This window comes from Canis lupus, chromosome 30 (assembly GCF_003254725.2).
Source record: "Canis lupus dingo isolate Sandy chromosome 30, ASM325472v2, whole genome shotgun sequence".
NCBI classification, from domain to species: Eukaryota; Metazoa; Chordata; class Mammalia; order Carnivora; family Canidae; genus Canis; species Canis lupus.
The window spans coordinates 21457665-21997480 of record NC_064272.1 but is presented as its reverse complement, the minus strand read 5'-3'; the positions used below and the strand labels follow the sequence as shown (position 1 = coordinate 21997480).

The window sequence follows — 539816 nt, the reverse complement described above, 5'->3', positions numbered from 1 at the left end:
CAGAAGGGTTGCAAATATTTCATTTTTATTAGATTACTTTAAGACTTGTTTTTTCAGCTAAGACATGAATCATTTTATTCTTACCTATTTCTTAGTAGTAAATTACCTTAGTAATTTAGTATTACACTAATACTAATAGTGTATTACCTTAGTATTACACTTACCTATTTCTAAGTATTAAAAGAGAATTGTTTTTAAAGTGTTTTTTAAATGAGCCATAACTGCAGATCAATGTAGACAAAATGAAAACTCAAGTACATTTTTTAAAGTTGTGACAATGTTTAATTTTCAGCTCAGAAGTTATAAATTAAAAGATACTTCACTAGGATCAACTTGTAAAGAATTAAACACATCTGTAGCGACAAATGTAACATCATAGAGGGATGAGGTACCCTGAGAAATTACTTTTACAGTTAGGTAAATGTAACTTTTAATTGCTTGTTAAAAGTATTATTAAATAACTTTCATTATTTAAAAGAATATTCCAAGCATAAGTTAGTCTTTTTTGATGACACTGTGTGATGAATGATGGCACACTTCATCATTATGAAGATTATTGAACTAAGCTATAAATGAAGCCATAGCTGCAGATGTTAATGGCCTGAATAATTGCTGATCACAGAAGTTACCTTGGATTTTGGTTTTCAGAAAATACCCCAGGTACATCTGGGACATTTGAGATTTCCAAAAACAGAATAGAAAAATTGACTGCATTACTCACTCAGGCCAACCACTTTTTAAAAATGAATTCCCCCTCCCCAAATATTAAAGTAAAATTTGCCATTTGTGGAGAAGTTGGGAGAATTTAAACCATAGTTTTAAATTTTTTTAATATTTCAAGTCCTCACCTACTGCCTTAAAAACATGTCTGTATCAAGGGCTAGCAATTGTCTGTATCAAGGGCTAGCAAACTATGAGCTACAGTTAGCCACCCGTTTTTATAAACAAAATAGTATTAGAAAACAACCCTATGATTTGTTTACATATTGTCAGTTGAAGCCTTTGCACTGTAACAACACAAGTTGTGCACAGTAGAAACCATATAGCTCACAAGCCTAAAGCCTGAAACTGGCACTTTAAGAGAAAGTTTACCAACACCTGTCCTATATTTTTATGTAGATATATCATAATTTTATAACCATTCTTTTATTTTCACTACTATAAACACTAAAGGGAAGCTCTCGGTTCATAAATTTTGGTCTACATTTGTTATTACCTGTACTAGAATTCTTTTTTTTTTTTTTTAATTTATTCATAGAGACACACAGAGAGAGAGAGAGGCAGAGACACAGGCAGAGGAAGAAGCAGGCTCCATGCAGGGAACCCGATGTGGGACTCAATCCCCGGTCCAGGATCACACCCTGGGCTGCAGGCGGCGCTAAACCGCTGTGCCACCGGGGCTGCCCTGTACTAGAATTCTAAGCGCAATAATATATCGAAGAGTATTCAGTTTTTACATTTAAAAAAACTGATACTTAAACTAATGATCTTCCCATAATGGTTATGGAAAGCTTCTTGTTCCAGCATGAACTCCTGAGTTACAAGTTTATTTATCTAGATCTTTTTCTTTGACTCTTCAAAGTCAACATTTTTTTTAAGCCTAATGTGATTTTCATTCATGCTATTCACCAAATATTTCTAGTGTGTGGCCACATGACTGTTTTCTGGCCAGTGAGTTGTAAGTGAAAAGTAACTTCTGACTTGGATCATTTAAATGTTGATGTGAGACTCTTTGTAACCTTCTCTTCTCTCTGACTTGGTGATGATGATTGCTGCATGAGGCAGGGTTCCTGAAGGACTGTGACCAGAGCCTCCCTGTTTCTTTAGATGGACATGTAGCATAAGGAAGAAATAAACATTTTTACTTTAAGTTAATTCAGTTAGGGAATATCCCATCTGATACGAGATTAGTCCTAAAAGTGGATCTCTGCCATAGAAAGAACAAAACTACTAATAAACTATATTGCATTGGTTTAGATGACACATGGTAAAGTTCCAATAGGTAAAGTTCCAACTCCACATTCTGCTGTGGTAAAAGATTTGGTAAACTTGCCTACAATACTTGGAAGAAAAATAATATAGTGAAGTATCTCTACTGGAAGAGTTTGAATAACAATTTTGTTTACTCTATTAGTAACATCTGACAAGATATTTTAAGAAAGAAGTGAACCCAGAGGAGAAATGGTAAGATTGCCAATGGAAACAAGAGAACAGGAAAAGTCCAGAAATCCAGATACTTGAAGGGTTGGAAGAGACAAAACTTTTCCCCAATCAGTAAAAGAAGAAGGCCTTTAAGCAACAAAGCTTAATTAAATCAAGAATATGGCCATCATACTAATTGTTTAAACTTCTAATCAGGTCAAGAAGAGGCCCCCTCATAGTGTTTCTTTTTTTTTTTAAGATTTATTTATTTTAAAAAAATTTATTTATTCATGATAGACATAGAGAGAAAGAGGCAGAGACACAGGAGGAGGGAGAAGCAGGCTCCATGCCGGGAGCCCGACACAGGACTCGATCCCAGGACCCCAGGATTGCACCCTGAGCCAAAGGCAGATGCTAAACTGCTGAGCCACCCAGGGATCCCCCCTCATAGTGTTTCTATGCAGGAATTTTTCTACAGCATTTCTTGGGAAATTTATGTATTTTTCTGAATCTCATGACAAATTAGTCAAGAAATTGGTGAAACAGGAAAAAGTATTGCAACCAAGCAAGAATTAAAGCATAGTAATGAATTTAGAGCCATTACTGGCTTGAAGGAATCCACTGAAGTCAAACCCCAAAGCAGGAATCCAAGAGTAAAGTCAACATTTCCAGGAGTCAAAACAGGAAGACATAGAAGAGAAATATTCACAATCTGATCACTCAATCTTACTTGTAGCTCTTGCCATTATAACTATTGTATATGTTCCTCTCTGCTACCAACAGTGAGTCATTCCTGTAAATAAAATAAATATGTATAGATAGTATACTTTATGCAAATCCCATCAATGGTGTTCAAAAAATAACAAGTGGAAGCAAATTGGCGATCTTGACTTATGATTCTGCATGGTGCTATTCCCCTTGATGGGACATCCAAATGTAACATTCAAATATACCAAATAAGTTTGTTGGCATCTCCTAGTTTGTATGATTATTTGCCAGAGGCTGCTGTTCTTTGCAAATATTTCAACTAGAAATGTTAAGAAAAGAAGTAAATGGTTTTGGAACATTGTGAAATGAAATCATAAATGGATCTGAATTCTAAATTAGCAAAAGCAGTATCAATTTCAGCAAGACCAAAATCAGGGAATTCAGACAAAATATTTTCATCATCAAAGAGGGAAAAGTGCTTTTATAAATCAAAATGTAACCTAAGACCGACTTGTAGATATTTTTGGACAATCCTTAGCAATTCAACTAATACCAATGCAAAGATGAAAGATAAGTTTCTATGTCTGTCTGAAATGTTTGTTACAAAGTAAAGATAAAAACTATGAGATAGGGCAATTAATGTATTATGTGCTTTTAAGTTTCACTTTAAGATAAACTTTTAACAAGTATTTGTAGTACTTCAACGTTTAAAATTTTTATTTGGAGTTTATGCTAATGTTTTCTTCATTTAATATTTTCTGTTATCAAATGTCTTTGTCAGGCAGAGGCAGTGGTATTGAAATATATAACCTTATCACAATACATTAGTTCATATTAATAAACCATATATGTATTATTGTATCTTTTTTTAAGATTTATTTATTTATTCATGATAGACATAGAGAGAGAGAGAGACAGAGACACAGGCAGAGGAGAAGCAGGCTCCATGCTGGGAGCCAGACGAGGGACTCGATCCCGGGACTCCAGGATTGCGCCCTGGGCCAAAGGCAGGTGCTAAACCGCTGCGCCACCCAGGGATCCCCTGTATTATTGTATCTTTTTAACAGAAGATATATAAAACATTTAGCATAATTATCACAAAATTTATTCTGTATTATGGTCACTGGTAACTATTTTAAAATACATTGAGTTTACTGTTATGAAAAATACAGAATGATGATTCTGTATATTTTGAGTTTACTGAGAATTCCCAGAAACTTTGATTTCTTATTTCCATATCCTAAATAGTAATATCTGTCAGTAATCAGAAACACTAATACTCATTAATTATTCAGATAGGTAAAATGGCTTAGGAAATAGGTACTGAAGTGTCAGTCTTCTACCAATGTCTACTGGGCTCAAGATACTCCAGCTGAATTTTGGGAAAAGCTAGGGGACCATGTCTTTAAAATTGTGGGTATGATTATTGGTACATTGCTAACTGGAATTATATAAATAAGCAGAAAGAACTGGATGAAAAGTTTATAATTGTTCAAAATTTAAAATGAACCCTTGGGCCTCCAATTTTCTTTTTTTTTTTTAATTTTTCTTTCCAAGTTTTTATTCAAACTCCAGTTAGTTAACATACAGCGTAATACTAGTTTCAGGTATAGACTCTCATGACCCAACTCTTCCATATAACACCTAGGGCTCATCACAAGTGGCTTAATCCCCCTAGTCCCCAGCACCTATAAACCCTTAATCCTCTTAATCCCCTCCCCTATTTAACCCATCCCTCTGCCCACCCCCACTCTGGTAACCATCTGTTTTCTCTATAGTTAAGAGTCTGTTTCTTGGTTTTCCTCTTTTTTTTTTTTTTTAACCCCTATGGTCATTTGCTTTGTTTCTTAAATTCCATGTATGAATGGAATCATATGGTATTTGTCTTTGTCTGACTCACTTATTTTGCTTAGCATAATACACTGTAGTTCCACCCATGTCATTGCAAATAGAAAGATTTCATTCTTTTTGATGACTAATATTCTATTGTATATACTGTATACCACATCTTCCTTTCCCATTCATCAGTTGATGGAAGTCTAGTCTCTTTGCAAAATTTGGCTGTTGTTGATAATGTTGCTATAAATGTTGCATGTATCCCTTCAAATTAGTATTTTTGTATCCTTTGAGGCAGCAGATGGAAAAAGTTGCATGGTCCTCAAATAGAACCTATTTTCCAATATCCATCTCAGATGTGGTCAAAAGGATAAAGAAAGAAAGGAAGGGCCTCTTAGATGGTGGGATCAGTCGCTGTTGACAACAATGGATTGGGAATCCCCTCAAGGAATTTTTGTAGCCACAAGGTCCTTGGAGAGGAGAATCGTTGTGGGCCAGTGACTGTGTATCTCCCATCTTTCCCTTTCTGAATAGGAGTGTTTATTCCAGTTTTTCTAATTGCTGTTTCAACCTCAGATGTGTAGGAGACAGATAGCTTTTTAGTTCAGAGGTCAGTAGTTTAAGACTAGTGCATACCATGTCCTGACTTAGAGGCTAGCAGGAGATACTGAACTTTAAGCTTGCTGCCATTGATTTAATGGAACTTTTGAGTTACCTCTCCTCAGATGAGAAAATGTATTTGGGCTGTAGGTAGGAGGGTGCACTGAATAACTATTGATCAGAAGGATGGTCAGTGATAATCCTTAGGGTTATTCATCATAGTTAGGTTCTCTGTAGAAAACCAGACACAGCAGGATTACCCTTCCTTTGTGGATGAGTGGGGCCATCTGTCTGGATCTGGCCTATAAATAGTGAGCAAATATGACACAATTAACTCTGAACTCAAGCACTGAATTGCCAGTTTAATACCTTCTAGACCCTGGTCTTTCCTCTGACTTGATTACTGGCAACATTTGAGATGGTGGTTACTCTGTCATCTGAGTAACTAATAAACAGAAAAATCACCCCTCCAATTTGCAGTGGACTCTTAAAATGAGTGCGAAATAAATTTTTGTTACTTTTAGTAATTGAGATTTCAGGTGGTTACTATAATATAAGTCTAGCCTATCCTGACTGATAATATCATGCAAATCTTTTCATGGCAGTGCCTAAGGACCTATATCAGAATTTCCTAACCTTTTTAGATTACCTCAGCATTTCCTATCTTTTACTTCTATTCTCTTGCATGCTAGTTTTATATTAGTCTCCCTTGGGATTTTTAAGAATCATTTTATTGCATAATTTAAAAATAGTTTTCGGGGCAGCCCGGGGGGCTCAGCGGTTTAGCGCCACCTTTGGTCCTGGCGTGATCCTGGAGATCTGGATTGAGTCCCACGTTGGGCTCCCTGCATGGAGCCTGCTTCTCCCTCTGCCTGTGTCTCTGCCTCTCTCTCTCTCTCTCTCTGTCTCTCATGAATAAATAAAATCTTTAAAAAAATAGTTTTAGAACTTTCACTTCAGGCCAATTTGGAGTAATAAGGATTGAATTTATCTTTCCCCTTTGAAATAAACAACAACAACAACAACAAAATGAAACAATAGTTTTAAGACAGTGACATCAAGAAGGAAAGATAGTGTTCTACAAGACAAAACAAATGAAGTGAGCCCTATGGTTGCCTGAGTTTACCAACCTGAGAGCTCAGGAGCCATAGCACAGAGAAAGGAAAGTGAGGCATAAACTGAGAGATTCCCTAAGGAGACAATGCTGAGTCTGGAGAGTCCCAGGGAAGAAGAGTTCATAGGACTAAGTCCGAGAGAGGAGATTGGTGCACAGAGATTGGCAGTATTCAGCAGAGTACTATGTTGTATATGAAGAAAGTAACCACGGTTAGGGAAAGAAAAATCTGAACGGATTAGGAGGAATAGTGCTGGCATTCCCAACAGGGCTAGAAACAGTGCCTATTCCTGTAAGTCAGAATTTTAAAAACGTAAAATTCAGGGAGCATTGGGTAGCAAACTCAGTAAAGTCTTGCCTGATTAGTGTGGATAATTAGCTCTAGACCGAGCACTGCTCTGTTCCCAACTAACAAATCATAAAAGCAAGACTTGGAAAGGTCAAGTAATTTCCACATTATGTGTACTATATCCCGGAACAAAACTCGAGAAGATATAAAGGGATACAAAAATATTGAGTACCCACAAAAGTAAAATTCAAAATGTTTGGCATCCAATAAAAGATTACCAGGCATACAAAAAAGCAGGAAAACGTGATCATAATGAGGAAAACAGCTGGTCAAAACTGACCCAGAATTGATAGAGATGCCAGGATTAGGACAAGATATTAATACAGTTAATAGATTTGTCTTAAAAAAGCTAAGAAGATATTTTAAAAATCCATGTTGAACTTTAGAGATAAAAACTACTTCTGGCATAAAAATTTTGCCGATGGGATTCATGGCAGATTAGACATAGCAGAAAAAAAAGTTCAGAGAGTTTTAAGACAGCACTAGAAATAATCCAGTGAGCTTCAGGACATCAAGGCCTAATATTTTCCAAACATGAAAACTATACTCCTGCAGATCCAAGAAGATCAACAAATCCCAAGTCCATGATAGGTGAAGAAAACACACAAATGGAGCATAATAAGATCACTCAAACCCAGTAATAAAGAGAAAATTTTAACAGCCAGATAAAATTTTAATATAAAGTAGCCAGATAAGGATGGCATCAGATTTTCTTAAAAGTACTGAAAGAAGAATACTGTCAACCTAGAATTATATTCCTAGCAAAAAATGCTTTTCAAAACAAAGGCAAAGACTTTTTCTGAATTTATCATTAGGAGATCCTCAGCATAAGATGCTAAAAGAAGTCCTGTGGGCAAAAGGTATACACTTGAGATCAAATTACTTAACTGTATTCAAATTTTCTACAGCCTTACTGATTTTTTACTCCCTTTGATCAGTTACAAAGGGCATGTTTTAAAATCTCTTTCACTCTGATGATGGATTAATCAATTATAGTTGTAATTTTATCAACTTTTATTTTAATCTAAGATTATATAATGTACATACAAGCTCAGTTTATTTTCCTGGTGAACTGAGCTTTTTAATATAGTATACTACATAATCTAGTAATGCTTGAAGTTTTTATTAATTTCTTAAAGTTATTTTGTTTGAAACAGCTATACAAATTTTCTTTTTGTTAGTATTTACATGATAAGTATTTTCCACTGTTATACTTTCAACGTTTTTGTGGTATATAGATACAGTCTTAAAATCCAGCCAGCCAATCAATGGGTACCACAAAGAATTACGCTATATACCCTTTAATTTATTAAAGTCTAAAGTTAATTATATTTTCCCTTTTCCCGAACAGGAACTAAAAAACACTGAAATTCCGTTTGAGACCACATACCCCTTTCTAAAGGTGGCCTCTCCTACCTAGTTCTATTCCACTACTGCTAATCAGAAATAAAGTCTCAGAACAGGACATAAAATCCCTTGATTTTTAGGTATTGGCCAAAAATGTGTAAACAAAAGAAAAGCATGTTAATAGCTCAGCAGTTATAAGCCTCTCCTAGGGCCTAAGAAAGAGATAATTTCATCATGATTTTATTCAGTAGTTGCAACTATTTTCACACAGACAACCTAACTGTATTCCCCTACCACATATGCCATGTTTTTTCCCTGTTATGAGAGAAGTAAAAACTTCCAGTAGCTCCTACTTGCCACTCCAGAAATTATACCAAGTAACCTTAATTTATTAATGAAATTAATCAATTATTTTTAACCTAATCCCAAACAAGGATGTGAAAATATTTCAATTCCAATTGCCTGTGGAAGAGTACATGCCCCTTCTAAGGTGGCAGCTGCAAGTGAGTTGCAGTCCTTAACTGACAGCAAGGAACATAGGTTCAGTCCTTGATGTTTAATCTTCTGGTTTTTTTGCTTTGGCCAATATGTTGTCAGCCAAGTTTACAACTATTTGCAAACCAGAAATAGCTAACAAGCAGCCAGTTTTTAGCATTTGCTAGAAACTAATAAAGAGCTAATTATAATATTTATCCATTCATTCATCCATTCAGTAAGATTTATTGGATCCTGTGATGATTAATTTTGTTGAGTTAAGGGATGCCTAGATAGTTGGTAAAATGCTATTTCTAGGTGTGTCTGTGAGGATGTTTCCAGAAGACATTAGCATCTGAATTGGTAAACTGAGTTAACTGCCCAATGAGATGGACATCATCCAATCCCTTGAGAGCCCAAATAGAACAAAAAGTTACACAAGGTGAATTTGCTCTCTCTGCTTCAGCTGAGACATCCATCCTCTCCAGAGCTCAGACATTGGTGCTCCCTGTTCTTGGGATTTCTGACTCAGATCTGGATTTACATCATCAGCCTCCCATTCTCAGGTTTGGGATTCAGGTTATATCACCAGCTTTCCTGTTTCTCCAGCTTATATATGGCAGAACATGGGACTTCTTGGCCTCCATTACAATGTGAGCCAATTCCTATAATAAATCTGTATGTGTGTGTGTGTGTGTGTGTGTGTGTGTGTGTGTGTGTGTATCTCCCCTCTTCGTTCTATTTCTCTGGAGACTAATACAGGACCTTAAAATTGTCATGTGCATTATTTCTTTGTTTTATTTTAACCACTTGGTGAGTAGTGCCTCCAAATGTTTGACAGAACTAATTCTCTTTACAGGACCCCAGCTTCATTCCAAGCCTCTAAGAATTTCTTATGAGAGAAATTAACTAGCAGTCAGGTTCACTCAGATTTACCATCATATTTACCTGTTTTTTGTTCTCATTTTTCCTTGTATTTTTTTTTTCCTTGTACTTCAAACTTCTATCTGGGTTCATTCTCCTGCCTGAAGTATATGCTGTAATGCTCTTCAATGGAGAGTTTTCAGATTCTCAACTTTCGCCTGATTGAAATGCCTTTATTTTAATCCTCATTATGGAAAGTGATTTTGTGAGTATGGAATTACAGATTAAACAGCAATTTTCTTTCAGCATATTAAAAAATATTAAATTCTTCTGACTTTTGTGTTGCTAAGAAGTCAATTGTTCATTTAATTGCCGTTTGTTTTTCTCTGCCTGCTTTTAAGATCTTTAGCCTTCTGTGCTCTACAGATTCATAATAATGTCTTTAGGTATGGATTTCTGTTTATTATCCTGCTTGACTTATTACAGTTTTTAAATCTGTGGATTGGTGATTTTCTGGAATGTCCTCAGCCACTATCTCATCAAATATTGTTTCTGCTGTTTTCTTTTTAAAACTCCTATTAACTTCAAGTCAGACTTTTTTACTCTATCCTCCTTGACTCTTAGCCTTTTTTTCATATTTACTGTGGACTATATTTTGCATAACATATTCAGACCTTTCAATATATCATCTTTATCTCTAATCACTATCCATTGAATTTTTAAACTTTCAGTTGTTACATTTTTCACTGTGGAATACCCTCTTTGATTCTTCAACTCTCCTTGTAATTTCATTACTTCAAGTTCCTCTTATATATTGAAGCATATTAAGCAATATTATTTTGATTCATGTCTGAATAGTCCAAAGTCTGAGATTTTTTCAGGTTTGAATCTGTTCTCAGTTGTTTCTACTTGTTTTCACTTTTGGGGTCTTATTTCCTTAATGTTTAGTGATTTTTTTTTATTATGACCTAATGTGTCAATTTTCCTCACATGGTAATTTTTAGAGGCCTAGAATGAAAGAAATTCCTTCCAAAGAGAATAGATTATGTCAAGCATCTGGGGGTACTAGTCCAGTACCATTTTTAGTTCATGACTTGAGGTTTTGTGGACTATCAAAAATACTACATATTCAAGCTACAAACCTGCTTGAAGGCCAGCTTATAAATACAAATTCTCAGGGGACATCCACCAGGTGCTCAACATGCCACAGTTTGAGACAAGTTTTTTGTGGGGTTTTTTTTTTTTTTTGCAGTCCCTATGTTTGAAGGAGTGAGCAAGTATTTCTAATTCACCCTGACACTAAAAAGTAGACCTCTGTGGTCTCAGCTTTGCAAGCCCGTCTCCTGTTAGACACAAGCTTTCTTATTTTCCTTCCCCAGGCATAAGGCTGTAAAACCGACGCTCAAGTTCCTCCAGCCCAGCAAATACTCTCAAAGCAGAAGTCAACTTCAGTGCTCAAACTCTCTGGGTTCCTGCCTTCAATAAGTTTTTCCTCCAGTGTTTTCCTTCTTTCTTTCTAGATTATGACCTCTTTAAGATTTTTAAAATCTTTGTCCAGACTTTGGTTATTTTCTGCACTTGTTTCTCTTTCTTAATGTTAATGTCCATCAGATGGCTTGGAATTTTTATCTGCAAATTCATATTCAATGGGAGTTTTATTTTTCCCTTGCCTCTCTTGTGCTCACTCTCCCCGTTTGGCAGTTTTGTGTGGTTTCCTCCCTCTAGTCATTCAGGAGCCTAGATTTCCTTGGCTAGGAACTCCTGCCCCAAAGTGTCTTGAGGCTGCTGCTGGCCCAGGATCTTGGGCAGTATGCAGCTTGGCTCAGGTTTTCTGTTTATCTCATTAATAATGAATTTTTATAGGTTTGCATAAACAGTAACATCAGATAGTGATCACAACCATTTTCTTAGAGCTCAGCTAGACTATGGTTCCATGCCACATATGGAATCCTTTTGTCATTTCAAAAGAGTAAAAAAAAAATCCCACTGGCTTCCAGTTGCCTTCTGGACCCAGAAATCTGCAGGGCTGTAGCTTTAGCCACATCTCACTATGGCCTTCTGTTTCTCACCCAGAGAAATGTTCATTTTACGTTTAAGCATGTGTAGGTCATTTTCTTGTTGTTAACTGAATCTACAATCCACACATGTAGAGCAGGAGGAAAGTTTACAGTGTGAGTTTATAACACTCTTGACCTGAAGTACACATTTCTCTAAGGTATTTTGTTTGGATGGTTAGTCCCTTTTAAATCACTTTGTTTTCTAAAAATGAGTTTAAGGTGGTTATTTTTTTATAGCTAATATTTTCTAACCATTAGGCTAGAGGCACTAGGCTAGAGATCCTATATATCAATTATTTACTATAATTTCCCCCTAGATCTTAGGATATAGAAACTGTCAGTAACTCCATTTGTAAATGACGAACTGAAACATAAAGAATAAGACATTTGACAAAGATAATCACACAGTCTGCTTCATAAAAACTTGCTCTTGACTAGGATTAGATCAACCAGTTAAATGATGCAAATATTTATTTTAAGAAGTTAATAGATTTTCTTTATTTCTTAGTTCCTTTTATTCCATGCACCACAAGTAACCAGTGTTAATAACCCTAGTATATATCATTCCATTCTTGGTACTTTTACAAGGGTACCACATATGTGTGCATGCACATACACACATACAGATATGCTTTTCTATGCACAAAACAGCTGTTTAGGAGCTGTTTAAAGAAAGATTACAGTAAGGAAAGGAAGTAGATGCCTGAGAGACAGGAGTCATGAAGACTTTTCACTTTATAAACCTTTGGCGTTTTGAACTGTTAACAAATTGCCTATTCAAAAATAAATTTAAATACAATACCAATTTTAAGTAAGCTGTTAAATTTGTAGTAATTTGTTATGCAGCACAGAAAGCCAGTACAGGTTCTTTCCAGTTTTTAGCTATTATAAGCTGCTGTGAACATTGACTTCAAGTCTTTAAATGAACAAATGTTTTTAAATGAACAAATGTTGGTAAATACTGAGGAGTGGGATTACTAGGTCACATGGCAAATGCATGTTTAATTGTTTAAAAAACTGTTGCACTGTTTTCCAAAGGGTCTACATTGTTTTATATTCTTATCAGCATTACACAAGAGTTCCAGTTGTCCCAAATTGTCACTAACATCTGGTGTGATCAATCTCTTTAATTTTATCCATTCCATTGGGTATGTATGGTATCTGTATAATAGTGGTATATCAAAGAATATACTCTGCATGATTTCAAACTTGAAAATGTGTTGAGATTGTCTTAGTAAATGTCAATTTTAGTTAATGTTTCATGTGTACTTAAAAGGTATATATACTCTGTATTTGTTGGCTATTTATCCATTGGGTCAATTTTCTTAATTTTATAATTCAAATCTCTTATAGTCTACTAATTTTGTTTGTCTACTTGTTCTATCGCTTTCTGGGTATAATGTGAGGTAAAATCTCACTCTGATTCGCCTGTTGCTCTTTTTTAGTTCTTCAGTTTTCAATATTGCAATCACTGACATGGTCTCTGTTACTATAGTTTTGCCTTTTTGAGACTGTCCTCTAAATAGAATATTACCATATGTAACCTTTGAGACTGACTTCTTTCACTCAGTGTAATGTCTATGAGATTCATACAAAGCTTTTGCATATATTAATAGTTGATTCCTTTTTATTGCTGAGTAGTAATCCATTATATTTATAAACCAAGTTTATTTTTCCATTAACCCATTAAAGGATGTATGATTTGTTTCCTATTTGGTGATTATGAATAGATTATAGAGTTTGGTGATTATAAATAAATATCTAAAATAAATAGATATAAAACATTCATGTATGTATTTTTGTGCGACCATAAGTTTTTGTTTCTATGGAGTAAATACCTAGGAGAAGGATTGCTAGTTGTAAGTGTATGTTTAACTTGATAAGATGCCATTTTCCAGGGTAGCTGCACATACTTAGCTTTCACATTTTACTTACAATAAATATTTTACCTCTTAAAGTGAAATGTAGAAAACTTACCATCATATGTCCCTTTATCCTCCTTGTTTTGTGTTTTATTTGTTGTATATATCACACCTATATTCATTAAAAACTCCATTAGATAATGTTATTTTTGCTTTCAATCATCAAATATTTTTTAAAGAACTCAAGAGAGAATAAGCTATTATATTTACTCAGAAACTTACCATTTCTTTTGCTCATCCTTTATTAATGATATGCCAAGTTTCCTTCTGGTATAATTTTCCTTTTGTCTGAAGAACTTTCTTTAGTAATTTTTTAAGAATAGGTCTGATGATAACAATTCTCTTAGTTTTCTTTCATCTGAGAATGTCTTTATTTCACCTTGATTTCTAAATAATATTTTAACTGGATATAAAATTTTCGGTAGATTTTTTTTCTTTCTGCATTTTAAAAAATGTTGTGCCACTTTGTTTGGGCCTCCATTGTTTCTGGTAAAAATCAGCAGTTATTTGAATCATTGTTCCTTTATAATGTGTTTTTCTTTGATTACTTTCAAGGTGTTTTCTTTGTCTTAAGTTTTCAGCAGTTTGATCAGTTCTGAATTTCTTTGAGATTATCCTATTTGGGATTTGTTGAACTCCTTGAATCTGTACATTTCTTTCTTTTCCCAAATTTGGGAAGTTTTCAACCAGAGGGAATCCCTTTTTTATTGTGGTAAAATATACACAATATAAAATTTACTATTTTAACATTTTTTAAGTTTTTATTTTAATTCTAGTTAACATACAGTGGAATATTAGTTTCAGAGTTACAATGTAGTAATTCAACACTTAGTAATTCAATAATATAATAATTCAATACTCATTGTAATAAGCATAAGATGGTATACTATTTTAATGTTTTTAAGTGTACTGTTCAGTGGTATTCAGTACATATATTCACAATGCTGTACAACCATAACTGCTTTCTATTTCCAGAACTTTTTCATCATCCCAAAGAGAAACCCTATCCATTAAGTATAAACCCCCATTCCCCCAGACCCTAGTCCCTGATAATTTCTCTTCTGTCTCTGTGAATTTGTGTATTCTAGATACCTTTTATAAGTGGAGTCATACCATATTTGTATTATTTTACATTCTCATTTTTTCACTTAATGTAATGTTTTCAAGGTTCATCCATGTTGCAGCATGTGTCAGAACTTCATCCTTGTTTATGAGCAAATAGTGTTCCCTTGCATGTATATGCTGTATTTGTTCATTCATCTGTTGATGGATATGTGGTTTGTTTCAACTTTTTAGCCATTGTGAATAATGCCGCTACGAATATTTCTTCATAAATCCTGTGGTTTGAGTCCTGTTTTCTGTTCTTTTGAGTCTATACCTCAGAGTAGAATTACTGAGTCATTATAATTCCTATATTTGACATCTTGTGAAACTGCCAAAATGTTCTACAATGGTTGCGTCATTTTACATTCCTAGTAGCAATGAAGGAGGGTTCCTCTCTCTCCATATTCTCACCAACACATATTAATTTCAGGGTTTGTTGATAATAGCCATCTTAGTGAATGGTATCACCTATAATTGATTTCTCTTTGCCTGGGACTCTGATAACACAAAGATTCAATCTTTTGGTATTGTGTCACAGGTTCTGTAGGTTCTGTACTTTTTAAGAAATATTTCTCTGTTTTTGGACCAAATAATTTTATTGGTCTATCTGCTGATTAACTTACTCTTTTTGCTTTCTCAATTCTGCTATTGAATCCATTCATTCCAGTCAAAATTTCAAAATATTGCATTTTTTAATTGTAAAATTTTCATTTGGTTCTTCATTATATCTTCCATTTCTTTGCTAAGACTTTATATCTTCATATTCATATTAAGAAAGTTTGTATTTATTCCTGGAAAAAATTTATAATAGCTTCTCCAGTGCTTTAACAGATAATTCAAACATCTGTGTCAAATCAGCATTGGGATGTCTTGATTGTCTCTTTCTCATGTGAGTTCATATTTGTCTGGTTCTTCATATTCTTCATATTCTGGATTGTATCCTAGACATTTTGAATATTATGAGATGCTGTGTTTTGTTTAAATCATATGGAAAATGTTGATATTTTTGTTTTAGCAGGCAATTAACCTGGTTGGGTTCAGGCTGCAAGTTCCAACCAGCCATCTGTGGGTTGTGGTTTCAATGTCAGTTCCATTTTCAAAGTCTTCACAATTTTATTCAAATCTGTCTCACACATATGCTGTTCAGTGGCCAATCAGAGTCATGAGCAATAGTCTCTCTCTTACTTGAGTTCTCAGTCTCTAGTATGTTCTATATTACCAGAACCACACATACACTCCTCAGAAGTGATGCCAGGAGTTCATAAACAATTGTAGTTGTCAAAAACTTCTCCCCTGTACTCTCCTCAGTACTTACTGATTCCATGAGACTCCCTTTTGATCCTCCACTTAGAATGCTGCAGATTTATTTCATTTCTGCCAGATATTCACCATAACTGCCCCTATGTCCAGGGTCAAGTGGAGGGAAGTCAGAGAGGGTTAAAAAAGCAATGGGGACCCCCTTACCCTTTTGAAGCTATAACTCCCCTGATTGGAAACTTTGCCTCCCTCAGTTTTTGGTGCCTGCAGGGTCCTGTAGTTACCAGAAGACCCCTATCTTGCTCTTTGAGCCTGAGCCGAAGGCTTCTCTTGAACCTCCCTCTTACCATACCAACGCCCACTTCTTCATTTCAGGCTGCCAAAATCAGGCTGAGGAATACTAGGAGAAAAATAGTTCACTCACCACTGATTAAGTGATACTTTGAATTCTGTCCTTTTCTTCCACTCTACCTACTTCTGTTTACCTTTTAGAGTTCTCAAAAGGTGTTACTTTCATTCTGTCCAGATTTACAGCTACATTCAATAGGAGGATCAGAGTGGAGTGTGCTTACTCCATCTTATACAGAAATTGGAATCCTTATGCTTTTGTAATTAAAAACAGAAATAGCAAGGGAGACTGTTTATTCATTTTTTAAAAATCAAATAAATTTGCTGTGTAAGCACTTGCAAGACCAGGCCAAAATTTCCCTAAAAGTTTCCATATAATTTTTAAAAAGTTTTTATTTAAATTCCAATGAGTTAACATACACTGTAATATTAGTTTCAGGTGTACAATTTAGTGATTCAACACTACCATACAACACCCAGTGCTCATCACAAGAGCACTCCTTAATCCCCATCACCTATCTAACTTATACCCCCATCCAGGTCCCCTCTGGTAACCCTCAGTTTGTTCTCTATAGATAAGAGCCTATTTCTTGATTTACCTCCCTCTTTTTTTTCCCTCATGCTTGTTTGTTTTGTGTCTTAAATTCCACATATGAGTAAAGTCATATGGTATTTGTCTTTCTCTGACTGACCCATAGAATTTTAATCTAAGCAAAATTTCAGGTAGAAGTCAACTTTAAAATTTCACTAAATCAAGAACAAGTCAGGGATGTCTGCCTTGTTACTCAGGTGTCTTAGTTACAAATAAATCACAGAAAAGCTACTCTGGCTGATTTAAGGTGAATAACAGCTTACAAAAAAATATAAGAAGACAAAAATAACCACATCAGAAATGAAAGTGGGGACATTACTACTGACCTTAGAGAAATAAAAAGGATTGTAAGAGATACTATGAACAGCTGTATACCAAAAAATTAGATAATCTAAATAACATAGAGAAATTCTAGAAACATACAAATTACAAAAACTGAATCAAAAAGAAATAGAAAACCTAAGCAGAGCTATCACAAGAGATTTAATCAGTAATTAAAATACCTCTCAACAAAGAAAAGTTCAGGGCCAGATGGCTTCTCTGATGCATTCTACCAGAGAATTTTAAGGAATTAACACCAATTCTTTTCAAACTCTTCCAAAAAATAAAAAAAGGGAGGGAACACATTGTAAATTATTTTTGAGGCCCGCACTACCCTGATATCAAAGTCATATAAAGACATATATGTCTTTATTATATATATAAGACATATATATAAAAACATCACAAGAAAACTACAAATCAATATCCTTTGTAATATAGATGCAAAAATCCTCAACTAAATATTAGCAAGCCAAATCTAACAGCATATTAATAGATTAAACACTTTGACCAAATTGAATTTATCCCAGGAGGGTAAGGGTAGTTCAACATAGAAAACAAATCAATGTACCATATTACACTAATAGAATGAAGAAAAAACATCAAGTGACCTCGCAACTGATGCTGAAAAAAACATTTGATAAAATCCAACACCTTTTCATGTTAAAAACTCAGAAAACTAAGAATATAAGGTAAGGTATTTCCTCAACATGTTAAGATTTTGATGCTTGTGGAGTCCTGTAGTTATCAGAAGACACTCTTCCTCCTTGAGCCTGAACTAGAAGCCTTTTCTGGAACCAATTTCTTACCACACTAATGAACATTTCCTCATTTCAGGCTGCCTAAATCCAGGCTGAGGGATACCAGAGGGATAAATAATCATTTCCTCACCACTGATTAGGTTATAACTTCGATACTAGAGCTAGTAAACAAATTCAGCAAAGTTGCAGGGTATAAGATCAACACTCACAAATTAGTTGTGTTTCTATACACTACTAGTGAACAAAACAAAAGGAAATTAAGAAAACAATTTCACTTATAATAGCATCCAAAAAAGTAAAATACCTAGGAATAAATTAAATCAAGAAGGTGAAAGACTTACATAGTGAAAACTATAAAACATTATTGAAAGAAATTAAAGAGGACCAAATGTATGTCAAGACATCCTATCCTTCTGGATTAGAAAGGTTAATATTGTTAAATTGGCAATATTACCCAAACTGGTCTACAGATTCAATGCAATCCCTAGCAACACTTTTTATGGTAGTTTTTGCAGAACTAGAAAAGCCAATCCTCAAATCTGTATGGAATTGCAAAGGTCCAAATAGCTGAAACAATCTTGAAAAAGAAGAACAAAATTGGAGGACTCACACTTCTTGATTTCTAAAATTTACTACAATACTACATAATTATGACAACATAGTACTGGCATAAGAATGGACATATTGATCAAGGAAATAGAATTGTGAATTCAGAAGTAAACCATATTATCTATGACCAATGAATTTTCTTTCAATTCTTTCATCGTGGTAAAACACACATAACAAAATGTACCATCTTAACTATTTTTAAGTGTGCAGTTCAGTGGTATTAAGTACATTCATATTGTTGTAGAACTATCACCACCATCCATCTCCAGAACTCTCTAGCTTGCAAAATTGCAGTGAGTACATCTAGGCCTGACAACCACTATTCTACTTTCTGTCTCTTGATTTTAACTACTCCTAAGTGACGTCATACACTATCTTTTTTGTAATTAGCTTATTTTATTTAGCATAATGTCCTAAAGGTTGATCCATGTTCTAGCATTTGTAAGAATTTGATTCCTTTTTAAGGCTGAATAATACTCAGTTACATGTATATAGGACATTTTATTTATCCATTCTTATGTAGATGTACACTTGAGTTGCTTCTATGTTTTAGCTATAATGAATATGTTGCTATGAACATAGGTGTACAAATATTTCTTTAAGACCCTTTCAGTTGTTACAGGTAAAAACCACTCTAGCTTTGAAAAAACACCACTACTCCGGCTACACACTAGATGAAGAAATTTATGTGAATAGGATCTAGGCATCATTTTAAATCCTTACAGTTGGGGGAGGGGCAAGATGGCGCAAGAGGAGGGTCTCCAAATCACCTGTCCCCACCAAATTACCTAGAAAACCTTCAAATTATCCTGAAAATCTACGAATTCGGCCTGAGAATTAAAGAGAGAACACCTGGAATGCTACAGTGAGAAGAGTTCGCGCTTCTATCCAGGTAGGAAGACGGGGAGAAAGAAATAAAGGAACAAAAGGCCTCCAAGGGGAGGGTCCTCGCGAGGAGCCGGGCTGAGGCCGGGGCGAGTGTCCCCAGGACAGGAGAGCCCCGTCCCGGAGACGCAGGAGCTGCACCGACCTTCCCGGGCGGAAAGGGGCTCGCGGGGAGTTGGAGCAGGAACCAGGAGGGCGGGGATGCCCTCGGGCTCCCGGGACACTAACAGACACCTGCGCCCCGGGAGAGTGCGCCGAGCTCCCTAAGGGCTGCAGCGCGCACGGGGGACCCGGAGCAGCTCGGGGGGGCTCGGGCGGAGGAAGAGGCTCCGCGGAGGGGGCTGCGGGGGGGGAGCAGCTCGGAGAGGGCTCGGGGGCGGCTCCGCGGAGGGGGCTGCGGGGCGGGAGCAGCTCGTGGGGGCTCGGGGGCGGCTCCGCGGAGGGGGCTGCGGGGCGGGAGCGCGAATCCACCAGCGCAGGCGCCGGAGCACAGGGCGCCGGGACACAGCCCAGGATCCCGCCTCCCCCGGGACAGGCAGAGGCCGGGAGGGCCCAGGACAGCGAGGACGCTCCTGCCCCGAGCTGAGCAGATCAGCGGCCCCGCCCCGGAGCCTCCAGGCCCTGCAGACAGAGAGCTCTGGAGCTACTGCGGGGGCTGACTCCAGGGCTCCAGAGCTGGCCCCGCCACCGTGGTTGTTCCTCCAGGGGCCTCACGGGGTAAACAACCCCCACTGAGCCCTGCACCAGGCAGGGGCAGAGCAGCTCCCCCAAGTGCTAACACCTGAAAATCAGCACAACAGGCCCCTCCCCCAGAAGACCAGCTAGACGGACAAGTTCCAGGAGAAGCCAAGGGACTTAAAATACACAGAATCAGAAGATACATCCCCGTGTTTTTTTTGTTTTGTTTTGTTTTGCTTTGCTTTTTGATTTGTTTCCTTCCCCCACCCTTTTTTTCCTTTCTTTCTTTCTCTTTTTCTTTTTCTTCTTTTTTTTCCCTTTTTTTTCTCTTTCTCTTTTCTTCCCTTCTTACTCTCCTCTCTTTTTCTCCTTTTCCCAGTACAACTTTTGGCCACTTTTTTTGGCTTTTGGCCACTCTGCACTGAGCAAAATGACTAGAAGGAAAACCTCACCTCAAAAGAAAGAATCAGAAACAGTCCTCTCTCCCACAGAGTTACAAAATCTGGATTACAATTCAATGTCAGAAAGCCAATTCAGAAGCACTATTATACAGCTACTGGTGGCTCTAGAAAAAAGTATAAAGGACTCAAGAGACTTCATGACTGCAGAATTTAGAGCTAATCAGGCAGAAATTAAAAATCAATTGAATGAGATGCAATCCAAACTAGAAGTCCTAACGACGAGGGTTAACGAGGTGGAAGAACGAGTGAGTGACATAGAAGACAAGTTGATAGCAAAGAGGGAAACTGAGGAAAAAAGAGACAAACAATTAAAAGACCATGAGGATAGATTAAGGGAAATAAACGACAGCCTGAGAAAGAAAAACCTACGTTTAATTGGTGTTCCCGAGAGCGCCGAAAGGGCCAGAGGGCCAGAATATGAATTTGAACAAATTCTAGCTGAAAACTTTCCTAATCTGGGAAGGGAAACAGGCATTCAGATCCAGGAAATAGAGAGATCCCCCCCTAAAATCAATAAAAACCGTTCAACACCTCGACATTTAATAGTGAAGCTTGCAAATTCCAAAGATAAAGAGAAGATCCTTAAAGCAGCAAGAGACAAGAAATCCCTGACTTTTATGGGGAGGAGTATTAGGGTAACAGCAAACCTCTCCACAGAGACCTGGCAGGCCAGAAAGGGCTGGCAGGATATATTCAGGGTCCTAAATGAGAAGAATATGCAACCAAGAATACTTTATCCAGCAAGGCTCTCATTCAAAATGGAAGGAGAGAGAAAGAGCTTCCAAGACAGGCAGCAACTGAAAGAATATGTGACCTCCAAACCAGCTCTGCAAGAAATTTTAAGGGGGACTCTTAAAATTCCCCTTTAAGAAGAAGTTCAGTGGAACATTCCACAAAAACAAGGACTGAATAGATATCATGATGACACTAAACTCATATCTCTCAATACTCTGAACGTGAACGGGCTTAATGACCCCATCAAAAGGCGCAGGGGTTCAGACTGGATAAAAAAGCAGGACCCATCTATTTGCTGTCTACAAGAGACTCATTTTAGACAGAAGGACACCTACAGCCTGAAAATAAAAGGTTGGAGAACAATTTACCATTCGAATGGTCCTCAAAAGAAAGCAGGGGTAGCCATCCTTATATCAGATAAACTAAAATTTACCCCGAAGACTGTAGTGAGAGATGAAGAGGGACACTATCTCATACTTAAAGGATCTATCCAACAAGAGGACTTAACAATCCTCAATATATATGCCCCGAATGTGGGAGCTGCCAAATATATAAATCAATTAATAACCAAAGTGAAGAAATACTTAGATAATAATACACTTATACTTGGTAAGTTCAATCTAGCTCTTTCTATACTCGTTAGGTCTTCTAAGCACAACATCTCCAAAGAAACGAGAGCTTTAAATGATACACTGGACCAGATGGATTTCACAGATATCTACAGAACTTTACATCCAAACTCAACTGAATACACATTCTTCTCAAGTGCACATGGAACTTTCTCCAGAATAGACCACATACTGGGTCACAAATCGGGTCTGAACCGATAACAAAAGATTGGGATCGTCCCCTGCATATTTTCAGACCATAATGCCTTGAAATTAGAACTAAATCACAAGAAGAAGTTTGGAAGGACCTCAAACACGTGGAGGTTAAGGACATCCTGCTAAAAGATGAAAGGGTCAACCAGGAAGTTAAGGAAGAATTAAAAAGATTCATGGAAACTAATGAGAATGAAGATACAACCGTTCAAAATCTTTGGGATGCAGCAAAAGAAGTCCTAAGGGGGAAAACCTCGCAATACAAGCATCCATTCAAAGACTGGAAAGAACTCAAATACAAAAGCTAACCTTACACATAAAGGAGCTAGAGAAAAAACAGCAAATAGATCCTACACCCAAGAGAAGAAGGGAGTTAATAAAGATTCGAGCAGAACTCAACGAAATCGAGACCAGAAGAACTGTGGAACAGATCAACAAAACCAGGAGTTGGTTCTTTGAAAGAATTAATAAGATAGATAAACCATTAGCCAGCCTTATTAAAAAGAAGAGAGAGAAGACTCAAATTAATAAAATCATGAATGAGAAAGGAGAGATCACTACCAACACCAAGGAAATACAAACGATTTTAAAAACATACTATGAACAGCTATACGCCAATAAATTAGCCAATCTAGAAGAAATGGACGCATTCCTGGAAAGCCACAAACTACCAAAACTGGAACAGGAAGAAATAGAAAACCTGAACAGGCCAATAACCAGGGAAGAAATTGAAGCAGTCATCAAAAACCTCCCAAGACACAAAAGTCCAGGGCCAGATGGCTTCCCAGGGGAATTCTATCAAACGTTTAAAGAAGAAACCTTACCTATTCTACTAAAGCTGTTCAGAAAGATGGAAAGAGATGGAGTACTTCCAAATTCGTTCTATGAGGCCAGCATCACCTTAATTCCAAAACCAGACAAAGACCCCACCAAAAAGGAGAATTACAGACGAATATCCCTGGTGAACATGGATGCAAAAATTCTCAACAAGATACTGGCCAATAGGATCCAACAATACATTAAGAAAATTATTCACCATGACCAAGTAGGATTTATCCCTGGGACACAAGGCTGGTTCAACACCCGTAAAACAATCAATGTGATTCATCATATCAGCAAGAGAAAAACCAAGAACCATATGATCCTCTCATTAGATGCAGAGAAAGCATTTGACAAAATACAGCATCCATTTCTGATCAAAACTCTTCAGAGTGTAGGGATAGAGGGAACATTCCTCAACATCTTAAAAGCCATCTATGAAAAGCCCACAGCAAATATCATTCTCAATGGGGAAGCACTGGGAGCCTTTCCCCTAAGATCAGGAACGAGACAGGGATGTCCACTCTCACCACTGCTATTCAACATAGTACTGGAAGTCCTAGCCTCAGCAATCAGACAACAAAAAGACATTAAAGGCATTCGAATTGGCAAAGAAGAAGTCAAACTCTCCCTCTTCGCTGATGACGATACTCTACACAGAAAACCCAAAAGTCTCCACCCCAAGATTGCTAGAACTCATACAGCAATTCGGTAGCGTGGCAGGATACAAAATCAATGCCCAGAAATCAGTGGCATTTCTATACACTAACAATGAGACTGAAGAAAGAGAAATTAAGGAGTCAAGCCCATTTACAATTGCACCCAAAAGCATAAGATACCTAGGAATAAACCTAACCAAAGAGGTAAAGGATCTATACCCTAAAAACTATGGAACACTTCTGAAAGAAATTCAGGAAGACACAAGGAGATGGAAAAATATTCCATGCTCATGGATTGGCAGAATTAATATTGTGAAAATGTCAATGTTACCCAGGGCAATATACACGTTTAATGCAATCCCTATCAAAATACCATGGACTTTCTTCAGAGAGTTAGAACAAATTATTTTAAGATTTGTGTGGAATCAGAAAAGACCCCGAATAGCCAGGGGAATTTTAAAAAAGAAAACCATAGCTGGGGGCATCACAATGCCAGATTTCAGGTTGTACTACAAAGCTGCGGTCATCAAGACAGTGTGGTACTGGCACAAAAACAGACACATGGATCAGTGAAACAGAATAGAGAACCCAGAAGTGGACCCTGAACTTTATGGTCAACTAATATTCCATAAAGGAGGAAAGACTATCCATTGGAAGAAAGACAGTCTCTTCAATAAATGGTGCTGGGAAAATTGGACATCCACATGCAGAAGAATGAAACTAGACCACTCTCTTTCACCATACACAAAGATCAACTCAAAATGGATGAAAGATCTAAATGTGAGACAAGATTCCATCAAAATCCTGGAGAAGAACACAGGCAACACCCTTTTTGAACTCGGCCACAGTAACTTCTTGCAAGATACATCCACGAAGGCAAGAGAAACAAAAGCAAAAATGAACTATTGGGACTTCATCAAGATAAGAAGCTTTTGCACAGCAAAGGATACAGTCAACAAAACTAAAAGACAACCTACAGAATGGGAGAAGATATTTGCAAATGACGTATCAGATAAAGGGCTAGTTTCCAAGATCTATAAAGAACTTATTAAACTCAACACCAAAGAAACAAACAATCCAATCATGAAATGGGCAAAAGACATGAAGAGAAATCTCACAGAGGAAGACATAGACATGGCCAACATGCACATGAGAAAATGCTCTGCATCACTTGCCATCAGGGAAATACAAATCAAAACCACAATGAGATACCACCTCACACCAGTGAGAATGGGGAAAATTAACAAGGCAGGAAACCACAAATGTTGGAGAGGATGCGGAGAAAAGGGAACCCTCTTCCACTGTTGGTGGGAATGTGAACTGGTGCAGCCACTCTGGAAAACTGTGTGGAGGTTCCTCAAAGAGTTAAAAATAGACCTGCCCTACGACCCAGCAATTGCACTGTTGGGGCTTTACCCCAAAGATTCAGATGCAATGAAACGCCGGGACACCTGCACCCCGATGTTTATAGCAGCAATGGCCACAATAGCCAAAGTGTGGAAGGAGCCTCGGTGTCCATCGAAAGATGAATGGATAAAGAAGATGTGGTCTGTGTATACAATGGAATATTACTCAGCCATCAGAAACAATAAATACCCACCATTTGCTTCAACGTGGATGGAACTGGAGGGTATTATGCTGAGTGAAGTAAGTCAGTCGGAGTAGGACAAACATTATATGTTCTCGTTCATTTGGGGAATATAAATAATAGTGAAAGGGAATATAAGGGAAGGGAGAAGAAATGTGTGGGAAATATCAGAAAGGGAGACAGAACGTAAAGACTGCTAACTCTGGGAAATGAACTAGGGGTGGTGGAAGGGGAGGAGGGCGGGGGGTGGGAGTGAATGGGTGATGGGCACTGGGGGTTATTCTGTATGTTGGTAAATTGAACACCAATAAAAAATAAATAAATAAATAAATAAATAAATAAATAAATAAATAAATAAATAATAAATAAAAAGTAAATCCTTATAGTTGATTTATATGTGGTCAAAATAGAGAACTACTGACTTAGAGCATCATAGCACATAACAGGCATTCCATAAAGAGCTGAATGATTGACTAACTTGTAAGTTGAGAAAGGCACTAAGAACATGCTAGAAGTACCAAGCTGGTGATGAAGGTTCTGGCTTTCAGAAGCATAGTTACTGATGCAACTTTGTCATTGATATATTTAGGTGGGTTTAAAATATGATTCTGGAGTTTACTTGATGCTATGGGCAAAGAACAATGAGCACTTTCCTAGAACAGAGGATGAGAACCCTTTTGTTTTCAGCAGTTAAGTAACTCTCCAAAATTTTATTGCTACAATAATAGCTAGGCTTATAAAGCTACTTTCAGATTTAAAGAGCCAATAGATAAAAGGTAAAGACCTATGAATCTCTAGGTTCAGCCCTGAGATAAAACCTTTATAGCTAAACGTGCTGTCTCTGGAACTTGTTTTTACTCTAAATGCCAAAAATGCCTTCAAAGTGAGGAAGATGTGATCTCTCCTCAAAATACCCAAATTATGGCACAACTACTTTATATATATATATAAATATATATATATATGAATATAAATAAATATATATATATATCTCCACCTCTTTATCCATCTATTGATGGACATTTGGGCTGCTTCCGTAGTTTGGCTATTATAAATAATGCTGCTATAAACATAGGAATATATGTATCCCTTTGATTTGTGTTTTTGTATTTTTTGGGTAAACACCCAGGAGTGTGATTACTAGTGTAGTTCTAGTTTTAAATTTTTGAAGAACTTCCATACTGTGTTCCACAGTGGCTGCACCAGTTTCATTCCCACCAACAGTGCAAGAGGGTTTCCCTTTCTCTGCATCTTTGCCAACACCTGTTTTTCCTGTTTTTTAGTTTAACCATTCTGACAGGTGATATCTCATTGTAGTTTGCTTTGCATTTCCCTGATGATGAGTGATGTTGAGTATCTTTTCATGAGTGTGTTGGCCATCTGTAGGTATTCTTTGGAAAAATGTCTGTTTGTGTCTTCTCCCCATTTTTTTCATTGGATTATTTGTTTTTTTGGGTGTTGAGTTGTACAAGTTATTTATATAATTTGGATACTAACTCTTTATAGCCATTTGTAAATATCTTCTCCCACTCCATAAGTTGCTTTTTAGTTTGTTGGCTGTTTCCTTCACTGTGCAGAAGCTTTTTTATTTTGATGTAGTCCCAATACTTTATTTTTGCTTTTATTTCTTTTGCCTCAGGGGACCTACCTAGAAAAATGTTTCTATGGCCAATGTCAGTCAAATAACTGTTTGTGCTCTCTTCTAGGATTTTTATGGATTTAGGTCTCACTTTTAGTTCCTTAAGCCATTTTGAGTTTATTTTTGTGTATGGTCCAGTTTCATTCTTATTCATGTAGCTGTTCAGTTTTCCCAACACTATTTGTTGAAGAGTCTGTCATTGTTTTCATTGCATATTCTTTCTTCTTTGTAAAAGATTAAGTGGCCATATAATCATGGGTTTATTTCTGAGCTCTCTGTTTTGATCATGGATCTGTATCTTTTTTTGTGCCAGTATCATACTGTTTTGATTACCACAGCTTTGTAGTATATCTTAAAATCTGGGATCATGATACCTGCAGTTTTGTTCTTTTTCTAGATTGCTTTGGCTATTTGGGTCTTTTATAGTTACATACAAATTTTAAGATTTGTTCTAGTTCTGTGAAAAATGCTGTTGGTATTTTTTTAAAGATTTTATTTATTTATGAGAGACAGAGAGAGAGAGAGAGAGAAAGAGAGAGAGACGGGCAGAGGGAGAAGCAGGCTCCATGCAGGGAGCCTGACGTGGGACTTGATCCTGGGACTCCAGGATCACGTCCTGAGCTGAAGGCAGGTGCTTAACTGCTGAGCCACCCAGGCTGCCCTTGTTGTGTTTTGATAGGTATTATTTTGCATCTGTAGATTGCTTTGGATAGTGTGGACATTTTAACGTGTTCTTTCAATCCTTGAACACTAATTTCCACTTCTTTATGTCATCTTCAATTTATTTCATCAATGTTTTATAGCTTTCAGAGTACAGGTCTTTCACTTCTTTGGTTAAGTTTATTCCTAGGTGTTTTATTCTTTTTGGTACAATTGTAAATGGGAATGTTTTCTTAATTTCTCTTTCTGCTGCTTCCTTATTAGTGTATAGAAATGCAATAGATTTCTGTAATTGATTTTGTATACATAAAGCAGCTAATGACAAACATAAAGGAAGTAATTGATAGTAATACAATAATAGTTAGAGACTTTAACATGACTCTTAACATCAATGGATAGATCATCCAAACAAAAAATCAATAAGGAAACAGTGAGTGGAGGATGCTGTTAGCAAGTTAGCAGAGTACCAGTGCTGCTCTGGTACCTGCAGGTGCCCAAGTGTCTTGGCTGGGCAGTAGGATAGGGGAATGGTGCCTGCTAGCTCCTGTGTTCCTGGAGAACTCTCTCAATGGTCCCTGCCACTCAGGCACATGGTCAAGGATTAGCAAACAAAACTCCCTCCTGTATACCCTCAGTGTTTTTTAAACTGCTGTTTCTATGCTGTATCTCTGAGGCTGTTTGTTGTGCTCAAAGAGCAAGAACTCCGTTCCCTCTCATCCTCCAGGCTCTCCCACAAGCCTGCTGATTTTTAAAGTTCCAGGGCTATTAAGCTCTGCTAATTGTAAGAACTCCCAAAATTTGGCCTCTCTAGTTTTCAAAGCCAGATGTTATGGCACTTCATATACCTCATTTAAGCTCCCAGGTGTGAAGGTCTATTTCTCTTCCCTCTACACACCAATATTGTCCCCCTAGAGAGTCCTGTAGGTCCCATTAGCTCCAGAACGCATCTCTGCCCTTCCTATTCTCTTCAGTGTGGCCTCTTCTCTACATTTCACTGTGGAAAGTCTCTTCTTCCGTCTTCGGGTCATTTTCTTGGTTATCTACACTGATGTGGCTGTCATCTAATTGTATCCTTGAGATGGATTGAACTTAGGATCCTCCTATTCGGCCATCTTTCCCAAAAGTCCTATATATGGCTTTTATAAAGCTGTTTGACTTTGTATACTTGAGAATGATTTCCTAGGAGTAAAGTTCCTCAAAACATGTTTTGGTAAATACTATTCTGAATGACCATCTAGGTTAGGAGCTGGAAAACAATGGTCCAATATTTGAACTTGTCTTGTGCTTGTTTTTGTATAGACTCTGAGCTAAGAATAATTTTTATATATTTTAATGGTTGGAAATAATCAAAGGATAATGTTTTGTGATACTTGAAAATTATATGAAATTTACATTTCAGTGACCTTGAACAACCTTTTTTGACACACTACCACAGTCATTTACATATTGTCAATGACATATTGTCAATGGCTGTTTTTACATTATAAGGGCAGAGTTGAATACAGTTGACCCTTGAACAATAAGGGTTTGAACTGTGCAGGTGCACTTAAATGCAGATTTTTTTTTCCAGTAAATATATTGTGAGTTTTTTTGGAGATCTGTGACTATTTGAGAAAAACTCTCAGATAAACCACATAGCCCAGAAATACCTATAAAAAAGAAAAGTTAGATATATCACAAAATTTATATAGATACTAGCCTGTTTTATTATTTACTATTATAAATATACACTAATCTATTATAAAAGGTTAAAATTATCAAAATTTGTGTACCAAAACACAGAAAATACATAGCATCATTCATAGCCGAGAGAAATGTAAACCAACATAAAGATGCAGGATTAAATCATAACCACATAAAACTAACTGTAGTACATACTGTACTCTATGTTAATTTTGAAGCCATCTCCTATTGCTATTGTGGTGAGCTCAAGTGTTGGGAGTATCTGCTTAAAATGCTGTGTGATGCTAATCACATGAGCAGTCTATCTCTCCAGTAAATTGTGTATCACAGTAAAAAGTAATCTCTTGCAGTTCTTGTCTATTTTTCATCACTTTTAGTGCAATGTCATAAACCTTGATAAAAAACACCATGGGGCCCATTCAAAGTACCACTAGTGGTGCTGAAAGTCCTCAGAAAAGCAGAGAAAATCATGACATGGCAAGAAAAAGTTGAGCTGCTTGATATGTACCATAAATTGAGATCTGCAGTTGTGGTTGCCCATTATTTCAAAATGAATTAATCCAGTGTTAAGGACTACTATAGAAAAGAAAAGGAAATTTGTGAAGCCATCACTGTCAGCAAACATGAAAACCTTGAACTTTTGTGAAATACCTTCTTACCTCATTGTGAAAATGCAGCTTCTTTATAGGTGCAGCATTGCTATAAGAAAGGCATATCCTTAGGTAGACTTTAATATAATTCAAGAAAAAGCAAAGTGATTATATGACAACTTAAAGAAAAAGGAAGGTAAAGGACCCAAAACTAGAGAATTTAATGCCAGCAAAGATCGGTTTGATAATTTTAGAAAGAGATTTGGCTTTGAAAATGTCAAGATAACAGAAGAAGCAGCTTCTGCCAACCAAGAGGCAACAGATGAGTTCCCAGACACCATTAAGAAAGTCATTGAGAAGAAAGGATATCTGCCTGAACATATTTTTAATGCAGACAAAAGTGTCCTATTCTAGAAAAAAAATGCCACAATGAACATTTATTAGTAAGGAAGAGAAGTGAACACTGGAATTTATGGCAGGAAGGGATAGGCTAATTTTACTGTTCTGTGCAAATACAGTCAGATTTATGATCAGGACTACCCTCATCTGTAAAACTGCTAACCCCCGAGCGTTGAAAGAAAAAGATAAATGCTAGCTGCCAGACTTTTGGTTGTATAACAAGAAAGCCTGAACAGTGAGAACCCTTTTTTTGAATTGGTTCCATTGATGCTTTGTCCCTGACATCAGGAAGTATCTTAACAGTAAGGAACTGCCTTTTCAAGTTCTTTTGATGTTGAACAACGTCTCTGGCCACCCAGAATTCAACACTGAACGTACCAAGGTGGTCTGTTTGTCTCCAAATACAAGGTCTCTAATTCAGCCTCTAGATTAAGGGGTCATAAAGGCTTTCAAGGCTCATTACACATGATACTCTACAGAAAGGATTGCCAGTACTATGGAAAAGAGCCTCAATACAGAGAGCATCATGAAAGTCTGGAAGGATCACACCTTGAAGATACCATGATTGTTATAGAAAAAGCCATGAAAGTTATTGACCTGAAAGAGTAAATGCCTGCTGGAGAAAACTGGGCCCAGATGTTGTGCATAACTTCACAAATTTTACAACAGAGCCAATCAAGAAAATCATGGAGATTGTGGATATGGCAAAAAAAGGTGAAGGGTGAGAGTTTCAAGATATAGATCTTAGAGAAATTCAAGAGCTAATAGACACCACACCAGAGAAATGAACAGAAGATAAGTTGATGGAGATGAGTGCTTTGGAACCAGTGCCAGAAGATGAGGAAGGAGAAATAGAAGCAGTGCCAGAAAAGAAGTTGACGTTAGACAATCTGGCAGAAGGTTCTGATTATTTAAGACTGCTTTGGATTTCTACAACATGGACCCTTCTATGATTCAGACACTGAAACTAAAGCAAACAGAATTGGTACCATATAGAAACACTTTTAGAGAAATGAAAATACAAAAAGTCAGAAATTACAATGTATTTCCATAAAGTCACAATGAGTGTGCCTGCCTCTTCGGCTTCCCCTCCCACCTCCTCCACGTCTTTGGTCTCCGCCACCCCTGAAACACCCCTCTCTTCCTCCTCAGCCCACCCAATGTGAAGATGATAAAAATGAAGACCTTTATGATGATTCACTTCCACTTAATAAACAGTAATAATCATCATGCCATACAGTCAATAAACTTTTCTGTTGTGTATGTGTCTTCATCTGAAAACCTAATAACTGTAGGACAAGAACTGTGTGAGACATTTCTGTGTCACAATTACCACCATCACCCAAGGGTTTATCACATAGAACATCACATGTGAAACTGGTATGGAAGTGAACAGCCTATCCTCACATAGGCATAAGGTGAGTGATAGTTAATATAAACCTAACAACGTGTTAGTTTTCTGTTTTATAACTTTGCTTTCCAGAATTACGGTGTGCTTCTCATAATTGGAGAAACTGCACATCAGCCTGTCAACACAGGTTAAGTGTTTTTTTTCTTTTAAAATTGTAACAATATTTCAAATACTGTATTATGAATATGACTGTAATACTGTATGCCATAAAATTTTATAACAACTCATCCGTTAGTATATAGTTTAGGCTACTGTGAAGCAATCATCCTGATTACACTAGGCTACCATAAAGCAATTGTATTGCTGCTTCTTAGTTATCAATGTATGAATCATTGTACCTATAAATAAATATAAATTTATTTTTCACATTATCTCTTCATTTTCTATGTCAAATGTAAGTAATATATGTAACACCTATAGTGCTTTGTATCATATCAGACAATATTATGTAGGTACTGGCAATTTATCTTACAAATACAGTGTTAACTGGTATTATTTATAAATACTGTACAGTACTGTAAGTATATTTTCTCTTCCTTATGATTTTCTTAATAACATTGCTTTCTCTAGCGTACTTTATATGAGAATATAGTATTATATATATATATATCATACAAAATATGTGTTAATTGACTATGTTGTCAGTAAGGCTTTCCATTTAATAGTAGGCTAATAGTAGTTACGTCTTGGGGGAGCCAAAAATTATATGTGGATTTTCAGCTGTGGTTGATCAGCACCTCTACCCACCACAATGTTCAACGGTCAACTGCAATTGCAACAGAGATCTTCCATAGTTCTGTCAACACTTCACACTGCTGTGTGGTAGCACTATAAATTGCAACGATGCAGCTCTAACTGATCAATGTTTCAAGTGTCATGTGTACCTCTATAGTGCAACATTTTGTTTTAGTATTTATTACCAGTGCATCCCCACTATGTTGAAAAAAGTAAAGCAAGTAAAAATGAGCTCCAAATGTCATGTTTTTTAAAGGTGCAGGAGTATAAAAAATATTTTGTTGTTAAATTAGATGACATATCATTGTATTTACTATGCAATGACATTATAGCTATGCTGTAATGGATCTTTGATCTATGACAAAGATGGTATTGCAGGTCAGAGGGGAGAGAAAGCCCTATCTAAATGAAAAAACAAAAACAAACCCCAAATGTGAACTTGACCTTTCCTCACATTCTACATGGAAACGATTCGAGGTGGATTAGAAATCTAAGTGTGAAAGATCAAACAATAATACTTTGATATATAATACAGAAGAATGACTTTGTGACTTTGAGGTAGAAAGTTTTCTATAGAAACAGAAAAGGCAAAAAGAAAACATAAAGTACCGACCATAATGGAAGATTGACAAATTTGAGTACATTGTAATTAAGACCTTCTATTTATCAAAAGGTACCAAAATAATAAGATATAATTTCACTGGCCAATTCCATGACAACGAAGAGCTCAATTAAGTGACCCATTTAGATAAGTTCCATTTCAAATGGCTAGCAGTCACAGAGCTCAAAGTTTGCAGAAAAGAGAGCTAACAGTCTTACCTTTCCTAGTCACAAAAATGTATAATAAATATATAATACTCATTCTCAAATATAAAAGTTAATTTATCAAATGAGCAATAAATGACTTGGTATTTATTAATATTACTAAAAAGTACTTTGAAAAAACACAGTAGATAGTATTAGAACTAATATGTCCAAATATCTTACAAATTATTTGTGTTTCATTCATATTCTACCAATCACAGCATTTGAAAGGCGCTAGTTGTGTTAGATATTAAATTAACCTGACTAAATTGAAAAGAAAACACATTACAATACAATTATCCATGTGGCTGTCATTTAGAGTCCTGGCTTTACTGAAATAATCATTAGACTAGTAAATAAACCTCAACAAAACCAGTGCACTATTTTATGTTAGTACATGCATTAGCTTTATTGTAGCTAGTGGGCAAAGACAATTTGATGAAACTCCTGGAGGATGACACATTTCACAATGAAATGTTTTTCCATCGTTTGCTTTATCTGGTAAATATAGGAACCATTAGCAGTTTAAATGTGGCCAGTTTAGGTCAATAAAAACTATGAATACAAATTTGTAAAGTTATTATTTCAAGCTCAGTAATATAATCAAACAGACAAATGTTAGTGTGGCTTTCATATATAACTACTAAAAAGAATAGTCTCAGAAGTAGAGTATTAGTCATAAACATTTCCTTTATGTAATATGATTATTTGTGCTAAAAATAGCTTTTTAAAAAGTTCTTCAGCAAGAAGAAAATGGAAAATCTCTGTACCTTCCCCTAAATTTTGCTGTGAACCTAAAACTGCTCAAAAAATTAAAAAAAAAAAAAAAAAAAGGCCAGGTAAGAAAAGACACTCCCCTTTTAGGGACATTCACTCCTTATAGCTTGCCCACAACTCGGCCATGTGGCCCATTCATGCCTGCGTCAGGGGCCAGGGTATATGATTTTTAATCTCAGCTGCCATGTGCCTCACCAGAAAGAAAGTGAAGAGGTGTTGCTGGGCATAATTAATAGTTTCTACCATGCCAGCTAACAAGTGCAGTCAAATAACTTTATTTCTGTATTCCTCATACACAAGATGGTACCTGGATATAGCAGAGGTGCAGAGATACACTGTTGGAACCTATCCCACTGTTTTTACCTTATCCTATATATTTCTATTTGGTACCTAACACTTATCTTGTCATTCTAATAAACAGATTTTGTTTGGGAGAATTCCAGAGAAAAATATTTTGTCAGATATTGGAAAACAGAAGACTCTTATTCACAATTTACTAAGTAATTAGTAATACTTATAAATACTTATATGAAGTATTTTATGTCCATTACCTCTCACAATTCTATTTGGAAGTGAAGCTCTTATAACCATTCAGAGATGAGGAAAGTAGACTTAGATAGGTTGAATAACTCAGAACAGTTGAAGCTGAAATCCAGAATGAATGTTCTTTCATAAGCAGTTGAAACCAGTCTAAATAGAAACATTTGGTGACCTATTAGGGACGATATGTCATATTATTAAGGCTTCAGAGACAGACAAAACAGTGGCTAAAAATATAATACATTGCTTATGCCAAGGAATCTAAAACCCATGGAATGTCTGAAATTATTTTAAATTGTTAAATACTGAAATGAATGAGCCTAAAATTATATGCTGATCCAATGAAAAGGTTACATTGCAGACATGCCAATGAGGCCTCAGAGCTGCTAAGTCTTTATTGAAGAAGCAACATTCAGAATGTAGACATTAAAAAAATAAATTAGGCCCATGGTGCACATTTCAACAGAGAACGGTGAAAGTAATTCAATGCTGTTGCTCAATATGTTGTCGATTCTATCAAACTGTGCCTTTGTTTTCTTTGTAAACAAAAGCAAATAAACCCAAACAACCTAAACTAACCATACGGAAGCTTGTCAAATCACAAGTGAAAACCCTCCCTCCCCTTTCTCCCTTTTCCTCTTTAAATCCTAATTCCCAGGCTGTGTGTGTGTGTGTGTGTGTGTGTGTGTGTGTGAGTATGGGTAGATAGACGTATTCATACACAGACACACACACATACTTGTTTTAGTCAAACAGAATCAGACTCTGTGCATTGTTCTGTAGTCAACTATAAAAAAAGCACAGCTTATTAAATAAGTCACCATTTTATAACTAAATTAAAAAGCAACTTTATAATGTAGATTACTGTCTGCCTCTCTATTTGTTCCTACTACACTAATTATCTACTTTAATGCTTATGCTATATTATTTTGATTTCAGTAGGTTTATAGTAAGTTTAATATCTGAAGACAATTGTTCTTCACAGTATTTTAGCTATTCTCCATGTTTTCACAATATTTTGGATATTCTTAGAGATATTTCCTCTTCCATATGAACTTTTCCATTTGAATTTTTGTATATGGACAATTTTGTCTAGTTCAGGAATAAGCCTTCTGATTTGTATTATATTCATTTTGTCTATTAATTTGGGGAGGATTGACTCTTTTATAATATTAACTTCCAATTCTGGATAGATATGGTATATCTATTTTTTTTAAGTTTTGCTTTATATGTCTTTTCTTAAGATTATAGTGTTCCTCCCCTTAGGTGCAGGGTACATGTTCCAAGACCCCCAAAGGATGCTTGAATTCACAGATACCACCAAACCTACATTTTTTTCCTATACGTACTTGTGATAAATTTTAATTTATAAATTAGATACAATAAGAGGTTAACAATAATTAATAATAAAATAGAACAATTAAAACAATATGTTACAATAAAAGTGTGACTGCGGTCTCTCTCTCTCTTTCTCTCTCTATCAAAATATCTTCTTGAACTATAGACACCCTTCTTGTGATGTTGTGAGATAAAATGCCTGCATGTTGAGATGAAGTGAAGTGAATAACTAGGCATTATGATGTAGTGTTAGGCAACTGCTGGCCTTCTGACAATATGTCAGAAGGAGTATCATCTGCTTCAGGCCACAGTTGACCATGGGCAACTGAAATTAAAGAAAGCAAAACTGTAGAGGAGGAGGGACTACTGTACAGAATTTTTCATCACATGTTTTTTTAAGTATTTACTATTTTTGATGTTGTGATAATGGGAAAATTTTCTATTTCCATTTCTAATGGATTAGAAAAGCTATTGCCATTTGTATATTCATCTTGTATTCAGCTGTTTTACTAAATTTGCTCAGTAGTTTTTAGAGTTTACCACTAGCATTTTCAGTTTTTCACTGGGATGTCAACTACAAATAGAGATATTTTTCTCCTTTCCTGATACTTTCTTCTTGCATGACCTAGAACTCCAAATTGAGGTTTCTCGACCACCACCACCAACTCCCACCAACACCAACTCCCACCAACACCAGTATCCATTTACCATTTGGAGGAAAAAGGCTCCCAAGTATCTGTACCATTTTCTTTGGTAAGGAATCTCATGCTCAGTGAATCAGATAAGGCCTGCCTCTCACTATATGAACTAAAAAAGCAAAATGCTTCTCTTCCCAACCCCCTTGAGCTGGGTTATGGGCACTTGAATTAGACTCAGCTAATCAGATGTGCCCCCATTTGGACTCTGAGATAATGAACCAAAGATGGAGGACCAATGAAGAATTCATACTTTGACAATGGCACAACATTCTTCTTCCAGAGATAATATTGCCCATGGCACCATCCATAACTGAATAGAGGAAAATTCTATGCAAGCTATGGAATATAGCCTCAACCTCAGAGCAGCACTTGCTCTTCAGACTAATTTTATGGTGTGAATGTCATGTTTCTGATTGCCTGGCATCCTTTTTTTTTTCTGGTCAATTTCCAAACCTACTTCTCCAGCTTTCCTGGCAATTCTGTGAATATATAATATTCTTCTTTTCTTTTATTTTTTAAAAGATTTTATTTATTAATTCATGAGAGACACAGAGAGGCAGAGACACAGGCAGAGGGAGAAGCAGGCTTCTTGCAGGGAGCCCAATGAGGGGACTTGATCCTCAGACCCAGGATCACACCCTGAGTCAAAGGCAGATGTTCAACCGCTGAGCCACCCAGGTGTCTCTATTATATTCTTCTTTTTAAAAATTGTTTTAAAATTTGAGTTTAAAAAAATCATATAACATAAAAATAACCATTTTAAAGCGGGATTTCAATGCATATAATATATTGAAATGTTGTGCAATCACCACCTTTTTCTAGTTAGAAAACATTCCATCATTTCAAGGTAAAACCATACTGCCTTTTGAGCAGTTTCTCCTCATCCTCCCCACCACCACCACCAACTCCCACCAACACCAATTTGTATTCTATCTTTATGGATTTAACTATCTTGGATAGGTTCACATATAGATTTATACAATATGTGACCTTTTGTATTTGGCTTCTTTAATTTACCATAACTTTTAAAAATATTTATTTATTTACTTAAGTAATCTCTACACCAAAGATAGGGCTTGATCTCACAATGCTGAGATCAAATCACATGTTCCACTCACTGAGCCAGCCTGGTGCCCCTACTGTAATATTTTTTTTTTTATTTTTTATGTACTTTATGATAGGCACACAGTGAGAAAGAGAGAGAGAGAGGCAGAGACACAGGCAGAGGGAGAAGCAGGCTCCATGCACCGGGAGCCCGACGTGGGATTCGATCCCAGGTCTCCAGGATCGCACCCTGGGCCAAAGGCAGGCGCCAAACCTCTGCGCCACCCAGGGATCCCTGAGGCTCATCCATGTTGTAGCATGTGTCCGTACTTCATTCCTTCTTATTTCTGAATGATATGCCATTGTGTGTACACACCATAATTTGTCCATTCATCCATTGATGGGTTATTTCCTCTTTTGGTTTTTGTGAATGGTGCTGCTGTGAACATGTGTGTACATGTACTTGTTAAAGTAAATGTTTTCAGTTCTTTTGGGTATACACCTAGGAATGGAATTATGGGGTCATAGTAATTTTACTTTTAACTTTTTGAGGAACCACCAAACTCTTTTTCACGGTGACTGTATCATTTTACTTCACTACCAGCAGTATGCAAGATTTTCAATTTCTCCACATCCTCACCAGGACTTGTTATATTCTGTTGTTCTTGTTTTGTTGTTGTTATTGTTGGGTGTTGGTGTTGGTGTTGCCATCCTAGTAGGTGTGAAGTGGTACCTCATGTAGTTTTGATTTGTATTTCATTAATGATTAAGGAGAGTGAGCATCTTTTCATGTGCTTCTTGGCTACTTGCATATCTTCTTTGAAGAGATATCTATATAGGTGCTTTATCATTTTTTAAAAAGATTTATTTATTTATTTATTTTAGAGAAAGAGAGAACACAAGTAGGAGGCACAGGACGAGAGAAGGGGAGACTCTCAGGCAGACTCCATGCTCAATGAGGAGCCTGACATAGGGTTCAATCTCATGACCCTGAGAACACGACCTGAACCAAAACCAAGAGTTGGATGCTTAACTGTACCACCCAGGTGCCCCAGTCCTTTACCATTTTTAAAAATTGGGTTGTTGGTCTTTTTTGTTGTTGCTGAGTTATGAAAGTTTTTATATATCATAGATACTAGTCACCTATCAGATGTATCATTTGCAAACATTCTTCCTAATCCTGTACATTGTCTTTTCACTTTTTTATTATGTCCTTTGGGGCACAAAATTTTAAATTTTGATGATATCTACTTTATCTGTTTTTTCTTTTGTTGCTTGTACTTTTAGTGTAATATCCAAGAATCCACTGCCAAACCCAAGGTTATGAAGATTTAGTATTATGTCTTCTTCTAAGAGTTTCTGGTTTTATCTCCTATATTTAGATTGCTGATCCATGTTGAGTTAATTTTTGTGTATGGTGCAAGGTAGGGGTACAACTTCATTCCTTTGAATGTAATATCAAATTGTTCATATCATTTATTTTTATTTTTTTAAGATTTAATTTATTTATTCATGAGAGACACATAGAGGGAGAGAGGATGAGAGAGAAAGATAAAGACAGACAGAGACAGAGACACAAGCAGAGGGAGAAGTAGGCTCCACGCAGGGAGCCCGACGTGGGATGTGGGATGCGATCCCGGGACACCAGGATCACGTCCTGGGCCAAAGGCAAGGCGCTAAACACCTGAGCCACTCAGGGATCCCCATCCATATAATTTATTAAAGGGGCTTTTCTTTTCTCATTAAATGGTCCTGGCACACATGTCAAAAATCAGGCAATGACCTCAAGGGCACAGGCAGCAAAAACAATATAGACAAATAGAACTACCTCAAAAATGTTAAATTTTGATTCTCAAAAGACACTATGAACACAGTAAAAAAGCAACATATAGACTGGAGGAAAATATATGCAAATCATTTATCTGCTAAAGGGTAAATATCAAGAATATATATATACCCCACAACTCAGCAGCAACAACAAAAACAACCAACCCAATTCAAAAAGAGGCAAAAGATTTGTGTAGACATTTCTCCAAAGAAGATAAAAAAGGTTCAAGAAGCACATGAAAAGATATTCAACATCACTAATCATCAGATGAATGAAACCCCAAACCACAATTTTAAGATACCTACTATCAAACAGAAAAGAACAAGTTTTGGGAAGGAAGTGGAGAAATTGGAATCCTTGCACATTGTTAGAGGGAAGGTAAAATGGTACAGCCACTGTAGAAGAGTTTGATGCTCCCTTAAAAAATTAATAGAATTACTGCATGATCTGGGAATTCTGTATCTGGAGATATACCCAAAATAATTAAATGCAAGGTTCTGTTTTTTTTTAATATATAAATTTATTTTTTATTGGTATTCAATTTGCCAACATATAGAATAACACCCAGTGCTCATCCCATCAAGTGCCCCCATCAGTGCCCATCACCCAGTCACCCCCACCCCCTGAAATGCAAGGTTTTGAAGAGACATCTGTACACCCAAGTTCATCGCAGCATCATTTACAGTGGTCAAAAGGTGGAAGCAACCCAAGTGTCCATCAATGGGTGAATGGATAAGCCAAATATGGTATGTATATAAAATGGAATATTATTTGCCCTTTAAAAATGAATGAAACTCTGATACATGCTACCATATGGATGAACCTTGAGGACATTGTGCTAAGTGAAATGAAGTAGTTACAAAAATACAGATACTATATAATTCCACTTATATGAGGAACATAGAGTAGTCAAAATCATAGAGAGAGAAAATAGAGAGGCTGTTGCCAAGGGAACAGGAGAGAGAATAATGAGGAGCTAATGTTTAACAGGTATAGAGTTTCAGTTTTACAAAATGAAATTATTCTGGAGATTGGTTACACAATATGAATGTGCTTAATAACATTGAACTGTACACTTAAAATGGCAAAGATGGTAAATTTTGTTATGGGTACTTAAACATAATTTTAAAAAGTCAATATAGTAGTTACCTTTGGAGAGGTAGGAAGGAGTTTTGATGAGGAAAAGGCATACACTTTTACTGTCATTGTACCCCTTTACCATAATTTTAGTGGAATTTTGGGAGTTAGTGAGGCCAAATCTTAAACTCAAAGTGTTGTGCAGATTTTTGTTAGTTCGTTTTGATTTTTTAAGGAGATAATACCAAGTAATGTGCAAAGCACAGACTAAAATCAGAAAAATCTGATGAGAGTAGAATTTTATATGGAGCAGTTATATAATAGTCAAATTTGAACATTTTCATCTAGTTCATGAGAATAAGTTCATCCAGCTATAGAGGGTGGGCAGTTAGGATAGATAGGAATTAGCTGATTGGGTCATTTAGCCTTTTAAGTATTTGAAAGTTAGCTTCAATTATTTATCAAGGAAATCTCTTTCCTTCTCTTTCAGTACCTCAAAGGCTGATATAATATGCCAGCAACCCAATTTAAACAACAGCCATCTTAATGTGCTCACAAGTCTTTGATTCTCAAGAGCTTCCGATTTATCTGGCCTCACTGTACTCTTCAGCTTCATTTCCATCAAATATTGGGATCTGGCAAGGATTATTTCCTTCTGTCCATTTTAGGTCAACCTAAACCTCAAACTATTATATGGTGTCATCCAAAGTATAGGTTTAGACAGGCACTAAGTGAAGTTCAGGTACATTCTGCCTGAGGAAGAGGAAAGATGATAGAAAATTATAAGGGAGGGATATACTCGGCACCAACTGAATACATCCTAAAGCTGCACTATTGTTTTTAATAGTAATGTCATTCAATATTTATGACAACCCTAATGAGGTACATATTGTCATTTACTTTTATATAAATTAATTAAAGAACTTTTTGATAACATTTCCAAAGTTAGCTACATCATACAGAATACTAAAATAGAGTTCAGAATTCAGGTGGTTTAAGTCTGTTCAGAGGTTGTTTTCTGTGCTCCCAAAGGTGGTTATCTCTAAGTTTAGCTTGATTATAGCCAGAAAGAACTCAGAAATCAGCTTTCGATTAAGATAAGAATGCACCACTGGCCTTTCTCATTTCTTCCTGTACTTCTTCCCAGTTTCTGTGAGAAAAACGCTTTGCTAAAGGGAGAAAAGGTCCATATTTGGCAAATGGGAAAAGGATTCACACTCAAAAGTTTGCCTTTCATGCCTAAATATGCTACCAGAGGATAAACAGATTCAAATTCTGTATTTTGGAATTTGGAGCTGTAGAATAAAACATCACAAATTCAGTGCTGATTATGTTTAGATGTTAAGTCTATTGTTGCTGCCAAATGACAAAACAAAATAGTGGTGATCATTGAATTTGCACCAATGCAGCCTTTGTGCTTACTTATTCATGAATGTGACACTAATTTTCCCCAACTCATAAAAGGTTTATAAGAACACAAGAGGGAACATACTGAAAAGTTTTAAAATATTTAGTAATTGAATGGCAAGTTTTCAAATTATGCTGGAAAATTAAAGTCATTTTTCTTGTTTAATGCAACAAACCTGCATTAGTTGTTCATTGCTTTAAAAAGATCAAAATCCCTGTTTACTTGTTTAGAATCTGCTTCTCTTGTATGGGGATATGGAAAAAAGTAAATATGTTTCTTGATGTACAAAAAGCAAACTTTTGTTAGGATATTATTTCCTCCAATTTCTGCATCCCAAGTCAACCTATTTAGTCATTCTCTTAACTTGTATTTCTACTTATTATGAGGAGCACCTGACCACTATGATGACTGTGAACTCCTCAGTACAGTTCCAGGCTTTAGATTTCATTCTTCCCAGTATTTAGAACAATGGTTCTCAACTTTGGCTGCAGGTAAAAACCAGTTGTAATGCTTAATTTTATTTGTCTTCTTGACTGGGCCATGGTGCCCACATTATTTGGTTAAACATTATTTATGATGTGTCTTTGAGGATGTTTCTAGACAAGATTAACATTTGATAGGTAGATTGGATAAGCAAATTGCCATCCCCAATGTGGGTGGGCTTCATCCAAGCCATTTGAAGTTCTGAGTAGAATAAAAGTCTGAATAAGAAAGAAATCATACTCCCTGAGTACCAATTTCAGAACTGGTACACTGATATTCTTCTTCCGTAGACTGGATTCAGACTTAGATTCAGACTGGAATCTACACCATTGGCTCTCCTGGTTCTCAGTCATTCAGACTCAAATTGGAACAATACCATCAGCTTCCTTAGGTCTCCATCTTGCCAACCATAGATCTTAAACTTCTCAGCCTCCATAGTTACATGAGCCAATTTCTTATAGTTGATCTCTCTCTCTCAATCTCCTCTCTCTCTCTCTCTCCCTCTCCCTCTCTCTCTTTCTCTCTCTCTCTCATCTTCTCTCTCTCTCTCTCTCTCTCTCTCATAACCTATTTGTTATCTGTCTGGAGAACAAAGACTAATACAGAGGTCCTATATTATTGGAACGATATCCTGTGTTTATGGATTGGAAGACATAATACTGTTAAGATGGCTATACTACCCAAGGTGGTCTACAGATTCAATACAATCCCTAGAAAACTCCAATGGCCCCCCTTTTTTTAAAAAAAATGCAGAATTGGAAAAGCCAGTCTTCAAACTCATATGAAATTGTAAGGGCCCCAAATAGACAAAAACATCTTGAAAAAGAACAAAGTTGGGGGACTCACACTTTCTGAATTCAAAACTTACAACAAAGCTACATATTCACAAAAGTGTGCTACTGGCATAAGGGCAAGACATATAGATCAATAGATTTGTGAGTACAAAAATAACCCATAAACTATGACCAATGAATTATTTTTTATTTTTTTATCATGGTAAAATACACATGACATAAAACTTACCATCTTGGCGTTATTTCAGTGCAGAATTATGTAATATTAAGTGCATTCATATTGTTGCATAACCATCACCACTATTCATCTCGACAACTCTTTTCATCTTGCAAAATTGAAACTCTATACCCATTAAATATTGACTCCATAATCTCCCTTTCCTCCAGCCCCTGGCAACTACAATTCCATTTTATATCTCTTGATTCTGACTATTCTAAGTATGTCGTATAAGTAGAATCATGTAGTATTTATCTTTTTGTAACTGGCTTATTTCACTTAGCATAATGTCCTCAAGATTCATCCATGTTTTACCATGTGTCAGAACTGCATTCTTTTTAAAGAGTAAATAATATTACATTATATATATATATATATACACACATACACACACACACATACATACATACATGTATATATATGCCATATTTTCCATATTCATCCATTGGTGAGCACTTGGGTAACTTCCACTTTTTGACTATTGTAAATAATGCTGTTATGAACTTGGTGTACAGATATTTCTTCAAAGTCTTGCTTTTAATCATTTAGGGTATATTCCCACGCATGGAGTTTCTGGATCATATGGTAATTCTATTTTTTAAATTTATTTTTGTAATCTTAGTATCAGGTGTACAATATAGGGATTCAACAATTCTATACATTACTCATTGCCCATCATGATGAGAGTACTCTTAATCTTCTTAATAGCCACTATTTCCTTCATCCCCCCTCATCTCCCCTCTGGTAATCAATTTGTTCTTTATGTTTAAGAGTCTACTTTTTTGTCTCCTTTTTTTTCTTTGTTCATTTGTTTTGTTTCTTAAATTCCACATATGGATGAAATCATATGGTACTTGTCTTTTTCTAATGGGCTTATTTCACTTAGTATTATACCCTCTAGATCCATCCATATTGTTGCAAATGGCAAGATTTTATTCTTTTTATCCTAATATTCTAGTGTGTGTGTGTGTGTGTATATATATACATATATACATATATATACATATATACATATATATACATACATATATACATATATATACATACATATACATATATACATATATATATATCTTAGATGATATATATATGCCTTTAGATGCATAAAGGCATCTTCTTTATTATTCACCTGTGGACACTAAAGTTGCTTCCCTAATTTAGCTATTGCAAATAATGCTTCATTAACATATAAATGCATTTATCTTTTAAAATTAGTGTTCTGGAGGATGCCTGGGTGGCTCAGTCAGGTAAGTGTCCGACTCTTGGTATCAGCTCAGGTCTTGATCTCAGGATCTTGAATTCAGGCCCCATATTGAGCTCCACATTGGGCGCAGAGCCTACTTAAAAAATAAATAAAATTAGTATTTGTATTCTTTGGATAAATACCCACTGGTGGAATTACTAGATCATATGATAATTCTATTTTTAATTTTTTGAGGACCCTCCATATTGTTTTCCATAGTGGCTCTTTGCATTTGCATCAGCAGTACACAAGAGTTCTTTCTTTTTCCACATCTTCACCAACAATTGTCATTTATTCTCCATTCATTTTTGAATTGTTCAGTTAGCATATATAAATGCAACTGGTTTTTGTTGTGTGTTGATTTTGTATCCTGAAATTTTGTTGAGTTCATTCATTTGTTCTTGTGTGTGTGTGTGTGTGTGTGTGTGTAATCTTTAGGGTCTCTTGTACCAAATTATGGTAATCATGTCCTTATTTTTCTGTATACTTGACCCCATAAAGAATGTATGTGTAAGAACTATAATTTAGTTTTACCTGGTTTTGTACTTCAGATGCACTGAATCATATAAAATGTATTATTTTGTGTCTGGCTTCCTTTATTCAACATTATGTTACTTTATCCATGTTTTTGCATCTGAATTATATTGTTTGTTTCTCTTTATTACTGTTATGATTTCATTGTGTAATAAAAGCGTTTTACATTCTATAGCTGAGGGACACAACTTCTAGATTTTTTGGGTGATGGATATTTGATTATTTTCCAGTTTTTGTTACTGTAAATAATAATACTATGTATAGCAGCTCATTGGCTACAAAGAACACCCCTGCATGTGTCTATTCATACACACATGCAATTCTGTATATATAAACATATATATATATATAAACGTACATAGCAGTAAAATTATTGTATCATGAGGTATGTATATCTTAAAATTTATTGGATAATACCAAACTATTTTCTGAAGTGGTAGTACCAATTACACTCCACTTAGAAGTGCATGACAGATACTGTTCCTCCACATTCTTGACAACTCTTAAATATTAGCCATTCTAGTGAGGGATCAGTGGCATCTATTACATTTTATTTAGCATTTTCCTGAAGATTACTGAGTTGAGAACCTATCCAAGTTTTTGTCCATTTTTCTACTGTTGTTACTGGGTTATTGTTCTTTTTCCTTACTTATTTGTAGGAGTTCTCCAAGGTGCATTGTGTTGCTTGAGTGAATGCTTCAACCATCTCAAATAACTATATTCCAATCTTAGGACTTGAGATTTTCTGGGCCACAGATGACCTTTAGGTAAGATGACCTTTAGGTAGGCCACAGATGACCTTTAGGTAAGTCTAAGCACTAGACTCTAAGTCTTCCACACTAACTTTTGAAAGCTATGAAAAGCTCTGCTTCACAGAAAACTCAACCTGCAACAAAAATGTTTTTGATAATTCTGCTGAGCTAGTTAGAGTTTAGTGTTTAAGGTGTTTATTCAGGAGTGTTGTTGAGATCCACAACTGTGAAAAGGAGGTAAAGGAAGCAGATATTGGGTAGAAGGAAAAGTCAGGCTCTGATACAGGTCCAGTAATAGGTGAGTTGAAATGACCCATGAGTGTTGTTCTAAGTAGGAACAAAATGGCAAAGCTTTTATACCTCCATATCAATCAGTTATTGGATGTGGGCCATTCTAGGAATGTCATGATCTTGGTCAGATGGCTCCCTACAGCTGAGACAATCCCTGAGAAGGGCAGTAACTGAAGGCTCTTTGCTGACTGCTTTCTTAGCTGCTGGGGTATCAATTATTTCCTTGAAGACGGATTTGGGCTATACAACTCTGTGTCCTCTCAGCTACTTGTTCTGAGTTGGCAAATACCCCCCTGAGCAAAAGCAAATCCCTGATTTATTATTCTCTACTCTGGATTTAGCACCAGTATTTATTTCCTTCATATCATTTGCATTTTTGATGCTTTTAAGAATATGATTTTTCTATGCTAACCTTTTTTAGTTTTCTCCAATAGGAGTATTCGCCAAATTACCATCCACCATTAACAGAAGGGGCAGTCCTAATCAGATCCAGTAGCTAGGGATGAGAGTTTCAATGTCTTTATAAAGATTTGGCTAATTTGGGGATATAACCTGGAGCCCAAATAAGGAACTGGAACTGAGTCCCCTGAATAAAGTTACGGTCTTCCAAAGGATGCTATTTCTATGAAAAGAAGACTAGATGAATTTCACCCATTAAGTTTTTGGAAAATACAAAGTAGCTGGTCATCTGCCTGATTTTGGGAAGGTCAGAGGGGCAGGGGAGGTGGGTCTCCTCTAAGAAAATTAACCACAAGACCGTTCCACTAGTACTGTGTGTGGTGTACAGTATCTGAATTTATATTATCCCATGCTGTAAGACATTAATTTAAAAATTATCCATGACTATTGAAATAATTTGAGGGCACACAGCATGGAAAGAAACCTACAAAAGTGCTCCATGGGAACCTTCTATACCCCCAGGATGCATTAATTCATATATCTAAAGCAAATCCCTATTGAAGTTAAGCTAGTAATAAAAATTTATAAACAGCATGAAGTGGGCAGCCCCGATGGCCCAGCGATTTAGTGCTGCCTTCGGTCAGGGGTGTGATCCTGGAGACCCGGGATCGAGTCCCATGTTGGGCTCCCTGCATGGAGCCTGCTTCTCCCTCTGCCTGTGTCTCTGCCTCACTCTCTCTCTCCTCTCTCTCTCTTTCTCTCTCTCTGTCTCTGTGTGTGTGTGTCTGTCATAAATAAATAAAAAATCTTTAAAATGAAAACAAAACCAAAAACAAAAAAACATAAGTGATCTAGCATGAGGAAGAGTCACCAGACATTAATTGGAGAATTTACAGGCTAAGAACGTGAGGTAACAGATAATCTCAAACAGTCTACAGTTAAATGGTCAGAGATAGAAGAAGTCACAGCAATCACAATGATAAATAAGTCACTGTGAAAAAAAAGAGGCAAAATTTAAAAAGAACCTGGCACATTTTAAGAAATGAATATAGTCATCATAGGTATTGGGATTTAAAAGTCAGTAAATGTTTAAATAGTAAAAAAAGAAGGAATTAGTGACCTGGATAATATATCACTGAATCTTACACAGAATGCACATTAGAGATATGGAAAACACAAAACACAGGTTATAAGATATAAAGAGCATAATTAGCAGATCTAACGTATATCTCAAAATAATTCTACAAGGGAAAAATAGAGAAGCATCAATATTTGAAAAGAAAATGGATGGAATTTTCAAGAATTAAAAAAAAGACATGAATCTTCAGACAGAATATACCTCAAGTCCCCTACTGGATAAATGTAGAAGTAGACACGTTGTCACCAAAGTGCAGAAAACCAAAGACAGAAAATTTTAGGACACCAAAGAAGAAAAGATGGTGAATTTATAATGGGAAAAAAAATCAACTGACTGACTATAGACTTGTTATGATGACAGTCATAAGATGATAAAATAAAAATTTCAAAATATTGAAGGAAAATAACTCCAAGTCTATAAACTTATATCCAATGAATTATCTTCAAGAGTAAAGAAAAATAAAATCCCTTCTAAACAAGCAAAGGATAAATTTATTACACTCAGATCCCTGAAGAAAGATAAAAATATATACTTTAGGAAATTTAACCCAGAGTAAGATGTGGACTATAAGAATAATATGAGCAAAATTGATAGTTGATTTTATAAAAAAGAAAATGAAGAATCACTATTATGGAACTAGAAAAAAATTAAGTGAAGCAGAAAAACAATCCAAATTAATATGAAAAAGGGTGAAAAGTACAGGCATGTTGTAATTAGAGTCCTTACATTTTAAGGAGAAAGAAATATTGACTAAGTTTAGATTTTCAGTCAAGGACAATCAGCAACTCCCAAATCAGTAAAGGGGGAAAAAGTGAGTAAAGAAAACGCAACCCATTCTCTTTCTGCCCATGGGTCCTGTCCCTGTGCTTTAATAAAAGCACCTTTTTATATTGAAAATAAAGAAAAAGAAAAAGAAAACTCAATCCAATGAATGATTGAATGAATACATACATACATACATACATACATACATACATACATACATAAGTCATCAAGCAACGATGAAGAGGAACAAATGAAAAGCCTAGAAAGTAGGAAACAATAAAATATGGTAAGAATGAATCCAAATATAGGAGTGTTCATGATAAATGAGATAGATTAAACTGGTCAGGATAGTCAAATAGGATTTCAAAATACAATCTATCTATGTGTTTTATACCTAGAATTCATCTAAAATACTACAACAGAAAAAAATGTGAGGACTTGAGACCATTGCTGTAACCATGACCCAATTTATAACCAGGCTGAGGAGGCCTTAGAAAACTCAGTTTACTCTTATAAAATCTGCTGGATCTGTATACAAATGGTGATTCATGTTTACTGACTCTGTTATTTAAAAAGATTTAACATTCATTTTGAACAGAAGCATTATTAATTCTCCAGTATTTAAAGAAATGACTATGGACAAAGGGAGCCTTTTGGGTTTTCACAAGCCAATCTGGAAATGGTGCCAAAGTTTATTGACTACTTGCACCCTTCTGCAGTCTAATTCAAAATGTGCAAGCTCATTCTAGCTCAGTCCTAATGAACTAGAGCTGCAGTGCAATCAGAAACTCACTGTTTGCTGCACTAAACATAATTACCATTCCTTGGAGGAGACCATAAAACTACAAAAAGATTTTATTATGTTAGAAGTCTTAAATAGAGTAACTAAATATAGTACTGTAAGTTTGTTCACTGATGCTAAAACATTAAAATTTTTCTAGCATATTATTACATTTTGCTTTTAAATTTGTTATTATTTTGATTTAATTTAAATATAACATCTGCTAATAGGTATTAAATAATGTAGTTGAAAGACTGATGATTTGCATTGGGTTTATTAAAATACTAAGTCGAGCAACTATTTATTATCTTTCTTATGATAAGAGATGCACACTCATTTCTTTTTTTTTTGTTTTAAAGATTTTATTTATTCATGAGAGACACGCAGAGAGATAGGCAGAGACACAGGCAGAGAGAAAAGCAGGCTCCATGCAGGGAGCCTGATGTGGGAGTCGATCCCAGGTCTCCAGGATCACACCCTGGGCTGAAGGCGGCACTAAACTGCTGAGCTACCAGGGCTGCCTCACACTCATTTCTTAAGGTAAGATTGTGAATATTATCAACATGTAGAGTAATATCACAAATGACTAGAAAGATTAATGTAACAAAATAGATTTCATAGGTAAAGTATAATAGATTATGGGAGTTTAGTATATAACAAAAGTGGCATTATTGGGGAAAAGCCAGATTCTTCAAATAAGTCATGTTCATACAATTACACCCAAATAAATTCTTCCCAAAGCAAAACTTGATTATAAAATGACTCCATAAGTTACTAGAAGAAAACAGATTACTACATATAGCTTTGGACTAGGGATATATGATGTAAAACCAGAACTACATTAAGGAAAAGAAAAAGTAAATTTGACCACATAAAAATTAGTAACATTGCCAATGAAAACTATATATATTAAAGTTAAAAACAACGTATTGGCAAGAACATTTTAATATTAATTATGAAGCGCCACTTAAAAACCCACAACGAGTATTTACAACTCAGTTCAAAATGATAAACACCACTATTAGAAATGTGGGAAATGATGTGAAAAGTCATTTCACATATAAAATGTGCTAAGAATAAAAACAAATGCTCATCCAGTGCATACTTTAAAAGTTTTAAGTAAAAAAAATGGTATATTTCTCTTTACCTAGAAGTTTAACAAAGATAAAAAAAGTTTGTTTAATATTACTCATTGGCATGATGTAGAGGTACAGATGCTCTCAAAACTGGGGAATGTAAATTTAAATTAGTTGTAACTGATAGGGCAAAATTTAGCTACATAAGTAATTTTGTCAGATTTATTAAGGTATACTTTACATGTAATAAAATATATTCTTTTAAAGTGTATAATTTGGTGAGTTTGACAAACACATACAGTTATATAAGCCATCACTACAATCAAAATTTCCATTCTCATCATCCCCAAAGTTTCCTCCTGCCTCCTTGAAGTAAATCCTTTTCTTTAATTCCCAGCCTTTGCCAATCATCAATATGTTTTCTGGCACCGTATAGATTTACCCTTTGTAAAATATCATCACCATTTCTATCTGATGTCTTTCGTTTTTTATAATTCTTTTGACTGTTGAAGTATGTATCAGTAATTCATTCCTTTCTGTTGCTGAATAGTTTTCCATTTCATTCCATGTGTGGATGCACAATAGTTTGTCTATCCACTCATAACTTGGGCATTTGATTCCAGTCTTGGGCCACTGTGAATAAGCTTGAATAAGTTTACACCTTACAACTACTTACTGCAGTGGAGAAATACAGAAGACAGAGTGCAAGCAAGAAATAGAACAAAAGATGGCTTTCATCACTTCTTCACTTTTCCTACCAAAAGTTTTATCCCCTGATCCTGAGATAGTGATGCACAAAACGTTACTACATATCTACCATTTACTTAGTGCCTATTAGTAGCCAGGTCTTTGTATATAGCCATGTTAATTCCCATAAAAATCCCATGAGGTTGGTGTTGTGAAACTAATGAAACTAAGTTTAGGGTAGATTGAGTAAAGTGCCCAATTTCACATGTTTATAAGGGGCAGAGCCAGGATTTGAGTCCCAGGCCCAGACATCTGACCTCCCTGATACATGATTTAGATACAGAGGTGGCACTAGTTTGAATGCATAAAGCTTGGCAGTGACCTTCTCTCATGGTAGGCACTGAAAGACAGTAGATACTTCTTAAAAAATAGTTATTAATAAGGAGAATACGACTGGCATAAAATAAATTTTGAACATAGACAACGTTAGAGTCAAGAGAAGCATCTTGTATACCTTTTCTTGCTGTAGGGAAATTGATCAAAAGAAAAAGAGGCATCAGTGCACATGATCTTAACAGATTTTAAATGATCCCTGGTCCACCAAAATGCTATCAAAATGCTTCTAAATTCTAAAATAACTGGTAAAATTGTTTTTTGAAATCAATTTAAAATATACTAGTTATAAAAAATAAAATATTAGTTATGTTTATATTCCTCACGTGTTACATTTGTAATTCATGATTCTCTATATAAGTAATATATTTATAAAAATATCTTTGGATCTTGGAGCTAAGTTTTCTGTTTTAAGATACAATGGAGGGTTATAGTGGTTATGCATTGTCACACACAAATCCCCAATTGTAAAGCTATTTCTAAGAGAAAATACTCATAGTGTATTAAAATTTCTAGTATCTTCTTATATAACAATGGCCCAATTTCTTGTTTTCTTTTTCTTTTTTTTTTTTCAATTTCTTGTTTTCAACTGCTTCCTGATACCTTCCTGATATCATAACCACCACAACAAACAAGGTAGATTTAAACACAGTAACCTTCATCTTATAACAAGTAGCTATTCTGTTCTCTTCTTACCCAACTGAAGGCACTTAATGTCTACAATATATAAGTATAGTTAAGTAAATGACAAAAACTCAATAGCTTCTAATTACCATGTAATGATTTTGATTCGTTTTTCTACCAAGGTCAAGTGTAGACATTGCCAAATATTTTTTTTTAAAATGTATCTCTTTTCTTGTTTCCATCATTTTACTTGGGTTTTTCAGAGTATTTTTGCCATGCCATTTTAAAATAGACTGTTCACTACCTGTATTTTGTGTCAAAAGTCTCTGGGTATAACTCCTACTTCTATTAATAATTGAAAGTCCTGGTGTCTTTCTTTCCCTGCTTGTTAATATTCAGTTCTCAATAAGTTCTCTCTGTCAAAAAGAGTTAATAACAAGTTGGCTATCACACATTTTAAGTGAGCTCTGCATATGAAAAGGATTATTCAAATGTTACATGAGATATAAATTCAAAAGTAGAAACAATTATCCATGAAAAGCAAGAATATTGCTAAAATACCACTACACCCTCTATGAATAAATAGGAAAGACATGACAGATTCCCTGGCTTTGCTGACACTAACAGCAGTGAAGTCAGGAGAAGGCCAATACTTCAGTAATCATATCCTTGGGGGCCTCCCATATGCAGGTTTGCAAATAATTAACACTCGAGTTACAGAGCCACTTGGCCTAACCTGCACAATATCAGTCCATATGACATTTAATAACAGTGTAATTATGCATCCTTTTAACCTTTTCAAGTGCAGCTTCAATTTGAGATAAGAAAAATGACAAATCTACATATTTTTTTCTATGAAATTTACATAAAGCCAAAGAGTTGTATCCACCGTGAATTAATATTTATAATGAAAGAATAAAATGTTTCGTTAGGAACAAGACTAGCTGCAATTTTACTGATTCACTTACTTCTTTTGTATGTCCATATCATATTCTATTTTGCCTTTGTAATATCTTATTTAATTTTAAGCTGTATATCAAATTTACTCAGTGGTTCTGAGATCAATTAGTTTCCTCATCTACACAATGAGAGTAAAATAGATCATTTATATTCAAATGGTATTTTAAAGCTGAACCTCAACAAATCAAAAAGATAAAACTAGAGCTGTTATTCCTATTGGAATACGGAGGGACTTTTCTACCAGGGAGAACCCTGAATCTCCTTCCATCCTGCAAAACTCTAGGAAATCTAGTAAAAACAAAACAAAGCAAAACAAAATACTAGAACTGAGAAGTGAGGCAACAAGATGCAAGATCAGTGCAGCAATCCAATAATGAAATTAAGAAAATATTTCCATTCACCTAGCACACAAAAGAATAAAATTCTTAGGAATAAAGTCACTAGAAGGGCAAGAACTGCACACTGAAAACTACAAAATATTGTTGACAGAAAATTGACAAATTGATCCTAAAATTTACATAAAAACGAAAAGCACCTGGAATAGCCAAACAAATGTTGGAAAGAAGAACAAAACTTTATACACTTTACCTCAAAACTTACTACAAATTTTCAGAAATTAATATAGTGTACTGTTGGCATACATATTAAAATCAGTGTAAAAAAGCATCAGCTCCAGAAATAAAGGCACATATTTATAGTCTGTCAATTTTTGACAAAGATTCCAAAACAATTCAATGGGAGAAGAATATTTAAAGATTTTATATATTTATTTTTATTTTAGAGAGAGAGAATGCATGAGTGGAGGGAAGGGCAGAGGGAGAGGGAGAGAGAGAGAGAGAATTTCAACCAGATACTGTGCTGAGTGCAGATCCCAACATGGGGCTCAATCACACAACCCCGAGATGACAACTTGAGCCAAAGCCAAGAGTCAGATGCTCAACTGTCTGAGCCACACAGGTAACCTGAGGAATATTCTTTTTTTTTAAAATGAAACTAAAATAATTGTATATCCATTAAAACAAATAAACAAATATAGACCCTCATCTCACCGTACACAAATATTAACGCAAAATGGATCATAGATATAAATGTAAAATCTAAAACTATAAAGTTTCTAGTCAAAAACTAGGTAAAAACTTTTGTGACTATGGGTTAGACAAAGATTTTTTTAGATATGACATAATTCATTTTTAAAATGGTATAGTGGGAGCACCTGGGTGGCACAGTTGGTTTTGGCTCAAGTCACAGCAAAGGAAACCAACAAAATGAAAAGGTGGTCTACAGAATGGGAGAAAATATTTGCACATCATATATCTGATAAGGAGTTAATATCCAATATACATAAAAAACTAATACAACTCAACAGAAAAAGAACAGTTTGATTAAAAGTAGCCAAACCTCTGTCCTAACAAGTATAAGACCCTAGAATCAGTAAAATAGTGTGGGAGGAATCCAGGGTGTCCAGCATTATGGAGGAGTTAGTAAGGAAGTTAAGGAAGCTCATGTGGACAGTCTTTATCAGTATTTATCAGTACGAAGAAAGAACCACAAGAGAAGGATGAGTTCTTGAAGACATAAAGGATATGGGACAGGAATTTCCTTGGAGAAGCTCTTTTTCTTATTTTTAAAAAGGCTGAGTATATTCATAAGCTAAAGCTTGAAATAGTTTAACACAATTTGTTGCTGTGTTAATCATTGATGAATATGAGCTAGTTTATAGACAAATGCTATGAAAACAAACAGTATGAGTGGAAAGAGTGAAGCCTTTTATTAAGTGTTTCTTGAAAGTAGAATTTCTGCATCAATTGAGAGGATCATATGGTTCTTGTCCTTTCTCTTATTAATGTGATATATCACATTGATTGATTTACAAATGTTGAACCATCCTTGCATCCCAGGAATGAATCCTACTTGGTTGTGGTGAATAAACCTTTAATGAGGAAGAGCATCAGCCGCAAGGAGTGATAAGATTTGAGAGAGAGAGAGAGAGAGAGAGCGCATGAGTGCGTGGGAAGAGCAGAGTGGGAGGGAGAAGAAGGGGGAAGGAATCTCAAGCAGACTCTGCTGAGCTTGGAACTTGATGCAGGGCCCAATACCATGACCCTGAGATCATGACCTGAGCTGAAACCAAGAGGTGGATGATCAACTGACTGAGCTACCCAGGTGCCCCTGTTTTGCATTTTTGACAATAAAAATGTTTTAAAGAAGAGAAAAACTCACATTTTTTTAAAAAACTCACATTTTAAGTTTAAAATCCAATGTCCCCTAAATTGACTACTAGTTGAAAGGAAACTAGTTAGTTGAAGGTGGAATTACTAGGGATAGCAAAACACTAAGTATGCACTCTGAACTCATTTTTGTGAAGAAAGATGAGAAACAACTTCCAAAAGAGTGTTCTGTAGCTGTAAAAGTGCCTTTGACTGTGGTTATCTCTATTACCCCTGTGAAGAACAGGGATTTTCCACTTGAATTTAAAAAGATTAAAATGCTGAATGGGAGTGTCTGTGATGAGTTAAGATGTGTTTTTAGGATTACTGAGAGTCCGGAGAAGAATGAAACAAAATAGCCCACTGGCAGGGTGGAAGGAATACCCTGTCAAGAAAAACCTTAACACCTGAAGACAGGAGTATTTGCTTGGGCTTTGCTGATGAGAGTGGCACTCATGTTGTGAAGGCCCAGGTCAGAGAAGTGAGTTGGGACCAGGAAAGCTGGAGCATTTTTCTGTGAGGAGAACCAATGGAGGACTCTGGCTACACTGATAAGAAGGGTAACTGCCAGCATGGCTAGTGGAGAAGCAAAGACCTTACTCCTGAGATTTGGAAGATTAGGAGAACAGAAATGATTGGTGAAGTAGGAAAATCAGTAATCTCAAAAGCTGAGGCCTAGAAGAGGAATTTCTAGATTGGGGGGAAAAAAAGGTGCTATCACTAGGGAAAAGACAAAACATATCAAAACATTATAAAACTGTTCTTACCATTTGCTTCTATTGTCTAACTCTGTGAAGCACCCCTGTCCCACATTTCCCTCTGCCATAGCAAGTTATGTCTGTCTATTGGCACCACAGTGCACTCTGTTGGGAAAAGCAGCCCTGGTGGACCCTGGGAATGTCAGAAGGGTAAGAGTACCAACATAATAGAGGAAATTCTGCTTCACAAAATTTGGGAGCATTATGCATGCCATAATTTCTTTTTATCTTATTTAATAATGTGTAGTCAACATTATGATCACTGTTTTACAGACATAAAGAGAAATGCATGGCCACGCTGGCCAGTCAGCTTCAGTCAGCTCTGAGCCCAGACCCTGGTTTCCCATTTCACTACATGCAGAAGTACCCTCTGACTTGGAAATGGAGATTGAATTTAGGTGAGTCAAGATAAGTGAGTCGAGTGGGAGGAATCATCTGTTTGGTATCATTATTACTGAAAGTTGTGATAAAGCTTCAATATATTGCCTATTTTCTCAAAGATTCCAAAGAGACACTTATCTCTATCTTTTTAAAATATGATTTATTTATTTATTCATGAGAGACACAGAGAGAAAAGCAGAGACATAGGCAGAGGGAGAAGCAGGGTCCCTGAGGGGAGCCTGATGCAGGACTCGATCCCAGGACCCCGGGATCGAGGCCTGAGCCAAAGGCAGATGCTCAATCACTGAGACACCCAGGTGCCCTGAGACACTTACCTCTTAGGACTCAAGATAAGCAGAAACATTCAATTCTTTAAATGAAAAAATTACAAATAGTATTGTTAAAATGCAGTGTCACTATGCCTCTGGTGCTCATGGAATTATATACAGTAATTTCCAAAGGCAGGGCACACCATGTCCAACTGGCCTGAGAGGTTAAAGAAATAAAATATTACTAAATGTGATTTAGAGATGTATAAAGATAGCTCTCAGAGAGGAAGCCATTAGCAAGTTTCTACCATATGTAGATTTCCCTGTTTTTGTATTACAGCATAGCTGTTGATAATCAAGAAAGATTACCTATTTCTAGGGTGGAAGAAAAAAAGCAATCAATTACACTAAATCACAAGTACAATTTGGGGGGAAATAATAACTGATAAGAGTGATAAGTGACTTGATTGAAGTTCCAGCAAATAACTATAATGAGAACATTTTCATTTATCCATTCATTCATTCTTCACTCTTCCCTTCCATTGCCAGGCCCTGGTAAGTGTGAGAGAAACAATAATGAGTGGGACATAGTCCTTCCCTCATAGAACTTGCAGTCCAGTGAGGGTGATAGACACAAAAGCTAATGACAGTGAAGCAATGGGCTTTACAAGGGCAGGATGAGCAAGGCTGTGAGGGCCAGAAGGAAGAGAGAGAAGCATCTAAGACACCAAGAACCTGTGTGACTGTTAGAGCACCCCAGGGTTTGGAGGCCAGCCCCAGCCCCTGGAATGGCTGCCAGTGTAGCAGCTGCAGAGCTGTGGTTACAACGTCGTAGTAACAGTCGGAGAGCAAGATGAAGCCAGGACTGGCAGCCTCAGTGTTGTGGTTAACAGGTGTTGAAGCAAGTATGAAGAAAATGTGAGATCAAGCCACAGCCGGGTTTTGAGAGGTAAGTGTCCTATTAAATGCATAAAGAAATAACACAAGCAGGCAGTGTTGTTACCTCACTGAAGTTTAAATCCATCTTCAAATTAGCAGGATCCCATGACTTTTCCTATGGTTTTTCTAAACCTTAATACTTGCCTGGGTTGTAACTCCAATTTGGAAAGGATGACAATGTTGAGAGTCCAATGTTCAGAGGTAAAAGGTGAACCTCTGTGAGAAAGTGGCTGGAGTTTTGATTAGCACCTCTTTTGGAACTTTCTCACCTGCTAATTCCTCATGCTTTTTTCTTCTTCCGTTAAAAATTGCAATGCCCCATCCATCCATCCATCCATCCATCCATCCATCCATTCACTAAACATATATTGAGTGCCTACCATGGGCTAAGCATCAAGGACACAGATAATTAAATGCCACCACTGCTCTCTGGGAATTGAATCTTGATGGGAGGACAGCACTCAATCCCATAGGAGGCAATAAATGTGTAAAATGTGCACTGGAAATACAGTGGAGGAACTGACTGATCTGCCCAAGAAAGATGTCACAGTATCTGACACCTCTGAACTAGGTTCTAAAGAATGGGCAGGAGTTTCAAAAGGAGAAAGGTGCAAAGAGCTTTCCAAAGAGAGCAAACAGCCTGAACCAAGATACGAAGGCACAGATCGGTTTTAAATGTTCAAGAAAGGTGACCAGCTTTAGGTAAAGATTACAGTGGCAGCAGATGAGCTGGAAAGATAGACTGGGGCAGCTATACAGAAAAGAGGAAACAACTAATTGCATTAAAGTTTTAGCCCCTCTGAACTTGTGAATGGACAGATAACTGAGTTATCTCATGACCTTGGCTTGGCTTCTGCCTGCTGTATATTAGCCTAGTCATTTCTGAAACAAAGTTTTGAAGCAGGAAAAGTGCATATGCAATGTCTCTCTGCTCCCTCCCACTTCTTCTCCATCCACCCCCCCCCCCCCACCACCAGTACCCTCTGCCTCCAGACTTCTATCTTCTTTCATTCTGGTGATCTAACAGAGACTGCCAGCTAGAGACTCCCTTCCTCATGGCTTTGCTCCAGGCTCCAGTGAACCTGACAAACACATTAGAAAGTAGCTTCCCTGTGCTACTTCTTTTTTTTAAAGATATTATTTATTTATTATTTATGAGAGACATAGAGAGAGAGAGGCAGAGACACAGGCAGAAGGAGAAACAGGCTCCATGCAGGGAGCCTGACATGAGACTCAATCTCAGGTCTCCAGGATCAGGCCCTGGGCTGAAGGTGGCGCTAAACCACTGAGCCACCTGTGCTACTTCTTAACATGATATACCTAACTCAGCAGAAGTGATCAGTGTTTTGCACAAATTAATTTTTGGATCTGGAAAGTACATGCATGTGTGTTTGCGTACGTGCTTATGAAGGTTTGGGGGGAGCAGATGTTTTTGGGCTGCTGAAGTCATCATCTGGAATCACATTTCACTGAGAGTGAGGAGCTGACCATATCTAACCACTTTTATCTCACTGGTTGGTGTGGTTGTTGTTCTATCACCCATAGTCTGGTGGCAGGTGGCTATGCTTGATTGGAGCTTCAATGTATGAGCTTCATATGTTTAAAATATTTATAATCATTACCTGTTAGAGATGCAATAAATTATCTACACCAGCAAAACCACCACTGCAACAGATTTCATTCAAGAAGTCCCACCATATCTTGATGAGTCAGTCCATAGGCTTCTTGCCGTAAGAACAATTGGTGTTTAATGAGATTCTTTGGACAAATTAAGGAGAGGGAACATAAATCGACAAGGCTATACATTATATGATGGTTGTGTTTCCAGAACTGATCAATGACCTACAAACAGACAGTCACAGTCTATGAAACCACAGATGCTTCCTGCGTCCTACCATTCTTTCACACACAGCCCATTACAGGAGATACAGATTTCTAATATAGTCTCCATGTTCCAAGTGGGGGTTCTAGAAGATACTGGGATGAAGAGAGTGTTTCATATTATCAGTATGACCAGGGGAATATAAGTCTTTCAGTGCAAGCAACAACCTGCATCATGGTATTTAAGAAAGAGCCATTCGCCCTGCAGTGTGTGTAGTCTAAACTTTTTATGGTCTCTGGTGGCAGTGTTGAGAGGCACAAGTAAGAGATGATACTAATAAGCTCTGATCTTGCAGATGCAAAATGCTGGACCAAAAACTGACTATAAACGATTATGCCTACTGGGGATCCAACGCTGGCACTTAAATTAAAATGTGAGAGCTTCTCTTTTTTTCTTTCTTTGCATGACCTCTTTCTTCTCTACACAGGCCTACAGCACTCTTTTCTCCTAGCTAAAGACCTTACTAATTCTACTTGAGAATCTTTAGCTTCATGAGCATAGGGAGATAGAGGTTTTCTTTTAAAACAACATCTTAAGCAAGTCAGGTGGGAGCTCTTCTACATCTCAGGAAAGGTAAAAACAGGAACATGCTCCTGGAGCCCCTAGGGGGAGGATGTCACAAAGTGGGGGCGGGTATATCGCATAGGCTTCCATGACAAGCGTTGTGAGTAGGTTTCTGCTGTGAAGGAATATTTTAAAGGACTAGTTGCCAAAGGTTGTGAGCTACCTCCATACAGTCTCGGGAAACAATTGTTGGAGGCTGGTGAAGTGGAGTCTGGAGAATTTTGAGCATTATCTCCTCTCCTGAGCTGCACTCTTTCCCACTATTTGACAGTTTCTATGTACAAAGCAGATTAACCCAGTGCCTGGGGTAAAGGAAAATCCAAACTGAAGGTCTGCAGAAGCATTATCCATCTGCAACTTGGGCAGGGCTTTTGCATATTAGTACAGAGCACAACGAGCAGCAAGAGGGTTGTTTGTGCTTGGCTTATGTTTGCTGTGTTTCAAAACTAAGGTGAAATCTGGCCTCAGATCCCTGAGGTCTAATTAATCCAGTAATGAACTGAGACAGCTTGATAGGCGATGTTCTCACCCAATTCCCAGACTGTTCTGTTCTGGGAAGATATTTCCTAAGTTGAAAATGGGATAAACGTAATGGGTCCCACTCAAAAATGACAAAGCTCATTGTAAAGTCATCTCTAAATGAATTGAGCTGGTGACGCCTTAAAATATTCCTCTGTTCCTAAAGTTACATTCAAGACTTTTATTGTCGAGAAACCATGATAGGCTTATTAAATACCCTATAGAATAATGTGCTTGAAGTGCCTGCCTTATCTTACGCGATTTTTCTATTTAATCTGAGTTGTATGTATGCTACTGCAGCTTCAAAACATCTGGGCACAGCAATTTTTTTTCCCCTGCACCTGCAAGGGTAAGTACACACATAAACAAAAAAGAAATTAAATCTTCCGCAGAGCTGGGGAAAAAAAGAACCCAACCAGCCATGAAGCTCAAGGGAGCAGTATGACAAGTGCTGAGCTGTAAACAAGCTTGAGAGGGATTTAATTCTTATGACAAGTGCCAGTGGTGGCATCTCACATGGACTCAGCATATGCACACATTTCAGAGAGGAGCCACACAGGATTTAATGCAAATAGAAAAGGGAAAAAAAAGAAAAGAAAAGAAAAAGCTCTCAGTGCTCAGCTTCTTCTCATCTATAAATAGCCAAGCAAATCAGGATGAGCTAGTGTTGTAATTATCTTGATTTTCAGAATTTTTGCCACTCAGAAGAGATTTTTAGAGTCTCCTCCCTGCTCTTTATAATTATAGCTGCTGTTCCAACCTCTGCCAAGGGTTGGTGGTTGCAATGTGATCTTTGCCAGGTGGCTGCTCTGCAGCAGAGAAAATTATCAAGTTCTCTTGGTCGGTCCAGTTTTGTCATTTCAGATCCAAATCAAAACTTCAGAGGGCAGCCATTCATCATCTCATGACAGCCACTTCACTTTTGTTTGTGACTTTAGATGCTGGCACTGTGGGGCTCCAGCCTTTTGAATAAACAAGATGACTAAGACACCAGAGTAGCTCGGCTCCACATCCCATAGAATCACAGATACCTGTGTCAGGAGAGGATTAGAAACCAGGCCCTGTGAAGCCCAGAAGCTGAACCCCTTCCAAATGTGAAATGCTGTGTTTGACATCCTTATTTTCTTGGTGTGTTCAAGTACTAAAATGAAGGTGGGAAAAAGGTTTGGGGAGTGGTTCTTAAAAAACAGGCAGGTGGTTGGGAGACCCTGCTCATTTCATACTTCATATCTTTCTCCTATGTCAAGATTGGGAAAACGGTCCTTAGGATAAATCTGGCTTGCTGCTTGTTTTTATAATAAGTATTATTGGAACACAGTCTCGTCATGTATTGCCCAGGAGTTCTTTCACACGGCAAGGACAGAACTCAGCAGTTCCAACAAACACCTTCAGATCCAAAAGATGAAAACATACTGCTTTACAGAAAAAGTTTGCTGATCCTTGTCTTTTTTTTTTAAGATTTTATTTATTTATTCATGAGAGACACAGAGAGAGTGAGAGGCACAGACACAGGCAGACACAGAGAGAGTGAGAGGCACAGACACAGGCAGAGAGTAAGTGGCACAGACACAGGCAGAAGCAGGTCCCATGCGGGAGCCCGACGTGGGACTCGATCCTGGGTCTCCAGAATCACACCCTGGGCCAAAGGCAGGTGCCAAATCAGTGAGCCACCCAGGGATCCCCTGATCCTTGTCTTATATTAACAGAACCTAATTTGCATCACAGCGATTACCTGCAGTTTTTTAAATTTTTTAATAGTTTTTATTTAAATTCAAGTAATTAACATGCAGTTTAATATTAGTTTCAGGTGTACAGTATAGTGATTGAACATGTCCATACATGACAGTTTTTTAAAAACCACTTTCTTTAAAAGAAAAAAAAAAGATTTATTTATTTTAGAGAGAGAGTACGTGCACGCAAGCTGGGGAAGGGACAGAAAGAGAGAAGCAGACCCTGAGATCATGACCCCGACTGAGGTCATGACCTGAGCCCCAACCAAGAGTCAGAGGCTTATCAGACTGCACCACTCAAGTGCCTCCCCCACAAATCACTTTCTTGCAGCTAGGGATGGCCATGTGATATAGTTCTGCCAATGAGATGCAAGAGAAAGTGGGTAGGGCCTTCAGAAAAACTATTGTTTGTCCAGATTGTAAGGGGGGAGGTCCCTGAACCCCTTTCTTAAAAGTCAACTACTTTTGTGGTATCTTCCTCCCTAAATATATTAGCTATGCCCAGGGGTCAATCGTAGCATCAGGTGATAGTGAGAGAACTCTGATTGCACAGGTAAGCATGACTAAATTTAATCTGTGAGAAAAGGTGAAATCAACTGGAATACACTCTAGTTCCCTGAAGACTTTCTTTTTATTCTATTTACAAGGCTGTAAAAACCATTTCTGAATGATGTCTTCTGCTCTGCCCACAGTGCGTCTCTCCTTTTCCCTGCTCTCCTCTCTCTTCTCTCTGCTGCCAGTCCCATGCTTCATGCTGCAGGGAGTGAGGTAGTGGGAGACTAGGAAAGTGGGGAGTCCATAAAATAATCAGTGCAGTTTCCTCACTCACCTCGTGATACCCTGTTCAAACTGCATCCACGAATGGACTTTTCTCAAGATGTAACCACTGTAGTAACAAAATTGGTCCATGCCAAAATGGTGGCCCCAGTGGGGATGCTTCCAAAAGCATTCCACAGCCCCCTCTGCTTCTTTCCCTGGGCCTCAGTAGGACAGCAAAGACTGACAGAAAACCTTAAGACACTGCAATTCCTGACCTTCTCTCACAAAACCCAAAAAGAACATGCAGTCAAAGACTTTATGGAAGATAATATGTCTATATTAAAATATGTTCTCATCTTGTGTAAGACACATTGATTTTTTTTGAAGATTTTATTTATTCACAAGAGACAAAGAGAGAGAGAGGCAGAGACACAGGCAGAGGGAGAAGCAGGCTCCACGCAGGAAGCCCGATGTGGGACTTGATCCTGGGACTCCAGGACCACGCCCTGGGCTGTAGGCGGCGCTAAAGCACTGAGCCACCCAGGCTGCTGGACACATTGATTTTTTAAGATACAAAAAGGGTCAAGTCTGGGACTTGAACTCCTCTAAGTGTTTACTGGTAGGAATTTTCTTCATTTTTAAATGTGACCGTTTGTATGAATGCTTCTATCTCACAGATATCATTCTGGAAAGCATAAAAGCATAAGAAATACTTTTGCTTTTGGCATTAAGATTAAACATTATTTGGTCTATTAATGCTATTTTGATTTGGTTGTAAAAAGTCTGCAGTTTGCTTAACTTCTCATGATTTTGTCTACAAATTATTGCAGATACTAACTACGATGCTTGCAAAATCTGGTAGAAATGTAATCAGAATCTATAGGTTACTTGGTGTTTCAAATAATCATATTTCCACAATTTAAATCAACCACTCTTTCCTCTCGTTTCTTTTGTGAATAACATCAGATCTATCAAATTCCCTTATCAGAAATGGTTCTAAAATGCAAGCATAGCTACTGATACCCCAGCCTCCTCAACATGCATCTCTGAAAATACGAATAGCCTGGAAATATTCCCAAATTAAAACAAAACAAAAAGCACTCTAAAGTTTAAAACTTCTGAGTCAAGATGATAAATGTAAACAGACTTTTTACTTGAAATAAAATCCACAAACTTTGAAGAGCACTAGAGCTTGCATCACTGTGGAAGGCAGTATTCTACAATGTTCCCCAAGACCCCTACCCCCTGGAACATACAACCTGTATATCCTCTCCCCTTGAGTATAGACAGGACCTGGAATATGATGAAATATCAGATATCAAGTTACTAATAATTTACTTAATCCAAAAGGGGATTATATAGGTGGACCTAAGAGATCAGAGGTGTGGAGGGGCTTGTGGAGAGAGCCCGAGGGCAGCCCTTAAAAGCTGACAGCAACCTCTAACAGCCTGCAAGAAACAGAGGCCTCGGTCCTATAGCTGCAAGGAATCCTGGCAATAACTTGAATGAGAATGGAAGTCCTCCAGCCTCCAGATGAGACCCCAGCCCCAGCCAACATCTTGATTTCAGCCGGGTGAGATCCTGAGCAAAGAACTAATTTTACGCATGCCTGGACTCCTAACTCATAGGAACTGTAAGGTAATACATTTGTGTTGTTACAAGCTGCTAAGTTTGTGATGATTGGTTATGCAGTAATAGATCTGCAACTATTATAATCACAAACCCGAAGCCTACTTCTGATAACCCTTACAGATATGAGAGCTCCATATTCCATTGTGGGGAACTTTCCTGCTTAGATGATCTGTTGACTGGATGTTGTACTTGGTAAGAATCACTTAGAAGTTCATAAGAATGGCTTTATCAATAGCAAAATTAGCTAATTCATCAATTCATTCATTCAAAAAATATTTGAGCGCCAACCACAAGCCAGGAATGCCTCCAGGAACTGTTTTATATGATCATTTTATATCATGGTACCCAATTTTTCTATTTTTTCTTCTAGAAACTACATCCACCTTTTTATCTTCAGAGGTTAAGTTTCTGGGTTTCAGCCAATGGAATGACAGGAAGAGTAAAGAGTAGAAAGAAAGTGAAGTCAGGAAACTTAGTTCCCTGAATTTTTCCCATTGGTTTATTTTGAGCTAGCGGCATCCTTCCACTCTTGTTGGTGTTTGTCTCCTAAGCTACCCTCTCTCAGAGTAGCCCCCTCTCTTGCTCCACACCTGCGTGGGAAAATCTCCCCACTCCTGCCAGCCCTGGCATACTGCACCCTCCCTTGTGGTATACCTAAACCCTGGCCGCACCTTGGTAAACAGTTTCCTTATCAAACTCCCTTCATTTCTTTGATGTTTGACTGTGCTCTCCTGCCAAGACCATAAAGATATAGCACTAATAATCCCTTTGAAAATTTGGTATTTGGAACCACTAGATTAGGGAATTTGGATTCCAGTCTCAGTTCATCCTCTACATAACTACAGGAACATGGTCTTTCCGGGACATTCTTTCCTGATCTGCACAACGAGAGAAGAGTATCTCTAAGGTTTTTAATCCAGACTCATAATCTATAAATCAGTAGGTGGGTTGTAAAACTCACACACTGAAATGTTCAGAGGAAATGCAATTTCCTGATTCAGATTCCCTCATGAATCTCAACCCTTTTGTGTTGGAGAAACTATATTCAGGCCAATCTACTGACATAATAGAGTTATCCCTTTAGATAATACTCAGTCTCTCTAGATAAAAAGCTCAGCTTCCTGGATTTCTTAGTTCAGTGTTCAGTCCCTTTTCCAGCTTCTCTCCAGGATAGCTTCTGGGTATATGGCTTATGCTATGGAATCTCATGACTAAGGAAAGGAGTCCAGCTCTTTGGATTAGCTTGATATCCTCTGGCTCCTCTAAGCTCCAAGGCACCATCTCTTTCATTTTTTTTAAAAGATTTTATTTATTTATTCATGAGAGATATAGCAAGAGAGGCAGAGACACAGGACTCCATCCCAGGACCCGGGATCATGCCCTGAGCTGAAGGCATTCAACCGCTGAGCCACCCAGGCATCCCCAAGCCACCATCTCTTATTGGCCTCATTGCAGCTTGTCCTTCAGGCTTTCATAAGGTCTAGGGCAGAGGTTGGCAAACTTTTTCAACAAAAGTCCAGCTAGTAAGTATTTTAGGCTTTGTGAACCCTATAGTCTCTGTTGAAATTATCTACATCTGCAGTCCAAAGCAGCCATAGACAGCATGTAAACAAATGGTTGTTCATTTTATTTACAAAATAGGCCAGTGGGTTGGATTTGACCCATGGACAACAGTTTGCTGACTCTAGTCTAGAGGTTCTTGGCTGACTTGGCTTCCCCTCACTCTCACTCATGTAGTCCCTACCACCTAACCAGGCAGGATTCCCAACTGACTGCATGTGGAACCCAGGACTGAGGGGTCCACTCCAAGCCTCTGCCATGAAGTCACCACACTGATTCCAAGGTAAGTCCACAAGGCCCCTGCTCAGAACCAGGGCACATGGGAACAAAGGCTGTAGTTTCTTTCTGTGGTACCCCTCCCTACACTGTGTTTGCTCCTCAGTTTAACTGGTGTTTCCATAGCCACTTTCCCTTAGAGTTTTGCACCAAGGAGAGAGAAAAAATAAGATTTCTGGAGGCTACTCTGTCTGGTTCTCTTCTTCTCTCTATCCCTTGGAGTCAGAAGGATGAGTTTTTTTCCCCTGACCTTTATTCTTTCTTTACCATATTCTTGCTCTTACCATAGAACAATAAGCTTCATGGTCTAGCTGCTATAGTGGAAGGAGTATCTTCTCTATGGTATGAGAGAACTCTTTGAGTTGACACTTCTAGGCTTATTTCTTGATACGTTCAAGGAAAAACAAAGGAATTTTGAAGATCTTACCTTGAGAAAATAATCTTGTTTGAGGACTAACATCTTTTTCTGCAAAATTCTATTTTGAATATCAAAAGCTGAGCATTAACTCTTCTACTCTCTTCACATGCCTTTTGGAGTCTCCACGATTAAATGCTCATAAATGCCTCTGCTAGTAGTACAAGACTAAGGGAAAGTTTTATATTCAGGGAAGCATTCAAGAAAAGCACATTAATATTTTTTTCAAAATAATTCCCCTGTTGCAAGAGAAAGGAAAAGGAAAATGAAGCAGCCACGCAAGATACAGCAGAAAAGCATCCCTAAATAGTCATTTTATCCTTTATTAAAAGTGGAATTGATCACTCACCTTATCCAACAGATGGGCTTCCAAATGAAATGTGCTAGTGGTTCTGAGGCACCTCTAACAGAGATAGGATGTGGGGAGTAAAGGAAAGAACTTAGGCTTCAGGGTTCCACAGAACCACATTCCCATCTCTGCTTTGCCCCTCAATTGCTATGAAATTGTGGTACTAGTTCTTACTGTTTCTGAGTCTCGTATTCCTTATTTCTAAAATTAGGCTACTTAGGTCTCTGCTGCCTTAGACTGTTTCTTCACTCCTTACAGGTGGCCTCCAGCAGAGGAAAGCAGTGGTAGGTTGGTTGGGACTGGATATTAAGTACAATTTGTAATAAGGATTACAGATAGTTGCCTTTTCTTTATTTTCTTTCTTTCTTTCTTTCTTTCTTTCTTTCTTTCTTTCTTCTTTCTTTCTTTCTTTCTTTCTTTCTTCTTTCTTTCTTTCTTCTTTCTTCTTTCTATTTAGCCTTGGCACTTTTTAAAATTATAATTCTTAGTTGTCAAAGAATAAACACAAACCACTTTCACCGACATTTCGACCCATAGTTCATGTCAAGAAAAGAATGGGTTTCAGATCTGTATAAGCAATTCAGGAGTTTTAAGGGTTAGTTCCATTGGTCCCATTCATTACACACAAACAAGAAAAACTTGCCCCCTGTTCTTTTGGCTTCATTCTTAATAAGACGTACCAGGAAATGCATTATTAAATGAAGTAAAATAATAAATAGGTTCAGAACTGTTTGAAAGTCAGCACCAATTGTTACATTTCCCACAACAAATTCACACCAGGAAATAATTAGATTCAGTACGAAGCTCACTAATGCTAAGTCTTACTCCACTGATTTCTATTCTCTGTGGACACACTCAATGTTACTGCCTGAAGATTGTTTTATGGATTTTAGTTTCTTACTTCCCATGAGAGAGTTCAAATGGCCACAGCTGCCGGGGTTATCAAAGTGTAGCTGCAGACATCTGCACTGTGTTTCCTGATGTCTTGATATTCCCTATGCTTATGTAAATATAATGTGACTGACCTTTGCCCCAGGCAGCTTAACTTTACAGTGAAAGAGCTTATTGGGGATAGTGGTGGTGGGGAGAAGAGTGAGTTTCATGATAATGCAAGAGGTGAAAACGTGTCTTTAGGGAGACACTTTGTCTATGAAAATGAGGAAGTAGATCAAAGAGAAGAAAAAATTATACCTACGAAGACTGCACAGGTAAGAATTCCATAATAAGAATGGAAGAACTGTGGAAGGCAGGAAATGAATTTGAGAAATGGATAGTGAATCTTTGGTACCACCCTATGCCCATTCGGCACTTCCTCTACTGCTCTATGCCCTCTCCTGGCTTTCTGTGTTTGGCCCAGGGACACCTTCTCTAACCTCTTCTTCCTGTCTGCCATTTCCCTAATCCTCATTAGGACGTACTTCTAGATCCCTGGATCCCTGGCCTGGGTGATGGTATGGCTACAACCATGCCCTCATAATGGGTGTAAATATGTTGACTCTGCAAGCCACTGTCTACTTTAAAGTCTAAAACAAGGGTTTGGGTAGCCTGGGACTGACTGATTCAAATGGAGACAATATCAGTCTTGAAAGCAGGACATATGTGGAGATCACTGTGGACTGGAAGCTGTGTTGAAAGGCCAGAGTCCCTCGAGTCAAACCTGCTTAATCTAAGCAATGAGTCAGCTCAAAATACACATATCAGAATATCAAGTTTAAGTTTGATGAGGATAAAGTTGCAATACTGAGGGAAGGTGGTAGGATGGGAGAGAGAAGAGGGAGCATGTAAAAAAAAATATGATCAGAATCTACAAGGCACTTGGTGCTTGAATAATTTTTTCCCATTAATTATTTTTTCATGGGCAGCGGTTGGTGGCAGACTAACTTGCCAAGTACTCACTATGCACCAGGAACTGGATAGAAGCTTTGTAAATATTCAATTTAATGTTTCCCACAAACTTGCAAAATTCTCTGCTGGAACTCAACGAGGGTATATTCCAAAAGCAGCTGCCGGAATTTACGGAATTTACGTTAGGATTGGTTCTTAAGAAAAAGCAGTGAAGGGATCCCTGGGTGGCTCAGTGGTTTAGCGCCTGCCTTTGGCCCAGGGTGTGATCCTGGAGACCTGGGATCGAGCCCCACATGAGGCTCCCCGCATGGAGCCTGCTTCTCCCTCTGCCTGTGTGTCCACTTCCGTGAAGATCTTTCAAAATGGTGGCTTCCCTGAACCCAAATGTCTTCAGTGAGGTCTGAGATGAGGAGTGAGTGTGGCCACAACTTCCACACATGTCCCGTGCACAGACCAGCTTGCAGCCACCTCACAGGTCTTCAAATGGCTTAACTGTGCTGTTGGTTTTGACAGAAGTTTTAAGTTCATATATTTTGTCACATCAGTGAGAAAAGGCTGATGAGGATCACAACAGCAGTCCAGTAAGGGAAAATCGACAGGTTAGAGGTGGGAGGAAGTGTAGGTCCTGCCTGACCCAGGGCCTGCTGCTGTTTATAGCGATAGGATTGGATCCTGCAAAAGGGAGGGGAGTGGCGGCAGGATCATTGACCTAACCCAGAATTCCTTACATCTTTGGTTTCACAATCCTCCCTCTCTCACTGCTCCTCCAGCATCCACAACACTACACATTGGTGTTTTCCCAATACTTCTTGAATAAGAGGTTCTCTGGGCACATAGATGGAAACTCACTACAAATAACTACAAATTCTCATGACTGAGCCTGCTTTCATTTATTCAATTAATAGTATAGGAAGGCTGTATATTCTAGGCATGTTCTAGATGCCAAACTAAGGCAGAATCATGTCATCAAGGAGCTTGTGATCTAATCCAGAAGAGAGATATGTGGACAAGTAATGCAATGCCATGTGATGAGTGCTCTGAAAGTTGTATATATGAGGGAAGAGCAGGTGAAGGAGGAGAAAGAAAGGTCAAGGTAGGTGTTCATAGAGGGGGCCATGTTGAATGAGGAGGAATTTGCAACTAGACAGGTGGGGGAAAAAACACCCAAGCAGTAGCAGTAGCAGGTGCAAAGACCCAGGAGAATGGAACAGTCTAGTGTCTTCTTATGGGGACAAATGGATAAAAAATTCAATGAAGTTGAAGGAGGCAGGGGTCAGATGGTGAAAAGATTTGAATGTATTGCTAAGGACCTTGGGTTTTATATACAAGTTATGGAAAGGTTGAGAAACTCCTGACACCTTTCAACTATGAAGCAATTGGGATTTGTCTCAGGCCAGGTCAGTGCTTTTTGCATTCTCCCTTTATTCCTTTCTAGGACTCTCTTCTCAGGTGCCAACGGCTGAGTTAATCACACTTCTGGTTCAAGGCACTCTTGCTGTTGACATGGGTCTATGCACAGCCCCTTGCTTATTTCATTTATTTTATTTTTATTTGATTTCATTTCCCCCTTCAACCATGATCCCCACACACTCATTCCTTCCTCCACACAGAGACAATCCACTCTGATGGATTTGGCAGATGTCCTCAGATATTTATGTATACTTATAACTTATGCTGCGCTCTTTTGCATGTGTATGTGTTAATTCACACAAAGGGTATTGTGATGTAACTCTTTTTCATTCAAAACTATGTTTTATAATCTATCTTGTGGCTCTATGTATATTTAATTTATTGCTTCCTACTCCTGTATAATATCCCATAGAATCTATTCACGTATTCTGATCCTTTCCCCTGAAGTTGAACAATTTGAGGTTCACTGCTTTCTAGAAAAGACAATGCAGCAATAAACATCCTCATATATGTCCCCTTATGGACCTGGGTAGGATTTTCCTTAGGATATGTAATCAAAACTGGAGTTGTGAATATGAGCTTTATAAATCCTTGGTTTACCAGTTACTGGCAGATTGCTCTCCAGAACAGCTATCCCAGTTTATACTCCCACTCATAAAACATGAAAGTACATGTCCCTTCATCCTCACCAAATATGGTAGTTTCTGACTTTATAATTTTTACTAAACTTATGTATATCAAATGGCATTCATTTTAATATCTATTTCTCTGAATACTAATGCGTTGAACATCTCTTCAGTAATTTGGTAACTTCAGATTTCCCTTTATGTGAGTTTTTCACTTATATTCTTTATTTTTCTGCTGGATTCTTTTCCTTATTCTTATTTATTTGTAGATATTGCATATGTATTATGATGTAATCTGTTGGCTTGTTTAATTATTGTAAACATCTCTTCCCAGGGTGTCACCTGTTTACTTTATCCATCGTATTCTTCATTGAATAGAAATACTCAATTTTGAAAGAGTCAAAACCATCAAATTTTTTTCTTAACTTATGACATATGTCTTTTAGGTCTTATTTAAGAAATTCTCTCCTACCCCCAAGTAGATAAAGATACGCTTTTACATTTTCTTCTTTTGGCTGTATAATTTTAATTTTTTATATTTAGGACTCATTGATCTGAAGTTCACTTTTATGTATAGTGTAGGGTAAGGATCTACATTTGTTCTTCTCCAAATATCAAGAAAGGTATCCCAACTCTATCTACTAAAGAACCCATTCCTTCCCACTGACATGAGATGTCACCTTTTTCATTTAACAAGTACCTCATATGTCAGTGAGTGTGTTTTGGAGGGCTTTATTTTGTTCCATTGTTCTATTTGCCTATTTCTACAGCATTACCACAATGCTTCACGATCTCTCTTCTTTTTTTTTTTTTTTTTTAAGATTTTATTTATTTATTCATGAGAGACACAGAGAGAGAGAGGCAGAGACACAGGCAGAGGAAGAAGCAGGCTCCATGCAGGGAGCCCGATGTGGGACTCGATCCGGGGACTCCATGATCATGCCCTGAGCCAAAGGCAGACGCCTAACCGCTGAGCCACCCAGGTGTCCCCGATATCTCTTAATTCTAATAGGGTAAATGTCCTTTGCATTTATGGATTAATTTGGGGAGAACTGTTATTTTTTAAAAAATAAGTCATTTCATCTAATAACATAAAAAAGAATCTCTGTTTATTCAGATTCTTTTAAATGCTTTTTTAAGGGTATAAAGCATTAGATTTTTTTCCATGGAAGTCTTATGCATGCTTTATTATTCTGTTCTCAGACTTTATATAGCTGTTGTTATTATTGTGAGTTGTATCATTTGCAAATTATATTTTCTCTTTAATTGTTAGTGTAATGAAAATACCAACTCTTTTGTTCTGACAGGTTGCTGATTCTGAAGGTTTTCCATGTACGTAATCATGTTGCAGTAAATAAGGATACAATAAAGTCTCTTCCCTTTTCAATGCTTTAATTTCTAATTTCTTTTTCTGTGTTATTACATGGGCCAAGACTTCTAAAATTATGCTGAACAATAGTGGTGGTAACTATTTTCTTGCCTTGGTTTTTAATCTCACTATGGCTGCATTTAAAGTCTTTCTTCTAAGTATGGTGTTTCCAGTAGGTGGCAATGCAGAGCCTTTACCACATTCCAGAAGTTCCTTTCTGTTCTTAGTTATCTGAGTTTATATTTTTATATTACAAACAGTTGTTGAATTATTTCAAATTCTTTTTAGGCTTCTATGATATAGTTGTATTTTTTCCCGTTTTAGTTCATTAATACAGTGATTTATATGACAGATTTTCTTTTTTTATATTTATTTATTTATTTTAAAAAGATTTTATTTATTTATTCATGAGAGACAGAGAGAGAGAGAGAGAGAGAGAGAGAGAGGCAGAGACACAGGCTGAGACAGAAGCAGGCTCCACACAGAGAGCCCGATGTGGGACTTGATCCCGGGACTCCAGGACCATGCCCTGGGCGGAAGGCAAGCTCTCAACCGCTGAGCCACCCAAGCATCCCTATATGACAGATTTTCTGTTATAAAACTATTCTTCATTCTTAGGATAAATCTTATTTTATTATATCATTTTTTAAAAACACTGCTATGTTCAGTTAGCTATTGTTTTTTTGTGTTTTTTTCAGATTTTATATCTATTTCCACATATGAAATGGGTATAATTTTCTTTCACTACTATTTCTTTTTATTGGATTCCAGGTTATGCTGACTTCATAAAGTGAGTTGGGTAACTCTCTCACTTTTTCTACTTTCTGTAACAACCTACATATGGTAGGAATAATGTATTTCTAAGAATTTGATAGAATTTATTAGTATAATTGTCTGGGGTTGGAGGATTTTATTTCTTTTTATGCAAAGATGAATTCTTTTATTATTTTTCTAATTTGAGTAGTGGTTTTAACCTATTCACATTTTAGATTTCATCTTGCATTAATTTTGGCATATGCATACTTTTATAGACATTTATTCATCTTGTCTAGGTTTTCAAATACATTGATATGTGTATATATGTGTTTATGTAATTTTTAATTTCTAATTTCTTTCTGTATTTTGCTTACTTTCAATTTCTCCCTCTCATTTTTTTCCTCTTTATCATACTTGCCTGAAGCTTGTCTATTTTATTGATCTTAAAAAAATTCAAGTCTTGCATTAGCTAAATTTCTCTATTTTGGAGGGTTGCTATTGTTCAGTATTTTATTGATTTCTCGTGTTTATGACTTCCTTCCTTCATGTTTCTTTGGGCTTTCTCTGGTACTCATTTCCAACTTGCTGAGGTAAGCACTTAGGTCATTAGTTTTAAGTCTTTCTTGTTTTCTGATAAATAGAAGTTTATTAAATCTATAAATTTCATTCTAAATAGTGATTTTTACTGGCATATTTTAATACCATTTAATTTTAAGTTTTTTGTTTGTTTCACATTTTTATTTAAATTCCAGTCAACATATAGTGTAACATTAGTTTCAGAAGTACAATTTGGTGATTTATCACTTACATATAACACCCAGTGCTCATCACAAGAAGCACCTTCCTTAATACCCATCACTCATTTAGCCCATCCCCCTGCCCACCTCCCCTCCAACAACCCTCAGTTTGTTCTCTATTGTTAAGAGTCCATTTATGGTTTGACTCTCTCTCTCTCCTTTTTTAAGTTTCTTTTTTTTAAAAAATGTTTGTTTATTTAAATAATCTCTCCACTCACATGTAGGGCTTGAACTCATGACTCTGAGATCAAGAGTCACATGCTCTTCTGACTGAACCAGCCCTAAGTTTGTTTCCTTTTTAGCCAAAGGGTTTGGGTACATATTTTAGTGTACAGACATGTACATTTTAAAAAAATGTTTCTTGTTATTGATTTTTTTCTATACTCATTTTATTGCATACAGTTAGGTTATATTGAATCATTTGATTCTTTAGAATTTCTTGTGGCTTCCTCTGTGTCCTATTACATTGTTGATTAGTATATATGTTTCATATATGCTTGAAAAAGGAGTAGTATATTCTCTCTTAAAGATCATAGGTACACTATAGGTAGATAGACTCAAGTTCTTACTTTTATTATTTAAAACTTCTTTATATTTGATTTGTTAAAAATCTGGATAAAAGTTGGCCATATGGACTTAAAATCTCCTAATCCAGAGTTGAGTGAATATCAGTAAAGGAAGATTGGGCATGAGCTGGGTGATGGGAGAGAGAAATTTTTCCTTCTGTATCCAATATTACTATATTATGCTGATAACTTATTCTTATAGTGACACATATTTTATTTACAGTTTTAAGAAGAGAATGGAAGCAGAGAATGAAGGAGGAAAATGCTTGAGGTTTGGCTGAATGCCTCCTCCCAGTGGAAGGAAAATTAAAGGAAATTTCTCCAGTTTAGGCCCAGTGGATGGCTTATAACCCAGAGAAAAGTAATGTATGTACATGTAAGTGACAGAGAGAGAGAGAGAAAGAGAGAGAATGTGTGTGTATGTGTGTGTGTGTGTGTGTGTGTGTTGGCATACATTTCATAAATTGCAGCACTGGGGCACCAATCTGCTTTGCTCTGGGACATCTTGGATGGTGGAAAAAAGAGAGAAGACTTTACTATCACCTCCAAACTGCTGCTTCCTGAACAAAACAAGAAAGCTCTGTGCTGAGATTGGCAGGAATAAGTAATTCTATTGGAATCACTGTTGTTCATAGTTCTTGATTTGTGTGAGTAAACCTCAAATTTATCAGAAATGTAGGTGGGGGTTTCACATTAATGGCGTCATTGGGCCTGAGACTAATATTTTTTTAATGTATATGAACTCCTGTGGGGCCCTTAGAAATATTTTGGGAAGTGGATTTTTTAAAAGACTGGAAAACCAAGCAGGAAAAGGGCTCAGGGACATTGTAGTTTGGCCCTTTAAAGGTTGAAATGACTTAATTTGTATTCACGAATAGTGACATGCTGGTTTTTATTATGTGTGTGTGCCTCTGTGTGTGTATTACTGTATCACATGTGTCTAGAAAAAAACCCATATGTGGCATGTATATAATTCTTTTCTCACAGGTAGCATACTGCTCTGTTAACCTGCTTCATCCATTCAACAATACGTCATCGCTATAGGAAAATGGCTAAAAATATTACCAGTGATCTGCAGCCAGAAAGAATGAATCCATTTGAAAATTCTAGGTATTCACCCCCCACTAGCTTGTCTGATCAAGCTCAATTTACTTAGCAGGGAAGTATCCAAACATTTAAGTATGCAAATGTGTAAAGCCAAATGAGACATCATTTAATGCCTTTATTGTCTTACAGTGAAAGAGAGCAAATGAGCAAGTTGATGGCTTTATGCCAATTATTTTTACTACGATTTCTTTTATGCTAAGGTATAGCTGAAGGCAAGCCCTCAAATTCTAGCATGAACATGCAGCAGCAATAACATGAATATTTTAGGGGCTCTAAGATTCTTTTCATGGCTTATGGTTGGAAATAAAAAATTTAAGTTGCAACTGCTTTGGAAAATATGTCATAAATGACTGGGACTAAATGTAAGAGTGTGCATGTGGCCTCTACCCCAAACATGCTTCCACAAGACTCATGTCTGGGGCCATCAGGGCCCTCCACAATGCAACACTCTTTTTACCTATCTTTCTAGATTAGTCTTTTCCCACTCACCCCATTTAATTCAGCACTGCACCACCCTCCAGTCGCACCAACTTACTTGAACAAGACAAGGATTTTCATGTCAAGCAATATGGTCCAAGGACCATCTTCATATCACAAGGCCAGCACGCCAGCGATGCAATGGTGGCAATACAGAGAAACTCAGAGACCAACTGGCTGAGCTAGAGAGAGCCGCAGGCTAACAAGGGTTAGGTCATGACCCCCAGCAGGATGGCTGCATTTCCTCCACTCCTTTCCGCCAGACTGCACACCGAATTTCACCTTCACCTCTTGCAGACTGGTTCTATTGATTAGAATGGTGACTGCAGCAGGGACCCCATGGAAACCTCTCTCTTCAGCAAACTACAAAGCCCTGTCCCAGTGACAGCTTGTCGGGAACATACATTCGATCACATTGAGAGGGAGACATTATTATTAATCTGGGGGGAGAGCTAACCAATCAGAGTATTTAGCCTATTTGTTTAAGGATGGTTTTCCCCATCGAAAGACAAAAAAAAGTACAGCAGTGTTTTTGTGTTTAAAGCACATCAAGAGTTAATGAATATCATTCTCTTTCTCTTACCCAAGGCATATCACAGTTTAAGACCACAAAGAGCTGACCCAGTCAGTGGTTCCAGAACCTGGGGCCTCAGCACAGCATTTTAAAGACTTACCCTCATAATAAATTACTATTTTAGTTATAGTCCTGGTAACATATGGTGAATGGAAAACACTTTCTGTAGATTAAGCAACATAGTTCCTATTAATGGTTTTCTATACTTGAGACCTTAAAGAGATTTTAACTAACTGTTCATTTGGTGCAGTTTCTGCTGCATTATTTAAAAACACTTCCTTACTGCTTTAACTATGAATTTGCATTAGAATGCCAATTAAGATTCCCCATTGCCTCAAATGCTCTAAAAATAAATACAAGCTAAATCCCAACCACAGATACATTTCTCTCTTTACACTCTGGCCTTCCTGTTATCCTAAGCTTAGGCGAAATACATAAACGATACTCAAAACTGCAGAAAGAGACTGCCAGAAGGTTAGGAAATTAGGAAGGTAAGAAAAAATTGAAGTCTAATGGATGGCTTTGGGGAAGTACTGGGGACACACGGAGTTCTACATTTACATGGAAAACTCAACATTTATATTTGACTACTACAAGTTCTACTGTCTCCAGAATTACATAATGTAAAATATAAAAACAACTTCTTACATTTACATAAAGTCAGAAATTAAAGATATTGGCTCAGTTGGCTGATTTGAATTTTATTTACTGTGATAAATAATCGAAAGTGAAAATCGAATACAATACATCACTTTGGCTATGTTTTATTTGCCTGCTTATTTTTGCAAAGCTGAGTGTTTCTCTTGCTCTAAGCAACCTCCCCCCCCAACCTATATCTCACCACTTTCTTCCCATTATATGAGGATTTGCCTTTAAGCCTGCATCAGATAACTTTCTCAAAGTTGACTGAAACTCTCATATTTTTCATAACACTTCTCTGACCTCTACCTGGCATATCTGCTGCTTGCCTCCTGCAAGCTTCCTGCCCCTTCCACTCCAATTAAAACACTCTACTTAAGGAAGCTCTTCTGTAAAGGAGTTCTCAACTAACCCCACTAATTGCAGCATTCTGATCACTCTATATCCTTGTACACGTCCACTTTCTTAAAATAGTGTGTAAATAATGACTTTTGTATTGTCACACATTTTCACTTGGCTACATGCAGGCTGACTAGTACCGTGCCTTCAAAGAGCTCAATGCATGTTACTGCAGGACCACTGGAAGGTTAGTTTCAATTTGAACCAGAGTGCCATCTACTGGTATAAATGTTGCAATACTATCAACACGATTACATTCTGCTCGGTAAACATACTAAATACTCAATATGTGTGACATACACCAGTTCTTATAATCTGAATAAAGAATAAAGAATATGCTACCTCAAAGCAATATTTTGCTCCAATCCTTAGTGACATCTATGTTTTCAAAAAAAAATGGCAATGAAATAAAAAAAGATCCCCATTTGGATCCTCCAATAATAAAACTATCATCTCCCAGAGATGGGTGTGAATTCTAGATGTCCTCTGGCTGCTTGGTAAATTTTGCTTTTTATTTATTGAAAAAAAATCATATATGAAATAAGGAACTGCAACAACATACAGTACAACGTCAGAATGGCATTAAGGCCTATGGAAATGGCACTGTTTTCCGAGGAAGACTAGGTTTTATTTTATTCCAAGAACTTAGCCCTTTTATAAGGTGAGCCACCTCTTACAGGACCGATCACACCTTTGAGTTACAAATCCTGACTTAGCATGGTCTCTTGACACAAAGTGGAGGGACTGTATAAAAAAATCAATATTAAGAATATTTAGCCCCTGTTTATCGGGCTAACATTTTTGCCTGTTAAACAATTTCTCAAACCGTTTAATAACTCTTTGTACTCACTCTAAATCCCATCACATTGTGGATAAATTTAAATTGCACCGAGGTGGGTTTGTAAGGTAAGAGAAAACTTTTCTTTCCTTGCACAGAGGCCGATTTAGATAGCACAGGATCATTAGTGACCAAACAGATGCCCCATCTATAACTCGGAGACAGCTCTCAGCTGTACAGAGAACCTTTCATTCCCTATGTAGAGGTGAACTCAAAACTTGTCACTGATTTTTGCACCCTCTTAATCTTCCTGTTTATTCTGTGCTTCATTAAAGTCAATCTCTACAGGGCAGACTGTCATCTGAGCTCAGCCTGTCCTGCTGTCTCCTCTCTCCAGAGAGCATCCTTCATCCTGATAAACGGGCTGTGAGCCGAGCATGTGACTCTGCTCCTTAAGGTAAATAGATTACAGAGAGCTGCTCCTTCCACACTGCCTCAACAGAATTTGATAAGCAGGATCATTGATGTGGACATCACGGTGGAGACAATGTTTTCTGAGAGATGGGGTTTCAGATTTACTGTTGTAAAATGAGATAGAGAAGTTTTTTTTTCCCATTGTGTAATACCATACCTTTAAGGCTGCATTAGCCAGTGTCATTCATCTGCCAAGCGTCTCCCTCCGGATTTAGCATCATTTATAGGATTTCTTCTGTGTGCCAGGCTCTCTGCTAGGCATTAGAGACATAAAGATACACATGGCAGGGTGGCAGCGGTAGGAGATGTAGTGAAGCTCCCTGGGAAGCCCACCATCACAATACCAGCCCATGTGCTCAATTTAGTGTGTGCTTGTTTGTTGGACTCACAGGCCATCGTGTCCCAGAGCAATTGTTGTATCTAGATGAAAAAGCAATGCTGGGGCCTGAGACTGGTTTCTAGGCAACCCTGCTCCTACCCTGACTCATGCTGACAGATAAAGCAACAAGCTACTCCCGGAGAGGCCCCGACCGTCCTTCCTATCTGATAAACCAAACATGGACCAGAAGTGTGGAGAAGGAAAGTCTTAGATCTCCGGCAGGAGGGTTAGAAGCATCTTGAATTCCTCAGCTGAGGACACTTGAGTTCACATGGCCACCAGCTGAGCACCACACTCACTCCCCAATACTCAGATGATGGAACCATGTAAAAGACACCTCACACACTGGCTAGGGTAAAGGTATGGACAGCCCCAGAAGAAGGTGGAAACTTCCATCCTGGATAGTCAGGGCAAGATCTGTGTGGAAAGTGTTACAGGGAAGCGCACTCCCTCTTAACTGAGAAGGGGGATGAGGTCAAGGAGGACTCCCGCCCACCCTACACCCCGATTTTCCCCAGGCCTGGGTAGCAGAAATCCAAGATCCTCCTCAACAACGACTGCACCTTCTGCCTGGAAGGCTTGAAGATCACCAAGAAGACAGTACCCTGATCTGCCAGGGGCCACTCCTGGCTCCTGCCTCGCCTCTAGTTTCCTTAGCGATAAAAGCAGTGGTGAAAGGATGCTTGGGTGGCTCAGTGGCTGAGCGTCTGCTTTTGGCTCAGATCATGATCCTGGGGTGCTGGGATCAAGTCCCACATCAGGCTCCTCACAGGGAGCCTGCTTTTCTCTCCGCCTGTGTCTCTGCCTCTCTCTCTGTGTCTCTCATGAATAAATAAATAAAATCTTAAAAAAAAAAAAAAAAAAGCATTGATGAAGAGCTCCACAGGCAGGGCGTCAAGGACAAGGGCTGCAATCTACAGGCTGCTGACCCATGCAAAGCCACAGTCCTCCAAGCCTTCCAAGTTCTCTCTGGACCACACAGGTCTGTCTCCCCTCCTCTGAGCTGCCCTTGCCATGTACAGTTTAGCATGTTATTCTCCTCAGTCTCCTGATGTAATTACTCCTTGTATGTTGTGTGACCGTGACAAGGTCACATGCGTGCGTCTTCTCTGAAATGAGAGATACACAGTATCAGACATGGAGCAGGTCTCAGACTTAATCTAAACTGGGAGTCAGAAAATAGGAGCTTGTAGAAACCTTCCTCCTTTAACAGAATCGGAGACAGATCTAGAGAATCACCGCTTTATTGTCTGTCTCATGAAACTTTCATGAAACTTTCAAGTTGCTGACGTGGGCACCGTGGAGGAGATAGTTCTCATGCACCTGTCAGTGACATGTGAGAAAGAGGATGTGTGGCCTAATTACCAAAAGTGGAATTCATAAGAAAGGCAAGAATGAGCCTGAGGGATCTCATGTGAGGGAGATAACGGGTCAGCTGTGGAATTAAAGGGTGGCTTGTGGAGAGGGAGGCACCTGAACCTGATGAAGGATTTGATGCGGGGGAAGGGGAAGGGTATGCAAGTGTGAATGTATTTTGGCCTTCAAGCTTTACATCCAACTCAAAACCAGCCTACGGGAGTCAGCGGAGAAAGCTGGCAGGTGGCCACCGTCCATGCTGAGCCCCCTGAGGATTTGCTGAAGGGGACACTTCCATCCACCAGAATGGGAGCTCTCCTGGACGTGACCGTCTCAGCTCCTTGCACGTGAAGAGGGACGTCTCTCTCCTCTCGTTCTCGGTTTCACTTCCTCCTCCTCCCCAAGTGCAGGGAGGCTTGTAGTCCCACGTAGCCTCTGACAGGTGGCCTGGGCTCTGGCCTGGTCTCGTCCTGGCCCCAGCACAACAGACCAAGGCACTGTGTGGGCCCAGCTCCCCACTGCCCCCACGTGGTGTGCTTCGAACACCCTGCCTTGGGCCAGGGCCTGGTTACCCCAGGGTTCAAAAGGTTTCCCCGACGACAGAACAGAGTGCTGCTGCCTACCTCTCTCTCTCTGCCTTGGGGCTTGGCATTTCCCATGGAGGGAAGCCAAACTCTTTCTGGGAAAAGCTGCAGGAGGCTAAGCAAAGTCGGGTCCTGCCCACATCCCTCATTCTTTCTTTGGGTGGCTCTTCACTGCCCTCCTGCCTGCACAGAAGTGTCCTTTGCCCAAGCCAGGACTCCCTGCTCACTTTCCCTGCCCCTGCCCGTAACTTGGCACCACCCTATCCTCCAACACAAGGAGTGGCAGCTTTAGCCTCTTTCTTGCTTCTGCTCAAGCAGCTCCCCCTTGCCGGGCAGCTCCTGTAGTAAGAGCAAGCAATTCTCCATTCTCCACATCTGCTTGCTTCCTTTGTCTCTCTTTCCTTATTCCCTTTGCATTTAGAGGAGAGAGAAGAAACATCGGGATGCCAGGACAGCAGCATGGAATGGAGGTAATACAGAGATGCTGAATAATGCACCTCTCTTCTTAAGTCAGCATAAAAGGCTGCCCTCACATTTTCCTTTCCATTCATCTCCCTGGACCTGGGTCTTCAGCCTCCTGCCCTCACCTCAACCAGAAATTGAGTGAAAGCCACATCAAGAGGAATTCTGAAAGTGGCATCTGGATGAAAGGGAGCCTCTTGGACACTCCAGCAGCTGGTGAGGACCCCAGGCCTTCTGATTCCTTAGACTTCTGTCTTACGGCACCAGGGGAAGGCAGGTGAGAACTTCCAAGCCGGGGTTTCCCAGAGTGTCCTCCCTCTTGGCCCTAAGGCTTTTTCTCCCATAGGTGTAGCCAATTCTAATTCTCTATTGCTTTAGAGTTGTAATATCCTTTTCACTTTTTATTAAGTTCCTGTATCCCAAAATGTAGTACAGGTAAACATTTATATACAGCAAAATATATGATCCAGTTCTAACCCTTCCGTAGATGTGAGATTTTTACCCTGTTTAACGTCACCCTATTTGAGGCAGGGCAGTAAATCAGAGCTGTGCCCAATTTACTTTCTCTTACTTTCCAACCACTCCTCACCCTCACCAAGAGCCAGTGATTAGGGCCTGGACCTTAGCCTCCCGTCCATCAGGCAAACCCTAGCAGTGCAGATGAGCTCACGTAGCTGCCCCAGAACTTCCAAGTACTTTAAAACCCTCCTTGCTTAGGACTTTTTGTGGGTTTGGACCAAGTGTAAAGGCTGAGGGGTGACCTCAGTGTCATAATAGGTCCCAGAGGCCTAGTATTTGAGAGCGTAGGCCACAACCTCTGGAGCCCTGGCCTGACAATGTGACAGCCCAGAGCTCTGAGAACCAGTAGTCACAGAACAACCCAGCTCTGGCCAGCCCGAGTGGGCAGGGAGGTCATTGGGTCCTTCTCTACTTCCACCTTCAAAACCCCATTAGGGGGTGTTAAATGTCTTAGATAGGCTCACAGTTAGGATCCAGGAGATATTCCCTGCAAAAATGCCACAAAATGCACAGACAACAAGTCCTTAATATCTCCTCAAAAGAGGTTTAATACCAGTAAAAACTGAAAGGAGACACAGAATAATTTTCATTTTGAAAATTATTCCGTGGGAGCATTGGAATGTATGAGAAAGCATGTTCTCCTCAGCCTACTAAGCAAACGTTTTAGGATCTATGAACCAAGGCCGATTGAGTCAGGTAGCTTTCTCAGATTTAAGCTGTGGTTCCCTCTGGTGTCCCCGACTCCACCTTTGCTTCAGCCCTAAAATGCCTGGGACCCACTATCTCTATTAAATGAGGACTCCAGGGCTTCTGGGTGGCTCAGTGGTTGAGTGTTTGCCTTTTGCTCAGGGCATGATACTGGATTCCCCAGATCGAGTCCCACATCAGGCTCCTTGGATGGAGCCTGCTTCTCTTCCCTCTGCCTGTGTCTCTGCCTCTCTCTCCGTATCTCCCATGAATAAATAAAATCTTTAAAAAAAAAAATGAGGACTCAAAGACCAGTTCAACTCGTTCTCTTCCTTTTACCCCTCCATTATGACTGTTGGTCACATACTTCTTCTCCCTCTATGAGCTCTGTTGTTATCTTCTGTTGCTTCAAGTTACATTTTATTATAACCAAGTTTATAAGATAGTTGTTTCATGGGTATTGTTTTCCTTGCCCCATTACAATTGTCTTTTTACAAATTTACCTATTTTTTAAAAAATTTCTGTATAGTTAAGTTACAGTGTTATACTAGTTTCAGGTGTATAATACAGTGATTGAACAGTTCTATACATTACTCAGTGCTCATCACCATAAGTGTACTTACCCTTCTGGCAACCATCGGTTTTCTGTATTTGAGAGCTTATTTTTTTCTCTTTTTTTTCTTTTTCCATTTGCTTTGTTTCTTTAATTCCACATATGAGTGAGATCATATGGTATTTATCTTTGTCTGCTGGCTTATTTCACTTAGCATTATACTGTCTAGATCCATCAATGCTGTTACAAATACAGCTATGTTTTTGAAATGGGAAACATACAATATCAGGCGTGCAATTGGTGCCTAATACTTTAAATTAGAGAATCAGAATATTAGAGTCAGTAGCAAAGCTAATATAGTTTCCTCCTTTCACAAAATGGGAAACAGATCCAGAGAATAGCTACATCATTCATTCTCCACTTGTCTACAGCAACTTTTCAGTCCCCATGCTGGGTGCCATGGAGCACAATGAAGTGCCTGGCCAAATGACCTATGGTTCATGCGCCTGTTGGTGAGGCATGACAGATGACATGTGCCCCCATCACCCAAAGTGGAAACCATAAGGAAGGCAAAGACAAGCCCGAGGGATCTCAGATGAGGGGGGCAGTATGTCAGCTGAGGGACTCAGGGTGGTTTTATGGAGAAGGTAGCACTTGAACCTGATCTTGAAGGATTTGAATGGGTGGAATGTATAGCGTTGTGAAATACTGAAGGAAGAACTTGTAAAAACAACTAATGTCTTAAACACGTATTGAACTTTTTAAAGAAGTGACTTCTCCATCCTTGAAGGTGTTGACGTACACAATGTGCCATTTACTTATGATTTGTGGGTAGATTTGTACAGAGGACTCGTGCATGGATGGGATAACTGTTAAGGTCACTTATGTGCTCCATTAACGCTTCCTCAACTAACAAACAGCTTGAATATAATTGTGCTTTAGGAAGAGGAATTTGGCAGCAAGGTTTCAATGAGCCTGGCAAGAAGGGAGACACTGCGTACAGAGAGACTGGCTAGAACACCATTATCATTTTCTAGGCTACACCAGGTTAGTGGAAATGGGAATGGAAAGTAAATTGACAACGTGATGTTGAATCAAGATTACTATTTTGTTGTAATTATTTGTGACCTTCCTCAATAGATTGAACATCCTGTGAAGGCAAGAAGTGTACCTTATCTGGTTTTATATCCCCACTGCCTAACAGCGACTAGCATGTATAAGTGCTCAAAGTGTTTTAAATGTATTTGTGTGGCAAATGTTAACTGGCTTTATGAGTAAGTTGTTAGGATGGTGTTATTTCAGGGGCACTGGGTATCTAAGCTGCTGGATAAGGGACAGCTGGAGTCTCTGGATCTGAGCCCAGGACCTGGGTGGTCCTGTTCCTAGGGCAGAGGGAACTCAGGAGACAGCAGCTGCCTCTACTTCCTCCCTATGCAGTCTCTGTAATCCATGCCAGGCAGGCCCTCATCCCCACAACCTCACCATGTGTAGGTCATTTCTACCCTTCTTGCCCTTGTATCCCCTTTCTTGTTTTATTTATCATCAAGATTTGACTCAGCTGACCATTTCATTCTTGGAATATTCCCTTCACTGCCAATACTTGATTTTCTTCCTATCTGGCTGATGGCTCAGTTTATTCTAGTCATTCTGGCTTAACCTCCTATTCCTAAGTTTTAAATCAATGGTTCTCAGTCTTAGCTGCATGTTAGAATCATGGGAAGCTTTTTTAAATCTCTCGATACACAAGCTGCATCCCAAAATTAATTAAATTAGAATCTTTGAGGGGTCAGTCCAGGTTCAATATTTATTTAAAGTTCTCCTGATGATTCATTCCAATGTTGTAAACCACTGTTCCAAGTATTAGTGTTCCACAGAGCTTAGTCTTAAATCTCTTCTTGTCTTTGGATATACCCCTTGGCCCATGGGATTCAAGAGCATCCTTATTATGTTCAATCTATACTTCTAACCCCAACTTCTCCACTGAACTATAAACTCCCATATATATCTGTCTACTCAAGATCTCCACTAGGATACAGACATCTCAAATTTAACAGATCCAAATGGATGTTTTGACTTTCATCCTCACTTCCAAATCTATTCCTCCCCAGTGTCCTCCATCTCAGTTGATAGTATCATTTGTCCAGTTGTGCTACCAAAGACAACTTGCGAGCTATCTTTGGCTCCTTTCTTTCTGTCACGCTCCACATAAAATCCACCTCTGAGTCCTGCTAGTTTTATTTCTAGGATACATTCTGGACCAGATCACTTCCTGCCACTTTTTTCAACCATCACCTGCTCTACAGCTGTGTCTTCCCAGCTGTTCCCCAACTTCATGCTTGCTTCCTTACAGTCTTTTCCCCATACGGCTCTTGGAGGGATCTTTAAGAATGTACATCATATATTTTTGCCCTTAAAAAGATGTTTTGTGGTTTTCTATTACATTTAAGACAAAATTCAAACTCTTGAGTTTGGCCTTCAAAGTTCTTCACGATCTACCCCCTTCCTGCTACTCTTACCCCTCTCTTACTCTCCCTTCATTTACTCTGCTCATGCTACACCCTATTTTTGCTGTTTGTGGAACCCGGCCTTTGCCTAGGATTCTCTTCACCTAAATCGCCACGTGGTTTGATGATGACCATTTGGGCCTGTGCTCATGTGTTACCTCTTCAGAAAAATTTTTACTGACCTAGCCTCCTGAGGCAAAAGTGATCACTGTGTTCTCCTATCTTAGCCTTGCTTTATTCTCTTACTATCTGAAATCATATTTATTTGTATTCATTTCTTGGCAACCCCCCCCCCCATAGAAAGTAAGGACATTGTATGTTTTGTTTATGCTGATAGTCTGGCACTCAACAGGTTCTCAATAGTTATCTGTTGAATGAATTGTTAAATCCAGAGTTGAAATTCAAGCTGATAGTGAGGCAGACTATAATACCAATTTATCACTGTGAGGTGGATGAATAATCTCAGCATGAGGCATGATTAATTCAAGGCTCTATTAAAGGTGTTTTAGGAGAGTATCTGGTTTAGCATTTGGGCATATTGTCCCCTACACCCTAAACTTCCTTTCTTCCTCTACTCACAGTGTCTGAAACTCTCCATTAGCGGTTTAGATTCATCTGATTGAAAGGTTTTCATCTTCCATAGAATTCTCTACTAAAATCCAAATACCTTTAGTATGTGTCCATTGACTAATAAAAGACTAGGGAGGAAAGGTTTTTCTGAAATCAGACCAAGAGCTAAGAGGACTAAGAACAAAGGGAAGGCAGATGATTGTCATACTAAATTTTCTTCACCATGCCATAATGCCTTTGACAAAGCCCTTTGAGGAAATTGGTCCTCTAGAAAGCTGAATGGCCATAGGCCTTAATAAGAAACTTTCTGTTGGTTTCTGTTGTGACTAACAACCTCCTAATTTCCTCTCTCCCTTGTATACATCCAGCTGCATTCCCCAATCTCCAGTGTAACTTCCAGAGTGTGGGGATTTAACAATTTGGTAGTCTACTCTAATGCTGTTCTCCTACCTGATTTGTCTTTCTACCACAGCTCAACCTAGAGCCACAGGAAAAACCAGGGGTTTTTTAAATACCTAAAAAATATATTACTAAAGGCTGGTTGAAAACGTATTTCCTTATTACAATACTTATATTTCACTAATATGTTAGAAACAAGGAATTTGATTTCCCTAGTGTTACAGTTTAGGTTCTCTGAGAAGCAAACTCAGAGACAGAGATTAGCATGCAGAATATGCATTAGAAAGTAGGTACCCTTGGAATCAACATTTTTCCAAGGGAAGGAGGCAGGACTGAGTAGCAGGAAAAACGCAGCTCAGTGCAATCTCAACAAAGGCCTCAGCTCGCCATTTGGGGAGCTCTTCAGAGCAGCTGCCATGGTCCTTTCCAGTTGACTCCCCTTGCAGTGAGGAGGATAGGCTTTCATATTCCCACATCAACCAGACAGTGGATACAGCTGATTCTGGGTGGAGAGGGTACTCTGTAACCAAGCGCAGTTTCTGGACTGGCTTGACCACTGAGAGCAGCCTACTGACAGCACTACCTGAAGACGGATCTGGGCAACACAACACCGAATCCATTTTACCTAGTGCTTTCATGTTGATGTCACTTTTTGGTTGCTAACATTATTTTTAGTGTCTATTGAAGGACAGTTGGATAAATTATGTACTAAGAGTCTCTACTGAATTGGCTTTACTACTGATAAATCTTGTTAATGCTGTGCTTCTGAAGTACTTTAACTTTTCTGTTCTTAACATATGTTATAATCATATGTAGATAAGATTGTTGTTTGTTGATGCCATTCTTATTTAACACTTTGTGAAGCATTCACAGGATGTACTGAGGTCCTTATTTGTTAGCCATCTGCAGTGGCCAGTCTGGCTGATTAGAAAGGTAAAATTCCACTCATTAATCTTGCATACTCCATTGAATCCAAGTCCCAGGAGTTTTCCTTAAAATAAATAAACAAACAAGCAAACAAAATAAATCCCTCAGCCTGGATGATGTCAAAGGAACTAATTATTCAGGCTTCCCATTACAATTTTGTCTATGTAAGGACTGTGGATTGGGGTCCTGAGTAAGCATAATTGAGAATTAATGTGTTCTATGCCTTAGAGGTGAGAAATAAAACTGAAATGGGCCACATGAGGGGGGAAAAGATTTTTATTGTGTAAGTGAGACAATAGGATCCATGATTGTAGGCTTTATTGCTCAGGCCTGGCTGGTAGATACAAACAAAAGAATTCTTTCTATGGTGTTCTTTCAAGCTGGCAAGATTAGTCTCTGAAATAGGACTAAATTACACCTTTACTTATTTATTTCTCTGCAAAAATGTGGACATGAAAGGGCAAGGAAGTTATACTTAGTATATTCTGTGTAGGTCTGAGCAAGCATTAAACAAATAATAGATTCTTATCAGATATGATCTACTTATCTGGAGTTCCAGCATTGTGGTCGGGACTTGGAGTTGGTGCCAGTTGGTCCTTAGGGTCCTCTCTCCCTGTACTTCTTCCAGTACCTGTGGATGATGAGGGATGTTCACTGCTTCCTTGCAGCTTCAATTTATTGCTGAGGAGACTATGTTCAATGTTTTATTTGGATGGCGATAAAGTCCAATGGCTTAGCATGTGACTCTCACATCCTGTCTTCATCATTTAAGTTTTATTATCTTAGGCATCTCAAATGATCTATTCTGGTCCTTAGATTCCTCCTCTCTAAATTAACAATGACCATAGTGCCTACTCCTAGAGTTGTTAAAAGCATTACATGTGAAGTGTTGATGGTGCATAGTAAAAAACAGTCAATATTAGGTGTTATTATTATCTGCTAGGAATAAGTTCACAAGTATAAGATGAGGTTAAGAATTACTTGGACATTTCTGGAATAAATAGAGAGGGACAGCTAACCCTGGTTGGGCTGAGAATTCTTTGAATATGTACAATTAAGTAAATAGCAATAGAGAAAAATAGTTTCCATACAGAATTGAAACCAATGAGATAGCTTCCCATTGGATGTAAAATTAGATGTAACTGAGACCTGTATTAGACAACTTAGTGTGGCAAAGACAATAGATGTTAAGCTACAAGTGACTGTCGCTATCAACAAAAGTCTAGGAATTGCTATTTCTGTCAATCACAGAAGACACACATCAGTCACGGAATTGGACTTCCCTACACCAGAAAGCCTTCCCTGGCTGAGGAGAACAAGATGTGGATTCACTAAACTAAACAACCTGCTTTTCTCACAAGAAAGTATTAATTATGTAAGCAATAATTCTCTTATTTGTTAAAAAAAAAAAGAAAGAAAAACAGAATTTCAACTTAGTGAGGCTCAGCTCCACTAATATATTAATAACTGGTCAGAAGGAATCTGTCTCTGGACTGTTTCTAGCACTCTTCTTCCATATTTTAGGTATTTAATTTGAAAATCTTAAACTTCTATGTTAAAATGTCTATTGATTTTTTTTATGTACTAGAGAGGAGTTTCTTATATATCATATTGCTTTTTCTAGTTGACTATGTTCCATATTTATTGAAGGCTCACTATGAACCGGCTATATAGTAAGTGAATATTCTGAGTGGAGATAAAAAGAGAATGATTTTTTTTAAGCTAATAGGCAGATGTCTTTAAAATCTGTCAAATATGTGTATTTTTTCTACTTTGCATTCATGAGTCCAAATCATCTCAACTTTGTTTCCTTACAGTTGGGACCACATCTTTACAGTATTTTAGTAAAATTTCCACTATTTCTGATATGGTATCATGCATTCACTTGATACATTTGTCAATTGATGCTAAAAGATGGCTACAGTCAGTAGTGGAGGCAATGACTCCCAAGGGCAATGTGATTACCAGTATTATAGTTTCTCTTATTTGAAGAAAGTTAGCTACACGTATAAAGTCAGCCTGAATAAATGGTACAATTTGTAGATTTTTTTTCCAGCCATCAAGCTTTAAGAAATTTTGAAGAGTTAAACATTATTTCTTCAAAATGAAATGCAAGGAAGTCGAAATTAAATAGAAGAAGGAAAGCTGGAATAGTCAGAAAAGAGAAGTTAAAATAAAAATTAGTGCCTTTCTCTGAAATTATAGCTATGTTGGTAAAAAGCTTTGGTTTCTTGTCTATTACAAATGAGGACAGTTTCTAAAATATAAAAGTTTTCAGGAAGGTATCAGGAAAGATTAGCATCCAGTAGAAATTGAAAATAATAAAGATTTAGTTAGGTATTTTATTATTAACATGTCATTCCTTTATTGCTTCTTCCAGCCTACTTCCTTTTACTTAATGAATCTCAAAATTTTATTTTGTCTTTTACTGTGAAAGCTGTGAGAGAAATGCCAGGGTTCCATCCCTGCCCTCCTGAGTCAGACCATCTGGTGTGTGGAACTCATTCATCTATATATTTAGAAGAATGTATAAAATACAACAAAATTGACCATCTAAATAATTTTTAAGTGTACAGTTCAGTGGCATTAGCTATATTCACATTGTTATGCAACCATCACTGCCATCCACCTTCAGAACTCTTTTCATCTTGCAGAGCTGGAAGTCTATGTCTATTAGACAACAACTCCCCACTCCTTCCACCTGCCCTGAGCCCCTGGCAACCACCATTGTACTTTGTCTTTATGATTTTGGTTACTCTAGGTACCTCATGTAAGTGGAATCATACATTGTTTGTCCTTTTGTGACTGTCTTATTTCATTCAGTTTAATATCCTCAAGGTTCTTTCATGTTGAGGCATTTGTCAGTTTCATTCCTCTTTTTAGGACTGAATAATATCTATTGTGTGTATATGCCACATTTTGTTTATTCATTCATTCATCAATGGACACTCCCACCTTTTGGTTATTGTGAATAATGCTGCTTTGAACTTGGGTGTACAGATATCTCTTCAAGACCTTGCTTTCAATTATTTTGGGCATATACTTAGAAGGGGATTGCTGGGTCAAACGATATTCTATTTTTAATTTTTAAGAAAGCACCAAACTTTTCCACAGTGGCTGTACCATTTTACCTTCCCACCATGAGTGCACAAGGGTTCTGATTTCCACATATCTTCCCAAAACTTGTTTCCTGGTTTGGATTCTTTTTTAAATAGTAGTTATCATAATGGGTGTGAGGTGGTATCTCATTGTAGTTTTGATTTGCATTTCTCTAATAATTAGTGATGTTGAACATTTTTTCAAGTGTTTGTTGGCCTTTTGTATTTCTTCTTTGGAGAAATGTCTATTCAAATCATTTGCTCATTTTTAAAATTGGTTGGTATGGTTCTTGTTAAATTGTAGGAGCTCAGGGATCCCTGGGTGGCACAGTGGTTTAGCACCTGCCTTTGGCCCAGGGTGCGATCCTGGAGACCCGGGATCAAATCCCACATCAGGCTCCCGGTGCATGGAGCCTGCTTCTCCCTCTGCCTGTGTCTCTGCCTCTCTCTCTCTCTCTCTCTCTCTCTGTGACTATCATAAAAAAAAAATTGTAGGAGCTCTTTATATATTCTAAGTATTAACTCCTTATCAGATATATGATTTGCAAATATTTTCTCCCTTGAAAAGTTACCTTTTCATTCTATTGATTTTTGTCCTATGCACAGAACATTTGTATTTTGATGTAGTCTAGTTTATGTCTTTCTTTCTTTTGTAGCCTGGGCTTTTGATGTCCTTTCCAAGAAATCATTGTCAAGTCCAGTGTCTTGAACATTTTTCTCCTATGTTTTCTTCTAAGAGTTTTATAGTTTTAGCTCTTAGATTTACTTAGGTCTTTGATTCATCTTGAATAATTTTTTCATATGGTATATATGATGTAAGGTAAGGTAAGTTCCAGAGATGTTTCTGGTGTTTGTGAACCACTGTGTTATGCCAGTGATATTTGGCTAGCTCACTTCTTCTCCAAATATCAGATGATCCATTTGTGGCCCAAAAAAACAAACAAACAAAAACAAAACCTAAACTAAAAGGGCCAAGCACAGAGACAAATATGTCTACAAAATGCATATACACTAACTAGATTATGTTACTATTTGAGGGTAATTTAAAACGTGAAATGACTGCTACCCACAGTGATATTTCCATATTTTTTCTTTTTTCACAACTATTGTCCCAGATCTACAGCCCCCTTCCCCAAATCAAGCCTATAAATAAGAATTTAAAAAGAGGTTCTGGGGGCATCTGGGAGGCCCAGGGTCCTGGGATAGAGTCCTACATCAGGCTCCCCATGGGGAGCCTGCTTCTCCTTCTGCCTATATCTCTGCCTCTCTTTCTGTGTCTCTCATGAATAGTTAAATAAAATCTTTAAAAAAATAAACAAATAGAAATAAAAAGAGGTTCTGAGTTAGTTACAGAGCTGCATCTCTGGAAAAAAATAATCCTATTGGGAGACTTATCTGTAACCTAGGCCTCACAGTATGACCACAAATGAAGCTTCTTTAAAGATGAGCTGATGAGCTCACAATCCAAAATTAAAAATATTCAAGGAAATACTTATCAAGCCTGAAAGTCAGCAGAAAAATCAAATATACTTTATATAATAAAATTATCAAATATAATACATTTTGTTTGAACTTACGATTTTAATTCTATCTTTTGTTTCTTCAATACAAAAAATAAGATAAAGTATTTTCTACTTTAATACAATCTATGTTACCCAAGGTTAATTGAGCTAGAAAGTTTTCTGTTAAGGTTACAGGCCCACCTACACCCACTTCCACAAAACAACCAAGTAAGAATATTATTAGAACTAGTGTGATCAAATTAATTGATTAATGGGGGGGGGGGGCGGGAATCCTTTTTTTCTGAATATAGAAAGAAATTGATAAAATTTAAATTTCTGTTCAGGATGAAAGTTCACAGACAAGGGAATAAAACACCTATAGTGTGAAATTCACTTTACAGTACGTATTCTATAGTTACAGGGTGTATACTGTGTATACAGTGTCTATACTATGCATATACAATATAATCTCATCCTGTTAAAAATCTATGTGCATATATTCTTGTAGTTCATTAAGGTGTTAATAATCATAAGCTCTGCTAATAGAAATATAATGTTTTTTAATATTTATTTATTTATTTATTTATTTATTCATGAGAGACACACAGAGAGAGAGGCAGAGACATAGGCGGAGGCAGAAACAGGCTCTGTGCAAGGAGCCTGATGTGGGACTCGATCTGAGAACTCGAGGATCATGCCTTGAGCTGAAGGCAGATGGTCAACCACTGAGCCACCCAGGCATCCAAGAAATATAATGTTCTTATATGCAGTTATCTATATATTCTCACTTTCCACAATGTACATACACTGACTCTGCAAAAAATAGAAGTAAAAACAAAAAACTATAGCAAATATCATACTTAGATGTGAGATGTGAAACATAGGAGTCAAGGAGACCCCTGCTAGTTCTTCTATTATTTTATTGGAAGTTATAGTCAGTTCAAAAAGGGAAGGGATTCTTTTTTTTTAAGATTTTATTTATTTATTTGAGAGAGAAAGAGCATGAGTAGGGGGAGAAGCACTGGGAGAGGGAGAAACAGACTCCTCCCCAAGCACAGAGCCTACAAGGGGCTTGATCCCAGGAGCCCAAGATCATGACTCAGCTGAAGTCTAATGCTTAGCCAATTGAACCACCCAGGTGCCCAAGCAAAGAAAATTTTTTAAATGATATAAGGAAAGAGGGGCCCCGAGGTGGCTCAGTCAGTTAAATGTCTGACTTTGGCTCAGGTCATGGGATCAAGTCCCAAGTTGGGCTCTGTGCTCAGCGGGGGGTCTGCTTCTCCCTCTCCCTCTGCCCCTTCCTACCCCCCCCCCAAGTTCTTTCGTGCTTGTGCTCTCTCTCTCAAATAAATGATCTTTTTAAAAAATGGCATAAGGAAAGAAAAAGATGTTTATGAACATAGAAAACTCAAGAGGATCTACAGAAAAATGATTAAAATTTAAAAAGTAATTCAGGGAGCGCGGCAGGTGCGGCGTTTCCCCAGTGGGTGGGGGACAAGGTGCGGCTCCTGCTACGTTCAGGCACCTGGCGGTGGGTCCGGAAAACGTGAAGGTGTGAGTCCTCCCGCCCTTTTCAGCCCAGACGGAGGCGCGGGCGTCCCGACGGGGGGTGGCGCAGAGCGGGGCCCCGGGCGCCCCAGGAGGGCTCGCAGGAGGGCTGGGGTGCACGGTTGGCCCCGCGCCCTCCCCGACTCTCCCGGTGCAGTGGAAGCGGCGATAGCCAAAGTGCCCAGGCTGCGTGGCCCCGGGCTGTGTTGCTTTTCGCACGTTTTATCATGGTCGTTTCCACACAAGCTTAATTTTTTGTTTGTTTGTTTTTTTAATAGTTTCACGTTACACGCAGGGAAATTGAGGCTCACAGAGGCTAAGGAACTCCACAGCTATTGACTTGCATCTTCTATTACTTAATATTGTTTCTTTGAGTTGAAACCATCAATGTGCTCTTTGAGTCACCGTTAGCACCGGTAGTAGGATCAGTAGGGGGATCAAAATCCTAGGAATTGTCCCCACACTGGGATCTGAAAAAAGTGCCTTGGGATATACATGTGTGTGTGTGTTGGGAGTGGGGAGGGCTAGTTCTGAGTAAGGGGCCTTGCTCTGTTTTTGTTTGTTTGTTTGTTTGGTCTGGTTCTTAGCTTCAGAAAGTCCTAAACTGGAAGGAAGGAGGATAGGAAAAATAATTTAAGTATTTTAGATTCGGTACCTCACCAAAGACTAATCAATGATGACTCAAAGCAGAAGTGCATTTCACTTACAAATAAAGATGCAAGGTTCAAATAAAATACTAGCAATTTGAGCAAGGTAAACCAAGCAGTGTAGTAAAATAAATAAATAAATAAAATGTAATTCAGTAAGACTAGTGGATATAAAGTCATATAAAGAAATAATTTTCATATCTATATAGCAGCAATAAACAAAATTAATTGTAAAAAAGACACATTGTTGGACATCTATTTGCCCCTCCAGATTCATTATCTTTCTCTACACTGGTAGTACCTTGGGATACTGACCTGCAGTAACAGGCTCCCTTGTTCTCTGGCTTCTCATTAGGTTTAGTAAGTGGTAGCACCAGCAGGAGATCCAAGAGAGGATGAAATGAAGATGGGGATTATATTACCTCTTCTCTCTCTCTGTGGGGTTGTTCTTGGCTGGCTGTATACCTCTACAAAGGTCATAACTCCCATCAGAGGGCTCTCTCACATAGCTATTTCTGTCTTTGGATTCTGGAAAATTGCCTTCTTCCTATCCCTTTAAGTTTAGGAGTAGTATGATTCTCTAACATTACTGCCCCCTAGGTACTGTATAACCCCTGGTAGTTTGCTTAAACTCTGCCTACGTCTTTGTAAATGACCTAATATGAAGGTGCTGTTTCCTATTTGGACCTTCAATGATATAGATATTATTTATGACAGCAACAAAGAATTTAACTGGAAATAAATGAATAGAGGTACTTAGATCCCTATGGACAAAATTTTATTTTATTTATTTATTGGACAAAATTTTAAAGCTTAATTAAAGGACATTTTTAAAAGGCTATTGAGACGTTACCATCCACATACAGACATTGGTTTTTCTCCAAATTGACCATATATTTGATGAAATTTCAAACTCCCAATACCTTTTTTTTTTTTAAGGGACTTGGCCAGGGAAATATAAATTTCTATAAAAGAAAAGAGGGCAAAGAATAGCCAAGAAAAATCTGAAGAACAATAAATCAGGTAAAGCCTTGTTGTTCTACCAGATAGTGAGTATTACTATAAATGTGTAGCAATTAAAACTGAAATTGGTGCATTACAGATCAATAGGGAAAGATAATGGTAATGGGACAATGATTATTCATGTGGACAAAAGCATAATAAAATTATACACCTATCTTACATTATAGAGAATATATGAATACCAGGTGAATTATAGTTGGATCATGAAAACTTTATGATCTCACATTACTAAAAGAGTATTCAAATAAGGCCTAAAACCCCACAGTAGATGCAAAGGAAACATTTGATGAATTTGACTACATTCAATTTTAAAATTCTGTGCATTAAAAGTTATTTTAGAGAAAGTAAAAATATAAGCCATGGCTTAGAGAAAACAAAGTAGACATCCATGTAATAGCATGTAGTAAGCTCACAAACATGTGGATTGAAAAGCTATTTAGGAAGTATGGCTCAGTCTTATTAAACATGCAAAATAATATCACATTTTTAGAGGTATTAAAAGTATAAAGGCAAGCATGGGGATGATAAATGCTATTAAATACAGAATAGTGCTATCTCAGGCAGAAGAAATGAGACCAGAATATGGACAGCAGTGCATAAAAATTGCTTCCACAGTTTTTCTTATGTAAGTTTTTTCTTTTTTCTAAGATTTTATTTATTTATTCATGAGAGACACACACACACACAGAGAAACAGAGACAGGCAGAGGGAGAAGCAGGCTCCCTGCAAGGAGCCTGATGTGGGACGTGATCTTGGATCCCAGGATCATGCCCTGAGCCAAAGGCAGATGCTCAACCACTGAGCCACCCAGGCATCCCAACTTATGTAAGTTTTCTTATGGAAACATGGGTGTTCATATTCTTCTCTATACGTTTATGTTGAAGATATTACTGATGCAAGTGGACATGACACAAAAGTAGAAACTAGATATCAGAAATCAAAGTCCAATAAACCAAAAGTTGTGGGATTTAATTTAAATCTTATAAACTGGGGATCCCTGGGTGGCGCAGCGGTTTAGCACCTGCCTTTGGCCCAGGGCACGATCCTGTAGACCCGGGATCCAATCCCACGTCGGGCTCCCGGTGCATGGAGCCTGCTTCTCCCTCTGCCTGCGTCTCTGCCTCTCTCTCTCTCTGTGACTATCATACATAAATAAATAAAAATTTTTTTAAAAATCTTATAAACTGTTATATAAGGAAAAAATAGGAAAATATCAGCTTTGTTGAAATGAATAGGTGCATTAAGAGGAAGATAAAGTAAAATACTTCCTTATTAACTGGAAGCCAAAACAGATTTTCTTTCTGTCTTTCTTTCTTTTTTTTTTTTTGGATAGAAAACTAACCAAGATGTTTTTCTACTAGTAATTCAATGTTAACCTAAGGTAAAGGCAATGCAGCAGGAAAACAAAAGTAAAACAAAACAAAACAAAAACAGTGAAATTAGATGAAGTAGATGTAGGTACAACTAGAGTCCATGATCACAGATGTCCTTGAGCATTTCAGAAATTGGTAAAGAATTTCACAAAACCACTCTTGATCATTTTATAAAATTCTGGTAGACTGCCTGCTGAGGTTCTGAATACAGAAAAAAAAAAGTCAGCACAATGACTATTTTTTAAACGGAAAAGAATGGCTTTGGTATTGTAATATGTCTATCAGGTCAAATTCCTTGCCCAGAAAGCAATTGAAACTTTTGTGAAAGCATTAATTTGCAAATCTTAAAAAATAATGTTGGACTTCAATTCAACATGAGTTGGTGAAGATTAAAATCTGTCAGTTGAATCTAATTTTCTTCTGTGATGGGTCTGTTAAAGGGCAGCGACAGTGTAATTAATTGCTCGAGGCTCAGAAACCCAATTAATCTCTAAGTTGACTTTTATTTCGTAGAATGTTAGTGCTAGAAGAGGCCTCAAGGATTATCTAGCTCACCCTCTTCATTTTATAGAGGAGAAAATAGACATCAAGGAGGTCAAATAACTTGTTCAAGGTCAAAGATACTGTCTGTCTTTGCCAGTGCATCCTGTAAATAGGTTCAGAATTGCATCATTTAAGCTTTTATGAGTTTCTTTGCTTTGGATCATGAAGTATTATTTGAACACAGGTTTTTCTTATTTCATAAAATACCTGGGAACTCATCTCATGAATGTCTCCTTGCAAAGGTTTCTAAGCCTCTAAATGTTCAAAATGTGAAGCCTGTTCCATAATGATTTTGCAGGAGTAGAGGAGTTGGACGGGACAGTGTGCTAATCTGCACACCCAACAGGGGAACTCTAGAAACAGAGGAGCAGCCCTCTGTGGACTTGTGGAAAACTAGGGGTCCTAGTTTGGTGGAGGCAGGGACACCGAATCCTGGTGGTACTGTGCAGGCCATGTCATCTCTTAGGGATTGATGTGCTGGCTGCCAAGATTTAAGTAGAAAAAGTGGCCACAGAGTATTTTCAGAGAATGTCAGCAGAGTAACAATGATAACAAAGATGACATAGGAGAAGATCACAAGAAATGAGACAGCTGCTGGAAACGTGGGAAGCAGAGTGGCACTCCATGTGTCAATGTAGCAGCCATGGAGGTGCTCTGCTCAATCTTTTTCAGGGAAGTTGCTTCAAGGAAAGCAATTGTCCAAGAACCTCCAGTTGCTATACACTGAGGTCTGCTGCAGCGTTCATGCTGTGGCCGTACTCTGCCAAAGCTGCTCCCAGCCAATCCCTGAGCATGATCAGGGTATTAGAGCCAGGACTTTTTGGCTCAACACGGAACATCTCTAATGGGAAGGCTTTGCTTGGGGACTCCCTACTGGCCTGGCAGAGACTTTATCAGTTGTGCTGCAGTTTGAGGCTCTTCCTGTTTTCCTCTCTCCTTTTATGGATGGGTGTCAGACCAGTATCAGTTCTGAAGGCTCTCCATGCCTACCTCTACTTGTCCCTCTCCCTTTCTCCTTTATAGACTTTTTCCTAAATAAACCTTTTGATCAGCCAGTTTGGTCTTGGCATCTGTATCACAGAAGACCCTAGCCAATGCTGAATATAGCAAATTGCCCTGGTCGATGTCAAGGAGGGATTTAAAAAAAATTATTTGAGAAAAAAATTGGGATCCTGCTTTGCTGAGGGGTGGTTTAATAGCAATAGTTTCTGTTTGGTTGTTCTAGTTACGATTATGACAATTTATTAATTGTGCTCCTTCATGATGGCATGCCTTAGGATATATGTGTTATAGCAAAATTTACCTCCAGGGGGAAAATCCATGTTTCATATACTCTAAGGTATACTTTTTTTTTTTTTTTACTTTAGTCTTTCTGAAATTGGAATGGGTCTTAAAATAAATGGCATGCCACAGTTAAATTGGAGGGATTTTTCCTTTACTGATGAATAAAATACCTTGGCATCCTACCATTGATGGTATCATAGATTCAATAAGAAACATTAGTTCAGTTCAGGTCACCAGATGCCAGGTACTATTATAGATCCTAAAGATCTAAGGAGCTGGATTAGCTTTTATCAGTTATTATTGGGCTGTTTCTTAGATATATCTACCAGGAAAAGAAAGAAAATCCTAAAGAACAGAATTATATGTTAGAGAGGTATACTGTGGATGACCATTTTTATGGGTATATCACTATAGAAATAACTAGAGATCCAAAGAGGTAAAAAAAAAAAAATGTCAGGGGAGGGGTGCCTGGGTGGCTCAGTCTCAAGCATTCAACTCTTGATTTTGGCTCAGGTCATGATCTCAGGGTCATGAGATCAAGCCCAAAGTGAAGCTACCACTCATTGGAAGTCTGCTTCTCTCCCTCTTCCTCTGCCCCTCCCCCTACTTGCACATGTGTGCTCTCTCTCAAAATGAATAAATAAATCTTGAAAAAATAAGTCAGAGGACACAGGACATATGCTCTTTGTCACTTCTGGCTGTATTCACTCATTTCCTTTTCTTTTCTTTTTTGCTATTTTTACAGCTGATGTTTCCTTATAGGAAACATTACAGGCCAGAGCTAACTTGTTCTGGTTACTCTGTCATTCTCCCAGCAGTATCTTGTATAATGAGTTCTATGTGTTCAACATTCAATGTATTAAACCCCACGTTGATACATGGTCAGAAATCCCGAGTGAAGGACCGAGCAAATCCAGTAAGCTTACCAACAGTCTTCCAGGGACACAGATTAGATGTAAGGATCTGTAGTCTGGATTCCCCATAAATGTATTTCATATCTAAAATTGTATTCTCTGGCATTGACTGCTTCCAAAGTTAGGATTGAAACTTTTGTTTCCTTTCTCTCTCCATGTGGTCTTTATGCTTGGATCACCATATTTCCAAAATCCTAGGAAAGAATAAATGGGGACCATTTTAATATACTACTCCATAGTCTTTGGAAAAATCGGTATAGTTCATGGAAAATACTTCAAACATGTTAGGTTCACTGATTATTTGAAAAAAAATGATTTTGTATGGAATAATGCCCTAGACATTGTGGAAAATATTCCATAAAATGAGAAATTTGGGCAGCCTGGGTGGCCCAGTGGTTTAGCACCGCCTTTGGCCTGGGGTGTGATCCTGGAGACCCGGTATCATGTCCCACGTCCGGCTTCCTGCATGGAGCTTGCTTCTCCCTCTGCCTGTGTCTCTGCCTCTCTCTCTCTCTCTCTCTCTGTGTGTGTCTCTCATGAATAAATGAATAAATAAACTATTTTTTAAAAATGAGAAATTTGTTGTAATAAAAGTTAGAAGCATCTCCTCTCTAAGATTGGGAGAGGTAGTGTGATCTAATTCAGTAGTTTTTAAACTTTTTTGACATTGATCCATAGTAAGAAATACATTTTACATCATGATTCAGTATTTTCTTTTCCTTCTTTCTTTCTTTCATCTTTCTATCTTTCTTATTTGTCATCCACAATTTGAAAAATACTGGACTTTATGAAAGATCATGAGCTGGGGAGGTAGACTTGATATGAACCTCTATCCACAACTAGTCCCTTCCATGAATTTGGCAAGTTGCTGCTTTTAAATCTTGATTTCTTCATATGTACAATGAACTGGTTTGTCCTGATGTTTACAGACCATTATATATGAACTGACTAGCATATAATATATGCTCAATAGATATAAGGCAACAGGAAAATGCTTTCTAAATGTTTTGCACTGCGTTTCCTTATATCCTTTGTCATTTATTACCTCAAGGTAAGGTTGTTACAGATTCTGTTAGCTCTAGAGTAATTGATACAGCCTCTCTTTCTCTCCCCCCACCCCCAACTTCCCTTCTCCGCTTTCCTCCCTTCTTCCCTGTCTCCCTTTTCCTTCTGCTCCATAATTCCTCTCTGTTTTCTGGCAATGCACCAAACAAAGTTGGGTCTTAAGACTATGTAAACAGCCTTGCACCAATACTCCTTTGCCTTGCTTCAGGTGCTCACAACCAGCTTGGGTTCTTTAGCTCTCCCTCCTCAGGATGCTGCCATCTTCATCTGCCATTCCTCCTGAAGACTTACTGTGTCCCTCTTTCTCAACAGGATCTTAGAGTGGGTGCTCAGGTTCTAAGTGCCCAGTCATTCTCCCTTCTTACAAGTCTGCTCAGGTTCTCTGCAAATTACTTCTCCTGGGCCTGACCCTATCCCCCAGACATACTCACATTTCTCTAGGTACATAGCTGATGTGCTATTATTTATTTAATCATTTCCTTACCATTGCATATTTGCATTGCTCCTCTTTTTTTCTAAATTGGAAAATTCCACAATTAATAAAATAATGCACTTGGTGGTTTAAAATTTTTGGTCTAGCTAATTTTCCATTAGAAAAAAATGCCTCAAATTTACCAAATTTGATCAAAGTAGGTACTTTTCCCAAAGTTAAGAAGCGGAAAAAAACCTTTCTAATGATAGTTTACAGATATATCTACTTATATATTAATATGCACACACATATTTTTAAAGATCAAGAAGAGCTTTATAATTCAGAAAGGGACCCTTTCTACTCTTTACAATGAATTAAATATGGTCACCTTTGCTTCACCACTAACCAGATTACAGTCTCTGTGTATCAAATGACAAATTCCTAAGCAATTATTATTTGCTGTTGCATATCCTGTTTTTATATACATGATATGTATGTGCCAATCCCTTATTTTAGTACTAATTTATATCATTTTTCAATTCTGTTCCTATACCTGTTGTTTCTGAACTGGTTTTCTCCTATGCTTAGACTGTGACAAAATGCACAAGAATGGGCAATGGAGGCAATTACCTAGATGAAGGTAATAATTTTTTTCAACTACACGATATTTTATTTTATTAAGTAATCTCTACACAGAACATGGGGCTAAAACTCATGACCGTAACATTAAGAGTCACAGGCTCTACCAACTGAGTCAGCCAGGTGCCCCTGAACTACCATGGTATTTTAGATACAAGTGGCTTTAAAAAAATTGCCAGATAAAATTTTATTCATATTCACAATGAATAAGCATTCTTCCTGTGTAGTGTTCCCCAACCTTGGAAATGCATGTATAACATTTCTACAGTTACTTTCCAGGGTTACTTTGGAATTCACCAAGTCAGCAATTTCCTATTTCCTATAGACTTGGTGAGGATGCAAGAGCAAGGATGAAAAGTAAGAGAGTAAGGAAGGAAGGAACCCACCAATCTAGGTTTAAATGGGACAACAAGCCACTTAGTGGTGTCATTTTCCTCGACCACCTCCACAATAATTATTAAGCTCTTGATCCCATCATCACCTAGTCACTGTGATTCCCAGATTATGGTGGCTGAAATATCCAGGAACAGATTTTATTGTCTTAATGAAACAATCAAATTCAACATATGGAAACTGACTTATACTGAATCAACCAGAAATAGTCACTTCCTAACTGCATATCACAGAGAGACAAAGTAAGAAGGGAAGTTATATACAATGAAACCATTAAATGCAGATTTGCCACAAGGCAAGATGGTAATGCTTGAACATTATGAAGTGCGAAAACTGCACAAACACATTATATTTTAAACACTTCATCTATTTAACAAACTATGTACACTCTTCAACTAAATAAGATGAATTGAGATTCAAGAGGCAGCATCGTACTGGCAAATCTCATCCTAAAGGCATCCATTAATATAAATCAACAGTAGCAATTTGGTTTGATCATTTATTTGCAAGAATCATTAAGGTTTATTAGCATAATTATTCCCTGTGGGATTTCATGTCAAGGAAATGAAAAATGGCATTATCAATATTTAAAAGATAAGTGTGTAATGTTCAGAGTACTTAAACAGTCATCTGCAGGTGGTGTCCAGCTGCAGCAAATTAGATTAGATTTGGGCATTTTTCTGAATGAAAGAAAAATTGCTTTGTTTTAATTGCTTTGTTTTATAAAGCAATACAATTTTGTAAATAATTTCTACTGTATAGTTAGAACTTATAGTGTATACCTATTAGCATGCCTTATTTCAGATCAGGAACTATGTTATGTTCAACCCTGTTATAACTACTAGCAAATACTAATCATATAATCCAGCATTTATTATTAGGGAAAGCTCTTTGCCTTCCATATACTAGACCTTTAGTCTAGACCTGTGGGTGAAAAAGCTATATTCCAAGGAGAAATGAACCAGAAAATTTCTCCTTCATGCTGGGAGGGCATAAATCCTTCCTCAACAATAAAATAGCTTTTATTATAATAATTCATCAGGAAAAATAATATTTAAATGTAATGACTATTTTTTAAAGTCATACAAAGGAATATTATTTAGTGATAAAAATAAATGAGCTATCAAATTACAAAAAGACATGGAGGATTCTTAAATGCATATGAGTAAGTGAAAGAAGTCAGTCTGAAAAGGCTACATACTGTGTGATTTCAAATGTATGACATTCTGGAAAAGAAAAAAAAAACTATAGAGACAGTAGAAAGATTAGTGGTTTACAGGGGTTTGGAAAGAAGGAGAGAGGGATGAATAGATGGCCCACAGGGGATTTTTTTTTGAGCAATGTAACTATTCTGTATGATACTATAATGGTGATTACATGACATTATGCATTTGTCAAAGCCCATAGACCTGTACAAATAGAGTGAACCTGAATGTCAACTGTGGACTCCAGTTAATGTATCAATGTTGGTTCATCAATCGTAACAAATGTACCAGACTCTCATATGATGCTAATGCCAGAGACTGTGTGAATGTGGAGGGGGGAGAGGACATATCAGAACTCTCTGTAGTCTATCAATTTTTCTGTAAATCTAAAACCATTCTAAAAAAAGCAAACTCTATTAATTAAAAATTTAGTCTATTATTTTCAGGTAAAATCAGCTAATTGTTGCAGTTGTTTAAATTTGTCTTTAATTTGGATGAACATTCAGGCCAAAAATCTTTCTCTCTGACATATCCCCTACTAAATTACATAAATTATTGTAGAATCTTTCTACAATACCCATGTGTGGACTGGAAATAAGAAACTATAACTAAAATTCCCTTTAGAACCAATGGTTCTCAGAGAAGCAAAAAAAATAATGAAATAATAAACACATGTTTGCTACTTTCCAATGCTACATGACATTTCACTATTAGGAATTTAAAAAACCCCACAAACAACAGCAACAACAAAAGCCCATGAATGTTGCATATTTTAGCTCTTTTGTGTATGGCCTGACCTATCCTTACTGTTTCGTTCATTAGTACACAGTGCTCTTATTATAATGCCATTCCTTTAAGGTAGGGGGTCCCTTTACCAGGGTAACAGGGAGTGCAGTGTGGTACTCTTAGACCAAGATTTGAATTCCACTTGTTCAGAATCCTGTTGGTTTTTCAGCATCCCCCCTTCTTGTGATTAAAAGCATGCCAACCATTCCATAAAATTCTTCTTTTCTCTCTTCTCTCATAATTTCTGGTCACCTATATAGTTTCACCTTAGTTTATTTATACTAAATGCAAAGCTTTTCCCTCCTCTGACACAACAGATTCCTCATCTGAATTATCCTTTTGAACGTCCTAACACTCAAATTACTGCATTCTAAAAATATTATCAATCCGTCAAAGTATATTTATTAAGTTATACTGCGTTCAGGGCTCTGTGCTAGCCACATTTTAGTAAATTGAGACAATTAGTAGTGCACTTAAACTATTGCTTATGTGTGTGGTGTTCTGAAATGTTATTTGCATGTTTTGAAAAGCAAATGGAGTTGATTGATTTATTTAGCTGCCTAACTACACAGATAATCTATGTATTGATGAGTGAAATACTTTGTGTATTTGATTATGAGGTAGTTTTTAAGTTACAAATACTTCTTTGAAAAACTAATATATTGGTGTGATTTAGAAATCCATTGCATTTGAGAGGGCTTATATTAAGTTCCTAAGTAACTAAACATTTAATGATCACATTTGTACCCTGTTAATGTTTTTAAGACATTTATATTTATATTTATGTAAGACACCTGTATTTTTTTTTTTTTTTTTTTTTTAGACACCTGTATTTAAGACATTTAAGACATCAACAAATATCATAGTTCAGTAAATAATGTTAACCTGAGTGTATGAATACAACCAAAAAAATCTGTCATTTGGTTGCTAAGCAGTCCATTGGATTGTGTTAGGAGATAAGGGAAATGAAGAAATCATAATGTATCTAGACTTTAGTGGAGATTTTTTTGAGAATTCTCCTAATAAGACCTTATAGAAAGGTATATAACTATTGGTAGCTTATTAGGAAAATTGGTGTATTGGTAACTAGTTGATCATATTGCAGGTTTGCTGATTTAGTTCCCCTCAGAAAGCTACTCCGGTGGTGTATGTCAGGGTTTGTGTTCTTGCAACCTCTTCTACATTCTTATCCTTGAAGTATTTGAAAAAACAAATGGCATGCTTATCCAATTTGTAAATGACATGACTCTGGGAGTTATTAAACATGTTACATGGGTATTGCAGAAATCAAAACCAAGAATTAAAAGTTGTAATCAAGATTCTGAGAGCACAGAGATTAAGGGAAGGGAATTAGCTAGTAGCTTCTAGAAATTAAAGAAGTGAGAAAGGAAACCAGAGGTCTTCTATTCTACCTTCTAATCTATAAAATCAAATATTGATTTAAAAAGGTAATTAATTCTACAAAAAGCTTTCTTTATCTTAATCATTTTCACCCATGAGATTAAACAGAGATGATGGTTTGTTAGGAATTACATTTGACTAACAATAATAATAGAATCCTGAGTGAAGGAGAGGACACAGAGGCTTAGATAAATTAGGAACTTATTCTTTCATACAGCATGAGGTCAGGAGTTAGGCAGTCCAGGGCTGGTGTGGTAGCTCTGTGGTCATGAAGAACTGAGCATCCTTCTATTTTTCTGTTCTGTCATCCAGGATCCAGAGCATTATTATCTCATTGACCAGGTGACTGGTGGGGTTTTAGTCATCACATGCTCTTATTTATTTTTAAGATTTTATTTATTTATTTATTTGAATGAGAAAGAGAGAGAGAACGAGAGAATGAGAGAAAGAGCACAAGCAGGGAAGTGGCAAAGAGAGAGGGAGTAGAAGACTCCCCACTGAGCAGGGAGCCCAGTGGTGAGCTTGATGATGAGCTCAGTCCCAGGACCCTGAGATCATGACCCAAGCTGAAGGCAGATGCTTAACTGATTGAGCCACCCAGTCGCCCCAGTCTCAGGCTTTTATTAAGGGCAGAGACTCACACATGCTCCTTCTCCTCTGGCAGAAAGGAATTCAACGAAGTCCATTTTGGCTAAAGTTTGAAGAAGAAACCTGAAGAGACAGACATACAAGCCTGTAAAGGCCAGGTTAAGGGTTTTAGTTGTTTTTTTTTTTTAAGTAATAAGAAAACAAAGTGAGTACTTACCATTAAGGAAAGTTTTTCCAATTTATGAGCTCCCCACAACTAGTGTTCCAGAACCCACCTACCACTGAGACTGGACAAGAATAACAGAGTAGCCCCTCCTCCCACCAACTGGCTAGCTAGCATGAGCCACAAAGAATAGCCATCGCCTGGCGTGTAGGAGGAGGAACTAGAGTGTGGAGACAGTCTCTGTCGTGCCAGGAAATAGGGAAGGCCTTAAGCTAAAGGTGAACCAGGAACATTAAGAGAAGCCTTCTGGAAAATAGCCTCAAGCATAAGCACAAGATAACACTAGAGAAATGTGAAGATAGTGGTGTACTGAAAATAACCAGAGTGACACAAAAGTTCAAAACCAGCTCAACTCCTGACTGCATGGGCTCAACCTCCTGCAGTAGTGTTACAGCAAGAGAAGAGGTGGACTTACTTCAGACCTAAATATGATATGCCTCAGTCTCTACTCTCTTACATGTCTGGCATTCAATCTAACATTATGAAAATGGCCAAAAATCAAGAAAAACCATTGTTATAAGTGTATAATGGGGGTGCCTGAGTGGCTCAGTTGGTTAAGAGTCTGACTCTTGATTTTGGCTCAGGTCATGATCTCAGGTTGTGAGATGGAGTCCCATATGTCAGGCTATGCTGGTGATATATATTTATATCTCAGGCACTTAGCAATGTTCAAAACAAAACAAAACACAACTTCCTGCTGATAACCCAACCAGCAAAATTTTAGTTAGAGGCTACTTTATAAGAAGCTATATATAATTCATGTTTTTTTTCTAGAGTTCTCATGAAAGATGCTAGACAAACAGGATTAAATGCTTTCAAAATGTTTTGCACTGTATCCATATGGTCAATTTGACTTTTGTGGTAACTGGGTTTATTTTATTTTTTAAAAGATTTTATTTATTTATTCAAGAGAGGCAGAGACACAGGCAGAGGGAGAAGCAGGATCCATGCAAGGAGCCTAATGTGGGACTTGATCCTTGGACTCCAGGATCACAGCCTGAGCCGAAGGCAGACGCTCAACTGCTGAGCCACCAGGCGACCCAGTAACTGGGTTTAGATGTTATCCCAAAAGACAGCAACCTTGACAATTCTCCCCCCGCCCCCCCACAAAGTCCTCTTCTAATGTAGAAAAACAATTTGATTCTAAGGTGAAGTCCACAAGCCCAACAAGATTATCTATTTACTGCTAATCTCCTTGCATTTCAGTTTGGGACGTTTCTATTGATCTATCTTCAGGCTCTCACAGTGTTGTCCAGTCTCCTATGAGCTTGTCCAAGGCTTTCTCCATTTGTTACAGTGTTTCTTATTTTTAGAATTTCTTTTGGATTCTTTCAGTTTTTGTTTCTCTGCATTCATTACCCATCTGTTGTACGTTGTCCACATTATCCATCAGATCCTTTAGCACATTAAGCAGTTATTTTATATTACTGTTTAATAATCCTCCAATCTGTGTCATAGCTCAGTCTAGTTCTGACGCTTACTTTGCCTTCAGACTGAGTTTTTCCTTGCCTTTAGCTTTGCTGTTTTTTTTTTTTGTTGAAAACTGACTGTGGCATATTAGGTAATGAGGATTGAGATAAATAGGGCTTTAATATGTTTTTTTATTATGTGACTAGGAACTGGGCTGTGTTTAATATTTGCTGTAGCTGTTCATTCTAGAAGTTTTAAATTCCTCTAGTGTTTTTGTTTCCCATTGTCTTTGGATTTCCCTAAAAATTCTTGTTAGTGTGTTTCTGCAGTGTTTCCACCTGTACTCAACTGACACTACACTGAAGCACTGTTGGTGCAGTAGTAAAGTGTGGGAAGAAAAGCATTCTATAATTTTATGATTAAATCTTTTGGTGTCCTTGGGCTGTGACTTTCACAAGTGTTTCTTAACTTCCTCCTCTCTATTTGAGAGAGACAGGAAGTCTGCAGAAGGCTGTGGTCAGAGAACCATCCTTGCCTTGGGATATGGCTTTGATAAAATCTTTTCTTCTAGAATGTAGGCCTTTATTAAGGAGAAGGCTCTGGATATATTTGACAATAATTATTAATCTTATCCCCCTGCTAGAGCCACAGGAGACAAGAGATCTTTCTTGGTTTTTCATGGTGAAAACTTGCTGGAGTTTCTGGAAACAAAATCCATGCAAGTGCTGGGGCCTCCCAACCCTGCAACCCCCAATAGCTTCACTTACCCTAGCCCTACTCAGTCTCTAGGAATTCATTAAAATTGCCATTCAAGATTTCCTCCTTTATGGTTTCAGAGGCTTCTGTTCTAGGTAAGCAGGTCTCAGATATGAGTCCTTGGATTCACCTCTCCAGATTTCAGGGCTGTTATTTGTCCTGTGACCTCAGTTCTATGATGAGTCCAAGAAAAAGCATTAGTTTTTAGTTTGTTTGGCCTCTTCTGGTAGTAAGGATGGAAGTTGATGACTTCCAAGTTTTTACATTTTGGAGCTAAAACTGGAAGTCCTCTTGGTTATTATTAATCTTTAGGCAGACATATTGCTGCATAAGATGGATTTCAAATTAGATAACACAAACTAAGCCAAGTTCTCAACACCTTTTTTTTTTTTTTTTGGTTTGTTTTTAAGGGATCTGTCATTTTTAAAATCAATATATTTGACTAATTTTTCTGATCCGGTCCTATTTTTAAATTCTTCCATTTAAAAATGGACTTTAGGGGATCCCTGGGTGGCTCAGCGGTTTAGCGCCTGCCTTGGGCCCAGGGCCTGATCCTGAAGACCTAGGATCGAGTCCCACATCGGGCTCCCTGCATGGAGCCTGCTTCTCCCTCTGCCTGTGTCTCTGCCTCTCTCTCTCTCTCTCTCATGAATAAATAAATACAATCTTAAAAAATAAATAAAAATAAAAATGGACTTTAGCGTCTACTTGCCAGTTAAATAAATCTGATCACATCCCGCCTCCATCTATCTGCTCTCACATTGGTGCTTGGACCATGTATTCCACAGCAGAAGATCCACGTGCCCATACATTTCTTTCTTTTTTTTTTTTTCCCATACATTTCACTACCAAAGTTTACCAACAGCATCCGTTGGGGGTGGCGGTGAAGGCGGCTTCGAACACACTACCCCCAGTGCCTCCCGGTTACCAGCGAGGGGGCCGGTGACCATGCCTCCTGCCGCTCAAGATGAAGCTAGGCATCAACTCACATGGACCGTGTATTGAGGGCACAGGATGCTCTTTTTTTTTAAATTTTATTCGTGAGAGACCCAGCGCCCCACTAAACTGCAAAGAGTTCGCGGCAGGACGCGGGATCCGAACTTCCCGCGCGTCTCTTAGATCTGGAGCCGCAGCCTCCCCGCCCTCCTCCCAAAAAGCTCAGTGCCGATTGGCTCCTGCTGCGTCCAATGAGAGGCCGCGCCTGCGCCGGTGGGCCGGGCCCCGCTGGGGGCGGGGGCAGTTGCCAGGAAACGGCGTAAACAGCGGCGCTCCCAGCCGGCCGCTGCTCTGGCCGCGGGAGGTGGTGGCCGCCGGAGCCTGAGCGGGGGACTTTATCTGCCAAGATGGTGAGCCGCTGGTTTGTCCATTGATTTAATTGTAGTATTTGGAGCCAGTCTGCATCTAAAAAAGGGATTCGGAGGTGCCTATTCTGAGCAACAAGTGGGAAACTCGTCAGTTTGCTTTCAGAGGCCTCGTGGGCTATTGTTTCAGCGACGCTAGCGGTGGCTTCCGACCTTTTTCAAATGTTCCTCAGACTCTATTAGATCTGCCCGGTGAAAATCTTGCTTGCCATATTTCTGGGAATTTGGGAAAAGATTAAGAACGTTGAACGAAATAGTGGGGGAAAAAAAAGTTTGGGAGAGAACAAACGAATTAAGCGGCAGCGGTTAGGGCGGCCCGGGTGGCCCTGCGGGTTAGCGCCGCCTTCCGCCCAGGGCCTGACCCTGGGGTCACGGGATCCGGTCCCGCGTCGGGGGCCTGCTTCTCCCTCTGCCTGTGTCTCTGCCTCTCTCTCTGGGTCTCTCATGAATAAATAAAATCTAAAAAAAAAAAAAGTAGCATCGGTTGACTTATTAAATCTGTATTAGGAAAACCTGACCAGCTTCTGAGAGGCACTTTCTGGCCAAGGGTAAGGGAGGCGCTGGGGGGAATGAGGAGAGGAGGCCTTCTCTGTGCTGCGGTTGAGAGCTAGGTCTGTAGAGCTCGACTGCGGGTCTTTGAATCCCAGTATGCTATTTATTTAAGTTTTCGAGGAACCTTGGGTAAAGTTGCTTTTACTTTTCATGTCTCATCTAGAAGATGGGGAGTCATAAGAGAACTTTATAGATATATCAATATATTTATCTACCACGCGTACATTTTTTTATGTTACATTTCTCTGAATTTAGGAAGGAAGCCAAACGCCCTTTATTACTGTTTCCTATTTTTGTACCTGGAGCTTACAGAGGTATACTTTTTTTTTTTTTTTTTTTTTTTTTTTTAAGATTCTATATGTTCACGAGAGGCACAGAGAGCCTGATGTACGGGACTGAATCCCAAGACCCCAGGACCACGCACTGAGTCAAACGCACAGGTTCACCCACTGAGCCACCCAGCCATCCATACAGTGGTATACTTTTAAAAATCAGATTTTGGAATACCAAACTATGTGTGCTTTTTTTTTTTTTTCTCCCATTATAGGCTTCTAGAAGGCGAGCCTTGAGCTTCAGTGAAAGGCATCAGAAATTAGTAGATGTAAATTACGGCAAACAATTGCATGTCCAATCACTAAGAAAGATAGAGAATACTATCAAGGACCAGGTGGTGCATCATGAAAATGATGACCGCGTGGAGCGCAAGAGATTCCTCAGATTATTACAGAACGAACAATTTGAGTTGGATATGGAAGAAGCCATTCAAAAGGTACATTGTCTTATTCATTTTGACATTTTTTTTCTTCATTTTCTCCTCGGAAGTGATAAAAACCAACTGCTGATACTGGAATTGAGTAGATAGATAATAGCAGCAAAAGTAAAGGATGCCTCATTGTAGGTCAGCCAGCCCAGTGTAGTGATAAAGAGCTGGGTTTTTGGAGTTAGACTTTTATGACCTTAAATCCTAGTATCGCTGTACCTAAGCAACCTCTGGAACCCTCGGTAAATTGATTTTACTTTTCTGCTTCATCTCTAAAATGAAAATTATAATAGTATTCATTTTGTAGGATTGTTTTAATAAGGAGTTAATACATGCAAAGCACTTGGAATGGTGCCTGTAACAGAGTAAGACTCAGGGTTTGGTTTTGTTTTTCATAAATACGAAATCCATAATTACTAACTTCCACAGTTTTGTTCATATAAGTAAAATTTGGTTGCTTTCCATAAAATAGGAAAGAAAAAATTTAAGAGTAGCTTTTCTGAATTTACTAAGATTAAAAATATTCATTCAATAGTAGAAAATGAACACGTATATATTGGATATGAATTAAGTACTCATATATTTTTGATCTTGAAATACTGCCTTGAATTCAGGTACAGTATGTATATAACTTAAAATATGGAGATAATTTTTCTGTGGAAACTTCTAAATATTTTAAAGGATGAGGGTGGTATAAAAGGGAGACCAAAATATGAAAAAAGTGTTCTGATATTTAAGTATTTTTTGAGTTTCTGCTGTATGTTAAACATTTTGTAGGATATTGGAATGGCAAAAGCAACTTTTAAAAGTGGTATCCATCCCTTTGAATTCCAAAATCATAAGGCTTAGATATAATTTTTCAACACTGAACAATAAGATCCTAGAGATCAGATATTTTTTCCTATGCTTTTTATTATTTTTTCTTTAAAGTCCCAGATGTCATGTCACCTCTTTCCCGAATACTTCAGTATGCATCTTATAAAATATAGATATTTCCTTACATAGTAGTAGAATAATGCCACTATCTCACCTAATAGAATTAACAATAAATTCTAGGTATCATTTAATGCCATTCCATAGTCAAGTTGTTATGATTGTGTCAAAATCTGCTTTTACAGTTGGTTTGTTTCTTGGGATCCACACAAGGTTCATACAGTGTATTTGGTTGTTATGTCTGTTAGGTACCTCCTAATCTAAAATGGTACCTCCCTCATCCTTTTTTTGTTTTTTGTTTTTTAAGAGAGGGAGAGAGAGAAAGAGTGGGAGAAGGGGCTGAAGGAGAGGGTGAGAGAGAATCTAAAGCAGGCTCCATGTCTAGTGCTAGTGCAGAGCCAATGTAAGGCTGGATCTCACAACCCTGAGATCATGACCTAAGCGGAAATCAAGAGTCAGACGCTTCACTGACTGAACCACTCTCATACCCCCATCTTTTATATTTTTAACTTCATGTTTTTAACTTGTTAAATTAGGCCAGTGTTTTATAGGATATCCCATATTCTGAATTTACCTGTTTGCTTTCTCATTGGTTCATTTAATTTGTTTTCCTAACTTTTATATTTCCTCAAAATGGAAGTTAATCCTAAAGGCATGATTTAGGTACAACTTTTTGGCAATCACTCCATAGGTGATGCTATCCTTGACATTATGTCACATCAGCAGGCACATGATGTCTGCTTGGTCCACTTTTAGATGCTAATGTTGATAAACATGTATATTCTGGTACCTCTAGTGAGGTATTCTGGTTCCTTTTTTGTAGAATTCCGGATCAACCTTTCATTTGTGGTTTCACCAATGAATCTTTCCTTTCATTAGGAGTTGCATAACACTGATTTTCTAATTTTGTTATTCTTTTCACATTTAATTAGCTGAAATTCCTTTGTAAAGAACTTTCCCACATCAACTAGGGTTATTTGGTACCCTGAAATACAGTTATTACTGGAAAGGGAGATATATACTTAGTCTTCAGAGTACAGAAATGGTGCTCTGGTCACTTCCATTGGTGTCTCTGAATGTTGTTTTCTAAAATTATCTTTAGTTTTTGACTTTTTCCTTTTTTAAAAAAATCTTTATGAACTAATGGGTCTTCAATACTTGAATTAATTGCATTTATTATCCTTTTTGATGCTCAGATTGTCCCATCTTTGGCCAATGGATGTCTTAATTGGTTCTGTGTCCTTTTGACAAGATTCCCTTAATCTGTGTGATAGCTTTCTTGCTTTCTGTCAGTACAAGATGTGCCAGGCTAGTGATGGTTAATTTTATGTGTTGACTTTGTGCCATGGGGTGCCCAGATATTTAGCCAGACATTATCCTAGGTGTTTGGGGATGATATTAACATTTAAATTGGCACACTGAGTAAAGCAGATTGCCCTAATGTGGGTGGGCCCCATCCAATTGGATGAAGGCATGAATAGAACAAAATGACTGAATAAAAGGAACTACTCTTTCTTGACTGCCTTCTAATTGGAACATCAGCTTTTTCCCTGCCTTCACACTTGAACTGAAATATCAGCTGATTTTGAGTCTCAAGTTTGTCAGCCTTCAGACAGGAAATACACCATTGGTCCTCTTCTTTCTCAGGCCTCCGTGCTTATACTGGAACTAAACCATTGGATCTCCTGGGTCTCTGGCTTTCTGACTCACCCGTAAGATTGTGGGACTCACTTGAGCTGATGCATTATCCCATTTGTTCTTTTTCTCTGGCTAATACAAGGCTCATTTCTTAAAATTCTTGCTTCACACCTAGTGTCAGCCATTGTACCAAAAGCCATATTATCATCTAGTGGAGATAATATTTAGAGACAATTTTTGAGATAAATTTAGATTTATAATACAGTTGCAAAAAATAGTATAGAGGATTCCTGTATACCCTTCACCTGATTTCTCTTTATGTTAACATCTTACATAATCATAGAACAATTATCAAAACAAAGAAAACAGCCTTGATACAACATGTTAACTATAGGGTTTATTCAGATCTTATCAGTTTTTTCCATTAACATCTGTTTTTTGTTCCAGGAATACAAACGGCCTATAATTGTCATGTTTCCTTAGTTTCTAATCTGTAAGAGTTTTTCACTTTTTCCTGTACTTCATGACCTTGACAATTTTAAAGACTACAGTTCATTTATTATATTAGTTTTCAGTTGCTGTCTAACAAATTATCACAAATCTAGTGGGTAAAAACATTTATTACCTCACCGTTTCTGTAGGTCAGAAATCCAGACATGTTATGTAGCTGGATTGACCGTTTCACCTCACAAGGCTGAAATCCATTCTCATCTGAATCTTGGGGTCCTCCTCTAAGCTCATTTAAGTTGGCAGAATTCATGTTCTCATAGTTTATAAGACTGAGGCCCACATTTCCCAAAGATTGTTGACATTTCCTGCCATGTGATTTTTTTCCACAAAATGGCAGTCTGCCTTTGGTTTTCTGGTTTTCTTCTTGGTATTGACTTTTAGTTTATATCATTGTGGTTAGAAAAGGTGCTTGATATACCAATCTTCAGTTTATTGTGGTGTTTTTTGTTTTGTTTTGTTTTGTTTTTTTGTGGGCTAATGTGATCTATTCTGGAAAATGTTCTATGTGTGCTTGAGAAGAATGTGTATTCTGCTGCTTTTGGATGAAATGTTCTGTATATGTCTGTTAGAGTCACCTGGTCTAAGGTGTTGTGTAAAGCTGATGTTTCCTTATTGACGTTCTTATTTCTGTCAGATGATTTAAGTAGGGTGTAAAAGCCTCTACCATTATCATATTGCTGTCGATTTCCACCTTTCAGTGTGTTAATATTTGCTTTATATATCTTGGTGCTCCTATATTGGGTACATATATATTTATAGATTTTATATCTTCTTGCTTGATTGACCCCTTTATCATTATGTAATGCCCTTCTTTGTCTTTTATTATAGTCTTTGTTTTAAAGCTTTTTTTGTATGATATGAATATAGCTACCCTAGCCTTCTTTTCTTTTCCATGGATATTGTTTCCCTTCTAGGTTTATTGTCTTTCTTTAGTGTTGTGTTTAGAGTCCTTTCCCACTTTCTTTTACTTACTGTAAATTTTTGCTTTGTGTTACCATGAGGTAATTATGTATATAGCATATATTACATCTTATGTATGGAACAGTCTATTTTAGGTTGATACCAAATTAAACTTGAACTCATTCCAAAACTCTACATTTTTACCACGACCTTACATTTTATATTTTTGATGTCACATTTAACCTCTTACTTTAGTATCCCTTAATGTAGTTTTAGTTTATTTTATAATTTTTGTCTTTTCATGCTAGCTTTGTAAGTTGATTTATCTACCTTCACTACATATTTACCTTTTCCAGAGAAATTTTTACTTTCATATGTTTTCTTGTTAATTAGTGCCATTTCTTTTCAGCTTAAAAGGTCCCTTTAACATTTCTTGAAAAATCAGTTCAGTGGTGATGAACTCCTTTAGTTTGTGCTTATCTGAAAAACTCGGTATCTCCTATTCTGAGTGTTAACTTGCCAGGTACAGTATTCTTGGTTGTAAGTTTTGTCCTTTCAGCACTTTGAATAGGTCATGTCACTCCCTTCGGGCCTGAGCAGTTTTTGCTGAAAAATCTGCTGATAGCCTTGCAGGGTTTTTTGGGGGGGTAGGGCATGGGGTGGGTATGCAACAAAAGCTTGTACTGCTTTTAAGATTTTCTCTTTAAAATGGGAAATATCAGTGAGGGTGACAGAACATGAGAGACACCTAACTCTGGGAAACAAACAAGGGGTGGTGGAAAGGGAGGTGGGCAGGGTGTTGGGGTGACTGGGTGATGGGCACTGAGGAGGGCACTTGACGGGATGAGCACTGGGTGTTATGCTATATGTTGACAAATTGAACTCCAATAAAAAATATATACAAAAAAAAGATTTTCTCTTTAACTTTTGACATTTCAATTATGATGTATCTTGGTTTGGATCTCTTTGGTTCATTTTATTTGGAACTTTCTGGGCTTTCTGGACCTGGATATGTTTCCTTCTCCACGTTAGGTAAGTTTTCAGCCATTGTCTCTTCAAATTAGTTTTCTGCCCGTTTTCTCTTCCATCTCCTTTGGGAACCCTATAATGCAAATACTGTTTCACTTGATGTTGTCCCATAGATACTTTATCTTCATTTTTTTCGAATTCCTTTTTATTATTTTTTTCCGGCTCTGCTTGGGTGAGTCCAGTGCCCTGCTTTCCAGCTCTCTGATCCATCCTTCTGTTTTATCCAGTCTGCTGTAGAATCAATCCCCCAGTGTAATTTTCAGTTCAGTTATTATATTCTTCAGGTCTGATTTCTGTTTTGTACTTTCTTATATTTTATATCTCTTTGTTAAAGTTCCCACTGTGTCCTGAGTTCAGTGAGCATCTTTTATGTCTATTACTTTGAATTCTTTTTTCGGTAGATTATTTATCTCTGTATCATTAAGGTATTTTTATGATATTCTGTCTTATTCTCTCATCTGGAACATAGTTCTCTGTTTCTTCATATTGTTTGGCTGTTGCCCTGAATTAGGCAAAACAGCTACTCCTTTCAGTCTAGAAGAAGTGGCCTTGGAGAGGTGATGAAACTTCTCATTCACCATTGATTAGTTCTTGGTCGTCTCTTGAACCTTTGTGATTGTCTAAACAGTCTGATTTATTCTATATATGTTTCTGTTGCTGAGGGTGTGCCAAGACCTGTCAGTTCCAAGGGGAGGAATCTTACTCACCTAAATTCAGGCTGAACGGAAGGTTAATCGATTGTAACAAATATACCACTTGGTGGGGGATATTGATAATGAGGTAGAGCAGTGCATGTGTGTGGGCAGTGGGAACTCTGTTATTTCTGCTCAGTTTTGCTGTGAACCCAAAACTGCTGTAAAAAATAGTCTGTTAAAAAAAAAGTCTTGAAACTAGATGGTGATGGTTGTTGCATAACACTGTGAATGTACTAAAAATTCAGTGAATTGTGAAGGGTGAATTGTGAAGTTGTGAATTGTGAAGGGTGAATTTTATGCTATGTGAATTAAAGCTCAATTTTAAAATAAATAACGTGTTCCAAGAACATTATATACATGGGATCAAACAGTATGTAATCTTCTGGGATTGGATTGTTTCACTCAGCTCAATTCCTAGAAAGTAATCCAGGTTGTTGCTAGTGTCAGTACTTCATTCCCTTTAGCCACTGAGTAGTATTCCATGGTATGGATGTAGCACAATTTATCTGCCTATTCACCCATTGAAGTATGTCTGTTTATTTCCAGTATTGGCTATCTTGAATAAATCTCCTGTAAACATTTGGGTATAGGTTTTTAAATAAACGTAAGTTTTCATTTCTCTGGGCTAAATGCATTAAGAGGGCTGTAATTGAGTCATATAGTAATTACATGTTAGCTTTATAACAAGCTACTGTTTTCCAGAGTGGCTCTGCCATTTTACATTCCCACCTAGCAATATGTGAGTAATGCAAGTTTCTCACCAACATTTGCTTTTGCCACTATTTTTTATTTAAGCCATCCTAATAGGTTTGTAGTGATCATTGTAATTTTAATTTGCATTTCCTGATGGCTAATGTTATTGAACATCTTCTCATGTGCTTATTCTTTCCAAATACAGAAGTTAGTCAAGCCTCTAGATAGTTCTACCATTTTATAGCAGATACAAAAGAGAAACAAGTTGAATGCTATCCTGGGGAAACAGTCAAATTCAGAACGTGGGACATTCTGTGGGCCACATATTCTAATTTCTACAACAAATCAGTGGCTTGGGGAAAAAAAGTATATATATGGGATAACTGTTACAGAATGAAAGAGACTTAAGAGAAATAATAACTAAATGCAACATATGGACCTTATTTGGATTTTGATTGAAAAAGCAAACAAAAAGTATCTTTGAGACAATTGGGAAAGCCTGAGAATGGACAAGGTATTATTCCTTACTAAGGAATTACTCTTATTTAGACATGCTAATGGCATGGTTGTTACATAAGATGAAATTCTTATCAGTTAGGGATTAATACTGAATTATTTATATAGTAATGACATATCTAGGATATATTTTAAAATAGTCTAGCAAAAAAAGAACAAAGAAAAAAATGAAATTGGAGTGGAAGAATAGAGAAAGAAGATTGGTAAAATATTGATAGTTATTGAAAGTGATGACTGCCTGAAGGTATACTTTAATCTTCTTCTTACTATTGATGATGTTTGAAATTTTCCATGGTAATATATCAGGAAAGTACTTATTGATATAGTATTTTGTATTTAAAAATAAAATACAAGTGTTTGTTGCTCTCAAGCCTTGATGAAAGAAAAATCTGATTCTAGAGGACAAATAACTAAAGTTACTTCTTAAAAAAAATTCAGGCAGAAGAAAACAAAAGATTGAGGGAACTCCAGCTTGAACAAGAAGAGAAGTTGGCTATGGAATTGGCAAAACTAAAACATGAAAGTCTAAAGGATGAAAAGATGAGGCAACAAGTAAGAGAAAACAGGTATCTTGGTTTTTATAAGTTTCACTTACTTTGTCTTTGCTTTTATGTAATGCTTAGCACCTAAGAGTGAAATTTACTTCTTTCTATCATTGCACTTAGTTAATATTTTGTCTGGAAACATTTATTGCTTTAAATGCTATATTTATTCATTTGAGAAAAGAAGTTATATTCAAAGAAGTAAAGTGTTTAAGGTGAAAATAAATAGCAATTTTTTCTCTTTCCTCTAAACATAGTTTTTTTAAATGACCTAAAAAAAAAAAAAAAGAAGACTCATGAGGGGCACCTGTGTGGCTCAGTCGTCTTAAGTGTCTGACTTTGGCTCAGGTCATGATCTGAGTCTCTGAGACCTGGGATTGAGCCGTGTGTTGGGCTCCCTGCTCATCGGGGAGTCTGTTTATCCCTCTGTTCCCCTCCTCCACGCTTGTGTGCTTTCTTTCAAATAAGTAAATAAATAAAATCTTTAGAAAAAATAGACTCATGAATCCTACTCTGAAGTAAGACCTTAGGTAATACATAATTAAATTTTCTACCCGGACATAAATTTCTTACAGCATTTCTGGAAAGTGGCTGGTCAGCTATAGCTCTAGCTCTCTAGTGATTGGGATAGGAACTTCTTTTTTCATTTAGTCCTAACTTTGAATAATCTTTTTTTTCCCTATTGTTTCATAATTAATTTCCCTATGACTTTCATGCATTTATCTCACTTCTGGTATCTGATGAAAAACATATTTAGTTCTTATTTAGGATATCTGTTCATATTTCTGAATCCCCTAGATGTTTTCTTCTGTAAGTTACATATCCTTCATTTGTTGCCTATATAATAAGGTTTCAAGCTTCTTCACCATCCTGGTTTTCTTCTGTAGATGTAATTTACATAATTATTGTTCCTTAATAAAATAATGGCTTCATAATTATGTATAATGCTCCAGGGTACTGCTTATTATCCCTAGTAGTGGGACTGTTAACCACATTGTTCTAAAATATGTTTCTTAAAAAAAAAATATATATGTTTCTTCATGTTACCGAAGATGGATTTGCTTTTTAGGAACAGCCATGTCACACTGTTGATTAAAACTTAGGGCTCACTAAATGCCCATCCTATAGTTATATAGTTGAATATAGTAGCAATTTACTTTGATAGTTGATACATATTATCTTAACTGAGCCAGACTTCTGTAGGATATTATATGACCCCTGGGTTAGCTTCAAGGATTTTGAGCTTCATTAAATTATGTTTGACAAATGTACCCATTGTATTTTTCTGGGTCTACAACTTTTACCAAATTCTTTAAGAGATTACTAATGCCTAAAGATTTAAAATTGCCACTAATGTCTTCATATTGTTCTAGTTGCAAACTGTCTTTTTGAATATTAATTCTCCGATCATTGTTAGCTATCCCTCATGGGTTTATGTTATCTGAAGATGAAATAAATATTTCATCATGTATTTGTCTAATTCACTGATCTAAAAATTAAATAGACAAGGTGATTCAAATAAATGCTGTCTCTGAGAACAGAGTATCTGGAAAAAGTATAAAAGTGAGATCTGGAAGAGGAAGGAAACCAGAATGGTGAGTTGGCATTGGTAGCTACATTTCTCCTGGAGGTTCTGCTGATTCTAAAAGTATGGCTGAGAATTAAGAACTGAAGCAGAGCTTAGCCAATAAGTGAATCGCAAGGTGTTCAACATCATTTTACAAGTCTTATGCTCAAGATTTGGTTATTTTAGTGTCTGCTTTACTTCACTAATACACAGTTCAATTTGATTTTATTAGATAGAAACAGATGAAGAAATAATGTGGAATATATCCAGAATACAGCACAGAGAGACAAAAGGGTAGAAAAATAAGAAAGAAAACTTATAAGAGATAATGGCCATGATGAAAGGTTCAAACAGATGTATAACTTTAGTTCTGGTAATAGAAATAAAAGAGGATGATGCAGAAGCAGTATTTGAAGAGATAACTGTCAAGAATTTCCAAAAATGGTAAAAAATATAAAGCCACAGGTTAAAACACAACACATGATGAAAACTATGCCTATACTTATCCTAGTCAAAGTTTTGAAATCCAGCAATAAAGAAAACCATGAAAATCACAAAAGCAGCCCCACAAAAAACTTACCTTCAAAGAGCAGCAATAAGAAGTAGGACTAGATTTTGAAAGCCAGTAGTGAAAATTAGAAGACCGTGGATTTAAAGGGCTGAAAGAAAATAATGGCCCATCTAGAATTCTATACTTTGTGAAAATGTTCTTCAAACTTAAGGCAAAAATCATTCAGTTGGGTACGTTTTCTTTTCTTTCTTTCTTTCTTTTTTTTTTTTTAAAGATTTTATTTACTTATTTATTCATGAGAGAGAGAGAGAGAAGCAGGCTCCATGCAGGGATCCTGATGTGGGACTCGATCCCTGGTCTCCCGGATCACATCCTGGGCTGAAGGCGGCGCTAAACCGCTGAGCCACCAGGCCTGTCCTAGTTGGGTTCGTTTTCAAATAGAGTATGCTGCTTTTCATCAGTGTCAAAACTAGTAATTCCACCCCTAAATAGATACCCACAAAGATTGGAAACTGAACCTTAATCAGATATTTGTACACTAATGTTTAATGCAGCATTAATCATTATTCACAATAACCAGAAAGTGGAAACAATCCAATGTCCATCAACAGATGAGTAGATAAACTCTGGTTTATATATGCAGTAGAATAACATTCAGTTATGAAAAGGAATGTAGTTCTGATACATGCTACAATATGGCTGAACCTTGAGAGGAATATGTTAAGTGAAATAAGCCAGACACAAGAGGATCAATACTGTATAATTCCACTTATGTGAAATAACTAGTACAGGTAAATTTATAGAGACAAAAAGTAGTCAGAGGTTACCAGGGGCTAGGGAAAGGGAGGGATGGGGAGTTAAACAAGCTTAAACAAGTACACTGTTTCTGTTTAGAGTGATGCAAAATTTTTGGAAATAATGGTAGATGGTTGTAGAACATTGTGAATGTAATCAACACCACAAAACTGTGCACTTAAGATAGTTAAAAATGGCAAATTTTTGTTTTATTGTATTTTACCACAATAAAAATATTATAGAACTAAAAAACCCCAAACATGGGGTTTAGCTAGAGCTTTTATTCAAGAGTAATTCATAATCAGAATAACTATTAGAAATGAAGGTTCCAGCTGGAATTATTAGAAAATGATCAGCAAATTTCAATCTGGAATGATTACAAAGAGGATGTAGAAGAACAATAAGAGCAGAAACAAATACATTAGAATATAAGCATAAAGTAGAATCAAAGCCAAAAATTGTGCCTTTATTTTTTATTTTTATTTTTTTCTATAAAATTGTGCCTTTAAAGAAGCTAATAAAATTGATAAAATTGATAAATGTAAAAGAATGCACAAATAACCAATTTTAGGAATGGATGATAGCATATCACTATAGATCATACAAATATTTGCTAGATCATAAGATATTGTGAACAATTTGATAGAAATAAATTTGAAAATTTAGATAAATTCATAAAAAATTTACCAAACTGATGGGCACAAGTAGAAACAGAAATGTAAGTGTTTCTATAACTTTTAAAGATATCTGTAATTAACTTTGTTCACAAACCTACATGGCTAGGCGTTTGGTGAATTTTACCAAACATTCAAATAATAGCACAGTCTCGTATAGTTTTGCAGAGTGAGACAAGAGGGAACACTTCCCGATCAGTACCTTAATAGGATTAAAAAAAAAAATGTAGATGAGTTTTTCTCTCGAATTTAGCTACTGTAATCTGAAATTAATCAATATCAAATCCAGTGGCATGTGAGAAAGATATATCTGACTATTTTAACTTATTCTAGGAATACAAAGTGACTTAGCTAGAAAATCAATAAGTGTAATTCATTCCATTAATAAAATATAATGAAAAATTGTATGAGCAGAAAAAGCCAATTGATTTAAATCAGCATTACTCTAAGATTAGAAAGGATTAGCAAATTAGGGATAAAATGGACTTTATAGTAACATCATACTTAATGGCAAACATTAAACACTTTACCTCTACTAGAAAGACAGGGATGCTTGCTATAATACCTTCTATTAACCATTGTATTGGACATACTAGCCAGTGCAATAAGTCAAGAAAAGTAAATGAAAGGTGTTAGGATTGGCAGTATAGAAATAAAACTTTCATTATTCCCAGATGATATGATTGTGTATGTAGAAAATCAAAAAGAGGGATCCCTGGGTGGCGCAGCGGTTTGGCGCCTGCCTTTGGCCCAGGGCACGATCCTAGAGATCCGGGATCGAATCCCACATTGGGCTCCCAGTGCATGGAGCCTGCTTCTCCCTCTGCCTGTGTCTCTGCGCCTCTCTCTCTCTGTGACTATCATAAATAAAAAAAAAAAAAAAAGAAAGAAAATCAAAAAGAATCTATGTATGAATTATAAGTTCAGCAGTGTTGTTGGATGTGAAGTCAATATACAATATTAGGTGTTTTCTGTGAATTAGCAACAATTAGAGAATGAAATTTTAAGAATAATTTGTATAAGAGCATAAATTTTTTTAAAAAGAGCATAAAAAATAAATACCTAATGAAATAGATATAAAACCTCAACACTGAAAGAAAACAAAAATAAACCATTACCAATAGAGTTTTTAAAAACCTAATTGGAAGGATATACCATGTTTATTGAAGACCCAGTATTGTAAACATACCAATATTCTCCAAGTTGAGAATAATCAATATTCTCAGTATAATAATAATTATTATAACAATTACTTTCAGTATAATCCTAATCAGAATCTCTGCCAGTATTGTTTATTGTGACATTTGACAAGCTGATTCTAAAATGTATATGGAAATGCAAAGTACCAAGAATGGCTAAGATGATCTTTAAGAAGCCCAAAATTGGTGATTTATTCTCTAGGATATGAAAAATTATTATAAAGCTACAATAATTTAGATAGTGTGGTTTTAGCACAGCATAAACAAATGGATTGATGGGATAGAATGGAGCAGATCTTCTCAACCAGAAAATTTAAACCCTAATGGTCCAAGGTATCCTTTATCTGTAATGAATTAATTAACCTCCTGTGGATCTAAAACAATACCAACTATATACCATCTATGAGAAAATTAAAATGTAGCTACTCAGTCTTCTGCAGGATTTAATTCCCTTATGGGACCCCAGTTGAGGAAGGGTGGAATATATTCAAAAACAGATCTATGCATAGATGTACACTTAAACCTTGTGACACTGCAGAACATTGTCACTGCCCTGGTACTGCACAGCATTCAGAAATGGACATTTTTATAAAATAGTACTGGATCAATTCAATAGCCATATATACAAAAATGAACTTGATTTTTACCTCACGGTACACACAGATATCAATTCTTGAATGATTATAGTCTAAAAGTCAGTGGCAAAACAAAGTTTTGAGAGACTAATAAAAGAAAATACCTTTATGTCTGTGCAGTAGGCAACATTTCTTAAAACATGACACAGAAGTCATTGACAATGAAGAAAAAGATTGATGAATTAGAATACTTCTCTTCATCTAAAGAAACCACTGTGAGAGTAAGTATAGAATGGAATGAAATATTTGCAATTTATATAAGCAACAAGAGACTTGTGTTAAGAATATATAAAGAACTTTTATGCGACAATAAGAAGTAGACAATTTAGTCTAAAACAGGGCAAAAATTGAACAAAAACTTCAAAGAAGATACAGAAATGGCTCAAACATGAAAGGTCTGTTTCATTTTAATAATAGGGAAACAAATTAAAACCCCAATGATATATTACACACTCACAAGAGTGATAAAACAAAAAAGAATGATGAGACTGGAAAGTGTGGCTGGGATGTATAGCATAGTGCTTAAGCACTATGAGTGTAGATCTGTACAAAGCATTGGAAAGCTGGCATTTTCTACTACATTTGAACACAGCCTTACCCTGTGACTCAGATTTCACTCCCCAGGTATATATCCAACAGAAATGTGAGTGTATTTTTTCTTCAAGTGAAGGTCATTTATTTGCATGTTAGTTTTTTAAATTTGATGCACTTTGTTTTGGAGAGGTAATATAAATTGTGATTGGGTTCATACATTGGTTTACAAATATTAATACCTAACTCCAACAAAAACCCTTGTAAATATACAAGGGCCCTCTTAGAGTTAAATATATAGAGTAACCTGGAAACTTAATCCTCATTTATATTATTATTTTTATGAAAGAAAGCAATCTTTTTTTTTTAAAGGATTTCATTTATTCATGAGAGACACACAGAGAGAGGCAGAGACATAGGCAGGGGGAGAAGCAGGCTTCCCTGCAGAGAGCCTGATGTGGGACTCAATCCCAGGACCCTGGGATCACGACCTGAGCTGAAGGCAGATGCTCAACCAATGAGCTATCCAGGTGCTCCGAAAGAAAGCAGTATGGTGTCATACATACTGACACCTACAATAGTAAGGGCAAGAAGAACACATCACAACACCAATACCTCTCTCTTCCCTTAGTCATGATGACTGTGTCTTTGAAGGTATAGGGTACTTGTAAGTTGTTGGGTGAGTGCCTGTGTTCTAGTAAGAATTAAGGTGTGTTGGGGGCACCTGGGTGGCACAGTCAGTTAAGCTTCCAACTCTTGGTTTCAGCTCAGGCCACGATCTCAGGATCATGAGATAGAGCCCTGCCTCAGGCTCAGGCTCAGCAGAGTCAGCTTCAGACTCTCTCTTCCTCTCCCTCTGCTACTCCCCACCTCTCTAAAATAAATGAATCTTTTTTTTTTTTTTAAGATTTATTTATTTATTTATGAGAGAGAGAGAGAGAGAGAGAGAGAGAGAGAGAGAGAGAGAGGCAGAGACACAGGAGGAGGGAGAAGCAGGTTCCATGCTGGGAGCCTGATGTAGGACTCGATCCCGGGACTCCAGGATCGTGCCCTGGGCCAAAGGCAGGCGCTAAACCACTGAGCCACCCAGGGATCCCCTGAATCTTTTTTTTTTTTTTAAGATTTTATTTATTTATTCATAGAGACAGAGAGAGAGAGAGGCAGAGGGAAAAGCAGGCTCCATGCAGGGAGCCTGATGTGGGACTCGATCCCGGGTCTCCAGGATCACACCCCAGGCTGCAGGTGGCGCCAAACCGCTGCGCCACTGGGGCTGCCCCACTGGGGCTGCCCCTGAATCTTTTTTTTTAATGAATTAAGATGTGCATCTAAGTAACATCTAAAGACCCTTCCAGCTCAGAATTCTTATATTCAGAATTATGTCTGGCACATTAAAATGAAAAGTTGTGTATAGCATATTGTTTTCCACTATAGTTAGGGAAAGGGTAGATTCAAAAGTAGCTCAGAGATTTTCTGGGGCAGTCTTCATTTTTAACAGATCAGTAAACAAGCCCAGTTACCTATGAAGGATAACTTATATTTTTTATAGTTACTGGAGTTACACTCCATCATCATCATCATCAAAAAATAGTTACCATTTATAGAGTGTTTACTGTGTTACAGGTACTTTTCTAAGCTTTTTAAATACATCAACTAATTCCCATAGCTACCCCTTCTACAGATAACAAAACTGAGGTACAAAATTTAAGTAATTTGCCCTAAACCGTTCCACTATCATTCTTTTTAGCTCGATAGCATTAGTAGTAGCTAGACAGAAATTTTAACTAGTATTGATAAAGCATCTTCTCTCAGTCACACAGTGGCAAAAAAAAGATTTTATAGTGATGATTATTGAAAATAAAAGAGTTGTTTTGTCTGGAGAATTAATTACAATGTCTCATTTCATATGCATTCTGATTTTTCTTTGGGTGAAGGGAGGAAAGGATATTGTTTTCAAGGTATTTAATAATATAAATATCTTTTACACATTTAGAAAAGTTTTTTATTTTAAATACAGACTTTTAAAATAGTAAAAGAAATATGGTCCTCAATTTTAAATTTCTGTCTTTTTTTTTTAAACAGTATTGAGCTCAGAGAATTGGAGAAGAAATTAAAAGCAGCTTATATGAATAAAGAAAGGGCAGCTCAGATTGCAGAGAAGGATGCCATTAAATACGAGCAAATGGTAATCATGTTTCTGTCATTATGTTTTCTATATTTTTACTTACCTTCATTTAGAAAACCAAAAATAGACCAAGTTTTTCAAAATTGTTGCATACTATAAAGAATTTACACTGCTAGTTTTCTTAAATACTTTTTAATTCTCAGATACTTAAGGTACAGGAACTCCTATATTATTTAATAGTGAGCCTTGTCTAATTTCATGTTAGAGTCTTTCAGAGCCACAAAGAATGAGGTTGCTGTTTAGAATGAATAGCTATACTCAGTAAGTCTGAGCATTTCTTGTGTTCTCTGATTATTCTTTGACAAATCAATGTAATAACATTTTGTACTTGTAAATGTTTTAAAAATTAAAGTGTTTTATACTTTTAGGTGGGAAAACTTTCCTGTTTTATAAGTAGCTATCTCTTCTTCTATTTCTCTCTATTTTTATCCCCTTTTCTAACTTCTAATATACTGCCAAGTTCAGGGCAAGAATTACTCTTGAGCAAAGGAGTTCCAGACACACTCACCAGTGGTGTTATATGGTAAATGTAGAATAGGGTTTATTGGGTTAACACTTAGAAGCAGGGTGACACCATCACGTGGGCTTTCATGGTCCCACAGAAAGGCTAGATGTAGATGAAAAGGTCTGATTGCAATATTACATGGTCTTGTAAGTTCTCTTCTCATAGTTCTCTATTATTATGTAGAACATTTTGGTGGTAGCATTTCCTCTCTCCTAGATCCCTTTCAAAGATGTTGTACAGCTATTAAAGAGAGGAGGCAGAGGTTAATATTCTGACTTTTAAAGTTGGCCTGAATATATTATACGTTAAAAATAAAAAAGCAAGCTGCAAACAAATCAAGTTGGAGAGTAATACATATCACAAACCATTTTTATTTTTTAAAACCTGTATCTGTATATCAACCTATGTGTATATATCAACACACACATATGTTCACACACACACACACAATTAGAGGAGTAATATCAAAATACTTAACCAGTGCAGTGCAATATGGGCATCTACTATGACGAGATGCTGAGATGCTGGCCATAGTGATGTGTCTGTGCATGTGTGTTAGTATGAGGGTCATACAGCATGCTGGTGACTGAGATCACCTTTGGTGTGGCAGGTTACAGGAGAGCACAGGAGATTTGGTTTCCAGAGCCATGTAGTTCTTTTCTACCTTTGCAGAGATAAAGTAGAACATAAACAGTATACTTTTTGACTAGTAGCTTATAGTTTTATCCTGATAATTGAGGTTTCTCAAAGCAGTTGTACATTTTAATCTGATTCCTGAAAGAATTGCCGCTATTTTCTAAATAAAATTGGTCCACAAAAATTAAACTTAAATAGTCCTGGGACTTCACTAGGTGTTGAGATATCTAGGTACCAGTTTGGGCTCTGTCTCTCTGAGCTAGCCTTATCTGTGAAATGAGAATGTTGTATTTCTATAAGTGTATGGCAATGTGAAAACAAAAACATAAATATTTTTGTCATTTCACATTTTTTAAAAGAACCTAATACAGCATGTGGTAAGAAAATAGAAGCAGAGAAAGAGTTGGTCAAGTTATATTAATAGTGTATATGGTAAAGGCATCAATTAGATCAGGAATGGCATTCAGCATTCATATTTTAATCTGTTTCTTCTTGCCTATTTGACGCCATTAACCATTCTAGCATTTAGATTGTGCCATCATAATGGCAAAGAGTAATAAAAATGGCCTCAATATATTTAATTGACAAATTATTTTTCTAAGTGATTTCAAAATGCTCAAAACAAATAAGAGGTTTAACCTAATTAAGAAGCAAGATTTCTCTAACTCAGAGGGAATGGTCTTGAATGAATGAATTAAAAGCTACAAAAAACAGGCACAGTGGTATATATGACTCTTTAAAGATTATAAAGGACATTTAATAAATGAGAAATGAGAGACTTCAAAGGCCAATGGCAAGAAAGTTTAGACTGGGAGAAACATTAAGAGTGGTTCAGAGCTGTTTAATAGTAGACCTGTCTCAAAAAGAGTACCATCCTTGATGTAAATGGTAGCTGATACACAATGGAGCTAAAAATTGCCTCTATCAACTTTTAAATAAGAGAAAAAGATAACTATTGCTTTTTAAGCACAGTGTTAATAAAGTCTTTCTAATTTTATTTGCTGTTTTTCAAATGTGGAGTTATCAGTTATCCTGTATTTCCTTCAGACCTACTTGAAGGAATGGGAAGGCCTCTTTAGGGTTTGACTCATCATTTAAACCCTTCAGGTGACAGTAACTTTCCTTAGCTTTTAACCTTGACGGATGAAAATATTTTATGCAATAGGCTTTATAATGTTCCATTTTGTCTGTTTTGAAATATTCTATGATACTGTGCTCATTTCAAATGTAATTACCAATATGGCTGGGTTTAGATCTATCATTTTTCTACTGCTTCATCTGAAAATGATATTCTTTTGAATATTTGAAAATGGAAAGATGAATTTTATCCTAATAACAGAAGCGTGATGCTGAAATAGCCAAAACCATGATGGAGGAACACGAGAGAGTAATAAAGGAAGAGAGTGCTGCGGAGGACAAACGAAATAAAGTAAAAGCACAGTATTATCTGGACTTAGAGAAACAACTTGAAGAACAAGAGAAGAAAAAGCAGGAAGCGTATGAGCAGTTATTAAAAGAGAAACTCATGATTGATGAAATTGTTAGGAAAATCTATGAAGAAGATCAATTGTAAGTTTATCCCAGCTTCTTTATATGCCTAAACATTGAGATTTGATTTATCTTAGGCTTGTTGTGAAGATGTAAAGCAACTAAACAGTGCCTAATACATAGTAAGTCCTCAGTAAATGTTACAGTTACATGAACTGAGATCAACTCCTGTTTATCTTCGTAAGCATGATAATTATAACAAATGCTTACTAAGTAACAATGATTAAACCTTTGTTTTTCTTAAATATGCTCGTATCATGTCAGAGGACTTCTGATCATTTCTTTGCTAGACAGCTGAGTGTAATGTAAACAGGTTGTTGGCCTTTCTAAAGCGAGATGCATAAAACTCCACTAATAGGTTAGAGAAAAGTTAGAAGTAGTATTTTACTTACAAGATTCATACCTGTCATATTGGGTGGCACATAGTATATACTCAAAATGTTTGTGATATGAATGAATGAATAAACTATAAGTAGAAAAGCTGTGAAGTGCGATTTCCATCAGGTCATGACCTAAGGGTTATGAGATCAAGCCCCATGTCAGGTTCCGTGCTCAGTGGGGAGTCTGCTTGAGATTCTCCTCCCTCTCTCCCTCCCCCTGCTTGTACTCTCTCATTCTCTTTCTCTCTCTCAAATAAATAAGAAAAGTTGGTTTTCCCATATTATTGTCAATTGAAGGAAATGATACATTTTTCAATATTATTTGTTACTTTAAAACTGCACTATTATTGCTTTTTAGGGAAAGACAACAAAAGTTAGAAAAAATGAATGTAACTCGAAGGTATATAGAAGAATTTCAGAAAGAGCAGGCTCTGTGGAGAAAGAAGAAGCGTGAGGAGATGGAAGAAGAAAACAGAAAAATCATAGAATTTGCCAATATGCAGCAACAAAGAGAAGAAGATCGGATGGCAAAAGTTCAAGAAAATGAGGAAAAAAGGCTACAGCTTCAGAATATGGTATTAAAATAATTAGTTCTTTAACATTGGAGAAATTCTGAAATACTTATTAATAGAATTTGCTTCTCATTAATGTTTGTGTGTTTCTGTAAAAATTTATTAGCTGACTCAGAAATTGGAAGAAATGCTGCGGCAACGTGAAGATTTGGAACAAGTGCGACAAGAATTATACCAGGAAGAACAAGCTGAAATGCATAAGATGAAACTAAAAGTAAGTTTTGGATATGGAAAGGATTATTAACATAGAGAAGATTATCATTTTCAGATGAAGCAGTAGAAAAATGATAGATCTAAACCCAGCCATATTGGTAATTACATTATGTGTAAATAACATAAACATTACAATTAAAAAATTTCAGGCTGGATAAAAAAGCTAGACTTGGGCAGCAGTTCACAAACTGCATAAAAAGTGTGATTCAATTGTGTTATCTATAAGAAACACAATTTAAGTATGAAGACGTATAGTTTAAAAACAAAAGGATGGAGAGAGATATACTAAACACTAATCAAAAGCAAGTTAGGGTGAAATCAACATGCTAATAAGGTAAATTCATGTAGAGAATATAACAGCCCTAAAGGTGGATGAATCTAAACAAAGATTAAAATGCATGAGGTAAAACTGAAAGGAGAAAAAGACAAATCCATAATTATAGTTGAAGATTACAGTTTTCCTTCTCATTAGTGTATAGAATAGTCAGAAAACCACAGGATATAGTGTTGAAGAATATAAAAAAACTTCATCTCAAGATGACTTGCCAATTTCTAATTTGGTTGTACATTTATTGTAGAGTTTTGATAGTTCTTTATGTATTCTAGATGCTAGTCCTTTGTCAGATGTGTAGGTTTACAGATATTTTCTCTTAATCTGTCTGTAGCTCATCTTTTTGTCTTCTTAACAGGGTTTCTCTCAAGCAAGTGTTGTCAGTTTCTATGAGGTCCAACTTACCAATTTCAATTTTTATAGATCGTAATTTGACATCAATTCTAAGAAGTTTTTGCCTAGATCCTGAAGAATCTTTTTTTTCCTAAAATTTTTTTTACTTTTATATCTGTGATCCATTTTCAGTTAATATTTTATATAGGGTATAAAAAGAAACTAAGGTCAAGATTTTTGCTTTTAGATGTTCAGTTGTACCATATCATTTGTTGGAAAGATTTTCTATCCTACATCAAATTGCTTTTACAATTTACTAAAACACAGTTGAGTATATTTGTATGGGTATGGGTCTGTTCCTGGATCTCTGTTTTGTTCCATTGATCTATGTGTTTATTCCTTCACCAATACAACACAGTTTTGATTACTGTAGCTATATAATAATTCTTCATATTTGCTTTAGCCTTTCTATATATATGTTGTTATATATTTCTATATATATTTGTTCTATATATATCTGTTAATTGTAGTTTGTTTTGTAGATAGATGCTCTTTATTAAGTGGAAGATGTTCTCTTTTCCTGTTTTTGAAGGTTTTTATCATGAAGGGATGTTAAATTTTGTCAAATGCTTTTTCTGCATTTATAGAATAAGATCATGTGCTTTTTCCTCTTTACCTTGGTGGATTACATTGATTTTTTGAATACTGAACCATCCTCGATTCACTGAAATAAATCCCACTTTGAATAGGTGTATAATTCTTTTAATATATGGCTGGATTATTAACGGCATAAAAAAATGTTAAGTATGTACATGTCTTCTTATATATATATAAGATATATATATGTCTTATATATATAGATATATATAGCTATATATAGATATATCTCTAATATCAAATTACCCAAAAAATTAAGAATAAAATGATGGATGAAGGCATAACAGGTATATATAAACAAATGGGAAGCAGATAGGCAAGGTCGTCATCAGATAAGTAGAACATCAAATGAATCCCAGATATCACAGATGAAGGGTATAATTGATAATGAAGGTTCTAAAGAATAAACATTTAACTTTCTATCAAACATTTCATTGAAGTATGTAACTTTAGAAGCTATTAAATCTCTAAAGAAAATTTACCAGAATAACCAAGGAGAAATGGTGCTTAACACCACTATATTTTCATCTTCTAACTGAAAGTCTGAAAATATTTTTTTCAATCATTATTGGTTGAAGAGGAAATTTGCCGGTTAAATTTAAAGGATGAGATTACTACATATCAAAATCTTAACAGATTTATAAAACTGATCTCTGAGGCAATTAATTTTTAAACAAGAAATATTGGTAAAATTTATCTAGGCAGCCAACTCAGTAACTTAGAAAAACAAGACAAATTCAAGTATGAGGCAATAATATGGAAGGAAATCATAAAGATACAAGTGGAAATTTCCTGAAAGTAAGGAAAATACATTAGTATAATTAATCCGATTACTTCGTATTGGGGGACAAGGATTTTACTCTGGAAAAACATACTAAAGAAGAAAAGCAAACCAAAACAAAAAGGACTAAAGGGTCTATAAAGGAAAAAGATTAGAAAATAGTGAACAGTGGAACACCTGGATGGTGCATTCAGTTGAATGTCCAACTCTTCATTTTGGGTCAGCTAATGATCTCACGGTCGGGAAATGGAGCTTCACTAGGCATGAAGCTCAGTGTAGAGTCTGCTTAAGACTTACTCTCTCCCTCTCCCTTTGCCCCTCCTCCATCCCTGCGCACACGTGCTCTTTCTCTTAAATAAATCTTTTAATTTTTTAAATTTATTTATTCATGAAAGACAGAGAGAGACAGAGACATAGGCAAAGGGAAAAGCAGGTTCCCTGTGGGGAGCCTGATGCGAGACTCAATCCCAGGACTCTGGGATCATGACCTGAGCTGCAGGCAAACCCTCAACCACTGAGCCACCCAGACGTCCCTAAGCAAATCTTTTTATTTTTTTATTTTTTAAAAAGATTTTATTTATTCCAGACACAGAGAGTGAGAGGCAGAGACACAGGCAGAGGGAGAAGCAGGCTCCATGATGAGAGCCGGATGCAGGACTCGATCCCAGGACTCCGGGATCACGCTCTGAGCTAAAGGCAGGCACTCAACCACTGAGCCACCCAGGCATCCGTTAAATAAATCTTTTTAAACAAATAGTGAAAGGATCATTCAATTGTATACTCCTAAAATGGGAAGATAATTTAATGTACAATATTCTGCATTAAAAATACGGTGATTTCAAAAATGGAAAAAGCAGATGAAATAAAATTACTAAGGATATATCATATGAAAAGCTTTTGATGCCCTGCCTCATACCCTCTTATTCCCACCTTTGATTTCAGTGACAGCTGTGGGGAACACTCCTGAGAGCTTACACTGACTCTGTTGACAGCTTTCCAAAGTGTGGCAGTGTTGGTGGGGACAGGGAGTTAACACCCTCTGGGGCATCCCTCTGCCAACAGGGGACAGAGATTAAAGGATGAATGCTTCTTCCTGTCAGCCTTGGGGACAGACCTGAAAGGTGCTCCATGCATTCCTTACAAGGTCCTGGCAGGATTCACCCACAGTTGCCCACATAGTAACCAGTTCAGTGATGCACCCATGTGTTGGCTTTTCTTCCGTCCCTTATTTCTCTGCTTGACGCTCACTGCTGCTTCCTGAGATCTCCCTCTCATAAAAAATGTATATACAAATATTTGTATAAGGCTCTGCTTTCAGAGGAGAACCCAGACCAAGATACCTCTGAAAGTTTCCAGGCTCAGAGTAGTTTTTATAGCAAAGTATTTCAAACCTTCAGTGAATAGCTATTTCTTTTTTTTTTTTTAAGATTTTATTTATTTATTCATAGAGACACACACACACAGAGAGAGAGGGAGAGAGAGGGAGGCAGAGACACAGGCAGAGGGAGAAGCAGGCTCCATGCAGAGAGCCTGACGTGGGACTTGATTCAGGGTCTCTAGGATCACGCCCTGAGCTGCAGGCGGTGCTAAACCGCTGTGCCACCGGGGCTGCCCTGAATAGCTATTTCTTAAACCACATTATGGGATGTAAAATTATGTGGTTTATATTATATATACACACACACACACACGTATAAAATCCTGACCCAGACAGGATAAAGAGTACAGAATACTTTTCTAGTTGAAAAAAATATAATCAATTGTGTTTTGTTTTGTTTTGTTTTGCTAACACTTCCCTGATTTTTAGCCAGATGTGTTTACCATTGGTTGGATTATACTAAAATTTGTATGGTAGATGGATGCCAGAAATGTCAGTAGTTCATTTGGTTCAATGTATGTTTTCTGTGTATATGGTATTATGACAAGCTCCAGAGGAATTCAAAGCTGAGACAGTATCTGCCTTCAATGAGCCTTCTGACTTCCATACAATACATGGCAGATGAACACAAACTATAAAATCATAAAAATACTGTGCCTAGCATCCCAAGGAAAAACAATATATATAATATATAAAATAATTTAAAAATGTGCCCTCTAGGAATTTACTCTTAGTGAGGAGATAAAAGACATGGGAATATGAAGTAGAATTAAATGATGGGAAAATTAAATGGTATCAGAGGCCCAGATGTGGGAATTAAAGTGATTGGAAAAGACTTTCTGGAGGAGGCAGGATTTGAACAGATTAGATAGAGATAAGTGAGGAAAAAAGGTTGAATATTCAAGATAATGAACAAAGTTATTATAACTGATGTTTCAGATTGACTCACTTAAAACCCACTCCTGTCCAAAAGGACAAAAATGTCTCAATAAAGACTGTAAAGTTAAAACCACATTTCCCTTCTTTTAGCTAGAATTCTTCATAAGACCTAGGCTATCTTCAAAGTTATCACTTCACCTCAAGATGTGAAGATAGAAGTGAGCAGTAAAATTGCAGTCACACGTGGAAGACTGGGGCATTGAGAGTAGATTTGGTAGTTACTGCCATGGAACTTGAGCCACGATGGTTAACCAAAGATAGATGGGAACTAAGATGGCAGCTGCTTCCCTGACCCTGTTGGAGGTTCTTTCTCTATGTCACCTGTTGGCGTGTAGTAAATCCCTTATAGTTTGTGTTACCTGTAAGAGCCCTGACCACACAGCTGTTGTTAAGGCAGTATTTCGAATGCCTTAAGGATAATGGCTTGCCTCCTGGAAATTGTGTTAGAATTAGGTAAGGTCAGTTACAGTTGAGAAGGAATTAAAATTTACATCAGTCCTAACTGGATGGATGATAAAGGAAAAATAGTAAAATGTTATTGATAGAATCTAGGTGTTAGGTAGATGGGTGGTCACTGTAAACATTTTTCAGTTGTGTTTGAAATTTTTCATAATAACATGTTAGGAAAATTAAAGCTTATAGGAAAAGACTTTAACTGCTCTAAGTAAATTTGAATTTCCCCCCAAAACTTGTGATTATCATTTCAAGATTATTCTGAAAAATACTTATCAGTGATTTGAACCAAAGTTTCAGGCAAGATTCTAGAATGATTCATAGTCAGTACAGATTTCACAGACCACAGATTTAATAACCCCAGGTGTGCAAAAAAAGTTTTATCAGCTCCTTCCAAAATATATACAAATTAAAATTTAAAAATAAGTCAATCAAAATGTAACATGTCCTTTATCCAAACGAGTTTTTAAAAGATGGGGAAAAGTGTTATCTGGAAGAGGTTTTTCAGTTTTATTTCATATTGTAACACTGTGCTCAACCAAACTCTCTCCACCCTTTCATTATAAATCTGCTGCAAAGAAACAGTTACTGAATTAATGTTTATATGGATTGTTGTTTAGGAGGAAGCAGAAGAGAAATTGAGAAAGCAAAAGGAGTTGAAGCAAAATTTTATAGAACAAATGGCCCTGAAGGAGCTAGTACTCCAGGCTGCGAAAGAGGAAGAGGAGACCTTTCGAAAGGCTATGCTCGCAAAGCTTGCTGAAGACGATCGGATAGAACTGATGAATGCTCAGAAACAAAGAATGAAGCAACTAGAACACAGGAGGGCTGTGGAAAAACTCATTGAAGAGCGTCGCAACCAGTTCCTTGCAGACAAAGTAAGAAAAACTGTTGCGTCTTTTTTGTTATTATCACTGAGCAACAATCAGCTCATCTGTTCCTCCACTAAATGTTTAACTGAGACCTTTATATGTGCCAGAGGTGGTTAGGTATCTGTTTACTAATCATATGGTATAGATATTTCTGACCATTTACTAATGCATCGAGAATATATTGATGCTTTCTATGTACTGGATACTAGTTGGTTGGTTTTGAGAACATAAATACAACCAAGTCCATGGTATCTATGGGTTTATGGTCTTGGTTAAAGAAAATATAGAAGAACAATCATTATAAAGATAGGCTAAGTACCTGTGATAATAATTATAAGGTGTGGGGATCTTATTATGGTAGAGGGGACACATCATAAATGCACTGTATGCTATTTTAAGGAAAGTGGTCTTTATGCAGGGGGACCCAGTGAAGAATTAAGAAATCTAGGCAGCCTGGGTGGCTCGGCGGTTTAGCGTGTGATCCTGGAGACCAGGGATCGAGTCCCACGTCAGGCTCCCTGCATGTCTCTCTCCCTCTCTGTGTCTCTCATGAATAAATAGATAAAATCTTTAAAAAAAGAAGAAAGCTACATGATAAGTTCTGCACTTGGCAAGATGACTTGAGTAGGGGTATTGGGGTAGGACATAAGGGGAGTAAGACTGGAGACAGGGAGTCCAGTTAGGACATTACTGTAGTTAAGTCTGTGATAGGCAGAGAAAGCCCATGCAAATGGAGAAGGGGCCTGTCCAAGAGATACACTTGATGGGGCTTGGTGACCCGTTAGGTCTGGAGAGGTGAGATCAGGATTATAGCTGCTGCTGCTACTACTAAATAATACTATTGCTTCCATCTTCAGTGAGTGAGTGAGGTCCTAAAGAAAACAAAGAAAAATAGATTTCAAGGGGCATGTAATTCCATTTTGTCCACATTAATTTTGAGGCCCCAGGGAGATTTCTTAGTTGGAAATGTAGATTTAAGAGAGAGGGAACTAGATTTGTGCCTTTGGACACATCGATTTGTCAGTTTCATTCATAAGCCTGAAATAATACTTATATAATCTGCCTCACTAGATTGTTGTGCTTTGAGAACCAAGTAAGATAACATGTGTTTTATAAACATAAACCGCTCTAAATATGAAGAGTACAGATTAGGCATATGATATTTTAAAATATTAATAGAAGTGGTAGTGATAACCACTAACATTTATTGAGTGTTTACATGTGTCATTCACTATTCTAAGTCCATTAAAAGCAAAGTGATAACCTTAAACTTTCAACCCTTTGAGTTAGGTACTATTGGAAACTAAGGTAGAGGGAGATTATATATATTGCTAAAAGTTTCACAGCAAGTAAATGGCAGAGCTGGGATTAACAATTAATAAAATGATGATCTTTTCCTGTATGGGTAGACAGGAAGAAAAGACTTGATTAAATATAAAATTATACTAAGAACACATCTCTTAAATCTATAGTGTAAACATTTATAGAATTTGGTAGCTGTAATTTACTAATTGTGCAATTTAGTTGACCCATGAATAGCACAGGTTTAGGGGTGCTGACACTTCCTCCCCAACCCCAGTGAAAAACCCACATTCACTTTTCACTCCCCCAAACTTAATAGCCTACTGATGACCAGAAGCCTTACAGATAACATATTTAATTAGTTCTTACTTTATATATGTATTATATATAAATATAAATCTATATATATTGTATTCTTATTTTTTAAAAGATTTATTTATTTATTCATAAGAGACACAGGCAGAGGGAGAAGCAGGCTCCATGCAGGGAGCCTGATGTGGGACTTGATCCCGGGATCCTGGGAGCATGCCCTGAGCCAAAGGCAGATGCTCAACTGCTGAGCCACCCAGGCGTCCCTATACTGTATTCTTAAAGTAAGCTAGAGAAAAAAAAAAAAACATTAGGAAAATCATAAGGAAGAGGAAATACATTTGCAGTATATATATTGTATTTATCAAAAAAATACTGCAGGTAAGTGGACCTGTGCAGTTCAAACCTGTGGTGTTCATAGGTCAACCGTACGTTTATGGCAGAACTTTGTGGTTTTACCTGGAAATACATAATAGATGAATAAAAGCAGAAGGCTATTCTAAGTTGGCAGCATATGAAATTATCACAATGAGAAACTTGAATAATAGGCAAAGGAGTTAGGAGGAGGAGGAAAAAAAACAATGACAAGACAAAGAAATGGTTATAAAGGCAAGAGAATCTGGATAGTCTATCACAGAAAACCAGAGAGATCAGCTCTGTCTTGTGCCTGCTTCAAGAAGTGTTGAGATACTCTGGCTTTCCTCTCTTCTTAACTCATTTCACACCATAGTTCTGTTGCCGTATTTCCAGATGTCTAAATGACATAAATCTTATAGGTGCATTAGAATTAAGGTTTCCACACACAATTGAACATTCCAGACATTTTTTCCAATTTCTGAATCTCGGTTAAAGACCACATATTCAGTCACCCAAGTCTATGACCTTGGAATCATTCCTGGATTTTTTGCCCATTCCTATCTAATAATTTTAGTCAGCCACCAAATTCTCTTGACTTCACCTCAGCACTAAGTGTTAAATCCAGTTTCTTTTCTTCATAACTTAGCTCAGACATTCAATACCATTACTGTGGACTACTGAAACTGTCAAATGGAAATCAGATAAAACTGCCTGAAGCATAGACACTTCTACAAACAATTTGCCTTAATTTTTTTCTAATGTAAATATTCCTAGTATGAAGTTGTGTGCTTAAAATATCAGTGAGATTGGGTTACATCCCAAGGGCAAGGGTGTTTTCATGATCATGGAACATATTAATCCATTCCATTACAATCCTATAAGGCTTTCACTCTGTTTTTCAGATTTCAGAGAAAAGTACCTACAGTTCTGTCTAGCTTTAAAAAAAACCATATGGTTAGTCAGACAAAATCTGAAACTACCCAGGAAAGTTTACTACCAGCAATTCAGAATTTGTCCTAAATGGACAAATTGGTTTCAGATTTTTTTTTTTTAATTTTTATTTATTGATGATAGTCACACAGAGAGAGAGAGAGAGAGAGGCAGAGAGAGAAGCAGGCTCCATGCACCGGGAGCCCGACGTGGGATTCGATCCCGGGTCTCCAGGATCGCGCCCTGGGCCAAAGGCAGGCGCCAAACCGCTGCGCCACCCAGGGATCCCCGGTTTCAGATTTTTTTTAAACTACCCTTATTCTAAAAATGTTTATTAGGATTTTTAATGTGTTTACCACATCCTGAGAAATCTTGTATTCTACCCGTTAGGTTTTTGTCCAATGATGTACAATCTCTAACAAATGAGCTTTCCTCACATCACAGAACTTTCTTGCATTTTCTTTTTATAAGGAACAGATCAGTTAGGATTAGGTTTGACTACAGGTAGAGAGTACCAAATAAATAGTGGCTTAGTAGATAGACTTAGTAGATAGTTTACTCTTCTCCCACATAAAAGCCTAAAGATAGGCAATTCAGGGCTGGGTGGAGGCTTTATTCAGTCTTCAGCAACCAGGCTCGGCCTTGCTTTTCACTGTGGCTTCCACAGGATATAACTTTATCTTCATGATCTAAATTGGATCTTCACCCTTCATGTTTCAAGCAGGAGATGGAAGAGGTGAAGAAGGCACAAAGTGGGTGTGTAAGATTGATTCCCAGAATCTGCATATGATACTTTTGCTTATATTCCATTGGCAGAAACCATGTCCTGTTGTGAACACTTCTGACTAGTCATAAGGGAGCCTTTGAAATGTAGTCTCAAAAATATTTCAGGTATAACAATTCCATGGCAGATTTTGCTACCCTATTTCATCTTAGAGATAAATAGGAGCCACTCAACTCTTTCAGTAACAAGATGGGTGAGAGTATCTTTTCTCAATTAGCTATTATCAATGGTGCTTCTGATTCTGTAATACAAATAGTATCATAGTAGACAAAATATTCTCATGAGAAGCAATTATAGGTTGAAGTGGCCGCAGATTTGGCTGTTTCGCAGCATCTTTCTTTATCTTCATCTGGTGACTACGAAGAGTTATTAGGTTATGTAGAAGCTAGCTAGCCTCCCATTGTAGCAAGAGAGACAGACATACTCTTCTAGTTTACATGACCTTGATAAGGAGAGGTCTGAAGAAATAGTGACCCTCGGAAACTATAGTTACTGCACAGACAAGCTTAACATTACTACTCCTTTAATTGTAGATAGGAACTCACTATTTCAGTGGTTTGCCTTTAGCACTCTTCTCTTTCCAAGAGGATTATTTGGGTACAACTCCATAAGAATTCTTTTAAGACCTAAAACTTTTTAAAGCTGGTCATCTCTTTCATAGTATATGGTACAGAATTTTGGTGTGGTTATGTAAGGGCATTCAGAACTCTCCTAAGAAACATTGGTTCTTCTGTTGGAACTCTCGTGGCTACTCTTGGGCCTCATGCAGGCTCTTAAAACTTTTAACGTTCATGGAAATATTTACTTTTTATAGATATCCCTAGTCTGTTTTATCCAACTTTTGTTTTACACTGTAAGCTGCCTTTAGCACTTGACATATGGTAAACATTACATAAATATTTGAATTAGGAAATCCCTCCTTTGAACATTTTTTTCCTTGGTAATGAAGGTACTGTCCTGAAAATATATACTTGCCTCCCTAAAATCCCAGTCATGGTTATTGTTTTTGTGACTTTAAGGGAATAATGACTGGAAGAGAGATATGTGTATATATAATACATGAAAAAGACATATATATAGAGAGAGTATTTTCTGAAGTTAATGTCAAAAATAGTTCATCAATTTTATCTAATTTGCTGCAAGAATAGTTTTATTTGATAACTTCTTAAAAGACTAACGTATTCTGTAATAATAAAATTTTGTTTCTAGCAACGTGAACTGGAAGAATGGCAGTTGCAGCAAAGACGACAAGGATGCATTAATGCAATTATTGAAGAAGAAAGACTAAAACTTCTTAAAGAACATGCTACAAAATTACTAGGATATCTCCCTAAAGTAAGTGAGATTTAACTCAAGGTATAATCTTCCTGTCCTCTAATAGCAGGGAAAATACATGGTAATTAGGATTTCAGGGGGCCTGTGTTTCACTTAGTTCTGGCGTTACAAAGCAGCAGTGGGATGTTAGGCAGTCATTGACCTCTGTCTCTAAAATGAGAGCGTTGGTGAACTTTCTTATAAGTATACGCTAGATTTCCTGAATTTATATTCTAGAAATTTTTTCTTCCCTTTTGGTGTAGTAAGTCTAAAACTAAACTACCCTAACGCAGTTGTGATACTTTGTACACCAAAATTGATAATACACAGGAAACTCTTGTAACTGGAAACACCGCTAATAGACACCTGCTTGAACCAAGTCCAAGACAGATTTGCTGTATGATGAATGGGAGGTTATAAGTAGGTAGTAGGCAGCTTGTTTTTAAAAGCACTTCCAAAAGATAACATTTTCATGTATAAGTGGTGAGATACATTCTGACTATAAATGAAGTAACAAGTTTCATAAACCATGTAAACATCTGGATGCATGTAAATACAATTTCCATCCTTCAAATATAGACATGTCATTTGACTTTTTATTCATTTGGAAGAACTGGTGCTTATTTTGTGTTCAATGCAGTGCTCAGGAAGGAAGGAGAAAGGGAAATGAGTAATTATTGCTTTTCCACGGGATGTTATAGTCTAACTGGTTGATAGGATTAATGAATATGAAATGATGTATTAATTTAAAAACAAGACTATAAATTCCAGAGAGTCTGGGATTTAGAGATTTTTAAAAGGAAATAATTGTAGAGATGGGGGAGAGTCTAACAAACCTAATAATCCTCAAATGACCTGAATTATTCTTTAGCTCCTTTAAATTATATAAGTAAATATTTAAGAGCCTTTTATATATAGTATAAGGGAAAAGAAAAGTAAATAAAAGCTTGGAGATTTTCATAGGGCTTGTTTAAATGGTGTAACTCCAAGCCTGGAGACTTTCCTGGAAGATTAAATGTTAGCTGATCAGTCCCTGAGTGGAGGCAAGAGTCAATCCCATGCACGAACCTGGCAAAGCTCAGTCTCTTTACCCTGACCTCTCTCTCATACCTTAAATTTTTTCTCATTCAGCCAGTGCAGGCAGTGGTGACAAAGAGCCCAGATTTGTATTACAAATTCTTACACTGGAGCTGATAGATATATCAAACTAAAGAATATTTAATAAAATTTTCAGAGAATAGTGATATTTTTCATAAACCTATTAAATAGATTTCATTATTTTGGAGATAACTTCACAAATTTGTAGTCTATGTATTTGTTAGTCTTAAAATTTAGTGAAGTGCTCTGGTATTTCAATTAACCCACAAAAATATTTTTCTTGTAGGGAGTATTTAAAAAAGAGGGTGATATCGATATGCTTGGTGAAGAATTTAGGAAAGCATATCAGAAAAGGAGTGAAATTTGTGGAGAGAAATGATACCATCAAGATTTGGTAAAACCCGAATTGTTTTTACCACTAGATGTCACCGTAACTTTTGTTTTATGGATTCACTATCACTGAAATGTAATCTATTTTTGTAAACAGTTGTTTTCTAATTAAAAAATTACAGAATATATTTTAGCTACAAAATTGCTTTTAGTCAAACTCTTGTTCCTGAAATGATAATTTGAAGATCTGACTTCCATATCACTACCCAAGAGACTAATTTCTTCATGCTGCTGCTCAGAGCTTTTTCTGCATCTCCATTCAGACTGCAGTTCCACAGGTATTTGTGTTTTAGGAACTTTATTTCCCAGATTTGGCCAAAGTATCTTTTCCTCTGTATTGTAAGGGAAAAGAACAGTTAAGACTGAGGAATTTCAAAGTGCTTTATTGTCAAGAAGAACAATTTCTATCTCACAAACTATCACTTATGAACTAGTGCTGAATATAATATAAGAGGGCAAGTGGGTTATCCTATTTTACAAAATACTTCCTTTAATAATTACATGTCAATTCTGTATCCCCTAAATCTAAACAGGGAATTCTCTGGAGTTACCGGATGAAAGCCAATGAAATTAAAGTTTATAAAGAGTAAGAATAAATCATTAAAGTTTTAAATACAATGTATATGGGTCACATAGTCAGTTATAAAGTAGATCATTTATGAATTTCCCCATTCAAGTGCCTTCATAAATTCCTCTTCGGTAAAAGACAGCATCTTGGCAGCTTCAATATGCATCTGCATTTATAACAAATCGATATTGTTTTAGTATTAAAAGTAGACCACAGAACAATAGAAAATTGATAAAGGTATATAAATATGCTATCAATTATCAGCTCTGTTGGAATGTGTACTTGAATTCCAATAAACGTGAGATTTGAAATAATTACATTCAATGGTCAGCCTGTAAAAGCCTATTTTGCCCATGGTGGTTATTGAACCAATCTATTAAGAGAATATAGTAACATTTTAATTTATAAATTATAAATATAGTAACATTTAACTGTTACAAAAAGAGAAAGTGGCAGAACCATGACTTCATATCCTCTCACTACCAGGTGATTCATGTGCACAGAAGGGAATATAGCTTCGAATCAATCTTCAATGTTTCAAGAGGCAAGCCAATCCCCTAAGATAACAGTTATTCTTGTATATAATTAGGGAGTACCCATACTGTATTTCCAGTCCCATTTGCCACATTACTAATTTACTTGCAGGAAAATATCCAGTTGCTTGGATGACACATATATAAATCTTATTGTGTATGTTATATAGATAAAATTTTGTGCCTAAGCATGTCAAACTATAAGACCTATCTAAAGTAGAAATAACTATTTTAGTAGAGCAGTCCAAATAATATCTATGATTTAACTTTTTTTTTTTTTTTTTAGATTTTAGAGAGAGAGAGAGAAAAGGAGCAGGGGGAGGGAAAGGGAGAAGCAGACTCCCCACTGAGCAGGGAGCCTGATGTGGAGCTCAATACCAGGACCTTGGGATCATGACCTGAGCAAAGGTAGACATTTAACTGACTAAGCCACCAGGTATTCCTGTGTTTTTTAAGGACAGACTCACCTTTTGCCTTTTTAAAATATCAATTAATTTTAATTGTTTCTTGAAACCTATCATTAATTCTCCTTTTTGTTTTTCTAGCTTCTTATTTTCTGATTTTAATGCTTCAATTTTTTGGTGTTCCTCATTGGCTATATCCTGCAAAAGGAAAAAAAAATATCCCATATAGTCTTCACAATCTTTACTGGAAAAAATATTACTAACATGACAATAGTTTTTATAACTTTTTACCTGAAATATAAAATTTTTGTTGTCTTCTTTGCATTACTGAATAAATGTAACTTTGATAACTTATAGTGATGCTCATGTCTCACACATTTTAAACATTTTAGAAATAATTCAGTTCCAATAATGGCAGCTTGTAATAGACAACTCTTCTGAGGGTAACAAAAAACATTTGAAGGTATAGATGAGTAATCGGTAGTGAGCAGAAACTGGAAGTGATACGATCCTTGAAAAAAAGGAAATATACTGGCTAAAGTCCACATTCAGCTGACTTGAGAGCACTTTCTACCTTATGGGTTCACAAGAGATAGACCTTACAGAAAAAGTAATCTTACTGGGCTGAGGAATGAGACAGCAGCTTTGCCAGGGTGGTAGAAATTTCTAGGTGGCAAATCCTAGAAAGAATGGAGCCCTTGAAATTCCCTCAAATCCTTGGCAGACACCTAAATACCCCAAATACCCCATGTGCAGGGTGAGACCCCTAGGAACACAAGAAAGACAATAGCTGTGGTCTAGCAAGCTGAGCAGAGAATTCAGCCACTGGCCTAACAAGGGAGAAAGAGTTTGTAATTCTGGCAAAAATTAACTGAATGAGCTCTGCAGCAATTTGGACAGTGCAGAAAAAGGACCAATGAACTTTAAAACAGACCAGTAGAATTTAATGAAGTAGAAGAAGATCTACTTAAATGTTAAAGGAAGTCTTTCGTGAAAACAGACCATGATACCAGAAGGAAATCTGAATATGCATACGCATGCATAAAAAATACCAGAAATAATAACATAATAAATATTAGACTTTTTCTTTTTAAAATAAATTGCTTTAAAAGATAATTGATGTCACCAAGATGGCAGATTAGGAAGCTCCAGGCCCTTGCCCCCAATGAACACACATGGAAACAGTGAAGATACAATGTAGCATAAGAACTATAGAAGCCAATTAAGCAGCAGTAGCAACCAGGCAAACACCTAACCAAGTAAAAGCCACATTCAAAATGATAGGAAATATCATGGCATTTATGCTCACCCTTTCTCCTTACCCTCCTGGGATATGGAAGGAAGCCTCTCAATTCATGGAAACAAGAGTAGAACCTGATTGTAATGTTCTGACTTGTCTGAGGATTGCTTGAGGGACTGTCTTGTCTGATTCAGAGCACTGATGGAATGGTGGCACAGTTTAGATTATCAGGTTGGAGGCTGCTGAAAGTAGTGGGAAATGCTGCACATGAGGGCTATAGGGGGTCTGCAGAACCACAAATGCAAGAGATTATAGGCAAAAGAATAAAATATAACATTTAAGGCCCTTAGAAGAAGCAGGGCTGAAGCTCCTAGGAAATTAAGACATTTAAGTGACTGAAGAGCTTTAAGAACTTTAATACAAAATGGCAATAGAAAGTTCTTCCCCATCAGTAATAACTTGAAATGTAAATGAATTAAATTCCCCCTAGATTGGATTTTAAAAAAAGACAAGTGTATTCTGTCTACAAGAGACTCACTTTAGATCTAATGATATATATATAGATAGATGAAAATGAAAGGATGAAGATACTGCATGCAAATAGCACCCAAAGAGGATAGAGGTGGCTATATTAATTAGATAAGAGACTTTACGTCAAAACAGTTACAAGACAAAAAAGGCCATTTTTTAATAAAAGGCTCAATTCACCAAGGAGTTTTAACAATTACATATGTACCAAACATCAGTTCCTAAATACACGAGACAGTGACAGAACTGGTGAGCTCTGCAATTAATAATAGACTTCAATACCCCACCTATGGATATAACTAGAAAGAGCAATAAGAACAGTACTTGAATAACCAATTGGACCCAAAAGACATATACAGAACATTCCAACCAACAAAAGCAAAATACACTTTTTTTTCTCTAAAGATTTGAGATAGAAGAGGGTAATAAGGGCAGAGAGAAACCCAAGCAGACTCTGCTGAATATGGAGCCTGACACAGAGCTTGATCTCACCACGCTGATACCACAACCTGAGCCAAAACCTAGAATCAGCCCTCAACCGACTACACCAACCAGGTGCCCCAAAATACACATTTTTTTAAAATGCACATGAAAGATTGGCCTAGATCATGTTAGGCCACGAAACTATTAATTTTTAAAGACTGAAACCATACAAAGTGTCTATCCTGCTAACAGTAAAATGAAACTAGAATACAACAGAATTTATGGAAAATCCATAAATATGTGAGAATTAACACACTCTTAACCAATGAGTTAAAGAAGAAATTGTAAGGGAAATAAGAGAATATCTTCAGATAAATGACAATGAAAACACAATGTACTGAAATTTATAGGATGTAGGGAAAGCAATACTAAGGGGAAAATGTATAGCTATAAATGCTTATGTTAAAAAAGAATAAAGATCTCAAATCAACAACCCAACTATAACTTAGAGAACTAAACCCAAAGCTAGTTGAAAACAGAAAATACTATAGGTTAGAGGTAAATGAAATAGAGAATAAAATAACAGTGGAGAAAAATCAATGAAGCCAAGAGCTGGTTCTTGGAAAAGATCAACAAAACTGCCAAACCTTTACCCTAGACTAAGAAAAAAAAAAAGAGAAGACTCAACAGCAGAAATGGAAGAGGTGATATTACAACCGACTTTACAGAAAAAAAATTATAAATGGAAGAGAAGACATTACAACTGATACCACAGAAATACAGAGGATAAAAGAATACTCTGAACAATGGTATACCAATAAACTGGATAACCTAGACGAAATAAACTCCTAGACACTCCCAGTCTACTAAAACTGAATGATGAAGAAACAGGAAATCAGTTCAGGAAATCCAAACAAATACACAGCTAGTTAGGAGATTGAAGGAGTATTTAAAAACCTCTCAACAAGGAAATCCCCGAACCAAATAGCTTCACTGGTGAATTTTACCAAATATTTAAAGAAAAATTAACACCAATCATCCTCAAATTCTTTCCCCAAATTAAAGAGACCAAAATACTTCTAAATTCATTCAATAAAAGCCAGCATTAACCTGATACCAAAGCCAGACAAAAACACTACAGATCAATAATCCCTCACAAATACTAATGTGAAAATCTTCAACAAAATAATAGCAAACTGAATTCCACAGTACATGAAAAGGATTATACAGAATGACCAAGTGGAATATATTCCTGGAAGCAAGGATGATGGTTCAACATACAAAAATCAACTGACAGAACACTCCACATTAACGGAAGGAAAAAAAAACACACAATCCTCTCAATTGATGTAGATAAAGCATATGAGAAGATTCAACACAATTTCATGATAAAAACATTACACAAGGAACAAAATGCTCCCACTTCAACATAATAAGAGCCATATATGAAAAGCCCACAGATCATATACTCACTGGTAAAAGACTGGAAGCTTTTTCTCTATGATCAGGAACAAGACAAGGATACCTGCTTTTGCCAGTTTTATCCAACATAGTCCTAGAAATCTTGGTCAGAGCAGCTAGGGGAGAAAAAATAAATCAAAGGCATTCAAATAAAAAAGAAGCGATTATTCCTGTTCACAGATAACACAAAATGCAGAAAACCCGAAAGATTCCATAAAAAAACTAAGAATAACTTCATTTGGTAAAGCAGCAAGATACAGAATCAATACACAAAAATCACCTATATTTTATATATTAATAACGAACATTCCTAAAAATTAATAACCATCAAAAAGAACAAAATACTTAGGAATAAACATAGCCAAGGAGGTGAAAGACTTCTACACAGAAAATTTCAAAACACTGCTGAAAGAATTTAGACACAAATAAATGGACAGAAATTCTGTGTGCGTGGATTGGAAAGATTTAATAGTTATGATGCCAATACTACCCCAAAGATACAGTTTAAATATAATCTCTATCAAAATACCAATTGTGTTTCTTACAGAAATAGAAAGATCCATCCTAATATTCATAGGGAATCTCAAAAGATCACAAAGAGCCAAACAATTCTGAAAATGAATAACAAAGTTGGAGGTCTCATACTTCCGGATTTCAAAATTTATGACAACGCTACAAGAATCAAAAACAATATGATACCTTCATAAAAGACATATAGACCAATGGAATAGAGAACCCAGAAATAAACCTCTCTACATAAGAACAAATGATTATGGACAAGGGTGTCAAGCCTGGAAAACGACATCTTCTGTAATAAACAGTGCTAGGAAACTTGATATCCCCAAGCAAAATAATGAACTTATACCCCTATATTATGCCATATATAAAAATTAACTCAAATTTAGTTAGTTTAGACATCTAAATGTAATCCTAAAGTTATGAAACTGTTAGAAGAAAACAGAGGACATGGTACATGATATTGGATTTGGTTAGGATTTCTTAGATAGAACACCAACAGTACAGAAGAAAAAATAAACTGGACTACATCAAAGGACAAAATCAACAGAGTGAAAGGCAACCTATAGAATGGTTTGCAGATATTTGCAAATCATGTATCTGATAAGGAGTTAAAATCCAGAATATGTAAAGAACTCCAAATCATTAAAAGAGCACAGTCAATGAGTCCTTTGCGTATTTTTTAGACCTTTCTCCAAAGAAGATATATAAATGACTAACAAGCACATAAAAAGGTGGTCAGCATCACCACTCATTAGGGAAATGCAAACCAAAATCACAATGAGAGAACCACCTAATAAACATTAGGATGACTACCATAAAATAAAACCAAAAGCAAAAGAAACAACAAACAAGTGCTGATGAGGATACAGAGAAATTGGCACCCTGAGAACCTGGGGGCTAAGTGGTTGCATGTGTGCCTTTGGCTCAGGTCATGATCCCAGGGTCCTGGGATTGCGTCCTGCATCAGTCTCCCAAGAGGGAGCCTGCTTCTCGCTGGCTATGTCTCTGCCTCCCTGTGTGTATCTCTCATGAATAAATAAAATCTTTAAAAAAAAAAAAGTTGGAATCCTCATGCATCAATGGTGAGGATGCAAAATGATGCAGCTGTATGGAAAAGCAATATGGTTGTTTCTTAAAAAAGCAATATGGTTGTTTCTTAAAAAATGAAAGATTTACCATATGATCCAGTAATTCCACATCTGGACATATATCCAAAATAATTGAATGCAGGGTCTTAAAATAATTAATTGTACACTCATGTTCATAGCAGGATTATTCGTAATAGCCAAAAGGTGGGAGCAACCCAAGTATTTATCCACAGACTAGTGGATAAACAAAATGTGGCTGGTTTGTATACACACGCACGCACACACACACAGTGGATTATTACTAAGCCTTTAAAAGGAATGAAATTTTGACACATGGTACAACATGGATGAAACTTGAAGACATTATGCTATGTGAAATAAATCAGTCACAAAAAGAGAAACACTGTATGAACCATTTATGTGACGTAAACGACCATATAGAGTGGTCAAAATCAAAGATAGAAATTAGAATTGTGGTTGTCAGGGTGATGGAAAGGGGAATGGGGAATTGCTGTTTAATGAACACAGTTTCAGTTTTTGCAAGATGAAAAAAAAGTTCTGGAGTCTGGCTGCGTAATAGTGTGCATATATGTAATACCATGAACTGTATACTTAAAACATAAAAGGGTATTTTTATATGTACTATACCAAAATTAATTTTTAAATTTTTTCAAAATTAATTTTTAATTTAATTTTATTTATTTATTTTTAAAGATTTTATTTTATTTATTCATGATAGACACACAGAGAGAGAGAGAGAGAGAGGCAGAGACACACAGGCAGAGGGAGAAGCAGGCTCCATGCAGGGAGCCCGACGTGGGACTCGATCCCTGGTCTCCAGGATCACGCCCTGGGCCAAAGGCAGGCACTAAACCACTGCATCACCCAGGGATCCCCTAATTTTTAATTTTAAAAGGTAATTCTTTAAGGCAAAAGGTAATGATGTAGTGTGGAGTTTGTGTATAAGTAAAATATATAACAATAGCAAAAATGGTACGAGAGTAAATGAAAGTACACTACTAAAAGGTTCTTACGTTATTCAAAAAGTGCTGTAATATTACTGGAAGACAGACAATGGTAAGTTAAAGTGTATGATAAATACTAAAATGTTCATAGAAAAGTTGAGACAAAAAAAAAAAAGAAAAGTTGAGACAATACAGGAGATAAAATGGAATCATTAAAAGAATATTCAAAAGGAGAGAAAGAAGGGAAAGAAACAAAATTAGGAATAAAAAACAAGAACAAAATTAAACCCAACCATATTAATAATCACATTAAATGTAATTCTAAACATTCCATTGAAAAGTCAGAGACTGTGACATTGAACAAATGAATGAATAAGTAAAAAGTACTCAACTGTATGCTGCCTATATAAGATACAAAGGAGTTATAAGTAAAAGGATGGAAAAAGATATTCTAATGCTATCACTAATTAAAAGAAAACTAAAGTGGGTGTCTGGCTGGCTTAGTTGGTAGGGCACGCGACGTGACTCTTAATCTCAGGGTCATGAGTTTAAGCCCCTCATTGGGCATGGAGACTACATTAAAGAAACAAACCTTAAAAAAAAGCTGCAGTTACTTAATATCTAAGAGTATATCACAACAAAGACAATTATGAGGAATATAAATTGTATCACAATAATAAAGGGTTCAACTCATTATGAGGACATAACAATCTTATATTTTAATGTATCTACCACTAGTCCTCCAAAGTACATGATGCAAAAACTGCCAAAACTGAAAAAGGGAAAATAATCCACAATTCTGTTTGGAGATCAGTACCCCTTCTCAATCACTGACAGAACAAGTAACTAAAATATGTAAAGATACAGAAGACTTGAATACGCTATCAAGCAACTTGACATAATTGACACTTACTGAATACTCCTCCCAGTAAACACAGAATATACATTCTTTACAAGGAGACAGGGAACATATGCCAATTTAAATCACATTCCAGGCCATAAAACAAAGCTCTATAAATTTACAATGATTCAAATAAGAACAAATGCTCAGGGAAGACCGCGTAGGAGGTCCCTAAATTAACCTTGTCCTGAGATACAACTAGGTAACACATCAGTGCAGATAACCCAGAAAATGACCTGAAAACTGGAAGAACAAACTCCACAACTAAATGTAGAGAAAAGGCCACATCAAAGAGAGTGGGAAGGGTAGATATGCAGTTGGCAGCTAAACCCCACAAGTCTGGCCACCAGAGAGAGGAAGCCGTAGGTGTGGAAAGGGGTGAGAAACAGACTATTACACTGGGGAGCCTGCAGAGGGAAGACAAAGCCCCATGGCATTTGACTGTGAAAATCAGAGGGGTCAAATTTCAAGAGTTCTTACAGCCAGTGATACTAAAAGCCTGGAACTTTAAAAATCAGCAGGCCCAGCTATGGGAGATCCCAGAGGACAATAGGAAGCGGAGTCCCCACCCTTAAAGAGTCAGCACAAAAAACAGCCCCAGAGACACAGCTTAAAGCAGCAGTTTGAAAAAACATCTGGAGGCACCTAGGTAGCTCAGCTGATTAAGCATCTGACTTTGGCTCAGGTCACAATCCTGGAGTCCTGGAATCAAGCCCTGCATCAGGCTCCCTGCTTAGCAGGGAGTCTGCTTCTCCCTCCACCTCTGTCCCTCCCTCCATTTGTGTGCTCTCTCTCTCTCTAGGTTGCTCTCTCAAATAAAATCTATAAAACGAAAAGAAAAACATCTGGGAAAGTTAGTTACTAACTTCGGAGTTCCCTGAGGAACTTCTCTAGGAACAAAGGAGCTGGCAGCCTCCATTTCCCTCTCCTGCCCCCAAGCATAATCATATGATCACCTATGGGAACCAGCTCAGCATCTGCATTCACTACCTAACTGGCTTAGACCATGCCCTACTGCCTCCAAACACAACTGCTTCAGTCCCTTAATTGTAGGTCCCCTCCCTGAGAATAGTGCAATCTTTGCCAATACTGCATCTCCCAACCTCCTACGGATGACATGCACACATTGGTAAAACTGCACCCCTCACTTGCCTGCTCCTGTGCAACCTGCAGAGCACCCCAGATGCCTGGTCTTCCCAACAGCTCCATCCCCTGGAGGACCAGCACCACTTTGCTAAAAATACACCCCCTACACCCCCTGCCCACTACGTTTTGGCACAACAGAGGTAGCTGACTTTCCCAACACACAGGAATAAAGAGAGTTAGGCAAAATTAGGAGACAGAGGAATATGTCCCATATGAAAGAACAGGACAAAATCTTAGCAAGACACCTAAGAGAAACAGAGATAAATATGCCTGACAGAGAATTTAGTAATGATCATAAACATACTCACTGGACTTGAGAAGAGTAAAAGACATTAGTGGGATCCTTAACACAGACATTTTAAAAAAAGAACTGATCAGAGATAAAGAAAAAATAATTGAAACTAAAAATATACTTGATGGAATAAATAATAGGCTAGAGGAAAGAGAGGAACAAATTAATGATCTGGAAGACAGAGTAACAGAAAGTAAGCTGAGCAAATGAGAAAAGAATTATGTAAAATGAGAATAGACTTAGGGAATTCAGTGACTCCACCACATTTAATATATTATATTCACATTATAGGGATTCAGAAGAAGAAAAGAGAAAAGAGAGCAGAATATTTAAGTGAAGACATAACAGCTGAAAACTTCCCTAATCTGGAGAAGGAAACAGATATCCAGATCCTGGAAGCACAGATATTGCCCAACAAAATCGACTCAAAGAGGTCCATACCAAGACATAGAAATTAAAATGGCAAAATGTAGTGAGAAAGAAAAGAAACTCAAAAGCAGCAAGAGAAAAGAGTTACATATAAGGGGAAAGCCCATAAGGCTATCAGCAGATTTTTCAACAGAAATTTAGCAGGCCAGAAGAAAATGGCATGACACATTCAAAGTGCTGAAAGGGAAAAACCTGCAGTGAAGAATATTCAATCCAGTAAGGTTATCATTCAGAATAGAAGGAGAGAAGAAGAGTTTCTTAGACAGGGGCACATGGGTGGGTCAGTGGCTGAGCATCTGCCTTTGGCTCAGGGCATGATCCCAGGGTTCTGGGATCCAGTCCTGCATCAGGCTCCCTGCAGGGAGCCTGCTTTTCCCTCTGCCTATGTCTCTGCCTCTCTCTATGTGTCTCCATGAATAAATAAAATCTTAATTTTTTTTTCTCAGACAAAAACTAATGGAGTTCATAAGCACTAAATAAGCCCTACAAGAAATATTCAAGGGGACTCTTTGAGTGGAAAGTAAAGACGATCAGTGAGAGTATGAAAAATAGGAAACACAAAAGCAGTAAAAATAAGTATATCTATAAAAATACTCAAGGGATTCACAACATAAAAGGATATAAAATATGACATCATAAACCTAAAACAAGGTAGGAGAAAAAAATGGATTCAAACTTAAGCAACCATCAACTTCATATAGACTGTTATATACACACCTAATGGTAACCATAAATCAAAAATCAGTAATAAATATGCAAAGAATAAAGAAAAATGAATCCAAGTATATCACTAAAGAAAGTTAGCAAACCACGGAAGAGAGCAAGTCAAGAATCAGAAAAACTACAATAACAACCACAAAACAAGTAACAAAATATTAAATACTTATCTATCAATAATTACTCTGTAAATGGACTAAATGCTCCAACTGAAACAGAGGATGACAGAATGGATGAGAAAACAAAACCCATCTATATGCTGCCTACAAAAGACTTACTTTAGACCTAAAGACACCTGCAGATTGAAAATGACGGGATGGAGAAACATTTATTGTGCAAGTGGATGTCAAAAGAAAGATGGGGTAACAGTACTTATATTGGACAAAATAGATTTTAAAACACTGTAACAAGACAAAGAAGGACTATATAAAATAATAAAGGGGACAATCCAATAAGTAGATACAATTGTAAATGCTTATATACCCAACATGAAAGCACCCAAATACATAAAACAGTAAAACATAAAGGAACTAATGGATAGTAATGCAATAATAGTAGGGGACTTTAACACCCCACTTCTATCAACGGACAGATCAGATCATCTAAACAAAATCAACAAGGAAAGAGTGGCTTTAAATGATACAATGGACCAAATGGACTTAACAGATATATTCAGAACATCCTAAAATAGCAGAATAGGGATTCTTTTCAAGCACATATGAAACACTCTCCAGAGCAGACATTTAGGCCACAAAACAAGTCTCAACAGATTAAAAAATACTGAAGTCATACCATGTATCTTTTCTGACTATGGTGCTATGAAACTAGAAATCAAACACAAGAAAAAAATCTGGGAGGAGCACAAATACATGGAGGCTAAATAACATGCTACTAAAAAATTAATGGGTGAACCAAGATATCAAAGAAGAAATAAAAAATTACATGTAAATAAGTGAAAATGAAAACACAACAGTGCAAAATCTTTGGGATGTAGCAAAAGCAGTTCTAAAAGAGAAGTTTATAGCAACACAGGTCTACCTCAAGAAACAAGAAAAATCTCAAACCACCTAATCTTACACCTAAAGGAGTTAGAAAAAGAAAAAACAAAACCCAAAACCAGCAGAAGGAAGGAAATAATAAAGCTTATAGCAGAAATAAGTGATATAGAAACTATAAAAACAATAGAACAGATCAATGACACCAGGAGCTGGTTCTTTGAAAAGCTCAACAAAATTGATAAACCTCTAGCAAGACCCAAGAAAAAAAGTGAGGGGCAGGGGAGAGGACTCAAATAAAACCACAAAAGAGAAATGACTACAAACACCACATAAATATAAAGAATTATTATATGCGACAACCTGAAAGAAATTGATAAGTTCCTAGAAACACATAACCTACCAAAACTGAAGAAATAGAAATTTTGAATAAACTAATTACCAGCAATGAAATTGCATAAGTAATCAAAAAGATCCTAACAAACACAAGTCCAGGACCAGAAAGCTTCACAGGAAAATTCTACCAAATATTTTAAAAAGAGTTAATAATACCTATTCTTCTCAAACTATTCCAACAAATAGAAGAGGAAGGGAAACTTCCAAATTTATTCTATAAGAGCAGCATTACTCTGATACCAACACCAGATAAAGATACAACAAAAATAAAACTATAAGCCAATCTCTCTGATGAACATATATGCAGAAATCCTCAAGAAAATATTAGCAAATGAAATCCAACAGTACATTTGAAAAAATCATTCATCACAATCAAGTGGGATTTATCCCTGGGATGCCAAGGTGATTCAGCATTCATAAATCAATCAACATGATAGATCACATTACTAAGAGAAAGAATACAAACCATAATAGTCATTTCAATAGATGCAGAAAAAAAAGCATTTGATAAAGTGTATCCATTCATGATTTTAAAAAACCCAACAACACAAAAAACCATCAACAAAGTAGGTTTACCTAAACATAATAAAGGCCTTCTATGAAATCTCACAGCGTACATCATATTCAATGGTGCAAAACTGAGAGCTTTACCTTAAAGTCAGGAACAAGACAAGGATGTCTACTCCCATCACTCTTATTCACTATAGAATCGGAAGTCCTAGCCACAGCAATCGAACAGAAAGAAACAAAAGGCATCCACATTGGTAGTAAAGAAGTAAAACTTTCACTATGTGAAAGATCTGTACTCTGAAAACTGTGTAACATTGATGAAAATAATTGAAGACAACACAAAGAAATGGAAAGACATTCCATGTTCATGGATTGCAAGAACAACTGTTAAAATGTCCATACTACCAAAGCAATCTACAGTTTTAATGCAATCCCTATCAAAATACAGCCAGCAGGGGCACCTAGGTAGCTCAGTTGGTTAAGCATCGACTCTTGATTTTGGCTCGGGATTGTAAGATCAATCCCCACTTTGTGATCAGCACTCAATGAGGAGTCTGCTTGAGATTCTTTCCCACTGCTCCACCCTCACCTCTCGCTCTCAAATAAATAAATAAATAAATCTTAAAAAAATAATACCACCAGCATTTTTCACAGAACTAGAACAAACAATCCTAAAATTTGTATGGAACCTCAAAAGACCCCAAATAGCCAAAGTAATCCTGAAAAAGAAAAATAAATCTAGGGGTACCTGAGTGGCTAAGTGGTTGAGCATCTGCCTTTGGCTTAGGTTATGATCCCAGGGTTCTGGGATCGAGTCCCACATCAGGCTTCCTGTAGGGAGCCTGCTTCTCTCTCTGCCTCTCTTTGCATCTCTCATGAATAAGTAAAGAAAATCTTTAAAAAAAAGAAATCTAAAGGTATCCTAATTGCAGACTTCAAGTCATACTACAAAGCTATAGTAATCAAAACAGAATGGTACTGACACAAAAATAACACAAAGATCAACAGAACAGAATAGAGAGCCCAGAAATAAACCCACAATTACATGGTCAATTAATCTTTAACAAAGGAAGAAACAATATGCAATGGGAAAAAGATGGTCTCTTTAACAAGCCAAGTTGGGAAAACTGGACAGCTACATGCAAAAGAATGAAAGTGGACCCCTTTCTTACACCATACACAAAAATAAATTCAAAATGGATAAATGTCTAAATGTGAGACCTGAAACCATAAAAACCTTAAAAGAGAGCATAGGCAGTAACTCTGACTTTAGCTGTCGCAACATTTTTCAAGATATGACTCCTGAGACAAAGGAAATAAAAGCAAAAATAAACTATTGGGACTACATCAAAACAAAAAGCTTTTGCACAGTGAAGGAAATAATCAACAAAACTAAAATGCAACCTACTGAATGGGAGAAGATATTTGCAAAAGACATATCCCATAAAGGGTTAGCATCCAAAATATATAAAGAACTTCTACAACACCCCCCCAAAACAAATAATCCAATTAAAAATGAGTAAAAGCATGAATAGAATTTTCTCCAGAGTAGACATATAGATGGGCATCCATGAAATGCAAATCAAAACCGCAAGAGGTATCACCTTATACGTGCCAGAATGGCTAAAATCAAAAAAAACACAAGAAGCAAGTGTTGACAAGGATGTGGTGAAAAAGGAATCCTTGTGCATTGTTGGTGAGAATGAAAACTGGTGCAGCCACTGTGGAAAATAGTATGAAGTTTCCTGAAAAAATTCAAAAATAGAAATACCATATGATCTAGTAATTCCACTACTCAGTGTTTACCCAAAGAATATCAAGAGTAATTAAAAAAAAATCATATTCAAAAAAATATGTTTATCTCTCTTTATCGTAGCATTATTTAAAATAACAAAATACAGAAACAGCCCAAGTGTCCATCAACTGATAAATGGATAAAGGAGTGGTGTATATCCAATACAAAATGAAATATTATTCAGCCATAAAAATGAATGGAATCTTGCCACTTGCAACATCATGGATAGAACTAAGGGAGTATAATGCTAAATGAAATAAGTCAGCCAGAGAAAGAAAACTACTGTATGATTTCACTCATGTGGAAATTAAGAAAATAAATGAGCACAGCAAAAGAAGGAGTGATTGAGAAAAAGAGAGAGAGACAAATCAAGAGTTAACGAAAAAGAAATGATGGTTACCAAAGGGGAGTTGAGTAGGGCAATGGGTTAAATAGGTGATGGGGATTTAAAAGTATACTTTTCATGATGAGCACAGAGTAATGTATAGAACTGTCCAATCACTATATTGTATACTTGTAACTAATATAACCCTGTATGTTAACTAGGCTTGAATTTAAAACAAAACAAAACAAGAACAAAGGCATGGTATGCCCACTATGGGATTAAGTTAGAAATCATTAAGAAAGGTATCTGGAAAAATTCCCAAATATTTGTAAATGAAATGACAAGCTACTAAATAGCTCATAATAAAGAAATCAGAGGAAAATTAGAAGGTATTCTGAAAATGAAAATGTGACAAATCAAAGTTTAGCTGAAAGAATGAATAGAGGAAATTTATAATGTTAAATGCTTATATTAGAAAAGAAAGGTTTCAAATCAACAGGTCTGCTTCCATTTCAATAAACCAGAAAAGAACAAACTGAACCCAATTAAGAGAAGGAAATAACAAAGAGCAGAAATCAATAAAAGAGAAAACTGAGGAAAAACAATGAAAGCAGATTTATTAAGGCTCTAGTAAGACTGAGCAGGAAAAGAGGATACAAATAACCAATATTAAGAATGAGGGAAAAAAAGGAAACCTATGATAATGTGGAGGAACATCACTATAGATTAGACAGTTATTTAAAGGACAATAAGGGAGTAACATTTTTAAAAAATGTGAGACCTGAAACCATAATAAATTTGACAACATAGATAAAATGGAGAGATTCCTTGAAAAACACCCAAATCACACAGTAAGATACAGATAGCCTCTATATAGAATACTTTTGTATCTGTTAAAGAAATTGAATTTGAAATTCAAAATATTTTCACATGAACTAAGGATGATTTTATTTTGACAAGGCTAAATAAACAAAAAGAAGAAAAGAAAAGAAAGAAAAGAAAAGAAAAGAAAAGAAAAGAAAAGAAAAAAGAAAAGAAAAAAAGAAAAGAAAAAAAAGAAAAGAAAAAAGAAATCTGGTGAAGAATATGCCACAGGGACCATATCAGCCCGCAAAACCTAAAATAGTTATTAGCTGGCCCTTTATAGAAAAACTATGCCTACCCTTGGCCTGTGTAGAATTCTAAGGATTCAGGGCGCCTGGTGGCTCAGTGGTTGAGCATCTGCCTTTGGCTCAGGTCATGATCCCAGGGTCCTGGGATTGAGTCCTGCATCAGGCTCCCTGCAGAGAGCCTGCTTCTTCCTCTGCCTATGTCTCTGCCTCTCTGTGTGTCTCATGAATAAATAAAATCTTAAAAAAAATACTAAGGATTCTAGAAGAAAAAAATTCTAGACTTTAGCAAAGTTTCAAGATACAAATTGAATATATGAAAGTAAACTGCATCTCTCTATTCTAGCAACACATGATTGGGAATTGAAATTTTAAAAATTTATAGTAACATGAAGAGAGATTAAATACTAAGGGCTAACTGTGGGGGAAAAATGTATAAGACCTGTAGGCTGAAAACTACAAAAATATTGCCTAGAGAAAATGAAGAAGGCTTACAAAATAGATATGCTCTATTCATGATGTGAAAAACACAGTATTGTTAAGAGGCCACTTTTCCCCAAATTGATCTACAGATTTAGTGCAACTCCAATGAAAACTCCAAAAAAACTTTTTGTAGAAATAGGCAAGGTAATTCTAAGGTTTATATGGAAATGCACAGGACCTAAAACAGCCAAAGCAATTTCTGAAAAGAACAAAATCATACTACATGCTTTCAAGATTTTATTATAAAGATGTAATAATCAAGACAGTGTGCTATTAGCATAAAGACAGACACGGAGATCAATCGAACAGAAGAGAGATTCTAGAAATAGTAGCACACATATGTGGGCAACTAATTTTCAACAAAAGTGTCAGGGCAATTCAATGGTAAAGGATAATCTTCTCAACAAAGAGTGCTCCATATATACCAATAATGAAATGAACCTTGACCCTTATAAACAAAAATTCACCTAAAAGCTCAAGCTACACAACTTCTAGAAGAATACATAGGAGCAAATCGTCGTGACCTTAGATTTAGCAAAGAATTCTTAAATAGGCCACAGGAAGCACATTATAAAAGAAAAAACAGATTAGACTACATCAAAATTTAAAAGTTCACTCTTCGGGATCCCTGGGTGGCGCAGCGGTTTAGTGCCTGCCTTTGGACCAGGGCGCGATCCTGGAGACCCAGGATCGAATCCCACGTCAGGCTCCCGGCATGGAGCCTGCTTCTCCCTCTGCCTGTGTCTCTGCCTCTCTCTCTCTCTCTCTCTGTGTGACTATCATAAATTAAAAAAAAAAAAAATAAAGCTTTAAAAAAAAATAAATAAAAATAAAAGTTCACTCTTCAAAAGAAGTGTTACAAAAATAAAAGGGATAAGACACTTGCAAAGCATATATCTGACAAAAGACATGTAGTTAGAATACATAAAAACTTATAGCTCATTTATAATAAGTCAACTCAATTTTTAAAAATGAACCAAAGAGATTAAAAACTAAGGAAATCTGAATAAAGTATGCTCTTTAGTGAATAACGTTATTGATTCATTCATTAGCTATAGTAAATGTACCATACTAATGTAGATGTTAGTTTCAGAGGAAACTGTGTTTGAAGATTACAGAAATGCTCTGTACTAACTACAATTTTTATGCTGATTTATAACTTCTATAAATTAAACTTCATTAAATATTATTAAGAGTAAAAAACTTTTTACCAATACTTCACCAAAGAAGGTATCTAGACTCTCCTGAACAACCAACAGGTCAAAGAAGAAATCAAAGGGGAAATAAAACAGTATCTTCAATCTTGATAGAATGTTGATAGGAATTGCATTCAATCTGAATAGCTATCATCAAAAAGCAAGAGACAACAAATGATGGAGAGGATGTGGAGGAAAGGGAACATTGTGCAATGTTAGTGGGATTGTACATTGGTAAAACCACTATAGAAAACAGTTTAGAGGTTCCTCAAAAAATTTAAAATACAACTACCATGCAATCCAGCAATTCCACTTCTGTGAATATATCCAAACGATATGAAAATACTACATCAAAGAGATATCTGCAATGCCATATTCACGGCAGCATTATTTACAATAGCCAAGACATGGAAACAACCTAAACGTCCATCAATGCATGAATGGATAGAGAAATTGTGATACAGGGATCCCTGGGTGGCGCAGCGGTTTGGCGCCTGCCTTTGGCCCAGGGCGCGATCCTGGAGACCCGGGATCGAATCCCACGTCGGGCTCCCGGTGCATGGAGCCTGCTTCTCCCTCTGCCTGTGTCTCTGCCTCTCTCTCTCTCTGTGAGACTATCATAATAAATAAAAATTTATTAAAAAAAAAAAAAAGAAATTGTGATACAATTTATACAAAGAGGAATAAATAAGAGAAATCCTGCCATTCATAAGAACATGGATGGACCAAGAGGGCATAATGCTAAGTAAGTCAGACAAGAAAAGACAAATATTGTGTGATCATACTTATACTTAAAAACTCTTTTTAAAAATGCAAAGAAAAACAGATCAGATTTATGGTTAACAGATGTAGGGAGTGGTGGGAGGCAGGAGGGGAGATTGGAGGAAGGTGGTCAAAAGGCACAAACTTCCAGTTATAATAAAACACTAGAGATGTAATGTATATACAACATGATAACTATAGTTAGCTGTCGTATGGTATATTTGAAAGTTGTTAAGAGAATAGATCCTAAGAATTCTCATCACCAGGAAAAAAGCTTTTCTTATTTTTTGTATCTCTGTGAGATGATGGATATTAAATGAACTTACTGTGGTAATCATTTCACAATATATAAATCAAATCATTATGCTATACACCTTAAACTTAATAATGCTGTATGTCAATTATATCTCAATAAAACTGGGGAAAATATAAAATCTCAAGATAGCAAATGAGCATATGAAGATGTTTGTATTATTCACTGGTCATTAGGAATATGCAAACTAAACCACAATTACATACTGTTAGTCACCCACTAGAACAGTAAAATGTAAAAGCCTGACTATGTCAAATGTTGGTCATGACATGGAACAGCTAAAACTTTTATATACTGCTGTTAAGAATATATATTGGTAAAACCATTTTGGAAACCAGTTTGGCAGTTGAACGTACATCTATAATAAAACCCAGATGTTTATTAATTCTAGGTATTTACCCAAGAGAAATGAAAACACATGTCTACACAAAGACATATATGTGAATATTCATGGCAGCTTTATTTGTAATAGTGAAAACTGGAAACAACCCTAAGTCCATCAATAGAGGGTATTGTTTGTTATATTTATACCATGTGTAAAATTATTAAAAGTGAACTACTGTCACATGCAACAATGGGATGAATCTCAAGATGTTCTAAAATCTTTCCCAAACCTACTCCAGGGAATGGCACTATCTATCCAGTTCTGAAAACTAAAAGTCAAAACATCCTCTCAAAAGCTTCCCTTTTTCACAATTCCATCTCTACCCATCACCAAGTCCTAGTAATTTTTCTCTCTTCAATGTATTTTGATACTTCTCTCCATTTCCACCACTATCAGTCTAGTCCACACTACTTCATCATCTCTCATACTGCTCCTCTTAACCTGAGTTCATTGCCTCCATCTCTCACACTGCTACTCTTTAGCCAGAATTCATTGCCTCCTTCCAATGAATTCTCACACAATAAACAAAAATACTTTCCAGGCACACATATGATCACTGCATAGTCTCCCCTTACCTTGTTCAAAATAACCATGCAGTGGCGTTGTACTATATTTGGATAAAACCCCAAATATTAACACAGCCTGAAGGATCTAGATGGTTTGGCCTCTACCTGCTTGAGGCCTCACTTCACAACATTCTCTTCACTTCCATCCCTGACTTTCATGACCTAGTTTTTTTTCCTACCACAGAGCCATTTTATACATAGGATTCCCTTTGTCCATAATCTCTTCCTAGCATATAACTTGTTAATATTATTCAGATCTTAACTCAGAATTACATTTTTTTAAAAAAGCATGCCTTTACCTGGTTACCTGCTCAAATCACAGTTGCACCTCAGTTTTGCTTGATGAATTGTCTAAATAACACACAGCTTCTCCACTACAGGGAGTATATGATTACAGGGATCACATTTATTTATTTATTTTTATCACCTTTGTATCTCCAGTCTCTAGGAAAGGTCTGGCAGGTACCTAGAAGGCCTTTGTAAATATTTCTAAATGAATTAATAAAGAATTTGAAATTATCTGTTCCTAAATGAAATAACATGGACTTGGTGACATATTTTATTTATTTTATTTTATTAAGATTTTATTTATTTATTCACAATAGACACACAGAGAGAGAGAGAGGCAGAGACACAGGCAGAGGGAGAAGCAGGCTCCCTGCAGGGAGCCCGATGTGGGACTTGATCCCGGGTCTCCAGGATCACGCCCTGGGCCGAAGGCAGGCACTAAACCACTGAGCCACCCAGGGATCCCTGAGGACATATTTTAAATGGACTATAAGCAAACAATCTAATCAAATGCTCTGTTTTTAAGAATTCCAATTAAACCATCACAAAGTTGTCTTTCCTCATTCCTTCCTATAGTATATTTCAGAGGCAATTACTATGTTCCAGGCACTGAGACACAACAGAATGAGACAATCGGGGTCCCTGCACTCATGCAGCATCTGATTTAACTTGACTGACTCTTCATTTCAAAAGTTACTCTTACTCTAAGGCCAGATTCGTTTCCTAACCTCTGTGCAGAATATATTATTTTTTTTAAATAAATCTTTAACTTTTTCATGACTAGGAGTCAATCTTGTTCTAGTTTATGGAAACCTTACTATTTCTTAAACATACAGACCTGAATAATTTTAATTATCTACCTAATCATATGTCTAATTAGAATGAGAAGCAAGGTACAAAGAATTAAAATGGAAAAAATATACCTCCTCACAAAAAAAAACTTACATATAGACTAGACTACAAGGAAAAACTAAAGCATAAGCCCAAAATGTCCTTCAAAGACAAAGTTAGGGGACTCCTGGGTGGCTCAGCAGTTTAGCACCTGGCCTTCGGCCCAGGGCGTGATCCTGGAGTCCTGGGATCAAGTCCCACATCGGGCTCCCTGCATGGAGCCTGCTTCTCCCTCTGCCTCTATCTTTCATGAATAAATAAATAAAATATTTTTTAAAAAAAGACAAGTTAGAAATGAAGCAAAATAATTGAAAAAAATCAGAAACTTAAGACTCATACACATATTTTTTCAGAAATCTAAAATAAGTTACATCTAAGAACTCTGATTTCAAAATGTCTACTTGATAGCAAATAGTTACAAAATGTTCTCCTACTGCATTTAAACTGATCACCCATAATGCAGACTTTGGATCAGAAATTTGTTTTGAACATACTTGCTTTTACAGTGTTGATGGTTTTAAACTAATTAATGAGGACTTGGTATGTCAATTTGCAAAATGGCTCAATAGGATTATTGCTGTCATGGAAACAAGTTTTTCCTTCTACTTCTCTAATTGTGCTAAAACATCAACAACTAAGAATTAGCAAATCCTGACATATACATGGTTATTCCATTTTATTTTCTTCAAAATCCCTCCAGAGTGAACCAAATTGGAAATAATATTCCAATAGCATGCTAATTATTGGCAAGTTATAAAGATGACTTCCTCATTCAATAACTTCTGTTAATAAATCTCCAATATACCATCATCGATGGCTCTTGAACATGAACACAGTCTGATTACACAGTACAAACTATCTCACAGAAGATATCTCAAAACTCTGTAGTCACGGTCACATTTTGCCTCTGTTAAATATGTTGGAGGATTTATCAAGTTCAGTCTAGTTTTATGTCCTATTAAGTGCTGTTAGTTTATTGGAAATGTATCATCTGTGTATGTAACAAAGGTGGCTCCTAACTTCATCAAGCCTCTGTTAAGTGTAAATTATTCAGTATTATCCAAAGGGAGAGATTCCAATGGAGCATCACTTTTAGGTTGACATAGAACCAAAATCGAATTAGTCAAAATTTATAGAGTATGCAAACAGTTTTCATACACAACGATATTTGAGCCTTCATTTATTCAACAGTTATTTCAGGCATTGAGCGTTAATTCTATACCAATCATTGGCTAGATACTGGGATACAACAGTGATTATCAAAATGTTGTCTCAGAACCAGTGGCATCAGCATCACCAGGGAACTTGTTAAAACTGCTTATTAAAACTAGTTTAAAACAGGCCTCACCCTAGACCTACTAAATCTGAAACTCTGGGTGTGGGGCCCAGCAATCTGTCTTAACCAGCCTTCCTGATAATTCTGATACATGCTCAAGTTTGAGAACCACTGCCCTATAAAGTAGCCCTTTGCATTATATTAGAAAAGTGAGTAAAGAAGAGAAGGAAATGGATTTGAGATACAAAAGAGACTCTTTCCTACCATTTGTACCCAGAGATTAGAAAAATGTCTGGCATATAACATGGGCACACAATAAAGATTTGTTGAAAATCACATAACAATAATGAATGTGCTTCTGAAAACAGAAATGTTCACATAACATTAAGAATTAAAATTTAAAAACTATTATTTTTGACTCTTGCGAAAAAAGTTACCAAAGGTGATCATTACCAAAACTATTCAATTTTTCCATACCTTGTTATTTTGCCTTGATTTACTTAACTCCAATTTGTACTTTTCTGCCTCTTCTAGAGCTCTATTCAACCGAACTTCTGTAGCACTTTGGCTAGTGGCAGCCTGTTTTTGTAGTCTTCTTTTACTTTCTAATTCCTATATGGTAAAAGAGATATATGGAACATTTATACGTTCCCTCTATTATTCTGCTTTTCCATTTCCATATTCCTTGCTTTCTCCCAAATTTTACACACACACATACACACACACCTCAAAGGCTGGGGGCTGAGCAATGAGTGAGAGGTCTCTGGGAATTCTTACCCTGAATTGGTATTAGACAGATATATCCTTACAGATGTAGTCAAGAATTAGGCTTTCAAATTACTTTTGTTTGGAATGTTCTATCTCTTTTTATATAGTATAGAGATCCTCTATATTTATTTTATAAGCAACTCTTTGTACCTATAGTTCTTCCTTTGGGAACCTCCTCATAACAACTATGTAAGGCACAAACTCTCATAAATACTGTGTTTGTATAAACCCAACAAAGTATATCATATAAGAAATATTTGTTCAAGGGATGCCTGGGTGGCTCAGAGGTGGAGCGTCTGCCTTCGGCTCAGGCCGAAGATCTGAATCTTCCGAATGATCCCGGGGTCCAGGATCGAGTCCTGCGTTGGGCTCCTTGGGGGGAGCCTGCTTCTCCCTCTGAACTACATCTCACCTCTCTCTCTCTCTCTCTCTCTCTCTCTCTCTGTCTCTCATAAATAAATAAATAACATTTTTTTTTTAAAAAGAAATATTTGTTCAAAACAGAGCATTCTACATTAGCCTTACAGGGCAAATTCCAACTCTCGAGCAAAAAAATCATGTTATAGGTTAATGTTCCACATCTTGGGGTAGATTTAGACTTGTATGTCTGCAAATATTCTAAGGGATGCTGTCACAGAGAGTCTACAGGTCTGAAGAAACATGACATGTAGAATAAACCCCAAACTCTACCATTATCTGGCACTATAATCTTATCTCCTGCAAGATGTTACCCTTCAGATATATCAGCAGTATATGGAACTCTCCCAAACAGCTATGATGTTTCTTGTCTCTGAGCCTTTGCTTATCTCATGCTCTTCCTTCTGCCTTGATCCTTCCTCCCTGCTCATTTTTACCTGGCCAGCACCTATTCATCCTTTAAGACTCAATGAGGGATGTACATGAGGGTTTGACCTCCACCAGGAAGCCTTCCCTCATTCTCCTTCCAGGCTGAATTAGGCACTCTTTCTTCAGAGCTTCTACATCTTGACACACATATATCACAGTATCTGCTGTGCAGAACTGAAACTATTCATTTACTTCATTTTCCACATTATTAATGTAAGCTCATTGAGGATAGAAATGGTCCTAATTTCTGTATTCCCAGAACTTTAGGGGCACAGAGGAGGCACTAATGACATGTTTATTCAACTGAATTTATTTTGTAATACTTAACTCACCCTTCTTTGCATCCCCTACCATGTCTAGTACAGAGCCTTATATACAACAGAGATTCAATAAATATTATGGAATTGAAATGATGCAATTAAAAATATAGTTGTCTGTTTTCTTCCTTTATAAATTTTTTTCTCCTGGCTGTATCACTGTTTTATTTGAAAACTGATCTCCCTGGCCCTAAGTAATTAAGGGCAAAACAAAACAAAACACATGCTGCTCTTTATGTAGGTTTCTAAACAAATCAAACTGTGTATGGATACCATCTGCTATCACCAGCCTTCTTCACAGCTTTGTGGGTGGTAGCTACAGTAAAAGCAAGCTTGATTTATCTCACTGTTCACATGGAAAAGGCAGAGATTCTTATTAGCTACAAAGTCCACAATTCTAGCTGCCTCATTTTAGCCTCTTCTCCAAAGAATATGAAGATAAATCTTTGCCCTTCTCTTTCCTGCTGGTGACTTTGTAACCTACTTCACAGAAAAATGAAAACCATCCTACACCACATTATGTTCCTTTAACGGTGAATCAATATGGCTCCTTCTTGGGAGAAGTGAAAAAGAAAAAAGGCATTAGAAAAGTAAAATAGGAAATAAAGTATTCCCAAATGAACAAATCCACTAAGGAAAGGGAAAACCTACCAAAAACTTGAAAACATTTATTTTTTTGAAAACATTTATTTTTAATCACATTCAAGTATTTTGTAATTTACAAAGTAGACAAGATACCAGTATTTTTTATGATACCTTATATGCTAAAAATAGTAAAGCAAATCTACTGTTTCCAAAAAAAATAAGCAGTTTACATGTTGTTAAAGACAAATTTTAGGAAAGACCTTAAGCCCTGAATTTTATTTTAGCCTTTTTTAAGAGAAAAATTTAAACAGCTTAAAGAAATTAAAAACTCACTTAAAAGCTCAAATACTATGAGATCCAGGAAGAAATAATTTGCGAACCTCTCTTAACTTTTAAAGCATTCATAAAGCACTGGGAGAGGGCAAGAAAAGAGAGAGGTATTGTATCAGTAACCACAGCACAGGATAAAAATGGTAGTAAATGCTTTAAGAGTAACACAAATTGTCACAGTAATTCAGAAGAGGAATAATCAGATGAGAATAAATGATCAGATAAGGTTTTAGAAAAAAGTGCTAAGATACAAAAAGCAATGAACATGGAGTCAGAGAACCTATGAGCTGTGGTAGACTCAGTTCCCATATCTAAAATTGGTAGTAATGATATCTGTATCTACTTACTTCTTCAGCACATTTATCAAGCATTTACTGTGTGCCAGGTACTATTCTACATAAATGATGGGCACATGAAATTAAGAATATATACAATGGATAATTATAAATATAATTATATATATATATATATATATATATATATATATATATATATGCACCATGAAACTTAAGCTGGGGAAAAGGGAATAAAGAGCTAGGGGAAGATGCAGATCTATATAATAAAACCATATGACTACACACAACTATCATATGTATGTGATCGCAATTTGTAAACTATACAATATTAAACGAAGATAAGGACCATTAAAATTATGGCTTTGCAGGATACATACAGACAAAAATTTAAAAGCTTCCTTTGCAAGATAAGGACTTGAAGAAATTAAGAAAATGCTTTTGAGGCGCTTTGCTACAGAAACAAAGAACAAAGCATCTTTAAAAAATGACACAAACCTCGATTTTAGCTGGAGTGAAAGAAAAAGAGAGCAGACTTTTTTTTTTAAGTGAGTTACTAGTGATAGGCATATTTGTGTGACATAATCCATGGTCAGAGAACTTGTGGAATGTACCTACTGACTATAATTTGACCCGCCCCCCAAAAAAAACCCAAACACCCAAAAAACCCTAAAACAAAGATTTAGGCTTCTACTCATGATGAAATAAGAACCTAAGATAAAAACACAATGTAAACTAAAGAAAATAGACAAAATGTGTTATATAACTATTTAGAGATAAAGGAAAACAGTAGGATTATGACTCCTGAGAGAAGACAAATAAATGGAGTAGTGTTACAATCACCCCAGCATTCTGCCTGGAGGCAATGTCCACACTGTGGGTATAATGTGGAGAAAATACAACAGAGCCGAGGTCTGCTAAGTTGAGGGACAGAGATGGAAGCTGGAGGAGACCGAGGCCCCTAGAATTTATGAGAAGGGTTCAAGTAGGAGGAACTCCATTAGGAGGGAGCTTCAGGAATCTACACAGGATATCCTTCCAGTATACTGAGGACGAGGCTGCACCTACATACAGAGAAACCCAACAAGGCCAGCAAAGAACAATCAAGGAATGTAAACAGAACAATGCAAACATAGTTCACACAAGGAAGGATGACATCTGATCTCTAACCTGACAGAAAGGAGAGAACTTAGTGATCATCTGAGGCATTCAGTGGAGATTCTGGAAGGTCTCTTTAAGGGAAGCCTTAGTGGTACAGCTGAACTATTCCCCGACGCTACTCTAGACACATCCCAGCCAAACTTAAAAACAGGTCTCAAAGGGACTAAACTGGCAAATAACTACCTGTGTTCAAAGAGCACACTAAACACAAGCACTCAACAATATAATATTCACAATGTTTAGCATTCAGTATAAAATCCCTAACCAAACCAAGAAGCAGGAAAATGTGACTGATATACAGAAGAAACAGTAGTCAAATGAAACAAATCCATAAATGAGAAATATGACAGATCCATCAGACAAAGCTGTCAAAACAGCTATTTTAATTATATATGTTAACATAATGAGGACATTGAGAATATAAAAGAGAATCAAATGGAACTTCCATAGATGAGTAATGTATCAAAATGAACATTTCACTTGGTTAAGAATAAGGGCATATTAGACACTGCAAAGAAAAGATCAGTAAACTACTGAAGACATAGCAATAGAATCTATCCAAATAAAAAAGGCTAAAAATATTAGTGACCTAATATCACTGATATATTTTAAGTGTAATAATATCAAGCAGTCTAAGAGAAGTACAATTGAAGTTTCACATAGGGGGAGGGAGAGACGGGATAAAGAAAAAATATTGGAAGAAATAATGGCCAAAATTTTCCAAATCTGATGAACACTATAAACCCACAGATTCAAAAAGTTCAACAAACTTCAAGCAGAATAAACACACTCCTTACACAAAACTAAGAAACACATCATTATGAAATTGCTGAAAACCAGTAATAAAGAGAATGTCTTGAAAGCAAAGATAAAAGATAGAAAAATACAGAGTAGAAAGAAAAGATTTACTGTGAACTTTTTGTCAGAAATGACATAGCCCAGAAGACAATGGAATGATATCTTTAAAGTACTAAAAAAAAGACAGAAAGTTTTAATTGATAATTCTGTATCTAGTGGAAAATATCCTTAAAAAATATAAGGGTCCAACCACACAGAAGCACATACAAAACTAGTGAAACCCAAATAATGCCTGTGGATTACACCAATGTCAGTTTCCTGGTTTTGATATTATACTATCATCATGTCAGATGCTATCAATGAGGGAAACTGAGGTCTAAAGGACCTCTCTGTTATTTTTGCAGCTTCCTGTGAATCTATAATTTTCAAAAAAAAAAATTCAGTAAGGAAAAATATGGTCTTTTTTCAAAGAAACAAACACCAGAATCAGTGACTACCAAAGGGCAGCACAAAAACTGAAAGGGTAGTTATTTCAAGCTGTCATATGGAAAAAAGAGATCTAAAAAAATGAGGAATACCAAAAATGGTAAATACAAAGGCGTTTTCATATGTCAATCTGTTTAAAATATAACCATTTAAAGAAATATTGTGAGATTTATGACACTTAAAAGTAAACATAACAAAAGTAGAAAGGAAAGGAGGCAGAAATGGAGTATATTGTTGTGAGGGTCTTATGTGTTAAAGAGTATAACATGATTGGAAGGTAGATTGTGATATGGCAAATATGTTTTTGTGTTTTATGTAATTTACACATGTAAATATGTTTTTTGAGTTAAATGGAACATAAAAATATAAAACAGAGATATAGCCAACAGTAGAGGAAAACATGTAATACTAAAAAATATTCAATTCAGAAGAGGAAAAAAGTAATAAAACAGAGTTAGAAAAAAACAAAAAACAGAAAAATAGTAAGATGACAGTTTTAAATCTGATCAAAAAATGCATTAACATAATTGGCCTGAACATCTCAATAAAATAGAAACACCACTGAAGTGGATGAAAAAGCAAAAGCCAATTATATGGTGGCTACAACAAACCTATTCTCAATATAAAGGCAGATGAAAAATAAAAGGTTGAAAAAAGATATACCAAGCAAACATGAAACATAATGAAGCTGGAATTACTACAATATCAGGCAGAGTAAGCAGACTTTGGAACAACGAATATTATGAGAGATTAAAAATAGGGGTCATTAGTACAGATCATGCAGGCATTATAAATATAATAAAGGAATATTAAAGACAAATTTATGCCCATAAATTTAATAACTTAAATGAGATAGAAAAATTCCTTTAAAAACACAAATTATCAAAACTGACCCAAAAAAGTAATAAAAAATCAGAAGAGACTCATATCCACTAAATAAAGTGAGCTAGCAATTAGAATCCTTCTAAAAAGAAAACTCCACTTCACATGGTTTTATTGATGAATTATATACTACATATAGATCAATGATCATACAGAGATCTATGTAGCAGAATAGTCCAGAAACTGACCCACATATATAGTCCATTTTCTACACAGGTGCCATGGTAATTAAATTGAGAAAGAATACTATTTTCAACAAATGTTGATTGTCTGAAAAATAAACCTTGACCTTACCCTCATGCCATATACAAAATTAACCTGAAAAAGGTTACAGATCTATTTATATATGCATGTACACACACACACACACACACACACACAGGATAAAACCATAAAACTCCTTAAGAATACATGGGAGAAAATCCTCATGACCTTGGACTGGGCAAAGATTTCTTAAATAGTTGATTAAAAAAGCACAAACTAGAAATAAAATAAAATACTGGAATTCATCAAACTTTAAAATCATCTTTTGAAAAATGCTGTTAAGAAAAAAAGCCAAGTAAGACTGTGAGAAACTCTTCACTATATATTCTACCAAAAGAATTATATAAGGAAACATAAGGAATTCCTATGTCAATTCAATACTTTTTTTTAAAAGGGCAAAAGGAATAGACAAAAGAAGATATATGAATGGCCAATAACATGAAAAAATGTTCAAGATCAATAGTTATAAAATACAAATTAAACCACTATGAGATACTAATATGCTGCCCCTCTGGAATGGCTAAAATTCTGAAAGACTGACAATACCAAGTGCTGATGAAGATCAGACTAACTGGAACTCTCCTATATTGCTAGTGGGAATGAAGAATGGTACAATCACTCGGAACAGTTTGGCAGTTTCTTTTTTTTTTTTAAGATTTTATTTTTATTTATTCATAAGAGAGACAGAGAGAGAGAGGCAGAGACATAGGCTCCCCATAGGGGAGCCTGATGCAGGACTGGATCTCAGGACCCTGGGATCACGCCCTGAGCCCAAGGCTGACTGACGCACAACCACTGAGCCACCCAGGCAACCCAGTTTGGCAGTTTCTTATGAAGTTAAACATACACTTTCTGTAATACTCAGAAATTCTACCCTTAGGTATTTTTCCAACATCACTGGATGTGCCTATACAAAAACATGTGTCTCCATAAAAACTTGTATATGAAAATTCATAGTGTCCTCATTTCTAATAGTTCAAAGCTAGAAACAACAGAAATGTCTACAAATTGATGGATAAACAAAATTCAGTACATCCATAAACAAACATTACCCAGCAATACAAGGGAATGAACCACAAAATATGCAACAACATTAATGCATCTCAAAATCATTATGCTGAACAAAAGAAGCCAGGCATAAAAAAGTACATACTTATGATTCCATCTGTATGAAACTGTAGAACAGGGAAAACTAATCTGTAACGAAGGAATGCAGATCAGTGAGTAGATGGGCCATGGTCAGAGGTCAGAGATTTGGGGGAAGGAAGACAAAGGAAATTTGGAGGAAGTGCAGTGATGGTTATAAGGATATGCTATTTTGCCAAAGCTCAATGAACTGCACGATTAAAACAAGTAAATTTAATTGTATTTATTTCTCAATAAAGTTGATTTTAAAATAGATTAACTGAAAAACAAAATTCAATGCTGCAATAAAATGTTTTGTTTTTGTATTTTAGAAATGGCTCTACCTGTTAGTATAATAGTTGTAGTAGTTTTTAAATAGTTGGCTTTTATAGGTTTATAGAAGCAGCTCCATCAAACTCAAGCTCTGTTTTGCATTTCTATCAAATGTACATTGAGAGGTTTTTTGTTGTTGTTGTTGTTGTTGCAGACAACAACAATTCTGTTGTTGCAGAATTAGCCAAAAAAAAAAAAAAAGACTCAATCCATGAGAGTTGTTACACCTCTCTGTCTGGTAGGTAGATAAGGATTCAAGCTGGGAAGTTCAGAGCTAATGAAAAGTCATTATAATAAAAATCTTCAGAGAGTTGATGTATCATAATAGCTTAGAAGACTCACTGTGAACCAAAGGTTCAAATATTTAGCTCTCAACAGCAGTGAGATTTTGGAATAGTAGACCACTTAATTTTAAGGAGTTGGAGAAAGAGTCTACATGATTTGTGGAAAGAACACAGACTTTGGAGTCAGACAAACATGGCTTGAATACTGCTCTGCCACTATCTGTATGACCCTGGGCAATTTGCTTAACCTATTAGATTCAGTCTCTTTCTATAATATGTTTTGCCTGACACATAGTACTCAAAAAAATATTAGTTCCATTTCTGCCATACAAAGGTGGAGTTATAATCATATGTGGTCTTTTGAGAATATTAATCTATTGACAGAACATAGGATACAATGGATAAGGAAAAGAGAAAAGACATAAAATAATCAGTGGGGAGGATTCAGAAAGAAGATAATAATAGCTTGAATCAAGAAGGGGCAATGGAAATTGAAAAAAAAAATGAATGAAAAACATGTGAAGAATGCATAGGATTGGGTATAAAGGCCAAGAAGAAGAGAATCAGAGATGTAGGCAAGGTTTCAGATTATGTGAAATGATCCTGATGACAGGACCAGAAACTTGTCTGCATGATGACAAATGATAAAGTATCATGACAAATTAAAACTCTGGTTTCCCAGATACAATGTTTTTTTCTTAGAACACTGGTCTATAACTTTTAGACTAACAAATATAATATGAACCATATATGAAATTTAAAATTTTCTAGTAACTACTTTAAAAAGAAGTAAAAATAATTTTAATACTATACTTCATTATATATATCTATACTTCATTTATCCCAATATATCTAAAATATTTCAATATGTAATCAATATAAAAAGATTCTCTTTTTAATTCTTTATTGTTATTAAGTCTTCAAAATCTGGTATTTATTTTAAACTTATAGCATGTCACAATTTGGAATAGCCACATATAGTGAGCTACCATATTGGATAGCACTTTCTGCTACTAGATACTGTAATTAATTTTTATTTCCGGACATATAGGTAATCAAAATGTGGTACATCCATTCAATGTTATACTTCTCAGCATTAAAAAGAACAGATTTCAACATGGATTAACCTCAATTGCTTTATGCAAGTGAAAAAAGACTCAAAAGCCTACAAGTTATTCTATGTGATTCTATTTACATGACAATCTGGAAAACGCCAAAATGTAAGAACCAAAACCAGATTAGTGGCTGCCTTAGACTCCAAGTATGCAAAGGATTTGACTAAATTCACAAGGGAACTTTTGGGGATGGTAGAACTATTCTATATTTCAATTATGGTGATAGTTATATGACTATGAATTTGTCAAAGCTCACAGAACTGTATACTTAAAAAGGGTGATTTACTGTACACAAATCTTATCTCAATAAATCCAATGTTTAGAATTTTTTTTACCAGAAGATAATGCTAATTATACAAGACTAAAATGTTCAAACATATGCTCTTTTATATGAACACACTAAAGAAAAATATAGTAATGAAGACATAATTTCCTACTTCCTAAATCTCTTATAATACATAATTTTTATCCTAAGTCTTACAAAGTAATACCATACAGTATGCTTTATTTTATTATCTCAACGGCACAATATAAAATTTTTGATAGCTTATTTAAAATGTATTATCCCCTTAGATTTGATACCAAAAGCACAAATAACCAAAGAAAAATTAGATACACTGGATTTCAAAATTAAAAAATTTTGTGCGTCAAAGGTCACTGTAAAGAAAGTGAAGAGACAACCGAATGAATGGGAGAGATATTTAGAAATCTGTATCTGGTAAGGGACTTGTATCTAAAATATATAAAAAAACATTTACTACTCAAGAATTTAAAAGTTCCAATTTAAACAATAAGCAAAGAATCAGATATTTCTCCGAAGAAGACATACAAATGGCCAATAAACATATGAAAAGATGCTCAAAATCTTTAGTTATCAGAGATATGCAAATCAATATGACAAGATAACTTTACATGAGTAGATACCTAGAATCAAAAAGATAATCTGGGATCCCTGGGTGGTGCAGCAGTTTAGCACCTTCCTTTGGCCCAGGGCTCCTGGTGCATGAAGCCTGCTTCTCCCTCTGCCTGTGTCTCTGCCTCTCTCTCTCTCTCTCTCTCTCTCTCTCTCTCTGTGACTATCATAAATAAATAAAAATTAAAAAAAAAAAGATTATCTAACATGTGTTGGTGAGGATGTGGAGAAAACAGAACCCTTACACACTGCTGGTGGAAATGTACAAACAGTATAGCTGGTTTGGAAAAGAGCGGAGTGTTTTTCATAAGGTTAAACACAGGGTAACCATATGATCCAATGATTCTACTGTTAGGTATATACACAAGACAAATGAAAACATATGTCCACACAAAAACTTATATGTTAATGTTCATAGCAGCATTATTCAAAATAGTCAAAAAGTAGAAATAAAACAAATATCCATCATCTGATAAAGAAATAGATGTGTTATATCCATATAATGGAATATTACTGTATAAAAAGGAACGAAGTACTGGTATGTACTACAATGTGGATGAACCTCAAAAACATTCTTAAACGAAAGATATCCCAAAATATCTCATATTGTATAATTCTGTATATATGAAATGTCCAAAATAGGCAAATCTATCAACAGAAAATAGAAGTTGCCTAGAGATGGAGGGGACTAGGGGAAGAAGGTTAGGATACGGTGGCTCAAGGGTACAGAATGTCTTTTTGGGGTGATGAAAATGTTCTAAAATGATCGTACTGACAGTTGCACAACTCTGAATATGTTAAAAGCCACTAAATTGTATACTTTAAAAGGGTGATTTGTATTGTCTGTGAATTGTATTTCAATAACGCTATTAAAGAATATTCTTATATTGGAAGACATTTTAGTAAATACTAACAAAATAACTGAACAAATAAAAGTAGTGCCTTCACAAACATGTAAACTTTAAAGTTTTATAGTATCTTTAACATTAGGTCCAGAAAAATAGCAAAATTATTACCTTTTCTGCTGAAGATAGCTGTTGCTGTAATCCATCACATTTTTTGTTTAGCTCTTCAAAAAGAGTTTTATATTTTTCTGTTTGAGACTGCTGCAAATTAATTGTTCGCTGCTGTCTCATACAATCTTCTTCAAAGTTTTTTATTTGTGACTTTAAATTCTGAATTTCATTTTCCTATAGTTATGATATTATACATTATGTGAAAAAATGCACAAGGTTTAGTATCAAAACAAAGCAGTAAAAAAGGAGCTTCATATGATTTCAGATATTTATATTAAAAAAAGATATTTATATTCATTTCACAAAGAAAAACAAATTATATTCCATTTTCATCTTCAAAAATGGAAGTGAGATATTTTGTGTTTAATAGCTTACATTTGTAAATCTTACACAGAAAATTCTAACTGCTAACAAGTATTTAAAATTCTTTAGCCCAGTGAAAATTCAGTATTTCAGAATAAAAGTTGAGTATTTATATATAATTTAATTCAAAATTTAACAGTAAATTATACCTCAATGAATATATTTTTTAAATAATTGAAACTGCTACTAAAATATCTTTGAATATTAGAGAATTTATTTTGAGAGGTTTTTACCTTTTTATTACATTCATATACAACATTATCCAATTCTTCCTGCATAACACGGAGTTTGGCCTTTAGAAATCTGTTCTGGGCTTCTGTGGATTTAAATAATTACATTTATTGCCTTTCACTGAATCTAAGATGCCATCAATTACAAGATAGATCATTATTTCACGAGGAATAAAATGTTCAAGATGGAGAGTTTATCAGGAGATCCTTGTTTGAGAATACTAAAGATACTAAATACCCCCACTGTAAAGATAAATGAAAAACAAATCCACCCAGTGAAAAGGAATTGTCCACATCTCAACCTGGAACTGAGTAAAGAAGGAAAAACAACAAAAACCTCTCCTGAGAATCTGAACCACAAGCTAGTACTCACGTTAAGTTTGCAGACTGAATTAGTCTTTACCAAGGTGGTCCAAAATACCTCAGTCAGAAAACTTCAAGTGATTTCAGGTTGGTAATGTCCCCAAGTGTTTGGCAGAAGCACACATAAAACCTCTCTAGCAAAACTCAACTTCAATCTCAGCCACTGTGATTATAAAATACCAGTGACTGTAATATATATCCCGATTTCACAGAAGTTAAAATGTAATCTATGTGTCATAAAAGCAAAGAATTACGCTAATGATGTACTGCTGAAGCTTTCTCCACAACCCCTAAAATCTGCCTTTGGTATTTCATCACTACCTAAAGTTCTTTATTCAACAGTATCAGTAGTAAATCTTTGATGTTTCTCTAACTATATAACAAAATAAAGTGAAAAGTGAACTTAGAACTCACTCCACAATTCATTCAAGCATTCATTCAAAAAATATACATTAAGTTTCTATAATGTTCCAGGCATAGTAGGGATAAGACAAGCTTTGCCTTCACGGATCTTATCTTGAATAAACACCTGGAGTTGCCTCTGAGAAGTCATTAGGATATATCCCAACAGAGCACAAAACATCTCCATACATACTTCCTGTTACAAAGCTCTTATTAAATGCTCCCAGTGTTACCATGGAGCTGATTAACAATGACTGGCTCTACTTCACCTAGAGCTCTCTAGCCTCAACTCTCCTTCAAGCCTCTCATGTCACTCCAGGTTAGCACAGTATAGAAGGGAAATGATGCATTTAAAAATGTGAAGTTTGCAGGAGCTCGTCTCTAAAAAGAAAGGAGAAAGAATAGTCTTACAAAGCAGTATATACTATTAAATTACTTTTTCATCTTTTCCTCTTGCCCATAACAGCCATTCAGGCAATCATCTGGAACAAGAGAAAACTCCCCAGAAGGGGGGATAGCTTAGCCAAAGATTCTGGTAAGAGAAGACAGGGAGGCAAAGTGGCAGAGAGGACATTCAGCAATAAAAAGAAAATAGCAATTTCAGGTGGTCCGTCTGTACTGGTTCTGTGTATCTAAGAGCAGGAATATTGTCCCAGGGCCATGGTGACTATGTACTGAAGAATAGTCAACATGTGATCACTGTGTCCTTGAAGGCATCTTGACAGAGACATACAGGCAACTTCCTGCTTCACTTTCCTTCTCTTCTGAAGAGTACTCCCAGAAAGCTTTGATAAGTCAGTAAAGGTAATAAATTTACAAATGAATAGCTCATTTATGACTGACTAGCATGCAGCACAATAGTCATTACGCATATGTTATGGTTTTCACAGAATCAAGAGAATTTTTTTTTTTTTTAATTTATGATAGTCACAGAGAGAGAGAGAGAGAGAGAGGCAGAGACACAGGCAGAGGGAGAAGCAGGCTCCATGCACCAGGAGCCCGATGTGGGATTTGATCCCGGGTCTCCAGGATCGCGCCCTGGGCCAAAGGCAGGTGCCAAACTGCTGCGCCACCCAGGGATCCCGAATCAAGAGAATTTTAAAGATAAATCTTATGACCATCTAATACAAACTGATAAATTTTGAAATGAAGAAAATGCTATTACAGAGGGGCTAACTGGCTTGCCTGAAGTCACAATTATAGCTTAGTATTAACCATGGTCACATACACTCAATTGTCTTAGTCTTTATTTACAAAAGCATAAGTGGCTTCTCATAAATTCAACAGTTCTAGAAATATTACTGGTAACTAAATTTTGTTTTTAGATGATCTAAACTTAGTATTATTTTTCAAAGTGATATGCAGAGAATGAATTTATAAGAAAGAAAATTACATTCATTAGAAAATTAATGATTATTTCAACTGATGCCACATCAATAATTCATTTTTTTAATTTGCACTAAGTAGAATACAGTATTCATAAATGAAAGGAATTCAAAGAAATATTGGGTTTTATTTTATTTTTTTTTAGATTTTATTTACTCATGAGAGACACAGAGAGAAGCAGAGACATAGGCAGAGGGAGAAGCAGGCTCCCTGTGGGGATCCTGATGTGGGACTTGATCCCAGGACTCCAGGATCACAACCTGAGCCAAAGGCAGACACTCCACCGCTGAGCCACCCAAGCACCAAATATTTGGTTTTAAAAGTTATTTTAATGTGGGGTATCTGGGTGCCTCAGTCAGTTAAGAATCCAACTCTTGATTTAGTTGTGAGGTGGAGCCCTGCATCGGCCCTGCTTAAGATTCTCTCTCTCTCTCTCCCCTTGCCCCAAACTCCCCACCCAAAAATGATAAGCTATGGGGCATTTTAACCTTAGTTTCTTGAAAAGTGGTCAATGAAACCAATACCATATAGTCTTCTTTTTTTAAGATTTATTTATTTATTTGAGGGTGGTGGGGGTGAGAAGAGGCAAAGGGAGAGGAAGACAACCTCAAGCAGACTCCCTGATGAGTGGAGAGCCTGACATGGGGCTCAATCCCACAAACCTGAGATCATGACCTGAGAAGAAATCAAGAGTCAGATGCTTAACCAACTGAGATACCCAGGTGCCCCCCATATAATCTTTTACTCTTTATAACAGAAAATATCAAATATACATAGAAGTAGAGAGATGAGGTCAATGAGAAACGACTTCCCATCACCCATTTTCAACAATTACTGACTCATTACCCTTTTTATCTATAATTCCACTCACTACTCCTACCATGTCCCACTAGATGATTTTGAAACAAACACAAGATATCACAATACATTTTTTAAATACAAGAAAAATAGTTCCCAAATATCTTTTTCTATGTAACGGTGATACAAGGATAAAAATAAAAGAAAACTTACCTGTTCCAATGTCGTTACTAATGCCACAAAAAATATCATCATCTATATAATCAGGTATGCCTTCTTCCTCCAGTTGCCCTTCAATTTTGCTAATTGTTTTTGCAAGAGAAAAGTCTGAGAAATCTTCCGGAATAGCAACATCATTGGCAACATGTACATCAGGGTATTTCAATTTTATACTATAAATAAATGAATAAATAAACATACACACATATATATACACACTCATATATACAATGTTAATATGCAAAGGAGATATGACTTTTTTTATTCAAATAACAAAGATCAAAATTATATTAATTTTAAATTTATGATGAAATCTACAATTGATACTTCCAAGGATGATATTATAAAAAAACAATTAGTTGACTTTCAATTTTTATGAATCACACAGCTTCAGAGCTAGAGAAGGCTTTTACGAGGCCAGTTCATCTAGACATTGCCTCCAAACAAGTAAACATAAAAACTAGGAGGGTTGTGCCTCCCAGATCAAATCCATTCTGTGGCTTTTAAACTACATGCTGCTGAGGAAGAACTGTATAAAGTGATATTGCTTATAGCCCTAATTCTGTAAACAAAGAATACCTCTATAGAAAAAATCAGAATGAACAATTATTAGATCAATCAAAATCAACTTTTTTTCCATCTAAAGAAACATATACTCGCCAGAATCAAAGTCAATAAAAAAATGAGATTTGATTTTCTTAACAAGGGAAGAAATATGAAATAAAAATCACTAGTAAAGGCATTAAGGAATGGGCCAGCTCTAACCCATCAAGTTTATGGTTCTGAAAGCCTTATTTTTAACGTTTTACTTAAAGCCTAACTTACTTTTTAACAAACAAGCAAAACCTTCAGAATTCTATTTAGAAAAATAAACTTTTCTTTAAAAAGTAATGCTGACGTCTGAAAATAAGATAACCAGTAATGTTATGTATGCAGTATATGTTCTCTTTTCTTCTATCAATCTATTTTAGATTTATTGTCTCTTCATTATCCCCTCTATTTTTCCTTTTATTCCAAAAGCAAAAAAGTTATTTAGCCAATTAAAAGACACTAACATTAAGAAATATTTTTCCAGGATTATAATGCAACGATCAGTCTGAGTAAGTAAGACATTTAATAAAAAGAAGCTGGTTGGTATAATCCATTGCAGGAGTGACTTTCCTTCTCTAGGTCTCCTATCCTAGAGAGCCTCTTCAGTCCCCTTTTTCAAGCTTAAAATACTAACAGTCTTGAATTCTTTTTCACCAAAAGCAATAGAATGCAAATTATAGTGATCCTATAGTCTTAGAGCACACCAAATCACTCTGTATGTCAATATATATACAATAATGTATAGTTCTATTAAATGCTCAAAAAAGTAGACGAGCCTTAGTTCTAAGAAAATATCTCAATTAACAAAAATTTGAAATGTGGTGATTTTGCTTAAGAGAACATAATATGGGGATGCCCGGGTGGCTCAGTGGTCAAGCGTCTGCCTTCAGCCCAGGGTGTGATCCTGGAGTCCCGGGATCAAGTCCCACATTGGGCTCCCTGCATGGAGCCTGCTTTTCCCTCTGCGTATGTCTCTGTGTCTCTCATGAATAAATGAATAAAATCTTTATAAAATAAAAGAGAGAACATAAAATGCTTAGTAACTGCTGCAAGACATTTCTGAGCAGAACATGTTTTAAAATTATTGAATGTAGATAAGATATATACAATGTAAGGTATAAAAAGATCTGGAGAAACAGCTTTATAATTAAAACGATGAAAAAGAAAAAAATAATTAAAATGATGGTACTGTCAATCATAAGACTAAAAAAGGAAAGTAATACTGTTAAAACTGTACCTTGAATTTGCTCTCCTTCCTTTATTTGCAGAGTGTCGTTTGTTTTGAATCTTATTTACTGCATCAACATTTTTGGTCTTTGGCTACATCAAAAGAATTTAATTATTGATTGGTTAGATTCTAATCATTTGCCATAGAACGCAATTTTGTAATACACAGAATTCTATTGAATTAATCAATTTGTATTTTAAAGAATTCCAGATTGTATAGCTATAAAATATAGGTATTATTATCACCAACAGATTCAAAGATAAGGCAAATTAGCCCCTAAAATTCAAAGATATTCAGCTAGCTCCTAGAACATTAAACTTAATGTTCTGACTCATAGAATTCAGTTCACTTCACTGATTATTCCCCAGACTGGCCTTCACATATACTGTTCCCTTGGCCTAAATCCCAGTGGGTGGAGAACTTGTAGACCCCAATTTGCCCAGCACCTGCAATAGTGATCTATACACTGCAAATATTTAAATGAATTAATAAACCCTTCAAATTACCTTCTTTATATATAGATACTTTTCTTTTTTGGGTGGTAGATCTAGTGAATTGGGGCTTCAGAAAGAAAATTAAAAATGCTTAGATTACAAATTCATTTTACTTAGAATTTTTTCCAATAGTCAGTGAAATTATGAAACAAAAGAGGATTCAACTTATTTTATGAACAACATTTCATGAAGGACATCTGTTCTAAGAATCAAGGCTTATATTCTATTTCTATAGTCATACTCCTGTTTTGTTCTAATAAGTCTAAAATAACATAAATTCTGAAGAAAGTAATCACATTTACAGAAAGTTTGATTTCATACCTTAGTTTCTGAATGTAGATGAACTATCCCTTCAGACAACAGACCGCTATAGACCAAAAGTAAACATTATACATTAATAGATGATACTAAGCTGAGACACAATAAAATCCAACAGTAATTATATCTGAAAGGGAAAATAGACAACTATCAAGTAAACTTTGCTATAATTCTAGTTATGCACATGTTTATTTATTTTGGTAAGTGTCACAAACAAGAAAAGTTCTTTGGTTCAGTAATTCACCTTTGAGAAAATACACTATAATACCCACATCTCTAATAAAGTATATCACAAATTTTAACAAATGAAAATCATAAGGAGTACTGGTTACACACAGGGATTACTGATTTTACAAAATGATTCACCACAAGGCTTTTTAAGTGTGAGCCCACCCACAGTTATCCTTTGTTAATGTATTTAAATACTTGGTCAGTGTCTGTTTTCCCCATTATACTGTGAACTCCATGAGGGTAGGAATCATGTCTGCTTTGTTCACTGCTCTACACCTATAACTTGGCAAAGTACCTAGCATATGAGCTCTTAAACTGTCACTGAATAAGCATGTTAAATGCATGAGTAAATATATCTAAAGTACAACTCATTTTTATGCACAGTTTTCAAAATCTGTTTTTATTTAAAACAGGGAGTGTTTATGGGGTCTGTACTTTATGGCCCATGGGCTGAATCCACCCACATCCATTCATTTACACATTATCCATGGCTGTTTTCACACAACAGTAAAGTTGAGTAGTTATGACAAAGACTGTAAAGCCCACAAATACAAAAATATTTATTATCTGCCTCTTTATAGGAAGAGTTCGCCTACCCCTGATCAATGGTCTAGATCAGCCCCATTACATGTATTAATACTTCTTAAAACCTACCATGTTACTATTTATTGTTGCTATTAAAAAACAAACCAAAACAAGAACTCTATCATAACCCCTGAGAACTCATAACCATAATAAGGACACAAAAACAAAATTACTTTCCATCAGATGCCACCTACTCGACTAGTCATATATGTTATTTCAATATTAAATGCAAAAATATACTTAGATAATATCATATACAACCTCTTAAAGAACTAGCAACAGCTCTGGAAAGAAAAAAGGAAGCTTTCAAAATACCTTAAAATTACAGGGACTAAAGAATCATTCTCATATACAACATTAAAATGTTACCAAGTTTTATACAAATTTTAAGTGTCCTCTTTAATGGCTTTTTTATCAAATTAATATTTGCCATCTCCTTACATTTTCTGCATCTCCCACCTCCCCTCCCACTGACACACATATGTATCAGCCAAGAAACGTTTACAAGTTATTGGTCTCCTTCAGGTTTAGCAGAGTGACATTATTTTGGTAGTATTTTGACAAAAAAATGAACTAAAATATAATAGCCTAGTTATTTTTGTTACACTTCTCCATGAAAGGTTTGTATGTAAGACTGAAACGATTAGTGTGGTAAACCCAGCTTCCAGGAGACTGAAGGATATTTCTTAAACGAAATTCTGGTTTCCCGACCATATTGTTTGGCAGAGAAACCTTGAATGTTGAAGACCTATTACATACTGCCTGACGACCAGCATTTAGGTGAATGATGGTTCCAAGCTAAAATGGATCGTCTCTTTACAGAATTATCTCCCTTCTTTAGCAATTTACAACTAATAGTCAAGCAGCATGTTTTACCTGGTAAAAGCCATTTGTTCAAACAGTAGTTTAAAAAAAAAAAAAGCCACCTGGTCAAGGTAAACACAGGTGTCATCACCACTTTGCACTTAAGGAAAATTCAGTGCAAGGAAACCAACAAATTTATTTTTATGCTTGTGAAGTCAGTCTCTCACTCGAATCAACAGAAACTAGGGATTAGCTGTTGTTCCCATCATTCTAGTCTTTCAGTTTACTTGATAAAAGTTGTGCCTAATCTTTGTAATCCAAATTTTGGAATTTTGATAACTGCTAAACATCATTTCCCATAAAATATCAGAAAATACTACAGATAATAAGGATAAGGGGCAGCCCAGGTGGCTCAGCGGTTTAGTGCCACCTTCAGCTCAGGGCCTGATCCTGGAGACCCAGGATCAAGTCCCACATCGGGCTCCCAGCAAGGAGCCTGCTTCTCCCTCTGCCTGTGTCTCTGCCTCTCTCTCTGTGTCTCTCATGAATAAATAAATAAAATATTTTTTAAAAAATAAGGATAAGTATTTTCATGTGTGTATATCAAAAAATGATTAAAAGTTTTAAATATACTTTTTAGGTACACAGTTCTATATATTTTAAAAGATTTATTCATTTTGAGAGAGACAGAGAGCAAGTGAGCGAGCGAGCAAGCACGTGGTGACTGGGCTGAGGGAGAGAATCTTTCAAGCAGATTCCCTGCTGAGCAAGGAGCCTGACATGAGGCTCAATCCCATAACCTATGAGATTATGACAGCAGAAACCAAGAGTTGGACACTCAACCAAATGAGCCACCCAGGAGCCTCTACAGTTCTATAAATTTTAGCAGATTCTATTGCCATGTAACCACAACAACCAAGATAAAGAATATTTCCATCGTCCCCAAAAGTTCCCTTATACCCTTTGTAGTTAATTCCCTCCCCTCCACTGCACACAACCACTAATCAGATTCTGTCCCTATAACTTTACCTTTCCAATAATGTTAAATAAATAGAACATGGGGAGGGGAGACAAACCATAAAACAGACTTAACTCTAGAAAACAAACTGATGATTACTGGAGAGGAATTAGGCAGGGGGATGAGCTAAATGGGTTATGGGTATTAAGGAAGGTACTTGTGATGAGGATTGAGTGTTGTACAGAAGTGATGAATCATTAAATTCTACACCTGAAATTAATATTACACTGTATGTTAACTGGAATTCAAATAAACTCAAGAAAATGGAATCATACAGTATACTAATACGCTTTAATTTGGCTTCTTTCACTTAGCTTCCATGTTGTTGCCGCATCAATAGTTCCTTGCCTTTTACTGCCAGTACTATTCCATTGCATGGATATACCATAATCCGCTTATCCTATCTGTTCACCACTTGATATTTGAGTTGTTCCCAGTTTTTGGCAGTTATGAATAAAAGTGCTATAAATATCTGCATACAGGTTTTCATTTGGCCACATGTCTTCATTTCTATTGGGTAAATAGCTAAAGGGGAATTGCTGGATCATATGCAGTATTTTCGAGTAAATGAATAATGTCCCAATATTTCAAGTACAAGCCACTGTTGCTTAAGTAACACATTTCTTTTTTGTTTCTAAGCCCTCTAAGGTATTTAAACATTATACCCTGTTAGGGCCCTGCTGCTCTCATAGCCTGCTTCTTCATCTTAGAAGACTGGGAGGATCTATAGCTGTTTTGAGATTTAAACAGAAACAGTTTTAGTCTACCACTCAAAGGTTCTTAGCCTGTATAACACCCCCAAAACTAGTGGATTTCAGATCTATTTGATTCCAGTCAGTTCCATATGCCACTACCACATCCACATTTTCTTCCAAGACTATTTCTTTATACTGAACACCTCACCCTCCTTCCACCTCCCCCCAACTTTAAAAATGGCTTACTTTGAGGTTGTCAGGCTTCTATGGGGAAACTATACCTTTAGTTAGAGCTTTGCCCTAACACATTTCATCCAATTGGAAAGTTTCACTAGGTGCCATTCAAAATGATCCTTGCCCAGAAGAAACTTAATCCATTATAAAGTTTTATCAAATAGTATGAAGACCACATCTTTAGTCTGATCTTTGCATCAAGGCTGAGCTTTGAAAGGCTTTTGTTCCTCAAAGATTCTCTTAATTTTATCTCATATTTTTTTTGGTCTAAAAGCAGCTAACCCTACAAAGCTAACCCTAACTGTAATCAAGACAGTGTGGTACTGCCATAAGAACAGATCTGTAGATCGATGGAATAGAAATGAGAGTCCAAAAATAAAGCCATGTGTCTCTGGTCAGCTGATTTTTGACAAAACTGCCAAGACCATTCAGTGTGGAAACCTCTCCCCCCAGAGCACAAGTTCATTTGACACCTGTTCTGGCTTCCAATTTACCAAAGGTGGCAGTTTTACTAAATCCATTGCGACTATATTAATAGTACTTCTCTATCTTTCCAGCCTCCAGGATTAGTTTCCTTGCTACCACTTAACTATGAAGCTAAGCAACACTTTCCAAGTTTTTGTCATAGGACACCTGATTCTCAATACCAATTGCTCTATTAGTTAGGATAAGCTAGGGCATTAACCACAAAATTTCAGTGGCTAAACACAAGGTAGCAATAGAGAAGGACAGAAGGCCCTTTTCCCCCATATGTTCCACATAGTTACCCAGAGACCAGATGGGAGGTTTCATCAACTGGATTGTCACTGGTAATGGCAGAGAGCCAATTGGAGTTCAAAAAAGAGCTCATATCTGTTGGCTTGGAAGAGAATAATTTGATTTCTGCTTATAGCAAGAGACTTAGAACACTGGGTGATCACCGATGCCTCTGCTATAAGATTTTACAGTTTTATTCATACAGATCTTTTATGTTTCCTGTTAAGTTTATTCCTAAATACTTTTGGTTCCCTGTTTTGTTTTGTTTTTTTTTGTTTGGTTTTTTTTTTGACATACCTGAAGTGCACGTGAAACTCAAGGAAGAAAGATCTAATATATTGTATTGCATTTTTACTAATTTATTTTTATCTAACTTACATATGCAATTTTAAAAGGTAGTATAAAATGTAAGAACAGGCTCAGAAATCTTACCAACTGTGGTTTGCATCTCAGTGAAATCACATATTATCTATATATCCTTGGGCAAGCTACTGAACTTTGCTAAGCTCCAATTTCCTTATTTTTAAAATGAAGACATAATATTTATTTCAAAATAATACTTTGAGAACTAAATGACATAAAGTAGGTAAAGGGTTTACATTGTGTCTGGCTGGTATAAGCCCCGATTTTGGGATGTCTGGGTGGCTCCGGGGTTGAACATCTGCTCTGGCTTAGGGTGTGGTCCCAGAGTTCCGGGATCAAGTCCCACATCAGGCTCCCTGATTGGAGCCTGCTTCTCCCTCTGCCTGTGTCTCTGCCTCTCTCTCTCTGTCTCTCTCATGAATAAATAGATAAAAATCTTAAAAAAAAAAAAAAAGCCCCGATTTTATGAGTAAATATTATTCTTCAAATTATAGATTTCCAATACTTACATGCAAAAAGATTTTTAATAAAAGATCTACATATATCATCAAAAAAATGATGTTTGAGAATTTAAGTTACTTACCTTAAGCTGTAATCCTCTTCCTTTTCATATGATTTAATTTGTGTTGAAACCGGCCTTGATTGTACTTCTTGCTGATCTCTCTAGTTAAATGAGTATATATATATATATATATATATCTTATTCCAAATCTAACAAATAATAATGAATCTGTATAAGGCATTAAAACAAATTATTGCCTATTCTTCACTACTATCCCCAAGGGGGATGGGAGAATTTAAAAGAAAAATGTATAGAGTAAAAATTGAAAAAAGTCTGAAATCAGCTATTTTACTGGTCTAAGGAATACTAATATATCCTATCAATAAATAATGGGAATGTTAATGCTTAAGAAGCTGCTTAAAGTAGGAATAACCAATTTGATAGCCAGAATGGGGCAAAATAGGCTTACATTATCTAGTGATATAACTTCACTACATTTTTTTCTAACTATAAATCTTACTAGTCTAGCCCTAAGAATTTGAATTACGTTCAAATGCAGAAGAAACAAATCATCATCTGAGTATGAGTAATGATTATCTTTTATTCAACTTTTATCCTGAGCCCGTTTTATTTCTGAATTACCAGCATTCATTCTATATCTACTCTCAAATATTAAAGTACTGGGAAAGATTATTAAATATTAATGTTCTTAATAATTATATGATTGGAACATCTAAATGGAAAAAGCTTTTTCAGTGGCTTTTAGGAAATGTGTGCCTATCAAAAACATATACATGCATATAAACATATACCTATTCATATATTCATGTTTAATCTGTGATAATTCATTGAGCTACAAAATTATGCTTTGGGCACTTAAGAAAGTTAAAAAACAAGCACTCACGTGAAATTAATAATAACTGCATATTCACTTACTATTACTTCCTCAGCCTGTCGAACCAAATCAGCCGTTTTTGCCTGTAATTCTGCATTTAAACGCCTAAAAAGCCAAAAATAATTTAACGTTTCGGAAATACTGAAGATTCTAACAAAAATAAAATTAAATTTCAGTAACTACACTTTAGCCAATGAAGAAATGTCAAAACATACACATTTTTACTCTAAAATTACCATTACTATTGGAACACTTACCCCCAACTTTTCATGATTCCTCATCTTTTGTGGTAGAAATTCAAACAATAACTCCTGGCCTCTCTCAAGGTGTAATGACTTATTTGGGTAGGATAAATTGGGTGGGTTCAACTCAGTTCCAATCTCCATCTTCTTGGAATCAATTCCAAATGGGGGCAGGAGTGGGGCAGGGGAGGGGAGAGGCCTGCTTTGGTCTGGGGTGTTGCTGCAACCAGGGAGATAAATCTGGGGTTTAGTGAGTAGGCCTAATATGGCTCACATCTTAGCTCCACACTTCAGTATCAGCTTCAGAAACAAAGGTGCTTGTTTTGACCTCTACCTGCCACTCCTTTCCCCCACCTTCAATCTATTTGGAATCTAGCAAAGAATAGGAATATTATTTGGCCTCAGTTAGAATGGAAGAATGACAATATCACTGAAGGAAACCATTTTTAAAGACAAAATGCTCATAATCCTACCACCATCATCCAATTGTTTCTATTTTTCATATTCCCTTCTAAGTTTCACTTATATACACAATTATATAGTTCCCCCATAAATATATAAAAGGAATATGTTTAACTCTACATAATCTTTATAATTCATGCCTTAAATGGCTACACAATATTGTAATGAGTTGCACTTAACATGATATACTGAACTGTTCCTACTATTAAAGTCCCTTTTTCACTTTTAAAGGTTAACACTACAATAAACAGCTTCAAAAGAATATAACTTTAAAATTTTATTTTATTCATAGCTCACATTTCCAGATCATCTAGGCTCTTATGAAGGGAATATGTTGAGCAATTTTTAAAATGAGATATCTTTTTTGTCTTAGATATGTGATTCAGAATAAAGATCACCAACAATCCCCACTTCCAGAAAAAAAAAAATAGTACTCTATCTCTTCTTAAAACAGTCTAATGTTTTAAGAAATATTTTTATATCTTAGGATAAGTTAATCAAAAGAAAAATATCTAATAAAGACTTAGAGTTATATTTAAGATACCATTATTTGATTTCTCATATTTCCTTAACAAGAATCCTGAGAGCTTAAATAGAAGCTTCTGGTCAATATAGTGTTCTGAGATGACTCAGAGCTCTATTCTGCTCCAAACCAATGGACATGTTGGATAAAAAGCAATGAAGGAAATATTGCTAAGCTCCAACTCAGGCAAGGGAAATACCCTGGCACTAAAAATAAAGCAGCAACTCAAAGTGAGAGCAGTAAACAGGAACAGAAGCCAAAACAGTCTAACAGCTAAAAATTGATGCATGTGTGGGAGTCACCAAGGGCTACACCTGTGAAACAGACTACAAAAACACTACCCATAACCTTAGATGAACAGAAATGAAACTGGAGCCATGGGTGGAAAAAATTCTCTTGTGAGTAATCATAGCAAATTCATCTTACCCAGATGGTACAGGGACCATATGCCAAATTTTACTATAGAAAGCTGCACCAAAAAAAAGAAAGAAAGAAAGAAAGAAAGAAAGAAAGAAAGAAAGCAAGCTGCACCAAAACCAGTGAAAACTGATAAGCTAGGAAAAGTAAACATGAAGTCAACCTAGAAGGACATTTACTTATCTAGAATATATGAAACTCTCTCAGAAAGCAAACCTTGCTAAAAATGACTTCACCAACATAACAAAGTGCATCAAGAAAAAAATTGCCAAGACAATCAGCAGACATGACACAATTTCTATCATAACTAGATTATCTGAATCTAAAATCTATTTTTAAAAGATTTTTAAATCAGCATTTTTCATTTGCCCACTACCCCGAAAGCAGGAATAGAAACCGTTAGGCAAGAACAAGTATTTATTACAAAAGAACACTGAATTTAGAAAAGAACCAAATAGAAATTACATAAATGAAAAACACAGACATTGCACTTAAAAACTCAAACTCAATGGCTACACTGAACAATAGAATGAATTGAAGAGGAAGTGAATGAGAAAACAGATATGAGAAAATTCACCTACAAGGAAATACAGAGAAACAAAAAGATAAAAATACAAAAGAGAGGCTCACATACATTGAAAGACTGTAGGACAAAGACAGAGGTCTATTTACCTAATAGAAATTGCAGAAGGAAATCCCAGGGAAGGACAAAACGTCAATATTTGAATACTGAGAATTTTCCAGAATTGAAAAAAGACATGGATCTCAATTAGAATTAAGAAAACAGGGGTGCCTGGCTGGCTCAGTTGGTAGAACATGTGATTATTGAAATCGGGGCTGTGGGTTTGAGCCCCACATTGGGTGTAGAGATTACTTAAAATCTTAAAAAACAGAAAAAAAAAAAAAAAGCCCACACCTGTATACATCATAATAAAATTGCAGAACTTTAGAGACAAAAATAACATTTAGATTACCAAGGATTATTTGAACAGAACCAAGAAAAATAGACTACTAGCATGATGCTCTAAAAAGCTAAGATGGCTTTTCAACATTCTAGATTCCAATGGACAATGAAGTGTTATCTTTAATGGATTGAAGAGGAAGAAAACGGACCACTTAGAATTCTATATGCTGCTAAATTGTCATCGAAGAATAAATGTAACAAAATATTCAGAAAAGATGAGACTCAGAAATATGAAGTGGGGCAGCCCCGGTGGCGCAGCGGTTTAGCGCCGCCTGCAGCCCAGGGCGTGATCCTGGAGACCCTGGATCGAGTCCCACGTCAGACTTTCTGCATGGAGCCTGCTTCTCCCTCTGCCTGTGTCTCTGCCTCTCTCTCTCTCTCAATCTCTCTCTCTCTCTCTCTCTCTCTCTCTCTCTGTGTGTCTCTATGAATAAATAAATAAAACCTTTGAAAAAAAAAAAAGAAATAATGAAGGCTCTACACTTCAGGAAGTAGGAAGCTGACTCTTAAAAAGAAAATTATGATAAGAAAAAACATTAGGAATCATAATGATAAATCTAAATTAGTAAAGAATATAAAAATAACATCAATGATAACCTGAAGAGTAGGAGTATTCAAAACAAAGAGGAAGTAAAGTATTATCTAACTTAATGGATGGAAAAACCAAGTTAAAGCACTTTAAGGTTAGGCACCTGCCTTCGGCTCAGGTCATGATCCTGGGATCAAGTCCCCTATCAGGCTCCCAGAGAGGCACCAACTTCTCTTCCTGCCTATGCCTCTGCCTCTCCTCTTCTGGGCCCCTCATGAATAAATAAATACATCTTTTTTAAAAACCAAACAAAACTTTAAAGCATTTTAAGGTCTTCCCAAACCAGAAAAATAAAGACATAACAAAAATTCCTTCAATCCAACAGAAGACAAAAGAACAAAGAAAAGGAATAGTAAATAGAAAATACAAAAAATAAGATGGCTCAAACAACTTCAAATTAGTAAGCCCATTAATGTAAATAAACTCACTCATCAGAAGGCAGAAATGATTAGGCAGTATATAAAAATAATGTTTTTAAACTAAAGGACATAAAAAGCTTGAAAATAAATAAAAATAGCACTGAATAATAATGAAAAGAATTCATCTAGAAGATTTAAGTAAATCAAATAATATAGCATCCAAGCAAAAATGGACATAATTATGAGAAGAACTATAGTTCATTTTAATACACATCTAACAGGAACCAACAGAAGTAGCAGGGAGAAAAAATAGTGGGGATACTGATGTTATGGACAGCCAAATTAATTAGCTTAAACTAAGAGATTAGTCAACAAATAGTAAATATCCTATCAAGGAATACCTGAACATTTACAAAAATTGAGTATGTACCTGCTCACAAATTTAGTTTTTAAAAAAATAATATATAATTCTCTAACTATAGTACAATTAAAAATAAATTTTAGGGCAGCCCTGGTGGCTTAGCAGTTTAGGGCCTGCCCTCAGCCCACTGCGTGATCCTGGGATCGAGTTCCACGTTGGGCTCCCTGCATGGAGCCTGCTTCTCCCTCTGCCTGTGTCTCTGCCTCTCTCTCTCTCTCTCTCTCTCTCTCTCTCTCTCTCTCTCCCCCTGTATCTCCATGAATAAATAAATACAATCTTTAAAAAGTAAAATTTTAAAAATTTTAAAAATTAAATTTTAACAAAAATAAAACAAGCAAACACCCTATATTTTTGGGAACTCCTAAATAACCACTAAAAAAATCACAAAATATTTAAAACTAAATAATCACAAAAGAAATACATGTCAAAACAGTTCCTGAAATAAGCTGTAGAGAGAAATCTAGAAAAATTAAATGTAGTTATTAAAAAGAAAAAACTAAAAAACAAGTAAAATTTAAAAAGTAAGCTAAATATAAACTAAAAAGTTAAAAAATAAATAAATAAATCCACCACAATCAGAAGAGCTAGAATAAAGACCAATGAAATAAAAAAATAACATGGATTAGCAACAAAATCAAAAGCTAGTTCTCTGAAAAGACCAATAAAACAGAAAAACCTCCCAGCAAGATTGATAAAAAGACAAACACACATACACACAATGGAATATTATTCAGCCATAAACCAAGAATGAAATCTTGCCATTTGCATGGATGGAACTAGTCAGTATTTTGCTAAGCAAAGTAAGTCAAGAGAAAGACAAATACCACATTTCACTCATGTGGAATTTAAGAAACAAAACAAATAAGCAAAGGAGGAAAAGAAAGGGGAGAGATAAACCAAGAAACAGATTCTTAATTACAGAGAACTGATGGTTACCAGAGAGGAGGTGGGTGGGGGATGGGTTAAGTAGGGTGATGGGGATTAAGGATGGCACTGTTGTGATGAGCAATGGGGAATGTATGGAAGAGCTGAATCACTCTATTGTACACCTGAAATGAATATAACACTATGCTAACTATACTGGAATTTTAAAACATAATTAACTATTAAAATAAAAAAATACACATATTAGAGTATATTTATACTATTACTTTTTTTTTTTAAAGATTTTATTTATTTATGCATGAGAGACAGAGAGAGAGAGAGAGAGAGAGAGGCAGAGACACAGGCAAAGGGAGAAGCAGGTTCCATGCAGGGAGCCCAACGTGGGACTTGATCCTGTGACCCCAGGATCACACCCCGGGCTGAAGGCAGGCTCCAAACCACTAGCCACCCAGGAATCCCAATGCTATTACTTTTTAAAACACACATGAAGTGGAAACTTTTCTAGAAAACCATCAAATAACCAAAATTTATTCTGGAAGCACTTGTACATCTAAATAAATGAATAATCATCAATGAAACTGAATTGATAGGCAAAAAGATTACATAAAAAGGTATATCATACTCAATTTCACAATTTTAACCAAAGGATAGATGATCTCTGATTACAAAAAGGCTCTCAAGAACAGGAAAAAACATAAGGAAAACTACTCAGTTATTTCGTGTGGCTAGGATAATACTGATATTGAATCAGAAAGGAAAAGAACTAGAAAGAAGTATAAGAGTTTAGTTCAAAGATGCAAAAAATCTACATAAAGTTATAGCGATCAAATCCAGCAGTCTTCAGAGGAAAATAAAAAATATGCTTGGTAGTTCAGTATGTTAAAACATTAAATGCGTGTGTGTGTGCAAGCATTTAGGACAGGACATTTAATCACCTCAATTGGGGAAAAAAAAGTTTTGAAAAGATTTAACATTCATTCAAAATAGGAACTAAAGGAAGCAATGTCCTTTAACCTGATTAAAAGAATCTAGCAAAGCCACATCAAATTTCAAATACAGTGATAAATTAAGTGGGCTCCTTAAAATCATAACCAAGATAAGGATGCCCACCACCACTTTTTCTATTTCACACTGTAATGGAGGTTCTAACCAAATTGAGAAAAAAAGATGCGTGGGAAACTGTGAAGAGACAACACTATCATAATTTGCATATGATATAACTGTCATTATAAAAAATGCAAGGTGGGGCACCTCGCTGGCTCAGTTGATGGAGCATATAACTCTTGGGGCACCTGAGTGGCTCAGTCAGTTGAGTGTCTGACTCTTGATCTCAGCTCAAATTTTGATTTCAGGGTCCTGAGTTCAAGCCCCAAGTTAGATTCCACATTTAAGGAAAAAAAAAAAAAAAAGCCATTCATTACAGCCACAAAAACCGTAAGACACTTTGAAACAGATTATGTATGTGAGAGCTTAACGTGGTAATAGAAGATATTAAAGGAAACAAAAAACAAAAAACAAAAAACCCCACCCCTGTGTAAATGGAAATGTATCATATTAATGGCAGGAAAGATTCAATAGCATAAAGATGCCAGGGCTATGCAAAATAATCTATAAATCCAATGTAATTGGCATTTATGGGCATGGGGTGTGGGGAGAGATAAGACTTGCCCTACCAGCTATCAAGATCATTAAAACAGATGTGACGTAATCTTACTGTTGAGTTTTCTGGCTTTATAACATAGGCACGAAATGTAAAAATCTACTGACTTGAGCCACCAGAATATTCTGTAGTCTATCCTCTCAGACAGTGATTATTTCCTCCAAATATTCAACAGGAGCTGATTATAGAAGATTTTGCATTGGGATCCCCATGAAGTGCTGTGTTCTGCTGATTGAAAACATCCCAAATATGCTTAATATCAAGAATATGTGGCATAATACTGTTATTAACTCATATTCTTCTCTACAAGAATGGTCTTTTTCCTTTTCTGCACGGCACAGAGATAATCTAGCACAGAAGTAATTTATAGCTTCAGGCTGAGCCTGGGAGCTACTCTATTTGGATATGCCTCAGAGCTGCACACCTGAGTAAAAAACAGAACGAGGGGATCCCTGGGTGGCTAAGCGGTTTGGTGCCTGCCCTGGCTCAGGGTGTGATCCTGGAGACCCGGGATGGAGTCCCACATCAGGTTCCCTGCATGGAGCCTGCTTCTCCCTCTGCCTGTGTCTCTGCCTCTCTCTGTCTCCCATGAATAAATAAAATCTTAAAAAAAAAAAAAAAAACAGAACGAGTAACTGGCCACATTTGCCACAAATTGACTTCTGCTGAAATAGAATAGCTCTTGTTTAAGACTTTTTATTTATTCATGAGACACACACACACACACACACACAGGCAGAAGACACAGGCAGAGGGAGAAGCAGGCTCCATGCAGGGAGCCCGATGTGGGACTTGATCCAAGGACTCCAGGATCACGCCCTGGGCTGAAGGTGGTGCTAAACCGCTGAGCCACTGAGGAGTCCCTCCTATAGACATCTTTAAGATTTCAAGCAAGACCATTACAACACATCAGTGCCAGGTGCAAAACAGACCCTTAATTAAGTAACTATATTATCCTAATCAATGCAGGTATTTGGTGCTATCTGTATATGGTAATGAAAATAACCATTTGGGGTTGAGCACAGCTGATTCAGACCTGTGCAAGATCAGTTGCTTAGGTACAGTCTTGAACTGGATTAATAGGCCCATTTCATTAAACAGAGGAGAATGCTATGGCAAATTAAATAAACCGTCTAGTTCATCAGAAGATAGTACAGTTCTATTTTAACTTTAAGTATGCTTTAATTTTATAAAACAAGATAAAAACAGAAAAGCAAACCATAAAAGACTCTTATATTGAGAGAACAAACTGAGGGCTGCTGGAAGGGAGGAGGGGGAGGGGAGTACCAGGTAGGTGGGTGATGGACGTTAGGAGGGTGCTTGTTGGGATGAGCATTGGGTGTTGTATGTAAGTGATGAATCACTAAAATCTACTCCTGAAACCAATACTACACAATATGTTAACTAACTTGAATTTAAAAAAAAAAAAAAAAAGGAAAGGTGCCTTGGTGGCTCAGTTGGTTGGATGTCTGCCTTTGTCTCCTGTCATCATCCTAAGGTCCTGGGATAGAGCTCGGCTCAGGCTCTCAACTCAGGCTCTCTCTCTGCTCAGGCTCTCCCTGCTTCTCCCTCTTCCTCTGTGCGCCCTCTTGCACTGTCTCAAATAAGTAAATGAAACCCTTTTCAAAAAGAATAAATAAACTAGTCAGAGAATCTGAATACAAATCATATGGTAACTCTATGTTTAACCATCTGAAGCAGTGCTATAATGTTTCCCGAACTTTAAATTAGGTAAATGATAAAGAAAATGAGTTGTTAAAATATAATTTTGTACGGGCATATGCGATGACCAGAGACCTGGTCTCTGACTTTAAAGGATTTACTGACCAGTGGAGGAAACAGACAAAGAGAGTCACTGGGAAGCTTAACATAATCAGGAACACCAGGTTAGCTGTCCAGGTGTAAGGCATGTGTGTGACTGCCCTCAAGGGAAGAGCTCTGAGTAACTTAAAGGCCAGGGAGGCTGGAGACTGGTAGGCAAAAAAAAAAAAAAAAAAAAAAAAAAAGGGAGAGCACTAAGTCAAACAAGGGACAGAAGCTAGATGTGACAGTTTCTAAAGTAGACCTGGCAACCACTGCAACGTTCGAGGCAAGGGACTGACAGGATCAAATTAAATGATTTACCCCCGGCTTCTGTGTGAAATGGTCCAAGAATGAAAAAAGCACGTGTGGTCAGAGTAGGCGTAATTACGCTGAGAGCAGAAAGAGGGAAGGACATCCTCCTCCCAACTCCGCCAAATGTAGATGAGAACGAGGGTTCCAACCGCACCACTGAGAGAGAGAAACCAAGCCTTAAAGAAATCTACGAAATTAAACTCTAGGAGCTCCAAATTAAGTGGGTTTTCTTAAACTAGAAACTGAACTTTTGGCAACGCCTGCTTCCCAAATCACCTCTAGCAGTTACCACTTTGCGGATGGACACGTTTACTTGAGCAAAATAAATGTTCACTCCTTTCCAACAGCTCAGGCGCAGGGGAAGAAAAGATGAAGACCAGCGAACCGGATGATGAAAAGAGAAGGGTGAGCAGGGAGTGACCCCAAAGACCCAGTCAGTCACCAGGAAAGCACTTGCGAGCAACCTCCTCTGGGTAATAAAAGAAAGAAGGAAAAACTGAACGGCCTAATCTCTTACTTATATTCTTCCTCCCTGGCAAAGAGGTCCCGTCGAGACGCAGCAGGTTGCTGACCACGCGGCGGGAGCGGAGTGCCTGAAACGCTCCGTCTCTGTAAAAGAGAAAGAGACGTTCAGACCCAAAGTTTAATTAGGTTCCGTGTTCTCCGGCCGGCTGCGAAGCTAGTAGTTAGCTCCCCGGGGGTCGGGCTGAACTAACCTGGGAACCAACACTTCGCCCCGCCATCTTTTAACAGCGACCGCGACGCTGTTACCAAGGCAACGAACGTATCTTCCCGCGAGAGTTACGGCATCGCCGACGGCCTACCGCCCCGAGCGCAGGCTCCGCCCATTCCTGGGCTCTGGGCAGCAGGGGCGGGGCCTGGGGGCGGGGCCTGGGGGCGGGGCCTGGGGGCGGGGCCTGGGGGCGGGGCCTGGGGGCGGGGCCTGGGGGCGGGGTAGAGGGCGGTCGGCGGCGCTAGCTGCGGGCGGGGAGGGCGACCCCAGCTCTGCGCTGCCCTCGCTGCGGAGAAGCCAGCCTAGCGCGCAGACAGAAACTCTTAAGTTGGAGTGGGAGAGGTTTCAACCAAGGCAGGCAGGTCCGTTTCTAAAACTCAGTAACTCAGCAAGCTAGTAAAGCCCCTACTCTGTTATTTTCTCTTCCAAACTTACTGGCCACTTCGACCTCCAGTTTTTAAAAAAACGAACTCTTCATTGGAATTCTTTTTTTTATTTTTTTTTTATTTTTTAGATTTTATTTATTTATTCATGAGAGAGAGAGGCAGAGACACAGGCAGAGGGAGAAGCAGGCTCCGTGCAGGGAGCCCGACGTGGGACTCGATCCCGTGTCTCCAGGATCAGGCTCTGGGCTGAAGGTGGCGCTAACCGCTGAGCCACCCGGGCTGCCCCCATTGGAATTCTAAGTTCTAATTTCACACATTTATTTACAGCATGATTAAAGGCTCAGTCTTTCAAATCAGTCACCCTAAATTCACGTTCTGGGTCTGCCACCTAACTAGTTGTATTCTCTTGGGTAAATCACTCTGTATCTTGGCTACTTCGCCAATAAAACGGCAGTAAGAACAGTACTATGAGAAGTGAATCTGTGATTAGGATTGTGGCTGACACACAGAAAGTTAAATTTTTCAACTCTTGGTATAAAATCAGGAGTACATAAATAAACCTTCACATTTAGGGTGTTAGCCTTAAAAAAATTTAACTGCCTGTTATTTTACCAGCAGAAATGGATTTATTTCGGAATACAGAATTGCCATCTGAAACAAGCAAGCTGAAGCAGAACTACAGGCAAGTCCAAGGAACAAAGGGGAGAACCGCTCTTACACAAGAAAGGGGGATGCTGGGAAAGCCGTTATAAACAAAAGTCCATTGAAATAAACTGGGAGTTTGAAGTGCAGTGGCTCTCCATTGGCGGGACGGTGACAGCCTCTTATTGGCTGGGCTGTTGCCAGGGCATGAGGAACACCCTACTTCCTCTTACTGGGATAGTAAAGTGTATCCACGTGCAAATCTGTCTCTTCCTGTTGGATTTGTAATCATCAAGTGGTAAAGTTTGAGAACTACCCCCTAATGGTCTCCTGACTCTATTCTCAACAAAGTTTCCATTTATTAATTTTCACAAGAGTCAACATTTAGCAAGGGTGCCAAGACCATTCAGTGGGGACAAGAATTGTCTTTTAACAACTGATACTGGGATGAGTGGATACACGCATGCAAAAGAATGAAATTGGACCCTTACTTCACACAGGATATAACAATTAATTCAAACTGGATCAAAGACCTAATCTTAGATACAAATATAAAGATCTTCAAAGAAACCATAGGTGAAAATCTTCATTACCTTAAATTAAGTAATGATGTCTTAGATATAACGCTAAAAACAAGCCACAAAAGAAAACTCAATAAACTGAGCATCATCAAATCAAAAACATTTTGTTTAAAAGGATACCATAAATAAAGTGAAAGATGAAAAATAACAAGTGTTGGGGGACATGTGGAGAAATTCAAATCCTCATACACTTTTGGTGAGAATATAAAATTGTGCAACCACTGCAAAAAACAGCCTGGCAGTTTTATATAGAGTTGCCATGTGAGCTAGCAACCTATTTCTAGGTATATATCCAAGAAAAATGGAAATTTCTCATATACCTTCACAGAAAGTTGTACACAAATTTTATATAGAAGCATTATTCAGAATAGCCAAAAGATAACCCAAATGATCATAGACTGATTAATGGCAAATAAAACTGATTATTTTTTTAAAGAATGATATAATAGTTTTATTTTTTCAGAAGAATTTTATGTATTTATTCATGACACACACACACAGAGGCAGAGGGAGAAGCAGGCCTCCTGCAAGGAGCCTGACACGAGACTCGAACATGGATCCCAGGATCACTCCCTGAGCTGAAGGCAGATGCTCAACCCCTGAGCCACCCAGGCCTCCCAATAGTTTTATTTTAAGATAATTTTTTTTTAGAGAACAAATCAAGGGTTGCTGGGGGGCAGGGGTGGCTAAAGGAGGGATGGGTCTTTTTTTTTAAGATTTATTTATTTGACAGAGAGTGAGAGAGCAAAAGCATGAGGAGTGGCAAAGGGAGAGGGAGAAGCAGGCTCCTTGCTGAGTAGGGAGCCTGATGTGGGGCTTGAACCCAGTACCCTGGTATCATGACCTGAGCTGAAGGCAGCTGCTTAACTGACTGAGCCACCCAGGTGCAATACGTACAATGGACTATTATTCAGCACCAAAAAGTTATGAAGTACTGATACATACTACAATATGGATGAGCCTTGGGATAAAATGAAATGTGAAAGAAGCAATTCAGAGTAGACTAAATATTGCATGATTCTAATCCAATATGACCACATATTATATGAAATATCCAGAATAGGAAAATACATAGAAACAGAAAGGAGATTGGTGGTTGCCTAGTTTGACAGATGATGGGGGATTAGCTAAGGGGTTGCAATGGTTTTTGTGGGATTAATGTAAATGTACTAAAATTGATTGTGATAATGGTTACACAACCTTGTTGACTATACTAAAAGCCAGTAAATAGTGTGTACTTTTTATGGGTAAATGGTAGGTATGTGAAATATGTCAATCAAGTTCTTAAAATATTTAAAAATTTAATTATTAAATGGAAAGGTCAAGGGACAGAGAAAGGAATACCACACTAAAGCTAATCAAAAGAGAATTGGAGTAGCTATATCAATCTCAAGCAACGCTGACTTCAGAACAAGGAAATTATCAGCAACAAAGAAAAGCATTACACAATGATAAAGAGGTTAACACTCCATAGAAACACAACAATCCTTTATGTGTATGCACCAAACAATTTAGTGTTAAAATGCATGAAGCAAAACCTAAAAGGACTGCAAAAAGATAAAGATAAATCCACTAACATATTGGGGATTTTGATACCCCTTTTCAGTAATTGATAGTTAAAACAGGCAGAAAATCAGTAAGGATATAATTGTCCTAAATAGCACTATCAATCATCTTGATCTAATTGACATTTATAGAATACTCCCTTCAAACAGAATATACATTCTTCTCAATGTCAAAACATTCACCAAAATAGACCACATTCTGGGTCATAAGATACATATTAATAAATTTAAAAGAATAGAATTTATATTAGTTTCCTAGGGCTGCTGTAACAAAGTACCACAAACTGGGTGACTTAACACAGAAGAAATTTATTGTCACACAATTCTAGAAAATAGAAGTCCAAACAGGTGTTGGCAGGGCCATGCTCCTTTTGGAACCTGAAGGGGGGAATCCTTCCTAGCTTATGGTGGTTGCTGTCACTCCTCAGAATTCTTTGGGTTGCAGATGCATCATTTTAATCTGTGCCTCTGTAATCACACAATGCTCTCCCCAAGTGTCTCTGTCTTCACGTGGCATTTCTTCTCATAAAGACTGTAGTCATATTGACCAAGGACACTGTTTCATGTCAATCTCAGCCTATCAGCAGTGATGCTATTGGCTAGGAATGCCTGGGGCACTCACCTGGGCCCATACTACTTGTGGCAAGCCTGCATAGATATTTCCACAACCAGAGCCAGGGTTGTGAGTGGACAGGCCCTTATGGTTCTTATTATGAATGCAAGATGCACCTCAGTCACAACTATCAGGGAAAAACAAGGTTCATTACTTACAAATCCTGGAGGGTACACAGCATGCCCAAGGACCATGCAAAGGAGGTTGCAGGTAGACAGAGGGAATTCACACCTGGGGTTATGCCTTTATCAGGATTGAGAATGGGTTGCCTAGGGTTTCTGTGATTCAGTCTTTATTGGTGGGTTTTCAAATGTAAGAATGGGAATTTGGGTACAAGGAAGGGAAAGAAGTCAGTTACTCAAGCAGTCAGTTATGTAGGTTACCCAAGGCTTCCTAAAAGGAAAATTTCATGGGTAGGCGAGGCCTGGCTCTTTATCTAGCTGTCTAGGTAGTAATTGTGTCATCCAGCTGGCAACATGTTTATTCAAGATAGATATATTTGAGGGGACCCCCGGGTGGCTCAGTGGTTTAGCACCTGCCTTTGGCCCAGGGCGCGATCCTGGAGTCCTGGGATCGAGTCCCACGTCGGGCTCTCAGCATGGAGCCTGCTTCTCCCTCCTCCTGTGTCTCTGCCTCTCTCTCTCTCTATGTCTATCATGAATAAATAAATAAATAAATATTTTTTAAAAAAAGACAAGATAGATGTATTTGAAAGGGATGCCTTGGCAATCGAATGCTTAATGTCAGCCACTTACACTACAGACCCATCCTAAATGCCCTCATCTTAATTTGATTACATTTGCAAAGACTCTACTTCCAAATAAGGTCAATCCACAGGTTGGGGAGCATGGTTTCGGACTTTCACGTATTTTTTGAGGGGATACAATTCGACCTATAATAAGATCATACTGATTATGTTCTCAGCCCACAATAGAATTAAATTAGAAGTCATGTAACAGAAAAATAGCTGGGAAAATCCCAAAATAGTTGGGGATAAAACACATACTTCTAAATAAGACATGAGTCAAAGAAATCTCAACAGAAATTTTAAAAATATTAAAAAAATATTTTGAACTAAAAAATATTTTGAACTAAATGAAAATGTAGCCTATTAAAACTTGTTGGATATAGCAAAAACAGTGCATAAAGTACTTACTATTAAGTGCATATATTAGAAAAGAAGAAAAACCTAAAATTGACAATCTAAGTTTCCACCCTGGCAATGAAAGAAAGAAGAGCAATTGATGTTAAAGAGAGAGAGAGAGAAAAAAAGAAAGAAATAAAAAGTAGAACAGAAATCAATGGACTTGGGACACCTGGGTGGCTCAGCGGTTGAGCATCTGCCTTCTGCCCTGGTCGTGATCCCAAGTCTGCAGATCAAGTCCCACAGCAGCTCCCCATAGGGAGCCTGCTTCTCCCTTTGCCTGTGTCTCTGCCTCTGTGTGTGTGTGTCTGTGTGTGTGTCTCATGAATACTGCCCCCCCTCTCTGTTCTCATGAATAAATAAATAAAATCTTCAATGGGGGGGGGGGTTACCAGGGTGGCTCAGCAGTTGAGTGTCTGCCTTTGGCTCAGGGCGTCATCCTGAGTCCAGGGATCGAGTTCCACATCAGGCTTCCTGTGAGAAGCCTACTTCTCCCTCTGCCTGTATCTCTGTCTCTCTCTAAAAAAAAAAAAAAAAAAAAAAAAAAAATTAATTAATTAAATAAAAAGAAATCAATGAAATTGAAAATGAAAACAATAGAGAAAATCACAGAAAACAAGAATCTAGTTTTTGGAAAGATTAATAAAATCAATAAACCTCTAGCCATGTTAACCAAGGAAAAAGAAAAAAGATGTAAAATTACCCATTTTGTGTTATTTCATTTGATGGTCAGTTAGGTATGACCACAAGCAGAGACACAGGAGATAAGCAGGAGGCATAGCATGCCATACAAAACTACATAGGAAAGCCTCAGTTGGTAAGAAGACAGAAAACAGAAACAAGGGAAAAACTTAGGCTAGAACTTTATTGGGGTTTCTGCAGAAAAGCCAAGGTGAGGTGGTTTAGGATTGGCTAGTTTGAATCCTTTCAGCAGGCTTTGGGGCACAGAGGCTGTCCCTAGTTGCATGGAATCCGGTCCTGGGACAATTAAGGCAGAGAAATATTGCTTCCTGGGGTATATAAGGACAAGTAAAGGAGATATTACTCTGGATTAGTTACTTTGCATACCAAAGGCATGTTCCTGGCTGAGCCCTTTGCTATCTCTGAGAATTGGCTAGCCCCAGGAAAGACAATCTCTCACCAGGCAGAAAAATTTTTTCAAGATGTCAAAACGTCATAATCCACAGAAAATTTAAAAATATAAACAATGAACTACCAGGATCAGAAATGGAAGAGGGATCATCATTAATTATCCCATGAACATTAAAAGAATAATAAAAGAACACTATAGACAACTCTATATCCACAAATTTGATAACTTAGATGAGATAGACCAATTCCTTGAAAGATACAAACTACCAAAACTCACACAAGGAGAAATGGATAAAGATTTTTGACTCAGTCCTCAGGGACTGAGTAAAAACCTTCTGAGAAAGAGAGTGCCTGGCCCAGATGGTTTCATTGGTGAATTCTACCAAATGTTTAAAGAAGAAATGGTACTAATTTCCCACAATGTCTTCTAGAAAATAGAAATAGAGGGAACGTTTCTAATTAATTCTATTAGCCCAGCATTACCTTAATAATGAAAGCAGTTTAACACAGTATAAGAAGAGAAAACAATAGACTGATATCTCTCATGAATATAAATGCAAAAATCTTCAACAAATATTAGCAAATAGAATCCAACAATGTACAAGAAGAATTACACAACATAACCAAGTGGGGGATTTATTCTAGGTGTAGAAAAATGATTCAGGGATCCCTGGGTGGCGCAGCGGTTTGGTGCCTGCCTTTGGCCCAGGGCACGATCCTGGAGACCCAGGATCAAATCCCACATCAGGCTCCCAGTGCATGGAGCCTGCTTCTCCCTCTGCCTATGTCTCTGCCTCTCTCTCTCTCTCTCTCTCTCTCTCTGTGACTATCATAAAAAAAAAAATGATTCAACATTCTAAAATTGACATAATTCAGCATATAAAGAAGATAAAGAAGAAAAATCATATGATCATTAATACTGATGCAGCAAAAGCTTTTGAGAAAATCCCAAAACTTATATTCTAGAAAATTTCTCAGCAAAAAATTCTCAGAGGAAAACATTCTCAACTTGATTAGGAACATCCACCAAAAACCTACAGCAAACGTCATACTTAAAGGTGAGAAACTGAATAGTTCCCCCTAAGGTCAGGAACAAGGACATCCTCTCTCACCATTCTTATTTAATATCATACCTAAACTCTTACCTGGTAATAAGACAAGAAAATGAAATAAAAGGTATAGATTTGGAAGGAATAAATACAATGTCTTTGTTCAGAGAAGACATAAGTATCTATGCAGAAGATTTCAAAGAATCACCAAAAAACTACTTCCTGCAACTAATGAACAAGATTGATAAACAAAATGTGGTATACATATACAGAGAAATGTGGATCCATGCTTTAACATGAATGAACTTTGAAAACATGTTAAGTGAAACAAACCAGACACAGAAGGACAAATATGATTCCACTTATATGAGATACCTAGAATAGGCAAGTTCAGAGACAGAATATAGACTGTCTCTGGGGAGAGAGGGACTGGGTAGTTATTTTTTAATGGGTACAAAGTTTATGTTTGGGATGATGAAAAAGCTCTGGAAGTGGAAAATAGTGGTCATTGCACAACATCGTGAATGTACTTAATGCCATCAGACTGTATACTTAAAAAATAGTTAAAATGGTAATATATATATATGTGTGTGTGTATATATATATGCACACATATGTATGTGTGTGTGTATAACCACAATAAAAAAATTCCAGTTGAGGAGCATCCTGCAAAATACCTGATCAGTACTTTTCAAAACTATCAAGATCTTCCAAAACAAGGGAAGTTTGAGAAACAATCATAAGCACAAGGAGCCTACAGAGACATGACAATAAAAATGTAAAGTGGTATTCCATATAGAATCCCGGGACAGAAAAAATACATTAAGTTAAAAAACAAAGAAATCTGAATAAACTATAGACTTCAGCTCATAATAATGTGTCAAGAATGGTTCATTAGTTCTAACAAGTGTGCCATACTGGTGTAAGATGTTGATGATACGGTAAACTGGGTGCAGTGTATATGGAAACTCTGTACTATATTCTCAGTTTTTCTGTAAACCTAAATTTGTTCCAAAAACTAAACTCTATTTAAAAAAAAAATAAGCTAAAAGAAACGTCTTTAACAGAAGTGTGAGCTAGATCATCTGCAGCACCCTCATCCTGTAAAACAACCAGATTCTGTCAAACATATTTGCATTGCTGAGTCTGCAAAAGTAAGGCAAATTTCTGTGTCCTCCTGACATCTCTCACTCCAGCTCTCTGCCCCCTCAGATAAACAAAACTGATTCTGCAAATATGCAATTAAGAATAAAATGGACTAACCCAAGAAAATGCACATAAAAGAACTGTGCTCAGAAAACAAGACTTAGCTCAATAGTAATATGAAGGGGTTAAACCAGAGACTCTTGCTGTAAGCTACTAAATTAACTGATAAAGGTTCCAAAATAGTTCCAAATTGGTAATGTCCCTAGGCTTCCAGCAAGATCTAACACAAAACCTCTTCAGCCCCCTAGATTCCTGGATTAAGATCAAGAAAATGTGAGTGCACCATCAAAAATCAAAAGAAATTATAAATATTTATAACTCCAAAGAAAGTCAGATATCAAAATTTCATCATTCTGGAGTGCCTAGGTGGCTCAGTTGGTTAAGTGTCTGCCTTCTGCTCAGGCCATGATCCCGGGGTCCTGGGATTGAGCCCCACATCAGTTTCCCTGTTCAGCAAGAAGTCTCCTTTTCCCTGTGCCCCTCTCTCCCACTTCTACACTCCATCTCTCTCGCTCACCCTCTCAAATAAAGAAAATCTTTGAAAAAAAACAACACAAAAAACCAAAATTTTATCAGTTATGTAATATAGAATATCTATTTAGAAAATATTTAAAGAAATAAGGGATAATTATAGCGATGAGTAAGCAACAAAGGACTATCAGGAATGGTCAAGTAGTTGTGACTAATAATTATAGAAAGCTTTTAGATATTAAACACATATTTGTTGAAATAAAAACATTCAGTGGATAGGTTGAATGTCACATATTACACAGATAAATTGTTAACCATAAAATACCTAAGAGAACTCTCCAGAATGAACAGAGAATGATAAGGACATAGTAAATATAAAATAAACGATAATTACAGAAGTTAGGCTGAGAAGATCTGACATATTAATAACCAGATTTTCTTTTTTCTTTTTTTTTAGATTATTTATTTATTCATGAGAGACACACACAGAGAGAGAGAGGCAGAGACACAGGCAGAGAGAGAAGCAGGCTTAATGCAGGGAGCCCAATGTGGGACTCGATCCTGGGACTCCAGGATCATGCCCTGGGCCAAAGAAAGACTCAACCGCTGAGCCACCCAGGCGTCCCAATAACCAGATTTTAAATGTTGATAAGCAACATTACAAAAGTTAATTGCTTAGAATTTTTGAGAATTTAGGAAAGACATGAATGTACAGATTCAAGGAGCGCAGAATATCACAAGGAGGATGAAGTTAAAAACCTATTCTTAGGGATCCTTGGGTGGCGCAGCGGTTTGGCGCCTGTCTTTGGCCCAGGGCGCGATCCTGGAGACCCGGGATCGAATCCCACATCGGGCTTCCGGTGCATGGAGCCTGCTTCTCCCTCTGCCTGTGTCTCTGCCTCTCTCTCTTTATCTCTCTGTGACTATCATAAATAAATAAAAATTAAAAAAAAAACCTATTCTTAGATCTAAAATCCAAAAGATTTTTTAAAAAGCATCTTTGAAACAGCCAGAGAGAAAAAAGGCAACTTACAAAGAAGGAATTAGACTGAGAGCAGATGTTTTAAAAGCAGTGATGGAAGCCAGAAGACAGTAAAATAGTGAGTGAAATTCCAGAATAGTAAGCCCCATTTTAGTGAGAATTTGTATCAAGTATGATGGATGACTAATCACCAATTAATCATTAATGATTGGCTGCCTTCTCTCTAGCTCCCATTTTCAAACTGGGTGGAATAAACTTTTATCTTCCAAGTGGATGAGATAGAGGATGTGGAAGGATGAAGAAAGAGCATGTAAAGGCATGTGGGAAAAAGGAAGCACCCTATCTCAGGATACAAAGCAGCAGAGGGTAAGTCCTTTATTGCCAATATTCTTCTAGTCCATTCTCCTTTGATGAGCCTGACTTTTTTTTTAAGATTTTATTTAATATTTATTCATGATAGATATATATAGAGAGAGACAGAGACAGAGACACAGGCAGAGGGAGAAACAGGCTCCATGCCGGGAGCCTGCCAGGGGATTCGATCCCAGGACTCCCTGGGCCAAAGGCAGGCACTGAATCGCTGAGCCACCCAGGATCCCTGATGAGCCTGACTTAATTGGCCCCACCTATGTAGGAGATTACTATAAATTACTATAAATGCTGTCACTGTCCTGGAAGTTCTAGCCAGTGAGACATGATCCAGAAATGGCACCACTGGTGTTTATTTTGAATCAGACAGCCACCACCAAGTGGTGCAGAACCACAATCAGGATGAGCAAAGATTTTAATTATAGACCCAGACCACTAAAATTTCTAGCCAACCAGCTAGACAGACTCAGGTGACTCATTTCTTTAATTTCCACAATAAACCCACTCTTCTTTTCACGCCATCAGAAATTTTCATCTTCACTGATCATATTCTGAGGGGATTTTATTATATCTTCAAAGTGATAAAAATTTTCAATCTAGAACTGTGCACTCACTACTACTACATTGCAAGAGTGAGGATGAAATAAAGACATCTTCAGATAAAGATGATCTAAGAGATTTACCACTCAAATATACATACTAAAGGAACTTCTAAAAGATGTGCTTTAGGAAGAAAGAAAATCATACCAGAAGAACGCTTTGAGATAACTGAAGAATAGTAAGCATATAAAATGGTAAACATACATGTAAGTCTAAATACTGTTTAAAATTCCTACTAATAACGATGCCTAATCTGTGGAATTTTGTTTAAAGGAAGACTGAACATTGGATTCTCATCAAACTTGGCAGAGAAAGGAACTTCTTCAACCTGATAAAGAGCATCTAAAAAAAAAAAATCTATGTATAACCTCATATTTAATGATAAAAAAGCAAATGCTTTCCCCCTAATTTAAGGAACAAGACAAGAATTTCCATTCTTACCACTCTTATTCATAATCATATTGCAGAACTGAGGGTCCCATAATAAGGTAAAGTAATCAATCAGTCTTGGAAAGGAGGAAACAAACTGTCTCTATTCACTGATGACATGATTGTCTATTTGAAAAACTCCAAAGAATCTACCCAAAAGAGTCCATGGAATTATTTAGAGATGTTAGCAAAATTGTAAGATATAGAAAAACTACTTTTAGTTCTAAATGCTAGCAGTGAACAATTGGAAATTGAATTTTGAAATGCAGTACTATTTACAACAGCACCAAAGGGACATGAAATGCTAGAGTATAAATGTACCAAAATATGTGCAAAATCTATATGCTGAAAACTGCAAAACACTGGTGAACGATACCAAAGAAGACCAAATAAATAAAAAGATATTTCAAGTTAATGAATTAGGACACTCAATATTATGAAAATATCAACTCTTTCCAAACAACATCCCAGCAGGATGGGAATGCAGTGTTGATTATTCATTACCTAAAATAATGAAGGAATTACACTAGCCAAACAGTTTTGGGAAAGAACAGCAATGTTGGAGGAGTCACAATACTGGATATTAAGACCACGGCAATCATGACAATGTAGTCTGAAAAAAAAGTAGATGTTCCATGCACATCAATGGAACAGGAAAGACAGCCCAAAAGTAGACCCACACATTTTAATAAAAGAACAAAGGCACTCAATGGAAAAATAATAGTCTTTTTAAATAACTATAAATCCATATAAAAAAGTTAACTGATGGGGTACCTGAGTGGCTTAGTTGGTTAAGCATCTGATTGGCTCAGGTCATGATCTCAGGATTTTGGGATTGAGTCTCACATGGGGCTCTCCGCTCAGTGGAGAGTCTGCCTCTCCTTCTCTCTCTCAAATAGAAAAATGAAATCTTAAAAAAAAAAAAAAAAAAACTTAACTGATTGCAACTTCACACCATATAAAAAAATTTGAATATGACTTATAAATTTGAACCAATAGTTACCATATAACCCAACAATCTAGGCAATTACCCAAGACAAATGAAAACACATCAAACACAAAAGACTGTATACTATATGATTCCATTAATAATAAATTCTAGAAAAGGCAAACCATAATGACAAAGCAGATCAGTGGGTGACTGTAATTGGAGGTGGGAGGAAGGCATTGCGTGGAACGGGCCACAAGGAAATTTTGATTGTTGGAAATGTTCTATAATCTTAACTGTGGTGGTGGATATATGGCTATATTTAAATACCAAAACTCATTAAACTATTCAATTAAAATCAACGAATTTTATTGTGTAATTATTTCTCAATAAAACTGTGGGGGAAAAAAGATTAAGATATTCCTAAAATTCCTCCAATTTGGGCTGACTTATTGAAATAACTTTTTAACTAAGAGTCATCAGTGTCCACCCTTTTCCATATAGTATTATCTTTTGTATCATCAAGTGTGGGTTATGCAGCATTTATTAAGAGTGTTCCACTATTTTATTTTTTCCAGAATTTTCTTCCAAGCTTCTGACATCCATTCAGCAAATTTTAATGTGAATGTTGGAGCAATGATAATTATAACCAAACCTTTTCTGTTTCTACTGTTTGTCTGACTTTAACTACAAGATGCCTCTGACTTCAGATACATTAAAATGTGGAAAAAGAAGGACATTTTGGAATTGAAATGTGGGAGAAGCAAGCACAGTTTAAGTCCTGGTGAAACAAACATTTTATTATTATAAAATAGTCTATCTCCAATAATGCTTTTTGGCCAATTTTATCTAATATTAGTATAACTAACTTGGCTATTTTTGATTAGTCATTTTCCTGGTCTATCTTTTCCTCCTCTTTTTCACTTCTGGAGCTCAGCCCACGTTTGACGATTCAAGGAATCGAGAGAGCCAAAGTTGGTGTATGGCAGAGTCCAGGATGCTTGATGGGAGGGAGGGAGACACCTCACAGAATAGTACCAGTACCTTTAAGATAAGATTTGTTTGTAAGTACAGGAGAGACACCCCTAGGAACCTCCAGAAATAATTGAAGGACATTGCAGAAGTTGGTAGTATCTTCTGTAAGCAAGTGAAACAAATGCCAGAGATATCTGATGATTAATGAAGGAATGACTCCTATCTCCGACTCAGGATACAAACGTGCCAAATACATAAATGTGTTTAAACCAGGAAAGATTCCACTAAAATGAAAACAAAAACAAAAACAAAACTCCAACAACAACAAAAGATTTCACTAAAATGTTTATGGAAATTGAATATCTTTTTTAAAAATCTGTATTTTCTAATTCATTATGAAGAACACATTACTTTTCTAATATTTAGAATTCTAAAAGTAAAATGAAACAAATATGAGGTGACCCATCTAAAATACCATGGAAAAAATGAGCAACAGGCAGACTGAGAAAAGATCTCTGGATTTGGCAAGAGATACTGGTCTCAGGAAGGTTATTTATAGTAAAGTGGAAGAATTAGAAGCCATGTTAGAAGGGAATGAGTGGAAGGCAGTTACTGTCAACGATATGTTTGAGGAATCTGGTGCCAAAGAATGGTTGTACACTTTTCTTGAATCAGTCCATATCTAAAAACCTGAAGCTTACAACTGACCAACTGAATTGATTTGTGCTGCTTTCTTTATGGGCCACTTTACATTTTTCACCACATCATCTCTTTTTGTTAGATCTTTTCCCCACTTTTTATTGGATTTTATTTTAAATAAGTAATTTTAATCATGGTCAAAAAACTTCTTTTAGTAATTATTTGATTCCTTCTTTATTAATGTGAATTTTAAAGAAGCCTGTTACAATTTATGAAATGTAGATTATATTTTTCAAAAATGCCTTCTATTAATTTAGAGTGCTGATGTGATTTTATTTTTTCCCCAGTAGTACTGTAGAGATATCCAAAATTGAGTAGTATTTGTTAGTTTCATTTTTTTTTTCATTTAAAATATCCAGAGCTAAACATTTCTTTGTGGAATCCTTAGGAGGTGACTATTCACTTTTCAACAGGCTTTTTCTTTAAGGTAAGTAACCAGAATGAAAAACAACAACATATACACTAATTTCACTAAAACAAGCTCATATATTCAGAGTCCTTCTCAACAAAAAATAAAATTCTATTGCAAACAATAAAATAAATAAAAAATACATTAAGATGTATAGTTATAAGTGGATAAAAAGAAAACAAAGCCAGTCTAGTCTGGACAATAGGAAGATTACAGAACCAGCTTAGTCTTAATTTCTCTCCTCTTGGTTATAAGTTTAGTAGAAAAATTTTAAATGTGTTTTCCAGCCTCAGTTATCAAAGAACTTTATAACAAATTTATATAGGGAAAGTTCTTTTTCTTCACCTATAGAAAAAGCCAATGTTACTAAAATATGGGTAATCTCTTCAATATCTTATGACAAATATAGACGCCTAAATAAAACCTGTTTGTTGAAATTATTTGCTTTAAAATTATTACCAGAAAATACTATTTTTTAATTTAAGCTTTAAGAAACAAACTAATCTAGGGATCCCTGGGTGGCTCAGCGATTTGGCGCCTGCCTTCAGCCCAGGGTGTGATCCTCGGAGTCCCGGGATCAAGTCCCACATCAGGTTCCCTGCATGGAGCCTGCTTCACCCTTTGCCTGTGTCTCTGCCTCTCTCTCTCTCTCTCTCTCTCTCTCTCTCATGAATAAATAAATAAAATCTTTAAAAAAAAACTAATGCAATACAATAACATACTGTGGAAGAGTCAACTTCTTACGAGTCATGCTTAATACATAAAATGAAATTTAAAAAATTTTTTTGCATCTCACTAGCGTCCCTAAATATGTTATATAATCTATTTTGGGAGGGCGATATAATTTCTGGATGTCCTTCTTCCTCAACAGTTTGACAACTGGCAGTAAGCAATAAGGCATATTCACACCCCTTATTCTTTGTTATGTGTTTTTCAGCAACTGTTCCCTACCTTCAAATATTGTGTAATTAATGTCAGATGAAGTCAGACAGGAGTGTGTTAAATCCATAGCACTTCCTAAGCAAAAGCAGAGCATAGCTGTAATTATTAAAAATCTTCTTTATGTCACTGTTTATGTGCAATAATTATTAGATCTGGTTGCAAAGCTGCACCATACTTTGATCTGTCGTCCCTCAAATGACAGAGATCTCCTCAAGTCCTGCCCTGATTAAACCAAACCTCTGGTGTTTTTCAATAATACTTGCTATCGACTAAGTGACTTAAAGACTCAGCTAGAAGTCAAGTCATGGATGGCACACATCATCTCTCATAGTGTCACTTTTATTTTTTTTAATTTTTTTTATTTATTTATGATAGTCACAGAGAGAGAGAGAAAGAGGCAGAGACACAGGCAGAGGGAGAAGCAGGCTCCATGCACCGGGAGCCCTACGTGGGATTCGATCCCGGGTCTCCAGGATCACGCTCTGGGCCAAAGGCAGGCGCCAAACCGCTGCGCCACCCAGGGATCCCTCATAGTGTCACTTTTAAATAGGATGTACTTTGTGATAAACTTTTCAGTGTTTTTTATTTCTTCTTTGAATGGAACTTGAAAATTCACAAGTAGTCTTCCATAATTCAATTCTGCAAATATGTGAAAAAAATTAGAAATGTTTAGATAGTCTATGTAGCCACCCTATCTGTTTTGAAATAATGTTTCACAGTAATGAAGATTTATAGAACATTCCATTTTGATAGGGAAACACTGTGAAAACAAACAGGAATCTAAAGGATGTTGTGAATCAAGAGTCAGATACTTTACCAAATGAGCCACTCAGGTGCCCCCATTCTTTTTCTTTTTTCTCTTTTCTTTTCTTTTCTTTTCTTTTCTTTTCTTTCTTTTCTTTTCTTTTTTTTTCTTTTCTTTTCTTTTCTTTTTTTCTTTTCTCTTCTTTTCTTTCTTTTCTTTTTTTGGCTTTCTTTCTTTCCTTCTTTTCTTTTCTTTCTTCCTTCCTTCCTTTCTTTCTTTCTTTCTTTCTTACTTTCTTACTTTCTTTCTTTCTTCTTCTTTCTTTTGAGGTAGATGGGGAGGGACAGAGGAAGAGGCAGAGAGAATCTTAAGCCGGGTCCACACCCAGGACAGAGCATGACTCGGGCTCAATATCATGACCCTGAAATCATGACCTAAGCTGAAATCAGGAATCAGACACTTAACTGACTGAGCCAGCCAGGTACACGTAGATGTTATTTCTTAGTAGGAACTTATAAGTAGTGCATCAATCACTTAGTATGTAGCCCATAGAGTAGGTGTTATCTAAGCCCTTGTTACTCAAAGTACAATCAATGGGCATGGATTAACAAAATCAGTGTGACCTAGGAATTTCTAAAACGGAGAATCTCAGTCCACATCCAAGACCTACTGAATCAAAATATGCATTTTAACAAGATCCCAGAAGATCTGTATGTACACTAAGTTTTGAGAAGCACTGCTGGACTGTTTAGGATTATAAAGAACATTCTCATGTTATTTCAATTAACAAGAATCTATTGTGGCCGTACTGAGGGGAGGTTATTGGAAGAAAAGGAAATAGTCTCAATAGCCATATCACTAGGCTATGGAGAACTGGAATATCATTAAGGAAACAACATACTTCTAGTATTCTGCTTACTTCAGCATACCAACAGTAGGAGAGTCTTGCTTCCAATTCCAGTGTTCATTTACCACTCATTTACTGTCTTTATTGCTACTGCTCCTGTCAATAACAATGAAATAACTCTTTGACAGCAGGATTCTCATTCAAACTCTCTAAGGGAAGTCTCCTTTGGTATTGGCCAGTTATTGGGCACAGGGCACCACTCTTAGCCAACACTCTCATGATAGGCTTACTCACCTGCATGTTTGGGTCTAGTCAACTGTGGTTATTATTTTGAGATCCTATAAGCCTAAGCATGGCCACTTATGTGTAAGGGCTGCTTCTGATCTATTTGTTCAGAAAATGGCTATGAGCGGGTCAGGCACACAAATATACCCCGTATCACAAGGGCCCAAGTATTTGTTAATCAGTTTTGCATAAAAATAGGAAATAATTAACTTTTGATGGTTTAGAAAATAAGTGAAATTGAAAAGAAGATGGAGAGGGAAAAAAGAATTCAAAGGTATGTAGAAATGTATTTTTCAAGGACTCATATATTCTGAAATTATGTAACAGAGCTCATATTAACTGACTGGATATCTTAAGATTTCGAGTTAGAGTAACTAAGATTTTTTGCATGAAAAGCTTATTTTTTAATTTTGAAGAAATTCATTTCTGATGTGACAAGAATTATGTTTACTGCTTCCCAGTAACTTGATATAAAATGTCACATGACAAGAATACTAAAAACAAAAATAATAAACAAGAATAGAAGTGCCATCAGCCACTATATTGCCAAAGAAATAGTAAATTATTTTTTAAAATCTGTACTAATGGAAGACACATGGCAAAGCTTGCAAGAGAAAAGCATCAATCAGGGCAGCCCTGGTGGCTCAGTGGTTTAGCGCTGCCTTCAGCCCAGGGTATGATCCTGGAGACCGAGGACTGAGTCCTATGTCAGGCTCCCTGCATGGAGCCTGCTTCTCCCTCTGCCTGTGTCTCTGACTCTGTCTGTCTGTCTCTGTCTCTCTCTCTGTGTCTTTCATGAATAAATAAATAAAATCTTAAAAAGAAAAAGAAAAGCATCAATCAACATCTGGATATTCCTTTAACACCCAATCAATCACTCAACATTTTCCAGACTCCTGTCTGAGATTCTTTTTAAACCCATACATGCCAGCTTCTTGGAAATGAAGTTCATTCCCCAAAGTATTGAAGTTGCTTCCTTTTCAATCTTGTTCATGTTAGAATGGCTTTAAGCTCTATGTAGGGATACATTCAGATCAAGAGCTTCATTATGTACTTATCATACATCCTCTCCTCATCTCAAGTACTAAAGAGGATAACAATAGTGTCTAAAATGACTTGTCAACAAAGTTACATACTAAGATTTAGAGAAATCAGAAGGAAGCATTTTATATACTTCCACTTGGTACTTCAGCTGAAAAAAAACATTTTGAATTAAAGAAATATGTGATGCCAAATAACATAACAGTTCTCTCTTTCACACATAGGATATTTAACCCAAAATTTGTGACTACATTAAAATATTTTATGAAACTGGAAAAATCTTTAAAGATTTTATTTATTTGAGAGAGTGCATGTGCACAAGGTGGAGGGGTTGGGGAGGGAAGAGAAGGGGAGATGGGGCAGAGGGAGATGGAGAAGCAGGCTCCCTGATAAGTAAGGAGCTGATGTGGAGCTCCATGTGAGGCTTAATCACAGGACCCTGGGCTCATGACCTGAGCTAAAAGCAGACACTTAACTGACTGAGGGACCCAGGTGTCCCTGAAGCTAGAAATTTTTTGAGCTCAAATTGCCTTGGGTAACATTGACATTTTCACAATATTAATTCTTCCAATTCATGAGCATGGAATATTTTTCCATCTCTTTGTGTCTTCCTCAATTTCTTTCAGAAGTGTTCTATAGTTTTGAGGGTATAGATCCTTTACCTCTTTGGTGAGGTTTATTCCTAGGTATCTTATGCTTTTGGGTGCAATTATAAATGGGATTGACTCCTTAATTTCTCTTTCTTCAGTCTCATTGTTAGTGTATAGAAATGCCACTGACTTCTGGGCATTGATTTTGTATCCTGCGACACTGCCGAATTGCTGTATGAGTTCTAGCAATCTTGGGGTGGAGGCTTTTGGGTTTTCTATGTAGAATATCATGTCATCGGCGAAGAGGGAGAGTTTGACTTCTTCTTTGCCAATTTGAATGCCTTTAATGTCTTTTTGTTGTCTGATTGCTGAGGCTAGGACTTCCAGTACTATGTTGAATAGCAGTGGTGAGAGTGGGCATCCCTGTCTTGTTCCTGATCTCAGGGGAAAGGCTCCCAGTGCTTCCCCATTGAGAATGATATTTGCTGTGGGCTTTTCGTAGATGGCTTTTAAGATGTTGAGGAATGTTCCCTCTATCCCTACACTCTGAAGAGTTTTGATCAGGATATTTTGGCAACTGCTAAGTCTGATTGCTTACGTCATTCACTGAAATTAAAATTAATGACTTCTAGCTAGGTGTAATTTTTTGCCCAGCCAGAGACCTAGAGATCATCAAGGATTACCTTGCTATTTCTTCATTCTTCTCCATTCATAACCATATTACCATCACATCGGTTGCAAACTCTTGTGCAACTTTAGCCCTCTGCTGTGACATAGTTTTTTTTTTTTTTCTTTTTGTTATATTGAAGTAGAACTACACATCTGATATTTGGAAACAAATCCAAAGGCTTTTGACTATGATTAGGTATCTTCTTTAAAGAAGGATGGAAAAATCCTTTAAAAGGCGGGGGGCGGGCCCAGGTGGCTCAGCGGTTTAGCGCCGCCTTCAGCCCAGGGCCTGATCCTGGAGACCCGGGATCGAGTCCCATGTCCGGCTCCCTGCATGGAGCCTGCTTCTCTCTCTGCCTGTGTCTCTGCCTCTCTCTCTCTCTCTCTCTGTGTCTTTCATAAATAAATAAACAAAAATTTTAAAAAAAAGGAGGATGGAGTTTTAATACTCTTATTTGCTTTTTGGGCTGAAATGTTCAACAGTGATGGTATACTATCATAACTCCATTATTTCATTTGAGACCGGTTATTTAGCAGATCTTTCTTTATCCTTTCCTGGAGACGAAAAACAGCAACCTGGCATAAACTTGAAACCTACCTTGCACCTATGATGTCCTATTTATTGCTACTAAATGAATTTATTTCTCTAAGAAAGAGATTCTCTAAATCTCAGGAATCATGGTCTATAGCTACAAATTATTTCACTCTTTTTATTAAAAAGAGGAAAAAAATTCATTGTACCTTAAGTGTCTGGAGTTTGGAAGCCTATGAAGAGAGAATTGACTAATGGTCCACTTAAACAGTGACCCTTCATAAAACTATGGAAATGTTTTATAGTTTGTTTTTCCATCATACCCACTCCACTGCCATCAGTTAATTAACTATCTTCTAAACCATTAGGCTTCCCACAGGTATTTTTGCTGTATTTAGGGACCTCTTAAGGACCAATATAAGTTCAAGGCCTAATGAAATGAATAAAAAGTTATGACATTTCTAGGACCAGGATTGATGTATCCATAGCAGAAATAAACTTTAATCATTTAAGATCACCAGCCTAAGGGTCAGACCTATCCAATTTTAAGGCTATTCCAGACTAAGTGAATAAAATTTTAAATTGGTTGGCATGAATGGAATGAGAACCCTCCAAGCACCTGTAGACCACTATGTGGCTTCCTTGTTCTCTGCCCCTTGTCTTTAGTGCCTGCTCAATAGGATAAATTTTGGCCTTAGTTCCTGGTTTGTCATTCCCACTTCTGGGTCTGGAACTTTTCTAAGAACCCCAGTCTACTTATTTATCTCCATAGCCATCCTAAGCTTACTAAGCCTAACAATTATATTGGACATGTCCCCTTGAACTCTCTGGTTTGAATATTTGGTCACTACACACTTACCAACATGAAAAGAATCATAAAAATTATTTTCATCTTTTTACAGCTGACCATACAGTTAACCATTGACCAATGCGAAGGTTAAAGGTACCAATCCCCCCAAAAGTTAACTTTGACTACTCCAAAATGTAACTATTAATGCCCTACTATTGACTGGAAGTCTTACCAATAACATAAACAGTCAACATACATTTTGTATGCTATGTGTACTACATAATGTATTCTTACAATAAAGTAAGCTACAGAAAAGAAAATGTTATTAAGAAAATCATAAGAAAAAACATTCACAAAAGTACTGAAGTTATCAATACCATAAGCTTACATTGTCTGTTTACAAGATGAACTGTCAGTTCCTATATCGATATTGTTTTATTTGATATAAAACACTGTAGATGCTATGCATGTTTACTAACCCTGGACTCAAAATTAAAAAGATAATATCAAAAAAGGAATTTGTAATTATTTACAGGAATAAGGACTCATGCATTAATAATGAAGAAGCAGCAATATGATTGCTTTGCTTCATGGTAGCCTAGCCTATACACTAATGAATAAGGTGTTATAAAATTTTTATGGCATACGAGTATTACAATTAAATTCATAATACAGTTTTTAAAAGATTTTGTTTTTTATTCATGAGAGACACAGAAAGAGAGGCAGAAACACAGGCAGAGGGATGAGAAGCAGGCTCCATGTAAGGAGTCTGATGTAGGACCCGATTCCAGGAATCCGGGATCACACCCTGGGCCAAAGGTAGACACTCAATTGCTGAGCCACCAGGGCATCCCTCATAACACAATATTAGAAACAATGTAAATCTTTGAAACTGAAATGACAAAACAGTAAGAAAACTAAAACGTTATTAATTTTATATTAACTATAATTCACTTTATGCCTATGTGAGGATAGGCTGTCCACTTCCATACCAGTCTTATACAACGTTCTACATGATGAACACTTGGGCAATGATGATAATGGTGACACAAAAACATCTCACACAGTTCCTGTCATACAGTTATTAGGTTTTTATATGAAGATACTCATATATATATACAACAGAGAAGTTTATTGATTGTACAGCATGATGATTATTACTATTCTTTAAGTTGAAGTGAATTATTTTCACATTGAGTGGGCTGAGGAGGAGGAGGAAGAGGAAGGGTTTGTCTTGGTGCCTCAGGGGTAGCCGAGGGGGAAGAATTAAAAGAGGTAGGAGGGGAGGCAGGAGAGGCAGGCACACTCACTGTGACTTTATGGAAATGTATTGTAATTTCTGTCTGACTCTTTTTCCCCACTTCTCTAAAAACGTTTCTGCATAGTACCAATTCTTCTACCATTTGCTTTAGTTTCAGTGCCTATGTCATAGAAGTGTCCAGGTTATAGAAGAAGTCAAAGCAGTCTTGAATAATCTGAACCCTTCTGCCAGGTTCTCTAATGTCAATTTATTTATTTTCTGACACCACTTCTATATCTTCCTCATCATGTGGCACTGGCTTGGAAGCACTTCTTTCCATCAAACTATTAGCTCTTGGATTTCTCCAAGATCCATATCTTGAAACCCATTACCCCCACACCCTTTTATCTCCCATACCCACAATCTTCATAGTTTCCTTGATTGTCTCTGTTGTAAATCCAGGGAAGTCATGTACTACATCTGGACAGTTTCTATGATAGGGATTTATTGTTTAAGGCTTGATGATTTAACAGCTTTTTAAAAAAATAAATGATGGTATTTTCAATAGTATGATCCTTGAGGCTTTCATGATATTATATCAGTCTCTTCCATGACCTTGACAATCCTTTATAGAGGACCATGTATAATGAACCTTAAAAGTCCTTATGATCCCCTGATCTAGGGATTGAATTAGAGATATTGTGTTTGGGAGCAAGTAGACCATTTGATGCTTTCAGTATTGAACTCATGGGGTCTTGGGGGGCCAGGGACATTGTCTACTATCAAAAGAACTTTAAAAGGCCATCCCTTACTGGGAATGTACTTCCTGATAGGGACAAAGCATTTATGTACCAACCAAGAAAAAGTATTCTCATTGTCCAAGCCCTCTAGTTATACAACCAAAAGACTGGCACCTGGTGTTTATCTTTTCCCTTCAAGGTTTGGGTTTAGCAACTTTATAGATGAGGGCAGTCCTGATCATAAACCTGACTGCACTTGCACAAAATAGTAGAGTTAGCCTATCCCTTCCTGCCATAAATCCCAGTGCTCACTTCTCTTCCTACTAATAAGTGTCCTTGTGGTATTTTTTTCCTAGGATAGGGTACTTTTGTCTGCATTAAAAATCTGTTCAGGCAGATATCCTTTCTCCTTAATGATCTTCTAAATAATATCTGCCTGTTAGACAAATAGAATTTGTCTTCTGCCTCGTGGTTGACAGAAGCTGCTCCTCTTGTTATCTTGACATTTAAAAAATTAAACCTCCTTCTAGAATTATCAAACCATCTTTTTTTTGCTGGCATTAAATTCTCGAGCTTTAAATCCTTCACCTTCCTTTTGCTTCAAGTTGTCACATAATGATTTTGGTTTTTCCTGAATCCTATTAGAGTCTATAGGTATGCATTTCTTATGCCAATGCTGTACCAACCTGAAAGCTGAATTTTCAATATGAGATTAAGAAGTATTTTGCGGGCAGCCCAGGTGGCTCAGTGATTTAGCATCGCCTTCAGTCTGGGGTGCCATCCTGGAGACTCGGGATCGAGTCCCATGTCAGGCTCCTTGCATGGAGCCTGCTTCTCCCTCTGCCTGTGTCTCTGCCTCTCTCTCTCTCTCTCTCTATCTCTTTCATGAATAAATAAATAAAATCGTTTTAAAAAAAAGGTATTTTGCAAAAATCGCAAGGTTTTTACACCAGCTAGTGTAGTTCCAGTGGTGGTTTTGTACATTTTCTTTTCTTTCTTTACTATGGTCCTTAATGCTGGATTAATTTCTCTTGAAATGGTGAGCAACCACAGCTGCAGACTTCTATCTATGATACATATCAAGGAGTTCAACTTTTTCTTGTAATGTCATGACTTTTCTCTGCTTCTTGGGAGGACTTCCAGCACCCCTAGTGGCACTTTGTATGGATCCCATGGTATTATTTGAGGGTTATGGTATTGTACTAAACACAATAAAAATATATGAGAACCAATAGATCACTTTTTGCTGTGATATGCAATTTACTGGAGAGACCAAATGTTCACACAGAGATGATTAGCATCACATGGCATTTTAAACAAATACTCCCAACACCTGAGCTCACTGCAATAGCTCAGGTGGCTGAGCTAATAATAGGTGGCTATGAAATTATTACAGTAGTACAGTATGTAGTACAGTTAATTTTATGCAGTTATGATTTAATACTACATTATAAGTTTGTCAACTGTGAATGGTGCCATGTAAACTCTATAAATGTTTGCAGAAATTCTGATAAACTAACTTTTTATAATAGATCTGTGTATATTTTATGGCAGCAAATGATAAAATGGACTAGCATCTACATACATTTGATGTATTCGTGACATGCCTAACTTTTTAATTTTTTCAATATTTCTAAAGCTATGTGATTTGTCTGCAAGTTTTTTTCAACTTGTCACAAATCTCTAAACAATTTTCCAATATACTGATTGAAAATAATCCATGTATAAGCATACCCATGCAGTTCAAACTCTTGTTGTTCAAGGGTCAACTGTATACACACACACACACACACACACACACACGTAACAGAACATTCTGTACTGATACGTCATTTTTTGTATATATGTATATACACAGTACAGTACTGTAAATGTATTTTTACTTCCTATGATTTTCTTAATAACATTTTCTTCTCTCTAGCTTACTTTACTGTAAAAATACAATATATAATACATGTAACATACAAAACATGTTTTAACAACTATTCATGTCAGTAAGGCTTCCAGTCAATAGTAGGCTGATAGTAGTTAAGTTTTGGGAGAGTCAAAAGTTACATGCAGATTTTCGACTGTGTGGGGAGTTGACACTCCTAATCCACATGTTGTTCAAGAGCCAACTGTAAATATGTATACATCCCTATCTCTATCTATCTATCTATCTATCTATCCTCTATCTATCTATCTACCATCACACAATTCTATAAGATATGTAATATATTTTATCAACACAGAATTTTTTAAAAATAGCTTATGCACCAGATCTTATATAACATACAGGAATATAAAGGTAAATAAATTAGTCACTAAGCTCAAATTCTTATAGTTAGTTGAAAAAGAAATATACACATAAATAACTTCATTAAAATAAAGGTGCTATAAGCAAATTTGACACAAGTCCCTGTGAAACTCCAGGGGAGAGACACCTAATCAACTCTTATGTAACTAACTAACTTTGAACCTAAAGCAGATGAAAGCAAGAGAGTCTTCCTGTGAGGAGATAGTCTTAACTATTCTTGACAGATGTTCTTTTAGTAAAAAAAAAAAAAGAGAGAGAGAGACAGAGAGACAGAGAGAGAGAGAGAGAAAGACAGAGACAGAAGAAGGGAGTTCAAATTCTGGTATGACTAATCTATTAGACCAACATTTTTGCAGATAACAACAATAAAGTTTGAACACAATAAATAAAATCACCTGTAGGAACTGGGTGATGACTAAAACCAGATAATTTGTGAAAGAAAAATTATACTCGACTACAGGGAATGGCATAGAGTGAACTTCTCATTATTATAGCTTTTAACAGAAATTAGAACTAAATCACAAGAAGAAGTTTGGAAGGATTTCAAACACATGGAGGTTAAGGACCATCCTGCTAAAATGTGAAAGGGTCAACCAGGAAATTAAGGAAGAATTAAAAAGATTCATAGAAACTGAAAGAATGAAGATACAAACATTCAAAATCTTTGGGATACAGCAAAAGCAGTCCTGAGGGGGAAATACATCGCAATACAAACATTCATTCAAAAACTGGAAAGAACTCAAATACAAAAGCTAACCTTACACCTAAAGGAGCTAGAGAAAAAACAGCAAATAGATCCTACACCCAGCAAAAGAAGAGAGTTAATAAAGATTCGAGCAGAACTCAATGAAATAGAGACCAGAAGAACTGTGGAACAGATCAACAAAACCAGGAGTTGGTTCTTTGAAAGAATTAATAAGATAGATAAACCATTAGCCAGCCTTATTAAAAAGAAGAGAGAGAAGACTCAAATTAATAAAATCATGAATGAGAAAGGAGAGATCACTACCAACACCAAGGAAATATAAACGATTTTAAAAACATATTATGAACAGCTGTACGCCAATAAATTAGGCAATCTAGAAGAAATGGACGCATTTCTGGAAAGCCACAAACTACCAAAACTGGAACAGGAAGAAATAGAAAATCTGAACAGGCCAATAACCAGGGAAGAAATTGAAGCAGTCATCAAAAACCTCCCAAGACACAAAAGTCCAGGGCCAGATGGCTTCCCTGGGGAATTCTATCAAACGTTTAAAGAAGAAACCTTACCTATTCTACTAAAGCTGTTCAGAAAGATGGAAAGAGATGGAGTACTTCCAAATTCGTTCTATGAGGCCAGCATCACCTTAATTCCAAAACCAGACAAAGACCCCACCAAAGAGGAGAATTATAGACCAATATCCTGATGAACATGGATGCAAAAATTCTCAACAAGATACTAGCCAAAGGAATACAACAATACATTAAGAAAATTATTCACCATGACCAAGTAGGATTTATCCCCGGGATGCAAGACTGGTTCAACACCCGCAAAACAATCAATGTGATTCATCATATCAGCAAGAAAAAAACCAAGAACCACATGATCCTCTCAATAGATGCAGAGAAAGCATTTGACAAAATACAGCATCCATTCCTGATCAAAACTCTTCAGAGTGTAGGGATAGAGGGAACATTCCTCAACATCTTAAAAGCCATCTATGAAAAGCCCACAGCAAATATCATTCTCAATGGGGAAGCACTGGGAGCCTTTCTCCTAAGATCAGGAACAAGACAGGGATGCCCACTCTCACCACTGCTATTCAACATAGTACTAGAAGTCCTAGCCTCAGCAATCAGACAACAAAAAGAAATAAAAGGCATTTGAATTGGCAAAGAAGTACTCAAACTCTCCCTCTTCGCCGATGACATGATACTCTACATAGAAAACCCAAAAGCCTCCACCCCAAGATTGCTAGAACTCATACAGCAATTCGGCAGTGTCGCAGGATACAAAATCAATGCCCAGAAGTCAGTGGCATTTCTATACACTAACAATGAGACTGAAGAAAGAGAAATTAAGGAGTCAATCCTATTTATAATTGCACCCAAAAGCATAAGATACCTAGGAATAAACCTAACCAAAGAGGTAAAGGATCTATACCCTAAAAACTATAGAACACTTCTGAAAGAAATTGAGGAAGACACAGAGATGGAAAAATATTCCATGCTCATGGATTGGAAGAATTAATATTGTGAAAATGTCCATTTTACCCAGGGCAATGTCCATGTTTAATGCAATCCCTATCAAAATACCATGGACTTTCTTCAGAGAGTTGGAACAAATTATTTTAAGATTTGTGTGGAATCAGAAAAGACCCCGAATAGCCAGGGGAATTTTAAAAAAGAAAACCATAGCTGGGGGCATCACAATGCCAGATTTCAGGTTGTACTACAAAGCTGTGGTCATCAAGACAGTGTGGTACTGGCACAAAAACAGACACATAGATCAATGGAACAGACTAGAGAATCCAGAAGTGGACCCTCAACTTTATGGTCAACTAATATTCGACAAAGGAGAAAAGACTATCCACTGGAAAAAAGACAGTGTCTTCAATAAATGGTGCTGGGAAAATTGGACATCCACATGCAGAAGAATGAACTAGACCACTCTCTTTCACCATACACAAGATAAACTCAAAATGGATGAAAGATCTTAATGTGAGACAAGATTCCATCAAAATCCTAGAGGAGAACACAGGCAACACCCTTTTTGAACTTGGCCACACTAACTTCTTGCAAGATTCATCCATGAAGGCAAGAGAAACAAAAGCAAAAATGAACTATTGGAACTTCATCAAGATAAGAAGCTTTTGCACAGCAAAAGATACTGTCAGCAAAACTCAAAGACAACCTACAAAATGGGAGAAGATATTTGCAAATGAAGTGTCAGATAAAGGGCTAGTTTCCAAGATCTATAAAGAACTTATTAAACTCAACAGCAAAGAAACAAGCAATCCAATCATGAAATGGGCAAAAGACATGAAGAGAAATCTCACAGAAGAAGACATAGACATGGCCAACATGCACATGAGGAAATGCTCCACATCACTTGCCATCAGGGAAATACAAATCAAAACCACAATGAGATACCACCTCACACCAGTGAGAATGGGGAAAATTAACAAAGCAGGAAACCACAAATGTTGGAGAGGATGTGGAGAAAGGGGAACCCTCCTGCACTGTTGGTGGGGATGTGAACTGGTGCAGCCACTCTGGAAAACTGTGTGGAGGTTCCTCAAAGAGTTAAAAATAGATCTGCCCTACCACCCAGTAATTGCACTGTTGGGGATTTACCCCAAAGATACAGATGCAATGAAACACTGGGACACCTGAACTCTGATGTTTATAGCAACAATGTCCACAATAGCCAAACTGTGTAAGGAGCCTTGGTGTCCATCAAAAGATGAATGGATAAAGAAGATGTGGTTTATGTATACAATGGAATATTACTGAGCCATTAGAAACGACAAATACCCATCATTTTCTTCAACGTGGATGGAACTGGAGGGTATTATGCTGAGTGAAATAAGTCAATCGGAGACGGACAAACATTATATGGTCTCATTCATTTGGGGAATATAAAAAATAGTGAAAGGGAATAAAGGGGAAAGGAGAAAAAAATGAGTGGGAAATATCATAAAGGGAGACAGAACATGAAAGACTCCTAACTCTGGGAAATGAACTAGGGGTGGTGGAAGGGGAGGTTGGCGGGGGGTGGGGGTGACTGGGTGATGGGCACTGGGTGGCGGGGGGTAGGGGTGACTGGGTGACGGGCACTGAGGTGGGCACTTGATGGGATGAGCACTGGGTGTTATTCTATATGTTGGCAAATTGAACACCAATAAAAAATAAATTTATAAAAAAAATTATAGCTTTTAACATGAGAGCAAGCTGTAGTGGGCACAGCACAAAATGGTTAAAACTCTAAGAGAAAACCCATAGCCTTTCTGATCTAAAGAACCAGATAATAGAGTTTGGAACAGCTTGAAAGAGCATCAAAGAAGAAAAGCACAAAATTCTGTGTATAAATTATACCCAAAGCTCTAGCTGACCAATGAATTGCGCATGCATGGGAAGATTTCAAGCAGCTCAGCTAATAATGAAAACACTGAGATCTAAGGTGTTTCCAAGAGAAAAAGTTTTCAGATCGAGTCTGACCAACTTAATTTCATTCTCAAACAACTCTTCGGGGGAGTATAATAAGATCCAGAATCTCTATACTATTAGTATTAACATTATTCAAGGTACAACCCCAAATTACTTGACCTATATAGAAACAGGAAAATATGACCTATTCTCAAAGTAAAAGATATCAATGATAACTGACCTTGAGATAACCCAAATGTAGAAATTAGCGAACAAGGAATTTATTTTTCTTAAAGATTTTATTTATTTATTCATGAGAGACACAGAGAGAGGCAAAGGCATAGGCAGAGGGAGAAGCAGGCTCCCTGAAGGGAGCCCAATGTGGGACTCCATCCCAAGACCCCGGGGCCACGACCTGAGCCAAAGACAGAGGCTCAAACACTGAGCCACCTATGTGCCCACAAGCAAGGAATTTAAAGTTGCTATCATAACTATTATCAGTGAAATTTTGAAAAATTCTTCAGATGGGCTGACTGACAAAGTAAAGATGACAAAGGAAAGTCAGTTAACTTGAAGATTAATCATTAGAAATAATTCAATCTGAACAATTAAGAGAAAAATATTAAAAATATGAACAGAGATTCAGGGGCCAATAGGATAGTATTAGTTATTCTAATATATGTGATATATAAATTTTTGAAGTCACAAGAGGGGAGATTTAGAATGGGACAGAAGAAATATGTAAAGAAATAATGGCTAAAAATTCCCTAAATTTGATGAAAGAAGTAAATTTACAGCTTCAAGAAGCTCAGTGAACACCACATAGTATAAATATAAAGAAAATAATGCCTAAACATCATAGACAAATATCTGAAAACAAAAGAGAAAGAAAAAATTTTAATGTAGTCAAATAAAATTAACACAAGGGATGCCACCAAGATATGACACAGGTTATTCCTGATTCCCCTCCTCACAAAAAGAGCAACTAACAACTACTCAAGAACAAGACACCACTGAGCAAATTCTAGAACACAGGGTGAGTCTGAAGCACTCCACTGTACCACAGACACCAAGACAAACTGCATTAGAAGGGTAAGAGAAGTACCTATACACTGACCCACATGGCCCTCCCCCAGGCAACACCATGGAGAGATATCTGCCCTGAGCCTCTGGTTCCTCCAGTAGGAAAGGAGAACATATGTGAGACCAAAGTCTCCCCAACATTACAGGAGCCCCTATTCTGATCCCACTCCACAGGAGTTGCAGGAGAATTTGTGGGGCCTAGCCAAAGGCAATCTGATTGGGGGAAAGAAGAAGGGAGGGGCTTGCAACAAGCAGCTCACTAATCCTGCCAGACTGAGTTCATACCTGCAGTGGCCAAATAGTAATTCCAACCAGTGCCTTTGTCAATCTGCAGAACCAACTCAGGGATATACTCTGACCAGGGAACTCACTGGAGTGCAGATCTTATTGATCTGAATCCTCAGATAAGGTATTTTGCTGGCTTTAGAGCCCACTTTGCTGCTATCCAGGCAAGATGCTAAGTCACAGCCCCACCCACTGTGCAGAGTATTTTCTAGCCCCATCTAAGCATAAGGGCTAGTGGCAACTCATGGAAACTATCAAGCCCAATAGCACTTAAGCCAAGAATTGGATAGGAAAAGCTGATTACCCCAGGACAAAGCCAGTACCAGGCATGGAGGATTCAAATGCTATGCATAGGCAGAGGCATTAATTCACAACCAAGGCTCAGAGTTGCTGACACTCTGGCTTGATTTAGGTCCCAAACAACCAGCTATACAGGCCCTGGAGCTGGGTCCTAGCCAGCTGTCATGCCAGGGTAGGGAAGCTAATTCATATCCCCACCTACTACTTAATATAGTACACAGTCCCAGTCATCTACTTAGTCTGACTAGATTATTCAGACAACTGTAGAACCCATACTACAGACATACTTTGGCAGGCAACAGGACAGAAGTTTTATCCAAGAGTTTTCACCAGTGGCATAGCCCCCAATCTCTGTCCTGAAAGCTCAAATAGTTGCCTCACCCAAAATTAGACTATAGAAACTAGACCATAATATTAGACAACCTACCCAAACACATTAACAGAAGACATACTCAGAAGCCCAAACTGAACTGACTCATGAAGAATTGTTTCTGTCAAAGCAAACATGTAAAGTCTGGAAAAGGAGGTCCAGTATTTGAATGCACAGATGCCAAAACAAGGAATCAAGGTTTATGAAAAATAAAGTAAATATGAAAACACAAAGGAAACTATTAGAGCTCCAACAACTGACCCAAAGAAATGGAAATATACCAACTGCCAGAGAAATAATTCAGAATAATCCTCTAAAGGGCATTTTGAAATATAAGAAAACAGACAACTAAACAGTTAGGAAAACAATGCCTGAACAAAACAGGCAGTTCGGTAAAGAAATATCAACTATCAAACATAACAACAACAAAAAGAAACTCTAAACTTGAAAAATATAATATCTGAATTGAGGAATTTACAAAAATGAGTTTAAAAAGAATGCTGGACCATGTAAAAAAAAGAATCAGCAACATAGAGGATATGACATTGGAAACTATCCAGAGCAGAAAAAGGAAAGAAGGAAGGAAGAAGGGAGGGAGGGAGGAAAGGAAGGAAGGAAGGGGGAAGGAAGACAAAGAATGAAATAAAGAGAGGAAGGAAGAAAAGGAAACAAAGGAAGGAAAGAAAATAAAAAGAATGAAAGCTCATAGTAACTATGAGACCCAATGAAAAGAACCAATAATTACATTATGGAAGTTCCAGAAAGAGAAGAGAAAAAGAAAGGACAGAAAGTATATTTAAGGCAATTATGGCTGAAAACTTACCAAATATAGGGAAGGAGATATCCAGATCCATGAAGCTCAAAAGATCCCACATAGGTTGAACCCCAATAGGACTACACCAAGATACTTTAAAATTAGAATATCAAAAGTCAAAGACAAAGAAAATATTTTAAGAGAAGAAAGATTGAGAAGAAATATTGCAAAGGAACCCCCCTAAGATTATTGGCACATTTCTGAACAGAAACTTTTCAGACCAAGAGAAAATCAGATGACACATTCAAAATATTGAAAGACAATAACTATCAACCAAGAATTCTATACCCGGAGAAACTTTCTTTCAGAAACAAAGGAGGGATTAGACTTTCCCAAACGCACAAAAGCTGAGGGTATACATTACCACCAAACCTGCCTTACAAGAAATACTAAAGTGAGTTCTTTGAATGGAAGTAAAAAAAAAAAAAATGCTAATTAACATTATAAAAACACAAAAATGTAGCAAAACTCTCACTGGTAGTGACAAATATATAGTCATAATTAGATTCTGCAATATAGTAATAGTGTATAATTTACTTACAATTCTTTTAAAATTTTTCTAAATTAATGTAGTAAACACCCACAAATATAATGATCTGTTGTTAGTTACACAATATAAAAAACATGTACATTGTGGGTCACCTGGGTGGCTCAGTCAGTTAAGTGTCTAACTCTTGGTTTTGGCTTAGGTCATGATCTCATGGGTTGTGGGATCAAACCCTGCACTGGGCTTCAAGCTCAGTGGGGAGTCTGAAGATTCTCTTCCTCTGCCCCTTTCTCCACTTTCATGTTCTCTCTCTCTCTCTGTCTCTCCCCACCTCTGCCCTCAAATAAATGAATAAATATTTTTAAAAGACATGTAAATTGTAACAGCAATAACCTAAAATGTGAGGGGGAGAATAAGAGCACACAGTTTAGAAATACTATTGAAGTAAAGTTTTCATTAGTTGAAAATAAGGTGTTAAAAGTTGAAGACATTTTATGGAAGCCTCACAGTAACCACAATGAAAATCCTATCGTAATTATATAAAAGAACATGAAGGAATGCCTAGATTGCTCAGTGGTTGAGCATCTGCCTTTGGCTCAGGACATGATCCCAGGGTTCTGGGATTGAGTCCCACATCAGGCTCCCCAGAGGGGGCCTGCTTCTCCCTCTGTCTATGTCTCCGCCTCTCTTTCTGTGTCTCTCATGAATAAATAAAATCTTTAAAAAAATATCCAAAAATATGTAGCCTACAAGAAACTCATTGTAGCCTTAGATACACACATAAACTAAGAGTGAAGAGATGGAAAAAGACATTTCAAACAAAGGGTAGCCAAGAAAGGAGGAGGAGGAGGAGGAGAGGAAGAAGAAAAAAAATGGCAGAGGTAGCTATATTTAGATAAAACAGACTTTAAACTAAAATGTTAACAAGACAAAGAAGGTCATTATATAATGATTAAAGGGTTAATATATCAAAAAGACATAACAATTGTAAATATGTCTGTGCCCAACATATTAATATCTAAATATATAAAGCAAAAACTAACAGAACAACAACAACAACAAAAAAAACCCCAGTAATACAATAATAGTTGGGATCTTAAATACCCCACTCTCCACAACAGATAGATCATCCAGATATAGAAATAATAAGGAAACATAAACCAAATGGACTTGAGAGACATATGGTTTGTTCAGCAGAATACACATTCATCTCAGGCATAGATGGAATGTTTTCTAGGATAGACCATCTGTTAGGTCACAAAACAAGCTTTAGCAAAATGAAGAGGATTGAAATCATATAAGCATCTTCTCTTGGCGCAGCGGTTTGGCGCCTGCCTTTGGCCCAGGGCGTGATCCTGGAGACCCGGGATCGAGTCCCACATCGGGCTCCCGGTGCATGGAGCCTGCTTCTCCCTCTGCCTGTGTCTCTGCCTCTTTATCTCTCTCTCTGTGACTATCATAAATAAATAAAAATTAAAAAAAAAAAAAGGAAAAGCTGTCCTTTAAAAAAAAAAAAAAAAAAAAGCATCTTCTCTGACCACAGTGGCATAAAACTCAAAATCAATCACAAGAAGAAAACTGGAAAATTTACAAAAGCATGGAAATTAACACTGTTTTGAACAATCAATAGATGAAAGAAGAAATCAAAGCAAAATAAAAGTTTCTTGAGACAAAGGAAAATTGAAAGACAACAAACTTGTAGGATACAGCAAAAGCAGTTCTATGAGGGAATTTCATAGCAATAAACATCTACATTAAGAAGGAAAGAAAATCCCAAACAACCTAATTCTATGACTCAAAGAACTAGAAAAAGAACAAACTGAGCCCAAAGTTAGCAGAGGAAACAATATAATAAAGATTAAACCATAAATAAATGAAATAAAGAACAGAAAAACAACAGGAAAGGTTAAACCAAACCAAGAATTGATTCTTTGAAAAGATAAATAAAATTGACAAACCCTTAAATAAACTAACCAAGGAAAAAAGAGAAGGGAGCCAAATCAATAAGATTGTAAATGAAAAAGAAGACTTTACAACTGCTACCAGAGTAAGAAAAAGGATCATAAGAGGCTGCTATAAAGAACTCATACCAACAAATCAGATAACCTAGAGAAAAATGGAAAAATTCTTAGGAACACACAACTTGTCAAGAACGAATCAGGAATAAATTTTTAAAAATGAAAAGATCATTTAATAGTAAAAATATTAAATCAGTAATCAAAATATTCTAACAAAGAAAAGCTGAAGATCAGATGGCTTCACTGGTGAATTTTACCAAAGACTTAAAAAAGAACTAACACCAATCACAAAAAATCAAAGAGAACATTCCCAAACTCATTTTAGGAGGCCAGTATTAGCCTGATACCAAAACCATAAAAGAACACTGCTAGAAAAGAAAACAAAAAGCCAGTATACCTGATAAATATAGATGTAAAACTTAAGATGCTAGCAAACTGAATTCAGCAGCACACAATCAAAAGGAATTTACCCCTGGGTTATAAGGATGGTTCAACCTATGCAAGTCAATCAATGTGATACACCACATAAGGAGAACAAAAGAATGACACAATCATTTCAATAGGCACAGAAAAAACATCTGGCAAAATGCCATATCTGTTCATGATTAAAAAAAAAAAAACTCAACAAATCAGGCACAGAGGAACATATCTCAACATAGTGAGGGCCATATATGATGCCTCAGCCCAAAGCTAACATCATACTCACTAGTGAGAGAATGAAAGCTTTTACTCTACAACCAGGAGCCCATTCTGAGAGGGTGGGTTCCTCTCACCCACTCTCACCACTCCTATTCAACACAGTGATAAAAATCCTAGCTAGACCAATAAGGCAAGAAAAGAAATAAAAGTCATCAGAAATGGAAAGATAAAATTACCTCTATTTGCATGTGATATGATTTTATATTTAGAAAATACTAAAGACTGCACCAAAAATACATTAGAACTAAATAATGAGTTAAGTAAAGTGAATTCAGTAGAATACAAGATTAACATTCAAAAATTAGCAATGATTCCAGACACTAACAATGAATTTTCTGAAAAAGAAATAATTGATTCCATTTGTTATGATATCATCAAAAACAATAAAATACTTGGGAATGTATAGACTCTACAGACATTTATTACATTTCTATACACCAATAATAAAGTAGCAGAAACAGAAATTAAGAAAACAGTGTCATTTACAATTATGCCAAAAATAATAAGATACCTAGGAATAAATTTAACCAAAGAGGTGAAATCATTGTAACTCTGAAAAGTATAAAATATTAATGAAAGAAAAGATGACACAAACAAATGAAAAATATTCCATGCTCATGGATTAGAAGGATAATTTTGCTAAAATGTTCATACTACCCAATGCAATCAACAGATTTAATGTAATTCCCATCAATATAGCAACAGCATTTTTCACAGAATTAGAACAAATAATCCTAAATTTTGGATGGACCATGAATGGCCAAAGCAATCTTGAAAAAGAAGAACAGAACTGGAGGTATCACAATCCCAAATTTTAACATATACTACAAAGCTGTAGTAGTCAAAACAGTATGGTACTGGCACAAACATAGACATACAAATCAGTGCAACAGAATAGAGAGCTCAGAAATAAACCCACAATTATATGGTCAATTAATCTTCAACAAAGGAAGAAAGACTATCCAATGGGGAAAAGACTGTCTTCAACAAATGATGCTGGGAAAACTGGATAGCTAAATGCAAAAGAATGACACTGAAAAGAAAGAGATGACATAATCACTGACATCATTGTATATTCATTTTGTATACTGCAACAGTAACTGAATTCATTTATCAGTTCCAGTAGTGTTTTGGTGGAGTTTTAAGGGTTTTCTACATATAGTATTTTGTCATCTGCAAATACTGAATGTTTACTTCTTCTGTACAATTTGGACGTCTTTTATTTCTTTTTCTTCTTTGATTACTTGTGGTTAGAATTTCCAGTACTATATTAAATAAAAGTGATGAGAGTAGACATCCTTGTCTTGTTCCTTACCTTAGGGAAAAGCTCTTAATTTTTTACTCCCAAGTGTGATGTTTGCTCTGTGTTTTTCATGTAGGGCTTTTATTATGTTGTTTCTTCTTGTTCCTATGTTTCCTTTTAACTTACTTTGTTGAGGGTTTTTACCATGAATGGATGTTGTGCTTTGTCAAATGCTTTTTAGGCATCTGTTGAAAGGATCATGTGGTTTTTATCCTTTCCCTTATTGATGTGATGTATCACGTTGATTGAGTTGCAAGTATTGAACCACTCATATCCCCAGAATAAATCTCATTTAATTATGGTGAATGATGTATTGTTGGATTCAGTTTTCTAGTATTTTGTTGAGGATTTTCCTATGTATGTTCATCAACGATATTGGCACATAATTCTCTTTTTTGTAATGTCTTTATCTGGATTTGGTATCAGAGTAATGCTGTCCTCACAGAATGAAATTGGAAGCTTTCCTTCCTCTTCTATTTTTCAGAATAGGTTAGGAAGAATAGGCATGAACTCTTCTTTAGATGTTTGGTAGGATACACTTGTGAAGTCCTCTGGTCCTAAGCTTCTGTTTGTTGGGAGTTGTTGCTTTATCCTAAATTTTATTGCTGAAAATAGGTCTATTCAATTTTTTAAAAAATTTCTTCCTGATTACAGTCTTGGGAAATTATATATTCCTAGAAATTTATTTATTTTTCTAGGTTATCAAGTTTGTTGGCATATAATTTTTCAAATGATCTTTTATAGTCTTTTGTATTTCAGTGGTGTCAGTTGTTATTTCACCTCTTTCTTTGATTTTATTTGAGTCCTCTCCTTTTTTTGTTGAGTCTGACTAAAGGTTTATGAATTTGTTGATCTTTAAAAAAAAAAAAAAAAAAAAAGCTCCTACTTTCATTAAACTGAGCCATTTTTTTTTTTTTTTTTAGTTTCTATTTTGTTATTTCTGCTCTAATCTTTGTTTCCTTTCTCCTGTTGATTTTGGATTTTGTTTGTTTGTTTTCTAGCTCCTTTAAGTGTAATATTAGCTTATTTGAGATTTCTCTTGCTTTTTGAGGTAGGCCTGTATTGCTCTAAACTTCTCTCTTAGAACCACTTTTGCTGCATCCCAAAGATTTTGGATCATTGTGTTTTCACTTTTCATTTGTCTCCATTTGTATTTTTAAAAATTTCCTCTTTGATTTTTGTTTGATCCATTCCTTGTTTTGTAGCATGTTATTTAACTTCCATTTATTTGTGTTCTTATCAGATTTTTTTCTTGTACTTGATTTCTAGTTAATAGCATTGTGGTTAGAACATATGCATGCATGACTTCAATCTTTTTGAATTTGTCAAAATTTGTTTTGTGATCTATTCTGGAGAATGTTCTGCATGCTCTTGAAAAGAATGTGTATTCTGGTGATTTAGGATGGAATGTTCTGAATATACTTGTTAGATTCATCTGATCCAGTGTGTCACCCAAAGCCAGTATTTCCTTATTGATTTTCTGCTTGGATGATCGACCCATTGATGTAACTGGGGTGTTAAGTCCTCTACAATCACTGTATTACTGTCAATTACTGCTTTGTGTCTGTTAAAAGTTGCTTTATATATAAAGCATAAAGTATCTACTTTGGGTGTGCAAGTATTGGGTGCATAAGTATTTATAATTGCTATTTCTTCTTGTTGGATATTCCCTTTATGATTATATAGTACTCCTCTTTGTCTCCTGTTACAGTCTTTGTTTTAAAGTCTATTTTGTCAGATATAAATATTGCTATCCTGGCTTTCTTTTCACTTCCGTTTGTGTGATAAATGCTTTTCCATCCCTTCACTTTCAATCTGTGTCTTTAGTTCCCAAATGAGTCTCTAGCATATAGATGGAATTTGCTTTCTTATCTATTTTGTCACCCCATGTCTTTAGATTGGAGCATTTAGTCAATTTACATTCAAAGTAATTATTTATTGATATGCACTTATTGCCTTCTTGTTTCTTGTTTTTTTTTTGTTTGTTTGTTTGTTTGTTTCTTGTTTTGTCATGGTTTTTGTAGTTATTCCCTAATCCTTTCTTCTCTTGCTTTTTTCTCTCATAGTTTGGTGGCTTTCTTTAATGATATACCTGAATTCCTTTCTCTTTATTTTTGGCATACGTATCACCAGTTTTTGATTTGTGGTTACCATTATGTTTGTATATAACATATTCTGCATGTAGCACTCTATATTTAGTTGGTTGTTGTTTAAACTTGAACTCATTCTTTACGCTTCTCCCTTCCACATTTTAGGTATATGGTAACATAGTTTACATCCTTTTATTTTGTGAATCCCTTGATTGACTTTTATAAATAAAATTATTTTTTCCACTGCTTTGCTTCCTACTTTTCTTACTCCTACTTATGATCTTATCTTGCAATTCAGAGTCCCATTTAACATTTCTTGGTTTGGTAGTCATGAATTCCTTTAGCTTTTGTTTGTCTGGGAAACTCTTTATCTCTCCTATTCTGAATGATAGCCTTGCTGGAATGAATGTCCTTGGTTGCAGATCTTTTCCTTTCACCACTTTGAATATATCATGCCCCACCCTTCTGGCCTGCAAAGATTCTGCTGAAAAATCAGCTGATAGCCTTACAGGGTTTCTCTTATATCTAATTGTTTTCTCTTCTCTTGCTGCTCTTCAAATTCTCACTTTATTACTACTTTTAGTGATTTTAGTTACTATATGTATTGGTGTAGAACTCCTGGGCTGATTTTGTTGGGAGCTCCCTGGGCCTCCTTGATCTGGGTTTCTGTTTCCCTTTCCAGATTTGGGAAGTTTTCAGCTATTATATCTTCAAATAGATGTTCTGCCCCCCTCCTCTCTGTCTTTTCCTTCTGGGATCCCTATAATAAAGATATTATACTTACTAGTGTTGCTGAGTTCACTAAGTCTACTTCCATTTTTTATTTTTCTTCTCTCTCCCACTCAGCTTGATTGCTTTCCATTACTCTGTCCTTTAGGTCACTGATCCATTCCTCTGTTTCCTTTAATCTACTGTTTATTCCCTCTAGTGTAGGAAATAATTTTTAATCATTTTTAGTTTCAATTATTGAGTTTTTTAAATCTCTGATTGCTTCTTTTTAATGTTTTCTATCTTTTTGTTAAGGGTCCCTCTGAGGTCCTCCACTCTTCTTAAGTCCAGTGATTATCTTTATGACCATTACTTCACATTCTTTTTTTTTTTTTTTACTTCACATTCTTTATCAGGCATATTATTTATCTCTGTTTCATTTAGCTTTCTTGCTGTGATTTTGTCCTAGTCTTTCATTTGGGACATCTTCCTCTGTCTCCTCATTTTATCTGACTCTCTGTGTCTGTTTATGTGTGGTAGGAAAGTCAGCTGTGTATGTCTGTTGCCCTTGACAGTAGTGGTATGTTGTAGTATGAAGAAGTCCTGCAGTGCCTGTAGTATAAGATCCTCTGTTCACCAGAACCTGGCACTTCAGGTGTGTCTCCTATGTGTGTTGTGTCACCCTTCTATTGTTGTTGAGCTGCTTCTGCCTTCAGTCCAGTCATCTGCAATGGCTCTCTTTGTCTATTGTGGACAAGATTTTGTTCCTATGTTGTAAGTGGGCCAGTCCAGGGCGGCCTTTGGCTTGAGGTGAGTCATAGCAGGCATCTACTTGAGATGCAGTAACCCCAAACTACAGGGTTCTTTTCTTTGTTGTCCCCTATGAAGTTTTGTTGGTAGGCAGGGCTTGGAGTCAGACTAGATATCTGTCCCCAGCTCATTGCTAGTGCTGCAGACTGATATGTGTGGTTATCTTCTGCCTCCAAGGCAGGAGTCACTTTGGAGTGTTGCTGGCTTCTGTTGGAGCTGCTTGTACAGTGCCAGGCTTCTGTACCAATGGCTCAAACCAATGGCTTATTGGAGAAGGCATGTCTGCAGGAGAATGTGGGGGTGGGGCATTCAATGTTAGCAAGGTTTCTGCAGATCAGTTGTGAGACCTAGTACTGCTTTATAAAACTTGCCACAGGGCTGGCGGGGGTGTGTCCATAGAAAGACATGCAGGTGGGCCATGGGGTACCAGCAAAGCCCATGCAAATCCACTGTAAAAGAGGACTGCCAGCAGCCTAAAACTCCTGCCCAAATGGTCTGAGTTGGAAGAAGCAGATCCATAGTAGCATGCAGGGGTGGGGCACACAATCAGCAAGGTAGGTGGAGAGTGTTGTACTGCACAGGTACAATAGGTGTCCATGTATCTAGGCTAGGGGGAAGGGAAGGAAATGATCTACATCAGCCCTCTTGCTCTTGGAGAAGTCTCCCAGGTATCCCTACCCCTTCAGCACATGCTCTGAGATTAGTAAACAAAACTCTCTCCTGTATACCTCTGGCATTTTTCAAACTGATGTTTTTATGCTCTATCTACCTGGCATGTTTGTTGTGCTGTCTCTTTAAGGGTAGGGACTCCCTTGCCTTCCAGACTCTCTCAGAATAGAGTTTGCTGATTTTTAAAGTTCTAGGTGTTAAGCCTCACTGACTATAAGAACTCAAGAAATTATGTCCCTCTGATTTCCATGGGGGTTCCCCACACCTGAGGTGCTTTGTATCAGGGTCTGGTTTGGTCCTCTGCATCCACAGCATCCCTCTCTCCCATGAACAGTCCCATGGATCCATTTAGCTCTCCATCACGTCTCTACCCTTCCTACCTTCTTCAGTATGGCTTCTTCTCTACACTCAGCTATGGAGAGCCTGTTCTGCCAGTCTTCTATTCATTTTCTGAATTATTTACACTGATATGGGTGTTATCTAGTTGTATCCATGGAATGAGGTGAACTTAGGATCCTCCTACTCCACCATCTTCCCCGGAAGTCCCTGGAACAACAACTTTAAAGTGTTGAAAGGAAAAACCATTAACTCAGAATTCTTTATCCAGCAAAAATATACATCAATAACAAGGTGAAACTAAGACATTTTCACATAAAACAAAACCATGCAGACTTATTACCAGGAGACCTGTGCAATTTTATCATCAGAAGGCAAAAAATGCTACAGAAGTTCTTCACACAGAAGTGAAATGACACCAGATGGATCTTCAAGAAGGAATAAAGAGAATCAGAGTGGTAAATATGGAGTAAAATAAAATGTTTTTTTTTTCTCTATCTAATGGCTTTTTAAAAGAAGGTAGGATATATTGCAGGCAAAGGAAATAGCATAAATAAAGGCATGAAAATGGGAAATGACATGGTGTGTTTAAGAATTACAGCTTATTAATTGTAACGTTAAGTGTGATGGAAAGACTGGAGGGCATGCCTATAGTGCTAAGGATCCTGTTCTTAATTTTTATGGGAAGGTTTTTCAGGCCAGAAAATGACATTGTAGGATCTGTATTTTAGGTAGATCACTCAAGCTACAGAGGGAAGAGCAAGTTTGAAGGGACAAAACTGGAGACAGAAAACTCAAGCCATTTTTGTGACCCAAGAGAGATATTGAAGAAAGTGCATTTAAGAGAACCTGATCTAGAGAAGTAATTGTACAGAGGTTTGAGGAACATAGTTGAAAAATATTCTAGAAGTAAAACTTTGTATGAATTGGAGATTGTGAATAAAGTAGAAAAATATCGCTTGGAGCATTAAGAAAAGATTGTGGGAATTTTCCCTCAGTATAGACAAATTTACTACTCAATTTTCTGGTAATATTATATTGGGCACTAATCTATATTGCCTGTCTCATTCATAGCATTTACAACTCAAAACTCTTATTTATTATTTTCATTTTTTACTTTAATTCTGGTGTAGTTGATATACAGTGTTATATTAATTTTGGGTGTAAAATGTAGTGATTCAATACTTCTGTATATTACTCAGTGCTCATCAAGATAAGTGTACTCTTAATCCTCTTTACCTATTTCACCCATCCCCCCACCCACCTCCACTCTAGCACAAATCAAAACCATAATGAGATATTAAACCTCCTATTTAATATTAGGTGAATAATATCCCTCATCCTCTAGGCAACAGCTATTTTCATGAGGTTACTTGGTAGAAAGAGGGACTGAACAGTCAATGCATAAACGTACCAAAATCTGATAATGTAGCCTGCACCAAAAGATGAAGTGAGTCAGTCAGAATTTCTCTCTCAGAGAAAGAGAACAAAGAAATCACAAAAGATTAGGTCATTTAACAGTAGAAGCCAAAGCTGAAACTTCATGTCAAAGAGAAAGGCAAGTCCAATAACTGAAAAAGAAATATGGAAAGAAGCAGGCAGAAACACACATCCTCCACAAGAAAGTGGCACTAATTTCAGAAAGAGACAAAAGGAATAAGCTGATATGCTAGGGATACCTTGGTTTCCTTGCTAGGCATATAATAGGGATTCAAAAAACATTTTTGTTATTGTTGGCTGGAAGAAAAAATAAATGAACAAACAAATTAACAAATTATTGTGGCTGATTTTCCAGTGACATTTTCTGTGAAAAGTTTCTTACAGCCTTATTATCTAGTTCTTCAGAAATCTTTATCCCTATCCTCCCCATTGTCCCATTTCTGTTCCTCAACTCCATTGTGCCACATTTCACAAAGCCCATTAATCATCTGTATTCTTTTCAGATTAAAAAATTGAGCAGAAATGACTACCAATTTTGTTGTAATTTTTTTCAGCATCTCTAGTATCTAGTCAGAAATTCTCAGTATATACCCTTATCATTGATGGGTACATTTTTGGACAATGGAAATCAAACAACCTCTATATATACTAACATCATCATACCTTAGAGGTTTGATTACTCAAATTTTGTATTTTTCTGGAACCCCCTTTTTCCTACTGAAAACCATCTATGTTCTCTGTAGGTACCAAGTCTTTGAAGTCTTATTTGGGTAGCTCTCCAGGCTGCTTCATACCTTTCCTAGACCAGGTGTTCTCTTTGGATCACAGCCCTGGTACAGTGAGGAAAGATGACAATACCAGATCATCATTGCAGAAAGCATTCCTAAACTCCAGATCTGAAATTTTGCCACATTTATTTCAGCAAAGTGTCTGAGCCAGTAGTAGAGACCTCTAGCACCCCAAATTACAAAAGAAAAATACTCCCCTTCTACACTATTGAGCTTAAATGGTGGAATAAAAAAAAGTTTTCTTTAAAAAACTTAAAAACAATGGGAATGTTTTCTCATTTCTACTGCTTAGAATTGCATAATGCTACACATTCTACATGGAGGAGGAAATTAGATAGACGAAAAAGGGAACAGAGGTTATTAGCCTGCCACTGGAAACAAATATTAAAGGATAGAAGATCATACAACAAGTTTGTCAGTTCCTTAAATAACTAATGAAATTATTATACCTAATTGTCTCTGAATTATCTAGCTATTACATAAGATCAAATTCTTTATTTCTAAATTTTTCTTCCATCCTTTCAATTTTATCTAAGACATAGCATCTGAATTCATATTCCTCTTCAATAAGCATCATCTCCCCCATCACACATCTAGCTATGCTAAACATATCCTAAACAAATTACACAATTAACATTTGCTTAAGAGCATGAGAATGAAAGTAAATACAACCACAGACTAAAGTAAACTAACCATCTAAAGAAATTCTACTAAATTCTGGGGTTTCTAATTTGTTAACATAGCATTTTTCATAGTATTAACTTCTAATTCTTTGTGTTTCTTTGGTGTCAGTTGTAACTTCTCTTTTGCTTCTGATTTTATTTAAATCCTTTCTCTTTTCTTGATGAGTCTGGCTAAGAATCTATCAGTTTTGTTCATCTTTTCAAAGAACCAGATTTTGGTTTAATTGATATTTTCTATTCTTTAAAATTCTCTGTTATATATTTCTGCTCTGATCCTAATTCTTTCCTTCTACTCACATTGGGTTCTGTTAATTCTTTTTTCTAGTTTCTTTAGTGTAAAGTTAGATTGTATTTTGAGCTTTATCTTATTTCTTGAGGTAGGCCTATACCACTATATATTTCCTCTTAGAATTGCTTTCACTGTGTTCCAAAGATTTTGGTCCATTGTATTTCATTTTCATTTGTCTCCATGTATTTTTAAATTTCTTCTTTGATTTCTTCATTGACCCATTGATTGTTTAGTAGCATGTTATTTAGTCTCCATGTGTTTTTTTTTTCTATCATTTTCCTTGTGATTGATTTCTAGTTTCATACTTTCATTTCCTTTTGGTCAGAAAAGATGTATGGCATGATTTTAATCTTCTTAAATTTATTGAGAATTGTTTTGTGGTCTAAAATGTGACCTATTTTGGAGAATGCTGCATGTACACTTGAAAAGAATGTGTATTTTCTTGGATTTGGATGGAATAAATAAATTCCTAGGAACATACAATCTTCCAAACCTGAATAAGAAGAAAAAGAAAAAGAACATCTGAACAGATCAATTACTATAACAAAATCTAATTGGTCACCAAAAACTACCAGAAATAAAAATCCAGGCTTAGATGGATTTATAGGTTAATTCTACCAAACATTTAAAGAAGCATTAATACCCAATCTCCTTAAGCTATTCCAAACACATTCCATGAAGCCAGCATTACTCTGAACCAATACTAGGCAAAGATACCACAAAAATAAAACTATAGACCAATATCCCTGATGAACATAGATGCAAAAATCCCCAACAAAATATTAGCAAACTGAATCCAATGATACATTAAAAGGATCATTCACCACAATAAAGTGAGATTTATTTGGGGGATGCAAGGATGGTTCAATATTCACAAATCAATCAATGTGATATACCATATCAATAAAACAAAGGATTAAAATTTTATGCTCATCTCTAGAGATGCAGAAGAAGCAGTTGACAAAAATTCAAGAACAATTCGTAATAAAAAATCTCAGTAAAGTGGGATTAGAAGAAATACACCTCAATAGAATAAAGCCCATATATGATGCAGGACCTGGGTCACTCAGTTAAGCATCTAATTCTTGATCTCAGCTCAGGTGTTGATCCAAGGGTCATGAATTCAAGCCCTACATTGGGCTCCATGCTGGGTGTAGAGCCTACTTAATATATATATATATATATATATATATATATATATATATATATATATATTTTATATATATATAAACTGAAAGCTTTCCCTCTAAGATCAGGAACAAGACAAGGATGTCTACTCACATTACTTTTAGTCAAAAAGTACTAAAAGTCCTATCCACAGCAATCTAACAAGAAAAAGAAATAAAAGGCATCCATATTGGCAAGGAAGAAGTTATACTGTCACTATTTGCAAATAACATGGCACTATACACAGAAAACCCTAAAGATTTCACACACACACAAAAAAAATTCTAGAAATAATAAATGACTTCGGTAAAGTTGCAGGGTATAAAATTAACACCCACAAATGAGGAGTGTTCTATATACCAACAACAAAGTCATTGAAAGAGAAATTTATAGCTTGAAGTCAATAATTCTGATGCTTTCAGGTTTGCTTCTCTTTTTCAACATTACTTTGGCTATTCAGAGTCTTTTCTGGTTCCATACAAATTATAGGATTGTTTGTTACAGCTCTGTGAAAAATGCTAATGGTATTTTAATAGAGACTGCATTGAATATATAGATTGCTTTGGGTAACAGACATTTTAACAATATTTGTTCTTCCAATCCATGAGCATGGAATGTTTTTCCAGTTCTTTGTGTCATCTTCAATTTACTTCATAACTTTTATAGTTTTATAGTTCTCAGAGTACAGATCCTTACCTCTTTGGTTAAGGTTCATTCCCAGGTAGCTTATGGTTTTTGGTGCAATTATAAATGGGATCAATTTCTTGATTTCTCTTTCTTCTGTCTCATTGTTAGTGTATAGGAAGGTAACTGATTCCTGGGCATTGATTTTATATCCTGAAACTTTGCTGAATTCTTGTACTAGTTCTAACAATATTTTACTGGAGTCTCTCAGGTTTTCTACATAGAGTATCATGTGAAGAGTGAAAGTTTGACTTCTTCCTTCCTGATTTGGATGCCTTTTATTTCTTTTTGCTGTCTTGATTGCTGATGCTAGGACTTCCAGTAATATGTTGAACAACAATGGTCAGCGTGGACATCCCTGTCGTGTTCCCGACCTTAGGGGAAAAGCTTTTGGTTTTTCCCTGTTGAGGATGATTTTGCTGTGGGTCTTTCGTATGTGTCTTTTATCATGTTTAGGTATGTTTCCTCTATCTCTACACAGTGGGGAATTCTAATCAAGAAAGAATGCTGTATTTTCTCAAATGCTTTTTCTGCATGTATTGAGAAATCATATGGTTCTTTTTCTTTCTTTTATTAATGTGGTGTATCACCTTGATTGATTTGCAGGTGCTGAACCATGCTGCAGCCTGGGAATAAATTCCACTTAGTCATGGTTAATAATACATTTAATGTACTGTTGGATCCTATTAGCTAGTATCTTGGTGAGAGTTTTGGCATCCATGTTCATCAGGGATATTGGTCTATAATTCTCTTTAGTAAGGTCTTTGGTTTTGGGATCAAGCTAATGCTGCCTCATAGTTTGGAAGTTTTCCTTTCATCTCTATTTTGTGGAACAGTTTCAGAAAAATAGGTATTAATTCTTCCTTAAATGTCTGGTATGCTTCCCCTGGGAAACCATCTCGTCCTAGACTCTTGTTTGTGAAAAAATTTTTATTACTACTTTAATTTCCTTAATGGTTATAGGTCTGTTCAAGTTTTCTATTTCTTCCTGTTTTGGTAATTTATATATTTCTAGGAGTTTATCTATTTCTTCCAAAATCTATAAAGAACTTACCAAGCACAACACCCAAAAAACAAAACAAAACAAAAATCCAGCCAAGAAATGGACACAAGACATGAATAACACTTTTCCAAAGAAGACATACAAATCGCTAAAAGATACATGAAAAAAATGCTCAATATCACTCATCATCAGGGAAATACAAATCAAAACCACAATGAGATACACCTTACACCAGTCAGAATGACTAAAATTAACAACTCAGGAAACAACAGATGTTGGCAATGATGTGGAATAAGGGAAACCCTTTCTCACTGTTGGTAGGAATGCAAACTGGTGCAAGGACTCTGGAAAACAGTGTGGAGGTTTCTCAAAAAGTTAAAAATAGAACAACTTTATGACTCAGCAATTGTACTACTAGGTATTTGTCCAAAGGATACAAACATAGTGATTTAAAGAAGTACATGCATCCCAGAGTTTATAGTAGCAATGTCCAAAATAGCCAAACTATGGAAAGAGCCTAGATGTCCATTGACAGATGAATGGATAAAGAAGGAATGGTTCGATGGATAAAGATGAATGAATAAAGAAGGAAAGGATGAATGGATAAAGAATATATATAATACTCAGTCATCAAAAAGAATGAAATCTTGCTGTATGCAATGACTTGGAAAGAACTAGAGGGTATTATGCTAAGCGAAGTAAGTCAGTCAGAAAGACAAATACCATATTATTCAACTCATATACGGAATTTAAGAAACAAAACAGATGAACATAGGGAAAGGGAAGGAAAAATAAAATACAAGGAAAACAGAGAGGGAGACAAACCATAAGAGACTCTTAACTGTAGAAAACAAACTGAGGATTGTTGGAAGGGTGGTGTGTGGGGGATGGGGTACCTGGGTGATGGGCATTGAGGGCACTTGATGTAATGAGTACTGAGTGTTATATGCAACTTATGAGTCACTAAGTTCTACCCCTGAAACTAATAATACAGTATGTTACCTAAATTGAATTGAATTTAAAAATCTTTAAAAAGAGAGAAAATTTTAAAACATACCATTTGTAATTGTACCAAAAAGAATAAAATATCTAGGAATAAAGTTAACCAAGGAGATCAAAGACCTGTACTTTGAAAACTATAAAACATTGATGAAAGCAATTGAAGACAACACAAATGGAACAATATTGTATGCTCATGATTTGGAAGAATTAATATTGTTAAATAGCCATACTTCCCAAAACAATCTACAGATTCAGTGAAATCTCTGTCAAAATACCAACAGTGATTTTTGAAGAACTAGAACAAATAATCTTAAAATTTTTACAGAACCATAAAGGACCCCAAATAGCCAAAACAATCTTGAGAAGGAAAAACAAAGCTGTAGTAATCAAAACAGTATGGTACTGGCACAAAAGTAGACACATAGGTCGATGGAAAAGAATGGACAGCCCAGAACTAAAACAATGAATCTATGGTCAATTAAAAGGTCTATGACAAAAGAGGCAAGAATATACAATGGGGGAAAGACAGTCTCTTCAATAAATGGTGCTGAGAAAACTGGACAGTTCCATGAAAAAGAATGAAACTGGAGCACTTTCTCACACAATATCCAAAAATAAACTAAAAATGGATTAAAGGTCTAAACATAAGACCTGGAACTATAAAAATCCTAGAAGAGGGGCAGCCCAGGTGGCTCAGTGGTTTAGCACTGCCTTCAGCCCAGGGCCTGATCCTGGAGACCTGGGATTGAGTCCCACGTCGGGCTCCCTGCATGGAGCCTGCTTCTCCCTCTGCCTGTGTCTCTGCCTTTCTTTTGTGTCTCTCATGAGTAAATAAATAAAACCTTTAAAAAAAAATCCTAGAAGACAACATAGGGATTTGACATCAACTGTTGTAACATTTTCCCAGATATATCCCCATGGCAAAGGGGAAAAGCAAGAACAAACTATTGGGACTATGCCAAAATAAAAATGGTTTGAATAGTGAAGGAAATCATCAACAAAATTTTAAAAAAAGCAACCCACTTAATGAAAGAAGATATCTGTAAATGATACATCCAATAAGGGGTTAATATCCAAAATATATAATGAAAGTATATAACTCAGCATCAAAAAAACCCAAACAATACAATTTAAGAATGGGCAGAGGATCTGAATGTACATTTTCCCAAAGGAGACATAAAAAGGCCAACAAACATATGAAAAGATGTTCAACATCACTAATCATCAGGGAGATGCAAATCAAAGCCACAATGAGATATCACTTCACACCTGTCAGAATGGCTAAAATTAAAAACACAAAAAATAACAAGCTGTGGCAAGGATGTGGGGAAAAAGATACCCTTGTGCACTATTGGTGGGAGTGCAAACTGGTTGCAGCTCTTGTAGAAAACAGTGTGGAGATGGAGGTTCCTAATAAAATTAAAAATAAAAACACCATTTGATCCAATAACTCCACTAACAGTTATCTACCCAAGAAAATGAAAATATGAATTCAAAAAGATGTATAAAAAAAAAACAAAAAGATATATTCACCCTTATGTTTACTGCATTATTTAAAATAATCAAAATGTGGAAGATATATATATATATAAATGGTATATTTGCATGTGTATATATGATATATAAATGGTATATGTATATGTGTGTGTATACCATATATACATATACATAGGAATTATTCAGCCATAAACAAGGATGAGGTCATGCCATTTGCAACAACATGGATAGACCTAGAGGGGATTACGCTAAATGAAATAAGTCACACTAAGTAAGACAAATACCAAATGATTTCATTCACAAGGAGAATCTAACGAATAAAACAAATGAGTAAACAAAAAACAAATTTAGACCTATAAATACAGAACAAATCCATAGTTGCCAGAGGGGATGAAGGTGGGCAGGATGGGTGAATGGGAGTGGGAGACATAGGCTTCCAATTATGGAATGAGTCATAGAAATAAAAGGCACAGCATAGAGAATATAGTCAATGATATTGCAACAGTGTTGTATGGTGACAGATGGTAGCTACACTTGTGGTAAACATGGCATAAAGTATAGAGATACTGAATCAGTATGCTGTACACCTGCAATTAACGTAAAATTATGTGTCAACTATACTCAGATAAAAAAAATTTAAAGTTAAAATAAGAAGTTCTACTAACTTTTATTTATATACCTTTACAAACTTTGTGTACCAGGTGCTTCCAAGCTGCAGCCTGGAAAAGAACAATCAAAAAGAATAATCTTCCAGGAGCCTAGGTGGCTCAGTTGGTTAGGCAACTGACTCTTGATTTTGGCTCAGGTCATGATCTTGGAATTGTAGGATCAAGCCCTGTGTAGGGCTCCGAGCTGGGCATGGAGTCTGCTTGAGATTCTCTCTCTCTCTCTCTCCTTCTGCTCCTCCCCCTTCCTCCTACTCTCAAGGAAAAAACAAAAAACAAAATCAATTCTCAATGGTAATAAAATCAACTGTTTTTCCCCCTAGGTCCCTAAGAAGTGGAATCCCAGTTCCCCTAGCTCCTACTGCCCAGTAAGTTTTGTCCCTAACAGACCATTTCTAAGAGTAGGAGTACCTCACAAACTCTCCATGACACAATAGGTGCCAGCCCCAACTGTATTAATCTTTTCATCCTTTTTAAAATTAAACTCTTTTATTTTGAGACAATTAGATCATATATAGTTGTAAGAAATCATATAGAGTGATCCCATGTTCAGTTTCCCTGATTTCCCCAGTGGCCATATCTTACAAAACTATAATACAAAATCACAACCAGGAAATTCAAGATATAGAATATTTCCATTACCACTAGGATCATTCATGTTACCCTTTTATAGACACATTCACTTATTTTCCTAGCACCCCTAGTCCTTCCTAAACCCCTGACAACAACTAATGTATTCTCCATTTCTATAATTTTGTCATTCTAAGAAATTATATAAATGGAATCATAGGATATGTAAACTTGGAGATTGGTGCCCCGCCCCACACACACACACACTTATAATTCTCTGGAGATTCACCTAGGTTGTTGTATGTATCAACAGTTTGAAAAAAAAAAAACAGTTTGTTCCTATTTATTACTAATATTCCTGGTATGGATGTATCAGAGTTTCTTTATTCACTGATAGAAGGATATCAAGGTTGTTTTCAGCTAGGGATTATTACCAAAAAAAAGCTGCTATATAAACATTCATATTAGGATTTTATGTGAACATAAACTTCATTCCTCTGGGATAAATGCTGTGTTGAGTGACAGTTACATGTTTGGTTTATTAAGAAAGTGTCAAACAGCTTTTCATTGACTGTATTACTTACATTGCCATCAGCAATGTATGACTGATCCAGATTCTCCAACATTATTATCAACATTTGATGTTGTCACCAGTTTAATTTTAGCCATTCTAATAGCTTCATTGTGATATCTCATTATGGTATTAATTTACATTTCCCTAATGGCTAATGATGTTGAACATCTTTTCATGTGCTTATTTGCCATCTGTATATGATCTTTGGTGAAATGTCTCTTCAAGTCTTTTGCCTATTTTCTAATTGACTGTTTGATATTTTTTTCTGTTGAGTTTTAGGGACTCATTACATAGTCCAGACACTAAATATATCAAATAATGTGGTTTGCAAATATTTTTTACCTCTCTGTAGCTTGTGTTAACAAGGTCTTTCCTGGAGCAAGTTTTTAATTTTGATAAAGTGCAGCTAATTTTTCCTTTTATAGATCATGTTTCTGCTGTCAAATCTAAAAGTCCTAGATCCTGAAGATGTCTCTATATTTTTTTCTAAAAGTTTTATACTTTTACATTTAAATTCATGATCCATCATTTGAATTTTAAAAAATATTTTATTCATTTATTTGAGATGGTGAGAGATAGAGAGTGCTTTAGAGGGGAGTAGGGAGAGAGGGAGAGAGAGAAACATACTTCAGGCTGAGGAAGGAACCCATTGCAGGGCTCAATTCCTGGACCCTGGGATCATGACCCAAGCAGAAGGCATATGCTTAACTGGCTGAGCCACTCAGGTACTCCAAGGTTCATGATCCTTTTTGAATTAATTTTTGTATATGATGTGAAGCTTAGGTCAAGTTTCATTTTTTAAACCTATGGCTATCCAATTGCTCCAGCACCATTTGTTGAAAAGGTGAAAGGATAACTTTCTCCCATTAGATTGCTTTTACACTTTTGTAAAATATCAGTTGGACATAGTTTTGTAGTTTTTTTCTGAGTCCTCTGTCGTGTTTCGATGATTTATAAGTCTATCCCACTAGACCACACAGTTGATTATTGTAGCTATATAATGTCTTGAAACTAAGTAGACTGATTCCTTCCATTATGTTCTGTTAAAAATTGTTATAGTGGGGCACCTGGGTGGCTCAGTTGGTTAAGCATCTGCCTTTGGCTCAGGTCATGATCGCCAAATCCTGAGATCAAGCCCTACGTGGACTTCCTGCTCAACGGGGAGTCTGCTTCTCCCTTTCTCCCTCCCCCTACTCACTCTCTCTCTGTCAAATAAATAAATAAATCTTAAAAATAAATAAATAAATAAAAATTGTTTTAGCTATTTAGTTCTTTTGCTTTTCCATGAAAATTTTTAGAATAATATAACCTATATCTACAAAAACTGTTGCCAGAATTGTGATAGGAATTGTGTTTAATCTGTATGTAATTTGGAAAGAATTGATTATTTTTACTATGCTGACTCTTCCAAACAATAAATATATTATGTCTTTATATTTATTTAGGTCTTCTTTGATGTCTCTCCTCAGTTTTGTGTAGTTTTCAGCATACAAATTCCATACATATTTGGTTAAACTTATATCTAAGTATACTTTTTATAGACTATAACTGATATTGTATTTTTATTTTTGAGCTCAGATGCACATTGCTAGTACAGAAATAAAATTTCCTTTGTCTTTTTAGCTTATATTGTAAGACCTTGATAATCTTACTTATTTTCTAGAAGTTTTTTTGTGTGTATGGAATCCTTAGAATTTTCTATATAGACAAATATCTTATCTGAAAATTGGGACAGTTTCATTTCTTCTTTTAAGATTTCTATGCGGGGGGATCCCTGGGTGGCGCAGCGGTTTTGCGCCTGCCTTTGGCCCAGGGCGCGATCCTGGAGACCCAGGTTTGAATCCCATGTCGGGCTCCTGGTGCATGGAGCCTGCTTCTCCCTCTGCCTGTGTCTCTGCCTCTCTCTCTCTCTCTCTCTCTCTGTGACTATCATAAATAAATAAAAATTTAAAAAAAAAAAAAAAGATTTCTATGCAGGGGATCCCTGGGTGGCTCAGCGGTTTAGTGCCTGCCTTCGGCCGGGGATGTGATCTTAGGGTCTGGGGATTGAGTCCCACATCGGGCTTCCTGCATGGAGCCTGCTTCTCCCTCTGCCTATGTCTCTGCCTCTCTCTCTCTCTCTGTGTATCTCTTTCATGAATAAATAAATAAAATCTTTTTTAAAAAAGATTTCTATGCTTTGTATTTCCTTTTCTTGCCTTATTGAGCTCTCTAGAACTTCTAATACTATGCTGAATAAGAGCTGTGAGAGTGGACATTCTCAAATTGTTTCTGATCTCAGGGGTGAAACATTCAGTCTTCTATCATTAAGCTCTAGAGTATTTATAGATGCTATTCACCAAGTTGAGGAAGTTCTACTCTTTTCTTATTTTTCTGAGAGTTTCATCATGAATGTGTTTTTCTGTATCAAAAGTTATGATCAAGGGATGCCTGGGTGGCTCAGCAGTTGAGCATCTGCTTTTGACTCAGGGTGTGATCCCAGGGTCTGGGATCAAGCTGCACATCAGCTTCCTGTGGAAAGCCTGCTTCTCCCTCTGCCTGTGTCTCTGCCTTTTTCTCTGTCACTCATTAATAAATAAATAAAATCTTTTAAAAAATTATGATCAATGCTTTTTCTGTATCAAAGGTTATGATCATGTGATTTTTTTCTTCTTTAGCCTGTTAACATGGTATATTATATTGATTAGTTTTCAAATTCATGTTGCATCATTCCTTTTTATATGGATTCTATTTGCCAATATTTTAAGATTTTGCATCTCTATTCATGAGGGACTTTGGTATATAATTTTCTTTTTCTTTTTTGTACTACCTTTGTCTGTTTTTGGTGTCGGGGTAATACTATCTCCAAAACATGAACTGGAAAGCATTGCCTCCTCTTCTATTTTCTGGAAGACATCCGGTTAGAATTAGTGTTAATTCTTTTTTAAACATTTGTTAGGTTCCTTTAATAAAGCTATCTTGCCCCGGGAATTTTTTTGGAAGTTTTAAAATTATTAATTCAATTTCTGTCATAGTTCTAGAAATATTAAAAACATTTATTAGTTTGGTTTTTTGGAGGAAGCAGTCCATTTCATCAAAGTTGTCATATTTATTTGTATAGAGATTTTCATATTATTCCTTTATTACCTTGATATCTGTAGGACCTATAGTGATCTCCCTTCTTTAATTCTTGATAATGGTAATTTGTGTCTTTTTTTTTTTCCTTTTTTCTTTTCAGACTTCCTAGAGGTTTCCCTATTTTATCGATATTTTCAAAGAATTAGCTTTTAGTTTTATTGATTTGTTTCTATTGTTTTTATGTGTTCAATTTCATTGATTTATGCTCTTATCTTTATTATTTCCTTCCTCTGCTTGCTTTGGTTTTATTTTCCTCTTCCTTTTCTAGGTTCTTGAAGTGGGAGATTAGATAACTATTTGAGAATTTTTCTTTTTATAATATATACATTCAGTTGCTATAAAATTCCCTCTCAGCACTGCTTTATTTGCATCCTATATATTTTGATATGTTACATTTTCATTTATATTCAGTTTAGTGTATGTTTTTTTATTTTCATCTTTTACTCATGGATTATGTTTAATTTCCAAGTATATGGATATTTTCTTATTATTGATTTATGTTTGATCTCACTGTGGTGAGACATGCACTCTGTATGATTTCAGTTTTTGAGTTTCATTTTATGGTTCAAGATATTATGTACTGTGATGAATAATCCATGTACACTTGGAAAGAATTTGTATTCCATTGTTGTTGTTGTTGTTGTTCTAAAATATCTGTTAGATGCTATCTGTTGATAGTATTCTTGAGTTCTTCTATATCCTCGCTGATTTTACATCTGATTATTTTATCAATTGTCAAGAAAGGGGTGCTTATTATTTAATAAATCCAACTATAATTGTGGATTTGTCTATTTCTCCTTTCTATCAGTTTTTGCTTCACATGTTTTGCAGCTCTGTTGTTTTGTGCATATACATTTGGGGTTGGTATGTCTTCCTGATGGATTGACACTTTTGCCAACATGCCTTTATCATTATATTTAAAGTGAATTTCTTGTAAACATCTTTTTAATGCAGTTTACTTATATCTGTCTTTTAACTGACATATTTAGATTATTTTCATTTACTCTCATAAAAAAATGGATTCCCCCCAAAAAGGATTAACTTTGCCATTTAATTTTTTGTTTTCTGTTGGTTCTTTAAAAAAATTTTCTCCCTTACCATGAGAGAATTCCTTGCCATGAATTCTAATTAGTTAGAATTCCTATAGTTTCTATAGTGATTTTGAGTGTATCTCCTTAACAATTTTTAGTGGTTGCTCTAAGTATTACATTAAATATACAGAATCACACTTTAGTAGTATCATCATTTACCAGTTTAAGTATAAAAACTTAGCTATCTATACATCCCTCTCCTGTCTAGAACATAATTGTCTTTTTTTTTAAAGATTTTATTTATTTATTCATGAAAGATACAGAGAGAGAGAGGCATAGACATAGGCAGAGAGAGAAGTAGGCTCCCCACAAGGAGCCAGATGTGGGAACAATCCCAAACCCAGGGATTATGCCCTTTGGGCAGACATTCAACCACTGAGCCACCCAGGTGTCCCAATTGTCTTTTTTAAAGATTTATTTACTTATTTGAGAAAAAGAGAGAGAGAGCGCTCAGAGGGAGTGCCACAGAGAGAGAGATAGAAGGGGAGAGAATCTAAAGCAGACTCCTCACTGAACGCAGAGCCCAAGCAGGGCTCCATCTCATGACCCTGAGATCATGACCTGAGCCAAAAATCAAGAGTTGGATGTTTAATCAACTGAGCCACCCAGGTACCCCTAAAAATTTATTTTTAAAGTCAACATTTCTGTTCTTAGGATTACCTTTTTATATACTTTGTTTTCATCTTTTGCATATTCATATCCACTCAAGACCTTTCACAGACTCACCTTTTCCTTGATTCTTTAAAAAATAGTGATTATTAATATTGTTGTTTTGAAAAAAAATATTGTTGTTTTGCTGCTCATATTATCAGAGTTTGGCTGAATATTTAAGAGACTCCAGATTTTTATTTTTGGTACTGCTCTCCAAGAAAATTAATCAGGAAATCTTGGAGGTAAGGAAACATTAGGAAGAGTCTAAAATGAAAGAAAAGAAAGTTTAAAAAGAAAGTTTCTAGGTGTCTAGTCATTGTTTAAAGTACAAAAGAGATGTTCCAGGTATGTGTGGGAGTGGTGGAGGAGCTAATAAATGACTGATACAGGAGTCTAAATGTCTGGCCCCTGGCCTTAAGTTGAGAAAAATCTCAGTATGATTTGTACTCCACAGGGCTCACTTCCATTGCTCAGGCAAAATTCAGATTTAACTTGAAACCACATCACTGTACAGTCTTTCCCTTTCCCAATCCTGCTTCCTTCTATCTCTTTTAGGTTTTTCCTGAAGAGTGCTCCTTCATTAATCACCTGCACCTGAATTCCTGTCTCAGGTTCTGCTTCTAAAAAACACCAACCATGACACATTGGTATTAGAAATGGGCTAGGAAGCAGTCTATAAGGATGGTATTCAGCAGTTGGATCACCTGCTTCCACTGAAGACCTCACTGCTGCGGGCAAGTGAAGTATGAATAGTTTGAATTATGCTGAAACAGTAAGATCATCAAGGCTTTCCAGTTGCGGCTAACTGGTATGGAATCTAGAAGGGGATGCATTGGCTTATACAATCTCTGGCATTTGAGAACTATGGGGAAACTAGTAATTATAAAGATTGTGGAATTGCATAGCTGTTGCTGAACAACATCAGTGCTTTAGGGTGAAAAAAAAAGGTAGGTTAAAGGTTATCACTCATCAATTCAAAGTAAAGTGTGAATAATAGACCCTACTAGGCATTTAAAGAAGTCCTCATTACCTTAGGACTTAATCTTAAGAGTAGCAGGATTTTAAAAAATATTTCATTCTCAATCCTAGAAAATTTCCTATGCCAAAGTCAGGGCCCTGAGATGGAAGGAATGAGACCCTGAGACCTAGGTTAAGGATTCTGGGTGAATCCAGATCAGAACATTGAACCCCTGGTATGTCTAAAGTCTCTGAGCCTGCACTAATAATGTCTCACTCATTCTTGTTAGAAGATGGGTGCTGCTTTGCTTGAATAATATGTAGGTGTTTCAAATATGCAAATGGCTTACAAGACAATGCTTGCCATTCTCAGGATCTGCCCCCTGGCAACCAGACCAATAACTAAAGTCAAATCTCAGCATAACTGGGGATTGTCAGGTCTGCTAAGGCAGCAGAGAGGTGAGCTACAATGATTTACTCAATAAAATGCAGCAGTAAGAACCAGAAATGTTTGCAGGAAGTTCGTCTTGAAGGTGCTGAATCAGGGGAGCGAAATATAAAGCAGAATAAGGCAGAGTTTGTTGATATAGAAACACTTTCCCATGACATTTGGTCTAACACTCTGGCAAGTATCTTGACATCCAGTTCTAGTAAGTTGCTGGCATGGCTCTTAGAAGCTTGGAAAAGCAGTGGCCTGTGTTAAATGAAGTGGAAAATTCAACAGCTAATTATGTTCCTTGGTATGGCCTTGAGGACATTCCATTTATCAAGATAATAAGAAAGCCATTGGTGAGGGTGGCCAGAGGCAGTAGGGAGAAACCCAGTAGTACCTGTTCTCTGGAAGAAGGGGCTGACAGCAGGAGAATCTGTAACAGAATAGGCTCTTTAATAGCAACAGTATGATCTTGGAATAGGAGAGGCCAAGCGGAAGCATTTAATTGTCAAAGGCAAGGTAGGTGTAATTATTCTCTTGGGCGGTGAGGATAGAAAGGGAACCAGAGGAGCCTGACCCATGACGACCTATGGAGATATTTAACAGAACGTGTGTCCAGGACCAAGACATATAGGGATCCAACAAGGGTGTTGCTTAATATATACAACAATCAAGGGTATATATCACTGGTTGAGCAAAAGATTCAGGTCACATGACCCAGTGGGAAGATATAATCCTTTGTCTAGTTTCCAGACCTGAGGCAATTGTCCGACTTACAACCCATCAGTTAAAGGAAAGGCCAGGTCCCTTGAGGAAGAAGACTAAAATTCAATAGCAAATACATACTATAGTGATTTCCCCAGTCCTTTCCCAAAAAGACTTTCCTTTGGTAATTATAAACTGAGAAAAAGGACTACATAACAGTTTTTGAGGGATATTGGATACAAGGTCTGAATGAACACAGAGTTGAATACCCAATGACCCAAAGTGTTATCATGACGCTTCAGTTAAAATAAGGAAGGAGGTCAGGTAATAAGTGGAGTCTTGGCCCAAGTCCATCTCACAGTGAGTCCATTAGTTCCAAAAATAAAAATAAGCATAGAATGACCTAATAGTCATTTCCCTGCTACCTAAACACATAATTGAAATGGACATACTCAGCAATTGGCAGAACTCTCACAAGGGCTTCCAGACCCATTATAATAGAAAAGGCCAAATGGAAACCTTGGGAATTGCCCTTCCTACTCTTGAAAGATTGTAAAATCAAAAACAACACTGCTTCAAGGAGAAAGGCAGTGACTATTAACATCTTCAAAGACTTGAAGCTTGGTGGTATCCATTGCAACCCTATGTCTGGCCCCTAAAACACAAGGTAATTAATATCTCAAACTTAATTAAGTAGTAACAGTCAACTGTAGCTACTGTGATGGATGTGATATCTTTGTTGTAGCAGATTAACATAGCCCCTGATAAGAAGTATGAAGCCATTAATATGGAGAATGTGTTGTTTTCGATATCTAACAGTCAGGAAGAGCATACGCAGTTTGTCTCTACATTGGGAAGACCACAGTACATTAATAGTCTCTCCCAGAGCTAAGTTAATTCTCCTACACTCTGTTATTACATAGTGGAAAATATCTGGACCATCTGGACATCCCACAGATAATAGTGTTCTATGACATTAGCAGTATCATGGTAGATAGACTTAATGACTAAGAAATGGGCAAGTACTACATACATCTTGGTAAGACACGTGTACATCAGAGTATAGGAGACAAATCCTATGAAAATTCAGTTTTATCCATGTCAGTAAAGTTTTTAAGGGTCCAGTTGTCTGGTGCTTGCTGAGACACCCCATCCATATTAAATATTGACATCTATTTCAGGTATGGGTTTAATTTCCCTGCCCAAAGTGCCTCAGACACTACCATTATATGAGGTCATTATCTCAGACCAAGTGAGCTATTTTACAAATGAGATGTGGCAGCAGCCCCATGACCATGGGATTTCCTGGTTTTGTCACACACTGCATCCCCCAAAACCTGCAGGCCTGATGGGTGGAATAGACTTTTGAAAGCATAGCATCATGTGAAGATGGGGGATTATCCTTCAGGATGGGCCTAACACTTTAAATCAATGATCACTGTATAGTGATATTTTTCAAACAGGGGACTCTAAGGTTGTGGAAGTAGGAGTAGCTTTTCTCAGTAGCGCTCCAAGTGCTGCCAGTCACCACAACTAAATGCTCTGCAGGCCTGGAGTTTCCAGTCTGCTTAAAGGAAATACTTCCATAAAGGGACAGTGTAGTAAGGATCTCATTAAACTTTAAGCTACCACCTGGTTATTTCCCATTCCTTTTTGCTAAGAGGCTAGCAGACAAGAAAAAGATTCCCCATACTGGCCAGGTAATTGGCTCAGATAAGGTAGAAGTAACTGTTACACAATGCAGGAAAGGAAGACTATTTAGCACTTAACTGATCCACTGGAACATCTCTTGATAACTTGCCTAACCAATTTTGTTGGCAAAAAGACAAATGCAACATCCACAGCCTAAGACAGATATGGCAGCTAGAGGCTCAGATCCCTCCAGGATGAGAGTCTGGATAGCCCTACCACACAAGCCACCTAGCCCATAGAAGGGCTATTTGAATGTTAAGAGGATACGGAAGGTATGCAAGAGGAGAGAGATGATGAATGTCAGGTTCAAATGCAATGTCAGGATTTAGAATTTTCCCCATTAACCTTCTTATAAATTTCTCCAGGAAAAAAAAAGAGGAAACAGAATCCAGATGAGGTGAGGTTATGTTTCTTAGAATGTTTCTGAGAATACTCCCTGTTAAGCCTCCTGCATGCAAATCTTCATCTCAGTCTGTTTCCCAGGAATTTTAACCTAAGATAATATCACACCCACTGAACAAGTTGAGATCATGAGGAGATGATGTGTAATTTGGTACTGCTATAAACTAACAAGTGACAAGTACTCTAAGGGGGAAAAGAAAGTGTTCCAACTACATAACTGTATGTGGGAACTCATGATGGCTCTGGCTGGAAGTACTCAGCTAAAATCCAAACCAATATTCATAAATAGAAAACAATGGATCCTAAGTTGTGGTAGTGGTGTTAAATGACACACATAAAACTGAATCTCTATAGCCTAAGTGGATGTATCTTGTGATATATCAGATATCTTGTGCATAATAAGACACATTATAGTATTTTGAATTCAAACTTACCTGTATTAAGTAATATTTCTGAACTGTAAAGCAAGCATGAATCATTGGCACTTGAATACACAAGCACTCTTTCCCACACTGTTTATATCTCGTAAGCATTATCATAATAAACATATAGTCAAGCGGCAACCAGACCAAATATAAATTCATTGTGCAAATGAAACTGAAAAAAAGCATTTCCCTCAAGAGAGCAAAAACCTGGAACCAATTTAAATGTCCAACTGGGGAAATAATTAAATAAATTATAGTATAACATATCCTCATTAGTGATGACATGAGTAGATTTACATTTATTGACATAGAAAGATGTAATATATGGTATTACTAAGTGTCAAAGCAGTCTGCAAATTAATATCATAGAGGACATTTTTATGATAATTTATATTCGGGTAAGTATACGTATAGGAAAAATTCCAAATGGAAGTATATAAAAATGTTAATCATTAATAATTATCATTATCATTATTTTGCTTATTATCTCAGATGCTGTCAGTGTCCCATGTAGTACTCTAGTCAATTTCTAATGGCTTTCTCTGTGCCTGAAACCGGCAGAAAACTGCTTGTAAGTGGGCTAAAAATGCTAAGGTACTCGTTCACCCCTAAGGTAGCATAACTCTGAGGCATTTATTTTGCAGCATTTTCCAGGGGTTCTCCATGAAATTTCTGTCTAGTTTCCTACTGCTATAGCTGGCTTAAAACATACCCTTCATTGGCCAGATTCTCTTCCTTGTATTACTTCCCTAATATACCCTAAAATATTCTGCATTTCCAAAATAATCTGTTTGCACTCAAATTCTTTTCTGTTTCTGGGCACATCCAAACTGCAATATTTATCTGTAATTTTGAAATAGTTCTGTTTAAAACATTACATATATAAAAACTTAATAAAAATTTTAAAAACATTTAACATCAGATGGGGTGTTTTTTGTTTTTTGTTTTGTTTTAATAGTTTATTATTTATTTTAGAGGGGGGGCGGAGAGGGGCAGAGTTGGGGAGAGAGCGATTGGGAGAGAATCCCAAACAGACACCATGCTAAACATAAAGCCTGACAGGGGATTCAGGGCTCCATCTCAGAACTCTTACATCATGACTTGAGCAAAACCCAAGAGTTGGACACTTAATCGACTGAGTCACTCAGGTGCCCCAACATCAGATGTTTTATATATCAGATGTATAATAACATAATCAGAAGAAAAGTCATGAGTTCATTTTGGGTTATTCAGTAAAGATATTTGTCTTTAAGTTTTTGTTTTAATGCTGTGATGGGGGACATGGAAACTACTTTGACATATCAAAAGGGCTAATATGTAAGAGAAAAAATTCATGTATTCATCATGACACCAAAGAAACCATAGAAAAAAAGGCTAGTGGGTGGAACTCACAAGGAGAGGATTTCTTTCAAATAAGAACTTTCTAGCAGTTACAGTTACCCAAAATTGGAATAATGTTCTCTGGAAAAAGAGCATTTTAGGCAGTGACAAGTGATAGTGTATAAGCAGAGGCTGAATGACCCCTTGACAGGGACAGTTAGCTTCAAGGATCTTTAACACCCTTTTCAACTTGAAGAGTCTCTATTTTTTAAATCTAATTCATCAAATTATGTGGCTATCAGGAATCATTTATAGTTTCTCACTAACGATACCTAGCGTGTTGGATAATTTGGGACCCTATGTTCATTCCTAGACCTTCAGACGTGAGTGAAGGGATCATGGTGGCACCTTGTACCAACGGGAAGTTCACATTCACAAAACACAGAGGTGAAGAAAGTCTAGGACTCTAGATAAATCACTAAACTCAGATCAAAAAAATATTAATTTAAAAACTCCGTTATTAACACAGGCTGTAGTCAGACCATGAAATGGTCTTGTTTTATCTATTTTTCCAGCATTTGCAATATCTTACATGTAAGCCAGAGATCAGTAAGTGGTCAGTTTGGACAAATAGGAGAATTCATTATGCATCCTTAAGACAAAAGAAAACACATTGCTTCTGTGACCTATATATTTTTTTTAATTTTTATTTATTTATGATAGGCACACAGTGAGAGAGAGAGAGGCAGAGACACAGGCAGAGGGAGAAGCAGGCTCCATGCACCGGTAGCCTGACGTGGGATTCTATCCCGGATCTCCAGGATCGTGCCCTGGGCCAAAGGCAGGCGCTAAACCGCTGTGCCACCCAGGGATCCCGTGACCTATATTTTGAGAGAATGCAGACATGGGAAGAAAGAGCTAATGTGTGATACTGCTGGATCCCCCAATTTTGCTACTGAGTAACTTCCTAATATGGCTAAAGGAGATTAGAAAATATGGAATCATGGACGTGGGAAAATGCATTAGACGGGAGAGGTAGGATAGCTAAAAAGCATGAGGGTGTTTCACTAAAACCTTTGGAATCTTTTCTTCTGTCCCATCATCTCCATAAGTCATATCAAACTTTCTAGATCACACATCTCATGTGTTTTGGTTTGGAATATATGGCTCTACTAATGTGGCAATGAGATTTCTGGGTCATAAGACCCAAAACATAGTTCTGTCTTTACTACTAACTAGCTTTGACCATTATCCTTGAGAATGTAACAATCTTTCTGAGCCTTAATTTCTCCATATGCAACATGAAGAAGCAGACTGCATGATTTTAACTTTTCTTTCAGGTTTACCTTTTGTTTTTTCCACAAGGATATATTCAATACACAGAAGGAGAGACCACATACTCATCTACCAAAGAAGGAAAACCCTTATAAAATAGACTGTTTAACCTGGTGTATTTCCAAAATGACTTAAGCCAGTGTGATTATTCCTGATTTTAGGCTCTATTGGAAGCTTCCAATGGTTAGAGGTAGATGGAGATTATCAGTCCCTTTCTCCACAATTTATCATGTGGTTTTTATATCACAATCATGTTCTAGGTCAAATTCTGCCACATTTACACATTTTTATTAGGAAGCAGAAGTAAAAATATTCACACAACCTGCAGTGTAAGCTTTCTAAAGCCCCAGCTTTCTGTCTTCTTAAGCATTTGAGCAAGTAACTTGCATGAAGGATTCGCTCAAGGCAAATGCAACATGATTGAGCTAATCTAGTCAAAGCCAAGCCACAAAATTCTTTTTAAGTGGCTTGTATACAAAATGAATTGGAATTCTAAGCATAGAATACCATTCCAATGGGTGGAGACTAATGGGTTCACCAGATTTTTTTTTAAAGATTTTATTTATTTATTCATGAAAGACACAGAGAGAGAGAGAGAGAGAGGCAGAGACAAAGGCAGATGGAGAAGCAGGCTCCATGCAGGGAGTCTGATGTGGGACTCCATCCCGGGACTCCAGAATCACAGCCTGAGCTGAAGGCAGGCGCCAAACTGCTGAGCCACCCAGAGATTCCCATTCACCAGATTTTCATATCCTGTCACTATAACTGTGGAAATGTTAGTACAATATTCCTAGCCAATCCATATACTTTGAATTCTATGTATTTTACCAATAAAAAATAATCTTTAACATTTCTTGGTTGGTATTTGTTTTTTCTGTACACTCTTGATGTGAGTATACTCAACTCAATGTTAATTAGCCTGCCTGGGGTATAGATTAAAATTAAAAATCATACTGTCCCTAATGAACTATTCTAAGGTAAATTATACATGTGTAACCATATAATATGAGGACTTCTAGGAAGGACTACTATCCTAAAAGACCTGATGTGCACCATTCATAATTTATTTTTGTTAGATGGTACTTTGTGCCATTCTTCATATACTCTCCAACCTCTCTTTATCATCCTTCATCTCATTTTTCTTTACCGTTCTTTTTACTGTCCTCTTACCATCCTTCACATTTTCCTCTCTTTATCATGTGATATTCTTTTGTGATAGGATTATGTACTGGACTAAGATATCAATAGTTTAGTGTGAATTATGGTAATATTATCATAGCTCCTTTATGTCTTACACATATCTGACAAAAGCCTTGACTCTTGATTAATTAAATCATCTGCCTTCTTCATTCATTCACTTGGGCTTCTGAACATTGCTAGAGAAAATCATATAATTATGTGCTTTCAAGCCACAAAAAATTCCTTGTCTCCAACTTTAGCTAGCTTTCAAGTTGTCTAGAAGCATTTCTGTATTTATTACCATGCCTATTTAAGGTCCAGGAGCTTAAGGAATCCTAAGATAATATTAAGTTTATCATTGCAATGATGAACCATAGATGGGGTTCTGGCCAGGTAAAAGAGTAAAGCTTTCCCTCTTATCTACTTCTTTCACAGTAAAGTGTTCCTAAGCAACCACCATTTCTACATAGTTGCAATGGCTTTTTTGCTTCCGTACTTACCCTCAAATGTCTACTCTTCATACAGCAACCAGCAATCTTTTAAAAATGCACCTCAGACCAGATAATTCCCTTAGTCTCAATGGCTTCCAGGCATACTTAAACTAAAACTACTTGTTTAGGCTTATCAGACTCCACGCAATTTGGCTACTCCCCATCTCTTGCCTACTCCTTTCTATCCACATTGGTGTTCTTGCCAATTAGCAAACCTAAAGCATGTGCCCAATGCTTTTGCACTAGCTGTTCCCTCTGACTAGAGCACCCTTCCTTAGAGTTTCACATTGTGGTTCACTTCTTCACATCTTTGAGGACTCTGTTCATATGTCACCTTCCTCTACTTCCCTATCTGTCCTCTTATACTATTACTTCAAACATCAAGAAATATCAGTACTAAGAGGTTCTGTTTATTACTGTGTAAGGGAATTTTTGATGCTTCAAGTTACATGTCCCATGTAACTATTCCATGTTCTGTTCCTACTGTCATAAGGCCTACAACAGGTCTGCATATGGAAAGACAAATATACCTTTGTGTTCATAAGGAAGATATGAACATTTTAAAGCGACAATTTAGAAAGGCAAGGAGGGCATTGAAGGGGATATTGTTTATCTAGTTTTACCTATAAAGTCCTGGATGCTTTTATTTTTAAATCTCTTATTTATATACGGTATAATATATTTAAAACTTGTATATGGTAAAATTCATTCTTTGTGATGTACTCTTCTATGAATTTTCACATATATGCCTACAATTATATACTTACCCCAACAATCAAGATATAAAGCAGTTCTATCACTCCCCAAATTCCCTTATGTGTGACTGCTTTGTAGTTAACCTCTCTCCTACCCTCCCCTAACCCCTGCAATCACTTAGCTGTTTCCTATCCCTATAGTTTTTAGGCTCTGAGAAATCTGAGTCTAACCATTATTTAAGGTCCAGCAAGTCCTGGGGATCTGCCAGCATTACTCAAATCCGTTCTTGATAGCAAAATTATTGGTTGAGCATGACTGAAAGAGTGTTAACTATGGATATATTTAATAAATTATACACTAGCTTTTATGGAACTATGATATTGATTCTCAGGGTAATACTTTAGCTGAGGTGGTTAGAAGAATAATTTCTCCTCTGGTCTGGCTTAGTTCAGATCCTTCCTCTCCTATTTTTTCATATTCTGCCAATTTCCTTTATCATACCTGGCTTCGCCCTCAAACAGTTACTTCTTTATGTAACGTTCTTAATACTGGTTACAGTATTTTTCTCCTTGAATTTACAAATACCCAAAGTTTCTTTTAAGCACAGAATGATTGTCACTGAATTGCTGAAGGTGACTTTCTGATGATGTCCACAAAAATTTTCTTCTGCTCCCACTTTCCATCTCAGTCCTGCACTGAGTCTGTGTTCCCTGGCTCAGGCAGTAGTTGCTTCTTGAATGCTCTGTGCTCTGCTCTTAGCTCTCTGGTTTGCCACCTGTGTGTTTTGTGTTTTGGATGTGCCCTGGAACTGAAGGTTTGAGTGTTAATGTCCAATGTAGAGCCTGGTTATTGTAGCTCCGGTGCATTCTTGTTTGACCATTTCATGCTCACTAATCATTCACATCCATTAAGAAATCTGACCCATGAATTACATACTGGAATTTAGTTTACCAGGAATAGGAACTAAGAAATAGGAATAGGAAAAAAAAATCACAGGTTAGTTCCTGTGCCTGCTGCAACACCAGAAGTTAACATATCAGGCAGGCTGAAGGCAAAAAGTAGCTTCAGTAGCCACTGACAAGTCACAAATCTGCTTGGACTTTGTCCTGCACATATTAGAAAGACTACACTAGGTTCTAGCTTTAAATTCACCTTGGAGGCTTCTTTATTTCCTAGTTCCAGCTATTCCTCACAAAATCCTTGAGGAAGATACATGCCAAAGCTATAAGAGCAGTGGAAAACCAAGCAGCATTTCAGTTTGAGACTAACTACCCGTGAACATCCAGTGCTGTCCTGGCAGACCAGGCCATCTGGTCTGCCAGGACAGCACTGGATGTTCATGAGTAGTTACTGATAGCACTTATTTATTCTCCAGGTGTACCAATTTTGATTATAAATTATACAACTACTGGGGTACCTCAGTGGCTCAGTGGTTGGGCTTTTGCCTTTGCTCAGGTCATGATCCTGGGGTCCTGAGATCGAGTCCCATATCAGTCTCCCCTCAGGGAGCCTGCTTCTCCCTCTGCCTGTGTCTCTGCATCTTTCTCTCTCTTTCTCTCTCTCTTTCTCTCTCTCTCTGTTTCTCATGAATAAATAAATAAAATCTTTAAAAAAATTATATGACTACCTTAATTACATACAGCATACATACACAATATATAATTCCTCCCTCCCCATCCGGAGAGAATATGGAACCATTAGAAATTAGACACACAAAGAGAAAGGTACAAGGTCAAAGAAAGAATTAAAATCATTCTTAGTATTGACAAGTAAAATTGGCAGACTGAATTTTGTAATACTTCTCAGAGTGGAAGCAACACACCCATAATGGCAGTTCTTAAGAGGGACTTAGAGTTTTTACCAACAGAGTGAGTAATGAGAAATATGAAAGCCCCTGAAACTAGAGACTGACATCACACACACACACACACACACACACACACACACACACAAAGAATGCAGTTATGCAGGAAGGAGATGCAGGAAGCTATGCACATTGGACCAGAACAGAGACCCATTCCTTAGCTAAAATGGCTGAAGGAGAGGTCCTTATCTTGGGTTCATTGATAGACTTTGGGGCCTATATCACTATATACTTTAGTGAAGTATAAATAAAACTTCTTGTATATATAAAATTTTCTGGAAAACTTCTCAGTGATTTTCATCAGGCTCTCAAAAAAAGTCCAAAAAGTTAAGAATCATTGCTTTATGGTGTTTTCAGTTCTGGTATATATTTTAAAATATATTAAAAAGTAGCTAGTTCTCATTCTAGTGTTATACTATTTAGTTATTTTCAACACATCTACCACTAGTTTCATAAAATCCTAAGTTAAATAGCCTTCACTGGGCTAAGTGGGACCTACTTGAGTTTTATAATAATAATTCCAATATCCAGAGTAGATAAAAGAAACAGATAAACAGCATTGCTAGAGAAATGCTCTCTTAAAATACCTTCTTTCTTTCTTTTTCCTTTTTTTGTGGGGGGGGGGGGATCAGGGTAGAGGGAGAGAGGGAGAATCCCAATAGGCTCCATGTTGCATGTGGGGCTTGACCCCACAACCCTGAGATCATGACCTGAGCCGAAATCAAGAGTCAGTTAACTGACTGAGCACCCAGGTGCTTATAGTTTTTCTATATAGGCATGTATTATCTTACAGAAACCCTTGGGAATTCTAAACTCCTTAGGGTAACATAGAGACAGTTTTGCAAGGTAAGTGCCATTTCCGATAAAGATGTGAGAGCTATGTCATGAAAAAAGATTGATTTTGCAATGCCACTTGAGGACACTTTTCTTCCTTTTGACTTTTGGTTTAGTTTATTCCTTCTTGGTACTGCATTTATATGCCAGGTGAGCCAGGTTGTGACTGGTTTATATATTTCTTACTTGTAATAAAATACTAAATGGTAGGTAACTCTACTTCTGTTACAGTAAACCCCATATTTGTTCCTACCATTAAGTATCTGGATGCCCTTGTAGAAATAATGTAACTTCTCTGGGCCTGAGGTTCCTTATCTCCAGACATGATGAGAGCATTGGCTTTCATAAGAAGTTATCGGAGGTTTCTTCCAGCTGTGTGATTGTATGGCTTTGTATTTCTAGGAAGGCAGCTATGTTTACCATTCTCAAGTTTATACAACAAACTCCTGAGGAGGAGAGTCACTTTATATTTATACAGGGTAATATCTAAGACAACAAGTAAATAAAAGACAAAACATTGATTGAGCAGCTGGGGAGAAGACCTCTCAGGAAAACTGTGCTTCATTAGACTCCCTACCCCATGAAAAGACTGATTGGCCAAATTCTAAGAGTCTTTTTGGATTACCTGCCATAGTACACAGAACCATCATATCATACACTAAATGTCACACATACACACACACACGTGCAGCATGAATTCTCTCTCCCTTTTTATACCTACAAGGTTTGCCCTAGCTAGCTCTTCTGTATCATTTTTCCCACCATGCAGAAACAAATGAAAAACGAAACCAATTTCCACTTCTCAGGGACAGGAGTCTTGGCTCTCTTGCCACCTTCTCTCTCCTGGGCACAGAAGTTCCTCCTGTAGAACTACTGTCCTTCTGGTCTGCTTTCTGAAACATGAGAAGTTCCTGGTATTCAGAGGTAGGTCACATCCCCCTACTGAGAGTACCAGAATATGGCATGTGGCAGGAGGAGGAGCGTGTAAAGTTGGAGGTTACAGTATTATATCAGGCAACCCTACCCTAGTTATAGAATAACACATTATAGAGAACATTTCCCTGAGCCAAAAGTATCACTTCCTCATTACAATCAGAATTGAAAATGGGTCCCCCATTCAGACGAAATTATGAGGCTTTCATATCATCCCCAGCCTTAGCCAAGCAATGGTCACTTATAAGCATTATTATTTAATCATATGCAAGTTGTTTTCATTCTGATAGTTGTGATGGACCTGAAGAATATTATCCTCTTTACTCATATACCTAATCTCAATTTAGGTGATGTCCCTAGAGGTTCAAAATCCAGTATATTTCACCCTAGAAATAAATATTGTATCTCACTCCAGAAAAGCAATTATTGGAATGTGTCATGCCATACACCATCCAGATCCAAATAAAACTATTGTTCCTCCTTCACATCTATAACCATTTTCTTCAAAATTTAGTATAGAAGTCAATTCTTTCTACTGACTTAGGCTGGACTGCAGCAGTTTTCTGTTCTTATGCAACTTAGTGATCATTTAAATAGTTGGATATGTTGCTTGCAATCTGAATTCTTATAGCTAAGAATTGAGAGCTTTGCATCTGTTCTTCTCTTTCTTCTATAAAACACACACACACACGACACATACACACACACTGATATTAACTGTAAGGGAAAAAAGAAGAGTACACATTTTTCTAAAGTGGGCTCAAGGAAAGATCCTATGTTAGGCCATAAAACAGACCTCAAATTTAAAAGGATTGGAATCATACAAAGTATGTTTGTTCTCCAACAACAATGCAATAAAATTAGAAATCTATAACAGAAGGAAATTTGGAAAATATAAAACTATCTATATTTTATTTGTACACAATCTTGTATATAGAAAATCCTGGGCAGCCCCAGTGGCGCAGTGGTTTAGCGCCGTCTGCAGCCCAGGGCATGATTCTGGAGACCCAGGATCGAGTCCCGCATCGGGCTCCCTGCATGGGGCCTGCTTCTCCCTCTGCCTGTGTCTCTGCCTGCCTCTCTCTCTCTCTCTCTCTCTCTCTGAATGAATAAATAAATAAATCTTTAAAAAAAAAAAGAAAAGAAAATCCTAAGGAATTCACACAATGTGTTATTAGAACTAAGAAAAGAATTCAGCAAAGTTGCAGACTACAAGATCAATATAGAAAAATCAATTATATTTCTATACACTAGCAATGAATAATCTGAAATAGAAATTAAGAAAATTAAGAAACCAATTCCATTTATAATACCATTAAAAGGGATATAATACTTAGGAATAAATTTAACAAAAGAGCAAGACCTATACAGTGGAAATTAAAAAGCATTATTAAAAAAAATTAAAGATCTAAATAAATGGAGAGACATCTCACATTCATGAATTGGAAGACTTAATGTTGTTAAGATACCAATAGTTCTCCCCAGAGTGATCTACAGATTCAACACAGTCACCAAAATCCCACTAGTTTTTTTTCTTTTACAGAAATTGACAAGCTGATCTTTTTTTATATGTATACATATAAAATATATATATATATATATTTTAAGATTTTATTTATTTATTCATTCATGTGAAACACAGAGAGAGAGAGGCAGAGACACAGGCAGAGGGAGAAGCAGGCTCCATGCAGGGAGCCCGATGCGGAAGTCGATCCTCGGTCTCCAGGATCACGCCCTGGGCTGAAGGCGGTGCTAAACCGCTGAGCCACCTGGGCTGCCCTGTATTTTTTTTATTATTATTATTGGATTTCGATTTGCCAACATATAACACCCAGTGCTGATCCCATCAAGTGCCCCCCTCAGTGCCCCTCACCAGTCATCCCAACCCTCCCCACCCCCCACCTCCCCTTCCACTACCACTTGTTTGTTTCCAAGAGTTAGGAGTCTCTCATGTGATCTTAAAATTCATACAAAAATACAAGGAATCCTGTATAGCCAAAACAATCTTGATAAAAGCACAAAGTTGAAGGATTCACACTTTCCATTTTCAAAACTTACTACAAAGCCACACCAATGAAGACAATGTATCAATGGTATAAAGACAGGCACACAGATCAATGGGATAGAATTAAGAGTCCAGGAAAAAAATCCTCTATTTATGGTCAACTGACTTTCAACAAGGGTCCAATATAGTTTAATGGGAAAAGGATCATCATTTCAACAAAAGGTGTTGGGACCAATGGATATCCATGTGCAAAAAAAAAAAAACAAAAAAAACCCCTCCCACACACAATATATAAAAATTAATTCAAAATGGATCATAGACCTAAATGTAGGACTAAAACTATGAAACTATTACCAATAAAACATAGAAATAAATCTTCATGACTTTGGAGTAGCAATGTTTTTTCAGATATGATACCAAAAGCACATGTAATAAATAGATAAATTCAACATCCAAATGAAAAACTTTTTTTGTGCTTCAAGGATCACCATTAAGAAAGTGGAAAGATAACCCAAAGAATGGGAGAAAATATTTATAAGTCACATATCTGATAAAGGCCTGGTATCCAAAATATATAAAGAATATTTACAACTCAATATCAAAAAGACAACCTAATTAAGGAATGGGCAGAGTACTTGAATGGACATTTATCCAAAGACGACAAATAAATGGTCAATAAGCACATCAAAAGATGTTCAACATCGTTAGTCATCAGCAGAGGCAAATCAAAACCACAAGATACCATTTCACACCCACTAGGGTGGCTATAATAAAAAAGATGGGTCATAACAAGTATTGGCAAGGATATGAGGAAATTGGAAGCCTTTTACCCCTGCTGGCAAAATATAAAATGGTGTAGACATCTTGAAAAACAGTTTGGCAATTCCTCAAAAGTTAAATATAGTTACCTTACCAATCAGTATTTTCATTCCTAGATGCATAACTGAAGAGAACTTAAAACTTAGGTCCACAGAAAAATTTGTACACAAATGTTCAGAGTAGCAGTAATGGTAATAACTAAAAAGTGGAAGGAACCCAACTGCCCATTAACTAATGATACCATATACGAATGTGATAAATCCACACAGTGGAATGTTACTACCCTATAAAAAGAAATGAATTACTGATACACACAACATAGATGAACATTAGAAATATTAGGCTAAGTTAAAGAAGCCAGACACAAAAGGCTGTATATTACTCCATTTACATGAAATGTCCAGAGTAGGCAAGTTCCAGAGAGTGGAGAAGTGGTTTCCAAGGAGGTGAAAATGGTAAGTATATGCTAGTGAGTATGAAGTTTCTTTTTGGGGTGATGAAATATTCTAAAATTAGATCATGATGATGATTGCACAGCTCTAGAAATATACTAAAACCTACCAAATTGTACACTTTAAAAGTGTGAATTTGCAGTGGCAGCAAGCATGCCCTGGACACACACAATGATGCTGGCAAGTTTGTGGACATGTACCAGCAGCAGAAATACTCCACCAGCAACCGCAACATGGGCGCCAGGGGCCATGTGTCCATTCAGATAAAGGTGGCCGAGGCTGACCAGGTGACAGGCAGGTTTCACCACCAGTTTAAAACCTACACTGTTTGTGGGGCCATTTGCAGGATGGGTGAATCAGATGACTCCATCCTCCTACTGGCCAAGGCAGATGGCATCCTTTCAAAGAACTTCTGACTGGAGAGGACCAGGATGTGGAATATCTGTCATAAATAAATAACAAAAACCCAAAGAGAATAGAATGAAAAAGTGTGAATTTTATGTCACATGACTTGTATCTCAATAAAGCTGTTATTTTTATTCAATCCAATGTTTTATGCAGATAAAGAATACTATGTATTTATTAATTTAACAATATATCTATTAATAAACACATAGTATCTATTAATGAGTAAATTAATGAGTAAATTAATAAATATTAATAAATACTATGTGTTTATTAATTCAGTACTCATTGAACAAATCCTTGCGGGAATAGAACTAAAATAAATTCAGAACTGATTGTTTACTGGGCACTGTGTATTAAGCACTGTCATGCATGTGATCCAAAAAGATAGAACTGAAGAAAGAGCCTTTGAATCTTAAGACTGAACAACAGTGACCTTTAAAAAGCAGTTTCATTAGAGAGGTGAACTAGAATTGGAAGGACTACAGTGAGTGGGCAGTGGAAAAGTGAAAGTAATGAGTGTGGGCTCCTTATTCAAGTCTAGCAGCAAAAGAACAGATGAGATAGCTTAAGGAAGAGGCAGGGTAAAAAAATTATAGTAACTTATTTTTCTGATTATTTAATATGGGCCCAATGTAGATAGTTTGGAAGAACAGAGAAGTATAGCAAAAAAATTTAAATGGTTTATGATCTTTAAATAAAAATAAACAAACTACAAGTCTACATTTTCTGCATAAATTCATATCAAAGAAATCTGGATACTAAATTATTCAAAAGCTATTATACAATTTAGATTTCTAAGCCATCAAAGTATATTTCTATTAAAGAAAGAAGGAAAGGACAAAAAGTGACTTTTCTATTATGGCAGATGTTGAATTTGAAGGAAAAATATGGGAGTGATGGAAGCCACTTGGTACTGCTTAGAGGTTATTTTCCTAGTTGATAACAATAAGCTTTTGTTGACAGAAGTAGATCTCACCACAAGAAAAAAAAGTTTGTAACTATGTGTGGTGATAGGTGTTAACCAAACTTCTGTGGTGATCATTTTGCAATATATACATACATTGAATCACTATGTTGTACACCTGAAATTAGCACAGTGTTGTATTTCAATTATGTCTCAATTTAAAAAATAATGAGATTAAAAATATGTATAGGATCAGACCTCCAAAAAATTTCATTCCTACATAATAATAAAAATTACGGACTTCAGGGGAGCCTAGGTGGTGTAGGTTGTGATCTCAGGATCCAGAGATGGACCCTAGCGGGGTAGGATCCATGCTCAGTGGGGAGTCTGCCTAAGACTTTCTTTCCCTCTCCCTCTGTCCCCCTGCAACTTCCTATCTCTCTCAAAATAAATAAAAGCTTTAAAAAAAATTACAGACTTCATTTGTATATTAGGCTTCTCCTCCCCACATCTGGCTCAGATCTGCAGCACCCAGAGCAGCCTGCAGTCAGAGAAGTCAGAAGTCAGGGAAGGGAATATGGATCACTCCTTCTCTTCCCTTCCATTACCCTTCTGCTGCTCCTCCCACTGTTTTATAGCTCTCCAAGGCTGGAGTGCAGAGAGGAAGGAGAGGAAAGCAGGCAGGAAAATTCTCACTTAACTGACGCTGAGGCTGGCTGCTACTGGCTCCATTTAGACTTGGAAGATTGTAAATCTGATTTTCCTTTCCTAGAAGGCATTGAGGTTATTTTGCAAATCCTGCCACCACCACTGCCACTACTCCTGCTGGGTATCTCAAATCCATCTCTATTCCAGTTAGTCATTTGTGATTTCTTCCATACCCTGAGGTACCACTTTTGGCCTTCTGTTCCTGAGGCTTCCACTTGGACCGAAACTGAGACCATCCCAAGCTGACTTTCTCTCCACATTATACACCTAGATCTGGTCCTTGGGAAACATCACAAACTGTTGGCACTGTAACAGACTCTAAAAGGGCAGCTAGTTCCCAAACTATAACCATTGACCACTTCCTCTAAGCTCTCATTGTTTAGATTTTTCAGGGATATTTCTGACACAAGCCGTGTGTGTCCCCCGAACTCTGGGAAACACATAATAAGTTATGTGTTTAAGCTCTTTAAGTTATTTTCTAAGTTCCTCTCTCTTGCCTTCAGCTGCAGGGGAAGCACCCTCACCCTTTTCCCACCATGTATGGTGTCAGCACACCTACAAATTTATATAAAATTATATGTACACATAGCTAAATTTTTAAGTGAAAAAAAAAATAAAACAAGACAGTTAAAGAGCCAAGCATAGTCCCAGGAAGATAGTAAGCATGAATGAATGTTAGCTAAGTATTAGCTTCTCTGAAAGGTCATCTATATAATTGTTAAGAAATGGAAAAAAAAGAGTCATCTTTTAAAGAGCTGGCTAACTACATGCCAGGAAACAAATTCCCTTTATGAAAATATAGTTAGAGGGGTGCATGGGTGGCTCAGTCAGTTAAACATCTGCCTTTGGCTCAGGTCTTGTTCTCTGGGTCCTGGGATGGAACAATGGATCAGACTCTGCTTCTCCCTCTCCCTCTCCTCTTCCCTCATACTTTCTCTGCTCATACTTTCTCTCTCTTTCTTTTCCTGCTCATACTTTCTCTCTCTTTCTTTTCCTCTTTCCCTCTCTCTCTAATAAGCAAAATCTTTAAAAAATAAAATATAATTAGAAATATTAAGGACTCTGCCTTGTGACTTATACTTTTACAAATAAGATGGTATGGCATAGTTAAGTGAAATCAATACACCTGCAGAGGCAAAGAAAGTTTTGCCAATACATGACACTATAAAAGAAAAATTAGGGATCCCTGGGTGGCGCAACGGTTTGGTGCGGGCCTTTGGCCCCGGGCGCGATCCTGGAGACCAGGGATCGAATCCCACGTGGGGCTCCCGGGGCATGGAGCCTGCTTCTCCCTCTGCCTATGTCTCTGCCTCTCTCTCTCTCTCTCTGTGACTATCATAAATAAATAAAAATTTAAAAAAAAAGAAAAAAAAGAAAAATTAGACATATGTAGCACAGCATGCTGAAAATGGTTAGGATTAAAAAGTAATAATAAAAAATAGGTGGTACTGTCAATAGAACAATTTTGGTGCCATCATCTAAATACTTTTCTGTAAACAAGGTGGAATATAAATGAAATAAATTACAATAGCTCTAATTGTGGCTTGCAGATCACACAATCAACATGGCAGAAACAATTTGTGGGGCATTGCTGAAGTGATCAGATTGCCATGTTCTTGTTACTTGGGGCATCTAGACCTAACCAGGGATATTAACATACTCTGTATTCATGCCTTCATTCAAAAAATATGCACCTATTATGCATAAAGTATCTTCCTTACAGCCTGTGATGGATATAAACAACTATGACACAGTAATTGCCTTAAGGCATGAACAGTCTAGTTGGAGAAGATAAACAAAGCATGCTGTCTTTCAATTTAGAAATTTTGTGAAGAACTTAGCTAGCTCAGTAGAGTGTTAGGTATTTACCATTAGAAGAAACATTTGCTATTACTGTCAGATTCTATATATTTTCAAATTTGAGGTATCTATTTTCAAGTTTGTGACTGTTAGGGTAGATAAAAAATGCATATGGTAAAAAAAGGATTAAAATGATGTATTTAAACATCACATATGCATTTCTTACATACCACAACACAAGAAATGCTCTAATTTTATTTCTTTCTTTAAGATGTATTTATTTGGAGGGGGTGCAGACAGAGGGAGAGAGAATGCCAAGCAGACTCTGCACTCAATGCTGAGTTCAATGTGGAGCTCAATCTCACAATTCTAAGATAATGACCCCAAGATCATGACCCAAGCCAAAACCAAGAGTTGGATGCTTAATTGACCATGCCACCCAGAGACCCCAGAATGCCCTAATTTTCAAAGACACTAGTTTTTATTTCATTAGCCTATTATTGCATTTCTTTCTCTGATTTAATTCAATCCCCATGGCATGCAACATGCAGAACTTCATAGGTATATTTCAGGCCAGCATAACACTTGGCCAGATGTCATTCTCTGTTCTCTTTACAGAATTTCTGCAGAGTTTCCTCTAAATGTTTTTTTCTATAATATAATCTATATTCCTTTTTTGTTCCTTCCATTTCTTTTTTTTAAACCCAAATCACATAACCCAATAGAGATCTAAAAATCCTTATTTCAGCATCTTCTAATCTGCTACTGAATTCTTCCCAGACCCATGATTTAACATCTGTGTTCAATATTCTAATCTACCAAAAAAGACTGGAGCTCAGCTTTACTTGCTTCTTTCAACCTGGGAGAGCAAGACAAAAAAAAGGGGAGCGGGGAGGCAGAATAATTGAACTCATCAGCTTCCTGATTTGAGATCTTTATAATATTAATTTCATTATTTTGACTTGAAATCCCTAGACATTGGACCACCCATATTCAAATTTAGGGGCAAAAGCATCCCAAAGACAAATATAAATTACTTTTGGATTACTCAACCTCTGCTTTTCCTGATACAGACAATTGAGTTGACATTATATTTTATACAGTGAAAAGTGATACCTTTGGCTAGCAATTAGCCTTTTATATAACTTTGTGATGTTGTATCCCAAAGAGATAGAATACAGATTTGTTAATAACCCTTTTAAATGTTACATTTAAAATAACTTTTAAAATTGGGTCATAATGAGTGATTCTTGAAAAATCCCCAGCTAATTTTAATGCCCTAGCTTTAAATAATGGTGAAACACAATGGCTTCATCTTGAAAATTTGACAACCAAATTGATACTAATTAAAGAAATGTGTGCAATTTTCTTAGGGCTCTAAAACAAAATGGAATTTGAAACAGTAACAAACTAGAATGACTGTCAGGAAATTAGATAATTAAAAGATTTTAAAAGAAGCACACATGTAATACAGTAGAGAATAGGTAGCTCTACAAGGTAAAATACGGAATACAATTTATGTGATTCTTTTAAAAAGATAATAAGTGAGTGCATTTATCAGTGCTGACACTTGGATAAGCTTGACCCTGAGGTATAACTGGGGCCTGAATTCAGGATAGGATAGGAAGAAAATCAAAGCCAATCATAGAGTGGAGTCATGGGGCAACAAGCTAGTGTTCAAATGACAAATTCACCACTGACTCAGACTGGCATTGAAATTTGGCCTATTCCAGTGGGTAAAGGTATAGAGAGTAAAAAATAATGATGTCAGTGGAGGGAGTGGTTTTGGATTTCAGGAGCAGTAGTCTAACAAAGCCTTGGGTTTACAGAGCACAAGACTCAGCCCCTCAAGAACATGCTGGTAGGATCATTCACATAGATTTGGTTAAGTGTTCCTATTCCAAAGGTGATCTTAAATTCTAAAGAGTTAACTGCAGCAGAAATCAGTCATATGGCCTGGAACAACCCAAAGAGATGAGGAGAGGCTATAGTTTTAGGGCAGCTGAGAAGCCAGGGTTCTCCCTAGACACACAAAACCCAGGCTCAAAACAGTAAGACTAATACCACACTCCAATGGCTCTGGTTTGAATCTGATAAAATATTGCCTCCTAGGTACTAAGATAAAAGCAATCAATAGTTGCAAGATAGTGAGGAAGGTAGTGAGGTGAAATCTCAGACTGAGGATACCAGTGCCTTACATGAACGGGACAAGCAAAGGCAAAACACAGGAAGAGCCCAGTTCTCAAGAAATTATTCATAATATAGAAAGAATAGAATACTCAAAAAGGAATGGTTTGTACTTGGATATATTAAAAAAAAAAAAAGTTGCTGCTTAACTGATATATCCAATTAGGACACAAGAGTGGTACCCGCTTCAGGGTACTTGGTGAGGTAATTTTTTAAACCCAAAATGTTATGAAAGGTAATGGTAATAGATAAATTTACTGAAGACGTCTTTGGACTAAGCATTCTATAATGCTTTCAACAACCTACAAGGTAGTTAGACTATTACCACTATTTTTACAGACAGGGAAACCAAGAGTCAGAAAGGTACAGAAAGTGGTCCCCAGCCACTCAGCTTATAATATGCTGAACTGGGTCTGGTTCCAGTAAAGCAGTTGAAAAGAAAATAGGCTTATATTATGGAATAAAATATATACAGTTTATTGCTAGTTAAGCAAAAAAAAAAAATGGTTATATAGGTAAACTTACTTTAGTATACATGTACATATATAGAAAAATTAAAATAAAATACAAGCTTTACTACTGTGATGTTCTAATGCTAATTGGTCCTTTCGCATTCAGATATTAGGGAAATGTTCCTAGTGTCTATTCTCAATCTCCTCCCTGGTTTTCTTAGTGCCTCCCTTTTATTCCCTTCATTGGTCTATAGATACATTACATCAGTTTCTATGCTAATCCTAAGTGAAATGGAACTTGTGTTTAAAATCTCCTGGTATTTAAATTCGAATTTACATTTCCTTTAGGTCTTTGGATCATACCCAAACATTTCTATGAAGCCTCCTCCCAGTCACTCTTAAGCAACTTACATCAACAAATACTTGATGACAGGAAAAGCTAAGGAATGAGCTAATATTGTTAGCAAGGATAATGAAAAAAAATTTTTTAAAGATTTTATTTATTTATTCATGAGAGACACACACAGAGAGAGGCAGAGACACAGGAAGAGGGAGAAGTAGGCTCCATCTGGGGAGCCTGATGCAGGACTCATCCCAGGACTCTAGGATCATGACCTGGGCCAAAGGCAGATGCTCAACTGCTGAGCCACACAGGTGTCCCAGATAATGAAATTTACAAACTTAAAATTATAAAGAAGATGCTATGGTGCCATGCTACATCTATTCACAAAGAAGTTTCATTACAAAGGAACATTTATAATTAACATCTAATGTTAATTTAAAAATCAATTTCTGGGGATAAAAAAAGTATAGTTGTAATGTGTAAATATGTGCATCATATAAAGTAGGCTGCAATACTAAGATTTCACTGATTTCCAATAAAAATAATACCAGATGTGTTAAATAGAAAGTATACATTGAGTATCTGAGGGGAAAGTGAAGGTCAAGTTTTGGGATGAGAGGGGAATGTCTCTCCCTGATGTAGGGAAGAGCAGAAAAGAAAAGCAGCAGCATTCAGAGTAACTGGAATAGAGAAACAACCTTTCATCAAGATAGGGCAGATTTGAGGTCCTAGAAAATGCTGGTGACAATTAAACATCTTTTTGTCAGTCCATCCCATCAGATGCCATCTCTCACATCTCTAATCAAATGTACTGGTGGTCTGTGCTCCACTTACATGACCTTAGTGATGGATTCAGGGGCACCTGGGTGGCTCAGTGGTTGAGCATCTGCCTTTGGCTCAGGTCATGATCCCAGGATCCTGGGATTGAGTCCTGCATCAGGTTCCTCATGGGGAGCCTGCTTCTCCCTCTACCTATGTCTCTGCCTCTCTCTGTGTGTCCTTCGTGAATAAATACAATCTTAAAAAAAAAAAAAAAAATGGCTCCAGAGCTAGAGATGAGACCCAAGCCAGATGTGAGACTTCAGCCAACCATACAGTTAGAAGGAGCAGTGTCCACACAAGACTGCCCTCATTTGTGATGCCAACTACAAATTTGGGGGGTTCCCAAACCACCCTCAGTTTTGATAATTTGCTAGAAGGACTCAGAATGCCCTAAAAACTACTATATCCAGGTCTACTACAGGGATTAAAAGCAGCCAAGAGAAAAGAGCAGAGTCCAAGAGGGGTCCGAATGAGGTGCTTCTTGTCCTTTCAGCACGGAGTCATTCAGAGTGTTAACTCCTTTCTAGCCACAATGTGTGAATATATGCATGGCCAGCTAAGGAAGCTTGCCCCAACCTTTGGTATTTAGAGTTTTTATTGGGACCCCATCACATACCACCTGTGTGGCTGACCCTTAGGCTGCAGACCCGCTTGGAGGTTAGGCTGATATCTTAATCTCCAGGCTCTTTTGGAGGTAAAACTGATACCAAGTGGCCTCAAACCTCCATCATAAATCACATTTTTAGACTGATAATGCATGGGTCAAAGCCCCCAGGCAAAAATACTTCTATTAGCAGGACATTCCAGGGGCCTAGAAATCACCTCCTGGTAGTTTGGGGGCAAAGGCAGACCTCTCTTTGGGACAGGTTCTTTACTATATACCAGGCAAATCAGAATTCTTCCCCAGGAATTTTCTTTTTTGAGATACAGAAGGAACTGTCTTAGGAACCCTAGAAATACAGCTTGAAACAAGTTTCTTATGTGATTTGCTGAAGGAGTGTTCTTGAGAGAAAGCTAACAGGATGTAAGTGAAACAATAGTACAGGGGAAGATACTAAGCAGAAGAAATAGTTTCAGCTGAAGTCTAGTCATAGCCAGATTCCACCAGAAGCTTTTGAGCATGATTGATTGCACCTCAAAATTGTCATACCTTGAGAGGTGCTTTATATCCTTATATCATTCAGCCATTGGCTATAGGCCACCAAGGGGATGGGGAATTATTTCCCAGCCATTTTGGGATAAAGCAACAACTAGTGGCCCAAGGCAATTCTCCAAAATTGGGTGCAGCCATGAGCCGGTATCAATCAGCCACAGTGGCAGCTGCTCAAAGATAGAAGCACTGACCTGGAAAAGGGGGCTAGTGGGGTGAGCCACCAATAGCATTTATTATAGTCCACACTTTGCCCTGCTTGGATCAGCTTGTCTGTCACAGTGAGTTTACTATACCCAGTCACAGCTTCTCCAGGATTCTGGTTGATCACAATTTCTCCTCCTTACAGAAGGAGGATCAATGGGACAGGTCTCTACCCCTAGCTGCTATATTTGATCATAAGGCCAGATACTCATCATGTCCCTCCTCTACAGCTCTATTCTTAATTATTCTACACAGAGAATAGGTTCTGCACAGTAGAATAACCAAGACACTGCATGGCAATAGCACCAAGACCCTTCTCAAGCTCTGGTTGCTATTTTTGCCTATATAAATAGTTATAGTTAGAATCAGGATGGGACTACCAAGAGATGCCACAGTGCATCATCTGGGCTTCTTCCTGCTTCTTTATGTATCAACAGTTCTACCTCTCCAAACAATGAAGGTCAGTTGGCCCTGCCTGTGTGGTATTAGCTGCTGTAGAGGGACAAGAAGTACAATGTGACTAGAAAGCAGCTATAGCTTTAAGTTTAGAGGACTCTATGTTGCTTAGTGCAAAGACCCCACTGCCATGGAAATTTAGACCTCTCAACCCACAGATCCTAAAGCTGCAAGGACAAGAAGACAAATTCTCCAAGTGGGTCATTGCAAAGGATGTTGAGTGGAGGTACAACTATTTCTATACCTTAGTTCCTGAACCTATATATTCTAACTACTGGGGACATAGCACCATATAATATTAATCACTTCAAGTTATATCCAGTGTTCTGAAGAATAATACCCCTTTCTTGCATGAGAGTCATCTCTAAGCTAGCACCTCAGCAGAAGCTTTAAAAAGCTATTCTGGCTGATAATGACACAAATGAATGGAAAGATATTCCATGCTCATAGATTGGAAGAATTAATACTATTAAAATGTCCATCTTATCCAAAGCAATCTACAGATTCAATGAAATCCCTGTCAAGGCACCAACAGGATTCTTCACAGAATTAGGATAAATGATCCTAAAATTTGTATAGAACCACAAAAGACCCCAAATAGGCAAAGAAATCTCGAGAAAGAATAACATAGCTAGAAGTATCACAATTCCAAATTTCCATATAAACTACAAAACTGTAGTAATCAAAAAAGTATTATACTAGCACAAAAACAGACATATGAACCAATGGAACAGAATAGAGAGCCCAGAAATAAACTCATTATTATATTATCAATTAATCTTCAACAAAGGAGATAAGAATATACAGTGGGGAAAAGAAAGTCTCTTCAATAAATGGTGCTGGGAATACTGGACAATTACATTACTAATCATCAGGAAATGCAAATCAAAACCCCCATGAGACATCACCTTACACCTGTCAGAATAGCTAAAATCAAACCACAAGAAATAAGTGCTGGTGAGGATGTGGAGAAAAAGGAAGCTTCATTTAATGTGGGTGGGAATGTAAAATGAAAAGTCACTGTAGAATACAGTATAAAGGTTCCTCAAAAATTAAAAATACAAATACTATATAATCCAGTAATTGGGAATTGCCAAAGAAAATGAAAACACTAACTGAAAAAATATATGTACCCCTATATTGACTGTAGCATTATTTACAATAGCCAAGAGATATAGAAGCAACCTAAGTATATCCACTGATAGATGAATGGATAAAGAAAATGTGATATACGTATCATATATATATATATAAGAATATTGGAATATGGAATATTACCACATGGAATATTACACAGCCATAAAAAGGATGAGATCATGCCATTTGAGACAACATGGATGGACCTAGAGGGTATTATGCTAAATGAAGTAAGTCAGGCTGAGAAAGACAAAGATCCATATAATTAAAAAAAATAATGAATAAAAATCAGAGAAGTACAGAAAACAAACTGACAGTTGACAGAGGGGAGAGAGATGAGGTGATGGACAAAATAGGTGAAAGGGAGTGGGAGATACAGGCTTCCAGTTATGGATAAGTTACAGGGATAAAAGGTACAGCATAGAGAACATAGTTAATGGTATTGTAATAGCATTGTATAGCAACAGATGGTAGCTACACCTGTAGTGAACATAGCATAATGTGTAAACTTGTCAAATCACTATGTTGTATACCTGAAACTAACACAACATTGTGCGTTAACTATCCTCAGAAACAAACAAAACCCCTAGCCATTCCACCATATTAACAGGCTGATAGCTCCTGGGTTGTGCTATATGTGGTAGAACCAGTGGATTCCATGGTCACATGCAAGTTGCCTCATCTCCTTTGCCATAATGTGGGTAATTTATTCTAAGGAGATATTATGCGGGATCCCATATTAGTAAACCAAGTAATCTATGAACCCTCAAAGAGTAGAGTTAGAGTAGACTCTGTGAAGAAGAAAAACACCTATACCCAGAACCACCACAGTAAAAATGAATCTTTGCTGTTTTGAAGGTGGATAATATCTCATGTAAGCAAGGAAACCAAACGGTCTTCTCAATAGAGTGTAAATGTTCCTCTTAACTATCCCAAGCAAAAAGAAACATTTTGGCCCTTTAGTGTCATACCATATTCTATGGTCATGGCCAAGGTCAACAGTATTCCTCTTCCTCTTCTCAGATTACAACATCTCTGACCCAGAAGATCTTTCACATATGTATTTAAGAAAAATGTCCTAATCTACATCACAATCTGTATAAATGAAGAATCCTAAATTTATCTAAAGCATCCAGGTGCATTAAGATCAGTTCCTCACTTATCAGAGGCTTCTATCTCTTTCCACTTTACAGTTAGTTTTACCTTTGAATGCTATTTGCTAGATAAAATGGAAGGAAAATAGGAGTTACAGTCCTGCCTTTTTTGGTAAACATTGATTATCTTGCCTAAAACAGCTAAACTGTGCCTTTTCAATTATTTTAATCCAATAATCTAGACATCTTAAAAGACAGTAGAATATACCTGAAAATAATGTAACATTGTGTGTCAACTACACTTTGATTTTTTTTTTTTAAAGTAGATGGAGCACTTTTCCTATCTTTTGCATTTCTTATCCATTGGAATTCCAGCCTTCCAGTTTTAAAGATTCATGACACATTTTGCTGTCTTTTAATTATGTGCCATTCCCTCTATTTTTTTAAGATCACTTCAAAATCTGAGTCTATCACAAAGTTCCTTATATAGCTAATTTTATTTCTTTATGTGCCAGTTACCTCATTTTCCCAATGAAATAATTAATGATTGAATAGTGATAATTTCATATTTATAAGAATCCCATATTTTAAACCATATTCCTTTACAGATATTCTAGCCCTAGTACCATAATTAGTTTTTCTGTATTTAAAGTAAAGTAAATTTCTGACTTTGACAATCCCATTTTCAGGTCCAAAGCCAGAGGAACCAGAAAGGACAAGTCTCCCCTTCAGAGATTCCAATCTCACATTATCTTCAGCTCTTTGTTAGTGAGCTTTAAATTCATAGTTTATTTCCCATTACTGCATTATCTACCTTAACAGAGAAGAATTTTTCCTCAGGGCTGGCATGTATCTGTAGAAATTTTTCTCTTCTCTAGATTCCACAAAAAAAGTCCAAACTCAAGTTATTTTAACCACTATTATTAATTTGATTCTGTTGTTTTCTTTACACTTTTCACATAGTATCATTTCCCCCCAGAAATCTTGTCCTCTTTAAAATTGCATAATATTTTCAGAAAAAAAAATAGATTCTTTGTTGCAGGAGTTTGCAACATCTTCTAATCAAAGAGACAAAACAAAATTCCAACCTGATCTACAAGCTTTGGAAGTTCAGAGGTGGGACAAACTGGAAAGAGAAATGACGCTGTAATTAAATCATGGATAGGTTATAACCTACCCATGCATGAAATGGAATGAGGAAATGTGTTTCAAAAAAACAAGAAGAACTGGAAAAACTCAAGATGTACTCAGAGGACATCTGAGTAGTAAACTAGTGAACTAGTTTATCTGGAGGGTTTGGAGAATAAGATGTGAGACTAAATCTGGAATGTTGGTGTGGAAGATTTACATGGCAAGCCAAGAATTAGTATCCTAAGAATTAGGATATTATTCTAAACAGAAGTTCTGGATTGGTTTAATAAGTGAATTCATGTTAGCAAAACTTTATTTTAGGAAGATGTATGATGGCATTAAGCAGAACTATTAGGAGAACTAATACCAGTAAAGTAATTTTGAAGTAATTCAAACATAAAAGAATAAACCCTCATATTCATGGCAGCAAAAAAAGAAATAATGGATACATGGGAAACCCATTTCAAAAGATGGGGCTTGTTTGGCTGTTTCTAAAACAGCTAAATATAGAATTACCATATGACCCAGCAATTTCACCATTAGGTATAGTCTCAAAAATATTTACAACAGGTATCCAAACAAAAACATGTATATGCATGCTTATAGTAGCAGTATTCCTAATAATCAAAAAGTGTAAACAACCCAAGCATTCAAATAATGAAAGAATAAATTAAATGTGGTATATTCATATAATGGAATATTATTTGGCAAAAAAAGGAAGGTAGTAATGATATATGATACAACATGGATAAATATAGGCAATATAAAATAACCCATACACAAAAGCACCAATATTGTATGATTCCATGTATTTGAAATATCCAGAATAAGCAAATTCATAGAGATAAAAAGCAAATTAATGGTTGCCAAGGACTGGGGAAAGGGTATGATGGGGACTGACTACTTAATGAGTACAGGGTTTCTTTTCACAATGATGGAAATGTTCTGTAACTAGGTAGTGATAAAGGCTAAATACCATTGTGAATGCCACTGAATTGTATATTTTTAAATGGTTGAAATAGTAAATTTTATGTTATATACATTTTACTACACACAAAATACACACACACACACACACACACACACACACCAAAAAGCAAAAAAACACTTGGCTTGCTAACTAATTGGAAATGTTAGAGAGAAAGGGTAAGCCATGGTATTATCATTTAAAGTATGGTTGATTAGAATACTGATGCCAACATTAACTGAAAGAAGAAAATTAATTAGGGAGCTTATTTGGGAAGAAACTATGTGGCAGTCACCTCCTTACATGGCAGGGAGGTTATGAGATCAACATTAGGTTTCCTTCCCTTTTTTGAAGGTACCATTGACACACAAAGTTACATTAGTTTCAGGTGTACAACTTAGTGGTTTGACTAGTTTATACATTATGCTATGTTCACCACAAGTATAGCTACCATCTGTCCTATTATATTGTGGTTATAATATCATTGACTATATTCTTCATTCTTTGATTTTTATTCCTGTGACTTAACCATTCCTAACTGGAGGCCAGGACCTCCCACACCCCTTCACCCATTTTGTCCATCCTTCACCTCCATCCCCTCTGTCAATCATTAGTTTATTCTCTGTTTATAGTTCTGATTCTGCTTTTTGTTTGTTTATTCACTTTTTAAGATTTCATTTATGAGTGGAATCATATGGTATTTGTCTTTCTCAGTTTAACTTATTTCCCTTAGCATATTACCCTCTAGATCATTCATGTCTCAAATGGCACCATCTCATTTTTTTGGCTGTGTAATATTCCATTGTGTATATACCATATTTTCCTTATCCATTTGTCTATTGATGGACATAGATTACTTCCATGGCTTGGCTATTGTAAATAATGCTACAATAAACAAAGGGGTGCATATGTCTTTTCAAATTAGTGTGTTAATTTTCTCTGGGTAAATAGAGAACAATGGAATTCTTGGATCATACAGTATTTCTATTTTTAATTTTTGAGAAACCTCCATACTGTTTTTCACAGTGGCTAAACTAGTTATCATTCCTACCAACAGTGCATGAGGGCTGCTTTTTCTTTACATTCTCACCAACAATTGTTGTTTCTAACATTAGGTTAGAATGATTCATTAGCAGGGTGTATAAAGTCCCTGCCATTTGGGTCCAACACAGGAAAAACTGATGGGCCAAACTTCTCCATGGGTTCCATCAAAGCTGTCATTTGGGCCTGCATCACAGCTCAAATTCTCTAACTGCCTAATCTTGCTTCTTTCTCTTTTCTTCTATAAGTATTGATCACAATGGTGTTTCGTAATAAACATCCTGAACCTTAAACTCTAATACATTGTACTTCCTAGAAAATCCAATCTGCAAGAATTGGTGCCAGGAGTGGACTAAGAAAACAGGTAAGATGGGGATTTCGAGTTAGTTCATTCACTACCTTCTTGTTAAAAAGGATGCCATCACTGACGATAAATTAAGCAACAACAGCCTCTGGCTGTAGAGAGCTGTGCAATTGTTCAAATTCCACTAGTAGTGAGCTGGAATGGCATAGTAGTGGAAAGAAATAATCAGACATTTGAAAATATGGATACAGTAGTAACTACAAAAACAATGGAATTCTGTAGCTAATGCAAAACTGGATTGATGCTCTAGAAAAAGATAAAAGGCTGAGAGCAATTAATAGGCAATTGAAAGTCAAGTAGAAAAACCGAGGGAGAGGGCTTAGCAACATATAAAGTGGCTCTCTGTAGTAAGAAGGCAAGGAAAACCTAGGATCAGGTCCAGACCTTTATTGTCAGAATATGTACTTTCCAAAAAAGTTCAACTTTCAAACAAGACAGGTCTGCTATACTAAGTTCTAGACCCTGTTTGAGAAAGAATTGGACCCTTGGAATGGGGGCATTTTGGTTGATAATTCTGAAAATATTGGAACTCTCAGATTTCCCTGAGTTATGAGCCTGCATAAGTAGCCCAGCCCTCCCTATTCAGAGCTACCACTTCCTTTTAAGAAAATGCAGATTCCCATTCCCTGCAAGATAATATGTGCCCATCTCAGAATCTGCGAGGTAGGTAGTTGGGGGAAAGATTTTGATGGGGATCATAGCATAACCCAGCTGGGGACATGTTGGGACATGAAAGAGAGCATAAAGGAGATGCAGGACCCAGATAGCATGTGCTGGAAAGAGCTGGAAGTATGCCTGTGGCTGTATTCTTGAGGGTTTTATCAGGGGAATTAAAACAAAAGATTGGAAAGAGCATTTTTTATTAAGCCCTATGATACAGGCTTTAACACTTATAACAAGGATCCCAAGAGAGGGGATCTCTGTGAACTATCTGTGATCTCTGTGAACTCACCAACTCAGTAACACCTAACAGTATGGAAAAAAATGATGGCCCACAATATGGGAGGTCAAAATGCCAGAATTCCTGTGACTGATGGAAAAGGAAATTGAAAGACATAAGAAAATTGGCATGCTGGAGTAGATATACTGTATCACAAAAATATCCCTCTAAATGATTGTTTCATGGGAAGATCTGAAGGATACACAATTTAGCAAGACTATAGGCATGATCTGGTGGAAGGAAGACAATCACTAAAAAATTAAGTGTTAGTTCTCCTTTGTATGCCAGGTCTGACAACAAAAGAGATGGTTATAGTACCAGGTTCACTTAGGGCAATAGGGATGATAAGATTCTGAAAAGACAAAGAACACATGATAGTACTTAATTAGATTCTAGGTAGATGCAATTATTGTAATGAGTGGCATGTTCAGACTGGTAGCCAAAGAGACTGACCCACAGAGAGTTATGGAGATGGTTAGTAGAAAAATGCATCCCAAGGACCAAAGCAGATGGACAAAATTAGTTGTATTACTCAACTTGTACCCTTAAAAGAAATCAAGGATGGCTAAATAGGAGGCTGAGGGTAGATTTTCCAGTAAAACTTCATGATCTTTTGCCCAGTTTTCAGATTTGAATCCATTTTGGGGGGACTGAGAGGATGCCAGTTTCTCAGAAGGAAGAGCTAGCTGCACAACAGCAGAACAAATACAATGGTTAAATTATTACCAGTGGGACCTATGGCCATTTATGTAGATATATATATACTGGGAAAAGGGGACTATACAAACATTTTGGGGAGCTGTTGGATATCACTTTAAGATGAATACAGTATTCTGAAGAAGTGTCTCTTTCTTACATGGGGGTTATGTCCAAAAACAGCAGAGGTGCCAGCTAGGATGAGAGACATCTAGAGAAGTTGCAATTATGGAAGCTGTAGTTAATCTCATTAACATTCCTCTTCTAAGTTTTCCCCAGTAGGGTAGGCCAACCAGAATCCTAGAGGAACTTTTCTCTGAATATACTTTAGGAAGTAGATTTGAGCAATGTATAATAGATAGTGGTGAACATCAAATTGTGATATCTAGAGTCTCGTTTAAAGAAGGACTTGCTAGAAACAGTCAACAAAACCAAAAGACAACCTACAGAATGGGAGAATATATTTGCAAATGACATAACCGATAAAGGGCTAGTATCCAAGATCTATAAGGAATTTATCAAACTCAGCACACAAGAAACAAACAATCCAATCATTAAATGGCCAGAAGACAAGAACAGAAATTTCTCCAAAGAAGACATACAAATGGCCAAGAAGCACATGAAAAAATGCTCCACATCACTTGCCATCAATGAAATACAAATCAAAACCACAATGAGATATCACCTCACACCAGTGAGAATGGCAAAAATTGACAGGAAACAACAAGTGTTGGAGAAAATGTGGAGAAAGGGGAACCCTCTTGCACTGTTGGTGGGAATGCAAACTGGTACAATCACTCTGGAAAATAGTGTGGAGGTGCCTTAAAGAGTTAAAAATAGAGCTACCCTATGACCCAGCAGTTGCACTACTGGGTATTTACCCCAAAGATACTGATGTAGTGAAATGTCGGGACACTGGCACTGCAATGTTCACAGCAGCAATATCCACAATAGCCAAACCATGGAAGAAGCCTCAATGTCCTTTGACAGATGAATAGATGAAGAAGATGTGGTCTATATATGCAATGGAATATTATTTAGCCATCAAAAAGGATGAATACCCACCATTTGCTTTGATATGGTTAGAACTGGAGGGCATTATATGGAGTTAAATAAGTCAATCAGAGAAGAACAATCATCATATGGTTTCACTCATATGTAGAATATAAGAAATAGTGAAGGGGATTATAAGAGAAACTGAGTGGGAAAAATTAGAGAGGAAGACAAACCATGAGTGACTCTTAACTCTGGGAAACAAAGGGTTGTGGAAGGGGGGATTGGTGGGGTGATGGGGTGGTGACAGGCACTGACGAGGGCACTTGGTGGGATGAGCACTGGGTGTTACACTATATGTTGACAAACTGAATTTAAATTAAAAAATGTAATAAAAATAAAGGACTTGCTAAATACAAAGCATTCTGACATGAAGTAACAATAAAGGACACTCAAATTGCTTTTCTCTATCCTTTGGTTTCTCCTCCGATTACAAGAAGGATAGTATAGAGGTAATTGTCTCAGCTGGCTCTGCCTCAGTGGAAATATTAGTGAAACAGTTAAAAATATGCCAAATTTGAGGTGATAGTGGAATACCCAACTCAAATTTTTCAGTAAGAACTTGCCTGGAGCTTGAGAAAAATGTCAGAACAAGACAAAGATGAAGTAATTTGAATGTCACTCACAAGCTTAGCTAAGATATACCAGTTATTTCTTTTTCTGCATTTCAACTTACTTTCTGATCCTGACTTACTGTCTGACTCTGTTCCACTGGACTAACAGGAAAATTATCCTCAGCCCTTCTGGTGAATGCTCTTCTCCTTGAGCTGTACTGTAATTTTAGGGTCTAATACAGTGCCAGGGCAAGGAGAACTTACACAGTTACCACTAAAAGTCCACTGTCCTATCTTCATGGTCCCTCCAGTCTTAAAAGCCCTCTGCTACTTTTGTGCCAATTTAGTGCCTGGGAATCATGTTTTAAATTGCCTACATTCCATCTCCTAGATGGCCCCAGAGCCATTTCTCTCTAGCTACTTTCTTTCTCTCTACTATCCCCCTTGGCAGCACTAGATGAAAGCAGTACCCCAGTGTCCAAGCTCTGGACACCATGGACCTCCTTTTTATCTCCTACCCTCAGTCCAAGAGAGCATCATTTTAGTCTAAGTTAGATCTTTGTTTTTTCATGTTTCTTCTGAGACATGCCATTTGTGCCTGGAAATTTTATTCTCCCTTTCTTCTAACTTCCCTTTTAAGTTTTTCTAAGGTCTTACACTTTTGGAATGCAAAAGCCAAAGAGACTTGGGGTTATTTCTGCTTTCCATTCTGCTGCATACCTCCTTGGAGGCAATAATCAGAGAACTACATGCTTGAATGGGAGGTAAGGAGAGGGGAAATACAGAGATGAAAAATTCCATAGATTCACATCTCAAAATAACTTCGAGCCACACAGATTTGATCATGAGCTGAGTAAAGGTGAAGTCATAAAAATTTTTGAGATATTTTTTATTCTATTATATCAAAATCCATTGGTCTATGTTGGATACACACACACACACACACACACACACACACACACACACTTATTCTTCCCTCCTCTTAGGATTCTATTCAGTTTATTCATGAGTGACAGATGTTTAGTGCTGGATTTTTTTCAGCAGGCTATATAGAGTGGAACCAAATACTATATGAATATTTGGTTGTAATTTTTCTTTTAATTTTTGAGTAGCAAATAACATTGCATGCTTTCTTTATTTCTTTAAATATAGTTGACACATGATGTTACATTAGTTTCAGGTATACAACATAATGCTTCAACAACTTTATGTATTATACCATGCTCACCACAAGTATAGCTACTGTCATCGTACAATGCCTTTAGAATACCATTGACTGTATCTTCTATGACTACATACTCCATTATTCTTTTTAGTCATTCTATAACTAGAAACTTGTATCTCTCACTCCCTTTATCCATTTTGCCATTGCCCCACATCCCTCCTCTCTGGCAACCATCAGTTTGTTCTCTGTATTTATTGGTCTGACTCTACTTTTTGTTTATTTATTCATTTGCTTTGTTTTTTAAGTCCCACATATAAAGTGAAATCATATGGTATTTGTTTTTATCTGACTTATTTCACTTGGCATAATACCCTCTATCTCTATCCATATTGTTATAAATGGCAAGATCTCTTCCTTTTTTAATGGCTAAGTAAATTGGTACAGCCATTGTGAAAACAGTATGGAGGTTCCTCAAAAAATTAAAAATGAAATGCCATATAATTCAGTAATTCCACTACTGGGTATTTACCTGAAGAAAACAAAAACATTAATTCAAAAAGATATATGCCTCCCTATGTTGATTGCAGCATTATTTACAATAGCCAAGATGTGGAAGAAACCTAAGTGTCCATCAATGGGTGAATGGATAAAGAAGATGTGAGATAGATAGATATATCTATGCATATATATGTATAGGAATATTACCTTGCATTTTAAATCACACTTCTGCCATCAAACTTGTCAAACTGTTTCAGACTATGATGAATTCATTTTCTTCTGAAGTCACAGAAAATAATTATCACTATTTTCATCTTGGGGGGGTAATAATCATATACTTACTATCTTGTGACTTGTGACTTATCTTTTTCTTCAAATATCTTGAGGTTTTTGCCCATATCTTTTTTAATTGCAAGACTAATATGTATTCACTATAAAGAACTTGTTTGGGGACTTAAATTTTGTGGCATGGCAGATAAGTATTTGAACTAAGCCTCTTACTGAAAACCCCAAAAATGCCAAATAAAATGCATATTTTTCAGTTAAGAGCACTGAAGAACTGACAAGATCAAAAGACACTACTAGACCAAAATCCAAAGGAAAGCTGAAACCCAGAGACAGAAGTCACAACACCAAAGCCACTTTTGGCCTGAGAGTTTCTGTTATTCCTAAAAAAACTTGAATTTGGTTTTGGTGAACTTGCAGCATGGTGGAGACAGATGTCAAACTCCAAATGGGAGGTGGTTACACCAGTGAGAATGGATAAAATCAACAACACAAGAAACAACAGGTGTTGGTGAGGATGTGGAGAAAGGAGAACCCTCTTGCACTGTTGGTTGAAATGCAAACTGGTGCAGCCACTCTGGAAACAGTATGGAGTTTCCTCAAAAAGTTAAAAATAGAACTAATGTACGATCCAGTAATCACATTACCAAAAAATTTAACCAAAGAATACAAAAATACTAATTTGAAGGGATATATGCACCATGATGTTTACAGTAGTATTATCTACAATACCCAAATTATGGAAACAGCCCAAATATCCATCAACTAATGAATGGATAAAGACGTGATATATATATTTTAATAATATATATAATGCAATATGACTCAGCCATAGAAAAGAATGAAATCTTGCTATTTTCAACAATGTGGATGGAGCTAAAGAGTATTATGAAATAGGGAACACATGGGTGGCTCAACGGTTGGGTGTCTGCCTTTGGCTCAGGGCATGTTTCTGGAGACCTGCGATGAGTCCCACATCAGGCTCCCTGCAGGGAGCCTGCTTCTCCCTCTCCCTGTGTCTCTGCCTTTGTCTCTCATGAATAAATAAATAAAATCTTTTTTTAAAAAAAGACTTATAATGAAGGTACCTGTATAAATTTTTTTTAAAGATTTTATTTATTTGTTCATGAGAGACACACACACACACAGAGGCAGAGGCACAGGCAGAGGGAGAAGCAGGCTCCAAGCAGGAAGCCTGATGCAGGACTCGATCCCAGGACCTCCGCATCACGCCCTGGGCTGAAGGCAGTGCTAAACTGCTGAGCAACCTGGGATGCCCCATTATAAGTCTTAAAGAATCCCTACCAAAAATTTTCAAGAACAAAATGAGGCATACACAGTCAAAATACCTAGCACAGAAAAACACAAAATACAATGAATAAAAACTAGTAGAAACAACAGAACAAATAGATGCACAAAGTATTCAGGCATAAGGATTACCAGACATACATTTAAAAACCCTCTCTACATACTATGAAGAAATGAAAGATAATTTGAAATTTTCTGTAAAGAATTGGTATAAAATGGACCAAAAATGACCAGTTAGAAACATATAGAAAGAAAAAGTAATATACATAACAACCAAAATTTAAAATATAATGGATCAGCAGATTATAGCCATCTGAAGAAAAAAATAAGTTAAAAGAAATACAACATGTAACAGAAAAAGCCTTAAAAATATGAAAGAAACATAAAGACATTGGGATAGAATGACAATTTATCAGAATTCCAGAAGGAAAGAAAGAGAGGATGAACACAGGCAATATTTTAAAAGATCATGGATAAGAATTTTCCAGAACTGATGAAAGGCAACAATCTACAGATTCAAATAAAAGACAGGAGAAATAAGAAGAAATCACAATTAGGTACTTTATGGTGAAATGCAGAACACTAAAGACAGTCTTGGGATGCCTGGGTGGCTCAGCAGTTGAGTGCCTGTCTTTGGCCCAGAGCATGATCCTGGGGTCCTGGGATAGAGCCCCACATAGGGCTCTCTGCATGGATCCTGCTTCTCTCTCTGCCTATGTCTCTGTCTCTCTCATGAATAAATAAAACCTTAAAAAAAAAAAAGACAGTCTTGAAGGAATTCAGATGTAAAATATCACCTTCAAAACAATAGCTTTTATTCTTATGACTTATTTTTTGATGTTCAGTGGAAGCCAGAAGACAGTAGAGTATCTTAAACTGTTCTTAACTCAATAATTAATAAAGAAATAATTGCCAACCTAGAATTCCACGTACAAGAGAAAATATTTTCAAGACTGATATACTTCAGATCAAGAGGAAAGTAATCTCAAATGGAAGGTCTGAGACAAAGAAGGAATAAAGAACATACAGGGGTAAATCTAAATGAACCATGACTTAATAAAAAAGAGATGATACCTTGTGAGAGAAAAGAAAATTATAACATAGAATTTTAAAATTCAAAGCATACAAGTGGAAATGGGAAAATGAAGTTAATGTGTTCCAAGAAAGTGGTATTGTGCTGGCAGAAAGTAAAGGTATTGATTACACCTTGATAAGTTAGGCATAAATTTTTAAGTTTCTAGTGTCACCATTAAAAGAAGAGAAGCCTAATGTGTAACCTTCACTCTAGAAAAGACATAATATAAAAAGATTAAACAATCCAGAATTCAAGAAAGGAGAGAAAAAGAAACAGAAAAGGTGAGACAAGTAGGAATCACAGGATGAAATGATAGATTTAAAACCAAATATATCAGGAATTGACATAGACTCAAGCCAGATAAAATAACACACTATAACTATATGATGTTTACAAGGAATACATCTAGAACATTAAGATTCAAATAAAAGTCTGGGAAAATACTAAACTCCTCCTAAAATCTAGTGTAGCTGTTGCTATATATCAAACAAATAAATGCAAATACAGAAAGCATTACAAGATTTCAAGATCATTTCATAATGAAAAGGTGCAGTTGGCCAGAAAGAAATAAGCATTTATAATCGTAATCTTATTTAAAAAAAAAAAGCTCCTGGTTTCATTGATCTGTTCTATTTTGTTTGTTTCTTTCTTTCTATACCATTTATTTCTGCTCTATATTATTTCCCTTCTTCTGTTGGGTTTAAGTTTCATTTATTGTTCTTTTTCTAGCTCCTTTAGGTGTAAGATTAAGTTGTATATTTGAGATTTTTCTTGCTTCTTGAGGTAGGCCTGTATTGCTTTATACTTCCCTCTTAGGACCACTTTTGCTGCATCCCAGAGCTTTTAGACTATCATGGTTTCATTTTCATTTGTCTCCATGTATTTTTTTATTTCTTCTTTAATTCTCTTGGTGACACATTCATTTTTTAGTAGGATGTTCTTTAACTTCCATGTATTTTTGTTCTTTCCAAATTTTTTCTTGTGGTTGACTTCAAGTATTCATAGTATTATGTTTGGAAATGAGCATGGTCTCAATCTTTTTGTATTTGTTGAGGCCTGATTTGTGATCCCTTATGTGATCTTTTCTAGAAACTGTCCCATGTGCACTTGAAAAGAATGTATTCTACTACTTTAGGATGAAATGTTCTAAATATGTCTGTTAAGTCTATCTGGTCCAGTGTGTCATTCAAAGCTATTGCTTCCTTGTTGATCTTTTGCTTAGACGTTCTGTCTGTTGCAGTGAGTGGGGTGTTAATGTTCCCTACTATTATTGTATTATTACCAATGAATTTCTTTGTGTTTGTTATTAATTAATTTATATATTTGGCTGTTCCTAAGTTGGGGGCATAAATATTTACAATTTTAGATCTTCTTGTTGGATAAACCCTTTTATTATGATATAGTGCCCTTTTTCATCCGTTGTTACAGTCTTTGGTTTAAAATCTAGTTTGTCTGATATAAGTATGCCTACTCTGGCTTTCTTTTGACTTCCATTTGCATGATAAATGTTTCTCCATCCCCTCACTTTCAATCTGCAGGTGTCTTTGGTTTAAAATTAATCTCTTCTGATGGTTGAATAATATTCCATTGTATATGTATATATATTATATATATGTGTGTGTGTGTGTGTGTGTGTGTGTGTGTGTGTGTGTGTATGCCATTTCTTCTTTATCCATTTATCTGTCAAAGGACATCATGGCTCCTTACACAGTTTGGCTGTTGTGGACATTGCTGCTATAAACATTGGGGTGCAGGTGTCCCGGCATTTCACTACATCTGTATCTTTACCAAGGCTCTTCTTAGGAGCTACTAATCTGAATTACTCAGCCATCAGAAAGGATGAATACCTACCATTCGCTTCAACATGCATGGAACTGAAGAGTCTTATGCTGAGTGAAATAAGTCAATCAGAAAAAGACAATCATCATATGGTTTCACTCATATGTGGAATATAAGAAGTAGTGAAAGGGACTATAATGGAAAGGAGTGAAACTGAGTGGGGAAAAATTAGAGAAGAAGACAACTAAAGAGACTCCTAACTGGGAAACAAAGGGTTGCAGAAGGGGAGGGGCGGGGTGAGTGGATAGGGTAACTGGGTGATGGGCACTAAGGAGGGCACTTGATGGGATGAGCGCTGGGTGTTACTATATGTAGGCAAATTGAATTTAAATTTAAAAAAAAAATTAAAAATAAAATAAAATGAATTTCTTGTAGGCAGCACATAAATGAGTCTTTTTAAATTTATTATGACACTCTGTCTTTTAATTGGAGAATTTAGCCCATTTACATTCATAATAATTATTGATATGAATTTAATGTCATTTTATTGTTTTCCCATTGTTTCTGAAGATTTTCTCTAATTGTTTCTAGTCTTTGTCACTTTTCATCTTTCTTTTCTACTGAGTCCCCTTTAATATTTCTTGTAGGGCTGGTTTAGTGGTCATGAACCTCCTTAGTTTTTGTCTGGGAAACTCTATCTCCTTCTATAGTGAATGATAGTCTTGCTGCATAGAATATTCTAGGCTGTAGATTTTTCCTATTCAGCACGTTGAATATATCATGCCACTCTCTTCTGGCCTGCAAGTTTCTGTGGATAGATCTGTTGGTAACATTGTCTTCCCTTGTAAGTTAGGGACTTATTTTCTCTTGCTGCTTTAGGGATTTTTTTTTCTTTATCTCTGTATTTTGTGAATTTAACTATAATATGTCTTGACGTTTGCCTGCTTCTGTTGATTTTGGTGGTGTTCTCTGTGCCTCCTGGATTTGGAAGTCTGTTTCCTTCCCCACATTAAGGAAGCTTTCAGCTATAATGTCCTCAAGTAAATCTTCCACCCCCTTTTTTCTCTCTTCTTCTGGGACTCCTATGTTATCCATGTTATGTTTCATGGAGTCACTGAGTTCCCTAAGTCTACTTTCATGATCCAAGATTTTTCTTTCCCTCTTTTGATCAGCTTCCTTATTTTCTATAATTCTATCTTCTATGTTACTTATTCATTCATTTGATTTTTTTCATCCTTGTGGTCATTAAATACAGTTTAAAAAATAACAATAATTATAAATAAATAAATACAGTCAGTTTTGAATCTCAATTGTTGCATTTTTCATTTCATCATTTCATTTCATTTCATTATTTCATTTCATTTCATTTCATTTCATTTCATTTCATTTCAGGTTTTAAGCTGTTTTATCTCTGTAGTAAAGGACTCCCTGCTGTCTTCTATCCTTTTCTCAAGCCCAGCTTTTATCCTTGTGATTGTTGCTTTAAATTCTGGATTAGGCATATTACTTATATCTGTTTTGATTGGATCCCTGGCCATGACCTTTTTTTTTTTGTGGAGGATGAATTCCTCTGTCTTGGCATTTTGTCTAGGTCTCTGTCTTCATCTGTGTTGGGAAGTTCTGTTATGTTTCCTGCTCCTGAGAGTAATGGCTTTATGAAGACATCATACAATGTCCAGGGCTTGGTGCTTCAGGATTTGTCTCTGATGTATCCTGCATATGTTATGGCTGCTCTGCAGAATTCCTCCTTGCCTGCAGTGGGGAGGGCACTAGGGATCTCGGCCAGAGTGTGGCAAGTTTTAACTAGTTTTAACTGCTTGTTAAAAGAGACCTGATGCTATTTCCATTAGAGCTGAAGCTTTGCAGAACTTCATGGTCAGTGGATCCGGTGTGTGCAGGGTTTGTGCTCGTCTTCTAGGGGAGGGGTCCATTGCACTGATTCTCAGGCACACTTGCCCAAAAAAGCATCATCAGCAGAGTAAGGGGCTAGGGGGAGCAGAGCTTGGTGTAAGCAATTTAGACAGCCAGTGTTGGTCCTGTACTGTTTACTGAAGTTAGTTTATGCTGAGGGGTGGGGGAGGGAAATGGCTTTAGCCAGCTCCTTTGTCTGGAGAAGAAGAAAGGAGTTCATCCTTGCTGGTACCAGGGAAATACTCCCAGAAAAGTTAAGAGATTTCCCCCATGTATCCCAGGTGTTCCTCAGATTGCTACTTACACACTCTTTGTGTCTGGGTTGCTTGTCCCCCTGGAAAGCATAGTGCACCTTGAGCTCTAGCCCAGCCAGGCTAGCTGAGTTTTAAAGCTCCAAACTTTAGGACCTGGTGTGGCAGGGACCTTCAGTGGTCTTCTGGGGAAGGTCTCAATGCACTGGGAATGATGCAGGTTTGGCCCAGATGGGCAGTGGAATTAGAGCTCAGGAGTGTGGAATTTGGAGAAAGCACACACTAGAGAGCCAATGTCTGCATTAGCCACCCTCAGCAGGTGTCTCTGTGCCTATGATGAGGGGCAGGGGAGAGAAATGTCACCCTCACTTTCCTTTGTCTGTAGAGAGGTGATGCCACCTCTCTCAGATGTGCTCCAAAAAGGGGGAACTATCTTTCCCAGTGCATCTCAGGAGATCCTCAGATCATGCTGCCTGCCTTCTCTACAGGAGCACTACAGTGTCCTCATGGCTCTATACCAACCACACCACAGACCTCTAAAACTCCAGTCTTCAGTCAGCCCTGCTGATCGAAAAAACTCATGAAAATCAGCCCCTCTCATTTTTCCAGTCAATGGCTTTGAGGAAGTGTTTTGGTTGTACAATTCCTTATGTGCTCCTCTCTCATCTCTCTCTGTGACCTAGACTCCTTCCCCTCTGCAGCACCCATGATATGTTTCTCCCCCATCACACGTCTCCACACCTCCAACCTTCTGTTATGTGGCCTCCTCTCTCTCTCTAGTTGTGTAGTTTGTTCTGTCAGTCCTCAGATTAATTTCCTGGGTATTTAGAATGATTTAATATTTATCTAACTAAAAAAAAAAAACTAAAAAAAAAAAATTTATCTAACTATGATTGAGGGATGAGGCAAGCCTAGGGTTCTCCTACTACTCTTCATCTTAGCTCCTCAAGTTCCCTTTATTTTCTTCTAAGAATTTTATAGTTTCAAGTCTTACATTTAAGTCTTTAATCCATTTTAAGTCCATTTTTGTGGGAGGTATGGAAATGGGGTCCAATTTCATTTATTTGCATGTGAATGGCCAGTTTTCCAATACTATATATTGAAAAGATTATCCATTCCCAATTGAACATTCTTGACCCCCTTATCAAACAGTTGATTAATATATGCATGGTTTATTTTTGGACTCTTGATTCTGTTCTGTTGGTCTATGTGTCTATTTTTATGCCAATGCTATATTGTTTTAATTACTATAGCTTTGTAATATAGTTTGAAATCAGGAAGTTGATGCCCCCAACTTTATTCTTCTTTCTCAAGATTGCTTTCTTTATCAGAATCTTTTTTTCTATTTCTATGAAAAAAATGCCATTGGAATTTTGACAGAGATTTTTGATAAGGATTGCATTGCTCTGGGTAGTATGCACATTTTAAAAGAATTCTTCTGATCCCTGAACCTATTTCCATTGACATATGTCTCCTTCAATTTTTTATCTGTGTCTCATAACTTTCAGTTTACAGATTCTTGGTTAAATTGATTTAATCCTTCTTTGTTAAATATATTACTAAGCATTTTTTGTTTTTGATGCTATTATAGATGAGATTGTTGTCTTTCTTTTTCAGACAGTTCATTGTTAGTGTATAGAAATACAATTGATGTTTGTATGTTGATTTTGTATACTGTAATTTTCCTGTATTTGTTGATTAAATCTGTTTTTTGGTGGCATCTTTAGAGTTTTCTATATGTAAGATCATGTCATCTAAACAGAGATAATTTTACTTATTCCTTTCTGACTTGGAGGCCTTTTATTTCTTTTCCTTACTTAATTGCTCTTACTGTACTTTCAGTACTATGTTGAATAGGAGTGGTGATATATTCTTGTCTTATTCCTGATCCTCAAGGAAAAGCTTTCAAACTCTTACCACTGAGTTCTTGTTATATATGGCCCTTATTATGTTGAGGTACGTTCCTTCCATACATAATTTGTTATGAGTTTTTACCATAAAAGGATGTTGAATTCTGTCAAATATTTTTTCCTGCATCTATTGAGGTGATATGATTTTCATCCTTCATTTTATTAGTATGATGTATCACATTTATCTATTTGCATATGTTTAACCATCCTTGCACCCCAGGGATAAATCCCGCTTGATTATGGTGTATGCTCCTTCTAATATGTAGCTGAATTCAGTTTGCTAGTGTTTTATTGAGAATTTTTGCATCTATATTCATCAGAGATATTGGTCTATGATGTTCTTTTTTTTTGTGGTGTTTTTATACTGGTTTTGGTGTCAGCATGATGCTGGCCTTGTAAAATGAGTTTAGGAATGTTCATTCTTCAACATTTTAGAAGAGTGAGAAGAACTGGCATTAATTCTTCTTCTTTTTTTTTTTAAAAGATTTTATTTATTTATTCACAAGAGACACACAGAGAGAGAGGCAGAGACACAGGCAGAGGGAGAAGCAGGCTCCATGCAGGGAGCCCAATGTGGAACTTGATCCTGGGACTCCAGGATCACGCCCTGGGCCGAAGGCAGGTGCCAAACCGTTGAGCCACTCAGGGATCCCCGACATTAATTGTTCTTTAAGTGTTTGGTAGAACTTACCAGGGAAGCAATCTGGTCCTGGGCTTCTCTTTGATGAGAGTTTTTTGATTACTGATTCAGTCTCCTTACTCATTATTGCTCTGTTCAGATTTTCTGTTTCTTTGTTATTCAGTTTTGCATGTTTCTAGTAATTTATCCATTTTTTTCTTAGTTGTCTAATTTGTTGGATTTTCCTTGCTTGTAATAGTCTCTTAAGATCCTTTGTACAGTAGTCCCCTCTTATCTACAGTCTCACTTTCCCCGGTTTCAGGTTCCTGCAGTCAACTGGTCTGGAAGCATATGATGCATCTCCTGACATATTAGAAGGTCAATTGTAGCCTCCTGTTAAATCACAATGCTTACATCATTCATCTCAATTCATCTCACTATTTAGGTATTTTATCATCTCAAATCACCATAAGAAGTGTAAGTATAGTGCAATAAGATAGACTGAGAGAAAGAAAAAGAGACATTCCCATAACTTTTATTACAATATATTGTTACCATTTTTCTATTTTTATGATCAGTTATTGTTAATCTCTGTGCCTAATTTGTACATTAAACATTATTATAGGTATATAGGTATAGACAAAACATAGCATATATAGGGTTCAATTGAATATCAATATCAACTTAAATCTTGGTATTTTATCAAGTTTGTAACTGTGCTATCAAGTTAATTGCAATTTTTTCCCCTCCAGGTTTATGTTTATCTCTTAACTGTAGTCATGGCTTCTCTTTGGGGATGAATAGAAATTTTAAATGTTCACATAATTATTTCCTTTATATTTTCTATTGTTTTTCAGTGTCTCCTTCTAAAAGTTTGATAAATATTCACTTCTATTTTTTTGTTTTGATTTGTTTTTATATATTTAAGTTGGACCATCTGAGGTTTATTTTGATGTTTGATGTGAGGTGACAATCTATGATTTTTTCCCCAAATTGCTAAACTATTGCTCCAAATTGAATAACTCTTTATTTTTCCATCAATTAGCAATATATCCTTTGTATTGATCATATTATATTCAAATTTATTTCTGGGATATTTTGTGCCACCAACAGTGCCTTCTTTCCTACTACTTAAAAGTGTTTTTAATTGTATGTTATAATATGGTTCAATACTCTAGGACTCACCAGATGGCTTTCAAAGATATATTTGTTGTTTTACTTCTAGAAATATTTTCAGTGAGAATGATTTGCTGATTGTGTTTAAAATACTGATATAAAGAGGTTTTAGAACTTAAGATAGCACAACATGGTCATAGAAATAATGCAAAAGATATTTAAGTGTATAACAGAAACAGAAAAGACACCCCCCTCCATGTGCTTTGTCCTCTTCAAGAAGAGCCACTGTTAACACTTTTGGGTTATACTCTTCCAGAAATTGTCCATGTATATATTTAAGTGCATACATAGTATCTATTCCCTTATCCCCAATTTTTACAAAAAAAAAGGTTCATACTACACATTCATTTCTCAAACTTTACTTTTCATAATAGTGGTATACTCCTTATCCAGAAAGAACATTAGAATAACTTATGAATTACCAAAATATCCCACTGAAGTTTTGTCTAGAATTGCATCAAATCCTACACATGCTAACAGACATTTTGAATTTCCTTTACTTCCTCAGCCATCAAGTGCTTCCTCTTGTTCCTTGGTCATGCTTAGGAATTTCCCTTAGATAGAAAGAATACCGTTATGTACCTCAGGCCCTTTACACATGCCTCTCCTTCATTTTGGTCTCAACCACCTTTCAGATATTAGTTTCTGATATTTTCTTGAAAACCTTATTTGCATTTTTTCTTATATATATTTCCTTAATAAACATATTAATCCTATAGCTTTTGGAAAGTCTAATGAAATTTCTTGATATCTATTTTACATAATTGAAAATAATGAGAGCTTATCTATTTCTGCTTCATCTTTATTGAACTAACCAAAACTTCCAATGCAATATTAAGTAATAAGAGTGATAGTGGACACTCTGATACTGTGTATACTTTTAATAAATACATCTTTCCTCTTTTGTTGTAAATATTACATCTACTGGTGGTTTGAAATATGTACTCTATGATGTTAAGAAAGTGACTACTCCTGTTATTTTAGAGAGTATAAAAGATTTTGATTTTTATTTAATGCCCTTTTGGGATCTGTTGAGATGATTATGATTTTTTTATATGACTTATTTTTATAACAAACCACAGAAGAAGTTTCCTAATTTTGAATCTGGAATGCTTTTCTGGGAGAAAAGCCCTTTGGTTCTGGTAGAGTAAAATAAATGTTATTACCTTCTCTTTCTCATATATTGTTTAGCATTTTTAAAAAGAAAGTTAGTAATATTTCCCTTATGATATGAGAAAAGTCTCTCAGAATAAAAGATCATCAACATTTAGAAGGTAGATAGTCTCTACTTATGCTAGAAATGCCTTATATTATAAATGAACAACAACTGATGTTCTGATAAAAACAGCATCCTGTGAATTCGATTAGTAGGACCCATATCAACTCATTTTCCCTACATGAATCAAATCCCTTAACTTGTAGTTCTTCAGAGTGAATACTGTAGTGGCACAGAAATATTAAGTAATAACCATGAGAACAGACTGGAAGAAGTCAGTATAACAATTCTTACTACAAGTTCCTCAAAGACCCTATTTTCAAAGTGCAAAAAAAATTACAACATAGACATCATAGATTTGCTTTTAAGTTATTTTAACTATCTGAGGGTTTGAACTTATATACCAACCTGTTAACCAATATCTTTTGGGGGATTTTCTTTTCATTTGCCTTAAAAGGCTTCTATTTTTCCCATTTCCATTTTGTGAGACAAATGTCTTTTAAGACATATCAAGATTCAATAGCCCTTATGTTCAGAAATAATAGCACTTTTATAATGCTGCAGGCAATATGCCAGTAACTCTAACATCAATCAATCTCTTCAATATAAGCTTTCTATCACACACAGTAACTTTCTTACTATAATAATTGAATAATTGAAAAGACATTGCTACAGCACTTCTGAACTCATTAAATCCCTCTGAGGCTATAAAGCCCAACTTTTCTCTAGCTTCTGGTTCATTTACTGATACCCCAGCACAAATCTTTGGTTGAAATTATTTAAGCAGATCTATGCCAGGCATTAGTTATTCATCTGGCTTTGCAATAACATTGTTTTCTAGAATTAATGCTCACTCTTAGCCATAAAATCTGGGTTGAGAATTTAAATGATTCAGTCAGGGACTGACATGTGGAAATCATTCCCAGCTACACTGATTCTATTATGCTTCTCTTCAGATCACCTTCTTCGGGATATCAATGCTTTGAAATTGAAAGTATCCTAATGGAGTTATGTTATTTTGTATCTTTCTTGTGGATATGGTTTTATTTTCTTACCAATTTGTTTGAAAATGGATAGAATAGGCATACTCTTGCCTTTATTGGTAGCAACCACATTCATACATACATTATATAACTTGGCTCATGTAACTTATTTCTTATGAAATAGAAAGTACAACTATAATTGCCCTTCCAATCTTTGCCTATGGGTAGGGTATTCAAAAAATAGAAGGAGGGCTTTTCCGCTGGCCAAGTTATTTCTCTTATAAGAGTTATATGCTCTTTCTGCCAAGAGCATATATGTTTTTTGGACCTACCAAGATGGGGGAGGAGTAGGAGACCTTAGTTTTGTCTGGTCCAAGGAATTCAGCTAGATAGCTATCAAATTGTTCCAAACACCTGTGAATTCAACCAGAGATCTAAGAAAATAATGCTGCTATTCTACAAATAGAAAAGCAACCACTTTCTGCAAGGTAGGAGGTGTGGGGAAGTGAATCTGAGGCAATATATGGGAATATAAATTGCAGGGTGAGGGAGCCTCCCTAAGCTGGCTACTGTAAAGGGATATAGCTGAAGAGCACAAAATTGGAACTTTTGGAAGTCTGCTCTGGTGAGGGATGTCCCTGCCTGAAAGGCACTCAGGTGGCAAAGTGGGGTAGAGTCCCAGGTGGATCAAAATGGTCTCAGGATCTCGGGTATCACAAAAAGAATGGAGATGCCTGAGGACAGCAGAGCTCCCAGGCATTGGACCAAGGAAGCCAGCTGCAATCAGCAAGCCCAGGAGTGGGCTCTCAGCTCCGGGTTGCCATGAAACCATGAACTGCTGCATGATTGGGTGATCACTCGCTGAGCAGGAGCCCAGCAGGCAGCAGAAACCTGGTGAGAGTCCCCCCTCTCTCCCCCTGGGAGGAGCAGGGTGGGTACACACCACAGGAGTCTGCAGGGTTTGGAGATTAGAAGTAGGGTAACATGCCTGATAGAAAACTCAGTCCGGGTGAGTAGGAGTGCATCTGAGACTAGGAAGATGGGAGTGACTGACTGCTTTTCCCTGGGGGCAGATCAAGGGGTGGGGGGCATGAACTTCTAGCTCCAGCTTCTATAGCTATAGAGAAGCTTCTATAGCTTCTCTATAAAATGTAGAGATTGGGAAATCACTATTTTCATTCTCATCCTCTAAAGCAAAAGGAAATCCTTTAGGGAACAAAAGTCACTTAGAGCAATCCAGAGCTGCACACTTAGCCTGACCCCCTGGCAAGGGAGGTGTAATTCCGCCTGGGGCAAAGACACCTGAGAATAATAGCAACAGGTCCCTCCCACAGAAGATCAGCAAGAGCATCCAGCTAAGACCACTGCTTTCTGGTCACACAGAACTGCACAACTCCAGCACCAGGGGAAAATAGTATATAGAATTCAGTTTCTTTTCTCATGATTCTTCAGTTTTTCAGTTTAAATTTTTTTCTCTTTCCTTTCAACCAATTATTTTATCAACTTTTTTTTAAAAGTCTTCTTAATTTTCATTTTTACAGTTACATTCCATCCCCTCATTGTATTTAATTTTATTTTTGTATATATGTTTTTCTTTCTTTACAATTTTGGGATGCAGTTTTTCTAACAGATCAAAATACACCCAGAATCTGGTGTATTATTCTGTTCTCTACATGTATCTGATTATATTCTCTATTTTTAAAGTCTTAAAAAAATTTTTTTTTAATTTATTCATGATAGAGAGAGAGAGAGAGGCAGAGACCTAGGCAGAGGGAGAAGCAGGCTCCATGCAGGGAGCCCATCCCGGGACTCGATCCGGGACTCGATCCGGGACTCGATCCGGGACTCGATCCGGGACTCGATCCGGGACTCCAGGATCACACCCTCGGCCAAAGGCAGGCGCCAAACCGCTGAGCCACCTAGGGATCCCCTTTAAAGTCTTTCTAAATTTGCATCTTTACAGTTACATTCTATCCTTTCATTTAATTTTATGTCTGCATATATAAGTTTTTCTTTCTTTATAGTTTTGGGATGTGTTTTCTTCCAACAAACAGACCAAAATATACCACAGATACAGTGTATTGCTCAATTCTGTTCACCTATTTATAGTCTTTCTTTTTATCTTTTTTCCCTTCTTTCTTTCTTGTCTTTTTTTTTAAGATTTTATTTACTTATTCATGATAGACACACACAGAGAGAGAGAGGCAGAGACACAGGCAGAGGGAGAAGGAGGCTCCATGCAGGGAGTCCGACGTGGGACTCGATCCTGGGACCCAGGATCATGCCCTGGGCGGAAGGCAGGAACTTAAACCGCTGAGCTACCCAGACTGCCCAATAATTTTTTTTGTCTTTTAATTTTCATATTTACAGTTACATTGTATCCTTTCATAGTATTTAATTTTATTTTTGTACACACATAAGTTTTCCTTTCTTTACAACTTTGGGATCTAATTTTCTAACAAATAGACCAAGCTACACACAGGATCCAGTGTATTGCTCTGGTTCTGTTCACCTGTCTGATTATATTTATTCTCTTTATTTAATTTTAATTTTTTTGGTTTGTTTCAGGTCTCTTCTGATTTGTTTAGTGTATATTTCTTTGGGGTCATTGTTGCCATTTTAGTATTTTGTTCTCTTGTTCATCTGTTCTTTGCTGGACAGAATGATAAGATGGAAAAACTCACCTCATAAAAGAGAAGGAGGCAGTACTTACTGCCAGGGACCTAATCAGTACATATATAAGTAAGATGTCAGAACTAAGTTCAGAACAATGATTATAAAGATACTATCTGGGCTTTAAAAAAGCATAGAAGACGCTAGAGAATCCCTTTCTGGAGAAATTAAAGAACTAAAATCTAATCAAGTCAAAATCAGAAAGGCTATTAATTAGATGCAATAAAAAATGGAGGTTTTAGCTACTAGGATAAATGAGGCAGAAGAGAGTGACATAGAAGACAAAATGATGGCGAATAAGGAAGTTGAGGAAAAGAGAGATAAACCACTTACTGGATCACAAGGGTAGAATTCAAGAGATAAGTGACACCATAAAGCGAAACAATATTAGAATAATTGGGATCCTGAAAGAATAGTAGAGAGAGGAGGGCAAAAGGCATATTGGAGCAAGTTATAGCTGAGAACTTCCCTAATCTGCCTGGAAACAGGCATTCTAGTCCAGGAGGCACAGAGAATTGCCCTCAAAAACAATAAAAATAGGTCAACAACACAATATATAATAGTGAAGCTTGCAAATCTGATACAAAGGGAAAATCCTGAAAGCAGTTCAGGACAAGAGGTCCTTAACCTACAAGGGTAGAATCCTAAGGTTGGCAACAGACTTATCCAGAGATCTGACAGGCCAGAAAGGACTGGCATGATATATTCAGGTGCTAAATGGGAAAAAGATGCAGCCAAGAATATGTTATCTAGCAAGGCTGTGATTCAAAATAGAAGGAGAGATAAAAAGCTTCTAGGACAAACAGAAACTGAAAGAGTTTGTGATCACTAAACCAGCCCTACAAGAAATATTAAAGGGGATCATTTAGTGAGGAGAGAGCCCAAAGTAACATGACCAGAAAGGCAGACAATACACAGAAATGCTCTATAGGTAATACAAAGGCACAAAATTCATACCCTACAATAGTTACTTGAATGTAAATTGGCTATATGCCCTAATCAAAAGACAAATTGTATCATATTAGATAAAAAAAAAGCAAGATCCATTGATATGCTGTCTGCAAGAGACCTATTTTAGATCCAAAAATACCTCCAGTTTGGAAGTGAGAGAGTGGAAAACCATTTATCATGCTAATGGACATCAAAAGAAAGCTGGGGTAGCAATCCTTATATCAGACAAATTATATTTTAAACCAAAAACTGTAATAAGAGATAAAGAAGGACAGTATATCATAATTAAAGGGTCTATCCAACAATATCTAACAATTGTAAATATTTATGCCCCTAACATGGGATCAGCCAAATATATAATACAACTAATAACAAAATTAAAGAAACACATTGAGGGGATCCCTGGGTGGCTCAGCGGTTTTGCACCTGCCTTTGGCCCAGGGCGCTATCCTGGAGACCCAGGATCAAGTCCCACGTCGGGCTCCCGGTACATGGAGCCTGCTTCTCCCTCTGCCTGTGTCTCTGCCTCTCTCTCTCTCTCTGTGTGACTATCATGAATAAATAAAAATTTTTTAAAAAAAGGAAACACATTGATAATAATACAATAATAGTAGGGGATTTTAACACCCCACTCACTACTTGGACAGGTCATCTAAGCAGAAGATTAACAAGGAAACAAGGGCTTTGAATGACATGCTGGACCGGATGGACTTCACAGATATATACAGAGCATTTCATCCTAAAGCAAAAAAATACACATTCTTCTTGAGTGCACTTGGAACATTCTCCAGAATAAATCACATACTGGGTCACAGATCAGGTCTCAACTGGTACCAAAATATTGGGATCATTCCCTGAACATTTTCAGACCACAGTGCTTTGAAACTTGAACTCAATCACAAGAGGAAATTTGGAAATAACACAAATACATGGAGGTTAAAGAGCACCCTACTAAAGAACGAATGGGTCAGTCCAGAAATTAAAGAAGAATTTTAAAAATTCATGGAAACAAATGAAAATGAAAACAAAACTGTTCAAAACCTTTGGGATTCAGCAAAGATGGGAAGTATATAGCAATACAAGCCTTTCAGAAACAAGAAATGTCTCAAATACACAACCTAACCTTACACCTAAAGGAGTTAGAGAAAAAACAGCAAATAAAGCCTAAATCCAGAAGAAGAGAATTAATAAATATTAGAGCAGAAGTCAATGAAATAGAAAACCAAAAGAACAGTAGAACAGATCAACAAAACTAGAAGCTGGTTCTTCTTAAGATTTAATAAGATTTATAAATATTTGGCCAGACATATTAAAAAGAAAATGGAATGATCCAAATAAAATCATGAATGAAAGAGGAGACATCACAACCAACGTGGAAGAAATACAAGCAATTATAAGAACATATTATGAGCCAACAACATATTATGCCAAAAAATTAGACAATTTGGAAGAAATGGATGCATTCCTAGAGATGTATTAACTACCAAAATGAAACAGGAAGAAATAGAAAACCTGAAAAGACCCATAACCAGCAAGGAAATTGAAGCAGTAATCAAAAATCTCCCAACAAACAAAAGATGGCTTCCCAGAGGAATTCTCCAAACATTTAAAGAAGAATTAATACCTATTCTTCTGAAGATATTTTCAAAAAATAGAATGGAAGGAATTCCAAACTCTTTCTATGAGGCCATTATTACCTTGATCCCAAAACCAGACAAAAACTCCACCAAAAAGGAGAATTACAGACCAATACCCCTGATGAACATGGATGTGAAAATTGTCACCAAGATACTAGCCAATAGTACATGAAAAGGATAATTTACCACAACCAAGTGGGATTTATTCCTGTGTGCAAGTGTGTGTCAACATCAAAAATACTACATTAATAAAAGAAAGGACAAGAACCATAGAAGCAAAAAAAGCATTTGACAAAGTACAGCATCCTTTCTTGATTAGAACTCTTCACAGTGTAGGAATAGAGAACATACCTTAATATTATGAAAGCCATATATGAAAAGCCCATAGCAAATATCATCCTCAATGGAGAAAAACTGAGAGTTTTCCCCCTAAGGTTAGGAACTCAACTTGGATGCCCAGTATCACCACTGTTGTTCAACATAGACCTAGAAGTCCTAGTCTCAGCAATCAGACAACAAAAAGAAATAAAAAGCATCTGAATTGACAAAGCAATAGTGAAACTCTTACTCTTCACAGATGACATGATACTCTATGGGGAAAAACCCCAAAGACTCCACCCTAAAATTGCTAGAACTCATACAGAAATTCAGCAAAGTGTCAGGATATAAAAACAATGCACAAAAATCTATATACAAACAATGAGATAGAAGAAAGAAAAATTAAGGAGTCAATCCCATTTATAATTGCACCAAAACCATAAGATACCTAGGAATAAACTTAACCAAAGAGGCAAAGGATCTGTACTCAGAAAACTATAGGATGTTTATGAAAGAAATTGAGGAAGCCACAAAAAAATAGACATTCCATGCTCATGGATTGGAAGAACAAACATTGTTAAAATGTCTATGCTACCTAGAGCAATCTATACATTCAATGTAATCCCTATCAAAATACCATCAACTTTTTTCACAGAGCTGGAACAAATAATCCTAAAATCTGTATGTAACCAGAAAAGACCCTGAATAGCTAAAGGGATGTTGAAAAAGAAAACCAAAGCTGGTGGCATAAAAATTCTATAACTTTAAGTTATATTACAAAGCTGTCATAATCAAGACAGTATGGTACTGGCACAAAAACACATACATAGATCAATGGAACAGTATAGAGAACCCAGAAATGGATCCACAACTCTATAGTCAACCAATCTTCAACAAAGCAGGAAAGAATATCTGATGGAAAAAAGATAGTCTTTTCAATAAGTAGTGTTGGAAAAATTGGATAACCACATGCAGAAGAATGAAACTAGACCATTTTCTTACACCATACACAAAAATAGACTCAAAATGGATGAAAGACCTAAATTTGAGACAGGAATCCATCAAAATCCTAGAGGAGAACACAGGCAGCAACCTCTATAACCCTGGCCACAGTAATTCTTACTAGATTTGTCCCCAAAGGCAAGGAAAACAAAGGCAAAAATGAACTATTGGAACTTCATCAAGATAAAAAGGTTTTGAACAGCAAAGGAAACAGTCAACAAAACAGAAGACAACTGACAGGATGGGAGAAGATGTTTGCACATGTCTTATCACAGAAAGGGCTAGTATCCAAATCTATATAGGATTTATCAAAGCTCAACACCCAAAGAACAAATAATCCAATCAAGAAATGGGCAGAAGATTCAGATATTTCTCCAAAGAAGACATGCAAAATGGCCAACAGACACATGAAAAAATGCTCCATGTCACTTGGTATCAGGGAAATACAAAAAAGATCACGAGATACCACCTTACACCTGTCAGAATGGCTAAAATGAACAAGTTAGGGAACAACAGATGTTGGCAGGAATGCGGAGAAAGGGGAACCCTCTTACACTCTTAGTGAAAATGCAAGCTGATGTAGCCACTCTGGAAAACAGTATGGAGGTTCCTCAAAAAGGTGATAATAGAGCTACCCTATGACCCAGCAATTACACTACTAGGTATTTACCCCAAAGATACAAATGTAGTGATCCAAAGAGGCGCCTGCTTTCCAGTGTTTATAGCAGCAATATCTACAATAGACAAACTATAGAAAGAGCCAAGAGATTCATCTACAGATGAATAAATAAAGAAGATGTGGCATATATATATATGGAATACTACTCAGCTATCAAAAAAGTGAAATCTTGCCATTTGCAATGATGTGGATGGAACTAGAGGGTATTATGCTAACTGAAATAAGTCAATCAGAGAAAGACAACTTTATCATAGGATTTCTTTCATATGTAGAATTTAGGAAACAAAACAAAATCATAAGGGAAGGGAGGAAGAAATAAAACAAGACAAAATCAGAGAGGGAAAGAAACCATAAGAGACTCTTAGTTATAGGAAACAAACTGAGGGTTGCTGGATGAGAGGGGGGGTCAAGGGATGGGGTAAGTGGGTGATGGACATTAAGGAGGGCACGTGATATAATGAGCACTGGATGCTATATAAGACTGGTGAATCACTACCTCCGAAACTAATAATACATGAATTTAAATTGAATTTAAATTTTAAAAAAGGAAATAGGATTATAAAAATAAAGAACAAAAAACAAAACAAAACAAAATCCCCAACTATCAAAGATAGGAACAGGATGGAATTTCCTCTAGTAAATGGTATCTTTAAAAAAATAGCTACTATATACATGATAATGAGAGATAGTGTTTCCCTCTAAGTTCAGAGATAAGGCAAGGATGTCTTCTCTAATTACTTCTTTTGTTGAACTACAGACATACATGTAAAATCTAAAGCTATGAAACTTCTAGATAAGAAGTAATTGGAGAATATCTTTACAATCATAAGTAAACTAAGATTTCATAAATAGGGGATGCCTAGGTGGCTCAGTGGTTGAGCATCTGCCTTTGGCTCAGGATCCCAGTTCTGGGGATCAGGTTCTGCATCGGGCTCCCTGCAGGGAGCCTGCTTCTTCCTCTGCCTGCATCTCTGCCTCTCTCTCTCTGTGTGTCTCTCATGAATAAATAAAATCTTAAAAAAAAAAATTCATAAATAGAAGAGGGAAAACACTAAGTTTTTTAAAGATAAATTATAGGGCAGCCCCGGTGGCACAGTGGTTTGGCGCCGCCTGTGGCCCGGGGCGTGATCCTGGAGACCCTGGATCCAGTCCTACCTCGGGCTCTCTGCATGCCTGCTTCTCCCTCTGCCTGTGTCTCTGCCTCTCATTCTCTCTCTGTGTCTCTATAAATAAATAAATAAAATCTTTTAAAAAATAAAGATAAATTATAATTTGAACTTTTGCAAAAGTAAAACATTGCTCAAGAAGACCTTCCTTTAAGAAAATAAGCAGCCAAAGCCATAGTCAAAGAAAATATTCACAAACATGCATTTAAGAGAGGAGTTGTCTGCTCCCCAATAATAAAAAGATAAAAATGAGAAACAAATTTGAACTGACATTTCAGAAAGGAAGATTTATAAATGTCCAGTAAACATAAGATTTCATTCTCAACATCATTAGTCATCAGGGAAATGCAAAGTTTTTAAATCACAAATACTCACATGATTAAAATGAAAAATACTGGTAACACCAAATGTTGGAGATGATGCAGAGCAAGTTGGAAAAATATGACCCATGGGTTAAATTCATTTGTTGCCTTTTTAAATAAAGTTCTATTAGAACACAACCATGCCCGTTTGTGTATTTTCTGTGGACACTTCCACACTGCCATAGCAGAAGTGAGTAATTAAAACAGAGACTGTATGCCCATAAAGCTAGGATATTTACTTGATAGCCCTTTATAGAAAAACATTGCTGACTCATGAAATAATATCACTAGAAACCTCATAATAATCTTGTTGTTTAGCAGGTAAAATGCTACAAACTGGAAAACTATTTTTATATTTTCTTTTTTTAAAAAAAGATTTTATTTATTTATTCATGAGAGACATAGAGAGAGAGGCAGAGACATAGGCAGAGGAAGAAGCAGGCTCCATGCAGGGAGCCCGATGCAGGGACACAGGGACATGCCCTAAGCTGAAGGACACTCAACCACTAAGCCACCCAGGCATCCTTATTTTATAATTTCTTTTATATGTATCCTACAACTCGGCAATGGACCACCCAGAATTTATTCAGAATGAAAACATATATTCATATTCAACTTTGTACAAGAATGACCATTAAAATGTTATTCATTTTAGCCAAAAACTACAAAAAGTCCAGGAGTCAATAGGAGATTTGAAAAACATTGTGGTATATTCATGTAATAGAATACTTCTCAGCAATATAAAAGAACAAACTACCAAAATTTGTAGCAATTTCAAAAACCTAATGCTATGTCAAAAAAAAGAAGACGCAAAATAGAATGCATATTTATATGAATTCTAGAAAAAGCTAATTCACATATGGTGATAGAATTCAACTATTTGCTTTGAAATGGGGATGCATTACCTTTGCAAAGGATGGACACAGGGTAATTTTTGGAGTAATGGAAATATTCTGTCTTGTTAGTGGTGAAGATTACACAAATCTAAGCATTTGTGGAAACAGATTAAACATTTAAAATTGGAAAAGAAAAAAGACCATCTATATTTTTCAAGGCTTACTCAATATGAGAGTTTAATGAAAAATAACTACTATCTTCTATTTCTCTAATACCAAAGGCACTCCCAACAAGGCCAGCTGAATTTGTTAGCAAGGATCACAGGGGGAAAAAAAGTCTCAAAATTAGCTCTCAATATTTATAGACATGTTATCTTCTGAGTTTACTTTGCATTAATAAAATTCTGTTAAGAAAAATGTTCTGAGGGCCTCCTGGTTGGCTCAGTGGATCAGTGTCTGCCTTTGGCTCAGGTTGTGATACTAGGGTACTGGGATGGAATCTCACTTTGGGCTCCCCTATGGGGACCCTGCTGCTCCCTCTGCCTATGTCTCTGCCTCTCTGTGTCTCTCATGAATAATTTTTTTAAAAAGAAAGAAAAATGTTCTGATATTTTGGAAATAAGGCAAAAGAATGACAACATACCATTTTTATGTCACTTGAAAGCATTAATGGCTCTGCCCAAGCATTTTTTAACTAAACAGGGGATTTTACTTTTGCTTGACTTACTATTTATTCTTGATACGGACTAGATTCTGTAAAATTAGGCTTTAACTTTAGATTTCTCTTTGGAATTAAGGTAACTGATGGTTATGGTTCCCTTGCCACATAACGCATTAACTAGCTTGTATCTGTTAGCAACTTCATTTCAGCTTTCCTTTCATTGGATAACTATCTATGGGGTATTTTGAATTCTCTCATGAATCAGCTTTACCTTTTCATGGTTCTTTCAGTAATAAGATAAGAAATCCTTGACACATGCCCACTATAATATTTGTATAAGAAACAAGTTTTAATTTTTAAATAATTATACTTTGACAATTCTCTTTTTTGGGGGGGGGGAATCCAATCTCTTTATTGTCCAGGTACTCTCCCTGGAACCCTCCCAACTCCAAACCTAATAGAAAAACTCCAAGCCTGGGAGTGTTCTGAGAGGGGAGGTAGAGTGTGGGGAAACCTCTGTGTTCTGCCCTCTGGCCTGGGTAGTGCCAACAGGGAGGGCGTGTGGGGACGGGAAGCTGATAACTCCACCTGCAGAGGATGTGGCACTGGCTGGGATGTGTGGGGGAGGAGGTGCCTGCTGCCAGCTCTCCTGGGACCTGCCGGGGGTGGTCTCCAGGGGTGGGTGCCCAGCTTTAGGCCTGGTACAGTGCACGCCCTTCTCCTGCCAGTGGATTTTACATAAATTTTACATATTTATGTTTAACACATAGTTCACTTTCAAAACCAAAGGCCCCTAAATGTATTCTCCCTTTAGCTCTTCTCAACAAAATATGAAGGCAGGTAGCTTCAAATACTGTAAAACATAAAACTACAAACCCCTGAAGTATATTTCCAAATGCAAACATCAATTAAAGCATTTTTTAAAATGTCTGTCACTGGCAAGCACGTGTGCAGCTTTTTTCTGGCTTAAATATATATATGTACACATGCACACACAAATTATGGGCAGAATTTAATAGGTTGCATCAGGCCAATATTCCAAATGCAACAATTAGGGGAAAAATGGATAAAGGACAATTAACATTCTTAAAGACATCAAAGTGATGTGGATGCTGAAAGGACTGGATAATATTCCAGAATGGGGAGAAATATTTGTAATAAGTTTATGCTGGCAATTTCTTCTTTGAGGGGACTGGCTAATTCTGGGTTTGGATTAAATATTAGACTTGTGACACCTGGGTGGCTCAGTGATTGAGGATCTGCCTTCAGCTCAGGGCATGGTCCTGAAGTTCAGGGATTGAATCCTGCATTGGGCTCCCTGTGGTGAGCCTGCTTCTCCCTTTGCCTATGTCTCTGTCTCTCTCTGGGTGTCTCCCACAAATAAATAAATAAAAAATCTTAAAAAAAAAAAAAAGATTAGACTTGGTGTTGGTACAGGAACTAAATGGGTGAAAGAAAAACCAGTGGTTGCAGAGGCTAGCACAACAGATTAGAAATTTGAAGAGCCCAAACAAATACTAATCAAAAGAAAGATAGATCATATAGTAATTCTATTTTTAATTTTTTTTTTATTTTTTTATTTTTAATTTTTGAGGAATTTCCAAACTATTTTCCACAATGGCTGCACCAGCTTGCATTCCTCCCAACAGTGCATGAAGGTTCCTTTTTCTTCACATCCTCACCAACACTTGTTATTTCCTATTTTTAATTGTAGTCATTTTGACTGGTGTGAAGTGATTTCTCATTGTAGTTTTGCTTTGCATTTCCCAAATGATGAGTGATGGTGAACAACTTTTCATGTCTCTGTTGGCCATCTATATGTCTTCTTTGGAAAAATCTCTATTCGTGACTTCTGACTATTTTTCAATTGGATTATTTGTTTTTTTTGGTGTTGAGTTGTATAAGTTCTTTACATATTTTAAATACCTACCCTTTATTGGATATATTATTTGCAAATATCTTCTCCCATATGTAGATTGTATTTTTGTTTTGTTGATGGTTTCCTTTGCTGTGCTTTTTATTTTGGTGTAGCATTATTTAAAATAATCAAGATATGCAAGCAACCCAAGTGTACATCCACAGATGAATGGATAAAGATGTACACACACACACACACATACACAAATACACACAAACTGGAATATTACTGAGCCATAAAAAAGGAAGAAATCTTACCATTTGCAACAATATGGGTGGATTTAGAGGGTATAATGCTAAGTTAAATAAGTCAGTCAGAGAAAGACAAATAACATATGACTTCATTCACATTTATGACTTCATTCACATTTCACTCACGTAAAAATTTAAGAAACAAAACAAACAAAAGGAAAAAAAGATGGACCAAAAAGACCTAGACTTTTAAGAGAAGACAAATTGGAAGTTGCTAGAAGAGAAGTTGGTGAGGGAATAGGTGAAGTAGGTGAAGGAAATTAAGAGTATACTTGTGATAGCCCTGAGTAGCATATAGAAGTGTTGAATCATTATATTGTACATCTGAAACTAATATAATACTATGTTAATTGTATTTGAATTATTTAAATAAAGAAAAATTTTTAAAAAGAAAGAAAGTTGGAGTGGGAATTTTAGTATCAGGAACTTGGACTTCAGAATAAGAATGTTTCCTGGAAAGAAGAGAAAAAAATTACATGACAAAGGGCTCAGTTCACAAAAACTAAAAAAAACAACAAAAAAAAAACTAAGTGTACATGCACAAAAGAATCTTCAGAATAGAGAAAGCAAAAGCTAATAGAATTGAAAAAATACAGACATATCCAAAATTATGGTTGGCAATTTCAGTATTTTTCTCTGTAATCTATAAAAACATTAGATCAAAAATCAGTAAGAAATTAGAAGGCTTGAACATTATCAACCAATTGGACCTAATTAGTATTCATAGAACACTCCACCCACAAGAACAGATTAGTCATCCTTTTCAAGAAAATATGAAACATTTGCCAAGAAAAATGATATTCTGGGCCATAAAACAAACAAAACACACTTTAAAAATTTAAAGTAATACAAAACATGTTTTCTCATCATAACAGAATAAAAATACAAAGAAAGATTTTGGAAAAAACCTTCTATTTGGAAATTGATAAAAACATTTCTAAATACCCAATGGGTTGAAGAAGATCTTGCAAGAAAATTAGAAAATACATGCAATTGAATGAACATGAAAATATAATATATTAAAACTATCAGGATACAGATAAAGTTGTCCTGAGAGGGAAGTGTTTAGCATTAATGCTTATATTAGAAAATAAGAAAGATCTCAAATCAATGACCTAAGCTTTTAAGAAAGTAGAAAATTAATATGGAAAAGCATAAGAGTCAGTATAACAAGAACAAAATTGTAAAGAACAAAGCTGGAGGATTCTTCCTACATAGTTTTGAGATTTACTGTAAATAATCAAGTAATCAATACAGTGTAGTATTGGTAAAAGGATAAGCCAGTAAATCAATGAAGCCCAACAGTACAAAAATAGACTCACACATTTAAGCAATTGATTTATAAAGTTACAAAAGCAATTCAATTAAGAATCAATAATCTTTTCCACAAATATGGTATAAGAGTTGAGATATCCAATTGAAAAGCAAGACAAAACAAAACTTCAATCCATAACACAGATCATATACAAAAAACTAAGTCAAATAAATTACAAATACATGGAAAACCTAAAACTTAAAACTATTACAATAAAATGCATGATAAAGTCTTTGTGTCATTAGATCATGCAAATGTCTTATAGATTTCTGTCAATAATTTCACAAACCAGGGGGAAAGCGGGGCAAGATGGCAGAAGAGTAAGGCCCCACCAACTTATCTGGATAACTTTCAAAACATCCTGAACACCTACGAACTTGACCTGAGATTTAAAGAGAGAACAGCTGGAATGCTAGAGAGAGAAAAGTTTTCACTTCTAACAAGGTAGGAAGGTGGAAAAATAAATAAATAAATAAATAAATAAATAAATAAATAAATAAATAAGAATAAAGTGGGGAAGTAGCAGGACTAAAGCAGAGCTGCGAAAGCCTCCAGGACAGGAAAGCTCAGCCCTGGAGAAGTGGGAACTTTAAAAATTCGTGCCGGATTTTTCCCCAGATTGAAAAGTGTTTAGCAGGAAAATCAGGCAAAATTCTAGGAAGGGCAGTGAAGCCTCCAGTTTCCTGGAGTCACTATTAGAAGAGGGACGCCCGGGGGAAGGCTCACCACAAACCACGGTCTGATCTCGGTAAAAGCGCTGGAGCATGACATTTGGGAGAAGCCAGTCAGTCAAACAGGCCAGCTCCGAATGGAGGTGGCTGTGCCCCATTGCCTTTGGGAGCCGCGGCCCCCTGCACTCTCCCTGGGACAGGCAGAAGCAGGGAGGGTACAGGACAGCAAGGACTCTCCTGCTGCTGGGCGCCCTGCAAGGTGTGCAGATCAGTGCACCCACATGGGCCTGGGAGCATCTAGGCCAGTGCGGACTGGGAGACTGCATTAGTTACTGCGGGGAGCTGACTCCAGGGCTGGAGACCTGGCCGCCACCTTTGTTGTTCCTTCTTGTTTCACCTTGTGTCTGGGAGAGGCGGGGCTGCCAGGGAACAAAGGCATCATGGGGTAAGCACTGAGCCCGGCACCCAGCAGAGGGCAGGGCATCTCCCCCAGGTACACACACCTGAGAATCAGCACAGCAGGCCCTTACCCCAGAAGACCAACTAGAAGAACAGGGGAAGAGCAAGTTCTTGACCAAGCAGCGCTGGAAAGTTCCAAGACCAAGGGAAAATCGAGGGAATATAGTATACAGAACTAGAGGGTCACCCCCTTTAAAAAATTTTTCTTTCCTTTTTCCATTACAACTCATTTTTATATCAGATTAAAAATTGCCAATATTTTTTCTCTTTTCCCACCTTAACTACAATATTTTACCAACTCTTCGTTTTCAAATTTTTTCCTTTTTGACTTTCATATTGCTACAATTACATGTCTTAGATATATTTTTCACTCCTGGATTCCCTTCAACATATTCAATTTAATCTTGGGAGATATACAAGATATGGTTTTTGTTTTGTGCTTTTTGTTTTCTCTTCCTCGTTTTGTTCTACAATGGCAGAAGTTAATACCTTCTAAAACATGACCAGCATGCACCCAGAATCAAGTGGAATATGGTGCTGGTTCATTCTGTGAGATTATATTCTCTCTTCATTCCCATTTTGTCCACCCTCTTTTATCTTGTATATGGTCAATGTTGGGGCTCTCTATGAGTATTGCTGGTTTATATAAATTTGGGATTCAGCATCTTCTAACATACAGAACAAAATACACTCAGAACCAAGAGGATCATCCTCTAGGCTGCCTAGAATAGACTACATTCTCTCTCCACTACCACTTCTTCACCACCACCATCCCGCAGTCCCCCACACCAGTTTTTTATTTTCTCTTTTTCCTCCTTACTTTTTTTTTCTTTTTTTTTAAATTTTATTTATTTATGATAGTCACATAGAGAGAGAGAGAGAGGCAGAGACACAGGCAGAGGGAGAAGCAGGCTCCATGCACCGGGAGCCCGACGTGGGACTCGATCCCGGGTCTCCAGGATCGCGCCCTGGGCCAAAGGCAGGCGCCAAACCGCTGCACCACCCAGGGATCCCACTTTTTTTTTCTTTTATTCTTTTTCTTTTTTCTTCTTCTTTGGCATTTTTGGCCTTTTATTTTTTTATTACTTTGTGTTAAAATTTGTTTTTCACTTTAGTGGTCCTTTTGTTTTATTATGTCCTGATCTACGTTTTCATTTTCTGGTCTCTGACCCCGTCACAATCATCTAGGGTGGAATTTACTTAGGTCGGGGTTGATATTCTTGACTCAGCTCACTCATACAGCAACTTTGCACTGAACAAAATGACTAGAAGGAAGAATTCACCGCAAAAGAAAGAATCAGAAACAGTACTCTGCCACAGAGTTACAGAATATGGATTTCAATTTGATGTCAGAAAGCCAATTCATAAGCACAATTATAAAGCTACTGGTGGCTTTGGAAAAAGGCATAAAGGATTCTACAGACTTTGTTACTGCAGAATTGAGATCTAATTTGGCCAAAATTAAAAATAAATGAAATGCAATCCAAACTGGATGTCCTAAAGGCTAGGGTTAATGAGGTGGGAGAAAGAGTGAGTGACATAGAAGACAAGTTGACGGTAAGGAAGGAAGCCGAGGAAAAAAGAGAAAAACAATTAAGAGACCATGAGGAAAGATTAAGGGAAATAAATGATAACCTGAGAAGCAAGAATCTATGTGTAATTGGGGTTCCAGAAGATGCCGAGAGGGAGAGAGGGCCACAAAGTATACTTGAACAAATCATAGCTGAGAGCTTCCCTAATTTGGGGAGGGAAACAGGCATTTAGATCCAGGAGATAGAGAGGTCCCTCCAAAAAAAATCAATAAAAACCATTCAACACCTCGCCATTTAATAGTGAAACTTGCAAATTCCAAAGATAAAGAGAAAATCCTTAAAGCAGTGAGAGACAAGAGATTCTTAACTTATATGGGGAGAAATATAGATTAATAGAAGACCTCTCCACAGAGACCTGGCAGGCCAGAAAGGGCTGGCAGGATATATTCAGGGTACTAAATGAGAAGAACATGCAACCAAGAATACTTTATCCAGCAAGTTTGTCATTCAGAATAAAAGGAGAGATAAAGAGCTTCCAAGATAGGTGGAAACTGAAAGAATAGGTACCCACCAAACCAGCTCAGCAAGAAATATTAAGGGGGAACCTGTAAAAGAAAGAAGAAGCCCAGAGAAATAATCCACAAAAACAGGGACTGAATAGGTATTACGATGACACTAAATTCATATCTTTCAATAGTAACTCTGAACATGAATGAGCTAAATGATCCCATCGCAAGACACAGGGTATTGGACTGGATAAAAAAGCAAGACCCATCTATTTGCTGTCTACAAGAGACTCAATTTAGACTTAAGAACACCTCCAGACTGAAAATGAAAGGGTGGAGAACCATTTACCATTCAAACGGTCCTCAAAAGAAAGCTGGGGTAGTAATCCTTATTTCAGATAAATAAAGTTTATCCCAAAGACTCTAGTAAAAGTTGAAGAGGGACACTATATCATACTTAAAGAGTCTATCCAACAAGAAGACCTAACAATAATGAATATTTATGCCCCTAATGTGGGAGCTGCCAAATATATCAACGAATTAATAACCAAAGTAAAGAGATATTTAGGTAAAAATACACTAATAGTAGGAGACTTCAACACAGCACTTTCTGCAAGTGACAGATATTCTAAGCAGAACATCACCAAATAAACAAGGGCCTTAAATGATACACTGGACCAGATGGATTTCACAGATACATACCTAACTTTCCATCTGAACACAACTGAATACATTCTTCTCAAATGCACATGGAACTTTCTCCAGAATAGACCACATACTGGGTCACAAATCAGGTCTCAACTGATATCAAAAGATTGGGATTGTCCCCTGCATATTTTCAGACCACAGTGCTTTGAAACTAGAACTCAATCACAAGAAGAAATTTGGAAGAACCTCAAACACATGGAGGTTAAAGAGCATCCCGCTAAAAGATGAATGGGTCAACCAGGAAATTAGAGAAGAATTTAAAAGATTCATGGACACTAATGGAGATACAACCATTCAAAATATTTGGGATACCACAAAAGTGGTCCTAAGAGGGAAATACATCGCAATACAAGCCTCCCTCAAAAAATTGGAAAAAAAAAACCTTGAATACACAAGCTAACCTTGCACCTAGAGGAATTGGAGAAAGAACAGCAAGTAAAACCTACACCAGGCAGAAGAAGGGAGATAATAAAGATTTGAGCAGAAACTCGATGAAACAGAGGCCAGAAGAACTGTAGAACAGATCAACAAAACCAGGAGCTGGCTCTTTGAAAGAATTAATAAGATAGATAAACCACTAGCCAGCCTTATTAAAAAGAAAAAAGACCCAAATTAATAAAATCATGAATGAAAGGGGAGAGATCACAACCAATACCAAGGAAATACAAACGATTTTTAAAAAGTATTATGAGCAGCTATATGCCAACAAATTCGGCAATCTAGAAGAAATGGATGGATTTCTGGAAAACCACGAATTACCAAAACCAGCCAGGAAATTGAAGCAGTCATCAAAACAGGCCAATAACCAGCCAGGAAATTGAAGCAGTCATCAAAAACCTCCCAAGACACAAAAGTCCAGGACCAGATGGCTTCCCAGGGGAATTCTATCAAACTTTTAGAGAAGAAATAATACCTATTCTACTAAAGCTGTTCTGAAGGTTAGAAAGGGATGGAATACTTCCAAACTCATTTTATGAGGCCAGCATCACCTTGATTCCAAAACTAGACAAAGATCCCACCAAAAAGGAGAATTATAGACCAATATCCCTGATGAACATGGATGCAAAAATTCTCAACAGGATACTAGCCAATAGGATCCAACAGTACATTAAGATTATTTACCATGACCAAGTGGGATTTATTCTTGGGATGCAAGGTTGGTTCAACACTTGTAAAACAATCAATGTGATAGATTGCATCACCAAGAGAAAAAACAAGAATCATATGATCCTCTCAATAGATGCAGAGAAAGCATTTGACAAAATACAGCATCCATTCCTGATCAAAACTCTTAAGAGTGTAGGGATAGAGGGAATATTCCTCAGTATCTTAAAAGCCATCTATGAAAAGCCCACAGCAAATATAATTCTAATGGGGAAACACTGAGAGCCTTTCCTCTGAGATCAGGAACACGACAGGGATGTCCACTCTTACCACTGTTATTCAACATAGTGCTAGAAGTCCTAGCCTCAGCAATGAGACAACAAAAAGAAAAATAAAAGGCGTTCAAATTGGCGAAGAATAAGTCAAACTCTCCCTCTTCACAGATGACATGATACTGTATATAGAAAACCCAAAAGACTCCACCCCAAGATTGCTAGAACTCATATAGCAATTCAGCAATGTGGCAGGATACAAAATCAATGCACAGAAATCAGTGGTATTTCTATACACTGAGACTGAAGAAAGAGAAATTAAGGAATCGATCCCATTTACAATTGCACCCAAAACCATAAGGTACCTAGGAATAAACCTAATGAAAGAGGTAAAGGATCTTTACCCTAAAAACTACAGAACACTGAAAGAAATTGAGGAAGACCCAAAGAGATGGAAAAACATTCCATGCTCATGGATTAGAGGAATTAATATTGTGAAAATGTCTATGCTACCTAGGGTAATTTACATGTTCAGTGCAATCCCTATCAAAATACCATGGACTTTCTTCACAGAGTTGGAACAAATAATCCTAAGGTTTGTGTGGAATCAGAAAAGACCCTGAATAGCCAGGGAAATATTGAAAAAGAAAACCAAAGCTGGGGGCATCACAATGTCAGATGTGAAACTGTACTACAAAGCTATAATCATCAAGACAGTGTGATACTGGCACAAAAACAGACACAGAGATCAATCGAACAGAATATAGAACCCAGAAATGGGCCCTCAACTCTATGGTCAACTCATCTTCAACAAAGCAGGAAAGAATATTCACTAGAAAAAGAACAGTCTATTCAATAAGTGGTGCTGCGAAAATTGGACAGCTACATGCAGAATAATGTAACTGGACCATATTCTTATATCATACGCAAAGATAAACTCAAAATGGATGAAAGATCTAAATGTGAGACAAGAATCCATCAAAATCCTAGAGGAGAACGCAGGTAACACCCTTTTTGAACTTGGCCACAGTAACTTCTTGCAAGATACATCTATGAAGGCAAAGGAAACATAAGCAAAAATAAACTACTGGGACTTAATCAGAATCAAAAGCTTCTGCACAGCAAAAGAAACAATAAAAAACACTAAAAGACAACCCACAGAATGGGACAAGATATTTGCAAATGACATATCAGATAAAAGGCTAGTATCCAAGATCTATGAAGAACTTATTAAACTTGATACCCAAGAAACAAACAATACAATCATGAAATGGGCAAAAAACATGAATAGAAATTTCACCAAAGAAGACATACACATGGCCAACAAGTACATGAGAAAATGTTCCACATCACCTGCCATCAGGAAAATTCAAAATGAACCCAAAAAGAGATACCACCTCACACCAGTGAGAATGGTGGAAATTAACAAGACAGGAAACAACAAATGTTGGAGATGTGGAGAAAAGGGAACCCTCTTGCACTGTTGGTGGGAATGTGAACTGGTACAACCACTCTGGTAAACAGTGTGGAGGTTCCTTGAAGAGTTAAAAATAGAGCTACCCTACAGCCCAGCAACTGCACTACTGGGTATTTACCCCAAAGATACAGATGCAGTGAAATGCTGGGACACCTGAATCCCAATGTTTATAGCAGCAATGTCCACAATAGCCAAACTGTGGAAGGAGCCTCAGTGTCCTTCAACAGATGAATGGATAAAGAAGATGTGGTATATATATACATATATACAAAGGAATATTATTCAACCATAAGAAAGGATGAATACCCACCATTTGCTTCGATGTGATTGGAACTGGAGGGTATTATGCTGAGTGAAATAAGTCAATCAGGACAATCATCATGGTTTGACTCATATGGGGAATATAAGAAATAGTGAAAGGGATTATAAGGGACAGGAGACAAACCATGAGTGACTCCTAACTCTGGAAATGAACAAAGGGTTGTGGAAGGGGAGGTGAGTGGGGGAATGGGGTAACTGGATGACGGGCACTGAGGAGGGCAAGTGATGGGATGAGCATACTATATGTTGGGAAGTTGAACTTCAATAAAAAAATAATTATAATTTCACAAATGATAAAATAAAAAATGGATACTTTTTTCCATCAAAATAAAAAATGTCAACACTCCAAAGACCATGATAATAAAATAAAAAGATAAGTGACAGACTGGGAGAAAAATATTTGAAAAACACATATCAGCTAAAGGGCTCATGTCCTAAATATATAAAAAAATTCTTAAAAGAAAACAACTCAGAAAAAAAAACTTGGTGAAAGATTTGAGCAGATAGTTTATCAAAACAGACATAGATTATAAGTAAGCACATAAAAAGATATTTTACATCAGCAGTCCTTAAGAAAATGTGAATTAAAACCACAATGAGATTCCACTACACATCTGTTGGAATGGCAAACAAAAAAACTGATAATACCAGTGGTTGATGAAGATGTGAATCATTCAATACATTATTGGTGGTAATAAAAAAAAATGGTATGACTACTTTGGAAATAAGTGTTCAGTTCACAGTAATCTGACTCCTAGGTGTTCACCAAGTAAAAAGAAAACATGTTCTCACAAAAATCTGCACATGAATGTTCATAGCAACATTATTCAAAATCACCAGTAATTGGTAACAAGTCAAATGAATTATTCATATCAGACTAAAAGTGGAAACAACTCAAATAACTTTCACCTGGTGAATGAATAAACAAACTGGTATGTTCATGCAATCAATTACTACATAGCAATAAAAAAGAACAAATGACTTATACAACAACATAAATGAATCTGAAATGGGTAATGTTAAATAATAGAAGTCAAACTCAAAATGCCATATACTATATGATTCCACTAAAAATTATGAATTTTATTATATGGAAATTATTCCTCAATAAGCCTGAATTTAAGAAAAGTTGATAAAAGAAGTAATATAAAATAATGATATAATAACCCCCCCCCAAAAAAAAAGTAGAAAAGGAGAGGAGAAAGAACAGAGAAGAGGGAAAATGCAAGCAAAATGGTAAACTTAAAATTATTATATGAGTAATTATATGAAGTACAAATGGACTAAAAAGACTTCTAAATCAAAGGCAAAGATTTTCAGACTGGATTTTTTTTGAGACTGGATTTTAAAAAACAACTCAAGTGTATGTTGTTAAGCCTTATATGTAAGTACAAAAATTGAAAGCAAAAGAATGGAAATGATAGAGCATGCAAACAGTAGCTTAAAAATAGCTTGTGTGGTTATATTAATAACAGACAAAGTTACCTTTAAGCAAGAAATATACCATGGATAAAGGGCGGCATTTCATAAAGATAAAGGAGGCAACTCAACAGGAAGATACAACAATCCTAATTTTTTTTAACAATCCTAAATTTTTATGTCTATATTAACACAGCTTCAAACAGTGTATATAAACATTAATAGAAGAGTAAAGGAGAAATAGAATCCCAATCATATTTTAATATACCTACTTTTGGTGTATTATGTCCCATAGAATGACTAGATAACAAAAATCATACATTATATAGAAATCTGAACAAAATTACTAACAAATTTGACCTACTTTATATACATCTGAATGTACTTATATATATTACTACACTCAGCAACTGCAGAAAGCACATTCCAGTACAGATGAAATATTTACCAAAATATACTATATACAATCGTAAAAGGAGTCTGAACAAACTTGGAAAGATTACAATCATATAGGGAGCTTCTTGGACCATAGTGAAATGAAACTAGAAATCAATTAATAGAAAGATAACTTTAAAAATCTGAAAATATTTGACAATGAAGCAATGTTCTTCTAAATAACCAGTATTCAAGAAAGCACAATGACAATTAGATAATAAATATTCAGCATATTAAATTTCATGGGATGTGGCAAAGGTAGTGTGTTATTTACTATTTTTTGCCTCTCAGCTCCAAATTCCACCTATTTGCCAGCTTTGTGTAAACAGGTTTGGGCCCTTTAAATATTTTTCCTTGGTGGCTGTACTTTGTCATTAGAGGGCACTGGAAACACATTGCAGGAAGAACATGTTTTTGCTTCCTCATCCTGGTATGCTTGCTGGGCAAGCTTCTCTAGGACACATTACTTTCCCCAGCACTAGGCTTCTGCAGTTCACAGTGGCCAGCAGCTTCTCCTAGACCTTCCTTGATTAGCTTTATAACAGTGCCTGCTGCTAAGAGTTTCCCTGGCAACTCAGAAGGTGGATTTCCAGCACACTTTAGCACTATGGTGCCATAAGAACTTCTCTGACATTCAGTGAGCCACAGCAACCTTCCACAGCAAGGTCTGCATCTTAGGCCTTGAAGGGGCCTCTCTCTTAGGTGTGCTATTTCATTCTAGAGGTAGTAGATGTAGAATCTTCTTTACCTTTTGCTAACCAAACCATCATTACTCCAATCCACTGATATGGTTAATAATTCTTTATATTAAACTTTTTAAAATTGCTGTGTGATTTCTCTCTCTTGATCGGACCAATCAATTCACAGTGCTTAAAAGAAAAATTACTTTAAATACATATATTAGGAAAAAAATCAATTTCTAAGTTACCATCTTAAGAAGTAGAAAAAGAATAGAAAATAGAAGGAAATTAATAACAATGAAAACAAAAATTGATAAAATAGAAAGCTGACATAAAATGGAGAAAACTCAACATAGTCAAAAGTTTTTTTCTTTTAGAATATCAATGAATTTTTTTTTAATTTTTTTTTTTTTTTTTAATTTATGGTAGTCACAGAGAGAGAGAGAGAGGCAGAGACACAGGCAGAGGGAGAAGCAGGCTCCATGCACCAGGAGCCCAACGTGGGACTCGATCCCAGGCCTCCAGGATCGTGCCCTGGGCCAAAGGCAGGCGCCAAACCGCTGTACCACCCAGGGATCCCTATCAATGAATTTAATAGACTCTTTGCAAGATCTTTATGAACAGTTTTATACAAATAAATGTGACAACCTAAATAAAATGGAGGATTTCCTTATTTATTTTAGAAGGAGAGTGTAAGCAAGGGGAGGTACAGAAGAAGAGGGAGAGAATCCTCAAGCTGACTCTTCATTGAGTGCACAGCCCCATGCAGGGCTTGATCCCAGTACCCTGAGATCATGACCTGAGTTGAAATCAAGAGTCAGAGGCTTAACCAACGGAGCCATCCAGCCTGGAAGATCACGATTTATCTAAATTGACACAAGAAAAATCAGAAAAAATCTAAATAGCTGTTAAATATATTAAATCTACAATTAAAAACATATCCCCAAAGAAAATGTCAAGACTAGAGGCCTTTAGTGGTGAATTATTGGAATATTTAAGAAAGAAATAGAACTAATCTTACATGATTTCTTCAAGGAATAGAGAGAGAACATTTACTCATTTATGAGTCCAGCATAACTCTGATACAAAAATATAACAAGAAAATTACAGAACAATATTTCTTATTAACAGACACAAATTAGAGCAAAATATTAGAAAAGCAAATCCAGAGAATATGCTAAAAAGGTAATATGTCGTGACTAAATTGGCTTATTCTAGGAATAAAAAAATGGTTTGAATTATGAAAGTTAGTATAATTCACCTCATTAAGGTAATGAAAGTGGAAGTCATGATTACCTCAACAGATGTAAAAAGGCATCCAATTACATTAACCACTAGTTCATGATAAAAATAGACAGATAAATAGACAGATAAATAGACAGATAAATGGAACAGAAAAGAGTCCAGAAATAGGCCCACATATATACAGTAAGCTGATGTACAACAAAGGTGTCACTGTAATTTTATGATAATAAGATTTTTTTTCAATAAGTGATGCTGAAGCAACTAGATAATTCAGATGGAACAAACAGACCTTAACACTACTTTACACCACTTACAAAAATTAATTTCAATTGGATTACAGACCTAATATTAAAGGAAATCAGTAATTTTCTAGAATGGGGGTTGGTAAATTTTTTTTAAGTCAATATTTTTGACTGTGGGTGACACAATCTTTGTTGCAACTACACTACTCTGTTGTTCTAGCACAAGAGAATCCTTAGACAATATATAAATGAATGGGAATGGCTGTGTTCCAATAAAATATATACAAAAACTTTACCACATGGGCATAATTTGCTGACCCCTGTCCTGGAAGATAACAGAAGAATTTTATGACCTTGGGGTAAACAGTGATTTCTTAAATAAGACCCCCCCAAAAAAAACATGAACCATAAAAGGTTGATAAAGTTCTGAAATTCTACTTCTCAAAAGACAGCATTAAAAGAGTCAAACAGCAAGACATAGCCTAAAACACAAAGATATTTGTGATATATATGCACATGTATCCTTGTATATATACATATATATACACACAAATCATATATACAGCATATGTATCCAACAAATCACTCATAGCCACAATATCTAAGGAATACCTACAACCTGATAAGAAAAAGATAATCAATGAAGATAAACAGCTCACACAAAATGAGCAATAAACTTAAGGAGACATTTTGCAGAGGAGTTTACTAAGCATGGACATAAGATTCTGAAAAGATGTTCTTTATGATCAGTCATCAGGGAAATGCAAACAAAAATAAAGCCATAATAAAATATCAGCATACTCAGCATGGCTAAAATTAAAAAGACTGACAATATGAAGTGGTGGTCAGGATATGGAGCAACTAGAACTAAAACTTTCATACGTTATCAATTGGAGAAAAAATTGTTACAACTTCTTTGAATCACTGGGGTCTACTAAAGCCTTCCCTATGACCTGCCAGTTCTAACACTTGGTATATAAGAGAAAATGCATGAACATGTCCCACAAAAGGCATGTACAAAACTGTCATAGCAGATTTCTTCATAATAGCCTGTAAATAGCAAGCAGTTAAAAAGAACTGATAACATGGATGAGTATAACAGACATGATACTAAACCAAAAAACCCAGGCACAAAACTAGAACAAACTGTATCATTCTATTTCTATGAATTTCATACAGGCAAAATAATCTATGGTGGTGTGTACAATGGAGGAGCATAATGGAGCATTCTGGGCACCAATATTCTACATCTTGATCTAGACAGTGGTTACGTGATTAACCAATGTAAAAATTCACTTGGGCTATATATACTTACAATTTGTGCATTTTAGTTTCAGTATGTCAAAACGCAAAAAAAAAAAAAAAAAACCCACATTTTTCAATCACAGAAATTAAATGAATATATTTTCTTTTTTTTAATAAAGATTTTATTAATTCATTTGAGAGACAGCGTACGAACAAGTTGGGGGAGAGGCAGAGGAAGAGGGAGAAATAGACTCTCTGCTGAGTCAGGAGCTTGATGTGGGGCTCCATCTCAGGACCCAGAGATCATGACCTGAGGCGAAGGCAGAGACTTAACCATCTGAGCCACCCACGTGCCCCTAAATGAATATATTTGCACTAAAAGATTCAAACACTGAAAGACATAGAGTGAAATGTTAATCCTATCTTCATTTCTGCTGTCTTCCCTAAAGAAAATAATCAAGTGTTTAATCAAGTGTTACAATCAATTGATTGTATAATCAATAATCAATCAAAAATCCAAATCAATTTTTATGCATTTATATGCATAAATATATGCCAATGTATAGTAACATTTTAAAAATATACATTAATGCTTCACAATAATTCTATAATTTTATTTTTACCCTAAAAATACATCTAAAGCTCTTTCTATATCTAGTGCAGATCAGTCTCATTTTTTTTAAAGGTACACAAAGTTTGTAATATCAAGGTAACATAATTAATTCAGTAATTTTCCAACTAGTAGAAATTTAGATTATTCCTATTTTTTTCACCATTGAAAACAATGGTGCACCAAACATTCTTAAGTTTTCTTTGTGCACATAAACAAGTACTTTGTGGTACACTATGAAAAATTAATTTATTTTGGCTAAAATTATAGAAACAAAGTTACTGAGTAAAAGAAAATTGTAGAGTAAAAGCTTTGGTAAATTCTACCAATTGCTTTCTCAGAAAGCCTTACAAATTACATTCTGGCCAAGTGTACATAAAAATACCTGGCTCCTCACATCTTTATAGGCACTAAATATTATCAACCTTTTAAAATAGTTTTTAAATTCCAGTTAGTTAACACACAGTGTAACATTAGTTTCAGGGGTACATAAATATTATCAATCTTTTAAAATTTTGCTAGTTCTAAGGGTAAGAGAAAAAAAAGCAATTCACTGTTACTTAAAATTATATGACTTAGGGCAGCCCAGATGGCTCAGCAGTTTAGTGCTGCCTTTGGCCCAGGGTGTGATGCTGGGGCCCCGAGGTTGAGTCCCACATGGGGCTCCCTGCATGGAGCCTGCTTTCCCTCTGTCTGTGTCTCTGGCTCTCTCTCTCTCTCTGTGTCTCTCATGAATAAATAAATAAAATCTTTAAAAAAAATTATATGACTTAAGTCAAAGACAAATATCAAATGGTTTTACTTTATGTCAAACCTAAAAAACAAAACAAACAGAAAGCAGAAACAGAACCATAAATACAGAGAATGAACTGATGATTGCCAGAAGGGATGGGCAGGGAGGGTAGGCAAAATGGGTAAAGGGGAGGAGGAGTACAGGTCTTCAGTTACGAAATGAATAAGGCATGGGATTGAAAGGTATAGCAACAAAGAATATAATCAATGATACGGTAATAACATTCTATGGTGACAGATGATAGCTACCTTTATGATGAGCATAGCATAAGGTATAGAGATGCTGAATCACTAAGTTATACACCTGAAACTAATGTAACATTGTGTGTCAAATATACTTCAATTTAAAAAACTACATGTCTATTCATTATTCATATTTCTTCCTACTGGAGTGACTATTTATATCCTTCATACATGTTTCTATTAGGTTGTTTATATTTTCTTGTTGATTTTTTGGTGTTTATTACATTTAATAAAATGTATTCAAAAACAAGTTGAAAATATTGTCTCCTGGTTTGTCACCTTTAACTGTTCTTTTTCTCATCCCACGGCACTGGCTAGGACTCTCAAAACAGCATTGAAAAACTTTAGTGGAAAAACCTCTAATATTTTATGATGAGGCAGGATGCTTTTGTACGCAGATATTTTTCATTCAAATAGAGAAGTTTCTCCTACTTCTGGTTTGCTAAAGTGGTTTTATTTCTAATAAAAAATAGATGTCAAATTGTATAAATGCTTTTTGGCATCTCTTAAGAGAATTATATCATTTTTTCTTTGAGCATATGATTTACATTAATATATTCTGAATTTTGAATCAGCTTTGACTATCTTGGATAAATTCTACTTAGTTATGATTTTTCTACATTTCTATATAAATGTATTAATCTAAAAAACACATTTCTGGATTCATTTTGCTAACACTTAGGATTTCTGTATTTGTGTTCATAAATGAGTATATGCTTTCTTTGTTCAGTTTTAATATCCAAGCCATGTCAGCCCGAATGCAAATGAATTAGAAAACTTTTTATTTTTCCCAAACTTTGGGTTAATTAATTTAGCACAGGGATTATTTGTTCTATGCTTACAGAACTATCTGTGTTTGGTAACTTTTTATGAGAACTTTCTCAATGTTTCACTGTTAATTTGTTCTTTTAAGGTGCCTATCTCCTCTTGGATCAACTTTGATTTTATATTTTCTAGAAATTATTTTATCTAGATTTTTCTAATTTATTACCTTAAGTTCACCATTTATCTCAGATTTTTAAGAGTATACTCCATACCCTCCTCATAGTTATGCCCCTCTTCATTTCTTTTGTTGATAATTCTCTATCACTTACCTTGATAAGATATTCTAGATTTTTAACATTTTTGATTCTTTTTTAAAAATCAGATTTTAATTTATCTGTATTTACTTCACTCTATTTCATTCATTTCTGTTTTTTTCTTTAGTAAGGCCTTCCTTCTATAGTTTAATTTTTCTTCCACTAGCCTCTTGAGCTGTATGCAAGATTTACTTCTATTCAATCTTTCTTTCTTTCTTTCTTTCTTTCTTTCTTTCTTTCTTTCTTTCTTTCTTTCTTTCTTCTTTCTTTCTTTTTTTCTATTCAATCTTTCTTTTCTTATGTAGGCATTCAAGATTATGCATTTTCTCTGAGTATATATAGATTTTGAATTGTAATGATCTTACTATCCTTCTTGTAGTGGTCAATATACTGGCTCCAGACCACACTATCTAGGTTCAAATCCCAACTCTGTCATTTATAGATTGTGTTCCCTTAAGCAGGCTATTTAATAGAGCTTTGTGTTTCAGTTCCTCATCTGGGAAATGAGATGATAATGGAATCAACCTCTCAGGATTATCATGATAATAAAATGAGACAATCCATGTAGATCATGTAGCACAAAGCTGGTTGTATAGTAATGTTTAATAAACCTTAGGTATTGTTATTTCTGAGCAGTTTGATAACTTTCTTTAAAATTCTTTTTTATTAAAGTTATTTAAAGTTACTTGAAGGAATGGCTTTTAATTTCCAAGTTTATAAAATTGTATCGCATTATTAATTCCAAATTTTATTGCAGTGTGATCAAAGAATGTGATCTGAATGATTTCTTACCTGGGAATTTATTAACATTGTCTTTGTGTTTTATCGGCTAGTTAATGTTGCACATGTGTTTGAAAAGATTGTGCATTCACCATTTATTGTGTACAAAACCCTTTCTAATTATTCAATCAAGCTTCTTTATTGTGTTATTCAAATACTTTTTATCCTTGCTTTTTTCCTACTTTATCTGTCCTACTTTTTTTCCCTACACTCTTACTTTATCTGAGGTGTGTGGAAGTCTTCCAAAATGGCTATGCATTTTCATTCCTATTTATATTTCTATCAGTTTTTACTTTATAAATTTTAAGCATAACTTTTGATTTTATATTGTTAGAATTATTAAAGTTCATTATTAATAAAGCTTCTTATGGAATTGTTTCTTTTTTTTAATTTATTTTTTATTGGTGTTCAATTTACCAACATTGGAATTGTTTCTTTCATCAATAAGAATGTTCTTTATCTTGTTAAATTTTCTGCATTTTTTTTGTCTAACATTGTTACATATTTGCTACTTTTTGTACTTGCCTGACATATCTTTGCATTTGCTTTTATTTTCAATCTTTTTAGATGTGGTTCTTCTAAATAGCTTATAGCTATATGTGTTGTTGTTCTACTAAATTTGATATTCTCTATCTTTGTTGAAGAAATTTATTCCATTTGTCATATATTATATCCACTGTCACATGATTATTGATGATTTGACTTTATTCCTGCCATCTGTTTGTATGTGTGCATGTATTTTTTATCATGCTTTTAGAACTTCCCTCTTATCTCTTCATCATGCCTTGTCTCTGATGTCTTTATGTTGCAACCATCTAGAATGGGTTTGGCCTGCAGGCCAAATCTGTCTCATTGCCTGTTTTGTAAATAACGTTTTATTGGAACATACTCATGACCATTCAATTACATATTATCTCTGGCTGCTTTCGGTCTATAGCAGTAGAGCTAAGTAGTTGTAGCAGAGACTGCATGAACCACAAGCAAAGAATATTTACTCTCTGGTGTTTAACAGAAAAAGTTTGCCAATATCTAATCTAAATTTTAATTTTATGTTACCGATTTTTAGACATATACTATATTTAGATAACTACACATCAAATAATTTATTTTCTCTCCACGGTTTCTTGAACATCTTCACCTTTCTTGGATTCCTTATTTATTTTATTAAAGTTCATCCTATAGTCATACTTTCAAGAAGATTCTATGACGCATATCTATTAAGGCTTTTATTTCAAAAATCATGTTTCTAATCTCTAACATCATTGTTTGCCTCATTTTTATGGATGTAATAACATCCTGAATCTCTTTGAGAATAATTATTATATTTGTAATACTTGTAACTATAAATTTTATTTATTTTTCTTAAAATTCTAAGATAATATTTATAAAATAAATTTATACTTCTCATTTTATTGTATTTATTAGCTCTCTTTCCTCGGGTATTATTTCAGAATTTACTGAGTTTGGTGCCTCTAGAAATGTGGATTATTCTTGTGTTTGATTATTCTTGTACTTTGTTAATGAGAATACCTATTAATACTCTATTTCTGCTTAATGTGAATTGACTCTGGTGATTATTGGGAAAGGGAAAGACATATGGCTTGGCAGAATATTTTCAGAGTGATGAGTCTCCCTCTCCCTCTTGAGATCCATTCTTCTATTCTGTTTTTTGTCTCCCATGACCCCACAGGCTCACTGCTTTAATATATTGACCAATAGAAGCAGGAAAAGGGAAGGGATCAGCAGTCTAGCTGCTCCACATGCAGTGTCTCAATCCTTCTGGATTGAGGATTAGCTCCCCCTATTCACTGAATCTGTTCTCTCTGAGCTTGGAGGTTCCCTGAAATTGCTTCTACCTCCCTCGCTCTCTTAAGCTTAGGAGTATTTGAGGTTTAATTGCTCTAATTTGTTCATCCAAGGTCTGATAGCACCATCTCCTAAAAATTTCTGATACATTGATGACACTTTTTGTTCCCAAACGTGTTACCAATTATTTCTCTCTCCCTTTTCCCACACCCATCTCTCAATATTTTCTGTCATTTCATAAGATTTGGTAAAGATTAAGTTTCCTTCAGTCTGACATCTTGATTCAATCTTCATAAATAAGAATCTTTAATTTACTCCTAAAATATCATTAAACATAATTTATTTCTGGGTAGTAACTTAAGATCTTATCATTTTATATCAAAACATTTTAAAAGATAGAGTATCTCTGATACAGAAAGGAAATTGAAGCCCTACTTCAACAACATCTCTGAAGGTACTCAAAATGATAAAATGACTTTCACCAATGATAGTGGAAAGGGATATTTAGTCGTAAGTCACTTGCCTTTAAAACTAGATTGGGTAGGGAAATGTGGGTGCCTCAGCATTTGAGCATCTGCCTTCAGCTCAGGGCATGATCCCAGGGTCCAGGGATTGAATCCTGCTTCTTCCTCTGCCTATATTTCTGCCTCTCTCTCTCTCTCTCTCTCTCTCTCTCTCTCTCTGTGTGTGTGTGTGATGAATAAATAAAGAAAATCTAAAAAAAAAAAAAAAAAAAAAACAAAAAACAAAACTAGCCTGGGTAGTCTACTTATTTTTAAAATGTTCTTTCATAGGGTAAGGAGACACTGGTTGCAGAAGAACTGTAGTGATTTAGCCACTTTTCCCAGCTAATAGCGAACTTGACATATTAGGCAGCAGCAATCAGTGACATTTGTAACATTTTCAGTCAGAAAAATTTGGCTATCAAGCTAATCTTGTTTTGGAACTCTACCTCCATCCTGCTACACACAATCCCTTGACTGCTGAGTAGTAGCCTGTTCAGAATACATCACAAATTAACTTTAACCGTTTTAATGCTGATTTAAGGGAACTCTTCCTAGAGTGGCTAGAAAGCATAGACTCTGACCTCCGCACCGCCCCCCCCCCCCCCACACACACACATTACCTGGTTTTTGAAATTCCTGAAAATAAGAATAGCTGTTTCATTTGGCTTTCTTTAGGGATCTCAAAAGGGATGAATATATGTTTAAAATTCCTGTTTACTCTGAGATTTTGCAACAGATTACTAATACCACATCTTCCTCTGTTTCTCTTTTCTCAGTCCTAGAGTTGTTATTTGCCAGAGGTTGCCATCAGAAACCCTGTACATTCCCAGAGCTTTCTGAAATAGCATTTGATGAATCTCCCAAGTTTTCTGTTTGTTGTAGGTAAAAAAAATTTTTTTCCTTGCCATGATTGGTGCCTATCTCACTATTTGCTGTGCCCCAATTTCAGCCTGGCAGGGTGTGTATGTCCTTTCATGCTCTGATCAGGTTATCTCCTGCAGCAGCTGCCTTAGGGGCACAGTGTTTTTGTAGCCATAACCTGTACTTTCTCATTTTTAAGGTGGTGGTACATGGGCACCTAGGCAGCTGGAACTTTTGGTTTTCAGGGTTCCTATCATTGCTGGGGCCCTTGCCCTCTACCATCACCCCTTACCTTTCTTTCAACCTCCCCAGGAAGAGGGGGAAAAAGGGAAATTCACGTTTGTCTCTTACTAGGTGCTCACTGTGTGCATTATGTTAAGTATTTTCACAAATATTTTCCATCAAACCTTCAGGCTTAACTGCACAAGGGAGTTGTTCTTATCCCCACTTGTATCAATTAGGAAACTGAGGCTCAAGGGAAGTTAGGAGTTTGCCTGGGACTACACAAGTGGCAAGCGGGTAAGTCGGGATAAGGATCCTAGCCTCTAAGCTCCAAAGCCCAGAGGATGTCCCAGAGAAAAACCCTGAAGCCTGGCTCACCCAAGAGTATGGATCCGAATTCAGATGAGAAACTAGAGGCTGAAAGAGCACAGCAACTCCTCCTTAAAAAGTACAGGGCTAACCAAAGTACCTTTAAAACTGGAGAATTGGGGGCACCTGGGTGGCTCAGTCGGTTAAGCATCTGACTCTTGATTCCCTTGATTTTGGCTCAGGTTATGATCTCAGGGTTGTAAGATTGAGCCCTGTATTAGGCTCCACATTGGGCATGGAGTCTGCTTAAGATTCTCTCTCCCTGTCTACCCTTCCATGTCCATGTCCCCCTCTCTCTCTTTCTAAAAACAAACAAACAAACAAACAAACAAAAACCAGGAGAATTGTAGGACCAGATGTCAGACTGAACAGACAAAATTGACTGGTTTGGAAATTTTTGTAAAGTCATGGAGACATAAATTTTAAGTATGGATTAATTAAGTTCTCAGTTTCTACATTATTATGGATAAGCCAATAAATTTTCTTATGGGCCCATTCTGCTTTTTTCTGGCATTGCTTTTCTCCCTTTGGCCTAAACAAAAGGAGCTCTCTCCAATTCAATAACTCAATTCAATAAATATTTATTGTTTAGCTACTTTATGGTAGGGACTATGTTGTCCCTGTATGTTGAAGATATAGAGAAGAATGAAAACATACTTCCTGATTTCATATAGTTAGTTCACAGTACTGAGAGCCAGGGTTGGGAAGGGCAGACATAAGCAATTGACAAACCTACAATTAACATATAACATGATCATATTTCTGACATAAGGCTATGCAAGGTACTATAGGATGGAGAAAAGTGCTAACTTAACCAGGGTGGGGGTGGGCTGAGGAATGGATAGGGAAGATTTTCAATAGAATGCAGTTCTTGACATATGATTGAGCCTTTCAGATGAGATTCACACCAAAGTAAAGGAGCAATGGGTACCTTTTCCTGGGAGTCTGAGAAGATAAATCAGTTGCTAGCACTATCTTGGAATCTAAATGAATTTTTAGTTGCCTAGCTGTCTTTCAAGTTTCTATGAGGTTACTTGTATGTCTATTCCTGGGTTTCTGGGTGGTCATTCTGGATTTCCCCAGTGCTTGGACAATAATCTTCCTCTTTTGTGCCTCCTTACCCTGGAGCTCAATGAGGAAATCTACTCAGTTCCTCTCAACCCCTAGGCCTATTGCTCCTTCCATTACTAAGCAACTATCTTATCTTCTGGAAGCCTTTTCAGCCGTCTATGCACAATTTCAGCTTACTTATTGCCTCTGCTGGTTGCTGTGGTCGAATGGTTTTTGAGGTCCACCTTCTCATGCATGTTTTTCAGCTACTGTTTTTATTGCCACTGTCTAACCCTCTTTCTAACATATTCATATTCTCCAAGAAAGGAACTAGTTTGTCGATAATTACTAACCTCTCCTTGGGTAAAGCTCTTATATTCAGTTAACTCATAGGTCACTATCTAGCCAGGGGACTGGTTGCCCTCTTGTTGGAGCTGAGCCCTATTTTAAGCAGGGGCCCAGGGTTACAAGTGACAAGGATGGAGGCCTACAACAATAGAGCCATTTATAAGGCAGCCATAGAAGGAAGCCAAGGATAAGGTAGACAACCTACAGAGCTATGCTTACTGAGAATGAGGCTACAGATACACTAGAACCACTATAAATGGAAAAACAACATACTAATATCAACCATAGTAGACCCTTGGCTAATTTTAGGTAACAGTAAGGGGGAACAAAAAGGATAAAGAAAAATAGAAAGTTGCTGGGAATAAGTACTTACAAGAAAGAAGACTGAAAATAAGTACATCCAAGGAAAGGAGACAAGTTGGCCTACTAGACAGGAAATAGTCTTTCCTGAGGTCCGTAAGAAGCATGTCCAAAGACTTCTTTCCCTCCTCAAATACATCCTATCTCATGATAGGAAGTGATGTCACAAAGATGGTGACATAGGTTGTTCCTGACTATTGCTCACTTTCCAAGAATAACAAGAACAGGACACCACTGAGTGAACCCTAGAACATAGGATGAGGCTGAAGCACCCCCATCATGACCAAGACAGAGACCAGAGACAAGACCAGAGATCAAGACAGACTGCATTAGAAGGATAAGAGAAGTACCAACAACATGCCCCTACCCCAGGCCAGTGCAGTATGCAGAGAGGTTTCCCCCGAGCCTCTGGTTCTTCCAATGGGAAAGGAGAACCCAGCGGGGACAACTAGTGCCCTCAGTACTGTGGGTAACATTTCAGGAGCCCCTACTCTGATCTCACTACATGGGGACTGCAGGAAAATCTGCAGGGGATGAACACTGGGAATCTGGCTGTGACAGAGAAGGGGAAAGGGGCCAGCAACAACCAGCACACAGATCTTGGCAGATAAAATTCATACAGACAATAACTGAGTAGTAATCTCAACCAGTCACTTTGCTCATTTGCAGAACCAAGTCAGAGGCACACTCTGACTAGGGAACTCAGCAGGGTGCAGACCTACCTGATTTGGATCCTCAAAATAGAAGTTTTTTCAATGCTAAGCCCAGTTTGCCCACACCCAGACAAGGTGGTGAGTCACAGCTCCACCCACTGTAGAGAGTGCCTTCCGGCTCCATCTGACCAGAGGTACTGGCAACTACTCCTGGAAGCTGTGCGGCCCAGCAGTACTCAAGTCAAGGGGCAGCTAAGCACAGCTGATCATCCACAGAGCAAAGCCAAATACCCTGAATGGGGAATTCTGGTGTTGTGAACAGATAGGGGGATCAATTCATAGCCAAGGCTGAAGGGAGTTCCCAGCCCCTCCCAGCTGGAGAGACTTTGGGAAATTGAGCAGTTCCTCCCCCTCTAGCCCAGGTAAGGATCTGAATCACAGCATTACCTGCTATGTTTTTTGGCCTCATCTGACCAGAAGGGTTGGCAAAAACACCTGGAAGCTGTATGGCCCAATAGCACTTGTGCTGAGAGGCGGATGAGCAGAGCTGATAGTTTACATAACAAACAGTGGCCCTGCTCAGTCAGGGAACTTGGGGTGCAGGTTGGCTTAAGACAACAAAGAGCTTTACTGGCATTAAAGCGGCTTCTCTTGCTGTGCCCAGGCAGGGAATCTAATTCATAGCCCTGCTCATCATTGAATATAGCCTTTGGCCTGTCTGAACAGGGAACCTAAACAGAGCACATGGAATGCTGCATAGCCCATTCAACAACCATTTACACAGCAGCACTAGAACAGAAAGGACAACCCATGGCTTCCCCATATGTAGAGCAAAAGCAGTGGCCTCACCCAATGAGGGAATTCAGTGCACACTCTGGCCTGATTTTGGTTCCCAAACAATGAGCTGTTCAAGCCCTGAGTTCTATCCTGCTGCCCTGATAGGCCAAGGAAGGCAATTCATAGCCCCATCTATTACTGAATATAGCACCCAGTCCAGACCAACTAGTAAGCCTAACTGGAAAGTCCAGACAAATGTAGAGCCCATTCTATAGCCTTACTTGGATAAGGAACCAAGCCTGCAGTCCTATCCAACAGTTCTCAACCAATGATGCACCTCCTCATCTCTGTCCCAGAGTTCTAATAGTTACCTTGCCCCCAAATAGACCATAATAGCAGACTCCACCTGCCAAAGGATATTACCAGCAGACACATTCAGACACCCAAACTAAACTGATTGGTGAAGAACTGTCTCTGCCAAAGCAAACCTGTAAAGTCTGGAAGAAGAGTCAGATTACTCAAATGTACAAATGCCAGTATAAGGAATCAAAGATTATGAAAAGTTAGGTAAAAGTAACACCACCAAAGGAAACTAATAAAGCTCTAATAACTGACCCTGAAGAACTGGAGATTCATGAACTGTCACACAAAAAAAATCAGAATAATTATCTCAAGGAAGTTTAGTGACCCACAAGAAAACAGATAGACAGGTAAATGAAATTAGGCGGGGTGCCTGTGGCTCAGTCAGTTAAGTGTTTGCCTTTGATTCAGGTCATGATCTCGAGGATCCTAGGATTGAGCCCTGTGTTGGGCTCCCTACTCAGTGGGGAGTCTGAGTCTCCCTTTCCATCTATCCTTCCCCCTACCACCAATGTCCTCTCTCTCTCTCTGAAATAAACAAATTCTTTAAAAAATAAATGAAATTATGAAAACAATGAATGAACAAAATGAGAAGTTTGACAAGGAAATAGCAACCATTATTAAAAAATTAACAAATCCTAGAGTTAAAAAATACAATAACTGAACTAAAAAATCCCATAAAGAGTTTCAAAAGTAAACTTGACCATGTAGAAGAAAGAATCAGTGACTCAGAAGTAATAAAACACTGGAAATTAACTAGTTAGGGGAGGGGGGAAAAAGAATGAAAAATAGTAAAGATAGCCTATGGACATTATAGGGCACAATAAAAGGGACCAATATTTGCATTATGGGAAATCTAGAAGGAGAAGAAAAAGAAAAAGTGACATCATTGTAAAGCAATGATGCTTAAAACTTTCCAAACCTGGGGAGAGAAATGGACATCCAGTTTCATGAAGCCCAAAGCCCCCAACAGGTTGAACTTGCATAGGGCTATACTGAGACACATTAAAATCAAATTGTCAAAAGTCAAAGACAAAGACTTTTAAGAGCAGTAAAGGAAAAGAGAAGTAATATACAAGAGGATTCCATAAGTCTTTGAGCAGATTTTTCAGAAGAAAATTTTAAGGCCAGGAGAGACCAAGATGACATATTCAAAATATTGAAAAAACACTCCTGTCAACCAAGATTCTATACCCAGCAAAGCTGTCCTTCAGAAATGAAGAAAGGATAAGGACTTTCCCAAACAAAAGAAAATTGAGGGAGTTCATTGCCGTCAAACTTGCCTTACAAGAAATGCTAAATGGGAATTCTTTGAGTGGGAGCAAAAGAACACTAATCAACATCATAAAACCATAAAAAGTTAGTGTAAATCTCACTAATAAAGGTATAAATATATAATCATATTTAGATTATGCAATATAGTAATAGTGGTGCATAATTCGCTTATAACTCTACAGATGAAAAGCTTTAAAATGTAGTAAACATAACCATAGCTATAACAATCTATTATTAGCTACACAATACAAAAAATCATAAATTGTAACAGCAATAACTGAAAGTATGAGAAAGAGGATAAGTAAAAGTGTAAAGTTTATAAATTCAATTGAAGTTGTTATCTGATTAAGATAGAACATTGTAAGTTTAAGATATTTTATGCAAGACTGATCATTGCACAAAAAAAAAAAAAACAGAATAAAGAAGTCAAAGCATACTAAAACCAAAAAACATCAAAAATATCACACAAAAAACAGCAGGACAAGAAAGAAGGAACAATAGATTTACAAAACAATCAGAAAACAACAAAATAACAACAGTAAGTCATAACTATCAATAATTATTTGAAACATGAATGAATTAAAATCCATATTTAAAAGATACAGAATGACTGATGGATTAAAAAAAACAAGATCCAAAAATATGCTGTCTACAAGAGATTCACCATGGCCTTACAGACACACATAGACAGAAGTGATAGAAAAAGACATTTCAAGCAAATGGTAATAAAAAAAAAGCAGGGGTAGCTATACTTATATCAACCAAAATAGAGTTAACTAAAATGGTAAAAAGAGACAAAGAAGGTCAATACATCAAGAAGGTATAACAATTATAAATATGTATGTACCTAACATTGGAGGACTTAAATACATAAAGCAAAAACTAACAGAGCTAAAAAAAAAAATTTAAAAATAAAAAGAAAGAAGGAGTAAAATAGTATTACAATAATAGTTGGGGCCTTTAACACCCCACATTCAACAATGGATAGATCATCCCAGACAGAGAATCAATAAGGAAATAACAGATTTGAACAACACTATAAACCAAATGGACCTAACAGACATATACAGAACATTCTGTCAAACAACAGCAGAATATTATTTCTTCTCAAGCACATAGGAACATTTTCTAGGGTAGACCATATGTTAGGTCACAAAACAAGTTTTAGCAAATTCAACAAGATTAATATCATTCAAGTATCTTCTCTGAACATGTAAAATAAAACTAGAAGAAATTAAACGGAAATTTAAAATTTCCTTAAAACAAGCAAAAATGGAAACACAACACAGAACCTGTGGGATGCAGCAAAAGCAGTTCTACAAGAGAAATTCATAGCAGTAAATGTCTAATTAAAAAGCAAGAAAGATCCCACATAACCAACCTAACTCTATGCCTTAAGGAACTAGAAAAAAAAAAGAACAAACTGAGCCCAAATTTAGTAGAAAAAATGAGCTAGTAAAGATTAAAGCAGAAATAAATAGAATGGAGAAAAGAAAAACAATAGAAAAGATTAAAACAAACTAAGACTTAGTTCTTTGAAAAAAATAAACAAAATTGACAAGCCCTTATATAAACTAACCAAGGGTTAAAAAAGAGAAAGAAAGGACCCAAACCAACAAAATTTTAAATAAAAAAGGAGACATTACAACTGGCATCACAGTAATTCAAAGACTCCTATGAAGTTATTATGAACAACTATATACTAATAAACCAGATAATCTAGAAGATATGGAAACATTCTTAACTTACCAATACTGAATCAGGAAGAAATAGAAAATGTGAACAGACCAATCAAGAGTAAGGAGATTGAAGCAGTAATCAAAAACTTCCCAAAGAGGAAAAGCCCAGGACCAGATGGTTTCACTGGTGAACTTTAGCAAACATTTAGAGAAGAATTAACACCAAACCTTCCCAAACTCTTCCAAAAAATCAAAAAGGAAGGACTACTCCCAAACTCATTTTATAAGGCCAAAGTTATTCTGATATCCAAACCAGGAAAGGATACTACCAGAAAAGAAAACTACAGGCTAATATCCCCCATGAATATAGATACAAAAATTCTTAATAAAATACTAGCAAACTGAATTCAGCAACACAGTAAAAGGACCATTCATTATGATCAAAAGAGATTTAATATTGGGAGGCACAGATGGTTCAACATACACAAATCAACAATATGATACATCACATTAACAGAATGAATCTTATGATCATGCTAATAGCTACCAAAAAAACATTTGACAAATTCAACATTCATTCATAATAAAAACTCAGGCACAGAAGGAACATACCTCAACATAATGAAGGGTATATATAGACAAGCCCACAGCTAATATCATACTCAGTCTAGATTTAAATATAAGACTAGATGCCACAAAACTCCCAAAAAAAACCCATAGGAATAAAGCTCCTTGACCTGGGTCTTTAATAATTTCTGGATTTGACACCTAAAGCACAAGCAACAAAATATAAAATAAACAAATGATAGTATATCAAACTAAAAGGCTTCTGGACAGCAAAGAAACCCATCAACAAAGTCAAATTACAACCTACAGAAAGGGAAAAAAAATTGCTAACTGTGTGTCTGATTAAAGGTTAATATCCAAAACATAAAAAACTCCTATAACTCAATACAAAAAAACAAAAACAATTAAAAAATGGGTAGAGGACCTGAGTAGATATTTCTCCAAAGATGTATGAAAGGATAACAGATATATGAAAAGATGTTCAACATTAGTAATCACTAGGGAAATGCAAATTAAAGCCACAATGAGATATCACCTCATGCTTGTTAGAATATCCATCACCAAAAAGACAAGTGATAACAAATGCTGGCATGAATGTGAAGAAAAGGGAACTCTTGTGTGCTGCTGGTGGGATTGTAGATTGGTATAGCCATTGTTGAAAACAGTATGTAGGATTCTCAAAAAAATTTAACATGTAATGATCACGTGATCCAGAATTATACTCCTGGAAAGATAACAAAAACAGTAATTTGAAAGATATCTCTACGTCCATGTTCATAGTGTTATTTACAATAGTCAAGACATGGAAATACCCTAAGTGTCCATTGACAAAGAATGAATAAAGAGGTTGTGTTAGGTATATATGTAATGCATATATCCCATTGGAAATATACAATGAAATATATAATATTCAGCCAAAAACAATATAATCTTACATTTGCAACAACATGGATGGATGACTTTGAAGGCATTATCCTAACTGAAACAAATCAGAAAGAGAAAGATATTTAATTTTCTCAGTTAATGATGGAATCTAAAAAACAAAACTTGTAGAAAAACAGATCTGATTTGTTACCAGACAGAGGGTGGGAGAGGGGAAACTAGGGGAAGGTGGTTAAAAGGCACAAACTTGCAGTTATGAGATAAGTAAGTACTAGAGATGTAACACACAACATGGTGACATACATACAGCTAACACTGCTATGTAAGGAACATTAAGAGAGCAAATGCAATGAGTTCTCATCACAAGCAGAACATTTTCCCCCCTTTTTTCTTTTCTTCTTTTCTTTTTATTGTATCTACATGAGAAAATGGATGTTAGCTGATCTATTGTAGTGATTATTTCACACAATATGTGCAAATCAAACCATCCTGCTGTATACCTTAAACTGTTCTGAGATACAACAATGTATCTCAAATTTTCCTCAATGAAATTGGACACAGTACATGACATAAAGAGCTTAGTGAGTATGATGGTTAGTTTTATGTTCCACTTGGAACATAAAGGCTCATGTCAATTAATTTAGGTGTTGCTATGCAGGTATCCTGCAGATGTGGTTAACATCTATAATCAATTGACTTTACCTAAGGAAGATTATCATTAATAATCTTGGTGGGCTCCATCCAACCAGGTGCACAGCCTTACAGGCAAAACTGAGGCTGTCCTGAGGAAGAAGAAATCCCAACTGTGGACTGCAGTGTCCATTCCCGTCTAAGAGCTTCTGGCCTGCTGGCCTGCCTTACAGATTTTTGCACTTAGCCCCCACAACTATGTAAGCCAAGTCTTTTAAATTATATATTATAATAAATTGCAATAAATGTCATGATACACAGTCATAATAGATGTTACAGTAAGTTCTTATACATACATATGTATGTACATTACATATATACACACATAGATACTTATATCTCCTACTGATTATGGGAGATAGAACCTGATAGAACGCTGCCTTGCCAGTGCGGAAGGACAGACTTGGAATTTGGTACGCCATATAACGTTCATCATCAGCTGTTTATTCCAATCAGGCCAATCTCCTGTCTCCGCATACCCATGTTCATTTTCCTCGTTCACACTGCTTTCCCCTTTTGCCTCATCTCCACTCCTTCTCCCACCTTATAAACTCCAACCCTTTCCTGATGCTCAATCCCAAGCCCTCCAGGAAGCTGCCTCCTATTATTACCTTGGCTCCTTTTGCTCTTCTCTTTCTCTGTACTCCCTCAGCATTTATTAGCTGTGCTATTTATCGTGATTCTCAATCTTACACATCTCAGCTAACACTGTTTTGTATTTAGTATCCACCACTAGTAGGTATCAGTTTGCCAATTGTAAATCTGGGTGTGCAAGAAATTTCACGTTTATCTTGTTTAAATCGGATTAAATTCACCCCAGACACAAGCGACCCAGACTCAATTCTATTGGAGCAGAAGGAAACCTAATCTTAATTATTACTGGGCTTTCCTCTTTAGGAGTATACTAGAACCTGAAAGACTTATGTTAAGCCTAGAATATGAGGGAAGAAGGACTTTGACATCCTCACCATTCAGGGACATATGGCCCCTAGAAGTCAAGGAAGAACTTTTTGTTTTTTTTTTTTAAAGATTTTATTTATTTATTCATGAGAGACAGAGGCATATATATATATATATATATATATATATATATATATATATATAGGCAGAGGGAGAAGCTGGCTCTCTGTAGAGAGCCTGATGCAGAACTCGATCCCAGGACCCCAGAATCACACCCTGAGCCTAAGGCAGACACTCAACCACTGAGCCACTCAGGCGTCCCCCAAGGAATAGCTCTACTCATGATCAAAAGTGGCAGGGGGGTTCAGCCACCCTGGGGTCATCATGTTTCCATCTGACGTTTGGGTATCTCTTGAGGTGCTTCTTCAGGCAGCAAGACTGGTATTCCTACTCCTGGAACCCTGGCCTTTGACACCTTTCCAGTTTAGGGAAATTTTTTCTTTCTCTACAATTCCCTCGACCTACATCCCCTCCTTCTCTTTCTTTCTTTCCCTGGCATCCCAGATGCTCCCCTTCTTTAACCCTCTGGCAAAATTTCCTCAAGGAGCAAGGAACCTGGAAGGCAAACTGTGAGGCACAATTCTGGGGATGACACTGACACTTCATTTTAAAACCTTGTGGCCCAGAAGGCTTTGTTTTCAATGTGAGTGGTGCCTCCAGCGTTGTCTAAGGGAAGGTTCCTGCCAGACAGGAGCAAGATATTTTTCTGAAGCCCGTTTGGAACAGAGGGAAGGAGAAAATACGAGAACGTAAACCAAATTAATAGCCCAGTAAGTCATCCTGTTACATACCTTTTTTGTTTCTTCCCCTGTATTTCTCAACACTTCTAAAAATATCTGTGCACTGATAGTTCTAGTCTCAAATTATGAACTTATTGAAGATTCAAACAATATTTGCCATTTATTTTTAAATCCTCCTGAGGTCCCAGCCTAATAATTTGCACATGAAAGGACTTAAATGTGCCTTGAAATGAATTGAGGAATGAGAGTTTGCGGATTATTGATTAGGCTCCACCAGTTCAGATGGCACTGGTACTAACCTTCTCATTGTGGGGTTGGCTCTAGTGTCTTTTCATGGTCACTGTTAGGATTCGTTAAATATGCTTTTTCTTTACCTGCTTCTGTTCACAGCTGCTGCCAGGCTGAATTTCCAAGATCAAATTTCTACTTGGGACCTTTCCAGCTCCAAGTAAAAGCAAACATTTCCTTTAAAATTCAGGCAGATGATATTAACTTGAACCTTTCTTTAACATAAAGAGAATTGCAGGTCACAACATAAACACATATATGGTAACAACCATGGAAAATTTCTAAGTGAAAGCAAGGTATTACCCGGCATTCATTTTCATAGCACCTTTCACTTGAAAAGCCAGGTACATTTTGAGAACTTTATCCCATTAATCCTTAGAGATAACCTGAAAGAATGGCTTGTATAGATAGGGTCACAGAGCCAGGTAGTGACAGTGTTAACATCCTGCTGCCTTGCCCAATATTTGAATAGTTAGGCTATTTTGCCTTAACAAACCATTGCTTTAATGACATAACGGAATATTTGTGCTCTAACAAAATTCTAATTTTCATATCATACTTAAATAAGTAAGTATGGCATGGAGAAAATGTATCCAAATTTGCCAATGTGTGCTTGGTTTTGAATCCTCCAACTTGCCTCTTCTATAATATTGCCTTTCTCTTTGTTGTTTTCTTTTCCGCTCTCCTCACCTTCCTTCCTCTGATGCTGTTAAGACTGAAAACTCAACTACATTACAGCACTGGAATTTAATACATCAGCTTCTCTAAGACTATATGTATTTTGAAAGACAGCAGCTTAGCCCAAATACATTAACTATCACTTTCTGATACGGAGGAAGAGTTTTTGGAGGTGGAAAGTCTTTCTTATTCCCGTAAATCATAATATGTGGATGATTATATACTCTACTTTCAACTCTTAGAAGTTAAAGTTTACAATGGAAGAGGCAGAGGAAGTAATGATCAACTGAAAAGAGGATGAGGGAATACTTTGTTATTTTTAAGGGTGGGGGGAGAGAATAGGGTTAAACTTTATCTTTTCCATATTTGTAAACCACCATAATTTGTGGAAGCGAAAAGTACACTTTAGGCATTTACCCAATATTTACTATTGATAAAACCTATTTTAGGTCTCATCTTTTGTTGGAACAATCATAACTAATAACACAGATTAACATCTTGTAAGATGGGTTTGTGTCTCCCTTTCCTTCCTTTCTCTCCCCTATACACTCTATTAAGGATCTGAGCACTGAGCTAACACTGAGCTATGCATTACTCACTCATCCCATGTGCCCGTTCATGGCTTCACACCAGTGCTTATGCTAAAATCCTTTTCCCTCAATGCTCTGCCTATTGAACTTCTATTCATCCAATGAGACCCAATTCAAATGCTAGCCAAGAGGCCTACTCCGAATAGCTATTTTTCCCATGAACAGAACCCATCCCTCCCTCCACTATGTGTCTGTGACATTAGTAGACAATTCTATTTTAGAACTCATCATCTTGTATAATTGATATATATTAATATGTCTCTCTGCTCCAAAGAATGTAAATTATTTCAAGTTGGGACCAGATTCTTATGTAAGTATGTATGTAGCCATGTATATATTTATATTTTGGGGGGTCAGTGCTATTATATATCAGGCATGATAAGCATATGAAAAATGTATATGCTACATTTAGTATAGTCTGAACCGTACAAAAAGTTTACAGTTTCATAAAAGAGACAAGATTTACAGACATAGAAGAGCATGACGGTATAATGTATTAGGCTAAGAAAATTAAGGTTAAATAACTACTGCATTCAACAAATAATTACTCAACACCTAGGAGTATCAGGACTACCAGGATAAGTAAGACATAGTCACTACCTTTGAGTCGCTCACAATCCATCTTGGAGATTGTCTTTATATGTATACACACTTCCATGGTTTAGATATCACTTTACATGTTGTTCCTCATAACAACTTTGTGAAGTAGGTCACTATTTTCATTTTTACAGAGATAGACATGGAGGGTTTGAATTCCCAGGTCTTCTGACTCTATGACCAGAGTCTTTCTACCCCACTACATAAATGTTTCTAAAAATTTTCCACTGGAGTACACTTTCACAAGGAGAATATAATTATACTCCTCAGGGTTGGGAAATATAAATTCAAAATCCAGTGTTATCTTAAAAATTCAGGCTTACTCTAATGTTTTCCATTACTTCTGAGTCAAACTGGACATTTAAGAAAATGAGCCACATTGATTCTGGGTGCTCTGGGGACCTTAGTACAGGGTTTCATGACCACAAGGGTATACACACAATTTCAGAAGCACATGACTACACCTGCTACCTTTACTCAGGGTGCCTGGGTTTGGTGTGAGTCCCTACTCAAGATTTTGGGTAACTTTATCAGGTTTCTTTTAGGTTTCTAGTGGCATTATTTTATTTGTAGCCCTCTCTGAAGACTGAAATAAAATACTCTACTCCCAAATGTTAAAGGAGCAGTACGGGCTGATCCTTTCCTCCCTGCAAGGATGTGTCATTCTGCTAATTAGGTCTCTTCAGTCTGATATTATCTGCCACCTCCTCCCTTGCTGGTTGAACTCAAGAGTCCCAGATGTGTCCTCCAACCGCCTGTTGGTCCCAGAAGGCCCCAAAGGCTCAGTAAGTCTCTCTAGACAACACCGCCCTTCCACCCCCACCCCCAGCACAGCTCAAGGTTGCAGCTCTGCTGAGCCCTCTACTGGCTACTGGGGTGACATGGCTCTTTCATGGAACGGATGAGAAAACTCTCAAAAGTTGCACTCGGGAAGCCAGCCTGTGTCACACCCGGTAGTGTACTTTAAAATAAAGTCTTGTTTCTCAGCTTCCTTTTCCTAAGATTTTTGAAAGGTCTCAGATACATTATCTTTCTTGAATGAAATCCCCCACTGCTTAGAATCTCCCCCTCCCAGGGTGTGGCAAGATAGAGCCATCATTCTTTCTTGGACAAGTAAAAAATTAGAATCTGGGGGACTTGGCAACTTTCCCAAGGGCTTTTTTTATTTTTATTTTTTACTTCCTCCACCTTCCCCATGGACATAGAGTTTATATATACATTCAAGATTTTTCAATATTACCTCATTTTCGGTATGGGTTGCAGATTGTGGAATCAGACTTCCAGGATCAAATTCCCGGTTCCCTCACTTATTAACTGGATAACTTTAAGAATGTCATTTAGCCTTTCTAAGTTTCTGTTTCAACTGTATAATAGGAGAATGAAAGAACCTACAGTATATATAGTTTGGGAAGGGAGAACTATGATAATGAATGGAAAAGTGCTAGGTCTGGCATGCTGAAAGTGCTCAGCAAACATTAGCTATTTTTATTTTTATTCAAAGCTTCTGTCTTGTGCACACCATGTCTACCCATTTGGTACAGAAAAATACTGTCTTTACATAGGACACAAAGGTACATATGCAAAATAAATTCATAAGCAACCTATATTTTCCTAAAGTGGCTAAGCTAAAAGTGACCTGAGGTTATGGGCAAGGGGGCAAATTTGTTTGAATCAATCAGTGCAAAGGGTATCAGGATGGATAGGGATCCATCCAAAGGAATCCAAGGGGCCTGAAATTCTCATGGAGGAGCTGTGTTTTGTACACAGGTGTCCTTCCTCCCTCCCATCCCCACCCCCCCACCCGACCATCTGCATCTGTGAGCATTCAGGGTGACTCAGGGAGCTCGGCCTGAGTGCACAGTGGTGCAAAAGCAAGAAAGTTCCAGGGCAAGGCAGGGCACAGAGCACTCCAAAGCCAGAAAGCCCAAGCCAATCAGATTCCCCACCCAGGACTCTCAAAGGTGGCAGAGCCTCATGGCCCAAAGTCCAAGCACAGCAGGAAAGTGGCCAGAGAACCTGATAGGTAGAAACCTGATAGAAAGTGTCAGAAAAGTTAAAGCTGAAGAGCTCACAACACCCACAGGCCCAGAGAAAGGTCAGTGTGAGTTGAGCAGCTGTTCCATCTGGTGCCAGAGGCCTTGGCTGTTGTCTTCTACAGGCAGGCAGTTTAGGCCTCCCTGATCAGCCCCACCTAGAAAAGCCAATTCTTTTGCTCTTAAAGGGGACTTGCTTGTTTCTAGCAGAGTCTTAGTCTTAGTGGGCAAAACTGCCTCTTAAGTATGAATGGGAAGAAGGGCGCAGAGAGCGCGTCCAGGGGTTCAACTGGCTCCACAGGAAGGTGCTCATGGCTGGAGCGTGAGTCTCCATGTTACGAGAACTGCACGCGTTTCTCTCCGAGGCAGGCAGGGGCCTTGGCTGCCAGGGACCCTGACAAGCCGCGACTTGAGCTGTGCCTTAGAGCCTGGGTTGGCCTGAGAGCGGTATAGAGGAGGGAGGGAGGGCATTCCTGGAAAGGGGGTGGGGTGGGGAGGTGAGGGGAACAGCATGAGCAAAGGCACGAAGGAAGAATGAATCTGCTGCGCGTAGAGAATGGCATAGAGACTTCACTGATTGGAGCCGGGAGTTCTTGCAGGGGGATGAAGGCAGCTATGATTGGATAACTAAAGTGGGGCCAGATTTGGAGGGCTTTGAATGCCCGACTGAGAAGCACTCAACCCAGCTCCTGACTTGCGATTTCCGTTCAAGACTGAATTACCTAAAGGGTGGTTAATTCCAAAGGGCGTTCTTCTTTGGGGGCTCCTGAAAAGTCAGCTTCTCCTCTTACCTGCCTTCCGATTCTCTTCCCTCACCCGGGGAGAAAGCAACCCTCACTTTGTCGAGGGGAGGGGTAGCGCATCATGTTGATCTATTTCACTCCTCCCCCCCCCCCCCGCCACTGATTTGAAGATGCAAGGTAAAAAAAACCAAAGAAAAACGCCAAATTCCATTTCCACGCCAAATATTATATTTGGTTTCTCCTCCTCCTCCTCCTCCTCACGCAAGTTCTCTTTCTCTCGCCGGCACCTCCCCCACGTTTTCCTGCTCTCCTGCAGCGAGCGGCTAGGCCGGTCCCCTCCTCGGCCCCCGCGGCGCGCGTTCCGGGCCGAGCTGGCCCGAGCCCGCCCTGCGCCCCCGTGCGCCCCCCTCCCGGTCCCCCGCGCCCGCGCCCGCGCCCGTAACCCGCACACGCTGGTCCACGCCCCCCCGCCCCCCCCCCCGCCCCGGCCGAGCGGTAGGTGTTTTGCCGTCTGCGCCGGGCCGCAGTGCGGCTGCGCGCACCAGGCTGCCTCCCGGGCTGGCAGGGCAGCGGCGGCCGCGGTGGCGGCGGGGCCGGGAGCGAGCGGCGGCGGCGGCGGCGGCGGCGGCGTGGGGAGTGGCGTGGAGCCGAGCCTGGGGCTGCAGCAGCGCGGGCCCCCGGAGTAGAAAGCCCCGGGGCAAGAAAGGAAGGCCAGGCCGCGGAGTCCCTGAGCAGCCATTCTTGGATTTGGGGGAGCCTCGCCCCCCCCACACCTCGGCTTCAGACGTCCCCTCCTCATCCCCCCTAGCCCCGGCCGCTGACGGGAGGAGGCGGCGGCGGCGGCGGGGGGCTGAGGGGCGCCGCCATGCCTCTCCCGCGGTGAAGCGTCCCTGCCGTGAGGAGCCGCTCGGTCTCCCCGGTGATGTCCCCCAGGCGGCAGGCGAAAGCGACTCACTCGAGCCCTGGGGTAAAGGCCTAGCTTATTCAGCTTCCTTCCTCCTCCTCCTCCTCCTCCTCCTCTCCCCCTCCGTCCTCCCCCCCACCCCCCGTCTCTTCCCTCACCCTTCCCCGCGCCCCCATCTTCCCTCCCTCCCTCCCTCCCACCCCTCCAGCAGCGATGGCAGAGGAACAACAACAGCCGCCACCACAGCAGCCTGATGCCCATCAGCAGCTCCCCCCCAGCGCCCCCAACTCGGGGGTGGCTCTGCCAGCCCTGGTGCCTGGGCTGCCAGGGACAGAGGCCAGCGCGCTGCAACACAAGATCAAGAACTCCATCTGGTAAGAGGATCCTCCATCGCTGGGGTAGAAAAGCCCAGGCACATTGCTGCTGCAAAGGGGGTGGGGGGCGGCGGGCGGAGGAGGCGGCGGCGGATGCATTCATTGAATGTGGGTATCCAGCGTCGGGTGCATATTTATAGGACCTCTGGAGGTGTGGGGACTTTGCAGCAGCCTCTGGTCTCCGTAGCCCAAAAAATGCCTTTACCCCCTCCTCAATTGTGAGTGTAGATAAAAACAAGTTTTTTTTTTTTTTTTTATGTGTGTGTGTGTTTTTTTTTTTTTTTTTTCCACTTCTGTGTGAGGGGAATAGGGGTCGAAATTTTAAGTCATATTGTATGGTGGTGGCATGGATTTGGGACTGAGGAATGTGTAATGTGTTTACTCCTTTTTGCAATCACACAAGGGAGGAAGAAGTGTATTGTGAATTTTCACCAAACAGACATTGTGCGTAAGAATATTAACATGCAGCACAAAACCTAATGTGTCTCTCTTCCTTTCCGTTGGTTTAGCAGCTATTTCTGGATGTTTTCGCCTTCTTTATTCTGAGATTAAATTTCCTTTCCAGGGAGTGTTATTTGCATGATGGTGAAGAAAGGGCTTCTTTAGGATAAGGTATTTTAACGTGGTAGTTTACGTTACAAAGTGAATTTTTTTTTTTAATTTAAGAACACGTTTTAATTTAAAATGTCTTGCTATTTCGTGGCTTTTTAGAAACCATAGATGAGATATCCTTTGCTATTTCCGTACTTGTATGAGAATTTACAATATTTCAGCATTAGGTTAAACTCTGAAAGGCTGGTGGTAGTCTTTTAATAATTAAATACCCTGAGTTAAGTCTATCTAACGTTAGAGCCATTGTAAATATTCTTTGAACATGAACTTAGATTATTTCTGTAGGATTCTTCATTGATTGACATTTTAAAAAATGTAGTGCTATTTTAAAAATGGAAAGCAATATTTGGAATTTGGTCTAAGAGATTGCTTTTAATAGAAGTTTTAAAATAGAATTGAATGTGGTATAAAACAAGCTCTGATTTTAAAAATGAAATCTTGCATGTCCATCATTGAATATGACTACTAAAATATCAAAACTCCTTACTTTTGTTGCAATTAAGAAGTGCATCATAAAAACAAGTGGCATTGCTGTACAATATTTAGACACTTAAAGATATAGTCAGTTTTTGAACACAAAATTAAGGTTTGTTATATAGTGATTTTTGTTATTTCTTGGCTTACATCCGTGTTGTCATGATGCTAATATGAAGTAGGTCAGTGCAGGCTTAAATAGTTTCTTACTACACAGTAATTGGCAGTTGAGGATCTTGCTTTCAGTTTTAATTTTGAAATGAAGTTTAAATATTTTAAAGGAAAGGTTTTTGGCTTTGATAATCCGTGGTCCTGTTTTGGCAACTTGAATAGGTCAGATAAGTTTGTCTTCTATGTGTGTGTGAAAGAAAGGGAGAGAAGCCTTTATTCTTTGATGGGTACCCTCATCTCCTTTTAAAATCTGTTATTTAAAGGGAGAGATGGTTCATCTTCTGCTTACCATCAAGGTTTCCAGAAATCAGTAAGTTTTTTTCCCCCCGCCTGCCTATTAACTTGTAACTTAGTGTCTCCGAAATTATCAATGAATTGCATTAAACACCTTGGTTTTTACATTCAAGGTAAGGGATATCCAGATTAAAGGACTAAATCTTTTAAGAAAGGCACATTTTAAAAGTTGAATTAATAATGTATATTTTAATTTTTTATGAGAACAATAGGGGAAAGGAAACTCCACTTTATATTTCTAATATACGAGCAAAGTGTATAGCCAACTGACTGAATAATGATAGTGGTAATTTTTGGTAAATTGTGATTTAGTTATTCTTTAACTGATAATTTATATTTACACATTCATTACAGCTTAACTGCACTGACTCTACTGTGAGAAAAAACTTATCCTGAAGTAGAGTGCACTTCATTTTTTGCTACTTGCTCAGAAAAAATAGCAGGCAACAAACACCGTAATCCCCAAATACACAATTTTGTATCTTTATTTAAAAATTGTCATGGCACACTTACTAGCGTTTAATTTTCAAGTGTAGAAATCCTATTTGCAAAAAACGATTTCTTTATATTATGTTTAGAACTTTGGAGTAGACAACATTGGTGGGTATAATTAATATATAGTCTCGTATCCCCTGCTTTACAGGACTGGATTTATATTATTCATCAAGTGACGATATAAAATAAAGATGCTAGAAAGTGAAAGCTCCTTCACCACCACCTCCTATGAACTACTATATGTATGCTAAATTAAAATCATTTTTAATGGGTAAGGTTGCTAAGTTAAGCAATTTCAGCTCCCTTGCTCTCCTCATTTCACGTTTTGTGAAGGAACAGTATCTTTTTATCAGTTATTTTATAACTTGATAATGCTCTGAGAGATCAGTTTTGTACTACTTTCTGCATCAACCGTTGGTATCATTTCTAGTGAAAATTTTAAGTTACATTAAGCCAAAATGTGGCATTTAAAAATTATCAAGTGGGTTTTGCATTTAGGTTGATCATAGTTTCTAATTATTGAACTTGCAGATCACAAACAAGTCTGTACTTGTTTTCCTTTTCAACAGATATAGTATGTAAGGTGGGTCTTTAGCTGGACAATGAGTTATTTATTATTTCAGTTCATAATTAATACATCCTGTTTGTTAAACTAAAATGCTATTTGATAAAAGTATGTCCATTGTAATTTCAAGCATTAAGTGGGACTTTGGAAAAAAAATTTTTCTGTTCAAAGTTGAAATCATGGTACCTAATGAAACTATATTTCATAAGAATTGGAAATAAAATTTTTTAAGGTAGTCCTAGAAAATAAGAATCTGCAAACCTGATACTGTGGTAATATTTGTGTAATATATTTATGAATATCATCAGCTTAAGTCCAAGTTAACAAGCCTGCACTATTCTTGACCTTCCCCATTCCCACTCCATAGACAAAGGTCCACCTCACTTAGTACTTTGAAAGGAGATTTATTTACAGAGATGCGTTTTAATACTGAATATGCTGTGAAAATATTGTTTGTATTTTTAAACAATAGAATTCTAATATATTCTTTAATTTAAAAGAAAAGGAAAACTAGCAATATGTCTTTTTTCTAAATGAAAATCTGTCCTGGCAACCTAAAACAGCCACAGCTAACCTCACTGCAAACTTCTCAAACTTACATTGCACCTAAAAAAAAAAGAAATACCAAAGTATGTTTTTCTTTCCTCTTCTCTCCTAGTATCTTCCTTGTTTAAAAGAGAAAAAAAAAATTGTATTTAGTTTAGCTGTATGTATATATATTCTAAGTGCTTTCTTTTCTATTTTACAACAGTTTTACTTGAAACCTTGATAGAATAAAATTCTGAGGAAAAAATGGGATAGAAAAAAAATACGTTGGATATCTCTTCTGTCTCTTTGTGATTAGTTATAAGAATAATCATATTTTCATGGGTGGGAGTGATTTATATATTTGCAGTTAGGCTATAACATAAACAACAAAGCCTTTACCTAGAAAATCAGAAGAAATCTTGATGGTTTATTGTAGAAAATGTTCTAAATACTGTATTTACTCAACAAATGAATTCAGGGATTTTTAAAAGGTTTAATTGTCATCAGTTGTTATTTTTATTTATGTAAGCTTTTATTTGTAAGTAAGACTGTACAAACCATTTCTTTAATGGTCCTGTAAGATGTATCATTGTTTTACCCACTTTTTGGAAACTGATAAATTGAATGACAGGGAAGCTAGGATTCCTGTCATTCATTATCAGACCCTGGAAGTGCTCTGGCCAGAGTTCCTTGTCTTACTCAGTTCTGTAAGTCCTGCGGACTTCTGAATCTCATGCATTTTAGACTTAAAAATTATTAATAAAGTGGAATTATATATGTGGGCTATTTGGATATTTTCTAAATTCCAATTTAAACCCAAATTCAGCAATTTTGTTTTACTTTCTTATTTATTAGTTACAGTGAGCAAAGTCCAGTGATGATCCAAAGGTTTACCTGGTGATGGCATATTAAACCTGATTTCTGTCCCATATACTAGAACTCAGCAGTTCCATTTTGTCCTTGGTTCTGGGTCAGGGCATTTATTAGTTCTGTCTGAGAAATAGTTATTGTTCCTTCCACGGCAGTGGGAAATATTTACTATAAAGTTTATAACATTAGTGTTTACTTTAACTGTAAGTCCCTGATCTTCATTTTGCTTTAAAATTAGAGACTAAGTACATTAGCTGGCTTTTATATATTTTTTATTAGTTGGTTGAACATTCTGCTTGCCCTGAGTTCAGCCTGTCTTCCATACCAAGCACACCAAGGGTGCTTTTGTTTGTTTCTATTGAGGCCAGCTGTGATGGTTGCATCCCAACACTGAGTGTTTGTGATTCCAGAAAGAAGGCAGTTCCTTGCTCTCCTCTATGATTTGAAACTAATTAAATTGTCTTCCCTATTGACCAAAGAAGGCAAGTTAAGCAATTTCAATCCCCTGGATTTTCTGGCCTAATGTTTAGCTCTTAGGTAATGGATGCATGTGTGTATAAGTAATTTACCAATTTGTTCTCCCCACTGGGGAGGGGTATTTATTTATTTATTTATTTAGATTTTATTTATTTATTCATAGACACACACACACAGAGGCAGAGACACAGGCAGAGGGGAGAAGCAGGCTCCATGCAGGGAGCCCGATGTGGGACTCGATCCCGGGTCTCCAGGATCATGCCCCGGGTTGCAGGCGGCGCTAAACCGCTGCGCCACTGGGGCTGCCCAAGGGGGGCGGGGTCTTTAATGTTGTGTGCAAAACTGATTTGGTTTCTATCTCACTATTAATTTTTGGTATTATTGGAGGAAATGAGCTTCACAGTGGTGGAAAGACAGAAGTGTTTTATCCGTTATTAAAGAATGCTTTAAGTAAAAACTTATGTCAGAACTTGTGTCAGATCACTTTTTATATTAGAAAAAGTGTTGCACACAAAAATGTACAAATGAAAGTAATTAAAATGAGCATTATCATTTCTTCAAATTTGAACACTAATCAAGAACAGTGTGTGAAATACTCACCTGAATACTTGCTGTATATACAAAGTACTGTGCTAGAGAGTAACATTTGAGGAATGCCCATTCACTTGTAATGTTAACCTTGTAATATTAACTTAAGGAAAAGGTGCAATAAACTTCTTTATTCAGTTAGGGAAACAAGGAAAGAGGTGACAAGTGCCAAAGTGTGAGAAAAGTAGACCTTCGTTTCCTTGTCTGTAAAATGAATGATTTATACTAGATGACCTTGCAGGTTCCTTTAGCTTAACTTTCTATGCCTCTGTTACTAAATTAATATTGACAGCAATGATAAAACATACCATAAGCACAGTGAAAGACTAACAGAATTAACTAATCACAGGCAATCAACAGAACCATTTTCAATGGACGAATTGTTAGGATTTGTCTGTGTTTCCTTGGGTGTTAGCCCAGGAAGACTGTCTGAAGGTGTTACTCGCTTCTTGTTACCTTGTGCAAGAGTTCTGTATATGAGATTCAGTCTGCAAATATTTATTGAGCATGCATTACATTTAAAGTATTCTAAGAGCCGTTGTTGATTATGCAAAAATATGTAAGTCTCTGCCGCAGTCCATGTTGGGGAGTTTACTAGTTGAGAGATTGCACTAGGGGGACTATTTGTGTGCTCGTTTTGTTTTGTTTTGCTTCTAAAGAGGTTCTCACTCCTTATAAGCACCTCACATAGGAACTTTTTCCTATTGTAATAATGTAATATTTTAAGGCAGTAGCGGATGTTTTATTGTCAGTTTGGTTATATAAATAAGAAAGGTGTATTTTATTTTCAGTGTAATTCAGTGTAGTGTTGAGCTTCCCAACTTTCCTCTTCATTTAGGGTAGACTTTTTAATGTATAATTGTGACAGTTCTTTAAACCTATAAAGAACAAGACAGTAAGATAGTTATTCCGCATCTCTGACCAAACTAGACCAGTCTTATCCTCTTTTTCCACTAATCTCTGTATTTAGTGGTTCTCTCTTCTGCTTTGTTGAAGGTTTTAAGAGTACACGTTAAGAGGAGCAGCATAGACCAAAAGGAGGAAGGATCGAAGGATCTTCTGTCCTGGGCAGGATAATAAATAAGGAACAATAAGCTCTGAGGCCTTAATGCACTTAATTGTTGACTATGAGATTAAGATAGTTAACACTTACCCTTAACCAATATGAATAGAAACTTTAAAATATGATTTAATTTTTCTTTCTTGAGACATTTAGTTTTTTTCTGTTTATGGACTGTAGTATTTCCTATCTATAAGAGGAAATAGAAGACCACTAGGTTTGGTTAATTATGCATAGTTTAGTTATCAGACATCTATTACAATAGCTCATATGTATATATATATATGTATATAAAATGAAAAATTGTGTGGGAGTTGAGGTTTTATATTCCTCATATCTAAGAACAAACCAAAAACATAAGATATTCCTTGCTATTTGAGTCTCTGGTTTCTGAATTCAGAGAGTGAGAGGTCAGTGACAGATTCCAGTCTGTTATGTCTTGGAATTTTGAAAGGCATGAGTCCATAAGATGTGAAATACCATCTCCTCCAAATAGCCTTATCTTAAAAAAAAAAAATTACCTGAACTCATTCATAGTCTGAGTTTAGATAACAAAAGATACCTTTACACTCATTCCAACAGGATTAACAAACTGATTTGAATTTACATGCTAAATCTGATTGATTAGTGATACCTGCCAAGGTCATGGGGATAGAAGTGAACTAACTATTGGTTATCTCGGAGGATGTGAGTCCCTAGGGCTATGGTGTTACAATTTATGAGGCCTCATTTTAAGATACAAACCAAACATCAAGTGCACTTGGGTTTGTGTTTTTCTTTCTGTGCTTATAGTTTTTTATTTCTTGGTGACTTTCCTACTTTGATCACCACCTTGTACTATCAAGTAGGTACAAGATGAGAACAGGAGATTACTGCATTAAGTGGCTACTGCAGTTTGCACTAACCCATTTTCTTTCCTTTTATGATCTTGCTTCTCTGTTTATGCCTGTGCTAGTTTCTTTACCTGCTACTTTAAAAACCTTTCTTTAAAAACAAACTTTTTTTTTTTTCCTGCTGATACAAAGGTTTAACTTTAGAATTCAACTCCTGTGCTACTGTTTCCATGAAATTTTTCTCAACTCAAGGAAAAGTGATCTGAGTTGTGTAAATTAACTTTTTTCAGTGATTTAGGCTAGCCTTACCTGTGATGGGCCCATTTTTGTTAATTTTTACTGCATTTACATGAAACATTCTCATTTTTTAATATGTAGTTTATAGGAATTCAGAGACTTAGTATACCTGAAACAAAGCAGCCAGTGCATAAGTAATTTACAATATGACAGTAAAATATTTTATTTATATGGAGTAGCCAAGTACTTGCCATTGTTTTTGCAGTATGTATGAAATTTTAAAAATTTATTTGGATAAGAGTGTCACTTTAATGACATCTTGCTTGTAGTAAAGTTGGAGCTTTTGAGATCCTTGGAAAATGTATTTGAACAACATGCTTCAGTTATTTTAAGTGAATCACTTTGCTAATTTGATTGCAGTTATTAGATCTGTTACTTGCATGTATATATAAGCAATCTATGATCTAAACTATAACTGCCAGATTATTATATGCATGATCCCTTTTTCTGAAGCAGGAGATAGTAAAAAGCAGTATTTGGCCAAATTTTGTACATATAAGTTTCAAAGAAGTGAGAAGGTCAAGAACTAATCCTGAATTTACAGAATCAAGTGGTCAAGGAAAACTGAATTCCGTATACCTTTATTTTAATGTCTACTATATACAGGCATAGGAGAACTAAAAAGTAATGAACACCACTCTCCATTTAAAACATTCCCTCCTTGTGTAGTAGTTGCATGCATCATCAGTAGAATTTAACAAAAGTAAGATTTTGTTAAATGCAGTGATATGGTATAATCAGTGGTATTAAAAAATAGAGAGTTAGATGAGAGAGGGATTCAGTAGGATATAATATTCTTATTGGCAAAATTCAGTATTGTGACCTTAACAAAAATCAAGGGATAGGCTGTTGATCCAAATACACCTAATGATATGCTTACTGGCAAATCTCTATTCCCACTAGCAGGAATTAGATTCATAATTGTTGATGACAATAAGCCTTGCCAGTAATGAGAATAATTAGGGGAAGATAGGTTAGATCAAAATTTGCTTGGTTGGGGAGTGGGGTTTCCACCAATCACAATTCTCTCAATGAAATACAAAGATAGAAGATATAAAATAATAATAGAGAACCAGAGGACCAGGAACTGCTGTTAGTTTTAGAAGGTGGCTGTGTACCATGAGTTGATTGTCTTTGAATAATGGCCACTTCATGAAGAGGATTAGAATATTACTATATGAGGGGGTTCCTCATATACCTCACTTGACCCATACTTTGGCTATGTCTTAGCATCTATATCTGTGTACTTTCCCATTATTGGATGAAGTTTATTTTCCCCTTTGGATCCATCCCTTTCCATATATTTAGGGAATTTGTTCTAATACATACCTTTTCTGTCAGCATCATCAAACTGTTCTTTTCTACAGGCTGCTTTTCCTGTGACTTTATACATGCTTATGACTTCCTTAAAGCAGCAGCAAACAACTTGGAGAAAAGTTTTTGCAGTAAAACAGAGTTGATCTTTCAGTGACCTAAAGAGCTCATTCGTAGTCTAAGAAAAAAAGTCATTAGGTAAGTGAATGAAGAATGTAAATACTCATTTTATAAGAATAATAATACAGTTAACAATGCAAAAATCTTTATTCGATAATAAAAAATAAAGCAGAAAAGTGCTATTTTTTTTGACCACTAAGAAGAGATTTAAGAAACATGGTAACTATTGCTAGTTGATCTCACCCCTCGTTTTACTATTTTCCTTACCCCTTTCCCTCCCCTCTAGTCTCTCATTTATTATCTTATTGTGTGATATGTAAGCCCACTTGTATATATGGTGGAATAAGTGAACATACATTCTAAAAGTGTTAATTGGTTTTGCACTTCGGTGGTAGAAACAATGTATGCTCCTCCCCCCCTCCCTTATTATATTCTCAAAATTTTCTTGAATGAGCAAGCATTATCTTTAGTTTAGAAAAATCCAAACAAGTGAAATAATGCTTTGTCTACTCTGCTGCACTTCCTTTTAGCTGCCATCTGTCCATCAGCTCACCACCCCGACTCTGCTAAATCTCTCTTCTCTTGTCCTTTTTGACTCTTGCAGTCTGGCTTCCTGTTCTTCTTGCCAACTTAGTGGCCTTTTTTCAATTTTTATCTTTCATTATGTCTTCAACTCTTCTTGTTACCGTGATTCCTCTGCAGTTGGCAATTCTCATTCATTCCTTTTTGAGAGCTGCCTTTGTGTCAGCTACTCTGCCAGGCATTGAGGATTCCATGGGCAAAGATGCAAGATTCTTATTTTTGTGGATCTTATTTCTGATTAACATTTTATTTTTCCTGCTGCTTTCTTGTAGATGCACTTTAATTTTGAATATCCAGACACTTTTCAACCATCCTTTTTTTTTTTTTTTTCTCTGTTCACTTCTTTGCTAAAGTCAGAAATAGATGGGCTGACCAGACAAATCTAATGACATCTGCTTATTCGTTTGCTAGAGTACAGGTAGCTACCAACTGTCATTGTAAACTTGGCATTTTCACAGTAATCCTTCTTCTATGCCATAGTGTCTTGCCACAGTAATCCTCTTCTAAGCCAACCTCAGTTGGCTTTCATTTCTAGCTATTCTACTTCTGTGGGTAGTAGATGGCACCTGTTGGTAGTAGATGGCACCTGTTCCTTCATTCCATCAGGCTAGCAGTATTGGCTTCTTATTTGATTTTTTTCTTATCCCTATGCCTAATATTTTAACAAGTTGCCAAGTTTGCAGTGTCACTTAAGTTCCTTCCTCTTCCCTACATTTCCACTGCCAGGACCATAGTTCAGTGCTTTACCATCTCGTTCCTGGATTATTACAGTGGCACCATAGTTGCTCTCTGCTCCTGGCCTTTCCCCTCACTGAACTGTGTTGTATATTGCTGCCAAAATAAGTCTTCAAATATGTCCTTTTCCATGTAGTCTTCTTTAAATAACCTATAATATTTTCACCTTGCCCACCGTATCGGATCTAAAGATTTCTGTGAGGTTTCAAAGGCCTGTATTATCTAGCCCCATACAATCAGTCAAACCCAATTTCTTTCTGTCCACCAGTGTTGAACTCCTGTCAGGTAAGCACTTCAGTGTCTACCTTCTATTTTGTGGTGCTCCTTTTATTCTTACTTTATATCTTTTCTGGAATCTCTACTACTCTGTATCCAAATCCTGCTTAATTAAGTTTTAACCATTTTTGAAGTCATAGCTCATATTATTGTACTATAAAATATTTTTTAGCTACTCTAGTCTACGTTGGCCTTTTCTTGATCTTTAACTGTATAGTCATGTCTTACAATTAAACACTTAATCACTTTCATTTTTGTCCTATGGTGTTCTAATAGACAATAAGTTCTTTGAAGCTAGGGGCAACACCTTTTGCATCTTTCTATTTCTTGTCTAGCAGTAAGTGCTAGTGAATACTATTTTTGTCTACTGCATTCTTAGAGATACTTGATTTTTTCCTGCTTATTAATGTTTCTGTATTTGATATATTTGATGTGGTAATTTTCTCCCCAAATAAGTTATTAAACTTGTGCTGCATTTTACAGAATAGAGGACTTACAGCAATTGATTTTTTTAAATTGCATTCATTGGTGAAGCTGAAGTAATCATTTATTTAGAGTTTTAGGAATACTAATCAAATGTTTTTTACTCTATATCTGGATTAAAAAATAATTTATGCCCCAAGTGAGAGCCATTGTGTCCCTCATTTTATTTTTTTATTTTTATTTTTTTTGTGTGTGTGTCATTTTAAAAATAATGCACAAATGACTCCTACATAGTTTGGTAACCTTTTATGAATGAGTATAGGAGTATTTAGCTAGGAGTATTTAGCTAGGGTTTTGTGAGCTCATCAGTTATCTGTGTTCCAGCCTATTTCCCAAGAGATAGAGTTGGAATTTTGAAGAACCCCTTAACATTGATCTGGAGATAGCTTCTTTTAAATTTGTTTCTGGTGGAGGGTTTGCCCTACTGATTTTAGGGGCCAAGACCCAAGGCTAAGGTAACTTGTTCAGTCATGGCTAAAGTGTGAAGACAGCAAAGGAAACCTGTCAGGGCAGATAACTGAGGGAGGTGGATTGATTGAGGAGGTAACAAGGGAATGAACAAAATAGGAAAGCAATTCTGAAGGTCCAAAGTGTTTCAGGTTCATAAAACAGGTGACAGTCTGTTCGACCTTTCTATTTGTCTGACATAAAGACTTTTTGTTTTTTTTAGTCTGATATTCTTTTTTTTTTTTTCAGAGAGGTAAAACTAGTTTTTATTTATTTATTATTTTTTAAAAAGATTTTATTTATTTATTCATGAGAGACATACAGAGAGAGAGGCAGAGGCACAGGCAGAGGGAGAAGCAGGCTCCATGCCAGATGTGGGACTTATCACGCCATGAGCCAAAGGCAGACGCTCAACCACTGAGCCACCCAGGCTTCCCCAAACAACTAGTTTTTAAAAGACCCTTTCAGCTTTAAAAATGTATTTATATGATGCTATTTGGTATGTTAGAGCAGTGAGTAGTTCTCTACTGGCATCATATTAGTATTACCTTAGAACTTGTTGGAAATGTAAATTTTGGGGCTCCACCTTAGATTTACTGTAATAGAAACTCTGGGGGTATAACCAGCAGTCTTTGTTTTACTAGTCCTTAAGGTGATTCTAATACTGAAGTTTGAGAATCCCTTACTTAGAGGATATATTTTCTGCTAAACAATAGTAAGCCACAGTCTTCTATGGCAGTATTTTAGTGTTCTTGACCCTTGAGTACCCCAGCTAGAGTCAATAACTTCTTTATTTTAATTTTTTAGTATTTGAATGTAATTGTTACAGCATTATTTACACTGTGTTGCAAAAGATTTTCACTAAACTGAGTTCTTTACTTTCATCAATTGTATATTAAATGAATTGATGAATAAAAATTAAAGACAGTGCATAATCATCATTGCACTCAGCCCTGATCAACAATTAAAAAAGACAGACAGACATACACAAAATACCAGATATCACAGGTGCAAGACAGCATGGGATATATAACCTAGGGCCAGCAAGCTTCTACTTTGAAGGGCCAGATGGTAAATTCTTTTGGCTTTGTAGGACATAGGGCCTCTGTTGGAACTACTTTACTCTACCATTGTTATCAAGAAAGTAGCCACAGAAAGAATATATATGTATGTATGTATATAAAGAATGAATGGCTGGATTTGTTCCATTACTGCCAGGATGGCCCTTCGGCAGCAGTTTGTGGACCTCTATATCCCAAACTATTTGCAGAATACAATAATGGTTCTCGATCTTCACTCCATTTTATTGACAAACAGTGGAAGATAGTCACCTGCTTGATATTAATTGTCTTATAATTCTCCCTTAGGTAACCCCAGGATTATGTATAAAGTATATTAGAATGCAAACAAGAAAGAGTTATATTCTAGGGATAGTCTTATCTTAGCTCTTATGATGATGATAATAAAGTATACTGACTTACTGCTTCTGATGTGAGAATTGAGGTCTCAGGGCAACCTGCTGCCTGAAAAACTGGAGACAATTAGATACAGAGAATCAAAGCTTACAAATGGCAAAAGCCAGGAGTAGAAGCCCCACAGCTGAAGCCACTATAGGTAGGAACACCTTTAAGTTTAGTGAATGAATTGCTGGAGGCTCTGAGTGGGCTAGCTTGAGAGTTGAAAACCATGGAGGCCGAGTCTTGGGGGTTGGGGGTGTGTGTCTTACCTGAGTCTCACTTCCAGTAACCCTACCAGGTTCTTCTTGTGAGGATCAGAGAAAAATCTTTTACTGCCTGTGGATTGTGGAGGATTTCAGGAGTTTGCAGGGAGGGGCAGGTAGGGAAGAAGAGAAAAGTAATCATTTTGAAATATACCCAGAGCTCTCTGTTCTCTTTGACAAAGCCTATTTCAAGGGAAAGGATTTTACCAGAACCTAACCAACAGGGGCTCTAGGAAAGCCTTCTTGGCTCCCTTCGGGGGAAGGGAATTAAGCTCACTAAAAGACTGAGACCTAATCATAGGACAATAGAGGACATGCCTCTCTCCAATTTTAGCACCATGTCAGTAGGACTCCTGTATAACAGGATTGCATCTAAAACAAGTGTAAGCCTCACACCTTATTTAAAAAGAGTCTTCAGGGATTCCCAAAGTGAACATGGGAGACAAAAAGATAGACATTAGAGAAAATTTTAGCCTTAGACATTGTTGCTACAGCAAACAAACAAGCCTAACTCCCAGTCAATAAACATAAAACTCACACTAAAGGTCTGTCTACCTCAGTTCCTTTTACCCAACATTATCTCTCTTTCTTTCTTCTCTTCTTTCTTTCTTTCTTTCTTTCTTTCTTTCTTTCTTTCTTTCTTTCTTTCTTTCTTCTTCTTCTTTCTTTCTTTCTTTCTTTCTTTCTTTCTTTCTTCTTCTTTCTTTCTCTCTTCTCTCTCTTCCCTCCTTCCTTCCTTCCTTCCTTCCTTCCTTCCTTCCTTCCTTCCTTCCTTCCTTCCTCTTTGTAATATCTCGCTTTCATCAAAAGATTATAAGGCATGTTTACAGGCAAAAAAATCCCACAATCTGAAGAGGTAAATGAAGCATAAGAACCAGACTCAGATATGACATAGATTTTGGAATCACGCTGTGGATTTAAAATTATGCTTAATATGCTAAGAGCTCTAATGGAAAAAATAGATGTCTTGTAGAAATGGATGGGTAATGTGAATAGAAAGATGGAAGCTCTAAGAAATAGTCCAAAGGAAATGCTAGAAGTAAAAAACACTGTAACAAATGACGAATGCCTTTGTTGGGCCCATTAGTAGACTGGTCATGACTGAGGAAAGAATCAGTGAACATGAAGATATATCAATAGAAATTTCCACAACTAAAATGCAAAGAGAAAAAAAGTGAGAGATGGAACCAGAGTAACCAAGAACTGTGGGACAGTTATAAAAGTGCAACATATGCATAATTGGGATGTAACAAGGGGAAGAGAGAAAGGAACCAGGAGTATTTGAAGTATAATAGCTAAGAATTTTCCAAAATTAAAGACTCCAAAATCGAGAAAGCTCATAGATACCAAGTAGGACAAATAAGAACAACAAAAAGATCTACTCCTACACACATTACATTCGATCTGCAGAAAATCAAAGACAAGGATAAAATCTTGAAAGAAGCCCCAGGGAAATAACCACCTTACCTATAAAGGAACAAGAAAACAATTATCTCAGACTTTTTTTTTTTTAAGATTTTATTTATTTATTATTTATGATAGACACATAAAGAGAGAGGCAGAGACACAGACAGGGGCAGAAGCAGGTTCCCAGCAAGGAGTCCGATGTGGGACTCTATCCCAGACCCCAGGATCATGCCCAGCAGATGCTCAACTGCTGAGCCACCCAGGCATCCCCAGTTATCTCAGACTTCTATTCAGAAACCAAGCAAGAAAGGAGAGACTAAAGTATTTAGAGTTGAAAGAAGAAATCACCAGCCTAGAATTCTGTATCTAGTGAAATCATCCTTCAGAAGTGAAGGAGAAGTAAAAATTTTCTCAGACAAAAATTGAAAGAGTTTTTAACTAGTAGACTGGCTTTACAAAGATGTTAAAAGTTCTTCAAAGAGAGAGAAAATGGTCTAGGTCAGAAACTTAAATCTACGTGAAGGAGAAAAAAATAAATGAAGATGAAATCTTTTATTTTTCTTCTATTTAATTGATCTAACAGATAATAGTTCAAAAGTGATGTATTTGGTGATTATAGCTTATGAATAAGTGAAATGAATGACAGCAATGTTAAGAAACAGGAGGGAGGAATTGGGAATCCTCTTAAATACTTGTAATAACTGAAGTAGTATAGTTGTCTTAAAAATGGACTTGGATTAGTCATAAAGGTATATTGCAAACCCTGCAGTAACCACTAAAAAGATTTTAAAAGGAAGTGTAATTGATATGCTAAAAGAATAGAGAAAATCGAGTCATATAAGATGTTCAGATAAAACCAGAGAAAGCAGATATAGAGAAGACAAAAAAAAAAAAGAACAAAGAAAAAGAGCAATGAAGAGTAAATATTTAAAATATGGTACATACAAATTCAGCTATGTCAATAATCACTTCAAGTGTGCATGTCCAAAATACACCAATTAAAAGAGACTTTAATAGTAGATTAAAAAACCAAAACAACTGCCTTTTGCTCTACCCAAAGAAGGCTCCAGTATTAATCTGAGTTCCCCTCATAACTTAGAGGGAAACTTTCAAGATAGCCTACAAATGAAGGAGGAGGACGTTCTTAAATTCGTTGCAGTAGGAACCCACTTATGTGGCACCAACCTTGACTTCCAAATGAAACAGTACATCTACAAAAGGAAAAATTATGGCATCTACAATATAAATCTGAAGAGAACCTGGGAGAAGCTTCTGCAGACAGCTCATGCCATTGTTGCCACTGAAAACCCAGCTTTGTCTGTGTCATATCATTGGGAATACTGGCCAGTTAGCTGTGCTGAAGTTTGCTGCTGCCACTGGAGCCATTCCTATTGCTGGCCACTTCACTCTGGAACCTTCACCAACAAGCTCCAGGCAGCCTTCTGCAAGCTGAGACTTCTGGTGGTTACTCTCACAGAGGCATCTTATGTTAACCTGCCTGCCATTGCTCTGACACAGATTCCTCTGTGCTCCATGGGCATCGCCATCTCTTGCAACAACAAGGGAGCTCACTCAGTGGGTCTGATGTGGTGGATGTTGGCCTCAGAAGTTTTGCACGTGTGTGGCACCATTTCCTGTGAACACCCATGGGAGGTTGTCCCTGATCTCTACTTCTACAGAGATCCTGAAGAGATTGAAAAGGAAGAGCAGGCCACTGCTGAAAAGGCTATAACCAAGGAGGAATTTCAGGGTAAATGGACTGCTCCAGGTCCTGAATTCACTGCAACTCAACCTGAAGTCACAGACTGGTCTATAGGCATGCAGATGCCCTGTTCTGCAGTTCTCTACCAAAGACTAGAACACTCAGCTACCGCTGAAAACAGGTCTGCAGTTTCTGCTGCTCAAGCCGTTACATGTGTAGGAACAACCACTGAGTGGTTTTAAGCTCTTCCAGAAGGAGAAACAAAATGGAAATAAGGTTGATGGAAAATAAATGGTTTCTAAAAGTTGGAAAAAAAAACCCAAGACAACTCGTCTACAAGTCCCTTTACACTTTGGTACTTTTATTATTTAGTAATGAGTTATTTGTAACATGCTTCATCAATATGTTGTAACACTAAATTTGAGAACTTAGAAGTTGCCAGTAAATGATGAGATACTTAAATTATAAAGAACTCAAGGGAAAATGGCCATGTTTTTGTGGGGTTTTTAAGGTTTTTATTTTAATTCTGGCTAGTTAATATACATAGGAATAATTAGCTTTAGGTATAAAATACAGTGATTGAACAATGTCATACATCACCCAGTACTCATACCACAAGTGCACTCTTTAATCCCCATTACCTATTTTACCTGTCCCTCTACCTACCTCCCCTCTGGTAACCATCATTTTTTTCTCAAATAATTAAGAGTCTGTTTCTTGGTTTGTGTTTGTCGGTCTCCTCCTTTGCTTGCTTTGTTTCTTAAATTCTACATACAGGTGAAATCATATGGTATCTGTCTTTCTGTGACTTAACTTCACTTAGCATAAGACTCTCTAGCTCTATCCATGTCATTGCAAATGACCAGATTTCATTCTTTTTTATGGCTGAATAATATTCCATTTTATATACATCACATCTTCTTTGCCGGTTCATCAATCAGTGGACACTTGGGCTGCTTCCATATGTTGGCTATTGTAGATAATGCTGTTGTAAACAATAGGGGTACATGTATGCCTTTGAATGAGTGTGTTTTTGTATTCTTTGGATAGATACCCATTAGTGTGATTGCTGGATTGTAGGTAGGTTTATTTTTAATGTTTTGAGGAACCTCCAGAATGGCTGCACCAGTTTGCATTCACACCAACAGAGCACACGGGTTCCTTTTTCTCCACATCCTCAAAAATGGCCATGTTTTATGTCCAGTTTTCTGTGTAAACTATTTAATTTCCTCTGTTAGAATAAATTTTACAAGTCATTTTACAACTGACCATTTCTTGTGTACATTCTGATTTTTTAAGCACTTTTTTTTGGATATTTTTTTTATTGGAGTTCGATTTGCCAACATATAGCATATCATCCTGTGCTCATCCCATCAAGTGCCCCCCTCAGTGCCCATCATCCAGTCACCCCATCCCTCCACCCACCTCCCCTTCCACTACCCCTTGTTCGTTTCCCAGAGTTAGGAGTCTCATGTTCTGTCACTCTCTCTGATATTTCCCACTCATTTTCTCTCCTTTCCCCTATAATCCCTTTCACTACTTTTTAGATTCCCCAAATGAATGAGACCATATAATGTTTGTCCTTTTTTAAGCACTTTTAATGAGATAATTTACATACCATTAAGTTTACCTGCTTTAATTTTTTTTTTAATTTTTTAAATTTATTTATGATAGTCACAGAGAGAGAGAGAGAGAGAGAGGCAGAGACATAGGCAGAGGGAGAAGCAGGCTCCATGCACCGGGAGCCCGATGTGGGATTCGATCCCGGGTCTCCAGGATCGTGCCCTGGGCCAAAGGCAGGCGCCAAACCGCTGCACCACCCAGGGATCCCAAGTTTACCTGCTTTAAGGATATAATTCAGTGGTTTTTAGTATATTTTTGAAGTTGTGCAATCATTACTGTGATTTCATTTTTTTTAAAAGCAGTTGAAAAGGCACCTGGATGGATGGATGGCTCAGTGTTGAGTGTGTCTGCCTTCTGCTCAGGTCATGATCCTGGGGTTTTGGGATCAAGTCCCATATCGGGCTCCCTGCAGGGAGCCTGCTTCTCCCTCTGCCTGTGTCTCTGCCTCTTTCTCTGTTTCTCATGAATAAATAAATAAAAATCTTAAAAACAAAAAAAGCAATTGAAAAGTGAATTATACTGACTGGAGTGATTAGAAGTGGAAAGGTTATTTAATCATAATCCTGAAAGTTCGAAGGCAGTAGGAGCCATTAAAATAATGTTTTTGTTTTAATGTTAATGAGACAATAGAATGGGGATTTGTAGAAACTCAAAAGATGAAGTTGTAATTGCTCAATACTTTTTCTCTGTGGCCTTTTCTTGCCTTTATCCTCTGTGGGCCAGTCTTTAGATATGTCGAAAAGCTTTCTTCTATTTAGATGCTTACTGCTTTAAAAAAAAAAATTTGTCTCGGTACTGCGTTAAGCTTCACATAACTGGTCAAATATTTGAGTCTTCCTATGGTACTTAACTATTCTCTGACATTTCAACTGTATGTATTTGTAATTATAGAGCATGACATGTTAGCTGTTACTATTTTCTGTAACATATTTTCAACCAGTGAGATATTTATACTTGCCTAAATTAATTTTTGTAAGATACTTAGAAAATTTCTCTGCCAAGCATAAAACCTAGAATGACTTTTATTTAAAAAAAAAAACTTTAACAATTTTAAAGTAAAAACGAATCACAAAGAGTCCACTACTGTAGTGGTGTAAGTCATTACAGTGAAATTAGTTGCCTACGTTTGCTACACAGGTCACATAACTTTTTTTCTTCTTTTTTTTTTTTTTAGATTTTATTTATTTATTCATGAGAAACAGAGAGAGAGGGAGGTGGAGACGCAGGCAGAGGGAGAAGCAGGCTCCATGCAGGGAGTTTGATGTGGGACTTGATCCTGGGACTCCAGGATCACGCCCTGGGCCGAAGGCAGGCACTAAACCGCTGAGCCACCCAGGTATCCCCTAGGTCACATAACTTTTAAAAATTGTTTCCTTTATTAGTAGAATGGAAATAGTAATAGTGCTTACCTTGTAAGGTTTGTGGTGAAGATTAAATGAGATAACATATAAAACACTTGGTGTAGAATCTGGCACATGGTAAAAACTTGATAAATGTTGGCTGTTACTTTTAACCACAATAAATTCAAAGAAATTTTTCACTTGACCACACAGTCTGTTACTATGATTACTTCTTATTACTGTATTACTGTACTGTGACAGAGGAGACCATGATGATATTTGAGACAAGAGTTATCCAGGCAGAGAGGGAACAGCAAATGCAAAGGTGAGAAGGCTGAAGCAAGGAGGCCGAGTAGCCAGAGTGTGGAGAGTGTGCTGGAGTGTGGCAGTGAGGTCAGAAGTAAAGGAGGGGCAGATTTATGTAGGTCCTTGCAGGTCTAGTAAGCACTAAAACTTAGACTCTTATTCTGGGTGTAAGGGGGTAGCCATTGGAAGGTTCTGAGCAGAGGAGCGATACAACCTTACTGATGTTTTAATAAAACTCACTGGGTTGCTTTGTGGAGAAGAGAGTATAGAAGGGCAGGGACTGTAAACAAGGAGACTAGGTTATGTCAGGTCACTGACATTTTACACCAGGGTGTGTGAGTGTTCTTTTAAAAGATTAAGTATTTTAAATATTGGTAAGTGGTGGTCTCAGAGTGTTGCAGTTAGCTATGAGTGATTTCATTTTCTTTACACTTTTCTCTATTTTCCAAAAGATTTTAAAGAGTACTTTTTTTTTTTAAGATTTTATTTATTTATTCATGAGAGACACAGAGAGAGAGAGAGAGGCAGGCAGAGGCAGGCAGAGACACAGGCAGAGGGAGAAGCAGGCCCAATGTGGGACTTGATCCCCGGACTCCAGGACCATGGGATCTGGGCCGAAGGCAGGCGCTAAACCACTGAGCCACCCAGGGACCCCTAAAAGAGTATACTTTTGTAATCATAAACGTAACTGTTACCACTAAGCAGAGCTGTGATAATAACAAAAAATTATGTAATATATTAGGCTCTCTGATTAGAAGGACATACTTGCATATTAAGTATACTATCATAAGTGCTGTTACTAAAATCTGAAAGATTTGCCATCAAAGAGACTAAATATGTCTATCAGAATGTAATAAAGTACCAGGCATTTGGAATAGATGATCTAAGAGTCTTCCCTGAACCTTTACCTTAGGTAAACTTAATCACTCTCCTCCTAGGTTCTAATTCTTGTTACTATACAATTCTAATAAAATAACTGTATAATTTTATAGCCTCCTCTGTTGGAATATCAGCACCACAAAGACTGGAATTGTATGTCTCTCACTTAGAGATATATCCCTAGTGCAGAATGTGTATGCATGAACGTATGAGCTAACTCAGGAAGTATCAATTTTTAGATGTCAGTTGTGGATCTGGTGTAGTTTTTCCTGCTGTTCTTCCTCCTATGTAACAGTGTCCACCCCCTCGTGTAGTGTTTAAGTTACTAAGTATAGTAGAAGTTATGAATAAAAATAGCAAACTAGTTTACCATTAAAAATCTTTTCTCTATACACCATTTTCAACAGTATAAAAGATGGCTTATTGTAAATTTTTGCTTATAGATGACCTTTTTGAATGTGTAATTTATTAATATAGATAGCATTACCAAATAGAAATCCTATCAGAACTTAAATTAGTATGTATAATCTCAAATTGTTGAGTGCTTTTTAGCTTGAACTATAAAGCATTTTTCTGAAACTCCACTATATCCTTTTCTTCCAGTGTGGTGGGTTTTACTGGTATATGTTGTATATACTTTGTTGAAAAGATGTGTTCAGTGCGCTTACTAGAGATTTGTTAAAATTCTTTATAATATTTCACTGGTAACATAGAGAAGGAGAAAAAACGACTTTGTGGTGTTGATGCCATACTTTTTTATTTTTAACCTCTGGAAATTATGACATATCATATTAGTATAGCCTAATTTCTTGTTGAAAATAAAGTATGAGGGAAGTCTGGCATATTGACAACCTGTGCACCTACCTGTGATCCTTAAGGCTTAATTTTGGGTCATGTGATTTCTTTCTTGAAAGCTGTTTCCAGAGAATTCAATATTAACTAAATACTTATGCTTTTATGTCCATCTTAGATCTTTAAAAAAATCTTTCTGATCACTTTTGTTTTCTTGGAGAGTTTTTATTCACTATTTCTTGCTCCTAGGAGATTTTTGAAGTTTTTAAAAAACAAAACACAGAGAACTTCAAAAAGTTTCTCCTATGTTAAAATGGATATGAAGAACCTCCAGACAGAAAGAAAGCTCCTTTGTGTTCTTTGGTTGGTGGTTTATCACTTCCACTCTCATCTCTGTTGGGTGCCCCTGTTCTTTTGTGTTTATGTTCTTCCTTTCTGGAGGGACACACAGTATATGGAAAAATTTATTTATATAAATTATATCATCACGATAAAGAAAACTCTGAATACTAGTGGTTAGATTACATCAGCGTCACATTTTTGTTGTGGTAAATGACACATCTTAACGAAGTCTAAGTATTTATAGTTTTCTCTCTGTATTACTTTCTTGTTCCATCTTTGCTTCTAGCCTATTTAAGTCCCAGTTTTCTTTCTCAGTTCTTTTTATCACTTTGTCTTTTTCCCTTCCAGTTCTTCCTCTGAAGTGGGCATGTAGCATCTGTTTGTGACCCTAAAGCTATTCCTTACTTTCTGTCCTTCCCTAGGTGTTTCCCTAGGATATCTAATGTTGTATGCCTATACCTGTACTTCCTCTTAATCTTTATAGTTAATCACCACTTTCTCACCTCTCCTTCTAGTCATTATTCTAAGCGGACTGTCTTTATTAGTTGTTACACCTACTTCTTTAAGCTTGTATTCAATGTGGATCAGCTAGTCTAAAACAAGACATGAGATAACCGAGAAATTTTGAAGAGAAGTATTTCCTCACAGCGCTCATGTTAATAGAATACAAGGCGTTTGTAGCAGATAATTCAGAATCTTTTAGTTTGTCTTCCTGAATTTTTTCTACACCCCTCTTTTTCTGTTGTTTTCTCTTATTCTTATCCTTTCTACCTTTTACCTTTTTCTCTAACTCCCACTTTTCTCTCCCCAGAACAGAAACAGAAAATCTACCTGTAATGCATTACAATTTTATCTCTGCCTTTTCCACATTTGGAATCTTAGAAGTTGTCAGCTTTATATTTATCAGGTTATTTGAAAGCCTAATGAGGTGGTTTTAAGAAGAGATGTAATGAGCATTTGCTATGAAAAAGATTACGTAAAATCATTTAATACTGTAGGAAAGGTGTGAGTCAGCAGGCAAGTTTCACAGAAGGAAAGGGTTGTGCTAGGCTGCTTGCTTGCTTGCCTTGGTCTCCGGGTATAATTCCAACCAGTTGAGGATGGAGAGGAATGAAGCGAAAAGGACAATTTGGTATTCCTAACTCCTGAAGTGAGATGTAAAATGTTACGAATACAATAAAGTTTCAATCCATTTCGATAGAAGTACAACTTATATCTTGTTTTATTTAAGTAAGCAAATGAGTTCTCCATCATTGTTTAAAATCATTTTTTTAAAGTAAATTGGAATGTGTATTCCAGCCTTGACAGCGCAGTGTGAATAACTTAGATGTTGCTTAGAAAATTGTTCTCCTGGATGAAGGCAATGAACTGTGAAAGACTAGAATCAAAACCCAGCCAGAGGGATCAGTTTTATAGGAAATTGTTTTGGGATGTCAGTGCTACAGTGTGTTTGCTACTTGATTATATAGCTGAGGTTACATGTGTTTAATCTTTGTGAGGACTTAAAGAAATAACTAGGCTTTGGAGTGATTGTGGGAGATGAAAAAACAAAACAGAATTTTATATCTTGGACTTGTATTTTTGGCTTTTTGGGATTATATCTCATTCCTTGAGTTCCAAGTACAAAACTGTTAACATTTGGTAATCTTTAATGATGAAATCTTGTTTGTTACTGACATTCATATTCTTTTCCTAAAACTTAGAATCATAATCAAGTTGTATATGAATTTTAATACAAATAAATGATACTAACCAGTGGGAGGATTACTTAGGAAATTATATTAATGCAATTGCTTAGCTGTTTGAAAGACAGAAAGAATAAATTTAGAGCCTGAACTCAACAGCAGGTCATCAGAACAATTACAGATGAGTAAATGGTTCAGTGAAGTAAAACCGGGATGATTTAAAAATAAAACAAAACAACAAACCTAGAACAGACTAGAAATGAACTTATTGTAGAGTGGGAGATTTTTTTCTTTTAGAAGTAGTAGAAAACATCTCAAAACAAACAAGATTTTACTACTTAAAATGAAAAACAAAAACACTTTTAGGTATTAAACTCTTTTTACCTATACCTATAATTCCAAATTAAAGGAAAAATCAGAAGAGAATAAAATTTTCACGGTTATGTTGCCATTAAAATTTTTTAAAGAGAGCATGTCATTATATAAATAAATTATTTTGGTAGAATGTGAGAGGAAAAAATCACAGAATAGTCACATAATTTCACACAGTCACGCACACACATGCACATACAACCCCAATTGTAGAAAAAGAGAGTGGAATAAAAACATACCAAAATCTTGCTTTTCAATAATGTTGGGATTGGTAATATGGGTGATTTTCAAAAGTTTTATGTATTTTTCTGAAATAAGAAGCTTTTAAAAATATTTCTTTTAAAATTGTCTACTGATTAAATCTAAATACTTCCTTATCATTTCTAGCTTGACTTTCCAGCTTCTCTTCCCTCCTTTCTCTTACATACAGTGTCTTTCCCATGGATTTGCACAGTGCTTCACAAAATTTTACAAAAATTATGGTGTGAATGCCTTCAACTTGTTCCATTTTACTATGTGGCCCACCACATCTTACTTGTATTAGGTCCAGCTATATCACATGTTTAGTTTATTTGCCCATCCATGAAGGATATGCCTGCCTTGCACCCCTTGACTGACAGGTATTTTGGAGCATTTGATGTTCTGTTAAAGGTCTAGTGTATAGTTTTCCATCTCTTTTCCTTGGCTTTGGCTTTACCATTTAGCAGTAATGCTTCCCTCTTCTCTTTGCATATTCAGAGATAGATTTCAAGACCATAATTAGGCACTTCAGTTTACCATGTGCTCTTCAGTGTTTTTTACCACATTTTACCTTGTACTTCCAGTATAGCAATTACCATAGTTTGCACATACTGTATTTTCTACTGTGTGTGTCTTTCCCAGTAGATGTTGAGCCCCTGATGGGCAGCAACCATGTCTTATTCATCTTTGTATCTCCCATAATGCTATGTTAGCAAATATTTATAGTCTTATGTTGATTTTAAATAATGATTTGTCACAGTTTGAATCACTAGTAGAAAGATGTTTTAGTCTATTTTACCCATATGCTTTTCTTATTTGATATATAATCTTAATGTACTATGTTTTTAAAATGATTTTTTACATCATAAAAGCAAAGGATACTCATTTTAGAAAACTTAAAAAACAAAATAACTTCCACCATCTGTGTGAAACATACATATTTCTTTTGATTCTTTTTTCTTATAAGAAATTTATTGTTTTTGCCTCACTTAAATCATGTTATATAGTGTCCTTTTCTTTAATATTCATTCATTATAATTATTCATTTATTCAACTAATAAAGTACTTAATATTAGGCAAGTATTCTTTTAGAACTCTGGGGTTGTAGCAGTAAACAAATTAATTAAAAAGATCTGTTTTCAGGACACCTGGGTGGCTCAGGGGTTGAATGGTCTGTCTGCCTTTGGCTTAGGGCATCATCCCGGGATCCAGGATCAAGTCCCACATCAGGCTCCTCTTGGGGAGCCTGCTTCTCCCTCTGCCTATGTCTCTGCCTCTCTCTCTGTGTCTCTCATGAATAAATAAATAAAATCTCAATAAAATAAAATAAAAAGATCTGTTTTCATAACATCTGTATTGTTTTGGAGAGAGACATAATAAGCAATAAATTAAAAACATATATACTATGTGACATAATGGTAAATTTTCAGAAGAAAAGCAAAGCAGGAAAAGAGGGAGTTGTATGTCAGGAAGAGGATTACAGTTTTGAATAGGTTGGTCAGGGAACCCTCACCAAGGTAATATTTGAATAAAAACTTGAATTATAGAGTGAGTCATGTGGATATTTGAAGACAAAGCCTTCATTTATAATGGTAGGATCTAAAGTTTCAACAGTAAGAGAATGCTTATTTTAAAATTATTATCAAAATTTTATTAATATAGCCATAAGAAGATTCTATTGTCAATGTATAATGAATTTGGAAAATGCCCACCATGCAATGTTAAAAGGAAGTAGCAAAATAAATAAGTAGTTTCACCCTAATTTTAAAAAGATCTCATACACATGTATATGTACAAATGTATGAATGTAACTAGAAGAAAATACACCAGAATTTATCAGAAGTTCTTTGTTGGATATGGTCTTGGTTTTTTTTTTTTTTCCTCAATTTTTTTTAATGAGTATATGTTAAAATAATCTTAAAAGGTACTTAAAAATTAACTTTGATACATCTTAGCTTCCAGGTCCTGCCATAATGGAGCAATAGGTATTGAACTTATCCCCTCTCTATAAGCAACCATAAAGCTGAATAAAATATATGTAGCAATTGAGGTTTTCTTAGCATTAGATAGCAAAGCATACAACAGTGATCCTTGAGAGACAGAAAACCTAAGAGGTGAGCTCATGCTGGCTTTCCAAACTGAAGTTCAAGTATGGAGAGCCAAAGAGAGATCAGAGTTTTAGTGTAGTGGAGAAAACAGGGATTGGAGTGCATGGCTGCTGAACCAGCTGGAATTTGTGAGGCTGGGTACTAGAAAGGAGGGAGTTGTTTCAAGAAGGAGCTTCGGAAATCTGCACGGAGTTGTTGGATTCTTTGGCTGAACATTGAACTCCACATATGCAGGATGGGTCTCATTCCAGAGAACAGCTACTGGGGCCTGTATGTCAAGAAGAGATGCTTAGAGGTCACAGAGAATTTCAGCCAGTCAAGTTGGAAGGAGCTAGTTGAGCCCCTTGAGGATTAGTTGAGACCCCAGAAAGACTTATATTTTAGGACTAAGGTTACTCTATCTATAGAGTAAGAGCTATTTTAGACCCATCCTAACAGTCTAAAACTAACCCTTAATAGTATCAGGTTGAGCTGCCCATAAATTAACTTCATGCCAGAACACACTTAGCACTCCAAACATTCAATGTAGTACCAACAATTTCCAGTTATGTAAAAATTACTAGACACAGGAAGAAGTGGGAAAATGCAGCTTATCTCTAGAGGAAAAAATAATTGGAACAAAGTCAAAGGATAAAAATGTGGAGAAAGTTGGCAGATATTTTAAATAGTCTCTGATAAATACATTTAAATATTTAAAGGAAAAGATGGGCATGATCCATGCCCAGATAGGGAATCAAAACAGAAATGGAAATCTAGGAGTGCCTGGGTGGGTCAGTCGATTAAACATTCAACTCTTGATTTCAGCTCAAGTCATGATCTCAGGATTGTGAGATCAGTCCAAGGCTCCATGCTCAGCAGGGAGTCTGCTTGAAATTTTCTCTGCCCCTCCCCCCACTTGTGCTCAGTCTCTCACTCTCAAATAAATACATCTTAAAGAAAAAGTGGAAAAAAAAGGTAGGAAGCTAAACAAAAATCAAATGGAAAATATAGAACAGAAAAATTCAATACCTGAAATGAAAAAATTCACAGGATATGTTGTTTAATGGCAAATAAGAAACTGCCAGAAGAAAACTGAACCCAGACGAGAAAAAAAGAACCCAGTAAACTGAACCCAGACGAGAAAAAAAGAACAAACCTCAGAGATCTATGTCAATATTGAATGGTAGAACATACGTGTAAAATGAGTCTCAGAAAGAGAAGAGAGATTGCAGCAAAAAATATTTAAAGATATGACAGTTGAAAGATTTCCAATTTTGATTAAAATATGGACAATAAATTTCATGGAATGCAGAAGTCAATAAACTCCAGGCACAATAAACAAAGAAAACCATACTAACACATCAAGTGAAATTGCTGAAAACCAAACAAAGAGATTATCTTGAAAGCAGCTAGAGGGGGGAAAGACACATTGTATTGTACATAAGGGAAAAATAATAGGAATGAACACTCACTTTTCATCAGAAATAATAGAGACTAGAAGACAGTGGAATATCTTTTATAAAGTGCTAAAAGAGGGATCCCTGGGTGGCGCAGCGGTTTGGCGCCTGCCTTTGGCCCAGGGCGTGATCCTGGAGACCCGGGATCAAATCCCACGTCGGGCTCCCAGTGCATGGAGCCTGCTTCTCCCTCTGCCTGTGTCTCTGCCTCTCTCTCTCTCTCTGTGACTATCATAAATAAAAATAATTTTAAGAATTTAAAAAAATAAAGTGCTAAAAGAAAAAAGGTATCAACCTGAAGTTATAAATCCATCAAAAATATCTCAGCAATGGAAACAAAATAAATACGTTTTTATTTGAACAGAATCTATGGGAATTCCTCACCATTAGACTTCACTACAAATAATACTTAAGTTCTTCAGTCTAAAGGAAATGTACAAGTCAGAAACTCAGCTCTGAATAAAGGAATAAAGAGAGTGAGAATTGGTCTTTGTATTGGTAAATATAAATGACATTTCTTATTTTTATAAAGACTATTGCCTCTGAAAAAATGTTAATGTATTGTGGGTTTATAATATGTACAAGTAAAAAATATGACACAATAACCTAGGATAGTGGAAAGATAAATTGAATTCCATTGTTGTAAGATGAAAAGATAATATTAACTGAAAGTACACTGTTATAGATTAAGGGTCTCTTGCAAATCTCTAAAGCAATCACTAAACAAAGTGGCGTGGCTAAAAAGCAATAAAACGGAATACTAAAAAAATACTAGTTGAAGCAAATCCAACCATATTAGTACTTACATTAAATGTAAATGGGCTAAATACTACAAGTTACAAGTCAGAGATTTTTCAGACTGGATAAAAATGAAAGACTGCATCAAAAACTCTACAGAAGGTGTACTTTAAGTATAAAGCTACAGACCAAATGTAAAAGGAAGGAAAAAGATGCAGTACACCAATGCTGATCATGAGAAAGCTGGAGTAGTTTTAATATCAGACAAAGTGTATTACCAGTGATAAAGGGAAACATTTCATGATGATCAAAGCCAATTCAAAAAGAAGACGTAATATTCCAAATATGTATTTGTACCATATATTGGAGCTTCAATATACAAGACACGGAACTGACTAAAGAAAGAAATAAAAGCTGGGATCCCTGGGTGGCGCAGCGGTTTAGCGCCTGCCTTTGGCCCAGGGCGCGATCCTGGAGACCCGGGATCGAATCCCACGTCGGGCTCCCAGTGCATGGGGCCTGCTTCTCCCTCTGCCTATGTCTCTGCCTCTCTCTCTCTCTCTCTCTCTCTCTCTCTCTCTGTGACTATCAAAAATAAATAAAAATTTTAAAAAATTGTAAAAAAAAAATAAAAATAAAAAAAAGAAAAAAATAAAAGCAAATATTGTGGTATTGCCAGTTAGTCGCTGAGGAACTCATATATTTTAGCTTTTTATAATAAACTTCAGAAAGGTATTAATGCCAGTATTTTGTCAATACAATATTTTTCTTCCACTAACATTTTGCTCACTGATTTTTTTTTTATCTGAACTGAATTCCTTCACTCATTTACATTTGCTTATTCACTGTTTTAATGTACATTATTAGCTCTGTGCAGTTCTTTCTGTTCACTGGTTTCAGTAAATAGAGTATAAGCTTGTAATAAGATAAATCTAGATTTAAATTTTGATTCCTCTTCTAGATTTGTATTCCTTTGTACTTCATTTTGTAAGCAGTGTATATGAAGTACCGTGTATTGGTACTTCAACAACAATGTTGTTGTTCAGTGCACAACATCATTATTATCTAAAGAGTTTTAGTAGTTTGCTTTATTTTTATTTATTTATTTATTTATTGGTTTTGGATGGAGTTGATTGGAGTTTTCTTATTGCTTACTGCACATGCCGTTTAAGTTGGGTCTCTGCTTCCTTCTCCACTAAAGAATAGCTGTACTTTGTCATCCTCACCTCTGGAGGGCCAGATGCTATATATCCATGAACGAAGTTTACTGTTTTTTTTTCCTTCTCCAGTCTCTGAGGTAATCAGCCTGGCAGTGCATTACCTACCCCATCTCTGGTTTTCCAAATGGACTCTTTGCAAACCAAGGATACTGTGTTTTTTTGGTTTTTCTTGGATTTAAAACCTAAGAACCTGGTAATGTGGAATAGTCAGTAGTAAGTGAATTGTTGAAGAATTCCTTAGGACTGCTCTTTTAAGGGAAGGTATAGGAAAAGATAAGATTAAGTCTCAGTCATAAGTGTAAGTTATAAGGGAAGAACGCAAGAGATAGAATATTGGATCTCTTAATATGTGAAAGATTGAATGTGAAGATTAAACTCTTAATGCTGTTGCTAATATGTAGTAGATGTTTATGTTGGCTCATTGCTGGAGAAATAATAAAGATGAAAGAAAACTATGACAAGTTGGTTTGGTTGAGTAAAAGAATATTGATTACTATCTTTTACATGAGATATTTAGCATTCATGCTTCTTGAATACTTTGCCACAAAAAACAATTATACATATCATTCAATTTGTGTTAAAGTTATAAATCAGATCTTACATGTCATGCAATTCAGTTATTGTGTATTCAGACACAACTGGTGCTCAAGTTATATAGATATTGACTTATAACTTCTTTTTTTTTTATTATTTCTTCATTCATGAGAGCACACACACACAGAGAGAGAGAGAGAGAGAGAGGGAGAGACACAGGCAGAGGGAGAAGCAGGCTCCATGCAGGAAGCCCGATATGGGACTCCATCATAGGCCTCTGGGATCACGCCCTGAGCCAAAGGCAGAAGCTCAACTGCTGAGCTGCCCAGGCATCCTATCCTGACTTATAACTTAAAATGTTTAGCGGAAAAGATAAAGCATTTGCTTTAGAATAGTCCATGCATTCACTTATGACATCAAGGGGAAACTATCAAACAAATCCCAGAGTACATGAGATTCTCACGTCAACTGTACTGGACTCCAAAAAGGGAATATCCTAGGGAAAAAAGGTGGAAGGACTGTTCTAGACAAAAGCCACTTAAAATACATGAACTTGAATTTGATCTGGTACTGAGGTAAAAGCTCCATAAGACATTCTTGTGATAATTAGGGAAAATGTGAATGTGGGCTGTATGCTGTATTGTGAAATTGTTAATTTTCTTAGGTGACATAATGGAATTGTGGTTATTTAGGAAATACATGTCAAACTATGTCCAAATGTTTTCTGTCTACAGCTTATTTGGTACAGCAAAATACACATGACTGTGTATTATACACACATATCTATATTTATCTATATACACACATAGATATATTTATAGTATATAAGAAGAAAATAAATTGGCAAATAACTGTTGAATCTAGTGAAGAGTGTACAGTTCTTTTCTTTCTTTTCTTTTTTTTTTTTTTTTTTTTGGTTTAAAACATAATAAAAAGTAGGAGAATATTTGTACACATTTGACAATTTTTAAAATACCTTCAGGGGTGCCTGCCTGGCTCAGTTGGTAGACCGTGTGACTCATGATCTTGGGGCCATAAGTTCGAGCCCCGCGCTGGGTATAGAGTTACTTAAAAATAAAATCTTTAAAAATAAATAAATAAAAATTACCTTCAAAAGAGAAATCATGTTGAAAATTAGAAAATGCTGAGAAACTGGATGGTAATGGAAGGATTTTCTGTCAGAATTTTTTTTGTATGATTTTATTTATTTATTCATGAGAATTACAGAGAGAGGGGCAGAGATATACGCAGAGGGAGAAGCAGGCTTCCCATGAGGAGCCCGATGCAGGACTGGATCCCAGGACCTCAGAATCATGCCCTGAGCTGAAGGCAGACACTCAACAACTGAGCCACCCAGGCGTCCCTGTCAGAGTTTATAGATGCAACAAACTGGTACTCGGTAGAGAAATTTGTAGCTCTACTGGTTTGCAGTAGGAAAAGAGAAAAATTGAAAATGAGGTAACAAGCTTTCAGTTTAAGATGAAAAATTAACAGTTAACCCAAAGAAAATAGGAAGAAGGAAGTAATAAAGGAAAGTGAATAGAAAACTAAGGTATGATAGGATCACGAACATCTAAGTTGGTTTCTTTGAAAAATCTTGTTAAATGGTTAAGACTCAGGAATGACGAATCAAGAAAAAAGTAGATGTCAATAATATTAGGAATGAAAAATGAGACATAATTGTGAGGCAGCAGAGATTAAATAAGGGAATTTGTGAGTAACCTTGATGTCTGTTTATTTTATTTTATTTTATTTATTTATTTATTTATTTTTATTTATTTTTAAGATTTTATTCATTCATGGGAGACACAGAGAGAGAGAGGCAGAGACACACAGGCAGAGGGAGGAGCAGGCTCCATGCAGGGTGGGACTTGATCCCGGGTCTCCAGGATCAGGCCCTGGACTGAAGGCGGTGCTAAACCGCTGAGCCACCTGGGCTGCCCTGTCTGTATATTTTAAAAATTAAATGCAGTGGATAAATCCAAGAGACCTTTAAATTATTTTGGTAATAGAAAACCTGATTGCCCTTTAACCACTAAGGAAGTTGAATGGGTTCTTTAAAAACTGCCTGTAGATAAAACACAAAGTACCAATAGTTTTATAAGTGAAATCTACCCAAATACTAAAGAAAATCTTTAACAAATTTAAAAATTAGTAAAAGAAGGAATACTCCATGGTCTTTATAAAATATGTTTAAATTCTTATGCTCTTCCCTCTAAGAGGTGGAAGCCTAATTCCCTCATCTTGTGTATGGACTGGGCCTAATTATGCAATTCTAACAGCAGTAACCGAAAAATGACCTGTGAGACTTAGGAAAATAGTTCATAAAAGGTACTGCAGCTTTTTTTCACTCTTTCTGTTGGTTTACTTGTTCTTGGAGAAACCAGCTACTTATCATGAGAACATTCAAACCAATGGAGATACCTCTGTGGTGAGACACTGAGGCCTCCTGCCAACAGCATGTGAGTGGACCACCTTGAAAGTGGATTCTACAGCTCCTGTTGACATCCTGACTAAACTCATGAGAAACTCACCCAGCTAGTTCCTGACACACAGAAGCTGTTAGATAAAAAATGTTTGTTGGTTTAAACAACTACATCTTGGAGTAATCTGTTACACAGGAATACCTAATATACATTCCCGCTCATTTTGTGAGGCTAGTGTAATCTTGGCACCCAAACCAGATAGAATATAAAAATGACCTGTAGGGTGGCTCAGTTGGTTAAGCAACTGCTTTCAGCTCAGGTCATGATCCCAGGGTCCTAGATTTGAGCCCTACAGTTGAGCTCCCTGCTCAGCAGAGTCTCCTTCTCCCTTTGTCCCTCCCCCTTCTCATGTGCTCTCTCTGTCTCTTTCTCAAATAAATAAAATCTTTTTAAAAAATGGAAATGGCCTTTAATTTTACTGTCCACTCAAACATAGCAACAGAAAGTCCAAAACAAAAATTAAAAAACCAAAGCCAAAGAGGTATAAAAAAGTAGAATACATCTTAGCCAGCTTAAATGTATTACAGAATGCAAAGTCAGGCCATTAGAAAATCTGTTCATATAATTTACCACTTTAACAGATGAAGGGAGACAAATTATTTGGTTATCTGAATTGATACAGGAAAAAAGTTTAATAATATTCAATATCTGTTTGTGATAAAACTCCTAGCAAGCTAAGAATAGAACTTCCTTAATTGATAAACTCTGTTTACAAAGAAACCACAGAAAACATACCAATTAATAAAAAAGATCTAAAACACCCTTTTAAAAATTAGAAACAACATATGGTTGCTTATTACACTCTCACCCACATTGTACAGAGTCTTAACACATTCAGAAATAAGTAAAAGGAATAATTAGAAGAAACAAAATTATCATAGGTTAGCCTTTGTGGAAAATTCAATCTACATAAAAATTATTGAAATAATATTAAGAATAGTCTAGCAAAAGTTACTTACAGTTATATATACAGCAATAAAATTTTTACATAAAATATGTAATATAGGAACATTGAATAACAAAAACAGGTTCTTGTAAATCTAAAAGTAGAGATTTTAGAAGATTGTAAAACCTTATTGAAAGATATTTAAAGGGATCCCTGGGTGGCGCAGCGGTTTAGCGCCTGCCTTTGGCCCAGGGCGCGATCCTGGAGACCCGGGATCGAATCCCACGTCGGGCTCCCGGTGCATGGAGCCTGCTTCTCCCTCTGCCTGTGTCTCTGCCTCATTCTCTCTCTCTCTCTGTGACTATCACAAATAAATAAAAAATTAAAAAAAAGAAAGATATTTAAATAATTTAGACCTAAATAAATGGGGAACATACTACTCCCATAAAAAATTTTTTCATGTCTTAACCAAATAAGTCTACAGACTCCATGCAATTTTAACCAAAAGAAGAGTTTTCCAAAAAAACACCCAGTCTGATTTTAAGCTTTTTGCAGATAGAAAATGGCCTGTAATAAGCAAGGTGCTCCTTAAGGACAAAGTTAAGCACTTGCAATATCAAATGCCAAGACTAATTATTGCTACAGTATGGCATAAAGTTCCAATTTTTCCATATCCTTGTCAACTCGTGTTACTTTGTTGTGATCTTTTATCCTGATGACAATGAGGTAGTATCTCATTTTTTAACCTATGGACGTTCAATTCTCTAGCACCATTTGTCGAAAATCTGTCCTTCATTGAGTTGCTTTTGCATCTTTGTCAAGTCAATTGAACATATTTGAATGGGTCTGTTTCTATCTTCTCTAGAACACTCAGATCCATTCATGTGTTCCATTTATCCTGTGTCTATCACTGCCAATATGATGGAACAGCATTATAAAGTGAATTGGGAAGTTTTTCCTCTTTTATTTTCTGGAAAAGACTGCAGAATTAGTGTTCTTAAATGGTAGAATTCTCTAGCATTTCTGAGCATATGTATTTCTAAAGTTTTGTTGAGCTTGTGTCAACATAAGGAAAGTGAAAGCATAAGTCATACACTAAGAGAAGGTAGTTGCAACACAGCTGAAAGATTAGTACTTGAAATATATAAAGAAGTCTTAACAGATTACTAAGAGAAGCAAATAGAAATTTGAGCAAAAACCATAATCAGGTATTTCATTAAAAGGATACATGGTTTAAAAAAAACACTGAAACATGTTCAGACATACTAGTTTTCAGAGAAAGGCAAATCATGACAACAGTTTCATACCCACCAGACTTGGCAAAAAATTAAATGTCTCCTTCTCTGGCTATTGCACAGATCTTTTTTTATATAGAAGTATAGAGTCAAAGACCACTTATTAAAAGCTAAAGCTGAGCCATGTATGTTTTTATGTGTTAAATACTTTGAGGGTTTTGGACAGAATTAATAATAAAAGTCTTGTAATAATAAAGTTTTTGTAAAAAAAAATAAAAAACAAAAAACTCTAATACTATTGAGTATTGATTTCATCTTCTGTTTTCTCTCCTTTGATCCTGTAGGGGGAGCATGTAATCCAGATTCGGAATTTAGAGAAATCACAATATTTTTTTGGAGTGTTCTTTCTTTTGCCTGTGATACCTTCCATAAGTCATTGTAAAATCCCCTCCTTAGGGGAGATAACTCTCTTTTTGCTTTTATTGTCTTACTTGGCACCCTTATATGTATTTTATATCCCTTTTGGTTCTTGACAATGTCGTTATTTTAGATGTTTATATGTATGTTAATTATTCTGGTTGCTTGGTTACTTCTTTAAACTTTGTGAACAGCAAATGTCTAGTTTTAACTGCAGCAGCTTTAGAATCAATTAGAATGAGTTTTGACCCTCACTTCCATTTGATTTCATAAATTTTCTTTTTTTGGTCTGTAGGAGAATAAGACCAAAATGAGATTTTTGGGTAGGATTTAAATTAAATTAACCTTCTATTTCATGGCCATTATTCCTTGAATGTAGGAATTCGGGGGTGAGTATAATAGCCCTATAAATAGAATAATGCAGATCATTGCCTTTTTTTTTTACTTGACCAAATCAAAAAGGTTTTCCCGATAAGTTAGTAGACCTTCAAAGCCAGCTTAGGCCTTACCAATACACTGTCTAGCCTTGATTCTCCTTGAGCTTGTGGGAATAGTCTTAGTCTTATCTGTGGTTCTATTCTAGATAATCATTTTCCAGTTTGGGATGCTAGTTAAGATTCACAAAAGTAAAGTTTCTTCACCAAATTAGTGAAGTACAGTACAGTTGTGTACTGTAGCCTTCTTTTTAAACCCCTCTCAAATGGACACAGTACTCATGGGCATATTAAGATCCTTGAACAGTCAGGTATTATAGGGATGGAGGAACCTAGAATATGTTTAATATTGTTTAATTCAGCAATTCCTAGATTGAGTGGAATATTGGACACTTTTTTTCATGGGGCACCTATTCATATTGGGAGGAACAGTTGTCACAAAATAGAACTCTAGAATATTGGTAATATGTCACTGGTGTATGCTGATCTTGCAGTTCTCTGTTCCAGATGGTTAGAAGGCTGGCTTCTAACATTTTTGTACTCCTTTTATACTTGATACTTGTCTTCTGCCTATGTTATATTACTGACCATGACTCATAAATGCTTTATCATCTATGGCTGTGATTCTTGGATTTAAGTGAAGGGCAATAGGATATAAAATTAGTCACGTCTTTTTTTTGGAGGACGGGTATTAGTATATTGATTACTGCTCCAGTAAAATCTAGAAAGGAATTATTTTGCATGTATCATGATTGAAGGCAGTCTAAGAAATTTGCATTTTTATACATACTTTTAAGGGAGAAAATCCTATAATTAAAGAGTAACAATCTGTTTTGTCTCTCCATGTTCACCTCTGAAGGAGTTGTCAAACTTTTCTTAGATTCTTTTAAAGATAGCCCGTGAGACATACTGTGTGATAGACCTACACTGACCAATACAGTAGACACTAGCCACATGTGGCTTTTGAGCACTTGAAATATGGCTAAATCATATTGAGATGTGTTAAGTATTAGGTATATACTGGATTCCAAAGATTTAATGTGAAAAAATGATCTAAATATTGTAGTAATTATTATATTGATTACATATTAAAGTGGTAATATTTTAATGTATCAATTATTAATAACATTTTATTAAATTTATTTTCATTTTTTTTTACTACTTAATGTGACTCCTGGATAATTTAAGACTACTTATGTGGCCTGTATTATATTTCTGTTGGGCATTTTCCCCATAAGCCTATAGATCTCAGAGACTGAAACTCATTATTTAAGTTTTTATAAAGCTTTTTGGACCAGTGCAGAATTCTGTATTTTTGTTTTGTTTTGTTTTGGAAGCTTTTAGCCTAAGATCTCATGATCCTTCATCTCATGTATCTTTGAAGTATCCTAAGAGATGACTTCTAGACCTACTATATAGAATTGTGCTTTAGGCACAGAGAGAAAGGTGAAAAATCAAGATCTTTCCAAATTTATTAATAATTTATCTTACCTATTTCCAATGATAACTATTCTACCTTTGAAATGTGTCTGTCTTGGTATCATCCTCTCTAAACCATCATTTGAACATTGAGTATTCTTTGATCTCCTTAGGTAGCCTTCTACTTTATAAATTGAAGCAATATTTTAATTTAATTTTATTTTTTTAAAGATTTTATTTATTCATGAGAGACACAGAGAGAGAGAGAGAGAGGCAGGGACATAGGCAGAGGGAGAAGCAGGCTCCGTGCAGGGAGCCCGATGTGGGACTCGATTCCGGGTCTCCAGGATCACACCCTGGGCTGAAGGTGGCACTAAACCACTGAGCCACCCAGGCTGCCCCTGAAGCACCATTTTTAGATCAGGTGATCTCCAGTTTGGTTCTTTCAGTGCTTTGGGGGAGATAATTTTAGTAACAACTATCAAAATAATTTTCATGTTTTTTGTCTTTTCATGATGACAAAAAGTCCTATGATTCTTGGAGCTAAGTGGAAGACAAGGACATTGAACATGGTGGCTACATTTTTTGGAACAGATATTGGAGGAATACTGAACCCTTTACCACCCTAATAAAATCTAGAAAAGAGTAGTAAGTTGTGTCTCAAGAGTGAGGCCAGTATATGCAAGAGTCATTTCAACTACAATTTCAGGAAATACTCTTGTAGCAGTTTATATGAGACATTAATTTCTGATCTGTGTTGAGCATCGTTGCCTGAGTCTGCAGGCTTAAAGGAAATCTCGTTTTAACTTTGGTCCTCTATAGCAATTCCCACTTTGGTTTCCTTGTTTTAGGATCTCAGTTAAAAATCTAATAAGCGGGATGCCTGGGTGGCTCAGTGGTTGAACGTCTGCCTTTGGCTTGGGGTGTGATCCCAGTCCAGGGATCAAGTACCACATCAGGCTCCCTGCAAAAACCCTTGCTTCTCCCTCTCTCTGTCTCTCTGCCTCTCTCTGTGTCTCTCATAAATAAATTTTTTTAAAAAGAATCAATAAGCATGTGCTATTAATAGGTTGGCTTAATGCTTTTCAGTTTTAAAAGACTTACACATAGTGGGGCCTGGGTAGCTCAGTCCATTAAACATCCTTGATGGTGGCTCAGGTCGTGACCTCAGGGTCCTAGGATTGAGCCCTGCATTTGGCTCTGCTGGACGTGGTGCCTGCTTAAGATTCTCTCTCCCTCTCCTTATACATACCCCTCACTTTCTAGGGTGCACTCTCTCTCTCTCAAAGAAATAAACAAACTAACACACATGTCACCAATTGGTGACATCTAAGGTACATCCAGAGAAAATGGCACTTAATTTTATCCCCATGTGTTCTTTATTTTAATGATGGGACTTATTTCTGACCTTGCTTTCTCAAAATGTAACATAAGAAGATACTAAGTTGCATAGCTGTCACTCTATTTGAAGCTAAGCTTCAAAGAAGAGTAATCCTCACTGGGCTATCCACATGATTCTGTCCTGACTCCTGTTTTAGTTGGTTTTTTAAAGTTTTATATGTTTATTATACAAATTTGAACAAGAATAAAAAGTATAAAAAACTTTTTGAAAATTTGAAAAGAAAGTAAAACCTTTTTAAAATTTCATCTTCCAAAGAAAACAGAGTTGTCCTTATACATGGGTCTCAATTGCCTCATATCTCATTTCATTATTTTCATGGGCATTGTTATGTGGTCTGTAGACCAGGTAAATTTGCCTGTATTTGGAACCAGAGGCTGCGTCTGCAGATCAGCACTAGAGGGCATTGAAGCCCAGCAAAAAGTATATGACTTGGAAGCTAGCCAAAGCCTTCATCCAGCTCACTTACTGGCCAATACTTCATGTTTTTTGGAGAAGGAAGTTCCAAAATGATGAGACTGGAACACAATTGTTCTTCTTAATTAAAGTCCTACTGTAGAATAGAGGTGTGATTATCTAGTATAATAGGAGCATTTTTACTGGATATTGTGGTCAAATAAAAATCAATGTGTGACCTTGCACAAGTCATTGAAGCTTTTGAGTCTCTATTTTCTTACTGTAAATTGAAAGGGTTAGACTGGATTTACTTTCATTTAACAGTAAGAGTCTGTTACTTGTGTGTTACTGCAGTATGACTTTTATGTAGATCATCTTGTTTAATCTTCACAAAAAACTTTAGAGGAGGGGTCCTATACTTCAAGAAAAGCTCATCTAAGTAAAGGGTATATAGCTAGTAGTGGCGGAATTGGAATTCTTTCTTTTCATAAACCATGTTTTTTTTCCTGCTATCTGTACCATGGTATTCTTACTGGATAAATTTATTTGAACTGCTCCTTTTACCTTTTAAAAAGTGATTACATGAACAAATGATTTCCTGTCATTTGACTACTTTGAACTTTTATTATAAATTAGAAAATATGCACATTGAAAAATATGGGCAAGTACATAGATTGAGGCTAAAGAGAATCACACAATTTGTTTAGTACTCTGCCCCCCCAAAATACAGACTTTTCAGTCTTTTAGAGCAAATTTTACTAGTAAAATTCAGGATTTGGGGTAACCAGCAATCATATAATAAAAGATGTTTATATGTGGAGAATAGCTAAACCAAGGAAAATAATTTTACTAAAATAAGTCATAATCTAAACTTTCAAATACTTGTAACATACTCCATATCATTGAATGGCTCTTTAGTAAACATTGTAAAGTAACTTGGTAGTCACTGGATAAAGTGGGTGAATCTGTGATTCTTAGTTTTCTATGTTGTCTTACAGAATATAAGTTCTTCATAGTTTTAATCAACATTAGAGGATTTTTATGTCCTAAACGAGTCTCCGTGATAGGATCAGAATGGTTGATGATGTGCTTTTCTTTCTTTCTTTTTTTTTTTTTTAAGATTTTATTTATTCATGAGAGAGACACACACAGAGAGGCAGAGACATAAGAGAGAAAGAAGCAGGCTCCATGTAGAGAGCCTGATGTGGGACTCAGTTCCGGGTCTACAGGATCACGCCCTAGGCTGAAGGCAGATGCTCAATCGCTGAGCCATCCAGGTGTCCCAATGATGTGCTTTTCTTTTGGAAAGGATATGCTAAGCATTCCCCTTTTTAAAGCTTGTTATTTTGAAAAATTTCAGTTGTATACAGAGAGAAAATATAGTGAACTCTCATGTCCCTATTTAGCTTCAACAACTAGTCTCATAGCTAAATGTATATATGTGTGTATTTATATATAAAATCTCCTTTGATTATTTTGTAGTAAATCTGGACATCATGTCATCTACAAATAAATAGGACTGTGATTAATCCACCAAGAAAAGAATCATTCCTTAATATCTGCAAGCATACAGTTCTTCCTTATTTTCATGTCTCATTTTTTTTCCTTTGTAATTTGAACTGGTATCCCTATATTGCTGTTGATTATCTCTCAATCTGTAGGTCTTCTTTTGAAATTTTTCTTGTAGCTTTTTTTCTATTGAAGAAACTGTATCAATTCGTCCTCTGGGGTTTCCTACAGTCTGAATTTTGCTGATTTCATTCCCCTGCTGCTTTTTTTAAAGCATATTTCTCATCTCTACTATGTGTTGATAGTTAGATGTAAATATGGTTCAGTACGTAGACATGGTTTAATATTTTGGCAAGAATACTTCATAGGTGGTTTTGTGTACCTTCATCAAGTGGCTAAGCCCCCTTTTATTCTTAAGGAATATACTTCCTTAGCTATACTGACTTAGATATCACAATCTTGCTCTAGGGAACTGTTTCTCTGTAGAGGGCCACCAAAGCAGAAGTCATTGTAGGTCCCATTCTACTTTCCCTTTATTTCTCTTGTGCCTTTAAATTTAGGGATTATTGGGAAGAGACTGTCTACCCACCTGCTGTATGTTCCTGGATTAAGTCATTAAGGATACAGAAGCCAAATGACTATTCTGAGTAATAGTAAATGCAGCATGTCTTTAAACAGCTTTTTTGATCTCTCTGGGTTTTCTTGTGTGCATATAGCTACTTTTCCTGCAGGAAAAGTTTAGCTAGAGTTGCTATATCAAATGTGTGGACTGTCTTTGCCTGTTATATCTAGGCTTTCATTAAATTCTGCAAAGAGGGATCCCTGGGTGGCGCAGCGGTTTGGCGCCTGCCTTTGGCCCAGGGCGTGATCCTGGAGACCCGGGATCGAATCCCACATCAGGCTCCCCGTGCATGGAGCCTGCTTCTCCCTCTGCCTGTGTCTCTGCCTCTCTCTCTCTCTCTGTGACTATCATGAATAAATAAATAAATAAAAATTTAAAAAAAAAAAAAAAAAAAAAAAAAATAAATTCTGCAAAGACTTGGGGAATCCCTGGTTGGCTCAGTGGTTTGGCGCCTGCCTTTGGCCCGAGACGCGGTCCTGGAGTCCCAGGATCGAGTTCCACGTCGGGCTCCTGGCATGGAGCCTGCTTCTCCCTCCTCCTGTGTCTCTGCTTCTCTCTCTCTCTCTCTCTGTCTATCCTTAATCTTTAAAAAAAAAATTCTGCAAAGACTTAACATAATAATCAAATGATAGTTATAAAGCGTCACACTTTCCTGGATTTTTTTTTAAGATTGATTGATTGATTGATTGATTGATTGATTTATGATAGAGAGAGAGAGAGAGAAGCGCAGAGACACAGGAGTGGGGAGAAGCAGGCTCCATGCCAGGAACCTGACGTGGAACTCGATGGCGGGTCTCCAGGATCGCGCCCTGGGCCAAGCTCCATGCCAGGAACCTGACATGGGACTCGATGGCGGGTCTCCCGGATCGCACCCTGGGCCAAAGGCAGGCACTAAACCGCCGAGCCACCTAGGGATCCCACTTTTCTGGATTTTGAACAAATTCAGCACCAGCAAGGCCCATATTCTCATCCTGGAAGAGAGAAAGAAGAGTGGTTACCCAGTTACATGACCAGTGTCTTTGCCTCCAGTATTTCTGGAAAGCCCATTTTCCTGCAGCCCATCCTGAGTCCATTTTTAATACTCTTTGACCTATATAGTTCTGATACTTAAGTTTGCACCAAGGACCATGATTTGAATACTTTTTCTTGTACTCTATCCCTGCCTTGCCTCTGTTTCTCTCCCTTTTCCTCCCTTTACCCCTCGTTTTATTGAGCACTCATTGCCTAATGTGTACCAGGAAAAGTTTTAGACTTAGGAAACACATAAATAAGACAGCAGCTTTGTCTACAAGGTAAAGGATGGACCACTGGACCTTTAGTTATCTATATGAAAAAAAAATATATCACACACAGAATCCAGGGAAACTCAGGTCACCAATATGAAAAGCAAACATTTATAAGACAATAAATCTCTCCCTCTTTTTTAAGTAGGCTCCACTCCAGGCATGGAGTCCAACACTGGACTTGAACTCAAAACCCTGAGATCAAGACCTGAGCTTAAAAAAAAAAAAAAAAAGAGCTGAGATCAAGAGTCAGACCTTTAACCAACTGAGCCACCCAGGCACCCTGGAAATGAGTCTCTTTGTGGTCTCATGATAATATTTGAATATTAGTTAATATTAATTATTAATATCAATTAATTATCAATGAATATTAATAATGTTTAAAACAAGACACCAAAAGCGCTTTTCATGAAGGAAAATACTGATAAATTTGACTACATTAAGATAAAAGTGTTTTATAAAAGAACAGCATAAAAAGAAAACAAGCTGCAGATGAGAAAATATTTGAAGTTCAAATAATTGGCAAAGGATTAGCATTAAAGTATAAAGAGGACTCATTATAAGAATAATAATAGGGCAGCCCTGGTGGCGCAGCGGTTTAGCGCCGCCTGCAGCCTGGGGTGTGATCCTGGGGACCCTGGATCGAGTTCCACATCGGGCTCCCTGCATGGAGCCTGCTTCTCCCTCTGCCTGTTCCTCTGCCCCTCTCTCTCTCTGTGTCTCTATGAATAAATAAATAAAACCTTTAAAAAAAAAAAGAATAATAATAGCAAACAAAGTAGAAAAATGGATAAAGGATATGAGTACGCAGGGCACATAAGAAAGCTTAGTGGTTGATTAAAAAAAAGAAAGCTTAGTGGTCAATAAACGTGTAAGGATGTTAAACCTCACTAATAGAGTAATGCATATTAAAACAATAAAATAGTTTCACTCACATAACTTTGGCAAAAGTCTGTCATTACCAGATTTTAGAGAGGGTAAGGAAATTATTCTCATACACAGATAATAGAGTATAGCAGTATAGCAATAGAAATAAATAGCAGTTTAGCAATAATTAGAAAGTTGAGGATTAACAATTCCCCTGCTAGATTTGTGTATGTGTCTGAGAAAAAGTGTTGCAGTGTGCATAGTATGATCTATGTGCCAAATGTTTGTTGCAATATCGTGTGTTACAGTATAGAGCTAGAAACACCATAGGTGTCTTCAATAGAAGAATGTATAAATAAAAAGTAGTTTGTTCAGGCAATGAGATACTATGTGTATTAGTTTTCCAGGACTGCTATAACAAATACCACAGAGTAGGTGGCTTAATACAGCAGGAATTTATTTTCTCAGAGTTCTGGAGCCCAGAAGTCTAAGATCAGGGTGTTAGCAGGGTTGATTCCTTCTGAGGGGTATGAGGAAAGGATCTTCCAGGTTGCTTTCCTTGGCTTGCAGATGGCTTTTTCCTTATGTCTCTTCACATCATCTTCCCCCCCATGTGTGTCTCTATCTGCATTTCTCCATTTCATTAGCACCGCTGTGGTATTGGATTAGAGTTCACAGCATGAGTGATTGATTTACTTTAACTTTATTGCCTCTGTAGAGACCCTGTCCCCAAATAAGTTCATATTGTGAGGTACTGAAGATTGATACATAATTCAACCCATAACACTATGTAACAGTTATGAGGATAAACTAGAATGAATCAGAATAGATACACTTTTTCTAAAGCCTGTTAATAAGTAAAAGAGTGGAAAATGCTAGAATAATACATCCATTATAACGCCATGTTTATAGTAAACAAAACTGCTTCATATTGTGCAATGACATACATTAGTTCTCCCATGTATCCAACAGGAAATGTATTCCAGGACCCAAGTGGATACCTGAAACCATGGCTAGTTCCTATGTTTTTTCTTATACATAAATTAGGTATAGTAAGAGATTAACAACAAACCAATGAAATAGAACAGTTATAACAAAGTATTATAATAAAAGATGAATATATTCTCTCTAAATATCTTACTGTACTCATTCTTCTTATGGTGATGTGAGGGTGTAAAATGCTTACATGATGAGATGAAGTGCAGTGAATGACATAGCCATCATGACATAGAGGTAGGCTACTGTTGACCTTCTGATCATACATTATACATCAAAAGGAAGACCACCTGCTTCTGGACCATGATTGACTTTGGGTAACTGAAACCATGGAAAGTGAAACCACAGGTGGGGGTTATTATTATTATTATTACTATTATACTGAATTTGTAATAAATATATAAACATTCATAAGAACCGTAACCAACAAATATAGATAGTTGTCACCATCAAAAAGGAATGGTGAAATGAAATTGGAAAAGAGCCTAGAGGGGATTCCATTTTATCCATGAAATTTTCTTCCTTAAGGGGGAAAATGTTCAGCTTAGTTTAAAATCACTGGCAGGAACATGTGTGGTATATTATTCCTTATAACTTTACTTGGTAATCTCAAAGAATAATAGAAAGAATACTAACTCAATGAATGCAATAATGTCACTAAGAAGTTGACAGCTTAATTTTAATATCAATAATTAAATAGTGAACAAAAGTTAGGTAATAGAGTTAATTCTTCTAGTTGAAACTAGTTTTGGGACTCCTGAACCACTCATTTGGTTAGGTGTCTAACTCTTGATTTCTGCTCAGGACATGATCGCAGGGTCCTGGGATCCAGCCCCACATAGGGATCAGTGGAGAGTCTACTTCCGGATTCTTTCCCCCTCCCTTGCTTGCTTGCTCTCTCTTTCTCTCTCTCTCTCTCTAAAATATATCTTTTAAAAAAATTAGTTTTAATTTTCTGAACAACAAAATGATTTTTTTGATAAAATTAGCAAATGTTTATATCTTGTGTTTTTCAGAACAAAAAGCTCACTTTTCATACCTAACGAAGTTTGAACTTTTGAAATAACTCATTTGTAGAGCATTGTATTGCATATGTTAGGGAACTTCTTATATGTGAGTCAACAAAACATTGCATATGAGTGACTTTGTTCTCTACATTCCAGAGTAGTAGCTCTCAACTAGGGACATATGGTAATATGTGGAGCAGTTTTGGTTGTCAGAATGTCTGCTGACATTTAGTGGGCAGCATCCAGTAATACCAAACATTCTATAAAGCATAGGACAAATTATACCGTAAAGGAAGATGCCAGTAAAAACCAGTGTCCCATGGAGAGGCATTGATCTACAAGCTAATTTACTTAAAACCAGATCCCTAAAGGTTCATAAGATCAGGCAAGAAACTTTTGAACAATGACTATTTTTTAAAGCATTTTGGGGAAGAGTCATACTGGTGTCTATATGATTTCCAAAGGCTGTTTCATCACCTCAGCCAGTCAGAAAAGATGACAACACCAGCTAGGCCAACTTTTGAATCTGTGAGAGATGGGAGAGGAAAAGGAGAAGATGATCTGAGCCACCTCTTAAAGCAGTATTCAAGTAGAGGTCTTATCACACAAAGATAAAATATAGAGAAACTATTCAGGAAGCAGAAGTTTGAAATCACAACTTAAGGACAGAGCTGGAAGGGAGAGAGAGAGCAATAGCAAGAGAAAAAGAGATTGTCTGACATGAGAACATACAATCTCTTCTTCAGTGTCAAAGAAGCCTTGGTTAGATGAGATTCCTGCTGCCAACCTTGATGCAGATAAGCCTCTTAACAGGTGAAGAAGATGGAGATTTTGAAGAGGAGAGTGATGATGATACTGCACCTCTTCTTGAAGAACTAGAGAAAATTTAAAAATTGCTAAAGAGCAGACCAGGAAGGAACAAGAGCAGAAAGCTGAAGGAGAAAGAATAAGTGTAGAAAACATTGAGTGGAAACCTTCTCCTTAATCTCACAGGCCCATTCCAGCTTCAGGCCAATCTCAAAGTTAAAAGAAGGTGGGATGAAGGGGGCACTTGGGTGGCTTAATTGGTTAAGCCTCCAGCTCTTGATTTCAGGTCATGTCATGATTTTAGGGTCCTGAGATAGAGCCCTGTGTTTGGCTATGTGCTCAGCATAGAGTCTGCTTGAGATTCTCTCCTTCTCCCCCTTCCCTCTCTCACACACACTCACTCTCTCTAAAAAATAAATAAAATCTTTTAAAAAGGTGGGATGATTATGTTTTCAAAAACTGTGCAAATGGATAGAGAAGATCAGAAGAAACACAAGATTTGTAAATGATAGACTGTGATCTGAATTTCACAAAATGTTCATGGAGAAATATATTAAATAGTACAGTTTTACGTGCTTAATTAAAGACTAAAATGGGGATGCTTGGGAAGCTCAGTTGGTTGGGCCTCCCACTCTTGATCTCAGCTTGGGTCATGATCTCAGGGTCACAGGATTGAACCCTGTGTAGGGCTTTGAGCTTAGTGTGGAGCATGCTGGAGATTTTCTCTCTCCCTCTACCCCTTACCCCTACTCATGTTCTCTAAATAAATAAATAAACAAATAAATAAATAAATATTGTAAAATGTAAACGATTCAAAACAAAAAAGCGTTTTGGGGTATAAATACAAACTTAATTGTCACTTTCTTGATTAGTATCAAAATGAAATTTTTTTAGTTTTATGATCAGTTTGTTTTTAGGTAAAATTTATATAACCTAAAATCAACTACTTAAAGTACACAATTGAGTGACATTTAGTACATTTATAATATTATGTAACCATCACCTGTATCTAGTTCCAAAATATTTCATCACTCCAAAATGAAACTCCATATGCTTTAAGCAGTCCCAGTTTCCTGCCGCCTCAGCTCCTGGCAATCATCAGTCAGCTTTCTATCTCTATGGATGTAGCTACTTTGGATGTTTCATGTATGTGAAATTGCATAATTCATGACCTTTTAAAATGTCTACCTTCTCTAACAAAATTTTCAAGATTCATCCATGTATGGGTCATGCTTTTTTGTGGCTGAATGATACTCTATTATGTGGATGTACCTACTGCATTTTGTTTATTCACCCATTGATGGACCTTTGGATTGTTTCGACCTTTTGACTCATGAGAATAGTATATCTATGAATATTTATGTGCACATTTTTGTTTTAGTGCCTATTTTCATTTCTTTGGTATATACCTAGAGTAGAATTTCTGGGTCATGTGATAATTCTATGCTTTTTGAGGAAACACCAAATTGTTTTCTGCAGCAGGTACACTATCTTATATTCCTGTCAGTAGTGGACAATGATTCCAATTTCTGCACATCCTCATCAACAGATCCCAGTTACGTTTAAGAAGACATAGTAAGGGTATAAATAAATATTTCTGGGTGATGAGATTAATGGTAGTTTGCTTTAAAAAATTTTATCTTTCAACTTTTAGAGAATTAGCCACTACTGCTATGATTATTTTTAAAAATGTAAAATTTTGTTCTCATTTGAGGAAACTAAAAGTAAATGTTTCATATTCAGAATTATTTTATAGGAAGAGGAAGCAGTAGGTACATCCACATAATAGAGTTTGACTTGTCCTGGCAAGGCTATAATTTAAGAGCTTCTTACAGTTGATATATAACACTGTACTTCTCTTCAGATTTTCCAGGGTGAAGTCTAATATCTGGTATTCATAGATCATAATTCCTGCAACGTGAGAATTTTGAATCAACTATATAGGATTTGTGAGTCACGCTGAGTTCAGACTCGGAGACTAAATAAATGTACAAATAGTATTGAACTTTGGATGGAGGCCAAACCTGTTATTGGAGAGATGAGTGGGAATCTCTTAGAATGATATTATCTGTAATAAATAGTTTATAAACAACTTATGGAAACGGGAAACAGAGTTTCTGAAATGTTTGTAGCAAGAAGTCTTTAAATGTTCTTCCAGGCATACTGTTATTCACGATGTATTATATTCTATTATATTTGGCCCATGACTGCTAATTTATTTGTTGTATCATATTTAAGTCTGAAGAAAGGAAAATATTACATGATTATTTTGTGAAGCATTTCTGTGAGGTAAGTAGGCTTAGACTAAGGGTTTTTTCTTTCTTTTTTTTTTTTTTAACACGTACTTCCTAAAATTACTGTCTCCTTGGTATAACCCCACTAGGTAAGACAGTTTTTCCCAGCTTCACTCTGTAAATGGATATAGGGAACACAAAATATGCTTTCTCAAACTATATCTCTCTTCATTAAATTACTATGTGCTCTCCTTGCTGATATGTTTTCCTCTTTCCCTACTCCATAGGTCTGGAATTAAGGTTTTTACTTCTTAACATTGTGTTGATCTGACTTGACATTCAAAGCCTGAACTGAAAGATGTGGAAGATGATTAGAATGTTTCATAAGCTTAGTAGTTACAATACCCCAGCAAAATTATGATAACCGATATTTTGTTGTTTTTGGTACCGAATACCAGTTGATACTATTTAATTATAATTTTTACAAAGCTAACAATTTTATTAAAAACCTGTGAGATGGGAAGTTTAATGCATTTGAAATGATCAACAATTTAGAAAATGTCAAAAAACGTGAGAAAATACTCATGTTAAAACATATTTGAACGTAAGTTACTTGCAGGTAAAATTAACAAAATAGTTTTATTCAAAAATAGAAATGACGGGATCCCTGAGTGGCTCGGTGGTTTAGCACCACCTTCGGCCCAGGGTGTGATCCTGGAGACCCAGGATCGAATCCCATATCAGGCTCCCTGCATGGAGCCTGCTTCTTCCTCTGCCTGTGCCTCATCTCTCTCTCTCTCTCTCTCTCTCTGTGTCTCTCATGAATAAATAAATGAAATCTTTTAAAAAATAAAAATGAACATTTAAACAATGAGATATTAAGTCAAATACTGTCTACCTTTTTAAAAATGTTCAAATGTGCATCAGTTGTTCATTATTAGAGTGGTGAATGTAGTTTATTTTTATTTCCTGCTGCTGAAAAATTTTCTCAAATTAGGTGGAGTAATGATAGAAAAAGGAATTATAATTCCAAATATATTCATAGATAATAATCCTATTTCTTGTTTGATAAGTTTAGGATTTTTTAAAAAAATTTCTATATGTTTAATTTTCCCTTTTTTTTTTTAAGATTTTATTTATTTATTCATGAGAGACACAGAGAGAGAGAGGCAGAGACACAGGCAGAGGGAGAAGCAGGCTCCATGCAGGGAGCCCGATTATGGGACTTGATCCCAGGACTCCAGGATCATGCCCTGAGCTGAAAGCACATGCTCAACCACTGAGCCGCCTAGGTGTCCCTTTAATTTTCATTTTTGATCAAAGTCTTAGATGCTTATAGTTTAATGAGTTCAAAAAGGTCTTACAAGATTTGCTGAGAAGTTTCCCAACTACTAATTCATGGCCTCTCAGAGAGAAAGCCAAGAGAAATAAATACCTCCTATCTCCTTTTACTCTCATCTCCGGAATATATTGCTCTCTTATCTTACCTTAGTATATTTAAGAGTGAGGCACAAAAGGATAAGAAGCTCTTTGCAGGTGGTTGGAGTTTCTGCTTTCTGATTCAGTAGGGGTGAGGTGGGACCCACAAGTTTGCATTTATAACTAGTCCCAGATGATACTAGTCCAAAAATTATATTTTAAGAACCACTTCAGTAGGGAGTGCTCTTGAGATTCTCATCTGTGGAAAGAACGGAAGAATGCACAGGGAAAGTTAGGGTGCAGTGCTAAAGAGTTCTGAATCTGTAATGACCTCAGAGTTGTCCCACATTGTAACAAGGAGCTGGGTCTTCATACTCCCATGTTGATCAGCCTCTGGGTGTGAGCTGTCCCTGGAAGGAGATAGGACCTTGGGGAGTGAAGTTTTCTTCAGTGTAAGCAACCCCCAAAGTGGGCTGACAACTGAAGTCTTTCTGCTGAAAGCACTACTAGCAGCTGAAGGACAAAATTCTTTCCTGAAAGGGGGAAATAGGGCAGTGTATTAAAGAGTTCATACCTGTTCCTTCCAAGCCATCTGTAATCCTCATCCCAAGATGTCCACTTTTTCTAATTTTGGTTTTACCATAAGATTAATTTTGCCTATGCTAGAGTTTTATATAAATGGAATTGTACAGAGTGTACTTTTCTGGGTGGTGTCTTTGGCTCACTAGAATATCTACTAGATTCATCCATGTATTTCTATGTATCATAAGTTTTTTATTTAATTGCTGAGTACTATTCTTTTTTGTAATAATAAATTTATTTTTTATTGGTGTTCAGTTTGCCAACATACAGAATAACACCTAGTGCTCATCCCGTTAAGTGCCCCCCTCAGTGCCCGCCACCCAGTCACCCCCACCCCCCACCCTCCTCCCCTTCCACCACCCCTAGTTTGTTTCCCAGAGTTACGAGTCTTCCATGTTCTGTCTCCCTTTCTGATATTTCCTACCCATTTCTTCTCCCTTCCCCTCTATTCCCTTTCACTATTATTTATACTGAGTAGTATTCTTATATTGACTGCCATTTAGATTGTTTTCAGTTTAGCATTATTATGACTAAAGATTCTGTGAACATTATGTACAAGTTTGTTTTGTGGATATACAGTTTCATCTCTTTTAAATAAATACCTAAGAGTAGAAATGCTGCAGTAAAAAATAGATTTGTATTTAACTACTAAATTTTTCTGAAGTGGTTTTACCTTTAACATTTCCAGCAGAAATAAATGTATGATAGTTGCAGTTGCTCCGGACTTGTTTTTTTCATTGTTTTTAATTTTAGCCATCCTAGTGAGTATATATGTCATTATGATTTTGACTTGCATTTCCTTGATGATTAGTGATGTTGAACATCTTTTCATTTGCTTTTGGACATTTGTATATTCCTTTTTTTTGGTGAACTATCTATTCTAGTTGTTTGCTTATTTATTAATTGACTTTACTGTTGAGCTGTAGGAATCCATTACATATTCTGAGCATGAGTCTTTTGTTAGGTATATGTTTTGCAAGTATTTTCAGTTGGTGGCTTATTTATTTTCTTAATTGATGTTTGTTGATGAATACAGTTCATTTTCATTTTGATGGAATCTATTTTTTTTTTTTTGGAATCTATTTTTTTAAATGGTCATTGCATTCCAAGACATCTTTATATATTTTCAGGTCATAATAGTCTATGATTTCTTGTAGGCACTTTATAGTTTAAGTTTTTTGTTTTTTTTTTAATTTTTTTAATTTTTTATTTTTTATTTATGATAGTCACAGAGAGAGAGAGAGAGGCAGAGACACAGGCAGAGGGAGAAGCAGGCTCCATGCACTGGGAGCCCGACGTGGGGTTTGATCCCGGGTCTCCAGGATCGCACCCTGGGCCAAAGGCAGGCGCCAAACCGCTGCGCCACCCAGGGATCCCTATAGTTTAAGTTTTTATAGTTAATTTTAAGATCCAACTCAAAGTTAACTGTAGAATGAGTTATGTTCATTAGTTTATAGATATATCCAGTTGTTCTGTCAGCCTTTGCTGAAAGGATTTTTTTATCACTTGAATTGCTTAGTACTTCTGTTGCAAATCAATTGACTGTATAGAAGTCAGCTATCATTCATATCACTTCTTTGTTGCATGTTAACTTTACTCTGGCTGCCTTCAAAATTTGCTTTTCATCTTCATGTTTTCATCTCTTTGTGTTGTGCCCTTTTGTGGTTTTCTTCATAATTGTCCTGCTTGGAATTTAACAAGCTCAGATATGTAAGTTTGTGTTTTTCACACAATTTGGGGAAATTTAGGTCATTTATCAGGTATTTTTTTTTTTTTGTCTCATTATCTCTCCAACTGTATGTAGTTAAACCACTTGGTGATGTACTACAGATCACTGACAGATCTCTGAAATTCTATTTAGTATGTTGAAAATCTTTTTCTTTCTCCCTTAAATTCAATGAGATGTATTGATTTATTTTCCAGTTTAGTGACTTCTTTTCTGCTGTATCTGATCTCCTGTTAAGATAATCCAATGAATTTTTCATTTTAGATGTATTTTTTAGGTTAGAATTTCCATCTGGTTGTTTTTCATAACTACTTTTTCTCAGCTTAGGTTCTCCCCTGCCGTGTATACATTTCTTATGGCCATATTTTCCTTTAAATACTTGAACATACTTGCTTAGAAATCCTTCTGCTAATTCTGACATATGGATCATTCAGGATTTGGGTTCTGTGAGCCGCTTTTTTCTCTTGACTCCAGGTCTCTCTTTCCTGTTTCTTCTCTCTGGTAAACTTTGCTTATATAACAGGCAGTGTGGGTGATAAATTGTTGTAGGCTATGGATTCTGTTATTTTTCTCTGAGTGTTGTGTGGTTTTTGTTTTGAGTTTTTTTTTTTTTTTTTTTCCTGTTAGACTGTAACATGCCTGGATTCAAACTCCAGTACTATTAGTCCTGTAATAGACAGCAACAAGAAGACTCAACTCAGATCTTTCCACTTTTTCCAGCTGTTGCCTTTTTCTGGAAGCCTTGAAGTCTTTACCAGAGAAAGGTTATTCAAACATTTGGGCATGGTTTATACAGAAATTTTGTGACACCTTCGTTTCTGGGATTTCATCTTTCATGTTGCAGTGGCTCTGTCAGCCCCGGCATTATCTCTTCCTCCTCAGCTGGCAAGACAAAAGATTTCAGCTTTATTCTTCAGTGATCATTATTGCCTGGGTGGATAGTGCCCTCAGGAAGTAGCCTTATAACTACAAGTCCTACCCAGTGCAGTTCCCTTCTTTTAAGGATGTCTTCCCTCCAGTTGCTGTCTGTTTGTGGTCACCCTTTAATTTTGATGTCTGTTTTCATATTTTCTCCACAAGGTATCATTGTTATATGTAGGAAGTTATTTTGTCATTATCTGAAGCAGGACATCAGGATATTGAAGCATTATTTTTTTTAATCAAGTCAATCAAAACTTTGAATATTCAGGAATATCGTAGAAAATTATTAAATGCCCACTAAACGGAATATTACAATACATATATTAAAACTTTGAAACAAAAAATTGGATACAGAACAGGGATGTCTGCTGTCACTGTAACTCTTCCCTATTAGACTAGAGATTTTAGACAAAGTACTTAGATACAAAAGGAGGAGAAAAGGAAGCATAAAGACAAAAAAGGAAGAAAAATATTTTTAAGACAGTTGCTGGTTATAAGGTCAGCATAGAAAACTAATAGTTTTTGTGAACATCACCATGTACATTAGCAAGAACCAATTAGAAAACATAATTTTAAAAGATATAGAGAGGGGCACCTGGGAAGCCCAGGCGGTTGGGCATCTGCCTTTGGCTCAGGTCATGATCTCTGGGTCCTGAGATGGAGCTGGCTTCTCCTTCTCCCTCTGCCGGCCCCTCCCCCTGCTTGTGCTCTCTCTCATTCTCTCTGTCAAAATAAGTAGTCTTTTAAAAATAAATTAATAAATAATATAAAGAAAATTATAAGACCTGTTTAAAAATGGACAAAAATCAAATTATAAATCAATTCCCTAACTTCAATCTATAACATCAGTACAGCTCAGTATAAATCTTAGCAAGAATTTTGTGAAATTGGAAAAACCAAAAAATACTGGAATATTTAAGGCTCAAGAATTAGGAAACTGGGCAGCCCAGGTGGCTCAGCGGTTTAGTGCCGCCTTCAGCCTAGGGCCTGATCCTGGAGACCCGGGATCAAGTCCCACATCAGGCTCCCTGCATGGAGCTTGCTTCTCCCTCTGCCTGGGTCTCTGCCTCTCCTCCCTGCCCCCTGTCTCTCATGAGTAAATAAATAAAATCTTAAAAAAAAATTAGGAAACTGTTCAGAAAATGGTCAAGGAAGGTCAGGTAATCAAACTACTAGACCTAATTTTTAAATCACTGATAAATTTAGAGTGATAACTCAAAAGATAGACACATAGATTAATAATGAAATGGAAAAAAAAGCCAAAAATAGATTCAAGTATACATGAACACTTGGCATAATAAAATAGGGAACAGTTGGCCTACCAGAAAGAAAATGTATATTACAGTATACCATGCATAAGAATAAATTCTAATTTGAATAAAGATCAAAATTGAAAAAGCTGACTTCAAAAGGATTAGAATGAAATATGTCCTTATAACTTTAGCTAGATAGGATATCTTAAGATAAAAAACACAGATCATAAAGGAAAAAATAAATAAATTTGACTACATCAAAAATTTGAACTTTAGTAAGATATCATTAAAATATATTTTTAACAAAGTATATGTAATAGGATTCGTGTCTAAAATGTATAAAGAACTGCTACAACTTAATAAGAAAAAGCCAGCTCTACTTAAAAATGAGCAAAGACTATGAACCAGCAATTTACAGAGGAGAAAATCTACATGGCCAGTATGCAGATGAAAAAGTATTGCTACAAATTGAGAAAAATGGCAAATTTTAAAAATTTGTATCTATTAAGATTCTATTTAATATATGTATTCTATTTTATGTATTAATGGCAAGTATTTATACAAAGTAATAGGAAAATAGAGACTATCATATAGTACTGATGGAAGTATAAATGGATATAACTGCTTGGGAGAAGAATTTAGTAATATATCATACAACTGAGAAGATATACCCATGAGCACCTGAAAATTAATTTTTGAATTTATAACAGAGATTTTTACACGTGTACACAGTAGACATGTACGAAGTTTGTTACAGCATTGTTTGTAGAAAAACTGGAAAGTATATAATTGTCTTTCATAAAGAAATAGATGAATAAATTTGATATATTCATCCAGTGGAATACTTTTCAGGAACAAAAATGAATGAACTTCATGAAAGTGTAGATCTCAAAAATAATGTTGAATGAAAAAAGACAATTGCTGAATATATATAATGTAAAGGCATTTATATAAACATGTAACATTTTCTTGGAACAACAGTGTATGTTGCTTGTAGATATTCGTACATCTAATACAAGTATTGAAATATCAACTGGGAAGATTACACATCAAATTAACAATAGTTGTCTTTGGGAAGGTTAGTGAGGTATCGTATGAAACTGCACAGAAGACAAGGGGACTTAATCTGTATCCTTGTATTATGCTTGCATGCTTAAGTATAAAGTAAAAATAATCAAAAGGCTAGATCAAATAATTGCCAAAGTTCATATCTAGCTTAGAAGCATTTCATTTTACTTTTTAAGTTTATTCTTTGAAAGGCTGTCTTTTACACATACTTTTTAGAGATTTTTTTTTAAACAACTTTTTTTTTTTTTTTAAGATTTTATTTATTTATTCATGAGAGACACAGAGAGAGAGAGGCAGAGACACAGGCAGAGGGAGAAGCAGGCTCAGTGCAGGGAGCCTGACGTGGGACTTGATCCCAGGTCCCCAGGATCATACTCTGGGCTGAAAGCAGCACTAAACTGCTGAGCCACCCAGGCTGCCCGACTTTTTAGAGATTTATCAAGTTGTTTGTGGTAAGAAAACAGTCCAAAACTTCAGATATTCCACAGAGCATGTTTCTGATAGAAAAAGATTGTATTTAGAATTATAGTTTAAACGATAATCACATTTTCAATTTCATACTAATTTCTCTAAAAAACCCTTTTTTAAGTAGTCCCAGTTTTTCCAAAGAGTTGTCTTCATATGGGGGGCTGAATGTTGTTGTTGTTTTTTTTTTTTTTGTCATTTATTCATTCAACAGATTTTATTGAACACCTAACATGTGCCAGATGATAATATAGCAGTTAGCAAAACAGACAAAGCCTGTTTTCATGGAGTTTAAATTCTAGTCAAGGAAGATAGCTGGTAAACAAATAAATTAATAAAAATATAAAATTACTGGTGGTAAGTGCAGTAATGAAAAGTAAAGCAAAGCAAGAAAGATAGACAGTAATGGAGAATATTTTATATGGGAAGGTCAGGTAAGAACTATCTGTAAAAGATAACATCTAACAAAGTCGTGAAGAAAATGAACAGATTAATTATATGGAGAAGAATCGTAGAGGCTGACAGAAAAAGCCAGTACAAAGGCTAGTGTTGCCAGGAGTGGAATGAATGAGGAACAGAGGAATAATAGGAGATGCAAATGGAAAAAAAAGCAGAAGGCTGGATGGGTCATGCACGGCTTTTTTGGCCATGGCCAAGACTGGAGCAAAGGACTAATGTGCTTTGGACAGAAGAATCACTCTGGCTACTTTGTTGAGAATAGCCCACAGAGTTCGGGTGTGTATGTGTGGGGGGAGTGTTGGGGATAGAAGCAGGGAGATCAGTTAGGTTTCTGTAACACCTTAGACAGGAAATAGTGGTTTAGAAGAAGGTGGTGAACAGTGGTTGGATTCTTGTTGTATTCCTCTTTAGGAGCAATCCTTAATCAATAGAATACTCTCGTATCTCAGGGAAACCGTGGGAGTTATTAAGAAGAGAAAAACATAGCACACTTTAGCTGCTAACGAGTTATAAACTATATACATGATCCCAGAAGATGTAAGAAACGTCTAAAAAGTCTTCTGCGGGATTATGGGAAGAGGATTTCATTTCCTTTTAAGTGGAAGTATCATTTGCTTTTCTTGTTTTTTTGAGTCATTCTGATCTTTGCAGTTGAACTTAATCTGGTTATATTTTGTTCTTTAAAAAGTGAAATTTAAAGTCTATGTACAAATGAGAAGTTTTGTGGTTATTGATTGTATTAGCTGACATGAGGTTTAAATGTTGAGTTTTTTACCTTATAGATTAACTATATAGCTATATACAGAGGCAAATAACCAATCTTACATTTATTTGACTCTAGAATCTTTTATGAAAGATAATTTGGTTTGTAACATCTTTTAAGATACAAACTATCTCTGGGATCCCTGGGTGGCGCAGTGGTCTTTGGCCTAGGGCGCGATCCTGGAGACCCGGGATCGAATCCCACGTCGGGCTCCCGGTGCATGGAGCCTGCTTCTCCCTCTGCCTGTGTCTCTGCCTCTCTCTCTCTCTCTCTCTGTGACTGCCATAAATAAATAAAAATTAAAAAAAAAAAAGAATGGCCACTGATTTGCACAGATGTCTGTGTCAGGCTATTTAAAAAAAAAAAAAGATACAAACTATCTCTGAATTTATACATGATTTCATTGCATTTATACTTTAAAGTTTTAAAACAAAATCCAGATGACAGTTAAATTATTTTATGCTGGCTTCATTTGTATTCTGTACTAATAGTTCACTTATTCAGTAATTCATTTAAATTGGTATATAGTGGCTTTTGGGGGTTATTTATTTCTATATGTATTCTCCCCTTCTAATTTATTACTATAGCTAACTAATCTTTATTATTCCTTTTGTATCTAGGGATTCTTTTCCCTAGCTTGTGTGTGTGTGTGTGTGTGTGTGCACGCACACAAACGTTGGGTGTATGTATTTGACAGAGAGACAGGGAGAAGAGAATCTACTTTATGGCATAAAGATATTATTATTAGAGATATGTTATTTATATTAAAGATATATTATTAAAGATAATCTTACACCATTATGACTTTTAAATGCTAAACAAATCATTTCCCAGAGTGGCAGGCATACACAGTAAAAATTGTAATTTATTATAAACTCTGTGCCCTATTTCTTTGTATAACAATACATATCTGCATTTTTACATATCTCTATAAACTTGTTTATTCAAAGCATCTGTTAAAATGATACAGTGTAAAAACTATAGATTGACTGTAGCTATGAACTCAGAAGATATTCTGATCATGCTTTAGGACTATATTTAGTACAGTGAATGGGAAATAAATGTTTTGCTTTGTAAAAATTGTAGTTTTAGGTTATGATGTCTAATCTTAAAAGAATTTTACTATTTTAAATATTTAATAAATTTTTCATTTTTGTTAACCTAACTTTCTTTTTCTTTTAGCAAAACTGTACAATCTAAAGTGGACTGCATTTTGGTAAGTAAAATAACTAATCTTAAAGTTCTTTCGTAGTAAGGTTTTTACCACTATATAAAATGTATTATTCTTGAGTAGATGTTTAAGTACCTCAGTTTTAGTGAATAAAATTTGATACTGAATTATAAGCCTAGGGGTTAAGCTATCTAGATACTTTCCTGTATTTTATCAATAATGAAATCACAGTCTGAGATTATTGATGTTTTTGAAATTTACTGGCATTTTCTAAAGATCACTCACATTTAATAAAGTTATTTTTCTGTTCTGATAATTCTAAGAATTTGTTTAAAGAAAAGATGTTTAATGGATTAGTTTTATTGATAGCATTTTTCATATTTACGTTGCTAGAATCAAAACCACAATAATAGTTCTAATTTGTGTTGTACTTAATAGAACTCTTAAAAATGTATTTAAATGAGAGCTTCTTAAAATGCTTCATGGATTGGTTTTTGTTGGTATATTTTTCATGTTTGGTTTGATGGCCTTAAGAAGTTAAAACCACAATAATAGTTTAAAGTTAGATTGTATTTGTAGTTCCTTAGCTCTTCTCTTAAACATGTGAGGGATGAAACATGAAACAACTGGGACTACTAGAATAGTAGTGACTTCTTTTAAAATCTCTACTAATGGAATACTCCCTAAACTCTAGAACATTCAGTGACTCTGCACTGTTAGATTCCCCAAAGTGTTCTTGGAGTTCGTTCTCTCTTCAGTTGTTTATGACATCAGAACTTTCTTATTCAGTTTTGGGTCTTCCCTATAAGCTAATTTTTTGTGGGGGAGGGAGGATCTCTAGTGTCTGGAGCTAAAATAGTAGTATCTTACTAGCTTATGAAATTATTGCTATGTTATGATATTATTAGCTTCTAGATAGGTGAATAAATAACAGTAGTTCATAGGGTGGTGAGTGGGGTAACTTTAGAATGGGTAATTAGGAAAAGCCTCTTTGAGAAAGTGGCATTTGAAGGGAGAATTGAATAATAGGAACTCAGCCTTGTGTGATGATTTCCCTGTGACATGTCCTAGGCAGATGGAAGAGTGAATACAAAGATTCAGAAGTAGAAATGAGTTGGGAATACTTACAGAATACAAAGAACACAGTTTCCTGGAACTTACAGAGAAGGGAGAGTGTAATAGGAGAAAAGTTCAGGTAGGGATAAGTTTTTATAGGGTATATTTAGCCATGGCAAATAGTACAGATTTCATTCTAAGCGCATGGAGAGCCAATTAAAAAGTTTTGAGTAGAATAGTTTGAAACACTTGTTTTTAATACTCTAGGGGTTGTTAGAAAATGAACTTGTCAGGGTGAGTGTAAGTAGGAAAACCATTTAGGGTATGCAGAAGTCCAAATGAAAATTCAAGGCTCTTGCTTACGTTATGGCAGTGGAAGATCGAAAAAAGTTGATGGATTCAAGGTTTATTTTGGATATAAAGCCAGTAGGAGAAACAGAGGAATCACAGATAAATCCTTTTGATCTAGAAGATTTCCTTTAGTATTTCTTTTTTTTTTTCTTTAGTATTTCTTGTAAAACAGGTTTGCTTATAATGAATTTTCTTGGTCTTTATCTGTGAATGTCTTTATTTGCCTACAGTTTTGAAGGATAGTTTTGTTGGAAATAAAAGTCTTGATCAACAGGACTTTTTTCTTTCATCTCAGAGTATATTATTCTGTTGCGCTTAGCCTTCATTGTTTCTGATGAGTAGTGAGTAATTTATCATGTTTTCATGAGTATGATGAGTTGTTTTTCTCTAGTTGATAACAAGATTTGTTGAAATTCATTCACTTGCTTGTTTGCTGACCCACTTATTCTGCTTTCAGCACTTTGACTATTATATGTGCAGGTATGGATCACTTTGTGTTTATCCTACTTGGGATTTGCTAAGCTCACATGTGTAGATGATTCTGATTGGGGAAGTTCTTAGCTGTTAGTTACTTCTTTAAATATTTTTCTGTCCTTTGGGTTCCCTTTCCTTCCAAAGCTTCCAATACATGTATGTTGGAAAGTAATGTTATCCCTCCAGTCTCTGAAGCTTTGTTCATTTTTTCTCTGATTTTCTTTCTCTCTGTTCTAGTTTCTAGGTCTTTATTAAGATTCTCTATATTTGATTCATTATCATCATGTTTTCCTGTGTATGTTTAAACACAAGTAGCCTCATCCTGGCAGTACTCCAGTCCAAACCATATGGGATAGGTCGTGGGAGCAGCCCATGGCAAGAGTGATATAGACTTTCAACAGTGAATGTCTAAAGTTCGGTTTTTTATGACCAAACATTTCTTAACGTGTCATTTGCCATTAGTTTCCAAAGCCCTAAAATAGTTATTTTTGATCACTTTATAACATTATATAGTTACTTCAATGGAAAGATTTGCTGACCATTTCATCTTTTCTAGATATCTCAACCTTCTCAAAAAGATTTTATCATGTGTTTTGTAAAAGTTTTACGATTTTAGCTTTTTTCTATTAGATCTGTCAACCATTTTGACTTAAATTTATGTTTTGTCTGAGGTAAACTGCAGTGTTTATCTTTTACCATATGATTGGATAATCCAGTTATCCCAGCACTATTTATTGAAAAGCTCACCCTTTCCCAATCACCTCTTATATCAAAAATCATTGTGTGTGTCTTTCTCTATACTCTCTTTTCCTGTCAACTGCTATATCTCTACTTATGACATCACCACACTGTCTTGTTTATGGTAGCTTTGTAAAAGTCTTGAATCAAATTATGTAATGGTTCAAATTAATTTTAGCATTTCCAAACAGATTTTAGAAAAAGTTTGTCAATATCTATCGCCCCCCCCCCCCCAAAAAAAAAACAAGTCTACTGGAATTTTTTATTTGGATTGCAGTGAATTTATAGATCAGTTTGGGATCAGTTGACATCTTAATGACAAATATTTTAATCCATGAGCATGGTATATCTCCATATTAGTTAGTTGGGTCTTCCATAATTTTTCTTAACAGTGTTTTGTAGTTTTCTTTATATATATATTTTGCTTAAATTGTCCTAAATATTTTAATACTTTGGATGCTCTTATGAATGGCATTTTAAAATATTTGTTATACAGTGTGTTTTTGCTAATATTTGTATTGATCTTGTAGTCTGCAAACATTATGTTTATAATATTATATCTAGAAGCTTATATGTAGAGTCTTTTGGATTGTATACCTGATAATCATATTGTCCATAAATAAAGTTTGATTCCGTTTCATTTTAAACATCTACTTTATTTTAGTCACCTTATTGCACTGCTAGAACCTCTAGGACAATGTTGAATAGAAATGGTAAGAGTGAATTCACTTTCCTCATTCCCAGTCTTAGAGGAAAATCATTCCTTTATTCACTTTATAGTGTGATGGTAATATTACTGTTTTCATGGATGCTATTTTCAAGCTGAGAATGTTCACTCTGTTTCTGTTTTCCTAAGAGGCTTTCAATCAATTACATGTTGTATTTTATCAAATGATTTTTCTGTTCCCATCGAAATGATCACATGATAATTCTCCTTTATTCTATTAACATGGTGAATGGCACTGATTGATTTTTGTAAGTGGAAACAAACCTTGTATTTCTGTGATAAATTCTACATGATGCATTATACTTTATGTGTTGCATGGTATTTTTATATATTGCTACACTGGATTTGCTATTTGTTAAAGACTACTGTCTATGTTAATCAGGGCTTTGGATGTGCTATTTTCTTCTAAAATCTTTTTCTGTTTTTGGTATCTGAGTAATGTAGATTTCATATGAGTTTAGACAAGTGCTCTTCTCTGTTTTCTGAAGGAATTTATTTTAAATTAATATTTCTTTAAGTGTTTCATTTACTAGTAAAACTGGGAAAGGTTTTAGTTTACAAACTTAGTTTCTTTCATTATTACAGGACTTTTCTGTTTCTTGATACAGTTTTAGTATTTTTGTCTTTGAAGGACTTTGTTCACCATTTCTACTATATTACTGAATTTGTTGGTGTAACATTGCTCATAATATTCCCCTTTCTAGAATCTGTAGCAATTATCTCTGATTCTTGATAAGGGCCCTTTGTATCTTCTTTTTTCTTGATCAGTTTAGCTAGAGGTTTAATCTTTTACTGATCTTTTCATTTGAATCAAGTTTGGCTTTATTGGTTTTTCTTTATTATTTATCAGTTTTCCATTCTGTTTCTTTCTCATCTAATAAGTATTATTTCTTTCCTTCTGCTTACCTTGGTTTTAATGTATTCTTATTTTTTAGCTCCTTAATATAGTGACTTGAAACTTTTTTCTTTTCTACTGTAAGCATTTTTAATGCTATAAATTGTCCTTTAAGCACTAGTGTAGCTACATTCCATAAATTCTTGTGTAGTGTTTTCATTATCATTCAATTAATTTTTTTCTTATTTTTCCATTCTGATACTATTCTTGATTTAGATATATCTTTTTTTTTTTAAGATTTTATTTATTTATTCATGAGAGACACAGAGAGAGAGAGAGAGCGAGAGAGAGAGAGGCAGAGACATAGGCAGAGGGAGAAGCAGGCTCCATGCAGGGAGCCTGACCTGGGACTTGATCCTGGGTCTCCAGGATCAGGCCCTGGGCTGAAGGTGGCACTAAACCACTGAGCCACCCGGGCTGCCCTGACTTAGATATATCTTGATCAATTTCCAAATAGTTGAGTATTTACAGTAGTTTGCTGTGTGGCTCAGTTGATTAAGTATCTGCCTTCAGTTCAGGTCAAGATCTCAGGGGATTGAGCTCCACATCAGCTTTCCTGCTCAGGGGAGGAGTCTGCTTCTCCCTCTTCCTCTGTCCCCTTTCTTCTCTTCCCCCCTACCCCCCCCCACCCCCGCTCCTACTCTCTCTCTTTCAAATAAATAAATAAAATCTTTTTTTAAAAAAAGAACTTGTTTACTGTGTATCTTAGTCAATGTTTCATATAAACTTGGAAAGAATGTATATTCAACTACCATTGAATGGAATGTTCTTTATCTAACAATTAGGTCCAGTTGGTTATTGTTTTTAAGACATATTTACCCTGTTCCCTCCCTTATTTCAGTTACAAAGAGGGATGCAAAAATGTCTCTCACGATTGTTAATTTTTTTTCTCTCTGATCCTGTCACGTTTTGCTTCATGTATTAAAAATATTATGTGCATAAATATGTAGGATTATTTTGTGTTTTTTGTGAATTGGTTCTTTTATTATGCTATTTCCATTTTTATTTCTGGTAATATTTTGCTTTGAAGTCTGCTTTGCCTTATATTATCATAGCCCCTCCATCTTATAATTAGTGTTTGCTTGTATGACATATCTTTTTCCATTCTTTTACTTTTAAGCATTCTAGGTCTTTATAGTTAAAGTGTTTTGTTGTTGATGATGTCATCATATACTTGTATCTTTATCATCTAGTCTGACAAGCCTTTCTTATTACTTACTTATATGGCTGCGTATACACATTATTTTGCAATTTATTTTCTTGTAGGTCTGCTGTTAATTCTCTTAGTTTTAGTTTATCTGAAAAAAAAATGTCTTTTATTGCCCTTCATTTCAAAGGGCATTTTTACTGGATAAAGAATTCTAGGTTTTCTTTCAGCATTTTAGCAATGGTGATCCATTTTCTTCTGGCTTACATAGTTTCCATTGGGAAGTTTATTGTTACTCTTGTTTGTATGTAATACATTCTTTCTTTTTCCTTCTTTGACTTCTTACAGGATTATTTATGAGTGGTTTTCTGCAGTGCTATTATAATAGCCTTAGTATGGTTTTCTTAGTTTTTGTCCTGCTTCTTTGAGCTCTTTGAGCTCTTTGAGCTCCTTACCGGTTTTCAAAAAAAATTCCTAGCCATTTAAATACTCTTCTTCATTTTCTCTTCCATCCTGGGTCTCAAACCAGGTCACTAACGTCATATTTAGTTATTATTTTCTCTTTTTGCTTCATTTTGGATGGGTTATATTTCTTTATTATCACATTTCCTAATATTTTCCACTGATGTGCCTAATCTGCTGTAATTCCCACTGAGTGAATTATCTATTGTAGATCCAAATTTTTCAGGTCTTGAAATTCCACTTGGGTGTTTTGTTTTGTTGTCTATTGCTCTTCTCATTAAATCCTTGGGCATATTTATACTTGTTTTAAAGTCTTTGTTTGCTAATTATATTATCTCTGTTTTATTTACTGATTTTTTTCATTATTGCAGTTATGGGTCATGCTTTTCTGTCTCGTGCTTATCTAGTTATTTTTAATTTAGTATTTATTTATTCATTTGTTTATAGTGTCTGAGTTTTGTTCTCTTCTTTTAAAGTGTATTAAAACTTATTTTGGCCAGCATCTAAGTTACTTACAGGATAGTTTGATCCTTTGCTGTGTTTAAGTTTTGCTGGGACAAGTCTAGGATGGCATTTACTTTTAGAATTTAGCTTTTATATTAAAATATTTCTTCTGTAGTATCTATATGCATTCCTTGGGCATTCACTGAGATCTCTCAATTCTATCTGATTAGAGTTTGAACATGTCACAGCCTGGTATAGTTCCCTGGTAGTTCTATGCTCAGCCTCTTGGAGTTTTTCTTGTACTTATACAGTTTAATATTCAGCAGTAAATTGCAAATCTACATAATGATTTGTGTAGATTTTAAAGATATTCCATATCTTCTTTTTGGTACTTTGCCTTCTTAAACACTGATCTGTGTGTAACTTTAGCATATTAGTACTGCCATGCTCTGCTTGGGTTTCTCCTCCCTGTACCACGGTTTACAAGTTGCCTTCAGATGGAATCAGGTGTTCTCTATTCAGTTTCTGAAAGCAGTTGTTGCATGTATTTTGTTCAGGCTTTTAGTTGGTGAAGCTGGAAGAGGTGCTCCAGTGTCAGGGACTCCCGTGTGGCCACATGCATAAATCTATTAATAGATATTTTAAAGATTCAGTAAAATGACTGTATAGGCCCCTTCAGTCCCCTTCATTTCCTAGTGAATTATTTTCCACTGTTCTCCACAAAAACTGCTTCTGACTTTTTAAACCAAATTTCCCAAACCCGCTTCTCTTACCATCACCAGATGATCTCACCTCCTACTTTTCTGAGAAACTATGAAGACACAGTGAAGGTATTCCACAAAATTAGCACTACTTGTTATCTCCAACTCAACAGTTGCTCACTTCTGTACCTATTCTTATATTCCTTCTCTTTACTCCAGAGAGTAGAAATACCTTTTTGCCTTTCTGAAAGTTGACTCTGAATCCCATCTCTTCCTTTTTTTTTTCCCCATCTCTTCCTATCTGAATTCATTTCATTTATTCTCTTTCTGCAGTTTTTCTCATTTTCTACTGGCCTTTTCCTGCTAATAGTTAAATGTTTAATCTTATAAGAAAAAAATCCTTTGTGAAATCCAAAACCCTTCTCTCTCTTTTTTTTTTTTCTTCTTTCTCTTTCTATTGGCTATACCTGCTTGTATTTTAAGATTCACCTAGATGTCACCACCTCTGGAATGGCATCTTTGATTGCTCAGATCTGAGTTCGATACATCATCTGTCCCATATTATCCTGTGCTTAATTACCTTTATTGGTGTTACATAGTCACCTCTGTGATAATTATAATAAGCATTTTTTATTTGTTCTTAGCCTCTTCAATGTAAGAGCATATTCTTTGGAATTTGGTCAAAACAGATGGGGATGATCAATATCTATTTGTTAAATGTGTGAATAAGTATGAACTAATCAGTTATTAAACTTTGCAATTTAAGTTATAAAGAAGTGGGGCCCCTGGGTAGCTCAGTCGGTTGTGTCTGCCTTCAGCTCAGGTCATGATCCTGGGGTCCTGGGATCGAGCTCAGTGTTGGGCTCCCTGCTCAGTGGGGAACCTGCTCTTCCCTCTCCTTCTGCTGTTCCCCTGCTTGTTTCTCTCTCTCTCTCTTTCTCTCTCTCTCTGTCAAATAAATAAATAAAATCATTAGAAATAAGTAAGTAAAATATAAAGAATTGTTGCCACCTTCAGTTTAGGCTGAGACTTTACACTTGCTAAATATTTGAATTTATTTTTTAGAATTACCTCACAGTTTGCCAGTAAAAACAGAAACTTGTTTCATTTCTTTAGAGGAAAAGAACATTTTTTTCTTTTTCTGACATTCCCCCTTTTCCCTTGTTCTACTCTACTTACATATACCTCTTTCTTCCAGCCTCTCGTATTAGGAAATAACCAGTCCAAACCACCACCACTTCTTCTCCATAGAGTACAGATGGGGAACTAAAAACGTTACTGCATAGATGCAAGAAGGATTTAAGCAAGTGAAGTGGAACCTCAACAAGCTAGAAACTAAGGAATCAGATTAGCAGTGTAGCAGAATGGTTAGAGCTGAGGCAGTAGAATGAAATAGACCTGAGTTTGAATCCTTGCCCCAGCCATTATTACCATTACTGTTTGATTTTGAACAGTTTTTACCTAACTCATTTTTGTAAAAAAGGACATAATGATAGTACCTAACGCACTGAATTGTGAATATTGAGATAATTAGTGTAAATACAGTGCCTGGCACATAGTATGCATACATGGCAGCTTTAGTTGAAGGTGTATATGTGTAAATTGACAGTGTGGATCTAATTGACTTAAATTACCATAAATTTGTTTCTAGAAGTCTAAACATTAGTCGAAGACACATTTTATATTCATCATCACAGAACATACCATTTAAGAATTAATGCTTCCCATATGGAACCACTGAGAGGATAGTATTGAATCCCTGAAACATAGTGAATGGAGGATGGAAGAGGTTGGGAATCTCCTGGCTAAAGCCATCTGAGAAGCCAGAAGGTGCATATTGTAGAACAGATGCCAATATCAACACTCCAGGCCTCTGTAGAAGCTGTTTCCTCTGTTAGCTGTGCCCTTCTCAAATTTTTCACTTGGATCACTCCTGCTTTTTCTTTTAGACTATATCTCAGAACCCTCTTCAGGAAGTTTTTTTATCTACTAGGAATGCATTTAGATAACAGAAAACCCAAATTATTGGTGGCTTACCAAAATAAGAGTTTGTGTTCTCTAACAAGTCAGAAATTAGGTATTCTAGAGTGGTGCAGTAACTCAACAATGTCACCAGAGTCCTAGGCTCTTTTTGTTGTGCTGTCTCTTTCCACTCACATCATTGATGGCTGCTACACTTATGTGCCTTTGTCCAAATGGTGAGGCAGGAAGAAGGGAGGAAGGGCAAGATTCTTCTAGAGAAGCTCTGTATTTTAGGATACTTACTTCCATTCTGAAAACTTACTTCAGGAACTTCAGCCTCCAGAGTAATGTCACTTGGGTACTCCTGGCTCTAAGAGAAACTAGAACGTGGAGGGGTTTTATGTTTTGTAGCCTTTATACCAAATGAAGACAAAGAAGGCGGTTAGCATTATATATGTATATTTACACACATACATACACATACAAGTTCATCCCATCTGCCTTACCTTCTCATGTTAAGAGCCCCTGCTTTCATGCACCACATAAAATGTTCTGTACTCCTATTAAAGCTCTTACCACATAGTATGCTAATCACCAGATTAATCTGTTTTATTCTCCAAAAATAAGCTTTTGGAAGTAAAGACTGTCCTGTGGTCTTTATTATCCTCAGTGTTTAGCACAGTGTCTAGTATGTGGAATATACTCAGTAAACACTTGCTGAATGATTATTCACAAATAGTAATTATCAAAAAAAATGTATAGTATGCATATAATATCTCCAGAGAGTTTCTTTGTTTTTTGTTGTTGTTGTTGTTAGTATTTATTACCATATGCCAGACAAGTGCTTTACATAGTCAGTCCTCATAATTTGCCTATGAGGTTAATCTGTTTTCATCTTCATTTTCCAGATAAAGAAGGAGGCTTAGAGGTTAAGTAATTTATCCAAGGTCATAAAACATGATAATTGGTAGAATTAGGCTTTTAATCTAGGTAGTCTGACTCCAGAGCCCAGGCATTTAAAAACTGTGATACACTATATCATTTTTTAAGTATCTAAAATATGAGTTTATATGTGCATTTTTGAAATTCTGTTTATTATAATCCAGAAAATGTTTCTAAAAAAAATTTCTAACTTTAAAATAAATCTGAATAAAAATATTAAAAACTGACTTCATTATTTCACTGAATTTTAGTAATCAGTGTTTGTAAATGCGGTTTATTTTTTGCATGCAGGTTGTTTGAATGCCATTTAAAGAACTCATAATATGCTACTAAAACAAAAGCTAAAATTATTCTAATTATTTTAAATCACCTACAGTTGTCAAGACTGTGCCACTATGAAATATAGAAGTGAAAAAATATAAAATTGTATCTGCTATTTTTATATTTTTAAAGCCTAGTGTTTTGCCTGTTCATCAGTAAAGACAAATAAAAATATTTGTAGAGGTATAACTGTGAATAAAGCTTTTTTGTTAATGTTTTAATACTTTTACAGTAGGAACCATTCATTTTTACTTAATTTTATTTATTTTTTTTCATTTTTACTTAATTTTAATAAATATATCTTAAACTAAATTTCTCATAAGTTATAATACTTTCAGATCTATTATGTCATTATACGTTTGTATAGCCGATCCAATTATGTTTTTTATAACCATTTTAATAGTTGAGGCAAAATCTTATACCCTTGGTATACCCAATACCAGAGTATTAGTTAGACCACAGCAGAATTTGAAAGCTGCTAAGTCCATATTGCTTAGTTACCTTGCCTTATTAGTTCAGTTAAATGGGACTACATGACAGGTGTAGGAAGGCCTAAAATGTGAGAGAAATGACCATGAATGTTTGGTTTAGAAGAGGTCTGGTTTGGTTAGAGTCAAACACAGCAGCATGGGAAATAATAAATAGTTCATGTTTCCCAAAACATGGTCCTTGGAAGAATAGTTTCATAGGATGTCAAAATGTTATGCAAAAAGTTCCAGAAGTCAAAAATGTTTCATGAACTTTGGATTAAAAAGTGTCTTAAGGGCTATTAATACACTATTATATTTATCATGAATCTTAAGTATTCAGTTTGTTTTTCCATATAAAACTTTTTTTTCCATCATAAAACTTATCTTGAAACCTGTTTTCTAGGCCACCCTATTGAGGAAATGATTGGTACAATCTATAGGGCAGATTTCTAGAATAAAGAGAAATGATTTCTCATATGTTATTATTCAGAACTACCAGGATATTGAGAACTTCCTATTTATTGTTACTATGTTCCACCAGGAAGCAATATTTCCACCAGTTCTAATGTTCAGGGCCCCTAAATAATTAGTTCTGCTTTGGAATTATTAGAATTAATAATTAAAAGGGGGTAGGGAAGACTGTATATTTTGTTTCTGTTAGGAAAGGGTAATATAAATATTAAACAACATTGTTGGAAAATCAGTTGAAATCAAGAAGAAAAATACATATGTCTCATAGACTAGGCAATTCATCAGCAATCAAAGCAAGAATCTAAGGGTAAGATTAGAGAACCTTTGCTTACCTTTCTTTCCATTAGTTTGAGAGATAAAAAGGCTTAAAACTAAGAATAAGGGAGGGTATTTTAAATCCATTTGAATCCATATTTTAAACCTCTCAGGAGGAGTATATGGCCTAACTCCTAGGGTTCTCTAACTGATCAGCATTCCAAGAAAGGACTTTTAAGTATTGCCAGCTACTTCTAGGTCTAAAAAAATGCTGCACAGATTGGCCCTTTTGGGTGACTTAGCATAGCCCAATAAACCACTGTTTCACAGAGCATGCTATGCTCTGCACTTAGGTCAAGTAAACTCACCTGGGCAAACAGCTGACATGTCTACAGTTCCTGGTCATAGATCAGTCTGTGGGTTTCCTGACTTAAGTCAGCTTTACTAGGATAGGGTTTATTCATGAAAGTTGACCAAAAGAAGACTTCGTAGGATTATCATTAGGAAGGAGAAGTGGAAAGTGATGTGGAATTGCCAGAATACTATTCCTTTTGGAGGGCTAGAGAAACCTGAAACTAGGTGACAGATACTATCATTTAGGTTATTCAAGTAGTGAGGCAGGTAGGTTACCTCCAGGGGAGAACTCTCAGGAGGGTCCTATTGCAAGGGAATATAGTAGGAAACTTGAAAAGGTGAACTTGTGTTGAATCTGTATTAATTGTATCCTAGGTTCTGAATATTGATTCACTAATCCTTTAGAGACTCTGCTCTCTATCTCCCACTCCCATTAGAATAGTGTTTGTCCTCCCTAGGGAAATGAACAAAAATTAACAGCCTAGGGATACGTGGGTGGCTTAGTTGGTTGAATGGTCGGCTCTTGATTTCGGCGCAGGTCGTGATCTCAGGGTCCTGGGATCTGCTCACATTGGGCCTAAGGCTCAGCATGGAGTCTGCTTTGGGATTCCTTCTCCCCCTCTGCCTCCTCCTCTCCCCCTGCTTGCCCTTGACCCTGTAGACCAGAAGAATGACTCTAGAGACCCACAGGCTGCATCTCTTCCACAGAGGTGTTTTGTTTGGCCCACATTGACATTTTTAAATTTTCAAATTGGTTGCCATATTTCAAAATTGAGAGAGTTTGCAGAAAAAAAGTTGTGTGTTTGATCTCTCTTCAAACTTTAGGACACTTAAGTCCTTACTTCCATATGACAACTGTTGGCTGTGCCTATGTAGCAACTACTCTTTCAAACATGGCATATACTCTCCAGTCTTCTCAGTCCTCACCAGACTTTTAACTCTTCAACACAGATATTTTTCTTCCCTGTAGTCTATAATTTAATCATTTGGATTACCTGTCTGGCATTTGAGTTTGACCTCTGTGTTAGATTCTTAGAGGCAGGGTTCTTCTGAAAGTCATTCTTTACAGGGTTGAGGGAGCCATAATAGTAAGTATGAGGATGAGAAGATAGGCTCTTTTTATCTCTTAATAATGTGGACGCTCTTTACTGTCAGTTCTTGCCCTGGCTGGCCATTACAAAAACTAGTCAATAGAAAGCAAAAGTAAGGTAAAACAAGAATTATGATAGCCCTTTTGAGAGTCTTTCCCATTGGTTAGCCATCGTGTGATTTTTATCTTATTTCCCAGTGAAACCTTCCTTGACCACTCTAGTTTAAGGTGTATCCCTTCCCGACACTTTTTCTTCATAGTATTTATCTTAATCATATAACATATGTTTTACTTCTAATTTCGTTGATTGTCTCTCTCCTGGTATTAAAATTTAAGCTCATGCCTAAAGCATAGTAAACACTCAGTAATGGATGAAAGAATGAATATTCTCATTTAATTTTTAAACTTTTCAAGTCTGTCCCATGGTTAAAATCTTAGGTTAGAAGAAATTACTTCAGTATGCCTACTGCTGCAATGATTGGACAGGAGCTAAAAGATAGGTGAAACGTTAGAGTATGATATATCTGCTTCCTGAGAACCAGACTAATGATGTTAGAGTAGGACTTTCTAAGATAGAAAGATGCAGCCTCCTTATTGCTAAGCCCTTGAAACCAAACCAGTATATTTTAAAGCACATTCATTAAAATGACCACTGTTAGATACGATTAGATGTTTAGATGTCCATAACAATCTCTTTAACTTTTTTCTTTCATAATTTAATCACTTCTAATTATATGTGCAGAACTTTCCTAATATATTATACAGAATCTATTCAAATACCTTACTTAACCTGCCTTGGTATATAAATTTTCCAGTGCTTACACTGCAGCCCTTCAGGGTTTCTTGATGTCAGAGGTTCTCTCGGCTTGCTGGTAGTTGAGGCAAGCTGAAAGGGGTTTTTTGTTAGTTTGTTTTCAGATGGTCATGGATTCTTTGGATCACCCAGCAGAATTTTAAAAAATTGTAAAAAGCAAAATTTGGGTTTCATTTTTCTTAAACTGTCCCCCTAGTAATTGGTATCTTTCAAATGGACTCATATCACATTCCTAATCTCAGCAGAATATTTTAAGCAAAATTAAACCATTTTCATTTTATATCTTATTCAATAGGTTTACAAATAGAATAAATTCTCACAATAATACAAGTATAATAAAAATTACTCTCTCTGTTTGATTTATATTTTCTAGAACTGAGAATAGAAAAATAACTTCCTCTTACATAGTTTATAGCAGGTAGCTCAAAAGAAAATCACACCCCACCCCCACTGCCCACCATGATTCTATGAAAGCAAGTTAGGAAAGTGAAAATTAACAATTCTAAGCAATAGGCATTGAAAACTAGAGTCCTCATACCTTGACCTTTTTCTCTATCTTCCTTATTCAATCCTGTGGGAGGACAGCTTTCACAACTGGTGGGGCCTGAGAGAATGTAATGTCAGGTATGTTGATTGTTTCCATAAATTAAAAAAGGCTATAGAATAAGGTTCTACTTACACCCCCCCCCCCTTTTAGTCCTTCTGTCAGTGATGCTGGTGAAGAAAGAGGCCTTCTTAGTACTGTGTTCCTGAATCGGTATCATCTGAGGGGGAAATATTTAATTTTTTTTAATTTTATTTTTGTAGTTTATAAAATCAAATACAGATTCAAGCATGACTATCCTACCAGTGTAGATATTTTCCCTCCCTACATGATTAACTGAAGAAACAGTCAGACTGGAAAATTTAGGTTTCTAGATTTTAGGCTGACTGTTTTACATACAAATTTAAATTAAAACTTTTTAAAAAGAACTTTTCTGATACCAGATTGAAAAGTAAAGTTTAAAGAACTAATTATGGACATGATACTTTGGTTGGTCGTCATCTACCAGAACTCAGTCATTGTCAACCTAGCCAGTTATTTGAAGGGTATATATACATCCTAATAAAAGAGTGTCTGTCTGCTTTTTCTGGAAATAAAGATAATGATCTTCAGATGTCAATTCAACATCACGGATTTCCTTGAAAGCTTCACAGTTAAGCCCTCAATTCGTTATGGTCTTTGTAAGTATCAGCCCTCACCCAGTCTTGTGACCTTATTTAAAAAAAAAAAAAAAAAAAACACACACAACCCTCAGTAACACCTGAGAGGGAAGTCTCATAACAGGAAACACATCACCACAGTGAAACTTATTTCAAACAAAAGAAATTCCTTTTTATTAACATTTGAGGAATTATAGAGTAAACCCAATTCAGGATGGTTCCTAAGAACAGGAACAGATCTCTCCATTCAATCTACGTTGTAACTATATTCCATGGCAGTAAATACTGGGAGTATATTACCTTACCATCTGTTTGAAGGGCTTCAAGTTCTGGTAATCAGACATTTGAAATTCACCCGGGCCCTAAGCAATCCATCTCGTTTGTATTGATAGTTGAGAGGCAGATGTCCTGAGCATACAAGCAGAAATGCTAAAAGTAAACTCAGTTTTTGAAATATAGAATATTATTTCAAGTATTTTTTATGACAGAAGACAAGTAGAAATTTACACATTTTGTTCCACGTCCAACCTAGGAAAAGCTTTTATTTCTGACCTATTCTGCCTAAATTGATTTCTTTCTCTCTGGTAGCACAGTGGTTATCAGAAGTAATTTCTAACTTCTGTTTCATCTTGATGGCTTAGGAGGGAATAGTATCCACCTTTTTCTGCATTAACTCTGTGGAAAGTCACTGCTAGCAGAACATTGTCTTCAGTAACTTAAGGGCAAGTATGATGCTCACATATGAAATCTAGGAGCCTTGTTCTTATGTTGTACCTCCCAAGCAAGTGGAGGTCACCAAGGTAAAATATTTCCTACATTTCTTAAGACATCTTGCTTTTTCAAATAAAAGATTATACACTTGTTGATAGAATTTGATAATAAACTCTTCTACCAAAATCTTTTAAGCAATTACATATTTCAGAATAATCTCTATATAGTAATATTTATCATAGATATTTTATAAATTGCTTTTAATCCTCACAAAAATTTTGTGAGCATTTTATAACAGTTTTACAAATTAGCTTGAATAGCTTCCTAATATCATGAAGCTAATAAGTGCAAATCTTGAATTCTACTCTTAAGTAAGCCTTCAATTAATTCTATATTCTGCACCTTACTACGTATCTTACTGCTTTAGAGAGATTAGATTTGAAGGGTCAGTCTATCAAGCTCAAGTAGCAGCTGTTTAATTCACTTATATAGGTCATATATTCATAATAGTTCTTTATCAATAGGAAACTTACCTGTTAAACTCAGATTTATAAAAGTTCTATCAAAGCTGCTTTATTACTATGTTAATCACTGGGTAATATTTTTATATGAAAAATCTCTGACACAATTTCAAGAAGGATCAGTGAATCATACATTTTGCAATATTACTCTCAAGGATAAATTGTTGATTTTTTCAAAATTAAATTTTCCACCTTAGTGAAAGGTGTTTTTAAATAGTGAAAGTAAAAATGGCATTCTAACCTGCAAGTAAACAAGAATCCCATAATAGATGTGGCATGAAAAATTCCAAGGGAATTGGTGAATTACTCAAATTATGGACAACTATCTAATCTTTTGGGAAATTTTTAATTAGAACCCTGTTTTATAGAAAAACAAATTCCAGAGGAATTAAACACCTAAATGTGAAAAAGAGAGCTTTAAAAAGAAAACAAGGGGGGGTGGCTTTATGACATAGGGATAGGGAAGAATTTCAAAACACACAAAAAACACAGATTATAAATGAAAAGATTGATATATTTGACATGCAGGAAATTAAAAACTTCTCTACATCAACAACTCCAAAAACAAAATGAAAAGATGAGGTACAACTAGGAGAATGTAATAGCACGTATAGCCAATGGAGGATTGATACATAGGCTACATGATAAATACTCTCATTTTTAAATGTGTGATTCCTTGAACAGTGATTCTTTAGATGAGATTCTCTGACTACCAGTATCAGCATCACTGGGAACAAACGTATTAGAAATCAGGATTCTCTAGCCCCTACTTAAGACCCTACTGAATCAGAAACTCTGGAGGTGGGATTATGCAGTCTTCAACAGGCTCTCCAGGTGATTCCTCTGCATGCTAAAATTTGTTAGCCATTGTATTATAGTAAATTCAAATGATAAATAGTAGGGAAAGATAGCCTTATCTTCAACTAGAAAATGTAAGACTGTGAAGTATTTTTTCATACCAATAGGGTAGCTAACTAACATTTAATCTTAAGTTTTAACAAGGATGTAGAAAAATTATAGTTTTGCTGTTGGAAATATAAATTGGCAGAACAGTTTCAGAGAGTAATTTGGAAATACCCAATAAAGTTGAAGATGTGCATCCTCTATGACCAAGTATTTCTATTTTTAAAACCATAGGAAAAAAAAACTCTTGCACAGAGATACAGCAGTCACAAATAAAGAGTTTCCATTGTAGCACTATTTGAAACCATGAAACTATGATAACTCTCAGTAAAGAATGAATAAACTAGTTTTAATCCATGCAACTATTGTATAATCTGTTTAAAGTCAATGAATTTGCAAATATGGCAAAAGTATCTTTTAAATATGAATAGTGGTGCGTGTGTACCTACTTCCTGTACTTTGTTTGAAATACTTTATAATTTTAAATTTCAAAAATTAAATGGGATATTACAATATTAAAAGGATACCCATCTGGCTCTGTCTTATTTTTCAGGATTCTGTTTCAAAAGGTGATTGGGTTTGGGACGACTTTGTGGCTCAGTGGTTGAGTGGCCAGCTCTTGATTTTGGCTTAGGTCATGATCTTAGGGTCCTAAAATTGAGCCCCACATCAGGCTCAGTGCACTCAGCGGGGAGTCTGCTTGAGGGTTCTCTCTCTCCCTCCCTCTGCTCTCCCTTCAATTTGCTTGCTGTCACACTAAGTAAATAAATCTTAAAAAAAAAAAAAAAGGTGATTAAGTTTGGACAGATCAGAATCTTGAATCTAGTTGAGGGAGGAAGTATAACCAGACACTGAAAATCATTTTTTGAACACTAAATGCAAAAAACCCCCCAGGAAATGCAAATTAATTGAGTATCAATTCTTGAAAAATTGCTCTGGCCCAAAGTAGAGGGACAAATAGGCATATTCTAAAATCATGTGTCCAAAATTATTAGAGATGAATTTTTAAGTAGTTTTTTATTTGTTTTGGGGTTTGTTTTGTTTTTTAAGGAAGGTACAGTGGGAGAGAGAGAATCTTAAGCAGGCTCCATGCCCAGCTCTGAGCCCCACACAGGGCTTGATTGCACAACTCTGAGATCATGACATGAGCTGAAATCAAAGGTCAGACACTGAACTAAGCTACCCATGTGTGCTAATAAGTAGGGTTTCTCTTGTTTTTGTTTGTTTGTTTGTTTGTTTTTTCAGACTTAAAAGTTAAGTGGCAGCATGAAGGCTATATATTCTAAAGTGGTGCCTCTCAACCTTTTCTTTTTTTAGCTTGTATTGCATTTTAATAAATATAAATATCTTATATTCATGGTTAATTATCTGAAATTTCACAATAAGTTAAATACTATTTTAAATAAATGACTGAATAAAAGATACTGTGATTACAGAGAAGAATCCTTTTCACTTCCTCACATTTTTATCTACATCTAGAAAAGAGATCTTCGGTTCTCTCAGAAATGCTAGAGGGAAAAGTCTAACCTTCTAAATTAATCAAGATGGGCTAGACTGTGTTGCCATAACAAAGTAAGCCTGAAATACCAGTGGCATAACCAAAAAATTTTCTTTTATTCACATTATATGTATAGCACAAATCATTGGAAGCTCTTGCTCCACATAGTCCCTTGGGAACCTACATTGAGACACTGGCATGTTGTAGATTCACCATGACATACAAGGTGCACAAAGAGAGAAAAAGAATGGATTGTTGATTCTTAATTATGCTGAGAAATGAAATATATCATTTGTGCTCCATTCATGTGGCCCTAAAGTAACTACAAAGGAAACAGAAATGTCAGTGAGCAAATGGAATATTGATGAGCACTGTCTCTGCTCCATGTTCTCTTTACTGCATTCCTTGCACCTCATATAAGGAATTAGATAGCTCCATGTTACTAATTCATGGTGTGAATGAATATACTTTATCAGCCAAAACTTCAGAAGGGAAGGGAATTTTCCCTTCTCAATGGTAGGACTCAAATACCAAACTCTACCTTAAACCTTCAGAAGTAACTTGATTTTGTATATCTTACATTATACCTTTTTTTTTCCCCCTCTGGCTCACATGATATCAAATTGAATGCTGAATCTGATTGTTTACTACAGGCTTTTCTGTTCAGGATGTGAAAGATCAAAGCACTAACTAGGTCATGTGCAAAATTAAGTTTAAAGTGGTTTCCTGGAAGGTTTTTGACACCTAAATCAAACTTTAGTTCAAAGATTTCTTTTTGTACGTCTTCTTACAAAGATTGAAATGTGTTAGAGAAAAGTCCTCATAAGCTTTGAGGTACCAGGGTGGCTCAGTCAAGTGTCTGACTCTTGGTTTCTTCTCAGGTCATGATCTCAGGGTTGTGAGATCGAGCCCCGTGTTGAGCTCCATGCTGGGTGTGGAGCGTGCTTGAGATATTCTCTCTCCTGCCCTCTCTCCCTCTCTTAAAAAAAAAAAAAAAATTAGAAGAGATCTTCAACCAAAATAGTAGGAAATTATCATTGTAGTTCATTCAATTAACTAGTATTATTTGAGGTTTCCCCTAAACTTGAAATCGGTTTCAATAACTTTGCTTTGAGAACTTAACTTCTTCTTATATGGGTTCTTTTGATAACATAATCTATTTTGGATTTAATATGTTAGGCATTGTTGAGATTAAGTGGGTGATATTAGTAATATTCAACAGGAAGTATTTTAGGAACTAAATTTAAGATTTAAGTGGAAAGAGGTTGGAGGTAGGGAAACCAGCTAGTGCACTTTTTAGTAATTAAGAATTTTTCTAAGTTCCTTAATGTCCAGGACTATTGTGTTGTTCATCTGTGTATTTCCAATCTTTGTAGGTTCATTGTGAGTTTGTAATTATTGTAAATCATCTGTGGAACATGTCAGGAAATAACATTAATGAATAAATAAGCGAGTAAATGAGTTCTTCTTTACTGTTATAAGAAAGACAGCTAAAGACCTAGATTTAAATTGTGACAGGAGGGATCCCTGGGTGGCGCAGTGGTTTGGCGCCTGCCTTTGGCCCAGGGCGTGATCCTGGAGATCCGGGATCGAATCCCACGTCGGGCTCCCGGTGCATGGAGCCTGCTTCTCCCTCTGCCTGTGTCTCTGCCTCTCCCTCTCTCTCTGTGTGACTATCATAAATAAAAAAAAAATAAAATAAAATAAAAAAAAAAATAAATTGTGACAGGAAAAATAAAGAGCCTGGAAGAATATGGGGGAAAGAGTTAAGAGGGCTAAAAAAAGGATAAAGTGGAGTGTGTGATGAACAAAATTAAGCATACTCCAAAACAACATTGGGGAACTGGAGAAAAGATATTAAGTAGCAGTTGGCAAAGAAAATGTCTATTTGTGTTTTGTTTGTTTTTTTGAGAGGAGAATTATTCAGGATATTGCTCCATGCAAGGAGCCTGATGTGGGACTCGATCTCAGGTTTCCAGGATCACATCCTGGGCTGAAGGCGGTGCTAAACCTGCTGAGCCACCCAGGCTGCTCTTGTCCACGTTTTCAGTTGCAGTGGTGTTTTGCTTGAAGTAGGCCACCAGAATTTCACTATATTTTTACTATAACAGGGTTTGTGGCACTCTTAAAGCTACTCTGTGGCAAACTAAGCTGGGAAAGAAAGTTATACAGTCTTCTTCATAGCAGAAATTATTTTAAAGGATAGGTTTAGAGACAAAAGGATATAGTTGCAGAACAATTACAGATATCCTTACAAGTTGGTTCTCCAGATAGCAGCCACTGCTGCAACTCTGAATAATGACATCTGCATAGTGTGGAAAGGGTTGTTGGTAGTAATTCATATTTTTAAACTTTAGTTCTGTCTCCATGTGACAGTAGCATCATTAGTCATGTGTTTTTGGTTTTTGAGAATTAGAAAAGGATCACAGAAATCATCTTACCCATTTTAACAGTTGTAAGGAAAATTTGCCAGAGCACCGAACTTCGTAGCCCGTTAAATGATTAGGCTAAGACTAACTAATGAATATGCTTTTTACTTCTAGTCTCATACTTTACCTGTGATACTGTGCAATCCTCCTTCTCAAATATGCAGTCCTCCTTTTTGAAATGTGATTAAAGCTGAGAAATTTTTCTCTAAGCATTGGTTTTATTCATATCTAGAATATAAGAATTAATAGGAAAGTACCATTTTCTCTGAATAACTTTTTATGTGCAATAAATTTACCAAACAACTTAACTATTACTTTATTGATGAGAAAAAAAAAAAAAACTAAATTTTTGCTTTGGTAGGTGATTCATTCCATCTGGTTTAAATTTAAACAGTGTTTTTTAATTATCATTTTCTTATTAAAATATAGTTGATACACATGTTGCATTAGTTTCAGGTATAGGACATAGTGCTTCAACAATTTCTATACATTATGCTCTGCACACAAGTGTAGTTACCATTTGTCACCATACAATGCTATTAAAATGCCATGACTATATTCCCTATGCTATACCTTTCATCCCTATGACTTATTCATTCCATAACTGGAAGTTTGTATCTCCATTTCCCTTTACCCATTTTGCCTATCCCCCATTCCCTCCCTTATAGCAGCCACCAGTTTGTTCTCTGTACTTATGGGTCTGTTTCTACTCTTTTTTGTTTTATTTTTTTAGAGTATACATATGAGTGAAATCACATGGTATTTCTCTTTGTGATTTTTTTTTTTTCTGACTGACTTATTTCACTTAGCTTAATACCCTCTAGGTCCATCCATGTTGTTGCAAATGGTAAGATGTCATTCTTTTTTATAGCTGAATAATATTCCATTGTATATCTATCCCACACCCTTTTTTATCCAATTCACCTATCACTGGACACTTAAATTGCTTCCATATCTTCACTATTATAAATAATGCTGCAATAACCATAGGGATGCATATATCTTTTTGAATTTATGGTTCCATTTTACTTGGGTAAATATTCAGTAGTGGAATTACTAGATCATATAGTATTTCTATCTTTAATTTTTTGAGAAACTCCATAGTGTTTTCCACAATGGCTGCACCAATTTACATTTCCTACCAGCAGTACACAGGTGTTAGTAAATTTTGTTGAGGATAAACAATTGTTTTAAAAATGATGTCTTCTTTTTAATCTTTTGTAATCAGAAAGAAGTTGAGAATTTTACAGACCTGGAGAAACTCTACCTCTACCTTCAGCTGCCTTCTGGTCTCAGCAATGGAGAGAAAAGGTATATCTCTCTTCTTGCTTTTCCCTTAATTACAGTGTTAATAGGACATACTTAAAGTATGTGTGTCATGGTTGTTAATGTTGTGTGCTATTCCTAAAATCATCAGAAAACAGAATGGCAAAATAATAGATCTTTTTACTCTTTGATCATATTTGGTTAAGTGTTTACTTATAGTTTTTGCTGATTCATTTGTACATCTGGGTAAATGCTATGAAATACAATTTGGGTTATGTTTTTTAAACAGATGTATTTATGTAGTATGAGGGATTGTGAAAATTGAATTGAAAAGCAGAAAATAAATAGATGGGTATTGTAAGCAATGAAGATGCAGGAGTTGTTTTAGTTACTTCTATGTGAACAGATCACAATATTTTTTAAAATTGCGTATATGAAACATGAATGTATTATAAATATACGATACTTTAAGTGTGTTTGGGCATAGTCCTGTATTTTCATTACTAAAAACATTTAATAGTCTCATATAGAAAATAGTTGTTAGCTCATGCATTCTATTAAAAGTTTCTTCATCCTTTTAAGTATTTCTCAAAGTTCATTTCACTCATTCATGTACATTATACTTAAAATTCAGTTACTTTAAAATTGTGTATAGAAAGAAGTGGCATGAAAATTCTGTTAACTTTTACCTCTTCTTCCTCAAACCAAATTTTATAGCCATTTTAATAATTTTTTTGCTCTAAAAACTCAGTATCTTTGGAATTAAATAAATTAAATAAATTGTTATAGTTAGCTGGGATGAATGTCAGAATCAAAAAAGGAACTTCCCTCATGTTATCTTGAGTGTACCATTTTATGGATTTAGTTTTTATAAATGATGCTACCATATAGTAAAAACTTAGGATGTTTAGTAGAAATATTGGCCTGGGGAGGGGAGCCAGTTACAAGAAGGACTGTAGGAGGAGATTTGTCCTCTCAAGATCTCTCTGGTGTGATTTGTATTCTGGCACATGAAGTGCTTAATAAGATTTCAGAGTAGTTACTTGAAAATGCTAATAAGCAAATAGAAAATATTTTTTTCCATAACTTTAACAGTTTGATGATTTGGCAAGTTTAGGCAAATGAATAGGCAAGTAAGTGAACAAATACCCACTTAGGGATCATTTTCACCAAAACAAATACCTATGCTGTCAGTACTCCATCACCTCTGCCACTGTAGAGACCATCCGGAGGGATGGAACAGGGCAGTAATTTCAGTCAGTCACTAGCTGTGGAAGATGACTCACAACCCCAAATGGACAATTGGTATATAGATAACTGGGCATCTGCTGTATGGCTTTAGTTTGGTCATTAATAGTGTGTTTACATGCAATTCTTTACTAGAACTTAAAGTCCTGGCTCAAAAATTATCAATTGCTGGCCAGTTCAGCTAAAACATGTTTTTGTTTTACAATCAGTGATCAGAATGCCGTGTCATCTAGTCGGGCACAGCAAATGCATGCCTTTTCCTGGATTCGAAATACCCTAGAAGAACATCCTGAGACTTCATTGCCCAAACAGGAAGTCTATGATGAGTACAAGTAAGTAAAATGTGCATATATTAGGCATGCTGAGGTGTTACAGAGCTTAAGTACTACACACGGCTATAGTGATTTGTTTTAAAATTGGTGAATGTCATGCTAGTATATGGGAGTTTACCTTAGAGATTTCCAAGATGCTTTCCATCTCTATCTAAGCTTCTCTGGTAGCAAATATCATAAAAGATAGGATTATTGAATAAAAGGATTTCTCTAAAGTTCTTCTGGATGATAGGAGGGATGTTTGAGGGTAGAATGATAATGGTATAGGATTGCTGAATAAAAGGGTTCCTATAGAGTTCTTAAGGGTGAAAGGAAGAGTGTGTCTCGAGTTAGAAGAACAGTGGAAGGTAATAAATAAGTTAATGTGTAAGCAAAAATGAAAACATGTTTTTCATTTAGACTTCTTAAGGGACGTTTTCATATGTCCAAAACTTTTCTAATCCTTTTCTACACCAATGAAAAAAGGGGTAAGTTTTTGGAATATTGTGAATTACTTATTCATGAATGAGGAAGTTGAGTGGCTTATACAAATTAGACACTCAAATAATGTTGATTGTACAGATAATTTATTTAAGTATAGGAAACAAAAATATAGAGACTAATGGGCCTTTCTGGATAAAGACAATTTAATAATTGCTAAGTCTGGTTTTGTTTAACACTTCTGTAATTGATACAGAAGACAGAATTTATTATGGCAGAGTAAATAAAACCAACATTTTCAGGGTATTTAAATGTCAAATCAGCAAGCATTCGTGTGTTGTACTTACACAATTTGAAAGAAAAGTGTCAAATAAATGCTGTTTGTTAATCAGTATAAAATGACACGAAGGGACTACACTTACTGAGATTTTAGTATATAGAAAGAAAACTTCTACTTTCATTGAAAATTGTGATTCCCTCATCTTAAGAAACATAATGGACCTGGAGAAAAACTAGAGAAAAATGTCTGAAATGATCAAGGGAACAAAGTTAAACTGAAGAGCTTTAGACGTTTTTTTCTTTAAGAAAATTAAAGCTAAGAGTGCATATGACCCAAGTCTATAAAGTTCATTCTCTTAATTTATAATAATCTATAGAGTATCTACTATGTGCCATACCCTGTATTAAGTTCTGAGGATATAATAAGACACAGCCCCTTCCATTCATGAAAAAATAAGTATGTATTTATAGTAAGTATTAGTTTTTCACTAAATTCAATTAATTAAAATAGAGATAACCCTATAAAACTACAAAGAAGCAAATATTAACTCATTAAAAGGTTGTTAATATCAGTAAACATGTGATAGGTTGAAGAAACTCTGGACTGAGGATCCACAGACTAGATTCTGTCATTAAATTTGTGACTTGGACAAGTGTTTTAACCACTGTTTTTTTTTATACATTGTCTATAAAGTGAGACAATTGAAGAGGTAATGTAATGCATTTCTTAAAGCTCTAAAATTCTAAAAGTTGTCTGAAGTAGAAAATGTTGAGGAACAAGTAATCCAAAGATGTCCTGGTGGTTTTCCAAAAGGCAAACTGGACAAATTAATGTATGACATTTTCATAATGAATTAAGAGAACTCAAGATATCATATATTTTTTGAAATGGTGTCTTTCCACTATAGAACCCTTTGCATCATCATTAGAGACAGTACCCTATCTTTGTGGAAGTGTGACTCTGGCCTATTAAAGCAGTCCTTATGTTCCTAAAGGTTTCCTGCCTTTGACAAAGAATTGTTACATTTTTCTATCAAATCATTTTCTGAGATTCCCATAAACTCTCATAATTCTTTTCATATGAAAAGTTACAGGTTTTTCCTAAACAAAAGGGAAATAAAACATTCCATCATTTTGCAGAAGCACTGGGAGCTTCAATTTTGAGCAATTAATTTGTAGCTGTAGTAGAGAACAACAGAGATAAAAGAGGAAGGGAATTTGACTAGAGTTGAAAGGGGAGGTAGTAGGTAACTTTCCTAAAAAAGTAGGAACTTTTTTTTATAATAATATGACTAGAAAGGAAATAGTTCATGGAATTTGAAATAATTATGCTAATGATTATGCCTCTCTTCATAATTAGTATAATTCTGTATCTCAGTCTGGGTATTTTAGTTCAAAAAGCATTTCACCAGGGATATACTTTATGTACCGTTGTATTCTCTACAGGGTTTCCACATAGTAGACGCTAATTTAATATTAAGAGTGGTTAGAATGGACTCTGATCCCTGACATTGATAATAAAATTTCAGTGTTTTAAAAGACTTCGTTAAGTCTTTTAGTGCACTCCTGTCTCCATGGTATAGATAAAAACATTGAAATCCAGGGAAGGTAGGTGGCTCTCCCAGTGACACAAAACTAGTTAGGGAATGATACAGGTCTAGAACTCAGATTTCATGAGTGTTTCACAATGGGCGAGAGGGCACACTTCTTGAATTAGAGTGATAGCATACTGCGTGGGTAGAAAAGATTGGTCAAGTAGTTAGAAATAAACCTGGCTGTGACTTCCACTTAGGGTGAATAAATAAGCTGCTCAAAATATGAATTAGTATACATATAATTAGTATGCATGCATACAAATAATACAACTATGGTAAGAGACACAGCAGAGAAACATGTATTAGCATGACTGGCTAAGAAGAAAGTATGTTTGTGTGTTCACAGCATCGTAACACGTGGGAACTCCAAATTCAAAGTATTCTATTATTTGATCGTTCATTGCCTAAAACCGTAATTTGCCATGTGGGTTTAAATAACTTGAGAGAGATGAAAAATGTAGGAGGGACTACAAACAGGCAAGATGTAGATCAAGTATCAGGAAGTAGCTGGTTAAAGGTTTTTTATTTTAAAAAAAAGTTTTTAAATTATTTTAAGTTGTGTTGTCTAAAGAAAGCAAAATGTAGTATAACTACTTTTTTTTTAAGTACAAGAATTTTAAATCACAAAGAGATTTCAATTAGACACAAAATAACACTCAGTAAAGATTTTTAGAGAAATTTTGTCCTTTCCTAATGGCCTATTATATAGTCATCTTCCTATTTGGAGTACCTTAATGAGGTTTCCTGCATAAAAACTTAACATATATTCTAAATACTCACTGAAAAAATGTTATTAATATGAAATATACCTTTATTTTAAGCTATCCTATTACACATAGACCCTTGTATAACTCATTGCAGTGATGTTCAGATATATTTTTTATGAAATTAATTCTGTCATAATCATTAAAATCAAAATCCCTTTGAGAGAAAAAAATGAAGATATAATCAAACACAGCATTGACTGACTGCTTTTAACTTTATCTTCATTCTACATTAAGATACTAATAGGAACATAAAGCTTTAAGGGGCTTTCAGCATACAAAAACACTTTACAAATGATCATGAACTTTTGTATTTGTTGAAACTTTTGAATTCTGATAATCTATGTTTAGGAAAATGATCCTTAATGTGTTTATATTATTTTTGAATTACAAAAGTAATATATATTCATCATTACAGTTTTGGCAAAAAGTTATAAATGTATTTAAAAAAAAAAAAAAACTAGTACCAGTAAATCTTACTACCTAAAAATAACCACTTCGGTTTATTTCTTTTTATTTTTTCTAATGCCTTCTTTTTGTGTGTATGTTCTTGTTATTAACCAAATTTGGCTCCACTGTTTACACAATTCTCGAAGGGGGAACAGTGGCAAATAATATTGCACTGAACATTTTTGATGATATAATTTAGTGTAGATTATCAAAATTGAGATTGCTGCTGGTTTATGGATGGACCTTTATATATTAAGGATCTTATCTATTAAGATTTTTAAAAATATTTTTCAAGATTGCTGTTTATTTTAATAAATCTCTTTATAAGTAATTTGATTTAGCCACTTTCTTTGAAGCTTGTAGCATTGCTGTTACGCTTAGAATTTACCTATGCCACTAGCAGCTGAATACCCATGTTATTTTTCCTAGATTTTTAAAAAAGATATTTCTTACTTCACTTTTTATATATAATCCTTTAGTCCATCTGGTATTTATTTTGGTGAATGCCATTAAATAAGGCACTGATTTCAGTTTTCTTCTAAATATTATAAAGTAATTATTCCATGCTTATTTATTGAATCATTTTTTCCTCTTAAAACACTGATCTGTAATATAACTTTGATCTTACCAAAGCCCTTTCTACTCAGTTCTTTTTCCTTGTTATTTTGTCCTTATTCCATTACCAAACCATTTTTGGTATTTTAATTATTAAATGTATAAAAAACTGGTAGGACCAGACTGCCCTTACTATCCCTCTTTTTAAAAATTTTCCTTGGTTTTATTTTCAGACCAATTAATGCTTTTCATATGAAGTTTGATACCACTTTTCTCACTTTAAAAAAGGAAACCTCAAGGGAATTTTGATTCAAAATGCATTAAATGTGAAATCTTATGTTAGAAAAATTAATTTCAGAGCTAGAAGTATGTTTCGTAATTTACATCTTTTTCATGCCCTTCAGTGATGTTTCAGTTTTTTCCCTTCAATTAAATCCGCTTATTTTTCTTACTAAGTTTTATTCCTTGGTAATTTTTATTATGTTATTTCTATTGAAAATATTCTTTCCATTGCTTTACTGTTGATTTGTTTAGGTTTATAGGATATTGTAGACTTGTTATTTATGTTGTACATTTTATATTTACTGAACTTTGTTTAATCCTAATTTTTCAGTTAATTTTGACTCTTGAGTAAAGTTTATTCTGTGTACCTTCCTTATTCTCTTTATTTTATTCTTTGATAATTTTCCTTCTGATTTTAAATAATAACAATGATAGGCATCATTTCCTCTTATAGTTCTTTGTTAAGGATGTATTATAGTTGATCAAGACTTTATTTGTTATTTTATGAGAAAGATATTGAAATTTATCAAATGCTTTTTGGGCATTTATTGAGATTATTATGAAGTGCTTTTTTCTTTGACCTATTGATGTGATATATAAAGATACTACCTAATTTATAAACCCTTCTTTTAGTTCTAGAATGAATGTTCTATTCATATCAAGATGTATAATCTTATAGTGTACTATTGATCTCTGTTTTCAAGTATATTATTTAGGATCTTTGCATCTATATTTATGAGTGAATATTTTGGTCTGTAATTTTCTTTTTTTGTGCTATCTTTGTCAGGTTTTGATATCAGGGTTAGGCCAGCTTCGTAAATGAATTGGAACTCTTTCCCTAAATTTCTGTGCTCTGGAACAGTTTATATAGCATGGGAGTTATTTGTTCTTGAAAGTTTTAAAGAACTCAACCATAAAACCATCTAGGCCTGGAGGCTTTGTTGGAGGTAATACTTTGACAATTTTTTGTGGGTTTTTTTTCTGGTTAGGTTTTTACTTCATTAGTCAAATTTGGTAATTTGTTTCTCATTGAATTCATTCAGATTTTCAGATGTATCAGCATAGCATTGCATATTATTATTCTCTCCTAAATTGAGTTATCTTCTAAATCCCTTATATCTATTTTCATATTTGTAATTTTATACATTTGAATTTTCCTCTGTTTTTTTCAAATTACACTTGGCTGTAGTTTATTTCTATTGGTTTTCTTTTAGAAAAAAAATGAAGCTAAGATTGATATATCAGGGTGTTTTGTTTTTGTTTTTTGGTGGTTTGATTTTTGGGGGGTATTTTTGCGTGTGGTGTTTTGTTTCTTACTTATTAGGTGCCTTTCTTTTCCTTCTCCTGATTTTCTTGGGATTTTTTTCTTACTCTAAATAGAATTCTTTGTTTTCATTCTTATTTAAGATACAAACATTTATATCTATGAGTTTACCTCTGATTATAGTTTTGGCTGTATCCTTTAGGTATGGATATGATTTGTTAAAATTATCATTATGTTGTACTAGAGTAAAATTATAGTTCTAATTTCTTCTTTGATCCCAAATAGAAGTTGTTTTTAACCTTTCATGTTCTTGAGAGTTCTGTTGTTTTGCACTTTATTAATTTGTAGTTTCATTATATTATGATCAGAAAATGAAGCCTATTAAACTTCTGAATTTTTATATTTGTTGAGGTCTACTTTCAGTCTAACAAATTATTAGTTTTTATAAATACTTCTGGACAGCCTCTTTATTTTATACTGTATTCACTCTGTATTGATATATGCTAATTCCACTTTTCTATATTTTTCAAATCTTTCAAATTCTGTAAAATCCTTTCTTTTTGGTCTGTTTAAGCAGTTGAAGATGAATAGTATGTTAATCTCTTACAAAAGTGACATTTGTCACAGTTCCTCTTAGTATTTTTAATGAGTTTTGTTTTATAGATCTCTGGGATGTTTGACACAAGAAAAGGTTCATGATTTCTATCTTTGTTATAGTTTTTGCCTGTTGTCAACAAAAAATGATCCTGGATCATACTGAATGTATTTCATGTTTTTTCTCTTTTGAGATAAATATTTTTGGCCCATTCTGGGTATCTGTCTAATATATATATTTACCCATCTCTTTTTTTTTTTTTTAATTTAACCATTTGTGTCATTTTGTGTAGGCTGTTTACATTATGCTTCTAAAGTTGTTCCTGATCTTGAAGTCTGACCCATAGAAGAAGCTGATGGAATGAACCAATCTAGAAAGCCTGGTGTTGCTAGAAACACTTAGCAACAGGGGAGGGTAGCAGGAAAAAACTACTGCTTTTTCCTGTTACCTGGGAAAGAAACATAAGCGTTAATCTTAAATGGATTTCTCACTAACTGAAACATGGCCACTTTTAGCAGTCCTAAAAATCTGTTTGCTTTCATTCTGGGGAGAATCACAAACTTTCAGATTTGTAAACTTGAACTTTGGCTGCAGTGTTTTCTCGTACACAAATGTTCTCTCTGAATCCCTTTAAAAAATATTTAATATTTTTAAGGAATATGACTATATTAATTTTCTATATAACCATTTTGTGTATAAATATTAATTTTATATGTATGATGCTTTGATACTTACCAGCTTAAGTTTGTGATTTCTGTTCTATTAATGACTTTAAATGAAACTCTTAGGACAACCTTGAAGGCAGAAATAGATTCTAGGAACACTTGTTTTGAAAGTATTAAAATAATGAACACTTCATAAGTTAAATGATACATAAATGTTTTATACCCGTCTAAAATCTAGATTAAGCCTAATTATGTCTACATAATTCATAAATTTATTCATAAATTTATTAGGTGTATGATATATTGTTTAAGGTAATAGCATTTGAATACAATAAGTGGAAGCAAATATCATCCCTCCTTCACTTTAAGGATGACTCAAAGAAATGAATTCACTAGGCAAATCTGAACCAAGGTTTTGTACTTTAAGGCTGGGCTCTTTTTGCACTAATCCCTGTTACCTCTAGAAACTTATTCCACGCACTATTCTTTTTAAAATTAAATTTTTGAGGGCAGTATACTACTATGCCTTAATTATATATTAAATATTTTTAACTGATTAGAAATAAACTAAAGCATAAAAGTGATCAATTTCAGCATTACTTTTTCATATTTGACACGTAAATATGGATATTGAATATGTCTTAAGATATAAATTGTTCTAAGATTTTTACCATTGAAATGTACTCTTATAGTGTCTGAATTGTTACCCTAAATACATTGTATAGTATTTAGATGATTACTTTTCAGGTAAGATTTTTTTTTTTCCAGACTTGCTTGATGTGGTCTATTTCAAAGAAGTTTTTAATCCCAGTTTCTCTTTTTTCTGTGTTTCTATGACTGGACTCTCAAAGGAATAGTTAAATCGTCTCTTTTTCTTCACCTTCTGTTTCTGACCAATTGCACTTTCACAAGTGCATTTACTGCATTTACTGTTTAACTTCTCAACTCTTTAGTAATAGTAGAAAAAGCATTGAATAATAGAATGAATTGAATGAATAGAATAGAATAGAATGATTGAATAATAGAAGAGTGGCAGGATAGAGCTATAATAACGTTATTATACCAGAAGGAACTGGTTCTCTTATATGACACAGTTGTAGAAAGGGTTGACTGACTTTTCCAAATCACATTCACTGTACTAAATACATTGTAATCATAACTGAAGTACAAACCAAGTCTCCTAATTTAAAACCAGAGTCTTTTCCAATACCCTGCCTATAAAAACTGCATGCCCCTGAGCCCAGTCATTATTTTGAATCTTTAGCTATCAATTCCTCATTTCTTACTACCTTGGCTTCTTTATCTGCCCCCAGCTTGATTTGTGGCAATTGGTAGGTGGTATTTAGTACTTTTCTTTTATTAAGACTTTAGTATTACCACTTCCAAGGACAAAGAGATCATGGAAGAAGTTAGTAGTGTTTTGTTACAATCAACAAATTAGAATATATGATTTTAAAGTAAATTTATTTGAGTGCATTAAATTATCAAGTGTTACATATACATAGTCCTTACCCTCAAACAGGAAAAACAGATCAGTAAATAAGCAGGACACAAAGAACGAGTTTCCAGATCAACTTGATGGAGTGAGGGCCAGCATCACAGAAGAGGTGACGTGTAAAATCATAAAAACTGAATTTTCCAAGCTGACTAGAGATTCAGAAGGGCATTCTTAGTAGAAGGTATGATACTCAGTGCATAGTGGCTTATAGTCAGAGTCAAAGAGAAGATGTCAGAGACCAGGCCAAGAGAATTAAACTTGTTTCCGTGTGTAGGTCTTGGAGAACTTTTGGAAATTTAAGCAATAGAAAATCATCTCAGAAAGTAAGAAATTCTAAGGATAGGGAGAAAACTGGTATTTAGGGGTTAAGCAGAAGAACATGAGCCCTCCAAAGGAATTTAAAAGAGAAACAAGAAAGCATAATATAATCTGAGAAAAGAGATTATTTTGAGGTGTTCAGTCTCCTGTGCCTCAGACAGTTCAATTTAAAAAGGAAGACAAGAAAAAGATCCGTGTGATGTGTCATTAATAGGCCACAGGGATCTATTGCCAGAGCAGTTTCCATATTTTATTGAGGAATGAAGCCTGATTGCAGTGTCCTGAAAGGTAAGTAGGTGTGAGTGCAGACAGGTTTTTAAGGGATGAAGAAAGAAAAAGTAGAAGGGTGCGCGGGAGTGGTAAGAACAGAGTTTTTTGTTGTTGTTTTTTTAGCCTTATCCAGTAAGGATTAAATTGATTTGTGTATAACAGAATATCCAATGAACAGTAGTTTCAACAAGACAAAAGATTTCAGTTTTCCTTTCAGCAGCTCTGTAATTCCAGCAGGGAACCCAGGCTCCTTCTAAATCCGCACTCTACTATCTGTAAGCCTTAGCCTGGTTTTACTTGTTGCCATCTAAAATGAACTACTACAGCTGATAGGAAAAGTAAGTGACTTAGAATTCAGTTGCATTAAGGAAGGAAGGGAGAAAAAGGTTGAAAATCATTGATTTATGATTTTCAAACTTAGTCATCCTGTCAAGTGCCTTGATGGCTCAGTTGGTTAAGCTTCTGCCTTCGGCTCAAGTCATGATCCCAGGGTCCTGAAATCAAATCCCACATCAGGCTCCCTGCTCAGCAGGGAGTCTGCTTTTCCATCTTTCCTTTCCCCCTGTTCATGATCTCTCTCTCACAAATAAATAAATAAAATCTTTAAAAAATAATAATGAAGTTAATCATCCTGTCATATTCTGCTGTTTTTCAATTTAAATTGCCATTTAAATATAATGTTTGTTTCCTCTTCCCAAGTAGACAAGGTGCTTTTTTTTACACTTTGCCCTAAGCTTGCTTATAATAAAACCACAATATTTTCTGTGTTTTTTTTTTTGTGGCAAAATGCATAAAATTTGTCATCTTAACCATTTTTAAGTGTATAGCTCAGTGATATTAGATACATTCACATTGTTGTGGTACCACACCACCACTCATCCACAGAACTCTTTTTTTGCAAAACTGAAACTCATTACCCATTCTCATTTCCCTCGCCCCTGGAAACCACCATGCTATCTATCTCTATCTCATTAATTTGACTATTTTAGGAACCTCATATAAGTGGAACCATACAGTATTTGCCCTTGTGTGACTAGCTTGTTTCACTCAGCATCATGTTCACAAGGTACATCCATTATAGCATATTTCGGAGATTCCATTGTATGTGTATGCCATGTTTTGTTTATCCATTCTTCCACTGATGGATACTTAAGTTGTTTCCTTTTGGCTGTTGTGAATAATGCTGCTATGCACGTTGGTGTGCAAATATATTTTCTAGATACGCTTTCAGTTATTTGGGGTATATGCCCAGAAATGAAATTGATGGATCATATAGTAATTATTTTTTAACTTTTTGTGGAATCACCATACTGTTCTTTATAATGGCTACACCACTTTATATCCTCACCAGCGGTGCACAAGATTCTTCACATCCTCATTAACATTTGTTACTTCCTGGGGTTTTGATAGTGGCCATTTTGATGGATGTGAGGTAGTATCTCATTTCAGTTTGATTTGTATTTCCTGATTAGCTAGTGGTATTATATTTTATGCTTATTGGCCATTTGTACGTCTTTGGAGAAATATATTCAAGCCCTTTGCCCACTTTTTAACTGAGTTGTTTGTTTTTAATGTCGTTGGGTTGTAAGAGTTCTTTTTATATCCTGGATACTAACACCTTATGAGATACTCAATATGTTATGAATTCTACAAAACATACAAATATATGCTTATTATAACAAACTGAAACAGTCTAAAAGTATAGGATCGAATAAAAATCATTCTTTACTCTCTCCTTCATCCCACTACCCTCCTGAGATTATAATATTCCCAACAGCTTTATCTTTCTATGGTTCTTTTTTTTTTTTTTTTAAGATTCATTTATTGGGAACCCTGGGTGGCGCAGCGGTTTAGCACCTGCCTTTGGCCCGGGGCGCGATCCTGGAGACCCGGGATCGAATCCCACGTCGGGCTCCCAGTGCATGGAGCCTGCTTCTCCCTCTGCCTGTGTCTCTGCCTCTCTCTCTCTCTCTCTCTCTCTCTCTCTCTCTGTGACTATCATAAATAAATAAAAATTAAAAAAAAAAAGATTCATTTATCTACTTAGAGAGTGTCCTTGATGCACATGAGTGGGGTGAAGGAATGGAGGGAGAAAATCCTCAAATAGATTTCTGCCAAGTGCAGAGCCCCCTCATGGGGCTCAATCCCACAGCGTGACCTGAGCTGAAACCAAGAGTCAGATTTGACAGAGCCATTTAGGCTCCCCTATCTTTCTATATTTCTATATATAGAAGTTATGTCAATTATTCCTAGATTTTTTTTTAATTCAAATGAAACCATACCGTACATATTGGTCTGACTTCTATCACTAAGCAGTATGTCCTAAGTAGTTTTTCTTGTCCATATATATAAAGTTACTGCATTCCTTTTTTTACTGCTGCACAGTATTTCATAATGTAAATGTTTCATAGTGTGTGTTTTTTAAGCTCTTTATTTAAGACATTTTTTCTGTTATTAAAATAATACTGTACTCAACAACCTTGAATTACATATCTTTGTGCTTGTATAAAAGTAACATTGAAGTATGGACTATTTAGAAATGGAATTATTGGATCAAAAGCTATAGTTATTACCAGGTTTGTTTGTTCTTCGTTTTTTGTTTTTTTGTTTGTTTGTTTGTTTGTTTTGAGAGCACATCCACATGTGGGTTTTGGGGGCAGAGGGAGAAAGACCATCTTAAGCAGGCTGTACACCCAGTGTGAAGCCCATCTCAGAGCTCAGTCTGATGACCCTGAGATCATGACCTCAACTGACTGAGCCACGTATGTGCCCCTATAGTTTTCTCAATTTTAATTTAATTTTTGAGTCATTACTATATTTATGTGATTGTAAGTCAAAAGGTATTAAAGATGTATAGGGAAGAAATTGTATCTCACCTTTGCCTTTCAGCCACCCATTTTCTATCACCATAGGCAACAATTCCAATTAGAATTATACCTAAATAACTAGAATTATATAATCCTAATTATTAGTTATTATGAATGGCTGCATCTTATTCTGTCCTATGAATTATTATTCACTTAGACCACAGTTGATAGACATCTAGGTTTTGATAATACTAACAATGCTGTTGTGAATAAACAATGGTATATCGGTGAGATAAGTCTAAATATCTGAAATTACTAAGGACTTATGCATTTTTAATTTGGATGGAAGTTTGCATAGAGATACTGAAATTATTTTGTCTGTATTTCATTTTATATTGTCTCTCCTGAGTTTTTTTTTCTTCTGAGTTTTTATTACTGTCATAAGTTTGGGGGTTTTTTTAATCTTCATGTTGGAAATTTTCTTCAACGTGTCTGATTATCTTTCTGTTATCTGTTAATATTTTTATTTTTATTTTTTTTAAGATTTTATTTTATTAATTATTCATGAGAGACCGGGGGCAGGGGGTGCAAAGACACAGGCAGAGGGAGAAGCAGGCTCCATGCAGGGAGCCCGATGTGGGACTCGATACCGGGATTCCAGGATCACGCCCTGGACCAAAGGCAGGTACTAAACCGCTGAGCCACCCAGGGATCCCTGTTCATATTTTTAAATGGCAGCTTAAGTTCCATGTATAATCAGAGTTTATCTGCTGTTGGACTTGACTATTAGGTGAACAAGCTTTATATTGAGAGATTTCTAAATGTCTATATGTTCTCCAGAGATCATTCACTTTTTCAGCAGGATTTCTCCAAACTTCTGTTTGGGGAGCACACACACTGGCGTCTAGTAGCAGTTCTGGACCTTGGACCCTGGACCCTGGATAGGAAGGGGAAAATGGACTATTTTGTGTAGGTAGACTTTGAACAGATCTGCATACTCAGTGTACCCCATGTATTCCCTCTTCCCCTCCCCACTACTACCCAAACTGGCTTTAGATTTCCACCTCACCTTTGCTGTCTCAGACTTCCACCCACTCCTTTAAAATTTCTCCAAAGTATTAAGTTATCCTGCCTGAGAAATTCATTCCTGGCTGCTGTTACTCTGTGTCTTAAGGAATTGACATGTGGGGGGAGGGTATTTTCTCCTTATATTAACTTTTTTTTTTTTTTTTTTAAAGCATGTGATCTCTCCATCACATTTAGACAGAATCCTTCTTTTTTATTTTGGCACTTGGCAGTGCAACACAGCATATGATTATGTAACTGTCTCAAGTTTTCTTGTCTTGCAGACTGATCTTAACTCCCCATGGTAACCTAGCATCTAGTAGACAACTTGAACAGTTTGAAGGAATATCCTGACAGCCTAAGGCAGGGTAACTTTTAGATCTCTGAGATAGTTCATGTATGGGGTCTACATAAAGTTGTCTTCCTCACCTCTTATTTATTCTGCGGCTCACTGCATTGTGTCTTCACTAAACTTATAGGGAGAGATCATGAAGTTCTTTAATAAGTCAAGTCAGTGAATTTGATGAGTTAATATAGTAAAAGCATTTTAAATGTATGCATAAGAATCCTAAATTAACTTTATTGATTGCGTGTTTGTACGCATTTCTCTCAATACTCATGGAAAGAAATTATTATCAACCAGTGAAGAAACAAAATCCCTGCATATCTTTGGAAACATATTCCTAATTTACTTTACCTCCTGCACCCCTTCTCCACACCCATAGCATCCCCTTCTTCTTAACACTGCCACCTATCAGCAGCAATGCTATTGAATTTCTAAATACTTGGTTAAAAATTGAGTTAGGATGCGGTGCCTGGGTGGCTTAGTTGGTTAAGCATCTGACTCTTGGTGTTGGCTTAGGTCATGATCTCAGAGGCATGAGATCAAGCCTCACATTGGCTCCACACTCAGCACAGAGTCTGCTCGAGATTTTCTCTCCCTCTCCCTCTTTGCCCCTCCTTTCTCTCTCTGCCCCCCCCCAAATAAATAAATAAACTCTAAAATAAATAAATAAAAATAAAAATTGAGTTAGGTGTATTGTTTTAAAATTTGTTGACTAAAACTAAATGAGTTTATAATAAGTTCTTAGAAGTTCTTTCCTGAGTATACAGCTTCATCTAGTATCCAGACAAGACGTGACCGGGGGATACTTATTAATGCACCTGTACTGGGATGCCTGGGTGGCTCAGCGATTGAGCATCTGCCTTTGGCTCAGGGCATAATCTTGGGGTCCCAATTGAGTCCCACATCGGACTCCCTGTGAGGAACCTCTTCTCCTCTGCCTATATCTGTGCCTCTCTCTGTGTGTCACTCACGAATAAATAAATAAAATCTTTTTTAAAAAATACACCTGTACTCTCTGAGAGTTCATAGATGTCCTGCAAAGGAGAGAAAAATTATGTAGATATACTTGTCACTTTATTGTAGTCGATCTCAACCTCAGCTAAAAATTGGAATTATCTGGGGAGCTTTCAAAAAAATTGTTTCCCACCCCCTCACTCCAGATATTCTGATTTAATTTTTGTGGGGTGCAGCTGGCCATTGGGAGTTTTAAAAGCTCACCAAGTGTTTCTACCATGAAACCAAGGTTGACACCTATTGCTATTGGCTCCTGGGACACCTGGGTGGCTCAGTGGTTGAGCATCTGCCTTTGGCTCAAGGCGGGGTCCTGGTCCTGGGATTGAGTCCCACATCAGGCTCCCCTTGGAGAGTCCGCTTCTCCCTCTGCCTATGTCTCTGTCTGTGTGTGTCTCTTAGGAATAAATAAAAAAATAAAATCTTAAAAAATAATAATAAATTTAAAAAGAGTGTTGGTTTCCAATTGAAGGTGGTTCTGTCCCCCAGGGGACATTTAGCAATATCTGGAAATGTTTTTGGTTGTCACAGTTGAGGTTTATTGCATGCATCTATTAAAGAATGGAGGCCAAGTATGATGCTTAGCATGTCACAAAGCACAGGACAGTTCCCCACAATGAAGAACTATTCAGCCCCAAATGTCAGTACTATTGCTGTTGAGAAACCTGCTTCACACAGTGCAACAGCTGATTACCATTTTGGAGCTCTTACTGCACGTATGAATTTAACTATAAAGCCAGATATACTGTATTCTCTAGTAACTCTAGCCTGGCCTCTTGGAGATTTTTTTTTTAAATTAGTGTGGAAGATATATGTATTGTAGCATCACTTATATTTTAAGTCTTTTTAAAGCCTTGAATGAACTTAGTTTTTCCTTGGTATTTATTAATTGTGTGACTGATAGACTAGCATTAAAGAAGAACTGAGTGTGCTAATACACTAGATCCTCTTATAAAGCCAGTTAACAGGGATCCGTGGGTGGCGCAGCGGTTTGGCGCCTGCCTTTGGCCCAGGGCGCGATCCTGGAGATCCGGGATCGAATCCCACGTCAGGCTCCCGGTGCATGGAGCCTGCTTCTCCCTCTGCCTGTGTCTCTGCCTCTCACTCTCACTGTGTGCCTATCATGAATAAATAAAAAAAAATTAAAAAAAAAAATAAAGCCAGTTAACAAAATTAGCCATGTAATTATAACAAAATAATGATAATCAAGAATCTTCATATTCATTGCATGTAAAATGACCTCTTTGTATCAAATAGCTATTTTGATGATTGGAAATGAACTATTTTGAAAAAACATCATTATTCAAAATTTAATTAACATATTAAACTACCTGTAAATTTTTATTTATTGCTGCCTAACTTCAGAAAGTTTAGCGAGAAGGAGCACTTGGGTAGCTCACTTGGTTAAGCTACAGACTCTTGATTTCAGCTCAAGTCATGATCTGAGAGTCCAGGAATCCAGCCCTGTGCTCAGTGAGGGGGAGTCTGCTTGAGGATTTTCTTTCTTTCTCTCCCTCTCAAATAAATAAATAAATCTTTAAAAAGAAAAATGAAAAATTTAATGAGAAGGAATGCTAATGGTAAATTAAATTATACTAGCTTAAGGAGTATGCCCTGTATTGTTTTGTCTGTCTAAGCTCTGTAATGATACATGGGGGGAGGGGCAGAAGGAGAAAGAGAGAATCTTAAGCAGGTTCCCTACTGAGCACAGAGCCTGATAACACAAGACTCCATCCCAGGACCCATGAGATCAAGACCTGAGCTGAAACCAAGAGTCGGATGCTCAATCAGCCTGAGCTACCCATGCACCCCACTCAGTATTGAGGTCTTGGTGTTCTTCTTGGTGATCTCTCTGTTCAGTGCAATGCCAATCAAAGTCACAGCAGTCTTTGGTACAAATGGACAGACTGTAAAACTCATATGGAAGTGCAAAGGGCTTAGAATAGCCAAAACAACTTTGAAAAGAAGCACAAAGTCAGAGCGCCTATGCCACATGACTTCAAGCCTTATTAGAATAAGATGGGCAAATCAATATAACAAAGTAGTGAATATAAAAATAGACTGATGCAAATATGACCAATTCATTTTCAACAATGGTACCAAAGCAATTTAGTGGAAAATGGGTAGTCTTTTCAATAAATGGTGCTAAAACAATTTATACTCTACACCATGTATTAGTAATCTAATCCTGTTTAACAGATTATCCCAAATTTAGCCTCCAGTCTCCCTCTGGTCTTTTTTGCCCCTGGACTCTCTTTCTAGAAACACATCTCCAGTCTAGATAAAATTCAAATGAGTTATTCTCAAATTTGCATATAAAGAAAGGAGACTACAGTTTATTCAATCTCCTGTTTATCCAGCTACAGTCTCACTCACTAGTATTCATTGAGTCTCCGGTCAGTGGCCATGGAAGAGGAGAGGCAGATTAGACTGAGCTCTATTAAGTCAAGAATGCCAACAGTGAATTAATTATAGAAAGAAAAATCTTAAGCCCTTTAGGTTGGGAAGAAAAAAAAGGACATAAGCCATTTTAATCAGGAAAAGTCACTGGGCAAATATAAATCTATATTTAAGAAAAAAAGCTGTAATACAGAATAGAAAGTTTTCAGCTACCATTTGTATCCTGGGAAGAACAGCCCAGTGTTGTCCCATGGCCAAAAAGATCGAGCATAGAGGATACCATCAGAAAAAACACAAAGCTAGCAAACTTAACATTTCACCATTTTACAAAACCATTATGCTGCCAGGTAATGCAGCCTGAGCTTTGCCAAGTAGACACTGAAAGACCTTACTTAACAAATTCCTAGTTTGAGGAATATCATTACTCTGTTAGATGTCTTCACTTTATGTACATTACTATCATCATCTGCTTTGGAGAATAGTTTTGTTTTCAGGGCTATTTCTCCAACAAAAGAATATCCAGATACTCTCCACATAGATTTAGCAGTTTTCCCTCTATACCAATATGAAAGTAAGTTGTGGATATGATACTTCTAAAGATAAGGACAGTCACTTATAACCATAATATTTTTATTACATCTAAGAAAATAAAAAATTCTACATTCCACCTATTTCTGGTTTGGAGCTATTTTTAGTATAGAAAAAACATTTTTGTCATTTTTGGAATCTGCATGTGTCTTAATGATTTGAGAATAGTGAAGCCTTACTGAGGTGCAAATATGATTGGCTAGCTCATATCCCAGCAAATGAGTCACTTCCACTCCTATCTTAAAGCATATGATGCAGATTTATGTAGCAGTAAAAAATCTCATTTTATTGCATGTCATAGATTAAGAAAATTATTCACAGATGGATGGAACTATAAATTTTTGTTTAGCTTTTTTAGATTTTATCTTTTGAGATATAAATCACATATTATAAAATTCACTATTTAAAATTGCACAAGTCAGTGGTTTTTAGTATATTTACAAAGTCATGCATCACTCACCAGTAGTGCCAGAATATTTTCATTACTTCCCCAAATTCCTAATCCATTAGCAGTCATCCATTCTTCCTTCCTTCCAGGACTTAGTAACAAATAATCTACTTTATGGCTGTATGAATTTGCCTGTTCTGACATTTCATATAAATGGGACCATACATTATGTGGCCTTTTCCTATCTGGTTTCTTTCATTTAACATAATGTTTTCAGAGTTTATCTGTGTTAAATTATATATCAATATGTCATGCCTTTATAGCCAGATAATATTCCATTGTGTGAATATACCACATTTTCTTCATCCATTCATCAGTTGGTGAACATTTGTTGTCTTTCCACTTTTTGGTATTATAAACAATGCTGCTCTGAAGTTTTGCTGCCTATGAAATCTCTAGGCTTTTGTATGAGCATGTGTTTTCATTTCTCATGAGCATATACTTAGGAATAGAATTGCTTAATCAAATGATAACTGTGTGTTTTAAGTTACTCAAAAAAAATGGCAGCACCATTTTACATTCCCACCGATAATATATGAGGATTGCATTTCTCCACATTCTTAGCCAACACTTGTCCATATTTTTTATGATAACCACTCTAGTGCATGTGATATAATAGCTCATGGTTTTGATTTGTATTTTCCTGGTGACTGATTATGATGAACATCTTTTCATGTGTTTATTGGGCATTTTTATATTTTCTTTGGAGAAATATTTATTTTCTGTGGAGAAATGTTCATTTCTCTGAGAAATACTCATTTTTTTACCATTTTTAATGATTATTTTCTTTATTTATATTTTCTGTATATATTCTAGATCCTAGTTCCTTATTAGATATATTATGGTTTACTAATATTTCTCCCATCTGTGGGTTGTCTTCATTTTTTTGTTAGTATCCTCAAATGAAAAAAATTTTTAATTTTATTAAATCCAATTTATTTTTCTTTGGTACTTGTGCTTTTAGATATTGTATCAAAGAACTATTGCCTAACAAAGGTCATGCAGATTTATACTGTTTCCTTCTAAGAGTTTTATAGTTTTAGCTCATATTTTTGGGTCTTTGCATTATGAATTCATTTTTGTACACACTGTGACATAGATACCCAAATTCATTCTTTTGCCCATGGATACCCAGTTGTCCCAGCAGCATTTGTCAAAAAGATGATTTTTTCCCCATTAAATGGTCTTGGCACCGTTGTGTAAAATCAGTTGACTTGTATGATATATGGACTTACTTCTAGATGCTGAATTCATTTCTATTGTTCTTATATCTTTCTTTCTTTATGCTAGTATTACACTGTCATTAGTTTAACTTTGTAGTAAATTTTGAAATTAGGAAGTTTGAGTTTTCGATTAGTCATTCTACTTCCTGGTTATTTTGACTCCTTTAGGTCCTTTGAATTTCCATGTGAATTTTAGCGTCAGCTTTCAATGTCTTTAAGGACAGCAGTTGGAATTTTCTTTTTTTTTTTTTAATATTTTATTTATTTATTCATAGAGACAGAGAGAGAGAGAGGCAGAGACACAGGCAGAGGGAGAAGCAGGCTCCATGCACAGAGCCTGACATGGGACTTGATCCAGGGTCTCCAGGATCACGCCCTGGGCTGCAGGCGGCGCTAAACCGCTGCGCCACCGGGGCTACCCTGGAATTTTCATGAAGATTGCATTGCAGCTGTAGATCAATTCAGAAGTATTGCCATCTTAACATTATTAACTTTTTAAATCCTTAGACATGGGCTGTATATCCATTTACTTAGGCCTTTAATTTTTTTCAAGGATATTTTGTAGTTTTTATGTATACACCTTACACTTCTTTTATTAAGTTTATTCCTAAGGTTTTCTTTATGATATTGTGAATGGAGTTACTTTTTAAATTTCATTTTTGATTGCTGCTAATGTATAGAAATAAGAGTAATTTTTACATGTTGATCTTATATTCTTCAGTCTTGCTAAACTAATTACATCTATGATAGTGTTTTTAGTATATTCCTTAGGATTTTCTATATATAATATGGTATCATCAGAGAATAGATGTAGTTTGCTAGTATTTTGTTAAGGATTTTTGCATCTGTCTTCATAGGGGATATGGGTCTTTATTTTTCTTTCTTGTGATGTCTTTGCCTGATTCTGGATTCAGAGTAATGTTGGCCTTACAGAAGGAATGATTTTGGAAATATTCCCTCTACTATTTTGATGAAAGAATTTATGAAGGACTGATATTAATCTTTACCTGTTTAGTAGAATTCAGCAGTGTGAGACCATGTAGACGCAGGCTTTTCTTTGTGAGTACTTTTTAAATTACCGATTGAGTCTCTTTTTATAGGTCAGATTTCCTTATTTCTTTTTGAGTCCATTTTGGTAATTTGTGTCTTTTAGAAATTTATTTTGTATAGGTTAGTCTATATATTGGCATTCAGTTTTTCATAATATTCTCTTAGAGTACCTTTAATTTCTATAAGGTACATCTGTAAGATTTGTAGTAATATTCCTCTTTCATCCTGATCTTAATTATTTGAGTCTTTCCTTTTTAATCTTGGTCAATTTACCTAAAGGTTTATTAATCAGAGTTGTTGATCTTTTCAAAGACTCAGCTGTGGGGTTTGCCTTTTTTCCTGTTGGTTTTCTATACCCTAGATCCACACCAATCCTTATAATGCCCTCTTTATGCTTGCATTAGGTTTGGCTTCCTCTTACTTTTCTAATTTCTTAACATGGAAGATTAGGTTATTCATTTGAGACCTTTCTTTTTAAATGTATGTATATGCAGCTATAAATTTCCCTCTAAGCACTGCTTTCACTGTGTTCTATAAGTTTTGGTATGTTGTGCTTTCATTTCTGTTCATCTCAAAGTATTTTCTAATTTTTCTTATGATTTCCTTTTTGACTCATGTATTATAATTTCCCATTCTTTTAGTTACTGCATTCTAATTCCATGCCATTGTGGTTGGAGAAAATGTATTGTATGATTTTATGTAATCATACATGTAATGTAATGCATGATTTTATTCTTTTGTATGTGTTGAGACTTGTTTTATAGCCTAATACACGATCTATCCTGGAGAATATTTCATGTTCACTTGAGAAGATACATTCTACTGTCGTTGGGTGGTAGAGTGTTCCATGAATATCTGTTAGGTTGTTGTTATATACTATTATTTGTGTCTTCTCTTCCATTGTTCATCCTTCTCTTAGTTCTATCCATTATTGAAAGTGGAGTATTGAAATCTATAATTATTATTGTTGAATTATCCACTTCTCCCTTCAATTTTGACCATTTTTGTTAAGTGTTTTGGAGCTCTGTTCTTCGGTGTATAATAGGTTATGACTGTTAAATCTTGATAGCTTGAGCCTTTCATCATGAAATAATGGTTTGTCTCTAGTAACAATTTGTGTTCTAAGTCCATTTTCTCTGATAGTAGTATAGGCACTAGTTCTCTTTCAGTTACTTTTAGCACACTATATCTTTTTCTACCCTTTTACTTCAATCTATTTGTTTCTTTGAATTTAAAACATATATGTAATATGTAGGTGACATATGGCTTGCTAATATTTTATTCTAAATCCATTCTGCCTCTCCCTGCTTTTAATTGAAGAGTTTAATACATTTACATTTAATTGTGATTGCTGATAAGATATGATTTACATTTGCCATTTTTGGTATTTGCTATATGTTTTATGTCTACTTTTGTTCCTCAGTTTCCCCATTACTGACCTTGTGTTAAATGGGTATTTTATAGTGAACTATTTTAATTCCCTTGTTGCTTCTTTTACTATATATATACATTTCTTAAGATTTTATTTATTTATTTGACAGAGCACAAGCAAGGGGTAGTGTCACGCAGAGGGAGAAAAGCAGGCCCTCTGCAGAGCAAGGACTCTGATGCAGGGCTGGATCCCAGGACCCCAGGATCATGACCTGAGCCAAAGGCAGATGCTTAATTGATTGAGCCACCCAAGCTCCTCTACTATATATGTTTTAAAATTATTTTCTTTTGTGGTTATCCTGGAGCTTGCAGGTAACACCTCAATTTAATTAAAAAAATACAAAATCTTTTGTTTATATATCTTTTATATATATATATATATTCTCTCCCATATCCCCATTAATCTTATGCATTATGCACTCATCAATACAGATTTGTATTTGGTACTATATGCAATTGTCTTTTGGATCAGATAGGAGAATAAAAGGTTACAAGCAAAAAATACATTTAGACTGAATTTTATATTTACTATGTAGTTACCTTTACTGGTGCTCTTTATTTCTTCATGTAGATTCAAGTTATTATTTGATGTCCTTTCATTTAAGCTTGAATGACTCCCTTTAGTATTTCCTGTATAACCAGTCCACTGTTGATAAATTCTCTGATGTTTTTGTCTGCCCATTGAGGTCTCTACTCATTTAAGTTTATGGTCAGCTGTTGATTGGACAGAGATTTCTTTAAATACCTTAAAGCAATAAGCAGTCTTTGCCACAGGGCTGTGTGTGTGTATTGGGGTACACCAAAAACACTCAGTCATGCAATTGACAGCTCTTCTTTAGCTTCCACTTCCTGCTTTTGTGGAGCCTCAAGATTAGCTAGGGGTCAGAGCTTGGGGCCCTCTAGGGTCTTGAGATGCACACAGCCCTTTGCATGTGCATAACCTTCTAGATGCTTGGGAATAAGATGGAGCTTTTCAAAGCTTTTATGGAAATCGTACTTACCAGTTTTTCCTTTTAGGTTTTTGGTTAGTCTGTTGGTCTGTTGTCTGCTCAACTGTTATCCACTGCCTCAGGTAGCCACAAAGTTAAGACATTTGCCTACAGTTGTTTCATTCATTCATTCATTCATTTATTTATATTTTTATTTTTATTTTATTTTATTTTTTTGAGAGAGAAAGGGGAGCAGGGAGAGGCAGAGGGAGAGAGAGAATCTTAAGCAAGTACTCCATCCAGTTCAGAGCCCAGCATGGGGTTCGATCTCACAACCCTGAGATCATGGCCTGAGCCAAGATCAAGAGTCAGACACTTAACAGACTGAGCTACCCAGGCACCTCTGCCTACAATTCTTTTTAACAGTTTCCCCTTGTACCCTTCCATCCCCTCAAGGGAGAAAGCTTTTCGAAGTAGGCAAACTCTAAGGTCAGATGTAGCCAAAGGTGGGGTCTTGCACAGAACCCATCACAGGAGACAAATAATGACAGTTCTTTGGGTTGTGGTTTTGAAAGAGCTCCAGCTATGTTATGTTTATTCTGATGACCACCAAACTGAACTGGGAATATTGGGCTGTTACTTTTCAAGGCTACTTTTAGATCATGAGGGAATCAGATTAGGGCAAGCTAAAGAGATACAAAGTTGTTCTTACTGAAAATCAGCCAATTTTCTTGGATAAATGCTCTCCAGTTTACTGCAAGCCTTGGGTTAATTTCCAAAGTTCTGAAAAGATGATATTGACGAGCTTTGCCAGTTTTTCTGCTGTTTTATGGAGAAGTGTATTTCAGTGGTCCTTACTATGCAACTTTTATTGATAGCACCAAAACTATAAAATAGAAATTCATGAATGTTAAAGGACCAAAAATGTTATGTGCAGTTCTGTCACACTTCACTGAAAAGTTAACTGAAATGAACCAGCAAATGGAATTGGAATAGCCATTTTAATCATAAATAGAATTTGTTCACCTGGAAGACAAAAACCTCTATAAAGACTTTCTCTAAAAGTCTATAAAAAGGGTAAACTATAAAAAGGACTCCTTCTAAGTTGTATTTAATATTTCCCTTTGCTACAAAATAAAGTCCAAAACCTTTATTTTTTAGAGGAAGGCATAATTATACAGTAGAGAAAGATTAGCCTTTGAAACTAGCCACATCTGAGTTTGTACTAATTTAAACATATGCTGAGGTTTGTAGTTGTAGGCAAGTTCTTAACCTTTAGTGTCAGTTTGCTTTCTAGCCCTCTGTAAAACACCATACTATTTTTATTAAGGTTTAAAATGATATATGTAAAATGTTTATCACAATGGTTGAAACATAGTAAGCCCTCAATATATGACAGCAGTTATTATTCACTCTTCTACAATCCAGCATTTTGGCTTTAGCTGATATAAATCTTATTTTGTGTGGCTTTTGACACCACAGATTAGCTTTGTTTATTTTTGAATATTATATGAATGAAATTATACAATAACTTGGTATCTGTGTTCTTTTTTTACTCAATGTTTGTAAGTTTCGTGCATTTTGTTTTGTGTGGTTTTGAGTCACTCATTCTAATAGCTGTTCAGTATTCCATTTGTGAATATATATCAGTTTCTTTGTTCATTCTATTGTGTATGAACATGAAGGGCTTCCCCCCCCCCCCCCCAGTTTGGGTTTTTATTTGCATTTCCTTGATAACTAAAGGCGAGGGCCCTTTTTATGTGTTTTTGGCCAGTTGACTCTATGCTTTTGTTGAGAATGTATTTAAATCTTCGCCCATTTTTCTCTCCTATGGAAACATTAAAAGATTAAACATACCTCACTTATTTTCTGCTGACATAATTTCTAGAGGAGTGCCATATTTGTACATACTATATCTATATATGTGTATTGATTTGAGATTATATTCAGCAAATCAAGTTGGCAACTGATGAATATTCTTACAAAGGAGCCTTGGGAGTGGGAGCACCTGGGTGGCTCATTCAGTTTAGGTCTGCTTCAGCTCAGGTCATGATCCCAGGACCCTGTGATTAGGCCCCACAGGAGCCTATTTCTCCCCCTGCTCCTCCCCTGCTCATGCTCTCTCTCTCTCTCTCTCTCTCTCTCTCTCAGATAAATAAATAAAATCTTTAAAAAAAAAAAAAGAAGAAGAAGAAGGAGCCTTGGGACACCAGGGTGACTCAGTCAGTTAAGTGGCCATATCTTGATTTCCATTCAGGTCATGATCTCAGGTTCTAGAGATCCAGCCCTATGTGGGGCTCCACCTTAGCAGGGAGTCAGCTAGAGATTTTTTTCCCTGTAGCCCTACCCCCACTTGTGTGCATGCGCCCATGTGCTTTATTTTTTAAATAAATAAATCTTTTCTTTTTTTAAAGAAGCCATTTGAAGATTTTGCAATACCATCATTCAATACATATTACTTGTTATATAAAACTGTTTGGCGTAAAGAACCACTCACTAATTACTCTTGCAGATCATCTTTACCTCTCTATTCCTTATTCCTTTACGTCTCTGTTCCTTAGTTTCCTCATCTACAAAGTGATATGATTATACAAAATATTGGAATTTATTGGGGTTTTTTTTAATGTAGGCAACCTTCTTCCTATCTCAATTGATCCTTTTACTAACATTATTTCAGAAGTGTTTGAAACTATTGAACTATTAGTATAGTAAAATTGGATTTGGGTGGAAATTGAGTGAAGAGAAATGATTAATCAGGAATTCATTGAGCCAAACCTGCTGCTTCAGTGTTTTTGTTCATTCTTAAACTATAGTCAGTTACTATCTATACTCATATAATCTGAACATTTATGTTAGGTTAATTTAAAACAAAGAACTGAAGCAATTAAAAAATAAAAGGGTACCAAAAAAGTTAGCATTAGATACAGAATGTGATCAATATATGTGTGTGTGTGTGTGTGTGTGTGTGTGTGTGTGTGTAGTCTTCATTTTTAAAGATGATACAATCCAACTTGACCAAAAGGATAGTTTTTTTAAAATGGTTCTCATAGGCAATAGTGAGAAATCAAACCTTTTTTTTTTTTTTAAGATTTTTATTTATTTATTTATTCATGAGAGACACAGAAAGAGAGGCAGAGACACAGGCAGAGGAAGAAGCAGGCTCCACGCAGGGAGCCTGACGTGGGACTCAATCCCGGGTCTCCAAGATCAGGCCCAGGGCTGAGGGCAGTGCTAAACCACTGAGCCACCTGGGCTGCCCAAATCAAACCTTTCATAAATAATAAAGGGAATATTAATTTTTTTACAATGATTTAAATAGTTAAGGACACAAATTCCTTTTTTCCTTGGGATTATTACCTAAAATCATGTGTAATAATTGGGGCTCCTGGGTGGCTCAGTTGGCTGAGCATCCAACTCTCTTGATTTCATCTCAGGGTCATGAGATTGGGCTCTTCATTCAGGGAGTCTGCTGAAGATTCTCCTTCCCTCTCTTCTGCCTCTCCCCCCATGCATACACATACTCTCTTTCTCTCTAAAAAAATATAAATAAATCTTAAAAAGAAAATGATTTAAAATCATGAGTATTAATTCCTTGAAAAAGGAAAGGCAAGTTGGAAGGAAACAGATGGTTAATAGGGTCATATTTGCTTATATACACATTATAATTTAACTATTAAAATTAATTTTGTTGACCCCAAAGTAATCTTTCAGATGTATTGTTTCTTTATGGGTTGCTTACCACAAACATAAGATTATCTCAAAAGTGACATTTTATCTTAGTCTAAGCTCAGGTTAAGAGTATTACTAACAGTCACCTGGGTAGCTCAGTGGTTGAGCATCTACCTTCAGCTCAGGTCATGATCCTGTGATCAAGTCCCACATCAGACTCCCTACGGGGAGCCTGCATCTCCCTCTGCCTACGTCTTTGCCACTCTCTTTGTGTCTCTCATGAATAAATAAATAAAATCTTAAAAAAAAAAAAAGTATTACTAACAACTCTAAATTTCTCTCTAGTTTAGGCTAGAAGACGCCGTAACTAACCTAACAAGCTTCTGCTGTGCTTTTCCAGCTGTGCTGTCCTTTGGACACTAAACCATCACATATATTACACTGTACACTTCTCCAGTGTTCTCACCAAATACCAGAGCCCAGTGGACTTATGGCTGTGCCTCAGACCTAGCTGTGTAATATTACTCTGCCCAGACTATGAAACAATAAGAAAAATCAAATCTGTTTATGACCAAGGTTAGGCACTTTCAAAGAGTTTTTCTCTCTAGAGACTCAGGAGCTAATTGTACTATAAAAATATTAGAGAATTTCAACAACTGTTGTACTTTTCAAAGGCTCAAGCTAATTAGATGTTTGACCATATTACTTTTCCCTTATTTGTCTTCCAGATTATCTAGCAAAATTGTTTGGTTAATACTTTTAAGGGAATAATAATGGTTCTGTGTCTTTGAGACCTCTCTAAATTCCCATACTGTTTATTATCATTTGTAATACATGAATGTTAAGCCTTGCCAAAATAATAGTTATATGTCTTATTTTTTAAAAAGGCTTTTAATAGAACATTAGTAATTTTTTTCCTTTAAAGATTAATTTTAGGGGGAAGGGGTAAAAGGTAGAAGGGAGAGAGAATCCTAAGTAGAATCTGTGCTGAGTGTGGAGCCTATGTGGGGCTCGATCTCACAACCCCAAGATTATAGCCCAAGGCAAAAACCAAGAGTCAAATGCTTAACCAACTGTTCTACCCAGGCACCCCTAAAATTAAGAATTTTTAATAAATTCTTTGGGGTACCTGACAGCTCAGTCAGTAGAACATGCAACTCTTGGAGTCATGAGTTTGAGCCCCACGTTAGGCGTAGAGATTACTTAAAAAATTATTCTTAATTCTTCTCTTTATAAATGTTCAGGAAAAAATTAATGATTTAATTTTGGTTGCCTTCCAAGCATTCAGTTTGCTTATAGTTACTAATTAGCAATACTTTCTCATCTGTAAGATGAGTGGGTTAGGCTGGATAACTAAATTCTTTCCAACTTCACTTCTCTGTGCAAGTTCCTTGTCTCTAAAATGTGCATAATAAAAATACCTAAGGAGAACAGTTCATGCTGGTGATATAGGAAGATCCTGAACTCCCCTCCTCACATGGATACACTGAGTCTATAGCTACATATGGAAAATATTCTTCTTAAACTAAAGCCTGGCTGAGGGATGATTACACATCAGGCAAAGTGAAAAGAAAACCACATCGAAGTGGGTAGGAGAGGCTAGGACACACAGTCTGCCCATAAACCCCACTCTCAGTCTAGTGACCCATAATCAGGAGGGAACTCAAAAACCCAAAGCTCCTTCACAAAAAGCAAAGCAGGTGAACCCCACATCGGGCACCCCAACTTTTAAGACTTAAACCTGAGAGATAAGCTCCCCCCAAAACATCTAAGTTTGAAAACCAGTTGGGCTCATGTCTAAAGACCCAAAAGACTAATAATAATCTGAGACACAGCTTTTAAAGACCCACGTTTGGACTCACCCACCCAAAGCCTAGACTCAGAGGCAGCAGAGTACTTAAAGTAAGGAGGCTTACTTTTCTTATATTAAAGCATCAGCTTGAGGGGCAGGCATCTAATTTAATATACACATCTAAGATCCTGCTGGAACAGTCTATAGGGACAAAGACTAGTGGACACCATCTTTGCATCCTCTCTTTGATATGCTCCAGATCTCCAGTATTTCCTGGAAGGGAGCTTGTATACACATTTAATGTTCTGATTTTTGCAGCTACTGTCCATGAGATACCTCTTGATCACCTGCCTCTAGAGGCCAGGGAGCTGCATACCTGGTCCCACAGAACTGAAATAATCAATGTCACCCAAAAAGGAGTTTATAACCTTTACTCGTGCCCTGACTTTTATAGTTGCTGCCAGGGAACATCTTCACATTGCCTGAATCTGGTGGCCAGTGGGGCCTAACATGCATGGGCCTCAAAGGACTATCACCAATGGAAAAAGAATTCTTAAACAGTTGCTAGCCCCAGGGCATAGCAAGACAATAGGTCTTTCTGAGGAGACCTATTAGCTAATTATGGCTACAGCCTTCTAATTAAACATACATCCAAGGGTTAACTGATCCTTTTCTGAAATCTTGAGGGCAGGTACTGCCTTGCACTTTCCCTCTGCTGTGCTCCAGTGTCATTTCCCAGAGGGAATCTTTACACATGTCTGGCACCTTGGCTTTATGTCTGGTGCCTCAGTGTTTGGAGGTGCCACCCAGGGGATATCCCTTGATCACGTGACTCTGATCACCAGAAGTCTTGCATTCCTGGGTTTCACAGAACTGTGGCAAGCGGAGAGATGGTTCTTAGAAGGCTACCACTTCGAAGGCACTGCACAGATAGCAGACTTCCCAGTCTTTCTATGTATGTAGGAGGTCTCTGCTTGTTCTGGAGCTTTGATCTGAGGGGCAGATTCAGGTTTGGCATACATCTAGTGGTCTGTGAAGCTGGTCTCAAGGAGTGGAGGCTGTGGACACCAGAGTCTGCCTCTGTCTTGCTCCAGCTCACCAGTTTCTTTCAGAAGAGAGGTTGCACACTCATCATCAGCCCTGATTTTTGCAATTGTTGCCCAAAGAATACCTCCAGATTGCTGGCTGATGGCCAATGGGGCTATACTTACAGTCCCATAGGACTATATATGTTTGCATACTTTTAAAAGCTGTTACCTGAGGCTCTGGCTTCCCATTAGCTCGATTCTAGGTGTTGAAGTCCTCCTTTTGGGGGCACTGACAGGTCTTGGCATATACTTAACTACTGGGAACTATTAAAAATATAACAGACTACTTGGACAAGCACAAAAGTTTGAGATAGCCAAGGGTTAGGGCAGGGTTGAACAACAAGGCTCATCTACATGAGATGACTCCTTCAAGACAGAGGGGAGGTGGCTGTTTTATCTAAAGCATAGAAACCAACACAGAGTCAAGCAAAAAGAGGAAGAGAAATATGTTCCAAAAGGAAGAATAAGATACCTCAGAAAAAGAAAAACTTTTAATGAAATAGACATAAGTAATTTACCTGATCAAGTAATGGTCATAAAGATGCTCACTGAACTTGGAGGAAGAATGGATGAACGTTGTGAGAATTTCAACAAAGAGATGGAAAATGTAAGAAATTACCAATAGAAGTCACAGAGTTGAAGAATACGATAATCAAGCTGAAAGATATACTAGAGTGGGTCAAACAACAGATTAAATGAAGCAGAAGAAAAAATCAGTGAGCTTGAGGATAAGGCAATAGAACTTAACTAGTCAGAGCAGCAAATGCAAAAAAGAATGAGACAGTGAAGAAAAAAAAAAAAGAATGAAACAGTGATACCTTAGGGACTTACTAGGCAAAATCAATAGACTAACATTCACCATTATAAGAGTCACAGAAAGAGAGAGAGAGAGAAAGGAACAAATTTCTTATTTGAAGAAATAATGGCTGAATAATAATGGCTTATTTGAAGAAATAATGTTTCCTCCCTAACCTGAGGAGGAAACAGATACCCAGATCCTAGAAGCTCAGAGAGTTCAAGTTAAGATGAACTCAGAGACCCACACCAAGATACATTATAATTAAAAATTTTAAAGACAAGGAGAGAATTTTTAAAGCAGCAAAAGAAAAGCAACATGTTACATACAAAGGAAACCTCCCCATTCCCCGAAAGACTGTCATCAGATTCATCAGCAAAAACATTTGCAGACCAGAAAGGAATGGCCAGATATATTCAACGTGCTGAAAGAAAAACATTTCCAGCCACAAATACTGTACCTAGCAAAGTTCACATCATTGAGATGTGAAGGAGAGATAAAGAGATTTCCAGAGAAAAGCCAAAGGAGTTCTTCACTAATAAATCAGCCTTATAAGAAATATTAAAAGGACTTCTTTAAGTGGAAAAGAAAAGATATTAATAAGAAAACATTTGAAAGAGTAAATCTCACTAGAAAGGCAAGTAGTTACTAAAGGTAGTAATCACTTATAAAGGTAGTGTGAAGTGTAGAACACAAAAGTAAAAATAACTATGGTTATAATAATTAGTTAAGGGATATATAAGATAGATACAAAAACAAAACATGGGAGGGGAAGAGTAAAGATGTTGAGCTTTAAAATGTGATCAAACTTAAGTTGTTAATGAACTTAAAATAGACTACTGTAGAGATAAGTTGTTTATGTAAGCCTTCTGGTAACCACAAAGCAAAAACCTATAGTAAATACTCATATAATAAAGAGAAAGCAGTATAAGCATACTACTAAAGAAAGCCTTCAAACCATGAAGATTGAAGGAGGAAGAAAAAAATAGAGAGGAACTAAAAAAACAGCCACAAAACAATTAAAAAGATGACAGTAAATACATACCTATCAATAATTTATTCCAAGGATGCAAGGATGGTTTAGTATCTACAAATAAATCAACATGTGATATGCAACATTAATAAATTGAGGGATAAAAATCATGATGGGCTCACTAATTGTGGAATAAGCATTTGACAGAATTCAGCATCCATTTGTGGTAAAAAAAAAAAAGAAAACCCTCAACAAAATAGGTATAGAGGGAACATGTCTCAACATAATGAAGGCCATATATGACAAGCCCACAGCTAACATACCATAAGATCAGGAACAAGACATGTATGCCTACTCTCGGTACTTTTATTCAACGGAGTATTGGAAGTCCTAGCCAGAGCAATTAGGGAAGAAAAAGAAATTAAAAGCATCTAATTTGAAAAAGAAGAAGTAAAACGGTTTGCAAAAGATGTGATATTCTATATTGAAAACCCTAAAGACTCCCATCAGTGAACTCTTAGAACTAATAAACGAATTCAGTAGTGTTGCAGGATATAAAATCAGTACACAAACTTATGTTTCTATACACTAATAATGAACTGTCGAAAGAAATTAAGAAAACAATCTTACATATGATTGTATCAGAAAGAATAAATACCTAGGAATAAATTTAGCTAAGGAGGGGAAGACCTATATACTGTAAACTAAAACATTAAGGACAAAATTGAAGACACTAACAAATGGAAAGACATTCCATGTTCATGGATTGTAAGAAATAATATTGTTAAAATGTCCATGTTAGCCAGAGTAATCTACATATTTGATGCAATCCCTAATAAATTTCCAGTGGCATTTTTCACAGAAATGGAACAAAGAATCCTGAAATTTGTATGTAACCACAAAGGGCCCCAAATAGCTAAAACAGTCTTGAGAAAGAACAAAGCTGAAGGCATCACACTCCCTGATTTCAAACACTGTTAAAAGTATAGTAAGTGAAACAGTATGGTATTCACATAAAAACAAGACACACAGGTCAGTGGAACAGAGTAGAGCTGAGAAATAAACCCATGAATATATGGTCAATTAATTTATGACAAAGGAAGCCAAGAATATACAATGGAGTAAGTAAGGACAGTCTCTTCAATAAATAGGCTTGGAAAACAGGACAGCCACTTACTAGAGAATGAAACTGAACTAGTATCTTGGACCATACACGAAAACCAACTCAAAATTAGTTAGAGACTTGAACATATAACCTGAAACCATGAAACTTGGAAAACCTAGGCAGTAAGCTCCTTGACATAGGTCTCAGTGATGATTTTTTTAATCTGACACCAAAAGTAAAACAACAAACAAAAATAAATGAGACTACATCCAGAATGCTTTGGCACAGCAAAAGAAGCCCAGCAAAATAAAAGGACAACCTACTGAATGTGAGAAAATATTTGCAAGTCATATATCTTATAAGGGATATAATACATATATATTTTATCTTAAATATCCAAAATATATAAAGAACTTATACAGCTCAGTAGCAAAAAGCAAAGTGATTTTTAAAAATGGGCAGATCTAAACAGACATTTTTCCCAAAAAGACATACAGATGGCTAAGAGATACATGGAAAGTTGCTCAACATCATTAATCATCAGAGAAATGCAAATCAAAACCAAATGAGATACATCACCTCACACCTCTTAGGATGGCTGTTATCAAAAGGACAAGCAATAACAAGTGTTGGTGAGGTAATGGGAAAAGGAATCCTTAGTGCACTGTTGGTGAGAATGTAAATTGGTGCAGGCAGCCTCTATGGAAAAAAATATGGAGATTCCTCAAAACTTTAAAAATAGAACTACCATATGACCCAGCAATTCTACTCCTGGATCCTTATCCAAAAAAGAAAACACTAATTTGAAAAGATATAGGCACTCCCATATTCATCACACTATTTACAAGAGCCAAGAATTGGAAACAACCTAAATGTCTGTTGATGGATGAAGAAATTCTGGTATACACACACACAGACACACACACACATTATTCACCAAAGAAACAAGTGAAATCTTGCCACTTTAGACAATATGGATGGACCTTGCAGGCATTATGCTAAGTGAAGTAAGACAGAGAAAGACAAATACTGTATGATCTATGTGGAATCTAAAAAAAAAAAAATAATAAATAGTTAATGGATACAGAGAACTGACTCTTAGTTTCAAAAGGCAGGGGTTGGGGAGGTGGGGGAAATGGATTGAGGGGATCAAAGTATGGATCTTGAAATCATGCGTGAAGACAATAGTATGCCACGAATTGTAGTGGTCTATGGCTGACGTTAGACCATTTCAAATTTTTGCTCTAAAAAATAAATATGTTATGCTACTTTTATAACATTTTATACACATGTAACGCTGTCTTCCTTGATTTTCTACCTGGTGTAGCGTAGGGTGACCTTTTTAGATCACACTTTTTATAGAGAGTAATATGCTATTACAGTGAGCTTAAGGGCATTTTAGAGACTGTCATTGTCTTCATATGTCATATTTTGAATTCCAGCACATGTACATGTAGTGAGATATGTGTGCATGTTTTCATATAAATTATGCTATAGCCATTTTTTTTTACATCTATAAGAAAACAGGAGCTCCTATTTAATGGTTTTGAGACTTAGTATCTCAGAAGAGTATAAAAGCAACTCTGCACGATTAAAAAAAACACCTAACTTAAGATCATTGGGAGGGTTAAATAATGCAATGCATACAAAGCACTCAAAAAATGACCAGGTATGGTAAGGTATCCTAAGGCTGTACTTTTGCTCCTGGTCTTTTATGATTTTTATTTATATTTTTGTACCTCTAAGTAATGTTTAACTTTTATAGTTAATTTGTAAATGGCATGAATAACATTAAAGATGGATTTGCTGGACGGGTTTTTGAGTGATGTGTTGATGATCTTGTTGAATGTTAGGCTTAATTTCAACATCTTGAAAGTGCTACTATAAAAAAATAGAATGAGATTGAAAAAACAAAAGATCTCATTTTAAGAATGTCATTAGGATGTTATCCTGTGAACAGAACATTATTCACTCCCATTTTTTAAGTTTTGGGTAAATATAATCTGACACTGAGGTGTTAGCTGACGCTTTTTTTTTTTCCTTCAAGATTTTATTTAAATTCAAGTTCGTTCATATAGTGGAGTATTAGTTTCAGAGGTAGCATCTAGTGACTCATCAGTTGCATATAATACCCAGTGCTTATTACATCAAGTACCCTTGTTAATGCCCATTAACCTTTTACCACATCCCCCCCTCACCCACTGTACCTCCAGCAACTCTGTTTTTTACAGTTAAGCATCTTTTATGGTTTGCCTCTCTCTCTGTCTTTATTTTACTTTATTTTTCTTCCCTTCCTCTATGTTCATGTTTGATTTCTTAAATTCCCTATATAAGTGAAATTATACAGTATTTGTCTTTCTCTGACTTATTTTGCTTAGTTCCATCTACATCATTGCATATGGCAAGATTTCATTCTTCTTGATGACGGAGTAATATTTCAATATATATATTATATATATTTCATTATATATAATATTATATATAATGTATATATATACATTAATATTTCAATATATATTATACACACACACACACACATACTACATCTTTATCCATTCATCAGTTGATGGACATTTGGGCTCTTTCCATGTTTTGGCTATTGTGGATAGTGCTGCTATAAACATTGGGGTGCATGTGCCCTTGAAATCACTACTTTTGTATCCTTTGGATAAATATCTAGTAGTGCAGTGGCTGAGTCATAACATAGTTTTATTTTTAACTTTTTGAAGAACCTCCATACTGTTTTCCCAGAATGGCTGCACCATTTTGCATTCCCACCAACAGTGTAAGAGGGTTCCCCTCCTTCTACATCCTCACCAACATCTGTTGTTTCCTGAGTTGTTAATTTTAGCCATTCTGACGGTAACTGACACCATATGTTACTTAATCAACCTACAGTTAAAGCTATGAACCAGGAAACAGATGTAAACTAACCAAGATCTCTTCATGAGCTGGAATAATCTATAGCTTGTTATGTAGCACTGATTTCAAAATTATGACTAGGTAACCTAAAACTATTTCCTCAGGTTAAAGCAAAATCATTGAATATCTGTATCTTCCCAATAGAGATTGGGCTCTAATAATGAAATCCTTTTTCTTTGAAAATTAGAACCACTAAAAATTGAAGAGGCCATCTCACGATACAGAGGCTTCCCTATCAGGGAAAAGTTTTACAATGATGTAACCCATCATTTAGGAATATAGTCATTTCCACATTTGTCAGGAAGTTGAACTGTATGACTTCTGAACTCATTGCCATTTCTGAGATCTCATAATATTAAAGAAATTGAGAACCTGTATGGTTGCTTTTAATTTGGGGCTCTATTTTCTCTTTGACATGTGAGATGTCAAAGTATTTTAATCATAAGCAGTCTTATTCTTAACATTGCCTACTTTGATTTAGGAGGAATAATTTGAGCTGTTTATACATCTACAAGGTACTTTCTTTACTTATCCACTAAAGAGTTTATTAAAGATAATATGATTGTTTAAAAAAAAAAAAAGTCATTCTTCCAAAAGGGGAATTCCTCTTTTACATATCCTCCTTAAAAAAAAAACTACACCCAACGTAGAGCTCAAATTCATGATCCCAAGATCAAGAGTCACGTGCTATACCAGTTGAACCCCCAAACACCTCAGGATTCCTCTCTTTAAATGGAATGGATAAGAATCAAAAAACATTTCACAATCTGAAATCACACTCAAGATTTAACAAGCAAATTTTGCATTCATCATCTTAATACTTTGCCAAAGTAAAAAATTCTGGTATACTAATATATTGAGAAAACATTAAACCTAAATCCCAGAGGGGGAGTAGAATGTATATATTGTATTTCTCATTAGACTTGTCCTGCTTCTCTTTATTTTGTGTCATTTTTTTTTAAGGTCCATACATATGCATGCTGTCATAGGAAACCAGTGAACATTGTTTTCTTTTTTCCTTATGTGTTTCTTTAAAGTTTGTTATTTTAAGTACAACATACTTAATATATTAAAATTTAATGTGACTCTTCAATCTTGTTCTTAATGCTGACAATACAGTGTGAACCAGGTAAATATAGTCACTGCCCTGGTTGAACACATAGCCTAATGGAGGTGACAAGCAACAAGTAAATTGGCTGTTACATAATTATTATAAGTCATGAGAAAAAAAGCAGTACACCAATAGGCAATATGGCAAGGAGGGCACTGCTTTAGATAGGATAGTTGTTAGAGACACTTTGAAATGACCTTGCAGCTGAGACTTTAAGAAAAGTAATCTTTCCAGGTAGAGGATGCATGTTAAAAGAACTTCATTTATATTTTCTTTCTGTGTTGATTTAAACCATAAAAATGACTGATGATTTGACTTGCTACTGAAATGGTTACGATTTGATACAATTCATTTAAATTGTCAGCACCGGAAAATAGTCACCTCTTCACTTTGTACCTTCAGCCTTGACCCCGAACCACTCAGAGTGTTACATGTAGTCTCAAGTTAAATATGACATACTTAATCTAATACTTCCTATAAAGTGAATTCTCAGTACATGTTAGCTGCTTTCCTTTCTCCCGCCTTTTCAACATTGTTGGGAATGTGTTTGCTGGGCGACTCCTCTCTCTCCACACCTCCACCAGAGGTATTTGGAATTTGGTGTGGATATAGGAAGGGCACAATCAAGAACAGTACCCTCATCTCCAAACCTGCCCCTACCGTGTCTGTTAAGGCTCCCCAGGGGCCCTACCTCCTCCTAAGTCTTGCCCAATTTGACTTCTTAAAGCCAGGTCACTTCAGGAATGTATTATATAATAGATATAAGTGTATATAATGTTTTTATATACTAGCAACAGCCAGTAGATTCAGCAGTCTACAAGAACTGAAGTCCCAGTAACCATTATACCCTGTTTACAGGCCTTCCAGTTTTTTCCATTGTTTCTTATTCCTAAATCTCTTTTTGACTCTCCACTACATGACTTTATCAAGAAGCTACTCTGGTCAATGCTGAAATAAGAGGTGAGGTGGGGAAATTTTATTGGAGTATCTTGGAATCCCTCTGCTTCCCCTTTGGTGTTTCTCAGGTAGTAGTTCTCTCAAAGGCCAGCAGTTACTGAGGAAGGCCTTGGTAGCCAGGACAAGATGTGGCCTTGGTCTGCTGCTGAACTGGTAGAGGAGGGATTGGCTTTTTACCTATGACTGGCAGACATAGAGAAAAGCAGAACACCTGATTGTGAGTGGTAGTTAAGACTTGACTTGTTTTCCTCTTCCCACTTGAAGTTACTGCTTTACAAAGTACTTTTCCTGGCAATAATAGAGTGGTGGAAGTGAAGAGAGAACACTGGACCTTTGGAATCTCTCTCTGTGCCTTCATTTTTTTCCCTTATCCGTAAAATGCGAGTGTTGGTATAGATGATTCCTAAGGTTCCTTTTAGGCCTAATATATCATGTTTCTATTTTAAACTATATAGCAGTTTTGTTTCTGCTGTCTGACTTACATAACGTGTATACTGGAAATTATCTCAGTATATGAATTTGATACTTATGTGGAAATGTAGAACCCTACTGGTTGAGCTGGATATACTCAGTTCAGAGGGCAGAGTTGGATTGTGGTTGGAAAACTTTGTACTGCAGGTATCTCTTACAGCGAGTTTTTTGGATGCTATTGAAAGCAATGGTACTGTATACCCTGAGGATGAACAAGCTAACTAAACCTGAGTTAGTCACCAAAGAATTATGATCAGTGAAAATTGTGGCAAATGACTTGAAGATGTGGTTTTTAGTTTTGTTAAAGTTGTCAAGTCATATTAAAATAGGACTGTCCTGTGTAATTCTAAGTTCTGTTGCTCTAAATTGGTCCCTCCTTCTTTTGCAGGAGCTATTGTGACAATCTTGGTTACCATCCATTAAGTGCTGCTGACTTTGGAAAGATCATGAAAAATGTCTTTCCAAACATGAAGGCACGTCGTCTGGGCACAAGAGGCAAATCTAAATATCCTTTACCAGAATGGTTTTTAGTAATCTCTTTAGTAATCACTTAGAACATCTGCTGTTGTAGTTCAACTAGCAACTATATTTAGAAATAAATTTAAGTCAACAAATATAAACAACTCAAAGTTCTTAGTAGAATAATTGCAAACATTATTTTCCTGGCTATATGTCAAACTGCAAGAGCAATAACAAATAGTGGTTTTAGGATTATGATAGATGTCACCATCTTCTGTCACTGTAATATGTGTTCTTAATGGTGTGATCTCCTTTTCTTTAACAGTAAGAATCAACTGAGATCTGCTACAGTGCAGCTATCATAAACCATATCAATAAAAGTGGAGGGAAAGAGTTTAGCTATCTTCTTCCTATAATTTAGAAACATCCGGATCTCCTTAGCAAAATATACAACATTCAGGAAAAATTCTTGTGGAATTTATACTGGAAGATTATATTCTCTTTAAAGTATTTTTTCAGCCAACCATTTAAAACCTGTATTAAAATAAAAGCCAGAGCATAGGAAAGGTCCCTCTTATGACAGACATACTTAGTAGCAAACAAAAGGAAATGAAAATTAAGAATTTATTAAAGTCCTTCCGACTCTTGGAAGAAGATTATGAAATAGAGGGGCTCTGTAATTAGAAAAACATTATTTCTCTTTACTTAGCCCTTGGCCTTTTTCAAAGCACAGAAACTTGCTTCTGTGGAGATGAGAGGAAAAGGGAAAAAAGGGACACTACTTTTCTAAAACAGCTCCAGATATCCTCTGATCACTTGTTGCATGACCCATCCTTGTTCTCTGAGTACAAGCAAAAATGTCTTGATAGACCTTTGGCATGTTATAGGTGATAATCCTGTGTGTTTCAGTGGAAAAAGAACTGAAAAGGTTAAAGCCCTTGTGACACTCTTAAGAGTTGTTTTTGTCCCAGTGCCCTGGGCTAAAGTTTCCCTGTGCTGTGCCAGGTTTCCATCTGGATATTCCTTTCCTTCTGACCTGTTTGTTGCTGGTGGTTGGCACAGCCTATTAGGAACATTTATTCATAAAATTTATAACAGATGAGAATCATTTTGTTTCATTTAAGACAGTAACATTCTATAAAGACCATTCCAGTTTCAAAAGACTGAAAGTGTCCTGAGTTTATAATATTAAGCTTTCTCTTACTGAAGAACTCTGAAAGTAGATGTTATCTCATTCTGATTTTATTATTTCATATATGGTTACTTCTCAAATGCGAATTATATATATATATATATACACACACACACACACAGTTCATTTAATTTAGAATGAGACCTTAACTGTTTATTACATATTGCTACAGTGGACTAAGGAAAAAAGCCTTTGTTCATATGCCAACACTGCCCAATCTTGATTTTCACAAAACTGGAGATGGGGTAAGAATTTTGCCTTTTCTTTTAAATAAGTAGAATTATACCTTAAGGTCAGCATTGAAATGCATACTGCATAATCTCACTTGGATAAAACAAGGGACCAGGAACTATGCCTTTTACAAAGTAGATGAAAAATTCAATCGTGGCTGAAAAATTTTAGCATATATGACTTATGTCATCATGGCTCATGAAATTAGGTGGAATGTGTGTCTAACCTGGTTTCTAATTCTATCCGTGATATATGTTGACAATATATAGTCAAGAGGAAAACTTAAGTTGTGAGGTAATATATGTAGTATGAATGTCCTTTTTTTCCTTTTTATTTACTTATATATTTATCTAATACCATTTAGGTATACAAAAAAGACTTGAGGTGGCAAAAAGTACAAAGAAGAGAAAATACAGAGAGTGGCATCGTTTGTTTTACTGATGTCATAAAAGTGTTCTAGAAAGATTCACAATATCTCTTAGCCTTCATATATATATTTAACAACCATTTAAATGTTATACTCACAGTGTTGCTGGTTGGTATAGGCATAGGCCTCTTATTTGCAAGGCTCTTATGTGCCTGCCAGCAGGGCATTTTATAAGACTTTGACCCGACAGATTTAGATTACATCTTCTAATTAAGAATGTATGTCTTTGATGTGCTTCAGTTTAAGTTCTCTGAGCTTTCTTTTATAAGTTAACTTTTCCTTTTTCCTTTGTTTAGTTGGAAGGAACTGAACCTTCTGGGCAGCTTCAAAATATTGATGAGGAAGTTATCTCTTCTGCTTGCCGTCTGGTTTGTGAATGGGCCCAGAAAGTGTTAAGCCAGCCATTTGACACAGTCTTGGAATTAGCCCGCTTCCTTGTAAAAAGTCATTATATAGGCACCAAGTCGATGGCAGCTCTAACGGTAATGGCAGCAGCACCACCAGGTACAAAATTACCATTAACAAGCTAAAAATGACAGAACTGTTACTACATTTTAGAGTTGGTAGCAAAATAAGAGTTTCGCCAAAGAACAACTTTGACTTTTTAGTGTTTGTATGAGCTTACTGTCACCTCACTTAACTAAGTTCGGATGGGTTTGTTGAACCAACAAAAATAGTAATAATTATAGTCATTTCGTTGTAAAGCTTAAGGCTGTAGTTTTTTTTATTTTCCCTATGGTATATTGCTCTACTTAAACATGAAATTTTTAAGGTTTCCCAGTTGATATTTCATTAATTTTTCCATTGCCGTTTTAAAATTTAAAGAATATGTGTATATGTATTCTTTAAGTATACATGTGTGTCTAAATTAATAAATATTAGGTAAGATTAAATTTTTAAATGACTTGCTAGATTCCTGTTAGAAACTAATACTTATAAATAAAATGATCTTTGGATAGTGTGAGAGGTACCTTCATGTCACAAAAAGCAAACTATATGAAGCTTTATTATAAAATAGCAAGTCATTTTTTAAAATATACCTTCAAATGAATATTATTATTCAAATACGGATTGTTTCATTTGACAATTTTAGGAGTTGACAGTTTTGGAATAAACAACTCCCTCGTAAATTAATAGCTGTGTAAAGTACCTGTTCTGTTGCAAGTTTTTAAATGTCTCATTTCAGTCATACCTTATAAACCTAAGGAAGAATGAGTAAGTGGAGTTACTACTCTAGGAAATTATAATTTCTGTGAAAAATGTATTAACTTGAAACTTGTTTTCCAGAGATGATTCTTCTGTTTATTAAATGTAAATAATTTAAAATCTATAATAGATTTCTCCCAGCCACAATTATGGTTTCTTAAATAACTTCACTTTTTAAAAATCTTAATAATTTTAACAATTATTTTTCTTTCAGTTTATATTTATCAGAAGCTTTATGTATTTGGGGGGGCGGCGGGAGTATATAATTATTCTATCCTTTCATCTTACTGTCAACTGAGGACTCACTTCAGCAAAATAATCTCTTATCAGAACGTTGTCATGACTCTCTGTCTAGATTGGAAACTGTATGACTTAAATCTGTTTACTTATACATGAATAAGAGAGTGCTTGGGTAGCCTGATCTATCTAGGTAGCTTGCTTATATTACCTCATTTCTTCTCCCAGCAGTCAGGTGAGACAGGTGATATTAATTCCCATTTTACAGATCAGGAAACAGGGAGGTTAAGTAATTTGTCCATGGCCACATAAGCAGTGGGACCAGGATTTGAATTCCAATTTATTGGTCTCAAAAACCCAGGTTAACTGCATTACATCATGCTGTCTTCTAATCTTGTGGCAAAATGAGGTTTTAAAAGATATGGGCCCTTCAACTTTTTGTGTTCTCTTTCTCTTACCCTACTGACACCCAGATTAGTGCTTGAACGAGCTGAGGATTTAGGAGGTATCATGAGAAAAGAAACCTCTCAATCTTATTTCCCACATTGCTCACAAAGTCTGACTGAAAGAGTGGTGAATGATGGGATCAATGAATTTTTAAAGCATAAGTGTAAAGAAAGGTGTGTTTTTTAAACAAAAATACTGAAAATTTCATATTTAAACATTCACTTTGTGAAAGTATTCAGTAGTTTAGCAATTATATCACTACTCAGAATAGTTTAAGACTCAAAATTTTGTTCTCACCCACTACCATATTTTTTTTAAACACCTTTGGTGATTAATCTTCATCCTTTGAAGGTGAATTTGGTTTTTTATAAATATAGTCTCCATATTAAGAACAGGTTGTGTTACAAATGTCCTTTTGTAAGTCAGCTGCTTGGAAATCATTCTTGTCCAGAAACTCTGGCAGGAGGGAGACAGCTGAGCTTTGAGCCATTGGCAGAGGCTTTTGGGTACAGGTGCTGAAAAGCCAGACCCGAGGCTGGAGGCCAAGAGGGAGCAGTACAGTTTGAGCTGGATTTGAAGAGGAAAAAAATGGTATTTAGGTGATCAAAAGGAGGTCAAAAGATGAAGGATTATTGAAGAGTGTGTGGGAAAGAGTTTACAGTCACTTCTTTCTCTCCTTCCTGTCCCCTCCTCCTCCACAAGTTGTTGACGAAAAGCAGAAATTGGGCTAGAGAAAGAAAGGGCAAGGTGTACCAGCAGGGTGGTGCGGTCCTCCCCATTCCTCTCCACTGTTTCTACCAGCCACAGCTTACTTTCTAATGATCGCAGTGCTATACCCTAAATGTGGAATGAACTTTTTTAAAAAATTAATTGTATTACGACATCAAATGTTCTTAATTTAAAATTTATCTCTTGCTTAGTTTATCATTCTTTTTTTCTCAGTGTTGGTCTTACTACTGTTTTAAAAAGTTTTCTCAGTGTGTTTCACAATACCTTAACCTCAGTTTTATGTAGAAACTGCTTAACTACTCTTATGTCATACTGGAATAATTGTATAGAACAATTAAAATAGTACCTCTTTTTGTGGATTTCTGGTAGAATTAAAGACTTGTTCTCCCTATACACATTTTTCTAAATATGAATAATTTCAGCAAATATTTATTGAATGCCCCTTGTGAGCTGAATATTTAAGTCATGAAAATGCATGGATTTCTAATTAGAGAACTAAACGAAGGAAATTTCTGACATCTCATAAAATGTGAAACATGCTCCCTTGGTATTTATTTATCTTAGCTTCTACATGTTTATGACATAGCTACTACTCTTTTCAACATTTTTATCTGTTATTACTGATTTACCTGAAACTGTCACCTGAATTGGACCATATTTTAAGGTATCAATTAAAACCATACTGGCAAATGTTTATAAACGAAAGTCTAACACTTATATTTTAAAAAGAGATTATAAGTTAAAATTTGCTGGTTTGGGTTGCTTTGTCCAGTAGATGGCTACATGTTCAAAGAAATTGAGTTGTAACTGCCTTCTATAAAACAGAGTATTTATTTTAGCTTTCTTTTCTGTTTATTTTCAGGAATTAAAGGAATTACCCAGCCTTCTGCTTTTATACCTACAGCTGAGAGTAATTCTTTTCAGCCTCAAGTGAAGACTTTGCCTTCTCCTATTGATGCTAAACAGCAGTTGCAACGGAAAATTCAGAAGAAGCAGCAAGAACAGAAACTACAGTCCCCTTTGCCAGGAGAATCCTCAGCAAAAAAACCAGAAGGCACTACAACCAATGGAGTGACTAATCTTTCTAATGGAAATCCTGCAATCCTTTCTCCTCAGCCTATTGGTATCGTTGTGGCAGCTGTCCCTAGTCCCATTCCGGTAATATCATTAACTAAATAGTATAGTATTAGACTTCATTGGGATGGTGGGAGATAATTTATTTAATTAAAAGTGGTACATAAGGGGCGCTTGGGTGGCTCTGTCAGTTAAGTGGCTGCATTCAGCTCAGGTCATGATCTTGGGGTCCTGGGATCAAGCTCTGTGTCAAGGAGTCTGCTTCTCCCTCTCCCTTTATGCTCCCTCTCGCTCGCTCTCACTCAAGTAAGTAAATCTTTATTTTAAAAAATAAATAAAAATGCCACATAAGAAGGAGGCAAGTATTGGTATAGATTCAGTTACAGATTGATTTTTGTGAACACAGATAAATTCAGTTTCAGTCAGTTGTCTTTTAAAGATTTTATTTATTTGAGAGAGAGAGAGAGAGAAAGTGCGGGCGGGCACAGAGAGAGAGGGAGAGAATCTCAAGCAGATTCTTTGGTCAGTGGGTGGAGCCTGACACGGGGCTCAATCCTATAACCTTGAGAACATGACCTGAACCATAATAAAAAAGACACCTAACTGACTGAGCCACCCAGGTGCTCTGTCAGTTTTTTTTTATTCACAATATACAATGTTAAGTACAAAGCTATAAAATGAACACAAGTGAAAATACAAAGATTTAAGACATGCACAGTATGCATACATGACCAGTCACAGCTTTAGCTAAGAGATGAGTCATTTTGAGAATTATTTCATCCCTACCTAAGCCAAGATGATCAATTGCAAACTTTTTTTTTTAAACTTTTCTTCTTTTTAACATTCAGATGGTGCAGAGTTGTAACTCGTATTGATAACACTTTAATATAGACCTATTGCTGTGGCTTGCTGGACATAGGACCTTGGACAAGTCCCTTAGCTATTCTGAGTCTATTTCCTTATTACCAAACAGGTTATGGAGGGACTTTTAAAATGAGAGGACAAAAAAATAATAAAATAAGAGGCATCATGCCAAAAAAAGTGGTCTTTTATGTTATTGATAATATCATTAAGGAGATCTTTTATCTTTGTTTTTCTTATCATCATCATTACCATCGTGTCATTAAAACATGGTATAGCTGGTAACCACACTTATGTGCTATTCACTGTAGAGCAAACTTGGGGAGACAGTAGTTTTATCTGAGACCTTACCCACTGTGGTTTAATTGCTAATGTCCAAGGTAGACTCATAAAACAATCATTTTCTTGACCCAGAGGTAGATACCTTTATAGTTGCATGTTTTTTCAAGATTTTGTCTTCTTTTCCTATAATCTCCTTAAAAATGATTATTTTGGCAAGTATTCATCACAAATGTGAAATTTTTAGTCCTGTTTATTGAAAAGTATCTTAATGTTTTTTCTTACGTACTTTACAACTATATTTCACTGTGCATTTTTTTATAACATTTATGTTTCTGATTGTATAGAACCTGGTCTAACATAGATAGAGATATAATAAGATAGATGTCAGATAGATATCTAGATAGGTAGGTAGATTGATATAGAACTCTTGTCTAACAGAGAAACTTTTTTTCTTTTTTAGCATTACCTTTATTAAATGCCTTAATACTATACTGATATGTGAATTTCTATTTATATCCTAGACTTGTTAAATCAGACTTTCCTGTTTTCTGCCTTTTAACAGGTCCAGAGGACCAGGCAGTTGGTAACTTCACCCAGTCCAATGAGTTCTTCTGACGGCAAAGTTCTTCCCCTCAATGTACAAGTGGTCACTCAGCACATGCAGTCTGTGAAACAGGCACCAAAGACTCCTCAGAACGTTCCAGCCAGTCCTGGTGGGGATCGTTCTGCCCGGCACCGCTACCCTCAGATCTTACCCAAACCAGCCAACACCAGTGCACTCACCATTCGCTCCCCGACTACTGTCCTCTTTACTAGCAGTCCCATCAAAACCGCTGTTGTACCCACTTCACACATGAGTTCTCTAAATGTGGTGAAAATGACAGCAATATCCCTCACGCCCAGCAACAGCAATGCCCCACTTAAACATTCTGCCTCAGTAAACAGCGCTACAGGAACAACAGAGGAATCAAGGACCATTCCCCAGATCAAGAATGGTTCTGTTGTTTCACTTCAGTCTCCTGGATCCAGGACCAGCAGCACTGGGGGAGCATCTGCTGTGGAAGTCAAGATGGAACCCGAAACATCATCAGATGAGCAGCCTGTACAGTGCCAAGAGAACGCTGATGGGACTAAAGCTCCCAAAGCAACAGCTAGTGCCCTTTTGGGGCAGAAAAGTAATACAGATGGAGTAGTGCAAAAACCTTCGAATGAAGGTATCATTGAAGTAAAAGCAACTAAGGTCTGTGACCAGAGGACCAAATGTAAAAGTCGCTGTAATGAAAGTCTGCCAGGCACTTCAACAGGCAATAATCCAAGCACTGGCACTCTCTCAGTTGCCACTCAGAACTTAACTTACACCAGCACCAGCTCACCAGCTAATGGTGACTCAATAAATAAAGACCCTAAATTATGCACTAAAAGTCCAAGAAAGCGACTATCTTCTGCATTGCAAGAGTCCCAGGTGCCTCCCATAAAGAAACCAATTGTGGAACAGCTTTCTGCAGTTACTATAGAAGGTCAGAAACCAGGCAGTGTTGAGAAGGACCAAAAGGTTCCACATTCAGGGAAAATAGAAAGTTCAACAGCCGGTGCTCAGATTCCTAGCAAGGTATCAATAAATGTCAGTTCACACATGGTGGCAAATCGACCCTTGAATTCTTCTGCTCTTCTTGCTAGTGATTCAGCTTCAGAACAGCAAACACCATCATCGTCTCCAGATATAAAAGTAAAACTTGAAGGGAATGTCTTTCTTTTGGACAGTGATTCAAAACCAGATGGTAGCTTTAATTCAAATGAATGGCAACAGGTCAGTAAGGATTCTGAGTTTATATCTGCCGGCTGTGAACAACAGCAAGATATCAGTGTTATGACAATTCCTGAGCACTCTGATATCAATGACTTAGAGAAGTCTGTTTGGGAATTAGAAGGAATGCCACAGGACACATATACTCAGCAGCTGCAAAGCCAGATACAAGAATCTTCTTTGAATCAAATACAAGCACAGTCTTCAGATCAGTTACCTCTACAGTCTGAACTGAAAGAGTTTGAGCCTTCTGTTTCCCAAACAAATGAAAGCTACTTTCCTTTTGATGATGAGCTTACACAAGATAGTATTGTGGAAGAGCTGGTGCTTATGGAGCAGCAAATATCAATGAACAATTCTCATTCTTACGGTAACTGTTTGGGAATGACTCTTCAAAGTCAGTCGGTAACTCCAGGAGCTCCAATGTCATCTCATGCCTCCAGTGCCCACTTCTATCATCCAATCCATAGCAATGGCACTCCAATCCACACACCCACACCCACTCCTACCCCAACCCCGACCCCGACCCCAACCCCAACTCCAACATCAGAAATGATTGCTGGGTCTCAGAGTCTGTCACGGGAGAGCCCTTGCTCCAGGTTAGCCCAGACCACACCTGTGGATAGTGCTTTAGGAAGTAGCCGACACACACCCATTGGTACTCCACATTCTAACTGCAGCAGTAGTGTCCCTCCCAGCCCTGTTGAATGCAGGAATCCATTTGCATTTACCCCAATAAGCTCCAGTATGGCATATCATGATGCCAGCATTATCTCAAGTAGTCCTGTGAAACCAATGCAAAGACCCATGGCCACGCACCCTGACAAAACCAAGCTTGAATGGATGAATAATGGGTATAGTGGGGTTAGTAATTCATCAGTTTCTGGCCATGGCATTCTCCCAAGCTATCAGGAACTAGTGGAAGACCGTTTTAGGAAACCTCATGCTTTTGCTGTGCCCGGACAGTCTTACCAATCTCAATCCAGACATCATGACACTCACTTCGGTCGTTTAACTCCTGTCTCTCCTGTGCAGCATCAAGGTGCCACTGTAAATAACACCAACAAACAGGAGGGTTTTGCAGTCCCTGCCCCGCTTGATAATAAAGGAACTAATTCATCTGCCAGCAGCAACTTCAGATGCCGGAGTGTGAGCCCTGCTGTTCATCGCCAACGTAATCTTAGTGGAAGCACCCTGTATCCAGTATCTAATATCCCCCGATCTAATGTGACCCCCTTTGGAAGTCCAGTAACCCCAGAAGTTCATGTTTTCACAAATGTTCACACAGATGCATGTGCCAACAACATAGCTCAAAGAAGTCAATCAGTTCCATTGACAGTCATGATGCAGACAGCCTTCCCGAATGCTCTTCAGAAGCAAACAAACAGTAAAAAAATAACCAATGTTTTGTTGAGTAAACTTGATTCTGACAATGATGATGCAGTGAGAGGTTTGGGCATGAACAACCTGCCCTCCAATTACACAGCCCGGATGAATCTCACTCAGATTTTGGAAACTTCCACTGTTTTTCCTAGTGCCAATCCGCAGAATATGATCGATTCCAGCACTTCTGTTTATGAATTCCAAACACCATCTTACCTCACTAAAAGTAATAGCACCGATCAGATCAGTTTTTCTCCTGGAGATAATCAAGCACAATCAGAAATCGGAGAGCAACAATTAGATTTCAATAGCACTGTTAAAGACCTGTTGAGTGGAGACAGCTTGCAAACCAACCAGCAGCTGGTAGGTCAGGTAGCATCTGATCTAACTAATACTGCGTCTGATTTCTCTAGTGATATCAGGTTGTCTTCTGAGCTCTCAGGCAGCATCAATGATTTGAACACTTTAGACCCAAACCTACTGTTTGATCCAGGTCGTCAGCAGGGACAAGATGATGAAGCTACACTGGAAGAATTAAAGAATGACCCATTATTTCAACAAATTTGCAGTGAATCCATGAGCTCTATGACTTCATCAGGTTTTGAGTGGATAGAAAGCAAGGACCATCCTACTGTTGAAATGTTGGGTTAAATAGTGTTTTATAATATGTAGCACACTGTATCTAAAGACATATGTATTGTATTTGTCTTAATGGAAGTGCCTCCCGCAGCAGAAACACTTACTATTAATTGTGACATTTTAAAAGAGTTTGCTGCAGAAGTGGTTTCTTCTTCAGTAGGAAATGGTTAGACTCGCCTCAGTTCTTAACAAGTTTCTGAAGACAGTAGGCTGTAGAGGAACAAGTATTAGGTTTTAAATTTTGTAATGTTCCCCCATTTAATCACATCATTTGCTAGTAAACAATTGACTAACCAGCTTTTACAAGAGCAGTCTAGATCTTTATTTTGTATAAGTTCATTTTAATTCATCAGTTGATCTGCACAGAATGTAGAGGAAACCATTGATTTTAGGGTATAGGCTATTTTGTTGTTGGCATTATCTTTTAGATATGAAATCATAGCTAAGGTAAACTGTAGACAAGAAGGTCTTCCTTGAAGCAGGGATAATATTCAGGTTATTACTGGTATTTAGGCTTGAAGCATAGAGCTACTGTAGAAAGAAAAAAATCTCTGTAGGACTTTCTGGGACTTCAGTACCATTTGCACCTGCATTTTGAAGGGCTTAAATAGGAGAAAATAATGGAAAATTAAATATTAATTTAAGGAAAGCAAAAGCTGCACTAAAATTTTTAAGAGGAAAAACTAGTAGCCATTTAATATTTGTGACCTTGCATTAGTCTTATTTTAAAATTTAATTTTTAGTATGGAGCCAGCACACACACAGAGACATTCATGTACCTGTGTGCGTGCACACACACACGTAAATAACTCCAAATACTGTAATGTAATAGAATAAATACAAGCATGTTAGAAAAAATATTTTTATGTTTTATCTGGTATTTGAGACGGGAATTTAGAAGGAAAATAAAAGCATTTTCTTAATCACAACGGCTACATGCACATGTTAAAATTCTATTTAAGATTTAATTTGAAGCTTTTGATTACAATATCCTTAAGTCCTCAATTTAATGACTGACTTCTTCACTCTTGAAAACAGTAATACAAGTCGATCATGGGATCCCTTTGAAAAACAAACTAGAGGGAGATGACATCAAAACACATTTCACCACATGAGGTCTGAAGCCACAAATCTTTATGTCACTGATAAAACAAAGGGGATATCAGTAGTACTTGAAGAAGAGGAGCATTTTATTACATGCTTAATTTATTTATTGTGATAACCACGATTGCAAAAGCAGCACTCAGGATTTGTTTTAAAATGTTTCTCTGTATGGCTCCCATTTTGTTTTATGAATGATTATTTATGAATTTCTTGTTGACACAAATCTGCTCACTAGCTGACAGCTCCATTTGAGTGAATTTTTAGGAATCCTTTCAAATAGGTTTAAAAATTGCCATTAAGTTTTTAAAGCTAACATTAAACCATTGCTATGCTACCTTGAACCTAAGCAAAGCTTTCCTTCCCTTTAAGCCAATCAGAAGACTACAATCAATGAATATTTAACAAATGCTATGAAGGGTTTAATTTAATAAGGTTTCATTGTTCAATAAATTTGCAAGGTAGGGTATTAACATATTTTGATAAATAAACGGTGCTAGGGTTGGCTCAGAGGTTTATATATTGATATGTCTTAGTTATTGGCATTTGTGTGTGTTTGCTGTTATCTTGATTTAATGATCTGTTAGATATTTTTTTCTTGATGCTAGTTATTTCTTCACTGTACATTGAGACACAGCACTACTGCACACCAAAGTATGCAATACCCAAAGGAAACTGTGTGATTTCTTTTAACAAATGATGGGAGCCTTTCTATATGAGATACTCTGAAAAGGAGATTTTGAGGCCATTCTAATCCCTTGTTTACATTATTAGCTTCCTACTAATATAAAAATAACAGAAATCTTTTTTTATAAAAATATAAAGACTGGAGGATTTTTAACCCTCTGTACAGTATTGCAGCAAACACTTTAAATTTGGTTGAATTCGTCCAGCAAACTTTCTGGGGTTCATATATTGCACTAAATTTGTTGAACCTGTGGTAGGCACATCTCTTAGGATAAATGCAACCAATACAGTCCACAGATTAAACTTTTTAAATGTGTTTCATTATGAAAAGACAAAATGTCATCAAAGTGACAGATAAAATTGTCTTATGTAGCAATGTGCATTGATCTCAATGAGATATTTCTATTTCTTATTCTCTTACATGAGAATATTACAGCAGGAAGAATTAAGTTTAGTTTGCTTCACCATGTTAATACATGATCACAAAATGTGCATGAGTGTTATTGACTTATCTTGTACAGTACTAGGTATTCCTGTAACCACTTTTTTTTTTCTTGGCTGTATTAAAACTGGTTCAGTGTTAACCAGGCAAGCATAGTTATTCACAAGTTATTTACTTTTTTATGTTTACTAATTCTGCTTAGTTATTGTTGAATATGTTCTTTCTCAAATTATTTTCATTGTTTTCATGTTTAAAACATTTTTCATACTGTTTATCATGATAAGACTTCATGAAGTAAATAATTTTGCATATAATTGCAATAAGCACTGACTTTTGAACTGAAAAGAAGGAAAGTGTTTTTTTTTTTTTGTGCAGTGCATCTGAGGTTCATATAATAGTCTTGTACTATAATGTGCTTTACTACACCATAAATGACAAAAAACAAGCCCTGTTTCATGTTTTCATTTAGTGCAAAAAGTCAGATTTCCCCAGTGTTTTGTTGTCTGTTGTACCTGCTGAAACTACAGTAGTTGAATATTGCAGTAGCATTTCAGTTCTCTTTTTTTATTGAAAGTGCTCAAAAATTGTTTTTTAAATGTTTTCAAAAACAATTAAAAACATTTTATATTAAACTGACTGAGTCTTAAGGTGATTTGTGGGAATCTTTTATATATAAGCAGTATGCCATTTTCAGACAGACTTGATGCCATTCTTCCTTAGATCTCATGAAATTCATAGAAATGGATAAAAATCCACACAGGGCTGAACAGTCCTCTTAATCTGCTCTCTACTATTAATCTAGAAGGATACACAGAACTTATTTTGTCAGAACTCTAATTTTCACTTAGGATTTTATTACTGATGAGTGGGACATGGCACAGAGTTTTATGTTGTCCCAGAAAACATCTTTGCTTTTACTTATTCACATAATGTTTGCTTTAAAACATTAGTCTGTGGGGTACCTAGATATGTATATTTTTGAAGCTTTGAATAGAAAAATAGTAGGGAGAAGTGGAGAAAATTCTAAAGGACAACTGTGCCCCCAAACCAATGTAGACATTTTGGTGAGCCAGAAATACAAAATGAACTGAACTTGTAAACCAGAACCTGAGCTGTAGGTATGGATGGAATCAGAAATGAGCAGGTAAAAAATTTCAATTCCTACAGAGTAATAAAGTACTTGAAGAAAACAAAACTAATCCTAAGAAAGATAATCAGCACTTAAAAGTAATGAATTACCCGGATGTTAACTTTAAAATAGGTATGTTATGATTCTCAATGACTAAAAAACTTTTTTAAATAAAAGCAGGTAAATCGGCCAATGTTTACAGTGAACCAATAAGAAAATCTGGGGGAAAAACACTGTATAGTATCTGAGGTGCTTTGGGCTTCACATTACAAAAAAATAACACTAGCTTAAGCCATAAAGACATTTAGCTTAATTTCGAAGACCGGTTAGGCTCAATGTTCCGTAGCTCAGTGTTATTAACTCTTCCTGTTTCTGTTGCATCATCTTCAGCTTTGCTTTGCTTTTTTTTTTTTTTTTTAAAGATTTTATTCATTTATTCATGAGAGACAAAGAGAGGGAGAGAGGCAGAGACAGGCGAGGGAGAAGCAGGCTCCATGCAGGGAGCCTGATGTGGGACTTGATCCCTTGTCGCCAGCATCATGCCCTGGTCTGAAGAAGGCACTAAACTGCTGGGCCGCCTGAGCTGCCCAGCTTTGCTTTTCTGTGTCTGTCTCACCGTGGTCACAAGATGGCTATCACAGCTCCAAGTTTTAGATCTTCATACATCCCAAACAAGATAGTAAGGGCAGCTCCCAGCCCTTTATCAAAGAGAAAAAAATCCTTACTAGAATCTTCCATTAGGCACTCCCTCCTTACCCTCCAGCCTCTCTAGCCCCTTTGGACAAAACATAGAGATCCACCTGAAAGCCAATCAGCTGTAGATTCTTGATTCGTCCTTTATAGCTAGAAGAAGGGCCCATCTGTAGTCATTCACCTAAAATGAGTTCCATAACCTAAGAGACACTACGACATCGAGATCTTGTTCCCACTTTTTTTTTTAAAGATTTTTTATTTATTTATTCATGACAGACACAGAGAGAGAAAGAGGCAGAGACACAGGCAGAGAGAGAAGCAGGCTCCATGCAGGGAGCCCGACATGGGACTTGATCCCCGGTCTCCAGGATCACACCTTGGGCTGATGGTGGCGCTAAACCACTGGGCCACCGGGGCTGCCCTTGTTCCCACTTTTGAGGGGCTTACAGTCTTGTAATTATACGTTCTTTGAAAAGTAATATATATATATATATATATATATATATATATATATATATCCCAATACAATATGCTTTATAGAAGAAACAAAGTAAGAATTCACATGCTGAGGAGCTAAGAACGGGGCAAAAGTTTCATAGTAAGGACTACGTTTAGAAATCTCTGTTTACTGGTGTAAACTCTTAACTGGTCTCCTGCATTTCCTCTCTGAATATAAAGAATCAGGTATTACTGATATCATAAATGCAAATTGCCTAAGTACCTATTACTGTGATAGCAGACCAAAATTTTTTTGTTAAATATATGAAGTAGAGATTGATTTTGCTGTCCATTGCTATATATGATTTTTAAATAACTAGAATGGGATCATTTATTAATATAATCTGAGATTTTTAAAAATATGTATATGACCAGCTCTGGAGCTACAGTCTGCATCCGAGGAAGAAAGGGAAAAACAAAAAGACTACAATTTTTAAGATAGATTTCTAAGTAACTTAATTTTGGAGAGAAGGGAAAAATAATTTTAAAAATAAGATGTATCATGAGATTGGCATTACTACTATGTATAGAATATTTCCTTGCACTAGACCTGCTATTAAGTGTTTTGCATGTGTTCTCATTTCCTCATTGGAATAATTCTGAAAGAATACCATTTTTCAAGTGAAATCTTAGCTTGGGGATTAACTGGTAGGGATAACAGCTAATAACAGGAAGAGCCAGGATTATAATTGGATTCCAAAGGCTAGTGCTTAACCATATAATGTTATTAAGAACTCTTTCTTAAGAGTAAGAACTATACTATACTTAAATATTTGTTCTAACTCCTACTGTAGTAGTTTGATTTGGTGGTTTTTTGAAAATTTTCTTCTATCTTAAAATTTAGAATTAGGTTTGATTTTTGTGTGGGTTTTATTTCTCTTAAACCTTCAATCCTATCTCTTACACTTCCTTTTCATTTTTTTTACACTAAATTTTGCAAGTACATTTCTTAGAGGTAAACCTAATCATTTATTTTTTAAAACCACTTTTAAAATTTCATCAGGACATAGGAACCGGGCTGTTTGTTGAATAAATAATAAAGCGACTAAAATATGTCAGTCTCTGTGCCAGTTGCTAGAGAAGACATTTTGAGATTTTTACGACATAATGAGGGTGCAAATGAACAGGCTTACAGGATGCAATGTCACTATAAAGGAGACTGCTATTGGCCACTAACAGCATTCTCCTAGCCATGTGCATGAAACGCTACATTTACCAGCTTCACTTCTAGTTAAGTGGAACCACTTACAAAGTTCTCAACCAAAAGGATGTCATCAAAAGATTTGTATGCAAGTTTCTTTGAAATGTACTTGCCCTCCTTCCTCCCTGCTGGCTGGAATGCACTTGTGCGGTTAGAATTCTAGTTTTAACTCCCTTGGTCTTTGAGGTTAATAGCCATACACTAGGGCTGATTTAGTAACAATACAGAAGGAACCCGAAGCCCTGATGACAGTGAGGGAAATAGTCCTGCCCTGCCCTGCTTGCCACTGAATGTTTTACAGGAGAGAGAAATTTCTTCCTGGTTTAAGTCAGTTATTTTGACTGTTTTGTCAGAACAAAAATCCAAATTATAACTCAGTGTAGCCACAGGTTTTCAGCAGCAGTGGGAACTGTTAGATAAGCTTGAGGATCACTAAACCATCATGAGTTCCCCTCAAGAATGGCAAACTGCATCTCTTTCATTGGAACTGGTAAGTTATGAAAGGATCTTAAGAAAGAATTACATGATTTTAGCACAGCACTTGAATATATAGCAGTCCAAAAATAGATAAAATTAGGTGGATTACAGATTGCTCAAACACTTGAAGAGAATTAATGAATCAGAGTCAGAGGCATTACAACATTCTGGTCATTGGTTTCAGACCTGGTCTTAGGTCTCAGCTCTGCCATTTATAACTTGGGCAAGTTATTCTAATATGAGTTATGATGGCCATCTGGAGAGCATTTTCCAGTGGTGGGCCACAGGGTTCTTGACTGTTTATTATTTTTGCCAATATCTTGAACAAAGACTTTTCTATGGCAAATATTGTGGACTGGCTTGCACAATTTTTGTTCCAGCCTCTTATAATAAGCAGATCCTGGGAAGCCAAAAACTACATTTTCTTGACTTCTTCACAGCTTAGGTTCTGGATATGAATTACATTCCATCTGTCAGGTACATTCCTGAAAGATCTGGAGGATGAAGATGAAGCAGAAGCTACCTTCCTTGCTTTCAGTGACTTCCTTGCAAACAAGCTCACAGTGACAAAGTCTTTCAATAGCGGTGTTCTTGAATTTATTCTTGAGATTCTCACCTATCAAGGATCCACATTCCATTGCCAAGTCACCAGTTCCGTGAATGTCAAGATGCAGTCGAATGGTGGCAGTGATGGTAGCAGCAGCAGAATCCGTGAACTTCCTGGTCTGGCTCCCTGATCTTTGCAGTGATTCCAGGTATGAACTCGTCCCCTTAATGGTCAACCACCGTGTTCTGGGAGTGATTTCTTGAGGCACAGCCTAAAGATTATGTCTAAGCATCTAATTCCCTTCATTAAGTCTTTTTCTGCTTAAAATACCTAGAAGAAGCATTTCCTTCAGTTAACTCTTAGCATATGCCTAGAGGCTAGGAGTCAAGAACATCTGAGATCTAGACCTGGTTCTATCATTCTTTTCCCTTTTATATACTCATTAAGAATAATGATCACTATCCTGGTTACTTTCTGGCAACTTTTATGAAGTTCAGTAGGATATAACAATATTTTGTAAGCCCTGTAAGCTATAAAGATTGTTATAAGTGCTTACATAAATACATTTATCTAGGAGAGGGAAAAATTCTTTTTAGCACTTAAGTGTTATGTGTGGCACTTGAAGCTACAAACCCACATCCATCAGGAGTTAAAATAAGAATGTATATTCAGAAGGCTGAACTTTGTATTTAGGTATCTGACCATAAGCAAGAAATAACAGTAAAATTTAGACCAACCTGTTGTCATCTGCGCACATTCCCTTGACTGGTATCTACATAGATTATTTAAAACATTACATCATGAGACCTCTTGTATTTAGATTTCACATGTTTGAAATACACACAAGTTTTGGGACACCAGTGTGGCTCCATGGTTGAGCGTCTGCTTTCGGCTCAGGGCGTGATCCCGGGGTCAAGGGATTGAGTCCCACATCAGGCTCCCTGCAAGGAGCCTGCTTTTCCCTCTGCCTATGTCTCTGGCTTTCTCTGTGCCTCTCATGAATAAATAAATAAAATCTTTAAAAAAAAAAACCCAGAAATACACATAGTTTAAATATTCTACCCAAGTCTGCCCCTAATTCACTATGATCTCTTCACTTAATTTTTCACAATCTTACCTCATTCTCTGAAGAGTTCTGAAAGGACTGTCTCGAAAATTACTGGTGATTCTGTAATTAGTAAACCCAGTGACACTGTCCTTTTGTTTCTATGACTGTATTCTGATTCACTTCCTCCCCAAACTCTATTCTTGGTTTCTTTCAGGGGTCAGCTTTTACAGCCTATTATTTAATATAGAAATCCTTGGGCAGCCGGGGTGGCTCAGCGGTTTGGCGCCTGCCTTTGGTCCAGGGCGTGATCCTGGAGACCCAGGATTGAGTCCTACATCGGGCTCCCTGCATGGAGCCTGCTTCTCCCTCCGCCTGTGTCTCTGCCTCTGTGTGTGTGTGTGTGTGTGTCATGAATAAATGAGTAAGATCTTTAAAAAAAAAAATCCTTTGATGTCCTATAATTGGCTATTCTTTTTTTACTCTACTCTCTCTCCTTGGTCATTTCAAATACTCCTACAGCTCTACCCAATAGCTTTCAAATCTTCCAAATCCAATTCAGATTTTACTTTGAATTTCTAAGTCTAAATGTCTCAAATTTGAAATTCGTTCTCTCTTCTCCCAACCTTCACCTCTTCCTTTTTTTTTTTTAATTTATTTTTTATTGGTGTTCAATTTACTAACATACAGAATAACACCCAGTGCCCGTCACCCATTCACTCCCACCCCCCGCCCTCCTCCCCTTCTACCACCCCTAGTTCGTTTCCCAGAGTTAGCAGTCTTTACGTTCTGTCTCCCTTTCTGATATTTCCCACACATTTCTTCTCCATTCCCTTATATTCCCTTTCACTATTATTTATATTCCCCAAATGAATGAGAACATATAATGTTTGTCCTTCTCCGACTGACTCACTTCTTCCTATTATCTGTTAATATTATCATCATTGCAGTCACCCAGCTGAAGCCTCATGTGCCGTTTCCTTCAAACTCTCCTCAATATCAAACTAGTTCCTAGTCCTAAACCTTTGAGGTACATATCTCTCTGAGTTCCTTCCTCTCCTTCCTGATCCTGCTCTAGTATATGAATCATTGCTTACTTAAAATACTTAATTCTCTTACTTCTCTAAAAATTTCTAAAGAATGTCACCATAGAAATCTGTAACTCAAAAGCCTTTGATATTCATAAGTTAATATTCTCATATATATAATCATTGTAAAAGATACAATGCAAAGAAAGACCCTTACTCTGGTAGCAACCAAAAAGTTTATATATCCAGGTATGAACTTAATAAGAAACATGCAAAATTTATATAAGGAAAAATTGTATAACACTTTTAGTGAAAGATACAAGGTAGACCAGAGCAAATAAGATGAGAGACTATGTTCTTAGATGGAAAGACTTATAATCAATTCTCCCTAAGTTAATTGTTAAATTTAACATGATCCCAACAAAAATGACAATGATTATTTTCTGGAACTAGGTAAGTTAGATATACAATTAAAATGAGAACATAATTATGCTCACAAAAATAATCTGACAAAAAAAAGTAATGTTTGAGGGAATAACCATACAAGATTTTAAACATATTATAGAATCATGTGCAAAAATTCCATAAGCAAAGTCTAACAAAAAATTGTAGGAAGAGATATTTGTAACCCATATCACATAAGAAGGGGTAATAACCCTAATATTAGGAAAGAGCTCCTAAAAGAAGGAGGAGGGAAACCAACAACCAAGTAGAAAAGTGGAAAAAGATATGAAGAGACAACTCACAGAAAAAGAAATGCTTCTTAAGCATAGAAAAAAAAAAGTTCAACCATCTCATAAAAAGAGAAATACAAAATAAAACTATGCCAAATTAATAAATAAAAACTGAAATACTATATCATTACCACTTCTCACCTATCAGGTTTCCAAAAAATGTGTGACAGCATCCTCTGTTGGGAAAACTGTGCAGATATGAGCATTCGGTATTGTTTCCTTGCGCATTGCCTAAAGAATCTACTGGAGAACAAACTTCAGACATTCGGATGATTAGAGAGACATTGACATAAGGACCATTGGTGAGCATTAGCCATTTATTTGTAAAGCGAAGACTACATGAGGGTTAGAGAGAATATACGATGAATATATGTCTGAATGTTGATAAAATACAACTGTAGAAAATGGAAGGGGGTATATGCAGACAATTTTTTAATTTTTGAAATAATACTGGTGGTGGCAGAATGGGTGATTTTGCTGAGACTGTTGTGTAATGCAAGGCAATGTAAATAATAACTGTGATAGTCTAATTCTATTGTTTTCTGGTGCCTGAGAAGACGTTAAGTAATAACAATTGAGTCCTGACTTGGAATTGGAAGTATCAGAATGAATTCATGGAATATCTTGCCATAAAATAGCAAGGAAGCTATCAAAGACTACTGAGGCCATATCAAAAGGACTGCGGAGCCAACTTGAAGAAGCTGCCACTGGCCAAAGATGAGATAACTGTTCAATACAGATAATCATTTCAGTGGATTGAAACATTTAAAATCTGTTTCAATCTATGAGTTTTAATGATCCTAAAAAAAATTTAACTTACCTCTTTTTAAAGATGATAGTCAACCAATCTCTATTTTTAAAGTTGGGTAAAGGGAAAGAATCAAATATTATTCTGCCTTTCCTACGTGAGCTGTACCAGTGGATAACCAAATAATAGATGAGGAGGAGTTGCTCTATACAGGAATATTCTAGCTAGCAAAATGAGAAAGGAGTGATAAAATTGAAAAGCATCATTTTGCACTCCCTAATGAATTGAAATGATCTAAACAGTAGGCATCAATGGCTACTAACATCACAAAAAAGGACAAACAGACATTATGTGCCTCAGAAGAGCAGAAGAACACAACCCACAATGAAGTAGTCTTGCCTCTAAAAATCAAACTGAAGTCTTTTTTTTAATTAAACTGAAATCTAATAAGTTTCTATACCCAATTACCAATTTACAGGAAGTACATAAATTATGAAACACTGTATCATGGGGATGCAATCAGTAAAACCTAGAGTCTAGAAAACTCTACAACTCTGTCAAGTTTCTTTGACAAATAAATTCTACAGAAAAAAAAAGGAAGGAGAACTTGTAGATTTAAAAAGACATTTAAAAATAATAATAATAAAATAAAAATAAAAAAATAAAAAATAAAAAGTCATATGAAAGTTTATATTAAATAAAAAAACAGATGAAACTATAGTATTTAGGGATGCACACTTAAATCATAAAATATAAAGAAGAGCAAGGAAGTGATTACCATAAAAATCAGAGTAAGGGACACAAAGAGAATCTCTGAGATGGCCACCAAAGTTCTATTTCCTCTTCCAGGTGATGGTTACAAGTGTATTTGCTTACAATAATTAATTAAAGTATTAATTTATTTTATGTGGTTTTCTGTATCTGTGTTATATTTTGTGGTTTAATTTTTTTCAAGTTCTACTTGTTAAAAATTGACAATTTTAAGGAAATTTGCCTTTCCCCTATCAACTGTATTTAAGATAACCTAATAGCTCTACATGACCCAGAAAAAAATGTTTCTGTAGTGAAATATCCCAGGTAATAAGTGTGGAAAGAGTGATAAAATTAGTAAATTACCACTTTACAATTCCTAGTGAAATAGAAGATTCAGGCAAAGATCATCAATGAATGAAATGAATAGGTAGTAGATAGATAAGAACTCTTATAGTGGAAGGATCAGGCCGTTGTCACCTGAATACACTAATCAATCTTAGGGTTACTATTAATAAATGTGGGGCAAGCAGACATCAGGTAATTTCCATTTATAAGAAATACAGGAGATAGAGAAACACCACCACAGGGAAGCAACCAGACCAATCCAGAATTGAGAACATTCTAAGGGAAAACTGACATGGTTTCCTCAACAAGTCAATGGCATAAAAGAAAAAAAGTGGAATGAGGAGGGCTGCTATGAATTAAAATGGACTTATGAGCTATAAAAAACCACATGCCACATGTAGACCTTGTTTAGAACATGATTCAAACAAAACAGCTTAAAAAGACATGTTTGAGATAGTTGGGGAGCCCAACACAGAACCTGAACTCACGACCTTGAGATCTAGACCTGAGCTGAGATCAAGAGTTGGACTCTTAATCAACTGGGCCACCCAGTAACCCCAAGATAATCAGGGAAATTTTAGTGTGGAGTGGGTATTAATTGATCCAAAGGAATCATAAGGTATGATTATGGCATTTTGTTTGTAAGATAATGTTCATACTCTTTAGAGATGCATGCTAAAATATGTAGAAGTGAAAACCCAGGATGTTCAGGATTTACTTTGAAATACTTCAGTAAAAGAGAAGAGGATAGAAGACGAATGATAAAATCTTGATGATTGTTTAGTCTGGATATGAGGTTATAGAGACTTATTGTGTTGTTTTGTTTTACTTCTGTATATGTTTGAGCATTTTTCATTTAAGAAGATTTTTATGTTTCTTCATTCTATTAAATAAGATATTTAAAATATATAACTTTATGTCCAAGCTCCCTTGGATGGTATTCACAGCACTGCATAATCAGCTCCTTCAAATTGCATGAGCTGAAAAAGAGGGCAGGTATAGTTTCTCTAAAGGAAAATCAGGGTGCTGTTTCCAGAAGAAGGGAGTCAAACCCAGACAAAAAACATAATAGATGCTCACTATTGTTCCCACACAAATTTTTGAGCTCCATCTTACAAAACGTATCTATCTAGTCAAACAGAACTACTTGGTGTTTCCTGAACAGAGCACACACTCCTAGGCCTCTAAATCTTGCTCAGATTTCTCTATTGTTTTTTACAATAAGAGTCATACTTTCCTTCAAAGTCCACCTCAACTGCCATCTGAGGGGGACGACTTTGCCACCCCTTCCTATAAAATAAGAAGACCCCTCTGGCACAGGATTGAGGACTCTGGTCATACTCTGCCTTCTATGGGCAAATGTGTATATTCAAATCCCCCCCACTAAATCCAAGGCTCTTTAAAGGCCCCTTTCATTGTATGCCTCAAAACTCTATGCCCAGTGATTTGTAGCAGTGCTATCTTTGTTTGCTGAATTGAATTGACATAGAATTTCTCAAGAAGACACAAAAACTGTCAAGCTAAGAAATTGTCATCCTTTATAATAGCAAGTAAATAGAACATTTATTATCTAATAATAATATCTTGCTTGTTTAAAGACATTGGATATCCTTTTAATTGAATACTAAATAATAGATCCAAATTGTCTTTAGTCAAGATGCTTGCTTTGAGATCTGTAGGGCAGGAAGACTGAGATGTGTTTACATTTTGAAATAGGTTCATTTCTTTGCCAACCATAGCAGATGGCCACCCTTACTGCTTGTAAAAGAAATTTAACTGATTTGACAATAGCCTTATGGTCTTTCTGGCAGGATTCCAAATATTTGCATTAAATTTAAGCTACTAGTTTAAGCTACTAGTTTATTGTGTGAATCTGTAAGTCCTAACATCCTCAAATCTAACTGAATTATAATAAAATATATTTTTATTTTTTATTTGGTAACTGGTGTCTATTTTAGTCTTTGGGAAATTATGTTACACAAATATATTTTTAAAAATTTTTAATAAGCTCCTTTTTAAAAGTCTTGACATAGACCTATGCTTGCATTGCAAATCAGTAGCATTTCTCTTTCTTGTCCAGTAAGGTAGTCCTACAGTGGGAAGGTGGGTTTCATCTATAGGAAGGGAGCAGGAGACTTACATTCATCGAGTACTGTGGTAGACACCTTCATTCAATTTATTCAAAAAAGCCAACAACAGGGTGGGGTTTTGAACACAATTGCAAAGTAGGGAAGTACTTTCTCAAAGATCTGCTACCTACCTGAAGAAAGCCCTGGTTCTCCAGAGGCCCTAACTACAAACCTGCCTTATTTTGCACCTCTCCAGTAGTCTATAAGTTTTTATCTTGCCACTTATTTATTGATTCCTGGACCTATAGAACTTGATATCTCAGAGAAGGTAGAAGTTTCCCTCCTTGTTCAGATGGGAAGGCAGACTTTGGAAATTAGTAAGTCCAGACCAATACCCTGACCACTCGGCCTCTGGACCAGCGCTTTTTCTGCTACAAATTCAGGGCCTACCGTAGAACATGCAGCTGCCTGGGAAGGTAACACTAGAAGAAGCAACCCACACTTACAGCCCACTGTTACTTAAGCCAAAAGCACCATCACCTGATATGCCCCTCTTTCCCTAGGTTTCTTCCCTCCATTTCTGTGACTTGACCTTTCCTCCTTTGTAATTAGACAGCATTGTATGAAGGCTGTATGTGAGTGGTGGGTGAGGACAAATCCTAGCAAAGAGACTTCCATTAAAACAAATTTATGTTTATTTCCTTATTTCTATTCCAGAGGCAGAGATGCCCAACAGAATGGTCTTCCTGAATGGATTTACCTGGTAATACATCTGAGGGTCTTCAGTAGAAGAGCAACATCCTGCTCTGTCTGGAACCAGCCACTTGGTCTTCTGTCCAGACAACTACATCTTCAATTCCATGGCTCATTTGTGAGTAGGTTCTGTAAGCTAGATGATTTTGGCCCTATACCCCTTTTGTCAAATGAATGCTCGGTATATGGCAGTCTGTAACCTTATATTGGTTTCCTTCTAGTTCTGGGTGGAAAATATCAGATAATGTTTTAAGCACAGACTTGTTCCTGAGCTCTTTAATTAAGTCTTCAGACTCCTTCATACCTGAGACAAAGACACATTTCTTTTATATTCCCCTATATTAAGACTTGTATGGAAGATATATAATAATTTAAAGTCTCTTATTTATTGAATTCTGCCAACAGATGAGCAGATATCAGGCCCTAGCAAAGTGACTGTCAGCTTGAGGATGGCATCTGTTGGAGCAAATTCCTGTTCTCCCTGATCACTCTTGATCCAGGCACAGAACAGAAAAATTTGTTGCATCAGATACCTGCCTTGAGCTGCAGATCAAGGCAAAATGCCAGTGCTTACATGAGCTTCTGTACTTCCCATCTCCTCCCTTGACCTCTAGTTAGCAGAAAGGGAATCAACAGTAGGTAGGAGAGCATTCCTTCAAAACTGAAAAAAAAATCAATGGGGAAATGATTTGCTTTATAGAAATCTGTTCTGTGTACAAAGTTCCAAAAATATCTTAAAATGAGGTCTATTACAGGTTAAATGCAATATCTAAATAATAAATTATGTAGCCAATGACATTTCTAGATGATATTTAAAAATGCCCCCCTTCTATGAGGATAGAAACCTCTCTTTTAAAAAAGTAGGAAAAGTGGAAGTATAAATACATTAATTCACAGTTGTGAAAATTTTTTACAACCTTTCTAATGGTCTTCACTCTCTTAATAGTCTACATGTAATTTTAAAACTTTTTATGATGGAAAGTTCAAACAAATATATAAGCTAAGAGAACAGTATAATAAACTTTCATGTACCACTAACCCAACTTAAATAAGTATCAATTCACAATCTCACTTCATCTGTACCCCCAACCTATTTCTCCATATCCTCCAGATTATTTTGAAGCAAATTCCAAATGTATCACTTATTTTAAATACTTCAGCAAACTATAAAATGAATATTAAAATCCAGTTATCAAAGAAGACTTCTTTGGATCACTCCTGGTTTTTAGTAGTTAACAGATGTTTAAAATTTTGATATATTTTCTATAAAAATATATTCACTTATAAATTCCTTTTCACTAAGATTTAGTTACTTCATTTATTCATCCACCCATGTGTTTATAAAGATTCAGAAAAACTTATTAAGTACTTAATGATGTGCTCAGCCTATTTGGAGTAGTGGGAATACAAGCTGTGAACAAAGTAGACAAGACACCCCCCCTGCCACACACACACACACACACACACACAATCTAATATTTTGGTAGGGGGAGGAAAAAAGTAAACACTTTAGAAAACTCAATATCATTTTAGATAGCAAGAAAGAAAGGAACAGGGTAATATGATAGTGCCTAGGTAGGCGGAGGTGTGATATTTCAGCTGATATTAGAAGAATATAAAAAAAACAGCAGTTTGAGGAGAAGATAAAGTAGTCCAGGTAGAAAAAATCAAAACAAAGAATCTGAGGCAAGGAAGAGACTTCTGTGTCAGGGAACACAAGGTACACAGTATAAGTTCAGCATAGTGAACAAGGGAAGACATAAAGTTGGAGAATATGGTAGACAGTGACCCCTCTCAAAAATCATGCCTTTCAATATTCATGCCCATGGTATGATGTACCACATTGACTTTATTGTGTGACTTGCTTTAGCCAATAGGACATTAGCAAGTGCAATGGAAGGAAACTTGATAAGTACTTGCATGTTGGGGTTTGTCCTCTTAGAAGGCTCTCTGCTGAAAAGTGACTTAGGCTTGACCACCAAATGATAGGAGGCACATGGAGACATACTTTGAAGAACAAGTGCACTGTGCACACAGCAAGCTCCTAGGAGAATACAGCCACAGAACTGCAGTTAACCCACCAAATCATGAGAAATGATAGATCATTGGTATTAGTTTTTGCATTTGGGGATGGCTTATTACATGATAATAGGTCACTGAAACAAAGTAGTTCCTGGAGGTGGGGTGCTGTTGTGACAGAAATCTGAAACTGATTTTGAGACAGCCACAGTGAAAGGCTAAAAGTGTGGCAAAAGCAGGGAGAAAATTGTGATTAAAGGCTGGAAAAATAGATTTGTGTGTGTGTGTGTGTGTGTTAAGATTTATTTATTTATTTATTTGAGAGAGAGACAGAGAGCACAGTAGGGGGAGATGCAGAGGGAGAGAATCCTCAAATGGAGTCCAGACTCCTCACTGAGCATGCAGCCTGACACAGGGCTCAATCCCAGGACCCTGAAATGATGACCTGAACCAAAACCAAGAATCTGTTACTCAACCAACTGAACCACCCAGGTGTCCCTATTTGTGTTTTTTGATTGAACAATTAGTGAAGCAAGGCTACAGTGACATGGAAGATAGGACATGTACTTAATGAACTTGTGGATCTGGCCTAAGGATATTTCCAGGTAGAGTGCCAAATGGGCTAACTTGCTTCTTTTCACTGACTATGATAAAACATAGAAGGAGACATGAACTAAAAGAAGGAGCAGTTCAGTTTTCAAGCAGAATATAGAGAAAATATTTGCAACCATGGGCTTCCTGGGTTGGAAAATAAAACTCTTTTTCTCAGCTTCTCCCACCGTTCCCCCGCCCTCCTCCCCCACAGGGTTTTTCAGAGCAAGAAATGGCCTGAGGGCGTTCCCAGCAAAATGTGACCATAGTCAACACCAAGTTGAGAATGTGATTGTAAGACCTATTTTAAGACTTTACAGCCCAAAGTAGAGAAAGCCTGTCTCCAATGAGGAAGTGACTTTTGTCTTATGAAGTAGATTATAATTTAATGTACAGAAAATCACAGCATTTTTAAATGAATTATACACACTTAGACTAAAGGAACAAAGATGATTTGAAATGAAGACTTCTGGGCCCCTAAATTTTCATGCTCAAGAGGCAGACTGACAAATTACTCAGCTGTAAACATGCACCAGTTCTAATGGAAAAGGAAAAAGATATCTGAGGACAGAGCCAACAGCCAAGAATAGTAGCTGGGAACAGAAGCAGGCCCTAATCAAGTAACAGTGCCTGGATCAGAGACACTGGCAACGTGTATGTGGCTGGATTTTGGAATTGTTAAGGACTCAAGCAACCATGTGCCTTCAGTTTCCTCCCCTGGGAATGGTGTCAATTGCTGTTATCCCTCTCTCACCATTGTGTTTGGGGGCTAATGAGGGAGAGGGCAGATAACTGGAATTTTTTAGTTCACGAAGTTCCAGATAGAAAAAGGCCACACCCACACTACTCATTTACATCTACACCTAATCCAGATGGTGAAATTCTGAACACTGACCTGTTGCCATATTGGATGAGACTTTGGGAGATTTGGGGAGGAGATTAATGTATTTTGCATGTGGGAGAAATGCAAATAATTTATGGCCATAAGATAGACTGTGGCTGATTAAAGATTAAAGATGGTTTTTCTGTTCCCCACATGGAGACATGGAGTCTATTTTCTCTCCCTTTGAATCTGGACTGGCTTTGTGGCTTGTTTTGACAAATAAAATGCAACAGAAGGACACTATGCCAGGACTTACAAGACTGCAGCTTTCATTTTGTCCTCTTGGAGCCCCAAGCCACATGGAAAGATGTTCAGCTACCCAGATAAAGAGCTGAAAGATGCCTGGCTAAAGAAAACTACTTTTTATAGTTATAGCTCTTCTGACACCAAGTGTGAAGGTTTTCCACGCCAAGCAATTCTCCAATGCTCTATGGATGTCCAGTGGGTGACCCACGGTTTAATTCAATTCTGAAACTGTCTACCTAGAGTTGCCACAGACCCCAGAGGCTAAGGGCTCAATCCCACAAGGCTGCCCCCACCTCCAAAGGACAATCACAAGCAGTGCGTCCCCAAGATATACATAATTCCTTCCAAGTTGGCTGCAAATTGGGAGTTCCTATGACCCCTCCTCAGGTTTGATAATTTTGTATAATGGCTCACAGAATGCAAGGACATACTTTACTTACTATTACTAGTTTATTATCAGTAACAGCCAAAGGAAGAGTTCTGGAAGAGTCTTGAGCAGGACTCTGTCAGGAGACAGAACTTCTGTCTCATGAAATTGAGATGTATACCCTCTTGACACATGGAAATGTTCACCAAACTAGAGGCTCTCTGAACCCATAGTCTGTTTCATTTATTTATTTTTTAAAGATCTTAATTATTTACTTGAGAGAGAGTACAGAGGGAGATGGAGAAGCAGACTCTTCACTGAGCAGAGAGCCTGATATGGGGCTTGATCCCAGGACCCCAAGATCATGACCTGAGCTGAAGGCAGCCACTTAACTGAGTGAGCCACCCAGGCACCCCTGGACCCATAGATTAGTCATTTTATGACATTTTAGACATTTTGTAGGCATTTTTGTTTAAATCATTGGCCATTGATAACACAGTCTTCAGGGCCTCTCCCCTCCCCTTGTTCAAAGCAAGTCAAATAGTGAATCCAGATTCAAGAGATGGGGAACTAGCATAGAACTTACTGATGAGGGCAGCCTGGGTGGCTCAGTGGCTTAGCGCCACCTTCAGTCCCAGGTGTGGTCCTGGGGACCCAGGATCGGGTCCCACATCAGGCTCCCTACATGGAAGCCTGTAGGGCTCTCCCTCTGCCTGTGTCTGTGCCTCTCTCTCTTTCTCTCTCTCTCTCTCTCTCTGTGTGTCTCTCATGAATAAATAAATAAAATTGAAAAAAACTTGATGCATGAAAATATTAAAAAAAAAAACTTACTGATGAGAAGAACTGAAAAATGTTTTTTAAATCTGTCACCATATCACAAAAATTATAGTCAAATCCTAGACATTTTTGCTTGGGAATTATAAGTGCTAAATAGAGCAGAACTAGAATGAATATCTATATAATAAAATATATGACATTTAAAAATTAATCTCATGAAAGCATTATATCATCATTTTATTTTAGCCCTAATGTCAAAATGAACCTAACTTTCTTTTTTCTTTGTTTTTAGAAAGCCTATTTTAAAAGAAAGATATAAATGCTAAAGTAGTGTTTTCAAACTGTTATATGAGTTACCAAAAAACATTTTCTCAGGTCTCAAGATCACCCCTTGTGGACACCATTGCTGATAAGAGTTGTTCTCTCCTGAAATCCTGTTAAACCTGGAGAAAAGAGAATAAGGAGAAAGCGTCATGAAAGCAGCTTGAAACTGTCAAATAAAACCTCTGGATCATTTGGTAGGTCCTGATCTACTAGAAGTCCTGCTCTAAAAACTTCTATAAAAACCTACATTTCAGAGTGTTAACTTTAACTTTTCTGGACCTGTCCTTGAATGATTAATAGTTAGAATCATACTGAGAACCAGAACTTGTAGAGAATCCTTTAGCTCACAAATTGTCGCAAATACAAGTTTGCTAACTAAAAGAGTCTGAGATTATCTGAATTTATTCAGATATTTATGTCATGGGTCAGAAAGCAATGGTGAGACTTATCTAGATTCAATAAAGAAAATGTACTCATTTAAAGGGATCTGTATGATTCTTTGTATCACCTTTTATCATCTAGAGAAATTTGTTGGACAAATTCTTTTGTTTTGATGTTGATGTTTGATTTTATTTTGATTTGAATGTTTTGATCAAGCATTCTATAAGAGAGCTTTATGTCTGCTTGAGAAGTAACACAGTTCATTCCTCAATATAGATTAAAGCTGAAACAATCTGTAATATCAATGAGGCCCTCTTTTTTTTGATATCATAATTGTGTTACCTAAGACAAAAGTTGCATGCAAGTTTTCAGTTTTACCACTAGATGGAGAACTCACCTTCTCACCAATACAAGAAATTTCCAGTGCCTACATTGTGCAAAGCTTAATGCTAGGTAGGTCATGCAGATGATCAAAAATAAGACTCGGATGATGCCCAAAATATCCCTGTTGTTTAGTAGGAATGAGACAAGAACTCAAGAATCTGTATATCAAAGCAGAATGTAAATATAAAAATACAGACAAGAAGTTCTGTAAAACTCAAAAGAAAGAATTAACTCAAACTTAGCAGAAGATTTTCGGATGAAGTAGTAGTTGAGTTTTGAAGTTCAAATAGTGTTTCAGCAGGAACATGGAGAGTGCTGCATAAGTAAACACAGAGGCAGAAAAGCATGGTAATGTGTTCACAGAACACCAAATAGGACAGTTTTCTTGGCAAAGATAAAGCTTGAAATATAAGGCTCTATTGTTTTAAACGTGGAGAGGAGGAGATTATAACTAATTCAATCAGTGATTGGGATGGCAGGGCCCAGTTTCCTTGAGGTTCCAGTCAGTGAATCAGGTTCTGTCCATCTCTATTCCCTCCTTCAGGCAGAGTTGAGACTCCTTCTTCTCCAAAGACACAACCCTCCTATCTACTAGAATGTCTAGAATGTGAATTTCTTGAGGGCAGAGATTTTTTTTCCAGTTTTTCTTTGAGTCCCTAGCATTGTGCTAGGTACATGTTAGCTGCTCTATAAGAAGATGCATATAAGAAAGCCTGGGAGCCGAGAGAAATGGGAAGTTATTGGAATGGTTTACTAGAGTTCATTACTTGATCTCGGATGGTTGCAATGAGAATACCAGAGATATTTTTTAAACTCAAAGAGGTGACAAATAAATATGTATGAGGGTAGTAAAAGTGACAAAAAGTAAACCCAAATTTACTAGCTCCACTTTTTCTCTGTTTATACAAGGTATCCATGTTATTATTATTATTCTGGCTATTTTCAAAAACTTGACCTTCCACTAAAGAATGTATATTTCACATGAGTGAGAATATTCAAAAGAGTAAGCCACATTATGGAGGTTATTCTAAAATATCCACAAATATTTTTGAGTTCAGACAGCATATTTGAATGCATAATATAAATTGCTCCAAAGTATAATGTCCAGTTAGGTGAGTTGAGGTCCTATCTAGCACAAGACATGTTTTTTTTTTTAATTTGCACAATTTAAAACGTTGTTTTTTTTTTGTTTTTTTTTTGTTTTTTTTTTATGATAGTCACACAGAGAGAGAGAGAGAGAGAGAGAGGCAGAGACACAGGAGGAGGGAGAAGCAGGCTCCATGCACCGGGAACCCGACGTGGGATTCGATCCCGGGTCTCCAGGATCGCGCCCTGGGCCAAAGGCAGGCGCTAAACTGCTGCGCCACCCAGGGATCCCAATTTAAAACGTTTTGAGTTAGTTAATATTACTTTACAAATCATGCGATTTTCATATGCGATGTAGATTTCTGGCTTCTCTTCAAATACTGTAAAATTTCATAGCAAGAGTTTCCCATTTTAACATGGGATAATCAGCTGGATCTGGGTAGAGACCACTTCTCTGTTCATTAACATAACTTCCGTCTAGTTTTCATTACTCCCTTATGTAATACACAGGATCTACTTTTTCACTTATGTTTCCTCTCTGGCCCCACAGATATTTGATTTGTGTGATCTTTGCGTCTGCCCATTTGGATCTGCAGATTTACTGGTGTTCTGAAACTTTCATATGTCTACTTTTTGTTTAGTATATAAAAATAATTGTGTACAACTGAGAATATGTGCCATTACCTCATTAAGTCAAGTGAGTTGTGTGACTAGCTACTGCATGGGGTATAACGTTTTGTAAGTGAGAGGTAAGAGTCATAGTGTAGGACCCAACAAAGATCATATGACTATGAGAACTTTGCCCCATGAGTATATGAGGACAGCAAAATGTCTATTCAAGTAGCAATACAATAAATGCAGTAACCGTGCATGCTTTGCTGGTGAGATATTTTAAAACATGTGAATGTAGGGCGCCTGGGTGGCTCAGCCAGTTAAGCATCTGCCTTGAGCTCTGGTCATGATCCTGGGATCAAGCCTCATTTTAGGCTCCCTGCTGAACCTGCTTCTCCTTCTCCCTCTGCTGCTTTCTCTCTCTCTCTCTCAAATAAAATAAATAAAAGCTTAAAAAAATACATGAATCCATTTCTTATTTTTGAGCTTCTTTGACCATGATTCGCCCCTAATTTAGCCTCCACTGTCTTCAGAAGGTTTAGGATTTTTATAGCAGGAATTTAAAGAGTCATTAACTCTTGAAGCCCATTTCAAAAGCAAGTGTTTCTAAAGCTGGGTGTGCAGTCAGGGTCAAATAGGAAAACAGAAACTGCCCCCCTAAGGATTTACAACAAAGGAGAAGTTAACATAGGTAACTGGATTCACAGGAGATGGAGAAACTGACAAACCAAAGAGAGGTGAAGTTACCCAGCAATGAATATCAGCAAGACTGGAGACAGAGGAGGAAACTGTTCCTGCAGTGAGCTAGGTCCACAGTGGACTAAGGTACCTCCTGCTAGAGATACTGCTGGGGCAGAGAGAAATAGACTTCTCCCTTCCTACCCTACCCCCACATCCTGCCAGTGTGGCTCAGGGAGGACCCAGCCAGAACCATCTGCCCTGAAGGCCTGTAGGCAAGGGTGGGTGGGGACCCCAGACCAGAGAAGGGATAGGGGCAGGGCAGGGCAAACAGGCCATGATCCACACACCAGCTACGAAGGCCAGCCATTTGAAATAGAACAAGGTTCTCTTCTGCTTTGTTTTGTTTTTAAACTCTAAAACATTCTTTCAATCTCTAAACCAAAGCATGGGGGGCTAAGTTTAGAGTTTTTAATATAAACCATAGGGTTTAGGACATGAGGTCAGGGCAAATTTCTGTCACACAAAAAGGCAATAAAAATCCTTCCTGGCTTGGGAAGAGGAGCTTGGAGAAAAGGCTGAGGAGGGAGTATGGTGTATAGCTGGGGATAAAGAACCTCAAACTTGAGATTTCTTGAGCAGGAGGCTCAGATGCTATATTCTGTGTGAAAATTTGAAAGGATGCCACCCTAGAGAATGTTCCACATCAACACAGGAATGACAATAAAGCAAAATGGTGGGGTGAGGTGCTTAGGCACAGAAACAATCTGTGATTGTGGCTTTCTGTGGGTTTTCTGGGTTTGGGTGTGTCCTGGACAAGAACCAGAGGCAATGGCCTCTGTGTGGGCTGCAGAACTGCTGAGAGGACGTTCCTGGGGAATGACTGGATTCCAGTTGAGGATAGCATACACCGGGAGCAGAGAGGCCTAGGAAGTACTCCTGGCTTCCAAGCAGGTTCTGACAGGACCACATAGCAAGTGATCCAAGCAGGTGATGACCAGCTGTTCACACAGCAGAGAATAAGACACCTTAGCTAAGCAAGGCATTGCTTTGGTCAGCAGGGTGCAAAGGCCAGCAGATCTGCAGGTGGGCCAGACACTCCTCTCCACAATGTAACACTCGCTGTGTGCCACCTGCCACCGGCACTCAGGGCAAAGCCCTGCAGACAAAGCATAGGAAGATTTAGAAAAGCCTAAATATGGAGTTTGACTTTGAATCAACTAAATTTGAATCCTGAATTGGATTTAAAGGGGAGGAAAAATAATTCTCCTTTTGCCCATCTGAGTTCTTGGCTAGGACTTCTATAAAAAGAAACAGACTAACAAGAGAAAACAGTTTATTGACAGACATGTGTATCACGTGTGGAATACATGGGAGGCCCCTTCCCCAGCAACTCAAAGGTTTGGTTAGAACTTGAATTTGTATAGTATCTTAGCAAAGGAAGAAAAAATTTTAGAGAAGTGACACGACACAGGGAAAGGACATTTAGTCTCTAGGGGTAGCAAATTGTGGAGGCAAATATCTGGGTACCTAATGGTAGATAAAGGCTAGGTAGTAAAGTTTGTTATATAGATTCTTCTGGAGACATCGCCAGGCTGACAGGGTCTGAAGTCTCCAGAGATGAGCTTTTGTCCTTTCTGGAAGGACAGGAAGAGTGACACCTTTATAAATGCATGTTCTGCTTTTGGGCAAATAGGAGGAGGGAAGGGGGAGCTTTTCTTGTATCTGCATCTTAATTGTCTATCCTTTGGCATAAGGATTATTGTTCAAAATAATCCTTATGCCAAAGTGGCATATTTAGGGGTAAGATACTCTGTCACATTTCAGCTGTTTTTGCAAAAGAGATGAACTTTCAAACTGGAGATGTCTGAGTTACCCTAAAAGGGCAGAATGAAATGTTTCCCACCATTTGTAGAAATCAGGGGCTCTTTCTATTTTTATTGACAATTAAGAAAAGTTACATTTTTTTCCATCTGAGTCATTATGACCAGAAACTTCGAACATATTAAAACATGCAGGGTTTCAGGCAATTGTGTCTACTCTGAGCTCAAGTATGCAGACTCCACACTCACACAGAGAATACAGACACACATGCATGGACACATATGCACACTGCTTGCGCATGTGTGCATGCGTGCACTCATACATACACTACCTTTCAGCCCTTCAATAGACTTCTTTGTTTTAGTCAAATAGGCCTTTCCCAAAAGCAATGAATGCCATTTTCATGAGTGAAGAACCCTTGGGCAACATCTATCATTTTTGGAAAGAAAACAAATATTCATTTACAATTTCCAAGTAGCATGCAAAATTCCAAATTCATTTCTTCTCTTGGTGAATTATCCACGGTCCCCACAGAGACATTAACTCTCATTTAGACATGCCCACTCCTAAAAGGCTTCTGTGTAGAGTCTGTATTGTATCTTTCTCTGGCAGCCCTGTAGGTGTTCCTTGGTGACGATGTTGGTCCTAAGTAAAATTCTCACATTCCTTCATCGATGGCCTTCCATTATGCTCCTACTGACCTCCAGTTCTCAGGGCCTTGAGCTATGATGTAGACATACCTCCCTAATGAGAGGCAAGCTTCAGGAAGCCTTTAGACAGAGCCCCTAAGTAGAGGGGTACAGGATGTACATTACACATCCCTGGGCATCATGTTTGTCCTAGTCTGTATGTATGACCACCCCCTCTCCCCCCACTGCCAATAGGATTGTACATTGTGGCTCTCACTTCACATGACCAAGACAAGTTGTTGTCTTTCCTTGAGAACAACACAAAGTGTGGGCTGATTCTTCAACCCAAAGCCCTCTTCTCCCTGCTGGAGGCAGCATCCTCTTTGGCTTGTGGCTGAGAAAAGGCTCTTAGCCAATGCTCTCCCCAGACCAATGAGACCTCCCCTTATTTTTTCTCTGACTCCCCAGCATACCCCAGGTCTTCTCAGCTTCCATGTCACTAGCAATGGACTCTCTTTCAAGCCTAGCTATAAAATCTTGTCTCTTTTCCCAAAGCCAAGTCTTATCAAATATCCCTTAAGCCTCTGCTTGTATGGCCTGCCTCGCTTTATGATTTTGCTTAATGCTTCATGTCTTTATCTTTCTGAAAATAGATTCAAGTTTTTTTGTTTTAACTATTCAGAGTCCAAGAAAGAAATTTTAAATATAGCATGTTCTTTCCTTTCTCCCATCCATTATCCTGTGTGTACCTCCACTTAGCACAGCTGGTCTGTGTACCTGGGCTCCAGTTGTACTTGGGAACATGGATCTTGTCCAGGTCATGGGACACCAGCAACTCAGGCTCTCTTCATCTACCAAGCATATCACAGTACCATTTCTACTGTACTGAAGCTACATATGGTGGTGTGGGCCCTCTGCAAGGGTGTCATTTCAGGGTCTCCTATGGGAAGTGAGGCATAGCTCCTTCTGCTCTGTTTGCTGAACCCGGTTCCATCAATCTGTCCCCCTACCGCAGGTCTGACTGCTCCCAGAGGAGCTGGGAGTGGCCCCTTTGGACATTTTAGCTCTCTGGCTCTCCTTTCCCTCTTTCTCTGATCTCTCTCTCTCTTTGCTGGGGGAAATTTCTTTGATTTTCTTGTCTGGGGCATGAAAAACTGCCCATGAGTCATAGTGTATTGTTCTCTACTCTATGGTTACTTTTTATAAAGCCTAACTCTGATCCTCCAATCTAGTTCAAACTTTGGAACCAAGCCCTCTTTGAATCCAAAACAAAGCCATTTCTTTGTCAAAGGCTTGGTTCATACAAATCCAAATTGCTGCAATTTCAGACTCTTTTGCCAGGTGTGAATTTAAAAATCTATGCAGCCCTTCAATTAAATTATTTTATTTATTTCTTTGTAGGTAGTGTCTGTCCTCATTGACCAATGAATGTCATTACTCAACCAGTGGAGTGTAGAATGATTTTCAGAGACAAATTCAAGATTAAAATCTCCAAATACTATCTCAGTATACCTTACAGACATGCTGAGATATTGTTATATTTTGAGATTATTGCTGATTAGATAGCTTTGTTTTGATCCTTTCTATTTCTTCAAGAATGACAACATGACTTTAGAAAATATTTGATGAGGGGTCCCTGAGTGGCTCAGTCAGTTAAGCATCCAACTCTTGATCTCAGCTAAGGTCTTGATCTTGGGGTCATGAGTTCAAGACCTGCATTGGGTTCTATACTGGGTGTGGAACATACTTAAAAAAAATTGATAAACTACTTTTTTACTAACATGTCTTGCAAAGCCACTATAAAAAGATGGTGTTAGAGTCATGGTTTAAAGGCTTTATCGACTTAGAGATTTCTTTATCACATTTGGTTATTCTGATTTAGTTAAGATCTCTTTATAATCTGATAGTAGAGAGAATCCCTACTTAAACTGGAAGATCATTTTTATAGGGAAATCAATTGAATTAAATTTGTTTTGGTAAATTTATGAGGAAATGGAATATATTTGACTTATTTTATTTACCATACTGTCTCTTTGGATCTCTACTTCAGTCATAATGTTTAGTTGCTCCTTGAGCAGAAGATTCTAAGAAGAACTATCCATTTTTCTTCAAAGGGGTCTTTAAATAAGACTTTGTACTGAATAACCAGGTAATAAAGCCCTGACCTATGTCTCCTGACCCTATAGATTTTCTCCATTTAGTATCTGTAACTGGTCTTGATTTCTGCCAGGGGCATAACCTAATATTGATGAGGAGATAATGTGTTTTTAAAACATTTTTTAAAGAATCTTTCTACCCTGTACAGTTAATGAAGAAATAATGTATTTATCAAATACTTGATGCAAAATGCAAAGTATGAATTCTAGTCACATATATACAAAGAATCCAGCACAATTGATGCTTCACTTGATAGTCTACATGATATTCTACAGTTTTAAATTGATCTCCTTAGGCTATAGCTCAACAACATTCTTCCATAATAAAGCATTTGAATTTCTAGGTATATATAACCACTTACTGTAAAGATATCCAGGCAATTTAAAAAGAGTAGGTGCATCAACTAAAGGTAATCTTCTATTTTCCTTCTCTGGGTTCTAATGTCTTCACAGAGTTACCTTACTGGGAAATCTTTTCACCTTTCATTAAAGAGTTAGCTCCTGTATTAGATGTATTCTTATAGAGGGCAATCCTCTGAAAGGAAACACGGTTATTTTACTTATAATGTGTTTAGTTAAAGTTCCACTTTCCAAATTATCCACTGAAAATAGTCTAATTTACTAACTGCATATTATATCTCATTCCTCAAAGTAGTATTAGTTCACAGTTCCAAAATATTGTTTAATTATTAAAGGCATATAACCAAAACGAAAATCCTCTTCCTTTGTTGTTAAGTGTAGGAGGGTCGGGGAGTTTCACTAAATGAAGTGTGGATGATAACCTAGGAATCTGACTATTACTTATACAGACTTTCAAGCAATCCCCCTGCCTTTGTTCCTTACACACACACACGTACACACACACACACAAATACACACATGCTCACTCAAACACCTTACCCTCTCTACCTTCTGAGGTACTTAGCACTTTAATCCCTGAGTATTTCCAGGGTTCTGTGGAGCAAATGGGCTCACTTCCCATCAGTAGCTTCATCTATGGGTATTACATCTTAAAATTGTAAGTTTACTGATTACATTTAAACATGTCATGAAATGGGGAGAGATAGGAATTTGTCTTGAAATAAGCAATAAGTGAAGCATCAGTTGTGCTGGATTCTTTGTATATATGTGATTAGAATTCATACTTGGCATTTAATCAGAATTTATATTCTAATATAAGAGTTCTAATAAAGTTCTATCTTCCATTAGTTAGAAATGACATGTCATTTTTTAAACAGAGGTAAGTATTGATAGGTAAGAAAGGAACTTTGAAGTAACACTTGCCAAAGGCTCTAAAGGACAATAACCTTGCACTATAGGTGAGGTCAAGGAACTTGACTTTGACCTTTGAAACATTCTAGTAACTCCAGGAACATATGAGAACAACACTTGACTCTGTTTCAGAAGCAGAGGAGGTATAGCTTGAACAATCAAGCTATACTTGCTTTGTGCTCCTTGCCTTCCTAGTGAATTGCCAGTAGGTGCATATAGTTTAGATTAGTGTAGTTACCAGGTAGAATGGTTACACCAAAATATCTAAGGCCAAATAGAATCCATCATTAATATGGCCTCCAGAACTGTTACATGTTTGCTTCCATTCCTATATGAAGTGCAGGACATACAGATTTTGAATTTTGTAGAGCTAAAGTTAATCATCAAACCAGTATAGTCCTTGTCTGTTTTTTTTTTTCTGACCTCTTGTTTATATAAATATTGGTTTTTAATCCGGAAAAAAATAATAAGCCATAAAAGATTATTAAGACTTTGTCATTTCCTTTTTTCTGAAGATAATCTTAAAACCCCAAATAATAAGTAAATTATACTCTTTAAATCCTAAAAAGGCAGTGGTGAGGAGGTCTTAGATGGTGACCTTTTCTGGTAAAACACTAAAGACGGTCTTAAAGTACTAAAAGTAGTCTGAAACAATCATCTGTTAGAAGAATAAAATTCTAATACAATTAAAAGAAAAGAAAGTTCTGATTTCACAGTTAAAAATGAATAAACACAGCACCGAGTTTACCAAGGTGTCAATATCATGTTTGTCACAGTTTACAGTGTGCATGGTCTTTTCAAGAATGGGGCTTCCTGGAAGACTTAAACACAACCAGACCATTGAAGGCAAAGATGCTCAAAAAGAGGTCTTGAAAAGAAGAGTCCTACATTTTGGGTACCTGGATGGCTCAGTGGTTGAGCATCTGCCTTCAGCATAAGCCACGATCCCAGGGTCCTAGGATAGAGTCCTGCAAGGGCTCCCTGCAGGGAGCCTGCTTCTCCCTCTGCCTGTGTCTCTGCCTCTCTCTGTGTGTGTCTCATGAATAAACAAATAAAATCTTTGGAAAAAAAAGAGAGTTCTACGTTTTCTTTTGTGTGACCTAAAGCAATTACATAGGATTTTTGAATCTCAGTTGCCTTATCTGTAAAATGGGAAGCCTACCTCATAGAAGTAAAAAGAGTAAAACATTTAGATGAGTGTCTAACTTAGTGTAATTGTTAGCAATTATTACTTCACATGTAAGAAAACAAATGCTTTAAAAAAAAAAATAAAGCAAAATCAGCTAAAGTCGAAACAGCCAAGGCCTCTCCCTCCGGTTCTAAATTGTATTTCAATTCAGGAAATACCAGGATTGCATCAGCCCAATGAGATAACCGCCGGTCATCTCACACTGTTTGCCAGCACGTGATGCACTTTCTATGTTAGTCTGCTGTTTCAATGTGAGTCATGTGTGTGAGCTACAGTTACTTCTGCAGATGGAATAAAATGTTTCATCAAAGTACAGGAACTGCCCTTTCTCCTTTTTTTTTCTCACCTTTAACCTGAAAATCATGTGGGATTTACTTCCTAAGTATCAACTCTACAATTAACTCCAAATTATCCATGCTAGTCAAGAGGAAAGAAAAGATAGCTATGAAGAATGATTGCTTCAAAAATCCCTCATAATTTTTGACTTTTGTATTTAGAATTTTATATCCAAGAATTAATGTCTACATGTTTTGGAAACAAAACTTCAAGCAAAATAACTCTTGTTGGAAGACTGACCTCAGAGAAGCCAGAAAATTTATCACATTCTCCATCCCAGAATGCACTTTTCCTCTGGAGCTAGGATGAACTGTAGCATCTAAATGAAGGAAACCACCAGCCTAACCTGCATAGCTGTTCTCTGGTTCACACCCTTCCTGGGGATAAGGAAGATAGCTCATTATTCCCGACAGCTGAAGCTAATTGTAAACAGACCCTCAATCTTTTTATCATTCTAGAAGACTGTATATGATAGAACTAACAAAATAATGAATCACCTAGGAGTTTAAATTGTCTTTTTTAAATGTACAAATAGAATAATTTATGCAAGAGGTAGAAGCCAGCTGTTTGGCAAACTAGCCCTGTGTAAACTAGCTGATAAAGGAGTCAAAAAAAAAAAAAAAAAAAGGAAAGAAGATAGGCAAGAAAGAATAAGACTTTAAATCAATGATCTATAAATACACACACACACATATATGCAGTTTCATTGAGTTGTATCTTTTTTTTTTTTAAGTAAGCTCTGTGCCCACCATGGGCTCAAACTCATGACCCCAGAGATTAAGAGTTGCATTCTCTACTGACTAAGCCAGCCAGGTGCCCCTGCATTGTAATTTTTTAAAAAGAACTCTACTGTGTGGTAAAACTTTTAATTATGATTTTCCATAAATCCCTTCCCACTTCGTATTTAAGTTACACATGTGAGCTATAACAAAGTTTAACTCCGACTTCAAGTGTGCACTTATTTTTTTTTCAGAGAGAGTGTTTAGAGTTGTAGTGGGGATGGGGTGGAGCGAGACGGAAAGAATCCTCCATGCTGAGTGTGGAGCCCTGTATCTGGCTGGGGTTCCATCTCACAACCCCGAGGTCATGACCTGAGCTGAAATCAAGAGTCAGATGCTTAACCACCTGAGCTACGCAGGTGCCCTTGTGCAAAATTTTTAATGTTGAATTTAGATTAGAAATGCTTGCCTGGGGACACCTGGGTGGCTCAGCGGTTGAGTTTCTGCCTTTGGCACAGGGCATTATCCTGGAGTCCCGAGATCAAGTGCAGTATTGGGCTCCCTTCGAGGAGCCTGCTTCTCCCTCTGCCTGTGTCTCTGCCTTCCCTCTGTGTCTCTCATGAAGAAAAGAAAGGAAGGAAGGGAGGGAGAGAGGAAGGAAGGGGAAATACTTGCCTGAACATGCAGTTTCTAAAATAAAGATGATATATTATTTATGAATTTATATGCTCCACTTAATTATCTATTTCTCCAAAACATGAATTCATTGAGGACAGCTCTATAATGAGTTAGTTAGCCAAAACAGTCTCTTTCACTTGAGCTTAGATGACTATATTTTCTCTAAACACATACTTTGCTGTTGTCAGCCATGGAATGCTAGATTAAGATAGATGTTCCTTTTCATATTTGAAAGCCATCTCAGGGCCAGTTTTTCATTTTTTTTCCTCTATATTTTCAGACTGTACTGCCATTTTATTCTTTCAGAATAGAAATAGTTTGATCAATTAATAGTTGACAAGGGAGCCAAGAGGACTCAATGGGGAAAGGATATTCTCCTCAGTAAATGGTGCCAGGAAAACTGGATAACTACATGCAAAAGAATGAAGTTGGACCCTTATCTTATAGTACTCACAAAAATAACTCAAAATGGATTTAAGATTTATATAAGACCTGAAACTCAAATTTCTAGAAGGACGCATAGGGGAAAAAACTCCTTAACATTGCTTTTGCCAAAGACTTTTTGGATATGACACCCAAAGCACAAACAACAAAAGAAAAATAAACAAGTGGGACTATATCAAACTAAAAATGTTCTACACAGTAAAAGAAATAATCAGCAAAATAAAAAGGCAACCTACAGAGTGGTAGAAAATATTTTCAAACCATCTATCTGCTAAGTGTTAATATCCAAAATATTCAATGAATTCATACAAGTCAATAGGAAAAAAAAACCCAAATAATCCCATTTCTAAAAATGGGCAAAGGACTTAAGTAGACATTTTCCCAAAGAAGACATATACACAGTCAACAAGTATGTGAAAAGATGCTTAACATCACTGTGCAAAGGACATCAGGGAAATGCAAATCAAAGCCACAATGAAATATAATCTAACACCCGTTAGAATGGCTATTATCAAAAAGACAAGAGATAACAAGTGTTGGTGAGGCTGTGGAGAAAATGGGACCCTTGTGCACTATTGGTGGGAATGTAAATTGGTGCAGCCACTATGGAAAATAGTATGGAGTTTCCTCAAAAAAAAAAAAATACAGCTATCATATGACCCAACAATCCCATTACTGGGTGTATGTCCGAAGGAAATGAAAACACCAGCTCAAAGAGATACATGCACACCCATGTTCACTGCATCATTATTCACAATAGCCAACCATCGAAACAACCTAAGTGTCCATCAATGGACAGGTGTACAGGCACTGCAGCTCGTCCCTGAGCCCTGCTATAGGCCCCTACTGGTGAGGCAGGAGCCAGAGATAAGAGTAACTGTAGGGAACACAGTGCAGTTTAGGTCTTCAAAAAATGTCTACCACTTTCACTCCATCCTGGGAGTGGTCCTTAAGACCCTTAATGTTGAATCGTGGTTGCTGAGATTAATGCTTTCCAGCCAAAGACTAGTAAGAATGCCCCTGAAGCAGAACAGGGGTTTATTGCTCCTAGCAAGGGTGAGGGAAACAGCATACTATGGAGTGTATCTCAGTAACTACTGTAGCTTGAAAAGACTTACTACAGGATTTGGGCTTTCAGTAGATAACTTTAGGAATAGTTTAAGGAAGTGGGAGTTTGCTTTGGATTGGAGGCTGTCAGAAAGCAGGACCTATCCTATAATTAGGTATCTTAATGAATCTTTTATAGAAGGAGGAAGACTAGAATAAAGCTAAAGCCATAATTGATAAAGAAGTAGCAGTCACTCCTATTAGCCAAGACATGTTTGGTTGGTCACTTTTGTCATTTGGACAATGTTCGTGTTCTTGTCAGTGTACAGACATGATCACAGCATGGTCTTGTTTCTATCTTGACCCATTCTGGTCACAGAGTGGCCTTGTCTGTTATTGTTGTTCTGTGAAATTATTTATATTCAACAGAGGAATGCCAAGGCCTAGCTGAACATAAGGCCAGCTCCTGAGCATTAGGGGCTTCACATCTCGTCCTCACATTCAATCTGCAGTGAGAAGTAGAGTTCTTAAAGACCACATGGGCAATATAAGAACAGGACTGTGTCTGGAAGGAATATGAGAGTAATGAGTGGCAGAGAGGGATGGCAAGGAGCCGCAGACAGGCTGGAGCCTGCCCTGAAACACTGGACAATCTGTTGGGAACATAGGAAGCACATTTCCATAAGGGAACTTGAGCCAGTATAATCTCACACAACCCAGGAAGGCACAGGAAAAGAAGACTCTGAGAACCAGGAGGAAGTAGGGAAGTAATAAATCTCTAGGCAGGTATACTAAGGATCAGGCTTCTTAGTATAGCTAACCAGGAGCAATCAGTTTAATAGGATGGTACCATTGGTTCCAAGATGAGGACTTGTTCCTTCTGACCTGATATTTTTTTGAAAGATTTTATTTATTTATTCATGAGAAACACAGAGAAGCAGAGACATAGGCAGAGGTAGAAGCAGGCTTCCTCCAGGGAGCCTGATTCAGGACTCCATCCCAGAAACCTGGGATCATGACCTGAGCCAAAGACAGACGCTCAACCACTAAGCCACCCAGGTGCCCCCTGACCTGATCTTTTATATGCCGGAAAGTGTGGACTACAATCCACTGAATGCTTAAAAAATGTACTTTCTGTTACTTGACCAGTCTCAAAATGTTCATCTCCACTACACAGCACATTAATTGTGAACTGAGGGCAGGATCAACAGATTTAGGAAGATACTAGAAATACATACACACACACAAGTCTACGCAAATTGCAGAAACATGTATGAGGCATGTGATCTTGTGTGTAATGAAGGATGGTAAAGAGTATGCATTCATTTTCTACTTGTACCTGCACTGAAAGAAACCAATAAAAGTAATCAACTTGTAGAGGAATAGGGAAATGAGCTAGATGGGTCAAGCGTGGAAGAAAAACCTCAATACATATTTTTTCTTTAATATTGTATTATGGAAAAAAATTCAAACATATAAAAATAAAAAGAATAGTATAATAAGCCTTCAGGGTCTTGTTACACAGCCTCAATAATTATCAATATTTTGTTAATCTTATTTCACTATTTCCCCATATATTTTGAACTTTTTATTCAATTTTTATTATTTTAATTTTTGTTCCAAACTCTATATGCCATCTGAAAAAATCCATTACTACAAAAGAGATTTGGAAAAAAGAAGGTGAGAGGAGACAAGTTTAGACAGTTTTTTGTAAAATTTACAGTAGAGAGAAAGTGAAAGTTCAGGAGACCAAAGTGTGATCAAGAGTATTTCATTGTTGAAGTTTCTTTTTTGTAATTGGGAGATATTAATGGCATTTTATATGCTGATGGGAAAAAACAGTAAAGAGGGAAATCTAATGCTCTCCTGCATTAGAGAGATTTGCTGAAACAATGTTCCATAGGTAAGAAGGGATGGGATTTGAAACATTGATGAAGAAGTTGCCATTAAGTATGAAAATATTTACAAAAAATATCTGATAAAGGTCTTACCCAAAATATACAAATAAATATACAAATAAATAAAATAACTCCTAAACTCAACAATAAGAAATTACTAGAAAATGGGCAAAGACCTTAACAACAGACCCTCACCAAAGAAGAGATATAAATGGCATATTAAGTATATGAATAGATGCTCCACAAAGTATGTCATCATCAGGGAAATGTAAATTAAAATGAGACACATATGAGATCGACCAAAATCCAGAACACTGACAACAGCTAATGCTGATGAGATTGTGGAGCAACAGGAATCCTGGTTCATTGCTGGTGGAAATACAAAATAGGACAGCCACTTGGAAAGATAGTTTGGTAGTTTCTTACAAAACTAAACATACTCATCATTGGATCCAGCAATCATGCTCCTTGGTCCCTTCTCAAAGGAAATAAAAACTTATGTCTACATAAAAACGTGTACATGAATGTTTATAGCAGCTTTATTCACAAATGTCAAAACTTAGAAGCAACCCAAGATGTTCTTCAGCAGGTGAATAGATAAATAAACTGTGGTACATGCAGACAGTGGGGTATTATTAAAAAGAAATGAGCTATCAAGCCATGAAATACATGAAAATACATGTGGGCCATTGAAAGGACTGTAGTGTACATGCAGAAACTTAAATGTGTATTAATTACTAAGTGAATGAAGCCAATATGAAAAGGGTACATCTTGTATGATTCCAACTATAAGACCTCCTGGAGAAGGCAAAACTGTGAAGACAATAAAAAGATCTCTAGTTGCCAGTAGTTAGGGAGAAGGGATGAATAGGAGGAACACAGAGGATTTTTAGGAAAGTAAAACTACTCTATATGATACTATAATGGTGGCTATATATCATTGTACATTTGTCCAAACTCATCGAATGTACAACACTAAGAATGGACCCTAATGTGAACTATGGACTTTGCCTGATACTGACACATCAATGTAGGTTTGCCAGTTGTAATGAATGTACCACTCCAGTGGGGAATGTTGATAATGCAGAAATGAGTATGTGGGGGCAGAGGGCATATTGGAAATCTCTGTACCTTCTGCTCAATTTTACTGTGAACCTAAAACTGCTCTAAAAATATGTGTTAAAAATAAATGGAGAAAGAAGGAATTTGTTAAAAATCCATGGGCTAAATCCAGCCTCTTTAGGTCCAGGGATACTTATAGTAACAAGAATAAAATATTTTAACAGTAATAATGAGGAGAACAAGTAACATTAATTCAGAACTTACTATATGCCAGTATAGTCAAAGCATTCTTCATGTATTAATTCATTTTTAAGGACATTAACTAACAGCTCATTACAGGAAGAAATACAGAGTAAACTAATATTCACATTTCTGGTAAGTAAATAATGCAAATTAAAATAACATTGTGCATTTCTTTACACTTACTGATTTAACAAAAGTAAGTAAACTACTAAAAGTCTATTTTGAGGTAGATAAGGTGAAGAGGCATTGATAACTGTAAGAAACATAGCTCCCCAAATCCTAAATAAAATATTGATAATCTGAATCCAACCATGGGGGGAGATGGAGGCAGATTTTGAGGCAAACCATGAATAAAACAATAGCCCCTTCATTTAATATTTACTGAGTGACTGGTATGTACAGGCACTGCTATAAGCCCTGGGGATATAACAGGGAACAAAACAGGCAAACATCTCTGCCATCATGAAGCTAATATTCTAATGCGGGAGAAACATAATAAACAAATAAGCAAATACATAGTATGTCATATGGCAATTACTGCTCTGGAGAAAAAGCAAGGAAGGAAGTAAAGGAAAAAGGAGGATGGTTGCAGTTTTCCATAGTATCAGAAACATCTCACTCAAAAGGTGTCATCTGGGCAAAACCCTGAGAGCTGAGGGGATATATGTAGACATACACATCTAGGCAGACCTGTATGTAGGCATCTATGTGTAGACATGTATGTATGTAGACAACTACTAGTATATGTGTGGATGTTAGTATATGTGGATATAGATGTATAGTGTCTATTAGTATATTAGTGTGTATGTATTAGTATATATATAGCCATAGAGATATATGTACACATTTGTGGGAGGGAATTTCCCAGGTGGAGGCAGAGGAATCAGTTAGTGCAAAAGCTCTGAGGTGGGAATGCACCTGGTGTATTCAAGGAACAGCGAGGAAGCCGATGGGGCTGATCTGGAAGATATAGGAGCAAGGGAGAGTAGTAGGAGATATGGGCTATTGAAGGGACTGTAGTGTTCATGCTAAGGAAAATGGGAAGTCTTCTGAAGTGTTGGGCAGAGGAAGGGCATAATCTGATTTACATTTCAAAAGGATCATTATAGTTGCAGTTTGAAAATCAACCGCAGAGATGCAAGTGTAGAGGCAGTGAGAACGGGAATGGATCAATGATTCAACAAGTGATGATGACTTTAATTCCAATGGCAGAGATAATTACAAGTGGTTAGATTAAGGATATATTTTGAAGGAAGAGCCATTTGGGTCTGCAGATAGATTTAATGTATTCAATGTGGATTATGAAAGACAAAATAGTTAAGGATGACTACATTTACTCTAGATCAAATAGAATTTGTCCTAGAAATGCAAGGAAAGTGTGTTAATGACATTCACCAAATCAGTGGATTAAAGGACAAAAACACTATGATCCTTTTAAAGATGCAGGAGAAAAGGAGTTTTTCTACAAATTCATTCTAAGTGAGAAATGTTTACTCTTGTTAGTAGCCACCTGAATAGTCTGTGATCTGGTTGGTAGGAAATAAGCAAAGGATGAGAAAAAAATCTCAAGACAAATTTTTAAAAAAGATTTCATCTATTTATTTGAGAGAGAGAGGGAGAAAGGAGGAGAGAGAAAGAGCATAAGCAGGGGGAGGGGCAGAGGGAGAGGGAAAAGCAGACTCCCTGCTGAGCAGGGAGCCTGATGGGCTGAGTGTGGTCCCCAGGACCCCAGGGTCTTGACTCTAGCTGAAGGCAGCCACTTAACTGACTGAGCCATCCAGGTGCCCCCCTCAAGGTGATTTTTAAAATATATTTTTAAATCCAATTATTAAATTTAAAAGTGGTAAGTAAAAATCCTTGTTAGGCACTAAGAATAGGAAACGTGGCTTACCTTTATAAAACATAACTATAAAAAATGTATAGCACATACCATATTTTATGGTGAGATATTAGAAATAATATTTCAAAGGACATAAGAAGGCTCATACTCAACATCATCGCTCCTATTCAAAATTATCTTTTTTTTTTATTTTAAAGATTTTATTTATTTATTCATGATAGTCACAGAGAGAGAGAGAGGCAGAGAGACACAGGCAGAGGGAGAAGCAGGCTCCATGCACCGGGAGCCTGATGTGGGATTCGATCCCGGGTCTCCAGTATCGCGCCCTGGGCCAAAGACAGGCACCAAACCACTGCGCCACCCAGGGATCCCTATTCAAAATTATCTTAACAGACCCAGCTAATGTAGTAAGAAGATGACAAGAAAAAAATAGGTATAAAGATTGGAAGGGAAAAGCAAAAGGTAATTATTCATAGATGATATGATTATCTACACAGAAAATCCAAGACAGTGTTGTAACTTATGAGAGTCTAACGAGGTTAATTTAAGCTCAATACACAAAATGCATTGCACCCCCACAGCACAGCAACAAACAATTTGAAAGTGTTATTAAAGTGACACCATTCACAGAGGCAACCAAGTTAGATAGGTATAAATAAATCCAACATTGCAAGATATTTGTTGATACAATTTTAAATCTTTATTGAATTTAAAGAAGTCCTAAGTAAATGCAAAGGTTTGTCATGTCCCCAAGTGGGAATACTTAACCCTCTTAAGGTGTCAATTCGCCACAAATTAACCTACACATTCAATATAATTCCAATCAAACTCGAACCCATAACCAGGTTTGTGATGTAATCTGAGAAAAAAACCCTAAAATTCAGGTGGAAGAGTAAAGGCCTAAGGACAGTAGATATATTTTGAGGGGGACTTGTACTACATCAAGGATGACAAGATGCACTATGAAATTATAGTAGTTAAGATAGTAGATTCATAAAACCTGCCAAAGTCACTCTAATTCTCCCTTAGGTGAAGAGGATAAATTCTCATTTATCCACACAGTGGAATAATAAACCACAGACAAAATGAATAGATCTGAGTTACATGTATGAACTTACACACTTTAAAAAATAATAATGCTAAGTTAAAAAGCAAGATGCAAAAGAATTTGGAAACTATGATACACTTATATGTATTTTGGAAACAGAATAATTGATATATTCTTAATGGATGCATTCACATGTATTCCAAGTAGAAAACATTCATAGGGGATCCCTGGGTGGCGCAGCAGTTTGGCGCCTGCCTTTGGCCCAGGGCGCAATCCCGGAGACCCGGGATCGAATCCCACATCGGGCTCCCGGTGCATGGAGCCTGCTTGTGTCTCTGCCTCTCTCTCTCTCTGTGACTATCATAAATAAATAAAAATTTAAAAAAAAAGAAAACATTCATAGGTAGGGGTTGCTTCTGGAAGGGGAGATGGGAAAGAAATTGCCAGAACAATCTTTGGATGTACATTTTAAAGGAAATGCTCTAAAGTAAAAGTGACAAAATATCAAGATATACTTGATCCAGATGTATAGTTGTCTCTGCATTCTTTTCTGATTTTTATGAGAGATAACATAGTGTGGTAGATGAAAAACTGGCTAGGTTCGAATCCTGGCTCCACTGCCTACTAGCCATGTAGCCTTGGGAATGCTTCTTTATCCTCTGTGCCTCAGTTCCCTCATATATGAAATGGAATGAAAATAAGACCTATCTCAGGGGTTAATAATGTAAGTGCTTGGAACTGTGCCTGCCTCATGTGGAACACACATCAGGTAGTGTGCCAAGTGACTATATCTATTATTTTTAAAATTATCCTTCTTAAACATTATATTTTTAAAAGACTGTTTTTTCATTGCAGAGAATTCTAAAAATGTCTCAACTATAATTAACTCCTATTGATTTTACCTACCTGAGCCCATTTTCTTTCTTTCAATCACAGAGCTGCCCTTCCCAGTGAGGAGCCTCATGCATGTGGGTCAGGTGAGGCTGACACACTCCCTCCAGCCAGAAAGGGGGAACAGGTGCAAGAAGGGCCAAGTAGAATCATCCCTTAGATTAACTACATAGTGCATGGGAGATAAAGGTTTTGTTTGTTTTTTGTTTAGTTTGTGGGTAAACTGAGTGTATTATGTACTTGGAATTATTAGCAGCTATTGTGCTACCAGGTAGAGAGAGCTTTTCAGGAATGAAGCCAAGAAAAGGCAGGAGATGAATGGAGAGAGAGAGATGGAGACCTAGAACTCTTAGATCCAATCATGCCTGACATATTCACTTTCTTGGACTTTCCAAGTTTATCAAGCAATATACAGTTGATCATCACTACTCACAGATTTTTTTACTTACAAATTTGCCTATTTGCTAAAAATTATTTGTAATGCCTAAATCAATACTTCACACTTACATGTGCAGAATGTTAAAAAGTTTTGTGTTGCCTGATAAGGCTGTTCCCAGCTGAGGTCAAACAAGGGACACATTCTGCCTTCTTATTTCAGCTCTCAAACCGTAAACAAATGTCCTTGTCAAGATCTATTTGGTTCTATGGACTTTTTGTTTGTTTCATTTTTAAAATTGTTTTTTTAATTCAACACACAGTATTAAGATGCAGTATTACATCAGTTTCAAGTGTACAATATGATTCAACAATTCTATACATTTCTCAGTGTCAACAAGATAAGTATACTCTTAATCCCCTTTATCTATTTCACCCATTCCCCTACTTGCCCTCCCCCCCAGCAACTACTAGCTTAGTTTGGTCTCTGAGTCTATTTTTTCTCTTTTTCTCTTTGTTTTGTTTTTTAAATTCCACCCATGAGGGAAATCATATGGTATTCATCCTTCTCTAATTCACTTATTTCTCTTATTATTAGACCTAGATCCCTCCATGTTGTTGGAAATGGTGAGATCTCATTCTTTTTTATGGCTGAGTAGTATTCCATTGTATATATACCACATCTTTTTTATTCATTCATCTGTATCTTCTGTAGATAGGGGTTGCTTCTATATCTTGGCTATTGTAAATAATTATGCAATAAATATAGGGGTGCATATATCTTTTCAAATTAGTGTTTTTGTTTTCTTTTTCTTTTTTCTTTCTGTGTGTGTGTGTGTGTGTGTGTGTGTGTGTATGTGTGTGTGTTTGTTTTCTTAAGGTAAGTACCCAATAGTGGAATTATTGGATCATCTGGTAATTCTTTTTTTAACTTTTTGTGAAATCACTGCCATACTGTTTTCCACAGTCGTGACACAAGCTTACATTTCCATCAATAGTTCACTAGGGTTCCTTTTTCTTCATAACAAATAACCGATGTTTGTTGTTTCTCATGGGTTTTTTTTTTCATTTTTTATCCATTCTGACAGGTATAAGGTGATATCTTATTTTTTAAGTAAATTTATTTATTTATTTATTTATTTTAAGATTTTATTTATTTATTCATGAGAGACACAGAGAGAGAGAGAGAGGCAGAGACACAGGCAGAGGGAGAAGCAGGCTCCACGCAGGGAGCCCGACATGGGACTCGATCCCAGAACTCCAGGATCATGCCCTGGGCCAAAGGCAGGCGTCAAACTGCTGCGCCACCCAGGGATCCCTGTGATATCTTAATATTATTTTGATTTCCCTGATGATGAGTGATGCTCAGCATCTTTTCATTTGTTTGTTGGCTACCTATATATATTGTCTTTGGAAAAAATACTATTCAGGTCCTCCGCCTGGTTTTTAATTGGATTATTTATTTATTTATGTGTTTGCTTTGGTGTTGAGTTGTATAAGTTCTTTATATATTTTGGATATCAATTCCTTACAGCAATATCATTTGCAAATATCTTCTGTCATTCAGGTTGCCTTTTTGTTTCATTGGTTTCCTTCACTGTGCAAAAGTTTTTATTTTTGTGTAGTCTCAATAGTTTAATTTTGCTTTTGTTTCCTGTGCCACAGGAGACACATCTAGAAAAATGTTTCTTCAGCTGATGTCAGTGAAATTATTGCCTATGTTTTCTTTTAGGAATTTTATGGTTTCAGGTCTCACAGTTAGGTCTTTAATACATTTGACTTTATTTTTGTGTATGGTGTAAGAAAGTGGTCTGGTTTCATTCTTTTGCATATAGCTGTACATTTTTCCCAACACCATTTGTTGAAGAGACTGTCTTTTTCCCATTGAATATTCCTGTTTCCTTTGTCATAGATTAATTGACTATAAAAGTGTAGGTTTACTTCTGGACTCTCTATTCTTTTTCATTGATCTCTTTGTCTATTTTAATGTCAGTAGTACCATGTTTTTCCCATTTTTGTGCTTTTTGTGGGTGATGTCACTGCTTAACAATGGCCCACAAGGGGAGTGCTGAAGTTTGGGGTAGTGTTCCTAAGTGCAAGAAGGTTGTGATGTACCTAATGGAGAAAATGCATATTTTTGCAGTTTTTAGGCAAATCGGTTACAGTGCTGTAGGCTGAATTCTATGTCAGTAAATTAACAATATACACTAAATAAAGTGTCTTTATTTTTTAATTTTATTTTATATTTTATTATATTTTGTCTTATCGAGAGAGAGAGAGCACTAGAGTGCAGAGATCACAAGGGAGAGGGGGAGAGCAGTAGAGGGAGGGGGAGAAGCAGACTTCCTGCCAAGAAGGGAGCGTGATGTGGGGTTGATCCCAGGACCCCCAGATAATCACCTGAGCCAAAGGCAGGCCTGACTGAGCCACCCAGGCACCCTAGTAAAGTGTCTTTAAACAGAGACACACATAACACAAGAAAATATATTGATTGGTTAATGAAAATGTTGTGATCAGAACTCTCTGGAACCTAAAGGCTTATCCTTAAGAGCAATGGTTCAGTAATCACTATTCAGTGTTTGTGGCAGCTTTATAGAATATAGAACATCACTACCATGAATAAGAGTAACTGCTTGTATTTTTGCTTAAGTTCAAGTTGGAAGAAGCAGCATGGGAGCTAGTATGAGACTGAGGGTAGGCTTTACCAAAGGAGTGACTTTTAAGGGGAGACAGACAGATGAGTTTATTTAACCAAGAATGAGGTGGGAGAAGAGACTTCTAGGTGAAGAGAATAGCTTGAGTGGGTGGCTCAGTAAGTTAAGTCTCCTACTCTTGGTTTCAGCTCAAGTCATGATCTCAGGATTGTGAGACTGAGCCCCACATTGGGCTCTGTGTTCAGCATGGAGTCTACTTAGGATTCTCTCCCTCCTCCCCTTCCCCCACGCTCATAAATAAATAAAACCTTAAAAAGAAGACAGAGAGAAAATAACCTGAGTAAAGACCTTAGAAGAATGAATAAGAAGGGACAAAGCATGTTGAAGATCTGAAAGGTCAGTGTGATTGGATTACAAAAAGCAAGGGGAAGAATAGTACAGGAATTTAAGGAAGGTAAGAAAGTATACACAGTGGATATTCTCAGTGCCTACCCATGATCCATTTGCCAGTCTTTCTTTCTCATTGATCTCCAATTTTGTTCTAGTACTGGTCCTTATCCAATATGGCCTTTGTGACTTGAAGAAAGCTGACTCCATTCTTGGCTCACAAAGTAAGGACTGGTTAAGGTAAGCTACTTATGGTAATCCTGTCTCTGGCCAGCAAACCGTTTAGGAATGGGAATGTACCAATGGTGACAAATGAATAAAAAATTTGTTAATCTTTATTTACAGGATACTGCAAGATAGAAGATTCCACATAGAAATAAGAAACCCACTGAGAGGAGGCGCTTCATATGGTTTGTACAGTTTGGAATTGGTCAAGTATAGTTTCACTGTGCTACAATAACAAAATACATTTTAAAAGAATTCTTATTGGGACTCCTGGGTGGCTCAATTGTTGAGCATCTGCCTTTGACTCAGGGTGTGATCCTGGGGTCCGGGATCGAGTCCCACATCCGGCTCCCTGCATGGAGCCTGCTTCTCCCTCTGCCTATGTCTCTGCCTCTCTTTCTATCTCTCATGAATAAATAAATAAAATCTTTTTTAAAATGATAAAAGAGTTCTTAGTAGAGCAACCGTAAGACAAACTTCTACAAAATAAACCACATACAAACAACTTTCTGCCTCAGCTGTACAATCTAAAAGTTAAAGTTCTGAGGAGTGCCATCTTGAACTTGGAATGTATAGCTTTCAGAGGTAGTTTCTGGCACAACATTCTGATCGTCCTTACAGAGAAATACTTCTCAATCAAGTTTCATGAAGCTTCATACACAGACTCATTTTCATGGTTTGTAGAGCTTCAATTTTGCCTAAACCTCCACATTCTTCCATCATTATACTAAGTTTCTCAGTTTCACCTGAAAGATGTTTGAAATGCTATCCAGAAAAACCAGAATAATTTTGGTATCTTTTGAAGTTAAGAGGTTCATCAATATTTCTATTATGCCACAATGAATGAGGTATACAATCTGTTCAACTGTTCCACCACTTATAGTTGGTTGCACAGCCCATACAGCTTCCTTTCATTTCAAAGTCTGCCTTAGAACACTGATGAGGAATGGAACTAATCCATGATTCACAACTTAATATATCTGGTCCTGGTGGCCAGCTGTGATATTTGACATTGTGCAGACAGCTTCCTTCTGAATATTAGTTTTGGGGTTCATTAGCCAGCTGGGAAAGATAGCAAGTGCTCCTGCATCTATTAGAACCTGAGTCTGTTCATCTATCCCAGTGACAATATTTCCTATGGCTCTTAGCACAGGAGTCACAATGGGCAATTCAGTAGCTCCTAGAAGCTTCACAAGTTGGGGCACAACTCCTGTTTTCACAACCATTTCAATCCATTCATTTGGACCATCAGTAAGATAGGAAATGGCCCAGTAGGTATCTGCTAATACTTTTGGATCATAACGATGTAGGAGATGAATTAAGGTTGGAAGAATCTGCTTAACAGCATGTAATGGGAGGGCAGGATTCTTGTTCCGACAAAGGTTTAAAAGTGTCCAAGTAAGGTTACATAAGTAACCATATGCTAAAGATGGCATATCAGGAACTGCAAGGAGCACCAATAGTGGGTCAACTGTACCATATTTAATAACCAAGTCTTGAAAAACTGAAACATCACCTGCAATGTTTCCTAGAGCCCATCTTGTTTGCTGATGTGAGCATGGGATGATGCTAACAGAGAAGTGAATGCAGGGATAGCATCTCCATCTACCAGAACCTTGGTCTGTTCTGATGTCCCGGAAGCAGTGTTAGTGAGGCCCCAAGCAGATTTAAACTGAATGGGACTACAATCAGTTCTGCCCAAGAAGGACACAAATTTTGGAATCAAAGCAGCCTGGATTATGCAGTCGATGGGGGTCTGTTTTTCCCTAGAAAGTAGTTTCCTGGCAGATTGAGTAGCCGGAGCTGGCTTTCCAAATTATTGCTATTTATCCCTTTGACAATGTCATCAACAGACCAATTCATAGTGCCCTGGTTGTTGCGGCTTTCCTGCGGTAGAGAAGTCACATCATCAGGAAATGAGTTTGTATTTCTCCTTCTCAGCATCTGGTTATCCTTCTTAGACTTACTCTGCTCCACATCAACTTCTATTCGGTACTACCTTGTTTCCATACTGTCTTTCCCCTTGTTCTTGAATCTTTTAAGGCAGGCAACTGGTGAATTAACATTCTCGTTGGTGGACAAGGTTATGAGACAAAGGGAGAAAGCTACATGGCCGGCAGGTCAGCTACCCTCAAAACATCCAGCACAGATCAGCCTGAAGATTGTGTTTGACAAATGAAATTTGAATTATTGAAACTTTTAGGAAACTTCTTCCTTTTATTTGAGTGATACTGATGGAAAAGTCAATCTTACTCATCCATATTTAATGTAGGTTAAGAAGCCTATTGGCAGCCAGTTTGTGATTTAAGAGAAGTTAGTCTGATAATAGAACCTAAAAATTGGAAGAGGATGGAGCTGAGGAGAACTTCAGGAAAACAGGGTAAAAGTCTTGATCATATTGTACCTGAAGCCTGACTATGTGGTTATGTGAGACTTCTGGTTATGTGAGCCAACTTCACAGTTTAAGCTTTGGAGTCAGTTTTCTGTTATTTGGACTAGACACTCTCTTAGCTGAAACAGGAATAGTCTCCTGAACAATATATCTAAGATGGATTTAACTGGACATAGAGGACTGGGAGTCCTGGTAAGCAAATCATAACCAGAAAGTCCATTTTAGTGTTACGTGGTGTGTTTACTTCCCTTTTGTTATTTCTTAGCTTTAGTAAAGTCTTGTGTAAGCCATGTGTTAATTGGAGTTTCCTTGTCCATGAGATTATGCCAAGAATGTCTGGAACCCATTATTCCAGGATCTGTAGAAACACAAAGCACTCCTCTAGATTTCTTTCTAGAATTTCTAGATGTATTCAGGTTCCTATGTCTATCACTGGCAACGGTTCAGTTGGAGCTGTATGCTGTCTATTAAACATCATAACCCAACTTTTATGTGAAACACAACTCCTTTATTTGAAACATGCATACACAACATTATTAGTAATCTTGTTTGAATATTTTGGGGGGAAAGATATGGGGCTGACATTGTAAAATTGCAATTTCGAGGAATGCTAAATACTCTTATTCTTTTTTAAAAAATTTTTTTTTTATTTATTTATGATAGTCACAGAGAGAGAGAGAGAGGCAGAGACACAGGCAGAGGGAGAAGCAGGCTCCATGCACCGGGAGCCTGATGTGGGATTCGATCCCGGGTCTCCAGGATCGCGCCCTGGGCCAAAGGCAGGCGCTAAACCGCTGCGCCACCCAGGGATCCCTAAATACTCTTATTCTTAAAGTGGTCAAACTAAGGGATATTTTTCCCTGCTCATTTCTCTCCAGTGCATGTCATCCTTTTCTTTCTTTCCTCAACCCCCTACATTCAATGAGTATACCAGGAATTCCAATTTCTTCTGCCTCTACATGCAGAACAATTCAATTTTTCAATCCCAAACTTTGCTGTAGGCTCATTTTGTATATCCAAACTTATCAAGGTATTCAGCAGAACAAAAAGGACTTTCTTATAACAGAATCCACCCTTTTGAACAGAATTGTCCTTGTTAATTAGCAATTTTAAACATTTCTGTTTATTTTTTATTTTATTTTATTTTATTTTATTTTTAAAGATTTTATTTATTCACTCATGAGAGACACAGAGAGAGAGGGAGGCAGAGATACAGGCAGAGGGAGAAGCAGGCTCCATGCAGGGAGCCCGACGTCACGCCCCAGGCCGAAGGCAGGCACTCAACTGCTGGGCCACCCAGGGATCCCCAACATTCCTGTTTAAAATTCTGACCTTGTTTGCACTAAGAAATATTAAGGATCAGTTAATCATGTTCAAGCCAGTGTGCTCAAGAGTAGTAATTGGCAAAACACACACACAAAAAAAACCCACAAAAAGCCCAGCTCTAGCTTCTCTTGCCCATGTGGATATTTTTCTTTTATTTAATTCTGTTGTTAGATCTAGATTTCATTATGATTAAGTTAGATGGCATTCCCTTATAGTACAGAGGCCAGTTATATAAAATCCTCACTTGTAGCCAAACATTCCAATGCACTCACTTAGGCTCTATCATTTATAAGAAGAATGTTTTTTGGCCACTTTACCTATGAGGAATTTGTCTCTTGTTTTAAACATTACTATTTACCTTAAGAATAATACCAACATTTTTCCTGGCAATTCAAGTTGGGGCTCAGTAAGAAATCAGCTCTTAGTGTGTCAAGAAAAAGAGGGAAAGGAATTTATTATAAGGATCCAGGGAATTAAGAAAAAAAGAACTTAGCCTATTCTTCAGAAGGAGAGAAACTAGAGCAACTTTGGAAGTCTGGAGACCTCAGAGATGGGAGCTCACTGACAGAATTTTAGAGGTCAGCCTTGGGACAACTAGGCTCTAACTGCCATACATCTGTGTGTGTCTTTGCTAGAGATTTTATTTTACATACTTTTAAAATTGAAGTATGACATATATAACTACACAGATCCTAAGTGTACAGCTCAATGAATCTTTACCATGTGAACATGTAACTAACACACAGATCAAAATACAGGACATTATTTATCAGTGTTTTAGAAACCTCCCTCATATCTTCCCCCAATCAATATCCCTCAAAGGTACCCACTATTCTGATTTTATCACACAAATGTGTTGTGACTATCTTTGGGCTTTATTTAAATGGTATCATTTACTGTCTGGTTTATTTTGCTCAAGATTATGCCTATGAGCATACTGTATCCTTCTTGTTGCATCATGGTAAGTAGCTTGTTAGGATTATTATATATTACTTCAATGAATACTATACTCCCAATGGACGTTTGGGTTGTTTCCAATTTGGAGACATTGGAAATAAAGCTATAAATGAATGTTTTTGCACATGTCTTTGGGTTCCCACATGTTTTCATTCTCTAAGAGTGAAATTGCTGGGTGATAAAGTAAGGGTATATTCAGATTTAGTAAATATTGCCAAATAGCTTTCCAAAGAGGCTGTACCAATTTACATTCCCACCAGTAGAGGATTAGAGTTGCAGTTGTTCCATATCTTGCTGACACTTGGTTGTGCATTTAATAATTATTTCTCTTGGGATGCCTGGGTGGCTCAGCGGTTGAGCATCTGCCTTTGGCTCAGGATGTGATCCTGGAGTCCCGGGATCGAGTACCACATCAGATTCTCTGCATGGAGCCTGTTTCTCCCTCTGTCTATGTCTCTGCCTCTGTGTGTGTGTGTGTGTGTGTGTGTGTGTGTGCGTGCATGTGTGTCTCATGAATAAATAAATAAAATCTTTAAATATATATAATTATTCCTCTTTCTGGTGAGTGAATAGTGTTATCTCATTGTGTGCAGCTCCTTTATGACTAGTGATGTGATGCACCTTCTTTTCATATGCTCTTTGGATCATACTCAGATATCTTTCTTTTTTTAAAGGATTTTTTAAAAAAGATTTATTAGGTTAGATAAAGCATGAGTGGGGCAGAAAAAGTGGGAGAGAGAATCCTCAAGCAGGTTTGATCCCCGGATTCCTGAGATCATGCCCTGAGCCAAAATCAAGAGTTGACCACTTAACCAACTGAGAACTGAGACACCTGGCACCACTAGATATATTTCATTGTGAAGTGCCTGTTTAAGTATTTTAAATACTTCCTGTAGTATTTAAGTATCCTATCAGGTTGTCTGTTTTTTCAAATTTTTATTTTTTAAGTCATCTGTTAGATTCTACATTTAAAATTTAAATTTCCCAGAGAGAGTTTGGTTGGCCTAGCCTGGACCATATTCTCATCATCGTATGGAACGTGGGAAATTGTGATTGGCAGTCTTTCAGAATTATATAAAGTGGGAGTAATGGAAGCTTTCCTAAGGAAGATCCACTGGACAGTGAAAAACAAATGATACATACTTTACAACAGTTTTCATTTAAATACTCCTCTTTTAGGGCTCCTGGGTACCTTAGTCTGTTAGGCCTCTGACTCTTGATTTCAGCTCAGGTCATGTTCTCAGGGTTGTGAGATCAAGTGCCAGGTGGGGCTCTGTGCTGGGTGTGAAGCCTGCTTGGGATTCTCTCCCTCTCCTCCTCCCAGTCTGCTCATGACCACCCACTCCCACCCCCACCCTCTAAATACATACATACATACATACATACATATTTCTCTCTTCCTCTCTCTCTTTTTAAAAATATTTAATTTATTTTATTTATTTATTTATTTATTTATTTATTTATTTATTTATTTATTTATTTATTTATTAAAGATACTGAGACATAGGCAGAGGGAGAAGCAGACTCCCTGCAAATAGTCTGATGTGGGACTTGATCCCAGGCGCATGACCTGAGCCAAAAGCAGATGCTCAACCACTGAGCCACCAAGGTGCCCCTCTCTTCCTCTCTTGCTTCCATCTTTTTTTTTTTTTAAAGATTTTATTTATTTATTCATAGAGACAGAGAGAGAGTGAGAGAGGCAGAGACACAGGCAGAGAGAGAAGCAGGCATCATACAGAGAGCCTGACGTGGGACTCGATCCAGGATCTCCAGGATCACGCCCTGGGCTGCAGGCGGCGCTAAACTGCTGCGCCACTGGGACTGCCTCACTTCCATCTTTTTAAGTGACAATGTCCTGGGGCCATTGTGAAGCAGCACTTTGGTTCCTCATTTCAATAAGAATTTTAAGCTCTTCTAAAAAGCCTTTTGTTTCTTAGTAAATTCTAAAATTATTTTCTTACAATATTATCATCAAATAAGAATCAGGAATAATTTTGGTCAAATAGTTAATATTTTCCATTCATTATCTCCATTTATCATATTTTTTTCCATTTATCATATTTTAACTAATTCTTTATAATATAAAAAGTAAATTAAAATCTTTTCTTTAAAAAAATTAACATATCATAGACAAGGCTAAAGCCTCTTTGACCAAATCCTCAAATCCCTGTTACCTCGCCTTGGTGCCACAAGTAACCAGCGTCCAGAGCTATTTGGATGATAAACAGTATACCACAACTTCCTTTTTCTTTCCCTTCAACACTTTGTCTTATAATCCGTAGTGTTGCTTACATTTATATTTGTGGAAATATAGAGTATCAATATGCCATATTTTATTTAAATATTCCTCTAGTGTTATTAATTTATTTGTTTAAATTTCACATTATTTCCTATCAGTTTTTCACATAAAAAGGGCATATTTTTCGGGGCATCTGGATGGCTCAGTTGGTTAAGTGTCTGCCTTCAGCTCAGATCATGATCCCAGGGTCCTGGGATTGAGCCCCCTGACAGGCTCCCTGCTCATTGAGCAGTCTGCTTCTCTCTGTCCCTGCCTCTCCCCTGCTCTCCCTATCTCTGTTTCTCTCTCTCTCAAGTGAATAAATAAAAATCTTTTTTTAAAAAAGGGAACATGTTTCTATACATAAGATTGATCCAAAAAGCTCAATTGTGGAACATAGAGAAAAGAAAAGACCATTACTTTTCTAGTCTGTATTTTTAAATTTATTCTGCAATAAATAGTTTTTGTCCTTCAAAACAGTGTCCATCATTTAACGTATGCAATCAGGGACATACCTTCCTGATCTAAAATTCTGTTATTTTATAATTATTTCCAATTAGAGATGCCAAGTTGTTTTTTTGTACTTTCACTGCATACTAGACAGCTATAGTGTTTTAATCTCAAAAATATCTTCTTAGAAGTTATTTTATTTTTGGTCTCAAACACGAGTCAAGAGAAGGAGGAAGAATTGAAATGCAACAAATTTATTTAGTAAATTGCTTGCAAATTATTTACTGGCACGTGAGCCTCTTCAACTAAAACCTAAACAAGTCTGTGCAGGTAGATAAGACCCTTAGCTGAATTTATAAGTGGTTTTCTGCAAAACCCTCAAGCCATTTCACTCACCATCTCTTAATAACAAAACTGGAATGTTAATCTATATTTGGTATGAATATTTGAAGATAGTTTATTCAGTACTTTACCCATTTGAGGCTATGAATGTAACTTAGAAGTGACTTCTTTGTCTCAGAAATGTGACATATAAAGAAGACAAAATTACACTCCCACACATGCACACACACTGAAACACATACCATATTACTGATAAGATAATTTTCACTTTTTAAATAAAATATTGTGCTTCTAGTTGCTTGCCAACTTGTCTTCTTGGTGTTATATGGAGGTAATGTTATTTTTATTCATACATTTGAATAATTTCAAATAATGTAGAAACTCTCATTTGTAATACTTTTACTCTACATATTATAAATAAAATAAAATAAATTTCCTAAATGTTTAATTCAAAATCACTTTTTTTTTGGAGAGAGAGAGTGGGGGTTGGGAGACAGAGAGAAAGGAGGGAGAGAACCTTAAGCAGGCTCTATCCCCAGCACAGAGCCGAGGTCAATCTCACAACCCTGAGATCATGACCTGAGTGAATCTTAAAACCTTGAGATAATGACCTGAGCCAGAATCAAGGGTCAGACACTTAACCAACTGAGGCACCCAGATACCCTCAAAATCATTTTTATAGATAAACTCTCTAATTCAGATTTAAGAATAATTAGGATAGCAGAACTGACAAATACATGTCTTTTATTTTCCAGGTACTAATATAAAACATTTTGCAGTTCAAATTGTTACCTTTCTATCTTTTTAGTAATTCAGGCAAATATCATTTAAAGTCCTAAATGCTACTCATTTTAATTAGAAGTTCAAGTCATTGTAAAAAGACCATAAAGTTGTAGGTTGTAGTAATGACATTTTTTCTAAATCCTCTTTTCAGTTTATTGCTCAAACATGATTAATAACTAAAACTGAATGTTATTTTTAAGTTTATTTTATATTTGGGAGTAAAAAAACCCAACAATGTTTGGTCAAAATGCACAGTATGAATGGTGTAGATATGGCTTATCTATTATAGAATTGAATCATGAACGGTGAGAAAAAAATAAAATCCATAAATATTGTGTAAGGTTAAAATATGAGTATTACATATGCATTTCCCCCATTGCTGGGAAATAACTTTCATTCATTTAACATGTAGCAGTTGCCTGGCTACTATGTATCCAATGGTAAGGTACACACAAATCCTATATTCAAGGAACTCCCAGACTAATTCAGGGAGCTCTAGAAGACAATTTATAAGACAAAGTGGTATTGTAAAAAGGTATGAACAATTTTTTAAAAGAATGAGCGCTGATTAAAGTAAAAAAAAAAATAGGTAAAAATAAAAGGCTCTGATTACACAGAAAACAGAGCAACTGAATCTGTTGGAATTGTGAGAGACTTTAGGGAGAGATGACATTTGAGGGGGATCTTAAAAAATGAGTAACTGCCTTCTAGTGAAAGAAAGGTGAAGCAGAAGGGCATTGTAGGCAGAAAGACAGCATGAGCAAAGTTCAAGCATAGTGAGTCACAAAGCTTCCACAGCAGCATTTAAAGAGACCTGAATCTCCTGCAGCTCTAAGGCCGATCATGCTGAAGACAAGACCCAATGGGCAGCCCAGGTGGCTCGGCGGTTTAGCTTCTCCCTTTGCCTGTGTCTCTGCCTCTCTCTTTCTCTCTCTCTCATGAGTGAATAAATAAAATCTTAAAAAAAAAAAAAAAACATGTCCCCACCCACCCAACATACCCAGCCTTATTTTCCACAATTCCTCAAAACTTACCCTCAGAAGGTTTAGGGAGGGAGGAATACTAGAATGGATTTATAACGTGGAGGTAGAGAACTTACCACCCACCTGTGTTCCCTAAGAGGACACTTCACAAGACAATAAAGAATGTACTGATAAGGGGGCTACTGACAACTTTTGGCTCACTGGTTACCTTTTGTAGCTCAGGGATGACAATAGTCGATATTTTTTTTTAAAGATTTTATTTATTTATTCATGAGACACACACACACAGAGGGAGAGAGAGAGAGAGGCAGAGACACAGGCATAGGGAGAAGCAGACTCCATGCAGGGAGCCTGATGCGGGACTCGATCCGGGGTCTCCAGGATCAGGCCCTTGGCTGAAGGCGGCGCTAAACTGCTGAGCCACTGGGCTTCCCCACAGTAGTCGATATTATCATGAAGCTATGTTTATAAAAATGTTAGGGGTCTAGAAGAACACAAGCCTGTGGACATACTACAATGGGCTGATATATGGTGTTGTGTTCCTCATAGCTAGACTCCAAATCTAAGACCCAAAGAGTAAAAGTAGGCTAGACTCTTCTAACAAGAAGTCCTAGTTCCTGAAGTGGGGGTATGCTTCTTCTAGGAGATACAGTAAAGGTCCCACTATAACTGAAATTCTGATCACTTAGTCATTCTGAGCCTCTCATGCTAGTGGACCCATAATAAAACAAAAGAGTAGGAGGCAGAGGGATTAGATGATTATCATGCAGAGCTAGTTGTGGTCAACACAAGAAAGTTAAGAAAGGGTATGTGTGGAACTCCGGGGGTTCACTGGAGCATGTCTGAGTACATCCAGTGATAACTGTAAATGGGCTATTATAGCAACCATGTCCCAATAAGGTTAATACAACTGATGGTTCATATCCCCTGGGGACAAATCTGAGTCACCAGCAGGCAACAACCCAGACTTACTGAAGTGCTGGCCAAGGGTGGGGGAAATCCAGACTGGGTGGTTTGGGAGAGAGATAGCGAATATTAATTAATGCCCTGAGACCAGTTACTGTAGTGGGAGCTGCATCTTATCCTACTGACCCTTGTGTCGGATTCCTCTTGCACTGTGCCTCATATCCTCTTGCCTAACCTTTACTTCAGTCCTCGCGGCAGCAACCAGCCGTATAGAGATGTAATCAGACAGCAATCCACTTCAGCTGTTTAACATATCACGTGCTTTCTGCACTTGGGTTTCACCGCCACTGTTGCTTGAGATGCCTGCAAGAACTTACCCATTCTACACACTGACAAGTCTGGAAATAAGGGGATTAACACCCCATGAGGCAACTTCTCTCTGCCTCAGAGGTAGAGGATGGCAATCAGTGTATAGATACTTCTTTCCTGGAGGGTAGTTCTGAGGTATATTCTACATAGTTCTTTGGTTGTCCTTAGTGAGAACGTGCCCCAAATCAACTGAGCAATATTAATCAAACTCAGTAACTCAAAAGCCACTGCATTGGTTTAACCCCCTTCCCTGTTTTGTCTTCTCAGGCCCTTGCTCATGTTCCATAATGTCAGTAGTATATTGGTAAATGTTTAATCACTGGCTCTCCAATAAAAAAAATTACTCTTGTTTATAGTGTTGGCCAGTTTCTGTGGTGTAAATACTCACCCTGTAGTTAATTTTTTTTTTTTTTTTTTTTTTTTTTTTTTTTTTAGGGATTTTATTTATTTATTAGAGAGAAAGAGATGGAAAGCACAGGCAGGGGGAAGGGCAGAGGAAGGAGGAGCAGACTCCCCACTGAGCAGGGAGCTTGATGCAGGGCTCAATCCCAGGATCCTGAGATCATGACCTGAGCTGAAGGCAGAGGCTCAACCGACTGAGCTACCCAGGTGCCCCATCACCCTGTGGTTAATTTTAAACTACCAACATGACTTCATGAATCTATAGCTGGATAGAGATGTGCACAATTGGTCCTCAGGAGCCAGCCGGAGCTGAGTCCAGGACATCGCTGCTTGACAGCATGCTGAAACCTTTGTCTCGGAAGATACAAAGTTGCTCAAGAAAGACAAAGAGTCACCTACCTGTCTGGGCCAATAATCAGAGAATGGTGGCTACACTAACATTAGTCATAGATTCCAATAAGATGGGGGCAAAAACCCTCTGAGGTTGGGGGGAGAAGAGTTTCTACTGTATAACAAACTGATGGGGTAGAGGAGAGAAGTAGTGAGGGATAAGAATTTGGGGGATACTCAGAAGTTTCTAGCCTTTGTGACTGGATAGATAGTAATGCCATTTCCAGAGACAGAGAATATAGGACAAAAATGATTTGAGTTTGGGATCTATTAAGCTTGAGGTTTCTTCATGATATTCAGGCAGACTTAGCTAGTGAGAAAGACATGTATGAAGCTCACAAAAAATCTAAGGGTGTGGAAGCTGTGGCACAGTATTATTGTGAAATTCTATTGTTGATAACTACGTATTATCCCTGGAATATCCTGGCTCCCTTCCTCTCCCCACACCCAGGCAGCAGTGAGTGCCTTTTGTATTTACTGCCCTCAGGGAGGGCTGTTACTACAGAAATGAAAAGAGAGATGAGTCAATGCTCAGTTTCTAAGTTTCAAAATAGAGCTTTGAATCTCCTAGTAGAGAAAATAGGTCGAGAAAAAGTTTTTTGAGCCTCAAAAGCCTACATTTTGACTACCAAGAGTCAAAGCTGATGCCATTAATACTAATTTAGGTAGAAGGAATGATGATGAAGCAGCCCATTATCCTACTCTCAAGAGATTTGGAAGTGACAACAATGTGTAGATGAATGTCTCTGAGAAAAGACCTTACTCCCTGCCTATATCCTCCCTGCTAAGCTATCAGTAGGAGGCAATTCTAGAATTCCCCAATAATGGAGGAGCTCTAAGAGAAACTGTGGTGTGCCCCACATCCTGTCAGGAGCCCCATGAGATGGGAAACCTCAGATAGTTCTCACACTGTCATAGCCTAGAAGCAGTAGCTGTAGTAGAAATGACAGTATGGTGTGATTTGACAGTGGGTTGGAGTCCAGACCCCAACATTTCTGTCTCTACACTAGTAGGGAAGTAGCATGTGGAAGTTTCCACAATGCTAAAAGAAGGTGGAAAAGAGAGGGCCAGTTGAACAAGAAGAGCCCTCAGAGATGGGACAACAACCAAAGAATGGCAGGTAAACTAGTGACTGCTACATATAGAGGGACAACAGGAGGAAACCAGACACCCTCTTCCATTGCCATGACCATAAGTAAGCTCTTGGTACTCATGAGACAATGAGAGAAAAGAAAAATAATCATTTGATTAAGTTAAAATCTGCCAAGACTATATCATGATGCCTAAAATTTATCATAATTGCCATAACTTACCAAAATTTAACATACTAAAAA

At 36.5% G+C, this 539816-nt stretch overlaps 4 protein-coding genes, 2 long non-coding RNA genes and 3 pseudogenes across 19 annotated transcripts; 6 read left to right on the top strand and 3 right to left on the bottom strand.

Moving 5' to 3' along the window:
• Positions 1 to 94254: 94254 nt before the first annotated feature.
• Positions 94255 to 106363, bottom strand: LOC118352910 (uncharacterized). The gene is made up of 3 exons (XR_004810833.1): positions 106291 to 106363; positions 99761 to 99942; positions 94255 to 94568 (listed from the first exon to the last, which is right to left on the bottom strand). It is a non-coding gene; the product is annotated as an uncharacterized LOC118352910 (long non-coding RNA).
• A 3494-nt stretch (positions 106364 to 109857) lies between these two features.
• MNS1 (meiosis specific nuclear structural 1) lies at positions 109858 to 143073 on the top strand. The gene is made up of 10 exons (XM_035708882.2): positions 109858 to 109972; positions 111087 to 111308; positions 118652 to 118779; positions 126747 to 126849; positions 129330 to 129559; positions 130277 to 130493; positions 130597 to 130704; positions 136196 to 136453; positions 141339 to 141464; positions 142828 to 143073. The coding sequence occupies exons 1-10, from the start codon at positions 109970 to 109972 to the stop codon at positions 142918 to 142920; spliced, it is 1488 nt and encodes a 495-aa protein (XP_035564775.1). The 5' UTR covers positions 109858 to 109969; the 3' UTR covers positions 142921 to 143073.
• Positions 143074 to 143298: 225 nt separating this feature from the next.
• Positions 143299 to 339377, bottom strand: TEX9 (testis expressed 9). Of its 10 annotated transcripts, none has more exons than XM_025472705.3 (12): positions 339231 to 339376; positions 198581 to 198672; positions 189468 to 189531; positions 188613 to 188692; positions 183347 to 183392; positions 182541 to 182623; positions 180707 to 180885; positions 177548 to 177630; positions 176952 to 177125; positions 165913 to 166047; positions 144500 to 144634; positions 143299 to 143665 (listed from the first exon to the last, which is right to left on the bottom strand). In XM_025472705.3, exons 1-12 carry the CDS (start codon positions 339354 to 339356, stop codon positions 143588 to 143590), a joined length of 1275 nt encoding a protein of 424 aa, XP_025328490.2. In that variant the 5' UTR covers positions 339357 to 339376; the 3' UTR covers positions 143299 to 143587. The 10 variants fall into 10 exon arrangements, 8 of the variants coding, with proteins under 8 accessions (XP_025328490.2, XP_025328491.1, XP_025328489.1 ...); XM_025472706.3 differs by lacking the exon at positions 339231 to 339376 and adding an exon at positions 198780 to 198917; XM_025472704.2 differs by lacking the exons at positions 198581 to 198672; positions 339231 to 339376 and adding an exon at positions 191743 to 191904.
• On the top strand, positions 256598 to 271935 carry LOC112675500 (40S ribosomal protein S21-like). Its single transcript, XM_035708550.1, has 2 exons — positions 256598 to 256674; positions 271662 to 271935. Exons 1-2 carry the CDS (start codon positions 256598 to 256600, stop codon positions 271933 to 271935), a joined length of 351 nt encoding a protein of 116 aa, XP_035564443.1.
• Positions 339378 to 353304: 13927 nt separating the features above from the next.
• On the top strand, positions 353305 to 486251 carry RFX7 (regulatory factor X7). 3 transcript variants are annotated; one of them, XM_049104101.1, is made up of 10 exons: positions 353305 to 353696; positions 353845 to 354007; positions 411508 to 411541; positions 433664 to 433746; positions 435159 to 435281; positions 472807 to 472927; positions 474234 to 474314; positions 475024 to 475231; positions 478209 to 478504; positions 480126 to 486251. In XM_049104101.1, the coding sequence occupies exons 2-10, from the start codon at positions 353847 to 353849 to the stop codon at positions 483399 to 483401; spliced, it is 4383 nt and encodes a 1460-aa protein (XP_048960058.1). In that variant the 5' UTR covers positions 353305 to 353696; positions 353845 to 353846; the 3' UTR covers positions 483402 to 486251. The 3 variants fall into 3 exon arrangements, with proteins under 3 accessions (XP_048960058.1, XP_048960057.1, XP_048960059.1); XM_049104100.1 differs by having other exon boundaries at positions 353842 to 354007; XM_049104102.1 differs by lacking the exon at positions 353305 to 353696 and adding an exon at positions 362639 to 362783 and having other exon boundaries at positions 353869 to 354007.
• Positions 364683 to 371988, top strand: LOC125754028 (40S ribosomal protein SA-like; annotated as a pseudogene).
• On the top strand, positions 398701 to 399996 carry LOC112675884 (spliceosome-associated protein CWC15 homolog; annotated as a pseudogene).
• A 1751-nt stretch (positions 486252 to 488002) lies between the features above and the next one.
• On the top strand, positions 488003 to 527285 carry LOC125754029 (uncharacterized). Of its 3 annotated transcripts, XR_007407264.1 has the most exons (6): positions 488003 to 490372; positions 493120 to 493273; positions 497604 to 497757; positions 502898 to 503040; positions 526838 to 526919; positions 527025 to 527285. It is a non-coding gene; the product is annotated as an uncharacterized LOC125754029 (long non-coding RNA). The 3 variants fall into 3 exon arrangements; XR_007407265.1 differs by lacking the exons at positions 526838 to 526919; positions 527025 to 527285 and adding an exon at positions 512645 to 512937 and having other exon boundaries at positions 488008 to 490372; XR_007407263.1 differs by lacking the exons at positions 526838 to 526919; positions 527025 to 527285 and having other exon boundaries at positions 488007 to 490372; positions 502898 to 505843.
• A 146-nt stretch (positions 527286 to 527431) lies between these two features.
• LOC112675527 (importin subunit alpha-1-like) lies at positions 527432 to 531579 on the bottom strand (annotated as a pseudogene).
• Positions 531580 to 539816: the final 8237 nt, after the last annotated feature.

Coding starts and splice junctions, on each gene's coding strand:
- RFX7 (XM_049104101.1), top strand. CDS start 353,847: ATGGCAGAGGAACAACAACAGCCGCCACCACAGCAGCCTGATGCCCAT. Junction 411,542..433,663: donor CTAAAGTGGACTGCATTTTG/GTAAGTAAAATA, acceptor TTTTGTAATCAG/AAAGAAGTTGAGAATTTTAC. Junction 433,747..435,158: donor CTCAGCAATGGAGAGAAAAG/GTATATCTCTCT, acceptor TTTTACAATCAG/TGATCAGAATGCCGTGTCAT.
- LOC112675500 (XM_035708550.1), top strand. CDS start 256,598: ATGGCTCTTAGAAGCTTGGAAAAGCAGTGGCCTGTGTTAAATGAAGTG. Junction 256,675..271,661: donor ACAGCTAATTATGTTCCTTG/GTATGGCCTTGA, acceptor GTGAATTTGCAG/TGGCAGCAAGCATGCCCTGG.
- TEX9 (XM_025472705.3), bottom strand. CDS start 339,356: ATGTATTTGAGGAGGGAAAGAAGTCTTTGGACATGCTTCTTACGGACC. Junction 177,631..180,706: donor TAGTAACGACATTGGAACAG/GTAAGTTTTCTT, acceptor TTAAATCCACAG/AAGCCCAGAACAGATTTCTA. Junction 143,666..144,499: donor ATATTTTAAAAAGGCAAAAG/GTGAGTCTGTCC, acceptor TTATAAATGCAG/ATGCATATTGAAGCTGCCAA.
- MNS1 (XM_035708882.2), top strand. Junction 136,454..141,338: donor ACCAGTTCCTTGCAGACAAA/GTAAGAAAAACT, acceptor TTTTGTTTCTAG/CAACGTGAACTGGAAGAATG. Junction 141,465..142,827: donor TACTAGGATATCTCCCTAAA/GTAAGTGAGATT, acceptor TTTTTCTTGTAG/GGAGTATTTAAAAAAGAGGG.